This window comes from Anser brachyrhynchus (genome assembly GCF_964034855.1).
Source record: "Anser brachyrhynchus genome assembly, chromosome: 2".
Lineage (NCBI taxonomy): Eukaryota > Metazoa > Chordata > Aves > Anseriformes > Anatidae > Anser > Anser brachyrhynchus.
The window spans coordinates 51,092,220-51,668,935 of NC_137695.1; the positions used below are offsets into that span (position 1 = coordinate 51,092,220).

The window sequence follows — 576,716 nt, forward strand, 5'->3', positions numbered from 1 at the left end:
TATACATAGAGATTTATATATATATATATATACATATACATTTATTTATTTATTTATTCTCTCCCTTTTATGGTGGAGAATTTTTTACCAATTGTAAAAGTAAATTTTTGTCCCTCACACCAGAATGAGATATTGTGTAAATGATCAAAGCTACAACAGATCACATTCAGATGTAAAACCTCTGCCAGGAACTCTGCCAACATGAGCTGCAAACAGCATCAATAAGCTGAATCCCAAGAGCCTCCCCACACCTTGTATGGCTGTTTAGATTTATATTGAATTGGTAAAGAGATGCTTCTTAAATTGAGTATCTTCCATTGGTACAAATGACTACAACAGTGATGTGGTAAAGACATCTTAATACTAGGTATTCTCTGCTTTCCTAATCTATGCATAAGACTGTTTTGGTAAAAGAGAGAGTAGTTTCACAGAGAGAAGCTCTCTAATGTATCAAGCACTGCTTTGGTTTAAATCTTTATGAAAAGAGAGTTCAGACTGGCTGTGGAAAAATGGGATTTTTTTTTTTGTCAGCTAAAATGTGTGAATAGCTAGTAGCAGTCCTCAGAAAGCAACCAACCAACCAAAAAAACAAGAGATAATACTACTTGAGTTAAATGGACCTTTGTAATCTTATAGTATTCTTACTAAAGAACAAAGATTTTAATGTAACACAAATGGACATCCAGAGTTTGTAACTGTCCCCTCCTTGCAGAAAGTTCATTATTCCACTATTACAGGTTGTATACTGTTCTGAACCACTCCAGGTAACTGCTGCTGTTATATAGCACAGTTTGGGTGTGGGAAGCTATTTGTATGCCGTTAAAAATCCACATTGAAGCATAGATGTATATTTTTCTGCTGTGGAATTATGCTGCAAAGCAAGGATTCTGTCTTCAGATAATGTCATTCAACAAATCCCCAGTTTATCATGAAAGCTGAAAGAAGAAAATCACTGAATGATCTAGTTTCTCCTATGGCTGAAAGGCACTTATGAAACTGATTTAATTCTTCAGCCACTCTCTGTAACTTATTTTGGTCAGCACTGCTTGCTGAAAACACTGCAGAGACCTTAATATCTTTCTTGGCCAATTTTGAAATGGTAAGAGGAAAAAAAAAAAAAAGGTACTCTCCTTCTGATGAAGTTGGTAGCACAATCCCATTTCAATGAGCAAGTAACTGGTCCCCACTAGCAGCATAAGTACCCTAGGAAACAGTATTCTTGTCCCACATGAGCAACCCCTTTTTTTTCCTCTTCCACATTGACCATGTATGCCACAGCAGCTTCTTACACAATACAAGCAAAGAGATTGAAGAGCGTTTTTAGAGCTACATGAAAATGGCATCTTGTCTTCCCTTCAGACAAGGATCTCTTACATACAATTCCTTTGGCTTTTTTGTTGACGAGGAGATGAAAATCTCAGGCATCTCATAACTCATTATTAATAGATAGTCATTCTCTCCTGCTCACAAGGGAGGTGGAGAAACTGACAGCAGGCCCCTGAGACAGCAGACTGATTATATAGTCCCTATACGTAGACAACTCCTAGTGATTGCACAGAAGAAATAACCAGTTACTGTTATTACCAATATTTCTAAGGCACCAGGAGCATTTGCAGTGCTCTGCAAGGCAAACACTGTACTACTTTATCCTAAGGAATAACAAACATCAAAAGACTATTTTTTTATTATCAAAAGACTATTTTGAAGATGCAGAGAAAGTGGCAGCTTATAATGTTTCTGTCCATTTCTTTTTCTCCGTTTTCTCCTATTGTTAAAAGGCCTGCAAATAATAACAGAAGGGCAAGGGCAGGGTGGTGACAACAGCTCTGAAGAAATGAGCTTTGAGGAAGAGTTTGAATGAGAAAAAGTAAATACCCACAGACTGTGAGATAATGCAACAGCAAGCAAGAGAAATTTCAGCAAATTGAGCAAGGTGAACAGAGCACTGGGGTTGGCACTGGTGACTATGCAAAAGAAACCAGAGTTTTGGCTATATGAACTGTTGAGATGAAGTGTTTGATCACAGGGTAGGAAGATTCAGTGAGACAAAAGCATGATTTAATTGTCAGGCAGGAGAAGGATCTGCATTTCTGGAAGACCAATAAGGAACAATGAGGTTATAGAGAAGGTGGGGGAAGAAGCTGTGTTCATCTAATGATACTCAAGGGGAAAGAGAATGGGATTATGACGGAATTACTTTAACATGTTCAAGGACATGGAACATCAAAATGGATTTAGGAGCTGAACAGAAGGAGCCACCAGAAAGATGAACGATGGGGAGGAAGCAGTTCAGTCATTCTGGGATGCATCACTGGGGTAGGAAAGAGACCAGGAAAATACCAGGAACAAAAGATATTAGAAGAAAAGAAGGTGAATTCATGGTAAAATCTTGTGACAGAGCCTTTCAATCTTCTTGAAGTCACCCTCGTGATATTTGGAGAAAGAAAGGCAACGAGAAGGCTTAGGAAAGGAAATGAAGGTCTCAAAGAGGGACTTGATGGGAGCACTGGGACTTCTGCTTAAGAAAGATTTGAAAAGACTCCTAGAAAAAAAATTAGTAGAGAAATTTTCTCTGGCTCCTGAAATGCCCTTTCAGGACAATCAGCTAAAGAAACAGAAACAAGATGTGTCCTGTGGTTGGGCGTATGTCACTCAAGTGCAAAGGAGAGAAGTATGAAGCAGAAAGAATTAATTTGAGCATCTGTGAAAGCAAAAGAATGAGCAGGTGGCAAGGAGGAGACTTGGAGCTGCAGAGACACCAGAGATATCAATAGCTTGGAGGGCACAGCAGAACAAACAAGGAAACGAGAAAGGCACAGAGACCACTAAAAGAGCAAAGGCTGATGACCACTGAAAATGTTGACAATGAAAAGTCAGATAAGGGACAATTAGACATTTATATTCAATTCAGCTTCTTAGCTAAGAAGATCTCCAACATTCAAACACATTCAGGGTTTTTGGCAAAGGAAGAAGATGCCACATTGATGCAATTCTGATATTTTTAAGAAAAAAGAAAGCAGTGAAAGCAAAGGCAGTCTACAAAGCTATATTTACCCAGGATAAATATAGTGTATTCTGGCACCCTTGCTGAGAGGTTGCATAGTTAATCTATTCATTTCTGCTTTGCAGACTGACAAGAGTCAGCACTTGTTCACAGAAACTATGCATCAGCATTAGGTACAATCAAAAGACAAGTTCAGGCATTTGTTTAGATTCATTCCTTATTTTATCATGCAAAATGCTTCCTTGAAGTAACCTATGTAGCAGCACTTAGCAGATGCACTGTGGCTGAAACCAGCATGTGGGGGTTCCACTATACTACTGTGATAGTATCTCAGCTGCTTCAGCTTCTGGTTTCCAGACCCCTGAGGAGACATGGATTACTTCTAAGAAGTCTGCCAAAGCAAGTATAGAATAAGTAGGTTCAGATTTGCTGTACAGGATCTGTATCTCCAGTAAGAAATTTTAAGAAATCTGTAAATCAAAAAGGAACATCCAACTACATAGTAGTTTTCTGTCCCCAGATCATGTGGTTGATCTAGAACATTATAAGAGAAAGGTAATTTAACATGCAACTGCTTTCACTCTCAAGTTTTATGAAGATCTTCCTTCTCTCCCTCCCACTTCCAAAGGCATTGCAGGCTGTTTAGATAGTTTTTGCTCAAACACAGATTCAGATGTGTATAAGATTTTAGGGCTGAGCAGTAGTTCTGAGGTCTCTCCGTTATTCTAGAAATAGACTTCACGCTGTACTGGTCCTGGGACCTACCATGTTTAACATCTTTATAAATGAACTAGAAATGATGGAGGCACACTCGTTAAGTTTTCAGGTGACACCAAACCGGGGGAAGGAGAGTTGTGGCAGGGCAGTCAATACTCTTGAGGGCAGGGCTGCCACCTAGGTGGGCCTAAACTGGAGGAATGAATGGACTGACAACAACCTTATGAAATTCAAGAGGTAGAAATCCAAACTCGTGCACCTGGGAAGAAGGAGACCCCGGAGCAAGACAGGCCTGGGCTGTCTGGCTGAGAAGACTGACTGGCTGAGAAGCAGCTCTGCTGAGAAGGACCTGGGGATTGTGATGGGCTGTGAGCTGAACATGACCCAGCTGCATGCCTGGCAGCAAGCAAGGCCAACAACATCTTGGGTTGTACGAAAAGGAGTGTGCCCAGTAGATTGACTTGCTCATTAGATTGATCTGACCCCCTACTCAGCACTCCCTAAATCATATCTAAATATTGTGTCCAGTTTTAGGCCCCCCATGACAGCCAAGATGTAGATAACCTGGGGCATGTCTTGTGGAGCCACCAAGGTGTTTGGGATCTGTAACTGTTGCCTGATAAGGAGAGGCAGGTCTTGTTCAGCATGGGGAAAGGATGGCTTCACGGGGCAAAAAACAGCAGTCTGCCAGTAGCTACAAAAGAGTTATCAAGGCGATGCAGCCAGGTTCCTGACGGTGGTATACAATGGAAAGACAAGAGGCAAGGAGCACAAATTGAAAGGAGAGATGAAAAACTTTTTCCCCCATGAGTACCGTCAAACGTTAGAACACGTTGCTCACAGAGGCTGCGCAGTCTCCAGACTTGGAATTTGCCAGCATCCAGCTAGTTAAAAACCTGAGCAACCTGGTCTGATCCCACAGCTGGCCCTGCTTTGAGCAGAAGGCCAGGCTAGAGACCTCCTGTGTTATCTGTCACGACAGTCCGAACATGACCACCAGTCTAGCCTCTGCAACATCACAAATCCTGAAAAGTGCTGTGCTGCTTTCTTTCTATTGAAAGAAAGCATATCTTCCAAATCCTTTTAGATAATAAGAACACTTTGATAGGACTCGCATGAAAATGAAAGGAAAATGCCAGATTTCACTGTGTCTCTGATGCTGTCCTGTCCTCTTTAGAGCCATAGAGCCAATGAGCATTACAAACACCCAACTTGCTATGTGAAGGGAAATCTGCAGAGTTCTCAAGACACAACATAAAGCTGCTGTACGTTCGAAAGGAAGGAAAACCAAATTATTGGCAGCTTTTATTGCAGTGGAATTAACAATTTTTATTTCCTCTTGCAAGAAATTCACTAATATCAGCAAAATTTATTTTAGATTATAAGGCTATGCAAATATTTACATAAATCAAGTGCACTGCTTGGATTCCTGGCAGCTGGCCAATACAGCCTTCTGTGTAAACAAGTTTGGCTATTTCTGTATTAGCCACTCATGGTTACATCTCTCTCCTGGACTATCAAGCTAGAAGATGACCATTCGCTGTATGTTTCTCTGTGTGGAACAAAGTGTAATAATGGAGCTGCATTTACAGGCAATAGAATATGTAAATATTATGCACTGCAATTAAATGTATTCTTTTTTTTTTTTTTTGAGTGAGGTCCATTTAGGAAAATGCCCTGCTGGATTTAAAAAAGGACTGTAGTACATAGGTTTCTGATTGAAACAAAAAACTGTGAGTAGCAAAGTTAGCTGGAGGAACAAACACAACAGATTTGTTCAGTGAAATAAAATAGAACTCAGAAAGAATTAGCTCAACAGTTTATATAACATTTGCTATTCATGAATCCATAAAGTTTGCCTGCAGCATTTAATATTTCACGTATGATCTGGCAGATCCAGTGCAATTTTACACAGAGAAGCAAGTGATAGCTGCATTTATATATTGCAGGTGTAGTGAAATAGATCTTAGAATAAGTTGCTCTGTTTTTTAGCAATTATTTATTCGCCTGCATGTGGGATTGTTTTATTTGTTTTGTGTTTTTTGTTTTGAGAGGTTTGTTTGGTTTTGGCTTTGTATGCAGGTCACTATTGACTGAGCAAGAACCTGTTATTTGTAATGGACTGAGTGCATAATTCCATTTTTTTGGAGTCCAGTGCCAGTTGTTCTTTGTTACACATCTGTAGACAGTGATACTGCTCAAATCAAAATAGAAAAGAAGATAAACTCTCAGACAAAAGAGCATGCAAAAAATATATCACAGAAGGCTGAGGTTGGAAGGGACCTCTGGTGGTCATCTGGTCCAACCCTCCTGCTCAAGCAGGGTCACCTAAAGCAAGCTGCCCAGGACTACTGTGCGTGGGTTTTTTTCCACACAATTGCAACTCTCTGCTGAACTCTGGGCTCATTATAACAGATTTTAAAGACTTGAGCTTAAGAACCTAAACATACCCAGTGACCCTACACAGAACTCTGTGCTTGATCAAAAGAGAGGGGCCTTGCCAGAGGGCATTACAGAGCTGACATACCATGCTGCTATACCTTTGCAAAGAGGACTCGTGGAAGCAGCTCAGCAAGCCAAAGACTTGCAAAGGGTGCCTTTTGGTGATAAGCACACTACACATACATTTGTTGCTTTTGTGCAGTCATCAAAAACTGTCGCAAACACTGAGATTTATAGTCTTGCTTTCTGCTATGTTTAATGTCACCAGAAAAGTCTGCCCAGAAAAATTAGAAAACAAACCCCCAAATGACTCCTCTTCCAGAGGATTTGGGTTAGTAACTTTCTTGTTATGAAGTAGCAACTTTGCTATGATCACAGAGAAGGGGCGGGGGGGGGGGGGGGGGGGGGGGGGGGGGGAAGGAAAAATCTCTATATGCAATCTGTCTGTGGATGGAGATACGACTTCTGGAAGTCCCATAAGCTGCAGATATGGCATACTGACATGAACTGGCCCCTTTGGGCATTGCTTGTCATCAGTGATAACAGGGTTAGTTAAACACACTCTGCTGAAGAAATAAACAGCATTTTCTATTCAAGTGCCTGAGCAGCAAGCAGCCAGCCACATTAGTGTGCAAGGAAGGAGTCTAAGGTTTAATTTCCAGGAAGGCTGTCTGTATAACAGCAGCTAAGTTGGAGGAGCAGCGCCTAGTTTACACAACAAAATATCCTTGAACTGTTAAGCTGTAGGCAAAGACTGCAAATCAAAACTAATTACAAACATGTGTTGGCTGCTTAGAGACAGGAATGCTGCAGCCCAGTAGAGGAGCAAGAAAAGCCATCCAGGGCACCTGTGAACATTTTATTGTGGTCTGTAATTTGAAATGCATGCAGTACATCATAGGCAGGGACAGCATATAGCAGCTTTCTTCTTAATTTGTGGTACTTTTATTACTGGGACTTAAATACATTTCTGTATTTTTTGAACAAGAAACTATGGAGTGTTTTCATAGCTGAGGATGACAGCTGCCTTTTGGCTTTACTCATCTTATTTCAGGCTACGACTAGACTCACCTAGCCATTTTGAACATCTTTTGCCCTTCCCCCACCCCAACTGTTTATTCAACCGCGACAACATTTTGGGTAACATTATCAAAAGGTTGTGATAAATTTCACTGTGATTTAACTTGGCACAGCCTTTTAAGTGAAAGCATTTGCTATTATAGACACTGATAATGGCACCCGTAGGTACGATGCTGTATTCTAGAAGATCTGTGTTAAACATTATGAATTCCAACATAGTTACCTCCTCTGGAATAAAATCACTACACTGAGTAGCCTGACTTAATTAGACTTAAATGTCATCAGTGATTCACTCTGCTTTAATAAACTCATCTGTTTTCATGTCACTTGTGTAATTTGTGCCATAAAAAGCCAGTTATGTTGTTCCAGTGCCTCAGGAGTACAGTTAGAAACAATCTGAAAATCTTTCAAGGCTACCTTTCGAAGGTTTCATGCCACTATAATCGATGCAAATGGTGTCTGTGCAAGGGAAAGGCATCACTGAGGATTTGGTGGCTATTACAAAATTTTAAGCAACAGCATTTAAAAAAAAAACAAAAACAAAACAAAACAAAAATCAAGCATATTGGAAGTGGAGATCTTTTGAGAAATCTGCTGTATTGTAGATCTCTGAAAGTGAATAGAGTAAGAAGCAGAAGACATAAGGAAATTGGTATTTATGGGAAAATTATTTCAAAATGTTAAGTCTCAAAATTTTCCTGGCAGTATAGCAGGGTTGCTGTCTTCCCTAATTCTCCTAGAAAGAAGTGCCAGAGTTGTGGGCTAGACCCAAAAACCAGGCTTTCTTCAGCATATACACTCTATTCACCCTGACCTTTCATTATACCTGGATATTAAAGTTGCCTTAGGAAACCTGTATCATATATTAAAGGGGTTACATGGATTCATTCCACTGGCTATTTAAAAGTCAGGATACAACTTACTGCTACACTCCAAGTACACTTTTAACTGAGGGAGGGCAGGAAAGGAGCTGTGGTAAGGATCTCACATCTGCATATTGAACTGAACAGTGCTTTGATACCATCATAAAAGGAGTTTAAGTACGCTGCAGTGGAACTGCATATGACAACCCCTAATGCACAGCTCCTTTGAGCGTGCTCTTGAGATCTCCATGTATTTGGACTAAAACCATAGAACATTTTATTCATTAGAATTTAAAAAAAAAAAAAAGACTCTCTAAAGACAATCCCCTTTTAAAATGGACAAGGGCCTGAACATCATCTCTCCCCACATATAAATTACTGTAGGTTACCTGTGTCTCATAATGTTGGTACTTACCACTGTGATGGATCCGGTCTAAGAACAAAGTTTACTGGAAAGGAAGCTTGCCCCAATCTACTTCAAAGCACAGCTGGGAGTAAACAGGTATGCTAATGAAGAAATTACATATGCTACTCATTTACCAGCTCCCAGAGGAGTCTTAATAGCAGAAGTTGATTACACATGCAACAGTAAGAAGGTTCTATACCTGATTAAACATATCCGAGGGTACAGCACTTCTTTCTGTGCTAGTAACAAACAGGACAGGCAATATGCAGACAACATTAATTGTAATGCATCTCCTGGTCAGATTAACAGGACCTAATGCTCACCCTAGGTGGTGGCATTTCTAATTAGACATTGAAAGACACTACTTGATATCATCTGTGATTTAAAAAAAAAAAAAAAAAAGCAGGGCAATTAAATGAGCATGCAAATACCCCAGGTATATCTCGTTTCTTTGTTCTTTTTCTTCTACAAATACTGAACAGATTTGTGTGCATTAGTTTGTGATGACTGGATAATGCTGAAATTGTGTTTGCTTTCCATTTTGTTTGAAGCAGCTCCACTGGAACCAGATTTGTTTATTTACCTGGTGTTTGACAAATAGTCTTTGACACTTAGTTATCAGGGACTCATGCTTGCATCTCTTATTGAAAACTTCATTCTCCTAATTGTTGCTGTAAGCAGGACAACAGAAGAGGTGGTTTTGCCTACAGGCTGTTTAAAGCAGGTCTGATATTAGACATGTTTTATTACAATGTATAAGACTAGGATGTCTTTGATTGTCCTAAGACAATCCATAAGTTCTTCTTTTTCCCTTTTTTTTTTTTTTCCTCCCCTTGTCACATACACTCACACAGAGGCTACATTTAAAGGAATAAGTTGATCTTAATGACCTCTTGAAATTTATCCTGGGGCTAATCAGAGGCTTGCTGTGTTGCACTGGCTAAATCTATCATGGTATTGAATAATTCACAGCCTGCCTTAAAGGCTCCAGACTAGGTGATTTACCCCATATTAATGTGATGCTTTTGCATTTTAATAGGCTTATGTTAATGTTTTACAAAATGATAAAGCATACTTCTGAACTCTCCAGTAACAGGGGACGATGGTATGAACCACATAATTCTGGCAAAGGACAGCCAATAATATCAGATTTATGAGTGTTGCTACAGCATCTGTCATAAGCTTGGGCCAGACCAAACCATTTAGTTGAGTCTTACCCGTAGTCTGATTGCTCAAGTGGCTGTTCCCAACCTGTCTGACACTTCACATGAAAGTAGTCAGGCATTAGGAAAAAGGTAGGGTATTCTGAAAGTAGAACTAAGCTTTCCAAAACTGCTTTGGTGCAGACGTTTTATATTCCTTTGAGAAAAGACCTATAAGAGAACAAAGGGGATATCATCACTCTGAAGATGGAATTTCAGGGAGTAGTAATCACGAGCGGGGTCATATTTTTCCATCTGAAAGGGAAGCAGCCTGTCAGCAGAGCTCAATGTGTTAGGCATATGCTGGGTGCTGAAAATCAGAAAATGCAGGCCAGGTGATGCAAACACTCACACTCCTTCCCTCCAGCTATGCAACAACTTTGTATCTCAGATATTAAAAAGGTCACACATACACTTTCACTAGCCTCTCAAGAGAGCAAATGAGTGGCATTTATAGCTTAAAATTTATTTATGTGCATGCTTAAAGAGGGGAGCTGGGGGGAATGCTGCAATGTCTCTTTGATATCTGCTCTGTGGACTTCACCCACGATGGCATCCTTGTAGATACACAGGGTGGAATCCAAAGGGCAAATAATTCCGCCCTGGAACTTCTGGTAGGTAGCAAGGTGGCAAATGAACTTCAGTTCTGCTCAGTGCAGCCTAACATACATGAGAGGGAGGGGGAAGCTGAACTGCTCACCCATTTGACAGGATTCTGAAGAAAATCGGTCAACTCAGGCTAGAGAGTGGGCCTTGCTGACAGATTGCATGGAAAATGGTGGCTCTCCATCTTCGTACAAAGAGAGGCAAGAAGAAGAGAAGGGAAGGGAAGGGAACGGAAGGGAAATTGGAGTAGGGAAAGGAATGGATATCACACAAAACAGTGTGATGCATTACCTGAATTGCAGACTGAAACACTATTTCCCATCACTAATGGGCAAAACAATTTCATTTACTGATTTCAAAAAGAAACTTTTGTTCCAAAAGAAAAACAAATAAAAACACTTATTTTCCTAGCTTGATTTTATGCTTCATAATTCTTCTGACAGGGAGAAGAAGGCAGCATTTAACAGAGTAAGCTATCTAGAAATACTAAGATCTTGAATGCTCAGGTGCTCACCTAACAAACAGAAAATTCACACTTAGCTTGTTTTCTTGCTTGTAGCAGAGACCCAAGCCTGCATTTCACCTGCTCTAACCCAGTTCCTCAAATGCAAAACAACAGAAGCCATCTCTAGCATAATGAACGTGCAATGCACTACGTACCATCTGCTGTTGGTTTCTAAATGGACTGCTAGCAATTATGGAACTCACCTGGGATATAAGAGACCCAGGTTTTCATTCAGTGTTAATTCAGACAATCATGGTAGCTTCTGGCTTACTGGCTGTTCTGGGGTGGAGCTGCTTGTCTCCAGAAAATTCAGTCTGCACCTGAGGGATTTTCATGACAGCTAGAATGGTTTGTTAAGACACATCAGTGTTAATAGCAGCAGCAAAGATGCATATCAGTTCTTCTGGCCGCTTCTAAAAAGATATTACAGAATTATTCTACACACTACATGTAATTGAACTGCAGAGGCTGTGGCTACAGTTCAGAAAACGATATAAAAATTGACTGAACAATTTAAAGGGTAACAATACCATCTGGAATTGAAATGATGACTATTAATACAAAGAAATACTAAACAGAATGCTTCAGAGTTTAAGACAACCTTTTCTATTAGTTATTGCAAGGGGATCTAACGCAGATTATCCTATCCCTTTTTAATTTAAGGTTTCATAAATCTGCTTTGGAAACATCCGGTGCAGTCAGACAGAAAACTGATACATAAAGTCATGGTGTTTTTTATGTTCCTCTAAATATATAGCATGTGCAAAACTTAAAAAATGAGCTGTGACCCAAAAATTCTGGGTGAAGTTCTGTGACCCAGAAAATCTGTGAATTCAGAAATTTAGAGAATTAATTCATACATGTTGGTGACTGAGAATGTTGTTATATACATGCCTCAGATCCAACATCTGCATTTGAAACTGTTGGCAATGACACACATCTATCATTGTAGTCAAGTGCCCATAGGACCATTCAGGTACAATGCCATGCTGAACCCTAGAAAAGTATGGAAAACAGCCTCAATAGAGTTGGTATTCTGTCTCCCCAATCCTGAGAAGGACTCACTGCGTGACCTTCAGGAAATTCCTGATGGGTGTTCTCTAATCAGTTCTTTAAAACTTCCAAACCAAGCAGTTCTGTAACACTTTAGGCATTCCATTTACAGTGCTTCATTAACTTCAGTGCTGGTAAGTTTTACACAACACCCAGCCAGGTCTCTCTGATTGTAATTCAAGCCTATCAGTTATAAAGACAGGGAGAGCAGATCATAACCTTCCTCTCTGTGGCAGCCTTTATGTTCTTCCCTCCCCTCTCGTCCCCTCCTCTCCTCTCCCCCTTTGAGTCAGCGCTTTCTTAGAACCTGCAGTCAAACAACCACAAAACTGTAACTGAACCCCAGATTTTCTCATTCTTTTGTTCATGCATTACTTATTTGTTATAATTAACAATCTAAAAATAAAAAATAAAGTGTTTATTTCATTCTAAAACCAAACGGAACTAATATCAGGAGCAGATTTCTGTCTTAGCATGTCAGTTTAAACATCAGCCATACCAGATTTACAGCTGAAATGATTTGTCTTCTCTAAATAGATGAACCAGGAAACCTTATTTCCTCACTCAATCTTTTGCATACAGCATATATAAGTATAACCCAAATATTTCAAGGCCTGCAGAGTTTAAACACATCCATGTTTTGTGCAGGGAGTCTTAAAAGTTATTCACAAGATGCTGATTACTCTGGAGAATGAGTCATTTGCAAGTGCATTGAATAACAACAACCTGCAATGAGGAATAATATAAGGGGGAGAAATTTTATTCCATACTCAAAAGCCTTGTTTATCTTTTCTAGTATCGGACTTCATGGAACTTGCTCTTCTCATGGAAAATACCGTTTTACAATGTCATGTAACAAAAATCACTTTGGAAAAAAAACGATCTGTTTCTCTATACTTAGATCTGAAAAGACAGCAGAAGCAATAATTCCCCTGAAAGATTAAACTTTTTTGGAGTCAGTCATTGCATATCACTGTTGTAATTTGGTCACTCACAAATCCTCTCCACGGGGTTACATTGAAAGAGTTCTATACGTTTCATAAAGAGAACATACATTAGTAGAACAGCAACTGTCTTTATGAAAGAAAAATCAAAACGAGGGGAATTCAGGAATATAAAAGGAAATGTTACTGAATCTTGTGTTCCTCACTGATCAAAATATAAGTATAATAAGATAATAATAAGATATAATATAATAATAAGATAATATAACTCATGAAGTTCTTTTCAGTGTGTCTTCACAAGTTCTTGTAACAGCTAGAAGTACATTTGGTCTCTCCATATTATGGGAGGTTCTTGCCTCTTATCTGTCTTGCAGGACTTCTAGAATATTTTTTTCAGCAATTCAAGATTAAATGGGAGATGCTGTGTAAGTGGAAAGCATGATGAAGACATTTTTTAGTATCTCAACAATGATGACTTATTATTACTCTTCACTCAATTTCTTAGCCAAAGCACTTGATAGTCTCATTCAATCATCTATTTAGTAAAATTCCTTATTTAACAAAATAAAAGACTTATCCTGATTAAATTGTCTCCCTTTAAACAAAGATGAACAATTTTCGCTGTGGGTCGTCAACACTCAGCTGAAACGTAACCAAACAGATGTCAATAAATGGTAAGAAGCATCTTAAGAAGCTACTTAAATTATGAGTGGCTTTGTGTACTTTTTAAATTTGCATCTCTTCCATTCTGAGTGGCAAGAGTAAAGATTTATTCTTACAGCATATATACGTTGTAACCAAATCTATTTATCTGATGAAGGGAAAATAAATAAATTAATTAAAAGATTTATGGAAGAAAATGCCTAAAATAGGATCATCATCAGGTATTGCAACTACATTGCACAACATCATGAGCAATGGTTGCTTGAGGACCTGAAGAGACCTTGCTCTATACCATCAGAGAGCAGCAAGCCTTTCAACTGTAATAACCTTAGATAGTTGTGATGGTCAGGTATCTACACTCTACATTACACAGAGGAGTTGAAGCCATGCCTGGCATCTTTGTGTGCTAACACATCAAAAAATCAATTATGATGATTTTTAATACTCCCTGAGTTGTCACTTCATGGCAGGAGTCATTTTGTGTTTACAGGACAGCAATAAAACACAGTTTTAATTTAAAGGTCAGAGCTTTTAAAATAGAAATAAAAACAAAAACAAACAAAAACAAACAACTACAAAAACCTGCTGTAGTAATGTATTTCACAGAGCTAGCCCACAAACCCCAAAGATCAGGGCTAGAATGGCTAAACCAGTACAGAGCAGGTGATAATTAGTTTCTTGTGTATGCCAATATCACGTTAGGACTTAGAGGAAATCTTACTGTAGCTTTAGCCCAGTATTTCTTTACCTGTTCACCATGAACAGAGAGAACAGATTGTTCCTTTTCTTTCTGATGCAGCATTTCATGTACCTGAAGACTGTTAATTCAACTCTCTTCAGTCTTCTGTTTTTTACTCTGAGTAATACTAATTCATTCAGTCTTTTTTTGAAGGTCATATTTTGTAGGTGTCTTCTAATTCTCGTTGCTTTCCCCCCAGCGTACATCTGAAGTGTTCACTTTTTTCAGTGCCATTTTTTTTACCTAGCAGGACTATTGCAGAATGCTGGTAAATATAGAAGGTTTCCACAAAACCGATAAAATATGTTACATTGAAAAGTTGAGCAGCAAATAAAAAGCTAGGGGAATGATACTCCACAGCAATGCCTTGAGCACTGCCTCCCAATGCTAACATAATAATTAGGGCATGCTTATGTGAGAACAGACAGGTAAACCTACTGTCTGCTATGAACAATTTCGAACCTCCTGGAGGCAGTGGAGATAGATAAGAAACCATCACTCCTAGCCCTAAAGCAGACTCTAGCCGACTCAGTTTAATAGCTAGATCTCATCTCTACAGTGCAGCATCAGTTGAATAGCCAATATATAAAATCAACTACCCTCTTCCTATTTCTAATGCTGTCAGCAAATTGCAACACTAAGTAGCTTGGGAAAAAGTGTCTTTCTACTGTTTTCTAAACTTAACCCTCTTAGAATCCATGTGCAAGAGTACAAAGAGGAGGCTTCCTGGCAATATTTCAGTGATCAATAGGCAGAAATACTGTTATTTTAGAGAGAAGAAAATGTGAAAACAAGCTTAACAAGATAAAATGAGCCTGAAGAGGGTTTATAAATGTTGTTCCAGAGAGATTGCGAGTAATTTTATAAAGGGTATTGTTGATTGCATGTCTATTGGACAAGTTAATACCATGAAAGACATCTGAGGAGAGGAAATAATCAGAAGATTGAGACTTGTTTGGACAAATGTGGGAAAAAAATATGTCTCAGTCAAAAAACAACATGGCAGTCTGCTTTCAAATATGCATCGGTGTTGATGACAGGGAGGTAAGTGGATAGCCAAGTACAGGCGAGCACAAGTGACTGTGAAGTGATTAATACTTAAGATACCTGAGGCAGAATAACTAGAAGTGCAAGATGTAATTAAAGAACATGAATAGTAATACTCTTTGCACCTGGTGAGAAAGAGCACATTGTTGACATGGTACTATAGCTACAGATGGTAGCTGAAGTGGGTTATATGTGAGAGGTGGCGATAAAATAGAACAAATTCTAAGGCTCTCCTGAAGAAGAACTGATTTTTAAAGATGCTTTCAAATCAGTATATAACCCTATAAGTTATATATACCAGAGTATACAACCCTATAAATCAATTGGAGAAGGTGGGAAACGAAATTTTGTTTCCAAAGAAAAAGAAAGTAGGAGTTGAAATTTTGTTTCCCACCAGACCAGGCTGCCCAAAGCCCCATCCTGCCTGGCCTTGAACACTTCCAGGGATGGGGCATCCACAGCTTCTCTGGGCAGCCTCTGCCAGTGCCTCACCACTGTCATAGTAAAGAATTTCTTCCTAGTGTCTAATGTAAACGTACCCTCTTTTAGTTTAGAGCCATTCCTCCTTGTCCTACCAGTACCCTCCCTGAAAAAGAGTCCCTCCCCAGCTTTCCTGTAGGCCCCTCTTAAGTACTGGAAGGAAGTATAGTCATTGCTCTACCATAAGGGTTTATTTTAAAATGATCAACACCCTCTCAGAACATTCAGATGAAACTGGAAATCCACATCTTGGAAAGACAGTATCAGTTTGTTGAGATTTCCTAATGAATATTATATTGCCTCACCAGAAGGACCAGCTTTTTACAAAGCCTCATAATAGAAGTGTTGCATTCTATTATGTTCTGCCTGCTTTCTCCCAAACTAACAGTAAAAGCTTCTAAGCAACTGCTTTTTGTTATTTTTAGAACTACCTTTACTATCAAAACCACAGTAAATTAAGTTCATTTCTGTTTTGCCACTCTGAGTTTTCTCTTCAAAACCTTGCTCAGCTGAGCTAAGAGGACAGGACTGGTCACATTTGCTGTAATGAATACCCACCCTGTACCTCTTAATCTACGTAGTGAATATGTACAGCTATGTCTTAAAATACACACGGGCAAATTTGTTCTTTTTTCCTACAGGATACAATCCTGTGCTCAAAACAGCTGCAGAGCTGAATGCCACAGCCTCTCACTGGAGAATCCTGCGGTTTAAGTAATCTTAGTGGAAATTATGTATCTGCTGCTGAGTGCTGCTAGAAATACATTGAGATATTCACAATAATATAAGGATCTACGAATAAGGAGTTTTTTCACTAGAGTGCCTAAATTAGCTCAAAAGATAAGAAGATTCATTTACTTCAAAATCTGCAGAATCCCACAGCCTTACAATACATACTGTGACTCAACTAATATGATCTCCCTTGTGCAAGGTTCATAGAAAAGGTGTATAAGAACAAGATTGTATGGGGAAAAGGAATGAAAATGGATGTCAGTTTGAGGCTCTGAGTCACGCCCTCTTGTATTTGCTAGGATTCTCTGGTACAGTCATCCAAAACTATTTTGGTTCTCTGGGACTCCTAGGAAAATGGCAAGAAAGCTGAAAGTTGAGTGTAGGCTCATGTGAGAAAATGGCTCACATGTTTTATGCCTCCTGTGCCATTCAGACATTATGGACTTTTATGAATGGGATCATGTGTTTGTACTTGCTCTGCTTTGTCTCACAGAATACTGGTGCTTATCCTTCTCAGGGAAGGAATTACGTGTATCAGAGAGGCAAAAAGATGCACGAGAAATTATGAAGCATGAATTTATTTTTGCCTGAAAAGTCATGCATTTTTTTGGTATCTTCATGGACTACCTATTTCTTCACACATGATTCTTAATACCAAATCTTTGACCTTGACCATACCGCAGATCATGATCCCATTTGCTGCTGGCTGCAGAAAACATGAGCAGGAAACCTGCACTTCTTGGAAAACATCCTTTGGGAATGCAACAGCTGCTTTTCTCCCACAGCATTTCTAACCAACTGTGAGAAATGAGGCTCTTGTGTTTGTACCTATGGGAAGATCTTATCTAGACCACATGCGCTACTGCGGAGGCAGAAATTAACCTGTAGGATCGAACTCTGTTTTCAGTAAATCAAAATGGCAACGTTCAGCTCTATTCCTTTTGTAACTCAGAATGAAATAATTTATCCTGCAGCAAAAACAGGCAAAGACGTCAGAGTAAGGAAATGAAATTGCAGATGACTTTTTGATCTCAAGAGCTGCTACACTGTGTGACTGGAGCAAGAAGAGGGGAAATTCAGGAAACAAAGGCCAAGGTAAAAGCAATCAGATAGCAAGTGAATGCCAGTACTTTTTATTTTACTTCAGTATGGAAATTCAAATTGATGACTTTCTGGGCTGCAGATGAAAAGGTTACAGAGGATGCAGATAATCCTTCATGCAGAGCATGTTGGAGGCTTGGGGTTCACTCTCCAGTATTTAAAATAACAGATCTAATCCTCATGGTAGCTCTTGGGAACTATCTGACCAAAGGTAAATAACCAGCTTGTCTCTTAATGATCATCTGGATAACAATTTACAGTAACCTTGGATTCATGTTGAAGGGATGCTGCTTAAAGTATATGTGCTATTTTTCAAATGGGACACTGGAACAGCTTTAAATGTTTAACTGAATGGAAGGAAACAAAAGTTTTGGGAAAGTATAACATTTGTTAAATAAGTTCTACATAAACAGATAACTTTCCTAATCAATCATACACTAAAAATAACTTTTCTGCTTAGTCAAATCCGCCTTTATATATTTCAGGTACCAACACCAGCATGTTAAAAGGTACTGTATTCCTAAAACATAAATGACCATTTTCATTTTACATGTATGAAAAAGTATCTTGAAATATTTTCAGACTTATTTCATATAAAAAAGACTTCCATACATGAATGTAACTTACCCTATAACTGCTGTAAACTAGTATGAATATTCTAAAAATATTTGGTCTCCAGTTCTTCAAAATCATGTATTAAAACTACACTGCTCATAAAGACCTTCAATATTGGATTTGGGGCTCTATTCAGACTCAATAAACAAATAAAAACATTATTCTCAAACTACAACCATTGGCAGTAATGAAGCATAAACTGGATGATAAATAAGTGAGCCATGTTGGCTTATTTACCCAAGAAAATACAGAAATAGATCTTAATTTTGCTAAATCACTATTAGTTACAGTATGTCTGTAATTGCATGGGTTGCTCTACTAGCAAAATTAAAACTCTAGGTTTTGCCTAATAGGGTGATTTATCCAACAATTTTACATGGGTTAGAAAGGAGATGCCTTGCTTTTTTCCCTTTCCTCATGGAAATACAGATGCTTCCACTGACACCACCTGGTTGGTACTCATCAGACTCTAGTGGTCTCCACAGCAGTGTCTCCAAGAACTAGCAGGCTCATAAACCCTCTGTTATGGGAACATTATACCATTAGATTGTTAAGCAGCACTTAAAACTTTTGTATTAGAAAATGAAAGTACAGTGAAGGTTTCGGCCACCAGTTAGCTGAAACCAGAAGGGCTTTTCACCAAGCCCCATTCATAGCAGAATCTCTACTCACTTCAGAAAGATGAAGTTCAGCGAGGACATAGGAAGTGTTATCAGCCATATGTACTAAAAATTAGAAACCTGCCAAAACCACTGAAAAGACACTCTTGATGCCTTTATAGTAGCAATTAAGTAGGCAAAGATAGAAACTCTGGGTAAAAATATGAATCTGAATGTTGGTGACTATAGTGGTTCATAATTGCTAATTGCTTCCTTAACATATGTCTCTCTTCTTCTTAAGGACTAAGGTCAACAACTGTTCTAACATTTCTTGGTTTCTGTTCTTTCACCAGCTTAGTGACTGCAAGATAACTTCCATTTTAACTGGCCAAAAAGGAAACCATGAAGATTGATCTCCAAACACTTTTTTCCGGGCTTTAAAATAAGTGGGGTTAAGAAACAGAAGGAAAATTAAAGAGGAGGAGGGGGAGCATAAAGCAATGTTTAATGTCTTTGGCATTATTTCTTTTAGCAGTGAATGCTAAGCAATGTTTCAAACTGAGATCACAGTTGAGCAGACAGAAAAGGAAAATATCATTTTGTCTGTGAAGTTCTCAGAAAGATGAACCTGTCAGGAGGTAGAGAAATAGGTCACATGCAAGTTAATGGAAAGTAATAAATGGAATACATTGTGCCGCAATGCTTCATCTCAATTAAAAGTTCACATGCTGAATGCCATTTAAACTGACAGATACCCAGCTCTTATCAGCCTGCTTATTTATATTCTTTGCATTTATAAAGGCTGTTGTTTATTCCACCGGGTAGCCTCTGGAATCCTCCTGTTGCATTCCTTAGTCAATAATAATTGAAGTGTAAAGTAGTGAAATGCCAGGATTCATAGGAAAACGTTTCATGGGGGGATGTTTGTCTATTATGGATGTGCAGTTGCTTCAATACAAGCTGATGTTAAAGGCTGGATTTTTTCTTCTAGCAGTGTCCAGCACCAGACTCACATAAACTAACCAGTGCTCTTTGACCATAGCAATATTATCATTTGAAGAGGCTGCTCCAGCACCCCTTTTCAGCAGTTCAAGACAAAAAAAGAGAGGTTTGAAAGGCAATATAGGGAACATTATATGTGATCGCAGCACTGCTCACTCCAGCTTCAGACTTAGAGGTGAAATAATAATGAACTGGCTGAAAGGGCTTCAATATACGGACTGGTAGGTTACAGCATTACTCTGTTGCAGAGGTGGGTAACAGAGATGCCTGGAACCACTTGCACATGAGACAAAGCTTTGTAGCTTTTATCTAGGAGGGGAGATTTAAAGCTGAAGGTGGTAAAGAGAGTGATACCATAGGTACTGTAATACCTAAAATTGGAAATATGGTTGCAGCATGCTGAGGAGAAAAATGTTAGGCATGCACTTTTGGGGGGTGCCCTTTTGGAGGTATATCTGAACTCTCACTCTCCCCAGCTCAGGTGTCTGACTCAGAGCTCCATGTTAAGTAATTCATCCCTCTTATTAGGTCAAGCGCTTCACAAAACTCTCTTGCCTCAGGGGGATACGGAGAGTCATCATCTGTGTAACTGCTTGCTAGTCCTCAAACTTGTTCCGAAAATGAGAGCTTGGGTTTGTAGCCCTGCTCCAGGGCCAGGATCTCACCATAACTTCCTCCAACTCGAGGTTCCTGCATTGTTTATGAGTTGGGGAGCACCTTTCACTGCCCACGTTACAGCTGTGCCACCGAGCTGGCCAGCCTGCTAGAGGTAACAGCTGAGAGGAAGCCTGACATTGCAGGAATGGTCCGCCACTACAAGGTGGGAAGGATGAGTATGGTGCTTTGTTTTGTGATGAACAGATGGATGCTGCTGGAGTGCCACAAGCACACTGAATAAAACAGAAACACACACAGTGTTTGCTAGCGTTACTGACTGAGAGCAGAGCTGAGACAGATATTAATCATTTCCTTGCTCAGACTGGAAGACTACCGTGCATGCGCAGAAGCCTAAATGCAGGCAGCAAACATTTGCACTGCCAAAATCATAATGGGATGCTTCATTTTAGGCAAAGCCATTTCTTTGTTAAACTGAGTATTTTAGCTCCTTCTCCCTATCTGGCTTCAGAAAGTGCATATCAGTGGCTAAGAGCCAAAACAAAGGGGAAAAAAAAAAAAAGATAACTAGAGATTCATCACTGAAAGAAAAACAAGCTTATGGTGCTGTGGCTCCACTTTGCAACAGATCCAAGATCTACGCTACTCTGACAGTCAGGCTGGCAAATATCAAAGCCAGGAATAGGGGGAAAAAGTTCTCACAACCTGTAACAATTGCACAAGTACACAGACGTCTTTTCGGAGAGGTAGTAAATGAAAAGGAGAGGAACTGCTCAGACTTAGATTTCAAACATATGATTGTGCACCACTACCATGCGAATCAAAATGTCTGTGTTTGTGATTTGAAAAAAATAAAATAAAACAAAAATACAAAACCAAACCACACCTGTGTCTGAAGGTCCAGTCCTAGATTTGCTGCTAATATTTAACTGTTCCAAGCTGATTATGTTCTAAGGACCAACACACTAAAGATTTTTGCACTTAATTCTCACTGATTCTTATTTATTCAGTGTAGTGGAGAAATTAGGCACTTTGGGTATCTGCCCCCTCCCCACACCCAAAGTCTTATGTTTACTTCTGCTGTCAAAAGCTTGAAAAAGAGTGCATCAAGGGCTATTTTTAAAATACTTCTAAATGTATTTTGTAGTCAGTTAATATTTAAGTGCTGTCTACAATGCACATAATGAAATGGGAACATGCTTTGGAAAGCCTTGATTGAGTGTGCATGTCAGCTGGTGCTCTGCTAGCTTAATACAGTTTGATTTTTATATAATGCCATGGAGCACAGTGATGAAAAACAGCAGTTCTAATAAAGGTTCTTCTTTTCACAGCTTGCATATTTTGGGATGCTGAAGCAGGCGCTTCTCTATCCCTTTGTCTTTCAGAGCACATAATTGCAAAATAAGTAGCTAGGAAGACTTTTCTTCATATTGTAGTTAAATGAAATCTAAGTAACAAACTATTACTTTTATATTGCTAAAATTTAAGGGCAAATTTTCAGCTCACTTATACTCCTAGCACTGATGTCAGCTGAACAATGAAGACTCTAAGGGAGAAAGAACCTCGAGCAGCAACAACTGCCTCAGGGGAAAGCGATGGACTAACAGGACCCAGCTGCCCTGTGGGTGCCCAGAGGAGTGCTCCACGCTGTTTCAGTTGCCTGACCCTCTTTAGCATCTAGGCAGATCAAACTGTGCTGTGACTTGTGTAATTGTGGATTAATGTCATGAAGAAAATTGCATGAAGCTACCAAATTCCTTTCTGTGTGATTCTGGTTTTGAGTGGAGGTTTCTAGGGTGAAAGGCTAATGCATTAACTCATCGCATCAAGCACATCTCATTATGCACAAGTTAATGTTAATACACTTAATTTCCTACATTTTAAAGGATCTGATGCTTTCAGGGACTTTTTTTTAACCCTCATGCTAATTGTACTACCTGCATGTTTTATCTAATTTAACATACAGTGTTTGTCAAGAGTTCCTTTGAATGAAACAACAATCAGGCTTTCATGAAAACAGAGAGGAAAGTAAACCCTGGCAGAATAGAAGAGGATGCTGTTCTCAGCCCCAGAGGGCAGGAAAGCCAAGCACATGAGAAATACCTGCTGAACTGAGTACATTTACTCTTGGAAGAAAAATGTTCTTTCAGTTTAGAAGTGTATGTAATTATCCTCTTCCCTTCCCAGCACATGTAAACATATCTGGCACCAGTTCTGGCCTTTACAGGATGTTTTTATGTCACTGTGGGGAAGAGGGGAAAAAAATAAAAATAAAAAAATAAAAATAAAATAAAGCTGTAAAGGTCTTGAATGAGCACTTGTGGTGTAAAAAAAGCTGTCACCAGCATAGAGAATAGCCTGTGACACTCCAGCCTCAAAGGTTTTAAAGGATGCATCCAAGAACATGTCTGAGGTATGTTGTTCAGAACCAGCTGAGATGGCTGGCAGAGATGACTTCTTTTTCCATCCTGCGTAGGGATGCAGGATGAAGTGTAGGAAACCTTGATGAAGTCAGTTGCTGACATTTAAATAAATTAATGATGTACTCTGTATACAAACAAGAGAAGCTGATGTTTCAGCAGCGATGGGCCTGATTAGTTTTTAATGATGATGAAGCCACTACTTTAATGGTTTGTGTTGAGCTTTTTAAGCTAAATTTGCAGTGAGCCTGTTGAGGTGAAAACATAATGTTTTCATTGGTGCATTCAGCTATGTGGAGGTATGTAGATACTGGGTAAATCTAAACAGTGAATCAAACACATATGCTCCTGATTGTCCCAACAGCACTCTTCTTTCAGAGAGCAAATGTGACTCCCTTCAGGCCTACACACCTGCTTCCCAAGTAAACCACAAATCTGAAGGTGGAAAAAGCATGCATCTGGGTCTCTCCCAGACATGTCATGAAATGCCCAGTAGCTTTATACATTGCTGTGAAGTGCCTCCGGCTTATCTATCTTAGACATAGCCACTGTCGTTTTCCTGTCAGCTATACTTCCTAAGGAGGGGATTTTCTGTCCTTCAGCAATGGTACCTGTGAGGCAGCTGCTGTTTTATGAGAGCAATTGATGCAACATATTGAGAGAACAATTTTGAGATGGGTACAATATTGTTAATCTTTCTTGACCTGTTGCCTCTCTACATCTGGATATTGTCAGTCTCAAAAAAAGCAGTTGCTTTTTGTGTATAGAAAAGATTTTCTATTTCTAGACAGTGAAGGAAAATGGGAATATTCAACTCTGCCTAGTCATTTCAAGATGCTCACTGAAACATGCATTACTTTATGATGCTGTGAAGACATGGTATTAGGAAAGCATTAGTCTTGACCAAGACTACAAAGAATCAATTCAGATGTGATTCTTAAAGCTTAAGTAACTGTTAAAATGCAGAAAATTTGGGTGAGTTGGTGAAGTAATCTCTAGTCCTTGGAGGGGAGATGTTAAGCCAATTACAGGGGACAGGTACAAGTTGCTCAAAAGCTAACAAAAAGAGAATCTTGTTCTCTTACTTCCCTCATCTCTCAAGTGCTGCCTGGAAGCCCCTCAAAACAGGGATGGACACAAATAAATTAGATCATCTATCATTAATATAACTTTTGCTCTTTTGTATTAAATTGCAGGGGGTAATATGGGATTTATTATTATTATTATTATTATTATTATTATATCAAATGAAGATTCTGCAATATTAAAATTGCCAATTTACCTTCTTGTCTGGAGGCAGGTGAGAAATATTTCTTTCGGCTACACATGCACAAAATCTCAAAATTGTTTCCACTTCCCCAAGAAGACTTCTAAAAAAATCACATTAAGACATTGTGATAGGGCAGAGGCATGTTATAAATCCACTGTGATATACTTTAACTAAAAAGATATATAGTTTGTCCTTTCAACATATGGGTTTTCCTAAACATTCTTGAACACTGACTAAGTTAATGATACTTGCTGTCATACTTGGAAACAACTGACATATGGGATTTTAGTTAGAAGCTAACTTATATTCAGTAGATAGTTTAGTATCCCCTTATTTTAAAGACTATGTTAAAACATGACACTTTTGGAATCAGGAACTTGAGGTTTTTTCAGCTCAGGTAAGTAACATCGTATTTTACAGAATTCCAAAGAAACAAGAGCAATGAAAACTGACTTCCCAAAGATACCTTCTGTGGCTGGATCACATTGCTATCTACAAAGAGTCATTTCCATCTGATGCTTTTCCCATTTGAAGTGCTCGTAAAACCTCTCTCTTACATAGAGTCCCCTGTGCCTCAGAGTGGCAGAGCCCATGCTTTGGTGGGCAATCTCACAACAAGGCTGCTGAGGCTGACTCTTTTCTGCCCAATGGAAATTGTGTACCTTTTAGACAAGTACCTCTTCCAAATTCTGAATAATTTAGACAACTCCTGCTTAAGTCATCAGGTACAGGTCAGACAGGTACATAGAGGGACACTGTGTAAGTCTTGTTTCTTTCTGAAAGTAGTAGAGAGTCCAGTTAGTACATGGAGACAATAATCCCTGTGCGAGTAAATCACAAATGATGTGACAAATACTTTTAAAGAGTACCATGTAGCAATGTGTCAAAGTTTTCTTCTTTTACATTGCATTAAAAGAAATCTTACCTTCAACTACTGAGAAAATAATTTCTCCTGATTTTTTTAAAGCCTTATTCAGTCCTCTTAGCATAATTTCCTGAGCTTTGAACTCATTGAGTCTTCTAATAATGTCCTTAAATGAGGGAAGGAGGTAATTTTCTCTCTCGCTGCCTTTAGGGGATCATCAATCATGCATCACTCATAAGTGTTAGCATTGCACCATGGCTGCCTTTTTTTTTTTTTTTTTAAAGAAGCCTAATTGTGCATGGAGAAAGTGCTGTAGAGTAAAAGTTTCCATTTAATAATCACACAGTCTTTGTTCAAGATTGCTGTACCTCCTGTGAGGCAATTTTTGTGTAAAGCCCTACAGTGATTCAGATGCCTTGCTACAATTTTTTTATAACCTTTCCTCCACCTGCTGCCACAACACATTTTTATAACAAGCAAATTCCACGGATGTTACAAGGACAGATTTATAAATGAGTAGTACTGTGGTAGTGTCACAGAAGATGTGCTTATTAAGTCAAGCGACGATGCAAGTATTGAGCCAAGATATTTTTATTTAAATCCCAAGAAACAGACACGAAGATATTAAGAACTGGTTTCACCGAGCATTTATTCTCAAAGATTTGCCTAAGCAGCTAATTTCTGTATTAAAACATTTTCAAATTAATATACCAGTCTTTTCCACTTAAAAAGCGGATTAAATCACACTAAATGTAGTGGTCTTCATCTGAGCCTTCACCTGACTTTTCCCACATTGCAAAAATCAATATTTGCATTCATTTGCAAATTAGTAATTGCAGTTAGTAGTAGTTGATTAGGAGAAATCAAGTCTCGAATAGTAACTGTAAAAAATAGCAGTGAATGCACGTGAAGAAATAACTTGAAATCATCTATAAATCTCACTGTTTGTTGAAAACTAAAAGCATTTCCATATAGGACAGTATTTCTTTCAGGAAAATAAATCAGAGATGGAACAAAATATCCTTGGCGCGTTCCTGCTTATTTACAAAGTTTGGTTTCCTGAGTACTACAGTGAGACCACGTCTCCGCTCACCACACCAGGGCCCCGCAACGCGAAGTGCTTCCTCACATTCACACTTCCATGGACTGATCTCTGCTTCTTTCATCCACTTTTTCCACTTTCTTCTTCCTTTACTCTCAGGCACTCTTTCAGTCAAATAACACTCTCTGAACTTTGTTTGCTCTTGTAATAGCATTTCTAAACAGCCTTTGCTGTGGGCAATCGCCCACCTATGTGTTGACATGGGAGATGCTTTTATTTCATAAAGATCCTTATTTGTTTCTAAAAGCTTGCAGAAAAGGAATGCATATTTTCCCACCATGGTTTCACTATACTTTATACCGATTTTTCATGAAGTATATGTAGTAGCAGCATCGTGGAGCAGTCTGCACTTGAGGCTGGCAGTCTCACAGAATACTGGGCAAATATGACTTGCTGCTTCCTCCTCTTTTGCGTAAGAATACATGAATAACTGGCTCTGCCTCCTGCCTGTCAGAGGACTGTTGTGTAAATCCATTCCGAGTAAAAAAGAAAACATAAGTTAAATGAACGTGCTCACCAAGACTGTTTTTTTTCACCTTTTGAACTCTAGAACAGCTTTTTGGAGCAATCAGCTGCAAGTGCAGATACCCTGCTGCCACTTAGCCTCCTTTCCCAAGAAATCCATTTGCCAAGTATTATTTGTTTATTTCTCTCAGGACAGAAATAAACATTAAACATAGGAAAGTTAATACACTTTATAATGATAAACCAGGGGTTTAAATGAGCATGAAAACTTGCTGAGGCAAAGCCTTTAAAATGATTTTAAAGCTCTAATAGGATCCCTTGCATGCATTTGGAACATATATGCCCACAAAGCACTGACCCAGGACGCTGTCACTGCTGTTTCTATTATCATTACGACTTTGCAAGCTGTGCCTTATTAATGACCATTCAGCGGAGTTGTTTACTTATTGTGGGAACCAAATGTATTTTGCACATTACCACTTTTTTGAGAACAATCCCTTTCTTGTTAAGAAATCTTTGTGGAATAAAGTGATACTATATTTAACTGAAGAAGCCCAGCAGTATAAGATGTGGAAACTGAAAAAAGCAGTCCAGCAAAATGCAGAGACACTTGTGCTACCTGGATGAGCAGCAGCAATCCAGCCAAGGCTGCATGGGCCAAGCATTGTACCTCCCCATGCAGAAAAGGGGATCAATTTAATTACCCCTGCCAGGACTGCCAAGAAGACTCATCTCAGGAAGAAGGAGAACAAGAGAAGTGAAGAATCACTGTTTTCAACCACTCAGATATTTGGTGACCTTTTCCTTTGCAGCCAGCCACCTAGTCATGCACAGGGAGAGCACACAGAAAAAAATTCCGTCTCGTAGAAGAGAATGGAGAAATGCACAGCTCACCGCACCAGGCTAACATTATGGAAATCATTTACCCTGTCCAAAAGAGAGAGGAAGGTAAAGGAGAGTAGTAAACACAGTCTGCTTCTGTAAACAATTGCCACAAAACTGCATATACGGAGGGGATCTCATTTAAAGGTTAGATCGTTGCAGCAGGTTTTGCCTCCTACTTAATTCTTGCTGAGTCAACTCACTCCCTGCAGTTCCCAAGGACAGTACTGCCATGGCTCTGTCATTTCTCACCCCAGAGGCGTAGATGATGCAAAGCTGTGTTCAAAAACAGTCTGGGTTGGACTATGCTTTCACAGGCAATTTTTTTTTTTTTTATATCCTGCAGCCCTCTCATTCTCCTACGGGAAGGATGATGTTACTGGCATTATTAATACAGGACTTTGTCACTTCCATGTGAAAGCACAAGCTTGAGAGGTCTTTTGGAAATCATAACATATCTTTGCAGAGCCACGCATGCCTTGTCCTGTGCCAGGGACAAATCTATTGCAGTACACAGGCATGCTGTACATCCTCTCAGATACAGTTCCTTTTTTTCACGCAACTTTCTCCACTCTTCAAATCAAGATTTTGCAATTGACTCTGACAACCAGAACTGAACTACTTTGGATTTCTTTCCTATACCTCCAGGTTTTCTTTGGCTCCAAATTCATCTGTTTGCACCCAGGCAAAAAGAAAAATAATGTGAGCTGCTTAGCAAGAAACTTTATCCAGTCGAAGAAAATATTCAAATAGTTATCAAAATTCAAGCTTAGCCTTGCTTTTCTTCTGCTGCACAGAAGCAGCCTCGGTGAGAAATTCACTATTGCTTATTTACAGAGCCAATTTCTCCCTTCCTAATGTTTGCTTTTATTATCTGTTTCAAGTGCAGCATATAACCAGTGAACAGTTAAATTCTGTGTCTGTGAGAAAGCTCTTATTTGTTGAAATTTCACAATACGTTCACTGCTAAGCAGCATTCAGCCTCTAGACTCTGCCCAAACCCTGCTATTCTTTGTTTTCCACATCCGTATTCTGGTCTTCATCCAACAGAACTCTTTCAAGTGGTCTACACATATAAATGCAAACTGACTAATCACTAACCCAAAACTCATGCATAATTTTGATACAAAGGCTTCCCATGACCTTATCGATCAGAGCTTTGATGATCAAAAGAGCCTCATAATGCTAGACTAATCTGAAGAAAAACTTGTTCTAAGTGATTATTTTTTTCCTAAAGCAATTATCTTTGAGTTCAACAAAAAGAATGTTAGACACTTAAAAGGCATTTCCAAAAAATTAAAGATTCATTCTTTAAAGATTTAATTGCCCTTTGTCAGAAAACTTTTTGAATTTATAAGAATGCTATTTGAAAGTAAATTTTTATTTTTTTTCCTAAGACAATGTCAAGTTTATTTAAAAAATGATCCTTCTGAAGATGGTCAATATTGTCATAGTATCTTCCCATGAATACGATAATCACTGAGCCATCATGCTAGCCAATTTCGCTGAAAGGCTCAAAATGAAGAAGAAGATAGCTTTACAGATTTATTTATTAGCATTGAGTTTAACAAGGTGTCAGGCAGATAGAGGCTGTAACTATCAAGATGAGTATCTGCCAATCTACAAAGCATGTCTTCTGAGAAAGTAAATTAAAAAGACTGATTGCTTAGCTAACCAAATCTTGCAGATACAAAAACCTGAAAGAGCATGAATATTTACTACGGGAACCTGGACAAGGGAGTGCTTCTACCGTCCAGAAATGCGATAGTAATTCTTACTTCATATACTAGTTTAAAGGCAACTAGAGACTGCTGGCTGTAAGAGCTATCGAACTGTTAGATCTGTCAAACCGATCTATCAGAACTGTTTTGATCTGCATTTTTTTTTTTTCAAAAATAATTTGTTTTTCTACCTTTTTCTTTGCTGTTGTTGCCAGGAGTACCTAATACATGAGCAGTTCTCAGAAACCTAAGGTGCAAATTGTACATGTTGAGTCTTCTGATAATCAGCAAGACCACCATAGACTGAAAAATATTCTAATTAATTTGTATCACAATGACCCTTTTCTTTTTTATAGGTTCACTGCAGTTTAGGAAAAATACTCAGAAATTCAGTAATAAATGTTTTCTGAGTTTAAAATTTAAATAATTCATGTTGAAAAAAGTTCCACAGAGAGATCTTTAGGAAAAATGCTAAAACTGGGATCAAACTAGGAGTTCTGACTGGGAGCGGACTAGGAGTTATGTTTATGTAGATGCTCATTCCACAATGAATTAAGAGCTTTTGACTTCCAAAGAGAAGAAGCCACAAATGACCTCTTATATGTCTACTTTTTTATTGGTAACTAACTGACTAACTGCTTCTGCTTTAACTCCCTTATTCCACTAATATTTTAACTACCTATTATTTCAGCTTATTTATTTTTTTACCAGCTGTATCCTTCTGGAAATGTGCATAAGTAGCATGCTGATAGTGTATTTCAACATCCTGTTCAAAGACACTGTACTGACGTCCACAAATAATGCGTTCCGACAGAAATAAATTGCCCGTTCCACTCCACGTGGCTACGCTAGCAGGAGTTTTCTGTTTGCATTCTTTTAAACAAAAATCAAGTCAGTCTTCTTAAAACAAATCATAACCCTCTGTGCTGATGTTTCATAAATGCAAAGCTAGGTACAAACAGAGCATTTTCAGACAATGTTAATTCCCCTGCTGCCCTGTAGGAATTAACATTTGTAAATATATTCCTTATTTAGAAATACAGTGCATCTCTGCACTGCCGAAAGGCAGTGTATCATGGTATGACTTGGTGTGACGTGCAACCGCCACGCTAACTTGCTGGAGAGAGCTTTTGCTCCCCTGGTATGCAGGCGATCAAGCCTGAATCTGCAACCTACTGCCTGCCTCTTCCAGTTACCCTACCTCTAAACTCTAATCCTTTCCTGGATGACATTTTGAGACTGAAAAGACATCAGCTCATCCATCCAGCTGCTCATTCAGCAAGTGCTCCAGTTGGGGAGCAGTGCTCCACTGCAGGCTATGGGTCCAGCCCAAAATGTGAGGAGGGAACTGGGCTAGAGGAGAGTAGGGCTCTGCCTGCAGCACGGCTGCCAGCTAGTTACGGTCTGGTTATTACTGACAGATGACTTCACCTTAGCTTCACTCTGAGTAAATTCGCTGTTGGTCAATCTCCCCAGCCCAGGATGCATTCTGAACAATAACAAAATATCCTGTTGCTTACTTGGTTGAGAAGATATTTGAGAGAATAGGCTGTGCAACCTTTTGCTGTTGATGTGCAACAGGACAGCACAAGACAATCTCAAGCACAAAAATCTGTGTATCACCATCCCACAAACACACCTTTGAATGCTTTTTTTGCAATAGCCCTTTTAAAGTTTTCATCCTTACCTTCTATTCTTTAGTTCCCAAATACTTTGATTCCTACCATCTTGTTCAAGCTCAGCTTTCCATGCAGTACATGGTCCAGATGGAAACCTTTTCCTGTTTTTTGCTTTCCAAATCCAAGGACCTCCTCTAGCTCAACACATGTCTCTTCCCTCTTCTTTTTCTCCTTTTTCAGTCTAGCGCCCAGCTTCTTGCTGTCTGTTTACACTTACTTCTCTTATAGTAAACACCTTCTCATCTGTAACCTGCCATGTGAAACCAATTGCCTCTTTCTCTCTGCCTCATCAATTCATTTCCTCTTTTAAAATCTTAATCAAAAGCATAAATTTTTCTCCTTGTCCTATATCTTTTTATATTTTTTTTTTCTTTAATGACTTTATGCTTGAATGCTTTAATTAACTCACTGTAGAATGTCTTCACGCAACTACTTTCTGTAAATTATTGTCTTCTGTATCTGTGAGGGGCATTTCAGAGTATGTTATTTACAACATTTTCTGTAAAACAGAGCTCAATTGTATACCTGTGGCCTGCTAATAAATCAGTCTTATCCATAACAAAGTTACATCCTGAAAAGGAAGACTCTATCATGTCATACAATAAATTTAATGGATCAACTGTTTTAGAGTATAACAAACTGGCTTGTATTTTAAAATTTTGAATAATATTTGGATAATCTGAAGGGTAGAATTCATTCCAGATTAAAAGCAAGGTATTTTGCTGGAGTTAAATGAGTAAAACTTGGACAAGTTATGATTGAGGCTCTCTACTTGCTTTTATGAACTATGGATATGCTGTCCCAGCTTTTGAAATTTACTGTAAGTGCAACTGCAGTTCCTACTGGACACCTGTCAGCCTCACAAGTGGTCTCTTTACAAAGACAATCAAAGGACAAAAAGCAAAGGACAATCCAAAGGTAATAATGGAAGACATCAGATGAGTCTGACCTCGTCTCTTAGGTCCTTGCTGCACCCTGACAATTTCATGGTCAATGCAGTTATGTCAGTAAGTTGCACAGGCTGTAAAAGTATTATCTCAGGAAAAGTATCTTTCCCCATCTGGGTCCCACAGATAGGAAACACTGAGGTGTTCATGCTGCTCTTGCCCACACTCAAACTGACATGCAGATAAAATTTCACTTGCTACTTTTTGCATTAACTAATGCAATTTATTTATTTTTTCATAGAGAGCTTAAGAATTACAAAAATTCTGGATAACTGCATTTATATTATACTGGGTTGAATTATGTCTGCAGCCTAGTAACTGACAAAATAAGTGCTATTCTAGGTCATGCTCCCTGACAGTAATCTTTTGAAATACATTCTCGGGGAGGGAAGCAGGAGACAGAAGATAAGGAACCAGGCCACAGCATACTTAACAGAAACAATGAGGTCAGATGGCTGAGAAAAAAAAATGCAGGGATAGGAGAAGTAGATCTTAATTTATATGCAGTGTGGAGAAAAAATACTCAGGGAAGAAAATATAATTAAATCTCTGAAGACTGCTGTGATTGTTTCTCAAATGGAAAAAATAAATAGGTAATCCCAACTCATACTCCTTTAAAAAGAGGTAAATGCATTTTTTTTATCTTCTAGTCTTAGTTTACCCCATCACCCACTGCTGTGGATGACAAATGGGTGATGTGGGTCTGTGATGGGAAATATCCTTGCTATTAACATGTTAACCTGAAAATGTGAGGATCCCTACTTTATGAAGACAATGCTACACACCTCTTTTCTGTCTTCTGGGAGATGTATGGCATCTTTCTTGCACTGCAAAGACTATAAAAGAACTGAAAAAGTGTTCTGGTCCCCAACCTGACGCACTGTTAACTTAAAAGCGGTTTAAAACCACCATGGAAAAGCTATGCTCTAGCTTTATTGAGTGGAATAGATGTAACCAGTGAAAAGAGCAAAAACAGTTTTGCAGAGCTCTGTAGCTTCTGATTAGAAACAGAACAGGTGCAGAGATATGAAATTTTCCGGGACAGTGCTTTCACAACCTATGTAACGTATTGACTTATCTGCAATGACTACATTGCTGGGGCAGGGCCTGATGGCCAGGGGCAGAGCTGAAATGGGACTCCTGGGCCATAGACAGGGTGGGGGTAAGCCCCAGAGGAGCCTGGGCCTCCCTCAGAACCCTCACAGAAATATCACAGTCAATGTAATGAAATAACTATACATCAAACACCCCAGTCGAAATTTTCTCAGGTAACAAACATATGTTGTTTGAGTTTTTGTCAAATATATATCACGTGTCACAAGCACAAGAAAAATCTGTCATATGTTGTTTATCATGTAGAAAATATCTGAGCCCCTAGTGATGTTTTGTATTGTGCAAGTCAAAACATACTGAGGGCTGATTACAGCAAAAACACTCACAGTGGTGAGCTGGCAGAAAGTGCGCCCATGACCGTGAGAAAAATCTATTTGGCAACTGAGAGGATCTTGTCTTAACTTGTTTTGCTCTTTTTCTTTGAAAGACAATGTTTATTGTCACAGAAGCACAGAAGAATTATGTTTCTGCAAGCCTTGGGGAGAGGCAGAGGAGAGTCCATCTTGCAGGGCATGAGAAGGCAGCTCCCTGTATTCAACAGCTCACTGAGGGCAAGGTCAGTGAGATGGCTCCCAAAGAACAAAGTTGTTCCAGCCACCATCTGGTAAGGCAACTGTCCTGCTGAGTTAGAAACCACATCCCTGAGCTTCTCTCTAAATGTGAACTTCTTTTATTTTTTTTCTTTTTTTTTTTTCCCTAAAGACTACTACAAAAACTATTAGGGAAAACAAACAAACAAACAAACAAACAAACAAAAAAACTTGCATGGGCATGAAGCACTGAGCTGAGAAAAAAAAAAAAGGGAAAAAAAAAGGAAAAGAAACCCTGTAACCCTGTTCTGCAACTGTTCTGCGGAAAGATAAAACTCATTGTTTCTCCATTTTCTTTCTGAGTATCTGTTCCTCAGAATTCAAAACCATCTCTAAAAGGCCTCTTCATTTGTAAATTTCCCATCCTTAAATCAGGCAACCTCTTTGAGCTCTCCTTAGAGCTTCGTTTGTGATTCTTGGTCATCAGTCTCCCCAAAATCCAAACTTTAGAAACTGTTCTGCCCATAGCAGTAGTTTGCATGTTGTCTATTCTCATTTGAATAACTAATCATTAACACCTAACATACTCACACTGATGGCTTTCTGCAAGGCACAAAAATTTCTCCTGGCAATCCCAGACTACTTCAGTAAAGATTAAGGTGCAATGTACTCATGTAATTAAATTAATGCTCAGAATACAAAACAGAGTTTGTATTTTAATACACAGAATTCAAAATAGCAAAGAGAATCCACATTTGTGGAAAGAGGGTTTCTGAGCTGCCATAGAAACTCTCTTGCAAAGTTATGATGATTTGCCACGAAGTCCTTATCAGAAACTTGTTTTGAACCTAAATCCCATCAATTCACTTTTGCCCTTAAACTTCCCTTGTCAACCTCTGTAACAGGCGTAAACTGTGAGGAGAAACTGAATCAAACCAAACCTATTATGTTAAGTGCAGATTTCCCAGGTATTTTCAGGTTACAAACAGACACTGAAGAAAAGGGGTTCTGGTGCCGTCCTCTATAGTAAACATAAGGCAGGAAAACTATTGCCAGTACAACTCTCAAAATCATGGGCACTCTTGATACCATCTTGTTGGCTTTCTTTTTTGTTTTATTTTTATAGGAATTATATGTATTTTCTGGCAGCATCTTTACCCCAAAGCCTTTTCCTTTAGGTAAGAATGACTAATACACTGATAAGGGCCATTAGAGTTATCAGACTTTAAGGAGAATCTGTGCATGTTTGTATAAATAATTACTTTCAGACCAAGCCTTCTAGATGAGGACTCTGTATTACCACTTGCAAAATGTTCACACCATGTGTCTGTGTTTGGTTCTAATTTAAAGTTGTTGTAATTCAGTGGCATCAACTATCATCTCCGGTGGCACAATTTTTCATTCATGTGTTCAAAATAATAATTCTTGCTTTTGGTTGTCATTTCAGTTCTACGCCCCCATTTTCTCCCCTCCATCCCACAAAGTGCATGATTCAGCAACCCCTAAGGGTGAGGTGTGGCTCACAAAGATATCAGTCAACATGACAGTTAGGACTCTGACAAGCATGGACTGTTAGGCAGCTGGAAGACCTGAACAGAGAGACAGACATACTACTGTGCAGGACCATCTCTACTGAAATGCCACCAGGCTTGCTCTTTATCATTCACACCATCACATGTTCTCTTCCTTGGCTTGCAATTTTATCATGTTATGCAAAATAGAATCATAGAATCATGGAATATCCTGAGTTGGAAGGAACCCTCAAGGATCATTGAGTCCAACTCCTGGCTCCACATGGGACCATCCAGAAATCAAACCATATGTCTGAGAGCATTGTCCAAACTCTTCTTCAACTCCAGCAGGCTCAGTGCTGTGAGCACTTCCCTGGGGAGCCTGTCCCAGTGCCCGACCACCCTCTGGGTGCAGAACCTTTCCCTAACCCCCAGCCTGACCCTCCCCTGTCCCAGCTCCATGCCGTTCCCTCGGGTCCTGTCGCTGTCCCCAGAGAGCAGAGCTCAGCGCCTGCCCCTCCGCTCCCCTCGTGAGGGAGCTGCAGGCCGCCATGAGGCCTCCCCTCAGCCTGCTCTGGGCTGAACAAACCAAGGGACCTCAGCTGCTCCTCGTAAGCCTTGCCCTCTAGACCTTTCACCATCTTTGTAGTCCTCATTTGGACACCCTCTAATAGTTTTATGTCCTTCTTAGCTGTGCTATCCAAAACTGCACACAGTACACAATGTCTCTTCAGTCCTCTCCTCCTACCTGGTGGCGAGAAGGAAGGGGATCCTTCATTTCCTGTTTGTGGCTGGCCAATGCATCTGTCTCAGGGATGGTAGGGTATAATTCCATCAGTCAATATCCTTCTCCAGCTAACTCCCTGATGCTCCTCAGCCTGCCCACCTCCTCCCAAAGCTCTGCCACCAGGCTGAACAGTTCTTCAACCTGGGTGCACTTCCCACAGGTGTGCTCACTGCTCCTGTCAGACTGACAGAAAACGCAGGCACTCTCTGCAGCCTGAGACCTGGATGGCTGCATATCCCCTTGGGAGCTCTGTCTAGGTAGCTGCATTGCTTCCTGTGGCTGGAGAAGCCACAAGGGATGCAGAGGACAGCTTTTCCAGGTGGATACCATGACTGGAGCTCTTTGCAAGCAGGTTACAACTGCTGTTGGAAGTGGCAGTGACAGCACCCTCCCTATGTTCTCTCCCACATAAACTGCCCACATACATCATATGCCAGCAGGCATTTCAGGGTACTTTTGCTTATTTGGATGAAGCATATGCTTATGAAGACAGCTGGAACTCTTTAGGAAAGGACTTGCTTTCATGGCTGTGTTTGGAAGCAAAACAAGTAAGTGATTGTTGCATTTTCTGCAGACAACTGGTTATGCATTGTTGGAATTCCAACTTTTGAAACCTATAAAAATCCAGAGGCTGGAGTGTTTGGATAATTATGAGACAGCTTTTTCCTTACTTTTCTCTCCACCCTTCAGAATGGTTCCAAATACATTTTAGACTAGGGAAAGCTGTTAGTTACACACTACTTTTTGCAAGTACTCTTTTCGTCTTGTCTAATGACCTCCTTTCTGACATCTATGTTGCAAATGGTAAGTGAGATGTAAGCCTTCTCTTCATCTCCTTATGGCAAGGATTAGAAGACAATGTAAGAGTAGGAAAGCAAGTATATGGAAAAAGATGGTAGGGCTTTCCACAAGGAAAACATGAGTGATGTGGTAGGATATCAGACCCTTGTTTCTCCCAAAAACTACCCATCAGAAGTCAAAAAAATGGAAATGCAAACAGCCGAGTAATATTTCAACCAGAAGGTACTTTTGAAATAATCATTGCACCTCCTAGGATATTTCATTGGCTGATAAAATTCTACTTCGCTACATCTAGCCATTCATATTTGTGTCAAGGTGATAAATGAGTAAATGCAGAGCAGGCACAGAATGCCCCCGTCCTCAGGATGGATACATTAAACCACAATCCTAACAGAATCGAAAGAAAGTGTTGAGACAGCAGTAAAGAAGAAATGAGCATAACAGGGTCCTAGTCCTATAGCAATACATCATACCAAGCGCATATGTATATGTATGTTATATATCACAAGTTCCTAGTCACAGGAAAACATTATAGATATTTTAGATTGCTGTTGAATACTCTTTCAAAATGGTACAATATCCCTTTCCTGCATTGTTAGCACAGACCTTCATAACATATACCATCCATCTCAGCACAACAACTCAGAAACAGAGGGAGGAGAGGTGGAAACATTCCACAGCACAAAAATGAAATTCTGAGAGTAGTACTGTTACTAAAATAGAGATAGCAATATATTATAAACAAGCAATTTGGAAGAGTCTTGAACATGTTTCCATCTGTTCTGGATACACAAAATATTACAGAAGGGACCATAATTTACAGCATAAATGGTAGTACTGTTAACCTCAATTTAATGGGAAAAGGAAAACTGCTATGCATGCCAAAAAACATAGTATTATATAAATAACCCACAAAGAGCAGAAAATCAAGACATAGAAATAAGCCAATACGAGTTTTTCCACAAGGAAGTTGGGGTCAGAAGCCCATGTATACCAGTATGCCTGATACACGTGGGCAAAACAGTGCTGAAACATACTCTGTGGTTAATAAAATACAATTAATTCCCCAAATTCTTCACATCTTCTGAAAAGAGATCCTTTATATATCTAATATAGCAATGATTCTGTCAATAATCCACATCCACTATACAGCAGCTGCTGTGAATCACTGTGTTTCTCGCTAACAAACCCAGAACAGCAGATAAGGCTGTTCAGGAACACAGGCCCCCTCCAGCAGAGCTGTGTGAGCAGCATGGCATTTGTAAAAGCACATAAATGATTTGGGAGCACAAGTCCCCCTCAAAGTCAGGACACAGACAAAAGAATTTAATCCACCATCACAGATGCAGGATTCCTTTTCTAAATGGATTGGTGATGAGAGCAGCTTGAATTACAGACATCAGAAAGAGTTATTTTATTCTGCTAGTTGAGAGGAAAGAACATTTTCCGGTTCTTCAGCAGAAATAGACTTGCTAAAGTCATTAGGATGAAATAGGTCTTGCCCTTAGGAAGCTAGACTGACTACAGGGATGTGCATTTGGCCTATTTCATAGAGGTAGCTATTTTCCTGCAATTACCTGGGAAGGGAAATAAATGAAGGCTTTGATGCACTAGGAAGAAGCACAAATATTGTGCACTGATTTTCTGAATATAGATTCATGTTATGCATGAAAAAATATATCTTTATTATAAAATTACTTTCCTTTTAACATTTTTTTTTCTGTTGATTTATGTTAAAGGGTAACTGCTGTTGAATTTAACAGGTTTACCAAAAGAATATTCCTTGGAAAGCTACACAAAAGCCTTCAATAGACACAGAGGACATTATACATGGGGAAAAATTGGAAACACATTGCTGCAAGAATACAAAAGCTATACTTACCCATCAATGACAAACAGAGTTTTTGCAGTAATATGGCTCATCTGGTAAGACAGAAGTTTAATCGCATGCCATCTCCACATCACCTAAAGTTACAAATCAAAACAAGAAAAATCATGACCTGAAAAAGATAATTTGTCTCCCTCATTTCAAGCAAGCACTTGGAACTGTTTCCATAGTGGTTGTTCGTTCGTTCTTTTCTCTTTCCTTCTTTCTTTCCTTCTTTCTTTTCTTTCTTTCTTTCTCTTTCTTTCCTTCTTTCTTTCTCTTTCTTTCTTTCTTTCTTTCTTTCTTTCTTTCTTTCTTTCTTTCTTTCTTTCTTTCTTTCTTTCCTTCCTTCCTTCCTTCCTTCCTTCCTTCCTTCCTTCCTTCCTTCCTTCCTTCCTTCCTTCCTTCCTTCCTTCCTTCCTTCCTTCCTTCCTTCCTTCCTTCCTTCCTTCCTTCTTTCCTTCTTTCCTTCTTTCCTTCTTTCTTTCATCTAAAAGGTTATTTTTTCTATAAATGCTAACTACTGTTGTGACAATCTCCACCACGTTAGAAACTGGCAGTAGTAGTAACATGCATCAGCATACAAGGCTCTACAGCCTGTCTGAGACAACTCCAAATACACTTTTAAAGTCATGAGCAAACATGTAGAAGGTGGTTGGGACACTTTAATTCAAAAAAATGGAAAGCACCTCATTTAAGAAAAAAGATTGATCTACTGATCAGTTTATTTGGTTTGAAGTGAATATTATCAAACAGTGCAGTTGCTTAAGTTTCTTATTTCATGATATCCCTGCTTATCACGGTATTTCCATCATTTTCATGGTGGAAACTATGCTTAGACACATTAAAAATAAGTGATTGGTGACAGCTAACATGGCTTCACTGATAGATCATGCCTGACAAATCTGGTGGCCTTCTACAACAGGGTTACAGCATTGGTGGATAGGGGAAGAGCAACGGACATCATCTACCTGAACTTGTGCAAAGCATATGACAGTTGTCCTGTATGATATCCTTGTCTCTTGTTTGGAGAGACATGGATTTGATGGATGGACCACTCCATGCGTAAGGATTTGGCTGGTTGGTCACAATCAAAGAGTTGCAGTCGATGGCTCAATGTCCAGGTGGAGATCAGTGATGAGTGGTGTTCTTCAGGGGTCAGTATTGGGACCGGCACTGTTTAACGTCTTTGTCAGTGACATGGACAGTGGGATTGAGTGCAACCTCAGCAAGTTTGCTATCGACACCAAACTGTGTGGTATGGTCAACACGCTGGAGGGAAGGGCTGCCATCCAGAGGCATCTGGACAGGCTTGAGAGGTGTGCTTGTGTGAACCTCATGAAGTTCAACAAGGCCAAGTGCAAGGTCATGCATATGGGCTGGGGCAATCCCAGGCACAAATACAGGCTGGGTGGAAAATGGATTTAGAGCAGTCCTGAGGAGAAGGACTTGGGGGTTTTGGTTGATCAAAAACTCAGCACAGGCCAACAATCTGCACTTGAAGCCCAGAAAGCTCCGCATACCCTGGACTGCTTCAAAAGAAATGTGAACAGCATGTCAAGGGAAGTAATTCTCTGCTTCTGCCCTTTTCTTATCGTACACCCAAGGAGTCCTGCGTTCAGCTTTGGGGCCCCCAGCACAAGAAGGACATGAACCTGATGGAGAAAATCCAGAGGAGGGCCATGAGGATGATCAGAGGGCTGAAGCACCTCTCCTGTGAAGACAGGATGAGAGAGTTGTACTTGTTCAGACCAGAGAAGGCTGTGGGGAGACCTTATAGTGGCCTTCCAATACCTAAAGGGAGGCTACAGGAAAGCTGGGGAGGGACTCTTATCAGGGGGTGTAGTGATGGGACAAGGGGTAAAGGCTTAAAACTGCAAGAGGGTGGATTGCATCACAAGATATAAGGAAGAAATTCCTCATGATGGTGAGGCACTGGCACAGGTTGCCCAGAGGAGCTGTGGATGCCCCCTTCCTGGAAGTGTTTAAGGCCAGGTTGGACGGGGCTTTGGGCAACCTGATCTGGTGGGAAGTGTCTTGTCAATGTCTATAAATACCTGAAGGGAAAATGCAATGAAGACAGAACCATGCTATTTTCAGCAGTGCCCAGTGACAGGACAAGAGGCATTGGGTACAAACTGAAACACAGGATGCTCTGTTTGAACATCAGGAAGCACTTCTTTACTGTGTGGGTGATGGAGCACTGGAATAGGTTGCCCAGAAAGACCGTGGAATCTACACCCTTGAAGATACTCAAAATCTGTCTGGACACGATCCCACCTAGGGGTGCTAGGTGGCCCTCCTTGAGCAGGAGGTCAGATCAGATGAGTTCTAGAGGTGTCTTCCCACCTCAGTCATTCTGTGATTCTGTATTTATTGCTTACTGGGAAAGGTCGGTTCTACCTTTTTCTCCGTAGATGATTTCTGGCAATGTGCTTTCAGGACTTTATATATTTAAACACGTCACTTGTAACCTTAAAGTGCAAGAGTTTGTTGACAAACAACCACTGTTGGAATTTCATTAGATTACTGTATTTTATCTTAAATTATGTTATTTAGGGAAGACACCTAACATCCCCACGAACAATAACAGATGTGCTTGTTTTGGCTCTGTACCAGGCACTAGATATATACAAATTCATCGAGGATGCTTTTACCATAATGAGCTCTCTGTTGTTTGACAGTAGGGTATCACTGACAGTAGTGAGCTGCAGATAACTGCCCATTTAGTCTTTTGACATATAGGACACATACACAGATGCTGAGTGCTAAACAGCCTCACTTCTGACATTTAATAGCTGGAAGACACCGAAGGGGCATGTTTCTGCCATAACATATACACTTACATACTGTGTTGAATATAGGAAGGTGCCTGAGACAACTCATTATACAAGACTAAACTTCAGCTCAGACTTGAAAAGGTCTTTGCAAAAATGTATTGGATATTTTGCCTCATGGTTAGAAGGGTCAGAGAAAAAAAGCCGAGGAAACTGGCTTGTAAAGCATAATGCATAGGAAAAAGCATTAGGGATGACCAAGGGATGGTGGTGCTGGGGAAGCCAAGTGACCCCTGCTCTGAGCAGGGAGGTTAGGGAGGATGCCATTCACTGGGACAGGACACCAGGAGGAGGAGGTACAAGAGAACACAACTTCTTACACTGACAAATCTGTCAGCAGAGCTGCCAAAAGCACATGCCTCTCATCATGAGACCTGTAATCACTGGCAACCTTACAAGTGGAAACTGGTGCATTTACGATATAAGCACATGATTCTTAAAGATCACCCCATATTATTGTGAAACTTAACAGTTTTTTGAAAGATATAGTTCTGTGCTGTAATAGCTATATCAGGTAATTCACACTAGACACTGCTTTCAATGCAAGATGCCATTTCTCCCAGACATCTCGACAGTGGCTCATAACCACCTGACTGTGAAATGACTAATACAATCCCAGTGCTTTTTATCACCACTAGAAAGTTCATTTCCTAGACTAAGAAAAAAAATGATTCAGAGAAACAGTGATATAAAAGAACCAAAGTAGCCACTAGACAAAAGACTAATGAAAATTAGGTGCATTACATTGTCAGAAAAGTGTAAGGTGGCACCAACATAAATGAAAACTAAACCTACTGCTACTTAATTTGTTCAGAGGAAAAAAAGAGATGTGCTCACAGGTATTGCCTATGCAATGAAAAAGAGCAATACACATTCTGGCCAATAAAGAGGTATTTTGGATCATATTAATAAAAATTGCAAAAATTGTTGTGTCACAGAAAGAAAAAAAAAGTGGAGGAAAAATAAAAAACACATGGAAAGAACATACACCATGCTTGCTCTGCATTGTGGTTCTATACTGAAACTTTAGCACTCTGGTGCAGCACTTACTGTATGTCTTTTATGCCCAATGATACATACAGCTATCATATTTAGAAGCAGTCCCTAGCTTCAAGACCTGATTCTCTGCTCCATGAAACTAGGAGTACCTCAGCTGAGAGAAAAATATGTCACACAAAAACTGAATACAAATTTTCTTGAAACCTTGGAGCTATGCTCTTGGCTCCCCTAAAGTGAACACAAAAATGCATGTTCAGATTTCTGAAAGCATATCGGGAACATTATTTAGGTTACATGGCAAACAAATTACACTGAAGAAAAGACACTCAAGATCGTGGAAGTTTTATTGCTGCAGAGTTCAGTCTTCGGGAGAAAAAAAAAAGAGGGGAGAGAGAGGGAGAGAGAGAGAGAAAGTATTCTGCTGACATACTGGGGTGTGTGTGTGGGGGGGGGAATCACACACAAAAAAAACCTACAGTACTTTATGCAGGCTGTGTGGAAAAAGAAGGGAGTAAAGCTGATGGTGGGAAAAAGCAACTGCGACATCTCTCAACAAGCAAGTTTGTTATTATTACAGTCAGCAGTAACAGGCTATCATGCATGGACATTTAGAATACAAGCAAACACAACGTTAGAGGGAGCACATGTTGGAAGATTATTGTGATATTTACCCTAAAATAATTTTGCAATAAAATCTGTGACCATAACAAAAGGGTTCAATGAACTGCTTGATCACAGGAAATAGCATAATGATGTGCATCTGGACAAAATAATCCAGGTCACAATTCACAAGAAAACTAAATTTACACCATCTAAGAATAAATGGGGGTGGGGGGTGGGGGAGAAGAAGTAGAAGAAGAATAGGAAATGAAAGAAAAAGGAAGTAGTCCAGTTCTTGTGTTTAACTCAGTCAGTCCATATTTCTTTAACATAGCTCCACTGGCCACATATTACTGGGAAGCCATTATTACAACTCCCACCTTACAATACTAGTCATGACTGCAAGTTTTCTGTCACTTTGCTGTTTACAAACCTTTTTTTTTTTTCCTTAGTACCCTCAAAATTAGCTAGCATATTAGCAAATATAGGTGCAAATAAAAAGGTGCAGTAGGGGTAGATCTTGACAAGGGAATGATGGGTGCTGCAGAGCTGATACCCAGCAGCACATGCATCTAGAAAGTACTACTGTGGTTTATCTCTAAGCTGGTTCCAAGAATCAATGCTCTTTAGTGGCTGGAAGGTATTAGGTGCATTCCTAGAGTGCATCCTTGGATTTACTTTCATTTCAAAATGAATTCAACTCATGTGCTCTGAGACTGCTCTGCAACGCGAAGTGCATGGTACGTGGGGACAACTGGGAGATGAACTTAAAAAACTCAATCCTAATCTACACTGCACTGAAGCAGATAACGCCTGTAGTATGGCTTGAAATAGCATCACAAGAAAATGAGATCCATTAACAACTGCATTCCCCTGCAAACATTTACTTCTGGAGTATCCACACAAATGAATTCCTGAACTCCCTATAAAGATGCTGTTTTTCCCGACCCTAAGGGTAACTCCATAAATTGCAATTTGCTGCCATGGATTCTCAAGCTATTTCTAAATTAACTAGCTCATGTATCAGATACTCAGGCCCTTGCTTGGATTTACAAGTAAATGCAAAAACTTCTTTCATTCTCTAATTAATTCTTGCACAAACTCCAAGAGAGATCTCTGTCTTAGAGCCTGGGAAGAACGACAGCTTCTTCTTTCCTGAACCACCAAGGCTGTTTGCCATCCTAAACAGGAGAGAGAGCAGGGGAGTGGGAAGATAAGATTAAGTCAAGTTTTGGACTCAGAAGACTTAGGCCCCAGTGCAAAGCTGCCTCCACTTAGTTCTGTTTGACTTTACTATAATTGTGGGGAATTATTTTCCTGCATTATTTTGTCATAAAGTAGTTTTTGGAGCTATGTTGACATTGGGCAACTATATTTCATTGTTTATTTGGAAACTTCAGAGAAGCAGAACCCAGAAATGGGTTCATCTGATGCTTGAGGGCAGCTTTGTTGTACCTGTGTTGAGAAGGTTTGGGTCTGTGCAGAATTTGAATGTGATGTTTTATTTGCCTGATTCTGTAGGCTTCTTAAAGAAGCTGGGGTTGTTCAATTTAGTTCCATTCAGTGTAGAGATCTTTACAGTACAGAGGTTTATGTTACTCTGAATTATTTCCAAGGGACTAAGTTTCATTAAAATACAGCTGAAAACCACAGCTATCACAGCATTAGGAAGGAAAAGAAGTGATACATGAGTAGCTACAATACACACATAATTTTTATTCACTTTTTTGCATGCTTTATTTGCATTACAGTGTTTTTGTTTGTTTGTTTAGAGTTTTTGTTTGGTTTGGATTTTTTTTTCAAGTTATCTGGGCTCTCTATTAAAAGTACCGGTGCTGTCTCAAGAAAAATGCATACTTTTGAAAGCCAACTTGTTTTTGCAATCATGTGCAAAGTTTTTAGATTCCTAAATGTTTTGTTTAATGTCATCTTATCCTGTTCTGATGAGAAGATAATGTGAAAGTGCAAAACAGCTATGAATATCTGCACTCAGAGTTCTGTTGTTGTGCTTGCTCACTAGGTTCCTATCTAAGTTCAACAAGAGATAGTATCTAGCTTACCAAATTATTTTTCTCCCTGCTAGTTATGAAGCATAGCTAACAAAAACAAAACAAAATAAAAATAAACCTAGAATTATAACTGTTTATTAGCTGGGAAATGGAAGTATCTACACAAGATATTTTGTTTATTTCATGTTTATAATATACTAAAGGTATTTGGTGAGAGTGTTATTCATACTTTCTGTCTGCTAAGCAGACAATATGTCCGAGACCACAAACAATATTCAGAATTATTCAAAGCCCATTCTACTTTCTACTGTGTTTAGCACTACGAGGAATACAGTTTTCGAGATTTCTATACTGACAGCTGTTGCTTTAGCATGACACACCATTTTTTTCTGCTAGAATCCTATTCTCGTCAATATCCTCTTCAGACAAGCATTACATAATATGACCACCGTATAGACTAATTGGATCAACAAAGCAAGGAGAATATTACATTCATGTAATTCTTCAGTCTGGACTGGATGGCCACAGAATCCTTTTAGTGAATTGTTTAGGAAACAAGGATTTTTTTCTTCTTTAGTGCTGTATTGGTATAAAGGTGTTCCAAAGGATAATAAAGTTATTAAATAAATTGATTTTTAAGATAAATAATCCCTTGACCACAAGACCAATCAGCTAGCAGGATCTACTGTTCTTCAACACCTATCAGCAGAAGAGTTATAGGCATCTTAAGAACTTGCAATGCCAGCATGTAATAATGGTTAATAAAGTTGGAAAAGAAATCTGTGTGGCCCTAATACCACATAACCTACACCTCTGCAGAACAGCTCCCTGTGCATCTACAAATAACTTGTAATCTCTATGCATGATCTCAATTTTGCCCCAGAACTAAAGACAGGTTTTCAGTTTCCTCTCCTAAATCCAGCCAATGTGAAAGCGTTTTGTAGTTCTATTACTTTCTTGGAAAGGCCAGAAAATGAATGTACCAAACAGAGTGTGCAAGCTGCACTGAGGAAATAGTGAAGCAGCAGTCCTTGCACAGGGTGATATACCTTGTTCCCTGAGTTCTTCAAAACTTTAAAACAACTATTGCATAATAACACTTCAATCAAAGCAGTCCACTTCGATGTTATTATCCTCTCTGAAATGGAGTGATATTGTCTCGTGCTACTTAGTTTATAAAAATGTATATTTAATGGCATTCAAGGAGATATACAACTACGTGAAATTTGATCACAGTAATGTGGTAATACTTTGTGATACTACAAAGATTATTAATTATGCATTTACAAGATATCTCTATTCCTGTCAGCAAGCAGGTACCTGACTTAAAGTTCATTTTCTAATTGTTGAACATGTGTTTGCACTATGCCTCTTATTGGCCAAATTTAATTCTTGTGTTGACTATGTTGTAGATGGCAGTGGGTATGTGGAGAAAGTTTACTTTATGCTGGTTTTGTGGAGAAAGAACAAAACATCAGGTAGACTTTAAAATAAGGTTTTCAGCATAGGTAAGTTACTCACTGTTACTCCGGCGGCTCAACTAACCGCATTTTAACATCTAACATTTGACATTTGACTAAGTAGCAAAGGTCTTGTACAGTCTTTAGGTAAAATTCTACTTCAGTCAATGAGATATAAAACATCAGAACTGGGTCATTAATGCAATTCCACAATTGTGGGGAAAACAGATATAAGTCTTCCTTCACAGCATACGACCAAACTTAAAGAAAGCTGCCTACCAGGTACTTTGATAAAAGTCCTCTATGGGCACTTTGCTTTTGCTCCATTTTTCAATGACTCAGATGGACTTCCTGAGACAGACATATCTAGAGTTGATTATACACCAAGTGCTTTCTAGAACCCAAAGTAAAAAAAGATATTGTTGTTCTAATATGTAATTGTTGGGTTGTTGCGATTTGTTCATGTTTTCCAATTATGATGGGCAGGACAGAGAATAATTCTATCTATAAAACATTCATGGCACTTAAGTTCTTCAGGCAAGAACACTGTAATAACTGGCATTTTCTTTTTTGTAGATTGCTATATTACTAATGCCCTCCAGTTATTTTGTGCTGCATTGAGACCACCCCCCTGTTATTAATTCAGAGCCGGCACATAAATTGTCATTTGCATAAACTTTGCCTGCCTCTGGCAAGAAGACAGGAGAAATGGTTTTTCTGAAATCATCAAACAAGTACTTTTCCAAAAATAAATTGTGGATTGCAGACATTTTTTAGTTTCTTAAATAAATGAAGCTTTCAGCCAATGTATCAAATTAGTATACATAGGGGAAACCTCAAAGACAGCAAACTCTATTATAAATACAGTACTTGTTAAAGTGTTGTTAAAGGGCATTTGAATTGGCATGTTAAACTGAATTAAAATGCAGCAGCATCCACACGTAGGACAAATTCTTGTAAAGGTATTCTCTAAAGACTGATATAGGAAGTAAGCCACTAGAATAACCTTGCTGATCATCATATTCCCTTTTATTCTATCACTATTTATTGTTTCATGTTAAATATGCGTTCTTGCTAGGTTGATCTCTGATTCTAGAAATTATTGTTTTCAGTGAGGGAAAAGGAAGTTGGAATTATATAAAAGCATTGCTTCAGTGTACACATACCAAAAGAACGACTCTGAAAAAGAAATATACAATTGTGTTAACCTCTTAAAAAACAATGACATTTTTCTCCATTTCCTTTCCCATTTGCCTTTTAGTTCATAACCATAATAAGTGCCTTTCACATAATAATAACATTGATGAAAATAATAATGGTAGCACAGTAAAAGCTCTTACACGTTCTGAACTGAAATCAGACATTGCAGGGCCTCTACCTTATGGACCATTTTCACAGGCCGGAGCCTAAACTGAACAATTTACATTCCTCTGGATTTACACTGACATAACTGAGATGGGAATCAGATGCTGTTCTATAACTAAAAGCCCAATTACATCAATCAAAAATATCTTCAGGAAGCTAGAAAACTACATGAAACCTGATCATCCTGCTAATATTAATATATAATTAGTTAATAAGCCCCTACAGAGGGGATGTCATTTAAAAAAAATTGTAGTGCTAGCTGTATTGCATTTTAAAGAATAATATTGTTTACAAAAAGGTGTACCTAACAAGGATTTTTTGAATTGACATTGCACTGCCACTTTACTTTGCAGCAAGATGAGTAATTCATTTAGAGGCCGCAAAAAGACAAGTTCAGGGAGGGAAATCACAAGTCCATTATGTATATGAAGTCATTTGTTATCATGGATATTTTATGAGAATTTTATGAAGCAGTAACAGATGGCGAAACTTTTACGTGGGCTAGAAAGAATTTATGTTTCAAAAAGTAGCTCTATTTGATTTCATCAAATACGTTTTCCACACATGAAGAGATTACAAAACATCTTAGCCTCCTGACTTCTGAATGGTCTTTGATATGCAATATTTTGTCAGAAAATTTTGACACAGAATCAAAGCCAGATGAGTAGAATCAGATTATGCAGAAAACGATGCATGGAATCTTAATCTATAAGAAAATCTGGATGACTTTGCAAAACGTAATAAAATAAAAGATGGAATAAAGCCATGGAAATCAGGATTTGTACCTTATTATAACGGAAATCTGTTTTTCTTGTAAAAAGGAGAATAATAAGTTGTCAGTAAACATTTTCAGTCTTTGGATGTAGTACTCTATCCATAGTAATAAGGATATTAACAAAACATGATTTAGCTCAATTAAGGTAGCTGCTACATTCCATACAGACGGCTGTGTGTATTCATGAGCTTTCTCCAACAGCATTTCTCTTGCCTAAAGAATCCTCTTAGGAGATTGGAGGGTTGTTTGCTGTTTTTTTGTTGGTTTTTTTTTTTTGGTTGGTTGGTTGGTTGGTTGGTTTTTGTTTTTTCTATGACGCTGTGTTTTCTTCAAAAAACTTTTATCATACTTTCCCCAGCGCTACCAGTTGCTAGAAGTCTCTAGAAATAGAGATTAAAACTCTAAAACTGGGAGACTTGTAAGTGCCAAAATAGTCCAACTGGTTCTACTGTGGACAGACTTCCTCTTATCTACTGCTCTTTAAAAGGTGTGCTATGATTTCCCTTAACCATGTATGTTGAACATTTTGCAGCTTCAAAGACACACAGGAGCTTTTGTGTTGGCTTCAATATCATGTTTAACAACTGCCTCTAGTGAGGAACCCCGGATCCTCTAGACAGAAATGAATTAAAAACAGGTCGTAATAATTGAAGTAAAGACTTTATTGTAGACTGAGGGCAGGGAGGAAGAGGTAGTGAAAAGGAAGAAATCTCTAACATCTTGCAACAGCAAAATCGACTCCTTTGATGCATCCACTGATAGCTACAATACTGCATTGTGGCACATGGCCACAAATAGCCATGTTGGTGTGAAGCCGGTCAAAGGTCATTTCTTCAGTGTGCAACCCACAAAAAAATATCTGAACTTTGCAAAGGGCAGAATAACTTTGTATCTGTGACTGTTCCCTTCTAGAAACTTCAGTTTACATGTTTTATCTAGAATGAGAAAAGGACCGTTTCTTCCCCCAAATAAAGATCTATACTCACTTTCTTAAACCCAGATTAGCTGGTCAATTGAAATACCAACACTGACTTTGCAAACACTAGAAGTAAAATCAACCTGTGCACATTATTTTACTGCTTCCCCCAGGAGAAACTGGAGTACAGAAAAACTACTCTCCTTAGGATTTGTGTGTATGCAATGTAATGTTATGGTGGCAAGATATAAGCATTTTAGTGGTGAAAGCAGACAGAGTACAGCCATGTAAATGTCCAGCTCCATTTGGGTCAATGCACACCGGAGTATTCCTATCTCTGAGGGAACACAGCAGCTTGCTCAGAGCCAGGTCATGTATCTCTGCCTCACATTGTGCTGTGCAGTGTAGGTGTTTCACTTTTTTAGCATTTTGTTTAAAGCGTTTCTTCCTTATTGATACTGTCACAGCCTCTTTCTAATAGAGTTCAGCAGGATATCTTACTTGTAATCTCTTTGTAACAGAATTCAGCAGGGCATCATATTTCTAATCCTTCTGCTTCACAGGGTTGAAAAATCTGAGGAATTATTTTCAGCTCAGTTCAGTTCTCTCATTGCCCTGTAAGCCTACTGGTCCTACACAGTTTGGGATTCTGCATTTCAGTTGACACATCCAGTGAAACACCACAAACAACGAAGTATTTTGACGACATTGATTCCCTGATCTTTTTATCAAAACAAATCTGTGAGAGACGACTGGGAGAGAAAGAGAATCTTGAATCGCACTGGAAGGTTAAAATACATTCAGCTATAACTTTAAAACATATTAAATCACAGTCATTGTAGATCTTTTAATTTATTTATTTTTAATTGATGTTAAAAGTAGCATCCAGTCTACAACAGGTTTTTAAAACTGCTTTACAACCACTCTAGGGTAGAGAAACACATTTGTAGACTAGATTAAAAAAGTGGATGGTATCCAGGTCTCCACAGATATTTGAAGTACCTCAGATGAGAATAAAATCTACATTAAAAATATAGTAAGAAAAAAAAAAAAGGCAAAATAAGCATAAAACTGTACCCACTGAACTTTCTAAAAGGGAATGTTCACATGATTAAAATTACTTACTCTTGAAAGTGTTTGGATTTTCTAGGACATTTTATTTTATGAAATTTGGAATGCTAAGAGTATGATCATGTTTTCTGTTCTCCCTTGGTCACTTTACTCTGTTTCTGTGACTCCAACAAAGCAGGGGGAGAAAAATATATGATGTGGAAAATATGAGTCTAAAGGTCACTATTCACAGTGAGACTTGATGAGAAGTGTCAGAAGCAAAACCTGTACATGTTTTTGCAAAGCCTAAATTTCAAGTTGGCAAACTCCCTATGAAGGTTACATTCTAAATATATTGGCCAAAATTTTGAAATGTTCCTGTACCTGTCATTGTTCATGGGTTCAGGAAGGATGCCTCCTACATAGAAAAAGTAGATATGCATTTAGGTGCTCTTCCAATCCCCACATGAAGCTCTTTTGCACATCTTCTCCAAGTTTAAGAGTGTTTATTTTGTCTGCACCTACTTTCTATTCTACCTCTGTGGATTTTCAAGTGTGTAATCAGAGACACAATCATACTGCAGCCTTTGCCTCCACATGGCACTAATAGAAAATCACTATAAAAAAGCTCGTTAACTCCTTATGCCTCTTTATTAATCTTTTCCTAAGCAGGAAGTACATTTTAAGGTATCTTCCTTCTGATTCCTCTAGTTGTTTATGTGACTGAGCCTTTCCTTTTATTTTGTTTTGTGGATGTATTTATACTTATGCCCTGGATCGCAGCCAGGTTCTCTTCTCTGATTTTATCCTCTCTCAAATTTAGCTGTACGAACTCCAGCTCAGTTGGCAGATGTGAACAGGAAACACCCTCAGGAGGTACTGCAGTAGGGAATTGCGAAAGTCATGTTCTCCACTAGAGTTTTTGCTCTGGATATTGTTATTCCTGTATGTTGCTGAATGGTTTGAACTAAATCCCTTCTTTGTACTATCCTTAATTCACACACTTTATCTTTTTTTCCCCAACTCTTAATCCTGTTCTCTCTCTTCACTCTCTCATCTTCTTTCTTAGACTCCTCCTGGGATTATTCAATCTGAAAAACTAAATGAAAAATCCCCTCTGTACTGCAAAAATGCTATGCCATCTGCAGCCACACCTTGGCCTGTAAACTGTACTACGTCCTTCTCATCCTTTATGTTTGTTTCCTGTTTAGAGTGTGAGATAATCAGCTAAAAAGTCTACTACACTGCCTTCGAACAAGGTCTGGCACAGTGTGGTGCTGTTCTGAACTGTCTCACAAGTCCCACACTAACTCTTCCTTCCATATCTACCTATTAAGCCCACAGGATCTAATAGTCCTATTGATAACACACTTGGAAGAGAAAGAGCACTTCACTATGCCTTTAGAACAAAGTGAGCTGATGTCCCAGGAATTTCTCTTTACCACCAATTCTAGAGTTTTCTCTCATTGAGGCTCCTTTAGCTTTAGCAAGTACTGACAAATAAAACATGGAAAGTACACTATGTTCCTGTTCTTTTTGATCTGTCAGCCCAAGACACAACCTTTCCTAGGGGGGGTTGATATCACTAACATCTACCTGACCCGTGGTTGACATTCTTTCAAAATTCTGCTCATTTAGAAGTCCACTGATTGTGGAGTTACACATGCTCTGTAGCTGGCATCTTCCACTACACAAAGTACGGCCATCTGTTTAAGTTCATCATCATACTAATCAGCCCTTTAAAATACCACAGACAACTTTTTTTTTCTTTTTTTTTTTTTACATTAAAATGCAAAGACCTCCACATAGCAATAAGGAGGAAAAGAGAATAAATTAGGAAATGCTTAGAATAGGAAAGAGAGCAACCATCAGATAAGTTATAGATACTACATTTGCATTTGAATGATGGCATGTTGCTAAGGAGATGTGCAGGAAGAGAATTTGGAAGGGGTATCTACCTTGAGGAGCTGGGTGACAGAAGCTGTTTGGCAGCTTCCCCTCAGCTAGACTTTGGTTCAGAACTGAGGACAACTTCCAAAAAACAAGATGTTGCTGTTTATCCCAAACCTCAACTCAAAGCATCTGTGAACCATTCTGGGAATCCTAAGCAAGAGAGACTGAAGACCTGTACCATTATCTCAATTTTGCACATAGAGAAACAAAGATAGAATTGAAAAGTTTGCACCAGTGCCCCACAGATCAGGAGATGTGGTGAAAAACCAAGGCCTTTCTCATCCAAATAAACCATCATATTGAAACAAATCTAAATAGCTGTATTATTAAACATTTAGATTTACAGGATTGGATCCACAGATTGTAGCTGTAGAAGCAGAGCTACTCCATGGATATTTCACACAGATTATCTGTTACTTGATTGTGATACTTCTTTCAGGGCATTGCTATGTTTTTGGTATTAATATACTCAGCAGTCCACAGAGAAAAAGGCACAGTCGTAGGTCTCACTATCTTTTAGAATGATGATAGTAAGTAAAATAAAAAAGAAAGCAAACAGCAGCTACAATAAAAGCTGCTGAGCATTCCAAACTAGTAATTTAATCTTCCTTAAACACAATTCATTTAAAATAAAGATGTTTAAAAATAGCAGTCTAGCAGCCCTAAGCATGCTAGTGCCATCATCAGAGAGTTTCATCCTTTGGGGAATTAGAAGTACTTGTCTATGCTCCTCACATTATAATCAGCCAATCTCGTTATGTCTTCCTGCTTAATAATTATAGATCTTATTAACAGAGATGAATTTGATATATAAAAAAAAAAGCATTACAAATTGCACAGTTTTCTAAAGAAGAGGGAATCATTTAGTTTTGGATGCCAGTGAGAATGTTTGTTCATTTACCCCAATTACTAACACCTCTGTTATTGTTAATATCATTAAATTACATGATTTAATGAGAATGCCATTAGTGCAGACCATTTCTGAGAATTTCCAGTGTAGAAAAGCTCCAACTAGTTAGAAATAATCAGTCAAACCTTTTTTTTTTTTTTTTCTTTTTTTCTAGACAATGCTGATTTCAGTAGAGCTGTAAAAGTTTATACTGGTTGAGACTCAGGCACAGTCTTATGTTCAGCACTGAGTTTTTGATAAATTTGCGCCTTTTCCACAAAACTTTCCATTCTGAACATGGGCAGTAATAGCAGGCTGCAGCTTTCAGTATCCATTATATCATAGTCCATCTACTATAAAACGCTGTTAATTATGTTGAAAGCTAAAGCTATTGTGTTTCATTTATCCACTTTAACTACAGCAGTCCCAATGTCATATAACCACTCAAAACTACTTCCCTGTAGTGTTTATAGTTTGTACCTTACTAGCAGTTCTGATTTTGGCTTTTTTTGAAAGTGTCTGAAAGAAATAGAAGGAGAAGATTTGCAGTATCTAAACTCTTTACTGAAAAGGTAGTTAATTTAGTCCAGTTAGAATGTTTAGATTTAGTTAATCAACATCTACCTGTCCTCAAATTCTTTTTCAGCTACTCTGTGCTAACTGGGACAAGGAGGATGTTAATTAGTACAGAATGATGCCTGGGTGGCTAAAGCACGTGGCCTGGTAGGCCTCACCACTGCAATGGCACACCGAAAAGCTTATCTGTGCCCAGAAAGGCCACAGTATTTGCCTGTAATCTGTAGTTAGTTGGGAATTTTATTAGTATGTAAGTCCCCGCTGCATGTGCAAAACCAGTACATGGTTCATGTCCAACAGCAAGGTGGACTGGGGGAACAGAGAACAGTTGACCAGGCCTAGGAGAAGCAGGCCTTACTCCGCTGTTCTTTAGCTGTCATCATTCTAAAAGACAGTGAGAGCTACAACTGTGCCTTTTTCTCTGTGTGCCCCTGAGTATAACTCCTTAAATTCCTCAAAGAAGTACACATTTGAGTCTGTGGGCTGGAAAGGGATCATTTACATAATGGCAAACCAGTCGGTTTTAATCCTGCAACATATTAGCTAAGGAAATGAAGTGGTAGGACTGGGAACTGACCACAGCTTGTGGTTGGGTCCAAATTTTCAAAAGGAGTATCATACAAAATCTTTGTCAACAGAGACAGGGAAAATGGGAAGCCTCTCGATATCAGTTCCAAATGACTACCTTCATTGTTTCAGCATTAAAGAGTGCTGGCCACCCCCTACACCGTATTGAGACTAAAGATTTATTTAATCTGATATACAGTTATGATTACTGGTAATTTAGCATTAAAAGAAGGAAGAGAATAAGAAAACATATTTGGTGTAAACATATGGCTTTGGTAGCTGGGGGAGCTGCAGGGGTGTCCTCTGTGGGAAGAGGTCAGGGGCTGGCCTATGCTAGAAGCATCCATTTCCAGCTGGCTCAGCAACAGATCCACCGCTGGCCAAAGCTGTGGCCATCAGTAAAGTTCTTTGTGGTACATCTGTGAAAGCATATTTCAGAAAGAGCAAAAACGGCTGGAGGGATGAGGAGGAGGGAATAAAAAGATTTAGAAACAGCAGAGGAAACATCAAGGTCAGAGAAGGAGGAGGAGGTGCTCCTCGGCAATAGAGTAGATATTCCCTGCAGCCCATGGGATAGCCCACATGGGAGCAGATTTTCCTATCAGGAACCGCAGCTTGTGATGAACTCACACCAGACCAGAGGAAAAGTGAGAGAAGGAAGGAGCAGCAGAGAGAAAACCGCTAAGCAGTGACCTCCAGGCACTTCCATCCTCCCCTGTGCCCCTCTGGGACAAGGTGGAAAAGTTGGTGGTGAAGCTGTTAAGCACGGGAAAAGGGGAAGAAAAGGAGCTGTTTTAATGTTTATCTTTGTTTCTCACTACCCAAATCTATTTTATTAGGCAATAAAATAATTTTCACCAAGTTGTCCGTTTTGCCCATTGCATTAACTGGTAATCCCCCGTCTTTAACTCAAAACAGAACGTTTCTGGTTGTTGTTCCTATTTTCTCCACTGTCCCTCTGAGGAGGGGGAGTAAGCAAGTGGCTGGGTAGGAGTTTGGCCCTTAGCCATGGTTAATCCATCACAGAAACTCACGTGTAAGCCTCCTTAATCCCAGAAATCAGCAAGCATCTGTTACTTTAGATCCAATCATTTCTTCATGTGTCTCTGAAAAGTTTTCATAATAGTGACTGTACCTTAAATTCATGTTTACTTTGGTGAAAGCAGTCGTCTTTAGGTAAGGTAAAATAAAGCATAATTTCCCCATTATCAACAAGGAGTCCTGATTCGGTACACCACAGATAATTGCTGCAGTATATAGATTGTGAAGTAATTTTGTTCAAGTGTTTGTGAACCCTGTTTCTTAAATAAAACAACTTGAACAGCTAATAAATGGAAAGAACCAATCCCTATGCTGTATGAAAAGTAGTAAATGAAACATTTATTTCTTAAAAGAAGGCACAGCTAGAAGCAAGCAAATTAAAGAACAATAATATTAAACTCCATTCTTTTTCTCGTTTACAACAGCTGTCTGGAAAGTTTCTTCAGAAAACTGGTTTCAAATGATAAATAATAAATATAATTGATGGAAGAATACATCTATTCATGGAAATTGCTCAGCAGGAATCTTGTTCACCTGTCAGACTATGCAGGCTGATAAATTTCTGCTAAATGGCTTCCCTGCTCCAGGGGTGACGGGGAGGACTTCCATGTTGGAAACCTGCAGGTTTTGGACTCCCAGGTCAGTGGGGTTGCAGCAATTATTTCTGCAATGTCTGGAGTGCATCGCCTTGAAATAACTTCACATAAATGCTGTACTGAGCAAATAGTAACAATGCCTTATGTATGAAAAGGCGCTCTAGATATAAGCTGGCCACAGACAAAAACACATACTACTTTGACAATTCAGGTCTAAATGGGTTCCTTAATAAGAAGAGTTTTGTTAAGAAAAGAGGAGTACCTGCCTTGTGCCCATATATATGTGGATCTGACCATACATCACCTGTTTTTAACTTTGTGCAACTTCAAAACTCCTTGGAGAGGTACCTCTGTTATTTTCAAAGTTGAATATTTTGCTTTGCTGCATCAGAATTCATCTTCCATGTGCTCTGAAAAAGACAGTATAATAGCATTTCAAAGCCATGTTCCGTTAAGTTACACTTATGTACTAGCACTAATTCCAATAGGCATCAAAATGTGGCAAATGGTTCTCCTCCTAATGACATTAGAAAACTAAAACTCATTCTGTTGCCCTGAATAATTTTAGTTACAATATCTAATAGCTCTGATAAGTTTAGTAGCTTTGAGGGACTTTCAGATTCTTTTTTTCTGAGATGTGAGTGTAGGTTAACAGGAATTTTGAACTTGGTTTCCCAAGGAAGTGAGATATATGCAACTGTACTTCCTAGACCTGAGTCCATTGAGCAGTTTACACTTCAGAGGGATACCCAGTTCTCAAAGACAGTAAATTCCTATACATTTTTGTGAAAAATGGACTGCTAGAGATTGTTCCGAATTAGTTTTACCAATATGGAAAAGCCAGTTGCAGTTCAGCCAGTTGGCCAATCGACACGGATATAATGAAAAAGCAATCAGCACACACTTATTTCATCAACAGCATATGTTGCCACTTTCTCAGCCAAACTGGCAAAAGACATGGGAAGGAGTTGGAAGAAGTACTTAAGCAGTGAAAATGGGAAGGACCGAGGAATGTGGGAGAAAAAATCATTAAAGAACTTCATTACATCCGCTGTTCACAGAACAACTTACTTCGGTATCTTAAAAATGTAGATTTTGCCTTGGACAAAGGAACGGGTGAATCTGTTATGCCAAAGATATGTCTATGATTCCTGCCTTTTTGTCTAAATTTCTTTAAGTGATTATTTATTTACAATAAGATGCACTTTACTGGAGAGAAAAGAGCCTTTATTTAATTTCTGCATGGAATGAAAAGCAAGCTGTTCTGCTTTATTGTACCAAGGAAATGTAAAGTAAGAGCTGTTGAAAAGGATTTTCAAACAGGAGACTGAATGGAGAAAGGTGAAGCATTCTTATACTGGTAATGACAGAATGGACTAATGTCATCATCAATATGTGTATGTAAACTCTAGTCATGTGAACTGAATAGAATTACTAAATTTTAGTAAACAAAGCTGGATTGTTTTTTTTTCCTCCCAGTTTCTGTTCTTCAGACTATCTGACCAATTCAAAGACATTGAATAGTCTTTTTTGTGAAAAATAAAATTCAGTATCCAGTATAAAGTGGCTAAGATTTTCCTTTGCCACTGCAAAAGTGAAAGTACTAGGAAGAGTCATGGCATTAATTTGTACACACAAGCACATGTATACCTGCATACATAAAATACAGATTAATGCAATATGCATCATGTATCTTAGTCAGAATCATCATAGAAAAAAAAATGTGGAATCCCATGCTGAAATAAATCTTTGGACTAACATGAATATTTAAGGCTAAGAATCTTGACAAGCCCTGATTTCTAGTTATACAACAACAATTCCATTAGTAATTGTTGAATATTTAAAATCTTGTATGTATTTGAATCATCATCTACCAGTATTTAGCAAGCATTTTCAGAACGCTCAGTATCAGATGAGCTAATTTGAAATTATTAAAGTACTCCTAGAGACTGATGATTTACCCCCAAAAAAATAAATACAGTAAGAACCACAATTTTACCTCAGTCTTCCACTCATACTCTGGGGCAACCTCTGTTTTCTAAGATATGTGCCCACTGTAGATCTGCAGTCTACAGAAGTGAAGTGAACTTCCAGAAGTTGTACAAATGAGTGAAAAGGAAGTTCAAACAAGGTCATAAAAGATCCCAAACTGAACATTTAACATTGCATTCTAAGCAAGTGAGATTATACAGGCAATACAGAATTACAGAACCACAGGATGGCTGAGGTGAGAAGGGACCTCTACATCTCATCTGGTCCAACCTCCTGTTCAAACAGGGCCACGTCGAACTGCTTGCTGAGGACCATGTCCAGATGGATTTTGAGTATCTTCAAGGTTAGAGACTCCACAACCTCACTCGGCAACCTGTGCCAGTGCTCAGTCACTCTGCCTGTGATGTTCAGATGAACCTCCTGTTGTGCCTGTTGCCTCTTCTGTTGCTGGGCACTACTGAAAACAGCCTGGCTCTGTCTTCTTACATACTTCAGGTATGGATATACACTGACAATATCCCCCCGAGCCTTCTTTTCTCCAGGCTAAATAGTCCCAGCTCTCTCAGTCTTTCCTCACAGGAGAGATGCTCCAGCCCCTTAATCATTGTTGTGGGCTTTTGTTGCAGCCTTTCTAGAATGTGTCCATGTCCTCTCTTGCCCTGGGGAGCCCAGAACCAGACACAATACTCCAGATGTGGCCTCACTAGTGCCACTGTTTAAATACTTGGGGTGACTTTGTAACATCAAGGCAGATGCCAGTGAAGTCTTTAATATTACTGCCATGCACAGACAGCGCTAATAAAAATAGCAGTCTGTTTGTTGCTTAATCAGTAAAAATGTTTGTTGCTTAATCAGTAAAAAACATTTCCTATCTGAAGCTGCTGGCTGTAGGATATGCCTAAGGAAACAAATAAATAAAAACATGACACTTCACAAAGCCAACAGAAATTCAGAGATGGAAGACCAAAAGGACTCTGTGATAGACTTTTAAAGACAGACCTTGAATCTTTGGCCTGAAACAGATGTTTCTGTCTTGAAGACCTGAGAGCAGTTCATAGTTCTTGTATCTTCCTATCATAATGCTGAAGTCCAGGATGAATACAAACAATAAAAGTTTGCTGAACTTCTAACTTTATCACACAATTATTGGATGCATGGTGGAGGGAAAAAAAAAAAAAAAAGAAAAATAAAAGCATGGAACTGCTTTGGAGAATATTTGGGGGGGGTTAAAAGTTGAATGCATTAATTTTAAAACACTGATACTTGACACTGAAAGAACTTGGATAATTTCTGAAAGATGTAAAATTCATTGTCTTAAGGGAATGCTGCAAATCTTCTAAGTTTGTTTTTATTGCCCTTTTCCAGTACGAAATATGTATGATATTCATTTGAAAGCCCGGGACTATCTTAGAAAAGTATAGATACAAGGAAAGCTTTGTGGTTGTGACTAACATTTAGGGCTCTTCTGAGAATAAATACATTATTTTCAAGCTTTACTTAGTTCCCTTACTCTGCCGTAAACGGTGTCTATCTCTGCTACTGGAGTAAAAGCAAGGCTTAAGATGCATCTCTAACAAAAAACTATTTTCTCTTTTCAGTTTAATACAGACATTTTGCTGAAGGCTCTTTAAGCCTCCCATGAATTCTGTGTCAGAGGTTTGGCCTGAACAATGTTAACCTCACTCGCCCTCATTCCTAGAAAATACAAACCATGAACTCTTCTTACAGAAGCTAATACTGTATCTCACAGCAGCATACCATCAATAAGCAGGTCCAATCCAGTTTTGCCATTTTGTCTGCTGGAATATACAGGCCAGAATCACCAAACACAGTGCCTTAAATCTGGCACCAAAATGCCCTTATCTTCAGATGTGGCAGAATGGGAACATCCCAGATTTAATGACATCAGAAGACAGTTCCACAACTGTATAACTTTTGGTCTCAGTGTTTTTCCATATGAACAATATTTCCCTGTCTATGTAATGCATCTTGATATACAGCAATGACAGCTACTTTCCAAATGAAAAATATACCAGAGAGGGAGAGAGAGCAGACACCATTTTAAATCAAAACTTGCCTATGCAATTCTCAGGTCCATCCTGAAGTTGATTTTGTAATTTGAAATATGGAGTACTTTCCAAGAGGATGAGGCACTTTTGCTGTAGCTAGTGAAGCAACTCTGGATTGTCACCAACAACTGTAAATAGAGAGATAAAATAAATCAAACTGACAAAATGCACTGTGATAAGAAAGTTCTGCAACTGTACAAGCACCATTATGACTATTTCATTGCATTGAAACTGAATTATGCTCAATAAATAAAACATAATGCAATGATTAAAAAAAAAAAAAAAAAGTTTGGTCTCCAAGCTTCTTACAGCATAAGTGGATTAGATTCCATGCATAATGGACTAGTAAACAGCAGACCCATATAAACTGAGGAAAGAGAATTCTATTTCAAATAGGGAAACAGTATGAAGTTGACAACTTCACAGTTATTAGCCAAATGCTAGGCAGTCAGCCAGAAGGTTTCAACAGAAATTGCCTTAAGCAAGAGGAGCAAACAAGGGAAGGAGTTAATGGTATTTAAAAATAATAATAATAATTAAAAAAAATAAATTCACTCATGGGATATTTGTCATTACAAAGGCCAGAAAGACAGATGACTAAGATCTTCTTAATAATAAATAAATAAATAGGAAAAAATAAAATAAAAATCATCGTAAGATGAAGTCAGTGGAATTAGCAGTTTAGAACCAAATTCAAAACTAAAGAACTCCTACTTTAAGAGCAAAGGGACAGCCATTTTATTCTGTTATTCTCTTTTAATTCCCTTTAGAGTTCACTTGGGTAATGAGTGATTAATGTACGTGTGTATAAAACTAAAACTGTGTCCTAATTGGGTTTGGCTGAACTAATTGCCTCTGATCAATAAAACTGACACACAGTAGACTTGTCCTTCAAGAATCTCACTCTGGGCCTCATTCTACTCCCTTTTAACCATGTGTTTGATATCCAGGAGAGCAAAAATTGGTCATGCTAATAGAAAATTGAAAGTAATACAGAAGAACTTAAATAGACCACTAAACACAGGGGAAATGGGTATTTTACTCGACTTAAACCCCCTTGTGTTTCATGACACATCCCATTCACTTACAGCACTTTCCTGGCATTTTTGCAGTCCCTTCTCTTCAGTTTCTGCTCCTCTGACACCAGCACAGAGAGACCTGCAGAGCCTCCTAGTGCTGACACAGCATAGAGCAGCAGAAGGGGCTTCCCTGCTGGAACACTTCCAAAAGACAAAAGCTTTCCTGAAGTTCTCTCCCCACCACCCACCCACACACCTGTAAGTAGCTGTAGTCATACCGGCATTTTTTTTTTTTTTTGGCGTTGCAATGATAAGAACACATGGCTTTTTCCTCTGACAAACCAGTTATGCTTTATAGCCTAAGAGCTAATCACATGATATAATGCCTTCTCAGGTAAAATTATACACAAGAACAACAAAAAGCAGAGACAGACACAACATAGCTACTTAATACTACTCCAAATGTTATTGTACAGCATTCATTCATACTTAATATATGTTTTTAATTTCCCTGACAACAGGGACAAGATCCTTTATACAAGTTTTGCAGTCTACACAGATGTATCTTCTAAATAACAGGCTAAACCTGTCCAATATAGACAGCTGCTGTCTTCAAGACTATAAGATGCTCCTCCCAAAGACACAATAGCATGGCATTGTTTGAAATCAGTTGTTACTAAGTGCATCCCTTTAGATCACTTCAACAGTAGCGACAACATAAAAGTAAATGGAAATAGAGTCACCTAGTATTCTGCTAGGACGCAAGGTCGTAAGGCTCTTGTCTCTGCTTTTTTTTTTTCTGAGTATCATCTGCACTGCCTGTAGAAATGCAAGTGAAGCACTGTAACATAGATTTTCCCACCCTGCTTAGGCAGGAGGAAGGAGTTTATGAAAGCAATACCGCGACAGTGTCAAATACAAGTGGCTGCTACCCACTGAGCTTGATGCCTTTCACACCACTACGGTTTTTAAGGTGTCCTTCTGGGATGAAATAATCCATGGATTGCACTTTATACGTTGTCAGTAATGTTTTGTTCACTTGAGATAAATGTACTTTCAAAGGAACGAATACTATCATGGTTCTATTTTGTTTTTTTCTATACACAACTGTGCCCCCTAGCGGAACTGGCTGATTCGCTACATATTTTATCCTTTTCTCCAAATTAACAGACTACATCTGAACTGCAATCCTTAGCTGGAGTTATGATCTTTTCTTTCTTTAGGAGGCTGTTGAATTAACTTCAAAGAATTTAACTGTGAAGAAGAATTTTCACGATTGTGAGAGAAACAAAATCAAAAAGTTTAAAGTGAAGTCCTCATTTTTGAAGTATCCTTCCTATTAGTTGTTATTTTGAAAGACATGTCTTGTGGTCTTTCAGATACTGTCAGTGGAAACGAGTAGTAGTTTGGAGACATTGCTGATGTAGTCCTATGCTACTCTCTTAGCATGTACATATACAAGACAGAAAATAACAGGAAGAGCAGAAAACACAGTTTCGGTCCCCACTTTAATTTGCAAACCCACTGGTGGAGAAATAGTCAGAGCACACTATCTTATTACTGAAGCCTGACAGGCTTCAAGCAGCAGCATGTTTAACATTTAGTCTTCAGTTGTCTCACTGACAACAATGGTACTGAGGATGGGGTGGTCTTGGCAGACTACTAGAGAGCAATAAGAGAAAAAGCTAGGAATGAAGACAGAAAAGAGGATGTAGGGAAAGAAAAGACAGCAGGAGCCCCTGTCTTGCATTCTACACAGTTTTCAAGTTCTGCCATGTTCAGTTGTGACAGCAAAATTTTTGTTCCCAACTTCATAAATAAATGAAGTCATGACAGAAGATGAAGAAAATACAAAGTCTCGTTGAATCTGGGTATGATTCAGGATAGGAAAGGAAGGACAGCCAAGCTGAAGATGGTCACTCCTTTCAGGGTGTGTTTTCCCACTACATCTAGTCAGGTATAACTACAGGGCGCCTCTGGAAATGTCTGTTCCCAGCCACGTGCTCCTGTCCCTTCTCCGATATCAGATCCAGCAATTAAGAAGCTGCAAAAGGGATCCATTCAGGTTCCAAATGCTGCTAAGCCAGTCCCAGTCCTTCCATATAGACCAGTAAGGTAGCAATTCATCATGTGTTCAGTCACCAGATATGGCATAAGGAGAGTGGGAGATTAGGACCATGGAAGTTCACCAAAACTTACCTCTACCACTATGATGTGACCCCCTCCAAAGTTTCTTTCACAGAAATGATGAAACTTAAATAACATAAGCTTTTATAACTTTGTTCTCCAGTTAAGTTTCATTTATAAGACACCTATCTTGGCTCATCAATTCCAACTCCATTCTATCTTTTTAATCATGTAATATACTTACAAACTTTTAGTCTCGACTAAGCCAATCTTCAAATTTTCCATAGAAAAATATTAAATATAGAAATACACACATTTTTTTCATGCTGTCAGAAAGACGACCCATTAAAAAGTTAACATCTAAAAACAGGTATTTGAACCTCTATAAGCCTTGAGAATAAGCTCCATACGTGTTCTTTCTGTGAGGGCTACCCCCTCAAAAGTTTTGTGCATATGAGGCAGTATGTCAATAGCACTAGGCTGCATTCATAAACATATACCCTGACACGATTTTACCAAACATAGTTTCCCTCATAGGCTGCATATCTTTGGCTCATGCAAAGAGTAGCAAAAAGCTCATCCAAAGCTGGCTATGAAGAACAGAACTGAACCAAAGCCCCTGGGCAGCATTTTAATCTCTCTGTATTCTCTGCCATGACCTGCTTTAGCTGACCAGATATGCACAGGCTTCTCCAACTACAACTGTTTCGTGCCAGAGAAGGGGAAAACAGCCTTGTGAAGGTTTTCTTTTTTCTTTTATTTCCTTTCCTCTTCTTTTCTTTTCCTTTCTTTTCACAGAGCTGCTCTGTGCATACAGAAAAATATGACTGCCTATAAGCATTTTTTTTTTTTTAGCAGTAGAGTGTAATGTAGAAAGGACATGGCTGTGTAACATGAGAAGTTTCCCATTCCCTTTTGAAATTGAAAGAGAATACTATCAAGAAACATTGGCTTGCATTTGCTAATGGAAAAATATGAACAAAATTAATTTAAAAATTTCCACTTGTGGGACAGAAAATTTTCTTCCAGTTCTCATTAGGATTGGCAATGATTGTTGTCCACATCTTATTGCACCAGTTTCCAGGCAAATGAAAAAAAAATGGCTTTATTGAGATAAAAATAAAAGATATTCTCTATTCACATAACATAAAAGTTTTGCATCAGCTGGAGAGACTTTATTACATAGCTAAAGCCCCAAGAGTTAGAACAGGTAAGAGAAGAAATAAACTCTTATTAGGAAGCTATAAAGGTTAATTTGGAACAGGGAGCTCTTGGAAGCTGCTAGAAATGGTGATGAGGCCTCAGGATAAATGAGATAATGACAAACAGTTCTTATGATGTAAGGCTCAAATTTAGTTTCCACTTTAGTCAAGTGACTAAAGCCTTTAAGCCTTATATCAGTGCAAGATAGCTCCAAAAATGTAAGATGTATAGACTGCAAGAGCTATAGTATCCACCAGCAAAGCTTTAATTGTGTTCTACAGATCTTTAAAATTAAAAATATATATATATTAAATTTGCATCCAAAAACTCAAAATAAAAAGAAATAATTAAACCTTACTTTGAGGATTTCTTCCCATCTTTTCAATTCTCCCTATGTATTCCATTACATGTGTAGTAACAATGTATGAAAAGATCAAAGCAAATTATTAAAAGCATTTGACAAGAGTTGTTTCTAGGGAGACCCACTGATGAATGCTTCATAAATGAGCTCCCCTTGCCTTGTGTCAGGGCCCTGAGGGTGCTCACCGCCCTTGAATAGCCTCACCTCTGGCTTCCATCCCACACCCTCCACCCACCTAAGCTTAGGCCTGGGTCTTCATCCTCTGCTTTAGCTTTTCTGAAGAGGTGTCAAGCTGTGCCCCGGCCTCTACCTGTGGACTAATTTCCTGGCCTGACCTTGGACCTGCTTTGTCACTGTGGTGATCACTGCACCATGCCTGACCCTGACCTAGGGACTGACTTTCTGGCTTGCCCTCAGATCTGCCTCATAACCTTGAGGTTGCCTGATGATCTGGACTTTTGGCTGAACCCCTCTGCCATCTCTGGGCCTGCCCTGTTTACCTCGATTGGGCACCCTGGGACTGATCAGGCCTGCGTTGAATGAGCACCCTCAGCTTCCCATCCCTTATGGAGCAGCTGGTCCCCACTGCTCCCCAAAATAAACACCAACACCTCGAGCAATTTATAATTGCATACAAAGCATTGTTACATGTTTTTTTTATGTGGGAAATGGATTCAAATTTTTGATAGGATATGAGGTGGGAACAATATTGTACCCTGACCAAATAGGACAGGATTCAAAGATTTACAGGTGAAAGAGCACATAGCTACACACACAAAAAAAAAAAAAAAACAAAAACAAACAAAAAAACACATAGCTGTGTTCTTCAAAGTGCTATTGCTTAAAGTGACAGTCAGGCTTATTTATTAGTCACTTACACGAAATGCTGACCTTTCAGCAGCCATCATGTTCTGCAATGAAGAACATCTCATGTTCTTCAGATGGGCAAATCAAGGGATAGTTACCAATTCCACTTCTGAATACGAAAATGTGAACATTTATCACTTAGCCCAACACAACTCTTTGAGAGACATCAGTATGCAGCCTCCATGAGGTTCCAAGCTGAAAACAGCACTCTGAAACACGTTAAGTCTTCTGCCTTTTTAAGAGTATCACCTGACAAACCTCAACACAATGTACTTGGTCCCATCTACACATTTATAATCCACCTATACTTTTTTGGATATTTTTAGCAGAGTTGAGATCTCTAATAAACCTTTGTCCTCAAGAGTCAGAGTATCAAATAACCAGCTGTGAACTACTTAATCACTAAATGAATACAACAGGTCATTGGTATTAAAAGCTTATTTATCATGAATTTTATCTGTAGAAGACTTGACACAAAGCTCCTGACAGAATTTAAGGCATCACTGTTTAGAATTAATACCTGAAGGATCTGTGCTCGTCTCAGAAGATTTCCTTACTGTCCAAAAAAGTAATAATCTGTGTTGGGTCAAGCAGATGAAGACTTGTCATGCCACATAAACACAGTTTTTGAAATTCAGTGTTCTTGTACATTAATATTAAATAATTAGTATTAATAAGTAAGCTCGTGTATGGCTCAGAATGGGCCATGTAATTCTGCTTTGGTGATGGAAACGCTAGAGCTCCACACTTTCTGGATTAGCTTGAGAATATCCAGAACAGATCAGCAAGCGTAACAAGAAATTTGGAATGTGACTGCAAGGAAAAATAACGGAACTGGGTTTACTCATTGTTAAATATATATATATATATAATAAAGATCAAGTTAACTTAAGCTGATAATTTAAGGAGCTTACAGAATCTCCTTTATTTTAAGTTCCTAAGAACTGGTTAAACAAACTCTACATAGAATATATTATTCACCACTGCCCTTTAGCATAGTGTCTACTTTTAGAAGTCTCTTCTGTTCTTGTATGTCTAGGACTACTGTGACTCTTAGAACTATCTCAATGCATTTCTTTTCCCAAATTCTACATGGTGATGGCAATGAAATTGTGCAAGGACAGCAGTCTTCGCATAGTTTCTTCTTAACTGCAAAAGAAGCATATGAGTCTAGAGATGTTTACTCACTGTGAATTATTAGAGCTACTGCTGACAAAAAAAAAAATCATAATTGAAAATATACAAGACAGAAGAAATGAATGTCTTCTTAAAAGAAAACGTGAACAATTAAAGGTTTAAACCCCTCTTTTCTGAAAACTTAAATTCCCATAAATTTTATATTACCTAAGGCCAGATTGCAGAGCTTTTGTCAGCATTTGTAATTTATGTCTGCGAATACATCAAACTTGCTGATTCAAGCCCTTCTCCTCTTAGTCTGGAGAACTAACTATCCATGAAATGGAAAGTCTATACTTTCAAACATTGTCAGCCTAAGCAAGAGAAAAATAGTGTATATATGTCATATGTTTTTTTACAGATCTTTATATGCAGCCTGCCATGAAAGCAGTTTTTCTGACCTCAAGATGAGCTACAAAATTTCAATGCTTGTAACGATGAACCCAGTCATTCTTTGCCTAGCAAGCATTTACCTCTTGCATTAAGGCCACAGAGCAACATCGCTTTTCAACAAGCCCTTTCAGAAACAATCTACAGATCTCATTCTCCTAACAGTACACAGGTAGGGAGTGAATGCAATTATAGTGTTAATTTTCCAGTTGAGTGGATATACCTAGAACCATTATAATTTATACAGTATGTAATGACTCGCACAACAGTCCCCCTCTGCGTACATTCTCCTTGTAAGCAATGATTTCAGCGCTCTCCACTTTCCTTAAAATGTTTGGACTTTTAGCCAAAATTGAATAGGTTAAATATATTTTTTTCTACTTTAAACCCCCAGCTGTTTTTATTCTTATTTAAATATTGGAGTCTCATTTAAATGGAAACTTAAGAATTCACAGATCCATCTAAATCCTGGGTCCACGTTCCTCAAATACTAACTGAAAACATCCAGGGTGGGGGACAATCTTCATGTTACAGTGACTGTAGATGGGGTGTTGCCCTCCAAAAAGAGAAAAGAGTAGCCGACTGTTATGAAAAGGTCTGGTTCCACCTAAATTGTCTCCAGACTCCTAAATCACTGAAGATGGGTGTTACTTGATTAGATAATATTGAGAAGCTTAATGAAAACATTTTATTGCATTATTTAGTACTGGTAATAACTAAAGGACAGTGTGGGGTTTTTTTTGGGGGGGGGCAGGGGAGGGTTGGGGGATGACAATCTAAGTATCGCTAACATCTATACTAGCCTGGTTGTTTTCTCACTAATAAGAAGGGACAAACAAACAAACAAACAAACAAACAAAACAGCGGTAGACCAAACAAACAAACTTATTGTTCAACTGCCTGCTTGCCTATTGACTACCTGTTAAAGACTTCAGACATCATCATGTCTCCCTTCCAAGATCCAAGCAATATTAGGAAGACATACGGGCTTTGTTTTCCACACTTTTAAGGCTTTATTAGGAAGGACGATTCCCTTGAGCTCACTCCTACACTAGTGCCACTGAGGCCAAATCCATCGAGGTGGTGGCGAGCAAGAACTACCTAATTTTTTACAAAGCCTCTAGCAGAAACTTCAGGGATCCAAACCCCCCGTCCCCAGAGCGTGGCGGGCTCTAGATACAGCTGGGCCCGGCTTTTCAGCACGCCAGGAGCACAAAGCGGGAGAAAGCCGCCACCACATCGGAGCGGAGGGGACAGGGCTGCCGCTGAAGGCTCGCTGGCAGGTCACTGTGGCGGTGTTTCCCCGCCGCCATGTCGGGGCGGAGGGGGCGGCCCCTCACGGCCGCCGACTCACACCACCCCCGGCTCCGCCCCGGCCGCGGGCCGAGGGTGAGGGCTGAGGGGGAGCTCCACCCGCCGCCGCCGCCGGAGGAGGCCGGGACGATGTTGGAGACACTGCGGGAGCGGCTGCTGAGCGTCCAGCAGGACTTCACCTCGGGGTGGGTGGCACCCCGTGTCCATGGGGGGTGGTGGGACCCGCAGCCCGGCCGGGGAGAGGGGGAAGCAGGTGACCGGGAGGGAGGAAGAGGAGGGGACCGGCGGCTGCGGCGTTGTGACGGCGGGGAGCTGGGAGGCAGGCACTCGCTGTGGGGAAGGGGAGGCTGCGCTTTTGGGAGGGTGGGGAAGGCGTGAACGGGGTCGATTAACGCGCTGGAATCGTTTACGAAGTGCCTGACCCGCGAGGTTTCGTGGATCCGTGTAATTTCGCCCTTTGCTGCGTGAAAAGCTTTTCTGTTCCCTGGAAGATGAGAGTTACTGTCACGTGAAGGAAAGAAGCGCAGGATGAGCGGAAGAAGCAGCTCCTTGCTTACATTGCAAAGATATTCTTCCTACACTGCCCCACTACAAAGATATTCTTCTTACGTTGCCCCGCTTTTTTTTTTTTTGGTATACACTGGATCAGTGGTATTTTTAACACAAGCAGGTGGTCCCAGTGAGTGTTACTGGAAGTCAGAGGATGGTTGAGGAACAAAGTCATGCCTGTGCTGCAAAGCTGTTGGCTCATAACGAGCCCCAGGAGAGCATCGTGTTGTAATCGATTGCTTTTGAGAGCTGTGTGGCCTCTGGCTGTGTTGAGGCTGCCTGATAATATCTCTATGGTAAATATTTATATATAGGTAGAGGCATCTCTGAACTCCAGAAATTTACATACTTTATAATGACTTATTTGCAGCAGTTTACAGTGGACCGAAGAAACTGATACAGTAACTACCGATCAATCACACAAGTTGCTGGTATATCTGTCTTACCTTAACAAACATGAAATCTTAAAGAGTACAGACTAAGGCATTGCTTTAGTGCTACATTTCTGTTTTGCTGTTATTCTTAAGAGCTTTCACTGTGTTTGATGCCCAATACAGTGCAAGATTCTTTTGGAAATGGTGTTTGTAACATGATGAAACAGGATAACACAAAGGCCTGGATGTGATGGTCATTTAACTTTGTCTAAATAACCTCTGTTGCTGCTAGGGAGTCAGTAGGTTTTCACGTAGTCTCTAATTTCCCTTCTTCCTTGTATTGCCATGTTTTGTTTTGAAAACAGTTTTTATTGTTTGCATCTTTCTGTTTCAGGAGCTCCATCAATGTGTCCTTCTTGGGGTGTCCCTTTAACCTTTTTTCTTTTGCAGTGTAATACTTTGTTGCCATTAAGAAAGTGTATCTTGAAGCAGTGGTAACAAAGGTTGTGCAGCCCATCGCTCCTTTTCCCATGCTGTCCCCTTCGAGCCAGGCCAGAACATGAATTGTCCTGTTTTGCCTTCCCTTTCCCTTCTGAGATAATGCAACCTCAGTGCCAGTGTTTTGGATTATCCTTTCCTCTACCCCCACCAAAGCAGTAGTAGAAGCGTCCAGCTTGTTAACGTGAACGATTGCAAAATGAGCAGTTGGGTCGCTTCTAACGTTGGGAGGGAGAAGCTTTTCCAGGGCTTCTAAGGAGAGAGTGTCTCTTCCAAAGGCATAAGGGAGCACCCACTTACAGCTGAAAAAGATTGAATCTGGGGTCATGTAGAAAGAGCACTTTCAGGTTGTTAGCCAGTTCTGCGTACAAAGAAATGTGTTCTCCTTTCCCCTGCTCAGATGTGCCTCCTGTCTGCTTCTGTGTATCCTGTGAGTGAGGTGTCTAGATTTTGACCCATTTACCTGCAAGCAGTCTCTTGCAGGAGAAGGGGGGAAAAAGAAGCAAGCTATCTTTGTGCTCAGGCAGTCATTTGTGTGCTTCGGTCGGCTTCAGTGATGTGGTTCACGCTGCCTCTACTTTGTACAGAGAACATTGCTGAAAGGAATCCAATATTGTGAAGCCTAGTGGTGCCTCTTTTAACCTTTACCTCTGACTACGTGACAGATACCCTAGTAAAAGAACTGGTGGTTGTGACCCAGCATTTCCTTCGATCCCTATACGCAGAGGACTGCTGCTGTTACTGGCAGGAGTGCATGCTGAGGAACAGAAGAGAAGAGCGAACTGCAGTGTTTTCCTCACCGTGCTGTGGTTGTTGCTACTTGGCTGACTATTATGAACAGCTCTCTAACAGGGAGTGGAGACCAGCCTTAGTATGTCTTTTCTCAGTTTGTCTACCACCTATGTTGCTGTAGGTGTCTGAGGTTTCATTTCAGAGTTCCTGGAAGCTGGTGATATCAAAGAGGGGGGGACGGAGAGTGGTTGGGCTCACCCTAGAAGCAGCCTGGTTATCTTTGTATCAGGGCTGCTTCTCAGTCACTGGGTGACTGAGGATTACTTAAAACTCAGGGTTACTTACCGGCATGTCATGTCTGGAAGAGATCTTTGGAGCTCATAGGTCACTTCCATCTTGCTCATATCTGTACATCCTTTATTTCTTCCTAACTCTTGTTATCCCACACAGCTGGGATGCCGAAGGACATATAGGCAGAGGACAACCATCACCTTGACAGGCAGAGAAAGAGCAGGTTTTGGTTCACGCTCTTCCATGCCAACCTGACTAGCACATACAGGTTGACTGGAAAAGAGTTTCAAAAAGCTGGGTGGGGGCAGTGGAGGACTTGGCTTCTTTTTTTTCTCGTTTGCTTGTGAGTTGTTTTGTTGTTTTTTGTTTGTTTGTTTTTAACAAAATGGATTTTAAAGGAAGGAGATACCAGTAAGTTTGAAATTGCCCATAGGTGAAACAAGCCTCACATTTGCTCAGTTAGCAGTGCACTGTGACAATGCTGCTGGAGATTCTGATAGCTGGCAGGTGAAAAGTTGTACTTGTGCTAGTCTTATGTTGGCAGACTTACAGCAAGTGGGTGCAAATATGTCTATATTACTGTCATGCTTTTCCTTGGCGCACATGCCTTATGAAGGATATTCTTCAGGATTGAATTGGCTATTTGTATGCAGATCTTTCATACCTGTCTGCTAAGGAAGCAGTATTGAAAGCTGGATGGCTTAGATATATAGCTCTCATTAAAATTTTCATCCCAGTTGCTCAATGCACTTGTAGAAAAATCTTACAGTTTAGAAGAAGTGAAAATAATTTTCTGTGACAGTTTCCATAAAATTAAGTGAAATTTGATTTATGTCTGAAATAAGCTGAAATAAAAATAACTGTAATAGACTGGAATTAATATGTTAGACATTCAGACAAGTTGTTCTTTGTTGGAAATGTCTGACAGCTTTGTGTTTTGATTTACAGGTTGAAGACGTTGGGCGACAAATCAAGAGAAGCAAAAAAAAGCAGGCAGAGGTAGTTCCGTACACCTTAATGTATAGCATTGATTTAGGATGTTACTGTTAAAGGCAAATATAAAGTAGGCTCATATTCAGGTTACAAAAATATCTCCATAGAATTTTACAGAATGTTCTTTTGATGACAGAAAAGCTTAACCCTAATATTGATGAAGTATGTGGCTTAATAGGATTTTGGTATGCCTAAATAATTTTTGATGATTATCAAACAATTTATAAATGTCTACTTAAATATGTGAATAGTCAACTTTATTGCAGTACTTCACACAAGATTCAGATTGTAGTACACCAAAATGTATTTTTTTTACAGTCTCTGTGAATCTTGTATACTGAAATTGTTTGTAATTGTTTTTCAGTGTAAGAACAAAAATGAGCCTTTTTATTGTAAAAAAATATATGTATAACATACTACTTAAATGATCTGTGATCGTCTCTATTGCAAGAGCTTTTAAAAACTGTGGGTTTCTTAATCCTCTGCACTTTAGCATATTGTTTCAACCTGTGTAAACTATAGGGAAGGACCATTCAATGTCTGTAAATGACATCAGTGTTGCTTCTTCAAATAAGCTTAGATGTGCTTTAGTGTAAAGCATGTTCTCACTAAAAAAGCATGTAGACACAAATTAATTTTAAGACAGGCCTTAAACAAAAAATAAGGCATCTGAAATAAACTGTATTAAGTTCTGAAGCTTGATGTTTGGAGAGTGTAAAGATTTTTATAACGGAAAACTGGTTGTGTTGTCAAGACACTGAAGCTAAACTAAAAATGTGTGAAGGTTTGAATAAAACTATTTTAGGCAACTGCATTCTCTGTATATTTCCAGTCCAAAACATTTTGGTTCATCTGGTGTATTGTGAATCTTAATCACTTTTAGAGAAAAGCACTGGGCAACCCAATTAGATCCTCACGAATTGGAGAATGCCAGGATGACTTCTGCTTCTGCTTTGCTGTTAAAATTCTGGAACAGGTACAGCTTAGGTTGGTTGTAAGGATGGCTGAGAGCTTGTGGAGCAGCATCAGAGGAGAGGCCACTAAGGGTGATGTTGTGGTGGGAGCTTGCTACCGACAATCCGACCAGGGACAGGAAGTAGATGGTGTCTTCTCTAAACAATTCAAGGAAGTTTCACTAGCATTAAACCCCTGTTCTTCTGGGGGGCTTTAACTTCCTCTGTATCTGCTGGAAGAATGACGCAGCAGTCAAGAAGAGTTCTGAAGGGGTGTCAGGGATAACTTTTTGATACCCTTTCGATAACTTTGGCATGCAGGGATAGTTTTAGGAAAGCCCGAGGACAAGAAGAGCTTCTACCCCTGCATTGGTAATAAAAGGCTGAATGAAATAAACATGGGATAGTTGCTAAATGAGGTGGATGATGAAATGAAATTGAGATAGGTGATGACTTTGCTTTAGTCCTTGCAAACAAGGTCTCCTAGTCCCTCTGCTTAGTTAGAGGATTCAAGAAAGAAATTGACCCGTAATGGATGAAAATCAAACTGGGGACCTCAGCCCATGAAAGTTCAGAGGGCCATATGGGCCGTGAGGTACTACTTCATGAAATTCAACCCATACAAATCTGAAGTCTTTGCCTGGGAAGAAAGAATCCTCTGCAACAATATGGACTGGGGCTGGGAAGTAGCTTTGCTGTGAAGACCCTGGGGGTTTTGGCAGAAATCAAGCTGAAAGTGAGCCAGGAATGTGCCTGGCAGCAAGGAAGGCCACATGCAGCAGGACTGAGGAGAGTGGCTATCCCCCCTGACTCAGCACTTCTTATATCACATTGAGTTATTGTGTACAGTTTTGGGCCAACATAAGGAAGGCATTGATAACCTGGAGCGAGTTCATCTGAGGGCCACTGGGATGCTGGGGCTGCAGTCTTGCTGTTACATGAGGAGAGGCTTGTTCAGCCTGGAGACAAGATGGCTCTGGGGAGACCTAGCAGCAGCCTGCCATTACCTGTGTGCAGGTTATCAAGGTGAGGCAGGCAGGCTCTTCACAGTGCTGTGTGAAGGGATGACAAAAGGCAGTAGGTATAAAGGAAACAAAGAGGTTCAGATGGGAAAATGCAATAAGGAAAAGTGCTCCCCCTCCCCCAAGGACAGTTAAGTAGGGCAACAGGCTGCCTACAGAGGCTGTGAAGTTTCTGTCTTCAGAGGTTTTCAAGTTCCAACCGGACAAAGCCCTGAGCAAGCTGATCTGATCACACAGCTGGTCTAGCTTTGAGCAAGAGGTTAAACAAGAGACCCACTGTGAGGTCCATTTTCACCTCACTGATTCTATGATTTTTCCCTTGGCTTAAGAAAAAAAGGTTTCATTTATGGTATTTATATATACAAGAAATTGTCTTATGTAAGTTGTTTTTAATTACAATAAAATAATGAAGGTTACAATAAAATAATAAAGTGTTACAATAAAATAATGAAGGAGGGAAAAAAAACTAGCTTTGGAATATTCTTGTAACATACGCTGTAATGCACTTTAAACCTGAAATGACAAAATGTGAAAGCAAACACTAGGGAACATTCCTGTGCTCAGCATATCTGTCAAATGCATGTATGTATGCATAGATAGTGTATAACAGCCTTCTATTCATTAATAACGTTTGTATATTTACAATTTGTTTACAGAACTGCTCAGGATTTGCCAGAGTTTTCTCCTGGACTGGAATTACTGAGCAGGTATGACCTTCTATTTCTTTGTTTGTTTCTGCTTCCTGATATTTCAGCAACAACTTTGTTAGGTCAAGAAAATGAGAAGAAAATGCATGTGTTCATATTGCTATTCATTTTTGGATGCTTTGCAGTGAGTAGAGCAGGGCTTGTTGGGAAACAATATATGTATTTAAAGCTTGCCCAATTCTTAAGTATTGTGATGTTGGTGAATCAGGCATTCTGTAGGAAAAGGAGAATTTGGAAGATAACTTCAGTTCTTGGTCTAATGCACATGGAGAAAGGAGAGAAGCATTGAGACCCAGCACGTGGTTTTAATTTGACACTTTGCAACTTTTACACATTTGATGATTTACTGCTGTTATAATGGAAATATAGACAGTATGACTGTCATAGCCATGAGAAGAAATTGTTTTCCATGTCTATTTCATCACATTTTTTCTGAGTGGGAGAATTTTTCTGCATTATAAATTTCCTCTGGGTTTGTATTTTCAAAACGAAAAAGACTGCTCTCAGTTTTTTTTGGGTGGGGGGACAGATGGACAGGACAGATAATGGACATGACTGGTGATACAATCTTGTCTTTCTTTTTTTTCTTAATGGAATTGGGTTCCAAGTAGTGCTGTATGCATCTTTGTGTGTAGTCTTGAATCTAAGTCTGGGTCCAATGAGCTCTTAACGTATGCTAAAAAAAGATGGATAATTTATTTGAAAGAAATTATTTCTTACTGTATATTTCTTTCTTGTATTTACTGTTCTTCCAATACAATTAGACAGTTTTTAAAACTGTATTTTTGTAATCTCTGTAAATACAAACACACGGGCATCCATGAAATCCTCTTTATTTGTAAGGAGAATACATTAAAAAAATAAATCATTTATCTTCTCTTCAGATATGAGGATGCTTGGGCTGCCCTTCACAAAGGAGCTAAAGATTGTGCAAAAGCTGGAGAGGTAAGAAAAAATAACAATGCTACTCTTAAAATGCTTTAAAATGTGTAAATATTTTTAAACTTAAATTTTTAGTACCAATGTATTAGGTTCATTCTGGTCACCAGCTGATCACCCGCATATACCTTTGGCTAGTGGTCAGCTGTTCTGGCAGTGTCCTCTCCCAATTTCGTGCCTGCCCCGAGCTTTATCACTGTAGGGGTAGAGTTTATGAGTGGGGAAAAGTGAAAGTCTTGACACTGTGCAAGCACTTTTCAGCAGTATTCAAAACACTGATGTGTTATGAACACGGTTCTAGTCACAAATCCAAGACAGAGCACCATATGTGTTGTTATGAAGAAGGTTAACTCCATCCCAGCTGGGTGCAGTACAACCAGTATTATGAGAAAGTAATACTCCGTTGCAGCTTCAGAAAAATGTCAAGCTGCATTGTTTTACTGGGATTTTAAGATGCTATTTGACTGGCAGCAGATAGAATGGATCACAGTGCCCAGTTCCTATTTTTTTAATACCTTTTTGAGATTTATTGCTAGTCAGCAACAATTAATGTTCCTGATGTATTAAATATGTCTGTTGTAAAAACAGAAGTTCTGTGATCATGTTTCTTACAAGGCATCATCTGACGAGAATTGTCTGAAGTTCACTCTGCTGTTTACTTTCTGAGACTCCTGTTGCTACAAGCACTTAGTATAATAATTTCCTAGTTCTGTTATTTTTAACTTATACATTGACACACAGAAGTTCTTGTTTTCTGTCCTGTGTTCAGACAGTTAGAATCACTACTTGAGCCTAAGCAAAAATTATTAATTACATTAGCTTCCTGTTTTTCTAGGGGATATTAGGTTACAGAATGACAGTGAGAAATATTACTTTGTTGGAGTGTGACAAGAAGTGTAAAAATAAGACACATCCAGAGGTTCAGATGGCCATTTTTTGCACTCTTCTGCCATTATCTGACATATTTTAAGTTAGCTGGGGATATTATTTTGAGTCTACTTAAGAGATCTACAGTAAACGGCAATGTAAACAATGTAATGTCAATGATAATGGAAATAATAAATAATATGATGTAATGTAAACAATTGCAAAAATGGCATTGTGTGTTACCACTGTAGCTCTTTAGAAGTACTGGGAGGGCTGGGAAGTACAGAAGTACAGAATATCTTTAGGGTTGAAGCATGCCCGTGGTTAGTACCAGGGTAGGGCTGTTGCACTGATGCTGTCTGCTGCTTCTCCTAGTGGGCAGGAAATGGCAAGATCTGACTTGTCTGTCTGAAAAGATTCAGAAAGTGTCTGTGCTTGCTTCTGATTTCATTTACTTTTCTCCCTTCTGGAAGTAAAGTAACAAACTCTTTAGTTTATTTCTGGCATGAAGGGAAAGGAAGCTACAGTAAGTGCTGCCTATGGATTGATCTGCTCCTCTGGAGGTCCGCAACAGACCTCACATTTCAAACCCTTTTTAAGGGGCAGACAGTGTCAGCTGTGTAGCTGTGATGAAGAGCAGGACTGAACTGTGGGGTTCACTGTCCTGGCTGAAACCTTAACTTTGCCTGGCGACATCCTTCCTGGCTCTTCTGGTTTCCATAGGAGTTTTCTCCATTGCCTTTTCCAATATATATAAAAACTCACTGCTTAGTATTTTTGAAGTGCTGTGTTTAGGGTAAGGAAGGTTATTGTATGTTCTTCTTTCTCTTGTCTGATAGTATACCCACCTTTTCCACCAGTTCTAGTGAAACGTTTCAGTTACTAGAGATCCAGTTCCCTCTGCCAGCTTTGTGTGTTTTACTACCCATGATTATTTTTAGAAGACCTCTTAGATGAGTTTCTTAAAATTTTGCAATTCCTGCAATAGTCTGCTTTAAAAAATGTAATTCTAAAAACAACGTGAGATTTCGCGTATATAAAGCCAAGATAACCTTAATGTTGCGTGTTATGGCTGCTTGGGAAAATTAGAATTAAAAACTTCCAAAAAGACTCCAAAATTTTCCATGAAGTTCAGATATTTTGTTTTGGGAGAATCCAGAATATGCGTTTATGAAAGTAGAAAGTACAGGGTTCAATATAATCAGAATTGTGTAGGCACATAGGATTGATTGTACCATATCAGGCCTGAAGTTCCACTTGTCCAGTATCTTATTTCTGGTAGTGGCCAGTTGCAGATAAATAAGAGCACTAGTATTTTATAAACCTTGAATAGAAAAAGGAACTTGAAAATTTCAAGCTTTAATTGCTGCCTACAGCCTTATCATGTTACATTGTAGATGTTAACTACCAGTTCCATCTACAAAATTATCCTAAAAATACTGCTTTTAGATGCTTGTAATCTTAGTTGCATGTAATTTTCTCTAGGCTGAAATGTTTTTCTGCTGTTTGTCCTCATCTCATGATGTATTTTGTTGTTGTTTGCTTTAATGTTTGACTCATACAAATCCGTTATCTCGTTCTCAAAAACAGTTCTGGCTTTAAAAAAGGGTGTTGGTCTTCTGAAGTGTTTCATTACTCACTGGGCTTTGGAATAAGGTTTCAAGCCTTGTCTGGTAAAACAGGATGGCTTTTTGACAGAGATAGGTAGCTGGAAGGGTTTGGAAATTGAAGTTGTCATTCTTCTGAACGAATCTGTCTGAAGTGGATAGAATTATAAATCTTTAAGAACTTCCTTTGCCCATTGTTCTGATGTTTTCCATTTTTGCAACTAAATTCTATGAAAACTGAAGCATTCAGAATGCAGATACAGAAGAATAGGTAATGGAACTAAGAGCAGGGAAACTAATTGAATCATCTCAATTATCATCATAAGGGAAACATTTGTGTTACCTAAGTTCTCTTGATCTAGCTGTGTCTTGTAGAATCTGACCTATGTAAAATAAAACTTTTAAATGGTGTATCCTCCTCATTATTACACTATTGTATAGTGAATGTTAGGAAGAATCAAACAAAAACAACAGAAACAGTGTGTCACAGATTTGTAATTTCTGATAATGAAAATGGGTCTGAAACTGGTGCTTCTTCTAAATCAACTGTTCTGGTTTTTGGAGTGGCAGTAGGTGAGAAAATGTTGGCAAGTTTTATAAACATGTCAATTTCATCTGACTTTATTGATTAAATTGGCATGACTAGCAACATTAAACTAAGTTATCCATTTAGGTAAGCCTTATATTACAGCACTGTAATGTTATTATTGTATACCAGTGCAGCCCTGCTGTCAAAATTCCAGCTGTATGTCATTACAGTTAATAAAATTCATAAAATGCCCTGTTTTAATCAGTGTATTGAGAAAAAACTTCGTAATTTTGATCGATACATTTTTATATGCATTTTTCATACTGTGGGATGCTTTCTTGAGTGTGTTGTATGTTTACTTGGGAAGTATGTAAGTTGTAGTGCTATAGGGTTATTGTACTGACCTTATGCATGAATTCTAAAAATTGGTTGTGATGCTCAAAAGTAGGTACATAAACTTGCAAGTAAAGTCAAGAACCTGTTTGTTTCAGTTGGTGGACAGTGAAGTTGTGATGCTTTCTGCACACTGGGAGAAGAAAAGGAACAGTCTGGTGGAACTACAGGATCAGCTCCAACAAATACCTGGGTTTTTAGCAGATTTGGAATGCCTTACAGCAAGCCTAGGTAAGGTTTTATAGACATAGCAAGCGTTCAAGTCAATAAAGAGGCTTAGACTAAAGTTCAGATGTTGCGAACTTTGTAATTATAAAATTTAATTTTCCTCCCCAAACACATCCTTTTTATTATAAAACATTAGTTCTTAAACTAACTGGTTTTGTAGAGGAGCAAAATTTGTAATGGTTTCTTTCCCAGAAGGTAAAATGTTGTATCTGTCACTATTTTTTGGGGGGGAGGGAAATGTATGGTAACTACATGTCCTGGCGTAAACCACTGAAAATTATTACTATTGAAGTCTTAAACTCTTTATGTAAGTAATGTTAACAGTCATGAATGTAGTTGCTTCTCCTGAGCCTGTGTAGTTTAATTTAATAATTTATTTTAAATCATCATTTGTTCTGTGGGGCAAGAAATGTACCTGGCTTGGGACATTTCCATGGCAGAAACATTTTGTTGAAAGTCATTGTTGTTTCCAAAGCTTGCTTCCATAAGTCAACTTAGTATACAGGAATACCTGTCTTTTTCATAGGTGAAACTGGCAATGCTCTGAGGTTACCAAATACATGGTATTTGTTAGATGTGTTGTCCGGGACTACAGATGGGTTCCAATTTTTTATAATTCTATCAGATGTTAACCTGTCGATTTGACTTAAAAGATGAGAAGATCACTGCTTTAGTGGACTACTTCTGGAAACCTCTCATACAAAACAGTTGATCCAGTGTTGAAAATGAAATTAGGAAAAAATATTCTGGCCTCTTAGTCTTTGAAAAGCTGCAGTGTAACTGTGCCTTGAAACAAGGATGCAGTATTTGAAAATTAGGAAGCCTTTCTGTCATCAGTAGGCCTCTTACTGTCTCCATGAAAATCTGTTCAAGTTGCATCAATTTAAAGTTTTTAAACAAATGAGTTTTTGTTCCTAGGTAGACTAGTAATAGCTTTCTATTTCTTTTTGAACCATGGAATGTATTTTCATGTATTATTGTATATCATGTGATTTAGTAAGGCATTATTATGTGTGGTAAGCATTTCTGTTGGCATTTTGAAAAGCTCACTTATTTTCTTATGAAATATCAATTGAAATACTGATGTATTTAACTACCGATTTTAATATCATCGTGCATAAAGTGATGCAGTCCACTGGTAGGCCAAAGATAAGCAATATAATAAAACCTAATGGAATTGTCTTTATAGTTCATAACTGCAAATGCTATAAATTTTGATGAATTGGGGTTACCTTCCCATTCCTAATATTATGGTTTTATGTACCAGAATTAATCTCACCCTGACTGTAAAATTAGTTGGAGGAGTCTCAGTGACTCTAGAATATTTTTGATTTTATGCAAGCAGCAGTTAGGGAAGTATTAACCAGTTTGCTCAGGGAAGCTAATTTAGAGATACACTGCCAAGTTTGTGAGATTTGAACCAAATCTTCTAGCCTCACTTCATGGGTCAGATTTCAAGTAATTCACCTACTGGTTTTTATTAGTTCTTCTCTAACCACTGAGATTGTGTTTTTGTTTTTCTTTTTCCTTTTTTTTCTGTTTGTTTCTTTCTGATAAGTCTTATAGAGTCTATCTGAAGAGAAAGGTATAATTTATATCAAATTCAACATCTACAGTTCTGGAAGTGATTCAGCAGAAGTTTACTGTGATATTCTGCTTACTGTTTTTATTCTTTTATAACTGAGATATCTGTTCTTTCTAAACATAAGCTGTGTTAATTTTTCCAAGAGGTAATTAATATTGTGACTGAATTTTGAATGCGAGTGAAATGTTCTGTTAAAAAAAAAAAAAAAAGTGAATATAGAATTACAAGTTGCTACATCCTGGGTTGTGCATCCAAGATGTCATTTGGCTAATCTTCATCATTTCAGGAAATTAATAGTAGTTCTGTGTTGTGGCATGCTATGCCTCTAATAAATCAGTTAATGCTTTCATCTTGAAAATCGACAGGGAACCCTGGCAGCTTTTGGTAACAGAAATTTAAGATAATGAAAATGAACCTTTTTGGTGACCTACTTAAAATCAGCTTGAGTCACGTATAGATTCTTAATCTTTTACTGTGTATAACAAGACACGTTTTCATTAGCACTTTATTTATAAAGTCCTTTTACTTAGGTACTCATATTATCAGTTGTTCCTTACTCCCATAAAAAAAGACTGTCTCCATTTGTCTGATAAATTTATTGTATTATATAAGGTCTTGTAGCTGCTGTTGAAAGCCTAGAAGAAAAAAATTACTCTCTTGTAAAAGTGAAATCAACAGTTATTGCCCTTTCAAAGTCCAGCATTTGAATCATCATTTAAGACAAATTTTATTTGAGATGTTGTAGAAAATATCTGCTTGTCAATATCTGGTGTGTTTGTCTTAATATAAAATATACTTCATGTCTGAGCAGGGGCATTTGCTCAAATGTCTGTTTTGATTTCAGTAAATCAATGCACACAAACCTAGATTCAAATCCAATTTTCACTCTTCTTTTTCCTCTTAAACATCTAATGTTAAACATAAGCTTGAAATTGGTTTCAAAAAGACTGGTCATGAACATAGGTGACAAGACCCCATGTAGGGTGAAAATATTTAGACTTGTGAGAGTGGGAGGAAAATAAGGCTAGGGATATATTCACAGAGATAAAAGCTGTTCCTTCCTAATCTTTAACAGATTTATTTTTTTTAAGTCTTGCAGGTGAATTGAGTTTTTCCTCTGTGTGTGTGTGTGTACATGAGCATGAACATACATATATATGCTCATTTTAAGCTTAGTGATCTGTTGTGTCCCTGTTTGACCTAGAGGTAAAGGGAATTTCTTTGATGTAATTGTCTCCATCCTTATTGTTTTGTGCCTTTTTGGTTTTTAGTCGGAAGATGAATAAACTTTATAAAAATGAATTTCATACTAATTGGTAGCTTCAGTTTTAGTGGCTGGGACTGTGCAGGAAAGTTTAAATTTAAAATTATTGTAGGAAAAAATGAAAACTGTGGTATTTTCCAATATACAGTTGTGATTTAGCTTTTCTAACAATTTTTGAACTACCACAGAACAACAGGTAACATAGGTTTCAGTTAAAATAAGTATGTGATAAATTTAAATCAAGTAAACTTTAGGAAGAATGAAATTTCTGGTACAATGAATCTTTTCCCACCTCTTTAAAAAGATAAAAGGTAGGGGGAGTGCTTTTCTCCATCACGTTGTTGTTTTAGAGCGTAATGGTGGTAGGTGCCTAATCACCTGGTTGTAGGATATCTTGAAGCGTGAGCTGCCTGTCAAAAGTCAGGTATAAATCCTTTGAGCTCAATATTCTGCATACAGAGGACTTCGGTACCTTCAATGTTTTGACTTCTAAAATGTCATAACCCTGATCTGTCCTAGATAAACTTAAATCCTATTTTGTTGTCTCTGTCTAAATTACAGCCCCATGTGAAAATATGATTGATGGTTTGTCCTGCTTGGGGCCTATCTTGGTATATACAGAATTTCGGCTTTGTAAAATTGAAATTTTGAATAGTAAAAAATGTAGTAGTTGTGGACATATCTTTAGATGAGCTGGCTTTCAGGGACAGGTGCATTCTAGGTGCCACTGTAAGCAATATATTGGAAATGTAAATTTTTTTAATTTAGTGTTTTTGCTAAATACCTTTTTTAAAGTATGAGCTTATGTATCTGTGGATATTGATAAGAACTTGTCAAATCATTATAGCTTAAGTTCCAAATAGATTAAATACATAGCTTTGTTTGGAGCTTCCTTTTGGTACACAGTGCATATGGTCTCATTTGATAAGGAGAGACATGAATTCACAATCAATGCCATTGCTGCAGCTATATTCTTTTTGTGTGTGTGAAAACAGGTATATTTTCTTTTATTTCAGAAAGAAAAATTCTGAAATCTGTGTTGCAGCGAAACAAGATTGTTTTCTTTTGGAGAATTTAAGTTGTTGTGTTCTTCAGGAGCACAAGCTGTGTTTTCTGCAATTCCCACTAGAGGTTGCTCAAATACTAGTGCTAAGAATCAGTTGGCCTCTAGAATTCGCTTTTCTTCATTATATTTTCCTGTTCTTTGTTGTTATCTTTTAACATTATTTCAATAGCAAGTATAGAATAGTGTGTTGTTTTGTTTTTTTTTTCTATGTGGAAAAAACAGTAGTTGATAAGTACCTTATTAAAGTATCTTGAACCCGGCTGTGTTTGTGAATTTTGCAAATTAATAAGTGAGCAATCATTCTGAAAGGCAGGTTAGCATAATGGAGCCATTTGGATTTTAATGCACTCAGAAAAGTCCATTTTTTAAACAAAAAGGGACCACCAATCATAAAAATAGTCATGATATTACCTGTTGAATACATCTGGATTTTGTGAGAGAGGAAGGTGAGTGTGTGGTAAACAATGCGTGTTCTGCATTGTAATCTGTAGAACTGAAAACATTTTTTCCTCAAACTTGTTTCCATGTTAGTTGTTAACAACCTTTTTTCAAGTAATCTGTGCTGATATGATAGATTATGTCATGTGTTTACTTTTCTGACTGCTGTGGAGCATTTTTTTTTTACTTTCTTGTTAGGGACAAAAAAAATCTTATGAAGCTGAATGTACAAATATGCATGCTAGAGAATTTGTTTATGGAGTCTTTAACTTCTGCAGTTATTGAGGGAACCACTAGGATAGCAATTTCTAGTTGAGCGATGGCCAAGAGAGCTGAAATTTTGTGTACTCCAAGATAGGCTCCAAGTATGAAAGCCAGACCAGGACTGGGGATTTGACACTGATGTCTCCAGCTTGCAGTTTCCTTCTTTTGAGCAAGCAAAACACAATAAATCACTTTTTTTCTGCCGTGAACTTACTAGTTATTGTCTTGCTTCTTGGAGATTGCTTCTGTCTCAGGCAAAGGTGAAATCAGGCCATTTGCCAAAACAAGAGTTGCTTTCGCTTTTTCTGCTATTTCTTTCCATCATCTCTGTAGTTCTTTGCATCAACAATCAAGTTTATCTATTGTAACAGATTAGTGTATCTGTCTCTGAACTGTGAACTCCCACCTACTCTTTGCTTGTTTCATTTGTAAACATGTAAATGTAATTCTTCTCCCCTCTGGTCAAGGAATCATTATGGCAAGAATGTCGATAGTAGTCCTGTGTTTGCATAGCTGTATCCTAGAGTGACTAGTTCATTAGAGTGTCATCTTAAAAGACATTGAGAGGGTTTTTGTGCTTGGTTATGTAGCATAGGTAAGTCTAGAGATTTGTTCATTGGTCTGTCTTTATTAGTAAATTGTCAAAGATGGCATTTTATATTTTCACAAGGTTTTGTAAGAGTTAAAATTCTTCCAGTATGCTTTACTTCATTTGAATAATTTGAGATTAGCACTGGTCTTGGTCAGCAAAATTTCCTTCCTCAGGTTGGTACACAGCAAGTAGTAGTAAAATGACAGCATGCCTGACAAGCAAAATTAAATTACAAATTTGGGATGCTTCTTTTCACTAAGTATGGACCACAAGTCTTTGAGACTAAGATGCTGGGGAAAATATACTTATCGCTGCAAAGGAAGCCTCAGTTAGATCTTGCTTAACATGGCTCTGCCGTCACTCTCCACTTTGTGATTTGAGATGTGTTTATCTTTCTGATCCATTTATATATGTGGAATTATTATCATGTTAATCGATTATTTACTTTTATGAATTCCCATTTCTGTTTGGGTGGGTTGTGTCCATCTATTGATACAATTTGATGCTCATGTAAATATTTCTTATAGCCCGTCTAGAGGCAAACTTTGAGGAAATGGAGAATCATCTATTGTGTCTTGAGGACCTATGTAAACAGTGTGAATTGGAAAGATACAAATGCATGCAGAATTTACAGCTGGAAAACTACAAGAAAACAAAAAGGTAAATAAAACAAATGCTATAAATATTGGTTGGCATAAACTATAAGCCTATTGAGATTTTTTTCTTATACAATACAATCCCCTTTTTAAATTTTTTTAAAGAAATGATAATCGTTGACAGGAAGTTGCAAATTTGTAATAAATTGAGTGTTGGTCTAACTCTTGGTGACAAACAGAGAGGATGTATTGGGAAATTATCACTACATTGTGAAGATGAAGTTGTGCTGTACTATCCTCAAAAAAACAGTTGGAGTAAGGGCTATCATTAATAGGCACTGATAAATTGTTGTTCGTTTTTAAATCTTTGCCCTGTTGTGTGTGTTGTGTTTTTTTCCCATGTATTGTAACCTGTAAAGTTAGTGACTGTATTTTCTTATCCTATCCTATGAGCATCTTCTACTCTATATGGTAGTTATTACTCTCCTGCCATTCCCTTACTCGCAAAGACAGGTCATTACTACTTAGAATCGAAGTCCAACTTTTAGCAGTTGGGTGAAAAGTTAACCACAGAACCTCCAACTCCTGCACTTCACATTTACATAAAAGATGACATAGCAAGAGATAAATGTTAGGAGCTTAAAATACCTAACTGTTGACTTTCTTGTGTTTGTTACTGATAGTGCCAAAAATAACTTTAATGGAGAGAAGAAAAGTAGTAATAATTTGGTTATGTAGATGAGGAAATGAAGAGTTAAATTGAAGCAATTTGTCAAAGATGATTTTTGATAGACATGCATGGGTAGATGCAGTAGCTGACAGACCTGGAACAGGCATTTATGGAGGGATAAACAGGTTGCTTGATCTGAGCAGCCATGTGTTCTGCTAGCCAGGGGAAGCACCCTGGCTCTCTCCCCAGTTCTGATCACAGTGGAAGCAGGTTTGACTCATGTGGCATGGTCAGAACAACTGGTTTGGCTTATGGTCCTAATTAGGATGTGCTGATCAAAGTCAAGGCTGTGCCTGGCAGTACTGGTTGCATTTTGCATACCATATCCTTTTACCTCTTTCTTGATCTTCCTTTTTGCCATCCTTTTCTCTCTTTCCAGTCTTCTACCAAATAAACAATGCAGCCCTAGCAGCTTCTTCCCCTTCAGTCTTGGTTTGCTACATCTCTGCTCATATTTATTATTTCTGCTGCCTTTATCAACATAATCTTGGCTCTCTGTGGTGTTACAGATATGGTTACCTTACATACTGTTTAACATTGCAAGTTCTGCCTCCCATTGCAGGTTCTGCAAGTCTCCCGGTACCTTGAAGGTCCCCTTCAATTGTCTGTGCAGTTTGGCTGTTTTTGATGTAACTCCCCTTTAACTACCTGAGAAATGCAGCCATCCCTTATAGTGCTATCCGTCACATCCAGCAGCTACTCATGTCATGTCCTTCAGTTTTTTGTACCCTTTTCAGGTAGCTGAACCTCAGGCCCACATCAGTGCTCTTGTCATTTTCCTGCAACCTGGATTTCTCATTCCTAAGTCTGGACAACACTATTTTCACTCTCTCCAGGAAGAGCACTAGCCACTATGTCTCAATTTTCACTTGTTCTAACTTATATAAACAATTAAATATTTCATAGCAATATTTTCAAAATTCTAAATCTGTGCTGTTTAACCAACTAACACACAAATTTTAAATGTGCATAAAACAGTAGATTTACACTCCCCAAAACAGAGTAATCTTTCTGAAGTTTTCTGAGTTTGGTTTGTCCTCCCTCCCCCTCGCCTGAATCCCTTCTCTCCTTCCTCACTTTTCTCTTCCTCTCCCCCAGATTCTGCTTTCAGCAACAAAATAAAGTGTTAAACTGCTGCCTGCTCTGCTTAGCATCTAATCAGTTTTATAAATAGAATGCTAAGCAAGCTACTAAACATAATTGTAAGCTGATTACCTTTGGTCAGATCTAGACAAAACAGGAAAAATGCAGGTAATTTCTGGTTGATCATTACCACAGTATTTATTTAGGTAAGAAATTAACTGCCAACTCATTACTAGAAGGACACTTGCTAGTGTAGGTACTTGAAGAATGAACAGCCAGCTAACTTAATGTGTGATTTGTTATATATGTTTGGAACTCGGACTCTCTGCTGCTCTCTTTAGTGCCTGGGGTTTTTACTGTGATAACAGTAAAGAATCAAGTTGGGGGTTCAGGAGCCTATGCTCTCTCTTTAACACAGAAATTTACTTTCAGGGATTAAATGGTTTTGTGTAAGAAGGTATTTCCTGTGTATTGACCATAGAGGGTTGAAAACTGAGATGAACACAAACTCTTAGAAACTGTGTTTACTTTTAGGGGGCAACAAAAAGGTAATTTTACTGTACAGTTATGGCAGAGATTACGCTAGAAGGTCATGTATTTCAAGTCTTTTCAAAAATCTTTCTATATGAAAGATGTAGAAGAAAGTGCTTTAGGTCAACATTAAACCTTTGAAATGCAGCTTATGGTAACTATGGGAACTGACTTTCAGAAATAGGTCTCTATGTTAAGTAGAGCAACTTTATTTCTATTAAAACTGATCAATTTATTCCCGTTTGTCTTTGTGTTGAGTACTAGTTTAAATGTAGATTCATCAATCCACTATGTATTGTAACGGCTGGAGCTGGGGATGGAGGGGATTGCTTGATTTTCTGTGTGCTGATTAATTTTCCTTTTTATGTTTCTTAAATTCATTGATCAGGGTACCAGTATTGCTGTATGCAGTCCAGGTTCCACCTTTGCTTTCTCTGGTTAGTCTTGCTGCAGTTGTTTGCATGCATGTTAGCATTAAACCATGCCATTTGTTTCTTGTCGTTTTCTCAAGCATAATTCTACTTCTTTTCTCTTAGCTCTCCTCCTGAGGATGCACAGTTTCTGATTTCCAGATAACTCCTTGTATCCCTCCAGTGTCCTATGGCACTTTCTGCATTCCCAGGACAGTGCACTGTGTCGTTCAGGAAGCAGTGTCAGAAGCTCACTTTTGTGCTAATTTTTATATGCACAAAATTGCAGGCTTATGGTGTGAGCTAAAATGATTCCATCCTGAAGCTATGAAGCTCTTAATACCAATTGTATCCATGTCAGATGGATCAGTGTTGGTTTGGGTTTTTTGTTTGTTTTTTGAAAAATAGCAAAAATTTTTATCAGTTAAAAGGAGATGACTAACAATAGCATTTTGTACAAATGTATTTCATTTAAGTAAAGAGTCCCTTGTCACTGGAAATGAATGAATACGTTTTATTATGGCATTTAACTTTAAACGTAATTGTCTGAATTTGAATTTTTTAGGATTCCCAGTTTAAGAATCCTTTGTTTTCATTACTTGTCTGCTTTGAGAACAGACTTAAAAGGAAAATGATGAAAGAAATCTAAAGTCCCGAGTCTCTTCTTGTTTGGGTATATTTCAACAGATGAATATTTAGCAATACTGCAAACCTCAGTGGGACTAATTTTATTTTTTTTTCCCCCTTTCTGGTGACATTTAAAGAAATGCTTTACGTAAAGAGAAAATATGTTCTTAATATGTATATTTAAACCTAAATTTGCTTTTTTGATTTTTAAAGATATATTTGATATCAGAAAAGTTGTAACCGTCTGCTTTGGTAATTAACGCAGTAGTTGAGGAGCTTGACAGTTTAAGGAATTTCCATGCTGATGACATCCTGTTTTTATGCTCCTGGAGGATAAGGTTTGATTCACTTTCACATTCAAGAGGGTATGAAATTTACAGCAATTGCATTCTATAGATTAGAAATGTGTATGTGAGAAAATGTCTTAATCAGTTACTACTATGATTGAACATAAAGGCTCATAAGGATTGTTGCACCATGTCTTACGTTAGGCCTGCCCAAATAAGCATTCAAAAAGTAAATCCAAAAATCTTCTTTAGACAATTCAGACCAGCCTGCTTTTTTGGAAAAGTTCTTCTTACTTGGGACAATTAATCGTTATTTACTTACTAATATTAAAAAATAAAAAAAGTAAAAGGTAGAATTTTCTTTTGTGTGCTGATTTCAGATATTATCTATACCTACTGCAGTATCATTATAAATTTTCTTGTTTACCTAAATTATTTTTTTTACCAAGGTCAGAAGAGAGAAGATGGAATGGATAGTAGTACCCTGCAATACAAAATTGTGTTGCCTAACAGAAGACTTGTATGTGTGCAGGCTTTGTTTAGATCCCATGATGTTCCCCAAGCGATAAGCTAGAACAGTACTCTGTCTTCAGTCATGACTGCCTCCCATCTGGTAGTGAAAAATTTGAGTTGTAGCTTTATAACACTTATAAGCTTCACATATTAATTTATGAAATTGATTTTTGATATGTAGAAAATATATTATTGTTACATGTTTCAAACATGTTTATTTTTCCTTTGAAAGTTAAATGTACTGTGAATTATTTCTAGGACTCTAGCTACATGTTTCATAGTTCTCATAAACATTTTCATCAAAGTAAGGTTGCTTGCCATATTCTTCTTGATCAGTCTTCCAGCAGGTTTAGAGTTTCAGCAGCTATACCTTCATGTAAGTGGGTACATAAATAATGAACTTACAAGGATGGATGCTGAAAGTTTATCTTCAGGACAGTTGTCACAGTAGTCATGCTGTGGATGACTGGATTTAGTTTTCATTAGACATTAATTGTATGGCTATAACTTTGTGCCAAATAGCGTACACATCGCAGACATCTTTTCCATCCTGCTATTCAAGGGTCTGTATACAGCACAATCAGTACCAAGTATTTTAATGGTAATGGCTGGCTGGAATTAATTTTATATTAATTTTATATCAGTTGTTATACTTTGGACAGATATGGAATGATTGATACCCTATTGATCCTGAAAAACTGAGGATTGTTTTTTGCACAAGCTTTGCATAAAGTCCCTTGATAGTTGTGCTTCCTTTTGCATAATTTTAGGACTCTGATTTTATTTTGTCTACAAGAACACCTACAGTACAGTAGTTTGCATTTATCAAACCCAGAGAAGCAGGCTGCTTCGTTATTAATGAATTTTGCTCCCATAAATGCTCCAAATATATATTTATTTAAATATTAGGCCAGGTTTTATAAACAGCAGCACAAAAGATTTTAGAGTCTTTGGCATTTTTTATGTTATTTGAGAAGTGGGAATGTGCAGTATAACTTCTATCACTTTAAAGTTGATTTAATTTTGCTGTTTTTTATGATAGTCTTTGCTTGATGAGGAGAGACAGTGAAATAGTTAAGAGATCTGTAGTATACCTTCTTCCTGTGGTTTTTTCTTTTTTATAGGCATAAATGTTTTTTTGTTGTTGTTGACTTTTGTGACCTACGATTAAGGATTGAATGCTTGTGAGGGATCCTCTGCATCTTACAGAAGCTTTTATTGATGTTTTCTAGAAAATGTTGAACATTATATCAGTCCTGCATGACTGTTCTACCTCTATGTATTGCTGATTACTGAGTGTAATCTGTAAATCGTGCCAGTCTGTTAGTACCAGGCATTCTTTGTCCAGACTTATTGTACCAATAATAGAAACGATGGTTTAGGACTGCCCTAATCATTCCTTTATACTCTTTCTCACCTCAGAACTACCTTATTTATGAAAGTAATTAATTCATTGTGGCTAGTGGCAGAACAGGGCTTAGCTGTCATTACCACGCTACATCTATTCTCTGATTTTGAGCAATGGTTAATGTTTCTCCAGATAGATTCTGTCTCTCTTCAGTATGAATTATTTTCCTGAGATCTTCAATAATTCCTTTTAATTTGTTTTGGGGGAAAAAAGGTTGTTTGAAAAATGTTCAAAAAAATGTGTTAAATGTGTTTGTTGACAATGCTTCTGTGAGAGGTATTTTACATGCCTTTGTCAAAGGGATGTGGTAAGGGTGCCCGAAGTGGTACAGGTTACAACTAACTGCCACAATTGCATTCATGTTGTGTGGAATACCACATACTTTTAGGTAGAGAGTGCATATATAGTTTCAGGCTTTTTTTTTATTACTACTATTTTTTTTTCCATGTTACTATGTCACTTTGGAATAAAATTTGGCCAATTCTCGAATAATGATATTTATTTACTTATTTTACTTTTAATGCCTGTAGGGAAATTGATGGCCAAGTTAAAGTAGGGTCTGGATTTTGGTGTGTGGCTGTTGACCAAAATCAGCTCTGCAGGAACCCTTTTCCTTTCTATTAAAAATCAAAGATGTCACCTTTGGTCGTGGTATTTGTAGCTTCTCTCTGATTTCAGCTTTAAACTTTGATTTCTAAATTGTTGGTTGTATGATAAAAATAACTAAAACTCTGCTATTACATTTATCCTTTCGTGATTCAATGCTGTTGCATACCAAGATAAAATAAAAACTAACTCCCTTTTTGAATATCAACAGAATGACAGCAAACCCCTAAGAACTGGGTGCTTTGCAAAGCCTTATATCTGAAGGCATAATCTTTTAGAGGGAGCTAAAATTTATCCCAGACTTCAATTTCCATCTTGGAGTGCATTTCAAAGCTGAATGATCTGTGTCAGTCTCTTAAAAGAGGACAAAGTGCCTGCTTGCTTTTAATGATTACACAGGTTTGACTTTTACCATTTTCTTCTGTTTTAATTCCATCTCCCTGTTTTTCTTTTGAATTTAACACCTGAAAGGTGACCACCCAATGTTCTTCATCAAGGTAAACGTTTCTTTCTTTATTTGAACCATCAAAAGAGAAATGCTTTCACTATACCCTGAAACTGCTGAGTATATTAGGGTAGTATTTGATTTTAGTTGTATTTATTGTCAACTACCACTTGATGTTTGCCATTCTGTTATGAAAAAAAAATCTGGCATTGATCCATTCTATCTTCCAGAATGAAGTTGATGTAGAAATCTCACTTAAAGATATGGAAAGACTTCAGCTGCTTTTGTAGCTTCATTTGAATACAGAAGTCAAAAAAAAAAAAAAAAAAACCTCTACTGCAAAAGTATTTAGATTCCTTAGGGCTTTTCTCTTATTTTTTTTTTTCCTGAATAAAATTTCATATTTCATGATGAAGAATCATGACCTGTATTCAGTGCTTCTTCAGACAAATAGAAAACCTTCTCTGCTGCTCAATTTCAACAGTATTTTAGTAGTAGCTCTTGTTTTTATTGATTTTTACTCCTTAAATCTATTCAGTCTTAAAGGTATTTTGAAGTCATAGTTGACGTACGTGATCTGAAAAGGTTGCTTAAGCAATCTGCCAGAGGGAAAACATTTTTGTTTCATTATCAGAAGTGCTAATCCTAAGTACACAGATAATTACATTGCACAGAAAATGATTTAGTACAAGTGACACAAGTTTTGGGTACTCAGGTTTTTGGATTCTATTTCTTCTGATAAAATCAAAATTAAAGCCCCTCCTTCTGCTTTTTAGCTGAATAAAGATTGTATCAGTCTGTAGAAGACAATTATTTAAATATAATTTTGGTAATTTAGTTGTACCAGATTTAACAGATGAAATGCAGTATTTCTAAGGTTTTGCTTTGAGTCTCGGTAGGTGCCAGAAATATCTTTAAATGACATTGCAGATAAGCAAGTATACCTTCTTTAAGTGTTCATTTTTGTTTGTATCTAGTATTTACAACTCAACATTTATAAACACATTTCTTTGTAAAATCTTTCAAATTTAATACTCAATTTTTACCATCTGTATGCTGTTTGGGGATTATTTTTTATTTACACGTGAATTTAGTTGTTTGAGTTTATTGACTGTCTGCTACTTTCAGAATTCGTGCTATAAAATCATTCCTGACATTCATTTATGACTTTGTTGCTTTCTTATCTGCCTACTCTTTCCATGGAGATAAAATATGGAAATGTCAATTCTGCCTGCTGTCATCATTGCAAAGAACTTGGTGTTTCTGTGCTTTCTAGTTATTTAACTGAATTCCCTAGTGTTTTATTGCATTTGGAAAGTTAATCTTAGTGTTACAGCCCATTGCAAGGTACAGTAGAATCCGAGAACCTTTTCTTGCTTTTGTTGAACAATCGAAATTCCCATTGATTTGAGTAACTTAAAGCAGGATGGTTTTGACTAGACTGGATTATTAGTTTTCTAATCTACATTCTTATTTGGCTCGGTGTTTATCATTGATTCTGTGGATTGGGATCATATGGTCAATATTTTGTGATTAGTGATGACATTTGTTAAATTGAGGTGATACAGAGAGTAGTCTCAGTCTTTTGAAAAGCCATTGTTTAAAGAATATAAATAAGAATTTGTAATGAACCAAGTAGCCAAGGAATTGCTGATAATTCTTCATCATTTACAGGTGACAGCTAGGCACTGGATGATCCCCTTACAGAAGCATTTAAAAGCTTTGAGCTGACAGCATTTAATCTGCTATTTATATCTTTAAGAATTTCCCTTATGGGTACCTGCTAAAAACAACGTGCAACTGCAGTGCAAATGTACAACAAGATGTGTGTTTTTGTGGTGACATTCTCTTCCTCAGCTGGGTAGCAACAATGCAATGGGGTGAATGTTCCTTGTTTTCACCAAAGTTGTAAGACTGCTAGGTGATGAGTAAGCTCTTAAGCTAGATACTTTAATACTCTCTTTCCATTCTGTTAAAGTTTTGTTTATGAAAACAAAACAAACAAAACCAAACAAAAACACTTCTAAGAATCTGCCATATTAATTTCTGGTCAAGTTGAATCAAAGCTACAAGGCGTGATTTTGGAGGAATGATGTGATATCTATGTAACTTGAATTTAAAGATTTCCAGGACTTTAATTCTTGTCTGTATCTTCACAGGCAGTTCAAGTTTGTGAAGCTGGAAGCTTTCAGCAATCATTTGTCTCTGATCCTTACTTGCCTTCCAACTCTTTCTTTTCCTTCTCCTCCCATATTCCTATTTCTGGATTTATTCTTGTTTACCAGCAGTATCCGATAGAATTATCTTCCTCCTATCTCTTCTTCTCAGTGAATAAGGCAGGGTTAATCCAAGAGTGCAGTGAGACATTTAAGGGAATGAGAAGGTAATTGGGAATTTGTATTTGCCTTCTAACTGGTTTTGTACGTTGTGCTCACATGAGTTACTGTGTGGGACTACTAATATATTTTATAGAGTCTTCTTCCCCTGTAATCTCTGAAATTATATATTCTCACCACAAACCCTGAAGCTCAACTTTTCTGTAAATGAGGAAGTTAAGACCACTTGACAACATTTTCATTAGAACGTTCCAGGGTAACTTACAAGTAGTAATTCAGAGGATACGTCCTGTCTTGACAGTGTTTCCATACACTACAGTTTTAATTCATTTCAGAATTTATTGTAGTTCTGCAAGTAAAAATTTATATGAAAGGGATACTTCAGACTAAAATGGGGTACTGTGTTTTATCAGTGTCTGTATACATCTTTTTCCTCTGTACTTCTGGCTCAGGTCTTAATTTTTTGATAGGATATTTCAGAGAAATTCTCCACAGTCTCTTGGGTTACAGTGCTTTCATTTCATTGCTCTTGATTATTTTGAACCATGAGATAAATATTAGCTGTGCCTCTTTGGACATGGTGCATAGAGGGGTTTATCTTAAAATTTACCTGCAGCCATCATGCTCAGAAGGGAATGAGAACCTGATTAGTATCTGTTATGCTAGCATTAAACTATACCTGAATACCATCTCTTTCCTCACCTGAGTATTATCTTGAAGTGCAAAAACCAGGCTTATGCAACTGTGTGCAACTTTCTGACAATTGTTGCCCTTTATTTGCTTGGGGGGTAGCAAAAATTCTGAAATCCAACAGCATTTTTATATGAAAAGCTTTCAATTGCCTTAAATTATTTAGACAAATAGGATAGGGAAAAAGGCTAGCTTTTTCATACAAAAAATATGCATAGGATAAAAGACTTGTGAGCTGGAGCAGTTGACAGAACTCCTCTGCTGAGATGATTCATTATACTGCACTTTTGTCTACTAGTATGATGTTGTTAGTAAACTATCTGTCAAAGACTGAGCTCTTTTGCTGTAGCTTTTGTATAAACCTAATAGAAAATATGATCTCAAAGAATGAGCAATTTAAAGTAAAAGGAAAACAAATACAAAAATGTAATATGTAGCATCAAAGCTGGTAATTTAATGTGGTAAGACCTAAAATAAGAGGCAGCAGTCCTACCTACTCATCCAAGCCTGATCCAGTGCAAGTTTTTCCCCCCTGTTTGCCTTTTAACTTAATTTTTAAAAGACTGTTTTCTGGAACTCTTTTTCCAGTTTCATCTTTTTTTTTGTTGTTTTAATTACCCAATCTGCTTTTTCCTTTACAGACTGTGTGTATTCCAAATATATAGTTTCTTTCTTAATGCGACTTCACTGTATTTACTTCTGCAGATGATTTTTGTCTCTGCCTTCATAGAGAAGATGTATCTGATGCTTGTTTTTTCTTCCTGCCAATTTATGACTAAATAAAAAGTTATTTATTTACTTACACAGAGAAAGAGAAACGAACATATTGTAGTACATTTTTTGTGTACATATGTCTAGAATTCTGTAATTATTCTTCTAGTAAATGTGTTGATTTAATCTGAAGCCAACTGTTTTTCCAGTGTTTTTGCAAGTCATAGTCTCCTTTTCACTTTAAATTTAGTGTCTGATTCTTACCAAAGCAAATAATGAACAAGATTTAGGATTGAAATTTTAAAAATTTAAAATTTTTATTTGAATAATTTGATTTAAAAAGGACCATATTCATTGCTAATGCAGAGCATATTTTCATTTAGCATGTTTTTTAAGATATATTTTTGAACATGTCTTTTATTTAGGGTGTTAAGAGAAACCACAAGACATGATTGATTTGTGTTGTCTAGAATATAAAGGATCATTAGTCTGGATCTGATTTGCTATGAGGATACTAGGAAATGCAGATTCTTAAATTCCAAATCTTTAGTTTTACTATATGCTAATAGCAGATTTTTTTTTTTTTTTTTCAGAGATACATAATCTAAAAAACGGTCTGGTTGACTATTCATTTCCAGCTTTCCTAACGAATGTCTATTATGTATGTGGTTATAGTGTCAGCACCCTAATGGGTCAACCCTAAAATGGTTAGTTGGATTCTGAAAGGTACAATTCTGGGTTTTAAGATAAAAGCATTGAATAGTGCTGTCAGTTGGTTACTCTATTACCATCTTGTTTGCTAGTATATTTGAACACAATGACAGTAATTGTTTTGTGTTCCTTTTTGGAGACAAGTGGCATAAGACCTCTTGGTTTTAGGAGCAACTAGTGTAGGTTTTTCCTCTTAAATTCACAAGATGTTTCCTCAGTATGGTTTTTGTTTCAGTATGTGGAAAATATGCATTTCCTGTGATTGTTTTGTCGAGTAGTATGCCATTATTTAAACATAAGGAATACAAGTTGAGTGTTTAAGAATTTTGTATTTATATTTAAAATACACAAGATAGGAAAAAAATATGAACATATCAACCTGCAAATCATAGGTGTTGTGAAGTAGCTTTTTTTCTCTGGTAAAAAAGGGAATTACTAGATTGAGAAATGGATGGAGGAGAAGCAGGAAGAGTAATAGATATTCACAGGAAGTTAGAATTCAGGCTTTGCTGCTGTAACTTATGTGGTAGCTTATTTCCTGGTAAAGCACACATTCTTTCAGAGATCTATGTTGGACGTTTGGTGACAAAATCGGGATGTTCACTGGAAATGTGGAGGTAAATGCATTCTCTCGCTGCCTTTGGAATACTTTATCCTGCCTGGAAAATAGCTTCAGGTTTAAAATAGCTATATCTGTTGTCAATGCAAGAATAAATACTGAAGTGCATCATCTGTTAGGGAGGAGAAGGAATTATTATGGTATAGCATATGTACTGTGAAAAAGCCGATATTGTAGGTGACCCAGTAATGACTGAAGCATATGTATTCATCTGTGGGTAGTGAGTAGAAGCATTTATCCGGAGAACTGTTAGTTCAGATATTCTGTTTTATTTTACTTAAAATCACTTTTGCATTCAAAATTTGGGATTTAACTAGGCTTATTATGTGTATGGGACTGAAGTCTGCAAGGCACAGGCTGAAAAGATGTTCGTTGTGAGTATTTTTGTAAGGAAAAGGCCAGCATTCAGCCTTATTTAAGCTATTACCTAGATTCTTCTTTCGTCTCTAAATTCATGATAAATCACTACTTTGTAACAATGGCAAATAGAGCATTTTGCAATTTCCTGAAAACAAGGAAACTTATTTCTCTTACCTATATGCTTTGCATTCAAATTGCTTCACAACTGAAAGTGGAATGTGGCCTGGTGTGAAGGAAATAAAATAGAGTTGCTGTTGATTTCTTAGCTTTCTGGTACCTGAGTAATGTGTTATCTGTCACTTTTCGTATTTTAAAATCCTCTCCTTTGAGGAATGTCCCTGTGTGCTTCTCTTGATCTTAAAGTGTGTTGTAATTGAGCAAATGAAGTTGTAAATTCTTGTCCTTCGCAGCTGCCAAAAGAATTTCGAACAGCATTGGTGAAAATGGAGCACTGATTGTTACTTACTAAGCTATACACTGGCAAAGCTCTGCTAAGCAATAGATGTTTTAGTATCTGAAGCCTTAAGAAGTCTTGGTGATTTTTGTAACAGTGTATTTAGAAATTATGTGGATAGATATAAAAATGCAATACTCGTATAATTACACATATTTATGAATATGTGGTAGCCTAATTTCTAAACAGGTTGATCAAGATTGATTTAGGTAAGCACTCTTAATAGTATTACCCTTACAAATGTGATTCTCAAATTCTTTGCTTTTAATCTTTTAATGAGTCTTAGTTATTCTAATATTTTGTTTTTTTTGTATTCTGCTTTTCTCCAACAGGAAGGAACTTGAGACCTTCAAAGGTAAATCCTGTTTTTCATTTTCTACTTGAATATTTGTAAGAATTATGGCAATTCTTGTGCTAAATTAAACTAATAAGGAGCTGTTCCAGTTCTGCATTTGATAATGTGAATGTTATTTCAAACCCAGCAGGCTTTCTTTTTCAGTTTACCTGTTCTTGCTGCTTGTTTCTTTGGGAGGGTCATAATCATAGGAAGAACACAGAGGCTACTGTTGTTTTAGACAGGTTTCAGAGATTTGGCATCTAATTCAAGTCTCTCCCTTGGTCTTCAATTTTGGAAGTTAAGAGCTTAGTCGTCTTCTGTTAACTGTCATTTCTAGCATGAATGTATTTTTAACATGTGTTGCAGGCTGTTACTTGTTAGACTTTTGTCTAGCTGTTCTAGGATATTTTCACAGTATTATGTTACATCAGACAAATACATATTTTTTTTTTGGCTCAACCTGTTGGATATAAATGATGATACATACGCATATCTGTCCTAAACAATATGCAATGGCTAGGAACTCTGTCACGTATTATTGCTTTGTACTGTGATGCGTAGGTGGAACACATTACCATTTTCAGTAAATTTTAAATTCAGGCTTAGTCTACCTACTAATGTTAATGTATGATCAGCTTAAGAATTACTATAATCTTTTGCTTTGAATAAGGTGTGACTGTGGCTTTGTGACTAGTCTTTATTTATGAGAACAAAGTCAAGTACGTTGACTTATGCCAATTAATTGTCTCTTCAAATTGAAAGAAGGGCTGGAAATTTCTATCAACTTCATTCCTCTTCGCCTTTTCAGTTCATTACTATCTCATCCTTACATAATGCTAAAAAAAGGAAAATAATAAAGCTAACATTAACAGACAAGCAACACAGATTATGTAAAATGTCACTTTATCTGTAGCTTACCATAACAACTTTTTTTTTCATTGATTTGACAGCTTTCAACACAGACTAGCTCAATACAAAACCAACGATAATGCTAAGCTCGTTCTGTTCCGTGGCAAGGCAGCTACTTTGTAGTACCTGATGCTTGGGAGAACAGTGAATCCTGTTATTCTTGTTTGTGTTGATTAAGGGATTTAAATGAGTTTCTAGAAATCAGGAGGATGGTTTTCAAAGTTACTTCTCTTGGATTCTCTTTTCTTCCCCCATAGAGATAATACCTTCTTGTGACGCTGTAGGTTAAAATTATTTCACAAAGATGAATGTTTTCATGCGAATGGAAGGTGTTAGCTGTGTACTTACCTTGAAGTGTATACCAAACTAAGTAACTGGTTCATATAGATGGATACAGATTTCCAGTACTAGTTACGAAGGCTTGTCTTGGTAGCCAAGAGGTTTTTACTTAGTACAGAGTGGAAAAAAACTGCAAACAGATTCCAAGAAAAAGGCCAAAGGCTTTTTTTGTTTCTTCACTGAAAAGTTCGAATGCAATCCATGGCTAGCACAGTCAATATCAATGGCAAAGGAGTAGGATCTCACGCTGTAACAAGGAGAGGCCAGGTTAGAGGGTACTCTGGGTCTGCTGGATGTTTTCAAACCAACTGATCAAATTTATCCTACAGTACTCAAAAGAATTGGTGGAAGCTATGGAAGGCTGGAAAAGCACAAACGTGGTGACAAATCTTTAAAAATGGAAATGAAACGTCAGCCTAATTGCTGTATTTTTTCGTATGTTGAGCTAACGTTGTACGTGTCAGAAAAAGAAAGAAGTAATAGCTAACGTTTTTGAGAATAGTTGTGTCAAACAAGTCTAAATTCTTTATAAGGCGGCAGCAATATGGTTTCAAATTAACAATAGGTGCCTTATTTTAACTGCGGGAACAGTTTGTACTGTCTTGTCTGACATTATCCCAGGAAACTGAGATTAAACTACTTAACAGTGTGTGCATAGCTGATTGGAAATCCATACTCGGAACAGAAATTTTCATGGTTTCTTAAATATTGTCTACTTTCTCAGATCTGATGCTACTCTGAATTCTTATTGTTAATGGGGGTGGTGAATTAGAACCACAGACTGGCCTCAGTCAGTCTTTTTCTGGCCTTGGGTAACTTCAGCCAAGTTTTGAGTACCACAGCCTGCATTTCATCAGCTGAATAGAAGCAGGGAAGTGAGAGCTTCCTCCTCACGATGGATTCGTGATTACAGAGAGACAGATGTTTCAGTTCTGTAGCAGCTTTGCCCAGTCTAACTGGTGGCTCCTTTTTGCATGTTTCTTTTTTAAGCTGCTTCCAAGGCTCTCTAGATTTGTGCAGAAAATGATCCGTCATTTGGTTTTGATTGATAAAGCCAGCTGAAAAAGCTAATTAGATGGCTCTAGAACTGCTGGCACAGGAGGAAAAGGCTGGGGAGCACGTCTAAGTTACCAGTGTAACAGTGTTATGTTACCTAACACATTTTAAGGATGAGATGAGGAACCACTGTGCAAAGCGGTCATAAGATCTTATCTTAAATATTGCATGTAATTTTGGTTTGCTTTATTCAAAACAGGTTGGTTGCTACTGAAAGAGGTTAAATAAGGAGAAGTTGTGTAGATTATTCTTTACATTTTATATTGCAAGTATAGACTACAACCTCAACCAGTTCATCCTTGAATAACTGTCCAAACTGAAATGTGCTCTTGAACATTGTCCATAAAATAGCCAGCACAGGGGCCAGGAACAAAGAGCTGTTTAAAGTCAGGGCACTATGGTTTGGGGGCAGGGGAGAAGGCGGCAGTCAGTACCTTCTACAAATGGTGTATTTGGACATTTGTGCTGGGTATTAGAAGAATGGTTCTAATTATCAGAGCCCAGAGGTTCTGGAGTTGCTACCCAGTATATACTATGCTCCTGTCATCTAATTGAATTTAACCTGGAGCTCAAGAGTTTATGAGAAAGATAACATGAAGTGACGTGCTTTCATTAGTAAGGGAGTGGACGCTGGACATGGATTACTTCCAGGCCCATGGTGAAAAAAATAAAATCAGAAAAGTTAGAAACAAGGTAGAATAGAAAATAAAAATAACAGCACAATAAAATGTTATTTAAATAGTTGATAAAAAATACATCATGAAATTACTGAAGGTAGATCAATTAAATGTCATTCTTCTGAGATTTTCTGAGTTAAAGGGAAAGGAAACATGCACTGAGGTTGGAAGAAGGCTGGAGATGTCTTTTAAACTCTTGTTCCCTTATGTCCTCAAACAAAGACAACCAATGTGAAAGCAGTTTATTTAGCTGATTGAAGTCCTGTCTTCTCAGATCCAGAGAGATCTTTTGGATCTTTTTATTCTTTTGGTTTGGTTTGGTTTTGAGTTGGTGTGTAACAGGCATCCTTGAGTAATATATATGTGCTACCTTTATACACACTTGCATCTTTCAATACATGCGCAGCAGAAAGCACTGTACATTCACTTGTGTTATAATGAAAGAAAACAGAAATGCCAGTTTTGATAACATTAACTTACACTTTGTGTAGTAGAATGCCTACATACTAAAAAGCATTGGCTTCTAGGTTAAGGATGGTAGATGTCTTACATCAAAACACGTATTGTAAATGTGTAAGTTTGTTCTATCTGAACGTGCGGAAATTAAGTATCACAAAAACATTTCTTTAATATGTATGCTAGAAGTGGTAAAGAGAGGGTTGTTTTTCTGTGTCCAAATGCACCTCTCACATTCACTGCTGCTGAGTTTTCATGCCTTGCACAGGATAGAAAGCAAGTTTCACTGGAATTGACAAATCAAATAGTATAGTCTGAGGGTCAAAACAGCACAGGACTGAAAACTTAAATTTAGGGATGCATCCCAATAATTCCACAACACAGAAAAAATACTGGTTGTGTATTGCCACAGGCTGTGACAAGGCAGGTTTAGCTCACAAACAGGCAGATAGGCAGCTTAACAATCCCTCCCAGGAGCTTTGTGTGGGTATAAATATGAATAGATACAGATACACAGATCTGGTATGGATGGGACCACTGTAAAATTGAGCGACCTTATGAACATTTATGAACAAAATTATTCCTTTATATAACCTAGGAAAAGAATTGTTTCAGTTTTCATTTCCTACTGTGTGTGCTAAGGTATGAAGAGGTGATTCATTGACCTATAAAGTATTTTCTTTGAGCATGCCAGCTGTCATCAAGAAGAGGCTCAGGCAAAGCTCTGCGTATATACCTGTTTGCACCATGGAAAAGTATTGACAATCCACTAATGTTCTTGGTAGTTGATGTTATTACCTTTAAGTAGCATGGAACAAGTACAAAACAATATATTAAGTTATGAATGATTTCTGTATTTGTCAGCAGAGATACTGTTTTAGAATTTGTTTCTCGCTTTGTTCACATTTGTACTACAGATTGTACTCTCTTCTGTCATGACAAATGGATTTTGTTATTCTTCTCTTCCTTTTGCTTTAAGACTATTTTCAGGGCCAGACTTTCTCCTTTGTTGTTTCCTGTACCTGTAGTGTACAAGGTCAGGACAAACCTCTCCAGTCTCTTTTTCTTTCATCTGCAGAGGTTTTCTATAAAAATGTAAGCATATCGTATTTAGTAACCTGTGATGCTGAGAAAGTGAAGGTTAGAAGCTTTCCTGCTTCTTTCTAAGAAGCATCTATGTGAATAAGGCAGGGGGTGGCTGATGTCCCAGCAGATCTGGCATTGGTATATCTGAAGTGAGTATGCAATGGGACAAAATATCTCAAAGCTGGTCATGTTTCCTGTTTTTTAGTAAATTATCTTTCAGAGAGCTTTGTCAAAGCTGATGGGTTTATGGATGAAAACACTGGGTATGGCACATGATGTAGCCTGCCAGTTTCTTCCTAGTACGCATCAATTCCAGTGTTCAGAGAACCACTTTCAGGAGACGGATTATACTCTGTGCTGCCCTGTTCTGGTTGCTTAAACAAATGGATCTTGGCAATTTCTTGAAATATAGAATTTATTTTAGACTATATCTGTGTGTGTATTTGTTCTTAGTCTTTGATGTATTTTACTCTTTGATGGTTTTGAAAGGGAAGAGCATATAATTTTCATTCCTACAGATGAGAAACTAAAAATTATATAGCAAATGTGTTTGTTTTTTTTGTAATTCTTGACATATAGTGCATTTATGACTGCACTGAGATTTGAAATCATTCCACTGTCCTTTTAGAGACATGGTACAATTTGTGTGTGGTTTTTTTTTTTGTTTGCTTGTTCTAAAGTTAACATCACTTTTCTCTTAGTGCAGCCATGACTGTATAGTAAATGTTTACAGAATACTGTAAACCTCTTTAAAAGATGGATGAGTGGAGCAGAGCGATGAGATAGATACTGGGGAAAAAAAAAAGATAAAAATAGTCTAAATTACACAATGGTAATAACTTACGTTACTGAGTTTACTTCAGACTTCATCCAATGATAGATTTAAAAATTGCTTCTGAAAGTCTCTATTAAATAAAAACAAACAAAAGGTATAGGATGAAATGTTTTGAGTTATGTTTCTGGAAAGAAAAGTAAGCAATAGAGGCCATTTAGAAATCAGTAACGCAGCACTTTTCGACAATGAAAAGTGTCAGAAACTTTGTAAGGGCAGATATGCATGCGGCTTTGGCTACTGAGTCATGGATATTTCTAAGCTTTAACAGGATTAGTTTCATTCAAGCTTAGGGAAGCTGGTCATATGATCATTTTCAGCACTTCTGTTTACAGTACAAAAAAATATGTTTCCAGCTCTGTGCATCAGAGATCACTCCCAAATAGGCCCTGATAATTTTTTTAAAGTTTTGTCAAAATACTTTCTGAGAAAGAGGATGGGGAAGAAAAGATGTATTTTTTTCTTGTTTTTCTCTTCTAGGTTATGTCATTGGGTCACATATGAAATATGGATGTTTTGTCACGCTTCTTCATAATCTAAGATGCTTCTGTTGAATTTGCATTTTTCCAGTCCTCATTTTTTTTTGGGCGGGGGAGAGCGAAAGTACTCATCTCAACAGATAATTGTGTCAAATTCATTTTTCTTCTTGTTTGGGGATCTTCTTTATCACACTGGCCTCTGATGGCTATCAAAATCAACCACCTTTTCCGAATCTTCATATAGTCTTGCAAATGCAATGTATTTTGGGGTTTTTCATTTCAGTTACTTCGTTGAATAGGGGAGGAAGGGTATCTTGGTTGTTTGGGTGCTGCTTCTAAAACAGGCCGCAAGAGATAGGCAATGCTTCTGCTACTAGTACTTCCTGAGTGTTTCCTGATTGTTTTAGGCTTTATTTAGGTGACCATGGTCAAAAATATCAATACTTAAGACTTGTATCACAGATGTAAAAGGGGACAACTCTTATTTTGGCATACCAGAAAACATTTGGAAAACAATTGCTTAATGCTGTTGTCATAAAGCTAATTTGGAGTTAAAATTTTCAAACATATTCAGGTTTCAGATTTTTTTTCATTATTTTGCTGTGAGCTGAAAATACTCCGAAAAATTTTTAGCCAAAAATGCGTGTTACCAGCTTCTTTCCCATCCCATCAAGCCTTGTAACTTTGGATGTTCTGTATTGTCTGTTGTAAGAATTGATCAGGACTACCATATATAATAACTGTTCTCTTGAGAATTGAATGATATGAGACGCGGTCTCTTCTAGACAAACCTTGAGTGAAAGACAAATGAGTTTAACTACTTAAGTCTTCCATTATGCTGTAATAGGATAAGACGGATGGAAAATAAAACCAAATGATAAAGCGTCCTTATAGCTACCTTGCATTTGATTTTCCTGTTTGTATTTTCATTTTTCAGACTCTCTCTGTGTTTTCAGACTCTCATATCTGTTTAATTCTCAGGACACTTTTTAAAACTGTCAGAGATCTAGCTACTTTTAAGTTCTGTCCACTTTTTTTCTGTCTTTGATATAGCTATGGACAAGGCTTTGAAAAAAAAAGAAAGAAGGAAAGACAGAAGGGGGAAAAATAGAGAAAGGGAGATTTACTCTTGATCTTTCACTGTTTTTCATCCTGTGTTATAGATACTTGAATCTCTCTCAGCAGGGCAGACACCACCACCAGTGGCGATGTAAAAGCTTTGCAAATGGCTGTCTCCCTAGCGCACAAGTAGATGGTCCTGAGTTGCAAGCATCTGATTCCATCTGGCTGGGTTATCAGACTTTATGGTACAATTTTAAAACTCGTTCCATATATGAATACATACCCAATAACAACAAAAGTCCTAAATTTTCTGTCTTGGTAGAGACTGCATGTGTGCAAGCAAGTGATTGCTTGTCTCTGCTGTCCTCCTGTTGTGGTTTAACACAGTAGGCAGCTAAGCCCCACACATCCCCTATTGGGATGGCGAAGAGAATCAGAAGGGTAAAAGCAATAAAAATTTGTGTGAGGTAAGGACAGTTCAATAGGTAAAGCAAAAGGTGCGCATGTGGGCAAAGCAAAACGATGGGAAGTAGCGAATGAATTCCTTGGAGGGCAGATGCTCAGCCAGTTCCGGGAGAGCAAGGCTTCACCGTGTGTAACAGCTGCTTGGGAAGACGTGCACCATACTTCCAGATGTCCCCCAGCATTTATTGTTGAGCATGATGCTAAAAGGTATGGAATATCTTTTTGGTCCTCTGGGGTCAGCCGGCCTGGCTCAGTCCTCTCCCCGGTTATGCGCTCCTTGCTGGCAGGGCAGCGTGGCAGAAAAGGCCTTGATGCTGTGTAAGCACTGCCCTGCAACAGCTGAGGCACTGCTACGTCGTGAACACTGCTTTCATCACAAACATGCAGCGTTGCACCATGCAAGCTGCTCTGTTGGAAATTAACTCTGCCCCAGCCAAAACCAGCAAACCCCCTGAATATGACTTTTTTTTTGGGAATTGACAACACCATTGTATTGAATAGTAGGTGTAGCTGAAATTTAATTAGCTGCCTTTGACAAGTGAACAAAATGTTTGCTAGATTAAATACTGTGACTGGGGTGAAGCAAACTACAATGGATAGTATCTTAAGTATACATTTATTTTGCAGAAGACTACAAATATATTTGTTACCTAATAGGTTAAAGTCTAAAAATGTCAGGTCTTAGGGACAGACAATATTTTCTATGCCGGAAATAGTCTACATTTCAATGGAAAAAAATCTTGAAGTCTACTTAAGCCATAGGAAAAAATGTCTACGTTTTGAGCTTGAATCACTACATCAGGATGTTATTTCCCATTATGATTTGGTGGAAGGGGGGCTACACGGTCAACTGGATATCAGACTGAAAATTATTTACCCTTCTCCCATTTTTGTTAAGTTTTCAACTAGTGAGGGAAAAATAGGGCTTCCTTAATAGCGGCAATACAGGCTTGGGTGGACCTTAGTCAATCGTGAAATGGTAGCCACTTCCAAATTTGTTACGTACATCACAGATTGGTCTCAATGTTCAAAGCTGCAAATAGAGAACAATTTATAAAGGAAATCTAATGTTTAGAAAAGGATGCTGTACAGATAACAGGTTATTTACGAACAAACTAGATCATTACCCATCCTTGGAGCAAATACTGTGTGTTCTTGCAACTCAGCTGATCAAAGATAGTTCTTCTTGTTCTGGTTACTTATTCCACTCCAAACCATTTCTGGTTTAATGCTTTTTTTTTTTTTTTTTTTTTTACTTTTTGCTTGTTGTGTGTTGAGGCTGTAATGTAACTTTGAGCACTACAGGTGTGATGCTGCTGTTTGTTTGTTTGTTATCTATTTGCTTAGATTTCAGGATTTTATTTTATGTGATGGCTGTCACCTGAAAGTAGTATTCAGACAATGAATTAATATAATCCAGAGAATGCTAGTGTTCCAGATATCTCAGAAACCTTGTCTTTGTCAGTTTTTTTAATCCTAATTATGACTGGGGGAAAGGGGAGGGGAAGGACACTTTTTTATTTTCTTTGTAATTCTGCTTCATCTGCATGTATTTTTAGAGAATCTTGTGGGTTTTTTTTTATGTGACACTTAATACTCTTTCATCCTGTCTTATGTTGCTTTGTATTTTGAGGGAGTGAGTTTATTCTTTCAATATATTTTTCTTAATTTTCATATATTTGTGTGGCTTTCATTTTTTTCTTGAATTTTACTCTCTCTGCATTCTAGTGTTACACTAAGTCAAAAGCCCTTTCAGAGGTCAGACACGTCACAACAATTTTGACATCACTGCAGCTAAAAATATGAGGGCTCTTGGATGTGCACATACACCTCCTGTTGGCTTCAGCAGAATTTGGCCCTGTGTTGGAGTCAGCCTTTGCCGAATCCTGTTTTTTGTATGGAGTGGAGGAGGCCAATATAACAATATAACAATAAAGATTTTCTGTGGCTATTGCCAGGATGAATAGCTAGCCATTTAGATGATAGGAATAAATTTCATGGGAACACAAGTTCTATCATACTTAGTTTATGTGGAAAATAAAACGTTTAAGAGTGTGATATTTTAGTTGTCTGTAATGCTTAAGCGATTGATGTGGGGGAAAAAATAGAAGCCTATTATGTCTGCTGTGCTAACTGGAATTCATTCTTTAATTACTGAAGTACAAACTGAAGGCAGGATTATCTTGTGATTATGTTTTTCTTTTTAATCTTTCCCATTAATATTTTTGGTGTTATTTTCACCAGCGAAATAAAACCTGAGTTTTGTAGGCCTGTACGCTCTTGGTAATTTTTCCCCTAATGCTGAGGATTTGAGCAGTATATGTTATATAATTTCCTTCCGCCTGTACTCTATTTTGAAAATTGTCATCAGAAGCTGTCTAAAATGTGATATTTTTAAAGAAGAGCGAAAGGAATCGTTATGGCTATCATAGTTCCGAGCAGCACTGAGTATCTTCCTAAATGGAAGAGGTAATGCAGGCCAAATTCTGAGCTATGCCTTACAATTTTTGAAGCAGAATTACACTGTTGTGTAACAGTAGCATCTCTGTAACCACAGATTCACAGTAATGTGCTGTTTCTATATACATTTTTTAACTGCATAAATATTATCTGAATTTTTAATGAACATGTAGTCTGGATATGAGATACAAAAATGTAATTTTCAGAAGGTAAGATTGCCCCTAATGTATTAAAAAAATACATTTGAGGTTTTTAATATTTTATATGTAAGTAAGAATAGTATGTAAGCTGGTTTATAGGGTATCTGAGCTAAGCCATGCTAAGGAAAAATACTTTGAGGGGAGATCCACATGAACATTGCCTAATTAAAAAAAAAAAATCAGAACCCCTCTGTACCTTTTTCTCGTTTCTAAATCATTTGGAAATGATTCCAGCTCTCTGTCAAATGAGATGCATGCTGTAACTGCATGTCACAGGCTTATAACCCCCTGCAAAGCTTTCTCCCTTTCCACCACCCCTTTATTTAGCCGCATGTGGTATCTTCCCAAATACATGCATGCATTCTGGTGTACCACAGCTGCTGATAGCTCACGTTCAGGTTCTGGAAAGGCAGGGAGCTGGAGCATCAATGTGCATGCATCTGTGTACGAGTGACCCATTGAAAACTGGCAGTCGCGGTGTTACTGCCTTGAAAAAGCAGGCTCCGAGCATCGCTCTTTGTTCTACATCAATGAAGATGCACATCAGGGGAGCTGCTTGGTAACTGGAGGGTTCACTTGACCGGTGCTGTGCTTCTGTTTACTTGCTTATTTCTCACTGCCATGTCATCTCCGGGAGCCACTGACAATACTCAGAAGAATTCACGTAGGTGGAACTTTATTATCTTTATTATTCGCCAGGCTCATTTGCCAAGCTAATGGAAAATGAAATGAAAGTTAGCTTAATTAATCTCTTCAGTCACCACCATTGCCTGATTTGTAAAGGGTGTGCTATAAACGAGAGGTTAAATATCAACTTGATTTAGCAAATTTAAGGGAAATAGTGACTGCATGTCTGTTTGGTCAGAGGTTTTATATATTGCTTTGCTGTCTTGTTTTGCGTTATTGTCAAAGTAATATTAATCCGATTGAGTCGGTTTAAATAGGAAGTAGTGAAAGAATACAAAGGCAATGATACCTTCTTAGCTAAAATTCAAGCAGACTTTTGTCTAAGGGTGGGGTGATGTTGGAGAGGGGAGAGAGAATGATTATCTGAAGGTAAAAGCTGAATATTAAGAATTTGAGCAGTGCATTCATTAGGGTAGATGCAGTCATGCTATTTTTTGCTTTCTTTCAGATAAATAAAATAATAAATGGTAAAAACAGTTTTAAATGAAGCAATTACTGTTATTTACATTAATGATCAGGCTGTGTCACATGCAGCAACATTCCTGATAATGTCATTAATATTTTTATGATGCTAATTGGTAACTAAGTTGATGTTTAGAACTGTGCATTAATTAAAATCAAAACGAGAAGTTGATTTCTTCTCTGATTGTTTTTTTTATTCTTTTATATAACCAATGAATTAGTTTTTTCTGTTGCCATTCGTGTGGATTTTTTTTTTCAGTCCAGGACCAATAAATGACAGTAAATTGAGCTATTGTACTATTTTAATAACCTGTTGGAACATGCCTTTAACAAGGCTCTACCTATGAGTTGTAATTTTGACTGCTAAATTTGTTGTTAAATAATGTGTAGTAAAGTTGAATATTTTGTATTAAATGATTCATCTGGTATGGGAGAACTCTTTGCAATTGTATTCATTAGAAATACTTGATGTATCAAAATAGTTGCTTTCTGTAAATTTAGATGGAACAGTTGACTTTACTTAAAGGTGGCAAAATTTACTCAGTTATGCTAAATGTGGTGTGACCACTGTACAGTCAAAATTGTCAGTTTAGCAAGCAATATATGTAGTACTGGAATAACCCATTTTGTATCCTTAACTACTTTGTACATATTAACTGAAGTTGTATCTTCTTTTTTTTTTTTTTTCTTCTGACTGTTGTTTCCTCAAATTGAAATGGAAGTATGATGAATTGTTGGGGGAGAATTGGGGGAGTTGAATCTTTCTGTTTTCCCTTATTTGCCATAATATGCTGAACACAAGAACAGCTATTTTGTGGTGGGGTGGGGCAGGCCTGAAATTTTGTTACTGTACAGATTAGAATACAGAATTGCAGAATATTCCTGAAACGTGAGCGGTAGTAATATCACTCCTCCAGCCACTGCTGGGAAGAGGCAGCAGTAAGTGTAAGCTTTAGTATCAGCATTAATTCTGGAAGGGTTAGCACCTCTGTGGTAACCAGGTTTATTCTCATGGGCTTTTCAAAATTTGATTCTTTATTTTCTTCTTGGTGACAGAAAAAAAAAAAGTAATGCAAAAAGAAAGATGGCCTATGATATTTTCATGATAACCTGTTTGTTCACCATCTCTGTAGGCTGAGGTGACTGAGAAATTAGGAAATAACTCACCTACATGCTCTTCAAAAGACTGCATCTCTCTACCAAGACCAGATGTAATACTTTCGGGGCAACACCACATGCTCTATGTTCATGTGGCCTATGAATGCATCTTGCTGCAAAGGAATTTTTGAACAGCTTCATAGTGATGATATTTTTTCTTTTGGCATGCTTCTTCTATGTTATTATATGTTAGATATGTAAATGTAAGTGCAGACACTTCATCAATTTGATTTGTAGCTAGCTGTATAGTAACCGATTTCATGTTTTTTTAATATTTCTCCACATGATACCATTTCTTTCCATAGTAGTACTGTAAATGTGATACTGTTCTGGTCCTTACAGTGTTCTGAATTAGTAGAATTGTTTTAAAAGCTGCAGTGGAAATAATTTATGCCTTCTGTATAGCACATCCTTAGATAAATCCCAACCCCACCTACCACCGCAGTCTGGTATTCCACTGCTAGTTCTGATTGATTTTTAATCGTGCAGCTCAGAAGGGCAGGTGGCTGAGGAGTGTGTGTGGACATGTAAGAATTCTGAAGGTTTCTTTGCTCCTGAGCACTAAACGTGGCAAGAATGGGGATATTCTGGTAAACAGCTCTGCCTGTTTTATTTACAAGTATTTATTTGTGAGTGTTATGTGCACCATGTTAAATTGTATCAAGGCGTTAGAGCTGAAACTGTGCAAACAATTCTTGAATACTGCAGGTAGTGTGGCATCCTTTTTATAATGTATTTGTTTTTCCTGAACAGGTGAAACGCTATTCTTTATAAAAATATTTTTGAATAATTAAAATGATGAAGTACTTAGTGAGGCATTTAAAAAGTCAGTGAAACATTTTTGTAAGCATGTAATATTTCCAAATCACGTATTTTTAATAGAGTGTGTAAGCTAAGGCTGAAGGAGGTTAAGAGGCAGTTTTGACTGACTGAACTCATTGTTTCATTTTTAATCACGAGGGTTACTCTGCAGATTAAGAGGAAATGAAAATCTTGTGGAGATGTCACTCAGCCCTTTTTCCTTTTATGTAGAAGCCAGCTAATGCTATTTTGACATTGCATCAATGAGACTTGATCAAAATGTAGCTGGCTGTGTCTCATTTTAAATCAAACAGAAACGGTGCCATTTATATGAATACATTTTGGGCATAATTAGATGATTATATAATCATTCCAGACCTAGCACACCAATGTTTCCGTTGGCTCAAGAGGCTTTTAACTTGGGTCATAATCATACTGGAAATCCTCATAGATTTCTCTCTTCTCTGTTTTTCCAACATTAAAGCAAAAAACCCACACTTCACTGAGAAGACAGCTAAAAATACATCGGGTGGTTTTCACAGCGTGTCTTGTGCTTTTACATGGGTAGAAAATGGAACTGAGGGCACTTGATAAGCTTAGGTTTTGTAGCCCACTAGTGATGCGCAAATCACAGTTTTGCAGACCTGAATGTCTTATGCCTTAATCACAGGTGCAATGTAATGCTTTTTTGTTTCTTTACAGTCTGTTTAACCATACGGTGGAGTTACAAGGGTGGGCTTTTTTGCCTTTGTTGTCTGTGCCTTCAGTTTCTTGTGCAGCACTGAGCATTGCTTCTTGAGCTTGCTGGAAAGAAGGGTCCTCAGGAAGTGCTTGCAGCTTCAGCTGTCTCCAGAAGTCTGTGTGACTGGAGGAAGTCTCACCATGTTAAGGATTTGGATGACATATGTATTTTCCCTTTTTGCCTTTTGGTACATATTTAGAGGGTTGTGCTGCCAGTCAGTTAGTATCTGGTTCTCAGCATACCCAAATTTGTTTTGGATGCAAAGCTGTAGAAAAGCTGACAGAATAGAAAGCCAAGTCCTTGACTTCCAGCATATTTGGGGAACCATAAATGGTATGAAAGCTTCCATTAGTCACAGAATGGGAGGAAGGCTGGCAGAGGTACTTCTCTGTCTCTTTCTCTTTCCATAGAGTTCAGTATGCCTAAGAAACCTTCCTACCACTGAAAATTTCTCCTGCATATTGGTGATTATTCAGTCTAGTTCCTTTAAAATTCATGGAGTAAAGATGATTTTGGTATACAGAAGAATTGTGGACTATATCTACAATAAAGGAGGAAACAGAAAAGCTTTTATCTAACAAAGACCAAAAAATGATATATCTTAAGTCGTATTTCATAGAAATTTGGAAACTTTGAGGATTTCCAAGACAAAAAAAATCCAGTGATTATAGAAGGAGGGATGTAAAATGCAGACTATGTATAAAGATATTTTTAATGCATTATTAAAAAAGCAATGAATGAATTTCAGAAAAGCCAGTATTTTGACTAGATAGTGCTATTTACAGACCTTCAAAGTTAAAGATTTGGAGGTTAAGTTTTGAGAATAGGTGACACTCTCAGAGGTAAGGATAGGTGACTAACGGCAGTAAAACATGCAGAAAGTAAAAATTATCCACTATTCTTCTGATGATTACTGTATTAAGAAGAGAAGCAATAAGAATTGTCATGCTAAGCTTGCTTGATGTCATTGTTTTAAAAAAAAAAAAAGCAACTTGGAGTGCTTTATAGCTGATGACCTGCAGGGCTTGTAACATGATAGAGAAATTGGCAAAGAAATAGTTACACTGGGAGAGAGATTCTGCTTTGGCTATTTATGTTTGACCAGTCTTTAAACTGTTGTGGTAAACAGGGAGATTGGTGTGGGAAAGACGATGGCGAGAATACTGAAAAGGGACATACTGGGATACAGTGTGGGCTTTAGCAGATCTTTAAGTCAGTCTGGGGACTAATCTGATTTAGTATTAGTGATATAGGCAGAAATACCGGAAAGATATGGATAATACCTGTTTATGACAGGTTGGGTATATTTTCAGTGCAGAAAAGATTGCCAATAAATTTCAAGAATTTGAAGTTGGGAGTAGCAGAAGAGGATTAAAATGCAGTAGCCTTTTTTCTTCTTCGGTAGAATCTGAGCTTTCCATGGATCCTTGCATTCCTCCCACCACAGTATTCTTAGTTTTGTCCCCACAGTACCCTTGTTTTCTTCCACTGTTCCCAAATCCCCTTTCACACTCCCCAGAATATCTTCAAGTTTTCTTCTTTGTTCCTGCTGTCTGGGAAATGATCAGTGTATGAGGCAACTGTGTCTGGAGTTAAGGGCACGGAGGTTGCTACCTGGGAACAACCTGTCACTTTCCACATATGCCCATGGAATAGGTAAGGTCATCTCTGTGCCTTTTCCTGGTATGACATCACTAGCAGAAGGAGAAAACTTTCTTCCTAGCTGGCAGTTTTGACAGAATTTGTAGGAATTCAGCATCTTCCAGCCTTCCATCTCCATTCCAAATGTGGTTGAAAATGGCTGTCAGTGGGAAGGGTTGAACAGACAAACAGCAAAATGCAACAGCAGTAAGCCTAAGATATTCCTAAAGAAAATTCCTAAGAAAACCGTGCTAGATGCATAGATTTTGTCCTCTGGTAGTTAATAGCAAGCCAAAAAGTTCTAAAAGTTGACAGGTATTGAGTGAAAATGATTTAGGAGGAAAACCATCTCTGTGATAAAATCACATTTGATGAATGAGCTACTGAGATTAATTCGGCTGTGAACAGGGTAAATAACATTGTGGGATGGATCAATCATGAGCTCTCCAATGGACAACTGCAAATGAAAGGAGGTGCTAGAGAAACAACTGAGTTATGAGGGGAGAGCTTACTGCACGTGATACCCGGCGAGCCTGGCCTGCTTAAGGGATGGTGGTGGGGAGAGACTTCCATCTGTAAACACGTTAAAGGAATAAACATCAAGAAAAAGGGGAAAAAGCCCTGACAGGCCAGCATAGTTATGGTGGAGTGTTTCATGTTTTGTTTCGTCTTTTAGTAATCAGTGTGCCCACAGCTAACTGTTAATTGTGTTAAACTGTTCTAGTATTAACTCAGCAAAGAGGCTTTCTTAAATCCTATAAGCACTGAGAATGCCGTCTGCCTATGTTGTGATACTGTTCGTGTTTTTATTCTAGTGTCAGTTGTTTTCTTACTTAGTCTACTCATCAAATTACATGGAAGGAGCAACATACGAGTATTTGACACACTACACTGAAAACCTGGGCAGAAAAGTTTCCTTTGTAAGTGGTTGTTTTAGTGAATTTATTAGAAACTTCTGCTCTTCTATCTACAGAGGGTGAGAACTAGAACTAGTAGCTCTTATATAAATTTAGTCATTGATAACTAACCCGAAACTTTATTATATAAAGGTCAATTTTGCCATACTTCCTTAATTGATATCCTTACCCATTAGTTAGCTGCTGTTTTGAATCTAATATGTCAAGTGACAGCTGTCAAAGGCTACTGTAAAGAATTCATTATAAAGCTACAAGAGTGTTTGTAACCATTAGCCTTGCTCAAAAGGAAAAGGCTGAGAAAAATGAGGGAATTATTTTTATTTTTTATTTTATCATTGCCAGAAGACCTAACCACACTCCAAGTCCCAAACCCAACTTGGATTCCTTCAGAGATCTTGCTTTTAATTGTTCTGGCCTCTAACTCGGTCTGGTCATTTCTGTGATGAACGTGCCTCATAATATTAGGAGCATACAGGATTAGGGATGAAATAATAAAAATGTTTGATTTTTTTCATTTCTGTATTGAAAAAAATAAAACTCAGTTTTTTAAGTGTCTCCATTTGCTAGCAATGCCTCTTGGATATGGGCAAAAATATGCTGTTTCACCATCAGTTTGCAATGCTGTGTAGAATGTGATATTTTCTCAGTTTTATGTTTTATTAAGCCCTGTGGAAAATGTTAAGTAACTTATGTAAACATGAAGTTGATGTACAATGTAGAACTGTTTTTAGAAATCCCATCCTTTCTTTTTTAAGTACAAGTTGCTGACTTCCTTGTGCACTTGTATACAGAACATTATTGGACATCAGTGTGATCTCTTGTGTCATGACCTGAAAAGAGAATTTAAAAAGCAGCATGCCCTTCGTTCCTGAGCCTAGGGCAATTGCCAGAACTTTGTATTAAAGCCCACGAGCAATGGTGCTAGAAGAGTTTTTGCCTTAAAAGATAGGTGGAGTTATATGTGGATCACCGATCTAGCATCTCTAGCGGGATGGAGACAGATTTACTCTGACAATATAATGCGCTTTGCGAGCTTCTATTTTAAGAATTCTTTGCACTGTGACTTCTTTAAGACTGTATTGGACACGTATTTTGTTTCGCTCAAGGATCTTGCACTTCAAGAGGCCCCAGTATGTTCACACTGACATTGTTAAAATCTCCAAGTCAGAAAGTTCATATACCTAGAGAAATATTTTTCTTGACTACTTCTTAACGTATCTCTTTTATGTTTTATAGTTCAGCTACTTCGTATTGTTCTTTTGTACGGTCACCTCTTGGCTAGGTGCAATCCAGTCTGCAAACCAACTGAGAAATGATGCGCTGCAGGACTTCCTCTTAGATCTCCTTTCAAAAATCTTGGAATGATTTGAAAATCTGAGTTCCGCTTTCATCTGCAGGCTGAGTGCAGCACGAGCAGTGAAAGTGCAAATGGCCTTTCTGTGCGCTGCCTTACAGTTAAGCCTCAGCTCTGACCACCAGGTCTCTTCTTGAATGAGAAAGTAGTCCAGTTTCTGGGCTCTGGCAGTTGCTCTTTTTTCCTTTTTTTTTTTTCTTTTCTTTTTTTTTTTTTTCTTTTCTCTCTTCTAGCATTGAAACAAAGATATCAATTGTAATCACTTAGTAGTTGAGCTAGCTGAGTTATATGTATTTTGGGAGACAGAAGGAGTGCTATTAGTTTGCTGAATCAGTTTATATAACCACGGTCACTCGGTGGACATGCATTATGCTTCCAGTACGGCTGATTTAACTATCTGACTGCTGCCTGTCTCTCAAATCTGACAACTGTCCCTGCAAGTGATAAAGGGGAAGGGAGGAAATCTCTTCATCTACCTAGGTCTGTGGAAGAATACTTTGTTTAAACAAAATGAAACGTAAAATGCCCTACTGTGTAATCTCAGTTTAAATGGGCACAGAACTCGGTGTCTGCTGATCTGGTCATGAGCAGTATTTCCAAATAGAGAATCTTCAGAGATGACCTATATAGTTTGAGGTTAATTTGCTGTAAGTATGTTCTTCGTTTTACCTGCACCTTCAAGAATAACATTTCTTGTTTCAGTTTCCAAATACATTAATATAGGTGCATGCTTATAAAATGGATTTCCTAAGCAGTTTTGTTTTTTTTCCCCAACGTTGAGTATCATCATTCACTTTATCATTTTGAAAATATTAAGGTAATGTTAGAAAAAGCAGGGCATCACTCTTTAATAGCTGCTGATATGATTACAGTTTTCACTTTTTAAAATGTATTATAATAGCAGTGTGCAAGTATATAATTTCTGACCTACTTTGAATAGCAAGTGGAAACTGCTACCTTGTAGACTTCTACAGCAAACTGTAATTCATTCTTATTTTCTAATACTTATGATCACGTGTGAAATTATTTGTAATACGTTGTAATACGTACAATGCTTTTGTACTTCAGTATGTACTTACACATTTATCTTTATTAAAATTGTCTTGGTGGTTAGGCATATATATGGGTATTTTAATAGAATTAATAAAAATAAATTAATGGAAGATTTACCTATCTTTTTTATCTCAGATTAATGTTGTAAAAAATACCTTGTTCTAAGTACAAATAGACAATGTAGCATTTTATAGGGAGCCTTGCAGCATGGATTTTTGAGTGAAATAAAGGAACTAATTCTTGATAAAAATCTGTAATCTTTTATATATTTTGTGGTTGTTTGGGAAGAATTTGCTTTCTTGGGTAATGGACCAAATTTACCAATTTTAATTTGAAAATATAGTTTTGCTGTATTATCAAGTCTTGATTTTTTTTTCTTCCTTCTGGATCAAAATTTCGGCACGTTATGATTGGATCTGTCTCTGTGTGATGCAGCCACTGTTTGATGTTGGTACTGTATTTGCTGCATATATAAACACATGGATTGCCAAGGGAACTTGCTCAATAAATAAGAATTTCATGAAAAATAGTTTAAAGGGAATAATATCAGCAAGTGTGTTTCAAAATAGGAGGCTTTCTACCAACCGTCTACAGCTTTATAGAGCATGAAATGGTAATAATGATGTTACTTTGATTCCTTATGCATGCCTCAGTTCTCGTTAGCCTTGCATAGTCACTGTTCTAAACAGCGATGATACTTTGTAAGAGATTCACAGCAGTTTGAAGTTAGACACTTCAAACTGCATACATTCCTGGTTTATCGTTCATTCAATCCCAGAATGCAAATACATGTACCAGTAGAAGAGGAATGCCCCCACATATTCAATGGTTGCTTCCCACCCCTGCACCAGCTCAATCCTTGTTTATAATTTCCAATCTATTCAGGAACCGATACTGAGGGCGGTACATGCACCAGATGCTGTCTCTGGTTTGTTTCTCTTGGAAGACCTTATAGCTGTGATGTTTTCCATGTTCAAAAGATCTATTGGTAGCAAAGCTCTGGGACAGATTATGTCATTTGAACCCAGATCATGAGATCTGGGTTAAAATATTGCAAAGAGTTTGTTCTTCAACTGCCCTTTGCTATCCTGTCCTACCTGCATCGTTTGTGTTTAAAAAAAAAATAAAAAAATCCAAAAGTCTGAGCATCAAACATTCAGATCCCATAATAATGTTTGTAACCCACTTCCATCACATTTAATCTTTTATTTAAAAAATAAATTTTGGTTTTCATGACAATGAGCTGAATTTTCCCTGTGTGAAGCCAGTGAAATTGAATGTGGTATCATCTGTTGGAGGGTACAGCAGCAGCTAGGATGTGACAAGTATTCTGCCTCCGTCTCTGTTGAAAGGTTAAGTCTTAAACATCATAATTTTGTTTCTGTGTTAGTATCAAGTAAAATTACTGTTGGTTGCTCTGTAAAGGACGGAACAAATCTCTTTGCCCATGTGATATAGATGCTGTTGGAGCTGACAAAGCAGATGTGTGGAGACAGGAAGAAAGGAAAGGAAACAGGGCAGATGTAATGGTGGCCTAAAGGCATTGCTTTTCTGTTGTCATGCTGAATGTGTTGTGAACAAATAATTCATATTTAATAAAGGCCATATTGTGCTCTACTGATACCCTCCTTTAAAATTAGTTGATATTCCGCTTTTAAATGAGAGGTACATTATATAAGCTTAGATATGAAAGTAAGCAAAAGTTGGATCAGTACACCTCTACTTGGGGTTTATCTTAATGCTTTAAAAATCAGCATTTCTGTTTTCTTTTTCAGAACCATTTTGCAGTTATGTAGGGGCTGTTTGAGTTGTTGCAGGTATGTGTGGCTGTACCCCTTATCCAGGTATAACATGTGAGTTTCATTGTGTTAAAATTGAGAAAAGCCACAAATCACCTACTGCAGAGATGTGCTGTTTAGAGAAATAGACCAGAGGTTAAGAAACTGAACTTTTTCAGAAATCAACTGCATGCTTACACTATGAAGTAAATGTTGCCTGCATTTTGTGGGGTTTAAGGTACTCGTGACTTATTACTGATAAACTATTCTAAAGAATAAAATGGAAAATGAAATTAGGGCATATTCAGAAGTTAAGGAAAAGATTATATATTATTATGTATTTTCACCTGAAGATGAAGGTTTTTAAACTGCCTATAATGGTAGAAGTTAATTGATACAGATGCCAGAGGAATTAATTCTGCATTTCATACTGTATCACAGCCCAGGCACAAATAAGCACTTGCTGTTCCGAGATGTGTCAGGAGATGTTGAAGACTTACGTGCTCTCCATGCACTGGAAGAAGAGAAGGTGGGGGGAGAGATTTCAAATAGCTGTTCATGTTGAAAGGACTGATCTCATAGGAAGTGAATTTTACAGGTTTCACAGTCCTAATTACACTGACTTCCCTCTTCAGTCAGCCCCTTTCCTTCTTCCCTTCCCCCTTTCAAGTGCTTTTATCAGCTTCCTGAATTTCTGCTTTTATTCACTCCTGACTGTCACTTTGATGTCTATGCATCCTTTCCATGGCTTTTCTTTGTTTGCCTGAATAAGATGCTGTATCCTAGGTGTCAGATATCTGTCAGGTCATTTTTACTATAGGTATAGGCTCTAGTAATTACTGGTCACGCTGTGTGTGCTTTCTCACTCATTTGTAATTGCTCCTGGTGCTCCTTGGTTTTTATTTTTGCCCGGTACATTAGTTTCAGTAGTGTGGATTTCTTTGGTAGCCAATTCTGTTGCAGTGGATGTTATTCTTAGTGTTTGGGTTTAATAAAACAAAGCAGCCTGGGCCTCTCTTTTAAGGCTCTTTCTCCTTGTTAGGACTGTTTCTCTCCTCACAACTTTTTAAATCTCTACCAGACTGGAGAAACCCGGTGTAAAGGGTCATGTTTTATTTATTAGCTTTGTTCAGCAATCTGAGCTGTCAGTTGCCCTTCCCCTCCTCCCCTGCTCTGCCTTCATTTCTCTTACTTTGGATCTTCTTTCCTTTCATATTTTTTCTCTCTTGTCCCCTGCTCCACTGATGCATCAGTAACATCACGCATCTGCTGCAGCCTCTCTCCAGTTTGCTGTTTGGGTGTCTCCCGTTTTGTTATGTATATGTAGAAGTATTGGGCTAAGCAACTGATAGACCTAGGAAGTCTAATACTGCTTTAGAGATAATTATTTCTCTTCGTAAGAAGGTGTAAAACCGAACATTAAATAATGAAAAAGACTTACCTGTCAATTACGCTCTTTTTTGTGAGGATACAGATGACCTAGTTACTTAGTTATGCTAACCAGTGAAGCTTGCCTAGCTGTATTTCAGATGAATAAATTAATCTATAATCTCAATTGATCAATCTGCTAATCTGAAGGCATGAAATCTGAGATCTTGAATACGTTTGAAGACCTGCCAGTTTTTGAGCAATATCTTTAAACCAGTTTAATACAATACTTGAAAATAAATTTGCAGTCATTTAAATCAGTTTGATTTAAATGGCATACTTTGGAAATCAATTTTTCTGTTACTGCAAGCCAAACTGATATGAACACAGGTTCAGATTACACTGATTTCATGCCTGATGCTGCCATTGAGGAATTAATGGCTAAAATGCAAAAATAGTTTTGCCATGCATCAAGGCTGAACACAGTTGCTGTTGTGGTTGTAGCTGGAGCTGACAATGTGGTGTCTGTTGCTTCTACACCTGATGTCCATTGTATGCCAGCTGCAGGAGGACAGGGGGGACTTGATGCTCTTTAAAAGCAAACAAACAAAAAACACCAGAAAGGTTTGTTCTTCAGAATTGCTTGGTCCAGAAAATATGTTTTTATACCCAGCTGCAAGTGTTTCCTTGGTGTGGCGCTACCAATTCGATATACTACTCTAAAATCAGGTTTAATCTTTTGGGGAGTGATGGTCTACTTTGGTTTTGTCAACGTTCATGCACTAGTTTAGTCTGATTGTCTTTAAAAAGAAGTGTGGTAAAAACTTGAATAATTTCAGAGTGAAAATTTGAAAACTGGTGATATGTTGTGACCTGGTAGTATCCCTTTCTATTAATAGCAAATATTGGTTACCGTGTGGAATACTGAAATCCTGGAAGACTTAAAGCATGAGACATTCTTCAGAGGTCAAACAGTATGAAAAAAGCAAACCCTCCACACTCTTCTCTCTTAATTTAGTCACTGTAAGGAAGGTAGGGTTTTGTTCCCCAACCGCCTTTATGGGTTCTCTTCAAGGTTTGTCCTTAAATTTCTTTAAAAAATAGACACGGCAAAGTTGCAGAAGCTTTTCTAAGTGAGCAGTAAAATTATGGAAGTGCTTTGACATTATCTATAAGGAAGACCTTTATTCCTCCTTTAATATTTAAAATTGCAATATTTGAAAAATTTAGAACAATTCTAGAAAGCAGCACACAAGTAAGTTGTCAAACCAGTGGTAGCAGATCACCTTTCAGGACTCTTTTTTTTCCTCCAAAAATACTTATCTTAAAAAATATGTTTTTTCAAGATCATCAGAATAATTTATTCTTGCAACTGAGCTGTTCAAAGACAGCTAGGATTTTGCAAGCTGGAAATTTTGTCTGGGTTTCTTTTTTTGTTAAATCTTTTATTTCTTTTATTTATTTATTTTCTTTATATCTTTTATTTCTGAGATACGGACCATTTTTTATTCTGTACAAAATAAAATGAAGAAGCAAGTGGCGTGGTTTCTAATATGTCAAAACTAGACGCATGGAAAAAAGCTTAAAATTTTGAAGTTCAATATCCTTTCGTTAGAACTGACATACTGAAAATTGCTTTAGGGCGTGATTGTGATTAAGAGTTAACTAAACTGTTTTTCACTCAAGCCATTCTGTTTTTCAAAAATAAAAAATTTCAGTGGAAAAAGCACACTAGTGGATATTTCTGCCCTTATCATATGATGCTCTCTGTCTTGTTACATAATACCTTTCCTTAGTAGAAAATGAGAAATTTTAACCATGAAAATAGTCACATATTCTGAAAATACTGCTTTATGTTCAGCCACATTGTTTCTTAAGAATTGAAATTAGTACAGTTTTTGTTTGGGTTCTCCTCCTTCTCTTGTGCCCATAAAGTTGTTTTTGTCCATTTGGCTAAATTTAACAGCAACACATTACCTGAACAACAGTTTTGTAAGCTTTAGAGAATATTGTAAAGTAGTTTGAATAATGCTCTTGTAAAGATTACATAAAGTCTGGAAAAGACATGGCATTGCTAATGTTGCAAATTAATTTTACTAGCATATAGCACTATTATGTGTTCAGTTTTAATAAGAATGATGACATCTTTGTTTTGTATTTGAAAATTAATAGAGCTTTTTTAAAAAACCAATAAGCTGGCCTGTCAAAACTGATAGTCCATGTATAATGAACTCAGGACAGTGGGCATTTTAAAATTCCTCAACTGGTAAAGCATTTCCAATAGCTGTCAGCAAATTATTGCCCTCTCAAACTACTTCGTAGAACCTGTTGAAATGATCCTAGATACTAGTTTGTTAGCATGAATGGTCTCCTTTTGCTAATTGCATCAAAACACAAGAGTTTGGTCACCACTAGGATCTCTAAAGGTATTCTCCAGTGTGATACATTTTGGGACATTCACTGAACAGTTTTGAACTGGACTGGATTTGTAATCTAACGGTCCTTTTCCTTCTTGACTTCTAAGAAAATAGCAGTAGCAGTATAAATGAGTAGCAGGTTTTTTTTTCTTGCGTTGGAGAAATTGCTTTGACAGAAAAAGAGAAAATAGACTAAGTCATCGAGAAAAAATAAATACTTCAAGTATTCTGTCTGCTACTGATAAAATGATTGTCTTTAAAAAAAAAATTACTGCATATGAAATTTTGACACATAAACAAACTGGGATTGAGGAATAGAGTGGTTTTATTGGCTGTTTTTTGTTGAAATAAGGGATGTATTTGTTGTTTGTTGAAAATGTGGAATTTAGGCTCCATTAAAGTGACAGCCCCACTTAAGTTTTAGAGCAAGGCCATAGTGTTCTTAACACTAATATAAAATCACTGTTGATGAGTGAGTAATATGTTATACAGCTGATTGACTGCAGTCGCACTCCCAGGCTCTGTGCTTTCGGAACTCTACTTTTATGATGGCTTCAGATGAAAGCAGACTGATGATTTAGAATGATTTCCAGCATCAAATACATTGACTATAACTTGAGTATACCAAATCGTCTCCTTCACTATTGAAAAAAATGTTTCCAGAGTTCTGATAGACGTAGACATTTCATCATGGTTACTTGCCACACATTTGTAGAGCAGATTTGTTATGAAATATAGTTTGCATAATGCATATTGAATTCCATATCATGTGGAAGAGATGAGGAAACAATCAATTTCTCTTTCCAATGGTTGTGTATTTTTTTGTGAAAGGAAAGTTTTTTGTCTTTTCTGTTTCTGATTAAGCAGACATTGCTTATGTTAATTTAACATTTCTTTTGAAGTGTGCCTTAAAAAAACCAAAAGCAATAGCCCTGAGTAGTCTGAAATGTGTCGCTGTCAACCAAAGTGAGCAGTCTGTGCTAGCGCTGATGAATAGTAGGACACTTTTCAGTTTCCAGGCTTGTATGAAGACATAGCTGACTATGTCCATTGAAAACTGGATTTTGAATTTCAAAAGTTAAGGTCAGTGAAGTGTCTCCAGTTGTCTTCTAAAAACTGAAGAGATAAAGCTGCTGCCTGGGAAGGGTTCCTTCATTGTGTTCCCTTCTACCTGGAAATTACTTCAGAATGGAGTTTGAGGGTTTGTCCTGAGAGCTTTAACACAGAATCTGAGGGTATTGAGGGCTGTATCTGTCCATCAGGCAGCCTCATCAGAGCAATTAGTTCAACAAATCTGGTCTGTGTACAGGGAAAATAGAAAAACACAAAAGCTTCAAACTGTCCGTAAGCATTGGATTCTTTGCAATGTAAATACATTTTCTTCTATTGTTTTGGTGGGTTTTAGTTTGTTTGTTTTCTGTCCAGAAAAGCCTAGAAAGAAATAAGATAATGTTATCTGGTGTAAAGTAGATCAGATTAGATTGAAACATATTGAGGCTATGAATCCACAGCTCGTTCCTTTTGGCCCTGAAGCATGTAGATTCTTTGGCAGGCTCTACACCTCCCCCTGGAGAGGGAGGTGTAAACTTCATGTTCAGATCATAAAAACTAGTTATTCTGAAAATACAATATGGAGTGAAACTCTCGTTTTGTTCTAGTTAATAGGCAATAGCACAAAAATGTGTTCACCTTCAGTTTTCTGGGGCAAGATTTAGTTGAGCACCAAATGGCGTTTTCATGCTAGTCTATATTTCTGAGGATGGTTGTAGTTTGGGTGGAAAAGAGTTTCACCAAAACAAGAGTCTGGGACTTGGTGTTATTCTTAAGGACAAATAAAAGCTGATACCTGCCAGCTGATTTGCCATGTTGTGGAGCCCATATTTTCAGCATGTGCACAACGTGTAGAGACAGCAAAACAGTTTCTCATACTTTATTTATGTGTCTATGCATGCATATAATTTGATCTAGAGGCAAATATCTCAGGGATGCGCAAATGTTAAGATTAGCACTACTCTTGTAGTAGCAGAAACTATTTGCCTATCTTTATTTTAGACCTTTACAGTTCCAAAGCGGAGATGGTTACCTTTCTGGAATGGAAAATAGTAATTGAACTGTTCAATAGATCAATTTGTACTTGGATGATGGAATATTATTAATCTCAGCTGGGACAGTTTCATGGACTTTCACAAACCCGAATAGAATATTGCAGTTCTGTGGTTTCTATTTTAAGTGCTTTGGTTTTAGATTTACTATTGATTAGTTTTTCCATTTTAGAATGGGTATTTTGAGGTGAGACAAAAGAAACAGTAATTTGTGAGTGTATCCAATAAATAAGTGTTCATGACAGCAGGCTAGTGCTGAGTCATTTGAACTATTTGAAAGTACAAATTCTGTACAAGTGGGATTTTTCTGTAATGTGTGGCCAGATTTTAAAGTCAGGTTGTCTTCAGAAATAAACCTATACATACTGAAGATACGTGTCAAGATAATTTATACTGAAAACAAATACTTGGCAGTTTACTGACAATTGTTGTTCTTACAGTATCATAAATAGTCGATTTATAGGGAGGCGGGAAAGAAGCACATGAGCTCAGATGCTTTCCAGTTTATTTATTTTGGAATTGCTTCTTATACTAGGGGGATTCTGTTCAATGTTCTCCTTCCCTTGTCACCTTTTCTTCTCTTTCACTTGGTAGAAATCTGACTAAAGGATGAACGGGGAACTTGGAAGACCCTCTTCCTACCAGAGCCTGTCCTGGTGCAAGTTGAGGAGGGTTCTTGGGACTTGCATCCCACAGAAATCATGTTGCTAAATACTGGCTTCTAGAAAGACAGATGTTGTCACTTAGTGTGCTTGGGACCATAAATGAAGTTGGGCTACGAAACTGAAAAATGCTGGATTGTAGATTTGTTAGCCAAAAGAAAGTCAAGCGTGAGCCTGGAGGAGAGAATTTGCCCTACCTAAAGCTTTTGCTGTAACTTTCCCACCCTTTGTGAGACTTGTGCTTGAACATCCAAAGGCAGAAAAATACGAAAGAAAGCATGGATATCCAAAAAAGCAATGTGCTGTAGCACCGTATGTCCATGATGACTTTGCCTGTAGTTAAAACCAATTTTAAAAATTCTGAAATTATTAGTGACTATGACATTTTCAGATATGAAAATTGGTCTGCTCTTAAGTTAGTTACTTCTCTTAATTGAGAAGTAGGCAAATACACTCAGGTTTCAGGATATCGTTATGAAAAGTAAAATGTCCAAAAGGATTCTTACAGTTTCTGAATGACGGTAGATCAGGTTCTAAGGCAATAGTCTGTTATGCTGCTGTACACCACTTTACAGAGGAGTCCTCAACCTGGTGTAATTATTAACCTGCAGAAAATAGAGAAAGGTGAAAGCAATTCAAAGGATATGATGTGCCGTATGCGTGCTATTTCCTTGTAGGATGTTTTGTTTGTTTTATTGCAAAAAGTAGAGTTGGGCAAGGCAGGATTTATGCTTTGATATATAAGGCAGGCATCTTTAACTGTTGATGCTGTAGACTTGACTGAATCCCTGAGTTGACTGTGTGGGTCGTATTAACTGGTTAAAAAAAAAAAAAAACAACCCCAAACCTTTGTTAACTGGGTGCAGTCTCTCCCTAGCTCAGGTGTATCCTTATCTGCAGTAAGCAAGCCCCGGGTCTGCATCAGAAAGGTCACCTCATGCTTTCAAGGCTTTACAAAGTAGGAGAGAGCTAGGAAAAATGTGAAAGTAAAATAAATGTAAATGTGATAACCTTTTGCTTAGCTGACCTGCACAATCCTAATACTGTCAAGCTCTAATATTCTTTTCACACCATGTGAAGCATATGGTTATAAAGTTTGTGTGATTTTTTTTCTTTTTAAAATTTTTTTAATCCTAGATGTAGTTACATTTTTAGAACCCGATTTGTGCTGTTTGGTAGGGCGTATTTTTAGTATCTCTTAATTATAATGATTTCCCAGTAGCCAGATAAGGTTTGAAGTTACATCGAAACCTTTTCCCAAGTTGTGTTTCCTGTTGTGTTGGTCGGAAGCTGCTTTTTCCTCCAGGTGCTGTTTTAATAACTGGAATCTTGACATATGCATGCAGTTATTTTCAGTAGTTTGTTCTGATATTTATTGAGGCTTACTCTGTATTTTTGAAGGATCTCAAGTAAGCAATTTGTTTATTTAGAAGGAGCTTTCAAGGTAAGCCAACTTACTGAAACTGCTTAATGGGTAACTTAAATAATAATTCTTCTGCACTGGTGAAACCTCTGCTTCTCCTCTCGACTGGTTTATTTCTGGGCTAAGTAGCATTTCTGTATTCTGATGCAATCTATAAAAACACTAGTTAAAAATTTTCAAGGAATGCAATCATTTTTAATGGCTCGTCTTTTAACAAAATTTCTTTTAGTAATCTTGATTTTAGTAGAATATTTCTTCATGAAAGAAGAAAGATTTCAAGAGAATAAATCTCGTTTGGAACTATGTGTATTTTTCCAGTAGAGATGACATTTTGGAGACTTGACTGAAGCAAAATCCTGTGTCACTGCACTCTAGCAAAAACCTGACTTCAGTAGCAAGTCAGTCAGGACTTAATTTTTGGTTTGCAGTTATTTGAATGTGCACTTGAAAGAGAAATTTTTTACTTTGCAAATAAACTGTTGAATCAGAGTTTTAAAACAATTACATCTTTTAGTCTTCTCTTATTTTGTTTTCTTTCATACTTGGATCAGAAAGACTTTTTGTACCTATATCATTTTTTTTTTCAGTTTCCCCACTGCTTCTCAGCAAAGTATAGAGTGAACTTCCTTCCTCATATTAGCAAAGTGTTTTCTAAATTCCACCACGAATAACTTGAACATTTTTGAGAAAACCTGTATTATTTGAGGCACTCTCCAGCATCTTGTCTTGTTTTTATACTGTACTTAAGAGGTTAAATAATGAGGCAGATGTAAGCCTATATTACCCAGTTGTAGTGTACTTGAAAAGTTATTTGTCTGTCATCTGTTGTCTGTTTTTATGTTTTCATCATTCCGATGTTTGAAGGTTTTCAGCTGTTCCGTGAACAGCCAACTTCCTAATGGTGGGAGTATACAAGTCTTGACAGTCTCACACAGTATTCTTGTAGGCAAATTGTGAAGCTACAGACTGGATGGATGGGCAGTAAGAGGGGTAAATAATTGTTTGGCTGGCTGGCTAAGGGGGTGGCAGTTAATGGACCATACTCCACCGGGATGCTGGTAATGACCAGAGCACCGTTCTTTCCTGGAGGAGGTGATGGAGGGCACCCAGAGGGCCTGAGGGAGGCTGGAGGATCAGGCTGACAGGAGCCTCCAGATATTCAAGAGGTACAAAAGCAAAGCCCTGCAGCTGGGCAGGAGAAGCACCGGCAGTGAGAGAAGCTGGGGATTGACAGGGTGGGGAGCAGCTCTGCAGAAAGGCCCTGGGGTGCACTGGGCAGCCCGCTGGGCATCAGCCAGCAGCACGCCTGCCATCAGGGGAGGCCACAGCATCCTGGGCTGTAGGAGCAGGAGCACGGCCAGGAGAGCAAGGTAAGGGATTATCCTCCCCTGCTCAACACTCTCTGACTATGTCCAGATGCTGTGTCCAGTTTTGCCCACACGTCCCTACCCAGTACTGGAGAAACATCAAAAACCTGGAGTGAGTTCAGTGAAGAGCTACTTGAAACTTTGATATGTTTACTGACAGCAAAACTCCCTAAGAAAAGTGCTTGCATACATTTTATGTATGTATTTATTATGTATTTATTTTATATTATCATGTATTTATTTTAAGGTTGAATGAGCTAACAAAAAGCAGATGAACTGCAGAGGTGGAAAAAAGGGCGCTTAGTTTAAGTTCCAGTTTTTGTATTATTCTGTATCTTTCCCTCTTTAGAACAGATCCATGTATCGATTCCAATTCACATGAGAACTATAATGTAGTATGTTAATTGAGGGGAAGTAAACTGATTGGATAACAGTATAAAAGTACCAAAAGCCATCTGTTTGGACAGCTTGACATCTTTCACTTCCACCTCAGGTCTAGGGGATGTGTTAGCAATCTCAAAACAGTGTTTCCAGTTGCTGCTTTTTTGTAGTCATTCTTCTAATTTGGTTTATTTGTAGCCATACTTATTCAGGAAACATGTTTTATATAACTGGAAAATCAGAGAATGGTTTGGGCTGGAAGGGATCAGCCAGTTCCAACCCCCCTGCCATGGGCAGGGACACCTCCCACCAGACCAAGGCCCCATCCAGCCTGGCCTTGAGCACCTCCAGGGAGGGGTCATCCACAGCTTCTCTGGGCAACCTGTGCCAGTGCCTCACCCCCTCTGAGTAAAGAATTTCTTCCTTATATCTAATCTAAATCTACCTTCTTTCAGTTTAAAGCCATTACCCCTTGTCCTATCACTGCACTCCCTGACAAAGAGTCCCTCCCCAGCTTTCCTATAGGCCCCCTTTAGGTACTGGAAGGCCGCTGTAAGGTCTGCCTGGAGCCTTCTCTTCACCAGGTTGAACAACACCAGCTCTGCACCTTTAGGTTCCTTAGATGGTCTTGAACCTGATCTCCTCCTACACTGGACAGTTCTTCATTCTCCCAGTCCCTGCCCCTGCCTTCTGCGAGTTGGGTGGTGTGGCTAGAGGGCTTGCCAGTGAAGACTGCGGCAAAAAAAGTCACTGAGTACCTCAGCCTTCTCCATATCTCAGGTAGCCAGGTCTCCTGTTTCCTTCCGGACAGGGTGCACAATTTCCCTGGTCTTCCTTTTATCACTGACGTACCTATAGAAGCCTTTCTTCTTGCCCTTGACATCCCTGGCGAAGTTTAATTCTAAAAGGGCTTTTTGGCTTTCCTAACCTGATCCCTGGCTGCTCTGACGATTTCTCTCTATTCCTCCCAGGCCACCTGCCCTTGCTTCCACCCTCTGTAGGCCTCCTTTTTCTGCCTGAGTTTGGCCAGCAGCTCCTTGTTCATCCATGCAGGGTGTTTTTGCCTGACTTCCTCTTTGTTGCATTGGATGCATTGCTCCTGAGTTTGGAGGAGGTGATCCTTGAATATTAACCAGCTTTCTTGGGCCCCTCTTCCCTCCAGGGCTTTGTCCCCTGGCACCAAGGAGATCCCTGAAGAGGCTGAAGTCTGTTCTTCCGAAGTCCAGGGTAGCAAGCTTGCTGTCTTCCCTCCTCTCTCCCCTCAGGATCCTAAACTCCAACATCTCATGTTCAGTGCATGATGTCTTAGATTAAAGAATAAAACAGTCCTTTATCTGGTTGCTTGAGAAAAGCCTTAGCTACGGCAGCAGCAGTTCTAATGTGTAGCATGTGTCAGTCAGGCACGTGAAGGGTGTCAGAAAACAGTGCCCGTTTCACCTGGGGCACGTGGTTATAGGCAATTGGGACTCGCTCCTCTGGAGTTTGGATTCTTCTAGTCTCTAGGTCAAACTTAAAGATACAATCTTAAGATACAGTTGTTTTTTGTTGTCTTTTTTTCCCCAGAAATAGTCTTTTTTGTAAATAAAATATTTTATGAAGTCATTAAGAAATAATCTATTTTAAGGTCACAGCTTTAATAAATTAACCTTGTAATAGGAGTACAGTGTCTGGCTAGCCTACCTCCTGAATGAAGAGGATGTCAGAAAGGTAAATTAAGATGTGAAAACATCAATGTTGTCTTGACTTGTAAGTGTTTGGCCTATTTGCACAGCTATATGGTGAGGTTTTTGTAGAGAAAGGGCTGCTGGGAGGGGAATGGGATGACACCTACAGGGAGAATCAGTTACACTCCCAGCACTGGTTTTTTCCTTTGGCCTTTAAGAGCAGAGAGCAGTCCTTTTAATGACTGGAATTAGCTGGCACGGCTTTCCTGGGCCCATTAACCAGCAGAGGCGGCAGGATCTACAGGGGCGAGAGCAGCGGTGACTGTGGCTTTTTCTCCTGCTGAGGTGTTGGGGGGAAAATAGAGTGTTCCCCAAATCTGCCAGGTAAATCTTCCCCTCACTAGAGGAAGTGAGGGTGCTGTGGCACCTCAGTGAGGCTGCGTGCGCTTCTTTGGGCTGGGGGCTGCCTCAGTGGCAGACCCAGCTGCCTGCTTTTGGGTACACGTTGGAGAAAGAGGTTTTGTAGCAAGTGGAAGTCGGGTGGAAGAGCACCGTCTGTGCGTGGCCTCAGGAGGAGCCTCGTGCTGTGGCTGCAAGGGAGGTGAGCTGTGGGTTCGCCACTGCAATGGTACCGGTGGGCTGGTCCTGGGGACAGGGCAAAGACTACATCAGTACCTCAGTTTCCAGTTTTTAAGAACTATTTTGCCTCTTTTTAGTTCCACTCTCCCAGAGGTCATAGCTGGCGCAGAACTGAAGTTGCCTTGTACATGGGTTATCATGGCAACTCCTGTAAGTCAGCATCGAGTTGCAAGTGAGCATTTTTTCTGTAGTCTGCCTTTTTTTTCCTGTGCACACAGCAGCGTGTTTCAGAAATGATGCAGCTACTAACTCAAAGGTACAACTATACGGTGAAAGGAAAAATGTGATAATATTTTAAGCGTGTCAGGTCTCAGCAATGTCTGTAAGAATTCACATGTGGACAGGAGCAGCATGAGGGTGTATGGATGATGGATGATATTGTCTTCCTCAGAGCTCTGGCACTTAATAGACTTGCTGGGTCTATTCAGTATTTTATAAACGCATAAAAATTACTCTTGGATTATGGGAAACGTAGTTCTGAATAGCTTTGTGGGGGAAAAAAAAAATATATATATGCACCTGTTTTCTGTTGCTGCAGCCATCCTTAACATTTCTGACAACAAATAGAAACCCCAGGTGTGGCAGTTTGTTTTTGCCTAGCCAAGCAGCAGCTTTTATTCTACCTGGCAGAGTGTGAAATTGTGCAGCGAGGTTCCCGATGTTAACCCTCTACGGCTGACTTTGGAGAGCAGGCCTAGGGGAGCTCTTCAGCTAGCGTATGTTGAGGTTTTTTGGAGCATGCCAGTACAGCAGGCAACTAACTGTTAGCATTTAGCTGTGGCCAGTGATAGTTGCAATAGTTAACAGAACATCTGAGGCAAAAGAAAAAAAGCAAAAAACAAACAAGATAATTCAGAGCTAGGAAAGTTATATCAGTCGCATATGTTTCTTGGAGACTGTCTCTACTTTGGGGTTTAAAATATCCTGAACTACCAATATAGAGTGCAAAACTGTCAGAATATATTAGAAGATAGGAAATTTCTGTTGTCAGTGAGAGCTGCTGGCTTTTATTATTACAATTGAGTAGCATTTCTGCCCCATCCAGAATGCTGTAAATAATTGCTTATCATTCAGGACTGTAGTAAAGGGCTTGCTCCAGGGAATACAGAGTCCTTGTACACAGCTGTGTAATTGATAATAAAGATGTGTTGACTTAAAAGAAAGTGCTTTCGTTATAACGCACTGATCTTTTACTTCTGAAATTTGCTTTAAGAAAAAGATTTCAGCTTATTTATTGACGGCTTAATGGATGTTTGGTTTGTCAGTCCAGTTTTATAGCTCCTCTTGGCAACGATCATAGCTTGGTTGCTTCTCTGTGTGGACTGTGACCTTGATGCAGGCTACAGAATGAATTACTGCTCTCTTAATATTTTTGCCTGGTTTAATAAAACATAGTTTCAATTTTGATAGTACTCTCCATTATGGTAAATGCTTTTAATTAATTCCTTATTTTAAAATATCATTAATACAGCATTTTCCCTGGAAGATTGACATGATGCTTATCCTAGAAAATGTTATGCTCTTTCAGCATTTATCCGTATGGATGCCATATTCTAGCTGTGTCTGTCTGATGTGTGAAAGCTTGGAATTTTTTACCCAGCAGTATTTGTTGGAGCGTTCCCTAATGGGTAGAACAGCCCAGAGCAGCAGCTCTTCTTGCCACCCCCACCCTTTCTATCAGCCACTCTGCTAGCAGTTTCTTTTTTTTATTGTAAGTAGAGAGCTCGTGAGACCAGTTTAGACAAATGGACAGAGAACTTTGAGAGGAACACTTCCCGTTTGTATATTTCTCCCAAAAGCATTTTTGCTAAAGCATATTCTGGTAGTAGTCTGGCTACAGTTAGTACTTCAACAGCTAAGATCTTATCCTAGAAGATGTTATTCTTCACTGAACATGACAATTCATTTCTTTGTACATCGTCTGCCCAGTGACTCCCATAGAGCCAAACGGCTGGAAGAAGATCTTCTATTGATACACACCTGAATACTTGTTTCCCTGTAGAAATAAGGAACTACTAGAGACTCAGCATTAGATATGTAGAAGCAAATTTGGCTGTCACTTGTCTGAACAAGTTATGCAAGCTGGCCTTTTCTGTTTGGTACTGTCTTAGTATTTCATGGCAGTTAGCTCTGCTTGTTTGGTGTCAGTATCATCATCATCTGGCCCGTCCTTCACTGCTGTGTACAAAAAAGACCCTATATATTGCTATTGATGACTGCGTGCTGTTGTCGTTGAAAACAGCACTGTTTACCTACCTCATGTCGAGTCAGGCTGCCTCTGCAGCTTCTCTGGATATGCACCTGCACTACATCCAAGATATTCTTCAAGATATTTTCCCAGTCTATCTGGAGGCTGACAAAACCGGAACATCTCACACAGATATGTGCATACACACACGTATATATGTGAATCTCTACATTCGCATCTATATGCATACATACATATACACATATATATCTTTCCCCTTGTATTAGTAATGGATTGTGATGAAAATGTGCTGAAACAATCAAATTATTAATTTTTTATGTGTTAGGTATGTACAATAGCAGCAGCAGCATCATTAACTGATTCTGAAATCCTGGTCATTGATTGATAGTGCTTTCAGGAGTTATAGTTTATGCAGTTCAAGAAATCTGCATCTTGCTTCAGGATAAATAGTCATATCACTTTAATGTTAAGATTATGCTGCCTGATATAGTATTCTTAGCCTGTCAGTTTTAAAATATAGCTGCAAAGCACAGAAGTCTCCTTTTTATAACAGCCTGTGTTAACAGTCTGTAACAACAGTCTGTCACTATTGAACTTAGCTGTAGCTTTCAAATTTTGAGAGGCAGGGGGATACACATGATTTATTTATTTTGTTTGTTTTTTTTTGTTTTATGCTCAGCTGAGCTGGATGCTGAACATGCACAGAAGGTTCTGGATATGGAGCACACCCAGCAGATGAAGCTAAAGGAACGTCAGAAATTCTTTGAAGAAGCCTTTCAACAGGACATGGAACAATACCTCTCTACAGGATACTTGCAGATAGCAGAGAGGCGAGGCAAGTTTTAAAATACTTTATGTATCATCCACAAACTCACAACTTAGAGAATGTTGTTTAGGGGTCACAGCCAGCAATGGGTTTAATTGCTTATAGCTGAAGCATTGCAATGTCTACATTCTTCCTTGGTGGAACTGAAAATTTAGATAAGCTCTTAAAGCAACCTTTGGGTCCCAGGGGAATTAGACACGTTAGAAAATCAATCAGACTCTCTGCTTGTTGTCTGAGGAAATGCAAAGCTCTGAGGTACATCTGGAACAGCACTCTTTGCAGCTCATGAGAGCATCCATATCTTTGAAAACGTGGATAGAGGTGATCACTTCTGTGCACTCAAGTTCCAAAGCCTGGGATCATCACCTGGCAGAACATGCCTCTGAAATTTTTTAAAGGTGTAGACAAATGTCAGTGTTGTCTTTCAAAACAGTTTCCAGATGGTAGCTTCTTACGTTGTCTGTGTAATATACAGAGTATGTGATTTGGACATGAGAAATACAGATTAAGCTCTCTCCTTATTATGAGTCAAGTCTGGCATCTCCCTGCTAGTTAAAGCACAAGAATGCCATAGACTGCAGACACTTCTGTGGGGGAGGTATCCATCTGTTGGCCCAAAAGGTTTGTAGGACCAGAAAGAAAGCAGGAGATAATGTCATTCGTGTAGCAGGAAAAATGTAGAGATTTTGTCCCTGCTCTGAGACCAGGTCTGCTGTCATTTGCAATGCTGGAACTGGGAATACAATCCAAGATTTTGATTTCTCTGCACAAGTGCTATAAATACTAATCTGCAGAATGCTCCATATTGGTTGCTTGGACAGTCTTCTGAGAAGTGGGATATGTAAGTTTTAAATTCCTTTGGTCTAGGAATGAATTGAGTTTGCATCTCCTAGTTTCTGATGAGTGTGTGTGTGCGTGTGTGTATATATAACCCACTCACGCTAAAAATCAGCATTGTCACTGCTGCTAGTGGATGCATTGCTCTGTTTGAGAGAGATGGATACATACCTTTCTGAATTTCAGCTTTGTAGTATAATGCAGAACCCATACATATAAAATAAATTGTTTATATGAAAAATTTGATCCCACAGTACATGTAAAACTGTGGTATGTATGGAAGAAAAAAAACATCAAGTGACACAATTTTATGTCGGTTCAATATGAAGGCTTTTAATAGTGTAATTGTTAAACTTGTATAAACCATTAAACTGTTAATTATATTTGATATTACACATGGAGCAATTGGACTTAAATCTTGAGAACCCCCGAACATGCTTGTTCTGTGTTTGTGTGCTTTATTATTCAAGGAACAAGATGCTCACCCAGGTATTTAATTCCCTTGTGATTTGTTAGTTTTATACTGACAACAATAAATAGTTTGCTTGAATAATTAATGCTGTGAAGTCCCCATGCTGGGAGAAGACATCGGGCATCAGCCTAGGCTTTGTATACTGCTGTCACTTGTTGTACTGATTGATTGAATGAGGAAGAATGACTGCTCGCTATTAATTCTTATTTCTAGTTTCCATACCCCTTGTTTATTGACACTTAGTGATTGTGTGTTTAAATATGTGTTGTTTTTTTTTTTTTTTTCTCTGAAAAGACTTTTAGTTGAGGGGAGTGATGCAAAATGGAAAAATTCAGTGTTTGTCCCTGAGCCTCACCTTATCCTATTTCTGCTGCTATTGCTATAAACATTGTTGCTAAAAATGTTTATTTTTTCAAAAGCTTTAATGGACGTTAGTTTCACAACAAAGATGGCACAGAGAGTTTTTGGATTTGGGCTGAGATTGCTGCTGAGCAATCTGATGTGTGTGTGCTCCTTCCATATCTGGTTTAATTATTACTAATGCATACAACTATAGCAGCTATTAAAGCCTTTATAGGTAATAACGTTGTGTAGCTGATTGTCAGTCTGCTCATTGCACTATTTTTACTACAGAACCAATTGGCAGTATGTCTTCCATGGAAGTGAATGTGGACATGCTGGAACAGATGGACCTAATGGACATGTCTGACCAAGAAGCACTTGATGTCTTTTTAAACTCAGGAGGCGAGGACAATAATATGCTTTCTCCCATGCTGGGTATGATACTAGTAATGACAGTGTGCTTAGAAACAGAGTGATAAATCACCAGAATTGCTCTAATATGAAATGAAGTTACCTCATAAACCATTACGTAGATTTAATATTTTTCACTAGTGGTTTTCAGAATGTTCATCTTAAGTTGCGATACGAGAGAGCTTGCTTCTGGACTCTGTCTGGTTACTAAAACTTCATCTCATATATGGATAGGTTATGTGTTACATAAAGTTTTCTGGTGCATTTTTCTTGATATAAGTTGATAGAGGTCATTCTAACAAACCAAACATCAACAGAACATTTGCGGTAGTTAGGTTTTTATTTTCAAGACTGCTTTCTGAAAAATAGATTCAGAATTTGGTATTTTCAAGTATATTTGGACCAGTTGTCTAATGCAAGATCTTCAGTGAGATATATTCAGAAACCTGATAGAACGCAGCAGTGCATATGTATAAAACAGTTCTGGAAGCTTCTAAAGAGTGATTCTGATACTGCAGCTCTTTCAAGTAGCCTTCTTACTGCTATTGATATTAGTTACATTGGATTAAAGAGTAATCCAAAATTTGTTTTATGTGTTCTGATGAACAAAACCAGATGTAGGTTTTGGTAAGTTGCAGCATGATGGAGGAGTCTGCTTACAGCAAGGCATTAGTAATTCTGGATGCTTTATCCACTAGGGAAACGTGTTTTCCCAATTAAAAACTTATTTTAGTACTAAAATAAAAGAGCCAAAATGAGTTTTCCTGGGGAAGATGAAGAAGCTCCTTTAAATGTACTTAGATTTCTTTTGAAAATACAAGTTGAAATATTTCTATAAAAGTACTTACAGTGAAGGAACAGTGCACTCTAAATCCTACCCTATATTTTGGGATAAGTAAAAGAAAACTGTTAAGAATATCCTGTGGTAATTTTCTTCCTCCTTATTATTACCTGCTGTGAACGTGAAAAGCTTATGGAAAGTGGTCGAGGCATGTGATAACTAAAGGTTTTTGTTTTACTGCAAAAACTAAATTCAGATGGCTGGTTTTCGATGAACATCCAGTTCGTGTTATTAGTAAAGTTAATCATTGTTTGAGCATGCAAGTAATTACAGAAACCAGGAATGTTTTCCCTAGGCTGGTTTTGGCAGATGTTGGATCAAGAGGCCTCACGTCTTAACAACAAACAGTGTAACTGGATTAGCAGAATCTACTAAATGTGGTTGGTTTTTGCCTAAATAGATTTAAAATTTATTAGCCTTTGAAATAACTGTATTCATTTTGTAATGTAATGCAAGTATTGCAGTGTATATATATTTATTATATACACACACATACACACTGTAATATAATGCACTAGTGCTATAATGTTCTAGCACTTTATATTAAACACAGAGGTGGGATGGGCTTGCAGCAAGACTTGCACAGTTGTTACTACTCAGTGGAATCTTACTTTCATGGCTCCAGACAATTCATTTCACTCTAAATTAGAAGGGATGTTTTACTTGCTCTGAGGACCTTGTGTCCTAGTATCAAGTGAGATGCACAGCAGTCTTCATTCTCAGAAAAATTAGATAACTCTTTGCTTTGTTGTTGATTGTGCTGGCAGTGGAGAGGTGGGTTGGTCAGGGAAAGATTTCACTATTTTACTGAGCACCACAAAAAGCAGGTAAGTTATGTAACTGGTAAAAATGAAAATAAGCTCGAGATATTAAAATGTTTTCAAATTTGTCTAGCTATAAACGGTGCCAGTTTATGGGCATTGGTTTTGCTACATTTCATTTTAGCTAGTAAGCTGTACTGAAAAATTGACTCATCTCTGCCACTCCAGAACACTCCTGGGTGCGTTGTGTCGGTTAATCTAATGCATGCAGGTGTGCACAACATAAAGACAGGTGTCTTTGGAAACATCTGTCTAGTGTCACTTGAGCTCAGTATCGATTTGTGTTACCTGAGATGTGCCAGGCATCCTGGACACAGTCAGTCCAGACATGCTGGTCAGCCATCAGTGGTGCATGTTGTGCCGGGTCCTGTTTGAACTCGAGACCTGCTGAGGAGATATTTCCCCCCGGAGTTCCTGTGTCCCAGAGAGGCTAAGGCAGTGTCACCTGCTGCCCGAGTTTAAGTCCAGAATTTAAGATTGCAGACAACTGGGGCAAGAAGTGTGCCCGAGCTACACCTTGTGTACCTTACCTCTAGTAGAAGCAGCTTCTGTTGCCTCCAGATGCTGTTACGGTGGTTTTCTCATTAAAAATAGACTCTGAGTTACTTGGTAAGACTGTGAGGAGCACTTATAGGGCAATGCAGTGTGAACTGCTCTGCAACCAGCCTTAGGCAGGGCTAAGGTGTTGTCATCAGCTCATTTCTACCTGGACTGTCTTGAAACTTGTTTTTAACAGCACTTAGATGTACGCAAGTCAATGGGGCCGGATGGGATCCACCCGAGGGTGCTGAGAGAACTGGTGGAAGAGCTGGCCGAGCCGCTTTCCATCATTTATTGGCAGTCCTGGCTATCAGGGGAGGTCCCAGTCGACTGGCGGCTAGCAAACGTGACACCCATCTACAAGAAGGGCCGGAGGGTAGACCCGGGAAACTATAGGCCTGTTAGTTTGACCTCAGTGCCAGGGAAGCTCATGGTGCAGATTATCTGGAGTCTCATCATGCGGCACTTGCAGGGCAAGCCTGCGATCAGGCCCAGTCAGCATGGGTTTATGAAGGGCAGGTCCTGCTTGACAAACCTGATCTCCTATGACAAAGTAACACGCTTAATGGATGAGGGAAAGGCTGTGGATGTGGTCTACCTTGACTTCAGTAAGGCTTTTGACACCATTTCCCACAGCATTCTCCTCAAGAAACTGGCTGCTCATGGCTTGGACTGGCGTACGCTTTGTTGGGTTAGAAACTGCCTGGGTAGCCGGGCCCAAAGAGTCGTGGTGAATGGAGTCAAATCTGGTTGGAGGCCAGTCACTAGTGGAGTCCCCCAGGGCTCAGTGCTGGGGCCGGTCCTCTTTAATATCTTTATCGATGATCTGGATGAGGGGATCGAGAGCACCCTCAGTAAGTTTGCAGATGACACCAAGTTAGGTGCGTGTGTCAATCTGCTCGAGGGAAGGAAGGCTCTGCAGGAGGATCTGGATAGGCTGGACCGATGGGCTGAGGTCAACTGCATGAAGTTCAACAAGGCCAAGTGCCGGGTCCTGCATCTGGGGCGCAACAACCCCAAGCAGAGCTACAGGCTGGGAGATGAGTGGCTGGAAAGCTGCCTGGCAGAGAAGGACCTGGGGGTACTGGTTGATAGTCGGCTGAATATGAGCCAGCAGTGTGCCCAGGTGGCCAAGAAGGCCAACAGCATCCTGGCTTGTATAAGAAGCAGCGTGGCCAGCAGGGCTAGGGAAGTGATTGTCCCCCTGTACTTGGCTCTGGTGAGGCCGCACCTCGAGTACTGTGTTCAGTTTTGGGCCCCTCGCTACAAGAAGGACATGGAGGTGCTCGAGCGAGTCCAGAGAAGGGCAACGAAGCTGGTGAGGGGTCTGGAGAACAAGTCTTACGAGGAGCGGCTGAGGGAGCTGGGCTTGTTCAGCCTGGAGAAGAGGAGGCTCAGGGGCGACCTTATCGCACTCTACAGATACCTTAAAGGAGGTGAGGTGGGGGTTGGTCTATTCTTCCACGTGCCTGGTGACAGGACGAGGGGGAATGGGCTAAAGTTGCGCCAGGGGAGGTTTAAGTTGGATATTAGGAAGAACTTCTTTACCGAAAGGGTTGTTAGGCATTGGAAAGGGCTGCCCAGGGAAGTGGTTGAGTCACCATCCCTGGAGGTCTTTAAAAGACGTTTAGATGTAGAGCTTAGTGATATGGTTTAGTGGAGGACTTGTTAGTGTTAGGTCAGAGGTTGGACTAGATGATCTTGGAGGTCTCTTCCAACCTAGATGATTCTGTGATTAAATAATCCCACAGGGTTTTTGAAAGTATTTTCTCACTAAGGTTACTCAGTGCTGAAGTTGGGTGTTCTAACAGTTTCTAGGCATAGCAGGTAAGAAAAAAAGGGCTTTAAAGGGTAGATCAGATATAAAGAGAGTTTAGGTGCTTCCCCATTTTTCCTTATTTACTGCCAGAAGTGGCCAGAGAAGAGGAGATATAAGTAACTTTGAAATCTGAACTCTCGAACTAAGCGAACACCATTACATTGAATTTGCTTAGAAAAAGTCTTTTTGCATAGGATATAGAGGAAGCATAGTCCTAAAATCCCATTACCAGTTATTTGAGCTATACTACAGCTTTATGAAAGGAATTCTGCCATGCTGTAGTGCAAGGTTCTGTTTTGCTTCTGCATCTTCATTTTCAGTCAAATCTGGAGATTGCTTTTATTGTCTGTCTTCCAGGTTATTTGTGGCTTTGGTTGTGGGTTTTTTGTTTATTTTCCACTCCGGGTTTTTTGTGTCATCCTGTTGGATGGGTAGTTGGTGGAGTTTTGTGGAGGATTTTCCTGTTGGTGCTGATTCTCAGCACGTGCTGAAGTCTGGATGGACTTTACAAGTCAGAGTTAGGAGGATGAGTAAGTAGTCTTGGCAAACAGGGCATCAGCTATACCTCTTAACTGCGAGAGGACGTAACGCTCCTGCAATCTTACGTTATTTGATCTCAAGTATTAGCAATACTAGAGTGAGTTAGAGACATGCACACCATCAGAACCATATTAAAACCAACTGTGACTTATACTTGAGAACAGTGTCAGAAAAGCCCAAAGGCAGCTTTGTGTTTTGGGAGATTCTTTTATGGCATCTCGCAAAAGCACTGAAAGAAGCAAAGGAGCTTAAACGCACTCATAAACCAGCTTTGAGTTGAGTTAATGTGCTGACTTCTCGGTTCAGAGCCAGAGCTTGATTGTTGTTGTTGTTGTTGTTTTTCTGACTGTAAGGGCCCGACTCCAACACCTATGTGAATGAGATCAGTCTTCAGGTTCCGAGCCAGTCTGAGTTACGACAGAAACTGTCGTCGCTGTCGTCAACCTGTACTGATTCTGCCAGCCAAGAAGCCAGTGAAGGGGAGTCTCCAGTTATTCAGTCCGATGAAGAAGAAGTTCAAGTGGACACTGCTCTTGCTGCTGTAACTGAAAGAAAGGGTGCTTCAGATGTTAGTGATGAAAGTGACTCTCAAACTATTTGAATCTTAAAACCATATCCTTTAAGAATGACTTTGGAATGAATGAACAAATGAATGAGGAGCTTGCCTGTGTAACAATTTGCTAGCCAGTCGTAACAGCCAGATCTTTTTACTAGTAATACAGCCTTTTTACAAAATTGCCAGTCATGTGGAGGTTGGTTTTTAAAAAAAAAAAAATGCCTAAAGCACACACACTTTAACAGTAGTCTTGAGGCTCGGGGGCAGTAAAACTTTTGTATATACCATGTATAAAAGAATTAAAGGGGAAAGATAAAAGTTACTATGACCACTAACCTTTAAATGGCTGATGGGAAATACTTAGATTTGTTGTATATTACTGAACCCAAATTGTTCCTTGCATGTTTTCAGCTGCTGCAACTGAAGATTTAGGATCCAAACCAAAATGAAAAGCTATTTTCTACTCTTTACTACCCACTGTCTGCCTACTGCCTTTGTCTACTAAAGCAGCAGTACTTACTCTTTCACACCTCTTATTCAGGACCAACTTATTAATCATAGGTGTTAAGGAAAAAAAAAGATATCAAAGGAGGAGAGATGCATACTGAAATGTTTTACTCCTTGTGGAGCAGATACCGTAGCATTGTATAAGCTTACTCCTCTTTTGAGATAAAATAAAGTATTTCTATCCCAACCATGTCTTTTACTTGATTACCCAAATATTTTCTTCATCACAGTGAACAGAGGAGACTAATTCAGCAATCAGAAAAAGTGGTTATTTATACTGAGCACCAGTGTAATTTACTTTTCCATGGTAACATCTGTTTGACTACACTGATGCAAGCCAGCAACTTAAGGGAAATGAAGCTGAATAAATTATAAATTAAGTGAATACATTTTACAAAATTTAGGACCTATAGTCATCATCTTACTGCCCTCATTTTTTTCTGCATTTTCTCTCTGAAATGGAGGTCTGAACCTGTCTAACACCTGTTTCTTGTCAAGTCTCACACTCTGCAGGGATCTGCTCTCCTTTGAGAAGTTTCCTGACTCCTGCTCTTCATGCACTGAGAAAAGGAATGTAATCAGAAGCAGCGTAAGTAAAAGGATGAGCTGTGACATAGATCTCTTCCAAGGCCTTTTCCTGACAAATTAATGGTTGGGATTGAGGTATCTCCTGCTGCTAGCCAGCTGGGATGTGCCCAGTTTCCTTAAGGACTCACTGCATCTCCTAGTATCTGACAAAGTGTTTCCTCACCTTTAAGATGTGCAAGCTAGAAGCTTGCTACCTATGATCAGATACTTACTTAGTATTTAACCAGCATTTGTTGAAAGAAATCTTTCTTGAAGGAGCTTACTTTACTCACTCACTTTCCAGAAGACAGACAAAGTGTCCAAAAAAGTTTTGTTTTTTTATTAAACCTCGTAGTACAAACCTGGAAAGTAAACAAAAAACTGGCAATAAACAACATGAAGTCTTTCCGTACAAGGAAAGAGAGCAGAGCAGCGCTAATAAATTAAATGTCAAACTGTAAGCCATAGTCAGAAGTTTACTGTCAAGAGGGAAAAAGTACACAGCAAGGCCATAAAAACCAGACAACCACATTTGAAAACACTTGACTCTGTTTATGTTATTGTTAAATATTCCAAAACAGTTCAGTCTTCTGCAACAACAACCAACAAATTGTATTATAGGACTTTCCTGACAGTCACCACTGGCAAGCTCAGTGCAATATGGGTAGCTACGGTATTGTTGAATTCAATTACGAAACAAAACAGTTTGTGAAAACATTTTCCCTTTTTTATTCCACACATACTGTACACACAACCAGAAAAGGGCAACAGCTACTCCATTATTATTTTTTGTTGTTGTTCAGTGATGTAAGCAGCACTTATAAATGTTACAAGAAAAACCCTGTAAGCATCCAATCCAACCGATGAAGAAAGTGAAACGTAAGGCTTTTCTTCATCTTGTCTCTTCGCCATCCCTCCCCCCACCCCAAGAAAAGGCTCAAGTATTTAAAAAAATTTACAGGCATATGTACAAAAGGTGTGATTTTTTTTTTGTTACAACATGAAGAGAAAAAATAGACAAGATGAAAGCAAATGCATTTTCACATTCAAAAGAAATATGCAGACCTGCTAGTGGCTCTAAATGTGATCATATAATGAAACAAATTCAAAACAAAAATTAATGCTCGACTGTGTAAAGGTGTGAAAAACAGCAGTGGAATGGAAATGGAATGTTAGAAAGATTGCACGTCTATGACAAAAGAAGCACTTATGGCTTCAATCACTTTTTTTTCTTTTTCTTTTTTTTTTTTTAAAGGATGCTATTGAAGGGTTTTTGATAAAGTAGCCAACAGCACCAAAAAATAACAGAATGGATTTCCTAATGAAATCAGGCACAGTTTTCCCTCACATGACTCCTCAAGGCAGGCAGTCTTTTTTTTTTCCTTTTTTTTTTTTTTTAATTTTTATTTTTTCCCCCTCAAAACAGATGCATAGTGATGTGCTGGTAAAAGAGAACATACTCCAAATCTCCTCCTTTTGCCTACAGTTAGGAAACAAAGTCCATCTTCAGCTGCCAAAACCTCCCAAAGAAAGTGTGTATTCTCCAATTTAAAAAATTACAAAACTCATCTTGCTGTGACAGAATAAAAGACAGCCAAAGTAAAGCAATTTCTTTCAAGTTTTTGTCTCCTATCCCTTTTCTCTCTAGAAAAATCTGCTCACATGACTGGAGAACAAATTATAAAACACATCAAACTTTAACCTATTCAAAAAATGGGTTAAAAGCCTTTTTTCACAGTTACCAAAAAGGCTTTTTATTTTTTCAGCCATAGGGACAATACAAATTAATATTTTATCAGCCCCTTGCCGGTTTTAAAACAGTGAACATACGGCAGTTTAAAAAAATCAGACTGCTGTATCTATCTATTCTAAGTACAAAAAAAAAAATTCAACAGTTTAATGCTAAAACAAAATTAGTTCTCTAAAACCAGAAGAAAATCTTCTTTAGAGCTAGTGCAAAGACAGCTTGTATTCTACAGCAAGTACTCCAAACTATGGTATAATAATTACAAAAAATATATATAAATTGACAAAATGAGAGTGTTGGCATCTTCAGGATTAACTTGAAGCACTTTTGGATGAACTGGAGGATGAAAGCCTAGATGATGGCACGTCAACTGTCGCTCTCTTACGAGGTCCTCTTTTTGGTGTAGGCTTGCTGATACAGTTCTCAATGCTGCCATTTTTACCAGATACTTTTCCACAGATTTGATTGACTAGACTGATTATTTGTTCCTGTTCAGAAAGTGGGAAAAACAGAACACAAATCAGCATTTTTTCTTTATCCAGGCACTTCTAATTGACATATAGGTAGTTCTGCCTTTTTGACTGAAAGCACCCAAGCAAGACCAAAAAAAAAAAAAATCTACTTACTGAAATTTCCCCACTCTACCCTTAAAGACAGTAATCAGCTACTACAGAACTACAACTGGTACCACGCAGGCTGTGGGTTCGTGGCACTGTGGTAAGAAAGAGGAGTCCCTGACCAGCACATCCGAGCATCTTGGCTACATCGCCACTCCTGATCTCATTATATTCAGTGATTTGATGAAGTTTGGGGGAGGGTGGCAATTTATCTGAATTGTCTTTCCCATCCTGGTAGGAATTTTGGGAAGTTAGTTTTGTGCAAGGTTGAAGCAGACTCCTAATTAAGTATAGCCAACAGTTAAAAAACAGCTTTAACATATGGCATTTGACATGCAGGCTCTCTCTCTCCCCCCCTATGCACAGCCCTCAAAAAAATCATGTAAAAACCACCAGGCATGCATTTAGCATCTTTCAGAAGTGCAGAAACTTTCTGACAGTTTTTTTCATTTGAAAAAAAAAATAATAAACATGCAGTATTCAATGAGAGATTTTTTTCTTTTCCAATGCAGCCCAAAATACCTTTGTAATTATAAAACCTAGCAAAAATTATTAGTGTATGTGATTCTGATGAAGACTGGCTTTGAAAACCTCAACAGTTAGCAATTCCATTGAAAACACAGGCTATAAGAGACTAAACAATCTCAAGAATAAAAGAAATACATTTAGATTTCTGAGAAGCTTCCTGAAACTCTTCAGTGTTACAGAGCCTACAATTAAAATCAAAGCAAGCCACAGTGGCACGCTCTTTCCCAGACTCACTCTGACCTTCTGTTTTTTTCTGAACCCCCGTGCACATACATCAGAAACTGCTGAGACATCTGTCTATGAGCAGCTTGTACCAGCACTGATCTTAAAGAGCTGATTTTGTTTGCCCAGAACCCAGGCACAGTCCTACATTGTCAGTTTGAGTTCATTTGTGCTTTACTCCAAGCCATTACTGGAACTCTCATCTAGACGTACTCTACAAGATCACTTTAGAAGGTTCAGGTTGGACCTCTTGTAAGTGAAGAGTGTATTTTCAGCTACCAACAGACAGAAGTTATCATATAGCACGGAAGTGACCATAAATTAACTGAACAAAGCATAGCCTCATGTTTTACAGCACCCCGAAGCACTAAATGGCATCTCTGATCTCTACCACCTCCTGATACTTCAGGTTTCATCTTTGTAATCATGCTTCCCTCTCTGCTACTGAGATCATCACAAAGCAGTCTCCTGAGGCCTTGGTATGACAAAGAGCTAACTCTAGTCCTAGGTTTTCAGTACAAAGGCAACCAGCACCACAAAGCTACAATCGTACAGACCTCATCGTAACGGTACATCATTTTCAGTCCCCGACAAGACTTCTGTTTTTCCACATGCCGCAGGGCACACTCCAAGCAGAAGACAACATTTTCATTCTCCTGTACAACCTATCAAAAGAGGAAGGGGGAGAGGGAGGGATATGTAGTAAGCTCCAAATTGTAGCTGTGTTATGCACACAATATTTCCCATTGTAGTATGTGATTTACTGTACCTGTACCTCACTATAAATTAGTGAAGGGAGGAGTAAACAAGATGCACATACACTGTGCAATGATCCAGAATGAACTAAGAAGAAAGTATATATTCCTTTTTGAGTGCTAATGCTGACCAATACATACTAATTTAAAAAAAAAAAAAACAAACACCAGTAGTAATGAAGGATGACTCTAAATAATGTTACATGTATAAAGGTTTACTTGTATCTAATATGTACCCTAAACGTTTCTCAAAAGCAGCAGTTTCCCATTACTTTAAATGCTGTCTTGAATAAGAATAAAATCAGAAGCTTAGCCACAGGATTCCCTAGCTACATCTCATTCAGCAGAGGTCACATTTACTCAGCTGGCTAGCTGCCAAACAAACAAATTCAGCTTGGAATTTGACAAAGAAGCTGACTTGTTGTCTCTTAGTGCTGTTAAGAATGACAAGGAAAAGTCATTCCCTTTTTTACACATACACAACTTCATCATCTCCACAGCAAACTGACCAGAATCGGAGTTTTTGGTTGGTTCGATTTTCTTTAAACCCATTTTGAAGTTAGTTCAAGGTAGTGCTGCTTAAACATGTCTTAGCTGCTCAGTGGTTTAAAGACATGGCTAAACAGTGCATTCTGTCATAGGGAGGGACAGCTACATTGCATCATTCAACAGTAACATCGTATTTCCATCAAAAAATTAACATCTCTAATGGAAAGAAAAAAAAATGATGACAGGAAAAAAAGGGCTGAATATGGACACACACTGTATCCATATGTTTATTTAAGTATTTGATCTTGGCATGAGGTGATGCGTAAGATTGTGGGAGGGGCTTTCTGTGTATTTAATGAAGCTGCTGCATTTCTGTTTGTTCTGTATAAAGCTAAAAACCTAAAGGTGTTACCACAGTGGTTGGCACACCTTTGGAAGCCAATAGGCAGGTACTTCTACAAACAGAGAAAGTTCACAGGCATGACCTCCTATTTTCCAGTGGACAGGTTGTCAAGCAGCATCTTAGCTTGACAGCGAGGACACATCTACCCTGCAATTTGCCTTGCAGGGAAACTAGAGCAGCACAGGCTGTACCTGCACGCCTGAGACTCAGGGCATACATTTGAGTTCCCGCCTCATCCTGAGAAGCGTTCTGCCACGACTTACTGCTGTGGGCAGCCTGCAGGTATTTTTGTTACCCTCTTAGTGCAATGCAGACGTGCCGGTGGGTGTCCAAGAGCGGCTCAGGTGGCTCCTTCAACCCTTCCTTACAGGGGGGGGGAAGCCAGCTGGCACTAACTGTTGTCCTCTGTCACCACTGCCTAAGGCGATAAGTATTCTGACACACATCAACATCTCTGCAGCCTGTGCGAAGTGCATGAGATGACCCTGTGAGTCATGCATCTTCTCTCAAACACTTACAGTCTATTAGTGTGTTACAAACAGAACAGGGGGCGCGGTACCCCAGCAGCGGCTGAGGATTTTACTTACCATGGAAAGATAGCACAAGTGCTGACAAATCTGACATCTTCTCTCTGACGTTTCTAACTGCAACCACTTTCGAGGCTTTTTCTTTCCATCCACCCCCGTGCTGCTGCTGTCGTGGCTGCCATAGCGTGCTGAAGAGTGGAGACCTGCCTCATAAAGCTGCCGCCGCTGCCTCAGCTCCGTGTCCCTGTGAATATTGGATGCAATTAGTAACTGGGATTTCCTCGTAACACCACAAAGCCAAGTATAATCACCCTTTTACCACGATCATCACTGAACTCTTAACTGCACGCAGCAAAGCCCTGGGCGTTATTGGAGTTTGGTGCCATTCCCTACGCATGGTGAGAGAGACAGCCAGCACCACAGAAATGCTGCCTAATTGCAAAAGTCAGCTCAGGCTTTTAACAGCGACCGCTGTATCAAGCCAGTGGTTCTCAAACTGCTCCACAAAGAACTGGGGACTGCCGAGTGCTTCCTCGAGGTCGGTGGGGCATGTGGAGAGCTGGGAGATGTGGCTAACGTGACTGCCTTCCCTGAAGTTGCCAAAAGCCACCTTGAGGAGGAGGAGCCGATGCTGTCAGGAGTAACACAGCCACCTTCATCAGGAGGCAGAGATGAACCAAGGACCTGCTGCCCTGAGGTGCTTCAGGCAGGGAAGGGGGACCAGGGCGGGTGGCTGTGCCAAAAGACGAAGATCTTGCTGTACACCCAAGGGAAAAAGGAGGAGATGTCAACTAAGAATAACAACAAAGCCCTCTAGCCGGCCTTCACCCGCTGTGTCTGCAAGGTGGCCAGTGCTTCCTGTGCCGAATTACACAGCATGGCGGGACAGCAGGTCGGGATGCAGCTGGGAGGAAGACAGCGAGTGTGGAGTGAGCTGAGCAGAAGGGGAGAATAAAAAAATCTCACCACCAGACACAGCTGAAGAGGGGTGGAGAGCCATGCTAAGCAAATGGCCTGGGGAAACTGAGCAACTGAGGCAGGTCAGGAAAGGAGGTAGCAAAAGATACAACATACAAGCAAAACAAAACAAAGAAAAAATACATGGTGCATTGTTCCGCTTTGGTTGTTTTTTTTCAGGTTGGTTTGGGATTTTGTTTTACATAAGCAGCCACGGGAAGGACTGAGATTCTCCAGAGAATTCCAACCTCAGTATAAGAACAAGTTTGAGAACCACTCTGATAGAGGTCGATGTGATTTCTTACAGCAAGCACCAACATTTCTGTTTCACCTTTCGCACTTGCAGCCTTTTCCTCTTCAAGGAAAAAAAATGCGCATGGAAGTGATTATTCCTGCAGGGGAACCAGCTGCAGGTAAAGCAGTCAGCACACCTGGAAGGGGGAGTCAGCACACCTCTTTGTATTTCTTTCTGAACACTAAAACAACACATGGGCTGTATTCCCCTTCAATATGTCACTGGAAACTTTCCAAATGAACATGCTAGTTAGTTAAATACAGTTTGTAGATTCCATTCATCAAAACTTTCTTGACATCTCGAGTACCAGTTGTCACAAACTTGAAAGATAGGTAGCAACTACATGGTAGGGAACAAAAGAGAAGAACATTACACAGGAAGCCAGTCAACATTATATTTTCTTTTTTTTTTACCTATCTTTAGAGAAACCCTAAATATGTTTCCTTAATCACTGTGGAGAGAAAAAGGAGTGTGAAGCTTTTGTTGTTAAAAACGTTCAAATGCTAACGCAAGATGCATGAGCACCCATGCACAAGCTGCTCACTTAACCAGTGGTTGAAGAAAAAAACATCTTTCCTTATACAAACGACATTACAACTGTAACAATCTTGATGCTAAAGACAAGGGTTCCTGCTGCGAAACCCACACTGCTGGCATGGATTGACAGCGGCTGCTGATGCCAAGAGGTTAAAAGCTAAGCGTCATCTAACCGCCTGGCACCAAGTAGCTCACGTAACACATCAGGAAGTCTCGACTCTCAGCATCAAGAACCAACGAAAGAAAAACCCAAGCCAACCTGTACTTCAGTTCTTTGATGGTGCCAGAAGTATGGAATTCTTAGAGTAAGACATCCTAACCACGGGCACCCTCACATCAGCTGAGGAAATTGCTTCTTCCACATGTGGCTGTCTTCAAACAGATTTGCTGGGCTTTCGCTTGGTTAAGTACGTGCAAGATAAGTGTCTGAAATGGTTACTTACATTATCCACCTCGGGAGTCTGTCAATGAAAACAAAATAGGCACAGCAGGCCCCCAATTCGTTACCTGAGCTCTCCAAGAAGTGATGATATCGTACTCAGAGTCGGTCCATTTTCCTTTTTTGCTTCTGCTGTTGCAATCTGATAAAGCAACTTTTCCATTGAAAATGGTTTGGCTATACGTCGTCTCTTCATTTCCTGGAAAAGAAAGTTCCAAATTATTTCTTCAGCAAATTTGAAAGTAAAAAAAGTTACCTAGGATGAATTCAATGCAGCAAAATGTAGCCTTCTGAAACAGCCTTTCTAAAAGCCTTCTTTAGTCTAAATTAACCAAAATACTTGGGTTCCTAACTTACATCCAGCACCAGACTTCACACTGAAATAAATGCTAATCATAAATTAGACCTTTCAGTGGAAAGTTAGGTATCTAAATGCTTTGTTGAATTGGGCCTCTTCTTCCTGTTGCAAGGACTACGAAAGAAGACTTTCTGCACGTGCTTTAGGTGAACCAATGCCACAGAAAGCTCTAACAACCAAACCAAGTACGTGCTACCAGACAGTCACAATGACCTGCTTCCTCAGAGAATATCCTAGTGCCCACTATATCTAATGCTTTGTTTTCTTACTAAGTCAGTAAGTATCTGCAGTGCTTGATAGCATTTATACTAAGAAATCGGTGTGTATGTCCTAACATGTGTCACTGTGAAATTTAATGCAGAGAATAAGATCTGCATGTACGGACAGAATGAAACAGAGTACTCCAGTGCCACCACATTTCAGGTACCCTTTTTTCAGAAAACAAGAAACACATTTCACCACTGGAAAAGCCAAGGATAGTAGAGATGTCAGGAAAATGAGAAAAATGAAAAAAGGATGCCTGGGTTTACATCAGTGTGCAGTTCACCGAAGTGGAGGAACCAACAGCACTTCTAAATCCCCTCCCTAAAAATGCATTTTTCCTGTGGAGGCCAAGAGAAGCAACCCGAACACTGAAGCTCAGTAATACACAATGCCTACTCTCAGCTATCTAGTCAGATCTGTTCTGACCTGCTGGAGGCTCAGGGCTGTTGTTTCGTCTTATACCACAGACGTAACAGGTGGCTAGGAATAAAGACAACCACCAGCTGAACAGGCTGATGTCAGGGAAAGGAGGCAATGGGCAAAAGAGGGAGTTTCAATTCTGCTCAGTTTTGCCTCTGACTGGGCTCCTCTGCCTATGCTTTTAAAGATAATACCCTTTGCTGACTGAAAAGTGTTCAAAAGGTGTTCACAAGTAAGAAAAGCATCCCTTACAAGTGTGTTCTCTGTACTAGAGCCAGCTGCGGGCTGGAACAGCTGCACTTTTGGGAGCTGCATGAGTTTTGTTGCCCATTGGATTTGGTTCATGTATTGTCCGAGGCTCCATAAGAACAGCCATGCGAAGTCCAAAGGCCACAGTAGGCTTGAGAAAAACTCCACAAGAGCGGACATATCGCCATGGTGCACAGCTGCTGGCTGGCAGCCCAGGGCCCGAAGCCAGAAACGTGTGCTGGGTGTAACACAACCCACTGGGGCTGTGCATTGATCTGAATTTCTGAATCCACGTGCAATCTTCTCTGACATACAGTACTGAAATACACAGATAAGTATTTTAAAACAGACTTTTGTTTGGCTTTGACCTGCTGCCTAATCATTTCTCTAATGACATTTTTAATGCTATGAGAGACACTGAACATTCACATCATAATTATCATCTTCCTGCCACTTTGTAGCTGGTCTTACTCTCATATACTTCTCTTGCTCATCAATTTTCCAGGCTCTTATAGTTAACACAGAGGATAATTCAAACCTTTATTCATCAACCTCCACTGTAATTTTTCTAGTTCCACTATCTTTTTGCAATTAGGGATTCAGAATTGTGCAAGTATTCAAGTCCCGGGCATACCAATACACCAATGTTTCTGCTCCCTTTTCTGTTCTGCCCCTGGAATTCCTAAGATTCAATTTTTTAAAAAAGTAAAACCTCTCTGAAGCACTTTGCTGACAGTTCCACAGGAAGCTGAAAACCTCCTTCCTCAGCAGCAGGAGCTCTTTTGGAGCCTATCACCATATCTGCCAAATTAGGATTTTTCTTACTCCCATGTGAGTCATTTAAAATCTCTCAACATTGAATTTCATCTACTATTTTCTCATTCAGACCATTCAGCATCATGATCTCTCTCTGTAACACCTCATAGCTTTAATTTTTGCTACCAGTAACATGAATACCCTCAATATAAAAGATTAGTTTTGCTACACACTTCCTTTCCTAGGTTAGTTGTGAATACATTGAACCATACTGGTCTTCCTTAGGAACACAGTAAGAGACCTCCCTCCGTGATAAAAACTGTCCATGTGTTTCCATCCTCTGCTTGTCTTCACACCCGTTGTTTTTCTGTGCACGAACCTTCCCCCTCAGGCCATGGCAGGTTAGTTTCTTTAAGAGCCCCGGCTGAGGAACTTCACCAGAAGTCTTTCGGAAATACTAGCACACTCCGACAAGTGGATCTTTTTTGTCCATACATCCTGCAAGAAGTTTCGAGGCCTGGAGGACACGATCTCTCTACAAAAGCCATGTTTGATTGCCCCCATTCTCGTTCTTTTATACATTTTTTTGTTCTTCTTGCCTTTAGCAAGTTGTTCTTCAGAATCTCTTTTTGGCCTGCGTTAGTCTGTGTTTGCATTCATCTTGCTAGAGTTTCAGGTGGGAAGGGAGTAGTTTTATTTGCATTTTCACCTTTTGGACATGAAGGGGATTTCTGTCTTATTCCAGATAGACTCCTTTCTTCTGGTGGTTAGCCGTGCCAAGTTTAGTGAGGGGACATGGGAGTTTCTCTCACAACCTTTAGTATGACACAGATGATGTCTGTGTTATCAAGTATCGTGAGGCAGGAAGAGCAGATGTGTAGAGTGAAACAGTCAGTGCTAAGGACCCAAACACCTAGAGGATGTGTGTGTGTAAAGCTGAAGACTTTACTTTCAAGAAGTCTAGCCTGGTCTGGAGGACATGAAGTGCATTTCTGGACTGCCTCTTCCCATTTAGCTTCATCTGAAAGCAACCCAGTCTGCTCAGGCTAAGACAGCTCCATGATAGGAACCAAGGAGTGACAATTGCATGGTGTCTTAAAAGCACATTCTTAACCCAAAGTAAAACTTTGGGACGATACACATAAAGCCTCTGCCAGCATCTTGGTTGGACAGTCAGGAACATGGTGCTAGTACTACACTTTTCCTATTCTGGTCTAGAAGATCAGTGCACAGGGATTAAGTCAGTTGTGGCTGTACTAAACCCAACTGATCTGACTGTAAGCTCTTTCATGTAACAGCCGTGCTGCTCCAACACAATGACTAGCTCCATCTTTCCTAGGTAATTCTTTCCTCTTGTTTTACTGTACCTGCTGAGTCCCTTCTTCCCACTGAATTTCTGGTAGGCCCCGTGTTACCAAAGCCCTCCTCTAAAACCAGATCTTCCAACTTCCAAGCCTCCAGACCAGCGTGCATATATTTAGTCCCATTTTCTGTTTTCCATAATGAATTTTACTGACTCTGCCCAGTGCCTTATTTGGAGTTTCCCCTTTGCCACTGAAGACACAAACTCTTCCATACCTGTAAGCCTTCTCCTTAGTCTAAAAATTCCCAAGTCATTTAAGGATGCTTTTCCAAAGTCAACAACCTGGTTTACAGCTCAGCTGAAACCTGTCTGTCCCTTTACACAAGGCTTTATACAAACTCCCTTTATCCCAACATTTATCCCAAACTCCTTATGAACTGGAATCAATGCAACTTCAGATGCAGAATTTCATTTTTTGCATATATTAAAGAAGATTCGGTGGTCATTCGATACATGAAATAAAACAACATTGTTTAGTAATATAAAGAGTGTCACTATAAAAATCAAGTCACAGTATCACAGAGGGAAAGCAAAGTTAATATATCAAACAGCCAAAAACTGTCAATATTGCTGTCCAGAACTGAAAGACAGTAAGATACAGTTGTTTTTCAGAAAGTTCATTAACAGTCCAAAAGGGGAAACTTGCTCATTATACACAGAACTTTTCACAATCTTTGAAAAGCCCAATCCCAGTCAGCCTTAGAAAATGGCAACGTGCCTTGACAAAGTGAAGGAAACAAGGAAGAATTTCAAAAAGGTAAGAGAGTTAAGAATATAGGAGAGTTTGAGGAAAGGAGGAAAAGAAAGACAAAAAACAGTGTAGTAGGTGTTTCCAGAGTTATTTTGTATAAACACATATCTGTGGTTCTTATAAAGTTTGTCAGAGTTTGTAACTTCAATTTCCAAGGCAGGTTATTATAGATTAGGATACGCTGGATTTTCAGTCAGGTTATATTTACCCAGTGCAAAGTTTTTAGAAGTTAATCAAAAGAAACTGTTCTTCAGAATCTGAGGCACCAGGAAGAGCTTTTTAATTGCTGCATAGTGATTTTCTGTCTCTTACAAGAGTCGCATTTTCACAATATCAAACAAGTGTTCAGTAGAACAATAAATACAGCATATGGTGTTAATATAGTAGTGTACCTTCAGACACAAAAGGTCAGTTCGGTATTCTTATTCCTTACCTACACACATATACAATTCCCACCTTCCCCCAAAATAAATCTGTAGTAAAATAACCTTTTATTTCAAACTAAGTTATTATACAGTTAGTATAACCAGACTGGAAGAATTCCATTAACCCTAAAGAACCAAAACCAAGGTGTGGACATATTATATTTAATTACTTACTAACCACTTGGTGTGAAGCTGTAAACGATAATTTACTATTGGCTTAGCTAGAAAACACTACCAAAATAGCATCTGTAACCCATAGTGTATTTGAGGAGGTCAGACACACAATTAGTCAAATATATTGTTTGTCTTAGAACAAAGAAATGTAGCCAAAATCAGGACTGGGCAATTCAGCTGTTTCTGCGGACAGTCTACCTCAGTTAGTTGTGTGAAAAGGGGATTGGAAGTTTTATTTACAGCTTAGTATAAGACGGGCTGGTCAGTGAACCTAAGAACTTTCAAGTTGATTAAAATTGAAATTGCCCTGATCAACAGCTTTTCCTGAATGAAGGGGCAGAGAAAGACAAGCAATACAGCTGTGAGTGTTAACTGACTCTGCCTACCATAAAAGCTAACAAGCACAGTTATTCAGATACTTGCACCTGAGATTCTAATGGTTCTAGAAAACATCGCCTAAAAAATGTAGTAAATGTAATACAATCTATTATCAGTAGCTCTGAAGGGATTTTTGAAGCTTCCTTGCAAACTGGTCTGCAGGCATAATAATCTTCTGAATTTTTCAAATATACAGAAGTTTTTAGTTATCAATTATTAACTTAATTGCTTTTCTGAAAACACTGTATCATCATATGCCTTGCATATCTTTTTCTTTCTTTTTTTTTTTGTTAATTTAATATTCCACAAAAATAAACGTAGTCGTTCTGGTCTCACAATACTATCAATCCTGGAATGTCTGTTTTGCTCTTTTCTCTTGTTTTAGATGTCGGGGTGGTGAATCCATTTTAACTCCTTTTCTCAACTTACCTTGGCTGTTTTAAAACCCATACTTGTCCACTGGGTGGTAGCAAAGTGCACTGTTTCAGAAACACTATAGCCACAACACACTTTAGACACAAAGGATCCAGGAAAACAGACAACAAACTGCCCGCTCTGCTGTACAGTACGGTGCACCCTGATCCCCTCCTTACACAAGATTTCTGGGGAGATCTAGAAAGACATAAAAACAATAAAGAAATAAAGTCAGAACTTTGTTGTACAGTTTGATCCCCTTCCTTGCTGGGTACTGCCACTAGTTCTGGAGAAAAGCTACACTCTGCTAACAACTCCGCTTCTACTTTCTCTCTTCCCTTTTGCACATGCTGAAACTTAGTTTTTTGGAGGGAGAATTACAGATGTTTCTCTTCTGAAACCAATAGTTGAAACTTTCACTTGCCAAAGAATCTCAAACACAAAGCCTCAGAAACATGCTATCTGTAATAATAATAATAAAAGTAATGTAAGCCATTTGTTTTTCCATCCAGATTATTCTAGACAGACGTGTCATTGGATCCATCTTGCCTTTACACTTTTGTTAGATATGGTAACATGGACAGCCAAGGAATTTGTTGCGTTCTCCCTAATTTATTCTTAAATGCACTAAATGGAAATTGTTATCTATAAAATAAACAAGGGAGCCAAAAAATTTTTGAAATCCTTCAAAGTATTGGGCTTCTCATATCCATGACTGCATCATAAAACGTCAGTCATGGCAGATGAATTGATTACAAAACAGTCACTTTGTTAGTTCAAATACATCATGGACACCATTAAAAATGGACATTTACTGCACTGTCATGTTTATTTTTCTTTCAACATTTTAACATGTGAGCTATGCTAGAAAAATGCCACATGGGTGAATGCTGCAAGTGTGAAGTGTCCATATTTTCACAACATCACTGTAGTGTAAGGGGAAAAAATAAAAAAATATTTAAAAAAAAAAGAATAAATAGATTTCCAAACACCAGCCTTCTGATTACCCTTGGATTCTCAAATGGGAATACCTCATTCCCAGTATTAACCTACCATTACATTACTTTCAAGCATTTCCAGCCCTGGAGTGCCATTGGCTTGCAGCAGGGTATGTACCACATCATCAAGTTTGTTCTCCTCCGCAGCAGGAATGCAATACCTGTTGTTTTGTCAGAGGAAAGGAGAGAGATTTACTATGGAGTAAATAATGGTCCACAGCTACATAGTACAAGGCAATTTAGACCAGGACATTGACTAAAAGAAAGAAATTAAACACGCATTCCCACACAGTTAGTTTTTTGCAAAACATTCAGGACTGATGGAAAGCTGTTTATTTAGATTCAGTCTGATGGTGTTCAGTAGATGCCAAAAGACATAAAATCACCAAAACAGAAATGTGAAAATTCATTGCTCTGTAGAATCAGAGTAGGAAAATCAGCAATAGCACCATGAGCATTTTAATGGCACTGGAACCCTGTTCCAGTAATTATGAGCAGAAGTTCGCATCTCTTGAACACCAACATCATAGAATCATCACAGAATGGTTTGGGTTGGAAGGGACCTTGAAGACCACCCAGTTCCAACCCCCTGCCACGGGCAGGGACACCTCCCACCAGACCAGGTTGCCCAAAGCCCCATCCAGCCTGGCCTTGAGCACTTCCAGGGAGGGGTCATCCACAACTACATCTATCTATCTATCTATACACACACACACACACACTGTTACCTGTATTACAAACCAGTATATTTATTCTATGTGCATGAACCAAAGTACCTTTTATTTAAAAATATTTTCTGTTCGTAACAACCAAGAAACCACGAATCACCTCCACTGTTAGTACACAAAGTAGTCTACCTTCTTTCATTTCTTACTGAACAAATCTCACATCTCTCCCCTCCCTTGCAACAAAAGAAAGACCTGACTAAGATTTAAAACTGCTGGGTACATGCCCCGAGCTGCACATCCTCCTCTCCTCTAGAAGCCAACAACCTAGCTGTCCTCTCTCTGTGCTGGCTGCTGGCAGCACTTTCTACACAGAAATGACAAAAAGTAACAGGAGACTCAGGTGTTAGCTTCACACATCTGGAGAACTGCAACTTTGTGGGATGCAGGCATGTGCTGTGGTGACAATTCACCACTAGTCAATGTCCTGCTCCTGCTTGCACCCTGCTGGTCATACTTTATGCCCATTCAGGGGATACCTGTTCCCAAGATCTGGCACTTGGTGCCTGATTGCTGTGAACTGAGCAACACAGCTTGGTGGGAAACTGCAAATCCTGGGACTGCCGAACTTGCCTTGAGTTGCTGCCGTGTTAGGGTTTATCTGCAACATTGCTTTACTTGGTTTTGTTATGCTCAGGCAAATAAAAAGCACCTCCAGATTTATCACGGCTCATCTCAGTTCACTTTAAAGAATGAGGCCTCAATCTGGAGTCCATGTGCCGCAGCACCAGTCACACACACAGCCGTTCTTCCAAACTTGGCAAATGATGGAAGAGAATCAATCTGGAAAGATTTTGGGGAAAAGGGGGGCAGTTCTCTTGTCATTTGTCCAGGTCTCACCACCAATTTATAAAGCACTCTGCTAGCCTTACAGACCACGTCTGTAACAGGATGTTTGCTTACAATGTGCACTAATATTAACTCCGTATGTGTCATATGATGAATCTGTAGGAGGCTGTACTTCCTATGATTTAACATCTCATTACTGTTCACTGTACTGATGATTACTTTTTCTCTGCTGATCTTCAGGCTGACAGCCAGAAGAGATGACAATATCTGCTCATACAGCTAATTGTAGCTATATCACAGGATCTAATGAGCTGTTTGTCCAGGGGTACATAGATGTAAGTGTACTTACATTAAGTGTCTACAGAATATGAAATGTAGCTAGCAACTAACTGCTAATGCCCATATCCAGGTACTAGAATAATGTGTGTAAGCATTAAAAATGATTACCATATGATAATGAAAAATGTATGATACAAAATATAAAGGATGTGGTAGATAGAGAGTTCAGGATATTTTGTGTAAAATAAGAAAGTGGTTCCTATATAGTCAGAGCATGGATTCAATCATTTTACAAGTGACAATATAAAGCTAGCTTGAACAAGTATCTCTCTGTCAGCCTAAAGGAAGCCTACCTTGACTAGCTGTCATGCTAGTTTCCATGTCATGACAACTCTCTATACATTGAGCAGAAGCATATATAATCACTAAGTATCTCAGAGTAGACCATGGAAGATAAACTGAAACTTTTCTTCCAAGAAAGGCTTCTTTCCACCTGTTAGTTTATACGATGCTTTCTCATTAAATCTTCTATCACAAGGACTAGATTTCTAGATGGCATTCATCCATGCAAAAGGTGTTACTCAAACTGCTGTTAACCCAAGCCCACAGAGGGCCAGCTGTGGTGAACATGAAAAGAACAAAACACAGGAATACCTACCAAATGCAATCAGCACCAGTGTGTAAGTAGTCAATGTATGGAAGGTGATTTTGGTCTCGAGACCAGCATGAGGTAGAAAAGACCATGCCAATATTTAGCCAAGGAATCGTCACTCCTAAAACAGATTGAAAATGAGTTTTGAGTAACTGCCATTTCTAATTAAAATACAGTTTGAGGTCATCTTGGTAGAAAAATCTTCTACCTGTCAGCTGACCCTGAAGTTTTAAGTCTTCCTATCAGAGTGAATAATTAACAAAGAGTGATTTATTTAATAAATTCAGCATTTTCCACTACCAGATGTTTACAGTGCCCTTCAACATATTTGTTTTCCAATAGCTGTAAAAAATGTTATTCTTCAGATTATTGACAAAAGCCCACAATTCAAGCTCAATGCCATTGATCAGAGGAGGTTGCTTCATGTTGTCAGCTGTACGTATACATGTGAACACATATCCTCTTTCCCAGCTGGTGGGGTCCAGACTCAACATCTGCGCAGGTGACTGAATTTTGCTTTCAACTGATGTTTCTACTGGTAAATTTCAATGGCACAGATGCAGCTGGAGCTTGTAACACTTGTGACAATTTATTTAAAAAACCTGCATGCTGCTTTACCCAGCACTCATCTAGGTTTGCAAATAAGAAAGTTGCATGGCTCTGTCTTTCATCACCTTGACAAAAAACAAGAACACCGATGTACTGGCAACAACAGAAAGTGATACTGCAAGCACAACTGGTTCCTCCCAGGTATATGGTCTCAACCGTTCATTAATTCTTAATCTGCACACCTGCTTTCAGTCCTACAAACACCAACTGCTACATATAACTGCCTCTCTACCCAGGCAGCCACCCAACAGAAGGACTGGAAAGAGTGAGAAGGCTTTGATGACTACACAACCACATTTAGAGGGAACTTAGGACTGCTGAAAACGTAGGAAAGAAAGAGCCTTGCTTACCAGGCACAGCACCAAGATGTCGCAGGATGGATCCTGTATTATTAGGAAGGACTGTGAGGTTCCACCCATGCCTGTTCAAGGGGCGACACAGAGGCAGATACATGTCAGTGCCACGTCCCCGCTACCAACGTCCCCAGCACTGCGCCGCCCTGCTGGCCTCGTGCCCCCACCTCTGCTCGTATCAGTGGGGCAGCCAGCACTGACTCTGTGACCTTACCTTGAAAATGGTTCAGATTTCCCCACAGGAAAGCCACTCCCGTGGGTGTTGGTATCTACTTTTCCACAATGCACTGCTACATGGCAATCTTTCTGTTCCACTAACCGCCAATATTCTTGCTGTTGCGAAAGAAAACGGTGACATTTTCAGTTTGTTGAACAAGCTATCTCCCGTTACATTAAAATATAAACCCCAGAAATGACGTCAGAAATGTAACTCAACATACAACACTGCTTAAAAATAAGAATATAAATAATTAAATGTAACAGTGGGTTGCAAAGACAGAATTTAGATCTCTTTGTTCCTGTGCTTCATCAGAAAATGAATTAAAACATCTTTCTCTCCCCTCAGTTCATCAACACCTTTATTAAAAATGTTTAGGAAAAAAAATCAAAATAAATCAGTACCGTATATATCTAATAAATGAATTTTCTTCCACACCAGATATCTCACACTGAACTGTGAATGGTAGTGCCTGAACACCAACTGTGCTGAACCCGCATGCTCAATCTCTCCCCTATAAAACATTTGCCACCCCTTGTGTTGGTCTCACCTCTACTTCAGCTACTGTAGGCTCCTTTGTGAAGCACATGTTCATGATGTTTCTTGCTGTTCGGTAGAAGGTCGTTAAAGAAACAGACCTACCCTGTGGAAAAAGAAAATATAATGAAAAGTGAAAATAAAAAAAGGTGCCTCCATCTCCCCTGGCTTCACTCTTCTCCTTACATGCTCAGTCTCAAATCACAAAGAGAAGAATGTCTTCAGAACACATGTGGATCTAAACTCATTTCTTATTAGGGAAAATATCTCAAATGATAGAGAAATCTTGTCACATGACATCATATTTAATGTCAAAATAATATTGCCAAACCAATCCTTTAGAAGACCAACTGAACATTCAAAGAAAGCCATGTACACTGCTTCGTCCAGCACAGCTCTGCATTTGAAAACTACAGGAGACGGACACACAACTTGGTACTCAACCCTCCCTGAATTTCAGATTCAGATCCAAAGGACCATGTGGCTATGCTTTTACATACACAGAAGGAGATGAAAAAGACAGAAAATTCACAGAAATGTTCAGCATCAAACCAGTATTGTATGAGATCAAGGGGGTCACAAAAAAATAAAGTTTACTGCAATTACAGTAATCACCTGCACACAAAAACTAGTTACGCCCCATTCAATAAAAGTACAATTTCAAGGAATCAGGACCATTTATTGCAAGGCTGAGAAAAGTAAAATACAGTAAAATTGCCAAATGAGTGCACTCTTTCTTGGCACCACTGCAGGACATAGCCTGTATGAGAGGAGGACCTGACTTGGTTTTCTGTTTGAGCTCTATCTAACTTTCTGGGTACCTGCTTTCACGTGCATCTATAACAGCAGTAGCTCTGGGAGCATCCTCTGAAGACACTGAAGGCAGGAGCACCAGAACCCACTTGCTGCTTTCAGCCAGACGTACCAGTACACCCGTACAGGGACAGACCTATCGCCTTCTCTGCTCCAGGGAAGTGGAGGAGAACTGGGAAGCCACAACCTGTGAGAGCTGGGGGGTGCCAAGCTCATGAACCCCACAGTAGCTGCTGTGGCCAAGCTGGTTTACAGGGATCACTGTAGGCGAAGACCAGCATCGCTCTGCAAACACAAGGTTGAAAACATCTCCCGCACCTTACCAGATCTATTGCTCCTTCCTCTAAACCCCAACGTGCTCACCACTCACCCAACTGAGCAACCACAGGCTTGAACTCCACGTAAATTGACGTTTTATCTCTTGGACTGCTACCTTTTAGGTTTTCCAGTAATGAAACAGATCTGCCAAACTGCCTAAGCCTTTTCTCTTATTTATTTATGAACTATGCCCAAGAGTAAGATGGGAACAACTGCACAGCAGCCTTTCGCCCAGAGGCCAAGTCTATCACTTTGCCAGGCTCCTATGGTTGTGATATCGTCACTTTTTTAATTGAACGCAATGCAATTAGCCGTAGCAAAAGTTTATGAAATGCCCACAGCCTGGGGCCCTCCAGTTCCCATAAACTTCAGAGCTGGATGCTTTGCGATACAATAAGCAATTTCCTTCATCTTTTAATGCCATCATGAATCATTTACTGAAGCAGAGTCTTAAAACAAAAAGTCCCATAAAATGCAGGGCCCGCACCAACAGTTGTCAAACTTGAGCACATACTTCACTGTTCGCAAGCTGACAAACACTCTGCAACAGCTTTCTCTCATCCTACAAAGAGGAGGACGCATGAGGATCGATCTTCCAAGATTAGCTGTGTTTTCTGTTTTTCAGATATGCAGCAAGCAAGAAAAGAAGAAAAACTCGACAGTTTGGCCCTTCAAAATTGCACTTACTCATTTTTTCCTCAATCAAGAATTTGGTATCTTTTTAGTCTCCTAGAAGTTGTAAAACAAATTTAATGATTGAGGTTTTCTACCATTTTATTTGTTTGCTTGTGTTTTTCTTTTAAATCTGAGGGATCTCACAAAATTTTCTAATGGGTGTTCAGAAAATAATTTAAAAATGCTGTAGCGGAGCACCTTGACCAGAATGCAGAATTAAGTGCTGAAAAATAAAATAACTTTCTAAATGCCCTCACAAAATGCTTGAGCAGTTCAGCATCTGTCTTGGGAACTTCAAGCTACTAAGTACAGTCTCTGTTGCTGTGACAGAGACAATATATACAGTATTTTCTCTCACAACATGACAGAGAAAGGATTATAGGACAAGCTTTCCTTTTCCCTTTTTTTTTTTTTTTTTTCCCCCCATGGCCTCTGCATCAGCCTCAAGAACGAACTAGGAGCACCATCAGCAAGCCTGCCTGGTGTATGTCATTCCTGGCCATGGCGTGGAAATGCAAGGAAAGGCACAGAGAAGGATCCTGCAAGGCTCCAAACATTACAGGTGTCAAAGCAACCACGGCATGACCTGGCTGAAGTGAGCTCAGCACGGAGTTTCTCGGCCACTTCCCTGGGAGCGCTGGTAAAACTCGCTTTGATGATTTCTTCTGCCTGTCCCCGCAACAGGCCTGCTTGTAAGCATTCAGGTTGTGCTGTATGGAAACCAGTGCTCTGGTTTTAGTCAGCTCCACTCCAGATTTTTAAAATATTTTCAGAGCTACCAATGGGGAAGAAGAAGTAAGTGAAAATCTTGCAACAGGTAACTCTTTGATGGCTGCAGTCTACTTAATATAGTTAGAGACGACATTTTATTAAAGGCAGGCAGAAAAAGCCATACATTTAGGGGGTAAAGAAAGCAAGGGCAGCAGCCTGCAGCATACACCTAAAAGCACAGCAGGCCTTACAGCCTGGCAAGGAGCAACACTGAAAGTAATTTGGGAGCCCTGGCAGAAAATCAGCCAAACACAAAGGAGATTTACTCTAACCTTGACACGCGATATGGTGGTAACTGCTTCTGGAAGACTGGATGTCTCTTTCTAAAAATGCGTTCCAGCTCAAGCACATGCTGACTGCAAAAATTACTGTGCAAAATCCTAAATGTATGGTCTCTCTTTATGGTCTGAGGTATAGACTTTATGGTCTAAATTGGACTGCGTCCATATGATTATGATGTTCTCCTCCAGCCCTCAATCTATTGACCTGGACATTTATAGAAGGGTTTTTGTTTTTGTTTTGTTTTTAATTAGAATGAGAAATGTGCTTTAGAAAGGAACCATTATAATCCCACCATATGCTGAAACTGTAACACGAGGACACGTTCTGATAAAAAAAATAATTAGATTTTCTCAGAAACGTGTTAATAAGAAGAGAACACTCCCCCATCCACACACAGACACAGAAGGACACCATCATTCAAGAAAAACAGAGAATGCAGGATTAAAAAGTTTGTTTCATAAAATTCCGTGAAGTACCCTCCACTTGAATCCAAAAGCCAGGCACCATCTCAGCTTGGTCTTATTAGCCAGCCTAGTAACGAATGACTCTCACTGCAAGATTTCTTATTTTTATGCTTTCGGGCTTGCTCTAAGTGCCATAACCACTTGTCAGGCATTTGTCCTTGAGGTTTAACCCCTCAAGTGCTGTGGAAATCGAAGCTCCAGCACCTCTGCTCAGACCAGGCCTCCCGAGGGAGCTGCACGGCAGGAGTCTGGTCCAGGCGAGGAGAGCACCAGCCTGCAGTCTCAGCGATGCTCCTCTCTGGTAATTCCTATGCCACAGAACAGAAATATTACTAAGGTTCGGTTACTGGGTTTTGCTGGACTCAGACAAGGTCTGATGCTTCCAGTAACACCAGTGCTTCTTGTGCAGCAACAGCAACTTGGGGGGAGCTCTCATACTTTTCGGGGGGGGAAGGCTACCAACCATATCTTGCTTGCCTTTTTTTTTTTCCCCTTATTTTCTAAAAGCCTGATTGGGATACTTCACTTAATAAATTACAGTCTTGCTTTTTGAGCTACTTTTTTTATCTTCTAAACCTCAACTTGCGACTTTCACTGGAAAAGTAGAGGCATTCCCCCCTGCTACGCTGGAGGTTGTTCATACAGCAGTCAGGGTAAGTTGTATCAAATTTTTCATTTCACATCATTAAGCACAGTATATTAACCACCGAAATACCACTTCACTATTCACAAACACCGCTGTCATTAGATATGCTTCTGTCCAATAGGCAGATGGCAAAGAGATTGCTTTTCAAAAGCGAGACTGAGGATGGAGTCCCTGAATAAAAGAAATTCTGGCTGACAAATCGTAATAGGCTGCAAAGAAACCCGAAGAAAGCTTATAAAGCCCAAGTCATTAGCTCACGCAGTCTCTAAATAGCTTAGCAATAAGCCACTTTGGGCTATCTGGCTTCATTTCCCAGTGATGGAAGTGAGATTGGAAAGGGAAGAACGGCGTATTCCTTTCCTGGGCACGGACACTGAATTCTATATTTCTCTCAGAGCTTGGCTTAACAGTTCAGCACAACTCAGAACTGCACTGCGAGCTGCAGTGCCAAGTCCTGCTCAAGGGCAGGAGACTGCCAAATAAAACACAGTGAGAGAGTCAGCATTCTTTTGTAAATGATGTACTTGATATGTAGAGGACTAAGCGTTCATGTGACTGTTAGTGCTGAGCAAAATTTGGCATCGCAGATGAAAATATTGTTTGCATTTCAATTTGCCCTTTCTAAACGTAGTCTATTTCCAGTGATGCTAGCTTTGATGTGAAGTGCTGCTACTACAACAAGAGACTCGCAAGAAGGGGTGAGAAAACAGAACACTGCTTTAAATGTCACTAGAAAATGAAAGTAAAAATTGTGTCTGCAAGGATAATTGGACAGAGCTATTCAAGGAACCTCTCACAAGGAGGCAGAGGGGGGTAGCCTGGCGCAGTACGTCTCCTTACGACAATAAGGCATTCCATTTTTTTCAGGCACGCCGTGTGAGCCAGGCAGATGAGGCTAAAGCCAGCAGACCGCCCGGATGTAACAGCCCACCAGCTCCCCCCAAAACTGGGTGCAACCTGGACCACAGCAGCGGCAGTTCTGCGCAAGGAAACCAGCAGAGCCCGCCTCGTTACCTTGTATATACACTTGTGTAAGTCGCTAAGAACTCCCTCCTCCTCCTCCTCGTCCTCCTTCGTGGTCTCCTTTTCCTGAGCGAAGAGCCGCCGCCTGCCCGTCTTCAGTGGGACGTCGACCTCTTTTAACTTGTTGCGGAAGCCATTTTTGTGAACCACGCCGTTGATGAGTCCGTTTTTGGGCTCAAACCGGGGCAAGGAATGGAACTTGTAGGCATTCTCCGAATGTCCCTCCAAAGGTCCTTTCCTCTTCTCCAAGATTTCCTTTTCCAGCAAGACCTCCTTCTCCAGTTTCTTGTGCTCCTCGGGGGAGAGGGAGTCGTAGGAGAGCAAGTACTGGCAGTAGGCTTCCTGCAGCTTGGCCAGCCTGTCCTGTGCAGTTTTGGGGATGCGCAGCATGTCTGCCAGTTTGTTCCATTTCTTGAGGTCAGTCACTTGCTGCATCCCCCCCATCTCGTTGATCAGCTGGACGAAGCAGGCCAGGTCGAGCTCGCAGCCTCCTGGGGTCCACGTGTGCCAAGCAGCAGAGGGGGGAAAGGGAAACACAGGAACTGGTTAGGAAACCTGCAGGTGGCACACGGCAAGCGCTCCTGCTAGCTGGAACATACGGGACGTGCCACTTGTACAGCCCTGGGTACCTGGGCACCGCAGCAGGACTCTCCCCACCCTGCACGCCTCCCAGGACAGGCGCACGCTGCTGTTTTGCTAACTTAATTTGTTCAGAGAATTATCGTACTTTGCTATTTGCAATGGCACTCCCTATGGCTAAATTTGCTCGAGTTTCACGCCCATCTCTTCTCAGGGCATCCCCAGCTATCTCCTGACACGTCTTTCCCCTGTATCACCCAGCAGTAGGGGAGACAAGAGTTGTCCAACTCTTAAAAACCCCCACACTCCCACCCTCCCCTCATCTGTCACCAGTCCCACGTCTGTTTTATTCAGGAAAGAAGAAAAACAAGTGTCAAGAAAGGTGCTGGCAGTCAAATGGACAAGTATTTATCCTTTCTGGAGGTGAAATATACATTATCTCATGTCCGAACAACACTTTGAATATAATATGTATTTAAAAGGAGCACAATAACATCATTAATTTCACTACAGGTAGAAAAAAAAATAATTTAAAGATGGGGGAAGGGGGAGGAGGTGCCTTAAAAGAAAGCTGGCAACTGCTACTACATAAAAAGTTCCAGATGCATTCTCCCACTTTGAGGCCATCCATATTTTATATTCCATTACGGTTTTGTATGTTTTAAGATGACTAGCACATTTCACACTCCAGTCAAAAAATAAAAACCGAAGATTATACAAACTTCAGCATAAAAAGCAGCCAAAAGGATGATGAACAATAAAAGAAGCATCATAAATACTCTCAAAGCACAGAAATAAATCATCAGCAGAAAGAGTTAAGAAACTGGCCAAAGACCACCTACAATTCAACAGGGCACTGCTAAAGGAAGAAAGAATTAATACAAAACTGGTGTCAACATTGCTGCCACATTGTCTCTCCTTCTCTTTCTTTTTCTGTGACGAAAGTAGAAAATCATTACGCCATTGCAGTTAGCACTTAGAAAGAAATGCTATTATAAAACAGGAAAGTGCAGGAAGCAGCATTATGGTAAATATTTACTGTTGGATGCACAGCTACAGCATCTGGTAAGGCCCAGCTTTATTGTCTTGCTTGCTTGTGCAAGCAGTATTACCTCCTTAAAACTACACCATGCTGTACCTCAGACACTTCATTGCTGATCCCAGTTTTCAGTCTCCTTCATTTTCCCTCCCATACACTCTTCTTCCCTCTGTTTTCCCCTCTTCCCACTGCTTGTGCCAATCCACCATTTCCAGATGACACTGACAGCAGAGCGAGAGGCTGCCTGCTAATGGTGTCAGCATAGCCCTGGTCAAAGGTGTGGAAAGGGGGGGAAAGGTTTTTGGTTGTGGCCAAAATCACAAGAAAGACCTTGAGAAGTATACGACAAGGCTGTAGGCAGGGCCACAGCAAAGCAGGTTTACCTTTTTTTTTCTTTTTTCTTTTTTTTTTTTTTCTAATAGGCTAAATGTTTAAGTCTTTGAGCAAAGAAAAGGTCAACACCATTGGAAAAAAAAATTGAAAGGTTTTCCTTCTTTCCTCCTTAATTTTCCCCATATAATAATACTCAAGCTGGCCTCTATTACAGAAAGCACTTTTTTGGTCTAGTGTTACAAATGCACAGTTCACAAATAAACTGAAAGTATAATTTAAGATGGCTTTTTATCCAATTGATGCAGCCCTCTATATGAAGTTGAGTAACACACTCCTAACTTTGAAAGAAGCATGGTTCCGGTTTGATATTATACATGTTCTGCTGTGCAACAAATTGTGCACATCCAGTTTAAAGTCCTAGTTTCAACACAATATTTATGACTTATTTAAGAAATGCAATATTCTCCAGTATAATGGAATGATAGCTCATAATCACTCTGCAATATAAGACCGTAAGTATCACATCATTCAATCAGAGTCCCGTATATCTGGCAGATGCTCCATAGGGCCAGCCACAACTATGGTTTACAAAATGGTCTCAATTATAATTCCATTTCACACAGTCATAACTTTTGGAAGCATTTATATCTCATGCTGATGTTTTCCAGGACTGGACTAAGCATGTTGCTTAAACTTTCCTTGAAAGGCTAAAGAAAAAAAAAAAAGTTTTAACTCCATTTCTAAAGTGCCGATAGCAAAATGGCTTAAATATGAGACCTGGCACATGTGCAGAAACGGCATTGTCTTTTTTTTTTTTTTTTTAATTGTCTTAGTTTCAGTACGTTAGGAACATTTTTAAATTGCCTATTGAGCAAGCTCATTAAAAAAAAAAAATCTTAAATCTTCAGGTATGCGTTTAATACCAAACCTTGGCACTACACAAGTTATTGGCAAAACTCCCACTTACTTCAATGGAAATGTGATTCGGCCCTGAAAGAGAGAATCTGTATGTACGTCTACTTAAATAAGTGTGCATTTATCATCACAGATCATTTTACATCTTTCCTGCCGGAGCCAACAGATTTCTAATCTTTGTACAGTGATGATCTCCAGCTTCTTTTCTCCATTTTGTTTTTAATTTTAAACACAAGATAGGTAAGAAATTAACTGCAGAAAGGATACATAGGATGCAAATTTTATAAGAGATCACTGTTTGCTCCAGTTATATAGCACCCAGCAGAATAGAATCCTTGCCTATTAATTAGGCTCTTAGGTGCTTAAATAATACAAATAATTAACAGTAATGCCATCTTAATGCCGAGTTAAGGTATTTCATTAAAAAGTTAACATTGTTCCAGGAGCGTTAATCGAGCTGTCTTGCACATTTTCTTCTCTCTCTTGCCAATGTAAATTTAATTCATTATTCTTCTCTATTAGCATACAACCATTGCATACATTAGGCATACAAAACGTTCACTTATTGCTGCTTGAGTGATTTTAATTTTCAGATTTCCTTGAATGTTTTTGCATGGTTGTTGCAACAGAGCGCTAACCCTCACCCCTTCTCCTCAAATTCTGTCATTCTCTGTCGAGCCCCTCATTGGTTCACCGTAAACTTTGCAATCTCTTTGTGTGCTTTTATGCATTTTCACTCACTTACCATGTGTGACATAAAACAAACTTTTAAAACGGGGAGAAAAAGCATTGTGAACAGTTTAAACAAAAAAGTGTGTCCTTTAATCCAACTAGCGTTGATAGCTGCCTCTGATGGGATAATGCCTCAAAGGCAAAATTCTAGCCTCAAGTTGCAACATGCAGATCCTGTGCGATTTGACTCAAAACACTTCAGAAACAAAGGAGAGGGTTAACACAAATTAAAAACAAAAGTTTGTTACTATGTCATGGCTGCAAAGGCAGTTGAGATGGAGGTGGCTCATTCAATAGTTCATTTGTATGCTGCTGTTGTCATGTTTTTATAAACTATTGTCACATTTTTGTCACGTGTCATATTTGACAGCAGACCATAAACCAAGAATTCTGTTAAATAAGTGATTCTCACTCAGGCATTAGCCCTGGCAGACACCTGCTGAGAGAAATAATGAAACCTCCATTTTGCAATCAACCACATTTTACTGCCTATTCTTGACACTTAATGGTTGTTAAATGTCAGCAGGTCACTGCAAATTTGTGATTTTAAGTGCCTGAGTACCCAAATAGAAGTCAGTTTCAAGATGTTTTTCCCCTTGGTTAAATGCTTTTAAAGGAAGGGGGAAAAATATTTGTATTCTTGCTTGGCAGCATCGTAACCTGTTTGGAAAACACCTTTGGTACGGTCCAAGAACATTCCAAGGCAACATTTAAACCAAGACTACCAATATCCATAGCTATACTATTTAATAAAATAAAAAGTAGGGAAAGCAGGAGATCCTTACATCTGAAGACCAGGATGCTGTATAGCATATTTCCCTGGGTGAAATAAAGAGCTAGCAGGAGGAAGGTGGCAATACAAAGCCTCCTGGCGAAGCTCTCCCACAACCTACCTGCATCATATCTGACCAAAGGGAGAGATCCGACACTCTGTAGTGTTAATTGAACAGGGGTTCAGTTAAGCATAAAGGCAAACGGAGCATAAAGTTGCATATGGACTCTAACAAGCAGCGGCAAAAGGCCAAGGAAACCACAGCCCTTACCTATGAGTGGGAGTTCGTCCATGGTAATGCCCTGAGATTTGAGGTGCTTCTTGATACAGGCCAGCCGCTGCACGTTGGGTCCCCAGCGCCTGCCTAGCTTGTGTATGTGCTGAATCTGTGTCACAAACCGCATTTCATCATTTAGCTTGCACTCAGGTCTCCAGTCTGGAGGAGGAATCACCCTGCACATCCCATACTTCTCTACCTGAGCTCGGACTGACTCAATGTATATCAGTGGGTCATGAAATTCCTTGGTGGAGGGCCTAAGGATGGGAATCTCCCCCAGCATCCCCCACCCAGACTTACTACTGCCCTTTTCGTGCTTTCCCATTGAGTCTTGTGGCTTGTGCAAGGACTCCGCTTGAGAGGTAGAACGATTTTCACAGGAGGCATTTTCAGTTTTGCCATGTGCTTGTTTCCCTGGCGTACTCTTTCCAGCAGTGGCTCTTTTCGGCCTATTTCTTTCCAAATTCTTCTCTGGCACTTCCTTTTTAAGGTGTCCATTCAGCAAAGGCTTTTCTACAGCTGCCTTTTTGCTTGCAGCTTCTGCCAAGTTGATGGCCCCTTTCATTCTCTTGGTGGGCGACTGTATTTTGTCTATGTGATTCGTCTCTTCCAGCCTCCTCTTTGAATTGCGCAGCCCCTCCCTTAACTGTCTCCCCACCTCCTTAGTGCATGTCTTTTGGTTCAACTTGCCATTGACTTTTACACCATTAACAGCGGTATTGTTAGACTTGGATGCTCCAAGGGATAGCACCTGTTTGCGGGTTTTTGCATTGCTACTTTCTAGTTTCCCTGAGATTGTGTGGTTGACAGGTGAACTGGGTTTGTGGTGATTTAGTTTGGTTTCCTTGACCAGTTCTTTCTTGGCTTTGGTGTATGTGACAGTTCCCTTTGTCACTGTTGCAGTGTACTTCACAGTTTTGGACGGTGAAGGTCTGACTTCTCTCATCTTTTTGGCACTGGCTGCATTTGCACTCGGAGATGACATTCGAGTGATTCCATTGACTTTAGAAACCTACAAAGCCAGGAGTGTCGCCAGGGGAGCAGAAGGAAGGAAACAGAAAACAGAACAGTAAATTAATAATGTTACCACTCTGCCACAGCTTCCCATTTGCTGGATGACCATATTCTGCAGTCCTGACTCCTGGCCCTTTTGTACAATGTTCATACAATGTTTTTCACCCAGACAAGAGGAGAGACAGGGCATTTAGAATAAACAAATAGAAATATATATATTATTATTTTTTCTTTTTTAAAATGAACCAAAAGTCCCCAGAAAGCCAATCTTGCTTTCAGAAGGTACGAAGCCTCCGGCATTAAGAAGGGTTACGTCACTTGCATTACCCTCTTCCTTGTCTACCAGAAAGCATGTTACAGTATCACAAAACACTTGTAGTCTGATCTACAAACTAATATTTTTATTATTTCCTTTTCCAGCCCTCAGACACATTCCCTCTCCCACCCAACTTCCCTTAAGTACACATACAATTTACTACTTAGCAGACAAACTAACCAGTGTATACCACCTACTCTAACTGGAACGGGCACATTTTGCAAACACTACACACTTGGATTCAAACAAACCTCCTCTCTATACATATAAAAATAAATATGGAATACATTATGCACCCAACAGAACAGGACAGCCATGAGGGATCCAGTCTGTCATATATATTAAATCTTGGGAGGCATCTTTTTGCTGATATTAATACAAATACATTAATTAATTAATTTGCTGATATTAATACATATACAAATTAATGAAATACAAATTTTTAAGAAGATTTTGTTGTGTTTGTTTTGTCTTGGTTGTTGGTTAGTTACTGTTTTTTTTTTTGTTTGTTTTGTTTTGTTTTTAAGTTTGATATCTGGGCAGTTTTACTGACACACATTTTGTTACTGCTCACTAATGTGTCATTGCAATTTACAAGTGCTGGACTCCACTGCTTTCTATTAGGCACTTAAACCCAATTATGAAACTAAAATTAGTATTTTAATTATAAGACATGTTAAGCACTGAGAGCAACCCTCACAGAAAGAACCTCTCAGCTTCAAAGGGAATTGTGACAGCTCAGCACCGTCACTAAGAAAATGAAGTTCAAGTTTAAGCCTCTAGCAAGTTTCAGCACTTAAACAAGTTTAAAGTTTTTTCTCACCTCCCTAAACTACCATGAGTTCAGAAAAATACATCCAAAAATCACAAACATTGATAAACGTGCTCAAAGTGAAATCATACATTACAACCACCCCTTATGAGCACTCAGGTGAGTACCACCATTTCTGCAAAGTTATTATACTTTCCTGTGGGATTTCACAATACTTGTCAAATCAGCTCCAAATAAAGAATGCAAGAATTGCAATCACTTATAAAGTAGGGATAAATTGTTATAAAACAGGGATAAAATGGAGACTGAAAAGATTGTGCTACGGTCTCACATTAAGTGACTCATGGAAGAGGAACTGCAACCTGGGATTCTGCATACCCAAATATTGCTGTATATACATACATTTACTAGGTACAATTTCTCCTTTGCACTCCAGAAGCTGGAGCTGTAATAATACCCTTTTAAAACCCATCCATATTCTTGTCCTTCACATGCTTTCCAAGATAGAAAAACTTCAGGAAAATCCAGTTAACTGATTACACGAGTTTTTACCCTCAGCTTTCCAAAAGATGTCTATTACCTGGAAAGCAAGCGCTTGCTAACAGAAACGCATTTATCAGTTTCCCTTGAAATTTAGGCAGTACTCTGCATTGGAAATGGAGGCCTGGGTTTGACTTTTACAGAGCCCTTTGACGCTGCAGAACAAACGGAGTAGAGATGTGCTGAGACATTGCCTCCTGCCTGCAGCTGTCAGAAGAAGTGTTGAACTCCTCTGGCTTTATAGCGGGAAACATTGATCACAGGGTTGGTCTAGACTAATAGAGAAGAATTGACTGAGGGTTGGAAGGGGAAGGTAATCTGGATGACAGTGATTATGAAATTAGTTTTCGATTCTAAGATGTGACAATAGCAGAGAAAGGAAAAAAGACTTAGAAAAACAAAAAACATGGAAAAAAAAACCCACAAACAATTCCCACTCGAAAAAGAAAATGCACAAAGCATAGACCATTATGCACAAAGCATAGATTGTTATGCCTGGTCACAAAGTTCTCGACCAAATAGAAAGCTAGAAAAAAATATCCCAGTAAAAATGGAAACAGAGTGACTAAGGGCAACTATAGAGGAACAGCAAAAGCATGTATGGATAAAATCAGAAACGCCAAGGTGCTAAAGCAATTTCGGTTAGCAAGGGGCACAAAATGAAACAAGATTTTACAAATACCTCAATAATACAAAGACAACAAAAGGCAGTAGATCCACTACTACACAAGCAGTAGTGTAGATCAACCACTACGCAGGGAAGGAAAGCAAATGCAACAGTTCAGCTAATGCGTGCTTCTTGTGCGTTAGCCCTCACCAAAAGTACCATTGTGACTTAATACTTACCAGATATGTTAAAAATAAAACACAATAAAAGATCGATTTCAACAAAAGATCTAGGAAGGCAACTACAACAAGCTAAAGTGTACGTAGTTAACTTGGGGCATGTGTCCTGGAGAGAAATGGAGGAGGGCAGGTAGACTCTGCCAACTTCAACCCCTAAAACGATTCTGGAACCAATCATCAAACAGTTAATTTGTAAACACACAAAACTTACTAAGATAACGGTAGAAACAAACAAAAAAACACACACAACATACACACTCCACCTCACGGTTTAGCACTTTGAGCTAATTTAACCTTTTTCTGACAGACATCTGGCTGAGCAGGTAACGGGGCACCTTCGCTTCAGTAGGGCTCCTGTCACCGTCCCAACAAACAGGCTCTGGCGGCACATCCCAGATGTAATTACTGTGAATTGGCTTCACAACAGATTGAAGAAAGTCATCCTCAAGAAAAGGTATTGTTGCCACAGTTCACTGTCATCCTGGGAGGGCATTTCAGGTGATTTTTGTCAGGGGCCTGTCTTGGCCTCAGTTTTGCAAAGTACTCCCATTAGCAACTTGGATTATCATAAAATTCACCCGTGACGCACACCTGGAAGGGGCTGTAAGCACTCTACTGACTAGCTCAAAATCAAAGGCAATCTTGAAGAATTTATGTCAGAACATTTCTACAGTAAGAGGAAGTGCTATTTTGGAAGGAGAAATCGAATACATGTGGGGGAAGAATAATATCTGGGAAACACAGTGAGCTGCAAAATGCAATGGTGGTAAAAGCATGCCGATCTCTCAAACCTATTAATGAAAACATCGAAAGCAAGAAGCACAGTATTTCCTGCACAGGCTTGGGCCCAGGATTGGGCCCAGGATTTACTAATGTAAATTTAGACAGTCTAGAAGAGCATAAAACATTCAGGTATTTAGAAGATATGTTCTTTACTGAAAAGCCAGTAGAGCTGGGCTTATTTAGTCTGAAAGAGATGACTAGGGGAGAACTTTGTAATGGTCTTCTGATGCAAATGCAGATCCTCTGAGAAGAGACATTAAATACTATTTTCCATGTATGAAAAGAAGGGTGAAAAAAAATGTCTACAAAGATGATATGAGTTTCAACCTGGAATACCTTATAATTAGCTGAAAAGAAAGATGCTGGAAGAAGTTGTTGATGGATATTGTGGAATCTCCTCTACTGGAGGTTTTCAAGAAGGCCATGGCTATATTACAGTGCTGTTAGGTATGTCATGACAACACCTCAGAGGGAGCTGCCAGACTGTATGGAGGTGCTTTGTCCAATGACTTTTCTGAAGAAGTTCTTACGAGAAATCTGAAGGGCCATCCAGGGCCAACTCCTTCAGTGAGGTAACGGTGACACAGGGCCTGAGTACAGAGCAGTCATGGAGAAAGTGCTTATGGAGAAAGGTGAGATCCTCAAAACTCATCCTCTCTGAAGGAAAACACACCATCAGCACCGTCAGCTTTAAGACGGAACTAAAACTGCCAAGATACAAAACTCCGGAAAACTGAATTTATTAAGAAAACAGCAACTTACCACAACTGTTTAGAGTTGTCAGAATACCTCCACAGAATGAAAGCTTAGATCTCTCAGGGCCAAATCTTGCACTGAATAGGTACATAAGCTTCAGCTATCTAACCTCCTATGCTATATTACAAGCACACTATTTTGAGTTTTGATTCAAACCTAATGAAGTTATTCCAATAACAAACCAGTCCTGAAGTAGAGGAACACTTGTCTTTGAGAGTACCATAATTAATAGAATTGTTTCTGTCTGGTTGCTAACTAAGGAGACCCTGTAAGAAAGAAACAGTGCTGGAAAGTTCCTCAGACCCATCACCTTTCCAGAGCAGACATAACTCAGTGGTTTTCAAATGCTTCTCCCTCTCCCCTCCCCACACGTCCACAGGTATCTCGAGTGCTTTGAGAGAGGATAACGTAAGGTTTAAGACACAGCAGTACTCTATAGACCAGAACAGACCACGCTTCAAACAGGAATAGGCTGCAACAAACATCTTCCAGCTGGAAACAAATGGAACAAGCAACGTGGCCATAGCCCACCATCAAAGCAACAGGTGGGTTCAGGATTTCACATTGACAAATGCGAAATTCTGGCTGGTCAATAAACACCTACATGTTCCTGGTCTGTACTTGTCTCTGAGGACCCATCAGACGATTGGAACCAAAAGAAACAAGAAATTGTGGTAGCCATTTTCTTACCTTTCTACTGTTGATATGTCTCCCCCCAAACCAAACATACACACACAGAGTCAGCCTAAAAAATTGGCCACACTGCCAGGTGCGCAGGTTCACCAAATGGGGGTCTATGCCACAGCTCCATCCCGAGGCAGTGCTTACACTGAGCACATAAGAAAGAAGTCAATTTAATTCAAATAGTAACAGTGATTGACATTAGCCTTAAATGACTGAAAGTCTTGAGCTAAAAGTGAAATTAGGGATATGAATATGAATCTTATTTTTGCTTTTCAGCTATCTGCTCAGTTTTGCTGATATATTTTTGTCTTCAGACCACTCTTTTGACCATTCTCTTCTCCACTTTACTGAACACTTGCCTTGCAAGATGGTATGATAAATTTTAAATTTTGTTGGAATTTTAAAAGCAAACGGGACCAGCACATTGTCTTGCAGAAATTTGTTTGTTGGATTTGAACTGGTCTACATACACATCTCTGCACAGCACCTAGGATCCATCCTCCAGACACACGCACACACACACAAACACACACACAAAGCCAACAAACATTTTGTTAGATAACAGTTAGCCACAGTAATAACAGCAATATTAGCGATACCAACAACAGGTTTGGTCCCAAAATATTTAAGTTACACAACTCATCTTGAATGCATTCATAAAAATACTTCTGTGTTGATATATGAGTTTTGCAGATCTAAATTACCATATTAGGCCAAGAGAGGGCCCCATTGAACTACATTTCCTTTGCCCACAACCCCTTTGAAGAAGAGGATTTGGGAAGATAGCAAGGGAAGAAGAAAGAGAGAGGAAACGTGACAAGTGCAAATGCACACCAGAAAAAGAAAGAAGAAAAAAGAAAATCTCATGTAATTTCTAGTGTTATGCTTTTGTTTTCTCTAAGACTGAACAATACAAAACCACACGTATAAGTAAGCCAGGTAAATGCACATGAACAAGAAGCAAAAACATACTGGAAGGAGAGGATGAACGTGCAGCTGGCACCTGGGGAAGACAACTCTCCTTTTGGAAAATACTGAAGAAGTTAACAAAGACTCCCAACAAGAACAAGAATTTTACTGATGTCTCAACTCTTACATCTAAGGTTTTGCAGAAAGCTAAGCCACCTTGTCAGGCATAATGCATAGTCCACCTTTAATTAGTTACAGCCACATTCTCATTAAAATTGGTTAGAAGGGACTTTTGTCACTGAGGGGCGCAGAAGAAAAATAATATGTTTAACCTTTCCCTTTTAAAATAAAAATCATCATCTCAACTTAGAGCCCCCTTATTTTCTGAAGCTTGAGGTGTCCATGTAGTGTTGCCACTGGTTATACTGAGTTGTGTTCGTTTTTCTCTTCATTTTTCCACAGCACACACACAAACAAACAAACAAACAAACAAAAAAACCTACTATTCTATGATACAAAACCCACTTGGACCATGGACAGAATTTTTCTACACTGTCTTTTCCCTTCTTAGAACTACCTTCACAAGTGACAGCTGTTGACTTTTACAAGAATTCTAACTATTCACACTTTGATAATACAACTTTAAAGCATTTCACACAAGTGTTCCAGTGAGTTAAAATAATTAAGTATAAATTGTATCTACTATTTGGGAAACTTGTTCAATGAGAAGAGCTCATGGCAGCGCATGTCACAGCAAGGACCACAGGATGTTGGCAGTCACAAGAAAAAGCCAAAAGAAAAGATACAAACGAAGGCAGGCATTCAGGCTCATGACTGAGTAAGCAAAAAATGCCATGGGGGGAATAAAGAATGCAAGTTTACAGAGGTACAGAGAAATATACTGTACATAACCTTCAGAATCTCAGATTTGATTTAAAAGGTAATACAAATCCAATAGAGGCATTTCAGGAGAAACTGAACACCACTAAAGCACAGGGCATGGAAGATTTCCTTGGCAAGAGCACCGCTGTTTTTCTTTTTGCTGTTTTTAATTTTCAAGCCTACGATTGAGAGGTGCCATTTAAGGCCTTGACAGCCCCTAGAAGATGGCAATTCCAGCTCCACTGAAATCCACCCTAGCCTATTTGGAAGAAAAAACCTTTAGATGCCAGCAAATAAAAAACTGTCTGTAAGTGGGCTGCTGAGAATTAACCACTGGAAAGAAAAAAAAAAAAAAAACAAAAAAACTGTAAGTGCAGCAAGCTTACTGTACTGCCCTTTTCCAGTGCAGGTACTCTGCTAACCCATCTCCAGGCTGAATTAGCTCATGTAAGGTCACAGCTCAGAGAATTTGAAAGGATATTGACTGAGGGTTTTGAAACTCTTTTATAAAAAAACTAATTTGCCAGTTTCTATTTTAGAAGCTCTTTGATCCAACCATCAAAAATAGATGGAGACACATCCTGCCCAAATGCAAGTCATAAATGCTGAAAGATCATTCTACTAAACTTATACCCCCAGATCAAAGTCAGGCTGACACAAACTTCTTGCTGGATTTTTTGCTAGTATTCAACTAGGTAACATGAAAACCTTGCATTTCTCCCTTCCTGGTATGTCCACTGTGAAGGAGACAATATCCAGGAATACTTTCTTTATGCAATTGGCAAGACAAATTTGTCCCAGACTCTGAGGTTTGAATTGCTCACATGCAATACAAGACACCTGAGCATAACATCAGCTTCTCTACAAGGCCAGCCTCTAAGATAACCAAGCGGACCAGCTGTACACAGAAGGAATTCATTTTTGCCATGTGATGCCAGCCTTGGTGCTATCAGCAGAGGCCAACAAGGGTGCCACTCAGAAAGGTTTAATAAATAACGATGTGAACTTTACCCTTTCATAGCTACACACTGGGTAATATAAGGAGTGGATTGTAAAGAGTGCTTTATTGTAATGACCTACTATGCATGTAACACTTTTCTTTTTTCCTTTCTCTCTTTCTCTCTCTCTTTCACTGAAAATTAACTCCCTGCTGTCTCCCGAGCACACTTTTAAGGGTTGCCATGTTCCCTCTGTGCCATGCAGTGGAAAATGGAGCTAGCACCTTAAAAGTCTGCGTTTCCCCTGTGTCCACAGTAGAGCATAATTCATTACCTGTTTCCTTAAGTCCTGAGCCGATCTATGAAGAGTGTGGTGGTTGTTAGCGGTGAGCCCTTTCGTAGAGGAGCCAGTGTTTGTAGTAGGATGGTGATTAGCAGCAGCCTGGTCTTTTCGGCTCTCAGCCTTATGTTCACTGTTCTTCTCCTTCCCTGGTGTGGCCTCTTTGCTTTTGTGTTTCTGAGCAGGTTCTTTCTCCTTCGATGATTTGCTGGACCCATTGAAAACTGAGAAGAGGGAAAACCAGACAGAGTATTAAAGAAAGAAAAAAAAGTACACACGAGCCTACATTCTTCATTCAAAACAACCCAACTTTCTTTGCTGTCAGTGTTCAATATTTAGTGAGCATCTTATTATAGCTAAAGTAAAATCAATACAGAAATAGAAACGCTATTTTGCATATTTATCTAAATTAACAGATTTACTAAAGTGAGCTATTTCCTTTGATTATTAGAACATTATCTTCAATACCCAAATTAAAACATACAAGGTATATTACTATTTAGATTGACCTAAATATAGACTTTTCCATTTGATTTTTATTTATGACAGTTTTAATTAACTTTTTGCTGCGGCAGTGAGGAAGTGCTGAACATAACATAAACAGAAAAAGGATTTATTTTTACTTTAACATAAAGAAAGGAAATGTTCCATGAAAAAGCATGTTTTGTTTTCATCAATATCCAAACTGCTGAACCAAACTGACAGCAGCTTGCTTATAGCAGACAAGCTGCAAATAGAAGAAGGTACTTCTGCAAATGAAGGAAAATAATAAAAACTGTTTGGAACATGTCAGATAAAGTAATGTGGGGGGCCCAAGCTGAGCATCCTAGCCTTCTGCTGAAGTTAAGGGATAAGAAAGCACAGAATAGAAACCACATTTTTTGTGCAATAAATATTATGTAAAAATGCATACAAGTCTATCTCAATAAGGTTCATTCCTTTCCCTCTGCTGAATTTAAGAATATACATTGCTTTTTATTGTCAGGGAACACAAAAAGTTGAGATTTTTATCTGTATTTTTTTCAAAAAGTCAATTTTGTCCTTCTGTCTGTTTGTTAATCAAAATATGTTGTAAATATATGTAAGTGCTTCCTGCTCATCAGTGAGGCACATGACAGAGGTCTGTGAGGTTTGTGATCTGACGTCCACAATGGATGAATGCTCTCCTGCCTTCTCTACTCATCTACTCTTGTTCTTCAGCCCTCTCTTTTGACCTGGCTTAGGGAAGGATGTAAGTAAGAAAATTCCTAAATACTCAACGGCACAAAGATCTAAGAATTGTATGTATTACACATGACACACACTATCTGTTTGGGAATATTAACTGAATGAATTAAGTCATTGTTTCCTTGGGAAATGAAAGCCTTATTCAATCAATAAACATGATATGCCTATGATACATTCCTTTTTATCTAAATTGCAAAGCTTAGCTGTCTCTACAGATGCCCTGTAGTAGTAGAGGAGTAGTAGCAGTAATAGTAGTAATGATAAGCAACCAACAATCCTGCTGGCCCGAGGAGGTGCATCTAAGCCGCTTCTGAGCTGCTAAGGTACGTCAAAGCTGCTTCACCTACCTCCCAACCTTCCCACCGTGCCTCCAAAAATGGAAATTCCAGCAAGCTATCAAAAAAATTGTTATTCAGGTCACTTATCACGTTGGGTTGGTAGTAAGCATTAAAGCAGATGATGTAAAAGAAAATTTGAAATTGTACATTATTCCACCTCCTCCTCTTTCCCTCTCTTCCTGTTGCATAAATTGAGTAGGAAGGAGAGAAATCCCGTCTGCAGCGAAGTCACCGCAAATTCCCCTGTGGCTTTGGCTTTGCCGAGCTCGGGAGCAACTGGCGCTGCCCCAGACAGCCAAGGATTTCTCTGTGATTTCAGTGGAAGTCTCATAACCTCCGTGTCTCATTTCCAGTGATGGAACTGATAATAATTGCCAACCCCTCTCGGGGAGTTCACGACAATACATTTATCCTCCTTTGTAAGGAGTTCTCACATCAGATGGAAGGCAGTACAAATGCACAAAGTGCGACTATTTATTTTTAATAAGATGTAGCACAAACAAATGATGGCAGCTTTGTTAATACGTATTTCATCACTGCAAGCGATATTTTTCTTCAGAGGGAACAAATTGTATATACTGATCTGTTCCTCATACGGAAACGCTAAGTCAGAGAGATTAGTTTTTTGTATTCAGTTGCCACTTTATAACTGAAAATTACTAAAACAGAAAACACAGCCAAAAAGCCAAACTGTGCACTTTTATGGTTCACCAAAAAAAAAAAAAAAAAAAACCAAAAAAAAAAAAACAGCGAACATGAGACAAGGTATATTTTATATGCAACAGCTCATTAATTTTAAGTGTCGTGGGAACCCTGCCAGTTTTACCCTCTGAGTAATTATCCTTTGTCTTAATTTGTAAGATTCTTGAAAGGGGGAAGAGAGAAATGAGAGAAAAAAAAAGTTCGCTCTCACAGGAAAAGCTTAAAAAGCTTAAACCCTGAGAACACAACAAAAAGGGTGAGACATCGATGCAAAACGGTCCTGGCCATGCTGTCTCTAGTTATAGATGGTATCGGTTTCTAAAAAAAAAAAAAAATCAGTATTTCTTGCTTCAAACACTTATAATGTTACTATATCCAGACAGGTGTAAAAACCTTTCTATAATGAGGTTTGCCAAATTCGCAACCATATTATATGAACAAGTATGTAAGTGTTCACCCAATTAATTACAAGACATTATCACAAGCCAAATATTTAAGGAAAAAAAAAATCCCATAGACCATGATTTTGCTCCCATCTGAATAAAAATGTGGAATTAAGTTATTTAAACTTACAGAGTATAATACAGGATCGTACTTTGGCTAAATAGCTAGCAAGACAGTTCAGTGAAAAGATGAAATTACTAGGGAAGGAAGACCAAACCCCCCCCCCCCCCCCCGAAATAAAATTGTTGAAAAGTAACTGATAATATGAAAGAAAAATCCACTTCTCAAAGGAAAACAAACAAACAACCACCACAACAATCATGCATGAAATATCACCGAGACCAAATCTTGTTTAACTATAAAATGATTACTAATTCTTTTGTGTCTTCTTATGCAGCAAATTGCATTTCCCCTCATGTCTGTCAGCCCTTCAGTATTTCTGAGGCATTTAGGAAAGCAGAAAAGGTGTACCTTATACTTTACTAAGCTCAGATATAAACATGCTACAGCTACAATCTCCCGTCCTAGAGATAACTCTGACATGCACAACATCCAGTTACATTTTTTCCTTGTGAAAGAGTAGTCAATAAAGGTTTCATCCTTGAAACAATGATTTCATTAAAAAATAAAAAATACGAGAAAGGGGGAGAAAAATAAAAAAAACACACAAGCCACGGAACTCATACTGTTCAAGGAGAAATCTTTTAAAGTCTTGAATTACGATTATTTTACACTACCTTAACCAGTTCTGTACTTCCAGAACAGCTTTTACTTAAAGGCAAGAGCACTACAAATAAATGATTAAAAGTATAAGCAAATTATTATTGTTCAGAAACTTCAAATAGAAAAGTGGATATCTTCTTATCCGTATCTATCTGAATGCTCATTCTGAAATGCTGCTTCCTCCAAAGCAATTATTATTATTAGGCTGAAACAATAAGAGTCCCATAGTGAAATATTTGTGGGTCTTTTGGTTAGCAGTGATGATCAAACACAAAGCAATTGAACCACTACATTCAAAACTTGCAAGCACTGAGGTTTTTTAAACCACTGATATAATTTATGGCAGCAGAGCAAAACCTTATGGCAAGCATCATCCCCCACGGACACAGCGCAGCTCCCTTTGCAGAAGGGGACCTGGACCCTGGGCACCAATATTCACACAGGATCCCATCCAGGGATTTGGGGGTATCTCATTTCAAACCATGATAAAGAATCCCTACACAAACCAATGCAAACTGTGCAAATCGTGCCTGTAACTACGTACAGCTATAATAATGACTAAGAAAAGTTTGATCGAATAAAGTCATAGATGTGCTTGATTACTACAGATTAACCTAGCATTTACTAAGGGAATTGACACTTCACTAAGCCATAAACATTTATTAAGTTTTCAGCAATTTTCTGAAGTATTTCTGGAAATATATATGCACGCCATTATTTTATAGGGTATATCCAGTCATCCATTCAGAAGCCAATTTATATTTTTGTACAATAATCAGGTTTTCACTATTTAAACAGGAGAATTACAGGACTGTGTTCAGTCAACAGCTGACACTATGTGCAAAGCCTTCTCTCACAAGCCCTCCTCCAGTTTATTCCTGTACCAGAAATGCTCTCTGTAGACTCCCCCGTTATCTCAAGCATAAGGAACAGCAGAGTGTTCATGTATGAACATTAATCTGCTGTATGTTCTGGAAGATAAAGGCATGGACCATACATGTACACACATGCTACATGTAGCAGAGCTCGTGCTGCATAAAGCAAGTGATTGCACATTCATAGAACTATTCAAAACAAAGAGGGAAGATAAGAGTGAAAGGGAAAAGTTTTGTTTTCAGAAGGAGAAGAGGGAGCCTTGCCAACTTTGTGAACCCGAGCCAGCTATTCCAATGCAAACCTCATGTTGTTACATAGATCATGTTTGGGAAGAGATGTAATATTAATCAACTTTCTGGCATTAAGTATCCGTTACTGTACAAAAACATTCTTGCTCTGGCTTTAATTCAGTTTTAAGTCACTGTGAAAACATTTATGTGGCTCTCAAACTGCCTTAAAGGACCCAGGCAATAATTCTTTTCTCCTCCCGCAGGAACTAAAACAATGTTCTACTTCCATAAAACAGAATATTTTAATGCTGCCAATTGTTTTCCTTAAGTGTTAGGTATGCTCAGACTTCTATAAACCGTTCCAGAGATAGGAGCTCTCTTCCTGAGCCCCAAACACTACCTACATACTTGAGAGGTCAGTGGCAAAGGTGTATTTCAGGAGAAGAAAAGGACACCACAACACTGCTGGTGTTATGCGGTACGAAAACACTCAGCATGGCTGTTTCTGCACTTCTCAAGCCCTAACCCAGCTCTACACAATTTGGACGTGGACAATTTCAAAACAAAGTTTCCCCAGCTGTATGCGAACAGGAGACAAACAGGAGAACTGGCTGATAACACGGCATTTCTTTTTGCCACTATCAATAACGCAACGCAAAACCCTTCACACGCAGGAACACATTGGGCCATCACAAGGAGCGTTATTGGTATGAGGCACCACACCATTTGCAAAAATCCAATATCGAGTGTCTCATCTTAACACAAATTCATTACTCTCACCTAACCATTATGACAAAAACAACGTCAAAAGGGTCACTCGCTAAGCAGCAAGTCCATACAAGAAGTGTCTATCTGTTACCACCAGTCTCTCACCAGGATAACAATTCAATTTTTTTGAGCAACTTCCAGCTCCCCTATTCTTCTCCACAGGTCATACATCTAGCTACTGAAAAGCCACAAATCCCCAAATGTGTTGTGTCTGATTTGCATATTTAAATATGTAAATTACTGCAAAACGGGTAATTTTCATGTTACATATTTTTGCAGAAAAATTAAATGTGCAAAATGTTTATTGCAACAATTACTGGTTCCATGGTATTTCAACAAAAGGCTGAAAATCATCAAAATAATTGCCTATCCATTAACTATTGTAGCACTGTGCCTGAAATTTTCTCATTCTGCATTTTAGCTGGATGCAGAAAATGTATTTCTTCTGAATGTTTACCTCTTCAGGATTAATTTTACTGAAAAAGATGCACAAGCCTAAGACTCTGTCTTATGTACCAAACTACAAATATTTAATTTAGTTAAAAAAAAAAGGCAACTAAATGAGGAATTTTGAATTTTCTTACAAAACACTCAAATGGTAATGTATGTAAAAGATATACCACTTAAGCCCAAGATGTACAAACAGTGCATTGAACTACATCCTGAAATAAGAAAAAAGTATCTACGATCTTTTCCAGCACCATCTTTGTTATTACACGTGTAAGGAAATTACTCCCCTAAATTATCCATTGCAAACTGAGAACCGAAACATTCTTCAGCATTTTTGGCAAGCGAGGAAGACAGCACTAAAGCAAAGTATAGTATTTCTAGCGATGCCTGCTTACTGCACGCTACTGCCAGATCTGTTTTGAAATTTGAGCCTTAAGAAAAAGGGCATCTATACAACTTCCCCCCCACTCATTTCAGACAAAAGGCACGCAGACCAGTTTTTATCTGACCACGTTAACAAAACATAGCAGAGACCAGGACCCATTTTTGCCCCAGCCAGCTTTTACACACTGAAATCTCGTTTGCTCTGGCTAAGGAAATCACAAAGAAGTCTGTTTACAAATAATGACGGCTAACTCTGCTTTCCTGAACATACGCTAGAATTTAATTGTTTGTCTTGGGCATCTGAGGACAAATACAGCATTGCCAGGTAAGCTGGCTCAGATGCACACCTCTGAACCTCTCTGGTGGTGTCAGAAATAGCTAATCCTGCAACCACCTTACTTGAGGAAATTGGCAGACCACTACTGTAGGAACTGCCCCCCTCAGAGTTGACTACTCAGCTGTATCTGGGGACACTGCTCCTCCTTGAGGCCCTTTTCCAGTCCACAAGCCCTTAAGGCTCCTTTCTAGTGGAGCAACGCCATCCCCTTTCGCTCTTTCGATGGGACGGATAACCTAACAACTCCCTAACTGCATCTTCCAGCTCCAGCTCGCAGCCTGCCTAACAAAACACTTGGCACCTGCAAACATTTTCCTTCAGGAGCCTGTGGAGAAAACCTTCTGTTGTGCCACAGGATGAAATCAAAGTAGGATTTATTTAGTTGCGAGGAATTCAAAGAATTAGTTTTACAGAGGCCTAAAACCTACCCTCTTACCTACAAGTGGAATTTCCTCCGGGCGGCAGGGAGGTGTAAGTCAGCCGCCGTCCCTCCCCGGGGACCGAGGGCCTGCTTGCCCTGCGCGTCAGTCTGCCGTGGCTGAGGCCTGACACCCTCCTCCCTCTGCAGAAGGTCAATTTTCTAAAAGATCAATGTCTCCACATCTCCTCCTCCACGCCAGCAAGACGCCCTGTCATCCAGGCTGTGGTTGAGAAGTTTCTCCCCACGCCTGGCAGCCACACTGAAGAAAAAACGCGTTGTTTAAGCCAACGCTTCCGCCTGGCTTCTTCCATCAAATTCCTTGCATTCAAAGCCCCGTGCTAGTCTCGGATGGACTGATGGTCATTTGAGATGGGTATAAAACGCAGGCTGGGAAATAAGCGTACCCATCTGAGCAGCACACAGACATCCTGTGACTGGGCATCCTGGATCCAAATACTGGGAATGAAGGCGGTTCCTACACCCACACTCGAGGGTTGGTAACATGGCTGCAGTTACAACCCAGGCATCTGAACTTCTGCACTAGCTGAGGCAATACGCACCGCATCATCCCTACTTTGCCATATGTTAATTTTGAAATTCACCACAAACTTACTTAGAAGGTTTGAAGTTAAAAGGGAACTATGTGCTTTAAAAGGACATGCATCCTTGACTTGCTTTCCATAAGGCTATTCTAACATCACTTCAATATACTGAAACAGCGAGATGGATTACATTCTTCTGACTGAATGTTCGCGTGGTTTCTTAGCTGAGAAAATATTCTTTTGAAGTCAGTAGCTATATGGAAACGAAGTGATTCAGTTGATTAGTTTCTCGCCTTTCACTGTTTTAACCCTGCTATAAATCCTAACTCAATTAAAATAATTCTGATTAGAACCAAAATTCCACACTCCTCCTCAAGAGATAAACACAATTCCAGCCTCCTCCTCAAGAGATATACACTATTAAAGGCACAAACCTCTGCTAATTTTATTGCCAAATTTGACAGAAAAGTTATCGATGGTGTTTTGCACAGGTCAGACTAGAGCTGAACTCTGACTTGAGTTTATTTGGGACACATACTGTAATGCATAAAAGCAAGCAATAACCTCTCACACATTTTACTCTACATTACAAGAGAACACTTCTCTTGCAAACAAAAACTGAAAGTCGTTAGCCAATGTCATCTTCCCTTAGTGAGAAATGCTCATTGTAAATTTAAGCATTCTGAAAAAGACAGTTATGGGAAGAGCAAGCCAAGAGTTAGGTGCAGAACAACCCACACAGCATGAGGGAGATCTCTCCAGAACTAATATCAGTTTCTAACCAAGCCAAAAAACACCACCAATGACACCCAAGCCTTTATCTGCTGCTAACTAATCTTAACATATGTCAGACCTGGCCTGATCAGCTGAAGTCTGGCAATGACGTGAAACCACTTTTTGAGAGCACAGCTCCAACATTTTCCCTTGTGGCAACTGCAGCAATTATTTTAGAAAACAGTTTAACTGCAACGCTGTCACTGCGTGCACTCAGACATTGCATGAAGGAAAGCCTTGCACATTGCTACATATCCCTTTTGCACATGCCCATGGACATAGGGGATAAACACTTCTCTTGCTAAGCATTTCACTTTGCTCTTTAACAGTTAGGTATGTGTGCAGCACATCAGAAGTACTAAGAAAGGAGGAAGAAAGGGCACAGGTAACAATCTGATTCTTGAAATAAGCTTATTGCAAGCACAAAGCTTGGAAGGTGACAAGTCAGTTGAACTAATACTCCAATTCATTCAGCAGGCTATGCCACATGCTATATCAGCTTCTCATTCACACTTAGGCATTTTCGATCTAGTTATCTGTCCAAAAGTTGGCTCAACAGGCTAGGTTATAACACAATTTGGTGTACAACCCTAATAACATCCCCCACTGGTGTCAGAAGAGGATATTGACAAATGACTTCAACAGGAAAGTTGTTCTGGTCCCCATTTAGTAGAAAGCAATCATTTGACACTGTCTAATGACATTAATCAAGCTCTGAACCTTTGTTGTTGTATGTCATAGCAAATGCTTAGCATTTTCAGGTCCAAAGTACTTGACTACACATTGTACATTAAAAACAAAAGACTTTAATTCATTAAAAATAGACTCTCACGCTAGATTAAGTTCATTTGGTGCACCCGTCCCTGGTCTGCCTTTGTGTGTGGTCTCATTTAAAAGAGACACACATGAACCAGAACCTACTTTATTCAGAGGAAACAAAAATACTATTGGCTGTCAACCAAAATAACAGACACTGAAAAATGGGAATACTCCTGGGTAAGGAGATTTTAATTAAAAAATAAAAAGAAGAAGAAGAAGGAGACAAAAAAGGAAATGACAATGACGATGAAGAAGAAGAAGCTGCCTTCTCTGGGAATTCCTATTCCATCACCTTTGTCAAAACATCTCACATTGTCTCCTATGTATTTTATAAAGGTCTTTTGCACGTCTATTAAAACAGCAGCTTCACTTATGCTCAGTCTGATCTATATTGATAAAGATTACGAAGCCATTAATGGCTCATTAAGTTTGGCTTTACTTACCCCCAATTAAGATTTCAGGTGTCTCTGGTTTTGAGCTAATTTCAAAGTGGCTGCCATCTGGGACCTTCTCAAGCGACATGATCAGCTCCTTTTGTAATGATATATCACATCTAAAACTCTAAGGCAGCACTTCTGTTACGTGCAGTCTCATTTTCCATATACAGAGCTTTGTGCCTGTTACTTTGTTTGGTTTACTTAGAAATCAATCCAAAGTGCTAAGTTTTGATCCATGGCTTTTACAGCATTAAAGTGCCTGCTTACAGCTGACGGTTGAAATATTATTAGGTATGACAGCCCTTTCCACTTCTCCACAAATTGTTCACAAAAAAGGGGAGTTTTTGAGCTGGGGTGTGCAATAAAAAACAGATCCAGCCACCATCATGAAAAATAATTCTGGTATATATAACAAGGGATTTCTTTACAGAAAATTTCATTTTGAAAAGCAGAGATGAGGACCAGCACAGTGATGTAATTGGAATCTATTCATCTCTTCTTCAGAGCTGAGAGTAGCATGAAAGAAGGAAAAAAAAAAAAAGCAGGCACAGGTCACAACCACCTCTGAAAAAGTGCTCTGTAGAAACACCTTCCTCTCCGTCCTGTTGCTAAGAGGGAAGCTGAACAAGCAGTCACCAGAAGGAAAGATTTTCATGGTAAACTAATACTGGGGAAGGGAATGGGGAGCACAGAATCCATTTTGAAATGATTAAAGACAGAGAGGGCACAGACTTGTCATGATACAATAGCTTTGCTGGAGACTGAAAGTAAGTCTTACAGGACTTTGGCAGTGGAACATCATGGCATGCTCAGAAAGTTTTCAGCATGGTTTTTAGTTCTTCCATTTTACACTAGCTGACGTTGCAACGTAACACTGATAAACTTATCAAGATTTGACGTTAGGACATTGTGACAGAAAGATTTTGTAATGAATGCAGTTTTTGTTGATTTGCAAAGAAATAACTAACTTCATAAAACTCCTGTAAAACCCTTCTAAGTTACCAAGAGCATAAATGCAGTATCTTTACCTACTGCAACTGTGGTATCAATATTGCATGTGAGAAACTAAGTGTTGCCCTTTTCACATGTTTTGATAACACTTAAGAAGTACTTAGATGCTTATATTTAACTTTGATAAAACAAATTCATTCTAGATAAAGCATCAGTCTCAAAAGAGCTAGTGAGTGTCTCCAGCCCTGCAGTTACAGCTCCAGCACAGAGAGAGTTCAGACTGTCAGGGGAAACAGGTTAAAAAAGAAGATGCTAACACATCTCACTCCATTTTCCCATTATGTCCTATATCCTTTTTCACTCAGGTCCACAAGGATGTACAAGGATTCTGTTCTTAAGTTTGTCTACTAGGCAGTGTAAGAGAACAGCAGTATTTAGACCTACCTTGCCCATTTGGAACTTGTTTATGCGTTTTTCCTTTCCTGGGGGTTGACTGGCATGATGATGAAGCATTATTTGTAGCTGTTTTTGTGTCTTCTGTCTCCTCCTCTTCTTCTTCTTCATCCTCGTCATCCTGAGAACTTCCAAAGTATACCATGTTGCTGGGCAGGGCTGGGGAACCTGATCATTAGAAAGAAATGGCTCATTAACAACATTACATTCACTTACTGCACTAACCATATTGATCACAATCTACTTGAGTGTTATGCATAGCAAGGGAAGAGACACCCAGAGATGGAAGGTCACAGTACTGCATGACTAACTGGAGCCTTCTTTATTTGTTTCTACCAAAAGAATACCTATGTGCTTGAAAAGGAGGGTTCCCCCTCTCCAAAAATAAAAATAAAAAAGCACATTGTATTCATACTTTAGACAAGCAAACAGTCTTGCTACAAGTCCTAATTAATAGTGTTGTTTGTTCAGAAAAGGACTAATGCACATGCTTAATTTCAAATGCATGCTTTACTGCCTTGCTCAAGTCTTAATGCATGAACTAGAAGCGTACAGCCTTTCCAAACAGAAGAAAAAGGAGTATTTACAAACCAATCTGCACCCCAGTAATATTTTTAGGTTATTATTACAATAAAATATTAGTGTTTAAACTTCACAGTGCTTTGCAGACCTCTATGGCATTGTACACAATGCTTTGCAGTGTTCTGGTTCTGTTTCACACAAAGAGAAAAACCGAAACATGAGATGCTTGAATTTGCCTAGTAGGTCCCTGGCAAAGGACAGAAAAGAGCAAAGGTCTCCTGACTTCCAGTGTGCTCCTCTTGAGGATGTTGCTTCTCCTTTACTTCCCATAATGTTCCCCCAACCTGCCTCATCTGTGCAAGGGTAAGACACAACATACAATTCAGTAAGAGGTAAGTGAGGATCCACAAGTCTAACAATGATATAGGACTCTAATTTACATGTACCTCTTACACAAAATTTCTTTTAGGCATGTCATGCAACAGTATGGGCTTCTTTCCACTGTACCAGGACACATGACTGTAGTACTCTATTTTAAAATACATAAATAGTATGACAACTAGTGGACACTTTCCCTTATCCCAGATGTTAGTTTGCACTCTTTTCCCAGGAGGGACAGGTGTCCTAGGAGGCTCCTACTTATTCACAAAAAGATTATTTTTTTAATGTAGAATGGGAAGAAATAGAAAATCTATAGAAAGTGTAGAATGGGGACTTATCACTTCAGTATTCCTCTGTAGCTAAATTAGACTAAGAACAAGGAGAGCTGGGTTACAGACTAACACAAGATAGTGACTATTTGGCTGCTGCTTCCTTAGCTAACACTTTTGGCTTTAAGCTATTTTGGAACACCAATTCTGTGTTTTGTTTGGTGCCTTAATACAGCACAAAAACCAGGATAGGCCATTTCTGCGATGAACCATCCTTTCCAAAGGATCAGAAACCCACCACAGCATCTCCTTCAAATAAATCTACAGGAAGACTCAGGAAAGGATGGAGCAGGCAGTGCAGCAGAAGCGTACACAGCGGCTGTTTCCAGAGGGAGCAAGGGGCCATTTAAAAGGGGACACACACACCCGGCATTCACAAAAATGGGCCACTGCTATGCAGGAAGCCAAAGCTGGTAGCAGTAAAGCCACGTGGACTTTGATCACACGTGAAGACCTCTGCTTTCAGTCTCTATAGCAGACCTTGTGGGACTGCAACTGCCCTGGGGAGAAGCTCCCTGCCAGCACCCCGCGTGGTGCATCAGTGGTGGCCATGGGACAGCCCCGGGAGGCACTGCAGCAGCACCTAGGACTCTTCCCCCCTGAGATAACTTGTAAATTAACCCATCAAGCCTAGGCCTGAAGCGTTCTGTGTGAACACATACGGTTATCCTAAGGGGAGATCTGTATTAGCCTTTTGCATGCCACAGCTTTCAGATCTGTACAGACTGATGATCAAATGCAGCATGACTCCTGACCTATTTTGCAGCATGGGAGCTCTAGCAACTGACAGAAACAAAAACTTTTGTGTTTTTGGCCTAGAAAAAAAGCCCAGAACTTTTTGGCATACGCTAAGCAATCATCCAGAGAATGCAAGAGGTGCTGAGAGGCACATGAATTCTCCTACCTGGGGGCAGCTTTAGTCTCAATAGCAACTAAATAGAGAACTCCAAGGCAGTTACACTAGGGTAATGCAGCCTGAAAAGTAAATTATCTTTTTAATTCCATCTAGGTACCCAGGTCTGCATTTCAAGTCCGTATTGTGTATCAACTTCTCATCAGGATCCAAAGTCTGACACCATTAGTGCATTAATGCATCAACAAACAATGGCAGTAAAAGAAAGTCCCTGTCAGGATCCTTCAAAATTGGACTCAAACACAGACTGAAATTTATTATAATTAGAGAAATAAATACTTTCAGAAATTTTATCCTTCCAAGACGCTAAAATGGGAGACCTGATATAGAGTCTATTCTCTAAGCCTTGTCTTCCCCTGAACTTCCACATCCCTGAACTTTGGTCAGCTGCCTTCAACAGCAACTGCCAAAAAGAAATTATCATCTGTGATACAAATGTTTTTATTACAACAGCGATCTTCTTTCTTTTTGTTTTGTTTTGAAGCGCAGAATAAAATGTAGTACTACGTGATTCTGCTTAGAAAGAAAGGAAGGTCTAACCCAATTGAGAGAGCAGATACAAGCTTTACCTAACTCCTGGTATTCAGCTGTTGTAATCTCGGCACATAAATCTTCAGCCAGAATGACATTTTTTAATTCTTTCCAATCCAGAACTATGAACAACAATGGTTAAACTGCATTCCTTGGACAGCTGGGACTGTTTGGGGAGTACATTTGCAGAGAAATTAGACTAGCAATGTCCAATAACAGAGTAGAGTCCTGCTAGTCCTCACTTTACTGATCTAAGCGCTCTGCAATATGAGACCTCAGAGAAAAGCTGGTGTTCACTCCAGGTCACCTCCTCCCCCCCAGCTTTTCCTACACATTTATTAAAGTTGACTTGCAAAACAGAAAAGAATGGAAAAAACAATCAAACAAAGAAAACCACTGGACTCAGGCATTCTGGTTCTGTTTGAACATCATCATGGATGAAAGACACTGAAAGAAATCTAAAAGCTTTAAGCTTTCTTGCTTCCTTTTTACATTAGAACTATTTTTATCACATCTCATAGTAAGACTTCAGTTCTGGAACAGCCTCAAATACTGAGAATTTGTTCACACCTATGTGTTGAGCCAGTTAAAAACACTTTCACTTTAAATCTATGTACCTAAATATGTCCAGAAGGCTGGGAAAACAGCTAATTTAAAACACTGGAATAGGCTGTTCATGCCCAAGATAATGCAAATTCCATTTATGGGCAAATGAAGGAATTAAAGGAAAGACAAGCCTGCATGTACGCTGTGATTTCATTCAAGCTAAAACAATGACAATTCGTTTCATAAGTGAAGCTGCAGTGTTAAGAGTAAAAGCTAGGTGATCACTCACCTTCTTTACTACAAAAAATATTCCTGTCCTATACCTATGCTGCATCCTCTCTGAGACTGTACAGGGATGTGCACCTGATGCCATCGCCTACCTCTGCAAGGAACCCTGGTTCTTACTCAAAGCTGCCAATTTGTATAAACAACACTAAGTAGTGCTGTTGTAGACAAGAACGTCTAGGACCACTAGAGATCTGGAAAAGAGTGCACTCAAAAGTTGGTTTGTTTGTGTTGTTTTTTTTTGTATCAGGATGTCTAATAAAATATATTACCCCTCCTCATAAAGCTTGCCTGTTTTCACCTGTAGTTAGGAACACAGTGTTTGTCTTTACTCACAGAGACTTTGTTGAGAGTTGTTGCTCTCAAGTTTCTCCGTGTATAACAGGTATTTATCATGACAATGACATATGGCACCAAGATGATAAAAATCCTTCAAAATGGCATGAGAATAAGGAACACTGCAGTTTCACCAGATTCATACATACACAAACATTCATAGAACACACAGCTGTAGGCAATTCCTTGATTATTATTTTTTTTAATTTATTACACACTACTCTGCACGTTAATATCCAAAGTAAATCTTTCTGTCTTTGCCTGGACACACACTGCAACACAAACAGACGAGGCAGCTCTGCTCCATCATTTCTACACGCACGCTACCAGCCAGGCAGCATGAGCAAAGATGAACAACCATCCCTCCTCATCCTCTTCCCCTCCCCACCATTTTGTTATTCTCAAAGCCTACCCAGGGCAATCTAAAGAGCGACATTAGAATTTAATTAGTATCAAAAAGCAGAAGTGAAGAACTCCCGTGCTGCAGATAGAGGGCAACATCTGTGCCCAGGAGGTGGTGCAGGTCAGGTCTCAGCACTCTAGGTATGTAATTCCCCCCCTTCCTCGCTTTCTATCCCCAAGAAAACAGCAGAAAACCTGCAACGGAGTTATGAGAGCCTGTGGCTGTATTGAATTTTACAAGTCTCCTCCTGTGTCGGGAGCCCCCGAGTTGTGCAGGCAGCTGCTACCATGGGAATTGCAGCGGATGAAAGCGGAGAGGCAGGGAGCTGCACTTCAGTGCCTGGGGAAAGTGGGCGAGCAGCCCTCGACACTGAGAAACCCATCGTGCCTCGCTCCGGATCAACAGGTGCCTGGAAAACCGCTCGCTCAGCAGCAGGGCATGGGACAAACCTGATGGTAATCTAGAAAATAAAAATCTAGAAGAGAAATTTAAAAGAAATTTCCTCCAAGGAACCATCGAGGCTGTCTGTGGCTGTGTGTGCATTTTTCTTGGCATCAAAACTGGTCTACAGATCATCTATCCACCTGGCCTCTGGTTCTTACTCCTGTGCCACCACCTTGGCTGTGGCAGTGTAATTTTTTTTTTTTTTTTTGTGAGGGGCCATGTGGTGAATCAGATCAGGGAACCGATTCAGATTAAAATCCCAGACTAAGGAAATTAAAGTCCATTAATAAATGCTGTAACGACAATTTAAAGTTACAAGCTCTCAGGTTAAGATTTGGAAAATTTCTATGCGCACTTTTTCTTATTGAACGTGCAGCTTAATATATCACTATATTATTAAACAAAACACGAAATGCAGTATGTTTCCAGTCTCCTGGAGTAGCCATACGTTTTACATTCTGTCTTGATGATGTCTAGGCACTCCCTAACCGCACTTCTTTCAAGAAGGCTGATTTGTTTTGCATCAATATTTGCATAAATCGCGTGCCATCACCAAAGAGCTGGATGCGGCTGTTGCAATACGATGGGTGGGGAGAAGAACGCACGGCAGAGAAATTAAGCTGAAAGAAAAGGCGTGTAGCAGCAGGGCAGAAGAGAGGAGCACAGATGTGCTGGGCTGGGAGAGAGGTGAGCAGGGAGAGGTAAGCTAGCAGGTGCACAGAGGCTGCAGGACAAATGGGAACAGGCAAATGCTGGAAGAGTTACCGACATTAAGTAGTAAAGAGGGAAGGGCACCGTTTATTTAAGAGCAGTATCTCTGACATAGTGCTGTCCACCTGCTGCCCCGTTCTGGACGTGTGATGCCCACCTTTCTCGGTTACCAAGCTGGGGTCACCTCACAGCCAAGAGCAGAAACCCCATAGCCAAGGCCAGGCAGCATCCCAGAGGGAACTTCTACTCTGCTCCCCCGAATCCCTGCAGGAAGGCCAAATTACCAAATGCAACCCTCACGATGCAATTCTGCAAGCCTAATAAATTGCCATGGTTAACTAAGGGATTGCAAGGCAACAAAAAGCTTGGCAGCAAACAAAGTACCCACTCCTCACCAGCAACAGAGCAGGAGTTACCTCTCCTACAGTCGGGTACCACTACGCGTGAGAAATGTGGCGAAAATCACCCATGGTGATTTTTCTTTTTTAAATTCACTCATCACGGTTACAATGAGCTATGAATTATTACAAAATGGGAGGATATTCAGTTATTTAAAAAATGAGTTTTGAAGTATTGTTGGCAACTGTTTCTGCCAGTATCTGCAGTTTCATTATTGAAATTCTCTCTCGAGTATTTTTGCCTTCCCTCCTATTGTGTGAGAGCAACACAAAAGAAAACCTAACTATATAGGAAAAACAATTACCACAGCTATACACAAAATGTTGCCTAATGGATATGAAAGGATGACAAATGTATGTTATGTCCTCTGTTATAACAATTTGATGCTCGTTCAACAATAAGTACAAAGCAAACTACGTTTTTTTAAGTTGTGGCGTTGCTTTTAGCAGTCCTCTGGGAAAGATGCTACCCTTCGCACGTACAAAATTCGGGCCTGCTGCTAGCAGCAGGCACAACTGATGCTTACACAACCTGTGCGTTCAGATGCATTGAACTCAGCAGCAAGTGCCTGATTAATAGAATAAACTAACCTCTTTTTCAGCCATTTTATTTGACTAATGAGGTCATTAATTTTTTTTTTTTATTTGACAAATGTGTAATTTTCCCTCCTAAATTACTGTATGTTTTGTTTCTCATTAAATTACATTAACTTTTGTCTTGGACTAGCTAAACATACTAAAAAAACTCCGAGTTTGGATCTGAAGACTGGAATCAGAAGTATGGAAAGTGCACACGCTTTGCCAAAAGCACTATTTCATTACTCTTCAGAATTAGCTGGCAGCTTCTCTGCAATATTTACTGAAGTACAAACCAAATGTTTTCCTCTGGACAGGATTCAAACCGTGGTATGTTACAACCACAACAAAAATCATCTCAATCCAAGAGCCTTCTCTGTAGTTTGGGCTGTGGTTTCTGTAAAACTGGAGGATTCTTCTCCCTGAATTATTTATACTGACTCCCCCTCTAACTCCTCTCTTTTTTCTCCTAACAATTAAACATAACCCAGATGTGCTTTGGAAAAATCTTAAAACAATTCGAGACATCAGAATGATTTAAGCACAAGGCAGGTCAAGGCATGTGGGACTTAAGCCTGCCCCAATAAACATGGGGCATGCCAAGCTCTACAACGAGCCATGGCCAGAGGTTTGGCTTCTCCTCTGACACGCGGCCCCATTTCGGGGCTGTACGCAGGTGGAAAAACCTTGCCTCCCAAATGTTCCCGATGCACTGGCATCTCAGTGCTTAAAATTTAGGGCCTGATTCTCATTTATTATATGTCCCACTTACTACGTTTTGACAGGACAGCGTAAAGACCCTGAAGTGCGAATAAATGTAATTTATGCCCATGCTTTATGGCCACTTTACAGAGCAAGGCTAAAAGAGAATGAACTACATAAACTCTATAGTAAAGAGCAATTGTATCTCACTTATCTCACTCCACCTGCAGGAACAGTCCCAGAGGGAGCTCCCCGGTGCTTGAACAAGGGGGAGGAAAAGGCCATCTCAACCACAGAAACAAAACAGAGCTCATAAACAAACTAACATTCAAACCGTGCCTGCTCAGCTGCTGCACAAATCACAAGATGTTTAGTGCTATGGCCAACATAATGGCCAGTGTAATGACATAAAGCCCGTTTTCTTCTTCTCGGCCCATTCTAGAAAGCTGTAGAGCTAAAGCCAAAGTCAAAAGGAAATTGTTCCTTTTTTAGGGAAATAGAATAATGGGAGGGAACATGTGAATCTTCAGGGGGAAAAAAAAAAGAAAGGTTCCCTGTCCAAACTTAAGCAAATATACACCAGAGTGGCACGCTAAATAATGAATAATAATAATGAATAATGATAATAATAATAATGATAATAATAATGGTAATAATAATGGTGGTAATAATAATAATAATAATAATAATAATAATAATAATAATAATAATAATAATAATAATAATAATGTGGGGTGCCTCTCATCTACAATTCTTATCTGAAAATCTCAAAGCAATTTACCTCTGCTTACCTGGCTAGATTTGGAGGCAAAACTCAAAACCAATCCTTCCCACGTCCACTTGAGCCCCTAACTACACATCCCTGCCCATCAAGAACAAGACAAGTCTGTACATCCCAAACCACTGTGCTGACATTCCCCAAATCCTACCAGGGTATTTGTCATACCCAAGAGATCCTCGGCCCCAGCATTTGCATCAAACAAACCCTCCAGGGACCACTGGACCTCCCGTGGGTTCACAGCTTACTGAACCGTGGGCTTACGCTGCTAGGTGGGAAGGAAGGGCAGGGGTCACCTTTGTGAAAACACGTTGGTCGCCGACCTGGCCCTGAATGGTAGGCACCAAGGTTTTGAAGCGTGGCTCCTGCAATCACAGAACTCAGGTTTTGTGTCAGTAACTTATCCATAATCAACATCCAGCTCTGCCAATACCTATATACAGAGTTAAGTATTATCCTCGTTTTACAGAAGAGCTAAGCAGCTCGCCTAGGGACTCGGAGGGAGACTGTGGCAAATACAAAGACCAAACCACAAGATTAGTCTTCCATTTCAACAAGCTAATTTCATCCTGTGGCTTTGTGCAGGGGTAAATATTGGAATCATTAACATCAGAAAGGGGCCTCAACACAGGAAGAGCCGGAGAAAGCACGGATCCTGCCGCAGCACTCCCAGGCTGCAGCTTGGTAATTTCTCCCGGCAGCATGAAGCCATGCAAAGATGCACACCTCTGCTGCACACCTGGAGGGACTCCAGCATCACTCCCACCCCTGGCCACAGTGTCCCTCTGGGTACCTCAGGCTCCTGCTTTTCGTGGAGTGCCTGCAGACCCACTCCTCCCTATCTGCGCTGATGAAATTAATCTTGTGCTAAATCACTGTGGAAGCTGCTTACCAGCCCAGAGCAACATATTCCAAAGGTGGACTAAAGAGCTGCACACCGGATGCATCTCTCACCCCACACACCGAAAGGATCTTTTACACGTCACTATCACTCCTAACCTTCCAAAGAACTTGAAAATTGTGGGATTACAGTCGCCAAATGCCAACTTATTTTTATTAAATGGTTTGTGCAATGAGGACTCTACACTCCAGAGCTTATCCTAATATTTTCAATTCATCCTAAAATTTCATCTTGGGCACCACATGATTTAATAACGCAAAATCTATAAAAAGTCTTCCTCCAGTACTTTAACCCAATTATCATAAGCCTTCATGTTTTAATAGTATTTTGGAATTATAAAAACTAACCCAGACTACAAAGCATTTAAAACCTTACGTTTCTGGACAGTGACAGCATTTCATTGCATCTCTCCCAGCCCAATCGAGTTGCTGTTCCATTTCACATGCTTACTCTGATCTCCTGGGCACATCTACGTGGTGGTAATGCTCTCCCCTGGAAGGCCGAGGCCTCAAATAATGGCATTGATGCAGTCTTTGGCTCTCAAAGGCTGCAAGAGACACCAAGGCTGTATCTTGGGAACACCTTGTGGAGCTGCCCTCTTCCCACTCCCAGAGTGCACACACAGGCCTGCTGTGCTGGCACATGCCTTGCACCCACCCGTCCTCCAGCCCCATTCCTGAAGAGTACCTAAAAACACAAGCCAGAGGATGCTCAGCTCAGGCATGGCACCCTAACAAGATACGAGGGAGAAGACTGGGATCGACAGCCCCCGAGCACACCGCCCAAGCAAGGAGGTTAAGTACAAAGAGCGAACTGCAATAGGACGGCATCACTGGGATTTAAAGTTAGTGAAGGTTGGAGAAACGTGCTGTTAGGGAGGTTTTCTATTTTGGTTTTGCCCCGTTGTAATAAATCATCACGTTGCTAAATCATTGCAGTGCTCAAAGAAAAGAACAGTCACATGTTTCGCGGAACAGTTAAAACAGTCTGAAAACTCGATTTGTGAGATCTCAATTAAATTATCTTTATTTAGGAATCCCTGAAATTCTCCAGCATGTAAGTCCCAGAGGCCCGGCTTAATTAGAAAATTGATCATGGGAAAACTTTTTTAAATGTAGGCTCCTAATCATAGCCTTGCCGTTATCACCTTTTGCCAAAGATCCATTTCTCTCCGAGGGACTTGGTTCTCCATCCCCCTTTAGCTCTGCTTTACTCTAACTGCACTATTTTTAAATTGTAAATAATTATGGAGAGAAAAGGCAACTTAAATGCACTGTAATGGAAGCTATTAAGAAAAGTTTGATCAGAGGCAGAAAATACAGTAAAAGTGAATGCCATTGTGCGACGGCAGGGAGATGACATGCTCATATCTACACACGCTGCAGAAAGATACTAATTATGCCTCTGGCAAAGGGCATACAGGCTCCTTCAAAGAACCTATTTAAAGATAAGAATACTGCAGACAAACACTTCAGAGATATCTGTGCTATTCCCTTCCTTCTTGTGCTGGAAATTCTAGGTCACAATTTAAAAAAAAATAAAAAGAGGAGGACTTTAAAATAATAGGAAAGGGGGAAGAAGGGGGGACTTGCCAAATCCGGTCAGCTAGATGTATTGCTGCGTGCCCAGATATTCACCAGCTGTTACAGCTTTTGCATTCTATTCTGTTTACCTTTTAAGAAGTAATTAGTGCATTGCATTGTCAAATCAAGAGTTCAAAAAACAAGCTCTAATTAAAAATATGTTTAAAGCCCCTAGTATTCTTGCTAATGAAACCAAGCAGGTCATCTTGGTTAAATTACCTCCCTTTGAAATTACAGGATGCTAAAAAGAAATAAATAAAAATGCTGTAGATCGTTAGATTTTCTGACGCATAACAGAAGCCCAGGTAAATTGGATTCTTCTTCCTAAATATTGGACCCTGCATACAAAAGGAACCTTTTTTCCACATTGTGGCATGGCAGTTCTGTTCCCCTGCCCACAGAATTCAGTTGCTGCTGCCTACAACAAACCCCACAGAGTACTGAAGAAAGAACTTTAGTTGGGATTTTTACATTTCTCTGTTCAAAAATTTTAAAACGAAATTATAACCTGACAGGGTGCCACAAGTTTACCCTCTGCTTTTCACACTGCTGCTGGGTGGGGTGATACAAGGAGAGAAACATGGCCACAAAGCTGTTTTCCTACTGGTCCTGGAAAAGACTCCCTCGATGAAGCAAAGCTTTGACCTTGAACTTACTATGATGATCAGAGCATTTTGAAGGACTAGGAACTGAGAGACCTAACTAAAAAAAAAAAAAATACACAAACATGGGGTTTTACTGTCCAGCATCATATTACTACTACGCTTACTACAAAAAAAATTTCAAGGAGCTGAGCTTATATCCTGTCAGCATGCTTTTTATGAGTGATGTAGCACATTTCCATGTGGCTCTGTGTCTCATTTCATCATGCAAGAGCAAACTGCCAGGGCTGGAGAGAAGGCAGAACTGACCACAAGGCCCATGATGCAAGCAATTTGGATCCCTCAACACTTCCATAAATAACTGCACACAGGTTCACAACCAAAGCAATCCCCTTCCGAAAAATCAGAAGCCTTTCTGATGCAGGGTTTAAGCAAGCTGCTGTCTATTCCCTCTCTAAGCTCACCAGGTACCACTGGAAGAGCAGCACCGAAACGAGCCTGCCAGTGTCCTTAGAAGCTGCTTGTCCGACCCCCCTGGAGCTGGATGTACCAGGGGGCTGCTACATGGACACCCTGCAAGCATATTAAGAACCAGCTTCCACCTACTTTATTCCAAAGGGCACATCAAAAGGCTCCGCCACCACCTAGAGCTAAACCCCCTGGGGTACTGAACGGGCACAGCTTCAGGCAGCCGGGACCTCCTTGAAGACACAACAGTTCAGACACAGAAGCTAACACCAAACCCAACCAGCCCATTCCTGCTCCCTCCAAGCCACAGCCATTCCCCTGCTTCTCCACAGAAATGCATCCTGGTAGCACATGTCCAAGATTTCCCCCCCGCACCCTACTTTTACTGGCTCTTCTCAGGCTTTGTTCGGGGGTGATGGAGCAATAAACTTTTTGAGAGCTGAAACGGAGGGCCAACAGCTTCTGCTTTCTGGTTTTCTTCACAGCCTGTTTAACCAGACCAAGAACGTGCCATGTGTGGCACTCCTAGCGCAGATTTTCCCTCGTGGTTTTTAATACAATTGTAATTGGGATCTTGCCGTCTGAGCGCATGTGTTGTCTGAAATATATGAGTACTCCTGCATACTGAAGAAATTAGGAATGAATTGCAAGTCCTTAATTGACAGTACAAAACATCAATTATTCTACAGATGAATAACAAAGAAGAAAATTACAGGTGCAAGAGCTAAACAGCCACTGATTAAAATAAAATTAAAAAAAAAAAACCTTCTGAATGAAGCACTGGAATAGGACAAAAGAACCCGTGCTTCGTATTTGCATTGTTAAAGCAGAACGCTTAGAAACAGTAGGAAATAAAAACGGAGATAAGTCACATCCTCACTCAGGTTGCCTTTAAGTGCAAGTGCCTTCAAAGCTATAAATAACACATGCTTAGTTAGCAAGCAGTGGAAACAAGCGTGTGAATGAATGCAGCCATGTGTGCTCACCCTCTCTCTCTCACACACACACACCCATCTGAATTTTCCCACCAACAACTGTGGCAGTTGGCCCAGATCACAGCAGTGACATGCTGCCAACAGACTGATCAACCTCACAGCAGACTAAATTAGAAATACATTTCCACAGATTAAATTTCAGAGGACTGCGATGCCACTTTAAACTCCATTAGATTCCGCTCCTCGCAATCCTTTAAACAAACACAAAAGCTAGTGAACAACCCCCCTCCACCCACCCGCTTTACCAGAAGTCCCAACAGGAGGGAGACTTCAGTTTTAGACCAGAGCTGAGACAGATAAATTAGCAACCAGCCTAAAGCTGCCCCTAGCCTAACATCTCACAGAAGAGAGATAAAGAAAAAAAAGAAAGAGAGAAAAAAACATGCTGCATTAAGGTGAGAAAGCCTCAGCAAGGTGTTATGGGTGGTGTTGACTAGACCTGTCAGCAGATGCAACAGAGACCTCAGAACTGGCAAGGGTAAATTAAACACCAGTGGGAACAACCAGGCTTGTAAGGATTCAACCCACTAGGTAAGACTTTTGCAGACAAGCCCTATCTGTAACAAATGCACACCCTTTCAGCAGATAATGGAACAAAACAACAGCAAGAGGCATCACTCCAGCACTTCAAGGACAGAGCAGTGACTAGCTACAGGGGATGAGGGGCACCTGCCAAAATAGAAACAAAATTGACCACTTGGGCAAGGTGTCCTCCTTTAGCTTAATCTGGACAGTTAGCTGTACCTCACGTGGAGGTCCCTAACTCTGACAGGCAGGCTTGCAGATGTACACCAGCAATTAATTGCACTGCACAGCTCCAGCCAGGCTCAGACACCTGCTATCAGGTAAGTTGGGAAAGCTGGGTATCTCTCAGTAGAACTTCATATGCCTTGTTTTCACCAGATTAGCACAGTGGAACAGTTAACATGTTTTAATTATTATTATGGTAACAGTCCAGCTTCTGGGACAGATACGATTAACAGTAATCCTTCTACCCTCCATCAGACGAAAAGCATCACTTGAATTGAACAGCAAAGGACAGTGAATAGGCAGAAAATGGCAATTTCCAGCCAGATTTCTCTTATTGCAGGAACAAGTACTCAGGAAATTTAAGCGCCTCTTCAGTTTATAGTCAGGTAAAACAAATGAGGATGTGGAGAACTTAAGAGAGCTAGACGAAAACCCATTCAAGATAACAGTGTGCTAAAGCATAAAAGAAATTTCCTTCTGCACTATTACCAGCCTCGTTTTATGGCCTTTACAACCACAGACTTGAATGCTCCTGCTGCAGATAGAGCCAAATTGCTGAAGTTGAAATGCACACAATATATTCAAGGATAGCACCAGTGCGTTTGTCTAGCTGCTATGCAGCATGTGGTGCTGTGGCTTGGCCTTGAAAGAGATTGTTCCCCCAAGCTGCTGCAAGAGTCCTACCTCGAAGACAGAGGAAAGTAAGAAAATCTTCTGTCTTGGGCTTCCTTTTGGAGAGGTCAGAAATCTGAGTGGCGGGAGGGGGTAACAACGGCTCCACTATCTTTATTGGAGTTGTGCTGGGACTGTTTGGCTGGGATTGAGCAAACTTCCTTTGTGCTTGCAGCCTTGGCCTGTGGAAACAAGAGCACATGAAAAGCATGTTAGATAGAACTTGCAGGAGAGACATCAGAACATAAAAATTCACTGCTTCAGGAGAGATCAGAATCCATCTCCCACCAATATTATCCATAACTGAGTTAACTGTGAAGGTAGGACTTCAATTGCTTTACCTTTGGTATCTTCTGCAACAATTCAGAAAACTGGGAATGGAACATCTTGACTATAAAATCTTTGACTACAATTTCATATGTTTCAGATATTTTCTTGCACCTCAGGCACTTACAGAGTACTATTCACTGGTTTGGAAATTAAATCTGTATTTTACGCCAGGAAAGTGTCTTTTTTTTTTTTTTAAATGCGTTAGTTTTCTTCACTTTTTTATTATTATTATTTTTAAATCACAATTAATTAATCGATCTAAAAATGAGATGTACTTTAGCCCCATTAAAGCTTTTAATTTATTCCAATCTGGTAAAATCTTATTTACATAGCAAAATATGTATTAGTATACATGGTATCTATATTTGCATCCAGTTCTACAAAAACAAAGCAAAACCTTTAGGGAAAGCTATTTTTGACTGGGAAGCTATCAGGCAAAAGCCATTAGATTTTCAATCCCTTGGCCACAGCTTGGAAGACAGGAAGCAAGGAGTTTCGGGCTGTGGCTAATAAGTATTTGTGATGAATTAGTAATAATGAAGGACATGCACAGAGTGAATTTGACCCAGTCCTGGTAGTGGGCAATGGACTTACGCTCTCTGGTAAGATTTAGAGTGTGACCATATGTATGATTATGGGAAATGAACAGAAGCAAGTGGTTTTGGCAGTCAGACTGCAAATTATTTCAAGCCTATCTGAAGGCTCTGATTAACTACTAGGTGGCAATGAATATGATTTTCTTTCATACGTCTAGAACACAAATTGGCATTAGGGAATGCGCCTGGGGGCAGGACTGATACCCAGAGGGGGTCTTACCAGGAACCTGACTCGGCTCAGCATTTAAGAACGTGCTAATTTCTCACTTAAGCGACTGGGACTCTAATTATGATCTTTATTACAGCTTCAAAAAGGAGAGAAGCTACTGAAAGAACTTAAAACCTCATTGAGAAAGGATGCAATTTTATGTAATTTTCCTCCCTATTAGCAGAGTATTTACATAATGTAAAACTGAACCATGTATTGAACAACACTAAAGGAAAAGCCAGGTCTTGTCATTCCACTGCAGACTTTACTGTTATGACTTAACGAAAGCACAGATATCATTCAGTGTGGATGAAACACGTAATTGGTAAACCTCTTCTTTTTCACGGATATTAAACTTAAGTGGTCGGGTAGGAAGAGGTTTGAAACTGTATCTTAAACTTCCTCATTTTTGTGGCTAAAACAGGAAAAAAATATTTTAAATCCCTGCAGTGTTTATACGCATATATGCACGTCCCCTAATGACTGCAGAGAACAAAACCAGCATTCAGCAATTTTCTCCCTAAGCTCCACATAAAATTGTCCATGTCCTCACAATCCTCACGCCTCCAAATAACTACAACCAAAAAATCCCTGCTCAACCCTCACAGCAATTCTTACTGTTTATTTGCATCTCCTTAGTGACAAGTATATTATGGTGTTTATATTATTATTTTTTATCACAGTGCTTGTAATTTGTGAACTGGAACTAAACAACTAATTGAACACATATTTCCTCATATCTACGAGGAATTATCTTTCCAGAATGAAGGTCTTATATAGATCTACCTATATATTCCCCGAGTTACTCGGATTGCATTGCAAAGTGCTATTCTTCCAAGCAGACGGAGGACTCTTGCATAGGATGAATGGGATTTTAATTTCAACCAACTACATTTCTATCAGCAAAACCACACATGTGGCCAGAGAAAAATGCTTTGTGTTGGCTTCTGTTCTGCACAAAACATACGCTCTCCAGCCAAAAAAGCAGACTATAAAGGTCAGCAAGTGAGATCCCTGCCTGCTGCTGTCATCTGCGGAGCAACTTTTCCCCGCAGACGTGCTGCTCTGGCTGGGCTGTTAAAAACATACGCAAGCCACTGGCTGGATTGGCCAAACGTTTCTCGGAAACTACCTGCTCCTGCCTGATGTGATCAAAAGTACGTAGCGAGGAGGACTCTGCAACCCCCCAAAAAGCAGGAGGTAAGCCCGTTTCATGGGTCGAAATTAACCCTTTGTAGCAAGGCCAGGCCTGGGGGTCTGCAGCATCCCTGTTATCAGGCATGGAAGGGGAATTAGGGAAGGACTTGTGGGCTCAGCATAAACATTACATGAATTAGGGAACTGCAGGTACTTTGGGCTTGGTATTTCTTTAAAGATCTACTTTCTGGTGGCCTTCCTTCCCCAGCACGAAGGACTCCCGCCTGCTTTGCTCGCCCCGTCCCGCTGTGCTCGCCTCCCCTCTCCCGCCCAGGCAGCGGGGCCATCTTTTCGCCATCCTCGGCTGAAGCTCCCGCGGGGGCCCTCCATCTCAGCGCCGACAGCTAAAAAGCCAGACCTTTCCTCAGATTCCTTTCAGGCTACGGCTGTGAACTTTTGCCGTTTCCTGAAGAGGCAGCAGAGACTTGTTGCCGTATGATCAAACGTGTCAGGGATGCTTCCCCTCTACGCAGACAAATGTCGAGCACTTCTGCTGAGGCTTGCCATGCTTCCTCTCACTTGGCTTTCCCTCACTCACCAGCTCCACAAAACCTGGCCTGCTCCTTCTCAAACACCAATTTCTTCATAAAACCCCGAGCAGTTATGGAGCCATCAGCGTCACCAATTCAGTTTACAAAAGCTACAAATGAAGGCACCCTTTTATGAGTGCCGTGTTCTCAAGGTTTCTGCGATAAGTGGTTTATGCACAGGCAGCCATTTGCTTCACGGGCTTCTGCCTTAATGCCGGAGGGTGCCAGGAGTGTAAGCATAGTTACAGCACAACCGAGTGAAAGCACCGAGGTCAGGAAACAAAAGCAAGCCTTCAAGCAGCTCCTGCTCCGGATTTGTGTGCAGATGGCCACTCTCAAAGGTGGGCCCACAGAGGAAAAAACACATACGCATTGCAAAACACGGATAACACAACTCAGGGCTGCTTCCTTGCGAAGGAATGCACGCATCTTAACAACCTGATACCTCCCCATGAAAACCTCTGGAAGCATAAAACCAATTATTTCGGGTACGGTTTCCCGTTACACTTAATCCAATAGAAGTGTGAGGCTGCTGCCAAAAAGGAGGGAGGGAGGCCGGGCCCTCCGCTCGGGCTGCGTCAGATGCAGCCCAACAGGCCGCAGTGCTCGCTGCACGCCGCCCCGCAGCCAGGCGGAATAGGTGAGGAGGCAGCAGAAGGGCTCAGAAAGACATTTAGTGTTTGATAAGCACGTAACAAGGCCGGTGTGGTTTCGCTCTTTGCTTGTTAAGGCGGCAGCTTCTGCTGGAATGACCTACTTAGCATACATCGGGCAACAGGGGACAGATTGGCACAAGCGGCAAAAAGAACAACAACAACCACCCTGTTTGCTTCCTCAAAATAAATTGCTCTCTCTGTCCTCGTCTAAATGGTATGTGCTACACAAGGCTTGCGAATACTCAAACAGAGGAACTGTGCAAGAAGGAAAAGGATGCGGGAAAAGCTCAATACCACATCTAACCACCTTGCAAACACCAAACAAACAGCCAGGAATATCCAGACTATTCAAAAATAAATAGTATCTCACCTTCTATCAATAGAAAGTTATTTTCCTTCTACTATTTTTGATAGACTTTAAACATCTGCCTAGGAGACAAAATTCAAAAAATCCTCTGTCTGAGAAAGCCTTTGCTTCCTTTTGGTATGCTTCACCTCTACAGAACCTCCTATTTAGGTCTGAGACTGCAAATTACAGCTAGAGACTAAAACTGCACAGCAAAAATATCCCCGGCGTACGAACTCAGGCTAGGCTAAAAAACATTTCTCTCCAAAGTGAAATACACTTTTTGATGCTTTCCTAGCCTGGAACTTATTTTTAGTTGAATGTTTTAAGCAAATGATGTTATTTATAATCAAAACGCTACAGTTTGTGTTAGCTAAAAATACTTCAGAAATGCCTTTTAAAATAGAATCTCCTAGCACCATTTCTTCAGCATGTAGAAAGGGACGTATTTAGTAAGAAAACACACACTATACAAAGGCAGTCTTTTCTTTGCAAAGCAAAGCTCGGGCTGGTAATACCAGCCTGTGCTACATTTAGTAAATATTAATATTCCAGATAACACTGCGTGCTGTTAGCTACAAAACATACATTAAATTCGCAGTATGTTAGATTTATAACTAAATCCGTACAAAAATCTTCCACCATCTTCACTTCATTTCTCTGTAACACCTAAGCAAAAGCAAAACACAGGTACTGTACAACACAGAAGTGCGGTATGGCAATATGCACAATTGATTTGATAACACACACGTGTTCATACTGATCTATTTATAGCAAATCCAGGGGTTGAGAAGCTGACCGCACAGCCAAGCATCTCAGCTGGCAAGAGATTTGCCAAACAAACTTTATCTGTTTCAAACATTCTCCAATCTCTAGTAGCCTGCAGATTTTCGTAGAACTTCCTGCTTGTTATATACTGCAATATTTGCTTGCTGTTTCATCTCATAACCTTTAACTTACTCTTTGAACTTCATTTTTATCTTCGTTGTTTCCTGCTTTTCTGTCGCCTGATGTTTACGTCCTTTTTTCTTTCTCATGGCACCGCTAGAGTTACATTTCTAAACTCTAAAGGAACTGTAGCTGCTTGAGTGTCACCGTTTCATGATTAATTCACATTTCCCTTTTTGATGAAGCACGTTTTCCAATTTTTGAGCTGCTAGGCATCACCCTGCAAGCTAACGCTAAGGACTCTGCATCTCTGTCTTTCAGCATCAGTATTTGGTTACTTTGCTTTAGTCATCTTTCCTCCTGAGAAACTGCAATGTAAGTATTTGTAGATATTTAACTTCATTATATTAAAATAGCTACTGCTAACCAGCAGCGATGAACAGGTATGAGTTTTCACCAAATAGCACAGTGACAGTTGGGAATACGGGATCACTGTCTGACCTAGGACTAGCTGTTGCTGCCATGGGCAGGCTCCGGCACGGACAGGAGCTCCACTTTTCAAAGCCCAAGGTGAGCACGAGAAACTTGGAGGTATCACTCTCCTGGAACAACTGGGAAATTCTGACTGACATCACACGTGCCATCAGGAAGTATGGCTAAGTTACATTTTGCACTTTGATTCCTGAGAACAAGCCTAAAAATTCACTCCAAGCAGCAACCTCTGAGAATCATCAGTTGAGAACAGGGATCCAAATTCACACCAACAAGTTGTCTACAGCACTGCCAAAAACTAGATTAAATACAACAAAAAAGAATAGAATAAAATAACATAACATAACATAAAATGACCTAAAACAAAATAAAACAAAAATCCCCAACCATGAGAGCGAAGATTACTTGGATAAACAAAAAATGGAAGAAAAAACGTGCACACAGACTACAAGGAGATCTTGTTGGCTCTCCCTGGAGCACACTTGAGAGCAATGCTTAGCTCTAGCAATACTAAGCAGTGTTTCTACCTGTCTATATTCAGACGCCAACCCAACCACTGTGCCCTGAGTTATGACTCTAGGCAAAGCTCTGTAAATATGCAACATCACAGCACAAGCAGAAAGCCAGAGAACAAAGGAGTGCTCAGAACTGCATTTCTCCTCCCACATCCCTCTAGCTTGTAGGGCAGTATTTCCTGCCCATATCAGTGGTAAATTACCTGTTGTCCTTCCAACACCATACTTTGCTCAGCAAGTTGGCGTCAACAGAAATGGCGATTCCACCATTTTCTGTGTCTCCACATCTATTTGCACCAAAAAGGAATTAGAAGGTAAGAAATCTGGTTGCTCCTAACCACACCAGTGCAGGTAAACCAGTGAAAAGCATAAAGATGTTGTAAGACGTGACTCCTTCAAAATGATTTGCAAGACCATGTAATCCAAGACACAATCTAAACCTGCATTTCTAGGTAAGAGATGATACAATACTTATTCATGTCATCTGATCAGAAGAATCTGGGTTAATTTTCAGAAAAGTAAAAAAATTCTCGTATGCTTGAATACAACACTTTTTTCAGAAATTACTTTTACTGAGCCCTTTACTCACTCAATCATCTGTACCCTCTTTGGTCTGTTTTTGTTTGTTTTTTTTTTAAATTGGGCCTAAATTAATAAACCAATTTAAAGCCAGTCTTAAATTCTCAAGTGAATGAATTGACACAAAACACGGAGACCACCTCTACTCAGTCCTTGATTATCGAGCCCAGCAGAGCACATTCCATAAACAACATTTCGTGCTCTAAAACTCCAGCCACAAAGAATGGATACACATTTTCCCTTGGTAGCTTTTTCCTTTTTTTTTTTTTCCTTCTGTTTGGTTTAAATGGGAAACAGTTGGTTTCTGAGAATCTCCTCTCCTACAAATAATGGAAAGGTGCTTGGGAATGACATTTAATGAATGATAATTGAACTAACCCATATGCTCAATGACTAGTTCAAAGTACAGCTGACAACTTAACCATGTCTGTTAAACACGGCACAAATTATCATTAATTCTGGAATTACGTATTTTTCCTGACCATGTTCACTGATCACAAGAAGATATTTGCAGTCTCCAAAACTGCCTCGCTTCATGTGGTTTAGCAGAAATACTTATACCCAGTAAGTGAAATTGCTGGCTGCTAAAACAACATAGAAGATAGCCCTGGGCAAAGAGAGAGCTATTAAAAGCCCCTGGATGCTGATTACCACCCCTCACCGTGTTAACTGTGGAGGAACTGGACAACTGCAGGCAGCCACACATAGAAGCAGCCACTATGAAATAAGGATGCCGACCTTGCCTGCTAGTCGGAGGCCCATGCTAGTTGGTATAGAAGTTGTAGAAAACTAACATGCATTCAGATCTCAGCTCTGGATTCACGCTGTTCAGCTGTTCCAGTGGTCCAGATAACCTTGAGAGGGATGAATCACACTGCGTACTAAATTCCCTCAGCTTTTGTCCTGAGACATCCACGGTGGCCAGGGAAATTTGACGGTACCCTGCCATAACTGCAGGATTTCCCAGTGTGAATGTGAGTCTCCTCAACAGACCTCAGGATACACAGAAGCAAAGAGGAGCAAGAAACAGAGGGCAGAGGGAAAAGAAAGAAAAATATCATTTTTCTTTCTGGTCCAGAAGAAGAGGTCAGACAATGCCTCCTCATACTGATGTCAGGGAACCCCACGGGTTCAGTCACCTGGCCGTACTTACAGTGGGAATCACAACAATGAGAAAACTCAATTTAAAGACTTTAAGTGAGGATATGGCAGCTGAATGAAGCTCTCAGGAAGCTGTTTTCCTACAGTTATCTACTTCTGTTACAAGATGACGCTATAGCAATGTCCTACAGACTGCCCATAAATCCAAGTCCCTCTGTAACTGGTGGATCTGGACAATCTATTTCAGCAAGACCGTGGATCATTTACATCTACTTTCTCCAGGGCTGTCCCACCTGAGACTGGACAGGAATGTTTTCTCCTCCATGTGGGCATGTGGTGAGCTGTACGTGGCAATAGATGGCAGAAGAGATCCTTCTGAACACGGGAGACAGGTGGTGCCACCCTTCCTTTGTCCTGCAGTGGCTCGTAAAAACTCCCATTTCAGAGTAGGTTCACCTCTACTCTAAGAACCTGAGCACAGGTACTTCAACCTTTGACCGTGCTATGGGCTGTAATCCAGCTGTATTTAAACTGCAACCAATTTGCTGGTTGCATAATGCCACCCAGGTTAAGCTTTCGGATTCATTAGTTCACATGGAAATCAAATAACAATGATGCAGCCTTCATATGGGCTCTGAAATAGGCCTCCCAAGGTCCCAGTTCTTGCTGCTGCCACCAACAGCATTCATTTGGGCAAGCTCAGATATGCTCACACGAGTTACAAAAGCATACTTAATGCACAATCATCCCCACAGACAAGGGGCAAGAGACAGGAATGTATTGCAGCAGTCCTTTTTGGAGAGGGCTGTGCACTGGGTACACCTCCCTTCTTGCTGTTCTTCAGGCACCGACACCTACAGAAGCGCTTGGCAGATGGAGACTTGCGTCCCAGGTCCCTGCATCCAGAAAGGGGGACTTTCCTGCTTGCACGATCCAAGATTCTCAGCTTGACCCAAACCCACCTCCCCGGTCCCAGGGAGTTTTACAAGGAGCACGTTGCCAAGGACCGTCTTTAGGCTAGGTCTGCTGCTTTATGCCACACAGTTGCATGGAGAAGAGCATCACCGCGTGCCAGGAAATTAAAATGCAAAACCACAGTGGCAGAAAAAAAAAAAAAAAAGGAACTTTTTCATGTTTGCTTGTGTTTTAATAATTGTTAGCAGATGTCTGAGAGATTATGTCTTGACAACCTTTGCTTCAAGGAGAAAGTCACAAAAACATACAATTTTTTTTCACGTTAAACACCGTCCTACGTGCTGGAGGTAAGCAAGGTAAAGCCCACAGTAACAAAATACCTTCCACACTGGACAGAGGATTTAAATTCCGATTCTCTTGCAAGGTCTCCACCTACTGGCAAAGAACCGTCAGTGTCCCGCTGTCTGTGCTCGCTGCAGGTGGAAGAGCAAAGCAATCCCCTTTATTTTTCTGATATTCAGTATAGCCAGCGTTGGGAAGCCTAGAGGCAGGGAATGGTCTGCCCTTTCACTTCACCTGCTCTGCAACGCCATCCTTCCCTCAGCGTGTCTGTTGGATAACCGAAGTCCCCGTTACATGTAATCCACCATAGACAGTTTTTTCCAAAAAGTCTGTTTGACCCTACAGAAATATTTCCCACTCTACGGAAAAGATCGTTCAGAATGTTAAAATGTGCCCATTTTTCTAAAAGTTCACCTTTTACCACCTCTTCAATTACAAACAAGTCAAAGACACTTTTGCACAACACCCCTTGCAGCTTCAATATTCTCCTAGGATCATCTTCAGTGTTCTCAGACATCTGAAGGGCATTTGAAAAACGTTTGCTTCCCAGTTCCTAACCAGCAGACATGAAACAAAACCGTAATGGTTCGGATGGCAGCGCTTCCTACTTCATTACTCATGCAATGGCCTTTGGTACTCTATCTGAAACCCCAATTCCTGACAAATTCAGTGCCACCCTTTGTTCCATACTCCTCTTGAAAACGGTTGCAGATTCAGACTGACTGGTGAATGATATGCCAAGCAACACCAAATGAATCAGCCCCCTCTCTAGTAATTTGACCAACTGCTAAGAATCAAAAGGTTGCAAAAGCAAAGCTATGCAACTGGGAAAAAAAATTGTCTTTTCACTTTGAGCAGCCTGTTCTCTGCAACTGTGTTTCTTTGTGTTTTTTAAGTTATTTTACAGATCATTTCATTCTTGTTTTCCAATCTCAGGAAAACGTGCATACCTCAACTACTGCAATCTTTCACCTTTTACCCTAAAAGCAACTTGTGCTAGCCAGAAAGCCCGAGATTACTTCTGGCAGAGATGTCAGAAGTAACAGCGTATGGATCATTTTAGCCATCATCTGAATGGCTGAAGAACTTCCTGTTCAATTAAGTCCTCCATTAATCCCTACCATTTGAATAAAATTTTCCGTCTGCCGGCAGGAAGTGATAAAAGTCACACAGTCAGTAGGTTGGGGGCATTTTAACCTCTCACAGAGGTTGCTGCTTGCAATCTAACCATACCTGAAACCAGATATCCCCACTGCCCATGGGGGCTGCCTTCCCGAGGCTCTGCCACCACCTGGCTATTACCAGGGACTCAGCATTAGTCTGTAAAAGCACGGCATTTAGATGCACAGTGAGAGAAAGCTGAAGAAAAGACTCAAGACGTGCCCTACCTGCCTCACAGATTTTACTCTGATAAGCTGCAAAGTGATCACTTTTGCATAAAATGCCCATCAATCACATTTGCTGTCTTGCGGACAAAGATCATTAAATAGAAACACACAAATGAGCTATCAGGGAAAACAAACAACAACAACGGTACAGTCCGTGAAGTTAAACCTGTAATATAAGCATCTGATTCTGAATTTAAATAAAGAGAAACTTCAGCAGGTGCTCTCCGCACTTGCTGGTCCCTCTCTTTCCCTACATCATTGTCATTTTTTTTCAGCAAGTTTTTCTTGGAAGCAAACCGCCACCCTCGCCAGGAGTCAAGCAGCCCATTCTCGCGAGTCAATCAGGCAGACGCAGTCAATTGTCACAGTAACTCTGTTCATGCCTTCTTTCAAGCCACGCCACATCCTGCTACCAGTCAAAGTGGCCTGAAAAGGAAAGGGGCCATGCGCCCCGCACCTCTTCTTTGGGGCACGCTAAATCCAACGCGAGGGGGCTGGCTGGACTGCCAGAGCATGCTGTCTTTCTCTTCCTCCTGAATGCCCGATAAAGTAGCTGGGAACTAATGATATGGATGGAAACTATGGTAACAATTCCTATGCCCCCACCATCTATAGCCTTCCCTGCAGACTTTCTTTCTCTACCTGCCGTAACACGCATTCAATACCCTCTTGCTTCTTGCAGGATGTGTTGCCCCGCCCCAGGAAACTCTAGTAAAAAGATGGTAAATGCAGATCAAACCCATTTTGGTACCAGGTAATTATAGTAAAAACATTTCCTCCCCAAGCTGTGCATGCACACACCGCTGATTTGTCAGGGAATTGGCAAAATCACAGCCCCTCTGAGAAGACTTTGTTGGCACAAGAGTTGCACGTATCAAATGCTTCATCTTCCCCAAAACCCTCCTTACTTTTATTTTTAGGATATGGTAGCATCTGAGCAGCTGGACGCCTGAAATTTTATGGCACGACCAAGACAAACTAACAGCTTGCTGATGGTGGAAGAGGAAGGCCACGTTCCTCCTCTTGTGGACTCCTGCCACAAAGGGATGGGGGGACACCATCCGGCTGGAAACAGGGTGAAGGAAGCAGGACCATACCCTTCTGGATCAGCAAACCAACGCATTGCCCCATCTGCATCTTCCTGCCCTAAAGGAGGGGTTTGGTTTAGTACAAACCAATTTCAGAGAGGGCTGCAGCTGAAAAGGGGTATGGTTTATGCTCTTTGCTTCATCTCCAGCCACATATTCCTGCTTATGCCAGCACTAGAGCTCCTGAGACCCCATAATCAGCTGGCTGAGGAAGTCAGCCTAGCTGAAAATTAATTTATAGGTTGATTTTTTTCTTTCCTGGGTTGGGTTTCATAACCACAGAACTGCTGGTGTTGGCACAGAAGAGGTGGTGAGAACTCACGGGAGGAAGAACAGGACTGCCTTTTCCAGTAGCAGCTTGCATTAAGATCACCTTAAGCTGACTGAGAAACACATTAGTTACTGAACTGTAAAATCTGAACGGAAAGTGCACCTGGCAGCAGTGCCAGTGCTGTCCCCTTTGCTGTCAACCCTCTTGCGGTGGGAGCCTCAGTCTCCATGAAGATTTTGCAGTAAGGAAGACACAATTTTTTTTATTTATTTTTTTTTTTACCAGATAACCATTTCTTTCTGAAGTAATTACAAGGCCTGACGATTTCCTGCACATCTGGCTCCATAAGTAGATCACCAACCATTCCTCCCTGTACTGTCTGTCACAAGCAAAGCCTGAGCTTACAGATGTGAAAATAGGAAAGAGAGGATGGCATCCCAGATGCTGTCTGTACCGACATTGGTAAACACAGCTGAGCTGCATGAGAGCTGGGTACTTGCTGATCTGGAGGCCCACCACCGGTTGAAACGCCCTGCTTGGCAGCAGCCAGCATGCTGGCTTGCATCGGGCTTCTTTGGAAGTGTCCCTGATGTGCCGTTGCCCTGCCCTGGCCTGCTGCTGATCACCTGTGTCCATCCAGCACCTCCTTCCTCGCTCAGCCTGCACAGACATCTGATGGAAGAGTACATGGCTGATCTCAATGCCGTGATGTGCTGCTCCTGGGGACAGAAAGTTCATAACCAAGAAAATGCCACTTCACCAGGCACAGTCTCGTATGTTCATCAAGGTCCCAAGCCCTCTGGCATTTCCCTGTGCAGTCTCTTCCTACTCCGTCCACATGCTGCTTTCGACTGGGAGGCACCATGCTGAGCCAAGAGCAGGGAAGTTGTAACATTTGGTCAATGATTTACTGCAAGTCGTTGGGCAAATCACTTCACTTTTCTGTTCCTTCCCCACCTGAACTTAGACAATGACAGAAGAAGGACAGGCAGAAGGATTAAAATCCTCAGAAAAATGGTGGGGGTACACACAGGCGTGTTTAAACCAGATCAGGACTTGAACCTGGCTTGCCACACGGCTGTGCAATAAGTCGTGCCAGAGAGCTCCCACGCAGGAGCAGGAAGAAATTGGCAATCACTGCAGCCAGGACTGCCGCTGACCATTTGATGAACTCTCAGCATCAGTTCATTTAGATCTAAAACCCTTGCATCTGAAAGGCAATTCGTGAAAACGCCATACAAAAAAAAAAAAACGTTGAAGAATGAAAGAAACAAAATTGGAAAGAACACTTGAGCAGCAAGAGAAAGCAGGCAATAAGCCTGGGAGCAATAAAAGAAAGTAAAACACTGCTAGGGAGTGCAAAGAGCCATCGGTATGTTCAGGAAAAGTAGAAGTTACCTGAAAATAAAATGGAAGCCCTGCAAGACAGAGCAGGGGAGCAAGAACTGCAACACGGCTGACAACATGCCCGATCAGAAAACTGTGGAAATCCTCTTCGTTACCAGCCAACTGCTGAGAAGAACCCAAGCCACAGGTAAACAAGCACACAGAGCATTTCATAAAGCTCCTGACTAGTTTCTGTGTTTTAAATTATATTAATTATGGGTTCAGTAACTAGGGAGACTGTTCAAAATAACAAACAATAAATGCAACCACAATGGATTGTATAAGTGACTGCCCTTAGCACTAAGGAAATCATAATAGCTCGAAGGTGAGAATTAAGTCAACAAAGTCAACAAATAAAATAAATGCATCTTTTATCACACCATTACCAAGGGAAGAAAATGCCAAAAGGCAGAACAAGAGATGCTTCTCCTGAGGCCTCGCTGGCAACACAAGATTGCCCCAATTTAATTAAATAAGTTTTGTTAAATCAGTTCAAATCCACGTGGACTATTATGGGTTAAGAGTAGGTTAAACCAGTGCCTTGTTGACAGATAAATCAAACAGACAGCCTGTCCATACAGCCTCCTGTGCTGGTTTAGCTTCATTAATTTAAAAGCTACATTTTAAGTTAAAATATCATAACCCACCTAGAAAATCTCCGCAAAGCACCATGATTAAGACTCAAATGATTTTGTATCAGTAAATCTAAAAGCACTTCCAAAACTATCCCAGATTCCAGCCCACCTACTCCATGATCTACTGTTTTCTGTGCTGCTTTTCTATGTAGACCGAGCCCAGATTTTGTGTTAGTTAGAAACGTGAGCTCTAATTTCTCTAAATATTCAAATTCTGTACTTTGGAAAAGGTATTGACTCCAAGTTCACATTTGGAATCTATAAGGCAACATTAAGAATGCACCAGACTGAGATATCCACGGCCTCATACAGGGTTCAAAGTCTGAGTTTTGCCAAACACGCTAAAGCACAAAAACGTATCTTGTCCATTCACCAAGGCTCTTCCCACCCTCAAGGAACTCCTCAGAGCAAGGCAGTTTTAAAAGCATTCCAGCTATTCAGTGCAGCAGCGCTACATCAACCTACAAGATGAAATACTGGAAATAACTGGGTCGCTACCAGTAGCACCCTTCATAGCCATTGTGCGGCCCTAGTTAGCACAACACAACTAATCTGGCTCACAATGCTTGAACTGAATAAAATCAAACTATACAGCTAAATTCTACTCTATTCTATATCTTATACGTGCACATATATATGTATATTTGTAATCTGCAATAAAAAGCAAGGATCAGAGACAAAGATCAGGAAAGATCACAAAGGTCAGCACCTCTCCTGTGAAGAAAGGCTGAGGGAGCTGGGGCTGTTCAGCCTGCAGCAGAGAAGGCTCCAAGGTGACCTTATTGTAGCTTTTCAATACTTAAAGAGGGCTTATAAAAAAGATGGAGAGTGACTTTTTGCTCAGTCAGATAATGATAGGACAAGGGGGAACGGTCTTAAACTAAAAGAGGATAGATTTAGATTAGATATTAACACAAAATCCTTCACTCAGAGGGTGGTGGGGCACTGGCACAGGCTGCCCAGAGCAGCTGTGGATGCCCCATCCCTGGAGGTGCTCAAGGCCAGGCTGGATGGGGCTTTGGGCAAGGGAAGTGAACCAGACACCATAATACCAGCAAAACCCTGAATGAAATGGATGGAGTGTTATCACCCCCAAGTGCAGACGCAAAGAAAAGCAGCTGTTGTTGCTCACATTCTCACCCAGCATTAGAAGTGTCAAATTAAAGACTCATCAGCTTTACTGAGCAGTTCCTTTGGAAGGATTTAGCAGCCAATTATTACATATAGGCATTTCCCTGAAGACAGGAGATTTTGAGGCAAAAACCAGCAGTGGAAAAAAAAAAAAAAAAAGAACAAACAAACAAACAAAAAGATGGTGAGATATATCTTTTTTAAAACAAGCCAAGAGGAACAGAGAGAGATCTGCAGTGCCAAACCCCCCAAAACAGCCATGAGGTTCCCCGAGTTGTAGGGAAATGCAACAAGCCAGGGTAGTTCTTACTCCAAACCCCTTTCTCAGCTGATAGCAGGGAACTCATAGATGTAAGTATTTCTTGGCAATATTTGCATGTTCCCCATTCTGGTTAGTGAACAAAAAAACATGCAAAAGGCACCCTATTTGGGTCAGCTGTAGCCCAGAACATCAATCTCCCTGATTTAGGCAGCTGCAATGGAAAATGAGATGTGTCAAAAGCTAGTTTTCATCATTATTTAAATGAATTGCATGAAAATTACTATAAAGCAAAGTGCCACTCTCTCTTTCCTCAACTTGTCACGTTTCTATACAAGAAACAAGAAGAAAAACTATGGCAGCTTAATTTACAGCATCTCCAAAGTGGCCCTTGGGGGTAAAAACATCGGCCTACAGATACTGCTCAGGTAACAATACAAATACAAGAATGAAATTACTCAGCTTCATGACACAGCATGGTAACAACAGCCACAGCAAAAATATGGGCTAAGCTTTCCCAGTGCTCAGAGTGTCCATCAGTGAGACAGGCATGGCATCTCAATGCAGAAGTTGTGAAACTGAAGCGAATCCACTTGTGAAGCAGAGGATGTGTGCACCCTGGAGAAACGAGTTACTTCTGCACGGGGCTCGGGGGCTGCGCCTCCTTGGTGATCCTCAGGAGGAGCCGCGAGAGGCTTCAACCTGTGAAACTGCACTTCCAAAGTACTGCAGATAGCCTCTAATTACTATCGAATGGGACTTCAGATGGTTAAACGAATAGGATATCCAAAAGAAACAGCTATTTCTTTAAAAACAAACTTTTAAGGAGGGGTGAAAAACCTTCAGCTCTGTGATGCCATCAGTCAGGGACTGGTTTATGCAGATGTCAGTAAGCAGTTTGTTTTCATCAATAACACAAGATGCCTGGAGCATCACCACTTTTCCTATGTTCATTGTTTACCAGAAAACACAACTGCCTTATCTCTGATTAGCTGTCATTTCTCAAGGTTCCCTGCCTTTATTTTCTCTCCCTCAAGTATAACGAGCACTTCTACAAATAATGCTAAAAACACAGACTAAGGAGAAAATAAAGCTCACACTGTGGGAAGTTCATTGCACGAGGCTGGAAAATTTAAAGCAATGATAAATGCATTACATTATGTTTCACGTATCATTAAGTAAGGCAGAACTCCATCTTTAAGCTACCTAGCTTGATAAGGCTCCCCCTCCAAGAAGGGGGACGAGCCCCAGACAGACACAGCGACGTGCCACGCTGCTTTATATAACAACATTTTCCGAAGGAATGAGCAGGGAGAGCACTTTCTGCGATGCACAGAGAGCGTGCAAGATGTCACCATGCACTCAGCAGCATCTTCTACAGGGACTGCATTAACAGAATCAAGTAATTCGTGGCTGCACCAAAGGAAGAATAAATGACAGTCAAAGTAACAAATATGTTTTGAAATGCAGGCATTGCCTAGCATCACTGCAGTGGCAAATTAAAACCCACATGAACTCAGAGCAGTGCACATCCAGAGTTAAGCATCTCTCACTTACACACCTCGGATATTAGCACGACCTAACTATCAGGCTGGTAGAGTACAGCTCTGTGCTGCACAACACCACTGGTTTGTGTCTACACACACAGAGGAGAAAAGGAGAAAAGGCATGCAGAAACCCATCTCATCCCAAATAACTCCAAAGGGATCACCAGTTTGATGAGGTGTGCTGCTGCGGTTGAGTCTCACCAGTGCTCAGGCCTCCTCACTCCATGTTTCATCCACCCCAGCAATATAGCTGAAATCTTCATAAATCCTCCCTCTGATATTCAATCTGGAAAAATAACCACTGTGACACAATGCTTTGGAGCTTTTCATTTCTGCACTCATTAAAATAATTAAGGAACTGAGACTGACATTAGTTTTTTTTGTGGGGTTTTCCATGTCCTCGTTAAGAGGTTCTATGGCCGACATGACTCAGAAATTTAGAGCTCATTATACAGAGCCACCTAAATTAGTATTCCGTTCATGGGCTTAATAGGTATTTAAACAATGTAAGAGACAGGTTTTGTTTTGTTCTTTTTTAATTGATAGAATAAACTGTATTCAAATGCTCAGAAAGTCTCACTTGTCTGTGATGCAGAGCGGGCTGAATGAGCAGAGCACAAACAGTTCTAGGATCCTTTGTTGCCAATAAGGCAAATGAGACGAGTAGGTTTCCTCCTCCATCTCCAGGCCCTTGGTAATTAAAGATAGCTGCTCACCTAATGTTCAGGAAACGCCATAAACATTTGTTTTCATTAAGGCTCATATTGGGAAACCAGGCAGATTCTGTTGAATAAAACCTAGCAGAAAAACACTTCAGTAGAAAAGGTCAGGATGGTCCAAAGAAACAGCAAACTGAGGAACAAGCATGGAAGCAAACAAAGCACAAAAGTCAACAACCAGTTCACACATTCTGGACCATCTAATATCACTATAGAAGCACAAAGAAGAACACAAACAGAAAACGGATTTCTTTTTTAAGGACTAAAGGGCTCAGTGCTTTTCATATAAAATTACAAAAAAAGTTAACTCTCAGAAAAGGTTAACTCAGAAGACCAAAACGTTCTTCACATTATGTTAAAAACAGGAACCCATGTCGAAAAGGCAAACTACGAAAAGAGACTCTGCTGTCCTTAACAATTATTATTGGGGGGAAAAAATCAAAAAGGCAAAAGAAGGCTTTCTTTTTCCTACATTTTCTTTGGGACCATGAATTGACTCTGCCCTTAATGAATGCCCTTCAAGTCCTGCCTTCCTGGTATCAAAAGTAAACAATATAATATTAAAGGGTAATAGGCGAAGCAAAACTCTGCGTGGACATTACCTTTGAACTACTAATTGTACTGGTAGGAGAAACAATTTTTCTTCTGGCAACAGTGTTGCAAGAAAGCTTCCCATAATTTCCCACCCCCAAAAAAGTGCCTGACTCAACAGGGTTTTCTATTCTATAGTAGAAAAAAGGACTGCTGAAGGTGTCCACGTCCTCCAGACTCCACTTCAGGAAGATTTTGTTGGTTTGCTTTTTTGAGTCAGGAACTTCAAATTCTAAAAGACATGTGCCTGAGCAGTTAGAAGAGTCTTGTAAAAAATTAAATTTAAAAAAAAAAAAAAAGCACGCCCGGGGGACAGGAGAGATCAGAACAAGCTGAACGTATCAGGGTCTGGAAATCTGCCCAGATACTGACATATTGTTGTCTGTCCTCATGTCAAACTGTACTTAAGTCCAAAGAGCCTTTCAGAATTGCTATATGATGATATTGTATATGAAGATTAAATTTACACTTCCTTGTAGAAGACAGAGTAACAAGAACTTCTAACGTATTCCCTTTTAACTTGCCTTTTTCATGATAAAAATTAGAAATAATGATGTGACAGAGCTGCATTTCTAATAATATCAGAACTCAGTCTCAGGGAAAGGAGCAGGAGGAATCTTTCTCTTCCAGACCTGAGAAGAAGCACAGCAACGGGCCCAAACCCTACCTTTCTCACACAGCCCAGCCCAGCAATTTCCTTCCTTTATGGCAAGTGGATCAAATATTTCAGCAGTGACCTGTCAGCATTTTGCAGAAACGGGGAAATTAGCATACAGCTGCATCCCCAAGCAGGCAGAGGGCTTTGAACAGCATGTAAAAACCCAATAGAGAAGCAAATCAATCTGAAGGCTCGAACTGAAGACAGCACACAGCACCAAAGAATAGGGGAGACACACACTGCTACCAACTAAAGCAGTTAAATTTCCTGAAATTGCAAAAGCGGGTGAGGGTGGGAAAATACAGCACTCAAGAAGATGCAACTAAGAAGTTAAAAAAAAGAAAAATGACCATAATTTGGAATAAAACTCTATATTGGGAAGTTTCCGTGCCTGAATTAGAGGAAAACAATGAGGTTTAAGAAATGCGAGTTATACTCTGCTTATCTGAACTATTTTTAAAAGCTATTTTCATTGAAATGCCCTGTAACACTGAATAAAAATGTTACAGAAAGGCTATTCCATTTTCACTGAGAATGTCAGATACTCTTGGTACCCTCACTAAACGAGTAAAGGTGTACATAAGCCATACCTTCAGAAGAAATGCTATGATGCGTGCTTTCACGACCAACATATACTCAGCACAAAAGGCTTTGTATGACAGTCCTGCAGGTGAAGAAGACATCTTTCTCAGCAACTAAAATGACCAAGTATCCAACAGGTATGAGACCCAGACTGCCAGCAATCCATTCAATAAACAATTTCTTGGAGTTCACAAAGACCAATTTCAACAGGGGAAGCAAGCTGACATGGACCTAGTGAGAGCTTGGGGAAATGCACAGTGAAGAGTACATGGCATCACTTTCTGATGGCTCAGTCTGGGGTATAAAATTCCAGCTTACATAGAGTAATATCACTGAAAAGGAAAACGAAAGACTCTTTGCTTGAGAATACAGAAAAAAGAGAAGAATAATAGGAAGTGCTACTGCAAGTGCAATCAAAACCAGGGACACTTAATTTACAGCATTCTTCAACCTTCAGAAGTTTTAGGAAAATGTTTGGCCCACTGAAATCAGTAACAAGTGAGCTCTTCAGTGAATCCACAACTTAACTCTTGTCGTTTAAAAAAGGATTTGAATGAAGATCTGCTGATAAAGCACTTTCAAAATCTTCCTTCAGGGAGAGAATTACATTTTTACTTTACTTACAAATATCTCTGTTACTTTATTATCACAACAAGGAAGTAGAGACATAAATACATAAAGCAGAATAGACAAAACAAATAGAAATAAATAATACATTTTCTTTTTGCATTTCTCTTTGAAATAACAAACAAATATTACTGCAACCTTAAATCCTCCAAAACTTCACCAATTAATTTTGAAGATGGAAGAAAGATACAGAGACTAAATGACACGCAAGACCATGTGGTATGGTAAGAATGCATCTTTCCTATCCTGTATGTAGGGCACTAGGCTACTAGAAAATACTGTGGTTTTATTGCACAAAGGGAAAAAAATATTTTTGTAGTTGGTTCAGTGATTTAAGCTTCATGGAAGAAACAACCTTTTTTCATGTGTTGTTCTTCTGAATTATTCCAGTCAATTCTCCTGACAAGAATAGCATAGCCTTTACTCAAGTGCTATCTCCCCTATTTTTCCATTTCTCATCTGATTCACCTTTAAAGTTTATTTTGCAGTCCATCTGGAAACTGGAAGCAATTAAATACTCTTAACCTGGTATGGCATGTAGCACAGTATCAAGGGTAAACTTGACAACAGGATTTCTAGATAACAGGGATGAAATAAAACTGATAAAAAACAAACCTTGATTGCGTGGTAACATTTGCCTTGCTATGGCTCAATACTTATAATCAAATTTTCAGGTAATGAGAGGATTTCATAGGGCTAGAGACATACAAGTGAGGTTCTCAGAAATCGTGCCACACCTCATTTGCCTTGTTTTTCCTTTACAAATCAACCAGGTGGGAGGAACTAGATTTCAAGAAAAATCAATAGAGGTCAATTTTTCTAGCTTAAGACAAACATAAAAAGTCCAAGCACAGCGAGATACCACAATTAGCAGGCCATTTGGTTTCAGGCTTCTGACCTGAGAGCCGAGCCAGGGGTTTTGTAAGATTTCTCAATCCCTGTTAGAAAACTTTATGATTTTCAAGGTGCAGGTGTAAAGACGACGATGACACTAAAAATAGAAGTAATCAAGAAAGTCCCAGCTGCTCACTTTCACAGCAAACTAGACGTATGCAAAAGAAAAACATTAGACTTCCTTCTAAAAAAAGAGTTGATTAAAATTTTAGAGTAATTTATTTTTAAATACACATTTTGCTTGACAACTTGCAGGACAAATTGTCACAGGGCCAGGAATAATCTAAGGCAGAAGAAACAGCAGATGCAAAAGCACGGGATTTCAGAGGCTCTTCCTCACCTCACCAGGAAAGGAGTGACCAGAAGAGACGAGGTGACTGCTGGCTTGGAATAAATCTGAGAACAAAGCTACCCAAGGAGGGGCCCGAGCTGACGGGGACAGCCTGCCACCACTGAGAGGGGCAAACACTGCCTCTCCTCTCCTTCCTTCTCCCCACAGCCACCTCTGCTGGGCTCACCAAGGGGCCAGGGGACCTGTCCCCAAGCCCACTGCCACCAACCCAGCAGAAAACTGTCCACTTTTGCTTTTGCTGGATGACAAACTGTGCCAGAGTCAGCACAAAGGGGCAAGGGAAGGCATTCTCCTCCTTGTCATTGAGGCCAAAGGAAAACAGCCCAACATTGCAAGTCGTGTTCTCCCAGGGCAAGATCTCTGTAAAGAACGAGGGAAAACCTCTGAAGATGCAGCTACGGTAAGAAACCAGCATTCATCACAACAGCAGTGCGGCTACACCAGCTTTGGGGTGGGATGTCCCCTCAGACAGGTAGCTGTGGGAGAGCTTTTTGGCTGGAGACCACATTTCAAGTCTCTTTTTAAGTCATTCACCAAGCCACTGACACCAAGTGAAGTAAATTTCCCCAAGACAAGGGGTTCAAAATTACAACAGACACATGTACAGAGGAAAATATCCTACCTGTGACAGAATAGCTGACAACCCAAGCATCCACATTTCTCTGGTAAAGCTGGAATATATAAAGCTGTATAAAGAGCTATCGAAATTATGATGACGTGCAAAGAAAAGCCTCTCAGACTTAAAAGGCTAACGATGTGTTGTCTCAGTTTTCACTTCTTCATCTGAGAAATTTTAACTTGCACCAGAATATGTTTATATTGAATTCTAAAAGCTGCCATTTAAAATAAATAAATTCTAAAACCTATCCTGGACACTCAGCGTACATACACACACACACGTTACCAGTTAATTCATTTTGCAGAATTATGACTCCAATGAACAACTAATTCAACTGTGAAAACAGCTCAAATCAGATCAGAGTTTCAGTAGTGACCCCTTTAACTAGCGATCTCCTCACTCTCTCCTCATAGCCCAATATTTTATTCATATAAATGAGTATCTACAGGATTTCATAAAAGTGAAAGCATTACAGGCAAATGAGATGTTGCAATAGAAGAGACGTTAGAAAGGAGATCTGTACAAACTCCACTTCATTGAAAAGATAAATAACAGCTGCAGGAGCTCAAGGAAAGGAGGAGGATAAGGGAGAAGAAGAGTGGATGGTCATCTCTATAGTAACTACCATGAAGAAACTCTGGGGAGAACTTGTCTGAAAACTGTAAGAAGGATGCTACCACTGGAAATGGACTATATAACGTCTAGGAGGGGGAGAAGTTGCAAACAATTTGCCACACGGTCAATGATCCCTTAAGCTTTAGTTTATTTAATCAGAGCCAAGAAGAAATACCGAGAGAGAAAAACAAGGAAGGAAAACAAAGTCATAACATAATGATAACATGGTCATTACTGTACGAATTATTTAACAATAAACATACCATAAAAATAGCAAAAATACAAGTGTTCAGGTTAAGAAGGGGAAAAAGAAAAAAAAAAACCAGCTTCCATCAGGAAATCCTGTGCTATTGGATGCAGCAATGGAGGAAAATAAAGCAAAAGCTCTATTCCTGTGTATGCTAGACCATATATGTAAAATGCCTGTGTGTTTTATATCAACATTCTCATGACCTGGGAAGATTCCAGAGGAGATATTTACAGTAAAAAAGATCTATAGTTTTAGAATTCAGTTCAGAGCTACAAAACTCTTACACTCAAACTACCACGCTGTTGACGAGCACTGCCCCATCCCTAAGCGGTGCTCACGCTGCCCCACACCTCTTTCATCGAGAGACCTGAGACCCACTCCCTACAGGGGACAAAATCTGTTTTGATCCGACACAGCAATACAAACACACACACACTATGGTCTTTTTTGGTAAATCGGCAGCAGTCCATGCTCACGCTGTCATTTCCATGCAACGTGTCAAGAATATATTCCTACCACTTAACCAGTGTGCAGGCTCCAGATAGGCCATGAAAATAAGGATGGAATAAGATTTCCTGGAGTTTAGTGTTTGCCAAACCAGCATACATATAGTCTTCAAATATTAAAAAAAAAAAGTACCTGAAACTCAGTGTTGGGATACACCTCCACTTTAAGGCCCTAGAGTTGTGCTCTGTTTATTATTATTGTTGTTGTTATTGTTATTATTATTATTATTATTATTGCTATTGTCTCCAGGGCACATAGGACAACATTAGTCCAGTCCAGGCTGGCTTTTGTCTCAGCATACTTACAAAACATTTGGTTAGAATTATAGTGAAAATGATTTCACATGCAAACAGCCCACGGCCAATTTCCTCTAAATGTTCATATAAAAGGAAATCACAGGCTTCGACCATCAGTCCGCTTAAATTTTAGTTAAAATGCAAGGTAGGTCTACAATGCTTAGCAGCAAGATCACCAGAGATCTTGTTCGGAGTTTGGAGAAGCTGTACCCATGTAGCCTACTAAATCATGTCCAACCTGCCACAAGAAAAATTTCTTTGCAGCTTTGCATTAGGAGGTGAGGATCCCTCCATTACTGCAAATTAGAAAATATCAACAGTCTTCTGACTGTATTTGTCTTCCCGTATCTTTTGTTTCCTAATCCTTCGAAAGATCACTAAAAGGTAGCATTACTTCATGAATTGTTAGTAAGTGTAGTCGAAGTAAAACTACTTACTGGCAAATATGACAGCATTTTACATCCTCATTTTAGCAACAGGTTTCCACTTCTCCATTCTTGGCCTTTTATTCTTGCAGCAATTATTTTTATCTGTTGACATCTTTTTAAGCTCCAATTTTAATTTTATGCAGGAAACTGAATGCGTTTCATTTAGTTCTGAAAACTCATCCATACTTGACAGTGCTGAATGCTTTTTCTTTAAGTAATCTCTTCTTTTCCAAGAGAATAAGACCGCTGCAAACGCTACCATGATTAATTCTAGGTATCAAAATTTTAAAACAAACTCTCGTTCTTTAAAATAACCTAAGAGAAAAAAAAAAAATCATGGTATTGTGGTGATCTTCAAAATGCACATTAATGCCTTATTTTCTTCCTGTCTTTTGATTTTAAATTCATTTTGGGGAATTATGAATGAAGGAATAAATGGAAGACACTCATTTGTAAAACTTGTGAATCTGTGGTGGTTTTTCAGACATTCATGCTGCGGGACTGTGGATATTGATTCTTGGAGTGAACAAACATCTATAGGAGCTCTGGGCCCCAATGTTCATTTGGTGAGGTTGCAATTTTTTACCTATGAGGGTAATAAGACCCAAAGCAAAAGATCAACATATTTCAAGTTGTCCGTGTTTCCACCATTTTGGATGAGAAGGACTGGCTTTGGGACAGCAACAATAGCCAGAAATAGCCAAGGCACAGCAACAAGGCTGTCTCTGCTGATGTTACAAAATCCCTACAAATGTCCATCACATGTAACATTTCCTCCAGTGTAGATGGGGCTTAGGGATGAAAAAACACTTAGGGACTGTTCAGATACTCAATGGAAAATGGTTTTAATATCTTCCTGTCTCTTTGAAATGCCACATAAGTGGATTGGCCACAAATGCCTTACCCTCTGGACAGGAGAGTAATAGAAAGATAATTTTCAGAGAGAAATGAAGTCAAGAAGGTTCTAAAAAGGATCAAATCAGAGAGATGCTTCCTCTCCTCCTGGCCCTCAGTGACAGCAGGCTGAGCACGGGGCTGGCAGAAGCTGAACTGTAACATCAAGGTAAGAGGGCAAGCAACAGCACAGATGCACACTGAAAAATGACAGAAGAAAACAGATGCAGCAAAGAGCTGATGCTACCCTGAAATACAGGCTAGACCCTTATGTAGACTACTGATAGCTTATGTGCATCAGAAAACCTCCTTCACACTGATGGATAAATGTGCTTGCAAAAGTGTCTTTCAGTGCAGAATCAGTTATTTCCTACATTGTTTTAGAGCAACCTCTGCCCAGTATTCAAGCAATCAACATCTGGCCTGTCACACCTAGGGGCAAGACACCTGCATAAAAGTAAATGACAGTAGGGATGATGGGTTATCAAGCAGCTGAAAGGGAGTTTGCCACAGACAGAACCACAGAACCAGCTGCACCATCTGGTCTGGCTTTGGAAATTCCCTTGGAAATCACCTGGGGAAAGCCAGGAAGAAGAGCCCGAGCCCAAGACCACCATGTCCTCCTCCTGTAACCCTCACTTCTGAAGAGAAGGTGGCAGGTGAGGACAAGCGAGTTTGCTTAACATTTCTCTGCTGCTATAAATCATACCTCCACAATTATTAAATCCCTACTCGGACAAGCTGTTTACATAGCTGTCTACCCACAAAGTTAAAGTGTTCCCAGATTCCTGTACCTTGTTATATCTTTGGCTGTCGGAGAGAAGAATCCATGTCAACAACTTCTGTTTGTTTCTTATGAAAGAAAGAACATTAATCACCTGATTTTTCCTTTTCGCACTACATAGAATGATCTCCTTGACTTGTGTAATAAAGCAGGTAATCTGTCATTTCACTATTCTTGCACAAATCCACTCCCATGGACTATTATTGTTCTGTTTATAAGGCTTGTTATTTAAATATAAATGTGCAGCACTAAAAATACATTCCACTCATACAAGAATTTACAGAGGGGGTAAATATATATATATATAAAATACATAAATCTTACTGTCATTTTGTTTTTACTGCGGATTAATATAGCTCTTCTTCATAAGCAAACAAGTAGTGCAGATTTGCATAGCCTACTGAAATTAGAAAAAGATAATACAAGCACCTGGGTTGATAAGTGGGATTACATTATGTGGTAGCAGGCAACAGCTGAACACATTATATAGTGTTTCAATTAGCAAAAAGATAATTCACTGAAAAGATTCTGGAATAACACTTTGATATTACGAACAGTATCCCACTTTCACACCTGAATTATAATGCACTACTCTCTCCATCACCCAGAATACCGAGTAGTGATCCCTCACAAACATACATATGTGGGATCAGGATTGACCTTGTTTTACATCTTGCATGGAAGATGCTAAACCTAGTGTTAGAGAGACTATTAATTATTAACCATAAAAACAATTTGGCAAAAACAAAAAAAGAGAAAGAAACCAAGCCTAAGCCCCTTCAATCTTTTGACAGCTCTGCTGCAAGCAAGCCTTTTGAAGCTCAAGTTGAAAAGGATATATCATTAAAAGAAACCACTTAAATTAGCAGCTTGCCTAATGCACAGAAGCTTGCCTACCCTCACTGGCTTTTTGTTGTGCTAAAGGTATAGTGCAGCTCTGCCAGTCTAGCAGCTGTGCAATCACCAGCCAAAGGAGACTCTCTTCCTCTTCCTTGGCCACGTACTCCCACCCCTTGGTTTGGCAAGCTTCAGCATTCACCTAGCATCTGGGAGTTAAAGCAGCATTTAAAAAACAAAAATAAAAGGAAAAGGGAAATTGAACAGGCAGCAGAAAGCCAGCACTATGCAAGGGGCGGGAGCACATCCCATGTGTTGGCCTTGCTGCAGCACAGAACCACACTTCTGACTCTCACATGCCTGAGACTGTTTGCAGAAAGCTGCTGTATTAATTAAAGGCCTCAGAGGTTCCTAATAAACAATTTCTGTCCAATCTAGCTGGAGCAGCTTAAAACACAATCATTCCCCAGTGGGTTCTGCCTTCCTCCTGCTGGCGATGACCTTCCCTGTAGCAGAACAGGACAAAGAGAAGTGCCCTCCCTTGGGAGCTGCACATGCTCTTGGTCCAGGTGTGGATGTGCGTCCGCTCTGCTGCTCCCGCGACAGGGCAGTAATGGCCCCTGGGGACAAGGGAGATGGCAGGGACATTCGGCGTCCAGCAGCTGCTCACCTTGCATGGCTCTAATGCAAGTTTAAGGCACAGCCATCTTCGCAGAGTCGATCTGAACTAACGCGCAGCAGCTGCGGAGTGAAGAACAACAGGCTTCCTACTGGCAAAACCGATACGAGACTAGAAACGTGGTCGACTGCTGAATGTTTTCAGATTTTCTCCCCTGGGTTTTGTGCTGAAATTTCTTCAAACCAATTTTTCTTCCTTCTGACTAAACAAACCTTTTTCTTTCCCTTAGTGGAGAAAATAGTCTAACGTTGAGTATAAAAGCAAAATGTAAAGCTCAGTGGCTATTAAAATCAGTCAAGCCCCTCTCACTTTTCAAAGCCTTGTATTAACAGAACTTTACTATAAAAGATAAATGCATTTGGCAATTCCCTGCGTGCATTGCTGGGCAGGGGGGGTCATGCGAGTGAATAGCTTCTGATTAGTAACAGGAAGCAAGCAACAGCCTACTGTCACCAAAGATGAACGTACTGTCACATCCAGTCTGCTCTGCACATGTCTCTTCTTGGGTAAGGTGAGCAACTGTTGCTGAAAAGCACATAGCTGGCCCTGCACACTGTTATTAATACAGCCATGGTTGTATTCTTCTTAAGAGTTGCTCATAAAAATTTAAAAGCATCCAGCACAGCGACTCAAACCCCTTTGGCCTGTTACCTGTTGATCTTCCCAGCTGAGAATCATAGCTTGAGGTTGGAGAGCCGTAACAAAAAGAACATGCAATTACATTGAAGTTACGCTTCCCCTTCGGGAATAACATGCGGCAATCACCTTTGCTACGGCTTTTTAAAATGCACGATCTTTGCTCCGTGAAGACCATCCAGCCTGATACTTTATCAAGCCTATATACAAAGCTTTTGTTCATCTCTCCAAAAACTATCAAAGAAACTAGCACCTGCTCTCACTTACACTGCAATTAGACAGCAACTCATTACACAAGGGGTTTGGTGTAGCGTTTTAAATGCGATATTTGAGTGCTTTTGCCAAATGCTAGAATAACACGAACAACTCTTTACAGGCTGAAAGTAGTAGTTACTACTAAAGATTAACTCCCTTCCACCCAGACCTGGTCATGCGTAACACACACAGCTCAGACCAAAGCAAGTCTTTTCTGTTCTTTGAGTGGAAACCCAAACAAATCTAAGTACTTTGAAGTCCTGTGCTGGCCATTACGGCCACTCCCAGTCCAGCCAGACCCCATGTATTCTGTAAGCAGGGCTCATGATTTTTTGAGTGATCTGGAGACTTCACACAGGCAAAGCTGCATACGTACTTCTGTTTCTCCTTACCACCACCACGCTATCGCAGCTGAAACCTGTAGCATCAGAAAAAGACAGGTTGTGCACTTTTGGTACAGTTCTGTGATTTCTGTTGAAATCTAAAACCCTGCACTTGAAAAGAAATGGAGATGGGACTTTCCCTGTTGGCTGCAAACTCTGTGCAGAAAGCTGCCTCCAGTCCCCAGACAGCGAAGCTGTTAACTACTGACAAGTACCCGTGTGCCTGTCAGCACCTGCCCGTCTACAACTAATCCTCTGACCAGTAACCCATGGAAGCATCCCCTGCCTAGTTTTTCCTCAAGGAAAATTGACACCGGAGATCGCTGGCATGGTGAGACCACAATGCAGTGCTAGTTGCTAGTGAATGCTCACGCTCCACTCCGATTGCAGTGAGAATCAGCACTTGCTACCCATCCATGTTCTTGAGCAGTCTCTCTGAAACAGGAAGAGTTTGGATCACATGTAAATGCAAACTGAATGCAGACATGCTGCATACATGCTCAAATCCATCTTCCTCTTCCATTAATGTAATGTCACTTGCTCTAATAGGTGGGGCAAAAAAAATCTGCCGGATCAGTTCGCTGAACTGACCAGCCTGGAGGCCAGAAGGTTGCCAGACAGGACAGACAGGAAGAAGAAGGAACAAGAAACTGGGAAGAGACTGTTTGTTTGCCTCCACAGTACCAGCCTGTCATTACACTGAAGAACTGCAAGGTCAAACCACAGCTTTCAACTACTAAATAAACTGGGTCCTGCTACAGGACCAGTAGAAGACAAACAAACGTGCAACTCTGGTCTGGGGAGGGGAAAAAAATGCATAAAGTACATGCTGCAGCTCGAGTGCTTACAAGTGTATTTTAGCACTAGAGCACCAATAGTTGTACACACTGCTGAGCCAACGATCGAAAAGTTTGATTTTGAGAAAGCCCAGGGGGAAGACGAGGAGGACACGATTTCACAAAGCTTGATCAGCTCAGGCAACGATCCTATTGACATCCTCCTCCATGCCAGACAAGTTTAGCTCAGCGGCCATTTCGAATCTCATCCCCTTTCCTCTTTCTCCTGCACATCTTTTGCCCGCCCAGTATTCCTGACACAGCTCCGTGGGTTCCCAAGATGACCTGGATCAAAGAATGATTACGTATGCAGCTAAGCAAAAAATGAGAGAGAGGGAGAGAAAGAAGAAACGACGACACCAAAACACTCAGCCTGCTGCAGCACAGCTTCAGAGAAGTTAAGAGGAGTCCAGAAGAGGTATGTCTGCAAAGAGGAAGCTAGGAGAGGAAGAAAGATAAAAGTCTGTGTTGGGTGTAAAAGGAAACAAAACAGGAACGTTCTCCTTTGCAGCGACTGCGGCAGCAAAACTAACGCTATTTCAACGGCTCGTGACGCATAAAGAACTGAAATGGTGCCTTGTCTTCCACAAAAGACAGAAAGACATTTTTCATCTTGGCTTCTGTTTTTGTTTTGTTTTTAGCCTGGAAAGTACCAAAGGCACTGGAGTTCCCTATTACTTTTCAAGTCTGAAGAATTAGCGTCCAGTAAGTGAACCAGTCATGGGCCTGAACCATCCAGATGCGTCCCACCATTGGAATCCCACAGCCAAAACTAGCAGATATCCCTTCAGAAAAATTTCTCCCGCAACACTGAAATGCAGTTTCTTGGGTTTGGTGACGCAGCAATCCCACTCCTCTCCGCAGCTGAGCTGTGCAGGGCATCAGAAGCAGGGACATGGTAAGAGCCAGCCACCTCCTGCCCCTCCTCACACCCCTCCGTGTCCCCAGAGGGGAGGAGGTGATGCCCACTCGGTGGCACTGGCAGCTGCTCCTGCAGCCACGCTGTGAACAAGAGATGAAAACTCACGCAGGTTAAAAATAAAGAACCCTGGCAAAAAGCCTAAATCCATCTTCCTCCCGCTATTGCTTTTAATCCTAACCAGCTCCTTCAAGCTACTCATCCTGTGACACTGCAAGCGGTTGTATCAGCACGGCTGAGGAACGAGGGCACTGAACAGAGGGGACAGGGCAGGCACAGAGGGCAGCAAAATTCCAGAAGATAACCTGCCAGCATCGGTGGCAACACCATGAAACGATAGGCACTGTCTCCCAGGGCTATTACACCTAAATTTCTAGAGCAGAAATCATTTTCAAGCCTCTGTTACAATTCATAAAGCCAAAAATAAATATTTTTATTAAATATTTTATATTTTTTTTATTATTATTTTTTGCAGATATTTTTCCCCTGACCTGCAGTAGGATGCAGTAAGCCTTACAAAATTTCTACCAGTATGGAAAATAGCACAGATTTTTATTATGACACACCGCACCAGAGGAGCTAGTAGGCATATTTGGAGCTAGATTTTGGGTTTGGTGCTTTGGACGAGTGAAGCAAAACTTGTGGGGACAGGGGTAGGAGGTATGGGGACTGGTGCCAGGAAAGGCACCACCCTCCTCACCCCATATCGGGCTACCCAGGGAAATCATAAGGTCACACAGAACATTTCTTTTGTTTGAAAGAGGACTTTATTTTATGGTTCACATTGGATTAGGACTAGGGTGAGAGGAGTGTGGAGGAAAAAAAAGGTTGAGAAAGCATTTTCCATTTCTCTCTTTTAAATGGCATTTTTCAGTCAGCCTGTTTTGGTTCTCACTTCATACAGGGGACAACTCCCAGCCTCTGCCTGCATTTTCAGCATATTTTCTGCAAGAGGTTGGCTGGAGTCCTACAATTTTAACCCACATTTTGCACATGCAGGGTAAGAACTCGTAAGAGTTCAACAAGGACTTCATAACTGACTTCTAGGAAAGAGGAGGCAGCTTACCACAGCATTATCTCAACGCAGTCCTTTGCAACCGATACCCACAACACTGCATTACTCCAGTTTCTCTTTTCAGAAGCATGTTCTTTTCCTTTTTTTTTTTTAAACTTAACATGGTTTCCTTCACGGAAAATTAAAAATAACAATAATAACACTACTTCAGCGATGCTTTCCTTGAAATTACACACACATTGATACGTCCCTGAGATGCCACGGGGGCGGGGAGGGGAGGCAGGGGGAGAGTACTAAGGCATATAATTCAGCAATCACCTACTGCAAAACAACTTCTTTTACATATTTTTCAAAAAAAAAAAAAAAAGAACAGCAAGCACTGTCTATACTGATGGATGAAGCCAAAATTCACTGTATCCTCACTGTTACCAGAAGGACTCTATGCTGGAAAGTCTGTTTATGGTAGGGCAGTATTTGCAACCTTACTGATAACGTAACCACAACCTTATAGCACGAAAGGGACAAAGCAGAAAGGCTACTTCTTTAATCATAACGCTCTACTGACCTTTTCCTCGAGGGCCCCTCTTCGAAATCTGAAGAACTAACATCGTTGCTCGTTGAGGACACTTGCGATGCATCGTCCTTCTCATTCTCCAGCTGCTCTGATCCCGGTCCTAATCCTTTAGATTGGCCATTAGTGAGAAGACCTGCAAACATGACAAAGTAGAACACAACATTCAAAACCTGCATAACCAGTGCCAAATGGATTTTATAAAAATTCATGCTTTGCAGTAAAATAGAGTCGACTCCCAAAGCAATCGTCTTGCAAAAAGCTATGCTGATAACATTGATTTTGCACAGAGGTACTTCAACAAGAAACTGGCTGATTGCATGTTTCTGATTTGGTTAACTGTAAGCCAGCAGTTCCAAACGGCTATACTACAGGTGTTTGCAATCACATTTATAATCTCGTCACATCCCTTACGCTAAAAGGGGCACAGCTTAGAGTCATAAACTCATCCCTGTGTTGTAGGCGGCCTGTTGACTGCCACAGATGAGAATCTTTTTCACTTATCTGTAGATCAGTATAAAATTAATCTGCCGTTTAATTAATTTGTCGTCTTCTTACGCTTCATTCTCCTGTTTCCAATGATAACAATTTACGACCCTTTGAACAAAAAATCCTAAATCCCAAAGGAAATAACATCAAACAGCCGTCTCCTGATTCTGAATCTTCTGACCCAGCATCACTCAGACACAGAAACTCCCGACCACAGGCAACGGTGCACAGGGCAGGGGAAGCGTATGCCACAGCTGCCCGATGCTTTGTGCCTTTTCCCTGCTGGAAGAACAGCATAGCAAGCAAAGTCCCATAGATGGCAGAAAGCATCGGGCCCTGCATAAGCACACTGTTCAACAAATTTTGCTTATTCTGCTCAAAGCTATAAATACAATATGACTTGACTCTTCCAAAACGACAGCAGATAGAGAAGCCACTCAGACTTAAGAAGGAATTAAAGGAGTAATATATCCCTAAATAAACTTTATGATTAGAGGGAAGAAAATTACTAACAACATTATCAGCTCAGCATGAGTTGTAACTTTATCCAGAAGAACGCTTTCCCATCTCTCCATCAAAATGCTTCAGTAAATGGCATTACAAAACTTTGTCTCATGGCTTTAGTTCCTCAGAAGAATGCTGGTGGGACCTCCCTCCCTCGGTCACTTCAGCAGCCCTTTCTCTAATTGCACCTTAGGAAGAAAGCAGGGAGGGGGGGAGACTGCTTCCACCAGAAGCTGAGCGGCAAGGCTGGTATGAGAACAACCCCCAAAACGCTTACTAATACCAGCAGTTCCCAACGCACCGCAAGCACTGCATCAGCACTACGCTGTGTCAGACGCTCTGTTTTCAGGAAAACACCACTCAGCGCTATCAGTGTGCTTGTCACGGAACCCAGCATCCTGCCAAGCTCATCTTCACAGAAAGCCCCGAGCACGACTTGGAGCTGGGGAAGCTACACGGTGCTGTGGATGCTGTTCCTATGATGTGACTTATAAAGCAGAAGCCTGGATTTTTTTTTTATTTTTATTTTTTGGTGGGGAAGATGCAGTTAACTCATTTTTTTCCCCCCAATATGAACCCCACAAGAGAAAAGTCTAAACTGAGTTAGGCACTGATTTCTGTATTAAAACATCTCTTCTAACCAGCCTGAGACTGACACAGCCAAGCTAAATGACCACACTTACAATTTTAACCCCCTTTTGTTAAATTGCTTGGGGTGTTTTCCTTTCCATTAAGGAGATCTCAAATTGTGATCTAACAGGTTTTAGTATTTGATACTTCCACGGGGTTTGCAATGCAACCCAGCGATGCGACGGGGGGTGACAGCATTCCTTCTACGTATTTCAGAGGAACTGAAGCAGAGCTTTTTAAAAAAACATTAAACACTTTGATTTTATGCTGAATGCACCCTCACTGGAAGCAGTAGTGACCGAGTTTATTCTTAAACGTGATTCAACTTTTGCTCCGCGTTTTTCCATGAAACTACTGCTGATAAAATTTACCATTTTTAAACTCCAGAGAAGTCTAAATCAAGCATATCATTTGAGGCCCGATACTCAGTAACTTAACTCCTATGACAGAATTTGATTAGCTTTTCCAAAAGCAATATTTGTTCTGGAGCCTTGCCATATGTAAAACCCAGCAAACTGAAGTATATGAGTCAAGAAAATCACCTTTTGGGCTGTCAACTTGCATGCACTTGGAAGGCAATTTCTATTCATCCTTTCTCCCTGCCAAGCCATCAGTGCACTTGGAAGACAAGCATGATTTGTGCCCCTTAAGGAGAAATATTGGTTTGTCTACTATTATTCATCATAACCAGCACCATCCCCAAACGCAGTGATATCGCAGATAACCGAAGTTAGCTATCATCAGCTGAAACCAATTAAAACAAGTGCCCTAAAACGGAGGCATAAAACTGCGAATGAGAGCTACTGATAAATAACGGGAGCGGGTGTCATGTTCTACAGCTTTTCAGGGTCAGCATAATTGCAAAATTCACTCAGCGGTGATGAAAGGCACAGACATCCACAGTCCACGGGAGCCATCTCCTCCCAAGCAGTGGCGAGAACGCACATGCTGAATTAGGCTGCTAGAAAGTTTATTGTCACTCCATCATTTTTATATCGAGTGCATTCGGTTTGCCCCCAGATACCTTTCCCTCCAAATGCCGCTCCTGCTCTCTCCCACTGCGATAAACAGCGCTCTTCGCTGCCGCGCACCCATCAGGAGCTATCGGGGGCTGGAGGCCCAGGGGTGTCGCGGGACAGGGCGAGGACCCTGCTGGTCCTGTCTCCCTGGGGAGACACTCGGGCACCCTCATCGCCCTTAATGAGCTGCCGCCGGTGCAGCTGGCTGCGTGTGCGGGTCTGCTGGTGTGCTGCGGGGACAGAGTCTGGCTCTTGGTGGTCCGCGTGAGTTTGGCTCTCCAAAGGTCACCGAGCAAGAGGAAGCGGCAGGCATTCATGGTTCTTAAAAGCAAAGCGCTGCATACAGCACGAACGTGAAGAGGGAGAAGCAACTGAGCAAGAAAATGCTCTTTTGCATAGCCTGAAGAGCTGAACCACTTTTTAATCCAGCTACTTCAGAACACGCAGCAGCAGCCGAGGAACCAGCAAGCCATTGAAGAGCCAAATAAAAAAAATCGAAGGGACAAGAGTTCCACTGCTGCTTCTCTGTGCCCTTCAACCTCTAAAACCATGATGCAAGCGAGCCCTGGCTCACGGCACATCCCGTGACTGGTCGGGCTCTCAGCAGCCAGGGAGCTGGCACAGGCTGCCTGCCCATTGCCCACCGGGCTCTGCTCAGCCCCAGCTCTCGTTGCCTTCTCCCCCGGCAGCCGGGCTTTGGACTGAACACGAGGCCTGAATAATGAGCAGAGTAAATCAGAGTTAATAAAAATAAATTTTATTCCTGTAGTACTGAGCAAAAAAAGTGTTTGTTTTAGACGTCATATTATACTTTTAATATTTTTTTAAAAACTAAATGTCATTAAATTTAAATTTGAACTTGGATTATATGTGGGTGTAGAATTTCATATGAAAATGACTTACATGAAATCATAATTCATACGAACAGAGAAGCAGTACATATTTGCTGCCAAAGTTTAAAAGGAACTGAAACACATGAACGGCTCAAAGGCACTGAATAAACACTGCTTTAACTGAGTCACTAATAACGGATTACTTAACTAAGTCAGAAATACAGAAACTCACATATCAAATGGTCCCTTAAATTGGCTATTCTGGCTTCAACAGATCAAGACTAGATGCTTTGAAAGAAAGGCCAGCTACTAATTCCTAGTAATTAAAAAGGTTAGCTTAAAAGTGAGCTGCAGAGATTTTAACATCCTTTCTAAAATGCATCTTAGACACATGAATGTCAACTTTCACAGTTTTGCTGAATCCTTTTTTAAACTGCTGCATAACCTGTGATAGCAAACTGCACGCTGCTTTAAAAGAAAAAAAAGAATCCGTTTATCAGCTTCTAACTGCACTGAGAAAACAGCAGATGCAAGTATTACGTCCGCCCTGTTACAAAGCTGGGGAAAGCAGAAGATCCCTCTCTGCCTTCTGCACACCAGTCGGTGTTAAAGAGACTGCACTCCTGTTAGCTCCTTTTTCACTTGCCTTTCACAGCCCGAACGTTTTCAAATCCAGCCGTGGCTATGAGTCTGTTTGCTCGTTTGTTTTTCCACCCTCTGGCTGTCCCACCAGCTCTCGGTGCCCTGCGGGAGCTGCTCAGGGCCATACCTGCTGTGCCGGGCAGAATACGGAGGCAGTGGCGTTACGTTAGCAGAGCGTGCCCCCCCGAGGTCCCGCAGCACCTCGGTAGCCCGTTGGCTTCTCGATGGGTGGTTGTTAAATGAGCAGGGGCCTTGCTGAGCCTCCTCCAGTGATGGCCAGGTCCCTCTCACCAAAAACAGTGTGTGTGAAAAGCAGTTAAATCAGCTTAAATGAGTTTACATTAGGGGGCTTGCACTGACTTAAGAGGATTGCTTTTCCTAACAGTCTAGGCAAGTAGACTTGCTGTTCCAGTGCAGGCAGGGCTTAATTTATACCAGTACAGATTTACTAACCTTACCAAATTTGGTGATACTCACACAATTTTAGCAGCAATCTACAACTCTGGGCTCGAGCCAGGATCTAACACATTTCTGGACACCTGGAGAAATGTCTGACAGGCACACACAGGGCAGGTCTCGGGAGCACCGGGCTCACTGAACACATGATGTGAAAATCTGAGTACCCGGGAGCACACTGCACAACAAAACGCCGCAGAAGTACAAATACACAGGGTGGGAACAGGGGAGGAAGAGAAAAACAGAAAGGAGCAACGTTAAGGAAAGATGGAAAAAAATGCAAGGGAGGGGTTGAGGTTAGTTGGTCGGTTTTAAGAATAGATAAGATTACAATTACTGGTATGTTCTTCATTATTTAAGCAACTGAATAATCAGGAAACCAACGGGGAGCATCTGAACAAATCTCAGCATCACGTGGTGAGTCGGATGCAGTGCTTGGGTGAAGGGACTTTCACAATGTTTCCAAAACACTGTTTCTGCATCACTTACTCTAATGCCAATAAGGCATCTGAATACGAACGTTTCCGTGACCTCTTGCAACAAGAGAGCAACACCTATTTTAGTTAGCTGTTTCCCCACGCTCAGGCGGCTCAGGAAACGAAAAGCACTCACTTGTATTTCCAGTCAGTTCTCACAGGCGGAGGCAACCCACAAAGCCATCACGACAGAAAATCAGCAGTCAGCAACGCTCAAACACAAGCCAAAGGAACTAAAAATGACCTTAAAAGGGGGGCATTTCAACACGACCACGTTCACAGCTTTCTGTACGGGATGAGGACCTCACGCCAGCCACTGCGTGGCAGGGAAGCCGTGGTGTAGATCCCTGCTACACCTGAAATCCACAGCCGGGCTCCCCGGTGTGTCTTGACCACGGCTGATGCCAAGAGATACGGGGTTTGCCTCCCCCTTTGCATTCTTCCCCACGCGCTGCAAGCTGAGTCGCTGCCGGCTGGTACAAAGGCCCAGTTTCCAGGGCAATCGGCAAATGAAATAAAGACAAGTTACAAGAAGCTAAAAAAGTGGATTTACTCGAAGCAGCGTCCTCCGCGCGCCAGGATGACAGCGTTATTTATGGGGCACGCAATACTACATAATAGTAGCAGATCTTAGCTGCATCAGCACGGAGCTTAAGCTTTGTTTGCTGGTGGACTTGCCTGTCCCAGCTTCAGCTGTGCAGTCTCGGCATCGTACAGGAAAGCTTCGTAGAAAAAAAATACACAGAAATAGCAATTTACTTCTTTCTGCAGCATCCCTTTTAGGAAAGTTGCAGCAGCAACTAACCACACACACCCGGGCTGACAGGCGTGTGCCATCTGAAAAGGGGCAAGCTCTTGGGTATCTCTGCACTGTGTCACTCTACCAGTGTTGAATCCTGCACGCACGATACGGAGAAATAAAGGTACCGCCTTCAGCTGTCGAGGTATTTCCACTACCTGTAGTTTCCAGCAGATAATGTTCTGTATGAAAACCAGCATAAAGTAAACCAAAGCCTCCCCGTACTCTGTTTTCCTTCTGCCTAAGCACCACAGGACTTAACAGTGTATTACAAGCTGTAATGTTGCACACGAGTTTACTTGCAAAGCATCCTCACTGAATAGCCCTTGCCCATTTTCCAAGTAACAGACAAACAGCTGCAAGACAATACAAATTCACATCCCATTGTCAACAACCCTAAATACCTTCCTCTTCCCAAAAGCCCTTACATGCCAGAATACAAGCTGAAACACTACCAAAAGCTTGGTAGGCATGTTAAATAAAACCATTAATCATTTGACGCCGAGTTAAAACATCCCGGTATCTCTAAAACATCTGCAACAGCCTGCATTAATCAGCACATTGTACGGAGTTACTGTATTTAGCTGTTGTATAGCTATGCACAAAAGATAATTTAGTTTTACAGTGCAAATGCCATCTGTCACATTGTCACAGCATGACAAGGTATCACATTACATATTAAACAGACAACACGCCTCGAAAATAAGGCCTATTTTCATGCCACGGTTGTCTTAGAGACTAAAGAACTGGGTTTTCATGGTAGTAACATTTTTTTTAAAAAAAAATCTCTGGGATAAGAGATACCTATCTGCTTTTTTTTTTTTTTTTTTTTTTTTTAAGTATAGATGTCATTAAAAATGCTATTTTCATCTCACTTGGTAATACAGAACTACAGCAGTTTTCCATCTCTAAGAGAAAAAAAAAACAACAAAAAAAAGCAGCCCACAGCATGACGCAGTCATTGTTTACACCACATGATGCCCTGTATTGCCACTCTAATGGTAGTTAACAGTACGTGGCCTTTTCAGATGACAAGCCACTGGACATTAGGTTGATTGTGGTACATAAGCGAGCACAGGCATCAAGTAGTACTGTTGTGCCAAAATCTGTTAGCAAATAGCTTGCACAGGCTTCGTAAACGACCGGGACAGTGCTTTCAGATGTGGATATACATCATTACTGTGGAAGCCAGGCAAGAATGACATTACAGCACAAGATGTTTTTGTCAGCTTGTCGAAAGACGAGATCACCAAAGAGAAGTGATTAAATAACACAAGGTGAAAGAAGCTCCTTACTCTCATTACATCTCCATCCAAAATTGCTATTAAGCAAGCAAAGACATTCACGTGACTTCGTTCCCTACCTATGAGCCAATTATCAAGTACCTGTTAGCATCATTAATTGAAATTACATTGTTCTGATGCTTTAACACAACTTCTTTAAGTTCTGCTTTTCTTTGGCTTTAGGTTGCTGGTGGTTTTTTGTTGTTGTTTGTTTCTTTTTTGTATTAAACTGGTAGAAACAAGGACATAACAGCCAAAAATGAACCTAATTTAATTCTGTCGGGAAACCACCCCAGGCCATAGTACAAGGCTCAGTTTTATTTATGAAATATGCATCTGGAAGAAATAAATAATAATAATAAATAAAGGAACCAGCACTTGCAACATATTACCCAGAGAAAAACCTCACTCAAAGCCTACATTTCCATTATTGTATGTTTATACAAAAAAAAAAATCCATTCAAAGGGACACACCTCGCTGATTAAAGACATTTCTCAGCCTGTAAGGACACAGTGAAAAATCAGACCACCTGTTTCCCCCAAGCAAGACACACTGACACTTCTGGCACCTTGTTTTTTTAATAGGACAGAATGGAGGTGATTAGCCTGGGCTCCGTGGAGGTGTGGTCCGGACAAGTTTGGAAACAGGAGTTTTCAAAGCAGGGCAGGTATTTTCATCACAGGTGAAGAAGAAGCAAGCAATAATGCTCACTCCAAAACACTGGGGAACAAATAGGTTTCTCCTAAATCCCCTTCTTATTAATCAAACGAGTTAAGCTGGAGGTAAAACCAACAAATAACTACCTTGCATTGTCTGCACAACCCTCCAAATTTTAAAAAAAAAAAAAAAAAGAGTCAGAGAAAGAGAAAAAAAACTCCAAATGGTTGTGCTGAGTCCCAAAATTGAAGCACGAGCTGAGGCTGTTGGGGCTCTCGTGAATGACGTAGAACAGAGGGGAGGAAAAGAGAGCTGATGGCAAACACTCCGCCAGCTGCTCCCTATCTGTTATATCGGTAGCGTTGTGCTATCAAGCTTCTCCCAATTGCTACTGGAGCAGTGTGATAAGGGGAGAGTGGCAGCTTTTCTAATAAGTAGGTACCAGGCCGTGTAAAGGTCATAAGTTTTGACAAACAGAAACAGAGTTGGTTTTATAGTACTATAAGCACTCGCTGCTGGCGCCGGGGAAACGAGCGCCGTGTCCTCGTCCTGCGTGTTGCCAAGGAGTAGCAGCATTTGATGTGCACAGCTTGCAGCCGCCTCCGTCCCCCAGCCCCTCTTTGAGTGCCGACTGCTATCAGAGAGCTTCAGAGGAGCAACAGGACTCCAGAAGCAAGGTCCTAGCTGTGGACTTCTGCTGTTCAGAGAGACACTGCCGGAATAGGCACGGAAAAAAAAAAAAAAAAAAAACATTTGCAGGTTAGGATGCAGGGAGCTGGACCCCTGTGTCCTGCTGGTGGCCCTGGACCAGGTCCCCTCCCCTCCATGCGCTGCAGCTCGCTCACCTGGAAGGTAAAGGTGGCGAGACCAACCTCAAGGGCCCGGAGGTGTACAGACAGCACCATGCGGGATGAGGGGTCATAACTGAAATCCCTAAGTGGCATGTGCCTCGTGTTGGTTTTGGCACCGGACAGAATGGCTTTATTTGTCCCCAAGGAGACCAAACGCCTTTTGATTTGCAGCTATGCCAAGGACATCTGTCCTACAGGGCATCTCCTTTCTTGCTCGGTAATAACATATGCAATCTGGAGACAGATTAAATGCACGTTTTATTTGAAATCACAGGCACAAGGAGGTCCACAGGAGCAATTCCTCTCTTTTCAGCGAAGGATATCAGTGATAGAAAAATGTGCATCATCACCAAGATAGAGAAAAGTCTGAGTAAGTTCTCAGGTATTAACAAAATCATCAGTGACATATGAATAAATTATTCTTTGTTCTTTATGCCAAAACCATCATGTCTTGTTTATCCTCTCTTTTCTGGGGAATTTTATGGCCGAATGGAGAACCAGTGGGGTAATATCCCATGAGAGAAGAGAGTAAAAGGAAACCCCCAATGCGCCTGCAAATGAACGTATTTCATTTTTAAATGTTTTCTTTCTTCCGTTTTTGTTTGGTTTAAATCTCTTTGACAGTTACTTGAAGAAAAGTTAGCGACTCCATTTCTAATGTATTTTTGCCTGTTCTTCACAAGAAACCCCTCATATGAGGGAGAGCACATTTTAGGCTTTTGTCACCTACATTGAGCACGGGGTGAGGGCAATTTCTTCCCCTTTTGAATCACTTCTACAGACCTGTCCTAATTTTAAAATAACTACCATTGTTTCATCAATTATTTCCCACCCTCAGCATCACAGGGATATGCTTTTAGACTCAGTCGAGAAGTCTAGACCTTACCTTCTTTCACAGTCAAACTTCCACTAGGAATGGATGGGCAAAGGAACAATAAATCCTCACTTCAGAAACACCCCTACCTTGGCATCGAGGGACGAGGCAGATTAGTAAAAATAAAAAAAGCCATTCTGGTATTTTAAGTAACAGGAGAGGGAAAGCTATGCCAAGAGCATGTCTCTAGATAACAGCTATTCTACACAAGAAAGAAAAAATTAGCAAATGTGTCTCCACAGAGTATAAATGAAGGAGGGAGAAAGAAGGTAAAGGCAAACACGCTGAAGCAAGGAAGAGTCTGCTAATTGGAAGAAAATATACGAATGTGCAAATAAAACAACAAGGGAAATAAACAGGCATACAGTGTTTCACTGCTAGCAATGAATACGTGAGAGCCTTAAAAAGGAGAGATGTGCAGCTAAAACCCAAAGGCTTAGCACAGCTTGCTTCTGTTCGTTCCAATTTCTAGGAAACCCTTACAGACTGTATAATTTGAAAACAGCGTATCTGCGTGAAACTGGATACAACAGCAAACCAGCATCTTGATTAACATTTGTTACACACTTTTCCTCTAATGAAGCGTGGTTCCTACTGATCTGCAATGACAGCTTATTGAAACGGGCTGGGCTCGGGGTCTCGCAGCGGACAGACGTGACAAAATGCCCGCTGCTCCAACGCGAGTCACGCTCCCGGCTGCGAGGGGGCCACCAGCGGGTGCACCCGGTGCCAGGGACCCGCCTGGCCTCGCAGCCCCTTCTGCAGCAGCCCCCAGCTTGTGGCACTCCAAAACACAGGCGTGTGCATGCAGAACGAGGGGCTGTGAGAGAAGGCAGCCCGAGTCGCGTCTTTAGTGCGGTCACATCGAATTTAATGGCCAAAGGGCTTCTAGGGCTTGACTTCTTACCCACAGCCCACCAGCCAGCAAAACACCAGACTCCAGAAGGGAAAGAACTCTAACAAAGCAGAAGAAGAAGAGGGAGAAGGATGACAGAAGCATCAGACAGCCCTTTCGGGAAGGTTACCCTCTGCCTAATTGTCTGTAATTCTGCCCGTGTGTGACAAAAGCCGTGAAAGGCAAACGCTGAATGACATACTTCTAATTGCACAGTCCCACTTGATATTTTAACGCATGTCATTGAGGATTTGCCTTTCGTGACTTCTGCCAGCAGCACGGGCAGCCCTCCAGCCAGCCAGAAGCAGCATTTTTCCTAACGTGACGCGAGCTCCGAAGATTTTCTTCGCTGCAAGAGAGCGGCACGGCCCCGGGACGCAGCAGCCGCGATGGCCCCTGCAGCGAGCGGGGTGGGCACTGGGCCAGCGCTCCCCTCTCCTCCTCCTACTAACCACCTGAACGGTGATCTCTGAGGTCAGAGCAACCGAATATCCGCTGACTTTAGACACAAAGCAGGCCACCGCCCCTCCCAGCTTCACAGGCGAGCCTCCCTGGTGAAGGGCCAGGCAGCAGAGCGGCCCCGTCCTGCTGGAGGATGGCGGGGAGGAAGGCTGTGATGCCCAGGTAGTTCTCTGCCAGCCCGAGCTCTTGCGTATCTGCTCCCAGGCCTGGCAACCATGCTAGCGTACGGCCCCGTGACATCCCTCGAAACCAGGAGGAAGGTGAGAAGAAAGTCATCTGAGCCATTCTCAAACACTTTTTTTTAAAGCCCCTGGTTTCCTGAAGCACAACACCAGCTTTTGTCCATAATCCCGTATTTCATCCACGATGCTCAGTGCCTCGCTGCTAGTAGAGAAAGGTAATTGTTTTCAGGGCAAAGCTTCTGGGAGTGAGCCCTTCCCCTGGAGACACTATCCACCCAATGCACCATTGATGTCCTCTCCTTCACCAAAGCAGCTGCCAGGCACCTTAAAACACCACAAAAACCTCAAACACCCGCAAGACCTCCTCCAAATTTGGCCTTTAAACTTTGGGGACTTGCTCCTCCTCACTACTTTTAATTCTAGATTTTTTCTTTTTTTTTTTTTTCTTTACTTTTCTGGCTTAAGAGACACATTTCCTCACTTTCCTAAATTAAAGGTGGGAGGAGTGCATGTCACGCTCGGGATGCAGAGCTGCTCTGCCGCTTTGCCTCAGCCCCCTGTAACCTGTTTGCAGCGTTACTGTCAGGGGAGAGGAGGCCTTCGCCCGAGGTAAGGATCCCAGCGCATCTCCTGCGTGGCGCCGGCAGCAGCGGCAGGGCTGGGAGGACGCTCTCCCTCTACCTGCCGGGCACGGGCGATGGAGAAAACACGCCGGGAAATCAAGCTGTAGCTGGGAGGAAGATGCTCAGGAGAAAGCGGAGCTCTCCCGTGCTGCAGCGAGCCGAGGGAAGGTGAGGGGGGAAGCGAGGGGAGCCCAGGCTCGGTGGGTGGTCAGCTGAGCTCCGAGGACCTCGTGGTGGGACCATGGGGCACGGCAAGAGCGATGCAAGCTGCAGGCGCCGGACAGGGCGTGGGTTAAGACTCTGCTCTTAAATGGGGGCTGACTTCTCCTGACCAAGATTACTGCAGCTCTCTGAAGCACCAGCACGTGAAATGTCAGTGATGTTACAGCCTCCAAGGGAAGGCTCCTCACGTGCCAAGCAATTTCCATCTCTATTTCTGGCGCCCCAGACCAGCACCTTCACCTGACTCTCACCTCCCTTTTGTGAGACCTACAGACACACCGCGGGGTGGGGGTAGGGGGAATGAGAGCTGGGGCAGGGAGCCAGAGGCTTGCAAACCTGATGCTGGAGAAAGGGCTTGTGAAGGTTGAGGAGACTCCCCACCACACCACCTCCCAGAGGATTCGAAGAGATTCCACCACCATGAGATGTTTGGCTGCTATTAAAAAACTTGAGCAAAAAAGCTCAAGTTTCAGGGCCATCAGAAGGGGAAGCAAAACAACACCAGCTGCTTCCTGACTTAATAGAAACCTTGGAACAACCATCAGCAGACACTCACATAATCAAGAATAAGTGATGCATGTTTAAGAACTTCATCTGAGCAAGAAAAGGAGGTAAAATATTATCTGGTAATTTTTAAAGAATACTGATTTTTTCCCTCAAATTGGGAAACTGTGAAGTGGGAAAGAATTAGTTGCACAGAATTTTCCTTCCATCCATTTACAATGTCATAATTTATTGGAATAATGATATTCATATTCATTGAATAATGATTCATAATCAAAAACCAACGCACCTTAGCACGTTTCTTGTTTTAAGTACAGCATCAGAGAAGCAGAAGTGGGAGGTGCTTCCAACTGGACAGCATGGAAATGCAGGGTGAAAACAGTAAGCGAGCTTTCAGAATAATGCCTGAGATATATGCGTGCTACAGTTCCTCAGTGCCTTACTACAATAAAACACACAAAATTGATTTAGGGCCCAAAGTACACTACTGGAATTCAAAGAAAACCAACACGACTCTATTTCAAGATGATGTGACAATACTGAAGGAAAAAGAAAAAGAAGAAAAAACAAAGAGAAACAAAAATGAAGACGACAATCCCTCCCTACATTCACAGTGCTCTATAAAATGCTAAGAGACATATTAAACTGAAACAGTCGAAGCAACATAAGTCTTCCTGGAGTCAGAACGTCCCCTACCCTGCACGTCAAGGCATCTCTACCAAGTCAAACTCAAGTTGCAAGGACTCTTAAATGGTATTAATGCTTAGCACATGCTTAGCACTTTGTGTGTTCCAACTGCTTGAAACCAAAAAACTCGCACAGCAAACAAACGGGAGAATAACTCTGCATGCCCCAACACAGGATGGGGCCTGCTACAGCAGCCTGCTCGTCCCACCGCGGGAGAAGGCGGCGTTGGCGTGCTTTACAACCCCGGCCCCATGCGGTGGGACGAGGCAGAAAGGACGGCGTCAGCCACGCAGCGGGTGCTGGAGCCGCCCTCCCGGCGGGGCGATGGAGCAGCCGAGGGAAGGAGCAGCACCACAGGTACACCGCTCTGCCCCTTGGCAAAGGAGCCTCCACGGGGCAGGAGCCAAAGCCGGGACCCAGGGAAGCCCAAGGCCTGCGCCAGGTGCTCCAGGCACCAGCAGCCTCCTCATACTCTCCCTCCCGGCACGCTCAGGCACCCAGGTCAAGGCTGAGCTCCCAAGTGAAACAGTTTGGTGGTCGCACAGAGAGGCCACGCAGCAAGCACGACAACAAATGACAACAAAAACATCCTTTTAAATGCACGCCCACCAAAAAGGAAAGAAAAAAGTGCACTCTCATTTAATGGAAAAAAGAAAACATATGACTGGGTCCCAAGTGGTGAGCAGGATATGAGAAGGCAGAGCAGGGTTTTTGTTTTTTCTTTACAGATACATAAAATCAAGAATGGCTGTGGCAGAAGCTGGATAGATAAAAGTGGACCACTTGTAAATGAATGAAGTGGATTTTTTTACTTTTAATTTCTTTCTAACTTAAAATCTGCCTTAGAGATATTACGGAAAACACTTTTCAAGTTTTAAAATAAAAGTCACTGGGGACATGAAGACCTCATTGTTTTCCCCAAACTTTGTATGTCAACACATACACATGCATAAAATCCTTACCTCCCTTCTGAGACATTAAATCCACACAATATCTCTTGGAGAGGGTAAAAAGAAAATGTAGGTCAAGATGTTAAGATAGGGATTGCTTCTGAAAGATGAAAGCGTAAGAGGACTAAGCTTTCATTCCTTATGTTTCTTTGAGATTTCAAACAGTGTTATTTGATAATGGTTCCTTTCAGAAAATTGGAATTTAATATAGCTAATTATAAGTTAGAGAATTAATGTACAGTCGGTACTCCAACTGAGCTGGTATACCATGCTGGTGCTTTTTACCAGCATGCCCCCAGTGCTTATTATAGATCTTTTCTCCAAATACTAAGGCCAATCTGCTCTCTTATTAGGCCGGATGGCCCAGGAGTTTGTGGGAGGAGGGAAAAAATAGAAATCAATGATCTGCAGGGCCGTAACGCTGAGCCACAGCAAGCAGCCTGGAGTTGTCCTCACAGCACGGCGAAACACAGGAACAGACCCCACTTCGAAAGGGAAAAGCACAGAAAGTAGAGGACAAAGAATGGAAAACACAAGTAGCAAGAAGGGAAAAGCACACAGAGAAACGGGAGAACACATTTTCCTGGTTCTGATTAAAAGGGTGGGAAAAGGACAAAACAGAGGCAAATAGAGAGAGGGGAGTACTCCGAATTGTCCACTACTAACATGGAAGTATTCGAGAATCATTAATCCTACGAGCAATCTTAAGTTAAAAATCCTGACCTACATTTCATGGAAACAAAGAGGTATAAATAGAAGTAACCCTCTGAACAGTCGGCAGCAGCAGAGGCAGCTACATTTGGACCAGGAACAGTTTTTCTGCGATTCGGAAGCGAGCCACGCATCGCTCTTTCAGAGCCCTAAATAGGTTTGAGATGCTCTATTTCTAGAGATGGCACAAAATGTGTTCGGCAACATCTGCTGCACATCACTGGTTAGTACGTACAGTAACACTGCAGTTTGCGTAGTCTTAGGCATGCATAGTACTTGAGTGAGTTTTGAGAAGAAGAAATTTGCATCACGGGAAGGTCTTCAATCAACAAGGTTCTAGCAGCTTTCAGTTTGTTTTTCACCACGGTTTCAGCCCGAAAACTAAGCCAGCAGATTTCTTTCAGTTCTCCAATGGAGGTGTGAGCTCCTGCAGTGAAGTCTCCTTGCCAAGGAAGGCACGAGCTCTGTTTTAAGGTCTCAGTCAGAAGGGCCATAACCAGTTTCTTCCTCCAAATGGTACCTACGCTCAGACAAGTCATCAGCTGGATGTGGGGAGAAGGGGCGCATTTCTAACTAAATCAGGGAAGATTTCTGATATGTTAGCAGGCTAATTCCTCTGAAGTCACACTCTTCTTTGGCATGCCCCCACCTGGGTTAGGGCAGGATGTTCCACGGGGAAAAACCCCACGCCCTGGCAGAAGACACCTCTCCTCTCAGAGAGAATAGCGCTCATTTTTACAGAAAACAAACAAGCTAAAAGTGTAGCGAGGTCCTTCCTATCACACTTAGAGCTTTAGGGAGCTGAAGTCTCTGTGACAAGCAGTACTTCTCCATTGCTTTTCGACCTTAGCAAAGAGAAACAGTGGGCATGGACAACGCTCTCTCCATCAATCTGCTCACTGGTTCCTGCCGCCTGAAGAAGAACCTGGTGAACCTACTGTCAGGAGGGAAAACAGTCACCGGACAAGAGCTGAAAGATGTTTTCCTAAAAACTTTGGTAAAGTTTTTGAGTCCTTAGTCTGCACTGGCTTAATTTCTCCTTGAAGTGGGAGAGCACAAACTGAAGAGCAGTCTGTCCTTCCCAGCAGTCAGTTCGTTTTCAAGTTTCTCCGCAAATTTAGCGGGCGGTTTTCATGAGACTACCCCCACTGAGTCCAAGATGATTTGAGAAGCTTTAAATAGGGATTTAGTTAGCAGTTAAAATGTTGATGCAGCCAGATGGTAATCCAGCACCATCTCAACATCCAGCTACACCAGCGAAACCTAAGGACTGCAAAACCATCTTCCCATAGACCCCAACATCCAAGTTCACAAACAGCATCTTAAATTCCTTCTTCCCCAGCAGTTAAGTAGTCTAAGGAAGTCTGCTTCTCAGGCCACTAGTGGCAGATGCCTAGATCTACAACAGAAAGAAAGGGAGTTTTCTATGCCTTAACTACTGACCTATTTATTCTGTTTTATGAGCAGAGTACTTGTATATAATCCTGTGCTATGCCCTAGATACTAATCAACCTTCAAGACTTTGCATGCCAGTTTTATTGGAGTGCCTTCCACGCCGCCATAAAGGGAACTTTGTACAAATAGTCCTCCTACAGCCTGGGAGAGATCAACATCGGCTCATGGCTCAAAAACCTCTCTTTCACCAAGAACTCTTATTCTTCAATTCTGGTCTCTCGTTAGTGAGACTCTAAATATTCAAGGACACCACTATACTGTGCAAAAGTAATCTATGAAAGAGTGCATTTAAATCTACAATTGCAAATGGGCTGTGTTCATCTACTTATCTAGAACAGCCTTGTCCTTTTCAATTAGAGAAGGTCATTTCTAGGCAAATGTAAACTGGCATTTGAAGCTCATCTCTGCAGGACAATGAGATAAGGCAAATCTTCTGGGACAGGTTTCCATCTAAATAACGCTTGACAAGTAGTCCCTAACCACAGGGACCCCAGTCGCAGCTGCACAAATGTCCATCTTCAATTGATTTGAGGGGTGAGGAAGAGTAGTGACAACCTTGTTTCAAGAAGATCTGGAATTCAAGCCACATTCTAACAACTTCTATCCTTTATTCATAGCTTCCACCTGAAGGCAATCTTTGCTGACCTCCCGAGATGTAGAGGCAGAATGACTAGGTAGAAAACACTCTGTTTTACTATGCTGGCAAAACTAAAACGTTCTTTGCTTACTGTCAAGTAGATTGTCACATTGAAGGGAAGTGCTGGGACTCTTCTTGGAACGTTCCAGGATGGATGCACCATAAGAACCAGCAGAAGAGAGGGGAAATCGAGTCCTTCATGCACTCTGTGCAACAGAAACATGCTTCTCCTCACCCCCAACCCACCCACATATGCATCAATTTCAAGGCTCTGCACAACCCTCCTGCTTCATTCTGCCATATGAGGCCAGAGCGTGAGAGCACGCGTAAGGCTCTGAAACAAGATCCCAGCATCACAGCAAGAGAGCAGGGGTCAGGAAAAAACAGACGGGGATGAAATTCCTCTCTTCAGCCCTCTCCATCCACCACACCTGCATCTGAAATGTTTCTGTACAACCAGGATGCCTTTTCCCAATGTCCTATTTGAGAGGGCATGCTTCTACCGCTGCCCTAACAAGCTCTCTCTAGCTTTGTGGCAACATTTTCTCTCTGAAGTAGAAAGAACACTCCCATGTTCTGAAGAAGGGGAAAAATTCCTCCACTTCTATCACTTTCAAACATCCTTCAATCCCTCCACGCACCACAGGCATGACATAAAAACACTGGGGTGCTTAGCAGGCAGAGTAAACAAAACATCTCTAAACACAGCTGACCATGAACACCTTCACCTTTCGCAGGTGAGGGATAAGCAAAGGAGGAGAAAAATGTGATTAAATGCTGCTGTAGTCTTCAGGCATTACTCAGAGTGGCTGGCAGAGGCCAAATCTTTTGCAGGAAAAGTGTCTTATCTCCTGGCTTCCCAAACTGTACCAGGTCAGCTGAGGAGGTTTCAGGACTTTGCCAGCTCTGTCTCTCTGTGGGATCCTCAGCAGATTGCTCCTGCTGGGCTCCTTCCAGCTCTTCCCTTTTTCCATTTTAGTATATAGCTTGAATAAAGAAAACAAGATGAAGGCTTTCAAAGATAACGCAGTCTTTCACAAACAGATGCAGAACAAAGCACAGGAAATTCTGAGCAAAGTAAAAAATGAATGTTGTCTGTTCAAGGCTTATCTGGAACGAGTTAGCCTCTTAGTGGACAGATCTGAAACACGCCGACTACGATTGCAGCGCTCACTAATGGTCTTGAGAGAGGAGCAAACAGGGTGGGTAAGGGTGGAAAATCAACTGCCTTCAGCACTTAGAGCAGGCAACTCCTTTGGACATACCAGAGACAACACTTGTGAGTCAAATCTGTGCTCGGCTTGTCACTGTCATCCCCACCACCTAAGCACACAGCTCGTACATCTGCAGCCATGAATGGACACCCCACTTCAAAGTATTCAAGTCATTTAAATCGAGAAATAAAGGACATCAAAGGCAGATTACAGAAAGTGTTTATTCATCTAATCCTGGATACAAAAGCACATTAACTGCCTGTAATAAATCTGTGCTAGTCAGACACACACACACACACAGAAAAAAAAGATACGTAAAAAGTGCATGCACATTTATTACGATGTAGAGTGATCTGCTGTGACTTAACAGTGTACGTGCTAAGCTATATTTATTCTCCGGAAAACATTCACCCACAAACACTGAGAAATATCTGTTGTGTGATCGACGCCTCACCATCATCGGTTATCGAAAGGCAGCAGCTATTTCAGAATAGTTTCTTGGAGATTTTAACATCAAAAGGATCCCATCAAAACCAAACCAAAATGCAGAGGCATGAGCTCAGGAAGCAGGCTGATATCACAGGTTGTTCCGAGCAGTAAAATGAAGGTGACTAATTCCTGGTTCTGTTGCTTGAAAAGGAGACTGGTTTTCTAGCTTTTCACAGCAGAAATGCCACGTTCAAGCGTGGTTTGATGACACCCAGCGAGAACTCAGTATCAGCCTGCTGAAGTTCCTGTGCCCAGGAACACAGGTAATGGAGGGTGTTCGAGGTCAAGAGTAGGTGCACTGGCAGGTGTGTCGGGCAACTTGAGGGAACACTTACTGTGCCCATCAGTAGTTACAGCCATCTGTCACTAATCTCTACTTTTTCTTTTAAAACCACTTTACTGCCAGCGTTGACATGATAAGGTTTACGGCGCGCGTGACATCTGCGCTGATTAAACACAGCCTAATGGCCTTAAAAACGTCCTGCTGGACCAACGCTCGCGAACAATTTTCACTCTTTCAGACAGCGAGCCATTTCTAAAACACCCCCCACGTCAAGCAAAAGCTGCTGTGGAGGTTATAAGGCCCTTGAAGACTGCAAATGTCTTCTCCCTAACACTCTGGAAGTGCTACACAAAATGCAGTCTTGGACTAATACCACAAAGCTATATGGTAACTATAATTAACGAAAACCTTGTTCAAAGCTAAGCCCAGACAGCCCTGAGCACAGTTTCAGAAAACACATTTCCTAAGGATTGTCCACACTAACTGCACTACACAGCCCATGTGTTTGACTGAAACTCCTCTCCACTTTGACTTGTGACATTATTTCCCATTGCATTGCTATTTTCTTAATAAAATAGAGCATTCTATTTCAATAACTGATTTTTCTTTCCCTGTTGCCTTACTGGTTATATCCCTTGTTGTCTGTCCTTCAAACTGAAAACACTAGTTATTTAGTGCACAGTTTCCTTCTGCCAATCACGAGTAATAGGGTAGCAATGTGAGTACTGAAATTTAAACCCTCTTTACAACAGCAGCTAAGGACTCCAACCTGCAGACCTTTTGTCTCCACTGGAACATTTTAATCGACACTAAAATAATAATAGTAATGAACACTGGGCATTCGACAGACAAAAAAAGCCTAAGTATCTTTCTCCCCACTCCCATGCATCCAGACAGCTATTGTTTCTAAACAGAGAAGCATTTTGCTCACTTTTTCTGAGCGCACTGCTGCATCGCTGCCTTCATCTCCACTTTGCGTCCAAATTTCATGCAAACAAATTTCTATCCCTTCTGATCCACTGGGCAAATCATACTACGGAACTCCATCTTTTACACTACCTTTAACAGCTGTTTAATTTTGATTTGATTTCTATGCGAGCCACAAGCTGACTCTTTACCGCCTCTCAGTGCAGCTCAACAGCTGGAGAAAGCTGCCAGCATCACCACTTCTTGTCTCAGCAGATTACCAGCACGCTCTTCATCCACCCCGACCTGCCAGAGTTTGAAGGATAATGCTCTAAAGAGGATCTCTCTCATTTTCAACCTCCCCATAAAAGTCTAGTCATCTAAAAGAAAAAGTCAGAAATTTAAAGTTCCTTATCTGCCAACCAGAAAAATGGTTGGTTTCGAGTACAAAGCACTGCATCTCACCAGAGAAAGTACCAAGACAAACCTAGTTTTCCAGCAATTTATGTACATTTTGACAAACATTTCTAGAGTCAACTCGGGTAACACAAGACCCGATGCGTATCTTGATACAGATCTGTACAGACTTAACATTAGTCAAAGAAGCCACTTTATGTAAGTTGTGTCATGCTCATTTATAGAACAAGCAAACAAGAATTGACAAAAGGTCCAAGTTGTGACAGAGCTGCCAATTGTACAAGGTATTTGAGAAAGTGCTGTCCTTTTGGCTGCACATGCCAGACAAAAAGATTGCCAGCCTAAATCTGGGCCCTGGAATTTTATGGCTGCAGAAAACAGAATGAAGCCGTTTGTTTGTCCACATTCAAGGGTGTTCTCTGTACTGCTGCTACAAACAATAAATCCAAGGCAGCAGTTATGCAGAAATGACCCTGAATCAAGGAAAACAAAATTGCTGTCCCCTGGTTGGGGTTAAGGCAAAGTTTTATTTCACAGACAGCCCGTGCAATGCATTTCACCACTACATCAGTGGTGCCTTTTTTGTTAGTTTGTTTTAAAAATACCATAATCTAACTCCTATGACTGCGAAACATTTTTCTCCATTTTTTTTTTTAACTGCATCTTTCTTTGCTTCTGTTTCTGGCAACTGTGGCCCTTTCCAGCACCAAAGCTGCAGTTAGAGAAGATGACTGCGCCAGTCCTAAGGCTGCAGCTAGAAAAGACGACAGTGCCAACTGAACAGCATGCTACCATCAGGTGGGACTAATCCCATCTCCTCCTCCAGCTTTCGGTCAACGTATACTGTACCCTCGTTTGCAACAAATGAGGGCTCAGTGCTCATCCAACCTCTTGGTGAACCTGTGTAGGTCGTTAAAACTTGAAAAATAATTTTTCTGGGCTAGTTTTCTGCCACTTTGTTACGCGGAACCGACTTCACTGCATGGTCAGACAAATGGCAGAGACAATATAAGACAATGGGGGAAAGGAGGAGGACCAACAGCTGTTTGATCCTCAACCACTTCTGATCCCTTTCCTTACCTTACTTATTTTAGGCCTACAGTAACTCAGTCTCCTGCAGACTATGTATGCTCTCCTGCAGATAATTTGTGGCTTTTTTTAATTTTCCTCTACCTACAATTAAGAATATGCAGGGAGCCGAAATTATTTTTGGAATTACTTTGACTAGAAATACACTCAGGGACAACAGCAACTTTTTTTTTTAGGTGGCAGTGAAATGAAGCTTTAGGAAAATTAATTATACAGTTCCTCTGTTTTCCCTATTAGAAAAATATCCACCTCTTATCTTTTAGAGAAAAGGGATGGCGGGTGTCCTGCAAGAGAAATTTTTCTGGCAGTCCTGCAAAATATAGAAATGGCATGAACATGGGAGCACAACTTGGACATAATTGAAGAGCGTAGAGATCACGCAGGGTGTAATTTGCCGTACAGACTTTTATAAGTGGTAATGATGGAAAAGGCAAAAAAAGCCTGTGTCAGCTGATGAACGAACAAGTCCCTGGCAGGCTCGAGAATGAATTCTGTTCTAAAAACAAAGAAAGGAAAAGAGATTTGGAAATTTTCAGCGGAGCCCAACCCCAACATCCTGTTATTTATTTGTTAATCTTTAAATTGACTTGACAGCAAGTACCAAAGTGAAAGTGATGTTGAGTGCCATGACAAATCTGCTCAAATGCTTATTTTCTGAACCTTTTAGTTGAAAACATCTATATTTAATCACAGTTTAAAACTAGCCAAACAGGTTGTTTACTCTAAATGTAAAGGGAAAATACTGCGAGGTTGAAAGAGGTGTTTCTGTTTCTGTAAATGCATTTTATAAATCCACTTACACTGACAAGGGTCCTTGGCACACTTACAATCTTCTACTAAAGCTTAGGAGGCAGACAGACAGACATTGCCTACTGTCAACAAATGCAATTTCACATCGCTGATGGAGTAAAAAGCTCCCTAGACAAACGTTAGCGTAAAACCTTCTCCCAATATTTAATTGAAGCTTTCAAACATAAGAGAGATGAAGTTTCTATATCTGAATCATCACGATGAAGGAAGAGAGCTACTTCCTTTTTTTTCCTTTTTTTTTTTTTTCCTGCACCAGGGAGTCAGGAGGAGTGAGGAAGGTGAGGGCACACCTGAGGCAGCCCTTCCCCGAGGACAGATGCGTTTCCATCCCCGCACAAGGGAAGAACGGAGCCGTGCCCTCAGCCTGGAGAAGAGGTGGTCGCCCCTCTGGCGGCTGCTGCCACCCCTACATAATTGGCTTTCTGCAAATAACGCACAGCACTGAGCCGAATCACCCAGCTTAGCCATGTTTAGGCATTTCCACCATCTCTGTTGCAATTTTTATGCCATGCGTGGGGTACTGTCGACAAGGTTTCCCTCTCGTATCTTTCCCAAAGTTTTCCCTCTCATATAATCTATTTCCAACAAGCTCATGTTTGCCACAAGTTTAACATAGCTGGCATGTTTGGAAATTGCCGTGACACCTTTTGTATAGCAGTGCGCTATATGCTTGAATAATTCTATTGTTTAGTTTGCTATTTCTGTAGAATTACAAACCACCTTAAACAAACAAGCAAACTTCTGCGCTTTCTCCGTTTACAAAATGCCAACACTTCTGTATCACAAACTTTTTCTTTATCACTAGTTTCTAAAAATAGAATTTAAAATCTATGTCATAAAAATTTGCTTTCTGATGTACTCTTTTGAGGGTACTGATTTTATTCTCATAAAAAGATTGCAAGCAATAATTACAGCTTTTATTGCCTTTTTTTTTTTTAAACACAGTCTTATTTTTCATACTAAGCTACGCAAGAAGAAAACTATTTCCCAGGGGAATTAGCTTTCCTCTTAGACAAGGATATCTGAAAATTGGTTTCACAATTCCAAACACCAATCCCTATTCTTAAAATCTGAACGCAAATGACAGGCAGCAGTAATCAAAACCACTAAAGAGGTCCCTCCGGGTTTTCCAGTCTACGACCTTGTTTCCATAATCAGAGTTTCAGCATCCCATTTAGGGCTACAAAGGGTTTCCTGACAACCTACAGAGACATCTCCTTTGGATTTTATATTACCAAGTACTGGAGAAAAATATAGCAAACAACGGCATACTGTAGGGTGACATTCTATACTCTGTGAATACCTAGAGTCAACATAAACATGTATGCAATATATCCACTGATACAACAACCAAAATACACCCGCTCTTCTTCATCTGAAATCCTTCTGCTGGGGCAAGTAACAAAAAAACAACCAACCGAAAAGAAAATAAGACTAAAGAAAGTAGAAACCCAGCGTAGGATGGGAAAGTAATAAGCAGCACAAACAAGTAAGCAAAGATTATCAGGTGAAAAGGGTATATAGAAAAAGGTTGTACTGGGGAGACCTGCAAACACCCCGCCTCCACTCCCCACCATTCTCCCCCCAAAAAAAAACCCTCTACTTTATTCAGAATCACATAAGTAAAAGGGATTCAGGCACAAACTGATTGTACAAGACTGTTTTCAGGATAACACATATCTTTAATTGCGAGGCAGGGACTGCCAAGTTATTATAACACAGTTAATCTCCAAAACTCATTTGAATTCCTCCATTTTGTTTTATTAATTTCAGCAGTCCGCATTATTCTGCATGGAATTTAATTGTCTCTGTGCCACCACCTACGAGTCTGCAGAAACTTTAGCACAGAGAAGACTCCTATTAATGGGTTCACCTCTCAACATTTCAACTGAACTTGCTTTTCACACTATCAATTAAAAAGGCACCACTATTCCAGCTGCCAAATCGTTAACCGTACTACTGTACTCAACAGCTGAAATGCTATTGATAATAATTTTCATGCAAGTTCAACGGCGGCTTGGAGAACACTGGCAAAACAACGGTTGTAGCATGTTTACACAACGTCAGCCACTCTGAATCCACAAAAGCTATTTAAATATACCAGTTGCAAGGGGCTAGTGGATATTTTACCTTCCTCTCTTACCAGAAGTCAGTACTTTCGAAGGAAACAATTACAGATTGCAAGCTTGTAAATAAATATAAGGGGATGACAGTTATAAAACCAGAACAAACTCTCTCTGCACTACAGATGGTGGCACCAAGATTAAATCGTGCTGACCAGTTGTTTTGCAAACCTTGCAGTCCTCTGAACTCTCTGAAATACACCAGACCAGTATCTTCTTCCACCTCCAGCACAGAGCTCAGAGAGCTTGAACCAGGGCCCCTCCTCCTCCTTCTGGAAATGGTTAAATTTACCAGGTACTGGAAGGCGACCTATTCAATTTTGAACGACTGAAGGAGCAATACCCTTTAAAGGTCACTAGGGACAGCAACAGGGTTGTGCAGCACAAACCCAAAAACAGATGCAACCTTTAAAAGCTGGGGTAAAGAAGGAGGAAGAGGAGGACACTCGGAGTGATGGTGTTCCTCTTCCCAAGAAACCATTATACATGACGAGCCCTGCTTTCCTGGAAGGGGCTGAACACCTACCTGCTGATGGGAAGCAGCAAATGAATTCCTTGGTTGGTTTTGTTAGTGCACACAGCTTTTGCTTTACCTAATAAACTGTCTTTCATCTCAACCCATGAGTTCTTGCGCTTTCATGTTTCCAATTCTCTCCCTCGTCCTACCTGGGGAGAGTGAGTGAGCAGCAGAGTGGCACTTAGATGCCTACTGGGGTTAAAACCACTACAGGAGGCATGAAACACATTTGAATTATTTCAGCAGAATTTTTTTCCCCACGAGAGCAATGGGTGCTGAATATTAATAATGAAATCTCTCTCCAAAAAAAAAAAAAATTTAATTGCAATAGTACCTTTTGGAGTAACACACAAGAAACACTGGTTATGATCTGCATATTGAGCAAAGGACACATGCAAGGAAATGTTTTTAACTAACAGTATAAAATCATGAATCTAAGGCTAACCTTGAAATTACTGTATTCTCCTAAATTTAAAATAGCTTGGTATGTTCTTAGGATGACCTGCTTTTTCCTCTGTCCACAGAGACATGTGGATTTGAAAATATATGGCTATGTTTTTTTCAAAAGATGTAATGAGCAAACTCCATGTTTTAATAGATTTTCTTAATGTCACCACACCATATCAATCCTCCTCCCTTTTGCAAAGCTTTCCTCTATATAATGACATACTCTTCCAACCATTAAAAAAAAAAAACTTTTGGTCAATGATGTTGAAACAGAGCTGTTCTGAGACAGGACATTTAACAAATCAATTAACAAACAGAAGGAGTGAAACAGAATATAATTCTAGCTCAAAATAAGTAAATAAGCAAGCAAGCCAAAACCCCCACAGAATTGATCACCTACTTTTGTGAAGAAGCAAAAGCACCAAATAATACAATCCTAAATGTGAGAGGCAAGCTCTGAAGATGTGAGCTATGCCATCACCAGAGGAAGCCTGTGGCATATTCCACGTCTGGTACCTGTATCCCCACAGCATTCCCAGCCAACTCACTTTTCATCTAAGCTGCCTTTGGAGAAACTAGATACCACAAAAACCTCAGTCATCCTGTAACCTGGCACACCATCAAAGCCTCCTAACACACAATTACAGTGCTTCACGCCTTTAGACTTTTTCCTTTGACTAAACAAAACCCCCACAATGGAATAAGAAACTTTCCAAGAGAAATTGTGTTTGACAGAAGATCAATGATGCAGAGGTGTTTGAGGAAAAAAAAGCTTCCACTGTTTTGTGTACACCTCCAAGCTTATTAATGGCTTGCTGCTAAAGCTAGATGCCCCTTCCCATCAGATCAGTATTTGATATTATTACTGAACTCAGAAGTCTGAGGTCTTCTTTAATCACATTAAGGAGTTTGCAATTGCTTACGCAATACAGTAACTTTATCATGCTGTCTGCAGTTATTCAGCCATTCCCCCAGGTTTTTGCCTCGTCGGCAATAACACTCAGGAAAAACACGGTGAAATTTGACTCACCATGTCAAAAACACAAGCTACATATAAATATGAATAACCTACCAAGCAAGCACACAGCTGCTGCTTTAGCACATTAGCACATGTATAATTATACACGTGCTTAAAAGGAACCGCCATAAACTTCCATAAAGAAACAAATAAGCTCTTGTGAGTGAAGAGAGAACTGTAAGCCTGCTCAGAAACCTGAATCCTGCTACTCGTCGCTTTCAAGGCTCAAGCCAGCATGACAAAGCCTTTTCAAGAAGGGGTCCTATGTCAGTGAGTAAATCTGAAAGAGACGCACTCTATATTCGCCTCTAATAAACACAGCCTTTTTTTAAGCAAGATGTAAGGGGAAGGGATGAGAAACATATGATGATAATAATAATAAACAACAGCAGCAGCAAATGGACAGTGTCAAAGGATTACAGAAATGAAATTAAACTCCTTTAAAGCCCCTATCATCTAGGTTTTTCTGCATTTCCTTATAAAACCTTTAAACTCCCTGAACAGCTAAACTACAGGAAGCCGACGTCCCACTGTGTACGTCCACAGCCCCCACAAATCTTTTTACACAGGTCCAATGTCACTTCACCTCTGGGCACAGCACAGACCAAGACCACTCCAGAGTTACAGGTGCTGGTTAGCCAGTTTCTTGCACATAAGTGACACAGAACAGGTAGGTGTCTGTCCTTCAAGATAACTTATTCAGACCATTTTCATTTTTCTGCTCACAAATTTTCACTGCATTTGTAAGAAATCAATCACCTTTAAATGGATACCTTCTCTGTTGAAGTATTTGGTACATCAGGGAGCAGACAGACCAGAGGAGCCTTCTACCAAACAGCTTTGCCCTTGCCCTGGCCTCCTGCCCAACACCTACCCTCCACCTTGATCCCTATCTACATCATTTCACCAGAAACAGAAACACATGGATTGTTCAAACCAGGCATTTTAAGCGCTTCAGAAACAAGTTCTGTGTAGTTCAAAAGGGCACAGTGCATGCCAGATGGTACACCGGTCTACTTCCTTGCTACAGCAAAGGACTGCATTTGAAACAACTGAATCCTTGCAGCAATACCAGGGAGGCAGCTTACCGTTCACTGCCTTGAGGCTTCCGCTAATGCCGTCACCATGTTGCCGCTTCTGTGCGTTCTTGAACTCCTTCAGAGATAAATAAAGGACCTTCCGCACCACCCTCTCCTCTGACCAGGGAATCCCATCACTGTCGTCCTAAAGATGGAAGCAGATCGGAGACATTAATTGCATGCATCTGAAAGAACAACAACTAAAAAACAACAAACAAAACCCCAAAACCTAGAGCTAGACAGATTATTTTTAATTAACAAAAAAAGATAAGCTGAAGAAAAATACTGTATAACAAAATGCAACCTAAACTCAAGAAGCACTAACACAGAACAGAAACGTAACCATTATCATCACATCAGACCATTAGTCCCTCTAATCCCTTATCCTGCAAACAGCAGTAGCTGTCTACCAGGTGTTAGACAAGAGGTAAAAACTCATTTGTTAAAATTCTCATAATGAATCCCTCTGCCTTATGGATAAATTTATCACAACCAGGAACTGCTCTTCCAGACAATTAAGAGAAAGGAAAAAAAAAAGATAAAATTAATTTCAACGTTGCGTAAAACTAAGTTCTGTGAACCAACCTTTCTTACGGCCATTTTGGCCTTGTTTTGTGCCCCTTGGCTTAGGATTTTTGCATACTGATACTACATTATCAGTTCTCTGGTTTAGTGATTTATATTTATTGCAGCATTACAATGTAGTTGATAACAATGAAGTTATTCGGAATTTATCTCAGCGTAAAGCCAAGTGGAATTTGGCCCATGGGGCATATGTTTTCTACTTCATTTTTAGAAGACAAATGCTATATTGTCAAAAAGAATACTAGCGTATGTCATATTTAGTACTTGCTTTAGTTAAAAGATTAATTCCCTGGAAAAGCATTTCCCTAAAGCCTTTAGCATTCAAATAAATTAAGTCAGCAAATTGATATAAAGACATAAGTGAAATCAGGTACGTCTTTTTTCTTTTCTTTTTTTTAATGTATATCACATTTTCATAAGCCCTAATATTATTATCTCAGGGTCTTTAATATCGTTATTTGAGCATTCTGGTTCTTGAATTCCTCAAAGACTACATCACTGACTAGAAAAAAAAAATTATGTTTCCAGGCAGGACTTGTTTAGGTAAGCGTACTACAGCACACTGCCACGCAGCACTGGAAAACCACAGCACCCACATTAGCTGTCCACACCAGGCAGCAAGAGAGTTTACACTGTCCCGTGTGTAAAAGAAGTAACCAACACCACCAATTTTTACAAAATAAACTTAGTTTAGGGTGCCCATTGATAGCTTTTCCTTTGCTCCTCTAGCACGATACTAGCATTCAGCTGCTGAACTGTGATCAAAAACATTTTTCCCCCCAATTGTACGACAAATTACTTGGCAAAAATAAAAGTAAAATTAAAAAAAAAAAAAAGGACAAAACAATGACTGCAGTGAAAGCAGTTAGCATTTTGGCAGCAGGATGTGCATTTCGCACTAGGGACCAGCTACCACGCTCTGAACAGCACTGAGCTACGCCCGGAGAGCCTTAGTGCTCAGGGACCTCCAGGCCAAGAAAGCACACTTGGTAACTGAACACCCACAGCAAAGGAGAATGAAAAAAAAAAAAAAATCTCCAGGTAAGCATTTAAAATGGACTAGTACATCCCATTGTTTTGTCAACAGAGCTTTATACAAACAACTTTGGCTTGCCATCTTGCTGCCAACACAACTTCAGCCCTAACCAGAAAGGATGATGGATACGGATGGTCACAGCTTGCTCGATTTTAACAAAAGCTGCCCGAGAAGCAACATTTTTGTTACCATAGGCTGGTAGGTACTGAAAGCAAACCAGGAAAGGAAACCCATCTGCAGAGAGAACCTACCAGCAGGGGCCTAGCTGGCCTTCACACATTTCTGGTTTTGCAACAGATCACGAGGTAATTACTAATTGAATCCTTAAGGAAACCGTGCTTGGTTTGGAAATATGTGTAAGCATCTGTGGCATTTATTTGTCCACGTTATCGACGCAAGCCTGAGGACGCCTCTTGCTCCCTTCACGTGTATTTTTAGAAATTCTTTACAGAAGGGGCAGCAAACATGAGGACAAGGATTAACCACCCTCCGGCCGTTCACCTGAGTCTGTGTGCCTCACATCAGCAAGCCCCAACAAGAGGAACCACCCCCCTCACCCTGTGTTTTTATGCACTTTAAGCTAGGGAGACAGAAGAAATAGGCTTGTAATTCTCCAATCCAGATCATGTACACCATACTGGAAGACATGCTGCCTTTCTCAGCCTCTGCCAGCCTGAGGCCTCTCCCCACAAAACACCAGGCCAACCCCAAAATGGGGAAGCCACCAACAACCACCACTCCTCCACCTCTCCGGGAGCAATCCCCAAAGACCTGAAAGCTGCATGAAAACAACCATCAGCTCCTGATCCTACAGGCGCTTTCGTTCCTGCTCAAAATGCAGCAGCAGAAGAATAAAAACACATCAAGAAACGAACCCCACTTAACCACCCTTTGCCACACCGGAGTTTGAGGCGAGGAATGCGTGGCAGCACTTGTTTCAATGGCAGCAGGCTGAAACCTGCTGACAGGACTGATTTTTGAAGATCTCTAGGCACTCACTGACCAGGCAACAGCAGGGACAAGTGACCTTTGGGGGGCACAACTGAGTCCCTGGGCCACGCTGGTTGCAGCCTTCACTCAGGAGGCAAGGAGACGACCACCACACATGAGAGACTTCACTAATTTACTTTCAGCCACCTTCTTGAAATATTTCTGTGAACAGCCCAAGGTCATCTCCCTCTCCCCAGATGTATGTGTGAAAGGACAGCATGCGGCTGGCACTTGTTTCTGGAGTGACAACACAACCTCCATGGTGCCAGCAGAAGGCCCTGGCCCTGAAGAAGGGCCATGGTGTCACCAGTGACGGCGCAGCCCCCAGGAGATGGGAACAAAGACTTCTTTCGGCAACCCCTGAAGTGACGCAGCAACATTTCACAGTGGTCCCAAGTTGTGGGGCTGCAAAACCGGGGTGAACCACGTCAGCCTCATCCCCACATCTGTAAGAGCAGCAGTCTCAACACAACTGTTTACAGAGGAGTCTCTCCACATCAGAGCCTTTGCCATCCCAGTTGTGCCGAGGCTGCAGTCTCCATCCTGCCGACGCCACTTTGTTGTGGGCTTTCCCTGCTCCCATTACCCGGCCTGAAAAAAGACCTCAAGCTCCCCAACACTGTGTTATCCAAGGTCAGCAAAATAAGGGGCTAAGCCAGTGCCAATGCCCACATTTATGTGGCTCCATATGTAGGAGCAATAAAAATCTTTCACAATCATCGACTGCATCTCCCCTCTAGCGTGCAGCACAAAAGCAGCCACAAGCCGGAGAGCAGCTGACTCGGCACCCAGCTGGGCTCTCGCAGAGAAGCAGCTCCGGCTCCCGACACGTTTAACCATAATTACATGGGTCAGATCGTCCCTGCCTTGCCACACCACCGAGGGAGAGCCGCAGCGCGTCCCGCTCCGCGCTCACACAGCCAACTGGAAGAGTTGCCTCACCGCAGCAAAACGACGCGTGTGCACCCAGAACTGTTCAGAAATACCCTCAAGTAAAAGCCTTGAGGAATTTAATGTATGTAACTTCCCCCCATAAAAAATAACAACAACAAAAAAACCACCAACCCTCAAAGGCACTGACTTGATCGCCGCCTTTAAACTTTTCCACAGGGAGCAGAAATTTGATAATAGATGGCTCTTGAGGCTGACAGAGAGGGGTATAATATCATCCAACAGCTGGAACTCGAATTCAGAAAAATTTAAGTTGGAATTACAGAACAACTTCTTTAACTGTGCAAGTAATTAGCCATTGAAACAACTTATGGGGAACCAATGGATTGTCTGTTATTGACCCAAAAAAGCACCAAATAGCATCTTAAACAGTATATTCATCACTGCAAGCTCATAGCCTTTGTTGTGCAGGACAGTCTAGATGATTTTTACCTCCTGGTTTGGTAGCAAGACTAGCTCACAGATTTGCTATTTAAAAAAAAAAAAAAAAAAAGAAGAAGAAGAAAACAACCAGGTAAACCCTGGAGCAGAATTAAAAAACAAAACTGCATCATTTCCTTTAAACTTCTAAAACAAAAAAAAAATCAATCATGGCACCTTCTTTGTTATGCCATTTCTGGGAAACTGCATGTTGTACATTTATATCTGAACTTCAGCTAGCAGGGCAGCCAAGTGACAGGTCAGCAAGTTCAATATGAAGGGACGGGCATGAGCACGACCTCCACTGACCTACGTGGTATGCTCATGCACAGGACTCCATGTTATGGATGGCAGGGCAGCCCTCTCCTCTCTGTCCAGCCTGACTGGGAGCTTGCCTCCAGCTCCACAGCTTCAGAGATGATGTATGTAGAACAGCACCTCTACAGACTCCTAATGTTGGAAGAACTCTATATATCTGTGTGTTTTTACTATACACATATTAAATGTATAAAATACTTAACACACATAATGCTGATATATTAATATGTATATATATACACTAAAATATATGTATGCATTAATATATAATACACGTATAAATATCGAAATACATATATAAATAACATTAATCAATATATATATTTTATATATATATATATTATATAATCAATATATATAATGTGTGTACATCTGAAATGGGATCGAAATGTGTACCACCCATATCTTTCACCCTTCACCTACAGCTCGGCATCTGCTCACCGCAGCTCAGCTGTCTATCTTGTGCACGTGGCCTGCATGCAGGCTTCCTATTTCTGAAGTTAATCCCCCAAAAAAGACAGGAGAGGCAGGCCTCGTGCCACCTCCCGGGCAGGCGAGGCGTCACCCTGAAGCAGCATGCGCTGCGGCGTGCTGCGCTGCTCCGCAACGAGCATCCCGAGCACGCACACACACATGACTCGAGTTTCTCCATTCATTCATCACCAGGTATCACATTCTTCAGCCTGGCCCAGCCTTGCCTTAAGCAAACAGGAGTCACAGTTCACAGGGTAAAACAGGGCTGGAACAAGGGAGAATGCAATGAGCACTCAAAGCTATTTGTTTTACGTTATGTAAATACTTTAACAGCAGTGATGGTTTTATTTGAAAAGTCAGGACTTTGTAAGGTACAAAGATACTTATAAGCATGTGTGTTATGACTCAGAGCGGCTGGCGTATTTCCAGCTCCCTCTTTGGGTCTTTCCCAAGCACGCATCTCCTGACCCCATTTCTTCATGCCAGGTTGCAGAAAGCAAAACAACAAAACACAAACCCTCTCTTTTTTCTTTTTCCAGTACTGTAGCCAATGCTCAGTTAAAATCACTGTGGCACCCAGTGCCCTAAATGAATATGCTTTCATGGTTCAACAGCCCCCGGAGAGTCTTTCCCGCAGACGTAAGAAGGTCATTTTGAAGCAATGGGAAAAATAAACCACAAGCTTCTATCCTTTCCTCAAGGATATTTTTTAAGGAAAACTATTTCAAAGGTTTTTTTTTTTTCCTTTTTTTTTCCCTGTGTTTAGTTAGCAACGGAACAAAAATCTGTCTCTTGCATGAAAAACAGACAACGCATTTTCAGAGATCATATAAATTACTTTTCAGTTGAAGGACCAAAATGGAAATGTTTGTTTACTACATTCAAGACCTGCAACAGATTTTGCCTTTTGGCTGTATATTATCAATGGAAAACAGCTAGACCTGTTTTTCTCTGAAAGGGAAGGCAGACCTAAGAGAAATAGGTGGAAAACCTAGATATGACTTCCAAGACTGAAAGAGATTTCCTGTGCAGTCTTGGGCAAGTTACCACCGCTGAGAGCGATTAGCATGCTTATTCATTTACGGAGCCCACTTCCTCTGCGCACGAACAGCACAGGGTGAACCTCTTGAGAAAGTGCAAAGTCTTACTACTCTATGAACACACGGACTTCCCCTATCGCGTTGGCAGAGGTCTCCGTTGTATCATAAAGTCCCATCAGCCTTTTGATCGCCCTGAACATGCATCTGCTCCCATCAGCATCCGACTGGCAGAGGAAAACCCCTGCTTCGGCTCAACGGTGCTAACTCCCTCTCTGTGTAACTTGCAAGGGCACGAGGGCTTTCCACGACCAGACTGCAGAAACTTCTCAGCTAAAACTCCAAGCTTTCAGGACAACGATTTGAAGTCAGACTCTAATTAATTCAAATGAAGAGGTACAAATAAAGATTTTCTACTCCTTCTGGCTGCTATCACGCAGCTTAGACTTCTTACAGCCAAGCACAGTACCATGCAAACTGGATATCCCCATACATATCCTAAGTAGCATCCTTGCAGCCTTTTGCTTACTATCAAGGTCTCCCCACTCCCTCCTCCCCGCAGAATAAAGTTCACACTTACTTAATATTTAACCTTTTAATCAAGTTTAACTATCCAGAGAGGATGTAGCAGTTTCTCATTTCAAACAAACTGCTTATATTCAGTGAGAAAAAATAAAACCTCATGAATGGCTTAAGTTGATGAAGATTGATACGGCTTGGAGACTTTATAGCACAGTGACTCATGCCTTCTGGAAAATGTAATCTGTTCTGTCTAGTTTAGGAAAATAGGTCATGTTTTTAAAATGTGCTAACTAACATGAGGAAAGGGGAAATTTTCTTTATTAATGGTTCTGTTATAGCATTAAGTGCATCTGATAATTATAGCAACATTTTTCCTAGTAATTCCAAACAACTTCTCCAAAGAACCCGTATTACATTATAGCTCTTGACTTGCAGAACTGATGTTAATATGGCAAAGAAACAACGAAGGAAAAAAAAAAAATCTCTCATTCCATTTTTTGTACTCCTCTTGCAGCTTTCAACCCCTGCAGTCTCTGTTGGTTAGCGCAAATTTGCTGCCTCCTGCCGCACTGGGGATTGTGTTTCCTCCTTTTAGACCAAATTCTTGTAAGAGCAGCATGGCAGAGAAATGCTCTGTTTTTGGGTCACTGAAGGCCTAAGGCATTTTTGAGCCCAGTGAGCTTCAACCTGCTCTCGCAAGAACACACGAAGGTAGAAGAAATACAGCTGATATTTTCTATCCAAACACAAGTCACGAGTGACTTAATACAGGCTCCCAAAATTGAGGCACAAAAAATAATTCCTAACTATGTCTTAGGTCTAAAAATAAAATATTTAAAAGTATAGGGTTCGTGTGTTAATTGGCTCTTCTACATAAATGCAGAGGCCTCAACTATGTGTCTGTACCTTTAGAAAACCACTACTCAATATGAAACTAGTGAAAGCTTACAAGACATCAACTGCTTCCCTTGTTGGTCTGCCAAGATAAACACTTGAGAGAAAAAAAAAAAAAGAAAAGAAAAAAAGAAAAAACTAAACCCAAACAAATTCAAAGCAAAGCTAGGTCTTTCCTCATTTATCAACATAGAGCAGATGTTGACCTCGAATCATCTCTTAATGACAGCAGTTACTCCCAAGCGACAGCCCTGCTGGGCCGTAGCAAGATGCTGATCAATCGCTTGGCATCCATGGGGATGGAGTTTCGGGCTCCGACGGGACCTGGCAGCATTTGCAAGCAAGCTGTGAACGGCCAAGGGTGGCAGCGGACTGGGAGAAAGGCGTAATCCCATGAGCTGTTACTCAGACTCGGGGAGCAGTTTTCAGGATCAGTAAGCAACGCTACCCTGCCCCAAACTGGGGTGCGATGCCAATGCCACCCTTACGTGGCCATTCGACCAGCCTGACTGGGGAAACTGTCAAAACCTCAAGACAAGAAAAAAGATTATTTCCAGCCGGATCAGCTCCCTCATTGCTCACCACGTGGCCCTAGAGGAACTACTGCTGGAGCACAGAGAAAAGCACAGCGGCACGATTTAGCGGCAATCCTTGCTGTGCTGTTGTAGACCCCGAGATCTGGCTGCCTTCCGATGTACCGCACCAGCTTTTCCCACAGTGCTGAAGTAGAAACCAGAGTAGTTCACTTTAGGAAAGTGAAAGAGGGGTGTATTTCTGTTAGAGGGACACGACCTGCAACATTTTAGGTAGGTCAAAGCCTGACAAGGTATGATCTGTTGTTTGCAACCCATTTACACCCAAATGAAAAGCTCTGACTTCAGAAATAAGTTCCTTATTTGGCACTCCCTTGAGGGAAAAAAAAAAAAAAGAGAGAGAGAAGAAAGGTTGAATCATCTTCAGAAGGGTATGCTGTACACAAACAAACGCATGCCTCCCCCGTAGAAACCAAAACCCTGTTTCTCCCATGTAGGTGAACAGGTCTAAATCCTTTTTAAAGGAAAAACACACAAACAAACCTGATGGAGGACACTCACATGGCATGTCTCAGCTTCTCTGAAGTGCCATGAAATAACGCATACTTATCTTTGATTACAGACAACGAAGAAACTACAGCTGAAATTGGATTAGAAACTTCTGCTGAAAAACAATTTATTGCATAACACAACTCTGACAGCCTGGGTTTCTGGCCACCAACCGAGCCTTTATAAAAATCTGCTGGGCAGCTGCCAAATCAGCTCTTTGAGCCTTGGCATGTCAGACATCTGAGACAGTAGTCAAGGCAGCCACATGTACTGTGACATCCACAGTCCTGTACTTTTATGGTTAAATGGCACAGTCGAAGAACAGAGCAGTACGAGCCATTAAACACAAAGGTAAAAATCTCCTGCAGCTGTTGATCTGACAATTCTGATCACGCTGCAGAAGACCGAGAACCACAGCAGGATTTTCTTTTTAAGGATCTGGTATTAATTTGAACATAAAAGTAGCTTATTAGGAAGAGAGAAAGAGAGAAGTGAGGAATGAGAGCGAGCTCCAAAAAACCTTCGCACTTCTAGTTAAAAATACAATTTATAAATTTCACATTCCAAATATTCTGTCTCCAGTTCTAATTAAAACTCGCCACCAAGTACACTTCAGATATACATATAAAACCCAGTATGCACAAAGAGTATTCAGCAGCTCGAGATAATTAAATTCAAATATATTCTAATTAATTTCATTCTGATTCAGTTCATATTTTTATAAGGCGTTTGAGTTCCAGTATGCAACCGCATGAATACGGTCCAATAAAAAGTGATTTTTGCAGTTTAAATGTTCGGTAATAGGACCTACAGATGTGAACTCTAATATGGCTAATCCAATTTTGCTGCATATTACTAATTATCTAAAGGCCTTTTCCTATCCTTAAACAGCAAAGCTGACCCTTGACTTGAAAAATACTAACCACTTTTGCAAGCCAAAATAGTGTTTTGGTAGTAGGGAAGAGAGAAAGCCAACTGGCACGTTACAAATTTAACTTAAAAATTCTTGTAGAAATGGAGGAGGCAAAGAGATCTAATTTTTGGCATCTCACAGGTCAGTGGTGTCACTGTTTTAGAGGAGCCGGAGCACTGCCACCGTGTCCAGCAGGATTCCTGCCTACCCACACGAGTATTGCATGAGCTCAGTGCTTCCATCATTTCCGTGGAGGAATTCAGCACCTGGATGATGAAGCCTTAGCGACAATAGGAGAAGGTTTGCTCACGTAGAGTACAGTAGGTTATAACAGCAAAAAGAGTGTCTGCCAATATAAATGCTACATTGAAATAAATACACAGTCCAAAGACTATATGGTTTAGCTACATTATTTAATAATAGCTGTGCCCATCAGAAATGGGATGTGTTTGTGGGCCTGTGGCCATGGACTCGCTCCCTCCCTTACACTGAAGCCTTCCAGTCCAGGCAATGCCAGAAGTTCCTTGCCTTAGCTTTGGAAATGTTCAACTTGGTTTCCTCTTCTTTCACTCTTTGAGATGTCCCTCGCCCGGGCAATCACCAGGTTTAAAAGAAGAGTTTAAAAAAAAAAAAAAAAACCAGTCCCCCTCCATTTTCTCAAGCTTCAAGTCCAGGAAGGGTAATGGCAGAGACAGACATGCTGAACCTCTTGATAGGAAATCTCAGGATATTGAGGCCTGATCTGCCTACCTGCCTGAACTGAATCAATTTTACTCAACCGGACGGGGAAAAAATCAGCTATATTGACAGAGGCTCCTAAGACGGACATGCTGATATTGGGCTAAGAGCATGACATGTTGATTTTTCTTGCTGTACTACCCAAAAAGCAAGATTTTTATCAGACACCTTTCGTCCTTGTTTACATTCCCAGCTGGCAGAATATCCTTTAAGGCTGGGAGAAGTGAACTAAACCTGTACTCTTCACTCAGAAGCCAATTAAACAAGACATGTGAGGAGACTCTCTAGATAGAAGCTACATGTATTTTCAGGTTAGTTTAGTTACATCAGCAAATCTTCAGCATAAAGACAAGAGTGCAGGCTGTCTTCCATTATATAGCTTAAGTTTTCCCAAGCTCATCCTTCAGTATTACAGGCATTTGACTTCCAAAATACTCCTCGGCAAACAAATGATGCTACTTAGCAGCGCAGAAAAGCAAATAATAAAAAAAGCATTTGCTCCACGAGGCTATCGGTCAGTAACAAATCAGATGAATGCGTGTCAGTAACTTCCTAGAAGGTCTGCAAAACATTTTAATCATTGCCAGAGGAGGGTAAAGGACGTTGCCTGGAACTGAACTTGCAGCCCATTGCTCGGGGTACTGCAGCCAAGAATTTCAAGCAGAGTTACACCAAAGCATGCTACTCTGCCGCGTGCAAATTCCCACTAAAATTTACAACAAGAACAGCTGATAGCTCCTGGTAACTTGTGAGATCTCGTGTGACTTGTGAAGCCACGCTACATGTTCTCTGAGCACTTAAATGGAATGAAAGAAGATAAGGAACAGGTAGGGAGCTTTTTCTTGGGAAAATGAAAAAAAAACTCTTATGGAGATAGCAGATTTTCTTAATTGCACAGTGTTTTTTAAACACACAGGTGTTTCACAACAACAGGATCTACGTTAAACTGATAAGGAAAAACATAATGAAGTTTTGACCTTTCCATGATCTCCATGATCTTTTCCCCTCATTATTAATATTAAAAAAAAAAAAAAAAATGCTGGCTTCCTATTTTAGATCTGCGTGAGAACTTCCACCACGGTGGCACAATTGCTTCTCTCTCTCTCTTTGCTGCAGGTTTCTCGTGGCACAGCCCAGGGCAGTGGCGACACCGGTGCCGACGCCGGCACAGCTCCTGCTGCCTGGGGTCTGGGTTTCCGCGAGCATCTCGCAGCGCAGAACAAGCCCCTCGGCCCGGCAAGCACTGTTTTGTTTAGCGTTCAATTCCCTCATCCCTCCTCCGCTCCCTGATCAATGGCAACATTCAAACTTTACTGAAGATATTAGAAGCACATCAAAGACAACCATTAAGCTTTTAAGTGCACTAATTGACATTTTAGCACTTACAAATCCATCTATGTGTTCTATCACTCAATTTAAGAGACTCGCTTCCCCGACTGTTAAGAGTTCCCCATGTTTTTAGCGGGGAGAGGAAGATTTTCAAAGCTATTTTTCACAGAGAGGATTTTTAGAGAATTCAAATTACAAATATAATGCACTTCAAAAAGTAACACGTTTCACAAATTTAAGAGCTTTTCCATAAAAGCTGTAAATGGCATCACAGCTATAACTCACAGGCTTCTAAGCTCCAATGAATTCTGCAGCTGTTACGGCACGTCGAAGCCAAATCATTGTTACCTTCACACCACCACAACTGAAAAACCCAGCTATGATATTACAAACTGCATGGTGCTACATGAAAAAGGAAAGGAGGGAGGGAAGAAAAAAAAAAAAAAGAACCCACTAGTGATTTTGCAGTTGTTTTTTTTTTTTCTTCATTTGCAAAGGTGGCACAGAACAGAAGCTAAAACCATGACTGACTGCTCTAGGTTTCCCTGCGGTGACTGTCCCACAGCGGGATCCAGGTAAGCATTTCAGAACAACCCCCTGCATGCTGTAAAATCGTAGCACGCAGCACTCAGGTACTGTGATTTACAGCACCAAATCCCCTACCCAGCGGCCAAGCCCAGCCTCCGATTGCAGAAGACTGTCTCAATGACAGCAGGTCTGGACCCTTCTTCTATTACTGTCACATACCAACATGTTCACCTTCTGTTCTGTTAGAGAAATCCTCATTCAGTCCCAATATTTAAGGCAACGAGAGAGATCAAATTAAATTCTCAGGGTTTCGAGCCATTCAGTTCATTGCTGGATCTATTTTAGGGTCTCAGGCTGCCAGCCACCCCCACAGAATCTGCGCGCTAAACAAGTCTTTTGACAGGCTTGTTTATGCCTTCTGCAGCAAGCAAAGGCAAAACATTACAAAGCTAAGAACCAGGAGACAAATACAGTACTGTGCACAGCAGAAACCTCAAAAAGCTAGCCAACAGCAAACCTGCTGCTTCACAAGCCTGCAGAATGACACGAGATAAGAGAAACGGCCAGCTCGAGCAAGAAGGGGCCTGTGCTGCACGTGTGCAAAAAGCATCAGAGGTTTTCGTGGGTCTTCTGCAGGCCGGACCTCCAAAGCAAACATCCCTGAAAAGACCAGGATGCAGAGCCTCAAGATGAGGAGCAGGCACAGTTAGTCATTTTCTCCAAAAGAACCACAGGGAAAATGTCATCATTTTAGAATTCCAGTTTTAAGCTCACCAGGGACTTCTGATGTTTACTAGCATCAGGGGAAACAAAAAACAAAAAACAACAACAAAAAAAAAACAAGTGGACATGAACAACATACAACATTTTTGTGGCTGAGGTTTCAATGGAAACGCAGTGACAGCACTTGGGGACCACAGCAGTCACACTACACAAGGCAGCTGCCTCTGGTCTTTCCTTACAGGAGACCAAATCACTTTTCCTCTTCAAGTACTTCCCTCTGTTCAACTTGTAGTAAGGATGGAGTCAGTGGGCTTTTCTCAGTGACAAACGCTGTGAAGTGCTTTGCTTGTACTTCAGCAAACCCACCGCATCAGGGAAGAAGCACTGAAGATGCACATTAAAATTACACCCAGAAGAAATTTAGTGGCACGCCTTTGCTGTGTTCCTTTAAACCTTTCACCTCTTAAACTGTGAGTTCAATGTCAGATTATAAACATCATAAAAGCTCGTAAAATCCAATCATAAAACTGCCAGCTCATTTCAAGATTATTTGCTCTTAGCCTTGCAAAAACATCGTGAGCTGTACGAGACTTGCATCATCTGCCTGCAAGTCCCAACACCTCTTAGTTTGCAACAGCTAAGGTCACTGCCATCGTCCTGGTCGTGTTGCTGGGATGGACAGGTGCTGCGGCCTCACCTTGGGGATGGACTTTTTGGGTGAGCTTCACAGAGCATTACCTGCCTGCTAAACCGCCCTGAGCTGGAGTGATCCCCAGCAGCAGCTTCTGAGGAAATCACCTGCTACTGCACTTTCCTCCTGAAAAACCCAGCTTTGCGTGTTATCAGCAAACCTAGCAGCCACGAAAACCTCCTGCAACCTCAACCCAGTCAGGATTTGGGGGTGTCTCTATCCCCTCCACCCCATGCAGCAGCATCTGCCTCCAGCCTTGCCCAGGCTGACCCTGAGAGAGGGAAGAAGCAGAAGGTACTAACGGATTGTGTGGGGAGGTGTCCCTTCGTTAGCATCGGGTACTGGCTCTTTGCATTAGCCTGCGATAGGAAGAGAGGCAGCATTTGGTTATTTGGGCCGGGTTTCCTGCAGAAACAGCCACATCATTTCACCCCTCTCTAGGGAAGATACTGCGGGCTGGATGAAAGCAGTCTGCTGGCTCTTCTGTGGAAAAGCACGGTTTAGCAAAACGAAATTGTCTTCGGGGTCTAGGCAGAGCAGAGCTTACCAATAACAGGTTTATGCCAAAACATTCCAGGAACTGGCTGAATCATCTGTAGCGCGATGTTGAACAATGCCACGGGAAGGTGACAGCTTTGAAGGCTGACTGTAATCACGTCTGTGATCTGTAGGAGAGACCGTGCCCACCCCACCTACAGGGTGCTCAGATCGATCTTCACACTTCGAGTGTACACCAAACCACGCGCGGTCACGTTGCAGCAATGCAACAGCCACTGGCAGCTCCAACAGCAAGGAGGGCTGGAGCCAAGTACGCCTGGGAGAGCACATCATGCCGCATCCTAATTTAAAGGGGGGGGGAAAAAAAGGTGTGACTCGCTGAAATGCCTCGCATCGCTGGGTGACCTGCTCCTCCCGGCGGCTCCCGCGTCCCAGCGATCGCACGTTGCTGCATACAGATGTAGCGGCAATGGTACGGCTTAATCAGTCAATGTTTTCACAACACATATTTCAAATATTAAGCACTTATTGAAGACTTAGAAGTTACTGTGTAAATATTTGTATTATATTACACTGCTAACGCTTCCTCACCAACTGTGGAATTTTAAATCTATCTAGTCTGATAAAGCTTTATTTACATATCACACTGCTCTCGATATTCAACAAAGTGAACTGACTAAATTTACACCAGCTCCACTCCAGTAGTACATGTCAGGGAAGAGCAATTCAACGATTTTTGTCTCTGGTATGTGACTAAACTAAACCAGAGGCAGTCACACGGCTTGTTTGGGGTTGGCATGACAAGGAACGCACCTTGATCTGGAAGCATCCTACGGTCAGTACGGCCTACGCCAAGAGTTTTTCCTTCTTGAACTGTAAAAACCAGCCGCAACTGGAATCCCGTAGCAAGTCCCTGCTCAAAAGCTGGGAAGCGGGTGCTGCCTGCGGACCTCACACCCGCTGTGCTCCTGCAGCCGGCCCTAGCCCCCCGGAGCATCCCCCTTGTGCTGCGATGCCCCAGGGCAGGGCGACAGCCAAGGGCAGCAGCAACACGGGGACGCCTGCACTCTTATTTTGGTCCAAACCATGAATTTTGCATCTGCCAGGGCACGCCGCCTCCTCGCTCGCAGCAGGACTGGCAGCGGTCCTCGCCATGGGCATGCAAGCCCACCGCACGAGCAGCACTGTGGTGCTGGATGGGAGAGGCAGGATTTTTATCCACCCATTTGACGCGAAGGCAAGAAGAGTTTGTCACTTGTTTATTTGGGTCAGATTATCACCTCCCACTATTTTACAAGAGGAATGCCACGAGAAGCTGCTAATGCTCAGACAAGCAGCTAATGCTTGGAAAAACACGATCAAGACGTAACCAGTAGCAAACGCAGAACACCCTTATTAGTCCCAAACAAAGTGTCTTATGTGGAAAAAATATAACCACCAAAATGCAGTCAACTTCATCTCTGCTTATGAAAAAGACAGCAAATCGAGATGGACTGTTTTTCCACGCATGCATTAGGATGGCTCGTGGCACTTGCTGTGCTAACCCCTTCTCCTGCCTCTCTCCTCCTCCCCCTAAAAAGCCTAAAAAGCAAGGAAAAAGGAGACTTATAGGACTGCAAGTAACAGTTGATACCAAGTTGATCATCACATCAGCTTTGAAAAATCTGTGTGCCTAAAGCACCCGCTGTATTGAAGAAAACCCTGTAGTGCGATAATCTGTTTACTCGCTGAATCCAACTTGCAGATTTATTCTTTATTTTACATACTGAATGAATATTTACTCTCCAATGAATTTACTTAGACTTGCACAATCATATGTTGAAAAGGGGGGGGGGGAATGGAGTTGAAGTTGCATGCTACCTTTCGACAGCTCTGCCAGCTGGAAATATGCCATCAATTGTCTGTTCAGTACGTGATACGAAAGCAGAGGAGGCTGCTTAATAGAAATTCACTCAGTTTCACCACGTTTACCTTAGGTTTTAGAAAATGGCCATGAAGAAGATAGATTAAATATTTTTCCTTTTACAAATACCCTCCTTTCTTATTTTGTAACAAGCTTTTAGCCTCATACCAAGTTTATGACATTCCTAATTTAAAATGTTAAGGAAATTGGAAAAACAAAGTGCAAATGGAAATATTAACCAGAGTTTTCCTTCATTTCAAAATCTGGACAGCATCATGCTAAGAACACGAAGTAGGTCCAACTACAGTAGTTCTGTACGTTACCAGTAAGCTATGCATTAATGATATGCAAATTTCTGTTCTGGAGAAATATGTCCCACTTCCATGGAAAGCCGAAGACATAAACAAATTGCAGAAAGCTGCGATTTCTGTCATCTGACTTATTCAAAGAAAGCAAGATTCAGTAAGTGGCAGTTCCGTGCAGGCGTTCCTCCACCTTTTGCTCTGCATGCAGAAGGACAGACACGCGGACGTACGAAGAAATACAGGATGTGTTGCACGTGAGCTGCAACGTCTCAAGCTTCTGGCTACTGAGCTGAAGCTCACCGGCCTGTTACGGTGGCCCATTTGCTAGCCTGAACCTAGTACAGACAAACAAACAAGCAGCACGTTGTTCAGAGACAGCTGTTGTTGTATTTTTTTTTTTTCTCTCCTTACCACTCAAGAAACGTTACTAATACAACCATTACTTAACCATATAAATTTGAGGTTAATAAAAAGACCATGCTTTGAGTGACAACGTCTCCTTTGCCATCGCAGAACTCACTCTTTATTCCCTATAAATAAATGTTATTATCCAGGAATTGAACTCTAAGTGGTGAACTACTAGCTTGCTTTCTTAGATGCTTCAAGACATTAAGTGCTTTACATTATAGGCAGATCAACTGCCCATTCACTGAGAAAGGTTACCAAAGCAATGCTGTAATCTTATTTAGCTCCCCCAGTGTTTAACATCCACAGCCAGTCTTGGATAGCAGGGGGGAAAAAACCCACAAGAATAAAGCTGGGACATTCCCGTGGGGCAAGGGAAAACTTACTTCTATGTTCGCGATGCTTTTGCTCTAGCTCCTCAGCTGGCTCACTAAAAAGGTACAGTGCCAAAAGCACGAAGAGATGGAAATTGATTTACAGATTGGGTAAATTTTGAGATGCAGGTGAAAAAAAGTTTAAGGAAAGACCATTCAGAGAGTTTGGATTTTCATTTTCTCTATCTAGTACACTTGACAGCATAACCCATTTGGCTCAAAGACCAAAAATACACACAAGATCAAGGCATCGAAAATGACTAAAAGAAAAAAAAATCAACTTTGAAAGCAATCATTCCCTTTGCTCCCTTTTCCTGCATTTCTACCCTCTAGCTCTTGCCATGGATTGCAATCAAGGAAGATCCCCACAAAACAAAAGCCTGCTTCCTATGAAAACAAAAACCCTCATTCCTGTTGCAGAACTGTTTTCTGACCTGAAAAGTGCTGTTATTTGGAAAATGGAGAAGGGCAGGGGAGTAGAAAAAAAAGAAGGAATAAGAAGGGAAGAGCAGTAAGGATATTAGCTCTAACCACAAAGTTACTGATGCACAAAGAACCTATTTTGCCTCAGCCGGGTGAGAAATATGAAATACTCCAAGAAAATGTGAGGGGAAAAGAGGACAAAGAAAATCTGGGAGTGAGAGAAGTCTGACCAAAGCCTTTGCTTTAGGCAAAACACCAGCGTGGGGAGCAGTTTTTACCTTTGAACCATAATCAGCCGATGCTGCCTTTGGTGCTCAGCGCACTGTAAATGGGAACACGCCGAGCGGGGAGGAGAGGGAGGGCGAGGACGGACGGACGGGAGGCCAGCAGAGCGCGGGGAAACTCGCTCCGAGTGCCTGACTGTGCAGAACTCGGCCGAACTAATGACGCATTCGCAGATGTCGAAGTATTTCATATTACCACGCTTAACAAAAACACATGTACAGCAAGCCACTGCTGAACACCACGTCCAATTTCACCCACAAATTAATCACTGTTACGTGGGCTTTCCGGAGGCTGACGCGTGCTTACCCACCTCTGCTGAAATCACCCCTTGATTTTGCTCTGCATACAGATTAATTTGTCCAGGACAGGCAGTCAACAACACAGCAGAATCTATGATGCAGATGGCACCACGCTCGGGTTGCACAATACGTCTTATTTTTAATTTGGAAAACAGGTCTGCGATCCCACACACGTTATGAACCAGGAATAGGCGATGCTCAGAGAGAGGAACCTGACTGCTGTAGCTGCAGGCTTCAGGATCTGCACGAGCGGACATGAAATAGGACCAGCAGCTGCCTGGGCAGTGGGAAGAGTTTGACAGTGACCGGCACGGCCAGGGGTAGTTAGCGTCAGTGCCCGTGCTCACATTGAGGAATTGCCAGACACCCTCTGGAAGGCCACGGAGGGACAGAAGGACAGGCATGGAAACGGACATCCAGAAAAAGGGATTCCCAAATTGCCCCCAGGACCGTGGATGGAGCGCTTGAGCCGAAACACAAGTTGCCAAACCACGCCGGTGACATTTTGCTTCTCACAGAAAGACTTGCTCACCTCCTTGCGCTTCCACACTCCTTCCCCAGCAGGCTGCAAGCCCCGAGGGCCGTCAAGCCCCCCAAAAACAGGGTGTCCAGCACCAGAAACCCATCCCACTACCCAGCCCCAGGGGCACTCCTCCACACTGCTCCCCGCAGCCGGTGCCTGGGGACGGCAAAGGCAAATGGGGAGGGCACAGAGCACGGAGCTCTCTGGGCACAGACAACCCTGCCCGCAGGCATGTCCGAGCCGCCAGGCGGGGAACAAGTCTGGGAAGAAGGAGACAAAATGGCTTCAGTGGCTTTTTGCTTTGTTCCCCCCCCTCCTCTCTCCCTTATCTCTCTCGCTACATGTAGCTGAAAATAACACCATTACGGAAGTTTGAGAGCGAAATCAATTAGTAAATGGAACGAGTCTCTCTCCGTTTTAGCCAAGCGACTTGCGGGGCCCAGCTGCTGCACTGGAGCAATAAAAGCGGGGCTATTTGTTTAATTACTCGTTTATCAGAACCGGGCTCGCGCGCTGTGCTGGGAGCGGGCGCGCGCTTTCCCTCCCGCCCGCTGCAAGAAGGCAGGCGATGCTCTCATGGCAGCTTCCGCGCCTGCGACACCAAGTGAGACCCAAATAAAAGATTTATCTTACACACCGCGTTCATAAACATAAATTTGACTTAATTAAAACAAGTTGCTCCGCCAGCAGCTGAATTAACGAGACCCGAGCGCCCGGGGCCCCGTGCCCGCCCTGGCAGCCCGGGGCTGACCCATCTGCGCCCCGCTGCTCCTCCGGGAAGGGCCACCAGCCTCCCTCCTGCTCCTCGGCTCAGCCCCTCTGCCTGCAGGAATTTAATTAGCTCTGAGGCTCCTTCCCCTCTTCCCAACCGCCTCGAGGTCTGCTGATGGATTAGGGAGCTGCTGGGGATGGCAGAAGGGCGACACCAGCTCACCCGTCACCCCTTGCCCGGCTCCTCATCCTGGCCATCAGCTCCCTGTGCCCACCACTTTCCTCCTCTCCTCCAGCGCCCTCACGTACGTCCAGTCTCCACCGAGGACGGTATTCCAGACAGCTATAAAGCAACTCACGCTTTGCCATTATTTTCCCAGATTTTGCTGCAGCAGCTTAGCAGGCATCTACTAGCGTTACATTTTCGGGAAGGAGGAGAAATCAGAGAGAGAGGGGGGGGGCAAAGAATATAACTGTTGGAAAATTCACCAAAATGGTGAAGGGATCACCTAGCCCATTCTTCTGTCCCTACACCACATACACTCTGTCCAGCTCAAAATACTGTCCACCCTTGCAAATATTCACAAACTAATGCAGAGATGACAGTTTTATGAATGCAGGCCACAAATTTCAATAGAATTATCTCCTTTTTGATGTGCGTTTCTCTAAACACAACGTCCAGTTGCTGCTTTTCCGCCTTTGGCTCAGACGGTTCAGCTTCCTTTTCTTCCTCAACACGAAGGAGAGTACACCTTTTAAAATATTAGACCAAGTTTATGAGCAAAGTAGTCAAATCTTACGCGTCAAATATTTAAAACCAGGTGCTCCTTTTCAATGTTTCCCGCAAACTGATATCATCTCCTCGCCTTCACAGGCAAAGAAAGCAAGCGTCTGGGGCATCTCAGTTCATCTAAGAGGGCACAGGGTTACGTCTGGGTTAACAAATCTTTTGCGTGTATTTCTTCATGAATTAGAAACTAGGGAAGGACGCTGCCATACCCACGAGCAACCCAAGACTTTCAACTTAATTTTTTTTTCCATGTCAGCGAATTCTAGGATTTCATGTCAACCAAGACTACATAGCTCAACTTCTAAAATAAGACAACAAATATGAATTAGGGTGTACAGATAAACCAATATTGACCTGCTTCTTCTCCATCTCTGTCAGAAGAAATTATTCTGAATGAGTTTTGTTTTCCTTAATAAACCGAATGAAAAAAAATCCAGTGATATCCAATTTAAAACGTGACATTGTTCAGAAGTCAAAGAAGCAGGTCAATTACAGAGAGAGAAGCTCTGCAGTTTATTCTAATATCTAGAAGGAATTGAAAATTAAATCAAACCACCAGAGCGTCCATCAGGTAGCATCAGTAAGTAATACACACAAGAGAATGCACGTCCTTTCTTGAAGATGACCACTGTCACAAACAAGTTTCTTCTCACATACGTTTGTCAAAATTTTCAGAGCTGCAGTGGTGAGATTGCTTCTGGACAGGACTGCCTAAGAAGGTCACCTAATGCACAGTTGTGTGTGGTACGCACCCAAAAGCATGGCAGAAGAAAATGTAAAAAAAGAAAAGTCAAAAATCAGTTGGTTTTAAAGGGGAAACGGAGGCATCTGCCAAGGCCAGAGAGAACAAGACACTAAGACCTATTTTAAATTCTCCTTCTGTCCCAAGTTCCCAACCATTTACTTCATCTGCTCCCAAATAGCAACTATTAAAAATAAATAAATAAATAAATGCAAAAGCTGATTTCACACTGCTACTCCTGATGGAGTTGAAAGTTCATGGCAAAGCTTTCTTTCCTTCCATGTTGGAAATGTACTTGATTTCTCAGAAAACGCAGAACATCAATCCAGCCTAACCAGGGGACTGAGCCCTACATCCAAGCAGAAGCCAACACACTTGGGGGCTGAGAGCTGAGTTAATTTCTCTTTCAGACGCAGCTCCAGCTCCCTCCAACCAAAGGCAGCTGGATGGAAACAGTGCTCTCCTGCTCACTGCGAGCAGCTATAAACTCGCTCCTCATACTCTCAGCTGAACGAACCTTTGAGACAGATCTTCAAGTACGTCTGCGTAACGTCGTGAACATTTTTAACTAACTCATGTGAAAGCTGTGACACGGCTGTGGTGGCACAGGCTTCAGCCTCAGCTCTTGAGCCACCACCTAGTCTGAGCATCCCATCCCTGCAGGGCTTGTGTTCTAGTTGCTTGCCTAGGCTGAAACCCGTGCTGCTGAGTCCTCGTGCATTTTATTTTCTTCCATCTATTTCCACCTCCGCTGCTTGGTTAAAAGCAGAGCAGGTAACACCTATCCACGTTGAAATCACACCTTCGTTTTATTGCACAGAAACACATCATTACGAATGCAATCAAGCCAGGAAATGCAGTTACAACAGCCCGATCTCTTGTGTAAACAGGACTGTAAATCAGGCCCCGTAATCAACCTCGCGCTCAGAAAAACACTTTCAAGATCCCATCCCCACTTGACTGCAACGGTGCTCCGAGCCGATGGGGAGAGCCTCCGGCTCCAGCACAAGGAGCACAAGGAGAATGGAGATCGCCTCTCACGCGCAGATGAAAACCAGATGGGCCGCAGAGGTGCTCGGAAGAGGCCAAAATACACACGGGGAGCTGGAGCTGCGTGAGTGGTGAGAAAAACTAGAGAGGGTACGCACACGTCTGCAAATCTGATTAACGTTCCTGCTCCTGGTAATGGCAACACAAAGAGATTTCTGACTGTGGAAACAATATTAGAAACGAGGAAGGAGCCTGAGAAGTTAAGAACCAGCTTCAGGGTTTTGCAGTGTGGTTTCTCTGGTACCTTACTGCTGCACAGTCGCTGGCAGCGCTCGAATAATAGGTAGATCCACAGCTCCGTAGGTGAAAACAGAAATGCATACACATTCTTCAATGAATTCTGTGCCGTTACACTTTAATACTTCTGCAAATCCTTGTATGTGGTATAAAAAACCCACAGACACGCCAACTACCACACACACACACACACTAATCACCTTAACAGCTGGGGGGGCGGGAGGTTTTTTAGCCTGTTAAAATTAGAAGGCACGCACATCCAAAAAGACGCGGAGTATAAAATTATAGACTCTTTGGAAGTCAAAGGCAGAAACCTGGGACATTTTAATCAAGTCTGTGATTTCACTTAAAAGCACATATGCTGCTCCCACGGTGTCAAGGGAGGTGGGTAAGGGGGGTATACTGTAGGGTTTCAGCAGAAAATCAGGCTGAAGGGAAGCAGGTAAAGTCAAATGATTATACTGACTATAAACTTACAACTCTGCGGTAACACAGCTGAGTTTTGGGGGGAAAAAAATGCAGTAGTGAATTAAGAGAATACCAAGCACAATTTGCCTGACTCTCCCACCCCAGCGACACAGGCAGGCAGGAACCCGTCTGCTTCCAGCGCTGGGCTAAGGAAAGCGCTCCCAAGCTGCCAGCTCGCTGCCTCCTCAGGCAGGGGAGCACAAATGGATACGAACACTCGTATAAACGCATCCACATCTAGGACAACTCCCCGACTGCAACACGCTGTACCCTAATTACTCCCAAGGATGCTCCAAGCAGTCTCCCACATGGCTTTACATGTTCGCATCCAGGAGCCGCGCTTCCTTTAGCTCGGCACGGGAAGCGAGAAGGGCAAAGAGGAGTTCAGCGTAGGCAAAGCTGTTGATGTTTTTTGTCTTCGTGAGTATTGCTTTATCAAGGGAACTTTGTTACAGAGATTACAACCATTGGAAACCCTGTGCACTTTAGTACTTGTAAAACCTCTAGATGCTGGCAAGGAAACACAAAAGGATGCACAAGATTAAAACCAGAGGTGGAAGTTGAAAATTGCTTTTTGAGTCACTTGCATTTTTTTTCTTTGTTTAGCTGATACAGAACTGCAGTCTGCAGGAAGAAAAAAAAAAAGAGTTGGCATTTTCTTCACAGGCTTAATTTCCCTTTATGGTATCCTTCCTTTCATTCAGCTGTTCCACAGGAGTTACCCGTATGTCGAGCAAGCCAAAACCTATAAACTTTGTCCAAAACTACACTTCTAAAGCTGAAAATGCCAGAATCCAGCTTTATTTCTATGACAACTTTACTTCTTTTTTTTTTTTATTAGTTTAAACTTAGCCTTTACATCGAACTATTTGCTGGAAATAGAAAAGTATTTCCAAAGAGGATACATTTCATCGCAAAGCCTTTCTTCACCAATCCACTAAAGGAGGTAGCTTATTAGGAGGAATTAAGCAGAAAAGTATGGTTAGCTAGAGGGCTGGATTAAAAGGAAAGACATCTGGAATCGGTCCTCTTCTTCTAGAAGTATTCAGAATTTCCCCCCAGGCTTTAGTACCTCCAGACACTCTTTTATTAAAAATAGCACAAATCAATCCTTAAGTTACCTTCTACCATACAATTTTCTGCCATGGCAGAATGCCACAGGAAGGTGCCCAGGAAATCCTATCCCAAATGTTTCTGGCATTGAGTCATTGGGGCCAGTAACCCCATAGCACGTGGGCATCCGAGAGCCCAGCAGGCAGGCTGCAAGGCAGTGGTGCTGCCCCAAACTCGTAAAATGATGTCTAACCATCCACCACCACAAGTAATGGGGAAAATCCCATTAATTAACGTATCTCCTCTAAAAAGATTGGTTTGTCTTGATTTTTACAGATACTTTCATAACTTATCCTCGAGACGGAAAACACAGAAAAAGGATATACATAGTTTTTAAGCAATCTAACTTCGGACGATGGAAACATGTTTTTTAAAATGCAGTATTTGTAACTGAGGACTCTTGAAAGAACAAACTTATCTACCTAATGTCACTGCTTAGACTATTTGGAAGGAGAAAACATGATAAATAGATTTTAATTTCAATCTAATGATTCACAGCTTATGGCCCCCAGCTAAATCCAGCCAACCTGAAAGGTTATTCATTTTGGGCACCACAGTACATACCTTCTTCAACATGGTTAGCTTTACTTAGCAGCCCAGGAAACGAGAAGGAAGCCCAGGAAACAAATGCATTTGGCTTATTACTAGAAAAATACTTGGGGGTCCACTGTTTAAGATCACAAATACTTTCAATTTATTTTATTTTTTTTGCTTTCTACAAAAACTTGGTTCGAACATTGACATCATCGCATCCAGCCATGACACACCTACTTGTTTTTCCACTCCCAAAGAGATAAGCTATGTAAATGAGTACTTTTCACTCAACCTGAAAGTTGTGGTATGCGTGTTTAAATCCCCAAAACCTTCCACCTCAAACACTGAAGCTAAACCTTTCCATTCAACTCTTCTCTCACTATAGCTGCTTCTCTTATCGGTCCAGCTGGACTTTCCTCAGAGCTGCAACACGGTGCTCCGGTCTGGAAGAACTTAGATTTATTAACTTTTTTTAACAGAAGGGTTTGGTGGGTTTTTGTTGTCAGTGGTGGTTTTTTTTTTTTTTCCCAGTAGAAGTAAAAATATCAGGCTGGAATGATTCTTTACATCTTTCTTCCAAAAGACTAGTTCTTGATTAAACACTGATAGCTGAATTTTATGAATTTTCATGACCTAAGTGCCTTCCTGAGGAAGACAACAGGCTGCAGTACTTCATCGAGTAATTTCTAAAAGCACCAAAAACTGGCAAGCTACAGCTTTTTATTTTCCTAAAACAAAGTTATCCATTCTCAGCAACTCTGTGACAGAAAATTCATTACGGGCCTAATGTTGCTAAAATGCACTTAGAGTAAATAAAGGCAAGAAAATACTGCAGCTGATAGAAAAGACTGGAAGAGCTGGAAAAAGAGTCACCGTTCCCAGCAAGTTTCAGAGGCTATGGGCCATTTAGCATTTAAGTTGCGACAACTGTTTCAAGAATCTGTCTTAAAGAATATAGAACATAATGGCAGCAATTTACATTTTGGAGTTAAAAGAAAGAAGGCATGCATGTTACACAGAGGGAAAACACAAAGAAAGAATTACTTCAACAGCTACGAAAATCCCTTGGGAAAACAGTATTTCAGTTTGAATGTGTTTCTTCCTATTTCTTTCCCCTTCTGGAAAGAATTACTACGTGTTTTTTTTTAATATTTTTTTTTCCTTTTAACAAGTATACACATATAATATACACGTATGAACTGCATTTAAAATTGTTCAATAAAATTACTACATTAAAGAAACCACACGCATTTCAAGAGGATCACGAAAAGAAAGACCCCCCCTCTCACAAACCAGAAATACTGCCAGATACATAGGCTTGCCCAACGTCACAGAACAAAGGAAACTCTCGCAGATGAGCAACATGTGGCAAACCTTTAATCAGCCATTTTTCTATGCGTGCTAACACCAGTAAAGGCCAGCACCAAGAACGTCAATATTTCACTGCGCAGAACAGAACCAACCCTGACAGCCGAGGGACATCTCCCAGTGCCAGCAAGCTGCCTGAAGAAGAAACACCTCTGAAAGGTCAAAACCAGAAATCGCCTCACATCTGACGATTTGGGGCCTTAAAACAACAACAACAAAAAAGCAAGTTTAATGGTATTATTCAGATCCATTCTGATTCAAATAAAATAAGGGCAGGAAGCCATCCCATCCATAGCATCAAAACCAGATGTAAAACAAAGAGAGGAAGACTGCGTCTCGATGGCATTTGTTGGGACACTGCCAGCAGAATTTCTTCGGCTGTCCTTCTGCCAAGGAGAGAACAGCAGGAGTCCCTCAGGTGGGCCAAAGGGTGGCTGATCCTCCTTCCCCACGGTCCTGCCATCCCTCCCCAGACACGCGCCCGTCACCAGCAGGCTCTCCGCAGGCAGCCCACATCTCCCCGAGATGGGGAGAGATGCTGTGGACCAGCTTGGCTGCATCAGGGTTATGTTATCCTGCCCACCGGCTGGATCCATTTACGCGCAGCCCCTCACCGCCTTCTTTTGTCCCACCCAGGAGATGATGGAGCACCTACGCTTCAACACGAGAGGTGCGAACCCAAGCGGCAGGCTGAGCAGCTCACGAATCACCCAAAGCCCACAGTACAACATTAGGGGGAAAAAAGAAAAAAAAAAAGAAACAAAAAGTACTTTATAGGTTACCAAAAAAAAAAAGTACAAGGGAGGGAGGTATCTGTAGCCAAACATGAGTCAAACCGGCCACGATGATCGAGAGGAATATTTCATAAAGCTGCTGCTGGAACTTTTATTGTACTTTTTAAAATTCTCCTAAGGGCAAGGGTTTGTTCAGTTTTTGCTCATTACATCTCCGCAGCTTCTACCATATATTGGGCCATTTGACATTATAGGCTGCTCTAACCCACGCAGAAGCATCAGCGCTGCAAGAGAAATCTGAAAGAAGCTGCAAGACCAGCAGCGTAAATTGTTTCTTGGGCTGTGGCTTTGTTCTCTTTTTAGCTCTGATCTGGCAAATTAAATTCCATTTAACCTAAGAGTCGATATTGTTACTGATTTGCATGTATTTATTACAGACACACAAGGATTCTCTGAGAGTTAACATTTTTCAGAGCAACCTGATAAAGATCAAGGCTATTTATCTGAGAAATGCATAAACACACCTTGAAATATATATATATTGAAAAGCACATTTCACTGGCATAACCTTAGTATTCTTTAGATTCTAATCTATGTATTTAAGCATTAACCAGATCTGCATTTTCAGACTCAATCTTATCTTCCTCTTTTTCTCCGCACACTCTCAGCCATACTAAATTTCCTGGTGAGAGCTTCTGCTGCCCATTAACAGCTCAGAGCACAAGACCACGGAGTTACCAGAGCCATTTTAGACAGTCCAAAATCCCAAAACAGAGCTTAAAAAAAAATAAGCAACCCGATTAAGAAAAAAAGGGTTAGAGCACATTTTGAGCTTTTGTTTGTATATTTTAATGAACAGTGTGTTGCAGGGGATGAACACTGATTTACGAAGAGCCTCGGATGCTTCTGCACAGAAAGCAATCAGCTCCCGGCTTAATTATTCACCAGGAAAATAAAATTCCTTTTAACCTTTCTGAATGTTGCCTTGCAGTTTAACTTAACGCCTCCTTGCATTGTGTGTTTGCCCCTGCCCTTTTAAAGGACGGTGTCAAAAGTCTTGCTGGAACAGTAGCAGAACCAGGACGACCTATTGTACAGCACAGATAAATAAAGCAGCAGTCCAGCAGCTTCTGTACTGCTTATTATTTTGCACACTTCTGTCCATTAATTTCTACATGTGCATAAGTGGCTTACACATTCCTTCATTAAACCTGGGACCCCACAACTTGTAAGCATTTTACCCTTTCATCTCAATCTCTTCAATGCCAACCCCCCAACTTTTGGGGAGGGGGGGGGGATTTTCTAGTCCTCTATTCATTTCATTATTCTTTTCTGGCTGGCTTTTTATTCCGTCAGTATTCAGAGATGAACAAAATTAAACAGTTTTAGGGATGACGTCGGGCCACCCAATTATATAACGACACGGGAAGTTTCATAACGACCTTTCATTCTGCTCGGCACCATTTTAGGTTACTTCTGTTTGACCACTGATGCACGCTGCAAGAGAACACGCGGAGGTTTGTGAGGAGCTGTGCTCGGCGATGCCCGTATCTTTTTTCCTCGGTAGTTACAGTTAATTTATAACCCAGTAACGTGCGTGTCTCGTTCAGATTATTCCTTCCAATGTGCATTACTCAAAAATTAATTTTATCTTCCAGCAAGCTGCCCATCGAGCCTACTGTGGCTGTATATCACGGAAGAGAGGAAGGAAGACACTTATTTGGTCTCTGGGCTGCAGCGTGGAGCTCCACGACCAAAGCTCCCAGTAACAGCGCTGGCTGCATACAGATAAGGAGGAAAGGAGCGGGGTCAGCTCTGAAGCCTCTCCGAAACCGCCACGCTTCCTCCTCGTGCTCTGCTTCATCACAGGCAGCGATGGATGGAGGCAAACCCGTGGACATGGGGATTTGGTCTGGCAGCAAATTCAAGGGGTTGAAACCCCAGCCCACAAATTCGAGGGGCTGAAACCCCAGCCCAAAGGGGCCAGAGGCTGCTGGGGGCTTGTCGATGCGACGGGGCCCAAGCCCCATTTAACCTTAATCCCACGCTACCGTGAAGCGGGCACTTTTATTTATTTATTATTTTTAAAGGGAATTTCTGTGTACGCTTGCAGAGCCCCATAAATAAAAAAACATGTGCATTTATCTCCAATTAAACTCCTATGTAAATTTACATGCAAATTGAGTGCAGCCCTCAGGCTGCTGGCGAGGCGCCAGTTCAGCCCCTGCTCCTGCGAGGAGTGACACGGGCACCCCCCGGCACGACGAGCACCCCTGGCATGGCACGACGAGCACCCCCGGCACGACGAGCGTGCATTTCACTAGCAGAAAGCACGGTGCTACCGTGGAGGGAAGGGAGAATGAAACTGGGGGCTGTAGGGATGGGGGAGGTTTGCAGGCTTGGAAACCTCTAAAAACACCGACTGCCCCACATAAGAAAAGCACGCATGTCACTCAAACGCAGGGAAAAAATGCGAGTGAATGTGTCATTTTGTGAAGAGCAGGAGATTTCTTTTAAGCGCTTCTCGTCCCCTCCCCCTGGCTCTTTGACACTTCACCCAAGCCTGCACAGTGGGAGCTAAAACCTTTTCATACGCTCTGTATACAGGTGCAGTAACAACCCCCCCTCAAAAAAAAAAAATCACCAGGAAGACAAGCAGGCAGCTACAGGGGAAGAAGAAGAAGGGGGAAAAAAAAAAATTCAAAAGCACATTAATCTGCTTGACAAGCCATGAACCACATCGCCGCTCTAATTAGAACCAGGATCTCGGGAAGCTGAGGGAACACGGAGGTGCAAGCATTTATAACAAAAAAGGGACTTGTGATTTAATGACCTCCTCTGCTAGTTTAAAAATTAATGGGGCCAAATCAGATTAAAGCATTTTTAATACAAACCAGCCCGACATTTATCACTGGCGTTAACTGTAAGGTGGCTCCCCTGTCATTTCAACGGAGCAGGAAATCCTGCTCCTTTCTCATCCAGGCTAGCTCCGAAATTACTTCTCAACGCCTCCGCACGTGTTCGAGGTGCTTCTGCCACAGCCCGAGGCACACCACTGACGCTCGGTCTCCAGTTATTTGGGATGATTTCTTTCTGGCATGGCCGTGAGCACCGCCTGGGAAGGAGGGAGGAAAAGCAGGGGGCGGCAGCAGCCTCCTCAACCTCCTGGCGCGGCCACCTCAGCCCGTGGTGGGATCTCCACCTGTGGCTCCCGGGGGTTTCTCCTCCTCCTCCCACCGCACAGACTCTCTGCACCACAAGGACCATCGCTGTTCTTTCTTGCGCATATGTTTGCAACCCCGGCCAATGCAAACCCAAGGTGAGACCAAAGCACCTCGCTCGTGTGCTGCCTGCTGCCTCCTGGCCTCCAAACCGCAGCACGCCTATCCTCTCCTCTCCTCTCCTCCAGCCCTATCGGTCTGCTTCGGTTTAAATGAGAAAAATTAAGAAAGCCATAATATGAACCTCGCTCTTCCTCGTGAGAAATTATACCTTGGCTATTTCTTAGACAAGTAATTCACTAAATCGGGAGCTCAAAATCCCAGAATATTCAATTAAATACTGAAACAGTCAGCCAACTGCAGACAAAAGTCAATTTCCTTTGGAAAGGTATACCAAAAGCCCTAAGGTTTAAAGGCTAACGTTGCAACTTTAAATAATTCTTTCAAACCGAGTTACCAAGACCATTTATAAACTCAGATGATTTATTTCTCAAGCACGTCAGATTTCTATTAGCTTGCTTACCACTGAGAGGCAAATTTTCTTGAGAGAAACGAGCCATTTATAGAAAAATATTCTTCATTCAAAGGGTATCATAACTTGAGCTTCGCTTCTTACAGATGCACAGTGCGCATCAAAAATTATTACAACTGCATTACATAGAGGAGCTTTGAGCCGCTGAATGAAAAGCGCATTGGATCAATCCAACACATTCTTCAGACGCACAAAGACAAGGATGAGAAGCAAAATTAAACCCAACACAAAATCTGGTATTTCACCCTCTCCCCCGTCCACGTACTGCCTCACGTCAAGCCAGGAGTTTTTGGGAGACTCATGCAGGCACAGGAGAAACCCCTCGCCCTTCAGCAGGGCGAGGCAAGGATGCAGTTTCTCGGGGGTCACTGGCTGCTACCCACTGCTTGCTCTCCCAGCACCCCTGTGTAATTTCTCGTGCTGCATCTTTACAGCACCAAAATTAGACACAAAAGCCAATTAAACAGCAGCAACTAGTTAAAAGCTGCAGAGAAACAGCTCGTTATACCATTGTGTTTAGCAGGTAAACAGCCTTATCTGTTCCACTGCTTTCTTGGGAAAATATGTGAAAATGGGAGAGGAATAAAGAGTGCTGAGACCGATTTTTGGCAGTGATAACTGTCGGAACGAGCTCGGTCTGAAAAGAAAGGTGGAAAGCTTTTCCTGACTTGGGCTTTATCAGCATGGATGGTGCTTCATGTTATGTATGAAAGCAACATCTATTTTTAAAACCTAAGAATATAGTGTTAGTACATACTGCCTCGGGGGTTACATCAATTTCCTGCTTATTAATTAATTGGCTTGTTAATACAACAATTTGCAGGCCTGTGCTGCCTAGCGAGCTCAAGGAGCCTGTGTTCTCCCTGCCAAGATCAATGTACATTAGTCTGAGCCTTCTGATGTTGAGCAGACTCTGCTTCTGTCAAAGATAACTGAGAAGCGACATTAACTCTTAGGAACATCTGCTCTATATTGGAGGGACAAATGACAAGGCATAAAGTTAAACTCCAAAATGTCATTACTTAAAACGTCAGATGAAACCTACTTGCAGGACCAGCACAAAAAAATTAAGGAGAAAAAAACTCACGTTGTCTGTCAGCAACGCTATCAACGAAATATAAAAACAAGAGATCTGTAACCATCTAGTAGGTTAGACATAAAAAAAAGAAACTATGGCTCTTGTAGTCCCTATGGTCTGGACCTCTAGATAACATGAAACTCACGTTATTGAAGTGTATCAGTAGAAAACACTCACTTGGCTGCAATCTGAATACAAATAAGCCATCTTTGAGGCACTTCCCTAACATACGAGCTTTGTTCTTCTAGTCGTGTTAACGTTAGCCCAATTAGGTCCTTTCACTGAGCACATATCAATTCCCAAATACTCAGGGATAAATTTAAGAGGCGTCAGGACACAGCATATTTATGCATTGTTTGCCTCTGTGTTTTACAAGGGCTCACATAATGAAGACTAAAGGGAAAAATTTAGCTCTGAAACCTCATCTAGTGTAAAGCGGAACTGCCTGCTAACTTAGCAGTTATTTGTGCAGGGAGCATGTAGACCACATGCTCCTCGCACTGCGCTGGCCTCCGCTTTGTTCCTGCGCTCAAATCTCAGCCCTGGCCTGACGCTGAGGCTTCCCAGCTCGGGTCCTGAGCACTTAAGGGAGAATTTCCACCTCCTTGCTGAGCTCCGCGATCCTGACAAAATCCCCAAGACCTGCACCTGCGAGTGCAGTGCCTGACATCCGCGGTGAAGCAGCCTCGTCACTGCCGCATGCTCAGGCAAGTCATTTCCAGAGCAAGATTTCTGCTTTCCAAACGTTTTCCCAACTGAATGAGTGGGCTGAGCAGAGACAACTTATATCTGAATACAATCTTTCCACATTATACAAAAGTACGCTCACTCTTTAACAGAGGCAATCAGCAGAACACCAATGCTGCCCTTTTTCTACTCGTATCTTTTATCCAGCTCATTCAAATCTCTCTCCAACAACGTACATTAATGTAACCTACACAGTATCATGATATATTTATTTTTTATGTATTGCGTCAAAACAAAACTCTTGCCACTTCCCCATGTCTGTCAAAAGATACTCAAGCACTTAAAATCAGTGCTTATGCAACTCAAAAGAAATAAGATTTTTTACTAGCGTTAAGGATGGTGCTAACAAAAAGGCCTGAATTTAATACAACAAGCATACAATCTACTGTAATGCTAACCACACTTTTTTTTTTTCTCCCTGGAATTTGAGCTCCAGAGATGGCTAATGCCTGCTAGCATAAAAAGCCCTGGTCCGTCTCAGAGCAAAACCTGGCGCATCACGACTGGAGTCGCCGCTACAGAAGCACAAGGAGAACGGGAGCCTCGCATCAGCAATGCTCGAATTCACAGCTGTGGAGCAATGCACACAGCTCCTGGGGGAGCCAGCCGTTTCAAATAAGGACTGAGCATGTTCTTCTCCTTACACTCACACAAAGCCAAAGCTGAAAGAGGGCTCTTGAGAGGGCCAAGACAGCTCAGAGCACTGCAAATGATCCACAGCCAGGCTGGAGAAGTCCTGAGGAGGACCCACGCTGCAGCCCGAGCACCTGAGTCGACAGAAAATGAGAAGCAGAAAGAGGAGGCATGTACACGCCTCCAAAACTGCAGACCAAAAGCAGGAGCAAGCAGAGCTCCAGGCTCCTGCTGCAACCCACAAGGTTGGGCATTTGGGCGAGGTGCTGTGCAACCTATGGCAGAAGCATGGCAAAAAGCAAGTATTGCTGGCTTTTGCCAGCTATTCAAACCTCCCCTAGCCAACAAGTCACCCAACAGCCTTCCAGAAATAAGCATGTTTAAATTCCACTTGTTTTCAACTGTTGCTTGTAACTGTTGCAGTTTGTTCCCCCCCCCCCCCCCCCCCCCAATTCATTTATTTACATAAGTACCTTTGGAAGGAAAGCTTTCAATGATGATAAAACTTCAGGATATGGTTTCATGCTTGGCTTAGGCTGATCTAAAGCCAGGCTATTGCTGATAGTGGCAGTCCTGTTCTCTGAACTGAATTATTCCTGTATTTATTTGTAGCCAAACGATCACTATAAAACAGGAAGGAGGGACATGCTGCCAGCCACAGGGGGAGAAATGGGTCTTGGGCTGGCTTACATCAGTTGTGAAATCACATCCTAAATCCCACGTAGCCATCCTTGCTCCTTGTCACATTATTTATAGCCCATTCCACTGGTCTCCACATGCAGGAATAAACGAGCAAGAAACTCCAAACAATTCATACAGCACCTTGACACTGCCTCCACTAATTTCACCTCCAGCAGCAGCCAGCTGTTTGCTAAGTCAGATCCCTCGTACCAAAACTACAGAAAGGCAACAGTATTTTGTCAAGACTTCGGATTCCATAACCTGAGATTATGCACAAATATATCACATAGGAAAATCCAGAGTAAGACTATGCTGAGCAGGCAGCCTTCCTTGGTCTGACCTATCCTGAAGTGACATGCTGTCGAAAGGAAGAAATCTGGGTGGCTCGATACAGACTGCACAACCATGTAACTGTTGAGAGAAAGCTGACAATGTAGAAGTGTGTGTACATGTCTTAAAACATCTCTCTGCATGTGCCTCCGTGTACATAGTTATCTACTCAACAGACATGTTTTCAACATTATGGGAAAAAAATAAGTTGTTCACTCCTGTTGACACTTTTACCCCTGCTAGAGTAAGAATTATATGATCAGGTGCCTACTAGTGATCCAGACTGTCACCCCAAACTGTGGCCAAAAAATGCACAGAGTTCTTCGTCATGAGAATCAATATTTTAACTCGCTGTTTCAAAAGGGCTCAGCGGTGAATAAATTCCTTTTAAACATGTGCCAAAACCTTACTCTCAGAAAGCTTACTTTTGCAGATGTAGCCAAAATCACTTATAATAAGAATCTCAGTGGTTACCACTGCAAAAATCAGTTATGAAGTCAATGCACAGAAGCAGATAGGTTTGTTTTTTAAGACACCTCTGTTATCTCCCTCTGCATTAAAGCACAAAAGATTTTAAAAACTCCACAGCCTGCTCTGTCGCTCATTCTCTCTGGGTCAGTGCTCCACAAGACAGCACCAGGACCAAACGCAGCCATTTCGTTTTCACAGCAACAGCAGATGCAGGAGATGCTCTCTCGCTACCTAACAGCTGTTGAGGTACTTCATTTACAGCTGGGCCTGACCAGGTAATGTGCTGCTGGTTAAGTGAACAGAACGGAAAGCACGAAACAAACATCACAAACATCTTCACGCCACCAATCCCTATCAACACTGTGCATTCCCTCAAAGCAGCACCCAAAGCCCAAATACAAACCCCCTCAAACTTGAACCACCAGCACCACAAAATAAGACTAGCTATGTAAGCATATTCCAGGGTTCGATTTGATTTAAAATGTCATATATATATGTATATTAATATTACAAACCTGGTGTGTTACCAATAATGCTGCAATAACGGTAGCAAAGCGTGTAAGAAGCCCAACTGAGGAAGGCCAGCACCAGGAGCATGGCACAGGAAACTAACGCTTCTTGTGAAAATTTGGGGGGGGGAGGAAGAGGGTGGGGGGCACAAACCACCTGCCCTGCAACACAAACTTACCATTACAGTTCCCAGCCCTGGGGAAAGACAACAAAATGGGGTGGCAGGGCAATCCACCGAAAATAAAAGGAACTTGAGCCAGCCCAAGCTACATGAATCGGGTGGTAGGCCCGAGGCCATGGCTCTTTGCCATCACCACAGGGCTTTTAATCCGGCCTGCGAGGAAAGCACCATTGCCAGGCCTCCTCCTCCCCGGCCATCACCACCTCTGATCCGAGGGCAGAGCAGTTAACACGACCTCAGACGAGGTCCTGAGGAAGACACAAAAATGACCAGAGACAAAGTGCTAAATCTCCAAGTCAAAATAAAAGGTGGTAAGAGAAGCCATGTAGGCAGATGAAACCCCCTGCAACGTTAGAGGATTGAGGCAGAAAAGAGAGAAGGCAAATCGTTTCACAGTCAGGGAATATACCTAGAGGGGATTCATCCTGCTACGAGCACACAAACTGAGGCAAAGATTGCTCTCAGTATGTAAGACTCAATGCAAACCGTAACAAAAAGTCATCTGTGCCTCTGCAGTAAGAATTATTATTCATAAACCGCTTGGATAAGAAAGAAGGCAAAACAAAAAGACAGAACACTGACGTTGGTCTAACTGCGGACATTGCACAAAATAATTTTAGTTTGGTAATCAGCTGGGGATGGTTCTTGCATGAGTTCACTACAGCACATACACTGCAACTCCCCTTTCCCCCACACCTTAAAACAGGAACACACAAAATCCCTCTAGCTGACTGGTGTATCTCGAACAGGGGATCCTGGCGGATTTGTGGAGCTAGCCAAGCTGTCCCTCAAGCAGGAGGCAAGGGTTTAATCAAATACAAGGTGTGCCAGCTTAGCAGAAGCCTCTCTCACAGAGATTACATAAACTTTTTAAAACACTCATAGAAAAACACCTCAGAAGATTTAGAGGATTTGTAAATTGTATGCCTGATGATACCCTGAAGGAAAGGAGGACTTAAAGATAAGATGCGGGCTTGACCTTACACTGAACGAATGCATCCTTGAGCAGAACAGAAAGCGCTATATTCGAGGGAGGGAAGGCAAAAGGATCCCCAACATTTTTGTCATTGACTGTGATGAGCACTACTGTGAGTTCAGTTTTGTGGAGCGCTTCGAGCACAGAGAAATACAGATGATTTAATTCACTCATGTTCCGTGAAGAGTTAAAGGCACCAGAAGAGCTGCACCAGGAACAAGCGGCAGTTCATGACCAACAACCTCTCCCCTCTTACACCTCTGTGCCTCAGAAAGCCGGAGCTGCCAGGAGAAGCGTGCACAGCCTCGCAGCTGAGTTTGTCACAGCCGAACCGTTCCCCAGCCTGTCTCTCAGACCTCACTTATAAGCAGAGCACAGCATCTTAATGAAATGTTTTATCTTTTGGAATGAGTAGTGTTTTCTAAACAGCATCAGGTCCTTCAATGTCCACTATCTTGCTGAGGCTGATTTGCAAATGTTCTCCTCACTGATGAGGCTCCAAAAAAAGCTCTTTTATCACTGCCTTTCTATACAGCCAAATTCTCTCTGGACAACCAAAACAACACAGACAAAGCCAGTATCTCTTATCTCTAATCTCAGACAATGCCTCCCGTATTTTCCCTAGAAAAAAAAAAAAAAAAAAAGCAAGGGTAAAAGTAGAAGCTTGCACAAATCCAAAAGTCACAAAGGGTCAACCTTCACGCAAAGGAAGAAAAGCTGTATTTACAAAGTAACATGGAAACCAGGGATTTTAAATATTACAGCAGATTGACCGCAAGTATTAATAAAGTTTGTGTTGTGCCAACATTCCCCTTATAAAACTTGGGCCAGGCTTTGCTCCCTGCTGAGCACGTCATTCAGGATTTCAGACGATGGTTTACTCAGCTCAAGGGTGTCAAAGAACGATGAATAAATCTTTCAGTGTTTAAAAAAAAAAATAGATAAACCCTAGTTACTCTGTCTATATACCCAAAGTTTCAGAAATTAATATGAACTACAGCTGTTAAGAGACCTTTTGGAGTTGGTTCAGGTCAAATTTGACTTCTGAGTTAAGGTTCATGAAAAGGAAAGGTTTTTACTTCTCAAGTGTGAGGCTATACCTGTACACCAGCTGTCATGATACTCCACTACCGGACCCAATAGTGGCCTGCTGCAAAGGTGGAAAAAAAATTAGTCCATCTGGAAAGATACATGAGAATAAACCAGCAACATTATAAGAAATATTAAATGTTTTCCAGTATTATGCTGTGAGATGATTCTACTATAACATCATCTTTGTTTTCGAAGTTTTCATTTAGAATACCTTGAAAGTGAAGACACCTGTCAGGATCCCCCAACGCGGACCTCTGACAAAGCCACATGGAGGATTTCTAATGTTAAAGATATCAAACCTACTATTTTTAAACAGTTACTTACTGAAGACACAGATTTTTCCCATTTAACATTTAGTATCTTATCTAGCACCATAAGGACGTTTCTCAAACACTCAAATGTATTACTTCCAAGTAGCTTTCCTTTCAGCAGCACGCACTTACACAAGCTACTGAAGGCAGAGCACCTGAGCCTACACACAAAGACGCTACTAACAAGTTGTAATACGCCTTTGAAAATTGTCAAGCTGCGATACCCCAATACTTTTAAACCTGACCTACGCTGTTTCTAAATAACATAAATATTTTGTAGCATCTCACAAAATAAAAAAGGAAAGGAAAGGAAAAGTTAAGAACTGAGTTGGCAGGAGAGAACTGGAGCAAGAATGGTTGAATATAACACAGCTTGAAAGAGAAATGGCTGGAGGTAGCTTCTGTTGAATTCAAGAACAAAAAAATCAGAACTGGAAGCATTCATTAAAGACAGAATGTTACCAAAAAAAAAAAAAAAAAAAAACCAACCAGGTGAGCATCTTTAACGTGAGCATACCTACACTGACTCAAGAAATGCAATGATAGCCCCTCTTTGTCAAAAAACACACCTGAATTATTCTGTAGGAATTAACTGTTATTCATAAATCCATGAAGACAAGTCTACAGATTCACGCACGTACTCCCACACACGCACACACCCCTCTCTCAGCCGTGCCCTGTTTATCTGTGACGTGGTTTGCAGATGGAAAGATTAGTTCACTGAAACTCAGTTCACGTTGTATAGATCCGAAGAGGTTGTGCAAGGGAATTCAGAAACCACAAACTTTTTTTCTTTGTTTCTGAAATGCCTGCTTAATTCTACACTAAGCCTCCCCATTAACCTACCAAGAACGTGTTTTAAAGGCTCCTTGTAACATACATTTGCGTGTTACACCATTCAGGCAAGTCTTGCACCAGTGCAGGAAGTTACACTGTATTAGCAAGCTGCACAGGCTGGACTACCAAATTAGATATGCAAGTCTGAATTTCTTTCATGTTCTGCTACCAACTGCACAATGTTGAAGGGCTCTGTGACATGCTGATGACATGGAATTTGGCCCTTTTTTCCTCATATTGTTATGATTTTGCATTCTTTTCACGTGTTTTTTTTTTCTTCCACATTTCTGAGTAACTTGAGGCATACAATCAGCATACCCAATAGGAACTCTACCATTAAATAAAAGATTGAAATAAATATAAAAATTTAAGGTCTCTTCATTAAAGGAGCCCTAGGAGTTCAAGCTATTTAGCTTCCAGAGAGATAAAAGGAATCGCCACTGTTTTAAATTGCAATCAGCACCCAGACACAACCATACTGAACTCTCTCAGATACATTTGGATGATTTATTCCTTTTGAAAAGACCATCACTACATGTACTGTCTAAAAACTGACACTTGGAAGCCCTGCAGTGACTTGGAGGCATGTCAGCTTAATCCCGTGCCAATATGTACAGCTATTCTTGCTCTCAGGTGCAACAAGTCCTTTCTTGATCCCCAGCATGAGTTCCCTTCATACACACAAGAATTTATCCAGCAAGATTTCAGCTATGCTACAGCTCTAAAGCTACAGACAAGTAACTACTATTGCTACCACGGTGTCTAGAGGCAGAAACAGCTTCAAAAAACCCAGCCAAATTCAGAGCATGGTGCCCTTAATTACCCTTCTGTCTTCCTGCAGCTATATCCCCTTAGGGTTTGTTTTCTGAATTTCTGAAGTGCAATGGAGAACCCAGGCTGAAGCAAAACACCGCCCTGCCCAGGTTTCTGTACCGTACAGAGCTGTTGCAGTAAAGCTCGTATCAATAATTAGAAGAAGACATCAATAGCTAGATTGAAGGATGGCGTTTTTAAAGCTGCCATCTATCTGTTTAGATTTGGAGACGCAGGAGTTTGACTGCTTGCTATTGTCTGATTTGTTGCCTTTATCACTGGTCTCCAGGAAGGACGCATTAAAAACAGAAAAGTCACGCAGAATGTCTTGCAGAGGCATATCCAGCTTTAATGTTCCAGCTACAAGCATTTGCTTTGTCTGTTAAAGTGAAAAATGATCCCTCATCCCATAAGCTGACAAAACTATTTCTCTTAGTTGTAGCTTTTGCTCCCTTCTCCCGTCAAGTCCTGCACTTTTTTTTTTTTTAAGCCTACTGGCTTTTGCAGCCAACGATTTCTGCAGGATTCCTCCAAACCAGAAAAGAGTCTCTTTAATAAATACCATTTATAAACTCAAATGACCCAAATTTACTTCTGGATAATGGAATTTTTATGTGTGTATTTTTAGCAAGACTTCATTCCTAGGATTAAGTTGAAATTTATGTAGGTAATTACCATCACTGGAGAAAAATACAGGATAATCCACATATAACAGCTTCCTCTTGTAATTGTAAATACTGGCCACTGTGTCGTATCAAGAGCTGGCCACACACGTGGATAACTTAACCACTCCGGTACTCGCGCAGGATGTGTACAAGGTGGTATTAATGAGAGAAAGGGCCTGAAGTACAGCTCACCAGACCAAATAACCTCCTGACCACACAAGTAGAAAATAATTAAAACAGTGCACTCTTCTAATTTGGTTTGGGTACCAGATGGTGGATGCTCAGGCAGCCAGTGGCTCAGACAGCAGCGATCCTATGGGAGGGGAGGGAAAAGGAAAGGTGGGTTGTTCTGGACATGGTATACTTCAATACTTGCTCGAGTCAGCACTGTCCTCCAGAGCACAAACCCTCAGAGCAGGAGGCTATTTCGGGGCGAGCCCTTTCACTTGGGCAGGCCAGGCAGGAGCTTGCTGCTCGTCAGAGCCAAGCTGCAAGGCCTTCAGCGGGGAGACACATGCATGTCCCATCCCCATCTGCTGCTCTCAGAGCCCGGCATTTAATAACGCACACGTAAACCTTCACGCTGTGGAAGGAAGGGGGTGGAGGGGGGCACAATCCCCCCCTATGAAAGGCTGCTTCCAGCACGACGGCGTCCCTCGGGCCGGGTGGCAGGGAGAAGGGTCACACACAGCCCTGCACCAGCGCTCGCAGCACGGGGAGAGGAAATCAAAATGGTAGTTTGACCTTCACACAGGCTACAGACAGCTTGAATGCAGTTTAACCCGAGTATTAAGGATGAAAGCCTCTGCTCATGAAAGGCAGGCATTAACTAATCTGCTTACCCGTATGAAAAAAAAAAAAAAGCCACGTACACACCAAAAAACACACTGTGGTTTACAGCGAGCCTGCCAAGAATACAGCAGTGTAATCTTAACAGAGTTTATTTCAACACACCGCCACAATCGTGCTTAAACGTTGCTCTCTGCGCCGAATCCGGCAGGCTGTCAGCTGCCCCTGCACACCCTAGGTGCGGAGGCACCGCGGCCCAGCCTCACCAGCTGGGCCTCCCTGAGGCGGCCTGGGCCCCGCGGCCACCAAAATCCCGGGGTGCGATGAGGTCGAGCTACCAAACTGAAAATTAAAGAGCGTTTGCTCGCACTTGTCTGCTGACCCTGCCAACTGAAGGAGCAGGAAGAAAACGAGGCATGGCAGGAGTGGATATGATTATTCGTCTTCCTTCTGTGAGCATTTCCCTTCCCGTACCAAGCGCTCTTCTTTCCTGCCTTCTGACCCCTCCGCACTGAACATCCGTGACAAGTACACCCCCACTGAAACAGTTTTTAATGAAAGGTTCCTGCATACAAGTATTTCAACTATGAACATGGCATAAACATATTAAATAATGTTCCTTATCTTCCCCCCACATAGAAATCCCTCACCCTCAGTCTCTTCAGTCTCTGAATGAATTTGCTTTAGTCTAGTCAGCAATGCTTTTTGGCTCGAGTTTAATTAAAATTTCAACCAGTGTATATGAGAGAGATGGTATCTTTCCTTTCAGAGACAGAAGACAATATCCTCTAAGTATTTCATATCCTCATTTCTTAAAATCAGCTCATCAGCAAACCATGCTACTCAGCAACAAGTGAGATTTTCTCTAGCCACCAGCATCAGCATACTGAAAGACTGAAGCCATTTTACTGTCTTTACTGAGATTTTATTGTACATTTCTCTTTTCTGATTGATTTCTTTGCCTTTCTTGTTTGAATGTTATTTTATTACACCAGTTCTGTCTGTTCACAGGTTTCCTTAGTTATGAGCAAGCTTCCTAAACTAATACCACATCTCCAAATTTCCTAAAGACAGAAAATACTCCAGGCTCTGCCCACGTGGGGTATTTTGTTTTGTTTTTTCAATCTTTTGGTTCAGCTACACAGTTCACATTTCAAACATCCCACTCTAACAATGGGAGCTATAAACACATATTTTGAAGCAAAATCTGAATTTCTCACACTGGGGAATACTGTCAGGATCAGAAAGACTTCTGAAAACTTCCACAAGTACCATGCAAAGAGTTGAAACTCGATTGCCACAAACCAACTTTGGTTCTTCCCTCAGCTCTGCTCAGAAATACCTTGCTACGTGCATAGTAACAGACAGAGCTGTTACTGGAGCTCTGGCTGGAGCTACTTCTTTTGTTGACCAGAGAGGGGAAGGCCGGAGGCGTCGGCCTCCCTCCTCGTCCTGCTTTGCTCCAGCTGAGCTCTGCTCCACAGACGAGGCCCTGTGAAACCACAGAGGGTTTAGCTGCACCTCTCATGGTACCATACCAACTAAAACAGTATGCTGGAGCCCAAATCCAAACATCTGTCTCCAGCTGTGTTCACAGAGTCTTCACTGCTCAAAAACTCAGGTGAGCACAAAGATAGAAACCTGTCCAACTCTGCACCAAGAACACCTGCCCCTGGGATTCAAAGGCAATGCAGGGAAGTGTTTCCAATGAACAGGCCTGATCAGAGCTCCAATGGATACAGCAGAGCTCCAGAAAGAACAACCCAGCTGAAAAATAAACACTTTGACTTGGAAGGAAAAGAAACTCAGATCACTTTTGCCATTAAAAGCACTCAAACATCTCAGGGCTAGGGGAAGGGGGAATGAATGGAGTCCAGTTGAATACAGATTTACTTAAAAAGTTAATAATAATCCTAAACAAAACCTTTTGTTTAATTGTTCATTAAATATACTGTTTAATATCAAAATATTTTGTATATTTGAACATTATTTTTTAAAAGCTACTTATTGGTAGGGCTATTGCCTTACTTGATGAGGCAACTTAATTATACTGCATAGCAGAAACTTCATAGTAGGTCATGAGGTTAACGCTGTCACATCAATAGATCATTATCAAATATACAATTTTCCTGTTTCTACTGCTCATTCTAGAGAGCTGAAAGTCAATGGATAACGCCGATATTAAAACTGAACGCATACATTTACAAAAGATGATGCTGGTCCCTTCATCTGCCCAAGATCCCTCATCAGGATATATGGGCTTATGCCAAGGGAAGTTCCAAGGACTCTTCGAGGAAATATCCTACACACAAATTTGTGATTAAGATTACAGCCTTAAATAAACATTTTTGATTCACAGATTTAATATAGTGGAAATTCATTGTAAGATACAGAGAAAAGGCCTTATATTTGTATATCCACACAAAGATATATGTGCAGACACTGCTTTTAATGCATTCCTTTTTCAATCACCACGCAATCAATTTTATTTTCTTAAAATGTGACAGTAAATGATAAGTCAAATTTCCAACAGTTGGTGCTTTTTTTTTTTTTTAAAAACCTTTTAAAAACAGACAGGCATTATGCTTAAACGGCTCTTGTTCTTTTACCACCACCATCGAAATCTTCAGAAAGCTATTAATATTTATCTCAATGCAAAACAGCATGGTCAAATTACTGTTTCCTTAGAGGCCCCAAAACCATTCGTCGGCATTTCATACACCTCCCTCTGAGGTTCTAGATTATTTCCCACGTCCATTTTCAGAATGGAGATCTACAGGACGGAGATGTTAGCAATTACTGTCTGCTGCAGCTTCTGAGAACGACCTCATGCAGGAAGCTCATTCCCCTGACCTCATTTGATCCATGCAAAAAGTAATAATGGAGCTCCTGTGGCTAATTGCCAAGAGAGAAACATTTAAAGTACTTGTTTCCGACATTCTCCTCTCCTCTGATGAAGATCTAAACCAGCAGCTCAAGACAGACTTCTGATTAGATCAAAGTAGGAAACATTTCATGTTATTAGCCACATAGTTTCATCTTGTTTATGAACCGCACCATAATGGACCCCAGACGAGTTAAAATACAGTAGCTCACAAAAACAACAAAAAAAACATGATTATTGGAACATGACTAATTGTACCAAATATGTATCTTTCTAGTAAATGCTTTAAAATATTTTCCCCAGCCTCTGCTCCCAGTTTTATTGGCATTTAGCGCAGATTAGCATCAGATTTTCTACTTTACAACCTGACCGATATTTGAAAAGATTGTTTCTGCAAATAACCAGGAATGTTTAAGAAACCAGTTTACTACGTTTGCCATAGAGACACGATGTTATCTGAACAGGAAGCAATTATTTTTCATAAACTGATTTCCTCCATATTCACTTGTCTAAACAATGCAGAAAAAAAAAATCTCTCCTATACAAAAACGTCCACACGCTGCTGCAAAAGCACACTCCAAATCCAAGCGGTCGCGTTGTTCCGTGTAAGGAGAGACACCGCAACATGTAAGGTTTAGAGGCACCTCTGATCACAGCCGTGCATTTTTAGAAGCTGCCTGCTGCTTGCTAAAGGCGGCTGAAGCAGCCCCAGTTTCCTGAGCACCACAGAGGGAGCAGGCAGTTAGCTGGCTGTGCTTTTCACGCGCTGTCACGCGAAGGCAGCGCATCCATCAGGCAGGGGTGGCTGTGCATCCTGACATTTCTCGACTGTGCCCCAGCGCTGCTCTCCCCAGCAGGACGGGAGGCTGGAGAAGTCACCCCACACGAGTCAGGGAAGAGCTGAGGTTTCTCAGCAGGGGGCAACCATGGATTGCGGGGGCATGGCAAAGCTTGCTGCTCTGCCCCCCTCATGCAGGGGAGGTAGCGGCGTGTCAAGTCAGCGGGCTCTTCACTCGCCTCTCCATTTCTCTACTAAAAGCCAGAGGTGGCTCTCTCAAGCCTAATTTATGTCCTTGAAATGTCACCTCTAAGGCTTTGTCTGAAAAAAAGAGGCATGTGCGGGAATTGAAAATATCTACGTAAATAAATAAATCGGCAGGTATTGCATTTTGTTATCATTTATACCTAAATACTTACACGCTTACACTCAGACAGAGCTCCCTGCCTCAGCTTCACTGGGTATTTATGCAAGTACCTTCTTCTCCCTAACATGAACACAGGCAATCTGCCGGTATTAACTTTACATCCAGGCTCTGCAGTTACGCACAAGCTTTCATCTCCCCTCTCCTTCCTAAGCACCAGCCTGACGTTGCACTTAATGAGACTCGGTAGCTAGCCTAAGCAGCCAGCGAGCAACAACAGGCTGCCATAAAACATCTGAACAGACCAGAAACAAACACGCTTTCTAATTCTCTAATGGCAGCAAGACCCTAAAGGGAAGGAGGCCTGTCTAAGCTGCTTCCTTACACCTTCTTAATAACACCAGCCCTAAGCAAAGTAATGGAAGTGGAAAACAGGATGGAAGGTAGGTGATTTCTGCCACTTGCCCCCAACATCCTTTGGTCAAACTAACGGCATCCCTGTGACCCTTGGCGAGATCAAAAGGCGGCAGCCCTATTTACAACATCCTGAGCAATTTAGGAGTCCACTTGGCATTGTTTCCTACCTCCCGCCCAGTTCCCTTTTAAATTGGACGGTTTCTAATGAAATCTCGACTGTTTATGAGTTTATAACCACTGTGAGTGAAGGAACGGAGAATTTTAGAAGAAATAAAGACAAATAAATCTCCATCTTAACCTTGTTACATGCAAAATGGCAGTGCATGAAAAGGAAAATAAAAAAAATACAATTTGTTTGGTATGTTTAATTACTAACCTGAGAGATTTATGCTGCTGCCATTTTTATGGTCTGCCCTCACTTTCCAGCAAGGCATGCACTACCCAGGACCATGCGGTTATTAGATCTGTTGCTCTCATCCAAAATCAGATTAGTTTTTTGTTTGTTTGCTTGTTTGTTTTTTTAAGAAGGGTAAGGAAAAAAAACTAAATGAAAGCATTCGCTAAACACACAGAATGTTCTGAGAATCTGCTCCGTGCACCTAATTTTCCCTGTTTTTTAATGCAACAGATATTTACAAACTTGGGGGACGCTCTCACGCATGCACACAGACCCTATAAAGCCTCCCAAAATAAATCTGTGCTTAAATTCCACCACGACCAGCCTCAAACACTGCCCTACAAAAGCAGGGAATCACGTGAAGCAGGGCACAAATGTGGCCAAAGCCGGGGGCTGCATCTCCCAGCTGCACTGGGGCCGCTGAGCATCGCCGAGGGGCTGGCGCGGAGCTGCCCCCTTCTAACCAGGATGAATCAAGGGTGATTGCAATTTCCCTACGGTCCGTCAGAAACACGTTTTTCTCATCTTAAGCTGAGTCTACTGTGAACATTAAACACTTCACTTCAAGGAAATCCTATTTTTCAAGCATATCACTGCTTTTTCTCATCTGCCTTTTGAGCTAAACCAGTAGTTTAACATGCTTCGGATAGTCAAATAAGATGTGTCTGCATGCATGAAAGCAAAGATTTTTTTAAAAAAAAAAATCACAAAACATTTTTAATTTACATAAGAAAAAAAGTTATGATTACACTGCCTTATAAAACTTTAATTTCATCAACTTAATATATGTTGTTCTTCAATAGAGAGAGCACTCGCAGTATGAAGGGTTCTTAAATCAAAAACACACTGCCAGGGAACAATCTTCATTTTAATGATGCTCAATAACAGGGATTAAAATATTTTATGAGTCACACTTCCCACAAAAAAGCAAAATAAAAAAGGAGAATGGTGATGATTTTGTTCAAAGTGCAAGACTTGTTCATTAAATACCAAAAAAGGTGTGGGGGAGGAGAGGAGGGGGGGCACAGCCATCTGAAAACGTATATGGCATTGTACTTTCAAGCACTAACTACTTTTCACTTAATTAGCTTCCCCAGCTCCAGAGGAATCTGAGCTGCAAGCTCAACATTTCCCCAGCACAAGCGACCGCTGTCCCAGCCGCTCCAGACACGGGATGAAAGAGCCCTTCAATCTAAAGATCTATTTATATTCCCTCACGTGGCGACTATAAAAAGGTTTCCTTTCAGGCTGAGGTTTCTCAGCATTAAAGTTCGCAACTGTTCAGATGCGAAAAACCCTATGTACGCTGATTTTTAAAACAGGGGAGATGCTTTTGTGCTTGGGTAAATTCAGCTTAAAAGCAGCAAGACGAGAGCCTTGCGCATTTTCACACTTCCCACGTCACTGCTTTGCGAAAGGAAAACGAGACCCCGAACCCACCCTAAATAACGCGTTACATCGATGACACTGCTGGTGCAGAAACCAACGCAGACCATCTGCAATGCCTATACGTTTTCTCCCTGCTCCAGCCACCTTTCCAGCCCTCCCATCCCCATCTCCCCGCAGAGGCGGCCACCGGCGTGCCATTTCCGACGGCCGGGAAGGGGCACCGCGAGCTCGGCGAGGCGTCGGCGCTGGAATTTCACATCCGACTGCCCCTGGCTTTGCTGGCTGGCCTCACACAGACCAGCTCTGTGCTTCCACTTCCTCCTATGTAAACACGAATAATTATATTTCCATACCTCACAGCGCGTAGAAAGGCTCACAGCTCATACCTTTCCACAAAAAGCGTCCCCCACTCTGCCATGGAAGTTGCTTCAGAAAGAGACTTGTGGTAAAAACAAATGGCGTGAATGTTAAAAAGCATACAATAGAAATTCGGTGCCAATTACTACGAATGCAGCTCTAAGATGGGAAAGCACTGTTTTTAAAGTTAGCAGAGCTCCCCACTTGAAAGAAGCGCTGTGTCTGGCTAACATGCTTGGTCCTGGTTGTCTTTTCCGTTTGCTTTAACAATTTATTTTTCCCATTACCTCAAGAACAACAAGTCTGGCACGCTAATTATTAAGAGTCAGTACTCCCAAATTTAAAATATAAAGAAGACTTGAGACCAAGACTGTAGGCCAACTCCAGCTCCAAAACCCACACATTGCTTCTTCCGCTCCAGCCTCACCAGCAGGAGCCCAGGCTTCCTAAAGGCGAATGAAATCACAGCGCCGTCTTGGGAAGACAATGACATTTATTTCTTTTAGCTTTTTTTGGATGATACCATGTCCCAGCTCTGCCACCTCTGCATCTGCACTGGCACGGCTCTGCATTAAACAGCGCTGCTGGTGGGGACTGTGCAACCTGGCCTGCACCCACCTGACGTATGTTACCGATTAACACCCACACTTCTCCCACCACGCAGATACCATGAGCTGAACAAAAGGAAACTCACTGAAAAGCACCTCAGAAGCCAGCTGCTCTCACGTCACGTCCTGCACAAGCCGCTTTTCAAGAAGCGGGGCTGAGGATGCAAACACCAGGCGCGCGGTGTGCGAGACATGCCATCTCGGTGGTCAGAGAGCTCGGTTGTAAAATGACTTGCGAGCACTCACACGTGGTAGTTACTGCGATAGGAGGCTCTAGGTCTGCACTCACAGCTGCCTGAGTGTCAACGCTGGGATCGCAAGATGATGCGAGGACACACGTCCCTTTCACAAAAGATGTATTTCCCCGTTTCAGCAGCAGAGTGACAACGGGATGGCTGCTCAGCCACTGCCTTGCCGGCTGGCTAACACATCCCATGCAGAGCTCCGAGTTTCATACCAAGCTTAGCAATACCATTTCTACCCCTCAGTTAAAGCAGCTGAAACACTGCGCTATTATTGGCCTCTAAGATTTATTCCAGAGTCCCTAAAGTGTAACAGCAGCGGTATTTGTCTCTAAATACTTGCAACACATGAGCATTTCTGTTCCAAGGGGATTTTTAAAGGAATATGCACCCCATTTGGGTTGGCACACCTAGAAAGAGAGAAGGGAAAAAAAAAATCTGTCCTCATTCCCTTATTTGTACCAGAGGAAAAATAGTTAATTCCTTAATGGTTAACACAGTTTCTCCAAATGGCAAGAGATGATTTCTGTATTACGTTAACAACTAAAGTAACTCATTAGTTAACAGAAATTCAGAATCACACAGAAACTAACAAAAATATTTGTAAACAACTAAGTTCTCTCTGTTCACCCTGCAATTTAGGCAGTCTCCTTTTGCAAAGAGCATTATCACAAGAAATCAGGACCAAAATGGCAGAATTCAAAAATCTTTTCCACCTCTCCCATAATTGTTCCTTTCTCATATAGCGCTATAAGAATTCCCTTAACGGGAGCAGCCAGTAAGGAGGAGCCATGATAAACAGGCCCAGTGTCTCGCGTACCAACCAGAAACAGAAATTATTCCTGGGTTTTAAATACGTATTCTGTTCCAAGAACACTTTTATTAGTTATGCATATTTTAAATCAAATTCTGTGGAAAGTAGCTTCAAGAACATTGCAACTGAAAGCTGTGCTGGCCCAATAAAGCACATCAATCTCCCATGTTCAGCAAATGAATGGCAGGTAACAGCTGCTAGGCTGTACAAAACTCTTTTCTGACCTAGACTGAACATGCATTTGATGAAATTGTCTTAAATAATGCCAGGAGGACTGCGAACTGAAAGATTAAATATTCTGATTTCATAAAAAAGATAAATATTTTTAGCTCCAAAATATGGGAAGGAACATTCTGTTTTTCCCATTCTTTGAAGTTATACTTGAAAAAATTGACATCAGTTCTAATATCCAGATTATGTAAATCCTGCTCTGCAAAGATACAATGCTTGCTCAGAACTGAAGAAAAGAAATGGAAGAAATGTTCTGGGTCAGGATGAACCGTCACATATCTATAGGGACAAATTACAGAACACTGTTTTGCATTTTGTCCTTAAGCAATTGAAAATAAAACTATTCTTCCTGATGGCTTCTTCTAATTACAGAGATGGGCAGGCAGAACTCCACTTTACCAGAGTCCTGGTGTGCATCTAAACCTGCGTCTGAAAGCAGGTTTTGTCAGAACTTGTAAACTGATGGAAGGGTTCACTGACTCACGCTGACTGATGCCAAAAATGTCTCTCCTGTAAATCTGCCTTAAAGGTAGTATGTATAGAAAAACAAAATTGGCAGCGTATATAAAAAATGAAATTAGTTCCTTTATTTCTTTACAATACACACTGAAACCTTGTCAAGAAATTCTGAGGATGGATTGAGTGGGTTTTGCTTTGTGTGTGTATGTGTTTTTAAGAGTAATAAAAAAGTACACACAAAATTTGAGGTCTCATTCTTCCTGAAAGGCTCCATGGAGATTATACAATCACAGAACGGCAGTCTATCAGATGGAAGGAAAACTGTACAAACTAGGAGAGAGGCATTTATTCATGCTCTACAGCTATTTACTGCTTCTCCCATCTCCACCAGTGATGGATGAACACGTAGGAGTACAACTGCCTCAGCTGACAATTCCACATCCCTCCCGCAATCGTAAAAGGTTTGAGAGGTTTCAATACACATCAAGTTTCTCCCATAATTTTCTGAAGAAAAAGCGAAGAAGAATCAGTTTGACTTGAAGCTTGGGGACTATTTTTGTGGCTATTCATTTGCTTTTATTCCAGGAAGGGGGGGAATCCAAATATGACTCCCCTAACATCAGACGTTAGGAAGAATAGCGCACAGAAAAAAATCAAAATGGATTTTCCTACTTACCACAGCATAAAGAACAAATTTAGTAGCTATCTACTACACAAATGCAAACTCTATGCATGCAGACCACAAGATTCAGCCTTTCTGAGCAATTCAGAGCTCTTAAAATAAAAGCTTTCCTGGACTTCAGAAAGAAATCTTTGAAAATTCACGAGCAACAGGGGACAACCACAGAGAACTATGAATACTGGTAGAACTGGTGTTACAGATAAATTTCCTTATCAGGAAATAGAACAGGTGTCTTAAAAGCTAGAAGAAAGAAACAGCAAATTACTAATGCTCTGTACTCTCTGAATCTCCCAACCAGCCCCGATAGTACGAAGAGGAATCGTATGTATGTCTCAAGCCTTCCTACAGGAAAAGGAAATCAATCATTCTGGCTGAAGGATGCCTTGAAAGTAGCAGTAGAAAATTTCAGCTCTTAACCGTATTAAGTAATGGTGTGATTCACCTGCTGTTGAAACCACCATCAAGACAGAGTTTAACATCTGGATCGGAGCCTGGGAAAGGTAGCATCGTGCACACGCTCCCTTCCCACTGCCAACCCTCAAACACCAACCCATGGTGCTTTACAGAGAGCGTGAAGCATGCAGAGTCCTTCCAGGAACAGCACCTCCAATGCCATGTTTGCCATTACGGGACACCCCAAAGACAAGGCTGGGGATGAGGGGGCAGGCATAAAATAATAGGGGCTGATCCCAAATCCAAATGACAGAGAACTGGAAGCGATGGAAGGTTGGCGCAACCCAGAAGTGGCTTCTTGCTATCTCTCATTACACACAATACCCCTCTGACAGCACCCCAGACATCTTTTTCTACATACACTTTTGTTAAACCAATGGCACCATGTTGTGTTGTTTGTTCTTCTCCACACTAAACCTCTCAGTTTTGCAGATTTTTAACTGGCGATTATCTAATCGTGGTCCCTGCCTATACGTTTGGCTGTGTATTTTACATGCAGCACTGCAGAACAGAGAGGTACTGAGAAAAAAGAGGTATAAATGTGTGAAGCTAAATTATACATATTTAAGCAATCACATGCCTACCTGAAAATCTTGCACTACATTCAAATTCCCATTTTGTAGGAAAGGCATGGCGATATTTGGTCTGCTTAAATAAATATTTATTAATCTCAATATAAAAGATCAGACACCAAATTTATATGAGCTGAGCACAGTTCAGGCAGAAGCCAATAATAGCTGCTTTCAGACTTTGCAGTGTTGGAGTTTGCCAAATGGAAGTGACAAGTCTGGACCACGAAGAAAAATGAAGCCATTTGTTAAGTTATATGCTGCGTAATAAACAGTCTGTCAGTTTGCTTCTAATTCCCCTTTTTCCACAAGGTTTTTTTCCCTTTTTTTTTCCCCTTCCTCCTGATGCACACTGCAGAGCATGTGTGCATTATAAATTAAACAGAAGCTACTTTGGCTCTGAGGACCACACACCATGGACAACTTCGACAGGTCATTGTTACCTAAACAGAATTTGTTTTTTGTTTGCATTGTACATTTCATTTCTGTTTTGACAGCAGATTTTTAAAAAGGGGATGTTATTCTTCTTGGAGCTTTTAATCACTTACGAAGAAAAGAGAAAAAGAAGTTCTGCAACAATTGCACAGAAGTAAAGCCTTGAAATTTTTCGTTTCTTCCCATGACATCCGTGGGTAGTCCTGTTCATAATGCCTTTGTTCAGTGTTGATTTACCGCAGTCTGAGACAAGATGCTATTCAGAGTCTGTTCCAGGAACTATGGAGGAAGTAGAAGGAGGATGCATCTATTTTGTTAGCTATCGTGACACTGCTGCTTATGATTAAATACAATGCAGTACAAGAGCAGAATGCATTTCCCCCAACCGTCCTTCACGTCAGTCCCCTTTTGTATACACTGACAAGGGTGGGGATAGCAATGCTGCCTTGACAGATTTGCTACTTGCAACATCACCTGCCAACCACACAAGGAAGAAAGGCACCTTATTTTTACACATCTGCGCACCCCAGCTTTGCACACCTCACGGAGCAACCAGCCAGCTGGCTCTGCCCAACTCCAGATCCCCAGAACAGGGCTGTGCTGGTGACCCGTCACTGCTGCTGACAGAAGAGAAAATCCTGCGGGGAAAACCCAACACCGAGGGGCAGGCCGGGGAAATCTTCTTGCCTTGCTCACATATGACTCCAGGCAAGTTGCTCTGCATACTGATCCCGCTGTTTACAGAAGCAAGATCATACTCCCTTCTGCCTGACAAGATTTTGGGGAGGAGGAACTGAAGATCCCTGAAGGTCTTTTCACGGGAGACACTGCAAAACTTCAAAGCATTAAGCACTTTGAAGGGAGAGCAGGTAGCAAGCATTCAGTGCGAAACCCCAAACTGAAAAAGGAGTCCCCAGTAAATCCTCACCTCCACCCAGCTGCCTGCAAGATCTCGCTCTGGTGACGGCAGAGGCCACACAGCTCACTCATCCCACCCACCCGACCAAACCTACACAGGTGGATTTGCTGAAGTACCAGACTTACTGGGTGGATAAACCCCAAGGGCCTTGCTTGCAGCACACAACACAGGTACAGATCAAAGTTCCTGTCTATTCATGAATTCCTCAGTTAAGAGCCAGCCAGAATAATTCATGCCTCCTGCTATTTGGCTGGTCTCTCTCAAAATCTTTACATTGTTTTATACCGGGTTGTAACAATCTTTGTAAAGTAACAAAAACCAAAACTTTATTCCAAAGTTTCTCGATGTTCCTCAACATCATGTGGAAAGAATAAGCCTTGATCTGGTGACGGCTACTGACAGAATTAACCTGCAAATACTTAAACCGAGTCTGGGCCAACCTGTTAATACCCTTCCTAATATAAGTCCTCCTTCACTCTTCACCATTCTTGTGACACTTGGTGGAAGGATGGACTTGAATCAGCTTAAGACAACTGTGATGCTGTTGTATTTTTCTTGCAGTTGCTGCTTCCAGGAGCTTATCAACAAAACAAGACCGCTCAAATTGGCAGCATCCCAGTTTACTAGTTTTCTGAAGTAGCATGTTATCAATACAAGATGTACTTTCTGGATGTAAAGGAAGCCCTTGCAACACCTACAGAGTAATAGCACATTCCCAGCTACAGTAATAGCACATTCAGAGCTAGCTAGGTCAGTGTTGCAGCCTTCCCTCAGACTCCTCTCTGGTCTAGACATGGGTCAACTAATTCATGACAAGAAAATGCTGTCAAAAGACAGACTTAACAGCTCCTTCTCAGACTCACGGCAAATCAGCTCAATGGACAGCCCTGTCTTTTTCTATTTGATGTCACTGAACATAATCCTTGTTAAAAAAAATCCTCTGTGAAACAACAAGAAATGCTGGGTTTTTGTTTGTGTTTTTAACAGCATGAACTTAAATTATTATCAGGCATTCTTTCTGCAATATAAACCACTTCATTTGTGATGAGAAATAAATCAATTACTTCACCAGTTCTATACTATATTATTCTCTACTATACAGCACTCACCTCTGCCCCTACTAACACCTAGGGACCAATGACCAGTATGGACAGAAGCCCCAGAGTTCACCTTTACCCTGCTGGCTCACTCAGGATGCTTGGTATTTCACCTAGTGCCTAGCTGCAATGCAGATGCGGTTTGTGAAGAGGGGCTGGCCAGCTCTGGGAAGAAAAACGGAGTAAAATCACGTTCTGTGTGCACGCCCACATTCGCACACCGACGTCACGGGAAGACGGAGGTTTCGCTTTGGCATTCTCTCCTGTGAGTCAGGCGGCATGCCCACTGTTTCTCAGGAGGACTCTGCTGTCTTTCAAATGAAACGCAAAGGGATGATTTATTGCAGTCAGAGAGACCGTATTTGTCCAAGGGTGTGGTTAGACAATGTAATTGAGCAAGCCTGCTGCACTGACAGGCCTGTCTCACTCCTTCCTTTCCATCCCCACTCCTCCCTTTTCGCTATTTTTTTTTTTATTAGGTTTCTAACAAATTAGCAAACTGATCTTGTTTACTATGCAAACAGATGAAGGGCTGAGCTGAGACACGGGGTACAGCCGACTCCTGCAACTGGAAGCTGATGAGGAAGAAGGAGGGAGCAGGACTTGTCGCTTTAAGCGGAAGCAAGCCACCAGCCTGGCTCAGACCATACCATTTGACTTTAAAAACGTGCATTCCGTATTCTGGTTGGATTTAGTATCTTAATATATGGATGCGATCTCATTTCCATCTGTAGTTCCAATTACTAACTCTGGAGTTAATAACACAGTATTTACACCAGAAGGCTGCCCTGCTTTAGGCACATATTTTATTTCCTGATCTAAGCTACTATACAGCAGCCTCAGGTTCATGACGTTCATCGGCTCCTACTCGAGAGATGGCTGTGATCCAGGGCAGGCACTGCAGCACCCTTTTGCAATGAAGCAGGAAAACCAGTTCCCCACAAAAGTCACAAGCGGTTCCTCCGGTGTCCCCCTGGCTCCTCTGGCATAGAGAAGACTCTGCCTGAGATTACTTCTTTTTCTGCATGTCGCAGCTCCAGAGCCTTTCCTGGCACAAAGAGGCTGATAGGACTGGTTGTGTTACTCTGGGGCTGAGAAGTGGCTGCAAGTACAGGAGATCAGCATACTGTGCTAGGGCACAGCCCGGCACACAGCACGCAGGCACTGTCCCACTCAAGTGTTTATGAAACGTGCCTGCTGGACCACCTTCTTAAGACAAACATGACCATAAGAGGTTCTCAGCAGAACAACCTCAAATTCTTCCTTTTTTCCCCCCTCGCCAGCTGTGCAGGAAAGCCTGTCAGGAGCAAGACCAGAGCCCTTCCCTCCGGGGCTGCACAACAAGTCAGCCTCTCTGACTCAACCGGTGCTCTTTTACACAGCTGGCACCTCAGTTTCTGGGACACTGGTTTCCCTACACTGCCTTAATCTCACAGAAAACGACCACACTGAACCACGCCGTAAATTTCTAATCCCACAGGGCTTTCGAAGGTTTGGAAGTGGGGTAGGGAAAAGGCATCACGAGGACAGTGGGGCTCTCCCCATGCTGTGCGGCCTTTGCTCCCAAAGCTCCTCCAGCTGCAGTAACAGGGCCTTGCCCTCATGGCTGGGCCGTGGGGCAGCAGGGCCAGCCACACTACACCACCACATAAGCCCCATTTTCCTAAGAAATCAAGCTTCTTCATCTTCAGTCTATCAGCCTGGCCTGCTAGACACCCATAGCTCCAGGGCCTTATTGCGATAAACTTCCACTGTGCCAGCAGTATGTGAAAAAAATGTCTGAGGGGAGCCCTTGTCAAATCCGAAAATAAACATGCTTTAATGTTTAAAATGCATTCCAGATCACCAGCGCAGCCCCAAGTAGTGACTCTGCGGCTCTGCTCATCCCCACCAAGAAAGTTTATCCATTTGGACGGAATAAGCTCTCGAATCCAATGGAAAGGAAAAAAAAAGAGAAACACAGTCACGTTCGGGAGCACAAGAGGTGGAAATTAATGCGAAACAAAAGAGCCCAAACCAGGCAGCAAGTTATAAACACCAAATATTGAAATTCCAAGGCTGACCTGCAAATTTCACGGTTAATACGACGCAGATCCCTTTTCTGCAGTTGGGTTAAAAGTGCACAGCCCTCTCCTCGGCAAATCTCCAAGGAATTTTAAAGCCTGAATGAAAATACTAATTACAATGTACCGAAAACAGAATGAGGAAGTGTGCAAGATGACTCTCGAGCACCGTGAGGAATAGAGGAGACGGTCCAGCAGCCCACGGGTGCTCCCCTGCCAAAACCCATACCACGGGTGTGCAAGGATAGCCCCTTGCACAGAGGCCTGATTTTGTGACAGCATTAACTGCTTCCTAAGGAAACCCAGCAGCTCACAAAGGACCCATGCCTTCCTACAGTCTTTTATCCTATCTGCTGCCACAATGCCCCCATGCTCAGAGAGTTTAAAAAGAGCAGCCATGCATCCTCAGTGCGTGGCATGAGCAGCGTGGTCATCCTCTTTTGCAATTAAAGGAAGACTGTATCTTAGCAGCTGGCTGGTTTTTTTTTCTTTTTAAAAAATGAGATATTTAGTTTTTAACCAACAAAATCCCTCATGAGGTTAACTAGAAGTGTAAACTGAATTCCACGTTAAATTATCCCCTGTATGCCAAAGCCACAACATCTAGTACTAGTTATTACTCTTTCAAAAGAAACAGTCCAGAGTTTACACACACATATATGTTCTGAAGAGAATATTTTATAAACCCCACAAAAACATTTACACAAAATAACTCAATTTAGGCCAGCAGAGTAAATCTCTCACATACAAAATGTCAGCCAATTAAGCTTTTAGCAGAGCACCAGGGAGACTGATTTTAGAAAGCTAAGCAGGTTTCTCAGTCTAGGAATGCCTGAAATCTGTTTATTCTCAGTCAACAATGACTTTCTGCCTTCTGCCAATTACTAAAGTAGTGGGGGAAAATGGATTTACTCTCTGCTTTTACAGATCAGTTGGCTTAGCAAAATTTAAACTCGCACACAGACGCCTCAGCTCCTCTTATTAATGCCAACAGACAACAACAACAAAAATTTGCTCTGCCTTCCCCTCTGTCCTTACTCTGCTCGTCCTTTCTGGCTGACAACTGGAAATTGCTAGTCCTCCCATGGCATCCTCCCCCTCCTGCCCAGAGGGCTGCAGTAACCTGGCCTCCTCCCACGAGGGAGGAGAAAAAGGCGTAGCAGGGATTTCAGGAAGAGCTGACATGATTCATTTCTGTGAGGATGCAGCGAAGGACCCTCACCAGCCATCCCCGATAAGCCATCCCCCAGCCTCCAGGCCTGGCAAAAGCCACAAGGTTCAGTTCCTCGAGGGTGCTGGGGGTCAGTACCACCACCCGGCTGCCCAGCAGCAGGGCTGGCTCCTCCGCTCTCTTGCCCTTCTCCTCCCCACATCCTCCCAGCCCAGTCACTCAGGACGTCCCGCTCCTCTTCGCCGCCAGCTCTGACGCTCACCAGATGTCTCCATATGCCAAAGTAATTGATTAATCTGGCCCACGTCACCCAGGACGATGGGACGTTTTTTCCTTTCCACAGCAGCAAAAATACCAAATCATCGCCTCCACAACAGCAGCCCCAGCTGGCCTCGGGGCATGCTCACCCTCTGCCCTGTGCCTCGGGCCCTCCAGCCCCCATGTTCAGCCGCTTCCATGCGCACATCTGGCAGAAAACCATCCCTCCTCTGGGCAGGTTTGTTTTCTGATGGCCCCGCACCACGCCATTTCACAGAGCCCAAAAAAGCCAAATAGTGGCATAGAGGTTGGGACAGGTTTGTTTACTGGTGAACTCAGAGCGCTTCGCAGGCATCTTGTACTCATTAAAGTTATTTTCTTCTCGTCTGTGTTTCTTTCCAGACTGAAGAAGAGGTTTGAACATAACCGTATCTTGGAATGATTCCCAAATAAATTTCCATTTCCCAAAGGACAGGTTTTCTCCAAGGCAAGTAGTGGAAATTTGCAACAGTTTATTAAAAAGAGGCAGCTTTACCTCTGGCCAATATCATGTATTATCTGGATGTCATCAAAGGTCCTGGAAAGTAGCTTACTCCTAAAATGCCTGGAGGCTCTATAGCACATATGATGCTTAACAAATATTCCAGAACATGCTAACTTGTTTAACTTTCACTCAATAACATCAATTTTCTGAATTAGTAATTAAAAAAAAACACTCCACGCACACAAAAACGCCACCACTTTAAGATACTTTACCTTTTCAGAATAACATAACACATTTAGAAAACCCAAGTACTGAAGTATAAACAAATAAATGGGCACATACAGTTCTTCCCTTACCTTAGCAAAACACCACAGAGATGATGGAGCTGTAACAGCTACAACTGCTTCTTGTGTTTGTTTTGCACTTCAGTTACTATAGATATCCTTTCCTGGGAGCATTTTTTGACTGACAGCATCCCCTAAGACTACCTAGACCCACAGGAGAAAAGCACCAGCTACAGAAGGTATCTATCACCTGCTAGCAAAATGCATTAAGCAAACACCGACTATCATTCCCTCCTAGCCAGGCATCGGCAAAGAAGAAAATAAAAGTTTCTCTGCATGTTCTCCACATGTAACAAAGTACCTACCACTGAAATAGTGATGCTGAAACAATAGAAATGCTCCAGCCAGCGAGGACCAGAAATACTCACGAAGCATCCATTACTGTGAACTACATCACTAATGATGAAAGAACACGTTCTCTCCCATTGCGAGCCAAACGCTGTTGGCACTTCTACATAGTTGATATATCACAAAGGGCAAAACAATAAATCATTTTGTTGAGCAGCACTACCATAAAGATTTTCAGCATGACTGAAAAACAATCTAAAATTCATATATATGCAAATTTTAATTAATTTATTAATGATGAACAGGACACTACCTCACAGTAACAAGCCAGACAGCTAAGCCCATAACGCCAACTCAAACGAAAGCAAACAGTCAGGCTGGGCTTGAAGGGGACGGCTCGTTCCCCGAGCATGTTAGAGGAGCATCAGAACAAACAGTGCGCTTTGTGCCTTCAGCTCTGCACCCAGGACACACCGGGTTGTGTGAATTAAGAGCGTGCTGGCAGCCAAACGGATATTTGCATGGCAGAAGGAACTGCCTAAGGGACAGCCAGGACCGACAGGAGGATGACAGGCCTACAGCATTTATATTAAATAGTCAACCCAAAAGATTATGAGGGACTGTGCATACTTGGTACAGTTACCAACGCTAAGCATTTTTCTGTTTGAACTACTCAGCAGCATGAAAACAATTCATCCTATGGAAATTATGCAGCACTTATGAAATGCTGTAAAAAGTGAAGGGGAAATCCAGTTAGTCATCTGTCAATCCTCCCTGATGTTGTGAAAACATCAAAGATTTACAGGCTCCAAGGTTGCTTAAAAAAAAAAAAAAAGTCGTACCAAAAGTTTCTTCACTTCATGAATGAAGATGGTTCTCAGTATGCCCCTTCTCAGGAGGGGTGCTACGTTTGCTTATAAATGCCTCAGAATGGAGGAAAAGATCTCACAAGGAAATGGCAGTATATTTCTATAAAAGGGTTTGCTATCCGGATGCGATAATTTTTTAAAACCTCAAACAAAATACCACAGTATGCTAATCTGCTCTTTCACTGTAGGTAACCTCAGACGTCCTGTAATTCTGCTGCGTGTTCATTCTTGCCTCGTTTAAAGGCTCTGATGACTCAAAGACCGACAGCGCAGGGATCAGTCCAATCCCTTCTTCCTGCTCCTACCGACTTTGCGTCTTATCGACTTTTTTATTTTGTGCTCCAGATTTCAGAAGTTATTTAAATTTCTTCCAGTGGTGTGAGCAGCACTCCTTAATCTGCCTGTGGTTTTGTTTACTTTCCAAATACAAATACCATTTAAAAAGGTTGTTTTGATAGGGATTTGAAATTGCACCGGAGTCAGGAAATTAACAATAAGTGTTCCCAAAGCAACTTAACTCTGCCCCGCCGCAGTCACAGTGGGCAGTACAGTAGCGTCTTTCACAGCAAGCTTGAATGACACCGTGCTGCACAGCAGCTTCTTGCTGCAGCCCTTCTCTCACGCTGCCAAATCCAAACTCAGGACTGCTGAATTTCCTCGTCCTTCTGCAACTGAAAGCCTGACGCTGACTGAGGCACTAGCCGCTGCTCACGGTGGTTTCCCCACTGCTTTCCACAGAGGAACCTTTGAGCTTTATCTTCCAAAATGACAGGAAGAAGAAGGCGACAGCAGCCACATGATTATGCATGTGCATCACGGAAATATGCTATGGAAGCAAAAGAGATCGGATCGATGGGCGTCCTTTAAGAGAAGAAACCTCAGTATTTCAAAACACCCAGCAAGTCACTCAGTTAAATCTTTCGCTACCGTTGACTAAAGAAGCTCCAGATTTCAGTAAAGGAAATTTAAGAGTATGCATCTTTAAGGGACTGATAGAAGGACTTTCCCGGGATGGTATTGTTTTTGTTCTTACTACTCAAAACCAAAGTCTATATTTCACATAAGGGAGAAGCCTGAACGCTGCTTTGGACGGGTGCGGGGAAGCCACAGTTTATGTTTATAAACTGTAATCTAATTTCACGCCTTCCTCTTACTCTCACTACCCTGTCTTAAAAATTCATGTTTTATTAGATTCATGAAACAGCTATAGCTCATAATGAGATAAGTCAGCTGATATCGGAGATGTGGTGTTTTGCACCCGACGTTAATGCTAATTATATAAGCCTTCCGCCATACTTTGTTTGCTGTACCCACACGCTTAAGCTGCTTGCCGTATTACTGCGAGCAGTTCATTAGCAGCAAGTTTACAGGCCTAGGCAGCATTAACCTTTCCTCAAAAACTGTCCCGAGCTGGGAACGCGGACCTTGTGCTGCTAATTACAGGAGGCACTGCCAGACTCCCGGGCGGTTCGGCAGCACCGCCAACGCGAGCCGCCGGAGACCCCGCGGCCGCTCGGCCCCTTCATCCCTTCTAACAGGCTCATAAATTTCATTCCCAACTTGAAATGGGAAGGGGGCGAAACGAGCTATCTGTATTTTTAAATGCTGTCGTTAGTCTCCTGCCTGCAAGCAGTTAAAAAGAGCCTCGTGCTGCGCCTGAGCGATTGGTGTAGTTTATGGCTCCGTGCAGGCCAACCACAGCCAGCGCCTCTGCAAACAGGGTTTTTACATCCCAGGATGCCTGGATCAATCGTGGATTAATCAAAAATGATGCGAGGGGTACGCTGTCCTTGGCTTCAATGTACTACACCACACGTCACACACGCTTGGTTCAGCAGACTGGGAATAAGCATGCGCCACAGGCAGCGAGTATGCTAAAATAATTGTAAAAGGAACATCAGGTCCACGTTTTGTCTTCACATTGCTTTGCACAAGCAAAAAATGGAGAGCAGATGGGAAATACGTGTGCAGTGAGGGACTGATAAAAACATTCACTTACTTCCCAACAACACACACACAAAACAGGGTGTTTAAACAGTCAAATGACAGACCCAAACGAGAAGCAAAAAGCATTTCTGACTACAGAATTGCTTTCATAGAGTAGGATAGGAGAAACATGTTAACAACAACTAAGAGACAAAAAGCAACCCAAAAACTGCATTTCAGGGCAAGGTTTCACTGATATACTGTGTGTTTTTACTAACATGAAGAATGCTCAAAAAAATTATTCATAAAACCAGAAGCAGCAATTTTTAAGCTTTCCAGATGATTACAGCAAGCCCTATGGAAGTAAGAAATTTACAGATTTGAATTCACCGTGAAGATACCAAATTTGCACAAATCTTGCCATATACATGTCAGCCTGAACAGGAATAAGCACGTGAGGAACAGAACGTAAAGTACAAGACACATCAGAGCAACACTATATGGGCTTTGTTAGAAGTGGGCAGCAAGGGAATTTAGTTTGCTGATAATAAAGGCGAAGTATTTTAATCTCTTTCACAAGCATAATCACGGAAAAAAACTGAAAACCATGACGGACCAATTGACAGTTCATTACTGGGAACAATGCTTTTTGTTTTCTGAAGTTTGCTTTCTCAGATCTTCTAAGTAAACAGAGACACTTCAGAGATTTGAAAGGCAACGAAGCTGTTTAAAATTAATTTCAGTTCAAGTTGTTGCAGCAAAGGAAGAAAGCCCATCGTCTCATATTCAGCTATTTGCTTCAAGGGCTGCTTCGCAGAAACACTTTCTTCCCAGAACCACCTCCAGCTCGTATGAGCTTGTCCACAGAGGTTGCCTTGCCTGCGTTAACAGTGGTTTTGTTATTTGTATTCTTTCTTGCTTTAAACCCAGGAAAGACTTCAGAAAGATAGATATATTACCCTCAAAGCACACATTACAAGAAACTATATCCAGCTATTTTGTTGTGCACAAACAGCTATTTTGTCTTTCAAGATCAAAACACAAGCAAACAAATAAACAGAAGGCGATCCAACTGGAAAGATATTTTTGATAGGAGGAAAAAACTTTGGCATTCTCTAATAGTTGGTTAGCAAACTGTCTAACAGTTCCACTGCAATAAAATGAAATGGTAACTCTAAGAAACAAATATACATGCACTTTAGTCACTGATTTTAAGTCTTTCAGTGCATCTACTCTGCAAAGATTTACCTAACACCATCCCAACAGCACTCAGTCTCCCAGCAGGGCTGCCAAACATCTTATATACTCTCAAGAGATGTATCCGTAATCGAAAACGTGTGGTAGATGTGCTAGTTCAGTAAACGCCAGTCTCGTGGGGCAGTGGTGCAAGGACACTTAAAGGCCACTCGATTCGCTCAGCTTTGTCCCACCAGACACCGTCCCATTCCCCGGCTCCACTGAGTCCGGGAGCAACACCGAGGGCCACAGAATACTTACAAATACAGCAACACACCACCACAGCTTGCACCAGCACTGAGAGCAATACCCAAGCCTGGATCTACACAGAATAAATCAGCAGAGTGCAAATGCTTTCAGTCATGCTTCAAATACACTGCAAATCACCCATTTCAACTTTTGGTGAAAGGCTGAGCTCGTTACAAACCTCCAAAAAACCAAAGAACCTCCAAAAAATTGTCCTGAAAGGCACCAATGTTTTTGCATTTCCATACTTAATGTTTCACATTCCTTTACAAAACATTCATTCGTGCTTTTCTTGACAAATAAAAGCATAATAATAAATTGCAAGATTATAATAGAGTTCACAGACTAAGACCCGCCAGGATATTGTGCTACTGCACAGGGGAGGTGGCTTCCTTTTTTACATGAACTTGTGGGAACTGAGTCAAAAGCACACACACCAATGCTAAACTGAGGACAAGCCACTTGATGGAAAGCAGCAGGAACAATGCAAGGGCACTGTCAAAAACGTTTTACTTAATTCTGCAGGATTAGGGTTCCATGACTCACCCTGATCGATGCCAACAGCCCGATTAGCTTCTGCACTTTGGCTGTGACTTTACTTAGGCTGCAAATGGAAGTCTCAAATCCACGACACAAAACTGACCTTGTCTGAGTACTGGGGGACACCTTGCTGTTGTTGCAAATGCCCAAAATTTTGTAGGGCCCAAAACTTACGAGGTACTTCCCCACCATCCTTCATTTGGACAGTATTCCTTTACAGAATATTAAATTCTCTTGCAGGACAATGATATGGGCATGAAAAGATGGAGGAAAAAAAGTAACTTTGTCAATGCCTTTTTTTTATATATATATATATATATATAAAATTACTTAACACATTCGTCGCTTCTTGCTTACATTTTTTTTTTAACCCCCTAAGTAAGTCTCAGAGACACTTCAAAATTTTGCACATCTAGATCAAAGCCTTGTTTCTTTGGTTTCCCTTTTCTTTTTCCCCTCAGAAACAGCTCTGTAAAGTGCATTTCCAAAAGCCTGAGAAGCAAGGAGCATGATCAGAAGCTTTTAAATTCCGGAAAAACTTCACTTCAGACAGAGTTGGGATGTCCAGACCAGGCTCAAACCCTTGTTAACAGCAGCTCTGACACGATCATTGGTACCATGCTTCCCTTTTACACGTATCCTGTCACTTACCCTTTCCTGAAATAATCCCACCACAGAGGAAAAAGTTAAGAATCAGACTGATGTGGTTCTACCAAGACAGGCATTTATTGCGACGTACAAATTAAAACCTCAGAAGATCACAGGGATCCAATACATTTTGGTATAGGAAAAAGACACAGTAATGGTTAGCTGGCCAGCTCGTGTTTATCTACCGCCCCCATTATTAAACCATGGAACAAAACCTTTTATAGAGAAGAACCTAATGATCACTAAATATACCTTTAGTCTTTAATTTAAGTGCAAACTCTGACTAAGTGCATAGAATTAGCTGAAAATAGCAATACAGCTGGCCACCTTTGGCAGATCCGCAACCAATATGCTTCATCTTTCTGTAGCCACTTCCTTTGGACTGCACCACCTTCATTTAGCTGCCAAGTTAGAAAGAAGAGCAAATATTGTGCTTCTTTAGAGATTGAGAGGAATTAATTCTTTGTATTCTAAGATGAAAAGGCCTCCATTAGAAAGTGCATAGGGTTTGAGTCCCTTAAATCTGTCCATCATTTGCTTGAGGAGCTCTCTAGGCTAAATTTACAAGGTATGATGCTGTACAAGATTTTCCCCAGGACAGTTGTACACTCAAACTTATTCTATGTTTCATTATACAGGCAGAAACAAAAAAGATGAATGAACAATGTGCATTTTTTTTAATCCAACTGCTACAAGGAAGCAGGTCTCACAGGAAGAAAAGTCCCATCTAGTTATCAATTTTGCAAGTACTGATTCAACCCAAACAAAGCACACACCAAACACCAATATAGCTTTTCCTACAACCCCACTTCACTCGTTTTGACAATATTCTGTGTTCTTTGTCTCTGCTCACTCTCAGCACTTTCACAAGTGAAAAATCACGTACAAGGTATACAGCACAAATTAAGTAAACAGCCTCCTTTACCTACTACCAGCTCGTGATGCAAATGGCTCAAAAGCAAAGCCTTCTCCAAAGGAATCTAAAACCTATTTTATGGCAGATCTGTCAGGTGATGCATGTTAAGTAGCCATCTCCTTCCACAAATACAAGGAGCAAGAGGCTACCATTTTTTTCAAAACTTAATTAAAAGAAAACCACCACGGCTGACGGTCCAGCCCAGTCCAGCCTAGCGTGTCTCCAGACTGGTCGGATCCAGGAGCCCGTCGGTCACGGAGAAGAGGGGTTAAGTTAGCAGGGCTCAGGTATCGCTCCAGCTGCATCTCATCTGAGGAGCTGACACACGGACACGGCTCGCTGTAATCCGACAGAGCAGGGAACTGGGTTAGAGGGGCAGCTCCGGGGCTGGAAGGCTACGCAAGTTATTTCTGGCAGTTGTGCCCAGGGGAAATTAAAGATTCAGTCACACTCCCCTGCAAGACCCGGAAAGGACAAGCAGATCAAATGCTGCTTCAAATTCACAGGAAAAAATCCTCCTGCCTTTACATGACACAAAACCGAGTAAACACGTTTTGCCAACCTACGACACGCCGTGCATCTCGCTGTAGGGTAGGTGGTATTCTTCTTAAAGCTTCTCCTCTCTCAACTGCACAACCAGGCCAGAGTCTCCAGCTCTATTTGAAAATATTCGGGGTTGATATTCTATCCAAGACAGAGGCTTGCAGCTTAAGGCATAATCAGGACCAACCTTAACCCCATCTGGCTGCTGAAGGCAAAATGAAGTTCGGCACCCCTACCACAGGAAATCACAGATAATACAACATGTGCTCTTAAATCGTCTACTTAATGATATGTTAATTGATAACATACTCTCAACTACGTACATGTAATTTCTGGCTGGTTGTAGGAACAACACCAGTTTGATTCTGCCTAAGCAACTTGCCAGTCTGTCCAAAGACCAGTCCTAAGTCCAGCTACACCCTGCAGCCTCAAGATGTCCCAACAAAAAGAATCTCAAATTTACAACATTTTAAAACAGTATTTCCTGATTAATTGAACTTACGTAAAGACTTGGCTTTAGGAAGCCAGTTTTTCCATAATTATCGGAAGACAGAGGAGAGAGGAAAGAACACTACAATATTTTTCTACAGTGATAAAAAGGAAAATTGCTGTTTGCAGTTAAAGTATAGGAGAAACATTTTAGCATGCAAAACATACAGAAAGAAAAATGACTAAAGAAATTAAAACAATTTACTTCCTTCTCTGGTCTGATAAAGCAAATCTGAAAAAGGAAGTAGCATAAAAGGAAATAAATTCAATTTGAAATTTGGTTTTAAAATAAAATAATAAATTAAAAAAAAAACAATTCCTTGTCTTCCTTATTGCACAGCAATAAATTTTCAGGCCATAATCACACTCAGCCTCATTCCACGCACTATGCAACATTCCCTGAAACTGCTTCTGGCACAGGCATGGGCTGACCATAAAGCCACATGTGACTTGTGCCACATAACACACAGGCATCTCTTTTAGGCTACACAGCATTTCTTGTACGCTTTCCAGCAGGAGAACCTCTGCAGACTGAGAAGCAGATTTTGTGTGCTGATCTTTGGGCCGCTACTTAAACCCGTTTTTTTTTGCAGCTGTGAGGAACAAGGAGAAGGTAACTGGAAAAACAGACTTTAAGCTAAAAAGCTGGCCAATAGGAGAGGATTTATCATATTATACATCTCAAGAAAGTGCTTCACTCAAGCCTATTATACCTACCTACCTACCAAGAAAGAAACACAGCTGAGCAACAAGCCTATGCAAACATTTCCAGGTTCTAAAGAGATGGAGCCAGTCAAGCTTCCCCCTTGTGGTTTGCATGTCGTCATCAGAATTGCTTAATGTTTGTATAGCCTTATAGCTCAAATATGTTTTATATGTCTTTGGAGGACGAGTGCACATATTTATGAGTTACAGTGATTGCTTCTTCGTGAGCAGTGCACAGACATGTGCAAAACAGAGGTTCCCAAGACTGTAATCCTGTCTCCAACTAGAACACTTAAAGAGAAAGAGAGAGGCAGGAAACCAAACTAACATACAATAGTACTGACACGTTTTATTAGGAAGGAGCGTATATAAATTAAACAATACCACAACAGCACAGCCTCAACAAATCCTCTCTGCTATGGCTGATTCTTAGACAGCAACATTTTACAATGCTAAGGTAAATGATTTCATCACCTATATTTAATAAGTGTCCTTCACCTTAAAAGATCCCACAATTTTTTTTTTGTTTGCACATACATCTCTTAGCTGCCCCATCCATTCTCGTTCTTCTCCTCTTTCCCCCTCCATACCCCCAAATTTTGTCACAGCGCTGTGTATACCAGTTAGCACATGGGACTGCAACTAAAGAATCCCATGAGGGGGAAATTTACTCCAGAGAGATCCATTAAAATTCAATTGCCAGTTTCCATCGTATGAAACCTAGCCTTATGATTAGCTGAAATTTCAGTGGGTGCAAAGATCCAAGACCATGGGCATCTCTGGAATTTGTGTTTCTATTTCCTTTCTAGTTCAGGCCAGGTCAAGCCCATGCAACTTCTGTGGGTCTATGCTCACAAGGCCTACTACAAATGTTGTTTGGTTGTTTCTTACCCAGAGGTTGTATTTGTACCCGATTTATTTCCACAGGTCTTTTGGTTTCTCCCTGGAACTCAACAGGAAACTGCATTTGCTGTAACAACCACAATTTAACCTAAAAATCAAGCAGTCTCCCATTTACCTTCACGTTTGCCAGCCTCGAGGCACGTTTTCTCCTTTCGACTACACCTTCCTCTCAAACCTAGTACCTCTGAACTAGACAAAGCAGCGCTGAGCAGCTTTAAGACCACACCAAAAGTCTCTCCTTCAGCCACCAGCTTAGAAGGACTGCAAAACAGCAGCATGCTTCCCGCTGGGCGATGTTCACGTCACGGCCACCACCGCAGCCACTGGCAGCGAGAACATCTCTCTGCAGACTGGGGAAGCCTTTGTACACAGCAAAGATGTTTCCCTCCCTCCGATCCCAAAAGAGACTAAATAAATAAGACGGTAACTTGCATCTACACGTGTTTCAAATTAAGATGCTAAAAATGGTCACTTCCCCATGTATTTCAGAAGCTGCCTATAAACAGCTCCTCTATTTATATAGTCCTAAAAGCAGTAGAGCGCCTTAGCTGTAAGAGCAGACAAACGCTGAACTCACACCCAGCAATCCAGAAGTAAAGCCAGATGTCAGATACCAAAGACTGAGACACATGGCAGCCCGCATGCTTCATACCACGTAGTTTTATTAAAATTATTATTTTACCACGTTATTAGTAAGCTCCACATCTAAGTGCAAAATCTTGCCTGTGCAGATGCCCTTCTTCACCCTGGCATTGGGCACGAGATAAATTGCCCTATTGTCACCCGAGAGACTGATGGAGCATCCAGCCTCACCTGCTCAGCCCCAAGGGCTTGAGAGGGATGCCAAGGAAGGGGGAAGCACACAGCCCAGCCCGCTCTGGAGCCAGAGACACCACTGCAGAGAAACTCACTTCTCAGCCTGGCCCCGCTGTAGTTTAATGCAAACAGATTTAGAGAAAAAGCTACATTACCACAGTTGCTTCTGAGCCAACATTTACTCTGGCAGGCTATCATCACAGCTATTGAAGTTTTTTTTCCTCTCTCTCTCTTTATCCTACTGAAGTGTTATAAGAGGAGCAATAATACATTTATGTTCTCTTTATTCTTCCTTAGCACACAATTCGAAATTCTGCAAATGACACTGAAGTAAGTAGCAGAAGTGTTTGGCTGTACCGCTTTTATCCTTCGGGCACTCAACCTACCATCTGTAGGTGAAGGCAGGGACTAATCCTGCCCCTAGTTATCACCTACTGGTATTTTGGTTAAATACTGCTGCCTACAGAACGGAAAAAGATCCTTCCCAAAATATTTACATGTATCCAATACAAATAGGGGGCTTCAAAATCAGATCAGAAATGCTGTGAAATTAACACATTTTTGTATAAGTCAGTATGTCAGCTGCTGCAACTAGCCTAGAAGCGACAGGCAAGCTATGAAGGCTTTGGGAGTCCTGGGAGCTGCCGTAAAATAAATAACGGCAATGCACCATAATGCGTCAACTACAGGGATAAGGATTCCCCAAGCCTTGCCCAATAGTCTAGAGACGCATTTTTACACTGAAATTGTGAAAGCGAATTCCTGTGAAGGGGTAAGGGCAGAAGATGGGAGAAAAGAGGAAGAAGGAAAGATGCCGTGTATTATTTTGAAACGAAATGATGGTTTACCAGACTATTTTTTTAGCAAGTCTGTTCACATAGTCCTGAACTAAGCTTTACAACAAGGCATGCAGAATGGGTTACAACCTCTTCTCGTCAGATGTACATGATGGCCCTTTTATGGCCCCGCAAGCTGGCTGGGATCCCATACTCCCGTAATGACACCAATATAGGATCGAAGGACACATCCAAGTACAACAGAAGATTAACAAGAACATGAGAGACACAAGGGTAGAAACCAGCTAAAGTAACATGGGTGTAAGAAAAAAAAAAGGGGGGGGGGATGGAAGAAACCTCACAGCAGCTGCTTTCCAAGTGAGCCTTCCCTATATTACCGCACAGGAGCTTTCCCACTGCACTCGGGCTGGTAGAATCCTTACAGTATACCCTCACCTGGGCCACGCACACGTATGTGTATCTGTACGCACCCACATACTCTATTAGTAACACAGGTAAAGAGAAGCAGAGGATGAATGGAGAAGATGCCTCCTTTCCAGCACAGGAAATTCCAGATTCATGCCACTCAACCACAGGACGCCGCGCAGTCATCTTGACCAACACGCAGCAATCGCACAAGTGGCTGATGAGTGATGTTAACCAAGAGCACTCAACTGCGTGCCGGCAAGCCAGTCAACAACAGCACCCACCACACGTTAAGACACCGGTCTGTGTGTAAATGAATCTCAGATTAAAACCAACGTGGAAATCACTGCTGAGGTGCGGAGTAAGTTCACTTTTTATCATGGTAAACGTGCTGTTTTCTAGTGTCCCAGGAGACGATGCCTCTACCTTTTCCAAATGTTTTCTCTCTGTAGTCAAAGTGAAGACGGATGATCTAAGAGCTGACAATCTCTTCCCCTTACTGTTGGGAGAGTCATAACAGAACCAGCCTCCACCTCACTGCACATCACTGCGAGAACAGTTTTGTAAAATCCTGCAACTTAGTGAAAGCCTGTCACGCAACACACGATATGGCTATCAGGTGGTTCAAACCCCTCTGTAAGCACTGCTATTCATACCAGGGATAAGCCTTGCCAATTCCTCCTGCAAAACTTTGCAGACTACGATTCTAAATCTTCCATGGAGCTACAACGTCTTGTGCAAGGCTCTCACTCTTTTCTTTCTCCATTACTGCAATATTCTTTCACTTCACATTGATGAATCCCGTCAGAATATTTCATAGAAATCGCATTTAACTACTGCTTTGGCTCAGCCACCTCCATCTTCGCATTTCTTGCCCGATTCCCTTTCCTCTGATGTTTCACACTTTACAGCCCTCCACATCCTACCTCCATCTTCCCTGTCACCTTTGCATGAGCAGTCCAGATGCTGAACCACGCCTCTGATTAATCTACCACCTCTTTTTCAAGCCATACAAGAAGCACATAGGCACAATTACCTTTGTTTCTTTTTGGGGCTTTATCAAGTCTAGTCCGAAATTTTCTTCTCTACTAGAAAGAGGCCAAAGGCAGTACATCTTCTTGAGGTTCATTCAGACGCCAAACACAGCTTCGGCAGCAACGTAGAGTCCAGCTTTACCAGCTCTCTCCATGGCCCTTTGTATCAAAACGTTCAGGTACAGTAAGAGTAAAAATGATTTTTTCTGTAGCTCTGAGATGAAACTGATTTTCCTGCAACAACAATTCTAAAATTCAGGATTCTTCAACGTTGAAATGAGCATTAATCAAAACCAAATCCTGCTCTTTTGCTTCTCCTCCACATCAGAAAATACTGTGTTAGCACATTTTTTAAAGTGGACGTGAACTAATCAGGTGCAATGTTAAAGTTAACCTAACAGAGTATATTTTTCTTAATACAGATACAGCCTTACTTGTACCAAAGCAGCAGCTACATGGATTTCTGCAGAAGGTGTATGTTGTACCATGTTAAGAATAAAACAGATAATAGAAATAAGCTTTGTCAACGTGTTAAGAGGCTTAATGCACATAGATGTAGTGAAGCGACATATTTCACCCAAGTTTAACTGTTGAGTAGCAGCACAGCGCTATTTTTACACAGGCACTCTTTTGACTAAGACTACTTTTTTGCTGAAATTGAGAGTCCCAGCTGTACCAGCTAATGAGGCGTACATGTGCAAAGCGCTGTTCTCAGTGCAATTAAACCGCTACAGAACCACAGGAAAAAAATTTTCAAATACAAAGTAAACGAAGGATACTTCAGAAAGCACAACGACAAAGCATTTTCCTGCCACTTACGAACACAATCAACAATGGGAAAAGCTTTTACGCCCAAGGAAAAAGGCTGTATTTAAGGCCAGTTTTGACATGAGCGCTGCTACTGAATTTGGAGCTGGGAACTCCAGTGCCCAGCTCCAGGGCAGCTGCCCTAAAAAAGGCTTTTTGGAGAACAGCAGCTAAAACGTGCTGCTGGGGCCTGGCCATCACACAAGCATGGCAATCCAAAAATAAAGGCATTTTCTCTGAAGCTTACAGATAAAGCATTCAGAAGAGAAAGTTTTCTTCTGTCCACATGTTGGAGCATATGTGGTTTTTGAATTGCTGAAAACATTTTTTCCCCCACCATCAGATTACCTAAAAAAAAAAAGGGGGGGGGGGGTGTCTTAATTAAACTTGTGTCAGAGATATCACCCTGAAAAAGTGGAACTTTAAGAGCCAATAAGTGAATAAAACTGGTATTCTGTATCACTTGTTTTTCCTCGGGGTTATTTACGCTCCCATAGTCCCACTTCCTCTGAAAACAAAAAAATAAAGAAAAAAATAGAAAAAAGAAAACGAAGCTTCTGTCCCCTTAGCTCTTGACTTCGCAGCCCCTGTTGCCCAATGCTCTAAAAGTGCATTTTGTTTCAAAACAACTTTCCTAGATTTTCAGAAGGGTGTTTCCCGTCTGCAGAATCCTCTCACTTGCAAAAGGAAAAATATTTCTCTTAATAGGATACTTGACTTCTGTCTGATCAAAAAGACAACTTCTTCACTAGACCCCATGACCTCATACCATAATGCACACAAGTGCATTAGCTCGTCTCCACGACCAGACAGAAAGCTGGACAGATAAAGGGGAAAACAAGGGAATTTCTATTCCCCTCAAATGTATTTGCCACAACTCCAAACGATGCTCAGCTTCTGATGAAGTTTTTCTGCATGAGCTCATCTTCATTGCATCTGGTTTTGGAAGAGGCTCATTTAAAAAAAAAAAATACAGATTTGTCTGTCAACAGACGAACTTTAGTTAGAATCTTTTTTTTTTTTTCCCTGCTCCAAACTGCTGACCTGGGACGGTTTTTCTTTGCTCACATGTGCGACAGACCGAGTGCTGACGAGACAGGCTCCCACACCTGTAGGAAGTGGGGAATTTAGGCTAAAAACTCTGCCTGACATCTAACTTCACACGGCGATACTACGGGGGGGAGGGGAGTTTCCTATAGCTGCATTAATTCAGGCTAAAAATACCCATGCTGACATGCTGTCATGTGAGAATCTCTTTGATTCCAAGAGTTTATTCAGAGCCTTCGTGTTACTTTGAACTTTTTTGTTGTTTAATATGATCATCGCTCCATTTGTCATCATATGACAAGAGCAGACAATTACACAAGCTGAAGATATGTCTGCCAGTCATAGCATGCCATCTTGCTGCTGTCAAGCAAAGAGATGTGCCTCTACACACCTCTAGATTGAGTTCATTAAACCAGCCTGCAGGATATCCCTCAGTAATGACACAGATGAAAGACCAAATTAAAATTGCTTAATTCAGATATACAATCTCCAGCATTTTCCACCTTGCAGTCTAACTGGTTAAGCCGCATGTTTGAATAAGCCGTCCTCGCACAGAAGCGGCTCTAATTCTCCACTTCCATCACTTTTAATTAAAACATCTGAAAGATTTTCAGTTTGTTTTGTGCTTCCCTCAGTCCTGAACGCTAGCTGAGCTGTACAGCAGAAAAGCAGCCACCGTGGCCACGTATGAACATGCTTTCTGTCAACCAAACCACAGGAAGAAGCGCTCTCCTACGTTCAAATTACTAAGAAAGGGGTGAGCACACTGGTGATGGTGGGAATCAAGGAAAAAAAAAAAAGGTGTATTGCCTCAGAGAGCATACATGGGTGTTTTCTGTGCTCAGTACCACCTCCCAAAGGCCAATTTGTCTCCAAAGCCTTGGTGCTTAGCTAATAACATCCCACAACCTCCATGCTGCTCATCCCAAATCCATCTTCCCAATAGAGCATTTTGAGATACTGTTTCTGTGTGCTTCTTTAAGATTTTTTAGTAGCTTATCTTAGGAAGAAAATAGTGATTTCTTGCTAAACAGTTGCTTCTCCCTTACACAAACAGGACAGAAGAAATAGTATGCTTAAAAGGCAAGTATGTATTAACACTGGGAGAAGTCCACAGGGAAGTAGCACCTACCTCAATTAGTAGATTGAGCCATGTTTTCAAACAAAGCCTAATTAAAATAAGCTCTTCTGAATCTCCATCAAGAGCCAATTCACCAACAAGGGGACAATTGCTTAACACAGCCTAGTATGATGAAATACATTCCAGACACTGCCATAGCAAGCATCAGCATTAAAGCTGACAGGGGTAAAAGCATCGGCTTTCGAAGTACAAGTCTGAATTTAAAGCCAGAATCCCAATCTCCATTACTTTCTCATTAGCAGCTTAGCATATCGGAGCGGTGGGGAATATTAATAAATAGTAATAAAAATGCTTAACTATACCTAAAACATCGCTCCTGCACTTTTCAGGACAGCTAAACCCAAGGCTTTATGTAACTACTAAAGCCTTGTCTTTACCAAGACTATTTGGCACAGCACCAGCAACCCAAAGGGCAACAGGAAACCACAAAGTTGATTTGGCTCAAAATTTGAGTTTTTCTGAAGCCCGGTTAGACAACAATACACGCTTTTAAAAAGAAATTACACTGTAGATAATTTGGTTTTGTTTGAAATAGATTCCCATGAACCAGCTCCAACTCAAGCTCACTCACAGCAGCGTGACATCGCCTCACGTAAATTTGCCAGAGATGGTAACACCTCAACACCAACACGTGTAATTGCATTAGTATTTTCGATTTTTCTTCCTACTTTTCTACATAACCAAAGCCTGACGATTATCCAAAAACAGTCAGGAAAGACTGAGCCCGAGTAGCAGCTTATCCACCACACCACGAGTGCACCTGAAATGGCAGCTTCATGGCTCAGCCTCACATGAACTAAAGGGCACTTTGAACTGTGCTGAATTTTTTTTGCCCCAAAACCACAAAGGCCCCACGATGCCTTCAGACAGTTTATCTCCATCCACACAATCAAAGCTAAATGACTATAACAGGAGGAAGAACAGGACCCTGATGTTAAGGAAAGGGAGAAACCTTTTGCTAAGGAGGTGAGGGTTTTTTGTTTGTTTTGCTTTTTTTTTTTTATGAAAAACATTCAGCCCATCTGCCATCGCTGTCAAGTCCACAGAAAACGTCACGCTGCGGTTTCATCGACTGAGGTTTGAAACCCAAATTTATAAACAGGAGGGATGGACCCAGCACGGAGAGCTCAGCTCCCTGCATTACCTCCGTGGAACAGCAGAACGGTATCAGGCACTCCCAGGGACATAAACGGCAGCTCCTGTAAATGAGGTGCAGGAAGGGGATGGAGAGAGGGCATCAGCTGCCAGGCAGGGGTTTCCTTCCACTGCTGCACAAGGCCGCAGCCCTGTGAAGGAAGGCGAGCTGCCCCTGCCCCTGACTCGAGAGCATCCTCTCTTCGTGGATTTCAACTGGGAACATGCTGCAGGCCAGCAGCTCGGCCAGCTAACGCTGATATCGCCAGCCACGCGCCAAGCGAGACACCGTTTGCCCACCATAGGAATCCGCCCGCGTTACAGCAGCGGAGCTGAACTGAGAAAGACCACAGCTTTGCCTGGCCCATGACAAGCAGCCAGAATAAATCTCATAATCTAATTTGTGCACGGCTGTGCCTCAGCTACTCTAAACTCACGTTGTGCGACTCGCCCAGCACATGCCTGCTGAAACGCTGACAAGCAGCAAGCACGTTTGCAGCCAAACATGCCTCCCTACAAACCGAGCTCGGCCCCTCCAGTGATAGTGTCACCCCCCAACAAGGAAAGCAAAGACTGTGCGGACGTTTCCACATCACTATTTAACTTGCTTCATTTCCAAATGGAAGAGAGATAGGTCTCCAACACACAGCAAACAAATCCCCACCAGCCCATTTTTACATTCAATTTGCATAACAGATCACTGCAGCATTAGCAAAATTCCATGCTGCAAGCACATTTAATAAAATCGTAGCGACAACGGCTTAACCAGCGCATTAGTTAAAATTCCTGCAATGCCTATTATCAGTGGAGTTACACGATACGGGGAACGGTGGTGTGCCCTAATGAAACCTCGTGCACGCAGCCAACAGACTGCAACAAAGACGGAAAGATCACATGAACGCTCCGAGAGAAAAAACAATTCAAGAACCAAACAGCCTCCCCCCCCCCCCCCCCCCCCAAAAAAAAAAAAAAGGAAAAAAAAAAGCCAGTCTGGCATCATGTAAGCAAAAGACCTACTCCATGTTACATTCCTGGTGCCTCAAGCAAAGGAAGGCAGCATTGGTGCAGAAATTGTGTGTTCAGCCCCACAGTGTAGGCATGCTTTGCATTCTTAAGAGGCACCCTCTGAAACCAATCATCGTTACTCTCTAATTGGCTGGAAGGAAGCTTGTTCAAGCCTTGACAGCCAAAAGAAATACTCTGACTTCTGGGGACCGTAGGAGACTGTTAGTGCAACTCATCCTGTTGACAGTTAAGAGGGGAAAAAATCTGCATTAAAGCTCTGCAATTATTTGATTGTGTTTGCTTATAATAATTAAAGTTCTAGCAGGGGAAAAAAAAAAGAAAGAAAGAAAGAAAACAAGTCAGGAGGAGAACTGAATTACTCACAACAAAACCAGGTACAGCACACAGTAATTCAGTTACGCACATTTACACGATTCAAGCCAAATGCTGTTAAAAGACTGGACTAAACTGAATAGGATCCTGAAACCGTCTTACTCCTAAAATATTTTGCTCCGAGGCGAAATATGCACAAAGTATTTTAAAGCATTAAGACACTAATTCTGTAAACAATAATGCCTACAGCATGCGCACTGCACACTGGAATGGATTCCTCAACTTGGCCTCATCACTTATGCATCTGATGAAACAAACACTGACAGCTTTTTTGCATTTGTAAAGGCCCCACAGCAGCTGTGGTGATCCCACCATAGAGCAATGAATTAAGCCTGAAACCCAGCTGGGTCTGCACAGAAGCCTTTTTTGCACAATACAGCAAGACTATCATTGTTAACCTAGGCATTATTGTAAAATATTCTGCATTACATTAAGAACTGAGATAGAGATGCCCTGTAAAATTAGCACTAATAGGCAATTTATAACATTTAAAAATATGGATACCACATTGATTGCTAATTGACACCAGATTTCATATTGATTGCTAATTGACACCAGATTTCATAGTTTCATTTACACACAACCACAGTGAATCAGGTAATTACAGAATATTGTTGAAGTAGGAAACAAAGTGAAATTAAGAAACAAGCCCCACTGAAGTTATAAAACAAACTTCTATAAAATGAACCTATAAACAACTAGAAGTTAAAATAAATTATCAATCTTGAGAGGGGAAGGAATCTGAGAGATATTGATGACTTTATTTTTCTAGTTTACAAGTGCATAAAAGCGTAGTGAGAAAAGAGTTGGGAAGTAGTTAGAAAAATTAATTTGAAAGTAGTTAATTGGAAAAGAGTTCTCAGAATGCACTGTTTTAGAACTGAAACTCTAGTCTTTCTTTGCATTTAACATCACATTTAAAAGAGGGGCCAGAGGGATCCAAATAAAGTTGTCTACAACATGTGCTACAAGGAAGACACGTGCATATATGCTGAGAACCTTCCAATCTGACCCTGGTTCATCTACAGCTGCACCACGCGACCTTGGGCAAATACGGTCAACATCTGTGCAAACTTTGTTTATAAAACAGAATATTCGGCTCATCTTGCTTGGCTATTGAGAACACTTCTGTAAGCCTGAACTATGAAAACATGCACTTTTTCCAAGAACGCACAAAGACATGGAAAAGTAGCTGCCAAGTATTGTGAAAAGCACTGAGAAGAATCCAAGGTGTATCCCACCAGCATGAAAAACTCTTCAGGCTGTCATCACAGCTTCTCAGTGTTGCGATGAAACCATTTCTCTGGGTATCACTGCAGAAATACACTTCCCAGTCTCAAAGAGTACCCAGGCAGGTACTGTGTGTGGTTTGTCTTTTCCCCATTTTTCCACCTCCCAGTGGATTGATTACTCAGCCAAGTATGCAGATTTTCAGACTATGACTTCTTACAGGCTTCCAAACGGTGACTTACAGAGTAAAGGTGCTAAAGGAGCAGCAAAGAGCACTGATGAAGCATGAAAAGGATAACAAAATGTCACGAGGAGCAATTTGGAAATCAGCAGCCAGCTTAGAGATAGATGGAAGTATGGTTAGCAGAAACAGCAAGATGAAAACCATCTTTCATTTACCATTTTTGAAACCCCTGTGTTCCTCCACAATGCAGAACTGATACAGTCAGAGAAACGAATGTCTTATTAGCAGAAACCAAAATTACAGGTAGCAACAACGACAATAAAAAAACCAACCTAATTCTTTTCATTTGTGGCATTGTCTCTGTTCCTGGGCCTTTAGTATTATCGGCAGGAAGAAATGAGTAGAAGGGAAGTGGAAGGAAGGGGGAGAGAGAGCAGAAGGTTAAAAAAAAATCAAGAAAAATAAGGGGGGGAATGAACTTCAGGCTCTGTGCCACATTTGGCTAAAATGAAGTAAGACCCAATTGGCAGCTTTTGAATATACGACCCTCCAAAGGCAAGTTGTCAGCTCAGTAACAGTTGAAGGAAATAAATGGACAGCTCTGTACTGTTCTGAAAGTCTTGTGTAATGAAGTTAGTTTCATCTTGGAAGATGGCCAAAAAGCACAAATCAATGAGCAACCAACCTTGTACCACTTCTGTAACAACAGTAATAGTCATCCAAACGCAAGCTGTTTATTAAGTTCTAGTAATATTTGCTCCACACCAGAAAGTTAAACTGACAATAACAAAGAGACTGGCTGTGCCAAGGGAACTTGGGCAGAGGTAACTTTTCACGAGCGACGATAAAGCAGATCTTCAGCCCAGTCCAGAAAGAGCCAGGCACGTGAGTCTCCCACAGAAAGAACAGCTAAGTTATCCATCTTCTCACCAACACAGAAGGGCTGGGACAGTTTCCTCAGATCAGCATTAGACAAGCCAGGCACTGGGAAGCACCACGGAGTGAAGCAGTACAGCGTTTAGCTCGCCCCGGAGAACTTTCTCCTGCTGTGGCATAAAGCAAGTCTGAAATACGTGAAGACAGCTAACGTTTTGCAACTGGTGACTCTGAAAGCTGATACCCGTACCTTCGAGAACCTAAAGGAAGACTCATTGAGGAAATTTTCTTCGTTTATCTCTGGGGACTTCCTGCACGAACAAACCACCAAACCGACTGAAATAAATAAATAATTAAAAGCAACGAGACTCGTACAAATGAAAGCAACCTGGGAGATACAGATTTAAAACCATGTTTGTGACAGTTTTATATTCTCTTATCTATGACAGTTTTAGGAGCCCGGATAACCAGTCTGTTACAACCAAGACTCTCTTGACTAGACGTCGTCCACAGTCAGCCAATCTTGGAGATGTTCTTGCAGCCTTTTGTCTCAAATAACGCCAGCTATTCAATCTTCTTTCTTATATACTTAAAAATGTATAAGATATTACTTCTTGTTTCAAAGGGCTGCCTCAAGAGATCACCTATGATTTTCTTCTTTTAACTAGAATAGTTTATACATGGGCTTAACATTGTTCATTTGTGTTGAAATTAAACTATGTATTAACTCCCTCGGATTCACTGAAGATCCTTGCTTTCATTGAAGAAGGTGATCTAATCACTGAGAAAGTCAGTGGATTGGAAATTTGGAAAACTATCCTAAGACCATTCTTCCACAGAATAATGAGTTTTCAAAGCTGCAGTGCTACACTGCTTTGCTTCAGCTTTGCAATATGTGAGTTCCTGATTAAAATACTGTGTCCTTCTGATGGGAAAAAAAAAATATCTGGATGTTTGGGGAACATGGAATAAAGGAAGGAAGAAGTAGTGCCCAATATGAAGCCATTTAAAGAAAAAGGATAACCTTTCAACCCAGATGCAACTGACTGCTTCGTGGAAACAGAAGAATGGTGATAAATCACCCATAGATAGGATAGTTAAGAGCGAGTACTAGAAAACCTTCAAAAGCCTGCCTGAACAAACATCTTCAAAATCCTCTTCCAAAGACAACAGCGTAGTGAGCTGAAGTATATTCTTCCACTGTACAAGATGGAGAAGCACTTCTCTAGGAAGCCATCATGCCTGTTACTGAGGCTGTAAATCAGCTATTTCTGAAAACACGACCACGGCACTATAACTGGGGGAGAAAACCAAAGTAAAAGCAGCAAAAGTATTGCTGAGACGGCAAGAGACAGGGACGGAGGCAGTGGCAGGACCTAACTGGGAACACAGGACAAGCTATCCCCGCCGTGAGCAGGACTCCGACCACGGATACACATCCCTGCCATTCTTCTCACATTATACTAACCTCGGTTTCACAAACTGTGCTGGAGGGCAGGTGAGCTCTCCAGGGCTGAGCACGCTAGGCTCATGCTTCCCTGACAAAGTCCCAGATGTAGCTGCAGTCATGCTTGTAGCGTGCAGGTGATTAAAATGACAACTCTTTGAAGTGCCCCTGAAAAGAGCACATGAGAAGGAGACGGATTGTGCAGAGCTGATAACCAGGCAGTCCCTCGGTCGGTGCCACAGAGCTACACACAGTCATGCAAGCTGGACGGGGACACAAGGAGGACAGAAGGAAAGAACCAAAGGCAAGTTCAGAAAAAAATCCTTTTTTTTTTTTTTTTTTAATTTCAGAAAAAAAAGAGATGACCACTTTGCTGGGAATCCCTGTGGTCAACTCGCCGCTATTCTGTAGGGGAAAACTGGACACGTATGGACAGGCATGCATGCAGGAACACTGCTCCTCATCCCCTTTGGAGCGGGAAGCAAACCCTAGCAGGAACGGCCTGAACAGTCATTAGGCACCAAGGGTTATTATGCATTAACAGATGGGCTGTCTGTACGGGGAGAAAACGCCAGACTCATCCCTGGCAGGATCTGAGACAAGTTGGTAAAGAAAAGAAATAATAGTTTATCCCTTCGCTCTCCTCCATCCAAATTAGCGAACCAGTAATTTCCAAAATGCCCACAGGGAATTAATTTTACTGCATCCTTGACTGCAAGAGTAATGGGCTTAAAATGACACCACAAAAGGAAGAGGAATCAACAAGGATATAAGAAAAGATGCTTGTGATGGGGAAAAAACGATTACCTACATCATAAACACATTTTCTCCTGCTGGATGATACACCACCAGCCTTCATAGGAGCCAGTTAAAGTAGTATTATAATGAAAATCTAAGTAAGATATAAAGAAATTATATTACCCAGAAGACTTTCAGAGACCATATTTTTCTTAACAAATTTATGCTGAAAATCACATTCACGCTCTCCAGAGCAACAGGGCCTAGAAATCATTAGGACTGGTCTGCCATCCAGCCTGGAAGAAATCTGACCACTGTTAGTTATTTTGGAAGGGCGTACTTGAGGAACTTTTCAGCAGTGGAAACTGTGCACCGATTTATATGGCTTGTCAGTTGTGTCACATAATGCTGCTCTTGACTGAAGGAGCATGTATATCAATGTTTTATAAATAAAAGCTTTAATGTATATGAATTATGAAATTAGCTTTTCCTGAATGCTCACATCAGCAGGAATTGATTTCCCAAAAGTTCAGACAGGCACTGTAAAAAGGGATGAGCAGGGCCACGTTCTACTTTTCCTCCACAGTGTTTGCCCAGATGTGCATTACAGTTTGCTGAGCCTTGCATAATGTAAGCAAGCAGCCAGCATTTTCCATAGCCAGCGCTTAAACTGTGCACACAGGCTCGAGAGACAAGTAGAGACAGTGCAATCCCTCCCCTTCCCAAGTATTTCCTATGGAGCTGCCCCCAGAATGAACTGCAGGAACCGCTCCATGCCTCCCCCTTTGGCCCTCAGGAAAAGCAAAAAGATACTGCGACAACAGCTCGCCTTGCTTTCTTGCAAAGAGGTGGCAGCAACTTCATTAAGAGCTGATGTCCTCAGACAGCAACATGGATAAAGAAGCCCACTCAGAGAAATAGGCACAAGTGAGAGAAAGAAAAGCATGGGACTAAAAACAAAACAACAAAAAAATAGAAGGATAAAAAAACCACTGGTACTATACTCATGTATACATTGTAATGAAGATAAGAGTAACAAAAGAAAAGAACAGTGATTGCATTTAAAGGAAATATTAAGAGAAGACACTGGAAAAGAAAAAGAAACTGTTCACACACACAAATCAAACAGTCAAGACTACATCCAGTAAAGCCACGAAAACCATTAAATGGCTATCACCCTCTTTAAAAAGAAAAAAACAAAAGCTAGCATTCCTGCCTGCAAATACTTAGACACTCTCTTAAACAGGAATGGCAAAATCTTGAGTCCAGAGAAGCACTTCGGCACGTGCTTAACTCGCAAGCTCCAAGTACTTCAACTGACGTCAGTAAGAGTATTCATATATTTGAGACAGGCACGTGCTGCAGTGCCTTGCCGGATCGAAACCGAGGGTGCATTTCCACACATGCGTTCCTCAACCACAGCAAAGCCAAAGGGGGGCTTGTGCCCCACCATCCCCTGAACTGTGCCACTAAAGAGCCTCGGCAGGCTTGCAATAAAACCACGTCATTTAAAGATGAGGAGAGGGAGAGAAAGGAAGAGAATAAAGGCATAATTACTTTTTAAGACAGATAATTTCGGTGACTGTGTTTCATATGAAGCTCTGCAGTTATACTGGTAGGGCCAAAACACGCTGAGAACTGTATCACACAGGAAAGATCAGTAAAGTCACCAGCGCTGGCTTCAGCAGTGAGAGAAAGACATGTGATGCCACATCCTGATGTTCCTCCAGTTAAAGGAAACCTTGTTTTCTGTAGCTTCTCGATTTGGCATGGTTTGGCCTTCTCACACTACGAGGGAACTCGGGGCAAAATACATTAATAGCATGTCAGTTCTCCTGCGCATTCAATAGACTTTTTAACAAGAGAAGCAATCAGGACTTGCTCTGCAGTGGTAAAGCTAAGAAAGCCATGGGAAATTTCCGGAGGAGCTCCCTCTGTAAGCAGGTCTTTGTTGTAGGAAGTAGAAGGGTGCGGCGGCTTCACTTCCATGGGGCACCATGTGTGTCATGTGTGCGTCTGCGTTCGTGTGTGTATTCAAAGGCAACCCAAAAGCAAGTCCTGTTCCACAAAGAATTCCATTTAGGATGAGTGCTGCTTCTTCTACCACATTTAACGGTGGGTGGAACTCAGCTTCCAGCAGCACAGCTATATGTTTTATTTTCTTCCTCTTTTTTCTTACGCTGTTCAAGTTTTAAATCGGTCAAATCCTACCTAAGCAAGCATAACATGCAACAACAGCGGTACATTTTTGACCCTTTTCTAACATATTTTAACACTTTGGGAATGATTATGGCACTACCATGACCACACGCCCAAACATCTTCAGCTTCATTTTCACCAGCATGGCCTAACATCATTTCAACCTTATTTAATATTCTCCAGCAGAAGGACGAGTACAGAAAAATCCATGCCTGAACAATGCTTAAAATAGACAAGGACTGCTAATTTTGTTTGCTAGGAAATAAAACGTGTACCTCGTCTCCTATTTAGTCATCGTTTCACAGCCCACTTAACCTCACGCTGCTGCTCACAGAAGCGATCCAACCACTCCCTCGCCACTCCATTTGCGTCCCTGCAACACCTTCTCCAGCCCAAGCACTTTTACAGCTACACCACGAACTGCAACATTAAGCAAATCCACATTAAAAGTCGACCGTATTTCGCCGGCTTGTTCTTAACCTGGACAAATTCCCAACCTGCGACAGGAGCTATCTATCGCCTGGCATAAATGCTGGCCGGCAGAGGAGAGGGGGAACAGCCAGAGGCTAAACCACTTCTTGCAGCACAGTGCTGGTTTAATGTGATCATAAAGTCACGGCATTAGGCAGATTTAGCATTTTTAGCATTAATGGCCTCCACGTTAGCGAGACTGTCACCCAAGACAACACACAAAAGCTTCGCACAGGACTTTCCCAGCACGGATGGGGAGAAGGGGGGAGCAGAACAGAGCAGCTCCTCTCTACAGATACTTATTTTTGTAGGTTTTACTGGTTCAAGGCATCACTGACAGAGTTGAAGACAGAAAAAGCCAGCTTCAAAATTATTTGCCATTAGGATGACCATTATTTCTTCCACGCCATAAATAATTCACGAGCAACAGTTACTGTAACATGCTGTAACTCCAGCTTCTAAGTAACACAGGGCCTCTTGTCTTACAAAGTGATATTACTGTCCCCGTTGCATGTTGAACAACCAACAAAAAATTAATGTTGGTAAAAGCTTTTCTAACTTAGCATAAAGGTCTCAGTAGCAGAAAAACTACCTCCTTCTTACAGTCTTGAGTTTTGTACAGCTTTTAATAAATGATTAGAGGAAATGCTATTCCAACAGATTAACTTCTGCTTTGTATCTGAAAATGAAAGGGATGTTCCCCGGTCTCAGAAAGCCAGCCCACACGATGGCAATAGGCCATGAGAATTTTCATCATTATCACCACGCACCGAGAAGGAAAACGAGTGCCTATCAAGCCAGAAAACCGCATCTCGGGCGTCCATCTATGTCACCCTTCTAAGGAAAACATTCACGTTAGGGCCGGTCGTTTGGGATGTCACCCAAACACGAACTGCATATAACATGAGCTCAGCTATCAGTCAGCTTTGCAAACAATAATAGCTAATGCTCTTTTTATTTGGCTTTGAGTTTTGTAAACTCAAAGTCTGGACCAAGTTTTGTATCACTGAAACCAAAACAGAAGCAAAGCTATTTTTTTTCAGCTCGAGTTGAGCTAAGAAGTTAATTGATCTGGCATACGTGCAGGGCTGGATATTTGTATTATAGGGTTTTCTGCATGCACGCTGCAGCTGAGAGATTTGGCTTACAACTTTGATGTACCAAAAAGAACTCCGTGGGACAAAGTCACTGAAAGTAATAACCGTGAAATTAAAAAGGTGAGAAAGAACGAAGCATATCCCTTCTCTAAATCACCCTTACTCTGCCTAACAGGCACCTTATAAAAAGGGGGTAAAAAAAGAAAAAAGAAAAAAAAAAAACCACCACAAACATATGGTGGCAGCCTGCAGCAACTTAAAACTCTAAATGCAATTTCTAGACTATGCATTTTTGGGGCATAAAGATTTCCCGTATGAGAACAGCATAAAAAGTGATATGCTAAATGAAACAACTAATTAAAATAATGATAAACATCTCATCAAAGCAAAACTCTGGGCAGACTCTTGCCTAAGATTCGTGGTTTCTGTCCACTTTATTAGTAGCGACCTCAAAAAATATTCCATGTGTTGCAATGCACTCGACTTACATGCTTTACACCTTCAAGTTCCTGTTTGTATTTCTTAAACACACGGCTAGAAAATCATTACTCGTTGTTTCAGTGGAGTTCCCAGGGGAAACTGAATTCCTGACACTGAGGAGCCTCAAAAGCTTGCTGTCTTGGTTGTACTCCCCAAAATGCAGCGTGACTAGCAGGATGCCTCGTGACAGACTGAAGTTTATACTCAAAGCAGTAGCAGATTTTTTTATTTTTATTTTTTTTTATCCAGAAGAATACAAAGCACAGTCCTCAGAGGGAAAAGAAAAGTCTCTCTTCTCCCCCAAACACAAATGTGGGAAAGGGCAGAGAAGACAGCCCTGCTCTTGTGGGCCGTGAAGGAGAAAAACGTCAAAGTGCCAGTACACGACACAGCCCAGAAATATGGGGAGCGCATACCTCTACCCCCTTGCATAAATCTGTTTTAAATCTATTTTTAAAATAGGCACATAGCTGATTTCCATATGCACATTGTTGAAACAGCTGATAGTTTCTCCAAATTCACTCCCATTGTTCTTAATTTAAAAGCACGCACTGCTTCAGAACTAATCTGCAAGTACAGCTAAAAATGAATTGCTTGTAATATACAGTCATCCTAACTTGGCCCAGACAACGCAGTATCAAAGTGCAAAACTAAGATTAGTAGATTATGTCAGAATGAGCTCCCATGGTTTATTCTTGAACTTTACAAATATCGTTAGCCAGTCATCATAGCGCGTGTGTGCCAAAACACGCTAATCTCCTGCAAGCATCGCGTCACGCAAAAGATGTCAGACCAGCAAGGCGAGCTCGAAGAACTGAAAGCAGAACGCAGGGACGCGAATACCACAAGCCCTCCTGGAGCACTGCAGCACGCCACACTTTCTCAACTCGGTTCTTTTTATTTGCATTTCTTCTAGCCTTTAGGAAGTAAAAGCAACGCAGTGGCAGCCACAGATCCAGGGCTGCATTTTTGCAGAGCAAATCAAGGGAAGAACCGGCCAGAAAAGACCTCAGTACAGGCTTACCATTTTCTTCTAATTGCATTTTTTAATCGCACAAATGAGCTCCTTTTCACGTCTGATTGAAGGAGGCTTTGTTCCCCCAGATAAATTTGCAGGATATGGCTTCTGACACTTCAGTCTGGGATGCGACATTTGCTGCAGAAATGCTGGAACGGTTTAAGATGCCACTCTTCCGTACGTGAACCGGTGGAACGATTTCCACGTGAGCGTTTTTTTTTTTTCTTTGCTCCTGTGCTCAGCCAAGCTGGTGCATCTGAAGAGCTTCCCGCAGCAGCATAAATTAAGCTGATAAACTTTGCACAGGAGCAGATGGGGAACACTCGCACGATCCGTCTGCTCGCGGACCAGGGAGCCGCAGCCTGGAGCCCAGAGCCCCGAAACGCGGCTTTAGGCACGGCAACACACGGCCACTGACCGCGGCCACTCTCCCATAGCAAGTTTGGCAGCAGCATTTCACATCTTTGGACCCTGCGTCTGCGTAAAGAAGCGACTGACGAACAAAAAGCACACGTGGAAGGGAAGGAGAGCCAGAGTATTTTCAAACAAGTCCTCCTCACGCCTGTAATTAAAGGGCTTACTCCTTTCCCACAGCCCACTGCTGGAAATACCAGGCCTCTGCCGGCTTGCCGAAGGAACAACATCAGAACAGGATGTCATTACACGAGGGAAAGTGTGAAACCCGAGCAAGTGAAACGACAAATGGTTTAAAACCTTGCACCTACTGATTCATTGAGAAAACGTTTCTGCGACAGGCTGCAAGAAACCCACCCTAACAAATGAAAGCCTAGAGTTCCCAAATAAAACCTCCCCGTTAAAAACCAGCAAGGACCACATCCAATATTCCCACTAGTAGTGAGCCAGCAAAACAACCCATCAAAGATCTAAGAGAACACCAAATACATTTTGGCAAGCGTATTATTTCCTGTATCTGAATTTCAGCACCAAGCACTCGTCACATGCTAGACCTGAATTTTACAAGCATTTTGCAGCTTTTAACTTTTCTAGTGGCTTCCTACCACTTAAGAATGCCCTAAATAAAAAATGGTAGTAAGTGCAAAAAGTATATGCGTATCATATCCCATTTTCTACTTTACTTTTTACTTATACCCCAGGTACCTCTTATCCTTTTCTCTAAAGAAAGCCCTAACAACAGGTTAAGGGGCTTTACATTGAAGGTTAAGAGCTAAATCGTTAAAGCCGTTCACTTTTGGCCAGCAGAATAGGGACATTCAGGGCCATCAACATCAGGAAACATTTAAGGGAAGTTCAGGTTTGGCAACACTGAAATTTGCATTATTAGACTTGAAAGTTAATGTCCCGTTAATCTTACACAGAGGCAGTCAAATCCATCAGCACTATTGTTTTCAGACTGTCTGCCCACTACAGCAAACAATGCATCATTTACACTTGGTTTACATTTATAGTTGGGAAGAAAGCCATGCAAAGGACTAGGGGGAAAAAACAGAATGTTTAAAATGCAAATTTGGTTTTGCAGCAATGCATGTATTCCTCTGCAAATTCCACATCTGTTAAATCACACAAAAGCTGAGTGTTGTAATAAAAAAAAATAGTAATAATAAATGTCTCTGCTTTTCCTTTCCCTACATTAAAATTACCTTTAAGCCTTCCTTTCACTTGAATACTGCAAACTATAAACTTTAGAAATGAAAGCAGCTGGTGTTTCCCCCCCTCCATCCCCAAGTTCAAGTTGATTGAATTCAGTCACCATACAATATAAAAGGGAAAGAAAAGAAAAAAAGAAAAACAAAAAAGCATTTCCCTCCTCCTCAAGAACTTTCAGTTATGTTCAAACTAGGAAATATCCTAGTTTGAAATGGGCATAAACAAAATACGAATTTTAAACCTGGAGTCTCTTTAGCTTCAGTCTATGAGATTTTAAAAGTGACCTACTTTATGTAATACTCCCACAGCTGAGTCATCACAGTATCAACTGGTCTCTATCAGCTGCAGGGTGTGATCATCACTTAAAAAAAAAAATCAAGTATCCATGCTGAAATACAACTTTTTTCTTTTAATTCTGTTAAAAATACACTGGTAATCTCACAGTCCAGAACATAATGGGGGGGGTGGGGGGGGGGGAAGCCTTGAAGAAAGTTTGAACCACATCAAGTAGTCTCTGTATAGCAGATGCCATGCCTAATAGCAAGCGCCTGTAAGCTACATGACAAAATATTGGACCAGGCTGCAGAAACAATGATTGGTTCCTTCTCTGCCACTGTTACAGTACGTAGCTTCAGGCAAGTAATTTGGACTTCTTTCTGTTTCATCAAACAATAAAATGGAGGGAATGCTACTACATTAGAAAATGAGCTGACGTTTATACCACCCTTTAACATGCGTAACATTAACGGTTATTTTACATCTACAGAAAAGGAAGGGGTAATATATTTTTAATACTGGCTTAGTAGGCCTCATAAGAGAAGGTGAGAGTGCTTAATGAACATTAGAAACTCTTCACAGGGGCCTTGATTCATTATAATTCACTCTGGACAGCATCCTACGCAGAATTCTGGCTCACGGTCTGTTGGAGTGAACAGGAGTCCATTAGTATCTCAGTGCAAGGCATTTGTTGATAGCAAGAAGTAAATATTCATTAAAAAAAAAAAAAAGATTGTGATTACTAGTTTCTAGTTACGTGCCGTCATGCCACTCAGCATAAAGCTGCAGTCTCAACAGACCAGGAGGAGGTTAAGAGGAATGCAAACTCTCAAGAGAGGCTAGCATCCGTACACTAGCTGCCTAAGTTATGTATACAAAAAAAAAAGGAGCTCAGCACACTACATTGCTGGAACAGGTACAATGCTGGAACTGTCACCACCAGCCTGAAAAAGACCCAGCACAAGAAAGCTCCAGAAGGCTACCCGAAATAAAACGCAAGGCACACTGAATCATACCACCCCTGCCGTCACCCAGCAGCGGCTTTACATGATGCCTTGTAGGAGCTGGCCCTACTCACAACGCCCCTCAGCGTGGGGCAGGGAAACGGGGTGCTGGGGGGTGAGAAATGAGGGAACCCCACCGTGCACTAGACAAGGCCAGGCAACGGGGTGAGTCTGAAGCCGTGGGGAGCACAAAAATGTCCCCTCCCCAGGGGCTGCTGCTGTCACCATTCCCCCGGCTCCCTGGAGTGCCTCAGCACCGGGGCCTGAGCACCCACAGGGCCTCGCTCGCGTGCCCGACCCCATGGCAGCGCTGCGGGGCGGCCGCCAGGTTTCACGACAGGCACAACCGACGAGGCAGTCTCTGGCCTGCTGCTCGCAGCGACCTCAAAGGCATCGTTGGGAGGGATTTTAACGCACACAACGCTTCCAGGCGCCACTACCAACGGGGGGGGGGGGTAGGCTCTCCGCAGGCCGTCCCGAGGGGACCCACGTCCCCTCACGGCACCTCCGCGGGGAAGAGGAGGTGTCATGCGAGGTGACGGCAGTGACGTTGCTCCTGAATCGCGTTTCGCCATCTGCTACCCTGGCAGAGCTGTGCAGGTATTTTGGGACGGTGATCCAGGCCCGATACACCGAGGCCTGCACCGGGAGGAAGAGAAGACGTGCTCTCCGACAGCACGAAAATGGGCAGAAAAACACACACCTGTGAAATTACGCTCGAGACTTCAAAGGTTTTCATTTAAGAACTATTAATTCCAAGCGCATACTGAATGCAGTCTGGCTTCTCGGGCGATGCTTTACAAAGCTGTCAGTTTTCTGAGGCTTGAGCCAAAAGGCAATATTTGATATGTAAAGATGTTTGAGAAGGAGGAGGATAAAGTGAGAAGCAAGATTTGAATGAGTCAGCCATAGCTCTCTTAAAAATTAAGCAATAGCGTTTTTAAAGAGCCGGGGGGGGGGGGGGGAGATGCATATGCGGATTTCCTCATTCCTGGGTTATCAGTTGCGAAGATAATGCAAAGTTTTGGGGAACTTTTAATTACCGCTACTCACGAAGCAGCGAGTGGAGCCACACGACAGCTGCCCACGGCACGCGGGCTTCACCCCATTGTTCTTGTTACCTTTTTGCTTTCAGAACTCGTTTCACGAGCGCTGGAAAGCAAAAAGCCCGAGCAGGCTTTGCTTGAGAGCAAGACGGCGGCCTGCAGCTACCCGAATGTCCCGATGATGGGGATGTGCCACCCAGACGGGATGTTGTTTTGGAGGAGCCGGGGGGGACTGCTCGCCCCAGAACTGGAGCACCAGGGGGCTGTCAGGTGTGGGTACCCCCATCTACCCCACTCGGTGCCGGCTCCACGCAGTGCCGGGTGAACTGTTGTCATGCTCCACGGCCCCCACACCGCTCCCAACACCCAGCAGCCCACTTCACCTCCCCAGCCACCCCATGGGGTTTCTGCGCTGAGCCCACGGGGGTGCGAGACCAGAGGGTATACAGTGCCCCGCGGGGATATGGTTTATGGAGGGGGCCAGCCTGTCCCTGGGGAAGGTGGGCTGGGGGTGTGGGAGGGTTGGCGGGCTGGCTGCACCTTCCTCTGGGTGGGCAGACAACAACAGGCACGGCACGGCACGGCACGGCCAGGGGGAAGGCGCCACGCGTGTCACGCCAAGCAAGGCGGGCATGAGACCAGGCGGGGCGGGGGCTGCTGGCACCATGGCCCCCTCGCCGGAACCAGCGGTGCCATGCGGTGCCATGCCATAGCATACCACGCCGTGCCTTGCCATGCCATGCCACACCACACCATGCCACCCCCACACCTGCCCACCTGGGGCCGCCCCCCCCCCCGCCCCGCTCTTAGCCCCGGGGCCTCCCCCCGCCCCCGCCCCGCCCGTGACGTCACGCGCGGGCCGAGGCGGCGGAGCGCTCGCGCGGCGCGCAGGCCCTTCCCTTTGTGACGTCACGGGCGCGGGGCGAACCTGGCCGGGCGGCGGCGGCGGCGCGGTGGCGGTGTCCGGCGGGGCTCCCGGCGCGGCCCCGGATACCTGTTGCTGCCGGAGGGCCCCGCCGCCGCCGTCAAGGCCGGGGGGGGGGGGGAAGAAAAAAAAAAAAAAAAGCAATAGTAAAAGAAGAACGATAAGGATAAGGCGAAATTAAATGATGATGCGGATTAAAATGGGATAAAAAAAATAAAAATTAGGAAAAAAAAAGGGGGGGGGGGGCGAAGTTGCATCGCGGGAGCACGCCCGCGGCGCGCTGTCCCCGTGTCCTGCCCCGGCATTGTCCGCCCCCGCCGGGCCGGGGGAGTTTGGGGCGAACCCTCCTTTATCCCCCTCCGCAGCCCCGTTCGCACCGCGGTGTCCCCTCCCCTAAAGCCGGGCTCTGCTTTTGTCTGGGCGCCCCCCGCGCCTCGGGGCAGAGTTTCCCCCCCGCACGCCCGATCCCGTAGCTGCAGCCCGGCGGCTCCGGGCTCCCCGTCCCTCTGCAATGCGGATGTATTTTAATTCCAAAAGCCGGCCCCGGGGTGCCCGGCTGCCGCCTAGCACCACGTCCCCCCCCTCCTTCCCCGCAGCGCCCGGCGGGGGGTCCAAAACCCACCCACCCATCCCCCTTATTTATATTTTTTTTGCCTTTTTTTTTTTTTTTAAATTTTTGGGAATGCACAGAACAGCAGCAGAGGGAAGTGTCCCGAAGGTCACCCGCCCTGCACGGAAACGCACGTACGGCCCCCGCCGACAACCACGGGCGCCGGCGACACGTACGATATAAACTGCAACTTTTAAAGTGTCGCAGCAAACACACCCTAAAGCGACGGTGTCTGTGTCTGTCTGTGTGTCCCCCCGCCCCAAAACGCCACGCCGAAACGCAGCATTTTTCCAACGTGCAGATAAAAATCGCGATTCGGTCTGCTGCATATTCGCCTAATCCCCCCTCGCTTTTTTTTTTTTTTTTTTTTGCCTTTTTTTCCAAACGAAAAGAAAAAACTCCCCTATGCCAATCAAAACGCAACTGGAGCACGAACAAAAATCCCCCCCCCCCCCCCCCCACGTCCACGCACATTTCTCCCCTTTAAAGGAGCAGACAATCGCGAGGGATCGGCCGGATTAAAAATAAATTAATTAATTAAAAAAAAAAAAAATGAAGCAGAAGCGGAGAGCCCGGGCTGCGGCTCCTTCTCCCAAATATTTTTCTCCGAGCCATTTTCCCGTGTGGCACGGCCCGGCACGGCCAGCGGCCGCAAGTTGCAGCAGGCTCCGGGCTGGAGCACCCATGGGTGGCCGGGAGAAGCCGGCGGCACGGCGCTGGCAGCCGCCGTCTCGTTGCATCCCCCCCCGCGGCAGCCCCCCGAGCTCCCCGCCTTTCATCGAAAACTAGATGATGATTGTGTCATTTGAGGTCAATACATTTGTTCAGCGGGGGAACCGCGAGGCACAGGCTGGTTTTATAACCCGGCTGGATGGAAGGCTTCCCCGGGAAAAGGGGGCCTCTGAAACTCCCCCACCACACCGCAGGAAAAAAAAAAAAAAAGAAAACAACAACAACAACAACACACAAAACCCCAAACAAATCCAGCATTACATTTCTTTTAAAAACCGTATAGCCGCAGAATTAGCTATAAACTTGACATTCACTGCCATTTCCTAAAATTGGGAGTCAAATGATATATGTTATGACCACTTACGTATTTCTTTTGAATTATATTCCTCTTGGGTCTTTCTTTGCTCATTCTGGTATCCAAATTCTGATTGCAAAAGGGGACAATTGCTTCATGAATTAAAGCCGCGACAATTAAAAAAAAAAAATACCGAAAAATCCTGGGGGGGAGGGGGTTGTTTGTAGTGGTATCTTGTAATCCGACTTTTCTTTCCTCACAATGTGATTCTCCTAGCAATAAATCCGAGGTATGGGGGACGAAAAAAAAAAAAAAAAAGACGAATGCGAAGGAAACAAAAAAAAAAATTCACTTTAGTGAAACATTATAATGGAAAATTTCCCCCTAAACACAAAAAACGACGCCCTCGATATCCCCTTTTTTCCTTCTCGAGCCACCTAAGCGATCTGCAGGTCCTTAGTGTCAGAGCCGTAGTTACATCTTGGAAAAGGAAAGGGACTGAAGGGAGAAGATAAATAACAAAAATGTTGGAAGTCACGTTGGCGCTGCTGCAGCAGGGAAAAGCAGCAGAGACAACTCCAGCAGCAGCAGCAGCAGCAGCAGCAGCACCAGCAGCAGCACCAGCAGCAGCTCCAGCAGCAGCAGCAGCAGCAGTGAGGGCTGCACGCACTGTGTGTGTCTCTGCTCCTCCAGCTCCCCCCTAACCAATGAGAACAGCTCTCCGCCAGCAACTTTAAATGGACCTGGGCTGCCTCTTTTTTTTTTTTTTTTTTTATAATATATAGGTCTGCGTGTGTGTGTGCGCGCGTGTATATAGATATATATACAACACACAGGCACACGCACACACAGCCGGGCACCGCTTAGGGCATGCCCGCAACTCCCAACCCGCACGCCAGCCGCAGCACCCGGCCCAAGGTCGCCGCTGCGAGCCCTGGGGGGGAATTTGGCGACGGTCCCTCAGCGCGCAGCACGCTCGGCCTCGCCGCCCTGCCCTGCCCCCTCCCCTCCCCTCCCCTCCCCTCCCCGCCCCGCTGCCGCCGCCGCCTCCTCTCCTTTCCGCTCCGGCCCTGCGCCCGTCCCCCGGGCTCGGCCGTGCGCCGGGGCCCGCCGGTCGCTGGCAGCACCTGGCCTGGCCGCGGGGCTCCGCGCAGGGCCCGGCAATTGTCCTCGCTCCGCGGGAAAGTTGTAGTTCCCTCGCCACAAAATGGCGGCGCCGGCGAACTACATCTCCCGGCGTGCCTCGCGCTCACCCCCCCCCCCTCCTCCGTGCACCGCCGACCATTGGCTGCTCGGCGAGGAGCGCCCCCCCCCCCCTCCCCGCGGCGGTCGGTGGTAGGGGCGGGGGCGGCGCTGAGGGAGGGGGCATGGCGCTGAGGAGGAGGAGGAGGAGGAGGAGGAGGGGGAAGTTTATGGCCGAAAGGGCGGGGGGAGGCTGCCGGCAGGGCGCTGGGATTGATGTGTCTGGGTCGGGGGAGGGAGCGGCCGCACGAAAGTCGGTCGGCCCCGGTGTCAGCTCGGGACAGGCCGCCTGGTGCGCCCCGGAGGTAGCCTGAGGTCACCACCAGCACTCCTCCTCCTCCTCCTCCTCCTCCTCCTCCTCCTCCTCCTCCTCCTCCTCCTCCTCCTCGTCCCACCGGCCCGCAGTGCGTTACCTCCTGCCCCACACGCAGGGGTGGCTGCTGATGCGATTCAGGACCGGAATTTCAATAAAGAGCTATGAGCTGCAAATGCTTGTGGTCTTTTTGTGTGTGTGTTTTTGTACGTTTTTTTCCACCAGCGCAAAGAGGAGCATGCGGAGTCGCAGAAAGGACAGCAGTTCTGGACAGGGCTTTGCATGGAGGGCCGGGGGGAAGGTTAATTGGTGGCTTCCCCCGTGAAGTATCAGGAAGACTCCTGTAGTCAGTGGCCATTTGTGCTTTTCAGTGTAACTCACTGCAAACTGTGAGGGAACGTACCTCTACCATAACGCATACAGTTATGTATTGCTTCAAACACGCTGCCATGTTCTCTAAATGCAGTTTATGTTCATTCAGCTCTGTAGAGTAATACCTCCGCCCCATAGATGAGAAAACTTCTGTGTAAGGCCGTTGAATGACTGTCCTTAAAGTCAGGAGAGCTGAAGGCCCAGGAGTCGCCAGAACTTCAAGTCACTGGTGGCTCCTAGTCCACTGCTGTAACCCATGAGGCCCTCCATCCAGCTTTTCTCACACACGTATGCGAACACAGCATTCTCCATTTACCCTAGAAACAGGACCCAAATGGTGTTTGAAATGCTAAATGGAAAAAATCAAGTTAGGCAATAACTACTTAATTTTTACTTTGCTTCTTTGTGCTTACCCCTAACGATTTTAGGCGCTTTTTCTAGTCTTATTCGTGAAGTAGTTAAGCTGAGAGAAATGACCTTTGCTTGGCCTCATCTAGTATCAAGTTTTTATGGTAATAACTACTTGTGATCAAGGTAATATTTTGAAGCCTTTACTTTAGGCCTCTTGTAGGAAAATATACATTATTTCAAAGTGTCAGTATGAAGAGAGGTTTTTTGTTCCTTTAAGATGGAAATTTGTGCATTTCTTTTAGTTATGCTGAGCTCTCTGCCCTCACTGCTTTTTATTAAGGTATTTATGTAGCTTGAAGGCCTAGGACATATTTGGAAGAAAACACTTTTGTCTCAGGTTTTCTTCAGTTAAGAACGGTGGGTCTGCAACTTTCTTTCTCTAGGAGACATTTCAGAAAACCGTAAGAGGCAAATACAGTCAGTTGTATATTTCTAAGTCAACAATTAAGCAAAAGGTTCTTGTAACAAACCTACCTCCCTTTTCTCAAATAGCATAAGGTAGCAAAACCAACTTTTCCTTGTACACACGCTTTAGAGATTACTTTCTGGCTGTTCTTATGTCTTGCTGCTGCTATGTTTGCTACTGGCTTTTGTGCCATGTGTTGAACAAGAGCTAACTGTCAGTGCAAACTAATGAATTTTCTTCTCAAGGCTGGATGACAGAAACCTTTTGCATAGATCCATGGCTGTATTCACATATGTGCGCTGTGTTAGAGAGCATCATACTATGTATATGCTCAGTATCCTGTTTCTGTGTTGGATCTTTCCCTTCTGTTTTAGCTTGTGCGCATTTTGTAGACTGACCCTTTAAATACTGAGATTTGACTGGTTTAGAAAATTAATTAAGTTCTGATACAATAGCATTTAGTACTACCAATACTGATGTCAGTATTTGCCATTACAGTAGGTCACTTTCATTCTTTCTTTCTTTCTTTATTTATTTATTTTTATTTTTTTCTGGAAAGCTTTAATTTTTAATTTGATGGTGAGTTTCATATCCTGGCCACTTTCAACTCTAGTATTTCTTGAAGATGTTTAAGTACATAATGTTAACGTGGTAGAGTTTCCTTTTGTGTATCTCATTATTTTTTCCATTGAACATAATTATTTTACTAGGACTTACATGGATTTATAAAGGAGCCCAAAACCTGGATTCCTGTGTTTTACAGTTATTTTTTACCACTGTCCAGAATAAACCTTTCCAGCAACTCACAGAGAACAGAACAGGCTCAGTGTCCTGAAACATGATAATGTAGTTCAAAAGGCTTTGGGATTTCTTGGGGGAAAGGGGAGGTGGAGGTAAAATTGTGGGTTGTTTGCATGAGAATAATTCATTTTATGCATTGTGCATTTGAACTTGTGTATACTAAACATCTCAGGCGCAGTTATCTCCAAGAAATAGGTGAAATGTGGGCACTTTCTAGCACATAAGATAATCTTGTAGTACATAATTCCAGTGAAAACAGGAAGCTCCATTGAGAAGGAACCTTGGTGATACCTCTCCAGCTACTAGAGCTTTCATGATACTTACCTACTTCACATCTCAACATAGGTAAAATCTCTTTCAGAGTCTGTAGGAAAAGAACATTCATCGCAGCCGACTTATGTATGACTACTTGTCTTTTTTAATCAGGGACTATTGCTTTTGATACTGTTTTACTTGGAAGGCATGTGTAAATGCAAAATATTTTGCAGTGTCCTCGGAGTTCTCTTGGGGAAAGATCTCCAGTAAGGTAACGGAGAAGGTCCTGGTATGGTTGCTGGACAAAATTTTAAAAAGAGTATGTAGTTCATAAGGCAAATGACAATCTACCGTAAATCAAAGAACAGTCATTTGAGGCTTCTATTTTTTCCTTTTTGGTCAAACAGATAAAACAATAGGCACAGGCAGTACGGGGAAGGCAGAAAGAATGTATAGGGTGAATTCGCGAGCCATAATTCACCAGTCAGCAAACAAAGGGCATGATGCCAGACAAGTTCAGCTATAAAAGGAGCCTTGTCTTGGGGGCAGGCTGTGATTGTTTGTGGACAGATGGCTGCTTACCAGTTCATAAAAATAACTTCTGGATACCTTTTCCTCAAATGTGGCATATTTACCTGAATTATGCCTACTTAAAAAAAAAAAAAAAAAAAAGTCAAGATTAAATTGTCTAGTGTTTCATAGTTTGTTTTGTTTTGTTTTGTTTTATCTGAAAAGGATGCAACTTTGCCTTCTGATATTTAATCCCTGTGTGCATAGAAGCAAAACCTTTTGTAAGCTAAGAAGGACGAGGGTGGGAGTAGGTTGGTGGTTTTACACTGAGGATTACAGAACTTGCTTCTAACCCTCATTCTTCAGGTTGGCAATCTTTGGAGATACAGTAATGCACAAGGAATTCCTATTTTCAGAAGTTTCAATGGCTTCCTAGACACTTGATGTACTGCTCAAACTAGGTTAAAGGATTATGAAAGTAGACTGCCGGGTTTGTGAAAATCAAAGACATTTCCACACAGTTGCTTTTTTGGTGCCATAAACAACACCACCACTTATGTATCGCACATTTTGTTTTGTGTTTGAGAAGACAAGAACTTTACCATAGGCAAACAACTCTTTCTTGTAGCAGGTAAGAAAGCTGTGAAGACAATCAGAGAGGGGCCTCTTCCAGTAGATACCCAGAATGCTGAATTTTCTGGAGTAATTCTTGCCTGTGGTTTGAGTCGATGTCAGTATTCCTGTTTCCACATCCCCTAATTTGTTTCCCTCCTCTTTTTTGTCATGTTTTAAGCACCTTGTCTTTCTTATATTCATATTCTCCTCATTGTTTTCCATCGGTCTTGTGATTCACACAGCATACTTCTGTAATACTGGAGTAGAAAGTTGAAGATAGTGTTACAATACATATCTAAGAGAAAAATGGCTACTGCTATGAATGAATCCCTTACAGAAGAGGGAAGTAGTACTTCCTTTTGTTCTTTCCCATAGGGAAGTAGAGATATTGTAGCCAGTTGCTGGCAGGCAGTTTGGCCACTTCCCCACAACCTTTTTTACTTCATAGTTTGTGAGATGTATTTATAAAACACAAACATAATGACCATCCAACATAGTTACCTAGTGCACGCACAAGGTGCTGCATCTGCATCTGAGGATTCCAAACAGGCAACTGCCATCATGCACTTAATTTCTACATGTGTCGTGGATTCTGTATCACATGCACAATGGGTCTGGATTCAGGCGATGCAGATTTATGCATGTGATTTAAAGTCCTCTCAGCAATTGAGATATGGTGCCTAGCATCTCCTGGATCCTTGCAGCAGCCTTACACACACGTGCAGGCAGACACTGCACAGATGGTTAGAGCGAAAGGATATTAAAGTGGCTAAGTTAAGCACTGAAAAGTTACAAAATGCCAGAATTAGGAAATGCTTATGCAACCTTAATTCCATCCATACATCTGTATATTGCTTTATAATAATCTTAAAATAGATTGCATACCTTTCCCCCTCCCCTCCATAGGATGATTGTTTTTTGTACAGTGTATTAAGTGAGTCTGCTGTAGGGATGAATTAGAGTGCATGCTGAAGGAGAGTGTTGTCTGTTAAACTCTTACCCTCCTGTGTTCCTATGAATGCAAGATGGGAAGACATAATCTCATTGTTAAAGCTGGAGAAGTTGATTCTCTGCCAAGGAACGTAATGCTGGATAGGCCATTTACATCAATCTTTAATAGCGGCCAGGTCAGCACTACTAATTTGTACGTAAATAGCTACAGTTGTCAGATGGGTGATGAGTTGTGACTTGTGGCCATCACAGCTCTTTGATCCAAATCGCCTAGTGTGCAGGATACTTTGTTCCCCACTTGAGAATGTAGAAGAGGAGATGGGGAAATAAATATATCCGTTGTTGTTAACGTGTTCCTGTTGTAGGTCATGCATTGTGTTCCTTATTTTATGGGTTCTCTTAGGACTACACATGCATCTGCACCAAAGGTTGCTGGAAGCTGTATTTTTTGAGTACTCAAAGAGTATGCAGTGCACAGTACTCACAAGAATTGGGCTTTAGGTACTTTGAGACTCTTCAGATCTTAATTTCTCACTGCCTCTGGACAATCTGTAAACTGGGGCTACTATTCTTTTATTTTATAGAAATGACGAAAACATAATGCTTGTGGACAATCAATGATGTTCTTAGTGTGAGCACTGCAGAAAAGGCAGTATCTCTTCACTTGTCTCTTTGTCTGCTTTTTCTCTGCTGAATTCAGTACTATCTCAGCATTTATTTTCTTCACGTTTGATTTCACTGCTTTTTATAGCTGGCAATGTAAGGGTCTTTGTCCTTGCGACATTGTTCCGTGTTTACTGGAGTTTGCTCTGCATCAATTGAGAAATAGGATTGCGGGACAGTAGCTCTTGAGGGGTGTGAATGCACATAAGCTTGAACAAGAATGGTCAAAGTGGTGAGAACTTCTCTTTTTTTTTTTTGTTTCAGTACAAGTTGCTGCACAAACTCAGAAGTTTGCATGAATGTGAACAATTTTAGTTGAGTCAGTTATTTTAAACAGGCTATTAAATTAAAGTAAGACAATTTTACTCTGAAAGAAGAGCTCAACATGGAAGAAGGGGAACAAGAGCATGTCTTAGTGGGTGGAAGAAGGAATTGAGAGCATTATTCCACCCAGTCTTTCTTCTCTTTTTCTCTCTTCTCTTTGCCCATTTGAAAGTTTGTGTTTCTCTTCCCCCGTCTTTTCTCAAAGCCTTGTGAAGAGTGTAATGCTTACTTTGAGCCACAGGGAAGATGAGGCTAGCGGGACCAGTGCAATGTAGTTTGTGAGTTGAGCATGGTGTTGTAGCATGCTAGAGTTCATCTTTGTAGGCAATAATGATTCTCCTCTCAGGCATTGCACACACCGTGTTTTCCTCCTGTAAAAAAACAAAAAACAAAAAACAACAAAACAGCCCAGTTGCCCACAGCTGATTCCAGCTGATGAGTAGTGTGGAAAAGTGGTGAATGAGGCCTCAAGCTTGGCTCCAGCACTGGCAGTGGTAGCACTGCTGGTGTCCAGTTTACTAGCCAAAGTTTAGCCATCATTTTCCCTTGTACCCGGCCATAAATTTCACGCATTTGAAACACTGTTTGCATTACAGCTGAGTATAATTAATTTCAAGCACAGTGGAGGCTGTGTGAAGTTTTTAATAAAAGGTCATCTTTGTAAATAATCAAGTAATACAAATAGAGTGGGGGCTCCTGCTGAAAAGACAGAAACAGCAAGTTATTGTTGTAGCCTTAAGGAAGCTTATCAAGCAATTCAGTGTTTAATAACAACACACATAATACCTACATCTTGTAAGGTGCTGGATGGTCCCAGCTTCTTTTGTTATTTGACCAGTTTTTGTGGTATGCCAGCACCATACAGCATTAAGACCCTGAAATCATTATGCCAAGAGCAGAGGGAACAAAATAAATTACAGGAACAGCTAACTTGGTTTTGGTAATATCTTTTATTGCCCAAGAACTTGGATATGTTTATTTCTTGCTTGTGATAGCCAATTATAATAACTCCAGTGGTGGTTTCTGTTGTTTTTATCAAATTTGTAGCATGTGCTGGCTTTGGATGCACATTTGCAAAGTCTTCTGCCGATGTGAGCTCAGACTGGCTTTTCTGGAACCGTGTTCTAATTTTTGTTTGGTTCATGCTATGGCTTCTATCATTGCAATGCATATGTAAGCACGGTTGATGCTGATGCAGTAGCGTAGTGTGAGAGGCTAAGATAAAACACCAGCTGTTTCTGAAGACCTCGCCTGCTGCTATCAAGAGGTTCAGGTTAGCAGTATTAAGTGTTACAAGGATCTGTAGGACCTATGTTTTGAACTGCTTTCCTGAAGAGAGGGTGGAAATGTACATGCCTGGCTATTTTCGGAATCAGTCTTTCTTGAGTGTGCTTATACTTTATGAAATGCGAGCTCGGGGAATATGGATAATAAAGCTGAATTACTGTCCTTGAGTGTTTGTAGATTAAGGATATTGGGCATGAGTGAGTTGTGGCAAAAGCTGAATTATGTTTAAAATAACAGCAACAACAACAGAGAGAGGATGGCCCAATCAAATGCCGGTCTTGTCAACGTAATTCTGAAGGGATTCGGGTACAGCTAAAGATTTGCTTCCTTCACTGATGCGGACACAGTGCACCAGGAAGGCATCAGGCCGGGTGAAGTCACCAGCCAGCCAACTTCCAGGATGCCTGCTGCTGACCAACCCACAAAGACGCAGTTATCTCCGAAACAAGCTGTTTGTTTTATTTCAAAGCCCCAGTGGGCCTGGCTCCTTCCTGCCCAGCAGCAGAGCAGGCTCCCTTCTTGCTCGGTGCCTGGTCTGGGGAAGAGATTGCTTGCTGGCCCGCGAGAGTGGTTCTTGGTAATTGGCTTTCTGGGAGTGCTGTGTGCGAGTATCTGGCTTTTTTAATTGTTTGTTTTATTAAAGTTTGTTTATTGAAGCGAATATCTGGTCACAATGGAAGCATGTTTTTTGAAGCCTGTGTATTGCCAAGAGAACAGGGTAGAGTACGGATCGGGTTATTGCTTCTCCCAGATCAGAAGTACACACGCAGCTCTGCAGGCCCCATGGGCAGTGTCCCAGCATCTCCTCCCTTCCCCTTTTTCTAGGCAAGTTGTGCTGATTCTGCTGTAGCCGTGGGTCCCAGCAGCTGTGCAGGCGGGACGGTGAGGCGGGAGTCACTTCACCCCTGGCATTTCCAAAAAGAGAGGGTTAGATCCGTATTGCAGGTTGCAGTGTGATACAAGAGCCCCAAAGCTAATTTGACTCCCTCTGCTTCATCTCACTGAGGAGTAGAGAGGTTGGGCTGAGCTCATTTAGCCAGCTGAAAAGTATGTTTTTTTTCTGTTAGATTACTGCCCTACAATGGTAAATAAGTGCAAAAAAAACAAGTCTGCTTCTAGAACCCAAGGCAGTTTAGCCAGCTCTGCAGCATACATATACACAATTAGTTGCGTTTGTTAATTAAAAAGTTTTCAAAATGCCAGTGTGACCTGTATATTAAAAGTAGGCTTGTCCTTTTGAGTTTCTGTGCCATCCTCACTTTAGCTGGCAGGGGAACACGTATTCCTGCAGCTGCTGTCATTAAGAGCGTGGGCAACAGCCCCAGTAGTCCTTTCTAGTAAGTGCGTGCCTGGTAATTTATATAACCATAATATGCATCTTGCCTACCTGGACCATGAGATGGCTCATCTTGTGAAGCAGGGCAGATCAATTTTAAAAACAAGATAATCTTGTTTAGGATTTAAGGCTTTTGGAAGCAGAGCATCTCATGACTGTGTAATTACATGTTTGTATGTTGTAGTTTCTCTGCATGGAGTGCAACACAAATAATCTCAAGCTTTCTTAGCAAACAGTTCAGGACTAGGGAATTGTGTGGATGAGGAAATGGCGTGGGAACAGACTTACTTACCAGTGAGTCAAAGGCTGGAATTCCCTCTATAACCAGTAACACTGTCTGGCAACTTACACGCTCAGAGCTGCAGTGGTTTGGTTTGTTGAAACACTTCTCAGTGAGACTGGTTTCGTTCAGTCTTATTGCTAGCACGAGCTTTGGGCAGCTGAGGAAAACAACTGTTCCTAAGGAGAAACATGAACTGAAGGTGTGAGGTTAAAACTAAATACCTTGCTGTCCTGAGGAGAGAGCAGTAGGGAGATGGTTTTTAAATCCTGTTTGTGGGATTTGTGTTGTAATTCTTGAGCATTGGGTTCTGTATTTAGAAGAGCATGTAGTGAGTTCTGTGTCCACAGGGACATGCATGTGTAGATGCCAGTGTCCGTATACCACAGCAGGGATTTCTGGTTGGTTGGTTGGTGGCTTGGCCCAGTATTGAAGTGATTACACTTTAACTTTTCCTTTTTTTAGCTTCACCTACATGTTTCACCCTTGCTGGACACCCAGACATGGCACCTTGCTGTGATCCAGCAACACAGCTGGATGGCTTAAGATTTCTGAAGGGAGGATTTGAGATGGACGTCTCTGCTCAGGAGAATTTGTCAGTGTCACATTGCTCCTTGTCCCATGTGCTGCAGGTTGCTGTGTTGCAGGGCATCTTCTAGATCGTGAGTGGGGTCCCGGCAAGGGCCAGCTGTAGGGCCCTCTGGCAGTCAGGGACTTCGCCATGCCCAGAGCTCAGGTGTTTTCCCCCTCAGCCGTCTGTGGGGAGAGAATTCCTCACCCGTTCAGGTGGCAGATGTATGTTGGCACAGTAAGGATGTGCGAGATAAACAGGAAGGGTTGCTGTGCTCTTTCATATCCGTGATGGTCACATCGACTGACTCAGAATGGCCAATGGCTGAGGACTGCTGTCTGTCATCTCCTGCCCTTTGGCACCCAGGCTTGCCTTCTCCTGTCTTGCTTTCAGTCTGCCCCCTTAAAAAAAAAAAAGGAAGGAAGGAAGGAAGGAAGGAAGGAAGGAGGGAAGGAGGGAAGGAGGGAAGGAGAGAGAGAGAAGGAGATAAAGAGAAAGAAGGAAAAAGAAAAAGAGAAGGAAAGAAGAAGAGGAAGAAAAATAGAAGGAAAAGATTCACAGATTCACAGATTTTTCTAGGTTGGAAGAGACCTCAAGATCATCGAGTCCAACCTCCGACCTAACACTAAGTACTCCACTAAACCATATCCCTAAGCTCTACATCTAAACGTCTTTTAAAGACCTCCAGGGATGGTGACTCCACCACCTCCCTGGGCAGCCCGTTCCAATGCTTAATAACCCTTTCGGTAAAGAAGTACTTCCTAACATCCAACCTAAAACTCCCCTGTCGCAACTTTAGCCCATTCCCCCTCGTCCTGTCACCAGGCACGTGGGAGAATAGACCAACCCCCACCTCTCTACAGCCTCCTTTCAGGTAACTGTAGAGAGCGATGAGGTCGCCCCTGAGCCTCCTCTTCTCCAGGCTGAACAAGCCCAGCTCCCTCAGCCGCTCCTCGTAAGACTTGTTCTCCAGACCCCTCACAAGCTTGGTCGCCCTTCTCTGGACTCGCTCGAGCACGTCCATGTCCTTCCTGTAGCGAGGGGCCCAAAACTGAACACAGTACTCGAGGTGCGGCCTCACCAGAGCCGAGTACAGGGGCACAATCACTTCCCTCGACCTGCTGGCCACACTGCTTCTTATACAGGCCAGGATGCCGTTGGCCTTCTTGGCCACCTGAGCACACTGCTGGCTCATATTCAGCCGACTATCCACCAATACTCCCAGGTCCTTCTCGGCCAGGCAGCTTTCCAGCCACTCATCTCCCAGCCTGTAGCTCTGCTTGGGGTTGTTGCAGCCCAGGTGCAGGACCCGGCACTTGGCCTTGTTGAACTTCATGCAGTTGACCTCAGCCCATCGCTCCAGCCTATGCAGATCCTCCTGCAGAGCCTTCCTGCCCTCGAGCAGATCGACACACGCACTTAGCTTGGTGTCATCTGCAAACTTACTGAGGGTGCACTGGACGCCCTCATCCAGATCATCAATAAAGATATTAAAGAGGACCGGCCCCAGTACCGAGCCCTGGGGGACTCCACTAGTGACCGGCCTCCAACCAGATTTGACTCCATTCACCACAACTCTCTGGGCCCGGCCATCCAGCCAGTTTCTAACCCAGCGAAGCGTACGCCAGTCCAAGCCCCGAGCAGCCAGTTTCTTGAGGAGAATGTTGTGGGGAACGGTGTCAAAAGCCTTACTGAGGTCAAGGTAGACCACGTCCACAGCCTTTCCCTCATCCACCAAGCGCGTCACTTGGTCATAGAAGGAGATCAGGTTCGTCAAGCAGGACCTGCCTTTCATAAACCCATGCTGACTGGGCCTGATCGCCTGCTTGCCCTGCAAGTGCCGCGTGATGACCCTCAAGATAATCTGCTCCATGAGCTTCCCCGGCACTGAGGTCAAACTGACAGGCCTATAGTTCCCCGGGTCTGCCCTGCGGCCCTTCTTATAGATGGGCGTCACATTGGCTAGCCGCCAGTCAACCGGGACCTCCCCCGATAGCCAGGACTGCCGATAAATGATGGAAAGCGGCTCGGCCAGCTCCTCCGCCAGTTCTCTCAGTACCCTCGGGTGGATCCCATCCGGCCCCATCGACTTGCGCACATCCAAGCTCCGTAGCAGGTCGCCAACCATTTCCTCATGGATAGCGAAGGCCACATCCAGCTCCCCATCCCCTTCCACCAGCTCAGGGCACTGGGTGTCCGGAGAACAACCGGTATTGCCGCTAAAGACTGAGGCAAAGGCGGCATTAAGCACCTCAGCCTTTTCCTCATCCTTAGTAACTAGGTTTCCCCTCGCATCCAGTAAAGGATGGAGATTCTCCCTAGTCCTCCGTTTCGCGTTGATGTATTTGTAAAAGGATTTTTTGTTGTCTTTAACGGCAGTAGCCAGGTTGAGCTCCAGATGAGCTTTGGCCTTTCTAATTTTCTCCCTGCACAGCCTCGCTACATCCTTGTAGTCCTCCTCAGTGGCCCGCCCTTTTTTCCAAAGATTATAAACCCTCTTTTTTCTGCTAAGCTCCAGCCGCAACTCTCTGTTGAGCCAGGCCGGTCTTCTTCCACGCCGGCTCATCTTTGGGCACGTGGGGACGGACCGCTCCTGTGCCATCACGATTTCCTTCTTGAGGAGCGCCCAGCCTTCCTGGACTCCTCTGCCCTTCAGAACCGCCTCCCAAGGGACTCGGCCAACCAGCGTCCTGAGCAGCTCAAAGTCAGCCCTCCGGAAGTCCAAGACAGCAGTTTTACTGGTCCCCTTCCTGGCCTCGCCAAGAATAGAGAACTCTACCATTTCGTGGTCACTCTGCCCCAGACAGCTTCCGACCACCACATCTCCCACCAGTCCTTGAGAGAAAGAGAAAGAGAGAGAAATAAGGAAGGAAAGAAGGAAGGAAGGAAGGAAGGAAGGAAGGAAGGAAGGAAGGAAGGAAGGAAAGGAAAGGAAGGAAGGAAAGGAAGGAAAGAGAAAGAAAGAAAGAAAGAAAGAAAGAAAGAAAGAAAGAAAGAAAGAAAGAAAGAAAGAAAGAAAGAAAGAAAGAAAGAAAGAAAGAGAAAGAAAAAGAGAAAGAAAGAAAGAAAGAAAGAAAGAGAGAGAGAAAGAAAGAGAGAGAAAGAGAGAGAAAGAAAGAAAGAAAGAAAAAGAAAGAAAAAGAAAGAAAAAGAAAGAGAAAGAAAGAGAAAGAAAGGAAAAAAGGAAAGTGGGGAAAAAAAAGGAAAGCAGGAAAGAAAGAAGGAAGAAAACAAAAGAAAGAAGACAAAATAAAGAAAGAGCTGAAGGGACCTGCACTATTGGTTAGTTGATGCAAATTTGGCTAAAATACACAGACATACAGTTCTGGCTAGTGGTAGCTATATGAATAAACGTAACTACCCATGGCTGTGGTGTGGAATCAAGCTAATATAGAAGCAAAGCATGCTTTTTAATAGCCATGCATGGTGAAATAGTTATAAATGCATGACTATACAGTGTAGACAGGGGCTGATATATCACTCATTTGTACATTTGTAATTAATTGTAAGAACAAGGTTGTTCTTTGCATGTGTTCTTTCTTTGCTGCCAAGCATGACAGAGATATAACAATCTTATAACTTAAGCTTGTAATAAAATATTGTTGGTAACCTAGCAAAGAAATTTCTTAATTAAGTTTGCTATACAAAATCCCATAATGCTTTCTTATATATATGGGAGTTGTGTGTTTTTTGTTTTTTTTTTCTTTTTTTTTCTGGGACTCCTAAATGACTTTTACCTCTGAATATTATCAAAAACAAAATTTCTGATGTTTAAGAAATATTTCTGCATATTTTTTCCATCTGGCTATAATAGAGCATAATTTAAGGCTATGGGCAGAGGAGGGGGTAAATGATGCATGTAATGATTGTTTTAACATTTACAAGAAAATAATTTATTTAAATTGGATTAAGCCTTAATATTATCACACTTTTCTACCTGATTTAACATGGGGGGAGAGGGTGGAAGAAGGGGGAGAAGGTGATTTCATGGTAAAGTGTTTTAAGTATTTACTATTTTCTTTTCTTTTTGATCTTCCAGGCATTCTGCCCCACAGCCATGTAAATTTTCCTCCATCTGAATGTTCACTGCCGTCTTTTAGATTCCTCTGCTGACAGTGAAGAGGTCACGCTAAATCAAACTGACAGAGAAACTGGACATCAACTTTACCCAGGACGCCCAAATTAATTCTACCGAAACAAAAGGTAAAGGAACAGCAAAGAATAATCTGATTTTGTACATTACCAGTTTTAAGTGTTCCATTCATCACATTAATACCTCTGCTATACGTATTCAGAGTGAGGCAGAAAAATAAGTATCTGCTTACGACATGAGACTTCAGAGGCTTACAGCTTTTTTTCTGTCCCCAGCAGTTTTCATACCAGCCTAATTATTTCTGCTGAGAATGGGAGTCCATGTCCAAACTTTATCATCTTCATCTAATTCTTTTCCCTGCTCCACAGGAGAGGAATCAAGTGGGATAAATTCTGTATCCATATGGTCCTCAAGCTTTGAGTCTACCGATTGAAGTGTTTTGTTTATAATAGATGCTGGTTTGATGAGAAAAAAACTACTATAGCTGAAGGAGTTCCATTAGCGGCAGAACCAGCAAAGCCTGGTTTCCTATAGGTTGGTGTCTCATGGTCTGATGGTGAATTACAATTGTCTCTTTTCCTACAGCAGGGTCATTTGTCAGGTCTCTCTCCCATGTGGATTCTTTAATGTTTCATAAGGTTTAAATTCATGTCACAGCCTTTTTTTCCAGGTAGGGCACTTCTAAAATCTTTCTTATCGTAGCTATTTATTTTTACAAAGAACACAGGAATTTTGAAATCTCTGTGTCCCTACTACATTTGGTTGAAATAGAAAAAAATAAACTGGAAACTCAGTGTGTGACTGCACAGACTTCAATGTCATAGCAAACCAAGCAAAAATGGTAGTATCTTGCTGAGTGCATTGCCTGGTTTTGGTCTGCATTTAAATTCATACCTCCTGAGAGAAATAAGTTTGGATTACTAGTTAGTCACGTTCATCCTGTAGAGCTACTGTCATCAATGGGGGATGTTCTGGCTTTATGAAGCATCAAAGACCGATTATGTAAATTCTTATTAAAGTGACAAATTTCCTTCCAGTCCTATTTCCATTAAAGTCAATTGTAAGTCTCTCATTGCCCTCAACAGCAGCTAGATTTGCTTTTACTACTGTGATCAGTACTCAAGAGGTTGGGGCAGGCTTATTGCCACCAAAGTACTGTTAATCATTGCTATGTAAACCAAGAAGACTTCTTTCCAATTCCAGTTTCAGTTTACAAAGCTGTGGGAATTGGAAATCTCATGTTTGTAAACTGAGCAAGATACTTTTCTTTATTATAGTGACATAATACTCACAGAACTCCATGATACCTGTTTACTGTAATACATTCACGTTTTAAATTTAAAAGCACACTTCAGATAAATGGAAGGTTAAGTTCTAAACACATTCTTAGTATGTACTTGGGAAGAACAGTATCAGTGGAGTACTTTTCACTTTAAAGTTTATGAATTTCTTTTCTTCCCCTTAATTCTGTGAGGTGTCAGTACTGAGAAAGATGAATCATTTATTAGTGGGAGGCCTGACACATGATGAAATCACTATCTGACACTTCAATGACTTCCAATGTTGTTCTGTGAACATTCGGCAAAGCACAGATGATATGATGTTGCAGTTCTGTGGGTAGTGTTTTCTTCCTTTTTTTTTCCTCAAATGGATGAAGTGCTTTATCATCATAGTGTGTGAGAACTTCCCCATTTAGTATGAATAGCCTTTGACTATTATTAAGAGTGATTCAGAAGCTCTGATGTAGGGAAAAAATAGAACACATCTGCAACTGGCAGAGAAGATCTTTATGATTATATTTCTCCTGAGAATCAGTGAAAAAGCTGAGCTCAATGCACCTTTTTGTGAGGATAAAACAGATAACATTCTTGGCCTGAATGTTAATACAGTAGCATTCCCCTTATGAAGGCCCATGTGAATCTCCATTATGTTACAAATGAACTGCACCTAAGGGGCAGTTTTGGGCTGGCCACTAAATTACCCCCTGAACAGAACAGTCCTTTCAAACCAAAGACATTTAGGATATAAACTGGCATCTGACAATAAAATAATTGGCAATAAGTGACTGGCTGTATGACAAGAAACTGAAAAGTTTTATTTAAAAATAATAATCTCTCTCTAGTGTCTTTACTCCAGCAAGCAGTTATGCAAGCATATTGGTTAAACTTTTTGCTTTCCTGATCTTATTCCTGACTAAATTGCTCTCTCTCCCTCTTTTCCCCCTTCCCAATATAAATGTTTTCTTATAATTTATAGTTTGCTTCTCTCTCCCCCAGCAAACACTGCATTAGTTTCAGGTTATTAAGATGTTTTCCTGCCTCACACAGTTCAAAATCTGAGCAATGTTACTCCTGCTGCTTTCCCAAGCCACATCACTCCAACCGTTCAGTTGTGCTGCTCTAAAGGAAATGTCACAGGCTGGGAACGTGTAGGTACAGACTCACCTCCCAGGACCAAGTCTGTCATCTAAAAGGTGGCTTCAGGGTTTTCTTCTAACTTAACTGGTTTCTCTTTTCGCACCCTCAGAAGCTTAGTACTTTTCCTTGTGAATCCAGTCTTTCCTCTCTCATTCCTTGAGCGTGGGACTCTTTTTCTCTCTTGTGTGCTTTATAGAGTCCTCATCAGTCTGTTGTCAGAGCATCTCCAGGCTCTAAACTGTGTTGGCTCTAAAGCATCCCACAGTTAGTACTGGAAAGAAGCAAGTGACTTTTGGAGGTAGTAAAACCGTCTTAATTACATGCTCGCTATTTGATATCGTGTGTTCCTCCCCATCTCTAAATGTGACAGCCTGCACCTATCAGATGTGACAATGTGTGTCGGTAAGTCAGCAAGTACCAATCCCCTTTGCTTGTGGCCTGACTACTCAGGGTTTGAAGAAAGGCCTAACAAACTTCAGAAAGGGAGGAAAATTATTTCCATTTCCAGTCCAAAAAGGCTCTGACCTTGCCCTTTACCATTTTCTTTCCTCATCATCTCTTCGTGTTCAAAGCGTCTGTCACATCAGGTTTGGATCCTGAGCTTCCCAGAGTGCGCTGGTTGTTGTGGGATGCTTGGGAGCTTGGCTTTGCCTCCGAGAGGGAGCTTCCTCTAGTGACTCAACACAGAGTAACATTCATCAATATCTTTCCTGTCATAGGAACTCAGAAATTCCTTGTAGACTTTGTGGATCACACAGCCATTTCCACAAGACGAGGAAACCCTGCACACAGGTGTGTTTGAGGAGGTGGTTGCTGATAGCGAGGGGAGGCTGCAACCCCTTCTGTTCTGATGAGGAAGCTCTTTTTAGGACCACTCCCAAACCTGAGCCAGACCAAAAGAGCTAGATCAGCCCAAGTACTTTAAATATCAGGCATTGGCTAGCCCAGCCTGGAGTGTGGTTCCAGGGTTGTTTAAGCTGATCCAAACCAGAGATGCTGAAGCCTTGCTTTGCATCATGTATATCCCTACCCCATCTCTTGCACCAACACTGGTGCTTGTTTTGACTCTACAGGGAGCTGAAATGGGGAGGAAAGTGTTACATTTTTTCTTGTTAGTTGTGTTTTTTGAATCAGTTCAGCGTGGGACCAGACAAGCATCATTGCTGGCACAGGAAAAGGCAGCAGCTGGGGACGGAGGGACTGCAGCAGCCCCAGTTCAGGTCGGATTAGACTGTCGTGAAACCACAGTCTCATTTGGAGCACACACATGAGCAGCTCTGGGAGATTTGAGGGGACAATACCCCCAGGCAGGAGGGGGGGCCTTGCAACAGTAATCTCTCACAGTAGTACAGCTATTCCAGAGAGAAGATGTATATACAGCGGAAAATAAATTATAGATAAACTCTCCAATCACATCTAAAATACCTAAATGTTTATTGTCACTGTTCCGTAAAACAAGTTAATTCAACAGAGGCTTAAAAGGTGTTCCTTTTGCTTCTATTTCCCCACTACTACCCCATGCCCCATCCTTTTTTTGTAAACCATAAGATATCCTCCTGCCATGGCCATGTTAGGTCATGGTATGATGGGCATCTTGCCAAATGAGGCTGATCTTATAAGCTGCTACTGCCCTGATTGTTGCTGGGACTGTTTGTCTGATTTTTAATTCACTTCTGTGGTGCCCTCATTTTTCCTGCCTGAGCTTGAAGTGGGAGTGTGTTTAGCTGTGAACTACACTGCTGCAAATTCATGGTCTATTAGCACCTTTTCAAAGCTCCCCTCTCTGTTCTCTGAAGAATTAGAACACAACTTAGGAAAAAAAAAAAAAAGAAATCACTCAAGGCTATAGCACAGTGTCATTGTTTTAGGCTTTGTTTCTAAAATTATTACTGAGATAGGTTTGTTTGTGTGCTTGTTTGCTTTCCCTGTACTGTATTTGGATTTAAAAACAACAGCATCAGTAATAAGATACTGATGAACCTAAGGTAGATGTGACAGCGTAACGTGGATAGTGCATATACAATTTGTCAAAGCAGATAAAATAACCCCACCTTGGGCAATTTTCAAAAGAAATACACTACAGTACTTGTCAGGTCTGGGTGACTACTCCATAAACATATTACCTGCTGGCATACAAATATCACTTTATATAAAGCAGTTACACAGTGAAAGAAAGGGGAGAGTCAGGGAAAGAACACGGATCTTGCAGAATCCTATGAAAAGCCAAGATCTCAAATAGAAAACTGCTAAAATAAAAATAATTCTAATTCAGAGATAGCTACATTTATGTGTAAACTACATGTCCTGATTTGTATTCCTCATACGATAAAATAAGTCAAAACATATTTTATTGGTGTATTTTTGGGACTATATCTACTCTCATAGTTTGGGATACAAAATTAGGCTAGAAATAACCTCTTTTTCATTAGCACTACTAAAAATTTAAGAATTACTACTGCAGTCAGGGATGCACACTTTGGCATGAATATCTTGCAGTACGAAATTACTAAAAGCTTCAGAATCAAAATCAAATGCCTGAGTTACTACACAATATCATCGGAGATATATTTTCTACGTTAAATATTTATATTACATATTTTATCTGTCAAGATAGATCCATGGATGTCTTAACTTATCTATCTGTGAAACAAGTAATGAAAGAATGATAGAGGGCAGTTGAATTGTGATAAGATTCCAGAATGTTTACCTGTATATGTATATATGTGATTGTTTTCTAGGATGGGAAAAACAAAACAACGCCTTTTATAACATACTCTTAGAATAACACTATGGCACTTTCAGCACAAAATCTGTGTGTTTGCAATACCAATTTGCACACAAATGCATCCAGACTCATGAAAATCCCACATTAGAAATCAAAGGAGACAGGTAGAATCAAAACTATTAAAATTGTAGCCAAAGAATGCAGTAGACTGTGTAAACCACAGTGCATTTAACACTGTGATCTTCAGTGGTTTACTTTGCTATTTCACTGGTAGTTCCCAGGAGCATGGGCGTGCTTAGATCACAAGTCCACCACCTCCATCATTTATACTGGTAGGAGTCTGGTTTTTTGATTACGGAATGCAGAATCTTCTATTGAAGTCTGGGAATAATGTAGGAACACCTTATGTTACCCTGGATTTTGTATGTTAATTCTAAGAATATGTTGATTTCACTTAATTGAGGCTCCTGGAAGACGAGCCAACCAGCTAGCCAACTAACCCTCCCTCCCCCCAAAAAAGTCAGAGGAAAGGATGACTTAAGATAAGGCATTCATTTGTCACCTGAGAGTTGTTAACACAAAGCCAGCACTCCTGGACCTGAGCACCTTGCCTTTGTCTCCTGCTGAGCCTTTGGGACTCCCTTAGCCAGAGGGCTAAAAGCCCAGGAATTCACTAAAACAAATGAATTTGGCAGGATTGAAAAGGTTCCCTTTCACAACATGAAGGAACAATGTTCAGGAGCATGCTCTGGGTATATAAGGAAGTTCAGCATTACCAGTTAGCCATCAAAGGATTTTGCGGAGAGAGGGCTTTGTGTAGACTGTAATTTAAAATGTTATTTGTGTAATTTTCAATTGTTGCAGTCAATGAAGCTTTTCTTTTAAGTAGACTGTGCATTGGTGTATACTGTAACTGAGTAAGAAAAGGAAAAGCTTGACTTTGGGAAAGGTTTTCATTTTGAATGGGGGAAAAGCACACTCTGAAGCCAGAATGCCTTTGTCTATTGTATATTCTGTAACACCGCATCTGGCGTATACTAAACCATTTCCACACCTGGCATTTCTCATAGTTTACAAAAATGACAGACAGCCTCCAGTTGCCTGCCTGGTATGATGATGCCAGGAGAACCGGGAAGCTTGCTAACCTTAGGCTCTTGCTCGAGTGTTTTGACAGGAAATCATTCTGTTAGAAAATTTCGACCAGTATTTCCAGTTACAAAATCCAAACACAAGAATTTAGGTAGACCAGTCATGTTTGCTTTGCAGGACAAAAATGGCTAATGCACTGGACCTCCCTGTATGTTACTTTTTGATGAGTAAAGGGTTAGAATTGGATGGAAAGCAGACGTGTCATCTTGCAGTTCTAACTAACTTTTTTTTTCTTTTTTTAAATCAAATAACATCCAAGTATATTCCAGGACAACTTACTTTCCTTCTTCTTTTCATGTATATACCTGCATCTGAAAAGATATGTATCTTCTCCCCTCAAAATTGATTAGAAACTGCCAGTTGCCAAAGAAGAGTTCTTGCATCTTTGCCACACTGTTGAAACATGGCTTTAAAACAAAGATAAGTGGTTGTCTCCAGAAAATATTCATGCTGACAGAGATAGGTGGGATTTAAAAGAGCCAAAATCTTTCTCTCCAGTTTCTGCTACTTCTTGTTGGCCATAAATGTGCTGTTTATTTCAGAACGGCAAGGGGAAGGTAAACAAGCTTCTAGCCCTGGACTAATGCATTTGAAAGATACTCAGGACAAGGGAGAGTGGACCGCAAGAAAGGCACAAAGGGTGTTAGTCATTGGAGACTCCTCTCTGAGAGGCACTGAGGCACCCATTTGCCATAGGAAATTCTTCACTCAGAGGGTGGTGAGGCACTGGAACAGGTTGCCCAGAGAAGCTGTGGATGCCCTATCCCTGGAGGTGTTCAAGGCCAGGTTAGATGAGGACCTCAGCCACCTGATCTAGTGGGTGACATCCCTGCCCATGGCAGGGGGGTTGGAAATAGATGGTCTTTGAAGTTCCTTCCAACTCAAGCTGTTCTATGATTCTGTGAAATTCATGATAGGTAGGTGTTTGTGGTCACAAAAGTCTAGCCATGGTTTACCAGCATTGAGTTGGTATCAAGAAAAAGTGCAAGATAATTGAACTATTCTTGAATGAAAGCGCTCTGGAAAATTGTGATGCTTTTTAAGTTTCTAAGATAGTATTTCTTTTTAATGAATGACAACAGCATTGCTAACAGAAGTTTACTTCCAGAAGGCATCAACACTTGCACGACCTTATTGACAAATACAAAGATTCTGTTAAGTCACAGTGCGAGTGGCTTCAATGCATTTTCTTTGGGGAAAAAAAAAATCAACTACAGGATGAAATGAATTTGCCTTCCAAACAATAAAATAGCTCAATCCAGGGCCTGGCTACTACAGTTCTATATAGTGATTTACAATCCGTTGAATGATGGGCTGTAAATTTACCAAGAACCAGGATATGATTGGCTTGTAAACCTTAATAAAACAATAAAAGCCGGCTTTCTGCTAACAAGTGTTTAAAATTCTGCCCAGCTAAGTTTAGGACATACGTAAATGGGGAAACTAACTGACACAGCTATTGTATGACAAAGGATTCTACAAAAGTCTCCTCTATGAACACTGATTGAGAATAAAGATGATTTTTAAGTCCTAGAACAGTTATTCTATTTTGTGAACTGAGTAGATATTCCAGAATAAATGCGTTTTCAGAGTATTTAGAAGACTGTGTGGTGAAGAACTTGATAATGCAAGTCAGAGACCAAATTATATCCTATGAAAGCTTAACCAGAGGTCAGGCTAATTTTAGTAATGCATAATGTAAATCAGGCTTAAAAAAAAAAACTATAATAAAAAGTTATCTTTATTTTTCCTGATTTTTAGCAAGATAATTCCTTGCAAGGAATTACTTATCATTTTTAATGTCAGTTTCCATGTGCCAAGGAAGAATATCCCTTTAAATGCTGCTATTGATTAGCACTCGGAAGTCCAATTGACTTTGGTGGGAGTTGCCTGTATTAATCAATAAGAGTATCAAGTTAATGAATAATTCACTTAACAAAACTGCATTAAAATAATACTAAAGATTTGCAAGACTCCTGTAAATGAAAGTTTTCTCACATTCCTAACTAACTACGTGGAGTTAGGGCTAACATGGTCAGAGTGAATGGAGCTCCAGGAACATTGCTGCATCATTTTCAAAAAAATTACACATCCTGCTTCCTATCTTTATTTCCCAGTGAAATAGGTGTTAATAGCTGGAATACCACCTTGTAGCACTTTTTTTTTTCCCTGTTCTTTTTCTTTTCACAGAATGGTTGAGTTTGGAAGGGCCATTAGGAAATCATCTTGTCCAAACCACCTGTTGAAGCAGGTCCACCTAGAGCATGTTGCCCAGGACTGTGTACAGATGGCTTTTATTCTTAACCCTGGAACCCGTAGATGTACATAACAGCAACTGACCTTCTGGCAAGAAAGCTTTAAAATATTAATCTTTGAAGATTATGACCACTGCTCACCTTTTATCAGGAGAGTTTTTGAGTGTTGCACAGATTTCTGGAGCATGCCTATTTGATAATACTCATTTGTCCTCCCCTTCCAGGTTCTGACACTTACAGGTCTTGCATGTGGGTCTGTACCATCACATCTGAGTACAGCTTTGTGATCTAGATTCGTGTTTAATAACTTCATATTTTCCAAGATGATTTTCTGTCTTTTCATAGCCTCCATAAGGACAAGCAGTGCCGAGTTAAACTGGATGCATTTTACCTCTTAAACAAACTATTATTGGGGATTTATTGGAGTACTGATGTGCCTAAATAAGTTCTTTTTCTTGTATTTCTTTTAGTATTTTATTCCTTTTAGTATATTTGGAAAGCCAAACACTTTTCTGAAAACCAAAATCATAGAATCATAGAGTGGGTTGGGTTGGAAGGGACCTTAAAGATCATCTAACTCCAACTCTCCAAAGCTTTCTAAGAATAAGCCATAATTTGTAGGTATGATCTAAGTCAAGGTCTTCCAGCTGATCTAGGTAGAAGTTTTATGCCTGAAAGCTGTATGGTGTTAAGAATTTATCCGTCTATAGCCTGATAAATATACAGATGAGAATTATTTACACTCTAGAGATAGAAAAGGAGAAAATCCTTCTAACCTGTCTAGGAGATTTACCAACTGTGCTGTTTCACTTAAACCACTCTAGTCTTGGACAATAATCTGAGTGATATGCAAATAATTATCACATCAGGACTTTTAGCAAAACCCAGTGCTTTGTATTTGAATTATTAGAAGCTTTTAATGACTGGTATATAGTCAGTCACAAGACAGAGACATAGATATATAGTTACACATTTAAAAGGCTCTATTAAAGGCCTTTTTAGCTTTGCTGTGAATTTACAATTTGAGAATTTCCAAGAGAGTATATTTTCTGAGACAAATTTCATCGCCTTAGGATAATTCCCCCCCCCTTTTTTTTTTCTTTAATGTGATTTGTCATGGTAGAACCTAGACATTTTCCATGTGGGTTTACTCTGTGCTTTCTGTGGCCTGCAAGGAATTAGTTTTAATTAATGAGACTGGCAAATGCATTGTTGAAATAGTCGTTGTGGCAGACACGCCTTTGTTTTAACAGTTGGGTTAAATAGCCCCTTTATCGGAGCTATTAGCACCAAATATTACTGTCTGATTAAAGATCATTCAGTGGATTATCCAGTCCCAGTGCTTCTGCATACCCCCAGACAGGTGCTCAAATAAGAAATTATGTTAAGTAAATTAGCACTAGTATCACATCCTGAATGGCTTTGTCTTGGCTGCAGAAAAGAAAAAGTTATGGGGCTGCTTGCGTATTTTTTGTCACTCTTAAACAGCGGGGTGACTTGTATAATCCCTGGAGATTTACATTGCAAAAAAGGTAAGATCAGCACTAAGGCCTTTGTTTTGTAGTTGACCTGGTCTTATCTCATCAGAGTACTGTGCCTTTCCTCCTCTTGTGTGTTAGAAGGATAGGTGTGCTTTCACGCTAAAACCAATACTTTTTTTTTTTTTTTTTGGCAGTGGAGGCAGCATATAATGTAGACTATTTATCCCGTGTCTCTCGTAAGGTATTTTATTTTCAATTCATGCATTCAGACGGGGCTCATAGGTAAACTGCAAATAACTTAAGAAGGCAGGAAATCCCACAGGAGTTCACAGAGTATAGTTTACCTGACAGTTCACTTTAATGGGTGAAATTAAGCCTTGAAATTAATGAGCACATGTCCCCTGACCTAAGTGCATCCTTTTACATCCTTTGCCAGTCAGATTTCTGGCCCAATTGTGTTGGATGGCAATTTATAGTACTTTTGGTGTCCCCCTGAAAAGCCATGTGTCTGCAGGTTTGTTGTTGCTGGCTGTGTCCCGTCTCACCTGGGGACTGTTTCTGACAACAAGGCCTCAGGGGAGAAAATAGTGGGGTGATGACAGACAACACCCCAAATGGTTTGTGTGCCTTGGAACAGGAGCAGTGTGTGTCTTTCCCCTGTTGATTTCTGTGGCAAATCTCCATTAACTTTGAAAGGGCCAGGAGTTCAAAATAAGTTGCTGGGATGAGGACTAGGTAGGGCTAACATAACCTTAAGAACTGAGTAGAGGTCTTTGTAGGACATGGAGTTTTCTATGGGTATCTGTGAAAGAAGCGTAATAAAATAAGCACTATTTATCATTGAAGCGTTGCTCTTTGTTTGCTGCTCCCTTTGGAGAGGGTGTCAAAAGGACATGCTGGTGTCAAGTGGATTTGGACGTGTGCTACCTCACATTGCTTAAAAATATGTACACACAAAATGTCTCAGACTACATCTGCTTAGTTGGAGGCGAGTGTCTAAAGTGCCTGGGGGACTGTGACAAGAAAAGTAGCTAGCTTGGAGGCTCTAGTTCAGTCTTTCTCTAAAATAGACTGCCAAACAGACTGCCTCTTAGGTTAGAAAGGGAGCTTTAGAGTTGCAACACAACATTATGAGACAAACCTCTTCCCTCCAGCCACCCCCCACCCCCCAAGTCCCTGAAGCATCCCACTCTTCTAAAAGATGCGTTAGATTTATCAATAGACCTTTCTTTACTCAACTTTGCTGCAATTCCTTTTTGGAAAATTTGGATTTTCATCAAAGACACAGAAGACTATAAAATTGGAAGCAGATGTGAGGTTGGATTGGATAGTCCTGTGGCTGTTTCTTTTGTGGAAGCACTTTTGAACAAATCCAGCCTTATGTGCTTCTTGCTGTCTTGCCCCATGCAACTCTCTTGCCTGCTTTTTACATTTTCCAGAGAACCAGGAGGTGCAGTGCGAATAACTGATGTAAATGTAAACTTCTTCCCTATCACATCATCTGTCTCTTCATTTTCCAACTTTTCCTGTATTCTTTGGAAAATATGTTTAAACAATGCCCTCGGTATTTTGCATTGTTAACAAAATACAAGGAAATAAAATCGGTGCTCTGCACATGGAGACTGAATTTAGTAATGTTTACTAGCACTTTTGCTAGCCTGGATGAACTTTATACCTGGCCTGTATATGATGCCTTAATTTACTGGCAGGCTTTAATTTGTTGAAAACAAGCTTAGGGCTCACTTAAAGTCTGTCTTCTGTCATAGCGATGGTGTTATTAATGTAATTGATGAAGTAGGGGGAGGAGTACAATTTTCAGGATTTTTTTTTAAAAAAGTGCATTTTTCTGCAGTGTCTTTGACACCACATGCATTGTGCTGCAATGAAAAGAGGAGCCAAGCAACAGAATTGACAATATTGTTTATCTTCTGGTGATGTTTCTTCAGTTCTAATTTATAGCAGAACTATGCCTGAGATCAGTGAATTATGGTTTCACATCCAAAGCTTGCCAGAATTCATGAAGGCTTACCCAGACTGTCCAAGATTTTATAATCCTTAGCTCTGTGTTTTGTATCTGCAGTATGTGGACGCGTAGTCTCTTGGGAGTTGATCTTTTCCCAGTGCAAGGCTAGTACCTTATGAAGAGAGTTTCTGGTGCTATTGCACTTGCTCCCAAAGGCAGCCTGGCAACTGCTCTGTTGCGAGCCTTCGATGCACTGATAACTCAGCACAGAAATGCTATGCTTTCACAGGGAATAACAACAAGCCTGGAGGACCTATCTGTGTTACTCGAGGGTTAGCACAGGGCAGGTTCACTGCTTCAGAGCTTAATGAATTGGTGGTTTTGCTCATCCTTTCACCTTAGGCTCCCATTACACAGCTATGCATGCTTTCACTTCCTAGGTATTCTCTCCATAATGCCCCCTCCACATGCCCCCTCCAAACTGCTTCTTAATTCATCAGGAATCTGCTCATCCCCCTCTTCAATCCGCCTAATCTCTATGTGTTATGCCTGCCGTTTCTGTGTCTTTTAAGAGCCACGCTTCTTCCACAGGGTCAACCTCACTTTGGCTGGCTTGTCTTCTTGATTTCTTCATTGGTGGTGCTAAAGAGAGTTGATGAGACAGGAAGAAAGCAGCAGGGATTGCTGAGTCTGAACATCACTTCTGCTAAGCTTGGAGCAGCACTGAAGCTATTTTAAACAAGGTGAGGAAATAACATGCCTTTTTTTTTTTATGGTAAAATAGCCTGTCTGAGGTATTGAAGTGTGAAATTCAGACCCTGAGATTTAACTATGGAGAATCACACGTGGGAGAGTAATGTGGCAAGTTTTCAATTAAAAAAGTTATTTGAAATCTTCCTTATACAAATACAAATTAATAATTTTTTGGAATAGGTGCACATGCAATGTGATTGTTCGGTGAAAAGTGTATGTGTCTCAAACCAGGAAATCAGAATTCAGCCTTTACAGTGCGAAAGAGAACAGATCCAGTTCAGCCAGTGGATGAAGTTCATTTAAGGCTAAGCCCAGCATTGAAAAGTGCACGTGATGCCAGAAGATCTTCCTAATCATGCAGTTGCTTATTGAATCTCCATAGTTCACCATACAAAATAGTGCAGAGATGAAGTGTGGGTTTAAGTAAATGACACTCACCAAAATTTTGTAAAATGAATGAGGGTCCAGATTCCATTCTCAATCTCACCTGCAATTTCTGCCTCATAAAACAGATAAAAATTGGGGTGTAGATAAACTTTTTTTTTTTTCAGAAATACAAGGTTACCTTGAATCTCTGACTCTTTTCTGAATGATTAACCATGAATCACTGTTTTTTACAAGTCTCAATGCATTTACCATATGCCAGGTGTCGCAAGAGCATGAGAACACTTACTAAATTGAAACTGGCTAAACAACTTCACACTGGCATCCCCACATGGTAGTAGGAGTTTTGAGAAGGAACTACTTGAGTTTAACCTTCCTAGTATGGATAAGATGCTCTCATCTTCTTGAGCGTAATTATCTTTCCACCCCCGCCATCTTATCCTTTCTATTTTTCCCAGTAGGAGGATCAAAAGAAAGTTAGTTAACTGCAGCATTCATCAGATAATCCAAGAGACATTAATCTAGAAGACAGTATTACCAAATAATTAATTCATGGGTTAATTCCATTCCTATTCATCTGATTTTCTTATGATTGCGAGTGTAGGCTTCTCAACCTAAATCTTTGTACAAAGGACTCGTGCTTGAGGAGAGTGGTCCTGGCGGGCAATGAAGAGAGAGGAGGGAATTCTGTGTTGTCTTCTGGACACTTGCTAGCAGCTGATGAATTTTAAAGGAAATTATTATTCTCAGTGTTAAGATAATACTCTGTAAGTTGCTGAAAAGCTGAAAAAAAGAAAATAAAAAAGCAGAAAACAACTCTAACTTTGTATGTACCTGCAAATCTCTCATAAGGAATTATGCACTATGACTTACTTCCTTATTCTGGATTTCTTGTATTTCTCATGCCATATCCATCTTTTAATTGTTCCAGGTCACCTGTAATGGGTCACAAGTAAAGCAAATCTGGTTTTTCATCATTGCGTTTTCCCTTGTGCTGTTCTAACATTACCAGTGATATCAGTATTTATGTACCAAATGCAAACAACTTACAGGAGAGAATCACCACTAGAACACAGCCAGTGGAGCTCATAAAATGTGGTTTCCGTTGGCTTGGTGCGTCCTTTGCCCCTTCCCATCTTGGTGCACTACCTTGACCTTTCCCCACTTCTTTTATGGCATGCCATTACATAAAGACCAGCACGCGTGTTGTCTAGCTCAGCACTATGTGTGCCCAGTACGAGCTGGCCAATTGGTTGCTGCCAACTGTAACAGCTGAGCTCTGCCTCTTTTTCCCTCAGAGCAATCACTAATTTGGGTTGGCCAACAGCTTAGAAAGTTTCCTGAGAGGGAGGGAGTGGGAAGAGGTAAACAGATGGAAGGAGGCAGATAGTACAGTCATTTAAGGCTCATTACTTACAGAACTCAGCTGAAAATGGCTGCCAGTGATTACTATGAATGAAAGTTTTATCTAGAATACAGCAGTGAGATGTCAAATGTGCCATGGCACCAGCAATGCATTTGGGCTGTGCAGCAGTGGCCTTTCCCTCCCAGCCACACGCTTTAATTACAGTTCCAGTAACTTTCAGAATCGTTGTGTCAACAGTTGTAATAGCCAGCTGAGCTGGACTCACCATCTAAAGTCCATTTAATTCCTTGCAAGAGGTGGAGAGTGACGTGCGCAACTCGTGAGCGCAGCACGAAAACCTGTACTGCCAGAATTAGCTCCTTTGGTGTTTCTCGTGTGTTTGGTTCAAATTCTGGACATTTTCTCTTCTTTTCCCATCTAATTCCTGCGAAGTAGTTCATAGAATGAATACTAATTCCCTTCCTGCATCTTTACAAATGTGGGTTTCATATGCTTTCCCTGGAAGTGCTTCTTTCTTACAGGCATCTACAGACTGTTCACCCTAACCAGGCAATTACACAAGGTTTAAGTAAGAGATGACAAAATAGTTACATTCAGGTAGCTAGTTTCAAAACATTTTGCAACTGACAGTTTTATCTTTAACAACATACCATATATTTTTCAGGAGAAATCATAAGGATACGTCTTAGTTGGTATGTGGTCACCAGATACTCTAGATAGGTAGGAGATACCTTTGAGCTTATAGCCGTTTGGATGGATGGATATAGCCATTTGGATGGATGCTGCAGGTTGTGGTATGGATTGGGTGTCTAGGAAGGAAATGGTGCCTTATCACCACTGAGGGCCTTAGCTCGAAATTGCATTTTCCTTACATTCTGTTGCGATTTACGTTGAAATCTAAGTTGGGATATACTGTGCAGTACAATGGAAGGTGCTGAGTAAACAAACAAAGAGAAAATTCACTCTGAAAGACGGCAACTTTTTAAAATCTACACCTAAAATTAGGCTGATAAATAATACTTCTCTTGGTGGCTGAGCACTTGCCTTTCACTTCAAGTTACTTGGACCTGCAGGTGCTGCTCCCAGAGGAAAGTATGCCGATGGTAATTATCATTTTGAAACTAACCTTAAATATCCATGTTTGAAAATGTTTGCCGATATTTTATGCTTTAGTTGGATGTTATTTAAATCCAATATATCGATCACAGATTCAGGAATTTTGTAAAGGTGCCTGAAAAAGCTTAGTTAAACATTTAGGTTCAAAGACATAGATTCCAAGTGGTGTGGCAGTTTCTGTGTAGAGACGTGCCAAATGAAATACTGTGTGTTGAAAGTGTTAGTCAAATCCCTAGTGACCTTTAGCTCACATAATAAGGTTGCTATCCAAGTGTCTCTGCTTAAGAGAACTCGGCATTTAAATGTCCATTTAAAAATTGATTTGTTTGAATGATACTGTTCATCTTGTCTGAGGCCTAACACGTCCTAGAGGACAGTGAAAGGAGTGTTTCTCTTCTAAGTGTTGTCAAACCAGAAAGAATGGTTGTTCCTAAATTCTGCATATGTCAGCATAATAGAAGCTTAGTCATGCAAATCCTTATTACTTGGCAGTTCTGCAGCAGAGAAAAACAGTGTGTTACCATATTTTATCAGTGTTTGTAGTTGAAAGTATGCCTTTCATTGTTTTTTTTTTTTTTAAGAACAGATGTCAAGACAATCTTGAAAACATAAACGAGTGCTAAAAAATATTTTCCTGATTTAAATAAAGGGGGGAAAAAAACCTAGCTAGTTGAATGTGTTGGTCTTCATTTCCATAAAAAACATGTTAACTGTTTATATGCTTCCTTCTGTTTCCATGGGGGATGGGAGGACATGGTCAGGGGGATAAAACAGTTCTTCAATTAATGACAGATTTTATTTTACTATTATTTAGTGATTCTGCTAAATACAGTAGCATACTATGCAGTTCCAAATTATCAAGGGCTTCTTAGTTTTTTATGGAACTACAGTACATTGTAGTATTTTGAATAAACGTGCTGTGGTAGAGCAGTGATTTACTCTTGTAGTCCACGGACACATGAGAACCAAATTGGAGAAAAGCTGGCTTTAGAAACACTAGCAGAATAAGACAATGCCTTTTCCTTTCTTGCCTTTTCTTTTATGGAGTAGTGTCAAGGAAGTGTCTGGTAAGAGGAAGTGTCTGGTAATTACTGTTGGCTGTATCCAGACAAATCTAGCCATGACTTACCAGGACAAAACTGTCTGGGTCAAAGTCACTTACTTCTGAGCTAGATAGCTGGATGGTTTGGTTGCAAGTGAAGTTTTCCTCTCTGGCTTCCTAATGCAATTATCATTCCCCAACTTAGTGTTTCATATGTGGGAATGCGAAAGAGGGTTTAGATGTTCATTTTTGCCTCTGTACTGTATTCAGATTCTCTGCTATGATTTTAAACGCTGATTACACAGTATAAGTCGTTTAGTGCCTGTTTGTTTCAGATCATCAGAGAAATGAATGAGACATCTTAATGGAGCCTTGCTCTTTTGTGTAGGTATACAGAGAGTCATTGTATGCTGCCTGCCTCACCTGGTTTGCAGGCAGTCTCCTCAGAGGAGATATTAATTATAGGTGAAGCTGTGAATGCCACCTATACTTAAGCTTGCTTGACACTTTTCATCACAGGGCCCTGTTTTCAGTTGCTTATAAATTTGTCAAATGTATATAATTTGGACTTGATAATGTACAGACTGAGAGATTGCATATGACTGAATTTTTGTATCTAAAGCCTCAGAAAAAAACAGCTTTTTTTTTTTTTTTGACTTGAGAACAAATTTAGAAGAAATGTGTTGAAAAGAACTGTTTCTTTCCATTTTGTTGCAAAAGGAACAGAGAAGGCACTCAATAATTCGGAGGTAGGAACACAGAAGAGACACGGTGGAAAGTAAATTAATTGGGGTGATTTAAGTGAAGCTACTTAATAACTACTATTTTCCAGGTTATCTTTATATGAACTCTTTATGCCTTAGCTCTTCACCTGAGAAAATGTAGGGAAGCTCATCCCATTCATAAAATCACGTGACTTTCATGTTTGCAAAGCACTCAAATAGTACAAGGATGGCATGACAGAAAAGTCAACAGACATTCACAATTTTGTCTTTGTAGCAAGTCTTGAGTACAGGTCAGTAAATAAGATCTGGTGCCTCAGAGAGGGCAATAGGAATTAAACAAAATGTTGAACATCCGTGTGTGTAATAATTAGTGTCTGGTCTGCCTATTCAATGAGGAAATGGCTTCAGGAAAAATACTCATGTCATCCATATTCCTGCATGCAATGTGTATGCCAAGGGGACTGAAATACAATTGTCTGGAAAATCTTGGAACATTGTAAGTTTTGAGTAATTGACTTGGTATCTGTAATGTTCTTTTAATATGATTTTTGGCATATAATTTGCTATTTAGTATTGTCTGTAGCTCAGGCTATAGTGGAGGGAGACAAATGTATGAAAGTAAGGTAGGTCTACACTGAAGAAGAGAAACAGCAAATTATTTTCTTAAACCTTTGGATAACTTCCTGTTTTGTCTGCAAAATAGTATTTTTCCTTGGAGAGAAAAAGGTGTTAGACATAGCAATTTCACTTGGATAGAAACGTCATCACATAAATAGCCTGCTGTGAATGACATTTTAGGCAGCTCAGTCAATATCCTGCCAGGAGAAACATACTCCCTCAAAAAACAGTTGTAAATTCAATGCATCCTTTAATTGGAGATATACTGGAATTTACTTATAATTACATATTACTTATAAAAGAGTGAGAAAATAAACTTTGCATTATTCTGAAGTCAGAACCATTCAAATACAAATACTAATTATCTGTTGATTAAATATTTGTATCATGTAGGGTTTTTTGTTTGTTTTGTTTGTTTGTTTTTGTTTTATGCCTCCAAGGAATAGGAGATCTATGTTCTTAATAACAATTAGCATAAACACATAGCACTTTTCACTCAGATTTCAAAGAACTCTGCAAAAAGCAGAGAAAGGTGAGGAGCTTGTTTAGAGTGTCACAGCAGGCCAGTGTCTAAAGTATTCTGCCCATAGCCTGGTGCCTCCCAACATCTTTGGATCTGGGATGCATTTTCTGCATGCTGTATCCTCAAATATGTCACATAGCATTTCCTTGCACAGTGAAATCACTTGGACTTTTCATCCTTGTTTCTAAGACTGTGAACTTGGTGGAAAAGTGTTGTGAAAGCTGACGAAAGCAGAAAGTTAGGCTGGAATAGGACTGTAGTTCACTGGCTGAGGGGCTTAGTCTCAACCTCATTAGAAAGCCAGCACATTTAACACAGTTGCCACTGTTTAATTAGGAGGCATTTAAGGCTAAATATTCAAGGGAGGTGTTTCAGATTGGACCTGTGGTGCGACACAAAAAAGCAAGAAAAGCTTCTGCCCTGACAAGAAGTTGTGGAAACTTGCAGTCTTGTGAGGAGTGGAAGTTTAAAGGTATAGGCAGGCACGAACTCTTCCAGCAGCTGTGCTAGTTAGCTTAAACTGTCTAAGTAGTAACACCACTCACTTCAACTTCAAGTGGCTTCGGGAGTGTTTCTATAAGCAAGCTCTGCTGGCAAATGTGAGGGAGCAGCAACCTCTGAAAAGAAGTGATGATCAACAGCTGGGCTGTAACCTTCCCCTGGCATGTCTGCATCCAGCAGGGAACATCTGTCCAAAGCCTGACTTCCAAAATTAACAGAACAAAGGTATAGTTTGTTTAACAAAATTGCTAGTATTAGCTAAATAATGGAATGTGCTTTGATTCTGCTGATGCCAGAACCACCCAACTTTTACTTTCCTTACCTAATTAGAATTAATTTATTCAGAAAGCTTTTTTGTTGTTGTTTGTTTGCCTTTGTTTAAGTGAAGAAAATAGAGCTTAGGTCATTTCAGGGGCTTTTAGCTTAGGAAAAAACTTTGACGATACTCAGAATTTTTGTTTTTCATCAAGCTGTTTAAGGGTCAAGATGATGTGTAAAAACTATTTAATGATAAAATTCTCCAAAAGCATGTCAAGATTTATTTGGTGTCTTTTAGACATGCCAAGCAGATGGGAGTATACACTGCTCCCATTAAGTGTTTGAGGTTTAAACACGTTCTCTTAAAAAATGATAGCAGTGGTAGAGACTTTTGCTTTCTACTTTTCAAGTCTTACTGGGTACTGGTATCCATTAATTTTTTTACTGCTAAAATGGCATCGTGAACTTTAGGTAGACACATTGCTCTTTTGATTTAAAAATGACCGAAACAGCACACACAACATTCACAGTACCGTATGAAAAGTCAGTGGTGGTTCTCAATGTCAGTAATTTGGATTCAGATGCTGTTTTCTACTTGTTTCCATAAATAAATGGGAACCAAGCTTGGAAAGTTAGGGCAAGTGATCCATGAAAATAATTCCTCGCCCCCTCAACACACGCCACTCCATGAGAGTTGTTCTACCTGTACTGGTGCCTATGAAAGTAGAGCACCTGCCAAAGAACTCCAAGATCAAGTTGAGTGCTGATTTTTGTACATCGTTCTTTTGGGCATTCCTTGCTTAAATCATGTGTGTGTTGGACATAGAATAAGCCAATGCTGAACAATCCTTGAAATAGCACAAACTTTGAGAAAGTGTATTTTGTTATACTAAAGGACACAGGTAAAAGAGGCCCTGTAAATACATCATCTACCACCAGAACACAAATATGTAATTTGATGGTATGTTTCTGTGGACAAGAGGAGATGATAGGTTATTTTAAACTTCTCTCTCTTACCTCCTACCTTTGAGGTTATAGCTGTAATGAAATACCCCAAACGTCATTTATTCCTTTCTGTGCTTTTTTGAATAAGAGTTTTGAAAGCAACAAGCAACATCTCGGGGGGGAAAAAAAAGAAAAGGGTATCTGAAAACTGTTATGATTACTGCACATGGTGAAATAAGAATGAAAGTAAAAGAAATGAGATAAACAATGGCTAGTGAGAAGGCTCATATGGAACTGCTGAGTGAGGATTACTGATGCTTGGAGTTAAGTAATTATGAAACTTAGTGGAGATGAGCTGTCAGGAGATCTCTAATTAGATAGTGGAGTCATGTTTCCTACATGCACCAAGAAGTGGTGTTATGTAAGATTTGGTAGGTTGTGCTCCCAGTGAAATGGCTAAGAAAATATATTGACTGCTAAAAATACATGGAAAGATTGTGGCTTTTTTTTTTGCTTGTTGGTGTGATCTGTCCAATTTTAGGTTATATTCAGCATAGTCATGAAAGAAAGCTAAGTTTTTGTATTATCTGAAAAGCTGAGAGGTGGGTAGATACCCAGTAGGTAGGGTTGCATCACGGTTTCCATTGTGTTGATTCTGCCATTTGGTGGAAAATGATCAAATTAACACCTCATCCTAACTGCTCTACTTTGCACATATCACAGAAATGATTGATAAAAAACATTCATTTTTTGTAACTTATTGTTTAAAAAATATCCTTTTGCACAAATCTGTGTTGTTTTATTCTCTACTACTTTGCTTGTAGCTGTTGCTTTAGAAATGTATTTTTTTTATACTGCAAGGTGTTATTGGCTTCCGTCAGGTTATTCTTGAATCTGTAGAAAGTAATGGACCTGGGTAAAGACATACAATGTTCTAAACAGCTTTCCTTCAGGCTAAGCCATAGGAATATTTGAACAGGTTTTTAGCTGCTTGCAGAAAGGCAGTAATCAAGCAAAGCAAAAGCTGGGCAGAATTAGGCCATGCAGTCTGAGACAGTGGTTCCAAATGCAGCAGTTGGTGTGAGCAGAAGAAATAAGTAAGATAACAAGCTGTGAGCATGGTTTACAAGTATGCAGAGAGACAAGACCCTTTGGGCCTTATGACTCACTGGACGGGGAGGCTTGGGCATGCTGAACAACGAAAGTGGCTGTTAGGGTGTGATTTTTACTTTGTGTATTTATGTACTTTGCAAATGATGTTGCACAAAATATGACCACAGTAAACACCTGTTCACATCAGCACTTTTTTCTTTCTGACTGGTGTAGCCCCATGGTTAATCTGCACACATGGCTATGTAGGATATGTATCTGGATGTCAGGTCATGGCAAGAAACCATAATGAAATATTCAATTTCTGAAAGAATTTGCGATACAACAGCCAGAGAAGCAACATTTAAAATTTTTCTTATCCTTGACACAGAAATGGAAATTATATAGGCCACTCTTCACTCTTTAACGAAACAGTTGAGTGCTGTTTTAAGAAAGCTTATCTGTTACTTAGCAGAAGTACTGAACAGCTCAAAGATACAAATGTACATGAAGAACAGAACGGTATTTACATAGCTAAAGAGTGTGCAATTAGGCAAGATATCCCTTCACGTTCATACAATCCTTCCCAGGTATTTACCTGAGAACGAGTTTGTGTTGCAATAAATCCCAGCAATTTAGCTGCAAACAGCATCTGTGGAAAAGGCACGATCTGGCAAAGTTCTGGGTGGGTGCACTCAAAAGTTTGTAGTTGACTGTAAGCAAGCCTGCAACAGTAATTAATCATGAGGAAGTTAAAAAGGAAAAAAATGAACAGCACGTGAGTGCTAAGAATGTTATCAAAATACACCTTGGGGAAACAGTGATCTCTTATCATTATTTTATTAATACTATATATACATATTTATTACAGGGGCCAAAATGTCTTGTGTAATAAATAGCTGGGGTTTCCAGAGAAATCAGTGGGAGCTGTATGTGATTCTGAGGTCTGATGGCAGTATCTTAAATAGAAAATGCACTGTATCGTAACTACAGTGAAAATAACAGTGAATGCAGGAATGAAAAACGGTTGCAAGCTGTAACATGTCTGCATCAAAGTCAGCAAGGAAGAGGCATGTTGTACCCTGTGTTATTTGTAAAATAGAACATGATCATACAATTAAAGGCTTCTGTCATAATAGACACATGTAGGAAAAGCACTTCAACCTTGATACTCTCTTCATATCCTAGGCATGATGAGCCACTCTTTTTTTTTTTTTTTGGTCTTAATGTGTCATCAGCCCCATTGAAGTTATGGAACAAAATGAGAAGTCATGGTATGATCTGTTCTGTAATAATTGCAAAACACTTAGATCTTCAGAAGAAGGATGCTCAAGAACTGTGAATTAACATTTATTAGACCAGGGTCGGGGTATGGAGAACGTTGTCATAGGCTCCATCCAGCTCAGACAGTTCTTGTTTAAATCTGTCACATGTGAGTGGGGCACTTAAAGGCATGTTAAATGCCAAGTGTATGAAACCTTGTTGGATATTGTAAGCATGAACTGAATCAGGTGTAATCAAGATGCTTACATGCATCTTGCCCTCTTCTCAGCTCTATTAGTCTGCTGTCTGGGAGAGTGTGAATAAGGAAAATTTGGCAGTGGGGCTGGTTTCCTACACCAGTAAGTTGTAACAGACACGTTGGTGATGCTGCCTGTTAATTTAAAGAGCATTTAGCACTTAATCGTGCTTGTGTAGCACCAGCCAGGAAGGACACTGCTTTCTGCAACCTCTAATTGGGTGCCATCAGTAATGTAAGCCTAAGATTGTCCCAGTCAGCAACTGTACTGCCTAATCAGCACAAGCGTGTGCCCACTGGGGATCAGACACAGATAAGCGGAAAAGAGGGAGAGAGATCTGAACACGTCTACGAGATGAGCAGCATGTCAGTAGTGTAGAGGATGTCTAGATTTATGTGCTTTTTTGGCAGTGCTAGTGAGCTATTAATCATTTCTCATGAATAGGGCTCTTGTAAATCAGAGGTAGGAAACACATTTCATGGATAATCATGGCAAAAATGTCAGCTTTGCTATTTGGTCATATGCTGATAGGATGCTTAGCACTAGAACAGACGCAATCACACACACAAAATCAAAACAGTACTCTCCTTACATGAGAGGTAGAAAGCAGGAAGACAGTAGGTAGCTGAACTTTTCATCAGTATTTGAAAAGTAGGGAGCTATCGTGTAATAAAGGGAGACCAATCTTTTTTATTATTATTAAATTATTTTATTTTGTATATATATATATATATATATATAAGGAGAAGCTTTGCTAAAGGAGTCAGGATTGAGTTCTAGTCAGCATCTGGATATAATACAATACATATAAAAAGACACACTCTGCATAATTTTAACAGACGGCTGATCAGTTCATGGTCTTCCTTTACTTTTATTGCCCTGCAGTTTACTGTGTATGGCCCTTATGTGCAAATACCTCATTAGTCGCTGGGTTGCATGTTTCGTTAAGTATATGGAAAGTACTGTCAGAATTAAGTATCGTCAGGATAATGAGCGAGGGTGGGGTTTTTTAGCTTTATCACTGAAGGCAATGTTAATGGTGAATAAAACAGTGGAAGTAACTGGAAAGCAAAAAGCAGAAGATTCCCCCTTCAACTTGTGCAAGGCAACCAGCTCTTGTGTATTAAACACATTGCTCAAGGACTGACATTTAGAGAGCTCTTGGAAGTGCATTCTGCGTGAGGGAGGCGAAGGAGAAAGCCTCACCCAGGGCTTTTCAGTACATTACTTGCTGGAACCAGTCAGAGCTGAAAATCTCAGCCTAAATCAGGATTAATGCAAAATACTTCTTAGGTTAAATGTGATGGTGTCCTCAGTGTGCTTTTGGCTTAAGAAATTGTCGAATGCTCATTTCCTAAAGGGAATGGTGTGCCCCCCCGCACCCAGTTTGCTCCATTGGCCTCCAGTTTCTCTATAAATTAGCAACGTACAGAGAGAGAAGTGCTGTGTAACTTGTCCAAGTTAATGCTGGTCATGCCTGCACTAGGCAATGGCGTAGTAAATCATCGAGCGAGGCCGATAGTGCCAGCTGAGTACCACTGTGTTTTCAGACACGTCTCCTGGTTTTGGGAACGACTTTGGGTAGTGTCCGTAGGAGTCCTGCGCTTCACGGGGGCTGACGGGTGACTCTCCTGCATGGCCAACCTGAACATGCTGAATTAACAACCTCTGGGAGATTTTTAACTGCATTTCCTGGGAGTTGTGGGAAGAAAGTCCAGGAGCTTGAAACTCCCTGGGAAATGACCATAAATCCCCATGAATCACAACCGCTTTTAAATCCTTTTTCAAATTAGAAGTCAGGGCTTTTGCTCAGGGAAAAAAAAACAGTACTTTGAAAAGCACTCATGACTTAGCTTGTCATGAAACTATCCTGACAGTGACTGGTGCGGGTATTTTCCTGTATTTGGGTCAGCCCAAGACAAATTGGATCAGAGGAGGCTTGAGATGAACATATGCTGGCTCCATAGGCGTAGCTGCCTTTGGTGCAGTTGGTGGTGTGCTGAGTGCCGCAGACACTCCGCGATTCCTCGCCTCTCCCCTTAAATGACATTGATTCAATTGCTCTAGAGAATTTTCTTTTACAGGGCTAGCATGCAGGCTCGTGTTTTTAGGGGGATTTTATTATTGCTTTAATTCTTGTCGTTTTCAGGGTTGTGAAACTTAGGGGAAATGTATTACAGCTATGGGGACGAATTTGTCCTCAGATAACTTTTATCCACCAGAAGGGGTGATTTCAGCATGCTTGGCTTCTCAGACAGTCCTAATTCACTGTTGCCTGGCAGTGGGGAATCAGAGGAGAGAGAACGATTCTCCTCTCCTTCTCCCCGTTATTTGAAATTCAAAGTGTCCTGTCTACACTTCTTCAGATTTACTGTGTTCCTGTGGTGGCAGTAATTCAGGAAAATCTGAAAAACAAACAAACAAAGCAGAGAACATACTTCTTCCAGACAGGTATTTCAGCATCCTTTTTTTTTTTTTTCCTTTTTTTGTTTCTTTGTCTCTTAAAATTTTACCAGTAGGTGTTACTTCATTCATCGGTGTGAAAATAATTGCCTAAAACTCCCAGACCTGAGACACAGTCTTAGGAATTGTGTAGTTTATGTCACCGTTGTCCCAGGAGTGAGGTCCAAATAACAGCGAATTTCTGGGGACGTTGAGAAAGGAATGGAACAAGATTCAAGCTGTTAATATAGTATGCTGACCTCATCCTGTTGCACTTCTTGGTTTTTGGCTTAGGTGCAGGCTAACACATTTCAGCTGTCCTTTCCTTTTGCTGGTTTACCAAACCTAATGTCTTCCAGGGTGTGGGTCCGTGAAACAGATGAGCCACACTAATTGCTCGCTGCTGCCAAAACTCAGACCTGCTTCTCCTCTCTCTGCTCATGGCTTCAGAGTCCTGCTTCCTTTGCACCATCTTTCTTACTCGCTACACATGAGCTGGCAGAGAAATGGTTGCTCGTTTTGCTGAGCTGCACTTCTGCCTGCCCAGTGAGCTGAAGCAGCCCAGGGCTGGTACAGAGGGAGCAGCAGGAGCACGGGGCTGGGAGGAGGGATAGGAGAAACGGAGCTGCTCCTTCCATCGATGGTTTCCGTTCGATGCGACCTGGGAATGCACGGTATCTTCAGAAAAAAATTGCTCCATAGCACTTTAAAAAACAAAAAAAAAAGATTCAGATACTTCTAACGACTTGTTACTCGGGTGCCAAATAGAATACGTAGAGCAGGATATTTTTCATCAAGTTCTTATTAAAAAGAATGTAAAAATGTTAATTGATACAAAGTCGTAAAGATCTGGGCCTCCAGTTATTCCCAGAGCCGTTAGGGTGAAATTAACCCTCAAACAGAGGCTTTTCTAAGGCTTTTACAGCATGCCAGTCCCACGGGGAGTCTGAATAAAGATGTATTATGGAACAATTTTACTGTATAATTTTTAAGTGCAGTATTTGCTTGGATCTTTTCAGTCTTCAGCTGACTTATGATCTTGCAGTACGTATATTGATCCCTAATATTAGACAGATTGAAAGCTCCCATGTAAAGCCACACTAAAAATATGTCAACTTGTAAAAAAAAAAAAAAAAAGACACAATAAAGCAATATTTAATACTAAGTGTGTGTGTATGTATATAGTATATAAAAATGTATTATTTACTTATTATATATGAACCTTAGATTAGTTAGGTAGATATACATGATATAATAGAACTCTGTATGTATATATAATATGTATGTATATGTGACTATAAATTATTTTCAGCCTTTGTGAGGAAAAGTTGGAGGAGAGAATAGGGTGGTGAATGCTGTGAGTTTGACTTTGTGATACACTGAATAAAGCATGCTTCCATTCCAGGCTAAAGAAAATATTGCCATGACTTAATATGACATTTCTAACTGAAGAATGTAACTAAAGAACAAGAGTAACTAGTTGTACTTTCTTATAATGCTCCCTGTGATTTGATGCAACTTCTCCTCTGTATGTTTTCTTTAATTTTTATGTTTTATGTGAAAGCTGAACAGACTGAATTTGTTTGTAATTTGGAATTTAAAGCAAGGCTCTTTGTTAAAAGCCCAGAGGAAGTTTCCATATGACTTATGGGCCATTTGGGCTCAATTGAATTTAATGGGTTTCAGCTGCACCTCCACAATGGCTTTGAAGGAAGTGAAGGGAGATCTATAGGTCTTAATTGCTCGAGACTGGCTTGTTTCTCTTGAAAAGGCTGTTTGCAAGAAGCAGGTTGGGAGTATTAAAGAATGTATCCTAAAAGAGATGTAGGAACTGCTGTTAGAGGAAGGAGCTAAGATGAAAATAGCTTTAAGACATTACTCAGCAGCTCAACTAGTCAATCTGAACTGGTCCATGCTAAGAGCTGGCATTGCAGTTCTTGCTTGTTTGCTTAAAAATATTCAAATAATTGCGTGTGTGTGTGTGTGAGTGACTGAGCCAAACTTCCTTTATAGTTCTTTCAAGAATGAAATGGAGATCTTGGAACTAACAAGATAAATGAGGCTGAGACCAAAAGAGAAACCCAGATAGTCCCCTTGGCCTCTCTCACGCTGGTTGACAGACATGAGTTTCTGAGTCAGCAGGTGAACCATGACTTTTGAGAGCAGTGATTTGTTTATTCTTCCACTGTACAAAGCATTTCAGTGGAACAGAACAAATCTATCTGGGCAAATATCCATTCCTATTTCATATTTCCTTCTCTATGCACACTGCCAGCTGGCCTTATAGATTGTTGTTACTAAGTTCGCTAGCATTATCCCAGGCTTCACATTAGGAAGTGTCTGACCCATAAGAATCTCTTATGACCCCATTTTCCAGGCAGGCAGGAGAACATGTGAGACACATAGTTAAGAATATAAAGGATCTATTGTCTTATTCAAGATAAGCCAAGAGACCATATTACAGGAAGTTAACCTTTGGTGTACTCTATCATTTTGTCCGGCATCATACAGGCAAGTAGGAAGGGGACATTCTCTTGAGGTACCCAGCAGATGAATGCCAGATGGTACTGTCATAATACACAAAAAATAGCTAAATACCTATTGGTTGTGTTCAGTACAAAAGGAACATTTTTCTTCTTCTGAATCCTGCAGGGCAGAACTCAGACAAGCATCTTAACACAAACATTGCAGTAACTGAAATGTGAAGCTGGAAATCCAAAGAATTCTCCAAAAGCTCTAAATAGCTTTTTAGGCTCGATTTATGTTGGGCCTAATGGATCCTCAAAGGGGAGAAGGGTTTATCACAGACAAGCATTTTAAGTACAGCATGTTTACACGGTAGGTAAATGGGAGCTTGTTACATCAAATAGGGAGGCTTGATGACGAACAAAATGACAAAGCCTTGCTGATGAGTCCAGCACTTCCTGCATTGTCTGGCTGAGTAGATCCAATCCCCAGTGCAGAGCCTATGTGCCTGTGTCAAATCGAGGGTTTACTTTTCTGTGGGGAAGTTTCTTCCTTGGTGGTTTCAGAATCTCAGTCAGGAATGCACAGAGAAAAATCTCAGGCCGCTGTCATCATCATCACAGTGGCTTCTTCCATACGGCAGTGCCTAGCTGAGGGGAAACGTGTTTACTTTTCCCATGTTAAAATATGTCCATTTCAATTTCCATGCAAGATTATAAGAACAAAAATATGCTGCCCTTTAGGGGAATGGCATTTGGCTAAATACCATGCGTTGCTATAAACCTTAGATGTGAAGGGCCACATGCAAACATTTACATAGAAGAGCATTATGGATGTGGAGCTGGGTCTTGGTCCTACAGGAAACATATTTCTGACAGCCTGTCTGTTTCAGGCAATGAAATTTATTGCCTTCAGATAGGGGCCGAGTAGGTAGGTGTGGTGCTGTGACAGAAAGTGAACAGTTAGCTCTGCCCTTCATCTCTGGTCCTTAAATCCTCTCCACCAGGCTTTGTACAGCTTGTTTTCACAGCAGCTGAGCTTACCTCGTTTGCTAAAGCTGCACGCTTGTGTATGCATGCCTCAGTTATGACTGTCATTAATGTTCTGTATTTTGGCCTGTGCGAGGGCAGAGAAGTCTTCCTCAAAGCTTCACAGAAATGCTGCAAACATTTGTCTGACCATTGTCTTCAGTGGTTGCATCTTCTTTCATTAACTAGGATAGCTGGTGTTGAAAACCAAACAGAAGGTAATGACAGACCACAGCGAGCTGTCTGTTGCTGCAGATGGAGGATACCTCTAGGATTTGGGTCAGGAAACACTTGGCAAGCATTCCTCTGAATTCTTCTTGTCACGTGTTGAGGAAGCCTGCTTTGTGGCAGGGGTGAAGAAGGAAGCTGAAATATTAAAATGGCTGCAATAGGATTTTGTTGTTGTTTAGCATCAAACCTATTTACAGCCTATCGTGCCAATTCATTCATAATGCTGCTGTCAGGGGCTTTTCCTGATTGTTTGCATTCAGAACAGAAAAAACCACGAGCTTCTGTCCCATTTAGGTTTGCTAAGGCAAGAAAAACGAGGCTTACTTATGCCCCTTTAGAACTGGACCTCGAAGAGGTACTATAAGAAGTCATTTGTTTTCTTTCAACATAGTTCAGCTTCACACAGGCACACACACATTCAGATGGTTTCCACTTGAAATTCCTCATATAATCCAAATAGCTCTCAGCCTTGACTGCTGAGCTGTGAAGGGGCTCCCTCCCCCTTCACCCCTCGTGTCCACAAGTGTGCGGCATGCCAGGCCTGGGAAGGAAGCTCACTCACTTCAGTTTGCACACTTTTTTTTTTTTTTTTTCAGATGTGCCTTAAAAAGCCTTGACCCTCCTTTCTCTGCTGTTTGTGAAAAGAGGCAGAGTGATATTTGAGGGACTCCTTCATTTCTTTGGAGTCCGTCTTTACTGTATGCTCTGCTGTCTTTGGCGTAAGTTTGCGTTTACAAGCCCGCAGAAATAGTTGCTGCATTTTAAACTGACAATCAGGCAGAGATCCGTGCAGCCTGGAGGGGGAACAGGAGTGAATTGTACCCTCACATTGCACTGTACCGTCACTGCTCAGTCTGTGTAAACTAACATGCTGTGTTGTTTATAGTTCTTCAATAGAGTGTTTTAAACAAATACTTTTTTTTTCTTCCTTTTTTAGAACATGAGTTGATTACATAAGATTCAGGGTGGATGGATAGCGGCAGAGCTGTTGGACCCTGCTGCACGACACTATTGGCTTACAGACTTTTCTGTCCAGGCAGTCCCTTTTTCCTGGGAAAGGACAGAAACTGCCAATTCTACGGCACCCTCCTTTGCCAACAAATGGTCCCTTATTGAAACTGGAGCTGCCATGACTGCAGGCAGGGGAAGAGGATGCTGCGGGCACGAAGCTGGTCTGGAAGATGGGAGAATGCCCATATTTTGGTCCAGGCCCTGGGGATGCTGAGGCTGTATTGCCCTGACTTTGTCACATTCCTTTATTTCTGTGGGGACCTGCAAACCCAATTTGTCAATCACAATGCAGTATACTAGCAGCTTATTTTGTATTCAACCAGTAGGAATTATTTACAGATAATTCTCCTTTGTCCACATATCATTTAGAGAAACGCTTGGTGTGTATATACCTGTCAACCAGACTTCTTTATTTATATTGCCATATGTAAAATATATACATATTGCCAACATAGTTATGTTGCTCATTGACACACATTAAGCACTACAGAGGTACAAAATCACAACATGTCGTGATGCATATTTAAATATATTGTTTATCTTATTCTTCAGGGTAACAGGTTATTTATCTTGTTTCGTGTATTCAGTTATATATTATTGCTCAAAACCATGCAAAATGAAAAAAAAACCAACAAAAAAGAGCAAATGAAAAGACAAAGTCTTTTGTACAAGAAGCTCACAAATTAAATTTAGATTGAGGTGATGAATTAGGACAACAAACAGAAGTGGGGCAGTAGGATAAGGAAGGACAAGGGTTACAGAAATAAGATTACATGCAATCCATGCAGTATGCTCTAATACAGTTCTTTATGCCCTGCTCTAGCCAGATGCTGCAGAGAAGTGGCCAAAGATTAGCTCTCAGGGGCAGGCAACCGTCTTTGTGGTGTTTGTTTTTATAGTGCTTAGTTCAATGGGACACTAATCCCCGTTTGAGGTCCCTGAGCGCTATAGCAATACAAATAATACACACAAAATAGTAGCAATACTATCCCTTGGCCCAACTCCTTTCTTTGCGCTATGCCCCCTTTTTGGCTGAGCATAATCTAAGAAAAAGGAGGGACTGTGCAGCTCCTAGGGATGTAGCCATTATTTTGGGTGTTTATTCTAACCTTCTGAAGTTTGTTCATCCCTTTCAGAAGAGGTGTTTCCACATGGAAGCAAATCTGATGTTAACCTTGTCCTTTCTCCTTTTTTGATACATAATGATATCTGACATGTCTGGATCTGATGCAGAGTTAAGAATACCAGAAAAGAGGGCTATATAATATGTGGGCATAGTTTGCATCATGACTTCTGATAAGGAAGGGAACAGGACAGATGATATTTTTAAGACAGTAGCTCTTAGGTAGGTCTCCCTACCTGACCAAAGGTTCCTGATTTTGGTGGCTGAACTGAAGCCCAGATTTTAAACTCTTATTCTCTGGTCTACTGAATCCCAGTAGGTCCAGGTCTCTTGCCGCCCTGCAAAGCTTGCCTGAAGGTCAGGAGCTTCACGGGCTATGAAAAATACAGTCAGTTCCATTAAGATTATTATGTGCAGTTGGCTCCAGTATATGCTCTTTGCAATTTATGAATAACCTGGAAAAGTCAAACCGTCTTTGGAGCTTAGTTTTACATGTGGTCTGAGTCCAGCATTCATGCCTCAGACATGCTTCTAACATATTTTGGCCACATTGTGAGGTGTTAAAGTTTAGCTGAAAAAGAGTTTAAATACTGCTTCTTTACTGGTTTAGGCCCCATAGTGGCCATTGGTCTTTGCTCCTTTACCTGTTATTTCTTCTTTTAAGTCCAACTACCTCCAGAAGCATGAGCTCTCACACAGCTGATAATTCTTATGCATCCAAGTAATGTGGATTTGGGTCCAGAAGATGTGGTCGGTTTGTCTAATTAGCTTCCTGTCACCATAGCCAATGCAAAAATTTAAGGTATGGTGACTCATTTTATAGTCATTCTATATGGCAGTGAATATGGATTGGAAAAATCCTTTGCTTGAGCAAGATGTGTGGTAATATTGTTATGCTATATTAAAGTGCTCTTTAAAAGTAAATTAGATTCTCATGAACAAGAGACTCCTGCCACAGCCAGACCCAACACAGGCAAGGCTACTCCTTACACAGGACTTGTAAATTCTCCCATGAAGAGGAAAGCCAACACAGCGGCCAAAGGGCTATACTCTTTCCTTTGCAGACCCCTGAAGGATTTGGTTTTTGGTCTTCAGGAAAGCTAGAAAAAGTATTAGCTGTGGGGGGAACAACCTGTTGGGAACCATGCCTGTTCATCAGGGCTCTGCTTGCACGTCCCTCCATGCCAAACCAAGTTGGTGTATTAAAAAAGGGTCCCAAATATTTAGGGCAGAAGTACTCTCTTCTCTCGTAACTGCTCTATTTTTCTTGTGGTGCTTCCTCTCAGCCTCCAAAAACTGCCCCTTAAATGTGGTTTGTGAATGGAAAAAATTATGCACTTTCAAATTTTCTCCTGGGGAATGAGGGCTCATATCTCTCCCTCTCACACCGATACTGTAATTTCACACTTTTTTTCCCTAGCAGTTGAACCTCTCCTTGTTATATATGACATGCGTGTTTCATTTTCATTAGGGCTTTTATAGTTTGAGAGGCCTGATGAAGAAGGGAAAGGAAACTTGCCGGGTGGAAGGGCTGCCTCCCGAGGGGAAGCGGCCGCAGGAGGCGGCGGGCTCTCTGGTAGCCTAAACAGTGCTGCTTTTGTGCTCCGTGCTGCAGCCCTCCCCCAGATGATTCAGGGTTTCACTGACACCAAAACCTGCAGGGAAGACCACAACCTTTGCAACTGCTATCACAAAGCAATATTTACATGCAGCGGAAAGACACGAGGCTGGAAAGCGCAAAGTATCTGTCAGAAATACCCTCATTTGCCTTGCCATCTCGATGAGACCAGGACCTAAACAGAGAGCCTATTGGTGATTAGCTGAGCTTTTGCTTAAAAGAAGTCCAGTGTGATAATCACTGAATGGAAACTAAGCTAAAATAGACAGGGGTCAGGCTCTCTGATGACTTCTGATTTCCAGCAGCTAGGCACTAGTCCGTTGTATCTGAATAATGTCACGTCCTGACAGTGGTTAATTGCCACCCAATTATCAAAACTTTCTGGGCTGATCATCATCTCAGAAGAGCTCACACATTATTAATCTTGTCTTTCACCAGGAGAAGTGCAAGACTTGGAACCCTCTGTGGGGGAGAAGACGGGAATGCTACTGGCTGCATTTCTCAGTTTAACTCGCAGGGCTGAATGTTTAACTCCTTGAAGAACGGTTCGACAATTAATGTACAGACTACCTCTTTCCATGCCCACTGATGGGGTGAGCTCTCAGGCACTTGTATAATTGCTAATAGTGACTGGTGCTGAACTGTTGGGCCAGCTCCAGAGATAACACTTGAAAAAGGTTGTCTGACTCTGATGTCTGAGCACTGCCACAAAAACTTCAGTTTCTTTATTTTAATTGCTTATGGAACTGGTCATAAATATGAAAAATACTGAATTAATATAATTTAGCTGTAAAGGAAATATTTTTGCATTAAAGTCCACCCCAGACTTATAAGGTTATTACATAGCAAAATTAAGCTATATACATATATAATTATAAGCATATATATGCAAGTATAAGCTCAGGTTTTGAATACCTGTAAGATACTTACCTCTGAATGTCTATTACTGATAGCAGTGTAGCATCAGAAGTGTTAAGTGAGTTCTCTGAGCGCGACAAATAATGTAAGTTATGGCCTATAAACTCTGTATTTCCTGAAATGCAGCCCACACTGCTCATGCAATCAAGCTGCCTTTATATGAAACCCCCATCAGTTCCTTCTGCATTCCCACCTTCCTGCCCCTTGGCATTCGTTCACACTGAGATATTATTAAAGTTATCTCTGAAACTGGCCCAAGGAGTTGTACATATTATTTACATCACAACAGAGCCGGGGGGCACCAGGCAGGGCTGGGGGTCTGTTATGCCAGCTGCTATTCTGCCTTTAAGTACAAAGTCTTAGTCTGAGTCTGACCCAAAGAGATTTCTATCTTGAATTTCAACAGGTAGGTGGACAGAGATGATTGCTTCACTGATGCTTCAGACTCTTTATTCAAGTTGCTGTGAGTAGCAGTACTTAAAACCTCCTCCTCTGTTGCAGAGGTGTCACACAAGACTGTCATATTGAGATATCCTAAACTCATCAGTAGTTGGCAGTGCAGAAACCACGACAATCATCTGGTGGCTTGTATCACAGACCAGGTAGAATTAAAGTGAACATGAAGACTTCACAAATTCATTGCAAGTCAAATTTAATGCTCGTATTTAGAGCATGTATTTATTTCTACCTTAAAATAAGAGAAAACAGCCCCCAAAGTCCCTCAGAATCAACCAGATTTTTTAAAGCTTTTCGTTGGAGAAAACCAACTTTAAGCCATTTAAAGCCATATTAGAAAGTCAGTCTAAGCATCCGAAACACTGGAGACCATCATATGCTAATCGAAGCTTAACAAAACACATAGTATTACCAAGTCTAATTGTACAGTCCAGCTATTAGGAGCTTTACCTCTGGCTGTTCTCCATCCTGCTTTCAAGCTACATCCTTTCCTTTCATCTTATTCTACACAACGTGAAACAGGTGAGCTGTTCCCTTTATATAGCTCAGGGCTCTGCTCCCATGACTCTCAGAGCTTGGTATTTTCATTTAATCAGTTAAAAGAATCGAAATAATCAGAGATCTTTCATGATCTCCATGCCAGAATCTAATTCTGTTAAGCATTCAAAGCCTACCAAGTTCAAAAAACAAAAAAAGGGAGAAGAAAAAATTAATTAATTTTTTCCTAGGAATATCTACTTTGAAAAGCTGCCCTGGGGGGTACACTTGTAGTTTAGGAGAATATCTCTCACAAATCACCCATGCACCACAGCTAGCAAGTTCCAGAAAAAAAGGAGAACTCCAGTGCTTTTTATTGTCAAGGCAACACTGTGGTTTCTGCATCCTATTTGTTCATGCATAGATAGTAACAGCATCCACTTTTTATCTGATTCCATTTGAATTATTATCTTGACTTAACTGCCACTGATTTTTTATAGGAAAGAACAAGTGGTTTATGGTTATCTTCCCCAGTAACAACTTTTGACACCAAAGAAACGGTGATACTTCCCCCAAAGTCTGTATTTGGTACCCCACCACTGGATTAGATGACAGTGCCAATAAGTTAAACTGAATAGAGCAGTGATTTTCAGTTTGGGGGTCTTTTGAATGCATGGGTGGGACTGGTGAATTATTTTTAAGGGGTCTGTGAAAGGTAACTCAGATAAGGCAGAGTCATGACAATAGGCTTAAATTTGCTTGAAGGGAGCCTGAAGTGCCCCTGGAAAATGCTGTGTGGTCTGTAGACTGGAAAAGATTAAAGCCCTGGGGCTACACTATCTGCTCTGATTTAGGAGCTTGCTGATCCACGGTTGTGTGTGTTATCTGTTGTGCCATTCTTTCTCCAGCACAAGATTAACCTTGCATTCTCGCATATGGGTATCTCCCAGTCCTCCTCCCACCACACGAGGCCATCTGACCCCCAAGAGCTCAGATATTTTCCTGCTGGCATCCAGCAGTTCCGCTTCTCTCCAAATTTTTCTTCACATCATCAGATGACCTGATATTTGTTTGTGTGCACGTGAATGTCCTGGTTAATGGCAGGTTCCGGGATGAGGCCTCTGAGAGGTCACAACAGCACCTCACATGTAAGACAAATATTTCCTGCCCTTCCTGTGTTCCTATAAACATAATCAGGGAGATATTTTATTTAATTTCCGTAAAGATCTGTGTAAGGGAGACCTAAGATGTTTGTTAGTACAAAAATAAATAAAAGGTGGGGGGTGAGGTGGGGAGAAGAGCGTGATTGTGAGGCAAAAAGCTGTATTTACCGCACAGAGAAGTATGTGGTGTTGGTTTTGCTGTGAGTTCTTCTGCTCTGTGAAGTCACCTTCCTGACATGGGGAGTCACTTTTGAGTATGTGGTGAAGGGGTGATCCACACCACGTAAATGAGGTTGGTAAAGACCTCTGGAGAGCGTCTGGTCCAACTTCTTGGTCCAGACAAGGTACGATTTTAAAGTGCATCCAATCAAGTTTTAAATATCTCCACGGATGGAGATTCCAAAACCGCTGGGCAGCTTCTTCCTGTGGTAAAAATCCTTATTCTCATGGTATTTTTCCCCCTTGTATCTAATCTAAATTTCCCTGGTAGCAGCTGCTGCCTCCCATCCTCTCACCGCACACCTCCAAGCAGAGCCTGGCCCTGCCTTTCCTTTTCTCTCCCACTCGGCAGTCGCAGGCTGCAGCACGGTCCCCATTGACCCAGCTCTTCTGAAGGCCGAAGGAGCCCAGCTTGCTCAGCACCCCCCTACGCCGTGTGCTCCAGCCCCGTCACCTTGCTGGCCCTCCACTCCAGGCTGTCCGCACCCGCCTTGTACAAGGGAGCCCAAAGCTGGGCACAGCACTCCCGGGGCAGGCTGACAAGTGCTCAACATGGGGCAATAATTACTTCCCTCAGCCTGCTGGCTACACACTTGCTAAAACAGACCTGTGTCTGGCGTTGTATAACAAAGAGAAGACGGAGGTAAGCATACATTAAGGAGGGGTATGCTGTCAGGACACCGAGGTAACGCTGCTACACACGCTTCCATCACAAGTAGGGTGGCATAGTTTCAGCAAACAGAGTGTCTGCTCACAGCTTTCTACCCCACCCTGCTTTTCAGACAGCTGAGATGCTCGTGAATCACTGCGGTTCAAAAAGAGGGAAGTTTGCTTTTGCTTGCCGTCGCTGTGAGCTGGGGCACTCAGATGATTCACAAAGGCTCAACCTCCCAGGCCCAGGGGCTGGGTATCCCACTGGGGCAGCAACACCAGACGCTGCAACTCATCTGTGTATGAGAAGTCTCACGTGGGCCGTGGGAGTTGGTGGGATTTGAATTAAAACCTTAGTGTCTATTGCTTTACATCTTTTTCCTTCATTTCTCTGCATTCAGTCTGGAAGCTGTCAGGGAGCATGTTAACTGATATTTTTTTTGCTGACTTGTTATAGGATTTGGCTGGAGAAGTGTTGTGGGGAATTGTGTGGAGTGGAGTTCTCTCTGTTCTCCTAGCTCAGTTTAGGAAATGTGGCGAGATCACAGAAGAGTAGGCAAATTACTTTGTCAAGCAGTAGGCAGATTTCATATGGGTCATCACAGGAGTTCCAACCTTAATGCTACCACTAACAACAGTCTTACAAGAGCTGTGAACTATTTGGCAGAAAACTGGCAGTTTTATAACCAAAATCCAATTGTGCAGGGAAATCCAGGCTTGTGCGCTTTTTTCTGATACTGTTTTGCTGTTGTGAGAAGCAATGCATATGGAAGTCCATTAGAGCCTAAGGCTATTGTTGATGTAGTCTTGACTCGTTCTTGGCACTCCTTTCTCATCTTCCTTCGATAGCTCAGCTGGTAGAGCGGAGGACTGTAGGCTGTCTGTAGAAAGAAATCCTTAGGTCGCTGGTTCAATTCCGGCTCGAAGGAAAAGTTTTGGAGGTTTTTTTTATTTTTTAAATTATTTTTTGTCTTTCGTTTATTTCTGGAATTTACATCTTGTCAAAACTGCCCTTTCCAATCATATGCCACTCTAGGCCCCGTAAGCAATTGGTTCTACTTTGTTCCTCTACCACTTTCAAGGATTTCATTTTTCCTACCTGCCTTGTTGGCTCCGTCTGATTCTTACAGCAATGGCGCGTTGACCTTTGCCACATGTCTAGCTAATTTGTTGATGCACATTGTCTGGGCTTCTTTCTGCAGGGGCTCAATGCCTTCCACAGACCCTTGCCAGCTAGAGCAGACCTGCACTGTGGAGCAGGCAGAGCCTCTTGTAGCTGAGCTGGGCATGGAAAACAGGGGGAGGTCCAGGCACTGAGGGTTTTGAAGAGGAGGAGAATAAGAGAGATGGTGAAAAAAAATGTTTTCATGTTGACAGGTACTCCACAGTCATTCAGGTCCAGGTATTTGTCTGTGACAGTCACTACGTGCTGCTGTTATCAATGGCCTTGTGAGAGATTTCTGAATACCACTGAGTACACCGCTTGGAGCTGTATAATTTCCATGCACTGCTCATTTCAGTGAAGAATTATAAAGTTTGCGTCTGGTTACAAAGGAAATGGGTAAGAAAGATGCATATGAAAGAAAGCCATAGACAAGGTTAACGAGGCATTCTAAGAACTCATTCATACAGAAACCAAAATGAGAAACTTTCTGAGAATAGAAAACAGGACACTGAGAATATGTAAAGAAATTTTTGTTTCACACAGGAAACTGACTCATGGAACTCACTTTCACAAAACACAATCAACTCTGAGAGGTCTGTAAGAAGCTTTATTAAAGAAAAGATTATACATTTTCAGATGTTTACATTAGATGAGACAACATTAGGGATTGAAATCCCAAAGCTCATGCAAAGCTTCTCATGCAAAGCATCTCCTCATGCAAAGCACAGTGCTAAGCCAAACAAAGACGGAAGGAGATGGCATCTTTGCTTACCTTTCATTGTGTTTTAAATATACTTAGGATTTTTAATAAGAAATATTTGCTAGAAGTGGGGTCAAATGCATCAAGGAACCAGTACTAAGGCAGAATGAATAATCAGGCGATTATATGTAATTCCAGTATTTTATGTGTTTTTTTTTTTTTTTTTACTAATTAACATTGGATCAATGACCATTGATCATAGTAGAACATCAGATTCTTTGTCCTTCTAAATCCAGCTGCATTAATTCCTCTTCAGCCTGCATAGCAATACACACTTATAACCTCATAACCATAATGGGCTTTCAGCACAGGACACGAGGGAGGCAGGTTTGCCTCTCCCCTGAAAAGCACAACAGGCTCTTCAGGCCCTGTGGGACCGGCTATGCATTTATTGCTCCATAGGCACTCCCACAGCAGGATGGGGTTCTAAAGACAAGGGTGGGAAAGGGAAGCAGCCTCCTTTACAGTGCTGCCTACGCTCCCAGGGAGGAGGCGGCACAACAGCGGCATCTCAGCTGGGAATCTGGCAGTCCCATTAGATGGGGGAGGAGGAGGAGAAGGGTGTGAGCCTGGGTGACAACTCAGGTGTATTTGCAAACAGCCTGGGCTACAAATCTGTCCCATGGCTCCTGGGACAGTTTTCCTCCTTGCCACGCACCTTTTGTGGTCCCAGTGAGCAATAACATGAAGTGGGAGCCTTTCTAAATGAGCAAATCCATGACTCATGCGCTTAATTGCTGTAATACGTGTGATGCTTTTGATTAAAAATAAGCCAATAATTGTGAGAAGTAAGTCCTTGTATGCTGAATTTTGTTCTATTTTCAGAGAAAGGGCTTACATGTTCCCTGAGACTGGGAAATGGTGACTGATGAAAGGGCTGACTGAGGTATTTATCTTGTTTATATGCAGATCCTTGCTCACTTAATATTTCACTCTGTATTGCAGAAGATGTGACTAAAACAAGCGTGGAGGGAGAAAGTTTTGGTAGGTTCTCATCACAAGGCATATTCTGCCTCTGGTTGAAAAAGGCAAGCTGCTGCAGTATGGATTCTCCTTCCCATCACTGCACACCAGTGGGCAACTGCGTCCTGGTGGAGAAAACCACCTGATGTGGTTAGCCTCTGTTATCCCCTGGCTGTTTGATGTCATGCTATTGCCACTACCAGGACTGGCCCGTGCTGACACGGTGATGACACTGGAGACTATGTCTTTCTCTACAATCACATCTGCACAAGGTAATTTTATAAAAGGTCCACTGAAAGCAGCCATCAAGCCAGAAATGTGAATGTAAGTAAAGTTCTCATGCTTTTCTGGCATGTATGAGTTAAACTTCAGATAGCGAAGATAGGGATTACTTGTCTTCTGTCCTTAAGAGTGTCAGCCTTCTCTTTCACCCTGAAAAAGCTTCCCCTCACAGCCAAACTTCTCTGGCTCATCAGACATTGTGAAGGTCGCCGTTTCTTTGTCTGAGGAGTGGCACTCCATGGACCAAGCCTCTGAAACACAGGTAACTGGTTAGGGACACACTAGGCCACCAGCAGTAAGTTCTTATTAGACACGTTCATGTTTGTCATGAGTGGGATATTCCTTCCTTTTCCAAAAAAACTTTTTTCCTCTTTTTGTCTCACCCCTTGTGCCAAACCAAATTTTTAACCTACCTCCTAACTTAGAAGCAGAATTCTATGTGGTCAGCCCAAGTGCAGTCAGCTTAAACACATTGCAAAATATTTGTACTTTTGCCTCTCTTAGTTCTCAATTGTATTTGCTTTGGATGACTTTGTATATCCTGAGTTTTGTTTTGATTTTCCAGTCCAAATCAGTCCCAGCCTGGCTCTAGACACCTGATTTTACCTTGTTCCATCGAAGCCATATTGCAGGGAACTGTTCCTCTGACATAACGTGAACAACTGAGCAACGCAGGGCCTGCCTAAGGAAATGTGGTTAACCTTACAGACACCCTCCAGAAAAGCTGGTTAGCTTCCAGTTTTTGAGTGATGTGAGCTGCATGTTCTGGCATCAGGTTTCAGCCCAAAAATGTAGTGCTGTAGTTACAGGACTAAAGACCTGACTTTGTCCTGAACCCACTGCTTTCCTTTAAGCTCTGTGATTTTTTTCTGCTGCCGTTGGTTGCTCTGTTGTGGCCACCTGTTGGCTCTGGTCACGCAGATTTAGATAAAGTTCTTTGAGCAGGATCATATCTTGGCTAAGTTTTTAACGATGCCAAGGAAAACACAGTCTTGATTGCTGTCTGGAGTAATAATGCAAATAAGTAGTACCAACTGCTTAGTTCCCTTTCAGCTCTAGAGGTGGAATCATGACAGTTAAAATCATTTGTAATTAAGAAGAGCTTGAAAAGGCATTTAAAATGAAGAAGCAAGTTAAAGATGCTTTGGTGACAATTTGCTGGTTCGCAGAAATTGCAGGTGGTTGCAGATTGGTTTGCTCTTACCGTGAAGTAAAACTCCTTCAGCGTGTGTTTGGCTGTATTTATGAAAGGCATCTAAGCATGGCTGGAAATGACCAAAAGCAGTTGCTGCTTTTCCTTGCATGCACCAGATCAGGTAGATTTACACCGAACTGAACAACTGTTTGCACATTTCCTCAGGCCTGCTTAACCGCCCTGTACCAACCAATTTTTCTTCTTCCTATTGCAGTTGTTATAATCAGGCCTTGATAAGAACTGCTGCCGGAGACATCCAATCAGTCCCATGTTATCATCTGGAAATGATTAGAGTCCTCGGGACAGATTGAAGCCATTTTGATAGCATTGATTAGTTCCTTATTTCAAGTTGTGCCATTTTACCACTCATTGTTTTAAAATTCTTGCTGCTTTTACGAGGATACTTTTTTTTTTTTTTTTTTACATTGTAAATAATAAAGTGTATTTTGTTGTGTGAATCCAAATAAGCTTTGAAGCTTGTGGCTTTGTAAATTGAAAGTCATCTGGAGAGTGTATGCTCTCTTGCCTGCTTTAATCAATGCATGATAATCAATTATCATATCAAAGTGTTCAATTACTCCATAGTGATGTGGTGCTGTAGCTGTTTGGCTTAATTTCCTAGAAGATTCTCAGCACTCTCACTGCAGCATTTAGGTTACTTAGCTGACTGCTTAGAGATGTCTGCTGTGAAAATTAAGCTGGTGCTCTTTGAACACCAGCCTCCTCAGAGAAAGCCTTGTTGGATGTTTCTTCAACACCACAAAACTCTTCCTCCTATCTGTTTTGTGAGCTAGATGTGTAGTGTTGTTTCCAGTTCCTAAGAAGGGTGTCTTTGTTCCGCCCTTCTATACCTAGCAGGGATGCTGAGAGTCCTGGCTCCTTCTTCATCAAACCTTAACAGGTTTCAATGTTTCCTTGTCTTGCAGTGCACTACCCTCCGATTATGGGAGGCCAGGTTCTTGGGTCAGTATGTTTCATGTTTATTTGAAGGCTGAGGAGAAGAAATGTGAACTGATGAAGTATGATTGCTGCTTAAATCCTCCAAATCTTACAGAGGCCTGAGATCTGTGTTTGTGAATTAAGGCTCTCTCCTAACTCGGAATTGAATTGTTGATACTCCATATTGCCCTTTTTGGAGTATGTGGAGCTTAAAAGGAAATCTAATAATTTTAATGTCCATGTAAAGCTCTTCTGGGATCACTGTGTTTTGAATGCCCCACGTCCCTGTGACATGCAGAGGTACCATTGTCCCTGTTTCATGTAACATTGCTAGTCCTTAAGACTGCTGCTGTTGAGTGATGGGTCCTAAAAGGCTGCAGTAGAGCAAGAAAAGTTGCCTGAGCCTTTAGGGACTCCAAGTGCTCTGTGCTTTAACCACCCTTCCTCACTTCTGGAGTTCCTCACTTTTGGTAAATCATTGACTTAACCTCTCCACTCTCCAAGAAACCGTCAACTAGCTTTCCCTTGATTTCAGTTTGCAGTGGCTTTGCAGCCTAAATGATCTCCTCCTTGGATATTCAGAATATCCTTGATATCCAGAAAGATACCTACCAGCTGTGGCGTGCTGTTGGTTTTCTGCAGGAGGTGACTTGCATGTGGATGGTCCCGTGCTCAGTCCTTCATGAAAACTGAAACCACATGCATGTCTAGGAAAGGACAGTGGAGAAACAGGACACAAAGCTGTGTTTGAGCTGTGTTGCATAGGCCTGAAGGAAGGAGAGCGTGAGGGACTCTGCGGTGAGAAGGTCTGTAAAAACATAGCAATTATCCTCATCTCAGCTTGCCTATTGAGAAATAATCAAACTTGTGATGAGTCTTTTGACCTGTCAGACCTCTGAACTGAACTACAGCTGAAGGGGTTCACTATAAAAAGGTATATGCTGCTGCATATTGTTGATTTTTAACCATGAGAGTTCCTTGGGGAAATAGCATATAGTAATAACATCTAATAGTCTTCTGATGAGCATCTGGTGTTGGATTTTTTTCCTTTTAAATTGCATTAAAGTTAAAACTGCAGTATTGTACTGAGTCCTCATTTCCTGTTAGGAGAGGAATTATGATGCTGTATTGATTGGCAAAGCTGTTTCTCATCCTGCATAAGTGTGTTTAGTGGACAGAACTTCTCTCACAGACACAGACATGCCCTGCTACCCGCCTCGGTTCTGAAAGTTTTCCCCTTTAAATTATTCATTATGAAACCACTGACCCTCAAAATTTAAAACAGAGGAGAGAAGGTATAAAATGCTCTCATGTATGCCTTTGTATTAATTTATGTGCTATCACATTGAATAAAAGGAAATAGCAAGTTAAGCATGTTCAAGAAGCCACATGATGAGTATAATTGATGCATTCAGCCTATAGAACATACGTATAATAGTCCATTGTAGCTATGGGATTGGCCAGCCAATATTTTTGCCTTGGAGATCATTACTTAAGCAGATGACTCCTGACCCTTTTCTTTTAGTGCTTCGAGAAGTTTGCCAGAAAGTACCCTTTTGTGCCAGTCAGCCTTTAACATCTCCCTCTGAGCAGCTTCAATTTTTCATTTAACTTTCTTCTGAACATTAATCTGCTTTTTATCCCAAGGATCTTTATGAGAAATAAATTGGAGCCTTCTCAGAAACGCAATTGTGAAAGCTTCTTCCTTGCTAGTTAAAAGCTTGTCACAATGTAGCAACAATGTATGTGTCGGAAAGTGGTGTATTTAACAAAAATTAAAAAATAAAAAAGCAGTGAAGCAATGCTGAAGCAACACGCTGTGTGGTTCTGTACAGAATCTCACTTACCTGCACAGTGCTCAGAAGCTTAATAAATTTGATGCATAGTGGCAGACGGGAGAGCAGAGACTTAGTCTCAGAAAGACAAAGATCTACTTCGACATAACTCTGCAGTCACCATTGGGCTGCATACCCCAAGATGGCTGGTGGGCAGAATAGAGAGAGATTTACCACCTGAGCAGCAAACCTTGTTAAAGTACGTGGTTTAAATAGGTGCCGACTCAGGAAGAGTGCTGGCTGTGGGCTTGAGGATTGAAGTAGTGCGTAAACTGGGTGGATCCTTTTCAGTGTTGCTGGAAGAAAAGGCAAAGAGGTACTAGTGAAGAGGATGTTTGAACAGGAATGCCAAAGAGCTGGTGAGAAAGAAAAGCTGCTGCAGGATGTGTTTGTAAGACTGGAGAATGAAACCATGGAAGAAAGACGTATTGTATTCGAGCAGTTTTAAAAAGGATTTTTGTGTGTGTGTCAGTCCCATCCCAGTACAGGCACTGCAGAGTTTGGCATTCACCCTGGTTTAAGTTTCCCCAGAAGGAGTTTACAATATTACAGCTCCTTCATCTTCCCCATCTTCCCTCACAGTTCCTCTCTCCCCTGCTTGCTTCCCTGTCCTCCCCCTTGGATTCAGCTCAAGGGTCCCTCCCGTGAGATGCTTGAATATTGAATATCCCAGAGTCTGCAGTGTTTGCAAGCCAGCACAGCTCTTCCCTGCAACCCCATACACTGTAAGCCTGCACGAGTGGGGAGAGCCCGCAGTGACCCATCTGTGCTTCCCCTGGTGGCAATGTCCTCTGAGTGCTTCTCAGTAGCCAGACCTTGCCCATGAGATGTGCTGCTGTACCCGTGGGATGAGGAAAGAAAACCCAGCTTTTCATCTGAGCTGGTTTGCTCTTTAGTGCTATAGATAAAGCAGTTTCGTTGTAGCTGCATGAGGAGGTATTTTTCTCATCATCTTCCCCCACAAATGGAGTGCAGGTAGGCTTCTGGAATGAATTACAAAAAAAAGACCATATCCTCCTATAAAATGGAATAAAAAAGCCTAATGTCAAGTCGAGTGATAAGGGATCATCTGTGATTTGAGAATGAATATGGCTAGGAACCCCTTTCCCCCCACCCCAGTAACAACTAGTGAAAAGCCCTCTGAAATATGGCTTCATTTAAGTCAAGGTGCCAACAGATTTCTTCCCAATTGCTTTTTTTCTGATGAGGCCTTTCTTTGCTCAGTGCACATGACAATACCCATTTTATTAAAATGCACACACAAATGATGGCTGCCCTTTCTTTGATAGGAAAGACAGACTTTGGCAAATAATTATTTCTAGTTCTTCCTCCTAACATATGTATGACTTATTATTTATAGAGACTTGTAATAAAAATGGGAATGATTTTGACCCGGTAAGTTACAGCTTAAACCAATAAAAGAACAAAGGAGGGGGACGTAAGAAGAGGACATAGGAAAGGGTTTTTTTTAAAGAGTCACATGCACAGCTAATAGATGTATCCAGAGAAAAGAGATAAAATATCCCAGATTAATAACTGTGCCTTTCTGCTGGCTTATTGCTTTCTGAAGGTTTTGCTCTCCGTGGACAGAGATCTGTATTAAAGATGAAGTAGTTGCACTCTACATTTTAGTCATCCCTGTAATGGTGGCAACATCTCAGTTTCAAACTCATGTTCTCCAAGGAAAGCAATCCTCTATCTAGCATTTCCAAGGGAAAAATTTATCGGGCTCACTTCTCTGTGTTGCATCTGTACTTGCTGCTGCATTCTTTGCTTCTCACTGCTTGACCTTTGTTGAGTTAGTCATGTAAAGCAACAAAATGCTGCTTTAAATCCATAAATCTTGGTCCTCCTATTTTCTGCAAACAGGTCCAGCTGAGAAAGTGAAGAAGAAACCTGTCAGGATGCCATTAAAAGCACTGTATATCAGAAACCCACGGGACAGAAAACCTAGCTCAAACACCAACTTTGTTTTTGCAGAGCGGGAAACGTTGCTTAAATTCATATAGTAAATATTTCTTTGTGTATCATGGAGAGCTTTCATGTGAGATCAGATTAGCTGGAAAACAGGACAAGTCCTGAACTTTGCTCTCTCATCACTATAAAAGCAATCGTCTGAGATATTTTTCAAGGAAGCCCCTCAGCTTTTGAGCTAGGCAGAAGTGCATTGCAATTGATCTTAATACTGCATTCTTCAGAGATTAGAGAGAAAAGCTTTTAGGCTGATATTTAAAAATAAGGAAATGGCTTAGAAGGAGAGGGAGAGAGATGGGCAGAGATTCAGAAGACAAGAGAAGCAGCGGAGGGAAAAGTTCCACTACACAGGAGAGGGGAAGAGGGACAAGGATAAGTGTGGTGTTTACTTCAAAGAGGTGAAGTCGGATCACAAATGCAGGTTGAAAGAAACACACAAAAGGTAACTGTAGAAAAGTTTGATACTGGTGTAAAAGGAGTTGATTCTCCCTCTTTTTTTCGTTTCAGACTAGTTCTAGTCTGGCAAATGCCATTGCATGCAGCATCGACAGGAAGATGGGACTCCAGGGAGCTGCAGAGGCTCCTTAGCACTGATGTCCCTGAGTGATGAGGGCAGGGGTCTCAAGGTGGGTAAGAGCAGTTCAGGCATTCATTGCTTGGGTATATTCAGGGCAATGTGCATACCGTTCACCCACAGAATTTGCCAGGGCCCTGCACCACAACACTCCTTGCAGGCATACAGACCAGGCTTTCCGAGCAGCAACCTGGCATGGGATTGTGTTGTCCCCCATTTCCACCTTTGCCTTATACCTCACAGCTCTGCCTCGTATATGGAAAACCTAGAGCCTGGGGGTAAATGACTCACTCACTGGTGGTAGCAGAGTGTTTCAGCCAGCAAGGCTGCCCATCTTGTGCTTTATGAACACTGATCTCACCTTATATATTAAAAGAAATAAATGCATTAGCTGGTGAGCATGCTGGGTCTCTTCCAAGGCACACTAGTGTGTTGCTCTGCACACCAGCATGGAAACAATTTGCAGGCTGGAGAGCTGGTGAGGCTCTTGCAAGGAACCATGTCACATGCTCATTTCTCCTTTTGCCTGCAGAGTAATTCTTTACTCAGCGTCTTTTGGTCCAATTGCACGATTTGAGCTTAAACGTGGCCTTCTGACACAGAGAATCTGGGTGAGTAGAGCCACACCAGTTGTAAAATCCCTAGCCAATCTTATTTTTTGGCATGAAGGTGGTTGTTACGGCATTGTTTTTATTATTCATCAAAAGGAAACTTTTCAAAGTAAATACATCAAATACCACATAGCATAAGCTCTTCTCAACCACTGCTTCCTCTCCCTTTTTCTTTTCCCCTACCTCCTATTTTTATAAGTAATCGAGTTGTTACTCCAGAGTCAATTTCAGGTCATCTTTCATTTGCTCAAAATATATCCTTATTGGCAAGCTATTTTCCCGTTATTCAGGAACACACATATTGTTTTACTTACAGCTGTGTGCTGTATTTTATGTTCTCATATAAATGTTATGCCTGGATTATCATAACTAGAGCAAACTGGTTTTAGGGTTTGTTGTTGTTGTTATTTTTAGTGTGTTCGTTGTCCCATTACCTCCTTCTCCCCCTCCCAGAAAAAAAAAAAAAAGGAGGGGGGAGAGAAATGTTATTATATCTATCTTTTTGAATCTTTTCTCATTCCTAAAGTGACTCCCTTTTTCACATTTCTCTCCAGTAACATAGATCTCCCCTTTTATCTATGAGTTTCCCTAGTTTGGGGAAAGTTGATAGCTGAGGTTTGAGACAGATTAACAGGTAAGCAACATTGCTTCCTTCCCATGAGGGGCAGTAAAGAAGACAAGGCAGGAACGCATTCCAGAAAATCATTACCTGCCATGTAAAAAAGTAGTTTTTCTTAACAGTTTTGAACTGTTACTAGTTCCAAGGAGTGGCCCTGTTTGTAGTGTTGCTGGATATGGCAAATAACAGTTCTGCATTCACTTATCCACTGCTTTCTTGATTTTGGGAACAAATCAAATAGAAGCTGATATTTACATATCGAGGGCCCAGTGAGGGAAAGCACCTAAATCCCATTGGCTTCAGCATGTTCTTAAATATTTACTGAAGCGATTAACTTCCTTGAGGTCTTGATGCAAAAGACTATTTGTAGCAACAAATATATATTGTTATTATTAATCTTATTGCTGTGTTTCATACCTGCGCATGACAACACTTGATACACTACAGAGACATACAGCATACAGAAGAGACAGATTTTCCTCTGTTTGGATCACTAAAGACAAAATATAATTCTCCCCGTAGTTTTAGGCTGTCTGTGGCAGTGGAAGACCACTGGAGGACATTGTGCTGCTGAATTCCCTGCAGCCTTACTCTTTTTGTAATTGTTTTCTTTTTCTTTCTTTTTTTTCTTTTTTTTTTTTTCTTTTCCTTTCCTATATGGTTTTGTGCAAAAAGGCACAGTTTTCCCCCAACCCTGTTGAGGGCAAGACCACGTGCACATCTTAAGCTATTCAGTTTGTTAATAAGCTATGCTTGTTAATTTGTGAGTGACTTGAAGGCTCTCAGAGCACTGAGGGAAGTCTCCTCATGGAGGTTTTTAAAAGAGACTCTACCAGATTTTTTGAAGCTGGGATATTCAGAGTTTGCAAGGGCTTGTTTCTTCTGAATAAATGTGTGCTAAGTGCTAATGATGCATCATATGCAGATGTCTTATAGGATGGTGTCTTAAATGATGTTTAACCACTGCCTGAGATTCAAGAACTAAGCTGATGTGTGAACATTTGAACCACATCAGGTGAATTGTTAAAAAAATTTTTTTTTGGTCTCTTCCATTATCCTAACCTCCAAAGAAGAAAACCCGTGTAGGATAAATGCTTAATCATTAAAGCAAACAGACAAATAAACAACTCCTTTGTCATTGGTGGTGGGAAAAGGATGTCTTACACTGCACAGCTCACAAGGAACAGCAGGCACTTCTGGTTGAATTCTAGTTATTTGATATTTTTGGGAGGAAAGAGAAGAGCTTGTAGCTGAATGGATTCTTCAGCTGCTTCCTGGCTTGAACTTCAGGATGAACATCAAGCGAAATGCCAGAGTGAATTGAGATGACCAGGACATATTTGCATGACCCTTCTCTTCCCCAGACTAATTTAGCAATGCCCTGCTCCCAGAAGTTCACAAATTGTTCCTGAAACAGTAGGGGATCCCAGAGAATCAAGGTCTGCTCTCTGCACACCTTGCCCTATTCACCTCCCACATCGCCCTGGGGATGTTTACTGCCCTACCGATTACAGTCAGTGATGGGGGCTGTATTCAGTGGATGTTGATATCTGAACAAACAAAACCAAGGGTCTGGTCCTGATTGCTGATGTCTTTACAATTTGGTTTCCTGTTGCGTGTTTGTACAGATGTAATGGTTGGTATTCCCCTTCTTTTAAATAATCATGACCGTACTGGGGGGCGGGAGGACAGGACTAATTCGCAGGGAGTTTGCTCAAGGAGCGCCAGCTCTGCTCCTGTGGTTTAGCTTCTGTACAAGCCTTGCTGTTCAACCCACTGCTTTGGGTGGCAACTTCTGCTTCCTTCTGTCCCCCTTCAGCAAGGGGTTTTGATTGCTCACTGCTTTCTGGCTAAAAGAACTGTCATTAGAGCAACCATCGCATTTAATCACATCTTGTCTACAGATTGAAAGAACACTTAATGGCACTTAGAAAACACCTTCAAGGACAAAAGCAATGCAAAGAGCATGGATAAATGACCACAGCCTTGGTGGATCCTTTGTACACGAGGAGATATATCCTGGAGATCTCTCACTTCCCATAGCCAAATAAATGCTCTTTTTTGCTTTATACCCTGCTGGCCACTTGCTGCTCTATTTGCCCAGCGTTGTGTAGCTCAGTCATTGCACTTCTCTGAGTCGCTCTGGAGGAGCAGTGAATAAGCAGCCCCATGTCAAAGCAGCTGGGAGGACAGATTTGCACTCCTCCCTCACCCTGCTGTAAACTGGGGATTTGGGTCACGTCTCAATCCCTACTAGACCAAACTGAGTGAGCTATGTAAAGCAAGCTGCTTTGCAGTCAAACAGCACCGCGAGCTCCTCTAGGACTCCATCCTCCCTGCCCCGGGGAATGCCCTCACTCTCATTTCAAGCTCTTTCCACTAACACGTGTTTGACGTGCTCAGGAGTGGAGTCGGGAGAGTTTAAATCCTTTGGCGTTACGTGGCCAGCAGGATTCGAGGCACATCCTGCTGAGGGCACAGAGCTCCCCGTCAGACTACTTGTCATCATATCCAAATGGCAGGGAGGAAAAAAAAAAAGGCTAATTGTATGCTCTCCAATTTTCTCTATTAGGAAGATCAAAAGAATTGCTGCCTTTACTGGCAAATCTCAAGGATGAATTGTGGCAGCCAGACCAGTACTGGTCTGTGTTGAACTGTAGTCACCCAGAATAAATCAGCACTAATTGCAGTCTCGGGCTGTGATTCCAGAGGGGCCGCTTAAGCACCAAACCGTGACCCCAGTTCTCCATCTATTGAAGCCAGTGGCAAAACTCCCCGTGACCTCCGAAGGTGCAGGGCTGAGGCTGTACCATTGCCTGCTTTAAAGCCAGCTGCCTTGCCACCTTTCTGCGGTGGGAGGAAGAAAACAGAGAGGATAAAGTGGTGAGGGATGGCAATGCCTTGGCTTTCTGGTCTTTTTTGAACTTTTTGCAGAAGTTCACGCCAGCTGAGCCTTTCCCTGTGTTGCTTGTCACCCCTTCAGTCAGCTGCATCCCTCTGGCCAGTGGAGATCAGCATGAAGCTGCTTTGGCTGTTTTGGGGGAAACGAGGTGGCTGGAGGCTCAGGCAGGCCTCCCTCCCCAGCTTCATGCCGAGGCCATGGCGAGGCCTGTCACCCAGGTACTGGGGTGATCTCCTGGCCCTGTGGCAGTCTGTGGCACCAGCCACTCCTTCCGAGGACAAGCAAATTGTCTTACTGCTGCTCTCACGCGAGGTGCTTCCTCTTCATCATCTGCGCCTTCCCCCAGGGGCAGCAGCTGCTGCCACGTGGGTGATCTGACATCGTCGTGGATTAGTTGTGTTCATCATGGAAATGCAGAGGAATCGGCAAAACATTGTGCCACAATACAAAAAAAATGCCTATACTACCAAATTCTATTTTAATTTTGTTCTCACTGAAACCACCTTTGAAAATAATATGACTTTAAACATAAATGGAATATGTATGTATAATTTGAGGTTTTCCTTACAAAGGACAGGCAGGAAAAGAAATTCAACTTAAAAAGCCTGACTAATCTGAAGACTTGAATGCTGGACAATTTTGGAGAAAGTTTCTTTACTGCTGTAAAAGGAGTCACTTTTCCTGAAAACAAAACAAAGCAAAACAACAAACCAAAACCCAAGACAAAAGTGGGAAAATTGTTGGTGGGCAGGCCTGAATATGGCCTGTGGGAAAGCATAGTCATCTTCCTGCCTCTCGCCCATAGGAAATGGGACACAGTGGCAAAAAGCACAGGCGTGAATTGGTTATGAGGCTTGAAAGCACGGCCTTCAGCTGAAGGAGGAGGAGTGGACCTGGCAAGGTCCAGGCCTGGCTGCTCCTGCCCCAGTCCCAGGAGGAAAGGCATCCCCGTGCGTTAAGGTGCCTGGAAAGCTGAGCAAGAAGGGTCTGGAAGTGGGTGGTCTTCACTGGGGGATGCCACCTCTCCCCAGGACCTGTGTGTGGACCGGGTGATGCCTCCTGTGCCAAAGTGGATGTCAGCACAGGGCCGAGTTTTGCCCTCACAAACCGAAGGCCGGGCGGGGGGTGCCATTTGCTCTGTTATTACGAGAGATTACAAGCAACCCTGGGTCAGCTTTTAGACCTGGTGCCGAGATGCTGACATCAATCGCTCCCACACTTGACCCTTCCAGGGTGCTTTATAAACACTGGCCAGCTAATCCTCCCCACAAGGCTGGGGAGGGAGCGGGCAGGCATTTCCCCTCCTCGCTCCCGCCTCCATTTTGTAAGAGCAGATGGGTGGTGGCTGTCCCGTGTCCGTTTCCCCCAGGTGACAGTAGCCAGGAGCGGGCCTGGCAGTGTCCACCAATGCCTCAGGAGATGGCAAGGGACACCACGGGGTGACATAGCCATGCAGGACGCAGGTGAGGACCACAACCTTGGCTCACGAGAGAGATTTATAAGCAGCACACCACATTGCTGTTCTTTTTATATACGATCGGAAATGTCTTGAAGCCAGATGCTCAGCTGGTGTAAATCAGCGGAGCACCGCAGATTTATACCAGCTGGAGAGCTGGCCCCCTTTGCCCCACTGGGAAGGGGATGGGGGAAAGGGAGAGAGAGGCTGTTTCTGGTAACCTCTCCACCAACCTTCATTCTGGGTAAATGTCTCCATATGTTAAATGCTAATTAAAAACAAAAGCATGGAGGAGCTCTCAGGATGCATGTGTAATAGGAACGCCCCAACAGCTCCTGCACGGCTGTAGTCTTTCTCATTCCCATGGATCCCACCTTTTATTTGGTGTTGTACCTTCCTGACTGATACTGAACCTTGTTCCTGGTGCTCTTGCCCAGAGTTTTGCCATGCATGTAATTTTGCTCTGGTGGGTATAGGACTGGTGTCTGCAGACATCTGGGGGCTACCGCAGATATGTCACTGGTCAAGGAGGAAAATATATGATGTTGTTGTGGTGTGCCTCACAGACATGCAAGTAACTGTGCTTATCAACTGGGAACCTTATTGGAAAGATGCTCTGGAAATGCTACTTCTTTTCTGGCTTCCAGGCACTCACCACCTTCTCTGTGGACTGAGACAGCTCTGAGTGTGATCATTTCTGGGAGCAAAGTCATTATACTTAAAAAAAAAAAAAAAAAAAGAAAACAGCACGAAAATCTCTGATGCTCTATGCATAATAGTAGATAAGGACCAGTCTGCCCTTGAGGTGAAGGGAAAAGTTTCAGAAATAGATGTTCAAAATATCTGTTTGTACAATGGCTGGAGCATCTCCAGGGAAGGCGATGCATTGGAGCAGTTGCTCCAATAGCACTCTGCTCTATGCAAAAGCCTAAAGATTTAAGATTTATTCCTTTTTTTTTTTTTTAATAAAGTTGTAATTGTTTGGATTTGATAGAGCTGTCCTATGTGTTTGTGTTAGAATTAGATCTAAGGGTATTGCAGCAAATTGCTATGGCAGTGTAACAGAGAGATGTGTCCAAATCTAATGAACAACCTCTTTTTATTTCTCAGTAAGGATCTGTTTCCGCTGTCTTAAAGTCAGTAGGTAAAATCCCGTTGCCTTCTTGTAGGTCAGAAGTGGGAACAAAATGCTATTTTCCCCCAACCTCCAACCCACTGGGGCAGTTTAATAATTTTTTAGTAGTTGGAAGGTGGTATAAGCAAGAAAATAGGGGTGAGTTGTAAGGCAGCAGTGCAGCATTTGGGCTGTACACAAAATGAATGCAATGTAGGACCCACCAAAGAATGCGAAGGGGGAAGGTCTTGGGCATGGGAGTGGGAAGTAACAAAGGAAGAGAATATGTGCAAGAGGGGACTGTGGCCTTCACATTGCTCCCCACTGTCTGCTCCATCTGTGTATGTCTCGACTTGCCCAGAAATGCCCAAAGGATGACAATACTTTAGCTTTTACATGTTTTCTCGTCTGCTTTCACAGCCTTCATGTTACAGAAGAATTTGGCCTGGGTATGTATATGAAGATTGCTATCCATTACTTCACGTCTAGATGTTGTCTCAAGTGACACTTGGTGAGCAAATTAGCATTGAAGCCAAATTCTCTTTGTGGTGATGGCTCTGCTGCAGGTACAGCTTTTGTAAACAGATGCTGCAAGAGAGGTGGATTTTTGCATCACTCCACATCTCTTGAGAACTAAAGTGTTCAGGTAAATAACTCGCTGAGATAAAAAAAGACATTGTTAACTGAGAAGTATTGTCAGACTGTCTCTTCTTAGAAATTCATTACTTATAATGAGTGTCCCTTTTCCAGAATTTTATCTTGAAGTACACCACGGTAATTCCTCTTCCTTCTGTTTAGTTGAAATCCAGCTAATCTACACCATGTATATAACTCAGAAGGCTAACAAATACTGTGCAACCAACTTCTGAATTTTTATATTTATAGGTAAATTTCAGCCAAAATTTCAAAGCAGATGATTTGTTGTTGCTGTTGTTGTTTTTAGTGCACTTCTTTCAACATTCCTGTAGTATATGTTTGATTTTTGAAAATACTGTGACCCTGGTCTATAACCCTGGCAAAAAAAAACTCTATTCTGTTGCTTAATCACTCTCTTCACCTGCTGGTGGGTATTTAGTAATATTGATGCTCTTTTCCATATTCTTGTGAAATGTAGTGAGCTATGAATACTGTATCCGTCTGAAAAGTTCTCCCCAGCTGTTTTTGGCTGGGAAATGGCAGCAGTATATGCTGTGGATGCCTACTCGTTTTGGCGTGTTGTATATAGCCTCTCCCTGTTGTCTGCTGGAGTAGCAGTAACCCACACAGATTATTTCCCTTGGTTGGTCGAAGCTACCTAGAAGTGTATTTCACTCTACCGCCTCTCACTTCACCACAGGCATTAATTTTTCCTGCAGTGGGCAGGAGGGTTCAGTTCAATCACATTTTTCTTGGGGTGGCTCACAGTGCTGTGGACCAGCCCTCTGCTTAGAATCAGCAAGATCTGTGGGTGTATTGTTCCACACTCCAACTCTACCATTTCCACCTGGGCCTTGATGAAACGCACATGGAGCAATGTTGCTGTAAGTTGGGCTGGGGCCCAACAGCAGGCAGAACACACCTTCTTTCAGATCCTGTCCAGTTTTTTGCTGGCCTTGTGTTTCTGGAGGTGAAGACATCTGCGTTGGCAGGCGAGCTGGCACACCTAAAGACACACCTATGACCACAAGGAAAGTGATGCTTCAGTCAAACCAGTTGTGAGTACCGTGCAGCTCTTGTCTTTCACCGACTGTGCTATCCACACACATCACCACACTCTCAGCTACAGCAGAAGAAATTACCACCAAATTGCATGCTCTGTATGAATACAGGGTCTTATACTCACAGGAGATAAGCAGTCTCCAAGATGCACCATGGCATTGCAGGAGCACAACATTTGTTAGACCTCATCTCAGCGTCAATGTGGTGTCAGTGCTGAAATACTGATGAGCAAACACATGCTTCATTTCCATAATGTGTCTCTCCAGTTTGTGTGAAAGGTCCCATTTCAGGTGCCTACAGATTCATGATCACTTCAGGAGCCATAGTAATGAAGAAAGGGGATTATTTGAAGCAAATCACCTAAGCCTAATCTATGGCCAAAATACTCTTACTGTGTTGAACTGTGGCTGATGGAAACAGGCAACAACCACTGCTCTGGTGCTCGTCAGCAAAATGCCAGTGGACAAATGATAATGGACTTCACCCTAGGCTTGCATCTTAAGCCAATTGCTGTGCAGATAAGAGCAGCCCTTTCAAGCTGTTCCATTGCGTTTTAAAAGCAAAACTGAGAAGGCTTCACTAGGGAACTTGATCTCTTGTAGTGTTTATTCTCACCAACCAAGAGCAGCAATTAATATCTCTTTCAGATGGTGAGAATCTCTTTCAGATGGTGAGAATAAACAGTCTTGTAGACATGCAGAGGAAATGGAAATGACATATGAATTTTAATTAACCTACTTCTCCTCAGCTTTGCTGTGTACTGCCAAAATACAACGATACGGATCCTTCGGTTATGCACCCTGGCATCTTCCTGGGCTGCTGGCTTCAGTTGCAGGTGAGTTTCACGTGTGTACCTGAGATCTGCATTTTTTGTGGGTTGATTACCGAAGAGGTGCCTGAACTCTCAGTGTTTTTGTGCTGTTGAGATACATCCCCGTGTTACTCTCCTAAGAAACTGAAGATAGCTCTGTTTTTAAACACAACCACATGAACTCCCAAAATGATATAATCTATTGTGATACTTCTGACTGTCGGTCTCATTACAGTCTCAGGCAGTGCTTGGTCTTCCCTGGATGCGTTGTGTACGTTGATAGAAACCAGTATGGCAGAAAATCTGATGTCATCTGCAGCTGCCACGCCATATTTCAAAGAGGAGGCATTAACTCTTCCTAGTAACATCTCCCCTGAAAAGGACAAACATCGTCTTGTGTGAATAGTGTGCACAGCCTAACTATTTACATAGGTACCCACTTGCCAGCCCCGGTTCTCTGCCAGAGTAAACTGGCATTGCTCCATGGTCATTGAAGAAACTGTAAATCTCACTGCTGGCAGCAGATAATTTTGACCCCTATGCTTTATTTCATCGACTTCATGTCCTCCGACATCTGGTATCATAAAAGTGTTCAGACACAGAGATGGGGTTTCTATAAATATATTCCTCCCATAAGCAGATTGACAACATTCAAGTCACAAAGTGTTCCGGAGCCTTGTGGGAGGCAGGAGGAGCAAGGTGAAGGGGGAGGCAAGGTGTCTTATTTCCCCTCTCACCTCCTTCATCTCAAGCCCTTGTGTCCTACAGGATATGTTTTTAGTGTTAATGGCAAAGGTGCTCCAAAGCAGGGGTAAATGTGGGCCCCAGATGTGCTAATTCAGCCCGGGCCAGGCAGGGGAACACATGCGTTATCTCACTCACTGGGGCGTATCTCTGACAGCTTCAGTGGAAGCCACTGAAGCTCTGCTCTGCTGCCGTATTTCTGCGCTCTGTCCATGGCAGTGCCTTCACCCCCATCACCAGCCACAGCTGTTCCTTTGTGGCTCTAAACCAGCAGAAAGCCATCCCTGCTTCTCGCAGTGACTCTGCTTGCTTCGAGCTCTTCGCCACGAGGCCAGACCCTTGGAGTCTGGGGGGAGCCGTAAAACAGAACAACAGAGCGTGCTGTGGTAGGAGCCATTCAGCACTGATGAGCCCTGCCTTTAACCTGCTCTGAAGGTTGTGTGAGTCACAGGAGAACATCGCTGTCCCTTTCCGTCCACCCCTTGCAATGCAGACAGATGGCCTCACGGATGACTGCAGGTACCAGAAGTGGCATCATGTGGAAGGTGTAGATATACATAACATGTATCACTGCCATAAAAGACGGGGATGCTGGCTTTTCTTTTGTTCCTCAGAATACAGCCCTTGTGATCTGAGCATATGCTACTGTACTATTGATTTACTGCTTGATTATAATGACATTTCATAACACAAGTGTTATTAAAGACTTGTTAATCTTGCTTAAGGACCATATTCCTCAAAATGTTTGAGCAGAATGCTTTGCATTTATCTTTAAGTACATATTTAAATAAACTTAAATGATGTGCTGTATCAAGGTTTTAATTAGCAGAACCTTGTTTTCAGAGCCGAGCAGCTCAAAACTGCTGCTCTGTGACAAACAGTTTTTCTCCTTAGCGCAGAGCCTGTGGCTTCTTTCCCATTCTTAATAGATTTCTGAAGTTTTACTAAAGCCCCACTGCACTTCCAGTATTTGTCTCACCCCTGCTCACTCTCTGTCTCTCTCAATCCAAAGGGAAAGAGCACAAATACTTTCTGAAGTATGCCTGATTCAAAGCTAAGTGGATTTTGCTGAGGTTTGTAAGGGAGCTATTCTATGGTGGATTAACAGCCATCCTTGCCAATTAGCACAGAAAATATTCTTCAGCATACAGGACGTTGACGAGTAAGTACTGTGTGCACTGGGCTTGCAGCTCTTGTTGTTAAATATCCATATTGTACCAGTGTCTAGAGGTGGCAAGCAGCTTAGGGTCCCATTGTCCCGGGGATTTTGCAAACATACGGTAGAGAACGTCCCAGCCCCAAGCAGGTATGACGTGGTATCTTCAGTTGTTTATACAATGACGATACAGTCTTCAACACCATCATCTGCTCAAGTTTTTATGTCATCATTATTTACCTTGCGTGTCACAGGGGACTTGTTTTTAAATGGCAATACACTTTGAAATGCTTCATTGGGGTATGCAATTAATTATTTCTGCTATAGCTATCTGAGAATGCTTATGTGCAGGAGGAGGTGCTGAATGGATATTTTCTATCTATGGTGCCCCGGCTGGGAGTGGGAGCGGGTCTTAACAGCTTCATCCTAATTTCTTTGGTGTGAATAGTGCCATAGGGCTCCCACAAAATACTTGCACTGAGAGTTCAACTGTATATCTTTGCAGTTTAACTTAGTTAAAAGCTGATTTTAGCTCAGCAAGTGCAAACATCTTTGTAGGGGACCTTTTCAGTTGAATCTAGTCTCACGTTTAGCTTAAGTGTGCAACGGTCCGTATACAGAACACTTTTCATTTAACAGGGTCTTGGCAGTTTTAAGAACCAAAGAGCACTGAATGAGAAACTCTCCAAATGTTTAAAGCCTCCCCTCATCTTGGAAAGCTTGAAATGGACTTTCTACCTTTCGCAAAATGTTCACAAAGTCTTTTCATGTCAGGATCGGACACTTCCTACAGAATATTAAGGAATGTTAAGATGCAGTAGTTGATGAAAGGCATCCAGGCATATCTTACTTTTGCATGGCTGTCTATTTCTTGTGATGGTTAAAGATGACGTGATTGGTTTTTTTTTTAGATTCTTTAGGCAGTTTGTGTGTCTGTTTTCCCCTAGAGAGGTGAAAGACAGTTGAAGAGGGAAAACCTACCTAATGTCTACCAGGGTGAGAGCCTGCACACCAAACACAACTGCAGAATAGACGATGTGCTGTAAGTTTACACCTTTGTGGGAAGATTTAATGAGTTGCTTTGTGGTAACTTGTTTGTTTCTGTCCATAACATGACTGTATTTTTTTTTCTGATTTGATTACAATGGTGTGAAAATGTTTTTTGATTTTGATCAAGGTGGGGAGGAGTTGGTCCTTTTAAACTATAAGAGTTATCTCTACACATATGAGTTCTCCTGCAATCTTATGCTGGACCAATTTAACCTTCAGTATAGGATTTAAGAGGCTTAGTTGGGCTGGAGCAGCTTTACACCATGCCTAACCGTGCCCTGTCAGTGGCTTTCAGTGACTTAGAGCAAAGTGGTGCAATTAAGCTAGGACCAATAGGGAATAGAAAGCTTGGGAAGGAAGGGAACCACAAGGATGGAGCTAAAATGAAGTTTATGCACTTTGGGTTTGGCTATAAATTATGAAGCCAGTATGAGTATCAGAGAACCTGCAGATGCAGACAACAGCAACTTGCATTATTCTATTTCACTAGTACTCTAACGTGCCGTTCATTTAGCGGGGCTGTCAGAACAACCACAGGTGGCTTTTACTGCTTCTGGATAACAGAGGTATGAACATCTGTCATATTTAAGCCTGAGAATTCCTCCTGCTACTTTGCCACTGGTGGAAACTTTCTGATGAGCACATACCCCCTTGCATCGTGGACCTCCAGTGTCTGGAAAAACCAAACAGTCTCTTCTCTGAGTTTTTTCTCTCTCACAGTGCCAACATTGAAATATTTTTTTTTCCCACCACAGGGTGTGTTTTGATGTTGTTGTAGATGATTGTTTTCGTTTTTGGTGTTTTCTTTTATGGCTTTTGAGTCAGCTGTCTTGAAAGAGGAAGGCTTGACCATCTGGTTCTGGGAACAATCAGCATCTAAGAGGCATGGCTGGTTTGCACATCATTCCAGGCCTGGTTAAAATAAACAGAGCCATCATCCTTAGAAAATAAGATGCAGCAGATGTAAAGCAACCTCGAGCTCTGTGGAGAGAGGGTGAAATTTATGCAGCAGTTGAGAGAGATGTAAGGATTAATGGAGGGGTGTTATAAAATGAAATTCCAGTTTCAGTTACTTCTGATGCCTTATCTTGAAAGAAGGAGGGTGGAGGAAAACACCATCTAAGAACCTAAAGAGAAACAGAACCCTGCACTCCACAGGCTTCTCATCATGTTTTTTTTTTTTTCCCTTTTTTCTTCACTTTTCCCCCGAGTATGTTGACTCCATAGGTGTGGTACACAAATCACTCCTCTGACAGGGAACAAGCACGGTCTGTGGGCTGTGCCCAAGAAGGTGCAATTAGCCGGCGCCGTGGGGAAGACCCCAGTAGCCCCTTTCTGCAGGGGCGCAGCGGCAGGAATGCTGCGCTTTCAGACGGGTGGCATTGTTCCCTGCGCCATTCAGGAGAAGTGGCCGCCTGTTAAAATGTCCCCAGTCTGGTGGTGCTGCTCATTCCCGCTCCGTGTGGGGATGTGGTTTTGTTTCTGGTTTCTTTTTAACTCCTTTTTAAGGTCGATGTATCTCCCAGAGTCTCCTGTGAACCTGTGGGCCTGTGTGCGCGTTGTCTTCTTTTCTTTCTTTCTTTCTGTCTTCTTTCTGTGACAAACTTTAACCCTTCTTTTTAACCCTCTGTCTTTCCTTCCAAGTAGCCTTTACCCTGCTTGTGTGAGCAGCTGACAAAGAGAATAAGTAATTTCTTAGCCTTTCAGTGCTGAACTGCTTCTGTTTTTGTGAGTGGCCTTTGCACCTGTTGTGATAAGCAGCACTCCCTTCACAGCAGCACTGAAAGGGTGGCAATCTTTTTTTTTCCCCTTTAAACTTACCCTTTCTTTCGTTGAATACCAATAATTAAGAAAAAGGCTTGAATCCACTGTGGATTCTTTAGCCTGACAAAACCTAGTATTTATACGGATTGAAATGAACGGGGCGACCATGGCACCTTTCTCATCAGCTTGGTGAGAACTGTCTGGAGCAGGCTCTTGTGAACAAAACAGGATGACCAGTTCACTTAACTAAATTTGGCTTTACCCAGCCCAGCCTTGCTTGTCCTGTTTATACCTCCAAACTGTGTTTTCCTTGTGTGAACTTGCCTAATCATGTGCAGCAAAGCATATGAAATAACTCGCGCCGTCGAGAGAAATAAATCACTGCTCTTTAGCATTTAAAAAAAAAAGTGCATTTTGATGTGCTTTTTAATACGTCCCTCCTCTCTTTAATTTGTGAAATACTTGTGGCTCGGGAACGCTGTTTGCTGAGGGCTGGTCTGCTGGGGGCCATGCTCACATGTCTCCGCAGGACGTCTTCCTCTTCACCTGCGCTGTGGGTGCGTTGGTGTGTCAGCTCAAAGCAAAGGAGACCCCCGGTATTTGGGGATGTGTGACAAGGATAGTCAGTGACCGACCCTCAGCACAGGTCTGAAAAAAGGCACTGCGGACTCAAAAAAAAAAAAAAAGAGTGGGAAGGCTACCCAGCTGCTAACACAATGCAAGGGAAGGCCTTGGCTGCTGTTCAAAGCTGCTCTGAGTGAGTGTTTCAATTTAATTCTAAATTAAAAGCAGCCAGTGTTGTATAGCACAGGGAAAAGATTATGTATTAATGCTTTTTCCCCCTGACATAATCCTAATGATCGCACTAAAATAAATAAAAGTTAAGCCTTCTTCCTCCCTTTCCCCCGTTGCTATATTATTCTGTGGCTCACAGCCAGATTTTTGTAGGTGAAAAGAAGATGAAGGAGGTCCCAGAAATGCACGATGAGGAGGGATTGTGCACTGATGACCTCCACTTCGATGCTCTCCCTACTCCTTTGCCATTAATGTGCTTTGCTTTGGGACTCCTCGATAAATAAGGATGAGAAGAACCTGCCCAGCAAGCAGCTTGGCTGAAATTGAACCTGCTCACCATGAGGGCTGTGAGGTGGTGGCTCACCAGCATACGTGTGGTGAAACACTTCTGCCCACTGCTGCAGAAACGTTGGCTCTTGCTCCTGTGGGAATGGGTCAGTGGCACCACACCATGCTCTCACTGGTAGAAAAGGTTTTTCTCCCCAAAACCTCGTGGTGATACCTCTCAGGGAGCGATGCGGTGACCTGCCAGCAGGCCAGGGAATTGCCCTGGTTGGTAGAGGCATTAGGAGGTCAGGCTGCAGCGTGGAGCTGGGGCCAGCAGTCCTCAGTACGCCCAACTGAGAGGTGATGGGATGTGCCAACTTGGCTTCCTGTCAGCCCACCTCACACCTGAAAAGCACCAAAAACACCCCTGTGGTGCAAATTCATGCTCTGGGTGCAAAATCATTTAAGATGTGGAAGTCTGGAGGAGCTGAGTCAGAGGCCAGGTACCACAAATGCTGGTGGCATAGGAAGTGCAGCGTACTGGCTGTAAGCCTTTCCTCTGTTTTGTCTGTTTCGGAATTCTTGTCTGTCAGCTCAGCAGCGACATGCAAAGTCGCTGATGCCTTGGTTTTGTGCTTTAACACTTGCCAAGCATTTGACTGTACTTGATATATGCCTACAAGTATCCCAAGTTCCCACAACTCCCATCCAGCAGATCAGCCAGGATGGGGATTTCAGAGCATCTGAGAGCCACAACAGCGTGGGCAGGTAGGCTCTCTGGTGCCAGAGGAGTCAGCAAAACCTTCCAGTTGCAGCAATGCAGGCTCACAGCCCAAGCCATCTCTTCCTCTGGTGTTGGTCCTTCTGTGTTAGTGAGCCCATCTCCTGATTGCCAGGTAGGAATAACTCAGCAAGGGGAGCCTGCTACTCTTGCAGAGCTAAAAATAGAGTAGTTTAACTTTGGTAGCTATTTCACATTTTTTTCCCCACTCTTCCCCCTCACTGGATTTGATGTGGCAGGGCCTGGCATTGCGTTCTTTTCCATCTATGCCTGCTCTGCCCATTCCTCAGGATACAGGAGATTTGTCTGAATTATTTTAATTGGCAAATGCTTTGTTCAAATAATAGCCGTGGTAGAAGTGCTTCCAGACCTGACAGCCTGGGCCCTTCCACCAGCGCAGCTCTGCCTGGGGACTAGGCCACGGGCTGCGTGCCCAGGGGTGCCAGCTCCCCTCTGCTGCTGGACCTAGCCTCTCCCATGTTCTACACCCTTCTCGTCACATCCTGCTGCCTACCTGCTGCCTCACCACTGCCAGATCAGCTGGCCTTATTTTCCCCAAAAGACAGGCTGCTGGTTGTGCTGGTCCTCCTCCAGCTCCACATTTTCTGCTTGCTGGTCAAGGAGAAATAAGTATCGGTTGCCAGCCCTGGAGACGCTAGCATCTGAAAGTTCTCCCTCTGTTTAGAAGCACTTTCTGTGGGATGAGCTGCCTGCCAGGCCCAAACACTAGGGCCCCGAGTCCTGCAAAGAAACCCACAGCTATGCTTCACCATATGCATGGGAAGGGGCGTCCAACTGTGCAGCTTGCTTTGGCGGATCTGGGCCTTAAAATAGAAACTCCATCCTAGAAAACTTAATGAGGAACCATAAAGCCTGGGTGCATATATAGAAAGTCTAGTGAACAGGCAGCTATCTCATAAAACCCAGAATATTTCTGCAGCTCGTCCCAGAATAAGAAAGCCAGGGCCAAAATGATACAAAAGAGGAAAAATGCTTGCATGGCAGATGAAGCTATTCTTGGCAGGTCTGTGGATTGGCTGTTCTGGTTTCTGTCACGCAGGACTATCTGTGATGTGCATTTGATTAAAACTCAGCGAGTGTTTACGTGCAGAGTCCTGCGGGTGTATTTCTGGAGCTGCCGAGCCCTGATGGCTGTTGGGTGAAGCAGGCGGTAGGTGCAACGTAGCCAGGAACCTAAATGGGGTAGCATCCAAAGACCTGCCTGTGGTGGCATTAGTGATGGGAAGGCAACTGCCTAAGCAGAGGAGGGAGACGTGTTGGACACTAGCCCTATCGACATATGTCAATGAACACACGCAAACAGACTTGGTGTGATGGCAGGAGGGGGGAGGAGGGGCTAGACTGGGTCCCTTCCTTTCTGCCCACCTTATCTTTAATTTAAGGCTGATGGATTGATTACCATTTGTTATGGTAAGTCCATATGCGTGCAGATCCAAGGGTAGGATTAGGTTCCTCCTCCTTTGTTATTCGAAGTCAATCGCAGTTCATTAAATCTCCCTCATCAGTTCCACCACCTGCTCCTCTTCCTTCTCTGACCCGAAGTCGCATGCCCATTTACCCTCTTCCCTTTGTTTTCTGTTTGCTTCTCTTTTAATTACATTTCTTGATATTCTCCCCATCAATTATTCTGAGGAGAGAATCAGTCAGGAAACATCAATGCAAATGAAATTGTGGTTATGAATGGAGACAAAGAAATGTTCTGGGGGTAGGGGGGGCTTTGTTTTCATTTTCTGATCTGCTCTGGACTCACACGTGAGGCCCCCATGCCCTTCGCTTGGCGTGGAGCAGGGAGCCAGCAGCCTGGCGAGTGGTGGGGGACAGGCCTCTGCCCTCGCTTGCCCCAGCCATGCATGATGAAGTGTGTAATGTGGCCAAGGGAAGTTTTCAGCTTTCTCTGTCTTCCTGGCAGGTTTTGCGTGGCTGTGTCAGATAATGGCTGCCTGTCGTTGGGAAAACCAGGATCTGCTGCAAATTCAGCGTCGATGAAGACCGAGATCTTCCACTGGCTTTGTGTACTCCACAGGCAGCCAGCGTGCGCTGCATGGCCTTCGCCCTCAGCTGCAGATGGATGAAATAGCTAGATTAGATGTGAACAAATATTAAATAGCTAGGTTTAGGATGCAAGGAAATGGCCTCATGTTGCACCTGGGGAGGTCTGGACAGGATATCAAGAAAAATTTCTTCACAGGGAGAGTGTTGAGGCATTGGAACAGGCTGCCCAGGGAAGTGGTGGAGTCGCCATCCCTGGAGGTGTTTAAGAGATATGTGGACAAGGCGCTTAGGGACGTGGTTTAGTGGCGGACTTGGCAGTGTTACGTGATGGTTGGACTTGACGATCTTAATGGTCTTCTCCAACCTAAAGGATTCTGTGATTCTGTGGTTCCAGATGGACTTAACTGATGGGGCGTATGACGAATAGGGAGGTTTATACGTGTTGCACTCCCTCCTTGGGCCTCTGGCCAAGAAGCGACAGCACAGGGCCTTCTTCTCCTCAGCAAACCCGCCACAGGTTGCCATGCCATGGGTCAACAGCCTGCACGGACTCTGCTTTCAAGGCCCAGGGGGGTGGAAGCAGCCAGCAACAGCTGAGGAAAGGAGGGGTAACACTTTAAAAGCATTTGAGCACTTGTCTGGCCAGACTCCTGTGCCGTCCTAGAAAAACAGCATTTAAAAGCATGCTGCTTTTCCTCTCAGGTGACGGGACATGCCTCAGTCTTGCTTCATGGAGCACCCTCCAGTACATTTGCATTGGGGGAGCAATGAAAAAAAACAACAAACAGGGAGGCAGAGGAGAAGGTGCTTTTTGTGCCTTCAGTAGACAAGCCTCACAACAGCCTGAGACCAGGCTCTGCAGTTCAACCAGCTGTTTGGCAGGCCTGGGCTCATCCCTCTCCTGGTTCCCCTGGGTCAACAGAAATCCTCTTTCTCACGCCCATCTCCTTGCTTTGCAATTGTCTGTGCTGCATATTTGCAAGAGAAAAACACACACACGTGGGTTTAGATGCTGTTTAAACCCTAAATGGAAGAATTACTGCAGAAACCAGGTGGCAGTTTTCAAGTTTTATGCCAGTTCTCCGGGGTCAAGATGTAAAGAAATCCATATGTTCATGTTCATAGGTGTGCATGGACAAGTAAAACCTGTGTCTCACTTAGCTGCCTGTTTCCGTGTCTCTAAGTGCCTCCCTTGATTTGTTGAGGGGCTGTAACACATCCATATGTTGGGGTCATTGTAGTGTCATGATCTAGTGGGTTTTATTTTTTTATACTGTTTAATTTTTTTTTATTTTATTTAAATTTAAGTTCACCCCACATTATGGTGCCAACAGAAGGGTTAATTTTTTCTGAGGTAGTTCAGAAGCAGAGCTCAACCTAGGCAGTGTGAAGCACGGTCAGGTGACGCTTAAAAAGACAAAAGTCCAGCGATTGAGTTCATTTTGGATAAGGAGCTGTTGGCCTGGATTCTTTATCTGAATTTCATTCAAACCTCATAAAATTTCATGTGGGCTAGGAACCCAGGAGAGTGCCTTTTTTTCCAGCAGCCTTGGTGCGTGTTTTCTTTCCCCGATGCGTCATGTGGGATCAGCTTTCTCCTGGCACTTCAGCACTCTTGCTTTCGGCCCTGTGATGGCAAATTGGCAGCAGCATGGCACAAAGGGAAGTGGAAATGCTCCGTCCAGAGGTGTGGGAAGTGTAATGGGTTTCATTTTAGTGCCATGCAAAGCTAGTGGTCCAGCAGAGCTTACTGAAAGGCATAAGTCTGTCCTCCGCCTGCTTTGGCAGCGCTGTGATCAGGTTTAATGATTCCCAGTCGAAGATTAGGTGCAACTTTGTTATATCTTGGTTTCCATAGTAGACTAATAACTTAGTAGACTTTCGTTTAAAAGGCCTCTTCATTTCCAGAAACTCATATTTTTTTTCCCTTTCTGCCCAAAGATGGGAGAGATGCTTTCTCAGGGGTCCAAGAGGCAGTAAAATATTAAGGGTGTGTGCATAAAATGACAGGAAAGCCTGGTTGGCTGTGTTCAGGCCCTCGCTGTGTTCCCTGATGGGGGAAAATCGGAAAAATAGCTGCACCCAGCTGTGGAGGCACTGGGGAAGCAGAGGCTGGGAAATGAGAGAAGATTTTATTGAGGGTTTTGAGGATATGCAGTGGCCCACGCTTGTGTACGTGTGCTTTGGTCCTAGAAGAAGAATGACTGCAAAGGTTTAAACGTGATTCCATCAGACGAATCCAAATCTAAAATTCATGTCCAAATATCCACCTGCCCTGTAGGCCCAGATCTGGATCAAAACTTGAAAAGCTTTGTGGCTCAGCCCCAAGCCACACTTTGAAACGCTCTGCTACAGCAGAGCTTCAGCTCCTGCTCTAGAGCAGTGCACTGCGGCTGAGCATCCCTGTGAGCATGAGAAGGCGCTGGGTTTATGGAAAGACCCAGAGCACAGCACCTGTGAGACACCCTCACATGAGAGTTTTGCATGCGTATCAGTTTGAAGGAAGCATATGACTGTGACATACTTTGCAGGTATCATTAAAACAAAACAACAGCAACAACAAAAAATATTCAGGCAATCCCCATTGTGTCTGAAATACACTGTTTTAAAAAGTGAGTCATGAATTCTTGAAAAAAAAACACCCTTCAAGCCCTTAATCAGTCTCAGGAAACCACATCGAGATACAGGCTGGCAAAAAAAGCAGTATGTCTTTCAGCCTATGACAAAACACAAACTCTTACTTCTTTCCACTCCCAGCCAAACCTAACTGCCACAACACTGTTCTTATAGTTTCTTTAAATCCTAGCTGAAGGTTTCAATACACAGAATAAAAGTGAAGGATATTTAAGGATTTTTTTTTTTCACAATTAATTCCATTGGGGTCCCAAATGGGTAATACAGAGGGGGAAAAAAATACTTTTATAGCTGTGGGAACCCAGCCCAGCCTGCTTTGTGTACATGAGTAGAGGCATTGAACACCATGAGATTTTTCATATGCATAAAGGTTGACAGATCAGACCTGATCTTTGTAAAATATTTAATTACATACCATCAGAATCATGTCAGCTATGAAAAAGCAATAAAAATACTAGAGTGTGTCAGTGAGCAGCAGTAGTAACTGCAGCGACATAAACCCATTGAACTTTTACATATATCTCACGCACACAGAGAGCAGCACATCTGCGCTGGCTAACTGCAAACAGTCCACCATCCCCACAGTGCACGTTCAAGCAAATTATTGTGCCTGTTTTGCCAATTAGTACTCAAATTGTGCCACGTGATGCATTCATTACTCTGTGCTTTGGGTGGGGAAGGGGAGTCACAGACCTGCCACTTGGTAGATGTTGCGGCGTTGTCTTCCTTGCCAAAAAGTGAAGGTTTTATTGCTTTACTTTGATTGATCAGCAAGAAGAACAAACGATCCTGATGCTGAAAACACAGGCAGGCAATGCACTTCAGCGTGACCATGAAGTAGCACGTGTGACAAAGGAAAAGCACGTTGTCTGTGCAGTGTTTTCACCCAGGAGAGCTCACCTGCAGCTGTTAGCTGGAGGTTAAAAGCAGAGTTTTATCTGGCTCAGGAAGCCATGGGTTTTGTCAGTTTTTGTGCTGGCAATCGAAGGCGAAAGCCAGAGTCACGCTGAAAGCAAGCAGGGCATCCTTGTCCCACGTGCTCCGGGGGAGTAACTGTGGCTCCCAGGGGGGTTGCATCAGGGCTTGGTGCATCACTTTCCGGGCTTGCATCAGCTGTGGCCACTTCTCCACGTCGCGTTTGCGTTGTTGGAGGAGACTGACTCATTAATGATGGGCTCCATGGGGAAGATCGGGCAACCCACAGTGGAAAGCAGAAGCTGCGGTAGGAAATACCCAGCACATCTTGGAGCAAATGTAAATGACAGGCAGAGGGTGACCAGCAGCGTGGTTACTCACCTAGCCTGTAGCTGGCTCCGCGTGGGTGGGGTGGGTGTGGAGCAGGTCGTGATTTTACTGTGGGTCTGTAAATATAGAGTTAATAGGAACAGGTAGCTGGAACAGTACTTCCTGCATTTGAATAGCTATGTTGCACAGAAGTCAAGCTAGCAATCATAGATCATGACTGATTTGCATTTCCACAGCAGGTTTATCTCGCTCTGCTCTTCTGTACAAGCCCTGCCCAGGCCCTGCGCAAGGTCAGAAGCAAAATATGATTTTCTACGCGTGTGTGCACAAACATGTTGCACTTCAAGTTCTTTATTCGAATCTTCGTTCAGCACACCATGCTGGCCTTCAATTGCTTTGCTAATCTTTTTGTTGTTGTTGTTACTCCTTGGTCTTCTTCTTCAGCTGAGTGGCTGTCATCTGTACCTAGTGCATACTGTAAATAACATAGGCTTTGTTTCGTGGACAGCAGGGAACAGGACTCAAGGGGCATTTCAAGAGCCAGCAGAAGTGGCCCTGTAACTCTTGGGTTGAATCGCTGCCTCCTTCTCCCCATCCCCTCCCCCATGGTTTCCTGATGGCTGCTTTCAGATGGGTTTCTATCATGGGGGAAAGGCACTGATGCAAAGTGGATGACAGCAGATGTGTTCCCTTAACAGGGTCTTTCACTGAATGGCTCTGCTAATCATTATGTTTTGCTCTGTAGGACTTTTTATTCATTTAACAGGTTTATTTCCAGATTACATATTTGTTTTTGTACTGTTTCCTCATAAATACAGGCACTGTAGAAAGAGCAGGCCCCACCATATTTCATGCAGTATTTGTTTATATTAAGTGGGCCTCACTGAACCTGCATATACAATAAATACCCTTTCAGGATTCCTAGGCAGGAGTGGAGGGAACAGATGGCAAAACAGACCCAGGATTCCCGTTTACAAGGGGATCTTCGAATAACACAGGAGGAATGATAGCCATTAAATAGCCTGCCTTCCAAGTGCCTTTATTTTTGGCCATAAAAATGGGATGCATTAGTTGCTTTTTATTATTGTATTTTTTTTTTTAACTCCTCTTTTGCATTTAATAACAACAGGCTTTCAAGGACTTGGAGTAAATCAAAGTGCCAGCCTCATCTGTCCGGTCCATCTCTTCCCCCACCCTCCTTCGTAGCAAGTCAGGGGGAAGAACTAACTAGATAAGGACCAGACACACGTCTCAGACCCACGGCCTTTGAGAGGTGCTTGAAAGGCCAACCTGGATCCAGGGGGCAGATTTGCAAACGGCTGCTAAAGCTCACACCCAGGCTGCAGGGCTCTGCCTGACCGATAACAGCCAAATGCTATGTACCGATGATCTTTCTTGTCCTCTGGTAAGGGAGACTGATTTGTGCTTGCTTTGTTTTTAAGTGTCAAGAGTGAGATTGGGAGGAGGCTGGTCACTTGTTTTTTTGTGCAGCGAGAAGTCTGTGGGTGACAAGGGGAGAAAGAATTAGGGGAGAATCAGGCTGTCCTGCTCTCCAGCCAAAGCCACCGCTGTGTTTTCACAGACCACCTTCATCTGTGAGCAGAGCGAGGAGCACCGTGTTGGGAAAAGCATTTGCAATCTGCACGGGTGATTAAAATAAAAAGTCCTGAAAAAGCCAAGGGACGTGGGATAAAGTGGATGGTGTCAGGTTAATGCGGTGCATTAGAAACTAATTAGGGTACTTCCAGTAACAAAAGATGGCAACCACAGGCCTGGAAACCAGCCAGCCGCTCGCATCCCACAGGCTGCCTCGGAGGCTTCCACTCCGGTGGTCAGGGTGTCCCAAATGTCACGGGCACCAGTAAAGCTGAGGGCACTGGAAGAGACTGCAATGGCTTGGAAGAGGAACCGGCTCCCAGGCAGACAAGAGCAGTGGCACAAAGCCTCACAGTAGCCACCAAGCCAGATGGCCGAGGAAACCCTGGGTCTGTGTGTCCAGCCCAGGTGGGACTGGCGCTGGTGAAGAGCCTGGGCTGGGCCAGGGAGCACAGCAGGAGCCAGCTGCGTTTGGCTAAGTGGTAGCTGTCATCTTTGTTGTCATTATGGGGAAAATCATAGCTTAAGTGGGCTAGGACCTATCCAGGTATTATTTTGGAGGCTGTTGCATGCAGGGAGATGGCCATGAAGACTCCTGTGTGGCTATGAGCTGAGTGCAGCTCAGCAGTATGGAATCCTCCAAGGCACCCTCTGCAATGCAGATACCCTTTGTGGTATATTCTCCTCTTGTACACCTCAGTCTGCGGGTCCTGCGACCCTCTCCTTCTCAGTAAGGAGCAGCCATACACCCGCTGATGTCAGGATCCCTCTTCTGATAGGTAGAAGCCTATTTCTTGCTCTATTGCATCAGCCAGGTGCTTTGCAGCCAGGGGTTTTCCCTCAAAACCTCAAATCCTGTTCCAGCTAAACATAGCCACCAGCCTCCTAGCTGCTGCTTGCTTTTTTTTTTTTTTAATTTAATATTTTATTTTGAGGGTGGAGTGGGGAGAGGTGGTGATAAAGTGAACTCTCCGTATTAAACCGTGAAGTTCCTGGGTTCTACTAGCCCACTTTTAGGTGTGGTCCTGGGTGCTTAACAAAGCACAGAAATTTTACTGGTCTGGTTGCTGGGATGCAATAGGTGCTGCTCTGGGAGGACAGGGACCTATGCAAGCAGAAAGCCGAGGCAAGAAGCTGTGATGCATGTCTTTTTTCTCCCAGCTCCGTGGAGGTGATTCAGCCTTGAAAGGAGGAAGGCGTTGTGACTCAGGCTGCGTCTTGCTCACCCTCTGCTGCAGGGAGGGTCCCCAGCCATTGCTCCAGCCCCTGCCCCTGCCTGCATCGCTGTGCTTTAAAGCTGTGGGGGCTGAAGATCACGCTCACCACCCAGGCTGTGCCTTGGAAGTGTCCTGTATTTCCCTGTACAGGCAGCAGAGCACTTGCTGTTCTGTTCCCCCCAAATGGCTTCAACTACAGTCCTTTTCTTGGGGCAGAAAATGCTCCAAAGGCAAAGGCTGCAGCTTTCCCTAGGTGTTGCCATTATGTTTGGCTAGCTAATAATGTATCAAGGTGCTAATTCTGCAGCGGGAACAGGCCTTTCAGGATAGGAGTGGGAAAACAAACAAACAAACAAACAAAAACCAAAAAGAAACACAAGGGGAAAATTGAGATATATCCTCACACCTAAATAAATTTGAGGCTTCCCCTCCACTTCCAGCACTAGGAAGGCTGAATTCACAGCAAGCATGCATGTTGCATGGCCACACGATGCCAAACGTTATCCATCCCTGCCTCCTCCTGCCTGGGGGCTGCTGCAAGATGGCATGGGACAAGACGACAGTGTGGGGCTTTGCAGACCAGTGCGATTTGTGCGTCCTGGATCACCTGAGCATGTTGCGGTGAGGTGCCAGCCTGCTCCGGGCTGCCGCAGTCGCCATTCAAAGCAGCAGGACTGCCAAAGGTGGTTGAAACCAGCAAGGTATGAATAGATTCATGAAGGTCTCCGCAGGGTAAGGAAACGTTTTTGCAGCCTGCTGTTATCTGATCTAGTCAATTTGACATGGCCCCTCATCACGGCAGATCTGAGCAATGCTCAGTATTCAAAAATAGAAGTAGCAACAAACCTCTTCCTTTTCTTCCTTCTCAGTTCACAGGGAAAATATTTTGATTAGTTTGAAGGCTAGGATTTTTTTTTCTGTCTGTTTAGATAAGTGAATGAATGAGAGAGTGTGTGTGAGAGAGCGAGAGAAACATAAGTTGCTTAGAGTTAATTTGAAGAAATTAGCCTTGTATTTGCTTCATTCATTTGAGGCAAAATCCTATTATTAGTTCCACAAGTTTAAAGGCACACCATTTCCACCGGCTTCAGCCAAACTCGGACTTTCAACCTGGAAGGCCAAGCCTGTAGCCACTGCTTTGAACAAACCTGAAATTAATTTCCTGCCCCAAATCTCACATTGGGAAGTCATGCCAAGCCCCGGACATCGCCAGGCTGCAGCCAGCGTGTCCCGCGTCCTGCTTTGAGAGGCGGCATCCACCCGCAGCAGCTCTCCGTGTGCCTGGGCTGCTCGGCGGAGGTGGAAACTCTGCCTCACGAGAGCTGCTGCCACGAAGTCTGGTTGCTCTGAGGGCTGAAAGCCGTGCATGCGAAGCAAGTCAGTACTGAATTGACGCCCGTACTGTTCATGAGATCTGTTATCCACCTAGAGGCTATTTTCACTTTGAAGTGGCATTTGCTCCATAATAAGTAACATCTCAAAATGCTGTTAATTAAAGTTTCATCTGTTTAGAGGATTTTCTTTTTCTTCCTCCCCCCTCTTTTTTTTTTCTTTTCTTTTCAGAAGCTAGTAATTAGTCCAATAATGTGGAGACATTGTTACTGCAGCTCATTAAATTTGGCAATGCTCACTTGAACCTTTGAGCGCTGGCAATGTCAAGTTGACCTGAAATGCAAGGATTCCATCTGTCGGGAATTACTGATGAATTGGAAATTAAATATAAATATATATATTTAACTCATTACTTGTGCTGGATTGACAGTCCTGTGAGCGCTAGCATTTCATGTTCATCGACAGATTAATAACGCTCTCCCTGGGCTCCAGCCCTCATACTGAGGGACTGGCAGCAGGGAAGAGAGGAGAATCAGATGCCGCAGGGATTTAATTTTTGTTCTGTCTGTAGAGTACGCTGATGAGAGTGTCAGTTTGGGGTGAAGCGAATATCTGGGCTCACTCTGGGAGGCTGCAGTCCACCTGGATTCCCACAGACGTCAGGTTAATTTGGGATCTCTGTTAGGCCCCCACCTGCATCCCCAACATGTGCCGGGTCTCAGTGCTGTGGAGCATGAGCCCTAAATGCTGGCATGGGTCAGCCAGAGACCTCTCTCCTTTGCCTGTCTGTAGAGGAAAGGCAGGGTCCCTCAGCGGCTCAGAATTAGAAGGTTCAGCTGGTGCCAGTAACTTAAATTCTAGTATGGCCAGTAGTTTATTATGGCAAGAGGAGTCTTGGGAAAACAAAATAACAAAACAGAACAAAAACAAACAAACAAACAAAACACACACTCACACAAAACCCCAGATAACTGTGAAGGGAGAGAGAAATAACTGAGAGTGGCTGGGCTGCTGGGAGACAAGGCGAGCACAAAATGCAAGATGTCCCTAAAATTACCTCTCCTCACACGGTGTCCTCTTGCCAGTCTTATTCAGACTAGATCACTTTGCTCATCAGCCAGAGTCTTCCTGCCCCAGGATGAGAGATCTCTGGACAGTTCACCCCTTCAATACAAGGCTGCCAGATTTGCCAAAACCTGGGTTTTAATCCCACGTCTTCAGACACTTGCTGTTTTGTCAAAGCCCCACTGGCTCTCCGAGCCTAGATCTACCTTTAGAAGCAGGAATACTGGATCCATGGATAGGGAGGCACAACAGAGCAGATGAAATGACTAAATATTTAATATTAAAGATTGTTCACACATTTCCAACCTAATGTTACCGGCCAAGGAAAGCTGGATGTTTCACATCAGGTTAGCAGGATATTGCAATATTTTGGCTGCTTATCTGAAGTGGAATGAATGGAACTGCCAAAGCTTTTGAAGTTCACTCGTGAGATAATATTTTATTAATTTTCTGAGCTGAGGGCACTTTAGCATCTCCTGTGAGTCTTCTGAATATTAAATGCATGTAGCTCTATAGGCAGGACTCTTTCAACATTCACTCATTCACTGTTTAAAAGCGCCCACTTTCCATAAATTGAGAGCAGTCTCCTTGGTTTTCTGAGAGTTATCTTCCCCCCAATAAATTAGAAAGTATATCAATTTCCTACTTCTGCCTTTGAATTCAAAGCAGGAGCTACTTCAGCACAAGGGACGATGCAGTCTGTGTTTGTCTTGTTTGTCTGCCTGGTGCACAGAAAATGTGGCTTAAGCCAGGACAAGCTCCCGGGCATTAACTCCAGCGATCCCAAGACCACCAGCTGCACGTGCCACCAGCAGGACCAGCGCTTTGACCACTAGCCAGCCCACCCGGCCACCTCCCATGTCTCACGGCTGCAGTGCCAAAGGCTGGGCTCCTCTGCCTGATCCCTTCGCCCTGGGGTCAGCGGGCGTGCTCCTAGCCTGGAGGCAGGTAATGAGGGGCTGGTTTCAGAGAGTGCTCAGATAGTGAGGATGGTGAGTGCTCACCAACCAGTCTGCACGTGGTTTCCTGTCCCCAGCCAGGGCTGGATGAGAGCAGGGGAGCCCGTGTGCCAGCTGGAGAAGCGCTTGCCGTGCTAGGTTAAGCAAGCCCTTGCAGGTGCGCCTGGCTGGGCAGAGCTGCCAGCACGGGCTTCTGCAGCAGCAAGGACAGGCAGTTCCTAGATCTAACGTCTGACGCTTTATAAATAGGGTTAGATGAGAGGGAAAAGTAAAAAGCGTATCGAAAAAAAGAAATAAAATGACAGCCTTTGTCCAAAAATAGCCCAGTTGCATTGTTTCTTTTCCCAAAAAAAGAAAAAAAAAGAATAGAGGTTGCTTTTTCTGCATTAAGCTTGTCATAACCGGATGATTATAGTAACACCACGAAAAGAGCCAGCCAGGATATGACACTTTAGCTTTCAAAATAGCTCTTCCTAAAATAAACCCTTCCCTCACAGGCTGCTACTGTGATACTTATGGGAAAATGTGAACAGACCACTTGTTCTCCCATCCTTCCTTGGAGATTGAGGAACTTTCCATCAGTTTATCTGCTCTAAGCCCCCGTCCCTCAGACTGGGAGGCCAAAACCGCAGGAAAATGGTGGTAGTGTAATTTAATATGCTCCACAAATTTGCCTAAATGACCCTTTGGAAGGCTTCTGATTTAATTAGATTTACTCTCTGCCCACAGAGAATAAACACATGGGCCTGACATTTCCATAAAGACCGCGCTCTTTGCAGGGGCTGCAATGCAAAGCAGGAATGTCACCGACCCTGACCGAGCCACTGGGGGACTCTGACTGCACAACTGCACAGGACGGCAGTGCATGAGCCCGGTCCCCTCGAGCACCTGCCTTCTTCAAGCACTCTCACCAACCACAAGGTGCAAAATGAGGTTTGCGTGAGCCGCAGGCATCTGCGCTGGCCGGGTGCCACCCGCAGCACCCCGCACAGGGCTCGTGCTGGCTCTGCGAGGAGGGGAACACCAGGCAAACGCACGTGACACCTCACGCTGCCTGGCTGGCACAGCTGGTGGATTTACTTCCCTAATGTAATCTTTCTGTAAATGTGCAGGTGTTTCTCCCATCCCAGCACGGGAGGGGAGTCGTGATGGCTGCGTTCTCCATATGTGCTGTGTGGGAGCTCAACTTGTGCAAGGAGAAAGAAGTGTCCCTGTGTGGCAGGGGGCAGAAAAATGAGCTTTCTGCTTCCTTGTTTTCTGGTGCCATGGCTTCCCCGAACAAAGCCAGCAAAGAGCAGGGGCTGGCCAGGTTCTAATGATATTTACTCAATTTTCCACTAATGAAGTTTAGTGGCTTGTGTAAGTTACGGCACCAGCTACTCCCCTCAAGATATCTCATTCAGGAAGCACAAGGACCATTTTCCAATTTTCCCATGCTGTCTCGGGAAGTGATTTCTTGCTTCACTACCCATCCCATCACTGCAAAATGAAATGTATCACCATTGCAGGCTTGTCACGTTTGCCTTCTCCTAGCAGATATTGGACAGGTTCATTGTCAGCTACAGAGCTAACACCGAAACCAAGTATGTGAGCATGTTGTAACAGGGAGCTTCTTGAAAGGAGGGTGAAACAAAACTGCTAACAGAAACTCTCAGATAATAGGGATGAGGTTTTACCTTTGGTTAGATTGGCTCTGTCCTCACTGAGGCCAGTGGTAGGATTTTTTAATTAAGGAGTAAGTCTGATGATCTGTGAACTGGGGAAGTTCAGGTTTCAAGTCGCCCTGCATGGATTGACCTGTGAGATTGTCACATTGCGAGAGCCATGGGAACAGACTGTGCTCAGGCCAAGCAGTGGAGCATCCTCAACAGGACAAATGCAGTTTGGGGTAAATTGATAAGCTTCTGTATCTGATGAGATAACACGGCTTCATGTTTTTGTGAGTGCTTTGCCTTGTCAGGGCAGGAGAGGAGATTTCTCTGTTCTCCTCCAAATATCAGGAAAACAAGCCTGCCAGTGGTTTAGTACAGTAGGTGTCCCGAATGTATGTATACACATACTATAGAAGGAAGCATTCACCCACACAAAGGTACTTGTTTGCTCTTCCAGCCTGCATCCCTCTCCCCTGCTTGACATCGGCATGAAGTTGTACTGCACAACCACGGCTGCAGCATTCAGCATGACATTTGGGATCCAGGCTTGGTTGGCTATTCGGTTCCCTGCCATGTGTGTAGGTGCACCACAGCCCTCTGGTGCTTCAGCCTTCTCAAAGAATGGCAGCTCATCCTTTTGCTTCTCCGCATGTTGTACCTGTCCTAGAAAGTAAAAGTCATTTTGATCCTGGGCTAAAACCCTGAAAGGATGTCAAGCATGGTGTGGAGACAGTGGCAGGGAGATAGTTAACATCCTCCCCCTCTGCAGGGAGAGATGCAGCTGCCTATCCAGCCTGCCAAACTGAAAGGGGATCCAGCCCCCAGGGAAATGTGTCTGGAGTTACTTAATCCCAAAAGGATTATAAAAAGAGTACGCTCTAGGGAATCTCTCAAGCCCTATCGCCCTTAAAGAAAAACAAAACCTAACCCCAGAATTAACAGCCCTTTTCGCCTTGATAGTTTGCAGCAATGGATATCCCTGAACTTTCACCACAAAACTTTGGAAGGGGCAGTGGGGGACGCGGTCAAACTGATCTCAATGCCCTCCCGTCTCTGCCAGCTACCTTCAAGGCAGTCAGTGCTGCTCCTCTGGAAACCTTCCCCTGCCTTGGCTTCATTGGTGCTCCTCTGGAAACCTTCCCCTGCCTTGGCTTCATTGGTGCTATCATTTCCTGCCTCTCCTCCTACCTCTTTAATCTTGTTCAGCACGTGCTTTGGAGGACCTTCTCATCTCCCTCCAAGTTTTGTATGGGTTTCATCGGGTTGAGTCTTTTATCCCCACCTCTTCCTCCTCTGTATTTTATCCCTGGTTAATCTCAGCTGCAATCCCCACTCTGACTGTTCATCTGTTATCTTTCTGACCTGTATTTAGACTGTAAGCTCCTTGGGATAGGGTCTGTCTTTTTATTTTATACTTTTACAGTACCTCCAGGAATCTCCAGGACCATGAACTCACAGACTGGATTTAAGTCATCGAGCGGAGTAAAAACATTAAAAGAGAGCTAGTCTGTGAGGCTGCATGGAAATATCCTTCTAATTTTCGGCAGCAGTCCAAGGCAGTGAAGCTTTCGTTGGTATAACCGTGTGAGCACTGCTCTCCCACACAGCACAACGGGATGGAGCAAAGCCCCCAGCTCACCCCCTGACAAGTCACCTGTTGCCTTGCCAGCAGCGGGCATCAATTTACCGGTGAGGAGGAAGAAGGGGTCCTCTTCCTCTTGCGAGTTGTGCCAAGAAATCTTGGTTACCTTGGCTACATGGGTGATCGGTGCAGTTGTGGTAATGCCTGACTGCTGCCATGCCCACCATAGCACACATCATGCAAGGGATGCTTTTTAAGAAGCTGTGACAATAGTTTTTTTTTGTCCATTTGTTTCTGTTTTCCTCTTTGGCGGGTCCTAAGAAGTACTAAATGTACCAGAAAAGAAGAACAATCTGGGTGCCTTGACTTGCACACGTTGTATACTCCAGTGGGCTCTGGTCAGCACTTTTTTCTTGAGTCCATTGAGACCATCAGTAAGGTTTCTTGTTGTTTCCAAGCAAATATCTGTTTCTACCCACTTTATCAGATCCCATTCAGAAGACGAAACAATGTTTTGGTTTGTTTAGCTTTGCGTGAGGACCTTCTGTCCTTTTCCACAGCCTCTTCTATAAAGAGCTGTAGAAGCTAACAACGTCCTCGTTAATTTTAAACGGGCATATCCATGTAACCACTCATCTCTGATGGCCACAATTAACCTCCAGACAGCACCTGCTTGTCTTGGTGTTTCGCTTTGTGATTCTTGTGGTGTTTCCCAAAGAAAACCTTCATCATGCCCAGTCACATCATACAGGTGTTTTCCTCCCCACTCAGCCCCCTGCAACCTGGAGCATCCCCATGGCAGGCATTTTGAATACAGCTGACCACAGGCAGTAACCCCTCCGTTAGTTACCCTCTCCTCCTCTACTTCCCAACCCTCTGACTGTGAGTAGTTTTCTTTGTGGTCTTTGCCACTGATGAGGGCACCTGGCCCTCCGGACGTTTTTGAAGCTTTTCCCATAACATACATGAGGAAGTAGCTGATGATTTATTAAGATCTAGTAAACCATTAATTCACTCGTTCAGGACCCAGTGAATTCCTTTTGCTGCATCTTTTATTGAACCGCCTCTGCTCTATTGACCGGATGATTACCTGTTTCTAAAAGTAACTGCAAATCATCCAACAACATGATACTTGTATGAAGAAAGACAAATAACAGATCGATGGATCAATCTATCAGCTAAGATGACTGTAAAAGTAACAGTCAATCTGTGTTTCTGCATCAGGACTGTTGCCAGAAGCATCTTTTGGAAAGAAGAAAAGTACTTCTAGGATGAACAACATGAGTGTACTTAAGCAGGAAATATCTAGAGAATGGAAACCATGTGAATGGGAAATACTGACCAGAGTTTCTGTTTTGGTATGGAGATGGCTCTCTGTTCATTGCACGCTCTTAGCAAACTTGTCTCGCTGCCTCTTGATGTTGCATTGTTAGATAGTGCCACTGCTGTTACTTCCCTGTGACAGTAAAAACATTTCCATAATAATGATAACAATAGCAGCCAGATGGTAAAATTCTGAAGAAAAAAAAAAAGATAATTTTTACAAGCTTTGTGTCTGCTAGGACTGTAAGTCTTTAATCTATTCTTTGCAGTGCAATCTTTCAGGCTGGGCAAGGCTTTTTTTCCTCTTTCTTTGTCTTTCCATATCTCGGTTTCCCCTTCTTCAGTAAAATGAGAATAATCTTACAGCAAAGTTAGAGAATCAGCCAGAGTAGGGGTTAATCGGCACATAACAGGTCTGTTGTGGGGGAACGTATGGAGACTTATGTACAGACCACTGGGAATTAGGAAATGGAGCTCCACCTTGCCCTTTGCTTCCTGTTTTGTTCTGTGGGAGTTTTTTCTCCTTCTGTTTGTGATGCTGTTATATGAGGCTTGCATTGCTACGAGTAGTGACTTTGTTTTTCCTGACTTGAGCCATGTTGACTTGGCAAAAAATAGTGATGCCTGCCTGTTCAGTGTAACGAAGAACTAGGAAAGTTCATGGTACTGTGATGCCGTATTACGCTATGGGAAGCGTATAGGGTGATCAGTTTTATCGCAATTTGGTTGGTCTGGCAAGGACACAGAGCTGTTTGGAGATTACTATGTGCTGGAACAAAAAAGAAGCAAAAAATTTGGATAGGGTAGGGGATTTTGGGGAAGGTGCGGGTGACGTTCCTGAGCAACAGCCCCTCTGCCCCGCCTGCTGCCCCAGTGCTGCTGCTGCAAGCAAAACCCTCACCATGGGCTGTCCCAGCAGCTTGTCACACTGCGTGAGAGGGATTTCAATTCCTGGGAATTATCCTGTGCTTTAGAGATGGGGAACTGGCCTGAGGAGCTTGTCTGTGGACAGCACGCAGGTCCAGGGCTGGCGTTAGAGGCCAGGGCATGCAGGGACAAGGTGGTGCAGAAGCACCCATGATGGCACTGGGGACATTGTGTAGATGAGCTGTCACTACCCTGTTGATATGTATAGGCTTGCACACAAGGGCATTGATGCTGAATTTACATACCACCTTTTAAAAACGTAGCAGTTTTTCTTCACGGCACAGACCTTTTTTCCTGGACTCTTAGCTTTGCATGTGCTGTAACCCATCTTCAAGCCACCCACCTTTATGCCCTCAGCATTTAAATATGAAAGATGACTGTAAACATCTCGCATCTTCAGCAGCAGATCGAAAGCCCAGCCTGGCGCATCTCATTCAGTTTAGAAGTAACGACAATGTTAGCGACTGTGAGAATAGATCGCAGTCTGCCTGAACTAGTTTGTTCTCTAATGGCTGAAGTAAGCCTCAGTATAAACTGATATATATCTCACTGCAAATGAGGTAGCGAATATTTGTAGTGAAAATTTCAGTGTTAATTTAAACTGATTTAGGTAAAATCTGAGTATCTCTGATACATGCTACCCATACTTTCCATTTACTTCTCTTGGGGAAGAGTGAGTTAAAGCTGATTTTTCTTAACCAGGGAAACAGAGCTAATGTAATAAGCCTCTTAAGATTTCCTTAAACCAGCAACATTAACTGGGATATCTCAAACACTACAGTTATTTCAATGCATTGTTCTTCATTGCTGTTAATACAACCGCATTTGTACTTTAGCAGGATACATTTTATTGTGCTGTGGCTGTGCCGTGCCAGGCTACCAGGGAAGAGGTTAGCTGTACAGAGGGTGGGATCACTGGCATCCATCCCACAGGTGCCAGGTAGCACTGCATCCCTGCCTGATGCGCATCTAGAGCATTCGTGCTCCAAAAAAGGGGGGGCAGAGCAGGACGGGGTGACTCCTGGAACTGCTGACAGGGGAGAGTTTCGCTCAGGACTCTGAAGGTGATAAAAAAAATAAAAAATTAGCTTGACAGATTGCTTGCTTTTGCTGCCGTGGCCTTTAAGCAGTACATTAAGTTGGACAATGTGAGAACCAGCGGCCTCATGACCTGGGAGGGTGTAAATCTTCCCCTGCTCCCACCCCTTTGCTGCTTGTTGTCTCCTCCAGCATTTTGCCCTGCCAGAGGCGAGCAGGGGCACAAACATCCCCCAGCACCCACTCAGCATCTCGGCCAGGGTGCTGGGCCTGGAGGGGGAGGCTGGCCTCCAGATCTGAAACATCACTATTGGCGCTGGTGCGAGGTAGCTCTCACAGAAGTGGTCCTGCTTTCTGTCAGGGGCTGGCCGTACAAGCGGGCAAAGCTGGACAATGGTTAATACAGGATAAATAGGTGTCTTAGTATATGGTTAATCAATTGCTGTAGAGGCCAGGAGGTCAATGGGCTTCTCTCAATTTCTGTCACACTTGTATGCTTATGAGCATTTGTAATACATAATATTCATGTCTGTAGCATGTCCACAGTATCTATTTGTTGTTTATTAACTCTTTGTAAATGTTCCCTTAATGCACGTTGTGAGCTAACAGGTGATGCATAAAACTACTACAAAACTTTCTTACAGTTTTTGTTGCTGTTTTTGTTTCCCATCAGAGAATGAGAAATCAATGCATTCTAAATTTCAGCTACAAATAAACCCCAGAGTGAAGAGTTTGCAATGTGGTCCAGACAGTCCAGGCAGATCCTGTCATACCGGGCCATTCTGGTGTCTCTTTCAACTAAAACATCACTGAAATACTTATTTTGCATGCTCTGTGACAGCATAATCTCTTATGAAACAGATATCAAAACCGAAACAACATGTTTTGATGTTACTGAAAAACAACACTTTCATTGATCCCAACTGAGCTTTGCAATTTTTGGAATTTTCACATTGCAGAAGATTAAAAAAGATCTCGGTTTTCATTCTCATTCTGCTTAGGAACACAATTAACTGGAAAAAAAAATGGAATTCCCTTGCAGCTAGCAAGTCTGCTGTTTCTGCACGCTTCTCTGAAAAATAAATGGGATTACTTTGTTTAAAAAATGCTTTTAGAAACCTCTGTTAAAGCCCTAAAATGCACAGGAGGGCATGATCCTTCTTCCTTTGAAGTCACTGGCACAGTATCCATTGACTTGACAGGGAGTGGGATTGACTGAATAATTGTGCTGCCGTATGAATGTCTACCCTGACACTGCACAAAGTCACGCTGAAAGCCACTTGATGTCATTCTAATCCTGTCTCCTCACAGTGGTGTTCTGGAGAATAGGGTTGTGGTTTTTTTTTTCCCCCCCTCCGTATTTATTATTTGCAGAACGAACTAGTTAACAAATAGAAAGGACAAAGCCGAACGGCAGTGCCATTAATCTCTAAAGTAACTTGGTCTGCTGCTGAAGTGAGCAACTGCTCCATGCAGCAAGTGCTAACAAGGGGTTTTTAGCCAGCAGTGCTTTAATGTGCTAACAAGAAACCCGTTAGCTGGAGGTATCACTGAAATGTGTGGCTGAGCATTGCAATGCTGATTGTCACTAGGTTTTTGGCCAGAAGAACCCCGGTGCTTTGCATCTGAGCATCTAGAAAAGCAAACCCCTGCTGGGCGAGGAAGAAGAAGGGGCCGCAATACTCAGGCACTGATGCTGGCCAACGTGACAGCCCCACCTGCATAATGCTGGGGCCCTAATACAAGGGAGAAGGGGGATGAAGTGTTGCCTCCACCAAGGAAGCAACTCTGGGCGCAGTCCTCCTTGTAAGTTTTTGGGGAGAAAATAGGGCAAGATGGAGTCACCGCCCCGTGGATCTCTGAAGGTGCCAGGTCGTCCTAGTTGTAGCCTACCTGAGGTGTCACTGGACACATAAACTCAAACATGTATGGATAACCAGGTGTAAAAAGGTTCACAGCTTGTTCCTTCCAAGCTGTCCTCAGCCTCTGCATCCTCCAGCGTGCATCGGGGTGGTGGGGAAGGCATCTCCTTCTGGATGCTTTTCCACACTTCTCCACAATGACCTCGCATCTCTCAACCTTTTAAAGCCCCTCTGTCACTAAGTCAATCCAAATCTTCTCCTGTTATATGCTTAAAACCAGAACATGCCAAACCAACAAAATACTGTTTGATGGCAATGGGATAAAGCCAAGTTTCACTATGCCACTCTTTTTGTGTTCAACTATCCCAGGCCACAGGAAACATCAAGCCAGGTCTTGAGCTTTTATTTCTTTGGTGTTCAACTTGACTTGGCTATGGCAAGGTTGTCAGATGCTCAGAACAGCCTGTTTGATCGACTAAAGGGTAAAGTTTCAGGAAGTCAGTCGTGACGAGAAATGCCAGGTCTGTATTTTGCTGATGTGTATGAAGTAGGACTTTCTTTTATGATGAAATGCACCGGAAGGTTGTAGCACCATGTATTTCACTTTCAGCTGGCTCAGAATAAGCTTTGAAAAAACAAAAATCCCTGATCTACTCCTGTTAATCATTGATACGGTCTTTGATCTGTTGTCAGCTTTGTGTGGCTGATTGACGCTTCCCCACTTTTTAACCAGCTTTCCATTTGTGCTTTTCTTTTAAAGATTATCTGTTCTCCATCGTGGTTTGAGCAAGCAGAAGAAGCTGTAACAATGTGAAAAACTGTATTCTTTTGGTACCTCTGATCAGATGTGAGTGTTGTGAGTTGTCTTTGTGTAAAACTAGTGCCATTCCAAAGGACAAGGATTTGGAGTAATATCCAGACTGGCCAAACTCTTCCTCCTGACACAATTTCCAGCTCCTCTGTGACATGGACAATGCTTTGTAGGAGAAATCTCTCACAGCTGGGTGTCCTCAACTGCTTCCCTCTGAAGACTGCTAGAAAATCACTGCAGTTTTAGGCCTGAAACGAGTGTGAGTGAACACTTTTTGGGCACAGATGCCTTCAGCTCTTTTTCACTTTGTGGCTTTTGATCTAGCCTGTTTGGGTTACTGTACTGACCCTTAGTGGATGGTGCGATAAGCTGGGGCAGATGTGGTTGCTCCAGGAGCAGGTAACTCTGAGAGGGATACCCAAAGATGACATGACTCTGCCACACTGCCAGATTTGGGAAGGATGGAGAGATCTGCTGCCATGGTCAACGTTTTATGAGGGCAATAGCAAGGATGTTATTTCCTGTGAAACTGAGCTGGTGGAAACAGGCAAAAATCTACCAAGTCCTCGTCTTGCTGATGGCCTCAGGTGTCCACCATAGGTCCAATTTCTCTGATTTTTGATAGGACTCAGAAGTAGCTTCTGGTCAGTGCTTTATGGTTCCTAGCCAGCCGGTCACCGTGCTGTCACTCTCACTGTCTTTTCATGACATTTGCGCTGCTGACTGCCCTCACGCACTTCGAGGATAATGCGTAAAGGCTGCCTGATCTGCTGCTCCCACCGGAGGAACCGGCTGCACTTTGCTGTTCGCCTTATGAGCAAAGCAGAGGAGAGGTTAGTGGTTCAGGTTCATCACCGTTTACACAGAGGGCAGGCAAAACACTAAACAAACCTCCATACAGAAGGGCAATGGCAGAAGCTGAGCTGTCCCTGGCTTGAAATACCCTAAATCTGCCTCAGATTGTCTGCGGCTGCTGCTGAAGTGAGAAAGGGCTGTTAGAGGCACTCTTACATTCCCCGATAAAGCAAATGTTTTCCAGATACAGGAACCAGTCTTCCTCCTCTCCTCTTTAGATTAAATTGTCTGATACAGCAGAGCACGGACTTAACTCTTTGCACGACACCCAGGATGGAAATCCCCCAACAAAATAAAATTACTGACAGCAGAATAATTCACTCCTGATAAAACTGCTTGATCATTTTGTGTGTACGAGAGGTGCAAACCTCAAATTGTGTGTTTGGCAACATATGAAGGCTATATGCACATATAGTCAGTTGATGTTTTTACTTCCATTAAATGAGGTCTCTTCTTTTTCTCTATTTTCGATGCAGTTCTCCAGGGAGATTAATTTGTATGAAAGTAGAGCGCTAATTGCACAAAACAAGCTGGGGTACTGCAGAAGCATAATTAAATTTAAAAAAATGTGGTGTTAATACAATTGCAGTGCTAATTAAATAAAATTGGTGACAAGTGTCTAAGGCAGAGCAAGCGTAAGGAGAAAAACTGACAAAATGATCCATTTAAAAATTCTCGCAGATATTATAGTACACTGGTAACTGAGCCGAGTTAAAAGTAATTGTACGTGAAGCGTTGCACGAGCGCCTGATCTTGCTCTCTGTGAAGTGGGACTTTTGCCAATTCAGGCTTTAATGTTCCATAAATTGCTGATAGGAAAGCGATAGGCCCATTTTATTTCTGCGTGTTAAGCGTGGGCTATATTCAGGACCGGACAAACAGAATCCAGGCAACAGCCACAGTAGTGACGGGGGTAGATTGACCAGCTTCTCCGCAGCAGAAATCACTGGTGTGCTGGGGGGACCTGGCCACGCCAGTGGTGCACTGTGGCTTCAACCTCAACAGCAACTGGCTTTCCAGACCTGTGCAATAATCAGAAATAATGTGCCAAGCAAAGCCGCTGATCTTGCTTTGAGCTCTGGCGCACTGCACCTACACCCACACGAGTGCATCAGGGTGTATCACCAGAGGCCCTCACTGCTGAGGAGCAGGGCCCTCAGACAGCATACTGCTTCACTCCTTCTCTCCTTGGCATTTATTAGCGACTTGCAGGAATTGCACGACAACCCCCACCACTCCAGAAAGTTGCTCCTTGTGAACCCTGAGTTTCCTCACAATTTGTGTTGGCGGAGGGAAAAAAAACAACACCCTAACCTCCCCCCCTTCCACCCACAAATAACAACCCCAAAGCGTTTCTAGTCTGCGTGGTTCCAAAATAAATAAAAAAGCCCTTTCAGATGTGGAACAAGGCGGCCCTGTCTTCCTGAGTCAGCAGCCTAAAACAATAGCTAGGAGGACTCACCTCACAGCAATTTGTACCCTCTCAGGGGTCATGTTATAATACAGTAGACCCCCAGCTGTGGTTTTAAAATGTATTGGCTTGTTTTTGGAAGCTGGCTCGAGCAACTTCAACGAGCTTGCAGGAAATTAGTTGTGATCCATCATACAATGGGAATTTTGCCTTTGACTTTGCTGGGAGCAAGATCAGGACCTTAATGCCTGCAGAAGAATTGCCAGCTCCGTCAGCTCGCTGCGGCAGGGGGAGATGGCTGGTGGCTCTTTCTTGTGGGGGTCTCTGGGGCTCCAGCGCCCATTTCAGCTTCTGACCTTGCTGATGGCTGATCCTCTGTCCCCCACGTGAATGCTGCTGGTCTGCGGAGGTTGCTGGTCATTCATTATAAACGTGTTTTTAATCCCAATTTCTGTTTCAGAAGATTGCTGCTGGAATAAAATTGCTGCTGTGTTTCAGTCTGGCGCTTTTATTCACTTTCCTGTCTCTCTGAGTCTGAGTTCATCGTCCTTCCTGTCTTCATTAGCGTGACTCTTCCTTCATCTCCGTGGTCTCCGCATAATGGCCAGCGTGTTTCCTCACCTTCTTCTTGAAAGCAGCACGTGGTGCAGATCTTAATTGCCTCTGGGTTCCGCTCAGCTCCATCTTTCTGCAGATGGGAAGGGAAGATATGACTGAAATAAATAAAAAGTACAAATAAAAAATTAAAAAAAAAAAGGAAGAACCCAGAAAAGTAGGAATTGGCACAAAGTTGTCGGCTTCCTAAGAGCGCTTGTATCAGTAATAACATTAACCACATGGGCCTGTGTTCCCTCTTCAGAGGAACACTGTTGGCCTTGCCTGGCTTAGTTTAGAATAAGACTAAAACTGTTTCTTTGCTGTTTTCTTGCCTCAAGATGCATTATGCCCATTAATTACCCCGAGGTACAAAATGCCACTATGATCAGCCTCGAGAGTTAATAACTAGTTTAACCCAGTGTCAGGCACAGCTTCTTTCTAAATGTGACTTTGGGGGCTGTCTCTGTAGCATGGGAACGTGTTCAGAGCATATACATAGACTGAGCTTGTTTAAAATAGACTCTGTAGCCAGAGTGATTTGTCCAGAGCAACCATAAACACGTAGGATTCAGGTCATCAGTGCAGGAGGTGGGTGGCCAAGGTGGAGGCTGAGGCGGCTGGAGAAGATGCACCAGCACATGGGACATCCCCGGTGAAGACATGCCAGTCCTGCATCATTCCTGATGCTTTCCTAAAGCACTCTTGGGCCTCAACCAGTGTCCTGGGCACCATGTGCTACTTTTGTAGTGGAAAAAATCCCAGCCCTCTTGCTGAGACCCTCGGCGACTAATTTCTGAGCACTCAAAGCAAAATTAAGTGTAAGTGAAGACTACATACACAGCAGGAACTTTGTGAGTTCACACTAGGGGCTGAGGGTGCTTTACAGCCTGTCTGACACTGTGAGTTACTGAGTAAACAGGAAAAAATAAGTGATGACATGTCATAAAATGGACTTTTATTTCCTTTATTTTTACAGCTGTAGTTCAGCATACTCACTTATGACTGAAGCGGTAAAGCGTAGCAGTATATTTCTAAACAAAACAACATTTATGTATAGTATGTGAATATATACACAAAATGTATGTGTGACAAAATAGATACACTAGATACATATACTTCATTATATATATATTATTACAATATATTTGTATGGGGAAAAATGTACTGAAAGTGTATCTAGGGCAGGACTGCAGGACGACTGCTGTTTGAAAACATTGGGGAAAGATAAACAGCTTGCAGGACAGCAAAATTTCTGATATAGCTGTGATATTTATGGCCAGATTCTACAGCTGAACTCAAACAGTAGCAAGCATTGAGTGCCCATTAGGACCAGCCTCACTTATTATGGCTATAAAGTATGCAAATTTTATTACTGTATAGATTCCCTCTCTGAAGTAAAAGTCTAGCTACTTCCTTGCTACAGAGACTTTCCCAGGACCCACTGGTGATTTGCCATTTTGGGATTATCATGATAATTTGTCTGGTAGTCGGGTTAGAGGGGAAGATAAACACCTAGACTAACCCCTCAATTTCTTGTTTTCAGTTTATTTTCCAAAGCTGAAGGCTTGCCCCAGACCTGAAACACATGTTAGCAATTTGAGTGGGGGCACCGCAAAAGATACGGTGATGTGAGACTGAGGTTTCTTCACTTGCATCTCTAGTGAAAAAAATAGTAATTACCCCTATTGGTAGAACAAGGCTCCTTTGAGGGATTGCTTTCCAGTATTGCTAGGGAAGGGGCTGCAGAAAAATTACACAATCACAATTACAATAATAATAATAATAGTACTATCTGTCCTCTGTAGCAAGAATTTGCTGCTCTCAGTCCTCTGTTGCAATATTTTCACATACCAGCTCTCATTTGATATTTTTTCCTAAATGTACGGTTTGCTGAATAATGAGATAAATCAGGCTGCTGGCAGTTCAGCAAATGTTAGCTAATTGTTTTCTGGGGAGTCTTCACCATTTAAATAAATATTTCACTTGGACCCATTACTGATGCATCACTTTCACCACTCTGGTGACTTAACTCGCTAGATATGGAACAGGGCAGTGGTAGCTTTTCCATCAACACGCCTTAGGTCTGGCCGAGTGGACCGTCTAGACTAACAAAAGGAGAATATTTATGGTGTCATTTCCAATTAAATCCTTAGTATCTCTGCTAAGATGGCCAAAGTTGACTGTGGTGGTTTTAATTATGAGAGCATCTGCTACCTCAGAAGACTGATGACCACCTCACAGCCACAACTAACTCACACCCATGACCAGCTTGTAGCCTTGACCAGCTCATAGCCATGACAACTCATAGCCATGACAACTCACAGCCATGACCAGCTCGTAGCCTTGACCAGCTCACAGCCATGACCACCTCACAGCCATGAAACAGGCGTTGTGGAGTAGCAGCACTTGTTAACATCCATGGACTGGGCCAGATTCAGGACAACAAAACCTTGCAATGAAAGGCTCTTCGAACTGTTGTCATATCCCCTCCAGGCTTTCTTCCTGGCTCGCCTCATGCTGCTTCTGCTCCTGCCCATTCACATTCCCTCTGCCAGGGAGGACACAACCGCCGGACGGAGTTGTCCTGCTAATGACGCTTTTACCTGCCTGCCTTTCTTCTTGGGGGTGGGAGGAGAAGTGGGAGCCTTGGCTGATGCTCCTGGGCCAGCCAGCCTGCTTCTTGCTTTCATCTGCAGCCTAGGACATGCACATCTGTACAAAGCGCTGCCAGGTCCCCTTGGCTGGGCTTTGGGGCTCCGAGGGCTCCTTGCTGACCTGATGAGCTTGGGGTGGGCTGGTCTGCATGTGCTCGTGGGGTGGAGTTGCTGGGGCAGCTGCAGGGAGTGTTTCCTATCAGCCGCTGGCATGATGTAATGGTTGGTCTGCAGTGTGGGAACACGCTGTTTCCTGTGTTTCAGTGTTACTGCAAACGACCGGTCAGAAGATCCTTTTCAGAAGTGGGACGGGCAATTAAATAAGTAGCCGAACCTAAAAAATATGTGTATAAAAGCGAAGGCACTATGCCTGCTGCCAGCTCAGAAAGCTGCTACATGCTTGTCTAGCACAACCTATATGTGCCACACAGGCTCCTTCCAAACATCGTGGTGTTAAATGTGCTTCGGCGATGACTTGAGAGAAAGCCATCTTGGCAGGGAGGAATGAGTCTATTCTCCATGGTCCTTTCAATCCCTGGCCTCTCTGCTCAGCCTGCCAGCCCTCGTGTCAGCAGGGAGGGACTGTCTTGGATTGGGCTGGCTGCTCCATAAAATACCCGATGGCTTGTGAGAGTCCTGGAGCCCCCAGATGTGCCTAATCCTGCTGGACAGTGAGATCCCTTTGAGAGACGGTTTGAAGCAAAGGCAGGTTGCTTGGACCACTCACACCTGAAGCCTTGTGTCATTCCCTGGCTCTTCTCCCCTGGATGAAGCTTTATTTCAAAGTTTGGGTAAGTCCTCCGAGGGTATCTGCAGCACCTCCTCTGCATCCAGCATTGGTGGTCCACATTTAGAACTGAAAAAAGTAGGCTGCTGACCTAAGGGCAGCAAAATCACCTTGTGTGTGCCTCTCTGCACATCATTTTGTGCACTTCTACAATGGCCTGTGCTGGCTTGCAGCACTGGATGGCCGGTGTTATTTGTGGCTCTGTGGTCCCTCCAGTCTGAGCTGGGACTTGTCCCCGGGGCTGCAGCTTGCCCACTGCTTTTTAATGGCAAACTTGCAAGTGCTGCCATCCTCCTGTCCCTCCTTTGCCCTGACCCCTGGGTCGCTGGACCGTAAAGCGATCCCAGCCAGCTGTCGATCTATGTATAGATCACCAGCGTGCTTATGTAAGGGCTTACCCTGCATCTTCAACCAGCTGAAGTTCTGTACTTTGTCCCTGCGCCATTCCTTTCACAGCCCCCACGTGTGAGGTTTAGGAGCCACGTGAAAGAGCAAAGAGTCTTTTCCTGTCTCCTAGCCAAAAGGAGCATTGCATTTCTCTGAGTATGCGTGTGCATGTGTGCAGGACCAGGCAGGAGCAGAGGTTTTGCCTGATGAGCCGCAAAACTGGGGCCACGTGCGGTGCAGATGGGCTTACGTGGGGCTGCTCATTAGCTCCAGCAGCACACCTCGTGTTCCTTGGCTGGGAGGTGGGGGATGTGAGAAAAATACTTCGTGTGATGCGTCATGAAGTCTGCTTCCCCCCAAAAATTAAAAAAAGGAAAGTATAGTGAGAATAATAGTTGCAAGAAACCGCTCTGGGCAGCCAAGATCCCTTTGAAGTTGGCGTGCCTTTTGCTGCCTCCAAACCATGCTGGAGCCGGCGCCACACATTGCACTCTGATCATGAAGGGATCTGCAGCAGGAACGGGGGCTGCAACACCCGAGCCCAGCTTGGTTTGCCTGCATTTTCCTGCAAGCCTCCTCATGCTGCTCATGTGGGATGTCCCGAGTGCAGCATTGCGCCTAGGGGGGCTTTGCAAGGCAGCACGTGAATGCTATGCATAGATACAGCAATTTTGGAAGCTGTTGCACTTTCTTACAATGACGATAAGAGAAAGCGAGCTGAGGGAAGGCAGGCAGATTGAGCTGGGTGGGCCAGGGCAGCTGAGCAGCCTCCATTCATCCATCCCTGCCTCGTGTTCCCCCGCTGCAGTGCTGACAAGTCATATATCCCCAGCACCGTGCTGTGGTTTCTCTCTGGCTCCAGGAGCCTGTGTGCCAAGTGCGGCTGATCGGCCTGCTGACCAGCTGCATCTGGTGCATCCAACGCCAGCAAGAGGCTGTGGAGCATATGCTCCTCTCTGAGGGACAGCACATAGGTTGGGCAGGAGGTACAGGGGAAGGGCAGAGACCTGCTTTGCTGCTCACTCCCTTGTTTTCCCCCAGGATGAGCAATGCCCAGTTGGAGCCGGGGGAAGATGTCCACGGGCTTGCACAAGCAGCAGATACAGCCCTCCCAGCCATGAGGAGTCCCAGGGAGGAGGTATTAAACCTTCTTTCTTCACTCTTTGCCTCTGTGCTTCTCTAAAACCCATAGCAAACATCAAGAGAAATTCCTGCACCTGGCGCAGAGCCCACAATGACAGCAACAACACCGGGATGATCATACGCTCAGGCTGAGCATGCTTGGGCAAAGAGGTGGCATCCTAACCTGTTCTCCAAGTCTGGGCTGCAGGTGATTAAGCAACAGCTGACGTGTCTGGGATTTTGATCACCTGCTAGAACTGATCAGATGGGTCATCTGAAAGACAGGCTGTGATGTTTTAAAAGAGGCTCTTCAGGAGTGGTTTTGGGAAATGGGAGGGTGGTGATTGTACTAGTCAGAGCTGTGATGGGGGGAAAGATTTGGCTGATGAAAATGTGGGGTTGAGGTGCTGGTTGGTGGAAAACTCAACATGAGCTGTCAAGGTGTGCTTGCAGCCCAGAAGCCAACTGTATCCTGAGCTGCATCCAAGCAAGCATCACCAGCTGGTAGATGGAAGTGATTCTCCCCCTTTATGCCATTCTCCTCAGACCCTACCTAGAGTATGTGGACCTCTTGCAGCAAGTCCAAAGGAGAGCCACAAGGATGATAAAGGGCTGGAGCACCTCTCCTGTGAAGACTGACTGAGGGAGTTGGGGATGTTCAGCCTGGAGAAGAGAAGGCTCTGGGGAGACCTTATTGTGGCCTTCCAGGACATAAAGGGGGCCTACAGGAAAGCTGGGGAGGGACTCTGTCAGCAAGTGTACGGATAGGACAAGGAATAATGGTTTTTGTCTAAAAGAGGGTAGACTTAGATTAGATTTTTGGAAGAAATTCTTTACTTGGGGGTGGTGAGGCACTGGCACAGGCTGCCCAGAGAAGCTGTGGATGCCCCATCCCTGGAAGTGCTCAAGGCCAGGCTGGATGGGGCTTTGGGCAGCCTGGTCTGGTGGGAGGAGTTCTAGGGGTTGGAATTAAATGATCTTTAAGGTCCCTTTCAATCCAAACTATTCTGTATTAGAGGTGGGTCAGACCTGCTTGGTGGAGGAAAGGTCTCAAACACTGGAAGGCTGATATCAGCTTCAGAAATGTCTCAGTGTTGAAGGAATGGCATTAAGTCAATAGGTCTTGGTGTTTTGTTGCTATTTAGAGAGATATCTTCCTTGATCTTATAGAAGTCAAAAGTATTACCTGCATCAGTTTTACTGGGTTTCTAGGACCAACTGAAACACTGTGTGTGTAATGTTTAAGTTCTGGGGAAAAAAGTCCTTTTCAGCAACTGGAGGGCTGGCACTTGTCCTGGGAGCCCCGGGCAGCTGGACTGTGCAGCCCAGCTCCTATGATCAGGGCTGCAGGCAGAGGGCCTGCACCTGAGGCATGCTTGCCAGGGTCCCAGGAGAGGCACAATGCTGGAGCTTGCTTATCCTTGGCAGCCAGAGACATACGGATGTGTCCGAACACAGCAGCAGTCCCACCAGGGCTCTGATGCATGTAAATCACTCCAGCAGCAGTAATGCTGCCTGTGCTCATGTGCATGCTGTGCCTTATGTATATAGGCACTTGGCATGCATCCCAAAGAGTTTTTTTTTTTTCTTTCCTCATGTGTTGACTCCCTGTAGAGTTGCACATTGATTTTAGTTGAGGAAAATTTGAGGAAATAGTGTATCTGTCCTTGTACCTCAGAGCCCTGCGCTCCTTAGCCTGACAACACACACGTTTACTGGATTTAGTTACTGTGGAGAGGGCAGAGCAACTGTGGTGAATTAATTAGTAACTTCCAGAGGTGTTGTAACCTCTAGAGCTGGGCTGTTACCTGGAACACCCCAGAATAGTTGTGTGCAGCTCTGAGCACAAGGGCAGCAGTGTTACCTGTTGAGAGGGGAAAGCCAGGAGAGATGCCCAGCCTGCTGCTTCTGCTGGTCTCAGAGAGAGGATGATGAGGAGGAGGGGAGATGACTGGAAGGGATGGCTCCCACTGCTGCTCCAGGGTTCTGAAGCCCTGCATTGCCTCAGCAAGCTGCATTCACCCCTATGCTCTTCAAATTCTTATTGGGAATTTTCATTTCTGGCACTGAAAAAGCGGTATCAGTTCAGCTGAGAGGGTCACTTCCATAGCCAGCTGTGACTGTAATGAATTAAAAGTGCAGTAGGAGAGCGGATTTTTTTTCTAAAAGGTCTGTCAGTCCAAGTCTTTCTTCTTAATTGTTAAACTTCACATTGATCCTGCAGAGCTGGAGTGACATCTGGAGATGATTCCCTTTCCTTCCCTCCTCTGCAGTGCAGGAGTGTGTGACCTTCCTCATCAAACGTAGATGTACCAGCTAGTCACGTGCCAGTAATGTTCAATGAATCTGGGAAAGAAGGTAAGCAATGTACACTATAAACTTGCCTGCAAATCATAATGTATTTCTTTAAATATGGCCAATACAGGGATTTTATCCTCCTCATTAAGTTATCTTAAGAGCACCTAGAGGAATGTCTGACAATCTCCAGGACCCTTATCAGTCAATGGGACTCGGGAACTTAAACTCCTTAAGCTCTGTTGATGGCTTCTCATACTGTTCTCATAAACTGCTACCGCAAAAATAATTTTGGCAGGGTTCGGAGGCTCTTACATGTGCTCTTTGGTTTCATCTTTTGAGCCACAATTACTTTTCTGGCCTGCACTGTTACTTATTCAGTTTTCCATGTGAAATCACAACCTAGCTCTGAAACAGACTGGAATTCATTAAATCCGAGCAGGATATTCGGTTCTATAGATCTTGTTTGAGAGTTGGTTGGTGATTCTGATATAGTATTACAAATTTACAGTTGTTCTTGGTTGATAATTATGTTCTAAGTCTGTCCTTCAAATTAATCTGAGAGCACACTCTAAACAGCTCTGCTATGGCTTTGGTTTAAGTAAATTACTTACAGGAATGACACATTTGTTACTAATCCTCCAGCCTCTTATAGCCAAATTCTGTAATTCTCTCTCAGACTGGTAATTCTTTCTTATGCAAGCCGACCTACTGCCTTCACATTTATTCACCCGGTTCAGACCACCACTTAAGCACATGGTTAATTGTAAACATGTGTTTAGGTCTCATTGACTTCAGCAAGGCTTAAGTGCTGTCTTGAATAGGCATTCTTTTCCAAATCAGAGCTGGAAAATTAAATTTGTCCCCCTGTATAAAAGATCAATTCAACTGTTATGCCTCCAAAGGAAAACTGAAAGTTCTGTTGGATTAAGGCAGGATATACACTTAGTGTAATAAATATTGCTGAATACTTTGTCAAGTAAACTTTTATGCTGGAAGGAGTGCCCTTAACGTAAGCTATAGCGCTTTTTGAAAGTATCTCTGCAGAGACACAAAATGCATCTAAACTATCTGGCAGATAATAATTTTAGTGTCTGTGACTAGTGAAAAACCTGAAGTGGTGCTTCAATAGGACCACACCAAGGAATTGTAGAATTAGAAATTAATGACGAGCAGAAGCAAGACTTCTTATATTAAGAAAAATAAAAGGGTTATGCATGTCTTATTTGGAGTGAGTCACTGTTTACACATTCTTTATTCTTGGTGCAAACCCTAATAGAAGTGCTGGCCTGTCAACTCTCATTAAAAAAAGGAATAGGAAGAGGATCACGTGCTGGCTGTCCATGTGCATGGATGTGTGCTGCAGATCCTGGGGAAGGAGAACACTTTTGCCTTCCTTTTGGCTCTGTTGAGGTCTGACACAGGAGGCAGAGGTGGACACGCTGAATATGGGCAAGATGCCCTCAAATCTGCCTCTGCATCCCTCCCTCAGTGTGCATCCTGTGCAAGGCAAGTGGGCTGCAAGCATTATTTGAGGATAAACAGGTAGAGGATGATGATGATTCCAGTAAGTGTACAAACTGCTTTTCAAGCATGCTTGTATTAGGGCCATACTGTGTAATATCCACAAGCTCTAGTCTAATTGAGCTTCATGGCAGTAGCTTGAGTGAATAGTGCTCACCTGGAATGAACAAGGCAGACCATACTCCATGCTGGGTGTTGGCCTCTTTCGTCTGGTGACATGACCCCATGCTGGCATTCCATGTTCTTTTCTCAGGTGACAAGTGACAGAATGTCAGGAAAAGTCCTCTAGTTGCACCAGGGAAGGTTTAGGTTGGACATTATGAAGAATTTCTTCATGGAGAGGGTGGTTAGGTGTTGGAATGGGCTGCCCAGGGAAGTGGTGGAGTCCCCATCCCTGAAGGTATTTAAGAGATGTAGACATGGCACTAAGAGTCATGGTTTAGGGATTTGGTAGGTCACGTCGATGGTTGGACTTGGTGATCTTGAAGGTCTTTTCCAACCTAGGTGATTCTATGCATGTATGCAACCCTGGCCACTAGGGAAGCAAACTTCCCCACAGAGGTTAAGGTGAACTGGAAGGCTCTCAAAGGCTCTGCAATAGGCAGTGTGTGTGCAGTGGGGAGGACAGCTCTTGCTGATGTGTTGCTGTGTTCAGGCTTCTGTGGGCACCAGCTTTATATCAGCGTGTAAAATGGGGCCAAAAAACCCTGAGGAGGAAAACGGGCTCACAGAAAGTGATAAGTCCCAGGTATCATACTGCAGGCACAAAGTGAGCAGGATGGAAATCTTAACAACTCTCTCCTTACAGTTCTTCAAAAGCAGTAAAATAAAGAGTTAACCTTTAAAAACATTTTCACCAATTACTCGGCTTTCCCATGACATCAGTCTTCTCAGTTTCTATAGTCCTTTGAAGAACAACATTACTAATAACTAACCTCGTGTATTTCATATAATCCTGAATTTTCCTTTGAGCCTTGAAGGAAAATCACAATTTCCCCTGTGTTAAGCTTCACTTTGAATTTGGAGTTTGAAATTTTATATGTAGGACATTGCAAAGCAGTCTTGGGAGAGCAAAAAGATTTTTGCTTCTCATGTTTGCAAAACACTTGGCATTAGTCATATGATGGCATTTTAATTCTTTACCATCATTGCAGATATATGTGCAGTACATAAAGTGTGCCCAATGTATGGGATATACCTAAATATGCAGGTATATGATTAACGCACAAGCCAGGTGCATAGGCTATATGACAATGCATAGGCAAAATGTTGTTAGTCACTCTATTTCCCATTTTTTTTTCTGAGTTGTAAACTGTGTCTGTGGAAGGACAACATGATCCTGACTAATGAGTTGGCTCAATCCAGAAGTATTTCTAGCAGAGCACAGCTCCCATTTTATGGTTCCCAGTAAATGTTGATGGTGACTAGACTAGAGCATCCCAAAGTGCTCCAGATGCAGCTGAATAAGGGCCTACTCATGTAAACACCAGGTGTAGTGCTTCTAATAGGGCCCTAAGGGCTGGCTTGTCACAGCAGTAGTGTGGTCTTGCGTGGGTGTAAGGAACGGTTAGTGGTTTCTCTAGGTTGGCCATGCTCATCCTCACCAATGCATTGAGATGCTTTATGCACTCTGAACAAGGAAAAATGCTGAGCAAATGCGTTTGCAAACCCCTCAGACTTGTGCTCGTGCTCGATTCTCCCCTCCTCCCCACCCCCAGCAGGCTGTCTTTTCGTGTGTGATTTTTTTCTTTTTCAGTGTGCACTTCTAGGCTTCTGTTCAACTCTCTAAGAGCAAATAAAAGGGTTGAATAAACTTGCTGATGCTCCCTATTTCATGGCCTGTTGATAACTACACGATAACCCTCTCCGTTGGATTCTTCATTCAAAAAAAAAAGGGCAAAAGAGGGGAAAAAAAAGAGAGCCTTTGTCAGCCTCGATAGCACTATTTTACCAACAAGTTACAGTGAGAACATCAGTTTCCTGTCCTTTCATTGGAGCCCATTGATCTTTTTCCCTAGTAAACAGAACGGCTGTAGCTTTTGTTTGGCTTGTGCTTCCCATTTGTGCTGTGCATTTCAGTGATGAAAAGTGCTGTTGTGGCCATTCTGCCGAAGGAAAATCAGGACAATGGCAGTGGGACAATGAGTGGGAAACGTGTGGCAGCCATTGGAGGGGGACAGTGGGTGCTTGGGCCATTGCCATAAACATAGTGACCTTCATGGAATGGGTCCCTGAGAGGCTCTAGCAAAACAGGAATGGGATTTCAGGCTGAGCGTTGCTCACCTCTCCTGTTAAATCAGCCCTGTGCACGATGTGCTTGTCACAGCCTTCAACAAGCCTTTCAAAGGTGGCCAGGTGGTTGGAGGAACGTGGTGGCAGATCTGAAATCTCTCTTGCTTTGTTACTTATTGCCTCCAATTATTAGCTAGTTATGACAAATTATTGTGATTAGGTGTGGGTTCTCAGCTGTGGAGGTGTGCTGGAGCTGCAAGACCAGCTGTGAGCTTTAGGAGCACCCTAACTAGTGAGGTCTCTCTGCTATAAGAAGCTGAGTATGGGGGAAGGCCTTTTGGGGTAGGTAAAGTACCAAGCACAGGGAAATATTGAGGCTGAACCAGAAGACCCCGTGCTTGGGGTGTGTGTGACTAGGACGGTGGGGTGTGATCCCTGCAAAGAAATCAAAGCCTTTTTTCTTGCCTTTTTTATTCTTCTCCCAGTCACTCAAGTGAGTAATGCTTTAGAAAACAGAACAGAGATCTGGGGTTTCCCTTGATGGTAAGATGTCCAAAAATATGTTACTGCTGGCAGAAAGCAAATGCATAATTTATCTGATCTGAGGTAGCAAGAAACAAAGTGTTTTCTTGGCCTTTCCTGTATTTCAAGCTTTGTTTAAGCAAGCAAATTTCTCTTTGTTGACTTTCATTGCATGCAGGTATTTTTCTTGGCCATATTGTCTGTAGAATTTGGTAAGCTTAAGTAAAAGAGAAATAATATAGCAAGTCTCAGGAAAATATTTCCTGTGAAATCCCAAATCCATTGAAATCAAGATTTGTTGATTTTTCTTTTGTTATTTTGTTTTGATAGCAAAACTTGATTTCAGTGGGATTCTGGCTTTTCTTAACTGCTACTTATCTGTCTTGCAATGATGTTGGCTTGGCTACTAGCCACAACTCTATGATGCCAGGCACCTGGCATCTACAGAACAAACATGAACCTTTCCCCCAAAGCTTGCAGTTATGGCTGTTCACATTAAGATCTCCTAGACTTGTGTTGTCTACTGAAAGTCTGAAAAATTCTTCAGCTGCTGAGCTCATAGTATGGCTTGTGCAACTCTTTCTGGAAAAAATGTGGAAAAAAAACTGAAGCAAGTTGCAAAGGTGCATCTCTACCAATACAAGTTTTGCTGTGCATGCTCTTGAGTTGTACTCATGGATTTGGGTTGTTCTTGTTAACATACAGAAGGTTAAGGCCTTTGCAAGCACTATGAGACTGAACAACTCTTTTCTTCCTCTTACGACTGTTAATGAACTTCTTGCTTCTCAGTCATGGTCCGTGCATGTGATTAGCCTATATATTTTTCCCTGAAAATAGTAAAAGGGAACATTTGTAAAATGATTTGTCTAGACTGTTTGAGTCTCAAACATTGTTTTTGTGTAGAGCATACAAAATGTGGGAAATCTCAAAACAGAACAGATTAAAGTAAAACTGGATTTTCCACGAATTACAATGTCAAACAGGGTTAAATGTTGTGACTAAAATCTTGTTTCAAAATAATTATAAAAAAGCATAACCTGAAATGCAGAAGTCTTCAGATTTGATACAGTTCTATAACATGCTAATACTCTCTTCACTGCATTCATTGTAGGTAAATCTTGGAGAAATGTAGCTTTCAGGAAGGGCAACGTACAGTTGACCAAGTTTGTTTGTGTGAGAAGCTTGTGTTATTAGGCTTGGGCTCTTCTAAAGTATTATGTTATAGTTGAAGATTAATTTTAAAATCAGACAAATATCTGTGAAATTTGAAAAATAAATGTCCAACTATTTTAAACTCGGAAACATCTATTTTTATAGTCTTTGTAAAATATGCATACTGTATACCTGTTAAGTGAGAACAAGGTTATACAATTTTGTATGCAACACAATTATTTGTCTGTGCATCTATTGCGGTAATTTGGTTGGCCATATAATGCTCACATGCATCCCCATCCTTGTGGAGGGTATGAACCTAAGGCACACTCTTGCAATGATAGCATCTGGGTTTGACTTCATCCCCCTGATGCTGCACAACTGAAGTTTCTGGACCTGTGAGTGCTTGACTTGCCCTTATTGACTTCATGGGGCAAACCAGCTCTGAGAAACTACATGCAGGCAAAAAATCTCTTAGTCTGGGCCTAAGGAAAGGGGAGGCCTAAGGGAACACTGATTACTTACTTCAACAGCTTTCACGTGTTGTTCTTGCTTATTTCCTTGCATTAGGTAGGTCCAGGTGTAAGGTATGCTGGCAGAAATAGCAGTATAAAACATACATCCAAGTGAGGAGGCTCACTGCCACAGTGTAGGTTAAGCTTAAACAACAGTGGTAATACAAAGCTGTTGGGTTAGTCAAGTGACATAATCCCTTTTTCTGAATAAAAAGACACCAGACACTTTTCTGTTTCACTGTTAGGAAAAAGGCCAGAGCCTTACAGTGTCAAGCTCTGTTCCCACATAGTCCTGTGGCCTCCTAGTCCCCGAGGGTTTAACCAAGTCACATAGGATAAGGCTTCTGAAGATGTGTGATCTGGAAATGCTCTTTTTTTCCCCCATCTGCTACCAAGACAGCCCTGCCCTGGGGGGCAGGAGAGGGCTGATGCTAACACTTGAGTGGGACAGTACTGCCCAGCCATTCTGTGTTTCCCTTTTCACTCCTGGGGCCTTTCCCTTTTCGTGGCTGATAACTTACAGGTGCACTGATGAGCATCACGAGTAACTGCGAAGCTGCTGGGTGGTTACTGCTGTTTTCTTTGCTGTGCCTGAGGTGCTGGGGAGGTGACACAGGGGCTGGCCACCTCCACCCTCCGGGGTGGGCAGGGAGGTGGGTGGCAGCTGCTGGGAAAGGCAGGGAGAAGAGCCCTGGCCCCCTGAGGAGTGGGGGAGGCAGGTGTGCTTGGGTTGCAATTAACCAGAGCAGATTGTGGCCAGAGTAAAAGGGTAAACACCCTCCTCCTCAGAAGGTGCTGTGGGAGGCTTGCAGCCTAGAGATGGCCAGGTTCTGCTTCCTGGGCAAAAGGCAGGATCTCCTGCAGCTTGAAACCCTACTTGCCAGTGGGGCTCCAGGCTTTGCACAGGGGCGTGGGACAGGTGGGGGTTTAGGGAGGTCAGGGTGCCCCCTGGGGAGCTCCCCCTGAGCTCCAGCCCATCACTGCAGTGAGAGCTTTCTGCTCCTCTGCTCCCATCCATTCCTCTTCTCCTGATTTTATCTGCAGACCCCAGGCTAGGGCCTCACAGCGAGCACCACAGGATGGTTTTGGTATGTGCAGATCTGTTCTACAGTGGCACCAGGTTGCACTTTTTTGGCCACTTGTGTACAGCCCAAAGTTCCTCTTTTTCTTGTTCTTCATCCTTCCATCTCTCTTTTTATTTTTTTTCCTCCTTGAATGATTAAAAATGGACACGCTTTGTCAAGACTTATTAAAACGGTCCTGCTGGCTGTCAAGAGGCTTGCATTAGAATTAGGGAAGGAGAGCTTTTAATTTTTTTTTGTAGTGTAAAGAAAATGGGGCTGAGGGATGGGGTAGGGATTAAATAAAGGAAAAAGGATGACAGGTGGTCTAAATTCAGTCCTGAGTTCTCCTCTTCAAAGGGAGGCTATTTCCTAGGTGCTCACATTCTCCCACAGAATTTGGGGAATTAGCACAAATTGTGGCCTAATGATGTGACCGAGCCTTTATGTTTCTGTTCTCCTCCTGGGCAGCTCATGCTGTAGCCCTTAGGTGTGCTCCAGGCTAAAACACTGTCAGGTGGAGCAGAGGGCTGGGGTGATGGAGAGAAGCAGGAGCTTTCCTGGCTGCTGTGCCATCCCACACAGAGCACACTCACAAGCAACTTGATAGCACTGGAATTTGCCTTTTTTCCTTGCCTCCATCTTTAAAAACTCTGGGGGGAAAAAAAAACCAGGGGTGGCTGCTGCTGCCAATGCACGCTTGCTTGTTTTGAGAGCCCACATCTGAAAGGCCTTGTGTTTTTAAATTGATATGCATCTTCCAGTGGCTTGCTCTTGCAGATATCCACTGCATATTTGTGCTGGGAAGACAATACTGCCCGTAGGGTTGGGTTGCAGGAAAGAGGGATGTGCTTCGGGGACTCAGTGGGGGGGATAGCATCGGCAGGGCAATAAAGCTGGGACAGAGTGGCAACACATGCAGTGGCAAAAAGCCACCAGATACTGGCTGAAGCCTTCTTTCTAGGAAAGCCAAGTCTGCCCTGTAAGGAAAACTATGTAAAAAATCAAAGTAGGGCCCTGGAATAATTTCCTGTGCGTATCGCAGGTGAGGAAGACAGAGCTTTAAAGGAGGATGCTGGTTTTAAGTCACTTCTGCAGCAGTGAACAAATCTTCTACTCAGTTAACCTGGTTGTGGGCTTACATTGATGCAAATGCATATAAGTTGACCAAATATGTAAATTCCTGTGTGCATATAAATCCACTGAGATGCAAGATTTTCAGTTTTCCTTTTTTTGCACCAGGGTCTAGTTCAGGAGCACACTGGTCCAGTATTTTGTGATGGAACTAATCAGTATGCAAGGAGTTGCATGGATGCACAGAAGTGTATGCAGCTTACTGCAGTAGCCTAAATTGCTTTGATTAGAACTTAAAAACTTAAAACCAATTCAATTTTGTGTGTGTGCGCTACTTCAGAGTCACTACAGAAATACTGAACTGGTTTAAAGATACCAGTCAAGATCTCTGTTCAAAATGCTGTCTTGGGAAAGATGCGATGGTTGAAACTAGTCATGGATCATAAAGCATAACTTTTTAAAAGCTTTTTTTTTTTTCAGCTATCACTTTTCACGTAAAATCAGGCTTGTGTTTTTTGAGAATTGTGCACCTCTCCTTCTGGCTCTGTTTTCCATTTTTTTTTTTTTTTTCTGTGGGGAAGGCAGATTGTTGTGAGGAAGACAAATTTTTATGAGCCAACCTGAAAGTAATGTAGGCTTCTACCCAAAGCTTGAAGAGCTGCAGAAATTTTCATGACAATTGAGAGGCAAAATAGCTGAACTTTACTGCCTTGTTGGCCTCTGCTGTTGGTATTGCACAAGCTGAGAGCATCGTTTATGCTGATAGTTCTAGGAAAAATGTGTTGTAGAGCTGGATACCACAGCAATAAACATGTGAGCGGGTAACCTTGGTGTTTAGGATTGAAGAGAACGCCAAAGGACCTCCTAGTACTGCCACTGGAGAGAAGGCTTCTCAGTGGTGCAGGGATACATCCAGATATCGCCTAACTCGACGCCTTTACCTTTGAGCTGGTCCTGTGATGCTCGCAGAGGAAATGCCGGCGCTGATAGGGCTGTGATTATATTTAGCAGAGGCGCAGTGGGAAGGAGCGGCTGCTTGGATGCAGCGACAGAATCAAAGCCAGCTGTAGCAGTGAAAGTCTCACAGGGTTAACCACAAAGTCTGCCTGCAGCTGCTGCAGCTCAATAACCAGCATTCACACGCGGCCTCACCAAACTGCCTTGTGACATTTTTGATTCATGTCAGGGACAGAGTACCATTGTTAGGGGGGAAAAATAACTGTTTTATAAAACGTTCTGCAGGCTTTCAGTCATTTCAGTCCTTATTCTCCGCTCTGTGCCACTCTAGGTTGGAAAAAGTTCTCCTCACTTTGCTTTTCCAATTGCTGTTTAAAAAAGAAATGTTTCTGGCTTGATTTCTCTCAATAAAGAGCATGAGGTTCTCTGTAAAGCTCAGGAAGAGGCTAACAGTGGGCCCTGCTCTGCCTTTGTTGCGTTGCTCTGAGCACGGAGGAGGCTGAGGTTTCTGTGCCTCTTGGTGGTGTGAGGAGCAGCAGAAGCAACAGCCTGCTTCCACCGGCAGGAAGGACAGAGGGGTTCAGGGGATGGGCGTCCCCTCTTGTGACAAGCCACGGGGAGGGTTTCTGAAGCGATTTTCCTGCTCAAGAAGCAGCTTGTCTGCAGTCAGGCCATCAGCCTGATTGCTCTGATCAGGCCAGAGCAGTGGGCTCTGGGGATGCAGGCTCTGCTCGTTTACTTCTTTCAGCCCAGAGATAAAAAGCCTCTTTGTTTTTCAGATTTATGGAAAAGTTTTAAATTGTTTGTCGCTCCTTGCCCTGGGTAACCCCATACTGTGCTGCTAGCTGGAGCTCCAGGGCCGAACACCTAGCGGCTGGCGGGGACAATGGGACGCTGTGAAAAGGCCTTCCCATTCTCATTCTGCTGAAGGAAGTGCTGCTGCAGGGGCCTCCATGCATTTTCACAGCCTTAATGCCTCATTTGCTTTAAGCACGTACAAGGACTTGCAGTTTGAGGAAGCAAATTAAATTAATGCTGTTGCTTTTTTGGTTCAGCTTTTTTTTTTTTTCTGAAGAAGTCATTCCCCCCACATCCATGTTACTGCAGATGTTCGGATGAGGTTGGTTTGGAAAAAAAAGGTCCTAGTAAAAGAATAGTTTTTTTTTTTATAAAAAAAAAAAAATGTTGGTGCCCCTTGCATCTGCCCTCTTAGGACTTTAGGCAGAGATGTCTCCAAGCCTGCTGTTATATGTTACATAGCCTGGCTGCAGCCCCGCGAAGCAGAGCTTGCCAGGACCATAGCACTGGGTCTGGGGTCTCCAGGAAGAGCAGTGAATGGCTCTGCAGCAGAGTGGTGGTATTCAGGACAGCTCCGTGGAGAGCTGATGCAGGTACCAGCAAAGCTTATTAACTCCATCTCTGTGCTCTTTGAGACAGGCTGAACTGCTCCAGGACTAGGAGGAGTAGGAGAGCAGTGTACGTGCAGTACTGCACCCCTACAGAGCTGGCCTGGGAACCTCTGTGCTGTGCCAGGCTCCATCCACAACCTGGCTAAAGCACCTGCAGGTAATTGGGAGCTGACTGCGCCTGACCGGAGGGCAGTGTCAGGTTAATTAGACATCTGCAGGCTATTCTTAAACTCTCCTTTTTTTTTTTTCTCCCATTCCCCAAATGGGATACTACTTAAAATTATATAAATATATATAAAAGTCAAGACAAAAGAATTAAGGCATTCCACCCAGATTGGCATGGAACACATTTTTTACTAAAATGACTGATGTGGGCTGATTTAATCTTAGTAATTTCCCTTTCTCAGGTACTAAAAACTGTGGCTCAGCATGGCTATTTTGATTTTCCTGTTCTATGATTTACTTTCCATATTCTGCATTCATATATTTTTCTTCCCTGATTCTTAATGTGCTTAGCCTGTTCAGATGAATATAAGATCTCTATAGTAGCATCTGAGATCGTAATCTGTCTATATCAAAGGCCAGAATTATTCCCTGTTGTTTGTAAAGGAATTATTTAATAAGTAATCCTTGTAAGTGTCAACATTACACATGAGATGACATAACACTTGGGGAAAGTAAGGACTAAGCCAATATTCCCACACCAGCTTCAAAGCTAAACATGCTTTCACATACAGATGCTTCCTATTTCTCGTCTGTGGCTTCTATTTCCCACTAATTGGAGTTGACACTGGAAGGACCAGTTCTTCTTTTCCTCCTCCTGGATGTTTTGATTGGAATGTTAATACCGTCCTCTTTCATTACCGGGCTGTGCAGAGCGGTGTTCAAGGTATAGGATCGGCTTTCCTGCAGAAGCTGCGCCTGCCCCGTGGGGTGCCAGAGTGGAGTTCATGCACAGCTGGCTACTGGCAGTGCAGCAGTCCCAGTCCTTGTGTGCCTGTGCTTTTGGGAGCAATGAAATCTGGACCGAGATTTTGTGTTTCTGGCCTGTCCTGCCCAAAAGTAAACTTCCTGCTGAATGAGCACAGAGAGAACTGAGCTGTTCTGCAAGTAAAATAGTGAAATCTTGGAAGCTGAACTAATGCAAAATATTTTTCCCTCAGAGTGTTTCTGCATGTTGAATACATCAATCTCTGCAAAAATATGAGAGTGTTGGCCCCCGGGTGGGAAATAGCTCCTCCAAGGCTGAAAAAGCCTCCTCTGCTTCTTGCAGAACCTCTCCCCATCCCCACCCCAGCTCCTCGCCAGCGTGCTGCACTGTGCATCCCTCCCAGACAAATTCAGCCCCCACCCCGAGAAACATCAATGGATTTCTGTGGTGTGAATTCACAACATCAAAATGTCACAGGGAGTATATTCTTTTCACTAACAAGGCAAGCCTGATTAAACCATCCTGAATCCTTGCCTTCCTAAAGCAGCCTCTGAGGTGGGGCTGTGCAAAAAAAAAAAGGGGGGGGGGGGGTTGGGGGGAAACAGCAAAATGCATTGCATCCCTGTAGGTGCTCCCAGCCCCTTGGGGGGTCCGCAGGTCCTGGGGTGCCTGCGGCCCCCTCAGGAGTTGTGTATCTGCCAGGAAATGGTGATTTCTCTGGAGCTTACAGCTCTGCATCTCCCTCCTCTGAAATCACTGTACCCTACCGAGGGGCTGTTGGTGTGTGGTTTTTTTTTTTTGGCCTTTTGGGGATGTGGCTCTCTGTCTAATAAAGTAATAATACCTGAATCCAGAGGGGCTTTCAGCAGCTTTTTCCCCACAAGAGTAACATTACAATGACACGTGGATCTCTGCTTCCACAGTGCTGGCTTGCCAAATATCAAGCACTGCCTCATTCCATTTATTTTCAAGATCCTTTTGGCTCTGCTCTCAGCATTTGTCCCTAGGCATATCTAGGTGCCATAAAGCCTAGAATGTAATGGGGCTGTTTTGTATAATCACCACACAAGTAATAACTCTATGAAATCTTAATGATAAACCTTTGCTTTTGTGCAAGTGCTACTTGCAGGCAAACTGATGGAAAGTGTAGGTCCTGTACAGATCACTGGAGAGGATCCTGAAAATCTATCGCATGGAGTCTACCCGTGTTTTCTGCATGTGAGATGTGGAGGTGCCTTGGGGCCTCTTATGATGCAGGAGGAGTGGGAAGCGTGCTTTTCCTTATCCTACATGAGTCAAAGCAAGTGCCTTCGATGCTGGTTCACCTGGAAGGCCTGGCCTTGCCATGCATGTCCACGTGGCTGCCCTGCGTGAGGCCTTCCCATGTCCCACAGTGTGCTGGGCAGGCATAAAAGGATGAGGTGTCTCACAGGGCTGGGTCTCTGTTACTGCAATGAGAGAAGAGCAAAATTAATCTTGAGACAAGACTGTTCTTCCGGCATTTTTCACTTTAGTAACCGGGTTGGTGGGCCCTCTGCCTCTTTTTAGACATGGCTAGCCCATGACCCTTTAATGCAAGCGATATTGAGGCAAAATTGTTGCTCTTAGTATTCATGTTAGATAGTGAATGACACAAGACTAATGTTCAGGTGTATTATTTAGTTTTCAGGCCTGTAAAATAGCTATTTTGAGAAGGCAGTGAGGAATGCTCTATACATTTACAGTGCTTTCTCTCAGTTTCTTGTTAAAGTCAAATGGTTTTTACTTTTGTGGAAATGAGGGAGACACAGCCAGCATAGGCACAGGAGGCTTTATGCGAGCTTTCTTCACATCCCCAGGCTTAATCTGAAACTGTGTGAGGTCTCCTGTGGTCCAGGTCTGTGCTGCCCTTTAACAGACGCTGTGGTGCTAATTGCGTTACAGCTTTGCATGAAGGACAAGTGCTCCCCAGGGGCCATGGTTATTCCTTCAAAATCATTTTCATCATTGATTTAAATGATATTTGATCTGAATATGCTTTTTTAGAGGCAAAATATGATGGCGTTAGCTCAGAAAGCTTGGGACAGATATCATCTTCCTATATGTGTGCCTGTGGCACCATTACAATATGAATATGCCAACTAAATTTCTAAATTCCCTTTAAATTTCCTGTCCACTTGTTATCACAACGTTCTTTGGAAAGCAATGCACAATATCATGAAGCTATATCAAGTGTTTTTCCTTGTCTTCAATTCTCAAGTACTCAACGACTGTTTCCTAGAAAAGTGATACCTTCCTTATCTATTCATTAACTCCTACTGCATATCACAAGGCCTTCCTGCAAATTCCCATCAGCCATGACAAACTTATCTTGTAGACTTATGTAGTGATTTTGATAGCTGTACAGACCTGTTTGTTTTGTTCTGAACTAAATTAATAACACTGCAATGGCACCCACTCTACCACTGAACTTCTAAAACTCTCCTAAATATACTAATCAGCATGTCAGTGGAATATTCTTTCTGGATAGAGACAAGCCTGGTGAAGTGAATTAGACATTCACATGGCATTGCATAATTCAGAGAGCAGGTATGGTGCATATGATTTGCATTAATAGCCTCTACCACAGCAGCTTCTCACAGGTCTCTCTCATTATATAGTATGTGGAAGCTTCCAGACTGTCAATCAATTACAGTAATTTCCTTTCCATATTTATTCCATCACGATCATTGACAGTTACCATTAAGTGACATTAATACAATACAATCCCACCTTGCTTTTTCCAGTGCTCCTCTTACAGGGTGCTTAATCTGTGTAAAGCTGAGAGACTCCATTATATGGGAGAAAGTATCTGCTCTCCCTAGCTCAGCGTAGTGTGGTTCATCCATGGTGAGGAGGAGGATACAGCATGTGGTGTTACAGCGTCCAGCAAGCCCTCTGGGCTGCTCAGGAGCGGGGCCTGCTGGATCAGGATAGAGGTGGCTCCTGCCCGTTGGTGAGCATGGGCTGCTATAGGAGGCCAGCAGGCTTATACCCAGAGAAAATGCTTTTATTAACTGCAACAGCTCAGTGCAGCTCGTGCGGTGTGTTTAGGTGCATCAGCTTGGGCATTAGCATGGTCGTGTTCATAGATGCCTTACCTCGTTGGATGCCAATGGACCTTTCTGGCAGAGTAGTCTGAGCCAAGTTTGCTGATATAGCTACTAATGCTTAGGCATCCTTGTCAGAGAAACCAGAGCTCTTTTCCTCCCTGCCTGCCCTTCCTGGATCATTGATGGTTTTGAAAACCTTCTGCACTTCCCCAGGTAAGTGAAGCTAAGAATAGTTAAAACCCAGTACCAGTAACATCCTCTGTCAAATAGGTGCAGGCCCAATGGCCACACAGCTACAGAGCAGGGGAATCTTTATGCGCTTTTCAAATAACAAATTTTTGGCATTGTCACGCTGGAGCTAATGGCAGCTGAAGGGCTCCTCCTTGCTCTTCCTCTGTGAAGTGTGTTACAGTACTTGTGGTGAGAAGTGAGCTACTGGTGGTCTCAGCCCTGTTATTTGAGGTCTGTACTCTGAGAGGACAAAACAGTGGGTATGAAACCTCTTAGTAAATGTTATCTGAGAAATATGAATGTGTTACACAAGCAAACACTACGTGGCGGGTTAACTGGAGCATTGCATATGCTTCTGGCCATTGCTAGCTACCACTGGTCTTTTTTTAATCGACATTTGCTGAGACCTCGTCTGTGGAGTCAGGAAGGTTTTTAGCTACAAGTTTTTCTAGGACCTCTTACCCCTTAGATCCCTGCTGTCCTTTGCAAAAAATTAGAGGCTTAATTTTAAACTTGAAAGGTGATCTTTTTCTTTCAGTAGATGGGAGAGGAAACGCATTTTTGCAGGTCAAGAAAAAGGAATTGGATCCATATCTCCCATTCTGCTGTAACGTTCCTCTTCTGCTTCCCCCTCACTGTACTAAAAATGCTCTCTCCAGAATGCTCCCTTTGCATTTTTGCTGCCTTTGTTTGAGGGACTGTTTCTGCCCCTTTTCAGCTGTGAGGTGCTTTTCCCAGCTCGCGAAGCTGACGTGATGAGATTCTCTTACTGCTCATCAGTAAACACTTCGTCAGCAATTCTGCACATGCCGAAGGGTTTTTCTTCTCTTGTCTGTGCTGAATTTTCTGGTGCTTCTTTCTTCTTCAACTCTCCTCCTAGGTTGGATGCTTTTCCACTTATCCCCATTTCCCTCTTTGATATGTGTCAGAGACTAAGCAGCATCAGTTGCCACTGTGTCCCCATTCAAGGCCCTCCTAAAGCTATTGCTGCCAAATATGCTGGATGTCTTCTTCCTCGCAGTGCTCCACTTCCATCCTTGTCATTCATGGGTAACAGTTCAATGATCTTTCCCCTTCTCTGTCCACTGAGTTCATTTAAAATCTGAACAGTTTCTGGCTGTCAACTCTCCTGTTTGTGACTTCCACTCTGTTTACTTCTCTCTTCAGAATTTTTTCTGTCACCTCTCATCTCTGAAATTGTCAGAGCCTCCCCAAGACATTTATTTCCCCATCCCTCTTTTGTTCTCATCCATGGCTTTTTGTCTGCAATTGAGAGGGTCCCCTCAGTTTGTTGTACTGTCACCACACTCTTTCAGGTATGTTTGGTGCTTAAGCTTTCCTCAGGACAAGAAGGGTCTTGGCTTCTGATATTCACTGCTCAGGCCATACTTCAGAGTTCTGCTTTATTGCTCTATAATCAGGTCTGTATCTGTGTTGAGTTCACATAGGGCATTTTCTCCGTTTTAGGATTATGAGTTTTGTTTACAAGTGTAAACAAGTTTCCTTCTAGATAGGGGTGGTTTGAAATTTGAATTGGAATTTCCCTTATATTTAAGTTGTCATATCTGGATTTTAGGGTTCTGCCTTCTATAAACATGTGCTAGGCATGGGCTTTGAATGCACTACCAGACTTTTCCCAAAGGTTTGGATGGCCATCACACCACAGCTCTTGCCCAAACTGAAAAGCCCAAGCTTTTCATCCAGGGTAGACTAATGTTCTCAATTTGAGTGCTGGCTAAACGATATTTAGGCATCTAAGTAAATGTGATTTGATTTCTACAGCTAGCAGATGATTTAGTTGGGAGTTTTGAGCACTTTCCAGTAAGCTTTATTGAGTTATCAGATAACTCATTATAGTTAATGGTGTGTATTTTTTCTGGCCATGCAATCATTTGAGAATTTGGCAATATGCATTCGAAATGTAACCGCTGCAGTAATTTTTTTTTTCTTCTTTATAGAGTGGATTATACTGCTTTCTGACATTTGTTGATTCAGGAAACATTTCAGTGAATTTCAGTATTTGAATCAGAATTGTGTACTTGTCTACTCAGGAAATAAAAACAATATACTGCGTATTTCTGATCTAATTTAGATGTTAATAGGCCAAACTCAGTCTGTTAACAGTGATTTTGGAATGGGAACATGTGAAACTTAGAAGGACAAATATATTCTGTGACTTGAAAAAGAGTGAAGCAGTAAATTGTCCTGTAAATTATTAACTCCCTTTCAATAGTTATATAACTATATGATGAATTTTTGTCTATTGGTGACTTTAAAATGTTGTTTGCAGGAATAACTTCATTTCAATTTGCTCAGGATTAGTATGCATTGCTTTAGAGGAATACGTCTGTGGTCCAACGATGAGAAAGGTGCTAAGCAGCCAAAGGTCCAAAGGGTGACAGTGACCCTTCTGTACAGTGTTAGTGACCTTCCTTAAGATCTACTGATGAAAAGTACTAACATACGAGCTGGATGGTATTATTATTGTTATTTTTACTACTATTATCTGCTTTTGCCAAGCTTGATCTAATGATATTGCAGCCTCGGGTAGATCTGAGTTGATTGACAGAAGAGATGTAGGAAACAACCCCCGAACAGTTAACTAGTATGCCACCTCCTGAAAGCAGCACTCATACCGAAGACCTTTAAAGAGTGTGGGAACGCATGTGCTGAGTGAAGTCCCGTAGGCTGATAACAGGGAGTGGGATGCGTGGAGCAGTCGGGTGAAAGCTTTCACGTCCTCTCAGGGAAATCATGTAATGAGATATATGGGAGGGCTCGTCGATTTGCTAATGGCTTGAGTGCTGTTCCCGGAGAACATTTGTGTAAGCTGTGGAACAACACGTAGTGTTTGTGTGTGATTAATGAGAAGTTGTCATCTGCAACAGTCAGCGCAGTGCCTCCGTAGCTGTGTGCTTCAAACTCTCAGAGCCAACCCACGGTGGAATATTAGTGGAATTACTCAGCAGATTACTTCCATGTTGTTTTTGTCAGCTTATTCATCCTGACGCCCGTTTGATAAAAGGAAGGGGGTGTGAGAGCTTACGTTATGCGTTTTTGTTAGCATCTAACTTGTGGCTCTTCAAAAGGTCATGGGTACTTGAAGCTGTTTCAGACTGGTCAGACCACGGCTATTAGTCACGGAGCATTATTCACCCAGTCTCTTTTCTTTTTTTCCTCTTCCCCATCCTTTTAGTTGCAGGAATGATCTTTGGCAAGGAAACAATAGCTGAAGGAAACTTTTTTTTCCGGATGATAAGTTTTTCCACCGGAATTTAATAGAAATTATTGGCACACTATCTGCTACAGGATGACCTGACCTCCCCTGTGACAGTTCGTCAGAGCTGGATGCAGGAGACATCTTAGTAGTTTTGTCTGCTTTTTTTCCTGTTGTGTCAAGTGTGGTGGCTTTGCTGGTACAGCAACGTACTTACTAGGAAACTTCCAGGCTGCACCCAGTTTTCTGGTGCAGGATGTTTGTTCTGTGAGAGTCATTTAACACCATTCTTTAAAGTTTTTTCCCTCAGTTGCATCTTAGATTAATAAATAAATAGCTTTTTCTTTCTTCCCTGGTTGAAGACACTGTTTGACAGTTGTTAGTCTGACATACTTAGTTTTTGTAAGCGAAAGCTGGTAGAGGTTTATGCTGTTAGCTGTTTGTATTGCAGTAGAGCCTTGTGAATCCACCTGCCTTGAGCCTCTGTTTGTCTTGGTTCTGTATGGATATAAAATATGTTGCTTGCCCCAGAAGTAAGCCTGCGTGATGGACAGCTGGTTGGAAATGAAAAGTATCAAAGATGCATGGTATCTTAGGAAACTAGTTGTGCATAATTCTTAGTCAATCAGCAGCTGTAATGCTTTTATAGGCCATTTGATTTGTGAGTGTGAAGACTGGCAGAAAAGAAGAAAGGACACAGTGAAAAGAAGTGGAAACAGTTTATATAGTGTTATGGCCCTAGATGAAACAGTAGAATTGTGACCTGTATGTTTTTGGAATATGCCTCCTGTTTTCAAACAAAAGGTATATTTCTATTCAGGCAATGAACAGAAAGCACATTCAGACAAAATATAAAAACTCACGCTAGATTAACTTTTTCATGTAGGTTGGGACCTAAATTCTAAATATGTAGAAGCCAAAGCTTGTTTGAGTAAAGTCTTAGCATTTATTTTTGTGCCCATGAACAGCAACATATAAATCACTATCTGCTGCTGGATAGTCCATAGCTATTCTGGTCTGATCAGACCTTGATGTACAGAATGGCCCCAACAGCATCACGTACTCATGCAAACTAAAGTTTTGTACAGTTTCTAACCCCGTTCTTGGGACTGTGTGGATAGTGTTAGCCATGTTGGTTTCACAGCGGGGCTACAGCAGTTTTGTTGTTCTTGAAATGTTTTTACTGAGGGAAAAAACTGCGTTTTCAGTATCTGCTTAAGCAACAGTGCAAAACAGTTGTTTTCTGCACGCAGTTTCAACTTGCTGTCAAAATATCACTTGCTTGAAAACCAGAGCTTTCCCTGGGGCAGCAGAGCTGTGGGGATGGCTGTGGCCAGAGCTGTTAGCACCCCAAGTCTTGTCTGAGGACTGGGTCCTGGCCAGGCAACGCCTCCACCATGCACTCCAGCCCTGCACAGCAGAGAGGGTCTTGGCCAGGGGATGCATCCCTCAGGGAAATCTGAGAGATGTGGAAGGCTGTTGCTGATGGATCCTAAATGAGCTTTTTTTATTCCTTAGGTATCTTCTTCTATATTTCCTTTTCTTGGCGATGTTGTCGTGATGTGGTAGTGAAGGTCTGCAGAAGGGCCTGAGGCTTTAACTTTCCTAGAGTTTAAGGTACTCATGTTTCAAGACTTCCATTAATTTGTTTCCCTAAGTGCAGTCTTTACTGAATTCACAATCAAATGACTAATTCTGGTTGTAATAGTGTTGTTGCTGGGATGGATATAAGGCCATAAATGAGGCAAGGTTTGTGTGGAGGGAGTAGTATTTTCTTGTTGGAGTAGTTAATGTAGTTGCGAAAATAAGCAGATGTGCTTTGGAGCCTGTGAGCACTTCTCTAGGCACAAAAGAGAGAAAGCAAACTTCAAGCAATGCTCAGCTGCTTCTCCAGGAGGAGGGGTGGAAGCTTCCTGTGGCTTTAACTACCCCAATCCTTGTGTTTCTGTTCTGAGGTGTTGTTAAACATGGTCAGTGATGGCTTTCAGACATGCCTCCCCATGTTTTCCTCCCCACCCCTGAAGCCATATGCCATGCTTTGCCTGGTGCTGACCATGCAGTCAGGTACAGCTCAGACTGTGTGCTCCAGTATATCCCCAAGGCAAGGCAGAGGGCGAATTTGTGGCTGGGACCATTTGAAAAAATTGACCTATTACACCAAAAATACCTGTGAGCTGGAGGAGTGTTGCTAAAGAATGAGCAAGCCCAGAGCTCCCTGTGCTACAGGTTGTGTGTACCTGGGCTGAGCAGTTCCCCCTCCTAACGGGGAGTAAATGGGAAGCATGGCTCCCTTTGCCACAGGAGGCCAAGAACCCACCAGGGATGGTGGTCCCTGCTCTCATGGCCCCTGTGCAAGCAGGGCCACTCAGGGCTCCTTTCACACAGCTGCAAAGCTGGACAACTAGCAGAACCTTGCTGAAAACCAAATGCTGTGTATATGCAGTGTCGTCCTCCCCCCCGGATGAATGAATTATAGAAGCAGTAATAAAAAGGAAGGTGTGGGTGTTTTAAAACAGGCCTTCTGGCTGCAAGAAGGGGATAGGCACGTTGCTGTGAAGTCCAGGCCCAAGGAGAGGGCTGCTGAACTTTCCTCTTCCCCATTCACCTGATATCGTTTAATTAATCCCCAGCATCACCTCCCTGCTTACCTTTTTCCAAGCTTCACCACATCCCCCCCCATCACCCTCAAATTCTCTTTATGTGTGCCTGTCACGTTCACTTACTTCACTTTAATCCATCAGGAGCTAGTACCTTGTGTTGTCTTTTACATCCTTAAAAATGCGGGTGCCTTCTCTTTTTGGGGGGGATGAGTTGTCATTGTGCTGGCTGGTCCCTGAACTGCAGGTTTCGGTTAGACCATCCTTATTGTGTTTCATACTGCTGGCGCTCTTTGCTACCATTTAGTGTAGATGCAGGTCCCAAAATAACCTTGACACTCGCTGGCTTGGTGAGGAGCAGATGTGCTGGCAGCACGGTGTGCTTGGCTGCAGAGAGGGGGGATGTTTTGGCTCTGCTTCCCTTGGAGCATCTCTTCCAGCTAGTCCCTTATGTGACATTAATGACAGACTAAACATATGGGCAGGGGTATGAGGATTGAGCAGTGGCCCACGTGTGTCTGTCCACAAGGAACAGACCCTAGAGCAAGAGAACTGGGTGGTAAAAGGGCAACCTGGGATGCTCCAGGCCTTGTATGATTGAAAGGAGTTATTTTTGTTATTATTTTTTATAAATCATCTGTCTTAGGGAGTTTCCATCCTTCTCTTGGCTACAGATTTGCAGTTGAATAACGCCAGCTTTGTACGTAATTATAAATCCATGCATAATTTTGATGTTGTCTCCAGAAGTATTAGAACCTCTGATAGAAAAATTGCCAAAGGAGATTACATAGCTAAGCCTCAAAAACACACACAAGTCACATGACTCTTTAAAGCAAAATCCTGAAAACCTGGTATGTTTTATTCTGCAAACACTATTAAAACAGAAAACCAGACTATCCAAGAGCAAGAGAAGGGAAATAGTACAGGCTATGTTAGCTGACAACCTCCTCACCACAACTGGAGACTGAGTTGCTTCAGTGCTTCCTACAAGGTTTCAAGACCCTTTGGCTTCTGTAAATCTGCTGTATGTTTAGTATCTAGGTGTCTGCGTTTTTGCTTCCCTTGAACTTATGGTAGGTAGAAAATCATCATTCTAACCACAGGCAGGACAATACAGCCAGGTGTTACCTGGATGCAGATACCTGCCAAGTACTTGAGTCCTGATCTGCAGCAACTTGTATTCTGCCTCTATGGAGAATACTCCCACCATGCCAAATTGGAAGGGGTGAATTTGGGGATGGAAACTCAAATTAACTGTTTCAGTGTGTGCCAGATTCCTTTCGCTTAGAGCTTTAAGCAGACAGAAGCATAACCTGTAGGAGGTGAAGGGTAAATCAGTTCTTGTTTCAGTTACCTTTGTCTTTCTCAGCATGTTAGAAATTGGTGGGTCCTGGCAGAATATACTTTTCCTTGACTTGTGGATAGTATCCATAAAACACTTACAGATGTAGCAAGCAGCTGCATTGTGATGCTGTTCTTTGAAGATGATGTAATGTGGCAATAATCACTTTTGAATCGTTACTGATTTATGAATTGAGAACGTTTGCAAATTATGAGTGAATTTAGCTAGCTCAAGTGAAATCCATGTCAGTTTGGTCAGGTGGTTATCTCTGGGATGGTTGGCCGACGCTTCATTTGGGGCTTTTGCTCCATTGGCACGGTCTTTTTCTGTGGTTTTCCAGAAATACCTCTTATTTTAGAGGGCTGTCATGGTGGGGGAGAAGGAAGGGCCAAATGTTGACATCTCTGGTGTGTTGTGCTGGCACTGTTTGGAGCTGTTGGTGGAAGAATGACTTGACTTCCTCCATCCCTCGTTCTAGACACATTTCAGATGTTGAGGCTTCTGAAGAATGAGGCGGTAGGTTGAGAGATGAAACACTTGGGATCCACAAAACCAGGAAGCTGGTTCTGAAAGGGGCCCTTTCTCCTCTGCACTAATGTTTGCCATGTGGTTAAAGAGTCCTCCCTTGTCTCCCGTTTCCTCCAGCTTCAGTTAATTTCCTGATGTCTCTGGCAGGAGATGGGCAGTTTGGCGCAGGAAGTTGGTAGAACCCAGTTTTAAATTCCTGCTTTCAGCGAGGAGCTGTTAGTAGATGGACACCTAATTAAAGTAATAATAACATACCTAACATTTACCTTGCACCTTTTATTAATCCTCAAAGACCTCAGCTGCCTGTAAGATGGAGCACAACATGTTGATTGCGCATAGTAACATCACAGAACGGTTTGAGAGGAGGGGAGGAATATCTGGTCCATGGAAACTGCAGGAGGGCATAGTAGAATTCAATGTTATTTCAAAGAGAGAGAATGGTGTTCCAGAAAGGAGAAATTGCCCTGCTGACAGGGTGCCTGAGGAGAGAGGCTAAGGAGATGTCAAATATACAGGATGTGTTCTCTGTAATTGCAAGGAGTTTTTAGCTGCGTAAACCCAAACTGGATCTCTTTAGCCTAGATTTAGCAGATGTGTCTGCTGGATGCGTTTAAAGCAAACAAACAAAAAAATAAGATATGATTCCTTTTCCTTTCTATTTTTAACTAGTCTTGTTTGTTTTTAATGAGACTGTTGGGTCCTGAATAATTGTCAGGTTGGATCACCATGGTATATTCTGGGGAGAATGACCTTTTGTCAAAGGCTGTGGAAAGAGCAGAAACATCCAGACTCATGCCAGGTTAAAGCAACCTTATCGATCATGCTATAGAAATATTGACTGTGATCAACAGGGGCACAGGGAGGCCAACATATTATGAAGTTCAACTGAAAAAAGAATCTGCAGATGGAAGATAACCTCTATCCCAGAGTGTCCATGGGCTGTCTGTAAGCTAGCATTGGAAATGCAAATGTGTGCCTTTGTGTAGGATGAGACTATTTTGTATGACCGGGTGCAGATCAAAGTTTTGAGAAGTGGGGTGTTCCATCCTAGAAGCCACCTTGCTTATTGGTTTATTACTGAACAGCCTATAGTCTGGGAAGATTAGCTAAAATTGAGAACAAACCATCCTGAAGGAGCTGGCTTTTCTGCATTTGGAATCATGCCATGATCATTTAATATGAGAGAATCAGCCCTATAGTCACGGAGGGAGTTTTTCTAAGATCTCTTGTTCCAAGCATAGCTATTGTGCTCAGTTGATGGTTATTAAATCAGAGGCTTATTTAATCTTTATAAGAATTTTCTTGCTCAAAAATAATGAAAGTTATGGGCTGAGTGCCCTATATTTGCTACTCCCTGAGTGGAATACAGAGATGAAGGAGGGAATTTCGGTGATAGCCAACTGCTGATTGAGTGAATTGCTTTTAGCAGCATGGAAAAAAAGTGTGAGAACACCGTGAGCTATTATTTTACAATTATCCTATTTTTGCCATTGTTGGCTTCTTCAGGAATCAGGCTCTGGGTAAAATACTATTTTTTGTTCCTGTTGCTGCTGGATATAAATACATACCCTCTCTCACCCTTTTCTGAAATGAAGCTTTCTCCTTCCAGAAAGTCAGGAGGAGCATGATAATTTCCTCTGGTTTTGGTGGCACCTCTGTTAGATTTTTTGGGGAAACATACCATGTTTTGACTTCCCTGGGAGCAGGAATGTGACATTTCTGAAAAATGACCCTGAGATTTAAAGGCACTGGTCCCTCTTGGGCCTATGAATGCATCTGGGTTCCCACCAACCCTTGCTAGAGCTATCTTCCAACAGTGTAACAGGCAGAGGATTTCTTGCTGTAGAAATGCAGAGACTCTTGCAGCAGAGTTTTACTACTTCCTTTCCGTGGGACAGTGGTCAGTCATTGGACTGGGCTAACTTTTTGGAAGGAGGGAAGAGACAGTTTTGCCATGTGTGATGTATTTATTTTTTGATCTGAGTGAAAACTGAATGCCTAGAAGCAAGGCTTCAAAACATAGTTGAGCCATCACATAGATCATGATTACAGGGTCTGTGCTCAAAAATATTGAAGAGCCTGTCATCAGAAAAAAAAAGTTAAAATAATTTATTTGTCTAATAAATTCAGTTAATGTATTGAAATCCATCTTCTCACTCTGTTTCTGGCTGTGTTTGGAATCAAAAATACCAAAATACCACGAGGGAATCTGCTCTCATGTTACTTTTTGCCAAGCCAGGGTTGAAAATACTCAAAATTTCATGAGAAAGGGCTTTCTCTAGGGACTTAAGTCTGTTTGTGCAGACTTGTGTGGTGCTCAGATGGTTTGAATCATCTAGATGAGGATCACGTCTTTCAGATGTTTGACTGTCTCCCAAATCTGAACCTGTTTGAAGGGTGGATCCTCCATTTGCGGTCTTCCTAAAATTGAGAATGAAGTTCATCAACTCTGCTACGTACCACGAACCCAACTCCTGGCTGAGATGAGCAAATGCAGTTTTAGCCTTGAAGGGAGTGGGAAGGGACCCTTAGGCTGTGCAGACTGTGATGGGACTATGAGGATGTTTAGGCATTCAGATGCATATGTCCAGGGTCGAAGCTGCTGTGCTGATCCTTCAGCTCATGTTTGGCTAGCAGCACATTTGCCTTCAGCTAGGCTGACACGGATCTGGAAGCATATGCAGTGGCTGCTACTTCATGGAGTATTTGAGTCAGGCCAGCACGCATCTGTTGTGGGAACAAATGAAAAGCAAGTACAAAATCTTTTCTCAGTTTGTGTCACGGTCTGTGGTATTTACTGCCTCCTTTGCCAACTGATCCTGAGAACACATGATTTGCCTCTTTCTTCTAAGCACTTTATTTTCCCAGGTACCAAAGCACTATTCTGTTCCTTTTCTTCCTGCATTGAAACAATTCACAAAGCCTAAAATCAGGAAGGAAAAGAAAGAGTCGTCATGGTTGGCAGGAAAGGGAAGCATCACCATGTTTCTAGATGTGTCAAGCATATGCTACATTGTGCTGGCACAGAAATGTGCAAATGTAATGCTCAGTTTCTGAGTCTTCCAGGTTTTAGGAAGTATTTTATGTATGTGGAAGCTAATGATTCTGAGATCCATGGTCTGGATTCCTCTCTTAGGTCCTGATCCTTATAGCAGATGCCCATGCAAGGTCCTCCCATGACTTACTCCCTGTAATGAAGCACTGAACTGCTTTAAACCTGGTCTCTATAAACTCCTGCCAGTCCACTTCTATTTTAGAGTGTTTCATGCAGGGGGGAACAATTTTATTTATTTATTAATTTTTAAACCATGACTTACCAGGGCATTCATAGTGCTACCAGTGTTTAAGATTAAGGTCTTAACACAAATTCCTCTGCTACTTTCAGAGGCTATATGGTTTGAATGATTATTATCCACTTGGCTAATGCTCAGGTGTTGATACAATTTCCAAGCTAGTGTGGTATTTCTGCTAGGTCTGTGCAGTGTGGAATTTCTGCAGTTGCAGGTGTGACCCTTTCTTTTACAGCAGGCTGCTCACAGCAGTCCTGGTACCAAGCAGATCAGCATCACAAGGGATCTAACTTCAGGGCTACAAAGATGATGAGAAGACTGGAGCAGCTGTTGTACAAGGACAGGCTGAGAGAAGTTCCCAGGCCGGAGGCTGAGCACCCGGCCTCGACCCCAGCGTGGCAGACATTGCTTCTGTCACTGTGGAGCAGCCGTTTCATGTCAGCATCTTCTCACAACAATCATATTAATTCCCTAAGTGCTGCCATCAGGGGCACCCCAAGAGCCTTGTGATGTCACCAGAGAGTCACTGTCACCCTATGGCCGCAAAAAAGGCAGCTGGCCATAAGTGCCCTGAGCGTCCAGCCTGCATTGAGTCCAGCTGGTGGCACTCGAGAGGTCGAGATCCTACTGTTGGAGCGTGAGAGTTGGAGGTGTTTCTACTGGAAGGCGTGACGTCAAGGTCATTCTGGTGGCACGTGAGACGTCACGGTCCTTCCTGTGGCACGAGAGATACAGGGTCCTTCTGGGTGGCAGTTGAGGCACCCCGATCCTTCTGGTGGGACTTGAGAAGTCAAGGTCCTTCTGGTGGAACTTGAGATGTTGACATCCTTCTGGTGGCACGTGAAATGTTGAGATCCCTCTGGTTGCAGGCAAGGCGTTGAGGTCTTCCTGGTGGAGCGCAAGGTGTCAAGGTGCTGCTGGTGGGATGTGACTCTGGGATTCTTGCAGTGACCCGCAAGGGAGATGCTGAGGACCAGAGGTGCTTGATACCCGCTTGTCATCAGAGCAGCGTCCTGCAGAAGACAAGCATCTCCACGCCAGGACAGAGGTGGGCACCATGAGCCAGCCACGCCAGGAGCTACCAACGGAGGCCCCCAGACAAGAGACCTGCACCATTTGCCTGGGCCCGCTGGCTGACTCAGCTCGTGTGGACCCCTGCGGGCACTCCTTCTGCAGGGAGTGCATCCAGCCCTGGGCAGCCCACAGAGCCACCTGCCCACTCTGCCGGCTGCCCATCATAGCCATTGTGAGGCTGGTGCCACCAGCCCGATGCGATGCCTTGGCCCGCCGGCCCCGGGGAAGGGCCCAACGCAACGTGGGGCCAGAGCAGTGGCAGCAGCAGTGGCAGTGGAGCCCTTCCAGCTACAGGTCCCACAGCATCTCGCGCAGGCAGCGCAGCCGCTCCATGCCACGACAGTTCGTCCGCAGCTTCTCGTGGCACTGGGAGCAGGACGGGCGCAGACGGCCGCGGTCCCCACTGAACGCCAACGCCGGGGACACATCGTGGCTGCGCAGGGCCCAGCAGGAGGAGCCGGGGGCCGGTGACCACGTGGGCCGCCAGGCCGGGCCCCACATTTAAAGAAAAAAAATAAAATCCTAAAATGCAATCCAGTTTGAAGTCATTTAGGGGATGGGATTGGGTAAATGTGTGTGGGCAGCAGCCATAAAGGTGACCATGCCCTAACTGGAAAAAGGCTGACAGAAAGTCTCCTGAGGCAGAAGAAAACGCCTGCCGGGCTGAGAACTGCCAGCCCAGGAGCCGTATCACAGGGTGCAGTCCTTCAGGAACGGACTGCTCCAGCATGGGCTGCTGTCCACAGAGCAGCACAGGAAACTTCTCAGATGAAAGGAGCTCTGTTTTGGGTAAAAATCAAGCCCGTTTTATGCCATTTATACCTCTTACCCGTAAGAAGGCATAGGGCAAGGGGGAATGGTCTTAAACCAGAAGAGGATAGACTAGGCATGAGGAGGAAATTCTTCACTGTAGAAGGGTGGTGAGGCACAGGAACAAGTTGCCCAGAGAAGATGTGGATGCCCCATCCCTGGGGGTGTTCAAAGCTGGGCTGGATGGGACCTTGGCCAACCTGATCTGGTGGGTGGCATCCCTGCCTATGGCAGGAGGGTTGGAATTAGATGATCTTTATGGTCCCTTCCAACCCCAGCTGCTCTTGGAGGCCTGTATCTAGTGGTATCCCCCAGGGGTCAGTACTCAGTCCAGTCTTGTTCAACTTATTCCTCAATGAGCTGGATGACGGAACAGAGTGCAGCCTCAGCAGGTTTGCTGATGATGCAAATCTCTGTGCGAGGACAGGCTGAGAGAAGTGGGCCTGCATAGCCTGGAAAAGAGAAGACTGAGAGCAGACCTCATCAACGTGTATAAATATCTGAGGGGAGGGTGCTGAGAGGATGGAGACAGCCTCTTTTCAGTTGTGACCAGTGACAGGATGAGAGGCAATGGGCTCAAACTGAAGCACAGGAGGTTCCGGCTGAATATGAGAGGGCACTTCTTTATCTGTGAAGGTGACAGGGCACTGGAACAGGTTGCCCAGAGAGGCTGTGGAGTGTCCTCCTTTGTAGATATTCAAAACCTGCCTGGATGCCATCCTGCACAATGTGCTCTAGGTGATCCTGCTTGGCAGGGGCGTTGGACTAGATGGTCTTCAGAGGTCCCTTCCAACCCTGCCTATTCTGTGATTGTCTAACTGATAAGGCCAGCCACCTTTGCTATACATGTTCAGTCACTTGGATGAATGGTATCTTTGAGAACAGATGGGTTGCTCAGAGCTTCCCTCCCCTGTTTCTGAAATCTTGGTCTTAAAACCCACTGATTACTTGAAAAAGGAAATCAATAAAAGTTACATGAAGCAAAAAAATGAACTGAAGCTTCCCAGCATGCAGTTGTAGGAAGCATAAAGACTTTTTATTCTTGTGTATCTTTAACTCAGCGATCCGACAGCTTGGACAAAGCAGAGACCAACTCCTCTAGGAGTGAACTCCTTCACTCAGGATCACAATGTGTTGCAGTTTAGCCTCTTTGTGCTTTAAATTTGCCTTTGGTTTTGCACTCTAATTTGAGGGAACACTTAAATCAATGGATAAATTAAGTGATTGCCTAAATTTCATTACAGTCGATGAGGCTTAAGTATGGGTTGTGCCAACTAGCAGAAGAATTAAACATATTTGATTAGGACTTTTTAGTAAGAACTGAAGGAAATAAATGTTGGAAAGTAATTCTTTCTCCATGCTCCTGATTATCTTAAATATTCATATGAATGTTAGAAATAAACAATTGAGCAGATATGATTTTTTTGTTGTTGGTTTAAAGATAGTGTTAGCTCTTCTGCTTATCCTTCTTGGTGGAAGATAAAATATTTAAATCTGAAGTAATTTTATAAAGCAGCTTCATCAGAGCTTATTTGTTTATTACAGTGTTCATGATTGTTGTGTAAATAAGATGAGGAAGCTATTTTTGGCTTCTGGCTGCTTGTCTTCAGAAGGAGTCATAAGATGTGTACACCAAGATGGTGACTGAATGCAGCTGGAGTTCCTGATATGTTTCATTTGATGTCAGCTGTATGAGGGGATAATTACCAAGTAGAGGGTCAAAGATGAAGCCTCTGGCAGACTGACAGCTTGAATGGCCTACTTCTGATTGCAGCAGCCAGCTCTGTGATAAAGTAATGAAAACTGTCTCATCCTTTTCAGATGCATTGATCAACAAGTCCTACAGTTTTGAGTTAAAGAAAACAATCAGGTGGGAACCCTCTGTTAGAGTCAATGACGTGGATGTTGGCGAAGGCCTCGGCCTGCCTTTCTGCTTTGTGTGTTCAGATTAGGGTATAACACAAGTGTGTTATTTACCTTGTGATAACAAAACTATACACCTGTTCTCTAGCAGTGAAGGAAATAAATAGACTACAAACAGCTTGAACTGCAGCAGGACACTTGCTTGATATAGGGTATAGCAGCAGGTGAATTTGAAGTGGGCTTGCCCTCTACTTTGCTCACATTATCAAAAGTACCTAGTAAGAAGAAGCATAGGAGGAAAAAATTACTCCTCAGAGCTTTATTCCACTTATATTAGGCGTGGGTGAAACATCTTTATTTTGTTAGCTGTAGTTGTTAACTTCTTGCTCCAAGTTGGATTTGTTCACGGCTTTTTATGTCCCTGAGCGTGGCTGTGGTCTTGTGGTGTTTGCTGAAGTAGCGACTGCAGTAGGAGAGGTGTGGACCAGCTTTGGCACCTTTGTAAGCAAAGTCACCTATGGAAATACCACTGACTTCATTGAACTAGTGTGGTGAACCCAGAGCAGTGTAGATGCATAATGTTCTATGGTTCTGGGGTAACAAACATAATCAGGTGGAAACCCTCTGCTAGAAACATGGGCGTGTGGGTGTTGCTGAAGGCCTTGGCTTTCATCTTTCATTTTGTGCAGTTGATGTTGGGTGCTTGTTCCAGCTGAAGCTTGAAATCAATGCTTCGGGTTTATTTTCCTTCCTCAAAGGATGTTAGCAGACTGTTTTATTAATGATATGAATGTTACATGCTGAATGGGCACAGCTGACTAATGTAGGCAGTAAAAATTGAAAAGAGAGACTGAAAATCTGTTGCTTCCTGTTGCTGTCCAACCCTCTTCTCTTTGAGGACTAAAGCAGCCCTAGTATAGTTTAGGGAGATGAGCCCTTTCTAAGAGAAGGTTTACATGAGTACAGAGCTCTGAGAAAGATGCTCCTTGCCTTTAAAGGCAGAAGGACTACTGCTAAGAGAAACAAGTAGGCAATATGGAAAGCTTTTTGTGTGTTGATTTGTGCATATATTAAGAGGGCAATAGTATTGATATACCTAGCTCCCCCTCTCCTCTTTAGTTTACATTCTTAGGTGATAAATAATATAAATATTTGAAAGGGGAGGGGGGAGTTGTTTTTGCTATAGTACTGGCACTTGATATCTTTATTTTACCCATATCTTTCCTGACTCCAGTTACAGGAGTTCACCTCTCAATAATGAGAATATTTTTTAGTCCATTTAGGGGTCATAGTATGCATCTTTGTTTTGTTTTCTCACTCATGGTGGTAGCAGAAAGTAGCTGTAAATATCCACACAACATTCATGTTTAATTTTTATTCTGAAGATGAGCTACTGCTACCAAAGTTGATTAAATATTAAAGGATTAAAAAAAAAATATTTTAGAGAAAATTCAAAACATCTGTACCTGAAGTGCACTTTTGAGTGCTTTTTTATTAGCTCCATGGGATTTGTCCTGTGCTTCCCTGGCAGCCAAGGTGATGCAGTGAATTGGGTGAGCCAGAGTTTCTCTCGGCTACATCAAGGGAAGTGAGCAGACATCAAAATCTCTTTATTTATTTATTTTTTTTGTAGGAAGACGGTCACCTGGGTAAGGTGAAATACATAAATAATGAGTGATGAGGAAGAAAAAGGAAGGAAAACAGGCTTCTGTTTGACTTCAGTAGCAGAGTGACAGACATGTTAAGTCTTCTCTTAACTCATTTGAAGACTTGGCAGGGCTTTCAAGTTAAGGGAAAGTGGTAATGACCACGAGAAATATTGTAATAAGTGTAGACATACAATCCTCAAGTATTTATTTCTTATCTCAAACACCTGAATTGAAGGATAACATAAATTACCAGTCTTATATGACCTGTGAACATAGCGCAGTCAGTAGTGATTGAAGGAGAGGCAGAAGTGCAGATGAAACTGTAGATACAATAACTTTTGAGTGAAATGCTAAGCACAGCTGTGTTCATGAGATTTTTTTAATTTCATTTGTGATAGTTCAGTTCTTCGGAATTTCAGTTGTCTTTCTACCTCTTTCCCCCAAATTTCTTACTGAAAAAAGTACTTCATACATGTCTAGTATGAAGAATACATCAGATGGAGGTGGATGAAGGGAATACAAAGCAAGCACTCAGGATGGGAGTAAGCCATGTGGCATGGTGCCTCTGTCTTACCAGCTTTCTGCTGTGTTACTGGAAATTAGTCAGCTTGCAGCCCTTGACATCCAACGGTGTAAGAGAATTCATCACTCCGGGATACCATTTCATCATGGATTTTTTTTTCCTGAAGAACATCAGCATTCATCAGAACAGTCACAGATTTTGAGTTTTTTCCAGATAATCTAGGACATTTGCTCTCTGCACATGGATATCTCCCAAACTCTTTTTGAAAACCTTTGGATACATGAGCCAACTCACACAGGCTTATTTAAAAACTTGTTTGTTAGGCACTCTGCTCCCATCTTTTAAGTTTAAGGAGTGTTTCAAGAAAGTTTTTGTAACTCTAACACCTAGAAGATGCTTTGTTTTTTAAGTGCTCCCTTTATTACATTCTGAACAGGATTGCCTTCTGAGGTACAAAACCGTTTTTTTCTTATTCATATTCAAAGACTTTTATCCCAGAGCGTATTTCCCCATGGTGACCTAGGCTTGGAAAGCTGGCTGTGTCTGAGGCCATTTACTCAACCAAGGTCACCTGGTGAGAACTGTCTTGGGAAACCCTTGGCAGAGACTCCAATTTGCTTCCTTTTTAAATAGAAGAATTTTATCTGTTGAAGGACCCAAATTCTCTTCTCTCTGCTCTGCTGTAACCCCCACACCATGGAGAAGAGCTCCCTCCAAAGAGGAATAAACCCTCTGCTCTGCCCTATTCAAACCCAAGGGCTGCCTTTGTGCCGCAGCTTTCAGATTCCAAAGGCATTTTTGGTTAGTGGCTCTGCTGGATGCACAAAGGGTCAGTGCACTAATAGGATACAGCACTGGGAAAGGACAGGGCTTTAAGGGGCTCTTTGGAGATTTGATGCCCTGTGTGAAAGAGGTCAGCAATACTGCAGCAACAATTTTAATTTACTTGTGGAAAAAAAGGCCACCATAAAAAGGGGAAGGACATTGGAAATAAGGGAACCTTTAAATCCTCCTATCCTGATGATCCTAACCCCAAATCCATCCATTGCTGATAAACCTAGTCAATGCCTTTATAGGACTTAGGACATTTATTCCATGTTGCTGCCTTCCCCACCCCCTACCAACGTGTTGCAGCTCCTTATTGTGTGCATTTACTTTAGAGATGCTTGGGAGGGGGGTTGGTGACTTCTTTACAAGAGACATTGGTCTGCACCTGCTCAAGGGCACTCTCATATTGATGCTCTGCATAGCAGAAAAGAAACAAGTTATTTGCAGTGGCACAACAATGGTTTATGCTGCCTTTGAAAAGGGAATTGATGGCAGGTACATACAGAGACTGAGTGGCCCCTAAAATTCATGTAGGATTTTGGAAAATGCTCTCTTCCCAAACTGTCTTGTCAGAAGGATTATTCAGCACTGTAAGAGGCTCTTTGATGCTTGGGAATTGGGGAAAGGCTGATCATCTGTGCTAGGGTGAATGACATTGCTGCTGTGGGAAACTGAAAGGAGCTATTTTGACTCTGGCTTTGTCGATCTGTATATGGCTGAAAGCTGTGAAGCACTGGAGCCTGTATCCAAACATAACTTGCACATCTGCAATAGATATCAACACTGCTTACATGAGTTTGTGCAGGAAACAAGTTTGAAATGTTCTTGGTCCATTTTGTTCCTTCCCAGCATATCAAAAAACCAGGAGCAATATTCAACATCATGCTACAGTGACAGAGAAGGGCTTTGGGTGAAGTTATTTTTGAGTGGATATTTTGAATATATTTATTTTTAAAGCAGGATTTATTTTTCAATGGGAAGTATCTTTCTGGAGTTATTTGGTTGTGTTTTTTTTTTCTTTCTCGTTTTTTTTTTTTGGTATACTTATCAAGCGCCAACCATATTGTGATCCATGTATAACAGAGTTTGATTTAAATACTGCAAAAAGAGGAGTAGGTCTGCCCATTATTTCAAATAATCTAGCAACATGGGCTAGGTGAAATCTGCTTGAAAGTGGTGGGCAGCAGAATGTTCACTGAAAAGAAAGGTAAGGAGTAGTAAATTTAGCATGAATTAGTCTGGTAGATGACACTACCCAGTATACGAGACACTGGTCTTTGAAGTAGGTGAGCAGAAGTCCAGGGTCCTCGAACTCGGATGGATGGATGGATGTGTGTTTGTGCTTTTGAGTGTGAAAAAGGAGTGTCAGGAATATAGGGAATCACCATAAATGTATTCCTTTTCTACAATGTTTAGGGAAAAAGCAACTGTAAACTTTCCTTAATGGATGTATAAGGTGACTTCAGAAACCTGTTAACTCCATATTCTTCTTCCAGAACCACAAATGAGGTATGCAGCATGATTTAGTGTGCCTGACGGTGTCTAATGTTGGGATATATTCCTGTCTTTGCCACCACCATTCAGCTGCATAACTTTTGGGAAGCTGAGCTGCCTTTTGGTACAACTCTTTGTGCTTTCTTGCCTTGCTTGTTTGTGCTGTTTTAGAGCAGTTACAGCAGCTCTACTGAGAGTGACTTTGTCTTGCCATTTTTCTTTCCGCTTCCTCCTTGGTGACCAAACTGTTGCTACTGTAATTGCAGAGTGAGTTGCTTCAGGGATCTGGGTTTGATGCTGCTGGTTGCAAGCCAGCTCCCCATACTATTGATAGCCCCCAGAAGCGGTGAAGGAGAAAGGGAATACACAAGTGGTAGAAAGGCTTTTACACCACAGCCCTGTCTAAGAGTGATTAAGGTTTCCTTACACCTTTATCCTCAGCCTCACCATTGTGTAGTTCTCCCTGAATGTTGTGCGCCATTGCAGGGCAGCAGGGGAAGACTAGCTCTTTCAGCTGTAAAGCTGAGTTGGAATAAAATGCAATGAAGTCAAAATATAATGAAGCATCAGCAATGACCAGAATTATAATTTGCCTCCAGACTTGTAAAATTTTGATTGTTAAATACAATGCCTTCAGTATACTGTGCTTCAGAAACAAAATGCTTCCAACAGCATTGTGGTACTTATCTAGTTGGGAGTTGGTAAGGATATCATGAAGATTCTCTCTTTTCAACTTGAAATCCTTGATAATCTAGACCTAAAGTCAGAGAATTACTGAGAATTACTATAGCTTTGTAGGCTCCTTGATGTGCCTAGTGATACCATACCCAATTTATTTACTGATAATCTCCCCATAGTCATGGCAAGACTCATTCAAAAAGCAAGAATGCCAGTGCTGTGCTGGTTCTAAGCCTTCCAAGTTCTCAGTCCCTTTGACATATGGCTATGGTATTAAATAAAATCATATTGTGGTAACACCAACCTTAGAACTGTAAAAGAATGAAGGGTTTTTCCTGTCCATACATTCCCCTCTCTTTGGCACATCCAACAATTAGCATAAATTATTTTCTTCTGTCCATATTCTCCAAACCATGCACTTTGCTTTGCCCTGCATCCTTTAGCTGGTGTGAATCTTTGTTCTGATGCCTGCAGCAATAAATTCCTTATTCATTACCATAAAATCTCTATTTCCATTGTATTTGATAGAGATTCCATTCTACTTTCTCACCCACAGTCAACAGAGTGTGACAGGCTTTGCATTGCATGGTCCTCAGCAAAACCAGACAAGCTCGGCGTGCTGTCAACTTAGCAAGCTCAGCTTCCATCCAGTATTGTGGCTGAGCCTGTACCTTCAATTCTTGTGTAAGAAGCAAAGCGTGGGTCAAAGAAGACCAGGGCTGGACATGTGCCTTGGTAACTACACTCGGAAAACTCCAGTTAGGTGCCTGCTTAGCAGAGAGAGAGCTGTAAGAAGTATCTGACTTAGGAGGGGAACAGAAATTCAGCCTTTGGTAACATGGGCTTTGTGAAAAACTTCCTTAAGCCTACATGACGGTAGCTACAGTTGGAAAATCATATGTTTCTCTTACGATAAACGGTATTGTGCAAATGTTTTCAGACCCTTTCAGCGCTCCTTCTGTGGGCTTGGAATATACCCATGAGCTCTGCTTGGCTCCTCTGGTTTGGTTTCCCTTTGAAGCACTGGCCCTTTGTAGATGGGCTCAGATGGCCTGCCTTGGGGTTCGGCTTCTTGAAAAAGTGTTGGGCTCATGGCCTCGCTGGTGTTGCCAAACTGAGATGTGACTCATGCTAATCATGCAGAGTTAATCCATCCCTTCCTAGTTTTTCTTGCATGTTTTGCTGAGCTGTAAGTTAACAATAGTGACATTTTAAGTTTTAGCATCTGAGTGAATCATCTTGAGATGAGGACAGCAGTTCATGCCTCATAGAGGTTTGGTTTCTGGGTATGTCTACACTGCAGTTTGGTGTGCTTATACATGCCATGCCAACACCAGGCACCATCACTACCACTAGAACCACAAATCTGTGGGATTTCTGGTACTCACAATGCTCAGTATTGCCACGGTTTCAGTGCCTTGAATCACATTTCCCTCTTTTTCTCCTGTGTGCCAGGAGGCTGTTCTCCTTGCTGTGGGAGTGAGGTGGTGGAAGGGCTAATGGCTGGCTGATCTCCTGCCTGCTTGGCAGAGGTGATCCTTTCAAAGCTGAGCTCTTCCTATAGAAGGAAAGGGTGTCGGAGAAATCTGCTGATCCTGGAAGTGGAAGTAGGAGTGAGTTGATTGGTAGGGTGCTATAAACTCAGGAGATATTAGGCCTAGGGGTACCTCCTGTTGCCACTCTATTATGAGGTGAAGTCCCATGGAAGCAGGCCATACCTTACCATAAGTTGATCTACTTGGGGGGTCTTGTAAATGAAGAGCTTCTCCATGCTGCAGTTGCATTCATTTGCTGCACAACATCCATGGCCTCTGCCAATGACAACAGGCACTGCTCTCTCTTCCAGGGAGCAAAAGTCCTCTCTTGTGGGCCCCAGTCACTTCCTCAAGGTTATTTCAGTAGTCACGGTATCAAGAAATTGCTAGAGTTTTATTCTGTTTCTGATTTTTAGTGGTGAGGAAGGCAGTGGGAGGTGTCCTGGTGAAATCTTCCACAAGCTATAGAAAAAGAAAGAGAAGTCCCAGCACTCATTTAAGCATAGCGAGCCTGCAGTAGTCTTGTGGTAGACTGTGGGAACAGATGAATTATAAAGGTGCTTTTGAGGGCTGCCTGCATTTCATCCCTCCAGCCTTTTTTTGTTAAGGATTTAATGGTTGAGATAGATGGCCAGTCCAAGCAATGTGTATTGGATGTTTGTTATTGCTGGGGAGGTTTCCTTATGAATCATCTGTCTGGTTTGTGCGTTTTAATTAAAATAGAGTGTCACAATAAAGTCTGAGAGCCAATTTTGTAAGTGTGCCTGTTCAGGGAGTGGGGATGGATGAGAGCACTTGAACGGTACAGACATATCCTGGGGGGCCTTTGGACAGCCTCTGTCACTCTGGCATGTCCTATAACCTAAGTACAGGTCAGGGAGCTGTGCTGTGTGCCCCAGGGCGAACACGCTGCCTGGGGTAATATACAGGCCCTGTCCTCATCTCTTCCTCTCCTCCTGCCCCAGAATATATTTCTTAGGGAGCAGCAGGACTGAAAGTTATGGAGGAGCTCAGTGGGTTTGGAGGGGGAGAGGGAGAGAAGCTCCCCTCAAATGCCCTCTCAGTTAAGGTTTGTTCTTTAAATATCCCACGTTTGTGCTAGAAGTGTTACAACAAAGTAGGCAATGTGTTTTGTCTACAGACTAACCTGTGCACATAGTTTCGCGTTAGCGTCCTTTCATTCCTTCTAGATAATCTGTTACTGCTATTAATAGAAACATACGCAACCTTCCTGGTGACCGAAATTGCCTGGAGATAACAAGAGGTTTTCTCGTTGTGCCTGGAACTTTTTGGTTGGGCGTTTTTTTGGGTGTTGGGCTGGCAACGGTGGAGCAAAGGCCTAGTGCAGCGGGCGAAGCCTTGTTCTGCTGGTGGAGCCGCTGGAGGCCTGTGTGAGGAATGCCCCTTGCTTTCCAGGACATGACCTGGATGCACCCCAATACAGGGTCCGTTGCTGGAGCTCCTCACTGCCCCCGAGCCCTGTCCCATCCCCTGCCCACCCCACCACCACCCTTGCCCTGGGCCTGGCTGCAGGTAGCCGCAAAGTTTCTCGCTGCAATGTTTTTTAACCTGGCTCGCTCGAGCACAGCTGGCTGAAAGGGCGAGCGCATGTGAAGCTGCACTGTCAGATTTAAGGGGGAGGTGAATTTTGGCAGGAAGGTGGTGACAGGCTGGGGGGGGACCTCTTAGCCTGCATCAGCTGCAGCCGGCACAGCATGTCGAACTGCAGCCAGAGCAGTTTGGCAGTGTGCACAAATTCTGCTAGTGAGGCTGACCACTAATAGAGCTTATAAAGTCAGTCAGATTTTTGGCAAGCTTTCAGACCACTGTGTTCCTGATGGAGCTTTTAAATGTCTCCTAAAAAGTATCCAGCATTATCAGAGAGAGCCCTGTCCTCTGGAGCTGGGCCAGGACCCATGAATGAAACAAAGCTGAAAGCTCTGAACTGCAGCAGCTTTGAGGGGAAAAAAAGGAGGGAGGGAAAAAAAAAAAGAAAACAAGAAAAAAAAAAAGAAAACAAAAGAGCAGGACTTCAGAAAAAACATATTCTGTTTTTTTGTTGTTGTTGTTTTTTTGAAGTCTTATATCACAAAAGCAACATATCCTGCCTACCTCTACCTCAACATATTTCTGGTAACATGTTCTCTGCAGAAACCTTCAAAAGGAAAGTTTTTTGTTTTGTTTCTGATGAAGTTGTGCACCAGGGCTATCTTTTCATTTTCAAAACAGACGTGAACTCAGGAGGGATGAATCCCTAGAAGTGTTGTTCAGTCCTGAGGTTTTGTTTCTGATATATGGGAAGAATAACCATGAGAAGATGCAAGTAGTAAAGTGTTGGGGAGAACCCATGTGCCTTGGTCCCTAGCTCCTGCAATAATCAGTGCAATTGTTTATAAAACAGAACCATATTATTGTAGGAAAACTGATCTTTTCAGCATTTTACCTTACATGACAGGTACAGTCTGGTGGTTATGATATGCAGTGCCTGCTGACAAACCAAGAAGCTGTTTTGATGACCCGTTGTGCAAAGAAACCTGTCTGCAGGTAAACAGCATAAAAAGCTGGAATAATTGTTTTTAGTGCAGACTTGCTCTGTATTGCAGGGAAGTGCTTGAGCACCAGTGCATGTTTTCATGGGTGCAGGGAACTGTAAAAGTTTAGTATGTCTGGCACGTGAATGAGCAATATAACCTCCGTCAGTGCATAGGATCTTGTGAGAAATAAGCAGATATGAGAAAACACTAATCAATGGGTGTTTTTTTTAGGTCTATGTATATCTTCTATCCTTTGGTGTTAGCACAGAACATTACTGGCAGTCCATCACTGGAGTTTAAATAGGATGTGAGTGCTGTTTGATTGCTTGAGTGAAAACATTTTGCCTTTTTTTTTTTTTTTTGGCAGCTACAAAAAACTTGGAGCCAAAAACCTTAAAGGATTGCACAGTGCTCAACCATTTTATTTGTGTGTGTCTGTGTGTGTGTTTTTTCCTTCTTCCTCTGGTCTGTTTATGTGAAATATTGGCAGAAGGGAGTAAATACAGAGAAATGTACATATATTCTTTTTATTAATTCTTGGCAGGCTGCGTACAGTATAGAGCAGTTTTGAGGTGAATTTAGATGAATACATATATGTAAACAGTATCTCAATAAATTCTGAAACTCCAGTTCTAATTTTCTAAGAGCACATTAACTTTTTGTATGCCTTTATCTTTCCTTGCTCGGTCTATTTCCCATCCATTGCAAAGTCTATTATCCTTTCCTTAGTAATGCCCTGTCTACCAGGAATTTGTGCCTCCATGTTGATGCCATTACCTGCTACCTTTTCTGTTTTAGCACTTTCTGTGATCACCTTAACATTCTCAATATATTATCTAGGGGAAGATATTACTTCTGGACTCAGAGAATAAAATTGCCAAAGTGCAAAAACTGCCAACTGTGAAAAGTGCTCAAACAGCACCAATTGCCTGCTCTGCTCAAGGTGAGAAGTTTCTTTTTGTTTAAGGCCCTGGGTGTAGAGTTTCTGTTGCAGACCTGAGAGTGATGGCTGCACATTCCCACAAGCAGTGAGGGAAGGTCAGTGCCCTACAAGGCAGGAAGAAAGTCCATCGAGGAGAACAGCAGCAAAGAACATCAAACTGCAATTATATCCTAAATGCCTCTCTGTTTTACTGCTGTGATTTTAAAAAAAAAGTCCTCTAACTCCAGCAGCCTGCTTAGTTGTCTTTGACTCTCAGGCTTTATTAACATGAAATAATTAATGATGTGTCCCAGATTCAGAAAGTGGGTTTAGCAGGATTTCCAAAGTGCTCTTCCTCCCAGCACGAAACCCAGCCTCACGAGGCTGGGAGAGAGCCCTGAAGCAGGATGCTGCACTAGCAGTGAGCAGTAGCATTTCCCATTACAGGGAGTTTTGAGGCTGGGCATGGTGTGATTACCCACACCAGCAACGTGCCTCCGGCCATTGCTTCTCCAGGCACAACACTGCTCATCAGGAGCTCCTTGGCATGGAGGGACTGCAGTTTGGTCCCTTCCTGTGAGGCAAAGTTACGTGCATATTGCAGATGGGCTAACTTTCAGTGTGCAGTGTTTAGGGCATGTACTTCATACCCAGCAGTACTGAGTGCTCGTGGCAGGCTTTGCTACTTTCACTTGGGATTTCACCACTTCTGCTGACTTGTGTGAGAAAGGTGTTCAGACCTGGTGGTGGCTCAGAGAAAAGAATTCAAACATCTCTTCCCCAGCCCCAGTGAAATCATAAACATGGAGTTCTGGCTTCAAACTCCCTGGTCTGATCATTGCTGATTGCTTTTTCTGACGTGCAGGCATCTTTCTTCTAAAAATAGGAAACCTCATTGTGTGGGAGGTGTATTTAAACAGTATTCTTTAGAATATAAATATTATTATTACTTAAACTAACCCTGCTGTAGAGAAGTTCACAAACAGCCACTTGTGCTAGGTGGAGGCCGCCTGCTGTCCATAGGAAACATCAAATGCTTTCAAACAGGCTTTCTGGAGACATTTATTTCTGTGATGGGACACAGGACTGGAGCTCACAGTTTTCAGCAGGAGGCTATGTGACACCTCGATGCCTGTGCGTTACAATGGCCTTCAAGGACTCTGTGCCTGACAGGCCCAAGCTATTACAATGTCAAATTAATAATTAAAGTAACAGCAGTATTTAAAAACTAATTTGTGGTATAGATTGTTTGCAATCATACGCTGCTTTGGATGGGATGGATCTTAAATTGAATCTAAAATGAGGAACATGATTCAAAACAGACTGAAGGAGCTAATTATTTTATTAAAAAATACAGCTGTGCTTGCCTTTTTAATAACCTTAACAGATGAAGGAGTATATACATGGCAAGGCCTTTAACTAGAACTTGTATTACCATGAGACTGTAGCCTTTGATGTGTTATTTTTACTTCATCAAATGGCTTGGTACTGCTGCTTAGTTTATTTAATGTCATGTTTCCTAGTGCTTGGTTATGAAGTCAATAGTTAATATATGGCTGTAAAATTAAGTTTAGAGTTAAGGAATGTCTGAAAAGGAGGTGAGATATAAGTAAGAAGGCCCTGCAAAACCTTCTTCGGTTGTTCCCTGCTCAATGGATGTGGGGTGACTATTTTGGGCAGTTCACGCCAAATTTGAATCCTTGAAGACCCACTATCTTGCTGGATATCCTGGGACGTGGGCATCTAAGGCAGAAACACTTGAATTCTGGTGAGAAAGTTGCATCTCACAAGATTTTGTCAAACCAGGGCGCTCTACATAACTCACTCAGCCCCCTCCTCTGTTTCACATTGGATGAAATGACTAAATGTTCCTGAGTCAAAATGCCTGCCAACATCACCATGCTGCTCTGGTGGGTATTCTCGTGTGGTGGGATGGACATCAACAGGAGAGCCAGTAAGAGAGGCCAGGCTACCACAGGGATTTGGACTTGCTTTTGTGGGTGTGGGTTCAGACTGTGAAGCAGAAGAGGGTTTCCTGCCTCCCAGGAGAGGACTTGAATCACTGGACTGCAGGGTGAGAGAGGCATGGTATCACTCCACTTTCTTGTGGTTTCCATCCCTATTCATCCTCAAAAAGAAGGCTGGGGGTGTGCTGGAGCTGTTCATCAAACACAGGTCAACATCACAAATGAGCCGAAACCACATTTTTCAGATCACTTTACTAACCTCCAGAAGTAGAATAAGCCTGCCTAGCACTAGTACACCACGAAAGTGTCCAAGTTACAATACAGCAGTCTGACTAATATGTGTGTACACACCCTACATACAAGCAGTGAAATGTTAGCAGCTGAGCTGCTTTGCTATTAGGGGTATTTTGATTAACTGTGCCAATGTGGTTGGGGCTGAAATGATAGATTGATATGAGATCAGGAATCACTACTTGTCTTTTGAAACATGGATAAACTCTCTGAACAGTGGTCCTCCTATGAGGCTGTAGGATGGAAATGATCAGTAAGTCTAGCTTGCTTTTGAGACATTTCTGTAAAATGCAAACCCCCCAACTATTTACCCTTTATCTAATGAACTGCTTTTAATAAAGCAAAATACAGGCCTGGACTGCTGCTTTAAGCTCATAGTGAACGAGGTATTTCCGTAGTCTGAAAAAGTTTGGCTGCTTCTCAAACACTACATCTCTTATTTGCCTTTGTGGTACCTTTTTCCAGATAAGGTCAGGACCTGAAAGCTAAGCTGTGCTTGCAGAAGTTGAGTGAGTTATGTAGAGCTCCCCAGTATGATGAAATCTCATGAGATGCAACTTTCTCACCAGATTTTGAGTGTTTCTGACATCTGCCAGTCCTGGGAAAGCTGGTGTTAGCTTTGCTTGTGGTATACTGTCAGCTGTGATTCCAGAAGCTAATAAATAATGGTTTAAAATGGATCCTGGAAACTGCATATGAGACGTAAGGAACTGCAGGTTTGGTCAAAGGCCTCTGCCCTTGGGGATTTCAATATGACTTCCAAACCATAAAAATGGGCTAATGAGGTTAGAAACATCAACTGCAGTTCCAGTGGCTCTGAAAAACGTTTCACTGTCCTCTGTATTCACCTCTTGCATGGACTGGTACTGCGTGAGAAGTGGGGGACTACCTGACTGTCCAGAAATCAGCCTTTGTAAGTGTGGGACACTTGCAGGAACGATGCAGGTTTTGGGGTGCTGCTCTGTCACCTGAATGACAATCTCTGCCTGAGGGTGAGGGGAAGGAATTCAGACCTACAGAGGTGAAATCTAGGTATCAGGTGCTTCAGCTCGCTCCCTTAGGTACATGGCACTAATGACTTTAAACTCAACTCTGCCCACCCAAATGCCCACAAAAAGAAATGCGTGATATGCTTTACTGCACATAAATTCAGGCAATGTGGGGAGAAGGTGGAAATGTCAAATTAATGTGTAGTTTGCTGTCACTCTTCTGCTCCTTCTCTATCATATTCCATGCCCTATTTAAAATCTTGCCTGATAGATACACAGCTCTGCTCTTCTACTGCACAAAGGTTTCCACAGCTGTAGCAGCTGTGTCTGAAACAGTGATGTGATAATGTCTGATGCATGTGTGCAGGGGACAGGGAAGGGATAAGTATTACTAATTATTGATGCTCTAGCCTTCATTTTCAATTGTACCAGATATCTCAACTGAAAGGGAGCATTTGCCCTTTAGTTGCGGGGGAACAGATTCTGATGGGACACTGATAAAGGATTTTGCCCCCAAGAAGCTTTGGAAGCTGACTGAGGTTTCTTATTTTTGCAGCACTGGAGATTTTAAATAAAAGAAGGGATGCTTTTCCTTCCTTTGGGGCTGGAGCAAATGCAACTTCAACTTTGGGAAAAAATCTATGAGAGCAATTGAGTTTCCCTGATGCGTCTATCCAAGTAATTGATGTGACACCTTGCACTAATGGATAAATGGATTGTCTTTGTATTTCTGCAAAGAGAATGTGTCACATATTGAATAGTGACATTGATATTCTTATCAGATGTAAGAGTTAACACTTCTTTTGGATAAATGGAGTAGTTTGACCTCTGAGAGCTATTATCTGCCAGGTTTGCAGGTAACTTGTCACAACATCTTTCTGCATTGTATTTGTTTTGAAAGTTTCACTGTAACCATATAGGCTGGAGAATTGCCTTTCTTACATGAAATCTAAGGTGGATAGGAAGAATTATGCATCATTTAAAATCGGGCTATCAGTGTGGCTGGGAAATTGTTGCACTGTCAGAACAGCTTGATAGCTGCATCATATAAAAGAGTCCTGATGTTCTGTCATAGGGCACTCATGTGCTAGGTCCTGCATGGAGATGAGGGACAAATCCTGCTTTGCTGGGTTTAATGTTTAAAAGGTTGAGCTAGACAAAGCGCAAGAGGAAGGCAGACAGGCACAGGGAGTAAGTCTCTCAAACTCCATTTTTTTGGGCCACGTTGCCTTTCTTGTGTCTATTGTTCCTAAATTAAAGGATATCTAATGTTAGCAGTTGTGGTCCCCTCCCAATAATCACTGTTACAAATGTTGCTGCGGTCTTGCAGGGTGTTTATGGCTCTCCTGGGAAACACCGAGGAGAATTACAAAGCCGCTGTGGAATGGAGTGATAAGAAAAAATCTGAATATAGCCTGCATTCAGGAAAAAAAAGAGAAAAAAGAAAACTCAAACATAGCATGCTACTACTGCTGATCTTGGCTTCTGTTTAAGCAAGAAAAAACACATTGAACAACTTCAGAAAAAAAAAAAAGGTTCTGGGTCCTACTAAAACACTCTGCTGAAAGCTGTGGGCTTCTTTTCATGTTAATGTTATGAATTAACTTTCAAACAAAGAAATGGTGTCAGCTGTTTGGGTCCTGTATAGCTTTTCCTAGACAGGACATTGTCTGGGAAGGTGTAGTCACTGGTGTGGTCCGTCTCATTTCTGTCAGTGGGGGTGTGTGAGGCTGAGACCAATTCCAGGATAAGAATTTGGGCTCATCACCAGAGACTTGTGCTTCACAGAGAAAGAGGAGCAGTCAGAGAGGGGATTCCCACCAACCCACCTTCCAGTGGCATCCTAGAGACCAGTGTGCTTTGCTCTTACAGTAAGCGTGCAGTGGAGGAGGATGGGTCCAGTGTTACTAGTGCATAGGATGTGCAGTACAGTGTAACATTGCTTCTGTAGGAGTCCTTTTAAATGATTTTCAGGCTCTGTTCTAATTGCAAAAATCCATCTGATGTATACACATGCATGCATAAAATAATAATATGCAAATATCAAGCAAAGTGGTTAACAGAGTGGGACGAATCATAGACTATATAGAAAACTGCTGCTGCCCCTGGGACGAGCTATTCAGGCACGGTGCCTTCTCCATTTTCTGCTTGAGCCATTCCACTTTGTATATTTGAGGCAGATTCTCAAATAGCTCCAGGATGATGAAAATCATATTATTTGACATAGTAGTGAATCATCAAAATATTCACATCTCACCAATGGGCAGTAGGAGGCAGTTCTTGGGATATAGAGCCCTTATCACTTACTTTAAGCAAGCTATCATTCAGTAAAAACATGCCTTATATATATATATATTTTTTTTTTCCTTTGAAGATGCAGCCCAGCTTTTATATCACCTTGCAAGAGGCAAGCTAAAGATCCATGGCACTTCTCAAAACAAAAAGGCAGAGCATAACCCGCCTGCCCTACCTATCAGCTTCTCAACAAAATTGATTCTAGACGTGCAAGGTTGTCTGTGTGCTATTGCTAAGTGCATAATAGCTGTCGTATGCTAACTCATTATTCTGTAAAGTGCTGTGAAATACTGTGATTATCAAAGATGCTACATAAAACCAGCTTCCAATCTAGTCAAGTGATGGTCATGTGGCCAGACAGGCTGCTGTGGTACAGCTACATGATCTGCAGTCCAGTGGTTTTATGGCAATGAACGTCCCTTAGACTTGTTTGCACGTGCCAGAAATTACAAGTGCCCTTTTAGAGTTTTTTCATGCTATCTCCTCTTGATTTCGTCTGCTTTGTCCTTGTATTTTGGGGCATTGAAATTTCAGATGGTTCCTGCTCTAAATGCTCAGCTTTATCCACATGGGTGCATGCCACTTCTCGATGAGAGTCGGTTATAACATGATTTATTTTGTAAAGTACCCTGGATATTGGCCACTGGATAACCAAAGGTGAAAGGGAACATGAAAAGCAGATTAGAAAGCATGTTGTGCTGGGGGAAGGGAGGCAAGAGTATGAGGGAAAGTCAATAGGGACAGTTCAGAGAAGCGAAAACCGAAAAAATAAGGCATGCACATGTAGCTCAAAGGACTTCATTACAGCTAATTTAAGAAGATAACAAAGGAGTGATGTCAACACGATCCAAATGGGGGAGAAGTACAATGGGAAGAACAGAGGGAGCAAGAACAAATAAGAGTCATAAAATGGACAAATGTCTTCAAGTCTTTAGAGAGTGAGGATGTTTTAGTGCCTCTTCCCCTCCTCTTTTCCTGTTCTCCAGGAAATGTCTTACTAATAAGAGGAGCAAAAGGGTTGGCAAGTTTAATAATGCCCTCAAGGTGATGAAATGTTGGTGCTTGACAGAACAAAAACTTGGCCATCCAGTTCTCCAGCTTTACTTAACTGTGAACCCCTCTTTCTTTTTAGTGTCATATCAAATCTGGTGACCCAAGTAGAGTATTTAGGGTACACGAGATAAGATACCATAAATTCGCCATTAGGAATGTAATTACACTGAGTTCTCAGAAGACAGAAAGAGTCCCTTCCCCACTCCCACCTCTTTTTTTTTTCCCTTGGGGACTTTCATTGCAGGAGAGTAAATACTGCAGTTGGGCTTCTGCAGATTATTTTGTAGAGTCTGTTTAGGATGGTGATAATTAAGATGTGCATGTTTTTAGCACTAATCAAGAGACTGGGCACCTTTCAGCAAAAGGGAGCTGTGGAGTGATGGCACTGGGAAAGGGGACTGACAAGTTTCACATGAAGAAGAAGCCCATTAAGACCCTGACTATCTCTAAATGCTTATGCCATCTTGTCTGAGGCTTTATCTCAAACCAAACTGCTAATTTAACATGTTTTTTCTTTTTCCCCCATCACAATGATGTCCTGTTCTTTGGCAAGCGTACCCTCAAATATACGTCTAAATTTAATACATAGGAAGCAGAGAGATGGGGATTTATAAATGGACCCATGGATACCTGCTACTGTGTTTTGTGGTGTTTGTCTCCTCCTAACCTTCCCAAATGAGGACCTGGCTGGGTCATGGAGGGATCTCTGATGCTTGTGTTCCCTTTCTGCAAAAGCCAGGACACAAGAAGGGGGAAAGGGGCTAGGACTGCGTGGTGCTGTGGTGTCAGCATGCAGATGTAGGAGTCGGGTCTGAGAACCCTGCATAGGCACAGCCAATGGCCAAAAAGCTGAGCTTTGGAGATGAGAGAAGTGTGCAGAGCCCTGCGCTAGTATCCTGCAATTCTGGCCACTCTTTGTGTTGGTGGGGCTGTTGTTCAGAGGTCCAAAACAAGCTATGATGAATGAGCAAAGGCAATGATAACCTGTGATGAAACCTTAACTCGGTAAACAGCAGCATGACTAATGTCAAGGAGACATTTGTGCTGGTATAGAGCAGCACGCCACCTCTGCTTTCGGGGGAGAAATGTTGATTTAAAGCAGCTGGAGTCTCCAGCCCTTTACGCGTATGTTCAGAGGTCTGAGGATTCAGCTGGTAGGAGCCTCCTTGTGTCGGTGAACCTACGAGAGCCTTGTTGATGTCGCCGATATTCTGTGTGAGAGCGCTTAATGGCAGATGAATGTTGGAAAGATTGTGGATTACTTTGTTAAGCAAGCGTGGCTTGTAAGTAATGTGGAGCTGACCCTTCGTGACACTTACATGACCCAGAAACAAAGCAGCAGGCAGGAGAGCCCTGCAGTAAATGAACAGTGTTTTGATATTTTCTAATACTAAAACCTATGAAGTTAACCTTTGCAAAGTATAGTTAAACTTAATTTATTTTTAAATGTGCAATATTTTGAGTATGTTTGTTTGCACTGTAACCTAATTTTCCACTTCCTTTCCCTTGTCATACAGTTTTTAGGCCAGGAATGTGGTAATGAATAGAGAGAATAATGTCAGTTTAGACCGTAAAAAGCCTCTGTGAAAAAGCCTGGTAGAATTAAATAGGGAACGATCGTCTGTCTGTAGGATTTCAAAGCCCGTGTCTCCTCTGGTTTAAAGCCACAGGATCACTAATAGTCATTTTATATATGTGGCCTACCGCGCTCTGTGGATGAGTGTAGTTTGAATAATAACACTCCTTTTTTTTTCTTCTTTTTTTTTTTCCCCTTGCATGGAGGTGTTTGCGTGTGTCCCAGTGCAGCTGATTCAGACCGCAGGATGGCTGTGACGCTGCAGTGTGGGCAGCCTGGCCCTGGCCTTGCAGCGTGCAAATGGGTTTTCTGCCTTGTGGTGCTAAGTTTGGGTCCAAATGAAGGTGGTAGATTATGTTGCCTTCAAAATGGGAGCAGATATTAAGTGGAGAGTTGGATCAGCATCAGAACTTGGCAAGAGACCTCTTTCTTTCTCGTGGTTGAACCAGCCACTGGGCCTGCTTGTAGATAACCTTTGAGTGGATTTAAAACTCTCACACAGAGCCTGATGCTTGTATCTTCCACATGCTTCACAGATTTATTGCTTTATTGTCTTCTGTACAGGCCGTATGTCTGTGTGATTACAAAAGTGGAGCATTTCTTATCCCCAGTGTTAAGTGGAACCAGTCTGGCTGAGCTGAGTAGAAACGCAGTGACTAGTGCTGGGGCCGTTACTGGCTGTGTATGGGGAGGCATCCTCTGGAGATGGATCGGGGTCAGTACACTGTGATATGTTAATTTGCCAATAATCATTATAAGTAATAGCTTTACTGATTCATGAGTTCCATAAATTGATTAGTCCCTCTGTTAATGAAGAGCTCTAATGCACTTCATATGCGATAGATCATTCCTTTACTTTATGACTTTATCTGGCCCGGGAAACTTGAGTTCACTGGTCTCTGCTGGTAGTTACAATTTACATTTTCCAGAGTGCTGCTGCACGTATACAAACATATGGCATTGTACATATCCCCTACTGCTTTCTGCACAGAATTAGCCCAGCATTTCTTTGAGCTTCCTAACACATCAGAGTCAGCCAGGTCAGCCTGGTTCCTATTAGATTTCTTCACCAAAATCTGAGCAGACTTTGCACTATGGAGATCCATACAAGACAAGGTCTTGGTTAAGCAGTAGCCTCCACTTGGAAGAAGGACCCATGAGCAGCAAGGGCCAGTAACAAACTCTCACAAACTTAATTCCAGTGAAGAAGTTAGTGTCCCATGAGCTAGCTGAGTCTGGAGCTGGAACTGAGAACGAGCTGGGCTGCTCTTCCATGGGGGTGAAATGGGGACTGTTGCTGGATGATCTGCAGGAGTGGGCTGAATCTGTGCAGGCTCTGTTACGAGAAGGAGCAACCACTGCTCCCTCTAACACATGTGAACCACTTCAAGTGTGTTAGATTGAAGGATGCTCCAGGATGTCTGAACAGTGGCAGTGCCCTTTTAAAAATGCCTTTATCTCCAGTGAGATCAGGGTTACTTTCTTTTTCAAATGGACTTTGCTTCAGTTATCCGTGCCTTTGTCCCTTTGAGATGTGGCTGCCATAATACGCTCTACATGGGGCTATACGTTGAGCCCACTCAGAAACTGAAGCTAATGCAGAATGCAGTGACCCGCTTATTAAGTAGTGCTTCATGCTGGGAACACATCACATTAATGTGCTAGGATCTGCACAAGCTGCCAATACGTTTTTGGATGTTGGTGTTAACCTATAAAGCTATAAATGGTTTGGTACCTAGCCACTTGGGTCAGGAGAGAAGGCACAGTGCCTTTATTAATTATACAAGCCTCCAGCTGAGAATGAATCTGCTTAGGCTTCTGGAAACGGTTCACACTGGGCATGTTCAGAGGCTTAATGCAGGCATTAACATACCCTTACATTGCATCATTTAATTTGCATAGTAACTCCTACGCTGGTAGCGATACCTTCCCTTGCACCTACCTTTGATGTTGCTGCTGCTGCTGCCTCTCAGGCTCTTTGTAGACCCGGCAATCTGTGCTCTGGGACTGGGACTGAAGGGCAGGTTTACCCATCCGCTAGATCAGATTAAAGTCCCAGTGTGGGCCAAGCAGAAAGCTCATAAACTGGGACGCGTCAGTGTTTGCAGAACTAGCGAACAGGAAAATAGATTGTGCTTAGTCAGGGGTACTTTCTGAATATTTCTGAGTCTGGGGAAAAAGCTGCAAATTTGAGCTCAATTTTAGATTTTAATCAAAGTGGTTTATGCTTTACAAAATGCCTTTTTTTTTTTTTCTTTTTTTCCCCATAGCAGAACAAGCAAACCATGACATTCAGCCGTTACGTCTGCAAGCAGATCTGCGGCTACTTCCTGCAGTTGTCCATGGTGTTTCTCATTGGTAATTATGGTAATATTTATGTCTCTCTGCATTTTTATATGTCCTTTGTCAAGCTGATTAGAGGAGGCACAAAGCTGCCCTTTCATTTAAAAAAAAAGAAAAAGAGGCCTCATTAGGAAGGTTGCTGACATCAACTAAATGGAGTTTCACCTTGTATCAAAATTTTAATAAACAGAGATGCTCAGTACACTGCTCTAACATAGTGCTCCACTCACACAGCTTGCTGCAATCTTAGTACAATGGAGCTTTTTCCTTTTTAATGCAAAACAATTCTGAGTGAGTCAAGGGGAAAAGGTATTTCATATTCAAGCCCTTTTTCCCCAAGCAGACCTTAAAAAAAAAAAATTAGTCGTGTGGTATCCAATCACTTTGACTATTCTGCTGTTGTTCATATCAGAGCCTTAAATCTAACATTTTCTTTTGCAGTACTGCAAATGTGAGGTATGATTTACATTTGTTTTTCTTGCAAATTAGGAAGAACATAAAACACAGGCAGCTTTCCTTTCAGATGCCACCAAATCTATGTAAAGTCAGACTGGGAAAAGCCACAGGAGCAAAGAATGGGTGGGGAGAGGCGGTTCTGGAGCTGTAAAAGACATCTTTACAGCCAACAGACCGAAAGGCTCTTCCAGTTTGTATCTTGCTCAAATATTTAAGACAACAGGTTACATTCTTTTAACTTCTGTTTTCTCTCGTAGAAATCCATATTTAGGTAGATAATTTTAAAAGTCAGGCCCTGCCAGTTGCTTCTATGACTGTGCCAGGGCCCTGCTCTTGATCTGGGGCTGTTTTAGCAACTAGCTTGGGGTTTTACAGGGAGCTGTAATTTGGGTGGTTTTTATAGATGCCGGCGACAGCCAAAGGGCATTCAAAGCAGCCCAGTCAGGATGTCCTGGCGGGGCTGAGCACGCTGGGGGCCAACAGAAACAGGAGCGGGATGGTGTCAGTGTCCCAGCCACCGGCGCTGCTTGGTGGCCAGCACTTCCCATCAAATGCTCAGTGTGACCCAGCCGCCCGTGCACCCGTCAGTGCTGCCATATAAACCCATGTCCTTGGTGCCCTGGCTGGGGTTTTTTCTCTTTTCCTTTGTTTTGTGCCTCTCCCCATTTTGAAGGATGCTGGCTGTGGTGTGCGAGCAGTGTCTTCAGGCAGGGCGAGGAGATGGAGCAGCTGTCCTCTCTGCCTTTGTGGCACAGACCTTGCACCCCCAGCAGAGCTTGCTCCGTCATGTGCTGAAACAGACGTGACAAAATGATGCTGGAGGGCCAGAGGTGCTGGTTCGATAGCACTCTGGCTTCCTGCCTTGTGGGGCTGAGATAATGCCATTTGTCCAAACTTTCTGAGCCAAGCAGGCCCACTTGATATGAAACCCTTATGAGCTTGTCTAATCGGCCTTTTCCCCTCCCTTCTTGGAGTTTTCTGTTGCTGCCACTTCACTACGGTGCTGGGACATGCTTCTCCATAGAAATGGAGAGCAAAACCTGCTTGGGACTTTACAGGGTTTCTGGCTATAGGCTCCAGGTCTGAACAGACTTGCAGCTTCAAGCACTTGTGCCAAGAATTTGGTTGCTTTGATCAATTAAATTCCCTGGCAGTGAAAGAATAATAAAAAAAGGTTGGGGAGGCTGTGCTCTGAGGCTCCATCTGCAGAAGAGTGTATCTTCCCACTGCCCCTGAATAGCACCAGCAGGCCCTCCTCTGCCTCTTTTATGGATTTAATTCTCTTTGGGAAGCTAATCTCACCCCTGCTGCCCCGGCACAAAACCCAAAGTGGCAATCTTGTGAAGCACAGAAAAGCAATTGCGTGAAACCTAGCTTTTTATGATAATACCCAGGGAAAAAGTGACTTGCACCACTGCTCTTAAGAATGCAAACACGCTCTCACACAAGTGCGGGATAAACAGCACAACTTGTACCTTTCAGTAAAACAGAAACGTGGCAGTGCTGGGGCCGAGTGCCTCTCCCGGGGAATTGTTGGCCTGCCAGCAAGCACGGCTTTGGTTGTACCAGCTGCCCTGGAGAATTCCCTACAGCTTTGCCAGAGAACAGGGGATGGCGTGGAGGGACAGGAGGAGTGGGAAGGGAAGAGCAAGCGGGAGGTTCATGGAAAGTGGCGGGGCTGAGCCTTGTCTCCTTCCTGGTGACATGGTGTGTGTGTGTGTAGTGCTGTCAGCTCACTTGAGCAGAAACAAGTCCAGCTTCTTACTGAGGAGGCCGTGCTGCTGGGTCAGGAAATTTTCCATTCTCTTGCTTGGTTTCAACACTTGTTTGTACAAAAGAGATGAAACCAAAGCCACGAGCAGGTGGAAGGACAATGTTCCTACTTCTCTCCCAACCTCAGCACTGGCAATGTGGCTGCACAGTGAGGGGGGAATGTCTCCAGTGGAAAAACAAGGGTGCTGGTTTGTGGTGCAGATACCTTCATCTGATGGCAAGAGGGGCTGTCTCCTCCTGGCTCCATCACTGCACAGTTCTCCTGCCATGTCCTTTGTTCAGCGGGAAATGTTGGTCCCTTTCCTCTCTTTCCCTCTCCTGGTAGGGTCAGTTTTCGGTGGCTTGGGCTCCTTGGCATGGATGCTGTAGGGTCGGATGAGCCCTGGTGTTAAGGAGCCATGGTGAGGAGGAGAAACTGGTGGGGGAAAGGAGCAGACCAGGTGGTGGGTAGAGGGAGGAGGAGTGTGGGACCACCTCGCTCCCCAGCATCTCCCTCTGAGATGGACATAGATCGTGGCACTGCATCCCAAGCTGTGTTTAGGCAATGCAGTCCTTCCCAGAAGCCTTGAATCTGGAAGGTGGTCAAGGTGACAGAGCTAGGAGGTGATGGCCTGAGCCAATGCTCATCTCCCTTTCCCGTCCCCCAGCATGGAGCAGTCTCCTTACCCCAGACAGCTTCATATCAGTTCTGTGTGCTGGCTGCCAGAGTCACTTCAATTTAGCTTGATCTATTAAATCACCTGTCTCAATACTGTTTGTCTGGAGATCAAATTTGGAAAGGCAGCAGCTGGAGGAAAATTAGAGCAGACAAATGTGTGTAAAAATGTTTCCCTCCAACTGCTTTCATCACAGGCAGTTCTCGACTAAATGATGAGGCTTAGGGCTATAAGTATCTCGGTTGTTTCAACTGTAGTAAACTGAAACCAAGGTCAAGTCATAGCTGGTTTGTGTCCTTTTCCCTTCTAATCTTCTAGATTTCACTATGGTTATTTTATTTGAGTGCCTGCCACTTGCTATTTCAAGCTTCCAGTGGTATGTCTGCTTTGCACCCCTGTTCGTCAGCTAAAATGTTTCCACCCTGCCAGTGAACATGATTACATAATTTTAGATGCACTAAGGCTTGAAATTATTGGATTTTTTTTTCCATTGTACAAACAAATACATTTAAGCAGCATATTTTTAACTTCCCCTCCTGCCTGTGAACTCTAGTAAAGGGAAATTAATTTTTCATGATGGATGCGGGGTGGGAGGGAGAGAGGGGAGAAATAAAAGGAAAGCGTGCGAGCATGAGGGCAGCAGAAAAATAAGCGTGCTGAGTTCCAGAGCGATGGTGTTATGTTGTTCCACCTGTTTCTTTAATTACTAGGAGTTGCTGAGCCTTATCAGCTGCCTCCGAAGCCTTGGGACAGGAAATGCTGATGCAGTCCCAACCGTGCTTCTGCTCAGCCTCGTGCCAAGACTGTGTGTGGAGTCAGGTTGCCTCCTAGGATCACTCGTCCACAGGCGTGTGTGGGTCATCTGAACTCCAAACTCGCTTTGAAGATCACAAGTAACCTGTGTGGTCTCTTTTAATCTACAAAACCCTTTCCCTGAATCACTGCTTTAAGAGTGGAGTTTACTGAATTCGTGGTGGTGTCTTGGCTTCCTGACATCTAGTAAATAGGCGTACTGAATGCTGCATTATATAGGGATTAATTTTCTTTCAGCTTCCCCTCCACCCTCAGAAATCCTATATTTTGTCTCCCATACTACTTGCTACTGGTTAGCCTGGCAAGGTTATTTCCCAAAAAACTTTATAATATAAAATTAGCTTGCCAAAAGAGCTCCCTTGCATTTGACCACATCTGAATACAGAATGGAAATATATTTTCTCTGTATTTTCTCTGTATTTTTCTCTGTGGGGAGTCCAGAACCGAGGGTGTTGGAGACTGGGGTTTGGAGGTGTATCCCTGAGCCTCTGGAGCAGGATATAATTGAAAGGGTTTAGGTTTTGGATTCTTGCTTTAGTCCAACTTTGGTGTTAACACACAGGATGTATAATGATGGCCCTCAAAGGCCTCTTTGCATGCATACAGTCTTGATGCTGTATTAGCACAGGCTTTTACCAGTATTTTATTTCGTGCTTCCTTCATCACAAACATTTGTTTCTTGTGGAAAGCTGGCTGGGGTCTGTGTCTCTGTCTTTCCCCTCTAATAATCTCTAGCTTGGGACCACTGATCCTTCAACAACCTCTTCCCTTTTTGATGTGCCCTCTGTTTTCTCTTATTTACAGCAACTGCCATGCTTGGCATTCTCTTGTTCATCCTCTCCCTCCTCTCAATTTCTCAGGACAAGCTGAAAATGAGATTTAATGGGCCTCCCACTGTTGTTGCTCTTTTGAGATTACTGGGATCAGATGTTCTTCTCTTGAGAACCAGATCAAAGAAAATGAGAGAGGGTAAAGACCAGAACGCTCAGGAAGGCAACAGAAAGCAAGGATAAGGAAGGAGAAAAGTGGTTCTTAGCATGTAATAAGGTGGCGCAGGGCATTTTTGGCTTTGCTGGCTCCTTGCCAGGGTTTTGCAGATGTGTTTGTGCTACTACAGTGTGTAAAGCTTAATAATTTTGTTACAAAGCCTTTCAGGGAGCCCAGTGCAACCTGAATGTTTATAGTTTTATCAGAATTGTCTTGGACTAATAGCCATAAACAAGCCCCTAGCTTTAACATGGCAATTTTTGGCTGACCTATCCATCCCCATGTTCCCAGAAATCCTCTCCATATTAATTGCATTTCGCTGCTGGGGACACCTGTTAGCAAGAACACAGCTGAACAGGCTCTTAATACTTCCAAATCTCTGATAATACTCCAGTTAAACACTTTTTTTTTTTTTAAATTTATTTTTTAATGAGAGCAACTGGTTGGGCTTTCCCCTTAGTTGCAGACTGAAGCTACAATTTCAGCTCCTCTTTCTATCATGGGATGATTTTGCAACTAAGGAGCTGATGGCTTTTGAGGGCTGTCACTGCCCTCCCCGTCTACTTTTCTGCATTGACGGGGAAGGTTCACCCAGGGACTAGGATGCCTGGTTTCAATTCCCTGTAACACCATAGCTGCTTCGTGACCACGTGCAAGCTGTGCCCTTGCACCCGTGCTGTAAGATGTTAGAGCAAGTCTCCAGGACATGTAACAGGTGACAGGGAAGTGTCAGACGCTGCCATGGCGAGGATTTTGTGCAGCTCCATGTCCCCCAGATACTTGTCCTTCCACCACAGGCAGTACTGGGGCACAAGGGGTACAAGGAGAAGCTCAGAGCTGTGGGAAGTGTGCTGGCAGCGGACAGGACAGATGCTGAGCAGCCAGCTGCAGGGGCAATGGAGGAGAGGACTCAAGGAGCTGGAGAAAACCCTTTGACATGAGAGGGTTGTGTTTTTGCTGGTACAAATAATTGACATGATGTGTGTGGTTTTCTTGCTGGTCACAAAGCTCAAAGAAAACAAGTACAGTATGGCAAGGGCTTGCTTGTTGTAAGTGTTGCATTTAATCCCCTTATAAATGCAAGGGAAATCCAACAAAATTCGAAGGGTCTGAAGAACAAGATAAGCTCTTCGTGCTGTTTAGTTCTACAGTTTTTATTCCTTTTCCCCTTCTATTTTCTTATCATCATCAGAGAGGGGTGGGAAGCTTTTGTCAGAGTTCTCCTTTAAGGAAAAATATGTTATTTGAGTGTAACCAACTTTGAGCACATGGTGTGACCCAACGAACAAACAGTATCTTTAATTTCAGAGTTTTCTAGCTCTTGTGAATAGTGTCAGGAATACAGCACTACTTTATACTCCTCTGAGAACAGGATGGCTTCTATGGAAACCCACTAGACAAGTGATTCAAAAAACATCTTTTGAGAAAATTACTTCATTGTATATGAGATTTCTTTTTAAAACTAACTACATGGGAGTTCTTGGCAATGACGGTCTCTGTATCTGATGTTGTAACTAGCATGAAATAGAGCTGCTGCTTTCATTTATATACATTACACTATCTGGTTCCTCACTTGTGGTTTGAGAAAAGCATGAATTTTCAAGTTTTCCTCATGGGACTTCCTTGGCTTCTTTCACTTTACCTTTCATTTTCCTCCCTGCTATGTAGAAATACAGAATGATTATTAAAAGGCTTTTGGTATTTTGCTGCAAGAGTCAAGAGAACATGCAGCATCATAATTTTTATTGCTACTATCATAGCTCTTTATTTTCTTTTCAAGAAAGCACAATAATAGTGGAGCTTTTTGGGTGAGACTATAACATGAATGCAGTTTTGCTGGGGCAATTAAATGCACATATTTTTCTTGACATCCTATTTGTCGCATAAATCACAGTGAAATTATAAATACCTTTGCATGCACATGGTTATCAAGAGCATTTTGCTCCATGTGTCGCCACAAGAGTATAATCTCAGGGTGCAACCCAATGCCAAACGTCCAGGAGCTTCGGAGCATCCCAGTCACGGGGACGATGATTGCATTGGCAGTGGGGGTTGTGCTGGCTGGGAAATGGGGTAAGGTGACATGGCTACAAGCAGTATTTTATCTGCTGGCTTTCTGCACACAGGAGAGCTCTTTGTTAGCCAGACCGGCAGCTCCATCCCTCCCCAGCCCCACTGGGGGAGAGCAGAGGTGGCAAGGCTGATCGCACATACCTGTCCCTGGCCCCAAAGACCCACAGTCAAATTATTGCAAGCAGCAGAAGAAATCAGGGAGTGAGGTGGAGATGAGAAGAGCCACATCCAGGAAGGACGGAGAGGGGTATTGCCAAGAAACCCTGTGCACGGAGGCTGGGGGATGCGCCCGAGTTTGTGTGGCTGTCGGTGGCAGAGATGGGCATGGAAAGCAACCTCCTGTTGTGGTGCTCAGCTGCTGCTGCCTTGCTCCCCTTCCATTTCCTTGCCCAGCAGCAAGGGGACAGCCTGAGGCATGACCCCTTTCCTCCGCCTGCAGATTGGTGGGGAGGTTTTTGGTAGCCACTGGCTCTTCTGGTCTGTTTTTTCTATTCTATTCAGGGTTGTTTTCTAGTTAAAAATACCCAGCTGACTATTTTTATATGCAGGTACACAGGCCTTTCCTTCCTCCCTCTTCTAATTATTAAGTGTCTAAACCATGTTATGAGCTATTTGTTTTTATTCCGTGATATTTTTAAATCAAAGATGGTTTCTGAGGGAGGCAAGCAACCAAAAATATTTATAGGTTATAATCCCGCCTGGTAGGCTCATTTAATTTAATTAGCTGTAATGTGGGAGTTCAACTCTTGTCATGATGATAGAAATAGGTTTACTACTTTGTATTCTTTATTTTTTTCCCTCACTCTCTTCTTTCTTTCCATAGTAAATATTTTATTTATGTTGTTCCTATGCTGAGATTTCATTCTCTAAGTGCTAAATAACCCTCCCCCACCTTCTTTTTCTAGTTGGGATTTATAATACACCCCAGAAAAAAAATGGGTGCTGACTGTGCTGTGAACAGTGCCCTTTCATTATGAAGCAGCCCTTGCAAACTTTTGGAAAATGGACCTACTGTGGTAATAAATCTTCTCCCTTGACATATAGCACTGAATGTGGCTCTGACCACATAAACTGCTCTCCCCATGATTCTGTGGCTGTTCACAATGCCAACCATTTATAAGCCAGTTGGCTTCACATTAATTAATTCCCAAGTCATTCACAAATAGCAACAATCACCTCAAAGTGCGGGCCTAGGAGAGGGCTGGCATTTTTGAAAGGGAGATCTGTATGTAAAAATTTACCATGCTCACAATGGGGAACAAAAACAGCCCTTGAAACAACAATGGCTTTCTGCTTTGGGGTTCGAGGTCGTGGCTTCTTTTGGTTCAGCTCGTGGTGGTTTATTTACAACGGCTGCTAATTTCTAATGTTTGCCTGCTTTCACGAGCAGCATCAGCTGGGCATTGCAGCCCACGCGCAAGGTGGGGCTACGCGCCGCTGCTAGGGGTTGAAGCTGAGTAAAGACATGCTGCTTTGGGGAGCAGCTCAAGGCAGGGGTCCCAGCAGCCTGTTGTGCCCTTGGATGCCAGGGAAGAATTTTGGAAGAGAAACTCTTCAAGGAAGAGTTGGCCAGGTTGCTGGTTACTTCTCAACTGGACCTGGTGGACCTCCTTACCTGCACCTTCTCACTTTGTTTCCCATGGGGTGTGCACCGGTCCCTGTGCTCGCTGTTGGCTGCCCCTTCTGCCATCTCCTCCTCCCTGTGCTGGAACACACACGGTCTGCCCTCATCTTTGCTTCAGCTCCCCTTTCTTGTGCTCTGCCTACCCCTCAAGGCTTTTCCCCTCACACAGTACGTCCCAGGTTCCTCTCTGACTGGTTGATTTGCCTGTTGCCGTTCAGCCCTTTTCTTCTCCATTACCTCGTCTCTACATCAGCCCTTTCAAGAACTTCTGGTGTTTAATGTGGTGGCTGTTTTGCCTTGCCTGCACTGAAAATGTGTAAGGATAATGAACTTTTCAGTGGAAGTCAACATGGAGAATGAAATCTTGCCGCATTGAAGGGATAATTTTTTTCATACAAGTGAATTTTGACAATTGATTTGTGCACATGGATATTTTCAGCCCTCTCTGCCAGTTCCTGCCAAAGCTGCAGTTAGACAATACAGAAGTCACAGAGCTGAGCTGCCAGCGCGACTTTAACTTTGCTGCCTTGTGGAGACGCATTATTAGACAGGCTTTAAAGACACAATTACAAATTAGCTTCACAGGACAGTGCTTCATCCCATCCGTGGGATTGACAGTCCTCATTCAGTAAGCAGCTATTCAGTAGTTTGTCTTCATCATTTGATGATGGTGAAGGGAGGAGCTGATCCCTTAATTCCAACATCCTGTTCAGATACTGTGCTGAAGACAGAGTTATTAATTTCCTCAGAGGGTTTTTGCTGTCATTCAGCATGACAGTATCCTGAATACTTTAAAAATATTAATGGGTTTATTTTCATAGTAGAACTGTGAGATGGAAGAGCATCACTCATACTGTAGGTGGGTGCAGCACCAAAGGGTCCAGGATCAAGGTCAAAGCAAACACAAGATTTAGACATCTCTTCAGAAGCATCCATTACCTTTTATTTTCCAGACTACTTTTCCTTTGTCACCTTACTCCTACGCCTACATTTTATACAGCCCTCTGACTCCTATTTCAGCTGCCATTGCTTAGCAAATGGTTCTGCCAAGTTCAGGTGATGTGGTCCTATAGCAGGCAGACATAGCTCTATAGGTCAGCATTTGGCAGCTCTCTTTTCTCCTACTGCAGTCTCCATCCTCATTCCCTACTTTTGCAATAGGCAAGACAGGAGCAATACAAGGAGAAGTCACCTTTGCTGGACAATTTTGATTCATGCTCAGTGCATTCAGGCTGGATGAGGCAGAAATTCTGTGGAGAGAGCATGGTTAGGTGTTCATGAAATTAGGGACCTCCTGCTCTGCCAGATGAAGTCCCAGTTGAGTCCATTTCTCCTGATACACTGTTCAGGTTTCTCTGTAGCTCTGATCCACCAGATCTTTGTCCTTAATGTTTACTTGCTTCTTCCCTTTTCCACATCTATTTTGTTGTTTCAGTCTCCTGAACAGCCAGCGCTCCTGTTTGATGTGACGGCAATTTCAAGAGGTGGCGGTCCTGCTACCACCATTGGCTATAATATTGATATTCAACTCTACAGGTATCTAAAGCCTCCTAATATATAAATAATTTACAATGTAAAATTAAAGTTCACTGCCTTTTATGTGGGTTGGTTAGGCACACAACACAACAGAGCTTATGGTAATGGTATTTCTGCTGGATTCAGCAATGATATTGCCATACAGATAAAACATTCAGATTCATGAAAATCTGTCTGCGTTCTGCTTCCAGTGAAGCTATTCAGGGCCAAATTCTCAAACACCAGCTTCTAGTTGCACCAACATGACGAGACCATGCAAAATACAAATACGTGCATGTTAGGTTCTTTTACAGGCGGGCAATGCCCATTCATGCTGAAATGTGACATTTTGAGAACAGATGTTGCAAAATACTTGCACATATTTTGTGGGAGCAACAGTGACATCTATCTTGCTGGAAACACAGCTCCCATTTTTACTTTTCTTTACTGGTAGGCCGTTTATCTTGTTTCCGTTGGCGCTGGAAGTCTTTCTCACGCTGCTTTCTGTCTGGAAAATCTGCCCACCTTCTGCATGCCAATCACACTTCTTTTCAAATCTCTCCTTCAAACTTCTCCTAATCAATTTTTATGCTGATCTTACTGTTGGTTCCTCACCAAATCTCAAGTCCGAATTGTCTCTTACAGTGAGTTTTAAGTGTATTTATTCATATTTATTTGTGCAGGCTGTCCAGGTTGGTAGCCCCCTCCATTTTGAAGTGAAGAAATATTTTATATAGTTACTGAACTAATCCATGTATTTGTCTCAACAACACAAAGCTCTTCATGTGAACAGTCCAATTTCTATGTGAAAGGTGAGCTCATTAAAATGTAGAGATTGAACAGTCTGCCTATACCAAAGTTAGGAGGTAGCAAACCCATGGGAAGAACACAAGTCTTGTAGTGACCAGACTAGCAGCTTAAGTGCTGAGTAATGCAGTATTGGCACTGCTTTGCCATTTTCCTCCAGAAAAAAAGTGAAAGACTGTAAATCAGTTCAGAAGGTAGGGTTTATTTTGGCTTCCTGACACTACAAATGTTATTTCTGAAATAGCAATGGTTTAATTGCTCAAGCTCCTCAGCTGCACAGGCAACATTGAAGGTTTCCAAGTAAAGGGTGAGGGACCCATGCTAACGAGGGGCCAGGACAGGGAGCGCCTAGGGAAGGCAGGGACAGCTGGGGACAGATGGGGCATGGGGCTGCCCTCCCTCCCATCCCAGCTCACCTTTGCCTCCCTGGCTCTAGGGTGCTGGAACAGGGAAAGACGAAAGGGGAAATCTGCTCATTCTGCCATAAGCAGCCACTTGCTTTGCTAAGCCACTCACCAGTCATGTTCATAGGAGGCGTGACTCCTAAAACTGTTTTGTGCGTATGTAGCTTCTCTTCCTCACATACTGTCATTGTTTAATCTCCATGTAGCCTTTCATTTCTGTGGCTTAGGTTTATGAGCATTTTATTTTCCATTTTCTGCTACTTTTTCAAGCATGTAACATGAAATAGCAGACATTTTCAGGCCTTCAATTGTGAAATTATCTGCCGTCATCATAATTTACTGCTCTTAATGATTTTTCTGACACGTTTTAGTAGCAAGATCCACTAAGTATTCATTTTTATCTTTGATGCAGTTAAGTACATTATACAAGACCCTACGGATAATATTATTAAGATCCCTGTAGTGTAACGTTCAGGAAAGTTTCCAACAACGAATGTTATCTGTCATCTCAGGATATGCATCACTTGGGGATCCTTCCTCCTGAAAGGGTGAGAAGAGATGCTCTTCCAGGTGGCATTAGTCATGTTGTCCTAGGATGTCTGGGAGCTCCTGCAGGGGCCTGGAGGTGGCTGCCGTCTGCCCATTTTTGACGGGTTGTGTGAGGATCCAGATCAGGCTGTGCTGCAGGAGAAAGACTCTGACAGTTACTGTGGCCCTGGCAAGGCACAGGCTGTGCTCTCTGCGTGCCTTCTCCAGATGCTGGGCATATGGGCCTGTCCTGAGAGCTCCAGGATGGTTTGGCTTAGTTGGTTTGGCAGAGGAGGCAGCTGGAGCAGAGAGTATGGAGAGAGACTTATTGCTCTTTCAGATAACAGTCTTGCTGAGCTTGATTGATGGATGCTGTTTAATCTGCCAGACATAAGCTAAAACTTAGGAAGTGGAGCAGAAACACGCAGCTTGGGCAAAACAGTTGCGTATAGGAGGGATGTGCACAGTGCCATTTTAGGCAGTGTTTGCATTAGGATGCCACTGCGCATCCTCACCAGCACAGCTGGGCACAAAGCACCTCACCCACATGTAGGTAGCCCTTGAAGGGCTCTGGACTGTGCAGCAGGACCCTGTGCATGCTCTGGTCACCTCTGCTAAGGGATGAGATTTCTTCCCTCTTGATCTTCCAAGCCTTTCCCTTTGCAATTCTGTTGCTGCAGCACTTGGCCCTCTACCTGGTCCTGAGAGCAAGCATTTCCCAACCACATCTGTGAAGCCCCTTGCTAAGACCTTCTCAGAAGATATTTATGGAGGGTGGTTGAGTCCAAGAGAAGCAGTGCCCAATAATTAATTGCTGGGATGGGCTCAGGAGATCCGGGCTCTGCTCCTTCTGGCTTTTGCTGGCTAGCTGCATGGTGCGGGGCAAGCACCCCCACCTCCCTGGTCACACCAATTCCCCCTGTGCCTGCCCTGGACATATGCTGTGCTCGTAGTATGCTTCCAGCCAAGTCCTGGGTAGCAGTGCAGAGTGGGGAGTAGTACCCCTGCCTCATAATCATTATGAATGCTCGAAAATGGAAAGGATTGTAATGGTAAGAATTTTCTCCAGCTAATGTAGTTTTTCCTCAGCAGGACACTGGCTACAGCTGGAGCACCTTGTTGCTTTTAAAATGTATTTCTTCACCTGGCTGCAATTGTAAAAGCAAACTTTACACCAGGATATAAACACGGCTGGAGGTTGCACAACTTTTAAGATGAAGTGCTTCTACCCTACTGCTGTTTGCCACTGCCTGGAGTCCTGAATCAACTCCTTTGGGGGCTAACATAGTGAATAAAATTAGGAGAGAATAGAATTTTAAACAAACAAAACCCAGAATTTGATACATTTTGATTCTGAAAGGGTCATGGAGCTGGTCTAATATTACTGCATGTATGATGCATTCATCAAAAGTGTTCCAATTTAAAAGAAAACAGACTTTTTTGTTGTTGTTGTTATTTTTTCTTTTTTTCTTTCTTGCTCTTATAGGGGTTAATAGACTCAAAGTGGAAGAGGAGACAAAGGCAGAGTGAAAAAATCACCTGGCAAGTTTGGGTGATGGTAAATGAAGCACGTTACACTAAAGACAATCTCTTCTCTGCTGCTCGATTTTTCTTACACAGCAAAGAGTACACCTGGCTGTTCAGTACAAAACAACTTAAATGAGCCTGTGAAAACTATCAGTGCACAAGTTGGGCTAAATCTCTTACAAATAGAGGAAAATACACCTGTGATATTGTCTCTGGAAAGAGATTGCTAGCAGTTTTTGAGATTTCCCCAAGTTCAGTCCCTGGTGAGTACACAGATATGAACAGTGTGCCTATAAACAAGATTTAAAGGTTTGCATTGAAATAAGAAACATAGAGCTGATGAATGTCCTAACACACATGTCGAGGTGTATAACACATCTGATGCAACAAATGTTTCATACTTTCTTCATAGCTTCTAGAGTCAATTTATTTTCAGATCCGTGCTTTATGCAAGCAGTGGGTGAATAAATGTCTTTTGTTATTTGATGTAAATGCTCGCCTCGGTTTGCTTCATAGTGGATGCTTAATCCTCCCCTCTTCCCCCTCCCCAGTAGTTGGCTCTGTAGTTGGCTTCAGAGCAGAGAATCTACATGCTGAGGAACTAGAGATGGTGGGGCAGTCTTTGGATTTTAGGAGTGGTCCTTTTGGGTCTGGATCAAAGGCTTCCAGCCAAACAGCATCAGGAAGCTTTGGCTGCTGCTGCTCTTGCAATAGATGTTTCCTGTGATAGGGAACAAGGCATACACAAAGCATCTGGTGCATCCCATCTGTGTGGGAGGGGAAGAAAGTTACCCCATGGCTGTCAGGCTGGTATGTTTTGGCATACATGGAGGTGTAAAAATTTTGTGCCCTTAAAACTGATATTTTGGGTCTTGCTTAGTCTCTGTGGACCAAATTCAACAGTGATGGTGCATTGTACTGTGAGTGCTAGTAAATAAAATATCCATAACAGGAGAAACAAATGTAATTTCCAATCAATTTGCCATTTTATGAAAGGGCAATAAAATGCTGGTATCCCATCTGAAAAATATTTATTGAATGTAATGAGGAAGAAACCAGTGGGGATGTGGAGTAATTAAACAGGGGACTATGGAAATTGCTCTTATTCTGAGAGAGTAATGCAACTTCTTTATTGAACTTTCAAACCATCCTGCAGAGTTTTACAGAGAATGGAGTTCTCTTGCAGAGTTATCCATTTAGTGTTCTTTGTTTTTCAAGAAAATTATCTATGAGTATAGCAGCATGAATGTAAATGGATTAAGGGGGTACAATATCAAGGGGCTTCTCTTCTCTTTTAATTGTACTGCAAAAATCTCCAGACTCCTGGAACCATGCTCAGCTTTGTTGGAAGTAGATGCAAGTAGAGAATTCAGTAGAAACTGTATGCATTATGATAACTCAGTCATTTTGCCTGTCTAAGTCAGTGTTGGGACAGTCTTATTATGGAAGCTTTTTTTTGGACTAGCATATTTCTTGTTTCTCAGTTTTACATCACTGCTGAATCAGGGTATGGCATCAGGTGACCACTGCCTGATTCAGGACAGGAATGCAAACCTGAATCTCCAATGTCAAAAGCCAGTGCCCTAACCACTAGAATAACATGTACATGTGCAGTTATGATAACCCCCCTGTAACATGTCTAGGGTCAGATTAGAGACACCTCAGCAACATGAGACAAATATCTCAATGATATCAGGTCAAATTTGTTTAGAGAACGTTCTGAAGGTAACTTAACCTCAACTTTAGTCCTGATGATAGAGATTTGGTAACATATTCTGTATCATCCATTTGGCATGCCCAGCTGGACCTTGCATAACCTAGTACTTAAAACATTGATGCCTTCTTGTACCTTTTCCAAGATTAATGCTCCAAGTTCACAGATGTCAGATGTACACATCTTTCATCCACAGCGCGTGTAGGCCTACAGCACTTGCTTTTCTCTCTGATGCCAGCTGGACTTGGACTTTTGCAGTCTTGCTACCAAGAATTTGTGCTGTTCTCTGCCTGTAATCATCTTCTTTCTAGCTGGGCCATTAGGGAAAATGCCCTATTTGTTGGACCATGATATCAGAGGCCTTCTTCCATGATGCTGGCTATCTTGATAGAAAACAGCTCAAATTTCACCACCATAACTGACAACGGTGTTGCTATTCAGACCAAACCAGAGAAACCAAAGTTTCAGTGCAAAACCATTCTCAAAGAACAACAGGAAAAGTATATTTTCTGAGTATGGTCTGCAACATTACGTGGAAGCAGTCAGGTTTTGATGCACAGCGCTTTGAAAGTAGCTATGACTGGCAAATCAAGTAGGTTGTCCTCTTCGAGACAGCACAGTGTGGACGAAGCAGGAGCCCAGAGTGGCACAGAGTCAAAGCACATATCATGTGGGTTACCAATAAGAATGCCAAAAATAATAATCATAGAATCATAATATCATTCAGGTTGGAAAAGACCTTCAAGATCATCTGGTCCAATAATGAAAAACTTGGGGCCACAGCAGGGACAGAAACTGGATATATCTTCAAAATACGAACATTTTGCCGTTATACAATAGCTATTTTACAGGACAGAAATTAAATATTCCCTTTATCTAAGGACTTATTATTATTTTAACTTTTTTTTTTTTTTTTTTTTTAACCTTCAAGAACTGCAACAGGCTCTGAGGAACACAGGAGAATTCCCGCTGTTCCCGGGAGCCAGGTTCCTTTTAAGTAGCAGTCACTTGAAAAGAAACCTTGGGAACAGAAAGATCCCTGGTTCCTGTGTGTGTTTCTTTGCTACCCTTCACACATTGAAAGATCAGGGTCACAAGTCTCTGCAAGTTATCCATGTCTATTTCAGTTGCATCATATTTGGGATTGTGAGGCTTTATTGACAGTTCCCAGGAACACTGGCAACTGAGCATGGTGTGCTCCTCACCCCACAGCCATTTGCCATGTTCCTAACATGCACTGACTCGTGGATGTGTGGATCTGAGGATGAAATGGACTGGCCTTATATTACAGAGCCCTTGTTCCTTCTCTTGACACACATCTTTGTGCACTGCTCTTTTGCCTTGTGGTCCTTCCTGGTCCCCTTTGTCCTAGGAAGCTTAGGCCTAACCTCTAACTATTGTGTGGGAAGCTCAAGACAGCAAACACAGGCACTATCATTAACCCCAGTCATTGTTTATTAAATAGAAGAAAGCATGCAGAAATACATACTGAAGCAGACCTTCATCTCCGTCCTTTACACACCACTGGGGTGTGTTCATTAATCACCGAACCTCTGGCAAGACATGAAGAGTGATGAATTTGAACTTCCACTGAGCAAAGTGAACCCCACATGCCTTACTTGCAACGTTTTCTGGGAGAACAGGCTTCTTGGATGTTGTGGCATCAGTCTCTGCCCCGTTCATAGGTTCAGCCTGTATTATTCAGAGTAATGCCAAGGGTACTTTTGCTCAGCTTAGGTAAAGAAGCACTTTCACTGCCTGGTTTGACATGGATCAATCTCTTTGTCCAGAATCTGAACAATGATATGCAATGAAGCCAGCTCTTGCTTGTCATGACTAACTGGACAGGGACACAGGTCTATGCAAGCTATCTCTGCCTTTTTCAGTTGTATCTTATTTGAGGTCATGAGTTAGTGGTGCCATCCACAGAGCGACTAGCAGATCTTGCCCTTGCCAGGAGAGGAGGGACTGTGATGATGCTTTCTCTGTGATATCCAAAAAAGAAGGAAGGAATTCTGTCTCCTCAGGGGTAGAGAGATAATTCACTACTTCTATTTTCTGTCTGAAGAAAATGTGAACTGACCCAGAACTGCTGAGGCCTGCAGCTTGAGACAAGGAAGGGAGATCAGCCATGATTGACTAAGTGTTCCTGAAGGCCTGAGTTGCTTCCACCACTCCCCTGAGTTTCTGATGTTGTAGGTAGTCTTTCGTGGCTGTTCACTTTAAAAATCTGAGCTGTGCTTAAAGGCTTGCTCTCCCCAGTATTTCATGGAAGTCACACACTTCTCATCCCCCAGGCAAGTTTTGCTGGTATCTCTGGAGGACTGGAAACCAGTAAGAGTTATGAAGTCTGGGTCTTATGGGATACGAAGGCAGAAGGAATATTAGTCCCAGAGCTGAGAAAATGTTGGCCGCCCTGCCAAAGCTGTCAGGGTCTGCAAATACCAGTGACTAAGGCCAAGAGGTGCATATGTGAGGCTTTGTTGCATTCAGAGCAATTGAAGAGTGTGCAAGGGTCTGGCACTGGACGACTTTTTAGCTGCCTGGTTTCTCACAGCAGTGACTCTCCATGGTTTCTCTCCATGTTACTTGGAGGCACAGTGACTATGCTAATTTCCATGGGTCCAGTGCCAGAGAGGAGGCTTCACTCTCCCCCGTGCAACACTGATGGAGAGTTTGGGTGGCCATGCATCTTGCTAGGCCATCTAGAGATCCCCATGGATGTTTTACCACCATTAGCTTTAAGAGGAATGACAGAGACTGTCTCTAACAGTGTCCTTCAGTACCAGCAAAGAACAAGGAGAATCATAGATGTACCTGTCCCTGTAATGGCTTTGATGCAATAGTAAAACCCATGAAAGTCACATTTACTACTGCTTCATCCTCTGTTAGCAGGTAGCAGAGGCTGAGCATGGCTCTATATGGCCATGGTAGCTATTGTCTGCATCCCCCATAGCACCACCAACCCTGACTGCTCCTGCCCCAACCCCATGGATCTCCCAGGGGAAAAAAAGGGGAAAAAAAAAAAAAGCAAAAAAAAAAAAAGCAAAAAAAAGCGGGGGGCTTTTCCCAATGCAGGGATGACAGAGGAGGAGAGGAGCAGCATGTGAGCAGCAATGCCATCTGGAGTGATGGGCACTTCCCGATGGCTCAGGGCATCCTCTCTGCCAAGCTGTGCACCCCGGCTAGCTCTGCAAAGGCTCGTGGTCGCATCCCTGCGAGGTATCTGGTGACGAGTGGTCCCACGTGGCTTAGTCGTAGAGAGAATCCCTTCTTTGCATTTGGAAGGTCTTGTTTTCAGTCCCAAAGTGCCCCGTGAAATGAATTGTTGTTTTCTGGCCAGCCTGACTAGGAAACACAGCTCATGCAGTCGCTGGGAACTGGCAGAAACATCCTGGTCTGCACAGCGTAAATTAGGAAAATGCATTCTTATTCTCATGGATTTTCCTTGAGAAAAAGCCAATAGTGGGAGTGTGCTAAAGTGGTAAAATACAATTCATGACAACAATCCCACTGAGAGGAGGATTTTTTTTTTCTTCGGTTGCTTCTAATTGTGGTAAGGAGCAAACGCATTCCTCTTTAATTTCCATTGGCAATGTCTCCGGGACTGTGCGAGCGCCAATAAGTGTGCTGTGGCTGGTTCTGCATTTCCTCCTCTCTTCTTCCCCTCCTCCGCCCCTTCCCTCATCTTATGGGTATTATGGCAAATCCCTCTGCAAATACCTTTTTCGCAGGCAACGTAAGCACTCTCCCTCTTGTTTTTCTCCCTTCGACGCTCTGCTCTATCTCTTTTGGCCAGCTGCAGCCTTCCTAGAGCATCTTCTACCTGACAAAAGAAGATACCTTTGATAGTCAGGCATGACTGTAAAGTTGAAACACATGCTTGGCTCAGATACCAATGAACTTTAATTTACCTCAATTCATTAGCAATTTTTAAAACCACGGTTAATGGAAGGCAGCCTGTAAAATAATTGGAAGTAAATGCTGAAGAAACACTGGGGGGAGAAAAGAAGAGAAGCAGCTTACAGCAGGAGTCTAAGCCAGGCTTTCATCTTCAGGCCAGTCCAGTTTTGAACCCTGATGGGAAAGGTCATGAATTTTAAAATGTGTCTCACAGCAGACAGCTCTAATCATAAAGCTAACACTATCTGCAGTGCATGTCTGACCATGTGAGACTTGCGGCTGACTGAAGAGGGAGACTGACTTTCAAGGGGAGGATGCTGCTTTGAGCAGGAAAGAGTGGGATAAGCAGAACCGATGCCGTATCTGTCAGTGCCGGAATGAAGCACTGGGCTGTTGGGGCGGGGGAAAACACACTGATCCCAGCAGGGTGCCAGCAGGGATCACTGCAGCAGAAGGACCAGGTAGCGCATTGTGTTCCTCTCCAGGCTCCTTGAGGACCCAGTGTTTCCCTTTCCTGCATGTGGTTTAGGAAGTGTAATGTCTTACTGCTTTAGCTTGCAATTCTCATTCTCAGTTCTAATACAATTTCCAGCCTATTGTAGTCAAAAGTCTGCAAAAGCTGGAATGCTCTCTACAGCTATCCTGGGAATAATTCTGCCATTTGCCAGGCCGTGTTTGAAATCAAGGGATGCTAATGTTTTGGCAACACCTTACCGTGCCTCTGACAAAGGGGTTGTGGTTGGTGTCTATCTCAATCGTAATTGTTTTCTTCATTGGATGCTGCTGAGGCTCAGACAGTTATTTGTAGGACGTGAGAAAGCATTTGATTCTCTCTCTGACTTCATCTGCATTTTCCAAAATCCTTCCACTGTACATCCACCGCATCTTGGGCTCTGCTCCTCCTTGCACATAGGGAAGCATAGTCCACTGGTGTTAATCACCACGTGGTGTCTAGACATGCTGAAAACACTTAAGCAACTGTGACATCTGTTTGGTTGGCCTGTGCTGTTGGGAAACTCGTCCTTATTTACAAACGGTATTTAAAACCAGGTTTCAGCCATGGCAGGATAATAAATACAAAGTGTCTTCACAAACTGTGACCACAGCTTCATGGTCAACGTGCTTTCTGAGGAGGGGTGGTCTTACTCTGTAAGGGTTAGGATGTGGGACATATGGGTTCAATTGCTAGGTCTGGCACACACTTCATGTCTGACCTTTGCTAAGTTGTATGCTCTCTTTGTGTCTGGAATAAAATGGCAATGGTAATGATGGCAGTACCTGGGATCAGACTGATAATGGGACTCTTCAGATTGCGGCAGCTAATCCGATTGTTACCAAAATAAAGTCCCTGTGATCTCAACAGAATTCGATGGTCCATTATCTAGATTTAGCATTTTGTGAACAAGCGCAGGAGCCAAGCTGGAATTTCTCTTGATTCTGCAGCAGCAGCAAACTCCAAATTGTAGATTATTTTTAGTGTATCGTATTGCAACTGCTAGGTTTTTCAGTGCATGATGTGGAGCAGAGTTTTCAAGAGCATCTGGTCCTTGGCTGCTAAGTGTTTACATTGCTTCTGAATATGGGATTTAGGGCTCTGCTGGAGGATCTCTGCTAGATTTAACTGTTTCAAACATTATCTCCTCCAGCACCTCTGCCAGAAATTACTGCCTGATAGCAGGGTCTCAGAGCAAAAAGAAAACACAGCGAGGCGCAGTGACCCTGGTGGGGATGGTGCCGTGCTCTTTTCTGTCATCTGCCCTACAGTGTTTTGTTTCACTGTGGAAAACAACTAAAGACTCGGTTGAGTGTTGTTCCTGAGCTTCTCCTATGCTATGTCTGGCAAGCAGTTACTGATGTGAGAGTGATGGCACTGTGTTTGATGGGCACACAAGATCTCCCACAGCTCACTGTGAAGGAGCTGGGCATCAAGAGCCACGGGACAGGAGGAACCATGAAAGGTGATTTGGGAAGCCCTAGCTCTGCACTGGTGTAGCAGCAGGAAAATGTTAGCAACCAGGTGCCAGGGGGGCCCTAAACAGGGCTAACCCTCGTGCCCCCGAGAAAGGCTTGGTTTACATTCACATATCCCCTGGGTGACTTGCCAGCGAGTTTCCAAGAAACTCTCAGCTCTGAAGCGACTGCTGCAGGCGTAAGCTTCTCTGTTTGTCTCGCATCTGACTTGTGATTTTAGTGGCTGTGGCTTTTATGGTGGGGTCTCCAGAAGTACAGAAGTATAACAAGGTATTTATTTGCCAAGCCTTTTCTGTTGTGTTTCAGCCTCTTGTCTCCCCTTTCTCTGGCTTATCGCTGGTGGAAGCGGGTGTAAAGTCCTTTGAACGGAGACATCAAAGGACAATTGCATCTCTGTTCTTTAACCAGGCTTATAAAGAGATTGTGATAAAGGACAACAATACATGTCAGTGTTGCCCAGTTATTGTTCTGTGCTTTGTAGTTTTATTAGGAAATAATTTCTCACCCTGTGTGGCTCCTGGTGAGTTTTGTTTCTGTGTTGCTGGATTTGATCTGCCCACTGAAAGGCCTGCCACAGAACTGAGAGTTTTGCCAGCTGTGAGTTAAGAGGGAGACATTATTGAAAAAGTTCAAGCTCTGCTTCCTAGCAGCCAATTTACCATCTGTCTCCCTCTCCCTCATGCCCCTTTTATAGCAAAAATGCAAACAATTTGTTTGACCTCTGCTGAATCTGTAGAACTCCAGGCTTTTAAAGTGTTACTTTAACAAATAAAAACCAAACGTGACAGCAGCAACAACCTCAAATTCAAAACCAGTAAAGCCAGGTAGCTGCAAGACTTGTTACTAGAGATGATAAGAACCTATCAAAGGCTTTCTTCTTCATGAATACATCTCTTCTTCTCTCCTCCCTTCACCCCACCTCTTGGAAAAAGTACAGATGAAGTTGAATCCTGCCCATCATAGCGTGTGGCTGAAAATTCACCTCCAGGATAACAGAGAGTAAACAGCCCTCAAAAGTAAAGTTAGACCAGCATATAAAGGCTGATCTGGGCCCGCCTGGGTAAGGTTTGTACCTGTGGTTGCAGACAGAGTTGATCCTCTGTATGAGGAGGCAAGGAGATGTAGATAGATAATTCCCAGCACTCTCCCACTTCCATCTCCTGGCAGCATGCGCCTGCCTCTGGTCTTGCACCAGCTCTGGTGCTCACAAGACACCCCTACAAATTGGTTCAGTTCACCGATCCACCAGAAGAAGATGGCTCATCTGGGCTGGTGAGCTGAACCTGCTCACGGAGGGCTCTGCTGAGCACCAGAGCTGGTGCAAGGAGAGGGGTGAGAGAGGATTGAGGTCTTTGGTGGTGGTGAGCCACTAGCCTGGCTTGTCTGTGTATGGAACAACAGCAGAGTGCTGCGTTATGCAATTGTTGCACAAAAGGTGTGATTGCCAGCAAACGATAATAGTTCTGTCTGTCTCATAAAGAGACTTTTTCAAAAGCATTGTTGATACTGGTATAAATTGGCATGGCTTCAATCAATGTGTCATTTGTCTGGTAGACTATGAAATGCTCTTGCAAAACTGGCCTGTGTTTCAAGACTTTGTCTTGATCATATTGACCCCAATGGAAATCCGAGCTACTAAATGACTCATTCTTCATGTTCTTCACCTTCCCCAAATAGGTACTTGTACCCTCAATCCACATTATTGAACAACTGTTAGAAAAAAATCACACTTCAGGATTGCACGCTTCAAACAAAACCTATGAAGTCCCCGTTCCAGCCTGCTGAAGCTGCCTTTGCTTCTCAAGCAAATCTCTTTAGGAATAGATGAGAGCTGGTGAGAAAATCACCTCAGTCCTCCTGTGTTTTACTGAGGTTGGAGGAGGGTAGCGTGACATTCTTGCACAAAGCATTTTCTATTTCAGTGTATCCTAAGTAGCTTGGAATAAGAAAGCCTTTTCTTGGGTTTACTGAAGCTACAAAGCTGTCATATAATTGGGGACCATCCTGGACAAATAATGGGGTGGCAGGGGGTTGGGGGAGGAAGGGAGAAGAAAAGGTTTTAGTGTGAAAATGGAGCTCACAGCCAAAGATGGACTTAACCTGATAAGTAGGCTTGAAACCTGAGCTGAGATGCTAATCCCTTCAGGACAAAGCTGAATCCTGCTTTTAGGGGTATGGGGGTGACTTTATACCTGCTTTGAGGACTTGGAAAAGCCCTTTCTAAGAACAGGGAATGGGGGCTTTCCATTGTTGAGTAAGTAGTCCGATTATCACAAGATGGTATTCTTTCCCATGACATACGTTGGTATTTTGGGATGAAGTGTAAATGTTGTCAGTAAAGAATAATTAGGAAAAAAAATAAATAAACAAACCAAAACTGGGACAAGAGTTGCTGTAAACAAGGAGGAAAACAAACAATTTTTGCTATATGAGAAGCAGAGATGTAAGGCTGCTGCATTACTGAACAGCTGCCTGAAATATAGGAGATGTAAGGAGAAAATTCTTTCACTCTGGTTAGGGGAGGGCAGCAGACAGACCTGTATTTGAAGATATGGGCAGTGAGGATGAAGCGACCAAAATCTTGAAGATATCACGGAGCTTTTAAATGGTGGGGAAGGCTGCAGCAGTTGAAGTCTCCTGAGATCAACATGGGGGCAGTGGATGTGGCTGATAATGTGATCGTGGTCCTGAAAGGACGCTTGAGGCAAAGAAAGCAGATAGGGAAGCCAATGATGTAAAAAAGCAGCTGTAGCTGAATGGTCCCGTATTGTGATAAAGCTAGGTCCTTAGATGCTGTGGGGCTGAGAGTGGCACTGGCAGGAGAGCCAGCACACACATTGCCAGCCAGCCAGCCCCTGTGTGGCATCCATGGGGCTGGTGGGCTGGGTCCTGCCAGGCTCCAGGAAGGTTGTTAGAGCCCCTGAATAAATATTAAGTCAAAATAAAGATGTGAAATCTTACATCTTACAAATGGAAGCTGAGACTTAGAGCGGAGAAGACTTTCCTAAGGCAGGGAGGTGGATGTATAGCAAGCAGCAGCAAAAGTCCCAGCTGACCTCAGCCTCAGTCCCACTTACAGTCTCCATCTATCCCCTGCTCTTTGTACTTTGGTGTACGGCCTATACGTGTTGAAAGGACATACGAGCAACTTAATCAAGTGCGTTGCCTGAGGTTTCACCCTATACTGGCAAACTGCAAACAGCTGTCCCATGAATTTCCATTCTTTTTTTTAACCTTAACCAGGAACAACAAAAATAGGACTTGTTTGCTCTTCACCATCTGTGATGGGACTGAGGAGCAGTTTAGAAGGAGACTATTTTCTATGGGGATCTGTATTTTTTTTCCCTTTTTTTACTTTTAGCTACTTCATAAACTTTAGCTTCAGTTACCACTTAACTCTTGGTGGCATTTCCATATCACAGAGCTGTTGCTTCATTCCAGGTTTTCAACAACTGAAATATATCATGGGATTTTGTTGTAATGCAGGAAATTGCCTTCACATTAACAATCTGCCACTTCTGTAAACAAGAAACCCACTGATGTGACATGTCAGCGCTCAACAGGAGAAGTCCTGACTACCTTAGCAAATGGATACATTCCTCAGTGGAAAACATGGGGTTTTAGGCATACCTGTATAATGACACAACTGCCTTCGTGTATGTTTGGGACAGGGGCTAGGTGCATGCTCAGCATGGTCGGAGGCAGAGGATGTGTGGTGGAATCCCTCCAAGCCTGCTTTTTGGTAGCGAAGTGCATTAAAAGTTCCCTGAGGTCAGAGGGTTGCTTGTGGGATTTTTTTTTCTCTCTTTAATAGCGTATTAATAGCAGCGTGCGTGTTGTAGATGATAATATAGCTTTTCTAGCTAAACCCACTTGTCTCTCACGTAGGCCACTTATTCTCTTGTGCTCGCAGGGCTGCTTTGATTACGCAATGACAGCTGCGTGGATATATGGACTGTGGCGATGGGCTGGCAGCCACTTCATTGTCAGTCCCCCTTTGTTCTGCTAGAAAAGAAAAGGCACAATAGGGAAGGTTTCATCCACATGTCAGACACATGAGGGACAAAAGGATGATGGGAACTGACTGAACTACACCATCCAAGTCACGCCGAGAAGCGTGGTCTCTCAGCTTTGTTTAGCAACGGTGCGGTGGCCAGCAATTGCACTGGTCACGATTAGCCAACGAGCAATTAAGTCACGGGCAAAGTCTCTTCGCTACCTTGGACCTTGCATAGGCCAGGAGCAACAAAACCGTTCCCTGTTGTGGTTTTTAGGGGGAATGTTACCCCTTTTCCTGTGAGCTGCCCCTTGGGTTGGCAGTCGATGTTCAGCATGTGGCACAGGCAGCTCCTTGGTCACACCTGAATCAGAGAGGCAGCAGATGTCAAAGAGAAACCCAAGCTGGGAACAGTTGCCCTGAGATTAACTGGAAGTGTTAATCATCTAACCCCCCTGAAGGAAACAGTGGTTGGTACCTGTGGAGTAGAGGGGATGTCAGTAAGGAGTGAGATGGTGAGGTGGCTGTTTCCATTGGGAAAGCCACAGAGAAGAGGTAATTTATAGCCTGGGTCACAGCTTAGTGGGAGGAGAAAAATAATAATGTTGTTGTAAAACTCAATATTTCTATTGAGTCTGCACTTTTTAATATTTGGTAGAGTTATGAGCCCGGTTCCAGGGCCCTCATTTGGATGTGCAACCCTTTTTCTAGTGCACAGTATTTCCTAAGGGCTTTCACCTGTCACAGCCAAATGTGTGCCATTTCAGGGGAAACCCCTTCAGACCATCTCCCCAGCCTAGCTTATACAAGGTTTTCCTAAGCTTTTTCTGTCTAGAGTAACAAGCTAAGGTCACCAGAGATGAGGGGAAAGGACAAGAGGGGATGGTAGATACATCCAGCTTGGATTTTTCAGTGTTCTCATTTTTACCACGCTATCTCTGTGTAGCTGTAAATCCACAGAAAGGATGAATATTAAACCTATGGAGAATATGATAGGAAAAAAAAAAAAAAGAGAGAATAATGATTGCAATCTAAAAATGCTGGTTTGTCAACTGGAACTTTTTCTGTGGAAAAGGCAGTGGAGATTGTTTGGGGTTATGCTTTTATGCTTTTTTTTTTTTTTTTTTTAGAATGAAAAAGTATGATTATAATTGTCAGGCTGGAGTGACAAGTGTGGTTTTGCTATTGGATGTGACTTGTGTAATAACTCCCAGAGCAGCATTTCACAATTAGGAAAATTTACTTTTTTGTCTGAACAAAACAGAATTCAAAATATCCTATCAAGATTTTGAAACTTGTCCTAATTTGGACAGGAAAATGTTTTGACAATGTCAAAAATCTCACAGGATGGTGAAACTGTTTCCTGAGGTTTTCTGCCAGGGCGAAACAATAATGCGTGTGGATTTTTTTATTTTTTTTTAATATCTCTTTAAAAAATATTTGGATTTTCTGAGAGCTTTGATTTATGTAATCATATATCTCTTACTGTTGTCAAATAAAGGTATTTGTTATCTGTACTGTATTAACAAAATTCTATCTATTTGTCTTTCAAATCTACCCAATGAATTGTAAATGGTTACAGGACAAGTTGGTTATCTGTGGGTTTCTGTTCTGGTATTCTGAGAGATACTGAGTTTGTTTACAGAGTTTCAGTGAACCCAAGAGAAAAGATTTAGTTCACAGGAGTTTATAGTTTTCAAACTTCATGTGAAACCCTGAGCATTTTGTAAAGAGCGAGACTCCTTGCTGGAGGCCTTCACCTCAGGAGCTCCCAGGAAAAATGGGAGTTCTATCTGGGAGGAGGTGGAGAGCTTCCATCTTAATTTTCCAGAAGTTTTGCTGTTAACTATATATGTCTGGCCACCAAAAGGCAAATAAGTTCCTCAGAAAAAAAAAAAAAGTCATTTTTGTTATGCATTGATAGTAAATGATGAAGATGCTGCATTAGGGAGAACTGTTCTGTTTTCTGGTTCTTGTTCTGTTCTCCCCACCCCTTTCCTTACTCACTGGCATCCACCAGGACCTATGCAAGCGGATGTAACAAATTAGAATTGTTTGGATGGTTACGTTCAAAGAGTTGCAGTCAATGGCTCGATGTCCAGGTGGAGACCAGCGATGAGTAGTGCTCCTCAGCGGTCTGTATTGTGACTAGCACTATTTACCATCTTTGTCAGTGACATGGACAACTGAATTGAGGGCACCTTCAGCAAGTTTGCTGATGACAGCAAGCTGTGTGGTGTGGTCAATGTGCTGGAGGGTAGAGATGCCATCCAGAGGGACCTGGACATGCTTGAGAGGTGGGCCCGTGCGAACCTCATGAACTTCAACAAGGCCAGGTGCGAGGTCCGGCATCTGGGCCAGAGCAATCTGAAACATGAATATGGGTTGGGTGATGAGTGGATTAAGAGCAGCCCTGCAGAGAAAGACTTGAGGGTAGTGATAGATGAAAAACTGAACGTGAGCTGGCAATGTGCGTTTGCAGCCCAGAATGCGAACCATATCCTGGGCTGCATCAAAAGAAGTACAGCCAGCAGGATGAGGGAGGTAATTCTCCTCCTCTGCTCTGCTCTCGTGAAACCCCACCTGAAGCCCTGTGTTCAGCTCTGGTGTCCCAGCACAAGAAAGACATGGACTTGGAGCAAGTCCAGAGGAGGGCCACAAGGATGATGAGAGGGCTGGAGCACCTCTCCTATGGGAACAGGCTGAGGGAGTTGGGGTTGTTCAGCCTGGAGAAGGCGCCGGGGAGACCTTATAGCAGCCTTCCAGTGCCTAAAGCGGCCTACAGGGAAGCTGGAGAGGGACTCTGTGTCAGGGAGTGGAGTAATAAGACAAGAGTTAATGGCTTGAAACTAAAAGAGGGGAGATTTAAATTAGATATTTGGAAGAAATTCTTTACTCAGAGGTATTACTGGCACAGGTTGCCCGGAGAAGCTGTGGATGCTCCATCCCTGGAGGTGTTCAAGGCCAGGCTGGATGTGGCTTTGGGCAAGCTGGTCTGGTCGGAGGTGTCCCCGCCCATGGCAGGGGGTTGAAACTGGGTGGTCTTTAAGGTCCCTTCCAACCCAGACCTATGATTCTAAATATTGTGCCAGGAGCCCAAGACCATGAGCGCCATCCAAGGTGGCAGCCCCGTGGTGTGGGCGCGCTTGCTAGCTTTTAAGCAAGGCAATGGCTTTGCTTATCCTGGATGCCTGGTTTCAAAAATCTTTCCTTCCTGCTTTGCTTCAGGAAGCTGTGGATACGGTCACTCTGCCTAAAAGCCGGTACTTCAGTCTTTGGAAATAAAATGCTCTAAGAAATGTGCTCTTAGGTATAATGGAGCTAAAGAAAAGGGTACAAATATAGTAATAATCATGCTACTGCTATACTATACTATTGCAGCAAGGTACTGTGAAACTAAAATGGGTTATTCGGAAAGTGCGTCGTTGGAGATATTACTTTATCATGGAAATGTTTTTTTTTTTTATAAAATGTCTTGTCTGATGCCTTTTATACAGGTATAATGCTAATGGCCTTACTCTACTCTGACATAAGATTTCTTTCATTCTGTACCAAATCACTATGAGATGAGATGAGTGTGAAGTGCCAGGCAAGGTCTTGACCATCTCGAAACTGGTATTTTCTTGTGTGGTTTCAAAAGTATTTGCTGCTTTGTAAAGATGAGACAATACTAAAAAAAAGACAGTTGCAAATAGCTGAATAACATGCTATAATAATAAAAGAAGCATACAAAAAGGAGAAGCATGGGAAAAACAATATAAAAATGAAATCATAATGAACAAAATGCATGCACCTAGATGCAGAGAAGGATGGCCCAGCAGATAGGCAGTGGCATGTGACGGGAGAAATGTGATTGATTGTTATTCTCATCTCCAGCCTCCTCTGAGACTGTCGACAGGTCCCTTGGACTGTGAAGGGTACCCACGTGGTTTTTGTTGTCTGTGTACACAGGCATCTCCCCAGCCAGCACGGTACACTGGTGCAGAGAGCTGTGAGAGGGCTACACCACGCCTTGATGGCAAATGATCTCAGAATCTGATTTGAAGATTACCTGCAATTTAACCAAAATGTGATTTCAAAGTATTTTGCAGACTACCAGTGGCAGGCATTGGCTTCTGCCTGCCCCAAACATCAACAAGTTGTAGGGAATTAAAGAATTTGTTGCATGGCTGATCATTTTTTTTCTTTGCACTTAACCATTGCATAGTGATGTCGGGTTGGCACCATTTAAGGCTCCTTCATATCACTGTAAATCTCTTCTTTTCCAATATTCACAGACTTGATGGTGCTGACAGGGTTGGGTCCCCACCCTTTCATGCACAGATTTAAGAAACATTTGCAGAGTGTTACTGCTGAACCCTAACCTGAGCTGGGCTGAAAGTCAGTCAGCCCCTGAGCTTGGATCTAAATCTGATGGTCATGGTGGCCCCAATGGGACTCCTGCCTCTCTCCTTTCTCTCTGTTCAGGCTTTACCAAATCCCCAGTTTCCTAAAGCACTTGGAAATGTACTTAAAATGAACTATGCTTTTATTCAAATATTGCAAGGATGTACTTGAATTCAGGTAGCTCAGCAAAATAAGAATTGGAATTGTTTGTCTAGCTTAGGCTGATTCTGCCAAGCTGCACAATTTCTCACTTGAACAGTGAGAATTGGATAGCTGGGTCTTACTATGGGTTTGGTTTTGTTGATTTGTATTTGCTATGAAAAATAAAAAAGAAAAAATTAAAAAATGGAAAGAAAGAAATGTTGTTCTATCTCTGAAGTAGAAAGCCTCTTTAAATTGTGTGTGCATACTTGTACTTAAAATTCTACTTAGAAGATATAATTAGATTTATTTTTAAACATTAAAAATAGGGCAGCTTTTCTGTCTTTATAACTTTGTGATTATTGTCGAGAATCAGGAAGACATCTTTCAAGTGTATTATAGATGACATGCTCATGTTTAAGATGACGTATTCATCTTCCTACAGTACTTTTAAATCACTGTTTAAGAATACAATTTTGGGGAAAAGATATTTCATTACATGGAGAAATAATTCTTTCCAGAAATGAGAATTCCAATAGTCTACAGAGGAAATTTCTATTAAGCAAAATGTTCTGTAGGTGAGTATTCAAAGGAAGCTGCACTGAAAATGTATTGTTCATATTTGAACATATTATCTAATTGCAATCTAATCTGAAGATATTAAAGTAATACTTTATGTGGCCTGAAAATTAATGCATGAAGTACGTATTGAAAGAGACATTTACATCCCAAATACAGTAGTAGATTTTTTTTTTTTAAAGTGCTATTAAAGTGAATATAAATAAATAGCTAATTTGGGAAAATGTTGCCATGGAATTATAGCTGGTTAATTACATACATAATTCTACAATTTTAAAATATGTCTTTTAAAAATAAATAGCTGTAACTAAAATAATTCATTAAGAGGAAGTAGACTTGAAATATACAGCTCTGATTTTGTCAGTTTTATTCAATCAAATTCACAAAATCCCATTAAATGTCTAGAAACCAGAATTGTATCTCTGAAGGAATGCCCCTCTCCCTGCTAATAAGGGAATAAAGCCTTTCTCCAAAGGAAAGCCCCTTTCCCTGCTAACAAATAATACTGCCCTTCTCCATTTCCCTCCCAGTCTAGAAAAGCTTGCCTTTACTTCAGGAATTTCTTTCTATACCTAATTCCAAAGTGAACCAGGTTGAAGAATCAAGGACAGACTTAGAATAATATGGATTTTTTTCCACCTTGGTTGATTAACCTCATACATTTTATTTGAATAATGTCTAAAAGCTCTAATTAGCAATGGCTAATCTGCCCCACAGATGTTCAGTATTGATTTTGCCTGCAGTAAACCAATCTAATTGCCCTCCTTATCGGAGATAGGGTGGGTACTGAAATAACCAACTTATCCGCGGACCTATGAGAGCCAACAAAATAGCAACAGGGAATTGGATGACACCGTGGGGCACTAGAAAAAAAACAGGGACGTGGAATCGGGTAAAGGGAGGATTTGCCCTGCATGCAGAGCAAGTGGGGAGATAAGTCCTGGTGCGGCAGCACTGCTGGCAATGTGGACATGGATTTTGTCCCACGCCGGTGTGAAAACCAGACCCAGAACGGGGATGAGAAAGGAGGCAAGTTGATTACTATGCCAGAGGAGGAGAGGGGACTTAGCCAGCAGAGCTTCACTTATTAAAATGCCTTTCAGGTCTGTGTCTGGGTCTCAGGGTGCTTTAGTGCCACCCCCAAATGATAGTGTTCACATAACTATAATAAGACATCTATTATTGCTTCCTTTGATAGCATTGTGTTTACGAAGGCTTTGATATTGTCTATAAAAACTAATGCTCCATTGAAACTTGGCTGTTAAAAAGCAAAAAGCAAACTCTCAACCTAAAAGCCAAGTGTTTTCCTTAATAAAATGTGAAAGACCCCTGTTTTTTGTTGCGTATTTGTAAAAATATGTCAAAAGAGCAGTTCAAGCTTATGTACTTTGCATTCTAGTGGATCAGAAATGCTTGCTTCTTTTTTTGAAACTGCATTTCAAAGTGATTAGTCAATAATGCAGACTTTTTCTGATATTTAAAATGAGTTGTCAGTATGTGAGTTATACTGTTATGCGTTGTTGTTCATTGATAGCTTCACATGGATTTGCAGTTTCTGGTTTTATTTAGGTTGCACTGGGAGATTCTACCTATTTCTTATCCCTGTAAAAAGCAATATTAATAAATTATCCTAAGTAGCTCAACCATTTTTTTCTCCAAATAGTTCCTTTGTTGATTTGTTAGGGCAGTAAGCTATCACGCTCCTCTCAGTACCTACTCTTTCTTGGAGCTTTCTGCATGGAGTATGTGCTCTGGAAATAATCCAACCTGATCCTGAAAATGCTGTTTATCTGCGTGGTTGGCTTTACAGAGCATTCATGTGAGATAAGGGTGCAGGGGGGTCTTTTGCCTTTTTTTGTCTGAAAAGTCAACAACTGATTGGCAGATCCTGACTCACTTTTCTCTGCATGTCCCTGAGCTGCCATGCAGATGGTTGCCAGAGCTACATACAGCCAGTATCACAAATACTCTAGCACTTACCTCTACTACATCTTTTCTGTGTCATCTAGCAAACTGTTGAGAAGGGGACAAGAAGTTTGGCTTTTCGGTGTTGTTGCTGGGCAGCATGATGTTCTTTCTGCACAATGATTGTCTCTCGTATCCTGACACCTAGTCCTCATCCAAAGAGATCCATCATTCAGGTTTTTGGGATTTCCATACAGTAGCGGTTCTTGGATCCTCACTTTTCCTGGTGGTAAGAGATGACTCTTCTGTCCAACTTGTGCTAGGTTTGGGAAGGCACCCTTGACTTCTGTAGGCTTTGTTTCGGTGAGCAGTGCATTAGCACTGCAATATCTGCCAAGAGGTAGTGTGATGGTATTAACATGTTCATGGGATCAGTCATTCATTACATCTCCTGACTAAGGTGGGAGAAGAAAGAGAAACTAAACGAGAACACTTTGAATTTAGAAATTGGGTTATTATATTTGGTTCCACTACAGATGGGAAGTGAGCGTCGAGGTTTGGTGAAGGGAATTTTGACAGGCTCAAATGGAGATGGAAGTGAATCTGTTCTGGTGGTTTTATCTAGTGGGGACTGAAATAGAATAGTACATGTAGGGGGGCCTCAAAGATGTTTCCAGAACAAGGTAGAATAAAAGAAGGCCCAAAGTAGGAAGACATTTGGGAGGCTGGAATCAGAAAGACGGCTTCTGAATGGTGGTGAAACTGAGTAAGCGTCAGGGTCTGGGCCAGGGGCAGACTTCATGGAGGTCAAAGAGAGAGTCAGAAATGATTTTGGAGGAAGCTGGAGCAGGGAGGTCTGAATGAAATGGGTACAGTGAAAACTGACAAAAAAAGCTTGTGATAAAGAGGCAGGGCTGTGAATGAGGGACTGTATTAGTGGCAAAAGACTCTGTGAATCATCACCCTAGGAAACAGTATTTAAACATCTAAGGGCAGGTGGCTTCTCCAGAAACGGAAGGTGAAGTGAGAAAAGCAGAAATCCTGTGAAGATGAGAACGGTGGAGAGGGGCAGCTTTTCAAGTGCCAGCATCAAGGAATTTAGCAGTTAGGAAGAAGAGAGCTTGATTGGTACTCTCCTGTGCTGAGCATAAGGAGGATTGCTAATGAGTAAAATATTTCGAAATGGAAGAAAATGTTGAAAGCAACAAAGTCAGTCATATTCTGTGTGAAGCCAGGGAGTCCTGCCAGAGAAACAGAGGAGCCAATGCAGTGAGTTGTCTCCTTGGTTATTCTTCTCTCTCCTTGGCATTGCGCTTGGTGTTTATGAAGGCTCCTTCCAGACTGCTTGATTCCAGCAGGGAGAGCAGGAGTCTAGGCCCTCAGCTTTGATTTAAAACCTGGGCAAGTCAGAAAATTGCGCAAAGCCTCAAAGTGCTGCTGAGACTGGGGCGGGCTGAGGCACAGCGGAGTAGTTGAAGGCCTCTGGTGGGAATTTTTCCTCTTTCCACGGTATATTAATAGCATAAACCCCCGTAGCTCTTTCGGGATCTCTGGAAATAGATGGGTAGTCAGCGTATATACTGACAGCACATACACTGAGTAGTGGTTTTGTGTTTTATGCGTGTTTATTATTCAGCTTCCACCCTGTGATGCCGTGCCAGAGGAACAGAAAGTGCTGCAGCTGGGAAGAGGTGGGGAGAGAGGGAGAAGCAGGGCCAGAGAGGACAGGACCAAAGAAGAGCACGAGGTACAACGGGAATGGGAAGGCTCCGGCATAAAGGAAAGAGAGGCTGGGAAACCTTTGCTGCGAGAAATGCTAAAAGCCCAGCCAGTGGAAGCTAAGGGAATATAAATGAAAAGTATGAACTATGAGAGGGAAACACGTAATAGCACTGCAGAGGAAATTGAATTTATTGTTACTGGGTGTGGGTAGCTATATTTCCCATCCCCTTGTCTTCACGTGAATGCAGTTCCTCTGAGTGATGGGGTGACCTCAGCCAATAAGGATAAATTCAAGATCCTTGGTTTTGTTACAGACTATTCTGGAGGTGCATTTCTTGTCTTGCTTTTGAGAATTAGGATAGCTACTTTTAAATAATGACAGTGGGATTTCGCTATAAATGCTGCTTTAAATAAATGACAACTTTGTGGACAGCTGTAAAATAACAACCCAGCCAAGGAAAATGATGTGCGTGAAGAGAGGACAGTGAGGAGAGGATGGTATTCTGAACAGAAGCCTTTGTTTTTCTTTTCCTAAGCTAATATAAATGTTTCACTGGTAACCACATTGCTTCTCTGTGTGGTCTGGTGTGCCCTTTGTTTTCTCTTCATAAGACATGCTGCATGGAGTACAACTTGAGCAGTGAAATTAGTTCTGAATGGTTTAAGAAATGTACCTCAGTGTGCCTCAGATATTTTCAAGTGGGCTCATGTGCACAATTTCGTGGCTGTAAGTTCCTCACGACAGGACCTGGGGCTTTTTCCTTGCTTGGGCTATTTTTAATAATATGTTGGTGCTGCCCATTCATGAAGAACTGGGAGTAGTTCTGCAGAGGAAAAGCAGCACACCTGACATTTGGCAGTGAGGACCTTAATGTCTCACCAGAACGGTCTGTAGATTAGTAAACTTCCTACATTCTACCTTTCTTATCACTGTACATCTGTCCGTATGTTGAACAGTGTTGCCTTGTCTCATGTAAGCATGACTTACTTCCCTGTGCTCCAGACAAGGGGATCAAGTCTTGGGCAAGGCTAACCCCCACTCTCTCAGTAGAACACTCCCAAAAGAAAGCTTTGGTGTAGTGACCTGACTCTTGTGTCTCATTGCCTTGTGCACATTTATTCTTTTCAATAACAGATGCAGAAAAGAAAGAGAAAAAAAAAAACACCTTAGATAGCTACTGTGAAAATGCGTGTATTAAACCCCTCAACTGAAAGGAACATATGGAGAAAGACATGAAACAGATCCCCCTCCAAAAGGCCATTATTTGGCTACACCTCAGAAGGAAATAGCATGCCAGCTGCTGCTATAGCCCTGGAGGAAAAAGCATTTTGCAGAAAGGTGAAGGGGGGTTGAAAACTAATGGAGTCCCTTAATAAACATGAACTTGTCCATAGTAAGGAGAGGAAAAATGGAGAGCTGTTTGGCAGTGAAATCACTGCAGCGTGCGACTGGCTTTCTTTCTCTTTGCTTGTCCTGCAGCCATAGCAGCTCAGTATGCTGTGTGGTGAATGCTTGCTTAGCACAGGAGTAGTCTTCAGGACTCATCCTTGCTTACTGAGAGCACACAGCACCTCTGTAAGCCCAGCAGTGTTCTTACTTTAGTTTTAGAAATAGCTGAAGTGCTGAAGGTAATACAAAGACTAGCAATGCTGCACAGCACCGTAGCAACATGGCATGCAGATTTGGGAGAGTTTGAAAATCCTCCCAGTGCAGGGCATTGCCAAGTGAAGGTGGTAACGAAGGGCTGGAAAACGGCAGAGCAAGCCCAGGTGCTGGGGTGGGTGACTTGGTTCAGTGGGTCACCAGTGATGTCGTTGCACTGCTTTATATTCCCAGTATATTCCCATCTCCACTGGGGTAATGTTAAGTTACAATATTATTGTCGTAAGACATTAGAGTGGCTGAAGGTATCCACAGCTGTGCAGTTTTGCAGAGCTTTGGCTTGGGAAGCAAAACTTGTTTTCTTTGGTAAGCACATGAAAAGTAAATCTGGGAAGTTTACCTTTAAAATGGTAAACTCTCTAATGTAAAAGTGTGCTTGGCAGGAGGGAAGATGACCTCTGGTATTAGACTGAAAAGTGATTTTTAACTTTCTAAAATATTTCTCCAAATGTAATTTAAGACTATATCCATATTTTTTCTGAAGTGTCTTAGTTTTGTATTTATGAGAGAGTGCAGCATATTATCCCCTAGAGGAAAACTAACAAAATGCAAAATTAAAAAAAAATAATAATAAAATCACAATAATTTCCATGAATACTTCTGTTAAAGAAACTAACAAGCACAACACAACCCCCAAAGCAAACAGCCAAATACGGTAGTGTATGTTTGTGTCCATGGAAGTGTCAGTATTTTCCAGCTGCTGTTAACTCTTCCAAATATTAAATGGCAGCATTTCAATCTTGCTGTGTTCCTTTTCTCCTCCATCCTTCAATGAGTGTTACTGGGGTCTCTGCCTCTGACAGGAATGGAAATCGTCTTGGTAAAAAAAAAATCTTGACCAACATGTCTACTGGGAAAAATAAAACTAATGCAGAGTAGACTGAGCAGTAGATGAAATCAGCCAGAATTTATTTATCAAAGTCAGGCAGTTTCAAGTCTATGCAAAGCTCTGCTAGCTTACAATAAAAAGAAACAGAGTGAGGCAGAGCTGAGGGTGAAGGAGGCTGCAGAAATTCTTCCATTGCTTCAGTTAATAGGAGGAGAGTAAGATTGCTTCCTTTTTATTTCATTATTGATATTATTATTTTACCAAAAGGACAAAGAGTTGCTGTTCTCTGTCATGAGGACGTGATTTGTTAGGTGACAATCTTGAAGGGACTCTGCTAACTTTTTAACTGATTCCCCTTGCTCTTATATTCCGTTAATACCTTGCTCACCTGAAGGCAAAAACAGTGAAACTATATAGTTTTTGTCATCCAGATATGAAGGGTCCATAAGTGTCTTATTAGACCAATCTATTTTTTTAGATTTTCCTGTAATAGAAGTGATTATTTTCTGCACAAATTGTGTGTGACTTTATTGGACTTGCTTTACCATAAAGCATAAAGCTAGATAACCCCATCCCAACATAAACTGAACTCATATTACTCTAAATCTGAAACTATCTCAATTTGTCTGTTGCAAGTGTCAACTGAAATCAGCTCTTCTCTCGCCAGTCTGAAGTGTGGATTTAGGTGCATTCAAGACAAACTGCATGGCAGCAAAGCTCCTGATGTTAAAACTCTGGACATTCCACATTCACGAAGTATTTAATGTGCTTCGATTTTTGTCACTTGGGACATAATGCACAAACTAAAGTCAGGGTGACCCCATGGGCCAGGTTCCTACGGAGGCATTACAATGTATTTGTTCCATAATCCTCAAAACTAGGAGGGATTTGTACAATAGACTAATGGCTTCAAAGGAGTCAGTGCAGCCTTCTGGTGGAACAGTCCACATTTTAACCCTTGGAGTGTTAACCGCTTGCCAGGTTGGTACCTGAAAGATTGCTATCATTTGTTAATCTGCTTAGCAGGTGCACTGATGCAACTGGGAGAAAATATTCAATACATTTCTAATAATGAACTTCTGTGTCTTCCCAAAAGGTGGTCCTCCTCAGAGGGGCTTGCCTTATGCCATCCTTAGTCCTTTAAGGAGATGTTCTGTACAATGAGGCATGCCAGTTGGGGCTGGACATCTTGCAGCATGGAAATCTTCCTTGTAAATACTGTTCTGACACCAGTCCCCTTGCTTCACTGATACTGCTGCATAGGCACTAGCTGTTTCTGAGGTCAAAAAAACTCCTTTTAAAGGTTCTACAGGTTTTGTAGTGACTGAATGAGGTCACATGTTAGCAGCTGGTAGTCCAAGTGAAATGAATGGGTGCAGTAAGAGTCATGTGCATGCTAGTGGCTCTTACTGCAAATTCTTACAAGTTCCAGGGTTGTTAATCTATTTATATAATTTAATGCTATAAAATCTTAAAAAATACCTTGCTTTAAGAAAAGGTGAGGCAAATAAACTGGACAGTTTAGAATAGAAGGCTGGGGCACCAGTTGACTTTTGGTTCCTTTTTTCTTGCCCATCAGTCCCCCCACTCTTAACTTGGGAATCATTTTCATTTTGGACTCTTCTTTCAGAAGAATATTGTGTCTGCTTTACTCTGCCAGGGTCTTCTGGCAATAACAAAAACTGAAGACCACAGGTATGCTGTGAAGATATACTTTGGGCATAAAGACTTCACAGTGATACCACAGTAGGCTGTTGCATTCCATTGGAGTCTGTGCAGCTGCAGCCCAGTAGTGATTGATGGATTTCGTGCTACAGCTGTAGGCCACTTACAGCCAGCTCTAGCTGCAGCAAAGGACTGTGTTTATGTCAACTATCCAGCTGACACCCTGGATGGAGAATATTATTGCTTTACTGTAACTTTCAGCAATGGACCAACACACACTAACTTTTAGATGCACATCTCAGGAAACATGACAGCTTCTTTAAGTGCTCTTCCTGTCTTTGTTAAAGACTGAGAAGCTTCAAGGGTTTGGCAGCTGAGATCTTTGTAAATACCTAATTAATGATTTATGAGGAAACCTTTTTATCAAAGTGCATCTCCTTCAACCAGCAGACATACATAATCTATATAAAGCATTGGTTGTAATTTTTCAAGTGTTTTTTTTTTTTTTAATTACTGTTACAATGTTGCCTTAAAGCTTCACCCAAGATTGGAGCCTCTATGAGGCTGCTGCAGGCATGAAGTAAAAAAATGGTCTTTGTCTCAGGAAATGTATAACCTAAAAGGCTAAGTAGGTTAAGCGCTATCAGGAACAAAACAAACTAAAAACCCCTCAGTTTCCAGGGGGAAGTTCAAGTATAGATCCTGCAGAAAGCCGCACAGGAAATCTTCTGCTGGGAGTGTTATCACATGTTAATGTACTACTTCAGGATTATTTCTAATGTATGAAGAAAGACATAGTGATGGATCTCAGGTTTATGAGATCTAGCTGTAGTGGTATCTCCGGATAGTCAAACAGACGAAAATAGGCTAGGGTTCTGCCATCTTTAACGCAAATGAAGTGGCTCCACACAACCTAAATTATAGAATAGTCACCTCTGATGCTTGTAAATGATAGGTGTGATGACTGGGGGATGGCTTTCTCATTCGGCACACCCTGCTGTGTGCTGTCCTGGGAGCTGTCCGGATACAGGTGATTTTCTGTGTCTGCCAGCTACATCGCAGATCCAAATGCAAAATCCACTACTTGAGGACATTATGTGGATTTGTGACAATACCCGTAGGACTTCAGATCCATAAACCAATGAATGGATTACAATGAGGCATAAATATAGTGTTTTCATGGATGACATATAATCCTACTCAATTATTGTTCTTGTCATGTAAAGGGAAACTGTACCCATTTTTCTCATCCCTGCACACTGAAATTTCCGAAGAAAACAAATGCCCAATGCAAAAGATTCAATCTTGTAACTTCCTGCCTTTTATCTATTAGCAATTTTAAAGCTTGTTTTCCATTATTAGGCACTTTGTATAAGCACCTAATAGGTTCTCTGCATCTTTACAAGATTATTATATGGGAAATTCATTTGACAGAAGCACTTAGAGTTTCTGGACTAAGCAGACTGGTTTAATAGTCTCTGAACTGTGCATGTCACATCCTGTGCTCTCATTGATGTGTGGACTGCAGTGCCTGGAAACAGTTTTACCTTCTGCTTTGCTTCTATGAACTCTTGCCATTTTTGAGAAACTGCTGCAACTATTGTTTTCTTAGGTTAACTTATATATCACAGTTACTTTGGCATATGGCAAGATGTGAAATGTATCACACCTAAAGACTTCGCTCTTTCTATCAGTACCAGAAAATTTTATGGCTGTGGATATTTAACAGTAAAGGCAATAATGAGGAAAAATGAGTTTGTATTTCATCTCCTTTTGAGGTGGAAATTCCACCTTAATTGTCAGTCTGTTCTTTTTTTTTTTTTTTCTTTTCTTCTTCTTTTATTTATTTATTTATTTAAGGCTGCACAGGCAGCAAGGACCCGGTGATAATATAAAGTTAAAAATAGCTTCTCGAAATATTGTTTTATTGGAGAATGAATATATGTGATTTTTGTCCAGCTGGCATTTCTAATGCAGTGTGTTAAAGCCGTCTGTATACTGCTATAGGTGCTGAAGGGATGCTATAGAAGAGAACAGCTTTTGTAGCAAGAGTTATGATAGCTATTCAACACTGTGTCCTACACGCATTTTACACTGCACAGGCAGCTGTCCTGTAATATTCATACAATTGTTTGTAATGGGGAATGTTTTTTTCTCAATTCTTTCTTGGCATTTGAAAGAAATCTTTCTGCTTACACATGGTAATGTGGGTTTCTTGAGACAAATACAAATATGTTGCCCATAGTCAATCCCCCACAGGGATTTCGTTAGTACCCTTTCTTTCTGAGTAGAAAAGTTTTAGGGTGCCTGTGGTATGCTCTGAAACTAAAGTGAGTTTCCCTAAAGGAGCAAATGCAGCATTTAATTTTCCAGTGTGGGTTGAGCTTTTTAGTTGAATGTTACTCACTGCTGTTTTTTCCCCTCTCACCTCTGTGTACCCTTGCCACAGCCACAGAGTCTGCTCCCTGCTTTTGAAAAGGCAGGGTCAGACATGCACTGCTATATTTCTCACGTAGGGATCACCACAGTTTTCAGCACAAGTGCTTTAATCACCCTTTCAACTAAAGGAGAAGCATCTGGTCCTAAATGTGTGCTTTTTTGCCCCGTCTGCTACAGTGCAACACGGATGGTTGATTAAACCACCCCTTCTTTTTCCTGGCAGCAGGGCTGCGATGGTTTGCTACCTTTGTTTCCATATGGGGCCCCTAAATGGGTCTGTGTAAAGGGAATAGTAATAAGGTAGCCAAGGCTTCTGTCAGAACCTCTCCCCAAATTTCATCTGCATTGAAGCCCCATTGGTCAAGCTGCTTTTATGTATGTTGCTGGGTCTTAAAAAGCAAAAACAAACTAAAAAACAAAAAGCATGTGAATGAGATGATGCTGGGAAGGCCAGTGGAGAAGCCAAATGCTAGGTGCATTTGTCTGACAACACCCAGAAAACTTGTGATGGCCCAAGGCACTTGCACAGAACAGAACCAAATTTATCTGCTTCCAGCATGTTTTGAGACAAAGAACCCAGCCTCAAAAAGAGCTTCTTTAGCCCGTTTATTATCTTTACACAGATAAACATCTGCTATTTGATATTGCAAATAGAGCTATGTGAACGAAGTTCTTCCCTTATTCTCCTCGAAAAGTTTCAAAATCATTACATGGCAGCTTTATCATTTGAAAATTGAAAATTAAATGAAGTTGTATTTGGAAGCGTCACTACAATATGAAATACTGATATTAATCAATATGTAGACACAAGATGTGATTTATTTTTATTTATAGATTGTGTCCAAAGCAATATACTAGAAAAAAGGTGAGCCTGTAAAATGATCCAGTCCACTTGAATATGCATTTTATGTTGGTTTATTTGTGTCCACTTCCAAGATTGTCTGAGTTAAGCATCTCCACATGCTTTTTTATGAGTGCTGTAATATTGAAAGCCTCGTATGCTGGCTAACGAAACGTATATGGGATATGGGATTGAGGCTGGTGGTGTGCTGAAGGAGGCTTTTGGCCAAGTGAAAGCACTGGTCCTCTCTGAGACCTCTCTGACCATCATATGCCCTCTCTGCAAGCCACCCAGGACCTCCTGAGGTCTGTTCTGACAGCCACAGGGGTCTTGGCTCCCATCTCCTTGAAGGTCCCATGTCAGTTTGGGTGAATGACCTGGAGTGACATCCTGCCTTCTGTCTGCCCGGCCATAAGTGACCATATGGTCTCTTGAGAAAATCCTGCCTGCTTTGCTGACAAATCTCCCGGCAAGCTGTCCTGGCTCCACTGCTGCTGGTGGCAATGTTCCCAGCGGACAAGGTCAACCCCGACCACGTACCTGAACATCCTCCTCTGCCCGTGCCTCCGCGTGGGCTTTCACCTGCCCTGGGCTAGCAGAGAGGGTGTCCTTGGAGGTCTGCTGTGCTAAAGGCATGGCCCACAACAGAAAGCTCTGCAAGGTTGCTCCATGGAAAAACCCTGACGTAGACATAGTCATGCCAGAATGAATGTATTTTTGCTGGCATGGCTTATTAGCTCTGGAAATTGCTGTGAGATGGGAAATCAGTGAGGGAAGGACTTTCTGGAGGTGTAAGCCACATTCGCATTGCTTTGGTTTTAAGCCCAGGCTTTCTTACCTAATATGAATAGAGTGAATTGTGCTCAAGTGTTCTTTATTTGGGATAGCTCCCTCTTATTTTTAACTAGTTTAAAAACAAGCCTGTTGAGGCAGGGACTTCTATGCTTATAAAGTATCGTAATATTAAAAGAAAATGCTATAGGGATAAATGATTTGGTAACTCACCCACAAAGAACAAGTTTCTAGATATGGAAGATGTTTCTTACTTTGCCAGCACATGAAGGGGGAACTTTCATGCCATTTTTGTAAATGTTGCACATGCCACATCCCTCCTTGTGTCGGGAACAAAACCAGAACAGGATGCAAACTGCTTCAAATTTCTTCCATTGCTGACCTCATTGCCACTTGTGGCAAAACGAAGACAACAAATCCTTGGAAATCACCATGTGTGTGTTTCAATTTTTAATTGAAACTTTTTAGCTGAGCAGAAAGTGGGGGGAGAGGGAAAAAAAAAAAACAAAACAAAACAACACACTTCTCTCTGCTCCCAGTGAAAAGAAACTAGAGCTATTAGATTCACTTCAATTGCCTCACCTGACCTGAAATGAACTCCCTCCCTCAGGCCTGTAAGAAAATTCAATTAAAAGGTCCATCTGTGAGGCAGCAGCTGAAGGGGAATTACTGTAGGGAGGTCCACATTTTCATAAAAAAAGACCTCCCTCCTTCCCTCCCTCCCCTCCTTCCCTCTCTGTCCCTGATCAGGCCCATTCCTAACTGCTAAACCACAGGTCCCCCCCAATTAACCAGATCTGACCAAGTAGCTTTCATACGCTCCATTCAGATGTAGAAACACTATAGATTTGGTACATCCCTCAAACATTGCTGGGCTGGGGGAAGGGAGTGGAGGACAGAGGTTGGGAATCACAACAGCATACCCCAATTAAACCGGCTGATGCAATGGGATTAATGGCCGCTAATATGCAAAAGACGCTGCTGGCAGTGAAAATAATCACCATAAGGCAACAACAGCGAGCAGTGGCTTAAAAAATGCAGAGGTGACAGGGAGACAAGCTAGCTGCAAGTACCCTGCTTACAAAGCTTGCTCACCAGCTTGCTTGCAACACCCCCATACCCTGGGCCATGCTGCTCTGACCAGAAACTTGTCTTATATGGTTGTCCAGAGTGCAGTACCCGTTTGGTGCATGGCTTTTGGTGCATTACTTCTATTAAAGACATGCCAGAGAGGATGGAGGGGAACTGGGCAGTGCACGTGATCCTTGGAGCCCCCATAAACTGCAGATTTCTGCAGATGAGGGCAAGTGCCAGGTACTCACCTGGAAGAGCCTAAGTTCTGTGAGGTTGTTTCCACCCAAGGGAGGGTGATGATGAAGCAGGAACCTGCACATATTTTGTTTTCCTAATAACACTTTTTCAGGCATATTGCGCTGGGACTCATAACAAATAACAGCTTTTCTTCAGGCTCCTGTATGTTTTACTCCCCACTAGTGGGAAACCTAACTTAGTCATGACTGAGAGTACGTGCACTCCCTATGCACTCGCTTCATTTGTTTTTGCACAGCAAATAATCAATCATTTGAAAATACCTAGCTTGCTTCCCTGGTGTGGTATATTTTGTGTTGAGTCACATCAATTCAGGACGATTCATTCAAATATTGACACGTTTGTGCTTCCTTCAGGTAAGGCTATCAGAGCAGAGCACAATTAAAACCTTCTCGCTCCCCTGCTAAGTTGCTCATATATTGTTGTTTGCTTGGAAACAGAGACAGAACAAATCCTTCTAATGTTGTTTGGGATATTAAGGCGGAAAACATACCAACAATTCACAACATGAAAGAGGTGTTAAGTGTGCTATGCATTTTTTTTTTTTAAGCATAAGATTTATCCTAGAGAGCCTGCGCATTTGCTTTGCAGATATTTGGCATGCAAGACATTTCAGACTGTGTGGAACAGTTTGGCAAATTGGTCCTTTGGTGTCTTTATTGGCTTGTTTTCACTTTTTCATTAAATATGTAAAATGAACCTTGTTTTACTGCAATATCAACTGAAACTCTATTAAAAAATTATAGACAGTTCAGACAATAAAAGGCCCTGTAAATCAACCAGAGATTGGTTATCTGCTCAACAAGATCATTAACTGTGCACAGAGGGAGACAGCTGAGGCAGGCCGCTGGAGAGAAGATGCTAAAAATTAATTTCACAAGGAAACTTAGCCCTGCCAAGTTTGATTTGTTTTAGGGGCACTCCCTTACTTTTATTATTAATTTTTCAAGGCAGCCTCTGAATTCTTTGTGGCTTGCAATGAAGGCGTTTTGCACTGTGTTTTTCAGTGAGACATCCAAAACCTTGCTTATACAAATTGTCACAGCTTGAGAGACTTGGACCCTTCTAATGTTAAATCAAGTCCTGGAGGAGGTGCACAGAGGAGCGTGAAATAGTGCCACTGGCTGCTCCTCTCCTGAATGTTTGCACTGGAAATGTTGAATATGGTCTTCCATAACATGCCTATAATTAATATTGGGCATGGCACCCTCTATGCAGCTGCTCTGTGTGTGTGCAGTGTATGGGTTTCTTTTTTTTTTTTCTTTCTTTTTTTTTTTTTTTTTCCAAAGCTCTCCAGCTGCTTTCAAGCTGTTCCTTTGAATCTGCCACAATATTCATGTTCTCCTCCCCCACCATGCTGAAGGACACTTGGCGATTTATTTCTCATCAACTCTTTCAAGCCCAGGTATCTCTCATGATTAATTGAGAGTCAAAACTGAATAGCAGTTGGGTGAAAAGAAAGTGGGGAGCGGGTCAGCTCTCAGCAGGCCAGGTTTGGAATAAGGGTCTCTCCAGAGACAGGAGAGTATTCAAATATTAGCACCCTTTGCTTAGAGCTGTTCAGGAAACCTTGGCCAAAACTATCAACATCTCTCTGTCTCTATTTCCTCCACACAAGAGGGAGACAGGAAGGATGATATCTCAGAACTGGTATCAGAAGAATTTGATGAGCACTGGTAAATGGATTTAAGTTCTTCAGAGGGAAGATATTCCACAAGAGTCAAACACTCAAAAAAATAAAAGCAGGAACAGGCAGCTTTACATTACAAGGCTTAAAATGGATCATCAGATGACCCTTTTCACCTTCCTTGTGACCTTTTCTTTTTTTTTTTTTCCAAAAGCCTGTGTACGTAATCATCTCATAACTTTAAAAAGTAGTGTTCCTTCTTTACTGATGATAAATTTGGGATGCATCCTTCTCTAATGCAAGGGATTAATGAAATATCATTCAGCAACACGAGATGAGATCTTGAGGAACTGGGTGATAGAATGTAATGGCATGGGCAATCACTTAGGGGCTAATAAAAATTTATGTTAAAATGGAAACCCATCAGTTGTAAGTGACAGAGAAGGAGAAAGACAAGACTGGCCTATTAGTCAAACACAATGTCAATGAATCTCTGAAGTGATATAGCCAGGAAAAAAAAAAAAAGTGCAAAGATGTTTCCGAGAGAATATTTTCAGGAAAGAGTAGGGGAAAAGGAAATATTGGTCTACATGGCTCCCTTTTAGGAGGCTTTGTCCCATTCTGTCACTTCGGATGGCAAAAGTTGAACTTATGCTGGAGAAGAGACAGGCTACTGGGGTGATCAGGAAATTAAGGAGCTTATCTCACAGTAAGAGAGTAGGAAGAGTTGGGCTCATTCAGTCTGGGAAAGTAAAATTTCAGACCATTTTTTGTCTATAAAGATACAGGACTCAGTATGAAGAAGAAGATGAGCAAAGGGACAGAGCTGGCACGAGGAGAAAAGGATGCTAACTAGATGTTAATGTATTTTTTTAGCCAAGGTTTCCCAGCTGTCCTGGAGAGAGGGTCCAGAAGATTTGTCCTGTAGAAGTGGGGCAGTAGAGACAGTATTGGGACTGGCGTTATTTAACATCTTTGTCAGCGACATGGACAGTGGAATTGAGTGCACCCTCAGCAAGTTTGCTGATGACACCAAGCTGAGTGGTGCAGTCAACACGCTGGAGGGAAGGGCTGCCATCCAGAGGGACCTGGACAAGCTTGAAAGGTGGGCTTGTGTGAACCTCATGAAGTTCAACAAGGCCAAGTGCAAGGTCCTGCACCTGGGCTGGGGCAATCCCAAGCACAAATATAGGCTGGGTGGAGAATGGACTGAGAACAGCCCTGCAGAGAATGACTTGGGGTTATTGTTTGATGAGAACCTCAATGTGAGCCAGCAATGTGCACTTGCAGCCCAGAAAGCCAACCGTATCCTGGGTTGCATCAAAGAAGTATAGCTAGCAGGTTGAGGGAGGCGATTCTTCCCCCCTACTCTGCTGTCTTGAGACCCTACTTGGAATACTGTGTTCAGCTCCAGTGTCCCAGCACAAGAAGGACATGGACCTGTTGGAACAAGTCTAGAGGAGGGTCACGAGGATGGTCAAGGGCTGGAGCACCTCTCGTAAGAAGACAGGTTGAGGGAGTTGGGGTTGTTCAGCCTGGAGAACAGAAGGCTGCGGGGAGACCTTACAGTGGCCTTCTAGTACCTAAAGGGGGCCTACAGGAAAGAAGGGGAGGGACTCTTTTTTGGGAAGAGTAGGGATAGGATAAGGAGTGATGGTTTTAAACTGAAAGAGGGCAGAATACATACGAGGAAAAAGTTTACTCTTTACTCAGAGGGTGGTGAGGCACTGGCATGGGTTGCCTGGAGAAGCTGTGGATGCCCCGTCCCTGGAGGTGCTCAAGGCGAGGCTGGATGGGGCTTTGGGCAACCTGGTCTGGTAGGAGGTGTCCCTGCCCATGTCAGGGGGGTTGGCACTGGATGGGCTTTAATGTCCCTTCCAACCCAAACCATTCAGTCATTCTATGATTTTATGATTCTACGATTGATATGAAATATTCTAAGTTCACATGTATATGCACATGCAAACCAGCCTCCATTTTCTTGGCAAGTGTGTGTTGTCTCTTTTGTTCCACCATGCTGGAGGAGCTGCTTTTTCATTGCTCTTTGACCTTATCCATTTTAAACAACAGAGGACCAACCTCCCTACATGGTTCCCTGCATGTGCTGGGACCAGTGAGCATCCCAAGGAGCCAAATGACTGTGATGTTGCCCCATACTTTGCTCCTCTGTTGCTCCACACACTTGCATGCTAAGCAGAGATCTACGTCTTGTTTACATGCACCTATGGCGCCGGTTACAACTTGAGCCCTATCTGTAAGGGGCCCTCCAGGCACTGTTGCAGCATGAATAATTTATGCTATTTCCAAAGGACAGAGCCGTTTCCCTCTTCAAAGGTTGTAAAGGTGAAGCAGTATGCTTCACAGCGAGGGCAAAGCATGGTTTCTACCCCACTGGCCATTTGAGGAGGTGGCAACTGTTTTGCAGAAGGAGAATGACAATTTAATACAGTAGGAGGAGAGATTAGTATTAAAATAATAAAAACCCTTAGAAAACACACACACACAAAAAGAACAATTAAAAAAAAAGAAAAAAAAACACAAACAAACAAGCATTCAATTGCCTTGTAATACATAATCATGTAATGAGAGCTGCAATGCTGTGGAAAGTATTACCTAAGAGCAGATTATTGATATTTGGATAGGAAATTTTATTTTTTATTTAATTATGGAGGTTAATTTTCTCCTTTTCACTTCACAAAGTTACTCTGGTCATTAGCAGATAGCTCTAAAGATAGTTTCCAAATGTGTTTTGTACAGGGGAAGTTTGTGTTTTACGTCTGCCAAGGTTTCCATGTGTCTGGTTTGGGATACCCTCCCTAACATTTCAAGGGATTTGAGTTCCTGTGAGGAAGAGCTGATGAACAGCCTTAAAAGTATGGCCTGGTTATGGCTTAACTGAACCCAAAGGTGAAGTATCAGAAATTGCTAGCTAATTAAAAAAAATATATAGACTTTGATTTGTCATGTTACAAATGGGACATGTTATATTTTCTAAGTAATTACTGCTGCTGCATGTGGTCATCTAAACCACCTAGAGTTTTAGGATGCCTCTTTTCTGTCCCTTTGCACATCTGAGTAAAATATATAATGCTGTGCTGTTGTGTGTGACAACTTTCTGCTAAGAGGAGGAATGGGCAGCTGACATGAATTATGCTGCACTACAGATCTGCAGTTTCTGTCTTTTATGAATATCTGCATAGCCATGAGCATCAAAGCCTTTGCTTCAATTTCCTTATGTGTAGAAGTGGGATTCATGAATTCTCTGCTTCCCACAGTATTTGTGAGGCTTACTTCGTTATTGTTTGCAAAGCTTTCTGAATGTATAAAGCTCTATGCAAATATCAAGTTGCTCGCTTACATATATCCAGTAACGTAGGAGCACTTTAGATAGATAAGGTTTAATTAGAGATGTGGAAATAGTGCAGCAACAGTAGGATTTTATATGTCTAGTGTAGCACTGTCTGTGCTACACAAAAGTGATGAGGCCAGAAATTACCATTGGAATTATCTGGAATGGCTGCCGAACTCAAGCTGTAGGACTGTGCTGTTTTTTTGTTTGTTTGTTTTTTCCCTGTTTAAACTACTTCAGTGTTTTGAAACTTGTTTGTTTGTTTGTTTACATTTGGAGGGAAAAAATCTCTATATAGGAACAGAACAGCAGATTTTAAGCCCTCTGGTAATTGATTTGCTTATCTCAGCTATCTCTTGCTAATGCCAGAGTTAATGAACTACAAGTTTGAAACCATTTTACTCAAATATAGAGTTTAGAAGAACATTTTGGCTTAATTTCAAAAGTAAACTTCTGCAATTAAAGCCAGTGAGCACTTTTTACATCATCAAGACTCACCCCTGTATTTCTAACAGAAAGCTTTGGAAAGAAGGAGCCAAGCTTTCCAATGCCTGCTTGCATGTCCTGCAATGATTCAAATTATGCTTAGAGCAAGACCTTTTTTTCTCAGAGTTTATGTATTTAATACGGATTTGACTTTTTCAGTCATGCTTCCTGTATTTTATTATTTGGACTGTATTTATCCTACTTGAGAGCAGATTCACATAAGGATATTAAGAGGTGCTGTAGATCTTGCATTGCTATAAATCATAGGGTCAAATTCTTGCCCCAAAGAAATCAATGACAAAACCTTCTATAGATTGGAAAGAAATTACAGTTTCACCCATTATGTTAGCATGAAAGTGGTGTTTTAAAGCAACGCTAAAATAAACTGTGGAAGCTTTTGCCTGGTACATTTGACTATTTGTTTGGATTCACGGTCCATTATTCAATTCTAATGATCAGTATTTATTTGTTCAGTCCAATAGTCTAAATTTTTTTTGGCACATCCTTATTTTCTTAGTGGCCTAAGCCTGAAAAGAGGTATGTGTGTGGTCTTTATTGCCTACACACAGTTGTGTGGTCTTTCACACTTATACCAATGTATGTGTTTACTGGATTAGGCCTATCAAATATATTAGAATTTAGCTAAGGAGCTTACATATGGCTAGGTAAAACCTTACCGATCCATAGATTGTTTGGTTTTCCATGTTATTTTTGAACTAACCCGCTAGTTGTGAGATTCACAATAATATCTGGGGTTTTGCATTTTTTGTAAACAATACACCTTAATAAGAATTATCAGCAGGAATAATAGCAGTATGACAGCTGTGGTTCCAGTTCTTCTACTGTGAAAGGCTAGCTTTAGTGGTATCAGAATCCTGTGCCCCAGAACTGAAATGCCAACCATTCAAGACGAGGGAAGTTGTAGTATTTTGGGCTTAATTACAGCTTTCCTCTGAGCCCCTGGAAAGAAGCCATGGGGGAGAGCACGACTTTAAGAACCTGCTGTTTTACCACTTAGCAAAGCGCCAGGTGGTTTTGATAGCCCAACAGGTCATCCTTTAGCCTCCATATGATGATGTAAGGGACAGTCATAGTTTTGCTTGAATATAATGCTGTTATTTAAACCCTCTTTCCCCATATAAATATGTTTATATGCTGCCTTAAAACTATAATAGGAATCTAAGAAAGTGAAAGCTCTTTCTTGGCCTCTTTTGACATAGTCATCTGGTTTTTACTCCATTGTTCTTCCTGTGGTGGGGTGGCTTTTATTTTATTCCTTGAGATATTTTTTGTGTGACAGCCATAGAAAAGGAGTAATTAAATCAAATGGAGCAAACCCAGGCAGCTTGCTGCTGGCATTATCCCTTCCCTCAGCTCTGCTCATTGGGTCAGCGCTGCCAGTTCCCAAGCCAATCAGGAGCAAAAACTCCGTGTTGGAGATGCAGGCTTGTTTTGCTTTGTTTTGTGTACGTGGATAATTCCCTGCAATAAATCTTCCTGCACACCATCCCTTTCGCTCTCTGATGTTAACAAGACTGGAATCTGCGCGTATACATACACACATTGTCTGTCTCGAGCTGGCAACGTCTTGATAAGAGGTTCATTATAATCCACCACTGTCAGACGCAGTTCTGAAATGATTTGCAAGGGGAAACATCATGTATATACTGAGGCTGGCTTTTTTTTTTTTTTTAATTAAATAGAAAAAGTGTCAGGAAACTTTCTTCAAAGGTGCCAGGCAGCTGTTCCTTCTGAGGCATGTTGTTCTTTTCTTAGGCAGTGGATCTTTGATAACTGTCTCTCAGCACCCTCAGAAGTGTTTTCCAGGTTACGGGGATGAGAGGGAGGAGATGGCAGTTGTGATGCCACTGGCTGATAAAGCCAGAATGCAGAGTAAGGCTTCAGATCAATAGGAATGCAGACGGCTGTAACACCAGACTGCCTGGTGTCAGCTTTAATTTTGCTTCCTGCACTGGCTGCACCTAACTTCAGCCCTTGGAGCTGGAGGGAACCTCCCCCTGTTCCTGAGATGCTCATCTCACAGGAGCAGTCCATCACACAAAACGCTCTTAAGCACCGGAAAAACAGGGAGGCAGGAGAGCATCACAGCTAACCACCGAATGCTGGCACTTCTTTCTTCCCTCTGTTCCTTACCCCGTGTCTCCCAGTGGCATTGCTGTGTGCTTCTACCATCCTGCCTGCCATTGATCCTCTTTCTCCAGCGTGCTAAGGCCTCCCCAGGTGTACCCACCCCTGGTGCAGCACTCCTGGGCATCAGCCTCCTAAGGGTTTAGCCCGCTTTCTCCTGACTTTATGTTCAAAATAAAATTTTAAACCAGTGGGCCTGCTGTAACTTTAAAGGAGAGACAAGCAGGTTTCGTTTTTAATTGGATTTACATGGGTTAATGGCAGGGTGCACTAGCTGGTGGCACAGGGTGGTGTGGGGTGACCTGGATGGGGCAGCTGGTGGCACAGCAGGGCAAGGCAGGCTGCCTGCAGCACACAGATGTCCTGTTCTGGTGCTGTCTGCAAGGTCTAAAACTTCCCCTCATGTGCCCACAAGTTTTATGGTAAATTACTGTAACGCAGGTGTAGCACGGACAATCCTGACTTCCTCTGTGGTTGCAATGACAAGTAAAGGCGGGGAGGAAGTGGCTTGTTGTCCTTATTTTTAATGCAAGACCTAAAGAGTGGCTTTGTTTCTGTTCTCTGTTAAACTGCTGGCTTTTCAAATCAGGAGTGTCATCTAGGATTTTCCATGGGTTGTAAAGCAGCTAAATATTGAAATGCATTTACAGAAAGGGGGATGAAAATAAACAGAAGGAGGAAGTCTTTCTCTGAAGGCACAAATTTTCATTTTCAAAACCTTTATTTAGCCAGCTTTGTTTATTGAGCATCAAGGGACACCTGCAATGCAAACATTCAAGACCCGAATTTATAACATAAAAATTAATACTGGAAAATAACACCAAAACCAAACAACAAAACACAACAGAATAGAAGGACCCCCACACTCTCAAGATTTTCCTTTTTCCATGCTGAAGGTAAATATAACTTATAGCCCTGCATCTCGTTTTTTCAAATTCCGAGTGGGTGCAGGTGTGTTTTTGTAAATCAATTTGAATTTTGCATCTCGTGACCCTGCCTGTAATCAGTTCAACAAAAATCTGGCATTCAGGTAACATTCTCCCACAAAGTTTTGGAGTTCTGAATTTCAGTGCAAAACTTGCAGTGTTAGTAAATCTGCTTTTCTTATTGCTGTTGTACTGGACTCCTGGAAATCTTGTGATTTCATATACGTGTGTAAAAACACACACACATATATATACATATTTATACACAAACGTGTATGCATATATATACTGTGTTCTCCAGCAAGTAAATGTTAATTTTAAAATTAGTGCAAATAGATATCCTGTTCTATTTTGGACTCATGAACTACAAGAAAGATGGTTAAAAAGCTGAGTTAGCTAATATGACTAAAGCATTCCCTAGTCACCAAATTAAAACACAGTATGATAGGTCAGCTAACCTGTGAGGATTGTGACTGAAGGTAGTTGACCATAAGACAAACTGACCTCGTGGCTGTATGTTCTTGTAGGCATCTCAAAAGGTGTTTTTTTTTTCCTTCTCCAAGCTCATGAAGTCCACAAGAAGAAAAGAAAAAGCAAAAAGAAAAGAAAAAGAAAAAGTAAAATTCTCTCATTTCCCTGAACGACCTTTTAAATGTAAAGTGTAGTTGCGGGTATTTATGTGTCAATATTGTTAACCATTTAGTTGTTGATCATTTTACTAGGAAATTAAAGAAAAATGCACCTTTTTATTTTAGCTAGTCTTCCCTGTGATTGCTTACCTTTCCTGTCTTGAGCTACAGAATTTGAACAGTCAGAGTAATTCTTGCCAAGATTTTCTGACTTAGTAAATTGAAGTTTTTGCTATTGCTAATTAAAAAGATTATGGAATAGTTTTCTGTGCAATGACTACAAATTGTTGCTGCAGCACAGACTTTTGATTTTTGTGGGCACTCTATAAAATTTGGTCTAGCAGGAGCAAGGGCAATTTGATTTAATAAGCTAATAAATATTTTTGAAATATGCTTCCTGCAGGTTATAAAAACAGAAGGGTAGAGCTGTAACATAGGAAAGGGGAAAATTACACATATTAAAAAAATACTGATTTGGGAAAGGAGTCCCTACTGACATGACCAGAATTCACTAAGAGTTTCTGTAAGCTAAAAAAAACATTTACCTTTTATCTGGTGGCAAGGTGCCTTCTGCAGCAAGGTCCAGGGACTCGTGTATCCTCTACTACAGCAGACAATACGTTGTGTGGCTTCTTTTGTTGGGTGAGCAGAGAAAGGAGATAAACAAACGTTATGGCTTTCTTTGGTCTCTAATTTGACATTAATTTTATGCTTCCTCTAAATTGATTATTTCCAATGGGCTGCTGAGTAGATATAGAAATAAATTAAAATGCATCAAGGAGGGATGCCAAAGTCAGAAGAGGAAGTTAGAAATTTTGGTGGTTGAAGATGTCTCGGCTCACTTCTAGGACCAAAGTCAAAAGGAGAGACATGCAACCCTGAATTCCCAAGCCACAGAAGCTGGATTTTTTTTTTTTTTTTAAATATCAGGCACTAACATCAGTAACAATGTTGATGTTTAAATCAGAGTAATTAGGTTCTTGAAGTTAATAACCCATCTGTGCGAATACATGGGATATACTTACCTCTGGCACTGGAGTTTCATACATAGTGCAGGCTTACACTCTTCTCACATTTGGAGGCCTCTTTTGGACACATGGAGTCAGTTCTTTCATTTTGCCTAATAAAACCCAAGGAGCGAATAAAGGGTTTGGCTGCCCGGTTGGGATCCAAAGCAAATTCTCTAGTAATGAAATGACAAATTCTCTGGTAATGAAATACCTTGAAATGCCTATAGCAGGGGGGTTATTTTGAGCAAACCTATACAAAATAACAATAATGCTCCTTATTAGCTCCATCTGACTGTTATCAGTCAGTCAGAAGGAACTGACACACTTCATTATTGCTAGAGCAGGGCAGAGCAGGCAAGGGCAGGGAATGGAAAGAAAGGAAAGAAAGCTCTTTGACTCCTAGTGACAGCTTATCATAATTTTTCATTTCAACATTTTAAAAATGAAATGTTTCTTCCTTATATATTCTGAAACAGAAGAGTTTGTTTTCCCTTTTGATGTCATTATTTTTGTTTTTAAATAGTCTTTGCTTTCAAGAAGTCAAGCTAAAAAGTATACCAAAGATTTTTTTTTTTAATGTTTGATTGAAATGATTGCAGTCAAACCAAATTCTTTTTTCCATTTTTTAGAGAGAAAAGTTCAACTGTTACAATTTCTCTACTACCTTTCCAGTGTCCTCACCAAGTTTAAAAATCTCTTCTTTACAGAGCTCTGTCAGTACCTTTCTCATTATCCTGTGGGGCAAAACAGATATCAGATCCAAACATACACCACATCTAGTTTTAGAACTGATCTGATCTTCCTATAGCCTAGATCAAAGTGTTAAGAAAACCACCCAAGATGTTGGCATATTTAAATTTTTTATCTGAATTTTGGACCAGGACTTTCTTTTAAACTAGTGAGGGTAATTTCAGTGCAGTGTTTTCATTCTGCTGTAGATGGTTCACACTAACTCAGAAATATCACGTCACCTTGAGATGACTTCAACTTGTATGTAAAAAACATCTGGAAATGTTGGCGTTAATCAGATTTTTGAATGAAATTTGGAAATCTGTTTGTTTTGAGGAACAGTCTTTGACTAGTTTATTAGCAGAAAGGTTTTGCATACATACCTGTGTTAGAACTCCCTTTCAAAAGAAATGCAGCTATTGCAAGCTGGATCAAGTTTGGAAGATTGCACCTCAGGGGAGATAGTAATAATAAGAAATACTTTTCAATATTTGCCGTATCTGGAAAATTGCTAGATTAATGGGCACAACTGCAGAAAGCCAGCATTAAAACTTTTTTTTTTTTTTTTTTTAAAGTTAATACTGGAAACAGGGCTGAAATGCAACTTCTATTAGAATGCACATTTGACATTATTTTAAGCATTGTTTTACCTCATGAAGAACATGCCATTATGTGAAATGCTCCTCTATTAAAAAAATAGTCTGTTTTTCTTATCTCATTTGTTGGAAAGGCAGTTTCATACGGAATTAATATTTTTATTTGCTCTGTGTGCAGCCACATTTTTTTGGTAAAACTCAGTGTCTGTGTGATGACAGAATTTATTTCATTCTTTATTACTGCCACACATTGAAGTATTTTATTTTAATTCAGTAGACTATTTTTGTTTCCATGAATTACCCAGTCTGTTTCTCACATAAATGATGGGATGGATGTTAAGGAAAATATAAAGGGAAGGAAAGATATATTTGAGATTACCTTTAGAGTAATGCAAGTTATTACCTGGCAGTCTGAGAAAAGTTTACAGAAATATCTGATAAATATGTTTGGAACAAGCCTGAACTGGAAGTAGTGGGGCAGACAGCAGATTTGCACATCTTGCTTTTGATTTTACCCATTTCTTCAAAATGCAGATGTATCACTCAGGGCAGAAATCCATCATTTCCCAGTCACTATCTTAGTTTAGTTTGTTTTCAGAAGACAAAAGGCACTGTTTCATCTTTTCTGTGTAATGTTTAGTGTGCTGGATCACAGCTTGTCAATGTATCGTTGGACTTGCTCCATATTTTGGCAATGAGTGGATAAATCTATTGCCTTTCTTCATGCATAGCTTTCTTTGAGAAGATCCCAATTATGTGGGAAGGACAGTTTGTATATTCAAGGTTTAGAGGATGGTTTGTTGCCGTTTTCCCACCGAGTCTCTGGTAGAGGTGGATGTTTTAGCTGGAGTGCTCTGAACCAGTGCTTCAGTGCCACAGGCTATGTCCCTTTACCACCAATCCTGAGTGAATCACAATGAAAATCAAAATTAACACCCCACCTGCAAAACGAAAGAAAGTGTTGACAGGGTCAGAAAATAACAACAGATCTGAGGTAGGCAAAACAAGGTACTTTTTATCAGCTTGCACCATCCTCTCCTGAATCCCGGTGCCTTGTGATTCCCTAGCAATTCTAGGTGCTGGAACTGAGGCAGGCTCTGGGGGTTAGTTTGCCTGTTATGAGCAAAAGAGAAATCCTCTAAAGCATCTCCAGCGTTTGCTGCTCCTGGTGAAAGGTTTAAAATCCAGGTCACTCTTGTTTTCTGTAACCCTCAAATCAAGTCCCAAACAAGTCTTCTGATCTCTAGTACAAATAGAATTGAAATGGAAGATTTTACTGTGACAAAGATCACATCTTCCCTTGTAAATCTTGGCTGCAGATGGTGGTTTTGTTCTTTCCAAAAACCAGTTCTGGATAAAGACATATTACCTGTTGCTTCTTTCCTTAAACGTTAGCATTTGCTTTTTTTTTTTTTTTTAAGGAAAAAGAAAGAACAGCTTTCCTTTCATTAGAGAATAAAGTTAAATCACTTGGAAGCCTTATGAATGTTATGGTAAATTCACCAGAAATACCTTTAAAACCCAGGTTTTCCTTTCTGCTGAGGAGTAGCTGTCATCTGAAAGGTTCAGTCAAGGTGGGCACAAGAACTGCATTGTGAACTAGAGGAGGTAATTTTATCATCTAGGTAAAAGTAACACTTTTTAGGATGACAGGCACACCTGGTGGTACCTGGACCAAACTGCATGAACAACCAGCTAAATTAACTGTAAGAATTTGGTGTTTATACATATGGATGAAAATCATACATTCTTCATTTGTTAAAGGGACATTGCCAAGACTGGTAGGCCTAAAATTAGCTCTCCAGCTGTGTTTTGCTTTGCAGGCACGTGCATGTCTGTTCCATTCCTGGAAGCAGCTGGGTGTTGAAATCCATAAGAAACCTGTTCTGTGTGAAATGCAAGAAGAATACATGATTTTTCAAGATTCCCCTCCCTCTTTTCTTTTTGCTTTCTTCTTCTTTTTTATTTTTTTTTCCTTGCTTCTTCCATCTCTTCATGATGACCATCTTTTCTGTCTGAAGACCAGACCTGTCTTCAAAGTCTCTTAATGCTACTTTTGCCTAGGGGCGGAGCACCTGAATGCTGAGGTCCAGTTTTTAGCCATCAGTCCAACATTCCAGCTACAGAACAGAAACTGCACAGCCTCCTCAGAACATGCTCAGTGTTAATCTCAAGCTTGGATCCATGCTTCTTCTTGATATGACAAGGTCATACCAACATCTTCCAATTTAACACCCAGACTGACGCTCAGATGGGAACATGCAACTAGGAGAGAGATGGACAATGATTTTATGGTTACAGAGGAACTTACCAGAAAGGTAATTTTGTCTGTCCTAGAGCCTGTTCTCAGAGAAGACACGAATAGTTTTCTCAGACTCAGGAGAGCTGATTTTTAATGGTATTTTTAGAGAGCTGCATGTTAATTGGGCTTCAGGATTTTGACTCCTTAGTGCTTGAGCTGTTATACTTTTACTAATATTCAGAAATGCGCAAATCGCTTTTCAGTGCAGAAATATGATTTGGAGATACCCTATGCAGTGCACTGGCAGTGTCCACATCTTCTGTGTGTGCACAGCAGATGAACTTCTTTACACATGTGCATTAGTGAGGCTGAGTGAAGGTGGAGGACAGCATCTGAGGTGGATGGGTTAGACCTGTAATCCCACTGTGGCCTTGCTGGTGTGTTTTCAACTCTTATTTGCTTGTTCAGAAGGCGGTTTTACGTGAGTAAGAGCCTCAAGGTGTTACACAAGATGCAGAGGCTCTCCGTGGATCTAGTATGAAGAATTTCTCTTCTCTCTTCATTTCCCTCTAATAAAAATATCTGTAAAGTATTTAAGGCATAGAAGGAAAAGTATTTTTCTTCTAACAGTGGAAGTTATTCAGACTTTGTTCATAACAGAGATAGATCAAGCATGACTGGACTGGACTTTGTAAAAATAAGCATGATACAGAGTTTTACTGCTAACAGAATTTGCAAAAATGAGACAGCTCAAGGTGGGTTTTCAGTAGACCTTTTTGCCTTTTGTGTAGCCAAACGGGAGACAAATTGATAAAGAAAATTAAAAAAAAAATCTCACAGTAATTGAATCACTGTGGAGCCAACTACAAAGTTCAGTTACAGCTTCGTGGAAGAGAATAAACATTGCACACCTGTAGAAGTGCATGGGAAGACTTTTTTTTTTTTTAATTCATGTTACTACTGAGTTCACTAAAAGCTTATCATTTGTTTGCTTAGCTGCTGGTTCAATTTAGGATAATATTTAACTCTCATAGAACCTGACCATCGATTGAACTTTAACTTGAAAATCGGTAACCCCTATTGTTTCCAAGGGGAAATGGAGAAGGATGGCAATCATACATTTCTATTCAAGTGCATTACTGGTAAATGGTTTTTATGAAAGGCTTGATAAAGTATCTGCTATTAACGTTGTCAAGAAGGAGAAAGTGAAGTCAGAGAAAAGGTAAAATATCCTGCCCATATCTACAGGGAGTGCCTGTTCTTCTGCAAGACTGTAGGGTGCCTACTGCCAGATCAAAAACATAGGAACCCGGTGATGAAAATTGCTGGCCCATGGTTCGTGTATGTTACTGGTTTAAATGTGTTGAAAGGATCCTGAAGAGGTAATTTTCATCTGGACTCTGTAACCTCTGCTGCCTTGTCTCTGCTAGTCCTTCACTGTGGACCTCCCACAGTCAGCCCAGTGGACATCTCGCCTGTCCATTCATACCTTGCTTTTTGTCCTGCAGATTCAAAGAACTATCTGCTCCAGGATGCCCCACACATGCCATCTCCTTTTTATGTGTAAGCTCAAGACCCTATGGCATTATCTTTTTCAATAAAGTGCAAATTATTTGAGCACCCTAGCTCAGACTTTGCCTCACATATTTAGAAATTTTAACAGTCTATTGCTGACTCTGAGCCAGGCAAGCTCTAAGTCAGAGAACATGTGAGAAGTGACTGGTTTCTCCATGTCCTGTCTACCACAACCCAAACAGTTGGACTTGATTATCTTAGAGGTCTTTTCCAACCTAAATGATTCTACGAGTCTATGATTATACAGTTCTATGATTCTATGATTCAAAGCGGCCTGTGTAAAAATATAAGACCACAGAAAAAGGCTTTTATTCAGCAGGTCCCGAATGATGGTGGATTGATGTGATCTATCATGTTATTTCTGTGCAAAAGCCTTAGCCCAGGCACCAGTGGGATTTGTAGCCATTCAGAGCCTAGACTAAGTGCCTAAGTGCAGCGTGAAAAGGAACTGGAGAGCAGTGGTGGTGTGTCTGAAAAGGCTGTGTTCTGCTGGGAGCTCTTCCACACCCCAGGGCAGCAGGCAGGTGTATTTTGGAGGGACACCTGGCAGCCAAAAGTCCCCTTTGCTCAGAGATGTTTTGCCACTTCCAGCAAGGACAAGTGGTCTGAGGATGAGAGTGGGGTCTTCTTGTGGGAGGCATCACATGAAGGGATGAAGGCAGTGGGCAGGGGCAAACTGACACCAGGTGAGCAACCAGCTCTTGAGTACCTTCACTGCTTTCTCTATCTCCTTCCTTGGGTTTTTATCTTCTTGTGGTATGCTGTCAAGTTCTGCTCACATTCTCAAGAAGCAGATCTAGCACTGCTGACTAGGAAGCATCCCAGACTAGCCTTTCTTGGGGACCAAAGTCTCCTTGCAGTGCTGAGCCTTGTCTACTCTCACCAACGCAGAGGGCTCTGTCGGGCTCTGTAGGCTGAGCCACATTTCATAAACAACAGTATGGCTGCAATTTCAAGGAAAAAAAAAAAAAAAGCTTTGCTTTGCCATAGCAAAGCATAAGAATAGTTCTTTCTTATTCTAATTTTGCACAGTAGCTTAGAGCTCACAGGTGTTCCCTTATTCTTTCAATAATCATCAGTTGAACCTTTAGTAGTGCCATCATAGAGTTACTGAGCTGAAGCTGAGGGTAATGAATTGTCATCCCCAGGTATTGATGGGGAATCTCTGATCACCTGTCAGATTCTGTTGCACTTGTTCAAGACCCCATTGTGTGCAAAGGCATTGTGCAGTAGTTGGGCAAGGGTATGTGGACTTGGACCTCCTCTTTTTGGGCTTGGAAATGTTTTTGCAGACCTAGCGTGGTGCAGACCAGTGTCCTAGTGACAGATGGGAGGGTTGCCTGGGGAAAAGTCAGAGCAGTAGGCAGCAGGATTATCAACCCTGGCTAATCCTCCTCTCTCCTCTACCCATAAGCAGCCTTTCCCCACTCAGGTCAGAGCTAATGGCAAATAAAAAGCTACTGATCTGGGGAACACCCTGTCCCAGGAGCCTGCACATCAAACCTACCATCAGTTTGTTCTGGACCAGGTCAGAGGAGACGGGCCTGTGGTGTGGGAAAAGAAAGTTGCTTGTCTGTCTGGAGGAAAAACAGTTACCCATTTTGGGTATTCCTCCTGAAGGTGCAAACGGTTAAGGCCTCACTCCACAGAGGGGTGGCCTGCAGGAGAGAGAATCTCTGACTAATCTATAGCAGAAAAAGCATGGAAACTAGAAAAGGCTGAGGCAATGAAGAGAGCTTTGGGTCTGTGATCTTTCTCCATCCTGGGTTGGGGATCGTCTGGGGCCACCACAGAACATAGTCAGGAGGTATTTGTTGAACTGGGAGGTCACCTTCACTGATGCACCAACACCCAGGGGGACCAGGAGGAGGGATAGGAGCCAAGTGCAGCTGGTAACAGACTAGCACTCCTTCAAGGAGACACACTTCACCTTGGCATTTACAGCAACAAATCGTTCTTTCTACCCATCTCCACTCCTTTTTGAATTTTGAAGCGGTACATGTTGTCATCTTGCTGTATTTTAATCATTCTGCCCTCCCTGGTGGGGGTGAGGATGACGTTGACTGTGTCTCCATCTGTATTCAGCAGGTGAGCAGCCATTATGATTTCTTGGGCTTCAAGGCAGTGCTTCAGGCACTGGCAGTCCCTGGGCTGCCAGAGGCTCTTGGCCCTGGCTGCAAGAGAGGCAAAGCTGAGGAAAATAAGAGATCAGGGGCAGGAAATGCAAAGATGTTTTACTGCTTTTAATCCAACACATGTACAATTTCACAGCACAGCAAGCAGCAATCAAGGCTTTTGCATAAAATTGTCTCCCAGGGATGTCCCATGTGGCCAGGTCCTCTCAGTCCTCACAGGCAAATGAATATACAGAAGCTACCACAAGCGGTAGCTGTCATTTCACCTGGGTCCCTGCCCCAGCCCCGCGCCATCTGCTTCCTCTGGCCTTGCAAATAGTGTGCAGGGCTTGGCCAGGCCAGCCAGGTCCTTGCCATGGAAAGGAGCTGGATGCCCACCTGCAAGTGAGGGCCTGCAGTTGCCACCATGCCAGTAGCCTAAGTGCACACTCCGTGGCTGCACGGCAGCTGCTCGGGCGGTGAGTGAAGCAGATGGTTGGCATTGGTGGTGAATGGCTTTGGGAGATAACATCGGCATATGCCGCTCACTGAATAACAGCAGAGGAAAGATAATTCTGCTAGCTTGGATGGGGCCAGCCCCAGAGGGTCCCAGCTCACCCGGGCAACATCTCTCAGGCCTGAGGGTTCCACATTGTGCCGGCGTTGTGAAGTTATCCTCTAAGAGGCCCTGGAGAAGCAAGGCTTCCTGCTGGCTAGGCACCACTCCTTGCTGGGGGAGGCGAAGGTGGGGAAATGTTTTCCATCCGTCGTCGTTACGCGCTGGGGGAACCCCACGGAAACAAAGCCTGCTCTGACCTCCTGCATCCCACCAGGGAGGAACCGCGTGCGCCAAAATCCTCCTGAGCTATCCCCTGTGAGGCTGACTTCCTAATCCCAAATTCATTATTTGCAACTCAGGGGCGGGAGCGCACAGCCGCCAGCTCCCAGATGACCAGTTCAGCCCACTCAGGGCTCCCTGGCCCTCCTCCTTCGGTGGGTTGTGTCTTCCGCCCCACGTAAGGAGCGAGCTCACCACGGCCCGGGCTGAGTGTGGCTTTCTCCCTCCCCTGGCAGCCCTCCCGGATTACAGCGTGACCTCGGCTATGAGTCACTTCTTTTCTCACAAGCCCAGACGCTGCGCTGAGCAGGCGGCTGCTCATCCACACCAGCGCTGAGAATTTACTGTGGTGAAGCAGGTCTGGCCTGCGGTGACTCCTTCTCCGCACGTAACCTCTCTGGCTCTCGCTGGTCCTCCTGCCTAGAGCATCCTGGGGCAATGGCTTCTCTGGCAGTGCTGCTGGGGAGGAGAAAGGAGAAATGCTGCGGGGCTCTGGCACTGCCAAAAAGAGAAGCATCAGCCAGGTGCTGGCCTTGCAGTGGGGCTTTCCATGGACTAGTTTCTGGGTGCAGTGACTGCTTGTTTGCCCATGCCCTGCTGGCTATAAGCAACTCTTTATAGTGGTCGGCAATGCTCTTGGTGTGGGCAGCGATGAGGAGGATCTGTGCAGCTCAGGGTTGCTGCCCCAGTGATGCTGGCAGAGCCTGGTGGGGAGCAGCCAGGCTGTGGAGCAGGTCACCAGCTTCTTCCCTGTGGACACATGCACACCCCAAGCCTGCCAGTTCTGGGCTGCAATCTGAACAACCCCATTTTGAAGGCAGCACCGCTGTGTGTGGCGTGTGGCTGGGGCTGTGTCAGGTGCAGGCAGTACCTCCATGGCACTGCACAGCCCCAGGGATGGAGACCCAGCTCCTGCTGCCGCTGCCTCTGCCAGCTGGGCTGCCCAGTCCATCAGCACTGTCACGACGTGTGGTCACGAGAGCCACCTCCTCATCAGAGGATGCCATTTTCGGGGAAAGGCAACTTCAAAACTGCTTGTTTCGAAACTGGCGTGCTCCTAGTGCTTTCAAAGTAGGCAGAACTAGCCTGAAACTCTGTGTTTCATTTCAGTTTGTTTGTTTCCTCTCTCTGGAGCTGTGTTCCTCACGTGTTGTCTGGTTCAGCATTTTGCCAGCTTGGCTAAGTATCTTGTAAGGAAATCATGTATAATAAAGCTGGTATGCTGGGGTTTATCATTTATAAGTGTGGGTCAGGGTTTAGTTCACTGTGTTAAACTCTCCATGCTGCATGTGATTTTTCAAGCTTTGTCAGGAACAAAAAGTTCTGGGGATGTGCAAAGCATGACTGCATGGTTTCCATGGCGACTCTGCTAGTTAGGCTATGGAAATCCTGAAAAGGCCAGAGGATGACTGACAATACAAGGTCTTAGCGGCTGATCTGAAGAGCCAGACTGAATTAATGAGATTTTTCACAGAGAGTTATTAGCAAGGCTAGCACGGTATGGCACTTAGGCCTCTTTCGTTTTCTCAGCTGCAGTCTTGGAAAACAGAAATGGAAAGATTTAATTGCTGTTTTTTAAGCCCTTTTAAGATTATTTTAACCTATAACATTTTAAGGATGTAATGAAAAGCAGGTTTGTTTGCTTTTTTATCATTCGGTTACTGTTATTACTGTGTTTTTTGGTGGCAGTTGCCCTTTATCTATACAGAGATGGGAAATTCAATAGTACTTATTACATTGAGCAGTTAATTCCCACATACTGTGAACACATTACTGTTCAAAGTAGGTTATCTCGAGTTCCATTTAGAGCCAAACGAGAGATACCATGTCAGTGGCTTTACATCTCCTAGGGCTATATTAATTATTTATCGCTGGCTGCTAATACAAACTGTTAACTCTGGCTAGTAATAGTTTGTTCATTTATCCATCACTTACTGCTTCTTTCCTGTGTTACCATCCAATCGCTTCCTATTGTCTGTGCAGGCTATAAAGTTACATGTAACGTTGCACCCAATTTTAAAAAACAAAACAAAACAGAACAAAAATACACCCAAAGTGTTAAAATGGCTGTTAAGCAGTCTGTGGCACTAAGCTGCCATCGGGACCTAACTTCCCTAAAGTTTTGCAGTGCATGCAATAAGGGATTTTGCTGGATCGCTAGCAGGTGGAGGGTTAATGGTTAAAGGGAGATGTCTTTTCCTGTGAACTAAGCTGGCGCGTGTGTCTCTTTCTGCTAGGAGTAGCTTGTTTGCTGCTTCATTTTCAACTCATACAGCAAAATGTTCTGTGCTCTCCTTTTCTCCCTGGAAAGTGCTGTATCTGCTGAAATCAGCACACCCGGCTCAGCGAAGCAGCGTGCTAGGGACTGCTATTTCTTGTTAGTTTGCACAAGTGCACATGCCCATATGTTCCTGGGAGATGCAAAACCATAATGTTGCTGCTGAGTAATCCACAACAAAAGCACATGCAGGCTGCATTCCTTGGATTCCTGTACAGTAGGCTAATCCACTTAATCTCACTGTTCGCTTCTTGGGCTGGAATTTCACAGTCTCCTTTGATTTAGTGGTTTGTAAATCTCTGTCTGATTAAGTGCTTTTTTAGGGGGAGGGAAGGGGGCAGGGGATATCATCTCTGAAAACCCTGCTTTCCTCTCAAATGATTTTATGGAAAGGAAATGTGAAAGTTGAAACAAGGGTTAGCTGGTCTTTTTTTGGTCATCATTTTGTCATCATCCTTTTTTTTTTTTATCGTTTTCTTTTTTTTTTTTTTTTAATGTTGATTAGGCATTTTCTCTGTTCTTTCAGCTCTTCCATGCATAGGCAATGTCACTTTTTGCCACATTTGCACTCCCTGAGCTTATCAAAATTTTCTTACCTTCTCTCTCTGTTCCAGATGTATTTCCCACCGCCAAAAAAATGCTAACTGAAGTGCATGGAAGTGATTTTCTTTTACATTAGTGCGCTGATAGTTATTGACAAGCAGCGAATACAGAAGCTGGATGCTTCTCATGTAGCAAATTGCCAAAAAACCTGCTAGAACTGGCTGTCTAGGAGGTACTTATATGGCATGGGTATAAATGCGAGATAAATCCATAGCTAAGCAGGCAGATAAACGAGGGAGCTTGGCCTCAGAAGGTGCTCAGCTGATACAAATATCAATCTAGGACTTGCCCTTGAAATATAAAAGTATAAGTAAATAATAGAGGTGGCTCACCTGACTTAATGAGTCATAAAAGACAGGGAATAAAACACCGAGTTCCTGAAATAAACCCTTCATTTAAAACACTAAATTACTACACCTGATTGCGTCCGTAGCCGCCGTGCATCTGCCGCTGGCATGCACGACGTGACTGCGCGCAGCCGTGAGTGACGCTGGCCTCGGAGAGGCTGACGCTGGTGCTGCCACCCCACAGAGCGCCCGGCGGCTGGGCGCTGAGCCACTACTGCTCGTCCCTGCCCTCCCTGCTGCAGGAGCAGTCCCGCGACGTCTGCAGCAGTGCGACGAGCCTTAGGTCACCCTTCAGTCACGTACCCTGTGGAGCAGCGCAGGGGGTCCCCAGGCAGCGCTGCTGGCTGGGAGGAGCTGTCACTGGAGGCAGACGTAACCATCCGTCGCTCAATTAATCAGAAAGGGGTTGGGGAAGTAAGCAGGCAAATAAAAGAAGCATATGGGCTACCTGACTTTGGAGTAGCTGTTCTCAGGCAGAAAAGAGAAAAACTCCCACGCTCGCCAGAGCCGTTTACAATTAGATCACAGTTGGGTTTAGGCAACGGGTTTGAGCCTGAGTTGAACCGTGGCCTGGGTCTGGGTCTGAAGATGCCAGATCTTGCGAGCTAACCTCTGCCCAAAGCGCTGAGAACCGCGCAGGAGCAGCGGCTCTCACAGCGCTGCTGCCATCTGGGCCGCCGCCAGGCCGCAGGGCGCGGGGAGGCAGGCCGCTCCCGAGACGGGCCGCTCCGGGGGGACTTCAGCTGCGTCCGAGTGGGAACTGACAAACAGGCCGCTCTCAGCTTTGGCTGCAAGCCAGAGCTAAAGCCGCCCCTGGGTATCAGGCTGACCTCACTGAAAAACTTGGAGGTTCTTGTTTGGGTATTTCGGTGCTAGCAAGCTCAAAATGCTCGGAGGAAGCAGGAGAAGCGCTGTGAATCTCACCGCCCACACCGTTAACTTCCTACAGCCAGCACAACCACATCCATTGTTTCGAAAGGGCTCCCTGTTAGAGCTGTTGCAGCTGAAAGAGAAAGTCAGAAAGATAAGAGGTGAAGGGCAGTCGGCAGAAAGAAATAGGGTCCCTCCCGCCAGGGTAT

At 42.1% G+C, this 576,716-nt stretch overlaps 3 protein-coding genes and 3 long non-coding RNA genes across 42 annotated transcripts; 3 read left to right on the plus strand and 3 right to left on the minus strand.

The window, feature by feature from the left end:
• The first annotated feature begins 68,124 nt into the window (after window positions 1-68,124).
• Window positions 68,125-141,416, plus strand: DTNBP1 (dystrobrevin binding protein 1). Of its 2 annotated transcripts, XM_080581038.1 has the most exons (10): window positions 68,125-68,711; window positions 71,919-71,969; window positions 74,595-74,645; window positions 75,530-75,590; window positions 79,079-79,211; window positions 84,945-85,077; window positions 97,867-97,889; window positions 133,397-133,552; window positions 135,486-135,629; window positions 140,520-141,416. In XM_080581038.1, the coding sequence occupies exons 1-10, from the start codon at window positions 68,524-68,526 to the stop codon at window positions 140,765-140,767; spliced, it is 1,188 nt and encodes a 395-aa protein (XP_080437164.1). In that variant the 5' UTR covers window positions 68,125-68,523; the 3' UTR covers window positions 140,768-141,416. The 2 variants fall into 2 exon arrangements, with proteins under 2 accessions (XP_080437164.1, XP_080437165.1); XM_080581039.1 differs by lacking the exons at window positions 68,125-68,711; window positions 75,530-75,590.
• A 699-nt stretch (window positions 141,417-142,115) lies between these two features.
• JARID2 (jumonji and AT-rich interaction domain containing 2) lies at window positions 142,116-354,347 on the minus strand. Of its 4 annotated transcripts, none has more exons than XM_080581035.1 (18): window positions 354,270-354,347; window positions 261,735-261,870; window positions 234,486-234,627; window positions 203,157-203,326; window positions 189,310-189,486; window positions 178,437-178,666; window positions 169,657-170,674; window positions 165,007-165,506; window positions 160,037-160,129; window positions 159,484-159,602; window positions 159,267-159,337; window positions 158,314-158,428; window positions 155,918-156,023; window positions 154,880-155,062; window positions 149,381-149,511; window positions 147,145-147,328; window positions 145,468-145,575; window positions 142,116-144,031 (listed from the first exon to the last, which is right to left on the minus strand). In XM_080581035.1, the coding sequence occupies exons 5-18, from the start codon at window positions 189,461-189,463 to the stop codon at window positions 143,855-143,857; spliced, it is 3,189 nt and encodes a 1,062-aa protein (XP_080437161.1). In that variant the 5' UTR covers window positions 189,464-189,486; window positions 203,157-203,326; window positions 234,486-234,627; window positions 261,735-261,870; window positions 354,270-354,347; the 3' UTR covers window positions 142,116-143,854. The 4 variants fall into 4 exon arrangements, with proteins under 4 accessions (XP_080437161.1, XP_080437162.1, XP_080437160.1 ...); XM_080581036.1 differs by lacking the exon at window positions 354,270-354,347 and adding an exon at window positions 353,212-354,099 and having other exon boundaries at window positions 169,963-170,674; XM_080581034.1 differs by lacking the exon at window positions 354,270-354,347 and adding an exon at window positions 353,212-354,097.
• Window positions 354,348-377,517: 23,170 nt separating this feature from the next.
• LOC308190089 (uncharacterized protein) lies at window positions 377,518-525,886 on the plus strand. Of its 32 annotated transcripts, XM_080581053.1 has the most exons (5): window positions 405,735-405,766; window positions 413,826-413,944; window positions 414,425-414,503; window positions 423,041-423,127; window positions 424,005-424,822. In XM_080581053.1, exons 2-5 carry the CDS (start codon window positions 413,925-413,927, stop codon window positions 424,278-424,280), a joined length of 462 nt encoding a protein of 153 aa, XP_080437179.1. In that variant the 5' UTR covers window positions 405,735-405,766; window positions 413,826-413,924; the 3' UTR covers window positions 424,281-424,822. The 32 variants fall into 32 exon arrangements, 2 of the variants coding, with proteins under 2 accessions (XP_080437180.1, XP_080437179.1); XR_013946845.1 differs by lacking the exon at window positions 405,735-405,766 and adding an exon at window positions 380,170-380,305 and having other exon boundaries at window positions 413,826-414,503; window positions 424,283-424,822; XM_080581054.1 differs by lacking the exons at window positions 405,735-405,766; window positions 413,826-413,944; window positions 414,425-414,503; window positions 424,005-424,822 and adding exons at window positions 384,617-386,815; window positions 425,951-426,045; window positions 450,866-450,972.
• On the minus strand, window positions 380,068-381,885 carry LOC308190091. Of its 2 annotated transcripts, none has more exons than XR_013946870.1 (4): window positions 381,750-381,885; window positions 381,573-381,635; window positions 380,754-380,811; window positions 380,068-380,204 (listed from the first exon to the last, which is right to left on the minus strand). It is a non-coding gene; the product is annotated as an uncharacterized lncRNA (long non-coding RNA). The 2 variants fall into 2 exon arrangements; XR_013946871.1 differs by having other exon boundaries at window positions 380,754-380,815.
• On the minus strand, window positions 392,145-393,041 carry LOC308190093. Its single transcript, XR_013946873.1, has 2 exons — window positions 392,916-393,041; window positions 392,145-392,807 (listed from the first exon to the last, which is right to left on the minus strand). It is a non-coding gene; the product is annotated as an uncharacterized lncRNA (long non-coding RNA).
• Window positions 458,863-471,601, plus strand: LOC308190090. Its single transcript, XR_013946869.1, has 3 exons — window positions 458,863-459,233; window positions 460,954-461,087; window positions 471,499-471,601. It is a non-coding gene; the product is annotated as an uncharacterized lncRNA (long non-coding RNA).
• Window positions 525,887-576,716: the final 50,830 nt, after the last annotated feature.

Excerpts from the sequence above, each read along its gene's own strand:
- DTNBP1 (XM_080581038.1), top strand. The coding sequence starts at position 68,524 with ATGTCGGGGCGGAGGGGGCGGCCCCTCACGGCCGCCGACTCACACCAC. Across the intron at positions 85,078-97,866 it reads AACTACAAGAAAACAAAAAG|GAAGGAACTTGAGACCTTCA; the intron begins GTAAATAAAACA and ends TTTCTCCAACAG. Across the intron at positions 133,553-135,485 it reads GCAGATAGCAGAGAGGCGAG|AACCAATTGGCAGTATGTCT; the intron begins GCAAGTTTTAAA and ends TTTTTACTACAG.
- JARID2 (XM_080581034.1), bottom strand. The coding sequence starts at position 353,256 with ATGAGCAAAGAAAGACCCAAGAGGAATATAATTCAAAAGAAATAC. Across the intron at positions 170,675-178,436 it reads CTCAGGACTTAAGGAAACAG|GTTTCTAAAGTCAATGGAAT; the intron begins GTAATGAATTAT and ends CTGGCTTTGTAG. Across the intron at positions 156,024-158,313 it reads ACTGGTGCTGATTGCATTTG|GTATTGCATTCCTGCTGCGG; the intron begins GTAGGTATTCCT and ends ACAAAACAACAG.
- LOC308190089 (XM_080581053.1), top strand. The coding sequence starts at position 413,925 with ATGAGGGCAGGGGTCTCAAG. Across the intron at positions 414,504-423,040 it reads TTCTGACACAGAGAATCTGG|CTTTGCTGTGTACTGCCAAA; the intron begins GTGAGTAGAGCC and ends ACTTCTCCTCAG. Across the intron at positions 423,128-424,004 it reads GCTGCTGGCTTCAGTTGCAG|CTTCAGTGGAAGCCACTGAA; the intron begins GTGAGTTTCACG and ends TATCTCTGACAG.